General features: G+C 36.0%; 1 protein-coding gene and 1 pseudogene across 2 annotated transcripts; both read left to right on the top strand.

Moving 5' to 3' along the window:
- The first annotated feature begins 15,948 nt into the window (after positions 1-15,948).
- Positions 15,949-33,468, top strand: LOC119619655 (E3 ubiquitin-protein ligase TRIM38-like; annotated as a pseudogene).
- A 210,507-nt stretch (positions 33,469-243,975) lies between these two features.
- TLL1 (tolloid like 1) lies at positions 243,976-466,215 on the top strand. 2 transcript variants are annotated; one of them, XM_008000212.3, is made up of 22 exons: positions 244,748-244,831; positions 289,436-289,541; positions 351,610-351,720; positions 355,052-355,132; positions 356,621-356,773; positions 357,300-357,417; positions 364,161-364,339; positions 368,502-368,607; positions 375,015-375,139; positions 386,254-386,369; positions 400,781-400,883; positions 403,469-403,585; positions 404,756-404,901; positions 416,359-416,554; positions 418,473-418,598; positions 421,305-421,465; positions 427,028-427,208; positions 436,671-436,796; positions 439,706-439,833; positions 452,780-452,993; positions 459,902-460,152; positions 461,374-466,215. In XM_008000212.3, the coding sequence occupies exons 2-22, from the start codon at positions 289,520-289,522 to the stop codon at positions 461,506-461,508; spliced, it is 2,895 nt and encodes a 964-aa protein (XP_007998403.1). In that variant the 5' UTR covers positions 244,748-244,831; positions 289,436-289,519; the 3' UTR covers positions 461,509-466,215. The 2 variants fall into 2 exon arrangements, with proteins under 2 accessions (XP_007998401.1, XP_007998403.1); XM_008000210.3 differs by lacking the exon at positions 289,436-289,541 and having other exon boundaries at positions 243,976-244,831.
- The last annotated feature ends 108,987 nt before the right edge of the window (positions 466,216-575,202 follow it).

The following is a 575,202-nucleotide window of genomic DNA, read 5'->3' on the forward strand; positions in this document are numbered from 1 at the left end:
CCCTCTTGAAAGCCTCACCTCCTGGCTGGAGGCCAACAAACAAAACACCAGCACACTAAATAAAACTACAACCAAGGACCCTCACAGAGTCCACTTCACTTCCCTGCTACCTCCAATGGAGCAGGTGCTGGTATCTGTGGCTGAAAGACCTGATTGTATCACAGGACCCTTGGCAGACATTCCCCAGTACCGGCCTGGAGCCCCGTAGCTCTTCTCTATGGCTAGATCCAGAAGAGTGATAACAATCACTGTAGCTCAGTTCTCAGGAGGCCCCATCCCTAGGGGAATGGGGAGGACACCACATCAAGGCAGCATCATGTGGAACAAAAGAATCCGAGCAGCAGTCCTTGAGCCCAGGATCTTCCCTCTGACATAGTCTACTCAAATGAGAAGGAACCAGAGAAACAATTCTGGTGATATGACAAAACAAGTTTCTTTAATGTCCCCCAAAAGATCACACTAGCTCACCACCGATGGATCAAACCAAGATGAAATCTCTGAACTGCTAGAAAAAGAATTCAGAAAGTCAATTATTAAGCTATTCAAGGAGGCACCAGAGAAAGGTGACTATCAACTTAAAGAAATAAAAAAAAAAAAAAGGATACAGAATATGCCTAGGAAAATCTCCAGAAAAATAGATAGCATAAATAAAAATAATCACAACTTCTGGAAATGAAGGACATATTTAGAGAAATGCGAAATACACTGGAAATTCTCAGCAAAAGAAACAAACACGTAGAAGAAAGAACTTCAGAGCTCAAAGACAAGGCTGTCTAAATAACCCAATCCAACAAAGACAAAGAAAAAAGAATTAAAACATGAACAAAGTGTCCAGGAAGTTTGGGAATACACGAAATGACCAAACCTAATAATAATTGGTTTTCCCAAGGAAGAAGAAAAATCTAAAAGTTTGGAAAACATATTTGGAGAAAACTTCCCTGGCCTCTCTGGAGATCTAGACATCCAAATACAAGAAGCTCAGAGAAAACCTGGGAAATTCATCACAAAAAGACATACGTAGGCACATAGTCATCAGGTTATCTAAAGTCCAGATGAAGGAAAGACTGTTAAGAGCTATGAGGGAAAGGCATCAGGTAACCTATAAAGGAAAACTTATCAGACTAACAGTAGATTTCTCAGCAGAAACTCTACAAGCTAGAAGGGATTGGGGTCCTATCTTTAGTCTCCTTAAACCAAACAATTATCAGCCAATAGTTTTGTATCAAGCCAAACTAACCTTGTAAATGAAAGAAAGATACAGTTTTTTCAGACAAACAACCACTGAGAGAATTCACCACTACCAAGCCAACACTGCAAGAACCGCAAAAGGTAGCTCTTGAAACAAATCCTCAGAATACACCAAAATAGAACCTCCTTAAAGCATAAATCTCACAGGACCTATAAAACAATAACACAATAATAAAAAAAACCCACAGGGTATTCAGGCAACAAATAGCATGATGAGTAGAATAGTACCTCACATCTAAATACTAACTTTGAATGTAAATGGCCTAAATGATCCACTTAAAAGATACAGAATTGCAGAATGAGTAAGAATTCACCAACCACATATCTACTGTCTTCAAGAGATTCACCTGACACATAAGGACTCATGTAAACTTAAGGTAAAGGGGTAGAAAAAAATATTCCATGCAAAGGGACACCAAAAGCAAGCAGGAATAGCTATTCTTTTTTAAAAAAATTATTATTTATTTATTTATTTTTTTTTATTTTTTATTTTTATTTTTTATTATTATACTTTAAGTTCTAGGGTACATGTGCATAACGTGCAGGTTTGTTTCATATGTATACTTGTGCCATGTTGGTGTGCTGCACCCATCAACTCATCAGCACCCATCAACTCGTCATTTACATCAGGTATAACTCCCAATGCAATCCCTCCCACCTCCCCCCTCCCCATGATAGGCCCCGGTGTGTGATGTTCCCCTTCCCGAGTCCAAGTGATCTCATTGTTCAGTTCCCACCTATGAGTGAGAACATGCGGTGTTTGGTTTTCTGTTCTTGCGATAGTTTGCTGAGAATGATGGTGTCCAGTTGCATCCATGTCCCTACAAAGGACACAAACTCATCCTTTTTTATGGCTGCATAGTATTCCATGGTGTATATGTGCCACATTTTCTTAATCCAATCTGTCACTGATGGACATTTGGGTTAATTCCAAGTCTTTGCTATTGTGAGTAGTGCCGCAATAAACATACGTGTGCATGTGTCTTTATAGCAGCATGATTTATAATCCTTTGGGTATATACCCAGTAATGGGATGGCTGGGTCATATGGCACTTCTAGTTCTAGATCCTTGAGGAATCGCCATACTGTTTTCCATAATGGTTGAACTAGTTTACAATCCCACCAACAGTGTAAAAGTGTTCCTATTTCTCCACATCCTCGCCAGCACCTGTTGTTTCCTGCCTTTGTAATGATTGCCATTCTAACTGGTGTGAGATGGTATCTCATTGTGGAATAGCTATTCTTGTATCAGACAAAACAGACTTTAGAGCATCAAAGTTAAAAGTTATAAAAGACAAAGAGGGACATTACATAATGATAAAAGGACTAGCTTAACAGGAAAACATCCCAGTTCTAAATATATATGCACCTAACACTGGAGCTTTCAAATGTATAAAACAATTGCTACCAGACCTAAGAAATGAGATAGATATCAACAGAATAATAATGAGGGACTTAAGTATTGCACTAGCAGCACTAGGGAGGTCATCAAGACAGAAAGTTAACAAAGAAAAAAATGAGCTTTAAACTATACCCTTGAACAAATGGACTTCACAGATATTTACAGAACATCCTACCCAACAACTGCAGAATATACGTTCTATTCATCAGCACATGGAACATTCTCCAAGAAGGCATGTAATAGGCCATGAAACAAGTCTCTGTAAGTTTACAAAAATCGAAATTATAACAAGTACTCTCTCAAACTACAGTAGAATAAAATTGGGAATCAACTCCAAAAGGAATCCTCTAAACCATGCAAATACATGAAAATTAAACAATCTGCTTCTTTTTTTTTTTTTTTTTTGAGATGGAGTCTTGCTCTCTCTCCCAGGCTAGAGTGCAGTGGCATGATCTCGGCTCACTGGAACTTCTGCCTCCTGGGTTCAAGAGATTCTCCTGTCTCAGTACTCCGAATAGCTGAGGTTACAGGTGTGCACCACCACTCCTGGCTAATTTTGTATTTCCTTTAGTAAAGACAGGGTTTCACCATGTTGGCCAGGCTTGTCTTAAACTCCTGACCTCAGGTGATCTGCCCGCCCAGCCTCCCAAAGTGCTGGGATTACAGGCATGAGTCACTGTGCCTGGTGTAAATAACCTGCTTCTGAATGATCATTGTGTCAACAAAGAAATCAAGATAGAAACTAAAGAATTCTTTGAACTGAATGATAATAGTGATACAACCTATCAAAACCACGGGGATACAGCAAAAGCAGTGCTAAGAGGAAAGTTCATATCATCAAATGCCTACATCAAACAATCTGAAAGAACACAGATAGACAATCTAAGGTCACACCTCAAGGAACTAGAGAAAGAAGAATAAACCAAACCCAAACCCAGCAGAAGAAAAGAAATAACCAAGATCAGAGCAGAACTAAATGAAATGGAAACAACAGCAAAAAAATACAGAATATAAATGAAACAAAAAGCTGGTTCTTTGAAAAGATAAACAAAATTGATAGAATATTAGTGAGATTAACCAGGAAAAGAAGAGGGAAGATCCAAATAAATCGAAATGAAATGGGAGAATTCTACCAGAGGTACAAGGAGGAGCTGGTACCATTCCTTCTGAAACTATTCCAATCAATAGAAAAAGAGGGAATCCTCCCTAACTCATTTTATGAGGCCAACATCATTCTGATACCAAAGCCTGGCAGAGACACAACATAAAAGCGAATTTTAGACCAATATCCCTGATGAACATCGATGCAAAAATCCTCAATAAAATACTGGAAAACCGAATCCAGCGACACATCAAAAAGCTTATCCACCATGATCAAGTGGGCTTCATCCCTGGGATGCAATGCTAGTTCAACGTACGCAAATCAATAAACATAATCCAGCATATAAATAGAACCAAAGGCAAAAACCACATGATTATCTCAAGAGATGCAGAAAAGGCCTTTGACAAAATTCAACAGCCCTTCATGCTAAAAATGCTCAATAAATTCGGTATTGATGGAACGTATCTCAAAATAATAAGAGCTATTTATGAAAAACCCACAGCCAATATCATACTGGATGGGCAAAAACTGGAAGCATTCCCTTTGAAAACTGGCACAAGACAGGGATGCCCTCACTCACCACTCCTATTCAACATAGTGTTGGAAGTTCTGGCTAGGGCAATCAGGTAAGAGAAAGAAATCAAGGGTATTCAGTTAGGAAAAGAAGAAGTCAAATTGTCGCTGTTTGCAGATGACATGACTGTATATTTAGAAAACCCCATCATCTCAGCCCCAAATCTCCTTAAGCTGATAAGCAACTTCAGCAAAGTCTCAGGATACAAAATTAATGTGCAAAAATCACAAGCATTCTTATACACCAGTAACAGACAAACAGAGAGCCAAATCATGAATGAACTTCCATTCACAATTGCTTCAAAGAGAATAAAATACCTAGGAATCCAACTTATAAGGGATGTAAGGGACCTCTTCAAGGAGAACTACAAACCACTTCTCAGTGAAATAAGAGGACACAAACAAATGGAAGAACATACCATGCTCATGGATAGGACGAATCAATATCGTGAAAATGGCCATACTGCCCAAGGTAATTTATAGATTCAATGCCATCCCCATCAAGCTACCAATGAGTTTCTTCACAGAATTGGAAAAAAACTGCTTTAAAATTCATATGTAACAAAAAAGAGCCTGCATTGCCAAGACAATCTTAAGTCAAAAGAACAAAGCTGGAGGCATCACGCTATCTGACTTCAAACTATACTACAGGGCTACAGTAACCAAAACAACATGGTACTGGTACCAAAACAGAGATATAGACCAATGGAACAGAACAGAGCCCTCAGAAATAATACCACACATCTCTGATCTTTGACAAACCTGACGAAAACAAGAAATGGGGAAAGGATTCCCTATTTAATAAATGGTGCTGGGAAAATTGGCTAGCCATAAGTAGAAAACTGAAACTGGATCCTTTCCTTACTCATATGAAAATTAATTCAAGATGGATTAGAGACTTAAATGTTAGACCTAATACCATCAAAATCCTAGAAGAAAACCTAGGTAATGCCATTCAGGACATAGGCATGGGCAAGGACTTCATGTCTAAAACACCAAAAGCAACGGTAACAAAAGCCAAAATTGACAAATGGGATCTCATTAAACTAAAGAGCTTCTGCACAGCAAAAGAAACTACCATCAGAGTGAACAGGCAACCTACAGAATGGGAGAAAATTTTTGCAATCTACTCATCTGACAAAGGGCTAATATCCAGAACCTACAAAGAACTCAAACAAATTTACAAGAAAAAAAACAAACAACCCCATCAAAAAGTGGGCAAAGGATATGAACAGACATTTCTCAAAAGAAGACATTCATACAGCCAACAGACACATGAAAAAAATGCTCATCATCACTGGCCATCAGAGAAATGCAAATCAAAACCACAATGAGATACCATCTCACACCAGTTAGAATGGCAATCATTACAAAGGCAGGAAACAACAGGTGCTGGCGAGGATGTGGAGAAATAGGAACACTTTTACATTGTTGGTGGGATTGTAAACTAGTTCAACCATTATGGAAAACAGTATGGCGATTCTTCAAGGATCTAGAACTAGAAGTACCATATGACCCAGCCATCCCATTACTGGGTATATACCCAAAGGATTATAAATCATGCTGCTATAAAGACACATGCAAACGTATATTCATTGCGGCACTACTCACAATAGCAAAGACTTGGAATTAACCCAAATGTCCATCAGTGACAGATTGGATTAAGAAAATGTGGCACATATACACCATGGAATACTATGCAGCCATAAAAAAGGATGAGTTTGTGTCCTTTGTAGGGACATGGATGCAACTGGACACCATCATTCTCAGCAAACTATCGCAAGAACAGAAAACCAAACACCGCATATTCTCACTCATAGGTGGGAACTGAACAATGAGATCACTTGGACTCGGGAAGGGGAACATCACACACCGGGGCCTATCATGGGGAGGGGGGAGGTGGGAGGGATTGCATTGGGAGTTATACCTGATGTAAATGACGAGTTGATGGGTGCTGATGAGTTGATGGGTGCAGCACACCAACATGGCACAAGTATACATATGTAACAAACCTGCACGTTATGCACATGTACCCTAGAATTTAAAGTATAAAAAAAAAAAAAAAGAAATGAAATGGGAGATATTACAACTGACACCACAGAAATGCAGAAAATCAAGGCTACTATGAACACCTTTACATGCACAAACTAGAAAACCTAGAGGTGATGAATAAATTCCTGGAAATATACTACCCTCCTAGATTAAACCAGGAAGAAATAGACACTCTCAACAGACCATTAGCAAGCAGTGAGATTGAAACGGTAGTAAAAAAAACTGCCAACAAAAAAAGTACAGGACCAGACAGATTCACAGCTGAATTCCATCAGACATTCAAAGAAGAATTCACACCAATCCTACTGACACTGTTCCACAAGATATAGAGAGAATCCTCCCAAAGTCTTTCTATGAACCCTGTATCATCCTAATACCAAAACCAAGAAAGGGTATAGTCAAAAAAGAAAACTACAGACCAATATCCCTTATGAACATAGATGCAAAAGTCCTCCAGAAAATACTAGATAACCCAATCCAACAGAATATCAAAAAGATAATGTACCATTATCAAATGGGTTTTATACCAGGGATGCAGGGATAGTTTAACTTATGCAAGTCAAAAAATGTGACACACCACATAAACAGAATTAAAAACAAAAATCACATGATCACCTTAATAGACACAGAAAAAGCATTTGACAAAATCCCGCATCACTTTATGATTAAAACCCTCAGCAAAATCGACATAGAAGTGACATACCTTAAGATGATAAAAGCCATCTATGACAAACTCACAGCCAACACAATACTGAACAGGGAAAAACTGAGAGCATTCCCGCGGAGGACTGGAACAAGACAAGGATGCTCACTTTCATCACTTTTATTCATCATAGTACCGGAAGTACTAGCCAGAGCAATCGGACAGGGGAAAGAAAGAGCATCCAAATCAGTAAATAGGAAGCCAAATAGTTGCTGTTCACCAATGATGTGACTGTATACCTAGAAATCCCTAAAGACTCATTCAAAAAGCTCCTAGAATTGATAAATGAATTCAGTGAAGTTTCAGGATACAAACTCAGTGTTCACAAATCAGTAGCACTGCTATACACCAACAGCAACCAAGCTGAGAATTAAATCAAAACATAACCCCTTTTATAATAGCTGCAACAGAGAAAAACATATTTAGGAATATATATAACCAAAGAGATAAAAGTCCTCCACAAAACACTGTTGAAAGAAATCATAGATTACACAAACAAATGGAAGCACATCCTATGGATGGGTAGAATCAGTATTGCAAAAATGACCATGCTGCCAAAAGCAATCTATAAATTCAATGCAGCTCCCATCAAAATACCATCATTCTTCACAGAGCTAGAAAAAACAATCCTAAAATTCATATGGAATGAGAAAATTGTCTGCATAGCGAAAGCAAGACTAAGTAAAAAAAAAAAAAAAAAAAAATCTGGAGGCATCACATTACCCAACTTCAAACTATATATACTATAAGGCTGTAGTCACCAAAACAGCATGATACTGGTACAGAAATAGGCACGTAGCCCAATGAAACAGAATAGAGATCCCAGAATAAAGCCAAATACTTACAGCCAACTGATTTTTGACAAGCAAACAAAAACACAAAGTAGGGAAAGGACACCCTATTCCACAAATGGTGCTGGGATAATTGGCAAGCCACATGTAGAAGAATGAAACTGGATCTTCATCTCTTACCTCATACAAAAATCAACTCAAGATGGATCAAAGACTTAAATCTAAGACCTGAAACCATAAAAATTCTAGAAGATAACATTGGAGAAACCCTTCTAGACATTGGCTTAGACAAAGACTTCATGACCAAAAACCCAAAAGCAAATGCAACAAAAACCAAGATAAAGATATGGACCTTATTTAAACTAAAAACCTTCTGCATAGCAAAAGAAATAATGAGCAGAGTAAACAGACAACTCACAGAGTGGGAGAAAATCTTTGCAAACTATGCATCCAATAAAGGACTAATATCCAGAATCTACAAGAAACTCCAACAAATAGCAAGAAGAAAACAAACAACGCCATTAAAAAGTGGGTCAAGGACATAAACAAACAATCCACAAAAGGAGATATACAAATGGCCAACAAATATATGAAAAACTGCTCAACATCACTGATTATCATGGAAATGCAAATCAAAACCACAGTACGATACCATCTTATCCCTGCAAGAATGGCCATAATCAAAAAATCCAAAACAATAAATGTTGGCGTGAATATGGTGAAAAGGGAACACTTTTACACTGCTGGTAGGGAGTAAACTATTATAACCACTACGGAAAACAGTGTTGAGATTCCTTAAAGATCTAAAAGTATATCTACAATTTGATACAGCAATCCCACTACTGGGTATCTACCTAGAGAAAGTCATTATACAAAAAAGATACTAGCACACACATGTTTATAGCAGCACAATTTGCAATTGCAAAAATATGGAACAAATACAGAATGAGTGGATAAAGGAAATGGTTTTTATATATATATATATATATATATGTACACACCCCCCCCCCCCCCCCATGGAATACTACTCAGCTATAAAAGGAACAAATTAATGGCATTTGCAGCAACCTCGATGGAACTGAAGACTATTATTCTAAGTGAAGTAACTCAGGAATGGAAAACCAAACATTGTATATTCTCACGCATAAGAGGGAGCTAAGGTATGGGAATGTAAAGGCATAAGAATGATACAGTGGACTTGGGGGATTCTGGGGGAAAAGGTGGGAGGGAGGTGAGGGATAAAAGACTACACATTAGGTAGAGTGTATACTGCTTGGGTGAAGAGTGCACCACAATCTCAGAAATCACCACAAAATAACTTACTCAGGTAAGCAAACACCACCTTTCTCCCAAAACCGATTGAAATAATTTTTTTTTAAAAAGAACAGTGACCTTGAAAAACATTAGTCCATTTGTAAACTGCTGATTTCTTTGGCGACATTGTCCCCATGAACTTTTCATAAAGCATCAATAATTTCACGATTTTCCGCCCAAGCTTTATCATAAATTTGGTGTTTGTTCCTGCTTCAATTTTAGCAGAATTCATACTGTTTTGATGGGGACTCTTTTCAAAGTGGTGTCTTTTCCTTACTAGTGCCTCAAATAGATCTTGTTCAGAGATCTTGTAACAAGTTAGCATGAACATATCTTGGTGCAAAAATTTTTAAATCCATGCATAGTTTTTATATTTATGTTCCCTGAACTTTATATTTTCTAAAGTTTATATAATAAGTATTTATTATGTTTTTGTTTTTCTTTGAGACGGAGTCCTGCTCTGTCGCCCAGGCTGGAGTGCAGTGGCACAATCTCAGCTCACGCAACCTCTGCTTCCTGGGTTCAAGTGGTTCTCCTGCCTCAGCCTCCTGAGTAGCTGGGATTACAGGCACCCACCAACACGCCCAACTAATTTTTGTAATTTTAGTAGAGATGAAGTTTCACCATGTTGGCCAACCTGGCCTCAAACTCCTGACTGTAGGTGATCTGCCTGCCTCGGTCTGCCAAAGTGCTGGGATTACAGGCATGAGCCACTGCGCCTGGCCTGTTAGTTTTAATAAAAGAAAAAAATATTTTTAATAGATCAAAATAATAGGAAAGCTCTTATAAAGGAGGTGGCGTGAAGATCAGTCTTCAGGGACTAAAGAGAATGAAAATGGAAAATGCAGAGAATTCCAGGTACACCTGATTTCTCAGAGGAGCCCTGCGTTAATCAGGGTGTTAGTAGAGGAAAAGTGGCCTTGAGTTTCTTAATCAAGTTTATGCCTAAGCATTTAAGTTAGCAAATGTTTTCAAAGAGAAGAATAACCTGGTCTGATGTTAATCTGACATAAGTCAGAGAAAGATGACTTTAATTTTGCCTATGTAGAGTTTACATGGGAATTAGAAGTAGAGAGACAATTACTTTTGAGAAAAATTAAGTTATTGTGAAAATATAGTGGGTGCAACCTCTGTGATTGAGGGAAAAAAATCAGTCTTGGGGAAAAAAATCAGCATTTAAGGAGAAGTTAAAAAAATGATTTGGAGAAGGAAACACAAAAGCATCTCTTGTAAGTACAAGGAATATATTGCATTCCAGAAAATAAAAGAAAACTTAACATGTTGCTGAGAGGTCAAGGCAGATGAATAGTGAGAAAAACTATATTGGATTTGGTGTTTAGGATTTATCCATGATTTTATTAAATTGGCAGCAGAAGCCGGTTGTAAACTGTTAATACTGTGTAGATGTGAATCAAGGTTAAGAGAGGACTACCTTTGAAGACATTTGATCATCCAGAAGTGTCATTTTTAAGATAAAGGGACAAGAGCATTAGGTATAAGGAAATAAATCAGTATCAAGGAACATACTGAAGTTGTAAGGAAGAGAAAGGAAAAAGCTGGAAAAAAAAAAAAAATTCCAAAGGGGTGTTAGTAGTGAATGGGATTAAAAATGAGTGGAGTGGATTAGTTTTGGCAAAGAAAAAAGTCTTTTCCCCCTCAGCATAGAAAAGTATCCAGTAAAATTTTATAGACATAGTAAGGGATAGCAAAGTTGAGGGATTTTATTACATATGATCCAAATTTGCTTGGTCAGATGGGAAATGAGGACATCTGCTTAGAATAAAGATATTGAGTGGGACTGGGCATGTAAGGAAAGTGAAAAGGATTTATAACAACCATTGTGGAAAAATGATGTAGAGTATTATACAAATATGGATGAAATAGTTTCCAAGTAGCAGTGTTACCCATCTGATCTTGAAGAACATGGTTTTGCAGTTCAGGATTGGCAGCTTCTCCAGCAGCATTTGGGATTCTGGGAGCATGATCAAGAAATAAAATGAATAGGTGGCATGTATGTGGTAATCTATAGTTTATAATATACAGTTACATATTGGGATAAACTGGAATTGGAATTAACTAGAATTAGAAATGAACTGAGTGGCAATTATGCTGTACCTTTAGTGGGTACCATCTTAAAATTATTGCCTCAAATGCACAGAGAGGTCAATGACACCATGCCAAGGGTGTGGGATGAGGAGCTTCAGGGTCATAATGAAGGTCAAGGGCACATTCTGCAGCAAGAGTGTGAAGCGTGTATGAAGTTAGGATTTTGTGGTCAAAGAGAAGAATTGCATTTTGTTTTACCACATATGCTATGGAAAAAAAAATCCCCAAAACTTTTATTGGGTTATCTCAATTCTTAAAAAAAAAGTAAGACTTATTTTTACCGTTTATTTCTGCAAATATTTTATCATATATTAAATTATCATATTTAGTTAGGTTTATTGTTAGTCTTTGAAATGTTAAATATTTTACATTAATCACCTGATATTTCTGGCTTCTCTTTGATCAGATAATTATATCTATAGTTACATCTTTGTCCATGTCCATAGTTATCCTGGCAACTATATCTATTTATCTATTTTTGATTGGTCTTGCACTAAATCTGTACCATTCATTTACCATAATTGATTTGATTACATATAGAATTCATATTGGAAGTACAGTATGCATTCTTTGTTTCGCTAAATAAAAATGCAAAATTCCTTAACATTTTAGACTGTATTAATCATGCTTGATATGTGTATGTTTATTTTATTTTGGACTTTATTAAATTAAAAAATAACTCTAATGGTTTGTCTTAATTGTTTTTTTATTTTATAGGTAGAAGTCATAGTAAAAATGATGGGTTTTCTCCCTTCATTTCCAATATTATTTTATTTCTTTTATAACCAATACTTTCGTCATTTATTGTAGATGCAGAATTTTCAAAACAAATGAATAATTTTGAGTTTATGCTTTTATTTAAAGGAAATGTCTTTAAAATGCTGATTCTGTATTTAGAATAGGTGTTCTTTATCTTATCAAATTAAAGAATTTTACAAAGGATGTATTGGGGTTTATTAGGTAACTCTTCCAGCCTAATTCAGTCATTTTGGGAATCCACTCCTTACCACGACCAGAAGGAAGGAACATGTTATAGACCCAGGCCTGCGTTTACAGATCAAGTTCCTAACTTTCAGTTTGCCCACGCTTGCTTCTGTTTTGTCCATATCATAAATAGCAATCCCTATCTTCTGGTTCCTTTTGGTACCCAGTCCCTTTAGCACATCTATGGTTGGCTGTTCTCCCTGCTCTGACCAGCTGCCTTTATTTGCTGACTCTGGCAAGTGCCTCTCTTTGGTTCCATGCATTCAAAACTAAACAGAGCTCAGCATCTTCTTTATAATGGCCCTAGGAACCCTCCTTTCAGTTTATGGCTCTCTAGGGCTTCTGGATGAGGCATAGTCAAGTCTCACAATCTGTTCCTAAATCTTTTCAGCATCTGCTATGATTATTACATTTTTTGTTACTTAACTAAAATGTTATTTGAAATGACCTCTTTATATTGGAAAATTTTTGCATTTCTTAGATGACCCAAGCTTAGTTGCAGTGGGTTATTTTATCAAGTATTAATTTTATATATTTTTTAAAAAAGATTTTCATACCTATATTCATATATTCATAAGTAAGATAGAGTGTTTTTGCATGACATAACCAGATTTGGTTGGAAAAAACACGTTTGACTTATGATATAATTTCATAACTTTTTTTCTCGTCTTTGAAATATGTATTACAAGGAAATCATCAATTTGAATGCTTGAAAGGTTTCTTTAAAGGGCTCGTCATGTTTAATTGACCTCCTCTCCCCAACTGTGTTTGACAGCAGTTCTTGGATGATTCTCACATGGTCACATAAATAGTTCTCTGGTTTTCTAGTTTACTTTTGTCATTTCGTATTAAAATTGATCAGAAGCATCACATTTATTTTGATTTTCAAATTTATTGAATTTATGTGTGGTACTGTTTAAATTTTAAATCAGAAAATTTTCTTATTACTCCAGCCAATTTTAGTTGTGTTGGTTGATTAAATAATAAAAGAATGTACATTTAAAAAATTTTTAGTAAAAATGTGTTAGCTGTACCCTATTATAACTATATTCAGTATTTTCAACTTTTTCTAAATATTTTTTAGAAATATTTTTCTAAATATTTTTTCAATTCAGTTACTTTATTAGGAAATATTTCTTTTTTTGCTAAAAAATAAATATACAACAATTTTATAATTCATTTAATAGCAACTGGTACTATAAAATTTCTCTACTTCCGTTATCCGTTCTTTAGACAATAGTCTGCAAATTAGCACTGTATTTTTTGCAAAAGTTATCACATTAGCTGTACTGTCAATTTTTCTTAAGGTTGACCAAAGATAACCTAGAATCACAGCCTTTTTATGATCACACAAAATGATATTAGGAAATATTTCAAAACATTTACAAGTGTTTTAATTTATAAATAAGTATAAATGAATATATTGTTATCAGAACATTAAAAGTAGAAATTAATATGTCCATATATGATATTTTGTGTGGCTTAGCAAATGATCATTTCACTAATATTGCCACTGAAAATTATATATATTTCTTGTTTGAAGTTGACATGTAATACACAGCAATTTTTTATTTTATTAATTATAGTTTCAATTGTTTTTTTTTCTGTTTATAAGGTTGTCAGTTATGGACAAAACTGTAATTACATTTCTGTATATTTCTCCTCTTATTGCTAAAAGATTTTAGTTAATAAATTTTCTGCACTATTTGCCACATATTATTTTCATGTATTTGCCTTAATATTTATCATACTTCTACAATTATACCCTGATTCTATCTTCCATAAGACTTTTGCTCCTATTATTATTGTTGTTGCCAGTTCTGCTTTCCTCTTATTCAAGACCAATTTAGCTTCACATCAACTCTTGTTTGTAGCTTTTGCCTTATCAGAATATTGTTGGATTTGGTTTTTTTAGCCTCCGTGAAATCATGGGACTTTCAGTGTTAGAATTTATAAATTTATTGTCATAACCATTATGTGTTGCCTAATGTGTGACATTTTGCAATAGGTGAGCTCCAAGTGTATGAAAGAAGAAGTGTAATTTATGAGGCAGAAGCTAGTCTGTGCAATCTTTCAAACATGACATGAATTGTCAATGGAAAAATAGGGTCTCACTGATGTCTAAGAAAAATTAAATGTAAATTGCAGTAAGGTGTATTTTTATAAGTATGTATGGTATACTTTTAATAAAGTATAAAATAGTAAAGTAGTATTAATTAAAAATACTACATATTTTCTTCTTTGATGGGAATTATCCAAAAATTGTGTAAAATGTTTCAGAATTCCTGGGTTGTAGGACAAAAACCTGTAGCTATACTACAAACAGTGAATATGTCAGTATGTAAAGGTTCGTGTTTTATGCATCACAACTATCACTAATAAAATAAAAAAATTTTTTCCATCACCTGTGCTGGAGGAAAAACTGAATAATCTTTCTCTTCTCTATGTAGAAAATGATAGTTAAAAAACATTGTTATACCAGAAGAATTCTATATCTACTGAAGAAATTGAATTCATAGTTAACCATCTCCAACAAAGAAAGCTTCAGACCTAGGTAGCTTCAACAGCAAATTTTACCAAACAATTTAAAAAGAAATAATATCAATCATATACACAACCACTTCTAGAAAACATAAGAGAACCAGTTCATTTTATGAGGCCAGTATTATCCTGGTTATAAAACCTTATAAAGACATTATAAGAAAAACACAACTACAGACCAGTATCTTTCATAATCACAGAGACAAAAATCTTCAGCAAAATATTAGCAAATCAAATTTAACAGTATAAAATAATGATAATACAGTATGGTCAATAGGTTTATGTTGAGATACAGGATTGTTTAAACATTTGAAAAATCCATCAATAAAATGTATATCAAAAAAAGAAAAAAGAAAAAATCATAAGATCGTTTTTTTAAATTCAGGAAAATATTTGACAAAAGTTAACAACTATTTATGAGAAATCTCCCAGCAAACTAGAAATAGAAACTTACTTCATCTGATAAAAGGCATTTACAAAACACCTACAACTAATAGCATACTTAAAGGTGAGAGACGGATTTCTTTCTTACTAAGATTGGGAACAAGGTAAAGACTCTCGCTATTCCTATTTAATATCATAGTAAGTCCTGGGCAGTGCAACAATACAAGAAAAAGAAATAGGTAGCATACAAATTGGAAAGGGAGAAGTAGCATTATCTCTATTTACATATGCTGTGTAATTATCTATGTAATTGTAAGAAACCTACAAAAAAAACCAAAAAAAAACAAAAAAAAAAACTCCTGTAAGTAATAAGTGAGTTTGGGAAGGCTGCAGGATGCATGGTCAATATACAAAAATAGATTATGTTTCACTATAATGGCAATGAATAATTAAGACTTGAAATAAAAAATACCATTTACAATAACACCAAAAATACTTAGGTATAAATTTATCAAAATATATACAGATTCTATATGCTCTGGGCTGGGGCAGAGTACATCTGTCAGTGTCTCAGTGAACACATATTACTTAATGGTATGTCCATCATGAAACAAAGATTTATCATGATAAACTGAAAATTGAAAGGAACTATGAATATGTAACAGGCTGGTTACAAAGATTTGAGAAAAAACACAGCAATAAATTTTTAAAAATTTGTAGTGATAAAGCATCTGCTGATCATGAAGCAATGGAGAAATTCATTGATGAGTTCGCTAAGATGATCGCTGATGAAAATCTGGCACCAGAACAAGTCTATAATGCTGATAAAACATTACTATTTTGGTGTTATCACTCCAGAAAGACAACACCTACAGCTGATGAGATAGTTCCTATAGGAATTAAGGATTCCAAGGACAGAATAACTCTGCTGGGATATGCTAATGCAACAGGCATGCCTAAGTGTAAACTTGTTGTGTTAGGCAATAGTTTGCGTCTTTGCTGTTTTCAAGAAGTGAATTTTTTACCAGTTCGTTATTATGCTAATAAAAAGGTATAGATCACCAGAGATATCTTTTCTGATTGGTTTCATAAACATTTGGTACCAGTGGTGCACGCTCACTGCAGGGAAGTTGGACTGGATGCCAACTGCAAGATTCTGTTAATCCTTGACAAACGTTCTGCTCATCTTCCAGCTGAAACATCATAAAAAATAATGTTTATGCCATGTACTTTCCACCAAATGTGACTTCATTAATTCAGCCATGTGACCAGAGTATTCTTAGAATAATAAAAGGTAAATATAAAACACTTTCTTGACCAGCATGGTAGCAACAGTGAACAGAAGCCCGGGTGTGTAAGATTTTCAAGAGAAGTTTAGCATGAAGGATGCCACACATGCTTTTGCCAATGCTTGGCACAGAGTGATTGTAACTGTATTCCGAAATGAGGAGGCACAAGGTAATGACTTTGAAGAGTTCCTTAAGTCAAGTGAGAAAAGTCTGACCTCCTTACTCGTGCAAAAAATATCCCTTCAAAGTCTGTCAGTAAATTGAAAGAAATGAGGTTCTAGTTATTCATTCATTGATGGATGGTCGAGTAGCCAAAATGGCTCTGAATCAAGGTAATCATATTAATGAAGACAAAGATGTTGCTAACACTGCAGAAAAAGTACCTACGTATGGCATGGTGAAAATGTGAGATGGGCTTATTGAAGGACTAGAGCAGCATGCATGTATAACAGAGATCATGTCAGTTTATAAAATCAAAGAGAGGCTTCTAGGACAAAAACTGTTGTTAATGAGGCAGAAGGCTCTGAAGGAAATGTTTTAAAAAGCCATCCAGCTGAATACCTCCTCATCCCTAGAGGACTCACTTCCTGGTTCTGGATTCTGATACTTCTTCTCACCTAAAAAAATAAAATACAGTGTACAGTAACCTTTTAATCAAAATACGGCATTGTAGGTGGAGACTGGAAGCCTGCCCTTGTTTGTTTTTGCATCATATATTTTATTATTCGTATTGATTAATAGCCGACAGGCATTCTGGTGATAATACTGTGCTGTTTAGTTAACCTGAGCACATGATTTTTTCTCTGAATTAATAGTATGTCAATTTTTTTTTTTTGCTGTTAAGTACTTGTGTGTGAATATGCACAAAAAATGCTTGCTTTTTTACATACATAAAAATAGCATACAAAAAACATACATATAAATAGCATATAAAAATTCAGATACAGGAATGATGATGATGCCAAACAACCACAGACTGTCCACATGGATGGCTGAGATAGAGACATGTTTGCTTTCTGATAGTTTGATGTACACAAACTATGTCTCATGCATAAAATTATTTTAAAGTATTGTATAAAATTATTTTCAGGCTATATGTATAAGATATGTGTGAAACAAATGAATTTAGTGTTTAGACTTGGGCCCCTTCACCAAGATTTCACATTATCTATATGTAAATATTTCAAAATCTGAACAAATTTCAAAATCTGAAACACTTCTGATCCTAAGCATTTTGGATAAGGAATACCCACCCTGTATAGAAAGTAAGAAATTATGTACTTTATTTGGCTTTTTCTCTTTTTATCTATTTATTTTATCCCTGACTCTTCTTCTTGTATATATAAATGTAATTTAATATTCTGCAGCTGTTCTTTTATGACTTTATTTTAGCAAAAACTTTGATAATCGCATTTATTAACAATGATATTTTCCTCTTGATGTCTGTTTTCTCATCTCTGCAAAGGCTCGATATCAATTCAACGATCATTATACATCTTTTCAATAGTACTATCCTCATGTTTTTTTTTCTTAAATTCAATTATTAAATCTCTTGAGTTCATATTCAAAATTTTTGTACAAGTTACTTGTTTAATACATTTTTCAAAGCTTTGGTGAAACCTAAGAATGTCTTTCTGTTGTGCAACCAGATGAATAATAAACTTGTTCATATTCAGTCAATAGGAATAATATATTATTCACGGACGTTTCTAGGAACAACGTAGTCAAATCTATTACAATAATGCCTAAAATATGAGTTCTGAGAAGAACTTGAAGGCCTGCTCTAAAAAGGGTGTATGTCACTTTTAGCAAATTGATATTGTGATACTTGGTGCTTTTGTTCAGGGAAATTTTTGGATATTTACCTATCGTTTGTTACGTCTTAGGTGATTGAGATATCCAGATAAGTGTAGTTTTACTGTAATATTTTCCAAACATATCCTCTTAGGCCTATACATGACGACTTTGTTGATTTCACTGCATAAAAAGAGGAATCTTTGTCATAGAAACTGAACCTTCTTTCTCACCTCTCTAAAGTTGAAGAGATAATGAATATAGCATTTAATGCTAATTCATTCCGACAGTCTTGGTGAAATCTTGAAGATGAATGTTTCTCTGGGAGCAAGGGTTCTGAGCCCCATGAAACATGCTGGGGCTTCTAGAAGTTCAAATGATATCTCAACATGGCTCAATTAACTGTTCACAAAAAATATTGTTCATCTTCTGGATAAAAATCATGAGTCCCACATTTAAAGTGGAAGAAATTTTATGTAAGGCTCAAAAAAAAGAAAAAAAAAAAAAAACCCAGAATAACTATGATGAGACAGTTTTACATGGAAAAAGAAAATAGTGAAACTCAAGGTCACTTAGAAAAGATTCTAGTGCCAAGGCAAAGAACGTCACAGACGGTTTCTCCTAAGGGAGTGCCTTCCTATGGAGGCACTTTTTTTTTCCTGGGCTATGTTTAGCATATAAAAAAGTTCTAGTTGAATAAAAAGCTGCAGCTGTTCCAGTAACTACTAGTTAATGAGGTCATTAAGGATCAGTGATGTGGTTTGTCTAAGACAAAAAGAAATGAAAAATATTAGTGAATAAGGAAAAATAGAGAATAGTTGCATACTGCATAACTTATCAGTTTAACTGATTTTACCTACTGTCATTAATATAAAAAATTTGAAGGCACAAAAGGTAGATAAAGGAAAAAAGGGTAACAAGATCCTGAGCCAGCTCAAGAGTTTGGAATGGTGGGAAACATGAATAAAGGTGAGAGCATAGCCTCCCAGGCTTGTCAAGGAACCCATGTATAGAAATCAAGGAAGATGAAAACATTTTAACTGTATGTATCAATGTATCACTAACCACTCATTTAGCATGATATTTTAACGGGTGTTGGAGTCAGACAAAGCAATATTTGAATCACAGCTCTACAACTTACAATTTCGTATGCTAGGGTATTGGGAAGATTAAAATGGAGTCTTTTTCTGTATCAGTCAAGTTTTTTAAATGAATATATTATGAAAATTCAGCCATGAGTGCCTGAAACATCAAGGAAACTCTTACATAACAAGCATATTGGACGTAGGGTCATTCCAGAGTTGATTAATTCAGCGACTTCACTGTGCCATCAAATCCTCTGCTTCTTTCCATCTTTCTCCTCTGCCATTCTCATTGTTTGACTTTTTTTTTTTTCCTTCAAAAACTGACTGTCACCAAGAGGTTCCTGCAGATCTGAGATGCATACGAAGGTGAAAAATGTGCTGAAAAGGAAATGTTTCTTACTAAGCTCATAATATCAGTGAGGAAAACCTTCCCCAGAATCCCCACAACAGATGTCCCCACTGGTCTCATTGTCCAGGACTGTGTCAAATGCCAATCCCTGGCAAGGGGAATGAGATTATCTCAATGAGCTGGAACTAGTCATGATACTGTCCCCATACCTGGAGCAGAGTCCAGCACCAGAAGGTACATGGTGGGCCAACACTCAAACACATTCTGTTTCTATGGAAGAAGCTGGCTTCTCAGACAGGCAACAAAGGGTTTCTATTGGTATGTGATACTCTAGTCAAGTGCTTGACATAATCAGCATGAGATAATTACTAGATATCATTACAACTTTAGAAAACATATGTTTAATAAATGGTGTATTATCTAAAAAATTCAAATTTGCTATGAATAATAAGATACACAGATAAATACAATTTAGTGATATGATCTGAATATTTTCATTCCCTCCCCCGCCCCCGAAATTCATGTGTTGAAATCCTAACCATAAGGTGATGCTATTAGAAGGTCAGGTCTTTAGAAGTGATTAGGTCATGGGTGATTAGGACAGAGCCCTCATGAATGGGAACAGGGACCTTACAAAGGAGGCATGCAGGAGTTCAATCACCCCGTGTGCCATGTGAGGCTATAGTGAGGACATGGCCTTCTATGGACTAGGAAGAGGTCCCTCACTAGAGGCCAAATCTGCTGGTGACTTGATCTTAGACTTCCCATCGTACAGAACTGTGGGAAATGAATTTCTGTTTTTCATAGACCACCTAATCTATGGCATTCTGTTACAGCAGCTCAAATGGACTAAAATACTCAGTGTTGATTGTAAGTAAAAATAGTCTCTGAGGCATGCTAGACATAGATTAAATGAAGTAGGTACTCTCTAATGTTCCTTTAGTAAACATCACAGGAATTAATAAAGAGAGCATATGTGTTGAAGATAGGTACAAAGAGGGGAAGAACCAAATAAAGTCATTGAATATTTATGATTTTCAGGTTATATCACTTTGTGCACCTGTTGGTGGCATCCATTCGGACCCTATATATACTTTCCCAAAACAAACAGATCAAAGTTATGGCTGCTCAGCTAGTCATTGGTGAGTTTGAGCTATGGCAAGTATACTTGCTCTTGTGTCTTCTGAATAGAAAAAGGCATTTACTCCCAGCACCTCGTTATCTGCTAAGCCAACTTGTTCAATCTCAATTATGGCCTTTATAATCACACTGGTTGCTGTGTAGAGGTTGTGGGGAGGCAAGAGGCCGGGAAGAGAGAAAGAAAAAGAGAGAAGACAGGATACGTAAACATTGGCCTGACAAAGGACTCATGTAGTGTGGCCATTCTACTCCACTTGCATGATGTCCTAAGTGCTTTAAGTTGATTCAATAAGCTGTGTGATTTGAGTGTCTTAATTTGTTCAGTGAATCTTTCTCGAATAGTTTGTCTAATAGTAATAAACTAAGAGGCTATAATATCATGTCAATTTTCTATTGAGACAATAAGTTTACATAGAGAATAAAAGAGAGATGGAAGGAACATTAGAGAGTACCTACTTCAATTCTAGTATTTTATACCATAGAAATATATAACCATGGAGAGATTTAAAAATTTGTGGCTAATCATGTCTGAAGCATATGTAGTATAACAGTAATTCTAACACTTTATTTTAAAACTGATATTGGTTCATTATGAGTACAGAATAAAAGGAGACAAGTTGGAGTTTTAAAAACATTTTGGTTACAATTCATATGATAATTCTGTTCCTTCTATAATACAGGGTATTACTTTCTGATGAAGGTATGCTATCTTCGTCAGATTTATCATTTTTTCTGACATCCTTATATAATGTTTTTACTCCATAAAATCAGAACTGTTTGGTCTGTCTTATATTCAAATTGTGGAAACTTCAGGGAAAGAAATCTGATTTGTAGTTAGAGATGTATTTTGGTCCAGACAGCTCAGTAATTTCATGCATTTCTCTAAACACATAGCAATGATAGATAAATTAAAAAAAAGTTAACCCAAAACTGAACAGATAAATCTTATTATTGACCAATGACAAGAGGGCTGACCCATTGGGCTTTGGATACACAAACCTGTAGGAGTAGCTTTGAACTCTGTTCCCACAGGGTGAAGTGAACAGGTATGAGGGCTTTATATGCTATTTGAATTCTGAAAATAGGAGGACTCTAAGTACATGAAAAAAGCCTTTGAAAACAATCATGGTTTCTGATAGCTTCTATGGCTACAGATTTTAGTAAGCTGTAGACTTAGAGGACCCACAGAGACCCTGTGATCATGAATAAACCAAGATGCCCACATGCTCTGTGTCCAGATCTCACAAATGGCTGTAGGATAGACGACCCAAAATGCTACTACAAGACCTGCTACTGGGGAGACAGCCCTTGGGTTGAGTGGAAGAAGCATAGACAAAACACGTATAAGATCAAAGTTATAGAAATTCTCTGATCCAAGCTAAGTCCATAAACAGAATTCTAAAATTCATGAAGAAACTTAATAATAAGCAAGATAGTAAACAAAATATGTAGTAAGCACATAAACTCATTGTAGATAAAATTAATTTTAAGAAACAAGTTAATAATATGTATATTTAGATGTTCTCTGCAATAGGCCAACTGGTCCAAAACTAGCCCCTCAGCTTAAATGACTGTAAAATAGGACAAAATATACAAAATTACTGCTTTCAGCCTTGTGATTAAAGGCGTAAGACAGTGATTCCCAGTGGTGGGCAGTATATGATGCAAGCTGTGTGGTGTCCCTGACTTTCTGTTTGGAGGTACTTTCTAATCTACTGTGCAAGCATGTGGAACTCAAAGCACAGAGGGTTTGCTGAGTTGAAGTGCAGAGATCAAAGTTTGGACTAGTGAAACAGCTGGGATGTATGAAGAAAGTTATCAGAGAGGAGAACACAGCAAAAAGAAGGAATTTGTGAAGTCTAACTTATACATTCTCAGGGCAAGACTCCACAGGAATAGGCTATATATATGTGTATATATATAGAGAGAGAGAGTGTGTGTGTGTGTGTGTGTGTGTGTGTGTACATATATATATATATATAGAGAGAGAGAGAGAGAGAGAGAACCTACCAGGGAGCTAAGAACACAGCAACTTCAATAGCTTGCAAAGGGCCAGAAGCTATTGCAAGCTTTAATTTCGACTAACTGGATGGAGGAATATCAGGAGACACTTGGGATTTCAGTAGAAGTTTCAGGCAGGCCATCACTTAGGAATAGGGCTAACATATCCCTAGAGTAAAGGCAACTCTAGACCATGCTAACAATGTTTGAAAACAAGCCTTGAAAGGATTGAGCAGAGCTACACATGAATGAACTGCTTACCAGAACAAAACAAAAGTTAAGGAAGACAACAAAATTCAGACATGCAACAAGGCAGTACTCATAGTGTCCAACATACAATAGAAATTACTAGATATGTGAAGAAGAAGAGGAGGAAGAAAAAGAAAAAAACAGTGGTCCATAGCCAGGAGAAAAAATAGTAAAAAAACAGAAATTCAGCATTATGGAAATGATGAAGTTAGCACACAAGGACTAGAGAATAGCTATGCAAAATGAATATAATAAGGAAACAAAAAGGTAATCTCAGCAGAGAAAATGAAACCATATAAAAGAACCAAATGGAAATCCTTGAATTGAGAAGTACAAAATACAAAATGAAAAATACTATTACTTCTACAGCTGTAAACCTCGGTGTCTCTTTGGTTATAAATAAACAATTACATAGTCCCTTCTAAGTGAGCATAGAAATGAAAAGTAAATATGAAAATTTACGGGTTATTCATAACACTAAGTCCTTGGAATCAAGAACAAGAAAACAGACAGAAGTTAAGCTAACTATTCTCTCAGCCCCTCTAACTCTGACCACAGGGCTTTGTGTCTCTGTTTTCATCTACATATGTGCTTCAAACTCTCTCTCTCCCTGTAGCATGATTTTCTCTGCAAACATGGTTGTCCCATATCATCCAAGTTTAAAGATTCAGTTGCAATATAAGCTAAGGAAATTATTTTCTCTCAGTTTCAATTCCAAATTCCTATGGAAAAGAATCTAAGTGATCAAACCAAGATCAGGTATTTATATCTGTCTTAATTTTCTACAGCTCTGGGGACCAGTTAGTGCTATCTCAACAAACATAACCACCAATGCCACTTTCAAAGATTTTTTTCTGAAAGAAAAAATACTCATTGAGTGAGTCTACCCTACAAGTCAGCATTACATGGACATCAATATACTTTAGTAGTTAGTTCTAAAAAGAAAAATATGCATTTCATGCCTTTTTAAAAATTAGATACAGTAAATACCATATTATCTGTATTGGCAAGCTTTAAACCTTTTATAAAGTACAGGAAATTACCATGTTCTTGTAAAAGTTAAAAAAATAAGTTACACAATAAAATGGATAATCAATCTTTGTGTTTTTTTTTTTTATTAAGAAGATAAAGATAATGCTTCCTTTCCTTGGGCATAATAACTATATAAACCACTTACTACATCTTCATGTCAAGTGACCCTGCCTTCTAGGGTCTGATTGTCAAATGTAGATAAAAGCAACAGAAAACTAAGGGTCATAAATTCTAGTCACACAAGGCTGGAGCTATGGACTTTTCTCAAGCTGGTACATTTGTCCACACTTTGTCTGCAGGGCAGACTGCAATCCCTTGCTGTATGGCTTTTGAACCTAATAAGAAGCTAGTAAATACCCTGGGTTACCAAAGAAAGCGTTATTCTAAAGCATGGGGGAATAAAGGAGACACGCTGCTGACTTCCTGATTCTCCTCTTTGTTCTTGTTTCATTGATCTGAAAAAAAAAAAAAAAAAAATAGAGGATGTCAGAAAAAGTTGAAACCTATTCATGGTTGTGAAACTCTCTAAGAGCAACCTTCAAAAAAGAAATAATAGGAATTAGGGTTTAGAGATAATATGTAGACATTTAAGTAACTAATGAGAAGGGTGGAGGATGGGTATGACGAGCAGTGCATAGCAGCAGGATTAATTTAAGTAAAGCCCTAGTAGTTTAGATGAGAAAAGAACATATTCTTAAGATCTTTGCTGGTTGGAAAGATGGACTGTGCAGAGTAAGAAGAGAATGGACATAATTCAATTGTTTTTATGGGTTCAGATGCCCAGAGAAGTGGAGACTTGGGGCTACAATTTTAAAGGACGGGTGAGATTCAATCATTTTGGCCTCACTATTTTGCCATGCTTACCATCTGAGATCACTTCCCCTTTTAAAATTTTTTTGTTTTGTTTAGCTTTGCTTTGTTTGCATGTTCAGCAATACTGGGCATTATGGCTTCATTTGGCACCAACAGTGACCCTCAACTGTAAACGGAATGTAACACTGCCCTTTTGTGAATCACTTTGGGCTCCCCTTATTTTGCAAATGGAGAGTCTTGACTTCTAATAAAACTTAGGAAATCCTTAGCAAGGGCTTTATTGTCTTATTAAAACTCCAGTAATTAGGGAAATCGGTCAGCCATCATCTCACTTTTGTGTGTGTGCTCTCCCACTATGCCAATTTGTCCATTCACCCATGGATTTGACATGTTCACAGGAATTTCTGCCTAGAGCAGTGAGAAAGTTGAAGCATGGATTCTTATTAGACTGATAAAATTAGACAGGACAAACCACTTAGAAAAATTCATTAGGAAATAACACTGAGTAAGAAAAGAAATGAGTAATTATTCTATAATCGTTCTGTTATTCTATAGCAGACTTTTAAGAAAACAACTGACTTGTTAAGTGTCAAAGCATTTATTTTTGAATAAATTATTCTCTCCACTCAGTGAAACTTACTCATATGTCAATGTAAAATATGGCCATCTTTATAGAACAAAGGATGATATCCAAGTTGCATTATAATCTGCCTGTTACTGTTACAGTGGTTATCATGATAATTTCTATTTCTGTACTTGTACCTAATATATGGTTTTCAAAGCATTATCAAATAACACAAATAGCTAACAACAAAGGAAAAGTTTTAAAATTATGATGCATGAAGTTAAATATTTTCAAAGAATGTTAATTGATCAAAAAATGCTTTTTATAAAATTATGATTAAAAATAAGTACACAACCCTAAATACAGCAAGATGCTAATTATATATGTGTGTATATATATATCTATTACTATCTTGTTTTAGTTTTTATATATATCTATTTCTCCACCTATAAATACATCTATATAGTCTAGAAAGTTATACAGTTGACCCTTGTATAACACAGGGGTCAGGAGCACTGGCCCCAGTACAGTAAAAAAAATCCACATGTAACTTTTGACTTCCCAGAAACTTAACTACTAATAGCCTCCTGTTGGCCAGAAACCTTACCAATGACTTAAACAGTCAATTAACATATATTTTGTATGTCGTATATACGGTGTACTTTGTTCTTTCCATAACATAAGCTTCAGAAAAGCTTAAGAAGTTTATAAGGAAAAGAAAATATATTTACTATTCATTAAGTGGAAGTGGATCATCATAAAGGTCTTCATCCTTATGATCTTCAAGTTGAGTAGACTGAGTAAGATGAGGAAGGAGAGGTGCTGCTCTTGCTGTCTCAGGTGTGGTAGAGGAGGAAGAGGTGGAGGATGTGGAAGGGGAGGCAGGTGAGAGGCAGGCACACTCAGTGTAACCTTTATTTAAACAACTCCACGTATAAGTGGACCCAAGCAGTTCTAACCTGTGGTTTTCAAGGTTCAACTGTATACCAAATGTTGAAGATAAACAGTAGAATTTTTATTTTTTATACTTTCTAAATTTTTTATTATCTATTAATATAACCAATGAATATTTATTTTGTTAAAAAATTGTTATTTATAACTTAACTATAATGACTTCTGTACATTTGCTAATACGATGGTTGAAAAGAATGAATCTTAAGAAAGTTGAGTTGAATCCCAATGGTAATCTATTGCTATGTGAGGATAGCTCAGAACTCTGCCTCCAATGTTTGGCAAAAATAGTCTCCCCTGACTTTTTACAATGACTTGCTCTCAGATTTAAACCAATACAGTATTATCAACTTTGGATTCGGCAAATGTAGAGCTCATTTTCCTAATGATTGATAACATGACGGCTGCTGGTTTTGAGTCTTAGGAAATAGAAATTTGAAAGCGGCCACTCAGGTTCCAATCAAATTCAGACTTATTACAAAATTCTTATTACCCTGGAAAAATTATGGATAATAACTTTGAGTAAGAAGACCTGGGCTGACGTGCTGGCTCACGCCTGTAATACCAGCACTTTGGGAGGCTGAGGGGGTGGATCCCTTGATATCAGGAGTTCAAGACCAGCCTGGCCAACATAGTGAAACCCCGTCTCTACTAAAAATACAAAAAAATTAGCCAAGCGTGGTGGTGCACGCCTGAAATCCCAGCTACTCAGGAGGCTGAGACAGGATAATCACTTGAACCCGGGAGGCAGAGCTTGCAGTGAGCCAAAATTGCACCTCTGCTCTCCAGCCTGGGTGACAGAGCGAGACTTTGTCTCAAAAAAAAAAAAAAAAAAAAAAAAAAAAAAAAGACCTGCATTGAACCTTAAAGCTGACTGTTCTCATGTGATCAAGGGGACCCAGATTCCAGCTACAGAAAAGCCCGTTGGGTCCGCAATAAGTCTTAAGATTGCAAAGGGATCCAGAGACTAAAACATGGGAATTGCTGCTCTAGATAAAGCACGTTTATAATAAGCCCACTGCAGCCAGTAGCAAGCTGTGTATCTGACCCTTACTATTTTTTTTTTTTTTTTTTTTTGAGACAGAGTCTCGGTCTGTCGCCCTGCTGGAGTGCAATGGCGCGATCTCGGCTCACTGCAACCTCTGCCTCCCTGGTTCAAGTGATTCTCTTGCCTCAGCCTCCCGAGTAGCTGGGACTACAGGCACCCACCACCACGCCCAGCTAATTTTTGTATTTTTAGTAGAGACAAGGTTTCACCATGTTGACCAGGCTGGTCTCCATCTCTTGACCTTGTGACACACCCGCCTCGGCCTCCCACAGTGCTGGGATTACAGGCATAAGCCACCGCGCCCGGTCGTTTTTTTTTTTTTTTTTTTTTTTTTTGAGTCTCACTCTGTTGCCCAGGCTGGAGTGCAGTGGCACGATCTCGGCTCACTGCATCCTCGCCTCCGGGGTTCAAGCGATTCTTCCGCCTCACTCTCCTGAGCAGCTGGGACTACAGGCATGTACCACCATGCCCAGATAATTTATGTATTTTTAATAGAGACCAGGTTTCACTATATTGGCCAGACTGGTCTCGAACTCCTGACCTTGTGATCCACCCGCCTCAGTCTCCCAAAGTGCTGGGATTACAGGCATGAGCCACTGTTCCTGGACACTTTTTTTCTGATATACCAGAAAGTTGCTTCTGTCAACCTACGATTTGGCATTGTAATCCTTATGTAAGATGATAGTAAGATTCATGACAATAAACAGCCCTGTGTAATTCATCATGTTATGGGTCTAAAGAAATAGTTGGAAGGACATTGTAATTTTTATTTATACAGAGTACAATTTTTTGAGCTCCCATTAGAGAAATTCCTCTGAAGTTTCAGAATCAGAAAATATTGGGTCTCCCCTTAGTAAGTGATTTGTTTTTATAGATACCACGAATCCTACAATTTTTCCTGTTTCTGTCTTGGCTTTGGTTTCTTGGAATCTTACCATCTTATTGTTTGCCCCTTCTAGTCATTGTTTTGCATATATTTTGGCATAAATTTCCACATGCTGACCTTCTGACTTTTTCTGATTTGACACTGTCACATTGTCACAAGTTCTAGATTTATTTTCCACACACACATATACACACAAATGTTTTGGAGGCGAGGTATACATGCATATGCAGATAAGTATATGCCTGAGGCTTTCATTGGATTTCCACAGTTGTTCCTGCTTTGCTGATGAAGACTCTGAGGACTGATTCATTTAGCCAAGGTCACCTGGCTTATAAAAATAGCTAGGGTTAGAACAGATTCTAGCTTTTCTCAAAGCAATCACACTACCACTTTCTGTAGCTACTTTCAAAGGAAGCATCAAAAGAAACCCCTTAACTCCTTATTATGAGTAAGGAGCCTTCTCCATCATGAAATGCACACTAGTGGCTCAACAGACTTAAAGTTCCCTAAGTTACCAAAACTTGAAGAATGGGAAATGCCAACATTTTGCGGGTTTTATTATGATTGCATCTATTCAGCATTAGAAAAATCCTAAATTTCGTATGCATTTTATAATTATGAAAATAATGACACAATAATTCTTTTAAAAGTCCCTTGACAACTTTAATTCTCCAGAAACATAGCTGTTAAAAGTAAGTTCCTTTCATGATATCAGTCCTGTTCTGTATCAACTTACGACTTGCTCTCTGGCAGATTGAAATATAGGGTCTAAGACATGCTTTAGCAGCAAAAAATGTAAAGGAGGCAATGCATAGCTTTCTTTTATTTAGAATGAATATTTGCTTAAGGTAGATAACTTTTCTTTTCCCATTACATTTTTCCTTAACATGTACTAGCATACTTACTGAAAAGATATGTTTCCTATACTATAACCTGCTAAGCATATAAATAATTTGTTGTCAACAATATTAAAACTCTTCTCTGTTGATAGCAACACATGGGAAGGAGAGAAGGGTGAAGCACTCTAAAATCAAATTAGCAAAGAGAAGGAAAGTGAGCTCACTGCAGAAGACCATGTGGTAGCCTTTCTACTACTGCAGTGGTAGATGGTCTCATATCTTTCCTACAATGGCAATACACGATGGTTTTTCCTGGAGTTCTTAGGCAACATCCATTGAACAGATAGTTTACTTTTCAAAAAATAAAGACTTATTTTTTGATGGAGTTTCATTTCAAACCTTCATGAGGAATTCGTAATTCTTTTTTCTTGTCTTTTCTTTTTTCTTTTTTCGAGACGGAGTCTCATTCTGTTGTGCCCAGACTGGAGTGCATTGGCACGATCTCGGCTCACTGCAACCCCACCTCCCAGGTTCATGCGATTCTTGTGCCTTAGCCTCCCGAGTAGTTAGGATTACAGGCGCATGCCACCACCCTCAGCTAATTTTTGTATTTTTAGTAGACATGGGGTATCATTATGTTGGCCAGGCTGGTCTTGAACTCCCGACATCAGGTGATCCACCCACCTCCGCCTCCCAAAGTGCTGGGATTATAGACGTGAGCCACCGTGCCCGACCAGGAATTCATGATTCTTATCACAGAATCCAAATGGCTGAGTTTGAATTCTGAATATCGTACGGGAGTGAGAATGGTTTACAAGCCAGAGGCCATATATTGAGTTTAGATACCCACTGATAAATTTGTGTTTGAGGAGTCAGCAAAATATATCAAACTCTGACACTATTGGGTTACTCTGCAGAAACGTTTCCATGAGGTTTAAAGACCAGTTTCTAGAAGGTCAGTTGGGGTTGTCCAGCACATAACATTTTCCGTATTTGCATTACTTTGGCTTTGTCACTTGAATATTCGCATGGGAGCCTGTGCTTTGTGGTTTAAGAGTTTTTTAGTTGCTTATTTCTCAACTTAAGCAATAATCCTCTTTTGCTGACAGCTCTTTAGTTACTGTAGAAATGATTGTGTTGTCATAAACACAGCTTTAGGACTTCAGGTGGGAGGGGGAGAATCAGAGGGTGTTCAACAAAAAGCTCATGTTTCCACCCAAACACACCCACCTAAGTACTTGCAGAAGGCTCAGGGAAAACAGAAGCAGAATTCTTTTCCCTGCTCCACTTTTCAAAGTTCCTTATGTGGAATCAGATGCTTTTAATACATTTCAAAAGAGTCTTCCATTTAACCTCCAAAAATAAACAAACCACAATTCTGCTCCCCATTTCTCCCTCAATTTAATCATTTGTTCCAATTTTCCTACCTTTGAAATCAGATGATTCAGCTCCTCTTTCTGCCTTAACAGTTTGGAATAATTCAAATTTCAGAAGCTCATGCTTGATTCTTCTACTTCCCTTATTTTTGTATTGTAATAGTCTTCATCTGTTTTCTATCACTTAATTTCTTTTCTGATTTGGATCTCTTTCCTTTAATTTTCCTTGAGGGTTATTCTCTCTTTTGTCTGTTTCCTCTTTTGTGTAATTCTCACTCTCCATTCGTGCTCCAAGCAAATGGACCTTTTCTGCCATGATTTCACACTCCTTTTGAAACTTTCTTCACCCATGTTCCACTTTCTGCTTTTAAGTCAGTAATAAGATATTATTTGAAGCATGGCTCAGATCTCATATTTTAAAAGAATTTCTCTACCTACACTGGCTTCTAGCAGACTCTACGTCAGCTATGTCCCTAACTGCTTCTCTGACAGAACTTCACATGGCTTCCTTTCTCTTCTGTCTGTCTTTTTATGGTTTCCCAATGCAGTACTGACAAAAGAGAAAGGGCTTTGGGTCCACACCTGTATAGGTTCTAGTCTCAACTCTGCCACAGCTGCATGATCATGAGTAGATTACTTTGCATCTGAATTTCCTTATGTGTAAAATGGTAGTAATTTTACACAAGATTTTAGAAATGATTAAAAGAGAGCATTAGAGCATAGACTGTGAGTCATACTGAGTGTTCAGTGTTATACAATTTTTTTTTAGTCTTCAGATAATTTTGGCATTGTTTTGCTGCTAAAGAGATTGCCAGAAGATCAGAGTGGTATGTAGCACATGAACAGTTTCCAAGAGAAAAGACTTACATTGCATGGTCTCTTCTTTGTCTTTGTTTCACCTATTGGGCACACATCTATTTGGTTTTTTTTTTGGTATTAAAATTTTGAAATATTCAAACATAAAGTATAACAATTAAAACAATATATGTCTATGATCATCCACACATAGCTTGAACAAATCTTAGCATTCTATCATAATCATATCAGATGTTCATGTTAAAGAAATAAACTATTTTAGATTTGGTTAAAACCTTCTGTGTGTCTTTCCTAACGTCATTTATCTCTCTCCCTTTCCAGAGATGGAACCATCCTGAATTTGCTCTTGATCATTCTTATTTATATATTTTTACTTTTACTATACATATGTATATCTACATAAAACATGACTCTATTCTGCATATTTTAAACTACATATGTGTAAAATACTGTATATGTTTTACAACTTGCCATTTTGTTTAACATTTTTTGTTGGATTTATCACATGTGCCATATCATGTTGTTTTGTTTTGTGCATTTCTGTTGTAGCACAGTATGCCATTGTATGAATGTGTTGCAGTCATAGTGCAACTGGAAGACTAAGTGAAACGGATGATTCTAATGTAACCCAAGGACAAAATCTGTTTCAACTCCAGTAATGAACTCAGCACAGCGGCTTGCTTCAGTGATACCTTGGGATACCAGGAACAGCTCCACCTGTTCTGTGAAGATGAGGGGCAGCTCATCTGCTGGCACAGTGAGCGGGCACCACAGCACAAAGGGCACACCACAGCTCTTGTTGAAGACGTATGCCGGGGCTACAAGGAAAAGCTCCAGAAAGTTGTGACAAAATTGAGGCAACTTGAAGAGGAGTGTGCAGAGCAGAAGGTGTTCACAGCAATGCACATAACTAAATGGAAAATAAGTTCAGAGTTTATTTGGGCCAAGTTTGAGGACTGCAACTCAAAAGCATAGATTTAAATTGTCCAGATTTTACACTGTCACTGCATGGATTTAGACAGCGATAATGGAAATTGCAATTTTATGTCTCCTCATGAGAAGACACAAATGCAGAGATAAAAAAATCGAGTTTGACTTTGAGAATCTCCAGAGTTTCCTACATGAGGAGGAGAAGTCTTATTTCTAGAGACAGGAGGGGGAAGAACAACAGACTCTGAGTAGACTGAGGGACCATGGGACCAGTCTGGGCTGAATTCAAGAGCTACATGCTGGAACTGGAGGAAAAATGTCAGAACTCAGTCCAAAAATTGCTGCAGAATGTGAATGACACTGTGAGCAGGAGTTGGGTTGTGAAGCTGGAAACATCAGAGGTCTTCTCCTTGGAGCTTCATACTATGTGCAACATTTTTTAGCTTTATTTCCTGTAATGTGAAGAAAATGTTAAGGAGCCATCAAGAGATGGGGTTTTACCGTGTTGCCCAGGCTGGTTTTGAACTCTTGCACTCAAGTGATCCACCTGCCTTAGCCTCCTACAGTACTGGGATTACAGTCAATGCGACTCTGGATCCAGATACAGCTCATGGTGAACTAATTCTGCCTGAGGATTAGAGACAAGTGACTTGTGGATATCCCCAGGACCATCACAGCACTCCTTCCAGGAGATTCAGTGCCTTCCCCTGTGTCCTGGGTTGTGAGGGCTTCACCTCTCAGGAAGATGTTCCTTCGAAATGGATGTTGGAAAAGGAACCGGGTGGGATTTAGGAGTTTGTATGGAAACATGCAGAGAGGCACTGGTATGAAGCAAGAACCTCAGTCTGGATTGTGGACCCTCAGACTATGCAAAAATAAATGCTATGGAGCCTTTACATCTCCCTTAACTTCCCTTCATCTGTGCGAACAGCCCTTGGTTGTGGGAGTGTTTCTGGACTCTGAGGCTGGAGTTGTATCCTTTTACAACATGAGTGCTGGCTACCACATCTTCACCTTCCCAAAGGCTTCCTTCTCTGATACTCACCGGCCCTGTTTCCAGGTTTGTCAATATTCTCCTTTGTTCCTGCCTCCCTCAGGTGGTTAAGGAAAAGAGCAAAGTCTCACTGGTTTAACCACCACAGAGAATATAATGTAAATCCCATAATGACCTATATATATGTATATATATAGCATGCAGAATAGCCTGTATCTGGCTTTTTAGAATATGACTAATAAATGGCTCTTATGAGTTTTTCATTAAAGAATTTAAAGATGAATCTACCAAAGTTCACAGCTTAAAGGAAATGTATAAATGTGATTCTCTACATCAACTTTTTGTTTTTTCTCCTGATTTGCAATAGATTAAGAGTAAATAATGTTATCATTTTATGTTGTTTCATAGGTTCAGCAACCTTTCATATATCTTTATTGGGCCAGTAGTAAGTTGAAAGTAAATGTTTGTTAAAATTAAATTTGACTCATACAATAACTCTAGGAGGTAGGAGATATTATCTCTGCTTTTTACGGTATTATATTCAAAGTAGGCAAAGTTAGTTATAAATGCACAAAAGCCTCAGTTTCGTCTTTTAGTTAGATTCTAAGAACGTAGATACAGCAGTTGAACAACTGGGAAAATGGTGAAAATTCCACACCATTTTCTTCAGTAGAAGAGTCTGTCCCATTTAGACATTAGAATTGGATTTAGAGAGACCCTGGGATATGATTGATTGTCATTATGTTGAAAGGAATACTTAGCTTTTTGCTCTAAGAGTTTTTTTTTTTTTTCCTGTAAGATTTGGACCAAACATAAGTTACTTTCTTAGGGAATTCATGGGGAATGCTTTGAAGATTTTCATCTCTTTAGTGTAAAACATTATTTAACAAGAATTTGGCTTTGATCAATACTCTTTAAATAAGGATAGGGTATTATTCCAGTTCATTTTTTTTTTCTTTTGTCAGTCCTGGTATTAAATTAGAAATTACACTGAAAATCTCATTTTCTTGGGGAGGGGATTCCCTGGAAAATGTCAAAGTGAGGTTTAACTGTGTATTGTTTAGTTATTCATTTTAAGAGTGGTTTATAAAAGATTTGTTAAAGTTTTTTCATTTTTTCTATTATAAGTGGTAATAAGAGAAAACCTTGGTAGTCACAATTATGGTAACAATTATAGTGACACACTTAGACTGGCTGACATTTACTGGCTAATTTAATTCAATTATTATCTTTTTAAATGTACCTATGTGTGATAGCTGCTAAGTATGGCTATGGAAAGGCTACAATTTTTGTTTGGGGTGATAAACAATTTATATAGCAACAAAAAAATTATAATTTTAGAAATCTTACTGATCCTTGGACCAGGGAAAGGAATTGTATTTTACATTAGTGCTACCCAAATTATGTTGTCACACAGTATTGTGCTTTATAAGTAAAATGCTCTTGTTAGTTATTTGTTGAAAGAAAGAGAAGGGAGGAAGGAAAGGAGGGAGGAAGGGCAGGAGGAAGGATGGAAGGAAAGAAGAAGGAAGGAAGGGAGGAAGGAAGGAATGAAGGAAGAAAGGAAGGAAGGAAGGAAAATATTATCCTCTCAAGTTTCAAATTGGGTGATAATAATACTCTAATATAATGATTGAAAATACACGCTGGCTGGCTGCGGTGGCTCATGTCTATAATCCCAGCACTTTGGGAGGCCTAGGCAGGTGGACCACTTGAGGTCAGGAGTGCATGACCAGCCTCGCCAACATGGTGAAACCCTGTCTCTATTAAACAATACAAGAATTAGCGGGGCATGGTGGCGCATGTCTGTAATCCCAGCTACTAGAGAGGCTGAGGCAGGAGAATCACTTTAACCTGGGAGTTGGAGGTTGCAGTAAGTCGAGATCACACCACTGCATTCTGGCCTGGGCAACAGCAAGACTCCATCTCAACAACAGCAATAAAAAAAAAAAAAAAGAGAAAAGAAAATACAAGCTTAATTCTTACTGTATGCCAGATATAGTGCTAAGTATTCTACATATACCGGACTACAATTCCTCATCCATGATTCTAAAATTCAAGAAAAGTTTGTTTTAAGCTCAATTAGCAGCAAGACCACACATGACCTGAACTCACTTGGTATCAAAAACTATCCCTAATGGACCTAATATGGTAATGTACTGTATTATCTCTGTGAAAGAGAAATAACTTCACATTCTGAGACACTTCTGTCTATGTGAATTTGTAACTGTGTACTAACTCATTTAGTCTTTGCCGAGACCTTTTGAGGTTGGCACTATTATTATCTCCATTTTACAGAGAAACAGTTGAAACACAGAGGTTGGGAAAGGAATATTTACCAATAATGACTGTTTTAAAGTCTGCAATCCTCTAGTTAGAAAATACCTTGAAAAAAATTTTTTAAGAAAGTTTTGATATATCACCAATCTTCAAGACATCTTTCAGATTCACCAGAGGGAAAAGTGGATTGCCATGACTACTTACACATCAAAACTTCTGGGATTTATTATAATATTTCTGCTACTATTTCTAGAAAGTTCCAAATGTATTATGCTAAAAACTTAGACATATGTTTTTTTGGGTGGTTCTCACTGCCAAAGTGTAATTATTCCCTCCCATATGGAGCTCCAAAACATAGTAACAGGGAGCATTTTACTGACATCTGGCTTTATTTTTGCTTGTTACGTCTTCCAGACTCCACCCTTGGTGACTTCACATATTATACATTACACATATCTTAGTATACTGTGAGAAGATTCAGAAAAATTGCTGTGACAACTAATTAGTATTTACTTAGTGGATAGTACAACATTAGCATTTACTTAATTCAAGAGTAGTCTTGTTTAATTTAAGGCTACACATCCTATAATTATTATGGGCTTTTAAATTTAGGTACTTACTGAAATTTAAGTTTAAATTGCAATGTAGTCATGTTTTCACATCAATTTTAAACATCTTTCTACGTGTAATGAATACCACATTTAACAGTTTTACCCAGTTTTTTTTTTTTCAGATTTTAAAGTTTGTGGTTAAATAAACATAATCCAGTAATTTATTTCCAATAAACTCTTAGGATTTGTTGCATGATTTGGTGGTCTATGTGCACTGATATATTTCACAGATGATGTCAGAGCACTTGTAACTATATTGAAGAGATACTATCAACGCAAACTTATGCTTGTAGTATGGTCCTTGTCAAAGTTGTTGCCTTTGGCATTTTTGCTAATCGTTAATGCAAAAGGATCCTGTTTTTGCCTTCAGAGGAGATCAGTGCAAAGTTAATGCAGACCATCCTACAGGCTGTGGGAGCAGAGGATGGTTTTAAACTACTGCAGGGGAAGAAGCCAGTTGCCTAGCTGAAGGGTAACACTGTTTACAATGCATGTGGTTGCTGTTGTGATAAGCCTCCGAGGAATGTGGGGAGGAAGGGATAATGCAGGCCAACTCTGATTGCTTTTGGAATGTGGCAATTTGTCCTTGGTTATCGTTGGTATTTAACATGTTTTGATAGAATCGCTTTAGATCTATCTGAAAACTGCCAGTGATCTGAGAAAACCCTATGGCCTACCACAGTTGGTTAGCCAACCCTTTCAGTGTAGACTCCTACTCACTTCCTCCCTGCCTGTCTACACTCATTCTATCAAAGTCACATTGTCACATGTTCATGTTCACATACCTTCAAGGAATGTGAATCTTTATCTTTCTCCTCTTTATCTCTCTCTCTGTCATGAGTGCATAATAGAGACAGACATACAGGCACACGGAAACACACACACACACACACACACACACACACACTCTCTTAGCTTTTCTTCCGAGGCATCCAAGATTCTTCTCTAGTTAGATGACACTTCTTGTATGTTGGTGAAGAACCATAGTTCTATAAAAATATTCTAATTAAATTATTTTTTCAAGGGCCTAACTTGATGGAGAACACAAGGCTATAAAGAAACCGTTCTCTCTGCCTACAAGTGAGAGTTGAAATCTTACAGTATGTGTTAAAACCTGTGATTAAACTACAGGTGAACGACAAGCTTCTTGTGTGGTAAGAGATTATTAATTTAGAAATATCCTGATTAATCAAGGATGGTCATGAGATTTTTTCAGTCAAGAAATCTAGTCAGAACGTAGGAAATATTCTTCATCTGTTTTTTTTAGCTTTGCTTCTGGGGAAAAATGAAGACTATTAATTGTGACCTTACAAAGGACAACTGAGTATTTTCCTAGATAAGTTATGTGAAGGCCATTGAGACCTTCCCACTGAAGAAGAGGCTTAAACAGATAGTACTGAGAACCATTGATTCTCTTTGAAGCCTCAAAGTAAAATCAATTTCAAGTTTTGTTTTGTTCACTAAAGTTAAGAGAACGATCAATTTTAGACTGAGCCAAGAATGAAAACATTAAAATACTAGCTATTGTGTAACTTAACTGGGATGGGAGAGTAGACACAGAATAGTTCCCAGATTTGTCTTAATCCAGTGGTTTCTGAACTGTGCGCCAAGGCACCCTGGGGTGCTGCAGCAAACTCATGGGAGGGCTGCAGGATGTTTTACATTTTCCAGCAAAAGACAGCAACTCTCAATACCTGTTGGTCACAATGAAGCTTGAGATAGTTTGCAGTTTCCTCATTGATCATGCTACGTTCTTTTTGCTGATATCATATCTTTATAAAGCTGAGTATTTTATGATTTCTAACTAGTTAATAAATATAATTATTAGACATTTCTTTTGGTCTAGGAGTGTTGTGAAAAAATTACTAAAACAATAAGGGTACCATAGATAGAAAAGTTGGGAACTTTTGCTTTTACTCTGTGTGTGTATGCAAACACATTTTGTTAGTGGTAATTAATATTTATGTATTTATTCTAATACATAATTTTATAGAGACATTATTGGTAATTTGGGATATTAGACTGTATTTTCTTTGAATCTATAAGTTATGTTTATAGGAAGTCGTTCTGATTAGATTACAAGAATTTAAATAAGTAATACCATTCACCTGGTGGCAGCTTAGCCAAAGTACATACTGTATCTAGTGCTTTGGTTGTAGAGTATTTCTCAGGATCATGGCTTAGAAGTGAGACCATATCTGCATTCCTCTGATTTTCTCATCCAGTTCTTGAGATTAAAAGAAGCTTACCTTTGCCCATTTGAATAGAATGTTCTGTTTTTAGTAAGCCCCACTGAGGAACTACTCTGCCTTGGGATCTCATATCTTTATTGCCTCCGTGAAGTAGATAAGAGTTAAGTTAATGGACTAAAACCCAAAGATGAAGAGAGAGCTTAGAGGATGAAATTTACGGAGATCACAAAATTGTGTTTTCTGAGAAATTTTGTAATTCTTTTCCAAAATTTCTGAGTCCTAGGGCTGGCCAGTGAGTTAACAATTTCACATGTTGTAATCTTTAATTAAAGTATCTTGTTTGCTCCCAGTTTTGCCAACTCTTCCAATTCCTTTGGTATGCCTAAAAGGGGAAATTTGTAACCTAATTTCTAGTTCTCTCAGTGTTATGGCATTTGGACAGTGGCCATGGTTTGCAGACCTGTCAAAATGATAATAACTTCCATCTCTGGATTAGGAGAATGTTTGGAGCTCAATGTACACCTACCAATTTCACATTGCTGTCAATGAGAATCACCCCTAAGTATTTGCTCAGCTCTTCTATCTGCATGGCCCATTACCGGCTTCTCAGCACCCCCTTTGCTTACTCAGTTATGGCTGTCACATGTGATCTGAGCACTGCTGAAAAGCTGCATCCTTTTCTCCATGATGCCTATTAAGTCTGTATCAGTGGGGAGCAGCTTCTGAAAACCTCAAAGTGGGATACTCCCCACAAGCCAGCAATCGCAAGCACCGGTGTAACCGTGTTCTTGCCTTGACATTGCTAATGTCTGTATCCAGATGTCATTCCTCAACTCTCCAGAATTCTCTACAAAGACATTTATTGCATTTAAAATATATATTTTTTTCTCCTTGAATTTCCTATACACAAGACTCATGCTACATTTGAGGCATCCCTTTCTGTAATATGATCTTAATTGACAACTAGGGCTAGATGTGACTTATGCAAATAACTTACAGACGTTACCCAATCCTTCCAAAGTGAATCTTTTTTAAATGACATTTTGTACAGCTCAAACACATAAAGTAGACAAATGCAAAGGAGCCTGAGCCTAAAACTTCCCTCACTGACAATCCCCCTCATTTTCTTTTCCAAAAATCTCTCTCCTTCACCTAACAAAGCTAGGCCTTAGGGAACACCTTCAAAAGGAATTGATTAACATGATATTGGTCAATTCAGAAAGATAACTCATCTTTTGATTTTCAGGAAAATGTTCCATTTATTAAATGCATACACCATCCCATTCTTAGCAGCTCAAATGATAATTCAGAGTTTGGCATAGAGAAGAGGTTGACAAACCATAACAGTGGGCCAAACCCAGTCTCCGACTTGATTTTGTCAATAAAGTTTTATCAGAACATGCACATTTATTTATGTAACATTTATGGATGCTTTCATGCTACAAAGGCAGAGTTTAGAAGAGACTAGATACCCCACAGAGCCTAAAACATTTATTTTCTGGCAATTCAAACAAAATGTTTGCCATAAAAATATTCCCTGGGAGCCATGTGTTCAGCATTCTACAAGCAAACAGTTTATGATAACCTACAACTTATGAATCACAAATCAGTAATTTAAGATATACAGATAACTTGTATAGTTTAAATCCAGTTTTTCACTATTTACTCTTTTAGAATACATTGACATTTAAAGTTGATATTAAACTTTATTTTAATTTTATTCCTTTTTTGATCTGATAAAATATCCACATTTTCAGTTTACACTTCAAAAAAGGTGAAATTTTTCTACTGACATTCTCAATTTAATAAGGGTTTTCAGAGTTTGAATGCATTGATATGATGTGAAAGCTACTCTGTACCAAGGAAGGAAATTCTCTCTTCCCCAACTCAGGCTTTGAATAACTTCAGATCAATGTATGAGCAATGTCCTTGCTTTTATCTAATATGAAGAAAGCCAGTGGGCTGATGGCCTCTGAAAAGCTTTCCGAGTTGGCCCAACATGAAATGAGCTCTCCTTAAGGTAAAATAAATGGTACCCCACAAAGCTATTATACAACACATGCTATCAACAGTGTCTTCCCATTTTTAATAATACATCATAGCAGAGAAAGAAGATAGTAGAAGAATCAGCTTTCTCTAGTGAGAAAGATCTGAAAGTGATTTTACTCCTTCTATTTCCCATTTAAAGGAGTTCTCCCCTTGGGCCCTATTCTTTAAGAAATACAAGTAATAATAATCTAAGAAAAGGTGAAATCATTTTTTGGCCTTCTTCAGAGAATAGTGCTTATTTAGTTGACATAGCAAAATATTTTAAATTGACTAAGGTCTTGAACAAATGTTTGATTTTTTTGGTGTGTGGGGGGGTGTCAATGATAATTTCCGTTCCCTGATCTTCAGCATGTAAAAACTGTCAAGTCATAAAATATTATAAAAATCCAGACTTATCTTTTTTTTAACATTGTGTGGCCCAAAAGAAACTATATGGGACAATAAGAAATTAGAAGTCAAGAAAATAAAAGAATGTTGCCAAAATAGAAATAAATATGTTATTTGGTGGATAGGTATTACTAGAGAAAATTTGAGCATTATGTTATTGTTAGTCAGTTATGCTTGTTGAATCAACAACTCTGCATAGTACTCTTTTAGCTATGTTAGGGCAATATTCAGAGGGGTGTGTGTGTGTGTGTGTGTGCACATACATGTATATGTGAATTAAGAGACATGTAATGTATGTTCACATGTTTGACACACTCAGTGACTATAGCCACAGCCATGATTTTAGGCTATTTGGAGATTTACCTTTATACCACTCAAGAAAATATATCTAGAAAGTAAGAGTGACTTTATTATAACAGTAGCCTGGATGTATTCTAGCGTATCATCCCTGTGGTAAGAGAACTTTTCTCAGTCGCACCTGGTGGAAATCTAATGCTAAGAGAAACTTTATTGCCTCCATATAATATTAAGTTGGTGCAAAAGTAATTGTGGTTTTCCCATCAAAATGGAAAAACTGCAATTACTTTTGCATCAACCTAATAGAAAAGCATAGACATAAAACTGAGTACCTTCTATTTCCCTTCCTCTGTCAACTCTTCTTTCCTCCATGTTGGTTTTATTCTGAAGTACGCTTTTTCCACTTCGTGGCAAAAAATGGCTCTGGTAGCACCAGTCTTTGGTACCAATTATCTAAAAGGAAAAGAAGTCCCTCCCACTCCCCCAATCACAGCATTTTAGTTTAATACTAAAAATGACTCTAATTGATCACGTGTAGCCAATTTCTCACCCTTGGACTGATGAATGTGCCTAGGGGTCTGAAGTAGCCCATTACATGCCCACCCCTGTAGGTGCGGAGGACAAGTCCTTTTATTGACAGCAGACTCGAAAAAACAGGAGGAGTTTACAAGATGAAAAGGATTTTGTACTAGAAGAGCAGGGAGGGATGGTGGCATGCAGAAAGCACAGATTATTTCTTCAATTTTTATACTCTAACTACTATTAGAAATAAAATGTTCATGGCACCTCTCGTAAGTGACCATGGCACATCAGTTTATCTTGACATGACAGCAGGGCATAGTTATTTTAGTGAGCTTTAAAACAAGGGCAAGACAGTCCCTGTCCATAAAGGTCATTGGTCAATTCTAAGAACAAATCTCTAGGTAGTTGACATGCTTTTCAGTGACTTAAAAATGTCAGCGAGGGAAAGAGAATTTAGATAGTAAATGGAATCCAAAAATCCCTGAGATTTAGACTGCAATATTTAAATTGCAGGATGTCTCCTAGGTAGCTTTAGTAAATACTGATTTTTTTTTATGAAGACTGAAGAAATCACTAACTTGATCTCATTTGTTTTTTATTTTCTCTATACTATCTAAACTACAAGAATGACTGGGGTATAATTTCTTAATGTTCTTCATATTTTTGGAAGAGATTTTCCTAGAGATGTAATATGTTGGACACTTTTATGTAAGTGTCATCTTATTGAACTCCTTGTACAAGCATGTGGACCAGTTTAGCCTACAATGACTCAAAAAATTTTCAAGATCTTACATATAATTTATACTTATATTGAAATGAGTATAATTTATATTATATAATTTATATCCTCATAAAATTCAGAAATCCAAAAAACTATAAAGATCCGTGCTTCGCAGGGAAAGAAGAAAGTGATTAAATTATTTCCAATTTGGTTAAATCAGGAGCCTCCAATTCATTTTAATCATGTATCTATGTAAGTAAAAATATTACACATCTAAATGAGTAAAAACATTATGGCTATGTATCTCAATATAAGCATTTTAAAATTTATGATTTATAGAAATACATTTTAAATATAAGTAAAGCTTGATTTCTTTCTTATGTTTTCAGATTAAAAATAAATATAAATATAAACAGATATTCTTTTTCACCCTTGTAGATGATCACACATACTCTGTTTTAGACATCACTGATTGGAACAACTATGACACAAGAAGAGAAATAGATGCTATATACTTTCATGTGAATTTTGGCAACATGGTAAATTTACTTTGCTTTGGCAGGAAAATTATAGATTTTGATGGGCTGACTTGGTTTCTGGGCTCAGTGTGGTTACTTCATGGAAATAGCCTTCAAAAACTTGTCAATACAGGATATGACACTATGTGTATATCTACATGAGTTTGTTCTTTTTTTCTTGGTTTTCCTGATTTTAATCCTGAAATTGGGGACTTTTTTAGGAAAATTTTGAGTACCTCACCCTCAGAAATATTTCTGAATACTCCAAATATTAGAAAGCAGGTTCTAAGGCTCGGTCCTAAGAAGTCTGAAGAAACTGACTTCATTCTCTGTCATGTCGGCAGTCCTCTTCTCTTAGGCAGTTCCCGTTTGAAACTCACTACTGTTGAATCCTTCAATCAGTTGGCTGCCTATTAGAGTATTTTGGAAACACAACTTACCTTCCAGGTTATGTTACACTTAAAATATAAAACCTAGAATGCCTGAGTAACTTCAAGATTTAGAAACAATGATGATGAGAATTGATATATTTCATCACAATCATCTTCTATTTTTCCTTAAGTTTTCACTAGAATTAAGTCATTTGGAACACGTGAGAAGTTTTCAAACTTTGGGCTAGGGATAAGAGAGGGCATTTGTACAGACACAGAAAGGACAAAATTTCCCCTCCGAGACTTGGTTTTAGCACATATTGTGTCTTTTAAATCTTTTCACTGCCCAGGTCTGACCTATATGTCACAAATGATTTGAGAGATTAATGCTGAATAAATATCTATTCAAGCTATAACTTGGCCTGTCTTTCAGATATACCTCGTTTTATAAGTTCCTAAATGTTAAAAAAAATCTTCCTTATTCAGAGTTAAGTATGAACATACATTGTCCTTCTGAAGAAATCATTTTCGTGAACTTAAACCTATTGAAAATAAAATACTTTGTGTCTGACTTACTCATAATAGATTTGCCTAGAATTCTTTTCTCTGCTTTAACTAAGGTCTCGATAACCCAAATTCTCATAAGATTATAAAATTAGAGAATTAAATAAGTTAGGAATGACCTTGAAGAGTAATTTTATCTGCTCTAGGCAAGAATATACTCAAACCACTTCAGAAAAGGTGAAGATATAGTCTGTTTTTAAATTCCACCACCTCATAATTTCAGCAAATTGGGAGGCCAAGGCAGGAGGATTATCTGAGACCAGAAGTTTGAGATGAGCCTGGGCAGCATAGGGAGACCTCATCTCTACAAAAAAAAAAAAAAGTTTTTATCACCTTGTAGCGGGTTAAATGGTGGCCCTCAAAAGGATATGTCCATGTCCTAATCCCTGAAATGTGTTACTGTTGCCTTACTCAAAAAAAGAACCTTTTCAGATAAACTTATTAAGGACCTCTAGATGAGGTCGTTATCCCAGGTTATCTGGGTGGGCCTAAATCCCATGACAAGTGTCCTCATAAGAGACAGAATAGAAAACGGTATAGACACAGAGAAGAAGGCAATATGAAATAAAAACAACACAACTTCAGTTTTGTCTCCCAGCATCCGTTTAACATTCACTCAGTGTACTGGGTAGAATTGGATACTCCAAAAAGACGTGTTTAATTCCTAACACCTACTCCCTGTAAATGTGACATTATGCTTATGTGGAAATAGGATAGGATTTTACAGATGTCATCCAGTTAAGATGAGGTCATACTGCATTGGGGTGGGCCTTAATCCAATGACTAATGTTTCTTTTCTTTGAGACTGAGTCTTGCTCTGTCATCCAAGCTGGAGTGCAGTGGCTCAATTTTGGCTTACTGCAACCTCCGCCTCCTGGGTTCAAGTGATCCTTAAACCTCAGCCTCCCAAATAGCTGGGATTACAGGCGTGCACCACTGTGCCTGGCCCAGTGACTAATGTTCTTATAAGAAGGAGGAAATTGGACAGAGAGAGGAGGATGACATGTGAAGATGAGACACACCCAGGAGACTGCCACATGAAGAGGGAGGCAGAGATTGAGTGATGCATCCTCAAGCCAGAGAACACCAACGATGGCTGGCAATCAGCAGGAACTAGCAAGATCCATGGAACGTATTCTTCCCCAGAGCCTCTGGAGAGGGCACCGCCCTGTCGACATTGTGATTTTGGACTCCTGGCCTTCTGAACTGCGAGATGATGAAGTTCCGTTGTCTTAACCCACCCAGTTTGTGGTGATTTGTTATGGCAGGCACAGGACACTAACGCAACCTCTCAATTACTTATTTAGGAAAACTTGTTATTTCACAGTTTTGCCCACGAGTAGCTCAGGGTTATTGTCAGTTTTAAAGTTATCCCAACATGAGAAAGAACAGATAAGCAAAGTGACTTTATGGAAGAATCTTGGTAAACTGAGATAATATTCTGTTAACAAACGAGTCAACTTCTTTTACTTCCTGCCTCTCCTTTATGTTCTAAGATAGAATGAAGAAAGGGACGTTAGAAAAGAGAAACTTCGTTCTAGCTTCCTTCCTTATTTTTCAACAGTTTTTGTTTGTTTCTTTGCTAAATTTGCCTTCTGTTTTCTAAAAGTTAAGTTAGTTCTTCCTTTATTCTTGTGCTCAAAATTAATCATGGCCTTGCACTTCACATTTCTCTAAAATATTAGTTACCACAAAATGCTATTCATGTCCCAAGGATTTCAAACTATGGTGTAAATAAGAATCACTTGAGTATTATTATAAAATGTGAATTGTCTGAGCCCAACATCCAGGAATAGTTATTCATTGAGTCTAATGTGAGGCTCAGAAATTGGTTTCTTTTTCTTTTTTTTTACTGTGTTTTTTTGTTTTTTAAATCAACTCCCTCTATGATTGTAAAGCTGGGGGATGGGTCACACTTTGGGAAACACACTTTAGTCCATCCTGGCTCAACTGACGGCAGGAGTGCTAATGAAAAATCAAAGCGTCCACGTTTTATGTCTCGATTTGTAATTCATTTTTTCCTCAATTTCATTTCTATGGGAATGAACCTTTCTTCTGTGACTCTGAAAAGCAATGTTTATTTCTAAAGTTTTCAAGGTTCCTTAGCCTTTTGTTCTGTTTGCTTGACAGTTTTATTTGTGTGCTCTTTTAAAGAGTTTAGGGGGAGTGGGTGGAGAGTGCCTCTCCCTGTCCCTAGATCTCCTAATGATCTGCACAACTCCCAATTCCTCCATTGCCTCTCCTCTCTCTTGCATTTCCCACAGCTCATTCTTCCAAGCAACCCATGACCATAGTATGTGAAACTCACAAGTAATAACTAAATAAATACTAGGCACTTTTACTATTGTTAGCTCAATTTATGGTAATCAGAAAGGTCAGCTATTATATCTAGCATTTTATTTACTTTTTAATTCTCAGTGCTCTAGGAATTGTACAGATACCTTCTGGCAATAGGCAGATTCAGAGATTCATAACTACTTGCAGTTTCTTGACCCTTATTGGGAATCCTAAACCCCATTTTTGACTTGCAATTTTTAAATGAAGATGAATTTTTTATTTAGATGCGCTAGGATGTATTGTTTCAGCTGGCTAACATCTGGATGCTTTCTCAGCACATGCTGAAGACGGCATTTCTAGCATTGAGTCGTTTGTTCCAGGAACACGAAGAGCTCGTTATTTACCATTGTTATTTTCTTTGACTCTTGAGAAAAATCAGTGCTACAAAAGTATAAACTTAAAGGGAAAAATGAATTAAAGCTGATAGAGTTCAAAATGTTGATATTCTGATTGTTATCTCCTGGATTCACCCTAAAATAATACTTTCTTTTTTGGAAAAGCATAAAAGAAAGATGAAGTTAGATTAATTTTATTTTTATTTACATAGACTGTATATATTCTAAATTTTCCATTTTTTCAAAAACCTCTTGGAGTCATAGAATGCATCACTTGACCTTGAAGAGACCTTGGAGGTTATGGAGTTCTGCCTCCCACACAGCTCAGAAACATCCTCTGCTCAATCTTTGGCAGGTGGTCCTTCAGGCTGTTTGCTTAATGGCCGCTATTTGCAGAATGCTCTCCCTGGACAAAAACCAGTCCTTCCTTGAGTTAGTTTGAAACCAGGTTATTAAACACCATTAATAAGATGAAAAAAATGGATGCAATTAATCATTCATCCATTTGTTCATTCACTTTTCCACCTGGTTCCAAAGGAGATTTAATGTACTTTATGCTGGAAGTGGTAAAGGACGGCGGACTTTGGAGTCAGACAGACCTGGGCTTGATTCTTGACTCACAAACTTGTTTCATGACATTAAGTTAGTTAGTTATATTTCTAAGCCAAATTTTCCTCTTCTGTTAATGGAGTTTTTAATAACAGTACCTACTTCATTGAGTGATTGTGAGGATTGAATGTCTGTTGGGAAATAATTCATGTTAATCACTATTAGGATTTAATAGTTTTTAATAACTTACTGTAGCAGAAAGAAAAAGTGCCAGACTTAACAATATGCAGGGTCTGTGCGTGGTGGCTCACGCCTGTAATCCTAGCATTTTGGGAGGACAAGATGAGGGATCACTTGAGGCCAAGAGTTTGAAACCCCTCTGGACAACATAGCAGGACTCAGACTCTACAAAAATAAAAAAATTAACCAGGTGTGTTGGCCTACACCATCATCCTAGCTACTCTGGAGGCTGAGGCAAGAGGATTGCTTTAACCCTGGAGTTTGAGGTTATAGTGTGCCATGGCTACTTCGCTGCACTCCAATGTGGCGGAAAGAGCAAGACCCTGTCTCTAAAACAACAACAACAAGACATGCACACAAAATATACAGAGATGGTAGCAAGATTCATTTGCTAATTTGGGTGCCATATTAAATTTTACTTTGTTCATGCAAAGGAAATCTATGACGCTAGTCCACCTTTGGTGAGGAAGCAGATTTCAGAGAATGAGAATGCCCAAGAGGTGTGGCCTACAGGATAGGCAGGCATTACTGAAGGAAAGCCTGGAGCAGCAGCTTCCTGTAAGATGAAGAAACAACACAAAAGAGGCCAAGTAATTCCTTCCTCCCTACATTCTTTCACCTTTTGGATTTTATTAAAATACTCATTGATTACTCATATTTATGCTGCAGTGAGGGAAAGAAAATGATAATCCCAGAGTACTAGAGAACATGTGAATATTAAAATTTATCATCATTATTTATTATTATTATTTTGAAACGGAGTCTCCTCGGTCACCCAGGCTGGAGCGCAATGGCGCCATCTTGGCTCACTGCAACCTCCGCCTCCTGGGTTTAAGACATTCTCCCACATCATCCCCCTGAGTAGCTGGGATTACAGGAACCCATAATGTCCAGCTAATTTTTGTATTTTTGTAGAAATGAGGTTTCACCATGTTGGCCAGGCTGGTCTTGAACTCCTGACCTCAGGTGATTTGCCCGCCTTGGCTACCAAAGTGCTGGGATTACAGGTGTGGGCCACCATGCCTGGCCTAATTTATTATTATATATTATATATGATACAGAATAATAAAATGAAACATAATTTATCTATTCATCCAGCAAATATTTATTGAGCTCCCATCTGTTGTAGTTTCTGGAGATGCTCTGGAAAAGAAAAATAAAGGAAAGAAAATCTATTTTTCATAAAGTTTACATTCTAGCGAGAGAGTAACAAGAAATAAATACGTCATACGTAAGTAGTACATGCAGTGGCAGGGGATAGTGATGAAGGGTGAGACAGGACAGAGTTCTTTTTACTTAAGTGAGCAGAAACCTGACAGTTGTAGGAGTGACCTAGAGAAGATGAAGGGACGTGCATTCCAGGCAGGGTGATAAGGAAGTCCACAAGCCCCAGGGTAGGATTCCACCAGAATGACTGGAGTTGGGCAAGAGGCTAGGAGTATGGAGGAAAGGAGTTCAAAGAGGCAGCCTGAGGCAGCTGAGAAAGATAAGGGAAAATAAGGCTAGGAACAGAAATTGAAGCAGGAAATGATGCACTGTATATGATGAAGAGACATTTTAAAAAGTGAGATGGACTAAAGTCTGTGAGACTTCTCTTAGGGAACTCCCGTGACATAGTATCCAGATGTCAGATGATGAGGGTCAGGCCTGGGTGCCATCAGTGAGAATGAAGACAAAGTAATAATGGATCAGAAACTATTCAGAAAAAGAATGAAGGGCTTGGAAAATTGGACCTACAGGATGAAGGAGAGGACTAGTCCAAAGACTGTCTGAAAGTCTCAAGTCTTAGTGATTGGGAGAATTCTGTCATAGTACTACTAACCAAGAGAAGAAAGCTAGGAAGACAACCAGAATATTGAGCATCAGAGTGGATGTGATTGGCATAAGCTGGTGGCAGCATATTCCTGGGGAAATTTCCAATTAAAAGTTAGGCCTGTTATGTGGAGAAAAGGGAATGCTTATACATTGCTGGTAGAAATGCAAATTAGTTTAACTTCTATGGAAAACAGTAGGAGATTTCTTTAAGAACTAAAAGTAGATCTACTATTCAATTCGGCAACTCCACTACTGAATATCTACCCAAAGGGAAAGAAGTCATTATATAAAAAAGACACCTATATGCATCTGTTTATTGCAGTACAACTGTAAAGATAGGGAACCAATCTAAGTGCCCATCGACAAACAAGTGGATAAAGAAAATGTGCTATATATACTACACAGCATTCTACTCAGTCATAAAAAAGAACGAAATAATGTCCTTTACAGTAACTTGGATGGAACTGGAGGCCACTATTCTAAGTGAAGTAACTCAGGAATGGAAAACCAAATATCGTATGTTCTCACTTATAAGTGGGAGCTAAGCTATGAGTATGTGGAGGCAGACAGAATGATATAATGGACTTTGTAGATTCAGACAGGGGGCAGTGGGAGGGAGGGATGAAAAACTACATATTGGGTCCAATGTACACCACTCCGACTTCACCAATAAACAATTCATCCTCGTAATCAAAAAATGCTTGTACCTCAAAAGCTATTGAAATAAAAAATATATTTAAAAAAGTCAGGGCACCTATTTAAAGATCCTGGCAATGAAAGGAGAGAAGGCACATGGTACCCAGACAAGGCAGTAGAATCACACTTCTCAGGTTGGGGTGGATGCAGTAGAGGGTCATGTAAAGGACTTAGAGGTGCTATTAGAGGTGGATACATGTATGGCTGGGCACAGTGGCTCACGCCTCTCATCCCTACATTTTGGAAGGCTGAAGTGGTTGGACCACTTGAGGTCAAGAATTCGAGACTATCCTGGCCAACATGGTGAAACTGTGTCTCTACTAGAAACACAAAAAATTAGCTGGGCATGGTGGTGCAGGCCTGTAGTCCCAGCTACTCCAGAGACTGAGGTGTGAGAAACCCTTGAACTTGGGAGTCAGAGGGTTGCAGTGAGCTGAGATGGCACCATTACACTCCAGTCTGGGCTGGGTGACAGAGCAAGACTCTAACTAAAAAAACAAAAACAAAACAAAACAAAATAAAACAAAATATAAATGCAAATTCTTTTGGAATTTGGCAAAGAATAAAATCTAGAATTCTGTAATGTGAATGGGTGGTGTAGTAATTTTAAATAAGGTCAATTTTGCTAAGAGGACCTGGGCTTTTTTAGATGAGTTCATTATTTTGAACAGTTGACAAATATTAATCCAAAACCACAAATTCCTTTGTGTTGAATTTCAGGAGTTCAGGGAAGTAGAAACAGTATTTGTTGATAATTAGTTGTATTTCCATAAATATGAGTCAGAGAACAAATAATCTTATAACACCAAACTAAAAGGTAGAGGTGGTGAAAGGACTGGAGTAATATAGAGAAGATAAAGGAGATGACAGGCTACACAAGGCTCTGTGAGTTTCTGAGATCCAACTTCATTTACTTCTTTGCTCAACAAATACTTGTTTATCATGTTATGATGTAATGGTCACTGTGCAGGGTTTTAAAGATTCTGAGAAAAAGTAGAGAAATATGGCCCTGCTCTCATGAAGCTTCAGTCTAAAGAGGAGAGCAGATGTTAAACAAATAATTACACAATTAAGACTGAATATGTTAGCACGTGGAGAAGTACAGCATGAAAAAGGCAATCCCTATGTTCAGTTTCATAACCTTTCTACATAAGAAAGGTTATGGTGAGAGTGAGTTCCTCATGTACGTTATCTGAGTTTGCAATTTTTTTTAAAGGAAGTTACCAACCCCATCAGTGTTTTACACTTAAGGTAACTATATACGTCATCATTCAAACCAGTTCACTGGTGCTAATCATTATGCCAGATAATGGCACAAAACAGGACCAATGCTCACTCTCTTTAAAGGGGCAATGAGGAGAGGACTCAAAGCAAATAAAATAATGAGAGAGACAATGACAATTTGTTCAGCAAGTAACCAGTAGTTTTCATATGATGAAGTAAATAAATCAAGGAGTAAAGGAAATAACTATTTAGAGAAGTCCAATAGAATGTAATTAAGACTAGTAGCATGAACCTAAACAGAGGAAAAATTGAGCTAAGTAAAGTACCAGCAACAATTTTCTAACAGCTAAGACAGATTATAAAAATCCTCTCAAGGGAAGGCACTTCAGCTAATGTGAACTGAAATATTAAAAATTAAAATGGAGAACATCCATGATATACATACCAGAAGAACTATGCCTTCACCATTAAAAGATAATTGAACAAAGACATCTTTTCTATCTCTAATTCTTAATATTCTTGAAAAATTTCAAAGTTTTCATTTTTTTTTGTTCTTAAGGCAAAGAGCCCTTCTTTGTGATTGTGGTCTCTCATCTCAGTTGAGGTACTTAAAATCCCAAGACCAAACATTGCACAGCTCAGATCATATCCTGGTTTTAATCTGTTCACTTAGTTTCTGTCTTAAAACAACAACAACAACAACAACAGCAATGTCCATGGCTGAAAAGTCCAAGAGTTCTTTCCTAAAAGATTCATTTACAAAAGACACAATTTAAATGAATGTCTTCACTGGGCGCCACAAAGGGCCAATCCGAGATACCCTATCCCCAAGTGTCTACTTTAAAAAGTCAAGGGAAACTGGCTCTATCTGGGATAGGAAAGAGGGCAAGGCAGAATTCCAGCTTCTATAAATATTATATGATTCTTTTAATTTGGAAAGAATAAAAATTCATTTGGCCTAAAATATTTGGATACATGTCTCAATTACTCTGTTAGTGTAAGCCCGCAGAAAGAATTGGCAGACAAAGTGCATGCTGGTGACTCAGTGTGAGGTGCTCTCTCCACCTTGGGGGGACGAAGGGGGAGCAGAGAACACTGAAGCCAGAAGCACTGACTTAAAATGGAGCATCTGATCCTTAAAGATCCCCTGGTATTTGTTGTCAGAGATGTCAGCTGGATTTCAGTTCAGATAATTACATTTTGCTTGTCTAATGCCCCTAGCAATTTCCAATGGGATCTTCATTTCCCATCAGAAATCGCTCTGCATGTGATGCTGTGCTTAATTAAACAACTGCCGTGTGCTAGCTCACAGGTGCTGTTTGTTTCAGTGGTCACTGAAGTGATCTCTCCCCAGGCCCGTGCCAGCCATACTGCCCAGAATTGAATTCTCTCCAGAGAAGTTTCTCGTCCAAGATCCCCAGTAAAGAAAGTAAGTCAATCTTTAAGAAAGCAGAGTTTAGAAGCGAGTGACTACAGCATGGGTTTTAAGAGGCTGTGCTTTAAGAGGCTGAATTTCGACATGGCTCTTCAATATGTACTCCAGTGGACCAATTTAATCTGGGCTGTCTAAGTTGTCTCCTTTTTATAGGGATCTTGGGATCGATGTGTCCTGATAGAAAAAGAGAGATGATGGTAAGGTCTATGGCAATTAACTTTCATTTCAAGGATTTGAGAGAACTTGGATAATTAAACTGTCAGGGAATCCTTACACATGTTTTATTTGTTTTACATTTTCTCAAAACAGACTCACCTAAATCATTTAATTAGATGGGAATTAAGGTGGAGAATCCAGATATAAACTACCCAAGGAAAGCACTGTACTGAACCAAAGACTGATAGCATACCTCAGGACTCTTCTATTGTTCTTGTAAATGCGTTTTAACTGTAAAGTTTCCATGGGCATGTTATAATCCAACCATAGAAGCAATTATAATTAAAAAAATAAAAATTACTCTCATGTTCTTTAACACAAGTAGCATGAATTCTTTATAGGGGATATACAGTGAGGAACCCCGGTGATGTGATGGACACAACATATTGTTCAACTCTATGTTAAAATGCCAACTTTTTATAAATTAAAATTACAGAGAAGACACTAATTCTGATTGTCAAAAAGATAGAACATTACAATTTTGTAATTTCACCTGTTTTTAGAAATACAATAAATATGGTAAAGAGGCAAAAATCTGGTAAATTATGGAGTTTATTTCTGTACTGATTCATAAAGATATATTATCCTTTCATGATTTTAATAATAGTATTATAGTGTATATGGAAGACAAGCCTGTAATCATTGGTAATTTGTGTTGTCTTGTTGTAATATGAATATTGACAATTATAGTAAGTTCATATTTTATTGAATATTTAAAATATTAAATGATTTTTTTTATTGAATACACCAGTACATCAGTTGTTTTTACACAGGAGAAATCCTTCTTTCTTCTTATTTGCCAGGGACTACTGAGGGAAAAAGGAAAGAAAATAGAGCTTCTTTCGTCTTTATTCTGGGGTTTTCTGCAATTTTTTTTTAAGAGAAAGGTAATGCATGTATTCAACTACATGTCTAGCTAAAAATACACTCTAATATAAAGTTTTAGAAGAGAAAACAGAAACATACATTATTTAGCTGTTTTATGAACTGAAAGAAAAAAATCAGAAAATAGTAGCAGCAACATGTTCTCTTATCAGCTACCCAAATCCCCACCACCTAGAGATCTCTATTTTTATGCTTTCCAGACAACTCTAGAAGAAAAGTTAAAGTCTGTATTTCCAACATATTGCTGATATGGTGAAGCTCTTTAGTGAAAAACCAAAATCCTACTGTCTGAGAAAAGCATATCAGCAATGTCATAGGTCAGTCTCTCGGAATAAGTTATCACTTTGACACTTGTGATTTACCCACCATGCGAGTTATCTGAAACAATTTTTCACCAAAAGGTGATGTCTTTTCTGGAATATCTTTCACATTTCTAAATGCTTATCATCCAGTTTTGCTTATTCTTTCATACATTTATCTCCTTTTAGCCCTAGAGAACCATTAAGATGGCTTATATGGATACAGAAAATAACCCAAGATTAAATGAAAACCAAATTACATGAATAAAGAAAATGGGCTCACAGAATGAGAATAGGAACAAAATCATTAAGTCAGGAATATGATTCTAGGTAAATGCTTAAGGTTTCTTCCCTGCTGAAAGGGGCTCATGAATTTCATTTACACTTTTAGTAAGCAATATAAGGATAAAAGGAATCATTTGCTCAGGAGAAGCCCAATTATTCTTGGTACTGAAACTGATAGTGGCCTCTCCCATGAGCCCTCATAAAGGGGAAACTGTGATTTAATGAGTAATATCCTTGTGGCCTCCTTACATTTTATGGAGACAGTGTGGTCCAGTTTATGAGCTACCTAGTAAGATCTAGATTTGAACAGGCTCTGTACTTTCATCACTGACTCTGTGACCTCAGGAAATTAATTTACCTGTGAAGTCCCAGTTTGCGTATTTGTAAAGTGTGTCCACCTCATATGAGGCGAGGATTAAATAAGACAATGCACATGAAATGCCCAGCAAAACCACTGGCACCTGGTGAGTGCTCGATAAGTGTTAGCTTTTACTAATCTGTGGTTACTTGGGGAGTGCAAAGGCACTTCAGTGTTAGCTCCAATCACTATGCATACAGAGGTAATTTGATGTGAAAACGAATAATGAAAAGCAGTGCAAAGTCTTGAATGTATATATTTGAGCTTACCCACGTGTGTGTACACATACACAATGTTAATTTTTGTCTATTCCTTGGCTCTCTATTATATATATATAGTAACTTTAACCTAAGCATCTAGTGTATGTTGAAGAAAGTTTAGCATTTATGTTTCACCAACTCCCAGCTTGGTTATGAGAACAAAGTTTTGCAAAATAGGTGCCTTTGTCAAGTGCTGAGAATGGACTTGAGTTCCTAGAGTCAGCAAAGATGTGGATTAGGAGATAATTCAGACCAGCTAAGTAGACAATAAATGAATCCTATTATTGTTTTTTTTCCCCTTTCTACAAATCATTTCCTCATTTTAAGTAAAGAAGGAAATAGAAGGCTGAGAACTTTGGCTGGACATGGCTTTTTCAAAGCATTTCTCACAAGTGAGAAAAGGAACCGGGGTTGCCAGCTTCTGTAGGAAGAACTAAGCCTCCACCACACAGAGATGAAAGAGGCACATTTTCCTAACTATTTTTCTGTGATTGGAGTTTCAAAGAGGGATGAATTTGAAAGGTCAGCAGTTGATGCTTGTTTTTTAGTGTAGTTCTGACTGGGACATGGTATGATCAGAGAATGGAACTCTGGCAAGTGAATTCTAAGTCTTCCACAGAAAGAACTTCAATAATAGCAAAAAATGTGGGCAGACGAGATGGTAGATCCATTAAATTTAATGAACGATCAATTTGGCATGCCAAAATCTGCCAATCTATTTTTGGTTTTAAGTCCCGAAACAGTATAACATGAGAAATTTTGTTAATATTCTTTGTTTTCTTAGAGCATGAAGTAGCATAAAGATTATTCTGTATATTTCTCGTCTCTTTATCTTGCCTATGCCAGAAGTTTTACTGGACATGTTATTTACTTCAGGCATTTCCTTTAGGCCTTCGTTGCACAGTTTTAATAGTTTTTTTGCTTTAAGAGGTTCCTATCCTGATTTCCTTCCTTTTGTATAAAGAAGAGAACATGATACAGTGAAAAACCACTGTCTTGTGTTAGGGGATCTTAGATTCTTATTCTAGCTGTGCCTCTAGCTGCTGGTATGATATTATTCTCTTCGAATAACTTGTCTTTGATTGTTTCATATTTCTGCTTCTAGACAAACTTAGTGGTTATGCTTCTTAAAGTCTTTTTTTTCAAATCAGCAGAAACATTTTTTGAGGTAAAAATTTTCCTCAGAAACCCAATATGTGAATTAGATGAAAGCCTAATCCCCTTGTTGAAATGAGATGTCTTACTGTTCTGAGAGCTTCTCCAGCCATAATAACCTAGGGCAATAATCCTTAGGGCAATTTCTCAAGGCATAGTCCATGGAATACCGGTGGCCCCTGATGATCTGTGGGTGGTTCATAGGTATTTTAGTCATTTTAGACTGAAATGTTTTCTCACATTTCTTAAATTTGAAGTATAACAATAATAATGATTTTTTGCAGAAATGTCTTTATGTTCTGAATAATTATGTTTTCAAGGATTGTGTATGTGCTACAAGCTCTTATTCATCAATTTCTCTAAATAACTTATGTTCACATATTTGTGTATTATTGCTTTTGCTTATCGGTAATCCTATTTTTGTTGTTGCTGTGATCATAGTGCTGTTTATATCCCAAATTTGCAAAGTGGCTCAAGGACTCAAAACACAGTTCACCAAAACATTAAAATAATAGTAAAATATTAGTAAAAATGCTGAATACAAAGTAGTTTTTTAGGCATTAAGAATAAAGAAGATTTCAATTTGATTATGCAATATGAATCTTTTGCTGCAGGGACAAGTGGAAATGTAAGTATGATGATTTTATGAGAATAAGCAGAAAGCAAAAGCTTGAGTCAGAGACAGGTTGATGAACGTTTACAAACCAAGTTTTATTAGAGCCGTGGGCTATTTGAACCTTGTCCTTAGTGTGTTGTGTGTTACAGAACTTTTTCAAATAGTGAAAGGAAACCATAGAAGGTTTTATGTCGTCCTCATAATTATGCAGTAAAATCTGACAAATCAGTTGTTTTCATAATGAGAAAAAAAGTAACAAAAAAAGAGTATTGTCACCAAAATGAAGACTAAAGATAGATTCAAATTTTCAGTTCTTATATTAAAACCACATACAAGTTACATTCTAGCCAAAAAGTTTATGAAATCATTCTCAGAATTAGTGATAATATCATACTTGGAAAGAAGGCATAATATACATTTTAAATATTATTTTATCTCATAAGGTCAAGGCATGCTCTGAAAGAGAAAGTACTACTATATGTGCATGAAAAGTAGGTATTTAAATTGAATACAATCATTAAAATGCAAATTAAGAATCCTTGTTTGCTCTATATGCGGCATGTGTATGAGGGAGAAATGTTTGATTATCTTTTTTTTTTGTTTATCATTAAAACTTCTTGGTACTCAAAAACAATTCTTTTTCTTCAATTGGCTAACAGCTATTTTATGAGCTGCTTTCCAAATAGCAGCATTTTTCAATCAGTGACTCTCTTGATTCTTCATTTTCTTCCTGACACAGCAGCCAGAGTAATCCTCTTTTTAAAATTTATTTTATTTATTTATTTTTTTGATACAGAGTCTCTCGCTCTGCCGCCCAGGCTGGAGTGCAATGGCGAGATCTCGGCTCACTGCAAGCTCCGCCTCCCGGGTTCCTGCCATTCTCCTGCCTCAGCCTCCCCAGTAGCTGGAACTACAGGCGCCCACCACCACGCCCGGCTAATTTTTTGTATTTTTAGTGGAGACGGGGTTTCACCGTGTTAGCCAGGATGGTCTCTACCTCCTGACCTCGTGATCTGCCCGCCTCGGCCTTCCAAAGTGCTGGGATTACAGGAGTGAGTCACTGCGCCCAGCCTCGGAGTAATCCTCTTAAAAGGGGATTCAGATTGTGGCATGCCTGTGCTCAAAACCCATCAGTGGCTCTCATGTCACTCAGAGTAAAAGCCAAAGTCCTTTTTGTGACCCACAAGGCCCTACAGAATCTTCTTCCCACCCTGCTCTGTTTCCTCTCTCGCCACAGCTCCTCCTACTCTCCCTTTCTCCACTCTGCTCCAGCCGCATGGATTCGTGTGTCATACCTTTTTTTTTTTTTTTTTTTTTTTTGAGATGGAATCTCTCTCTGTCACCCAGGCTGGAGTGCAGTGGTGCGATCTTGGCTCACTGAAAGCTCTGCCTCCCGGGTTCAAGAGATTCTTCTGCCTCAGCCTCCCACGTAGCTGGGACTACAGGCGGGCACCACCACACCTGGCTAATTTTTGTGTTTTTGTTTTTGTTTTTGTTTTTTTTTAAAGTAGAGACGGGGTTTCACCATATTGGCCAGGCTTATCTGGTCTCAAACTCGTGACCTCGTGATCCACCTGCCTCAGTCTCCCAAAGTGCTGGGATTGTAGACGTGAGCCATTGCGCCCTGCATGTGTCATCCTTAACATGCTTCCTCCTCATTCAGCGCCTCTGGCCTTGGTCTCTGTGACAGTGATCTTCCCCAAATCCGTGTGGTTTCTTTTCCACTTCTTTGCTGGTTTTTAACCAATGTCCTTCAGGCTTCGAGTCAAGTAAAGTTTTTCTTGGCTGCACTATCTAAAATTGCAAAATCCACCGGCAAAACAGCTCTTCCCTGCTTTGTTTTTATATTTTTTCTTCCCCCCTCAGCCTTAGCATTTATCTCTATCTAATAGACAACTCATTTTAATTGATCTTGTTGAGTGTCTGTCTCTCACACTAGAATGTAATACGGGAACACAGAGTTTATGTATCGCAGGTCTAACACATTGAAGATGTTCAATATGTATTTATTAAACAGATGAATTAACAAATGCTTTCAAAATTCAAAAAGAAAACTTTGTAAGCTGCTTTCTACTTTGATATGCTAGATTCTGTGGGTTCTGGTCTCAAAGCCTTGTCTCTATTGTCTCGATTCTGCCAGTCAGTATGTAACATGGGCTCTACTTATGAATACATATCATATCACTTTACACACAGAGAAACCTTTACTTCTCCAGACAAGGAAATAAAAGGTGTTCTAGATATGCCTCAAAGGACTATCATTTCATATACATTTTAGCTTAATTATTTGATCTTTTCATTTAATATACATTTAATGTACATTTTAGCTTAATTATTTGATCTTTTCAAATTCTGTCTCTGTGAAAATGGTATAATTGATATGAAATCTAAAAAATTAAGCTAAGTTTCTATACTTAGTAGTGTTCTATGTTAAGCAGAAGTTGAATATGGCTTATTAAACTAAGAGAAAGGAGCAGAGAGGTGGAATAAAAAGTGTAGTTTCCATATGTGGTTAACCTATTTCTCATTTACATTTCAACAGCTGCATGTGTCGTTACGATTCTCCACATAAGGTCCAAGCCAAAAATAATGTTATTCCCAGATAGCCAAGTTTTTCTGTACATGAGAAGTAATAAAAAAAAACATCGCAATGATACCACCTAGATCTTTGAGCATAACATATTTTTTAAAAAAAGAGAACCTAAAATTACTATATTACAGTTAGCCAAATTCTACCTTAATAACAGATGTAGGTATATTAGTTTTCAGACTAAAGTGGTAAATTAAGAGTTGCAGGTGTTTTATTCTTTTAAAGTGTATCTTAGTTCTTAATCTAGCTACTCAGTTTCTGTTGTCTTTAATAACATACTTATTGAGTGAAACTCAATGCAGTTGTTTCATTATTTTCCTATTCTTTATTTTAGGCCAAGTGTATTTGATAGCAGTAGTTTGAGTCGTTATATATTAAGAGCATAATGAACGTTAGTGAGATATTTTTCTGCTGAATTTCAAGGTAGACCTTTGCACACTCAGGGTAGCACCAAAAAAACTACTCTGGCTACTCCATAGATGCCTTGTGGGGTGGGATTACCTGGGTAATTTGTGATGATCCAGACCTTGACCTCTAGCCTTCTAAGCTCAGTGGCCTGGTTTTGTAACTCTCTAAAAGTGTTTTTTTCCTCTCAGAAAAAGGTTTAAACTGCAAGCTGAAAACCCTGATGTGTAAATAGGAATGGCCAATTTATTAACCTGCAGCAGCACATAAAAACACCAAATGCACAATGCATTGTTTACCTCTGATCAGTATTTATCTCTTTACAGGGAAGCTACATAAAAAGGAGTTGGCTAGGTGGGTAATGGTGGAGTGAGGCTCATGATTCGAGTGTTTCAAGATGTCAACTAAGGGCGCCTCAACCAAATGCACCTCATGCCCATTGACTCAACAGGTCAAGACCTTAAGGAAATGCAGATTCCTTTGCATAATGCTTCAGTAAGTACTCACTACTTTTGTCTTTCAAAATCTCTCTCTTTTTTCTTTTTTTTCTTTATGGCTGCTATTTTCTTTCTTTAGATATTTTATTACATTTAAATATGATTTTTATACTATTTTCACTTTAAATCATGATGGTTTAAACTTAACACTTATTGTCCATAGGGCACTATTATTTCTCTCATTTTCAAGTTCTTGTAGGCAGAGGGTGTATATCTATAGTAAATACCATATTTTTGCTATATCCAATTTTTAAAAATATAAGCTGGAAACATTGCTTCTCTATTAATTAACTGATGGGTCTGGTTTATTATCAGACTAGTATCCTGAAGGGTTTTAGAGATGTTGCCTTCTAGATTGTTCGTCAAAAATAGGTGATTTTGGGGTGTGGGGGTCCTAGATGATCATTCATTTTCTATTTTCCTAGAGATGACCCTGCTGCTCTTTTCTAGCTTATTTTTATCTGGAAGTGGGCTGAGAGAAGAGGTAGCTGTATACAGTCACGCCCTGCCTAATGACATTTTGCTCAACAACAGAGCACATATACAACAGTGGTCCCATCTATTATAAGGGAGCTGAAAAATTCCTATTACTTAGTGACAGCAAAGCCATTGTCGTATCTTAGTGCAACTTATTACTCATGTGTTTGTGGTGACACTGGTGTAAACGAACCTACTATGTTGCCAGTCACATAAAAGGGTAGCCTAAACAATTATGTATAGTATGTAATACTTGATAATAAATGCATTTATTACTGGTTTATGTATTTAATATACTACACTTTCATTGTTCTTTTTACTCCTCCTACTTACAAAAAAATATTAACTGTAAAACAGCCTCAGACAGGTCCTTCAGGAAGTATTCCAGAAAAAGGCATAGTTATCATAGGAGATGATAGCACCATGCATCTTATTGGCCCTAAAGACCTTCCAGTGGGACAAGATGTGGAGGTGGAAGACAGTGATATTGATGATCCTCACCCCGTATAGACCTAGGCTAATGTGTGTGTTTGTGTCTTCCTTTTTAACAAAGCACATTTAAAAAGTAAAAAACAAAACAAAACAAAACAAAATTAAAAATAGGAAAAACGTTTATAGAATAAGAATGTGAAAAAAGAAATTATTTTTGTACAGCCATACAATGTGTTTGTGTTTTAATCTAAATGGTATTATAAAAGAGTCAAAAAGTTTTAAGAAATTAAAAAGCTTATAAAGTAAAAAGGTTATGGTAAGCTATGGTTAATTTATTAATGAGGAAAGATAAATTTTTTCAAATAAATTTAGTGTAGCTTCAGTGTGCAGAGTTTACAAACTCTGCAGTAGCATACAGTAATGTCCTAGGCCTTCACACTCACTCACCACTCACTCACAGACTCACCCAGAGCAACTTCCAGTCCTACAAGCTCTGTTCATGGTTAGTGCCCTATATAGGCGTAGCATTTTTTATCTTTATACTATATATACATTTTTTGAGACGGAGTCTCGTTCTTGTCGCCCAGGCTGGAGTACAGTGGCACGATCTCAGCTCACTACAACCTCCGCCTTCTGGGTTCAAGTGATTCTCCTGTCTCAGACTCCCAAGTAGCTGGGATTACAGGTGCCTGCCACCACACCTGGCTAATTTGTTTGTATTTTTAGTAGAGGAGGGGTTTCACTATATTTTCACTGTACCTTTTCTATGTTTAGATGTATTTAGGTGCACAAACACCACTGTGTTACAGTTTCCCACAGTATTCAAAGCAGTACCATGCTGTACAGGTTTGCAGCCTGGGAGCAATCGGCTCTACCGTACAGCCTAAGTGTGTAGTCGGCTCTACCATCTAGGTTTGTGCCTGTGCACTCTATGATGAAATCACCTAGCAACACATTTACAGAAAAGCATCACTGTCATTAAGTGACATGTGACTGTATTCTTATGGTGAACATTACTAAAGTAGCTCCAGAAAAATGGCTCCATGCACTCACTTTATAGCTCTCCTTTGACTTACTGAATGCTAACCGGACCCAGCACCCATGCCAATTACTTTATATATAGGCCCTCTGCCAACTGCCTGGACTTCTTCTTGTCTCAGCCTGTGGAGGGGATATGGTCCTTTGATCTTTACATAAAAATGGCTTGAAGTTCCCATGTGTCCCCACAAAATATGTGGCACTTTCTCCTGGTCACTTTTTCTTCTAAATTCCTTTTACCATTCAAGTTTCTATTTTTCTTGAGCCTTTCCACTACCAACTGGGGACTCCTTTCTTCTCCAGGTCAATGGAATCCAGCCACTTTTTTTATTTCCTCAAATGCCACTCATATACTTTAGTGACAGGTTTATTAAGAATGATTTGTAGGTCATTGGACAGGGTTGGGGGAGCTACATTGAAGAACAGTTATCATCTCCTTAGATGTTTAAGTCGTAGAGCCTAGCCCAACATCAAGAAGAAAAAAATCTTATTTAAAAAAATCTTACAGTAAATACTAAACATTTGATTCCTAGGATTCCACCAGTCATTCCTTCTTCCAGGCACTGCTCTCAGACTGCTCTTTTTTTCTTAGGTCCTAGGCCCCTGCCCTTGTGCTCTGTCTGGGCTGGCTTCTCCCCAACTCTCTCCCTCTGCACCCCTCTGTCCTCTCTATTCCTGCCCGTAATACCTTCCCTCTTGGGCCGCTGTTGGAAACCCAAATTTTTGTTAGGATGTAAAATTTAATTAATTTCTCAATTGTCAACTACCCTATCCATGTGCCGAGGGTTTTCTTTTTACAACCAAAGTCAGCAGTCAAGTTGATTTGTTTATAAAAGATAATTCTCTTTCAGAATAATTCTCCTATCAGCTTTTATTTTTTGTACCCTTCATGTGCCCCAAATCATGACTACAGGCATGCTAAACCCAAAACTGGAGATGTTCAACCATGGTGCTTGTTAATCCATCCCGATGTGCCTTGATTCCTAGGCTTGTGGATATCTGGGACTCCTAATTGAATGAGTACATTTGCCCAGCCTTCTTAATAAACACATGCAAAAACATTCACACTTTTTTTTTTCTCTTTGCTTTACAGAACAGTCTGTAGCATATTGTTCTTGAAAGACTTACTCGATATACTCTTACTTATTTCTATAAGATCCATATAGGGTTTTTGATATGTTTGTAAAGATGGTTAAAAACCAGAAAACAGCCCTAAACAGCTGTTTGTTCCTATACTTTAAAGCCTCTGGTTATTTTTTGACCTAATTTTCCGCCAAGAAATAAAATAATTTGAATGATAAAAAAGTCTTAAGTACACAATGATCACCGTCTTTAAATAGTGGGGCCAAAGATCTAGAAACACTATTTATGTTTCTGAGCTAAGGGGAAAATAAAGAAAAAAAGAAATATTTTTCTCCTGGTTTTTTATGGCATGCAAAACTGAAAAAAGAAAATGTTGTTCTCTAAAGCTGGATAGTACTTGCTAGCAAAGCATGCATTTCATTACTGGTGGGAGTTTCATAGTGTTCAGCAGAAGGTTGCTGGTTGTCCAGTGGAGTATACATAGGCTCTATTCTCAAATTGCTGGGAAGCTTAATTGTGAACCTCAGGGAGGTAAGGGGTTAGGATACCATGATGTGATTGAAGAAATAGACACCATCAGAGCTTGAACATATTATACAACGAAATAATATGATTCCTAGGAAAAGATCTAGGGAAAAATTTTTTATTTTGGGCCAGTATAATCGCACATTCAAAGGAAACCTCCCTGCATTCATTCAGATGTTGGTCTCTGGGAGCCACTTAGATAAAAAGGGGGTTGGAACAGAAAAAGTAATTTCAACATTGGCAACCAAAAACTGTTAATTTTTGTTGTTGGGTTTTGGCTATAATTTTGCGGGGTCGGGGGGGCCGTTGAGGGCCCTCTGTAATGAGTCAGATTATAAAACTTTTAGAGAAAATGTTTGCAAAGTACTTAGAAAAATTGAGTTATTATTTTCCAAGAGATTTTCTTGCAAATTTCGGTCATGCACATTTGGTTCATTGATATACCCTGGGTTAGATTACAAACTGTTTTTATTAAAAACTAATTTTCAGGCTTTTATCAGTCCAGCATCTGGAACATTGTGCATTTGAACTTGCATTTTTCCATAGGTAGATAACCCAATTATAATAATGATATTATGGAAAATTTACGACCTTCTCCTTTGCTACTCATAATTTATTTTACCTGCTCAGAGTAAATTGTTGAGAATCAGAGAATCACAATCATTGTTGAGAGTGGCCAGAAAGTATTTTCCAATCCCATTGCTATGTGGGTATGGGATGCTTCAGAATGTAAATTATCATCCATTTTAAAATCATCTAGCCAACACGCCAAATTCTACAAAGGTATTATTAGAATGAAAAAATTATAAATACTTAGAAAAATAAGAAGAGGGCTTTTCTGGCATCTATTTCTTTGTTGTTCACTTAAGTCATTTTTCTTATTGTCAACTGAAGTCCCCTTTCTTTATTTCTGTCTAAAAGTGAGTTATTAGTAAGATAAGAAAGTAAAAACTGGGACATAAACCATATTCAGGTATAAAATATTCCAATAAGAAAGTAAAAGTTTACTACTCCCTAGAAGTAAAAGATGGCCAGGGTTGTTGAATTATGGAATGTTAAGTGACCCCAGGTGACTTTGCAACAGTCAAGAAGGGTGAATGCGTGACTCTGGCTCATCTTCACAAGAAACATTTTGTTCAATATTTGTTCATATCAAATACGCTTCATTCTGCAAAATTAAGTTCATTTGGAGGGATTAGTCAGTTAGTCGTGATGCTTAGAAGAAAAGTAAACTGTCAAAAGCAGCTGTGGTCTCAGTTTTATTATCATTTGAATAGTTTTCTAAACACATAAAAGCCCTAAGGTCTTAAAACTAAAGTTAAATCCTAATGCCTGTTATTACTGAAGAGATGACTTCCATTGCATACCTTGGGTATCTGTGAGTCCTTTACATTTCATAAAATTAGGAGCTCATAATGATGAACTGGAAATATCCTATTTAGTCTTTACAACTGTAGGAAAGTGAATTCATAAACTTAGCGCTGTGGAGATCTGTGCTTGTGGGAGGGAAAAGATCATTTACTCAGCTGGCATGCATCAAACGCTACACCACATTGGTAAATAATTATTTTAACTCTAAACATCTCTGTTGTCTGTGATTAATTCATTCTATACATGTATATCTATTCTCCCCCTCTATCTCTCTATCATCATCTGTATCTATATGTGTCAACACATATATGTGTAGCTTATGCGTGTATCCACACATAAAGATGTATACATATATGCCTATATATACATGTGGGTATGTGTTCCTTTCCTTCTTTAACATTTAACATATTTCACAAGCTTAAAAGAGACTATTGCGTATCATTAAGAAAATTATGTGACCCATTCACTGAAATTATTTTTAATAGTGTGAGGCACATAAGTTGTCCAATTTGTTATGAGCACGATTGATTGATTCATACCCTAAATGGATACTGTGCAGAATATTATAGGCTTCACTGTCTCCCCTTGGGCTATGATTTATAACTTTCTGACAAATTTATTTAAATCTGTGAAAAAATGATTGAATGATTTCAGCCTGTATTTAAGTATTATTGGAGGTAATAAATCATACTTTGAAAGACTTATGGTACTAGAGAATTGCTCTTCACAAGTTGACAGAATTCACTTTTAAGTGGCTTCATCCAGCACTGTGGTGGTCCTTGTAGATAAAGGAACTAATCTGTACTCACTCACGGAGTTTCATAGTGTATAATTGGACCATTGGCCTTCATATCTCAACACACAGTTACCAGAAACTTTTTTTTCTTTATTTAGCGTGGCTCTTGGAATGTCACCTGCTTTTCCTTACCTTCCATTTAGGAAGAAAATGGGGTGTCTTTCTGACATCTCTATTTGAGTGCCTTAGAATTATGGGAAGCAGGCCATGAAGTTAAAAAAATGTGCTTCATAGTTGTGTAAATGAAGTGTGCATTTCTATGAATAGAAAGTGGGAAAACCTTTGGAGAGAAACAGAATGAAAGCACACTTAGAAAGCGAAGAGATTTTCCAGTATCAATGAGGGATTTAAATAATGACCAATACTAAGAGATTTCATGGTGTTTGGAGGGTAAGAGAAATACAGGAATTAATGGGCAGAACACAGCCGTCAGAATGTGCACTGCAGTAATGCCTTGTGTCAATATCTATATTGTTTTATATCATAATTGAATAACGATAACATAATGCTAGAAATTGGAAATGAGTTGAAAGAAAAGCTCAAAGCATAAGTAATTCTGGCAAGCGGAATTACTTCAAAATAATTTCTGCTTTTTTCTTTTTACACTTTCAGTGTGTCCAGTACTCAGTCGATGCATTCCTTTCAGTTTTAATCCGAAAGTAACTGCTCTGAACAAGTCGGGATAGAATGGCCGTTGTGGAGAATAAACACAGCCAGTAACTGCCCCAGTCCTCTCCCCATGATTCCAAGGAAAGACTGATTTATGGCTTCATCTCTGCTGTTGGACAGAGGCCTCAGCCCATTGGAAATCTCCAGAGCCGTGGGAGAGGGGCGAGGCTGTGGTCCACCACAGTTGTGGAGTTTCAAGGCCTCGTTCTCTTTCGGCCAAGTCCAAATGGTAACAGTGTGTTACGGCCTGACTTACTGACTCTAGCTGGGCTAGGAAACTATAGATTCTAAACGGCATCTCTGTGATTTAAGACTGTATACATAATCAGGCTTTCTTTTTTAAAATTTGCCAGTTACATGTGAATGTTTCATGGAAAATAAGTCAATTGTAGCGTTCCCCATTTTTAAAAAAAGCAAAGGATTTTTTTCTTTTACAATATGAGTAGAAAATGGAGCATAATGGGAAGCCAAATTGATCAATTGCTGTTTCTAAGTAGAGTGATTTTAAGATTTGATTTGGGCAGAACTGTTTCAATTTACTCTGCTGTCCAGCTGTATTTTTAATAATGCCCCCCTTTCAATCTCAAAAGTGTTCAAGCTTAGGCAACAAATTCTAAGATCATCCTATTTTTGCATATATAGATACCTTTTGATTTTCAGGTAGGCATAATATTTTTAAATGGTAGCATACAGAAAATAGGTTAGGATTTTAAAAGATGTAGACATTTGTTTTTTGAAACTCTTCCCACCAAATGAAAATCATCCCCAGCACCCTAGAAAACTCACCCAGACACTTCTACAGTTTTAGGAACTAATTTATGAAATAAAGACTCTACCAAGGAAATTCTTGTGTTCTCATATTTTATTCTTAAATTATTTCAATGAGAATGCTTAATATTTTTTTTTCCTACAAGAGCAGGACAAGGGAATTTCCCTTTTCTATACCTTTTTTATCCATATATGAATTGAGGAGCATCTTGAAAACATGATTTTCAATGTGCAGTAAGAGGTCGTTTAAACCTACTGAAACACAGAAGTGGTTAAAGTAGAAGAGGAAGGATGATCAGAAGAGGTGAGATTAAAAGCACTCTGACTACAGAGCTGACCTGCAGGTGGGATCAGCAGCCTTTTTGTCTCAGATCTACGCTTTTTTCCATTTGATCTTCATGCAAAGTTGGGATCATGGTTTCCAGATTTCACTGTTAGTTTTTAGTTTAAAAGCAATTGTAAGCCAGTTTTACCTACAAATAAAAGGAGAAGGTCGAGCATGGTTCATGCCTGTAATCCCAGTGCTTTGGGAGGCCAAGGCATAAGGATTGCTTTAGGCCAGGAGATCAAGACCAACCTGGGAACCATAGTGAAGCCCTGTCTCTTCAACAATAAAAACAAAAACAAAAACAAAACAACAACCACAAAATCACCTTGGGTGTTGTGGCATGCTCCTGCAGTCCTAGCTACTTGGGAGGCTGAGGTGAGAGAATTGCTTGAGCCCAGTAGTTTGAGGTTACAGTGAACTATAATCATGCTACTGCACTCCATCCTGGGCAACAGAGAGAGAGAGACCCTATCTTTAAAAATAATGATAATTTTAAAAAGCAGATTTTCAGTTACAGCAGAAGTATAGATGTATAAAACCCACTGTAATCTAACTTACTTGATTAAACTATACTACAGTTACTGTACTCAACATCTTAATTTTAAGAACTAACACCAGATTAAACTACATCAGCATTTTGGGATAGGTCTATAGTGGGCATCTATAGTTTTGTCTATTCACCTTGCCGTCCTTCCATCTGTGGGACCAGCCCTGCCACCTGGAGGCTAGAGGAAGACCTGCTCCAAGTGCCAGCAAGATGTCCTCCTTTCTGTCCTAATTGGTTGGTTGAAGTACAGACATCTGACCCAAACTGAGCCAACCTGAGACCTCCCTTGGAATTCCTCATACTGTAATTGAAAAAGAATTCGTATCTATCAGGTGGAGAGGTCTATGAGATGTGAAATGTGTGAGCTGCCACTGTCATGTAACAGCAATTGTCCATAGGTCTCAAGAATGAAACTAGAACACAGAAAGAAATAGAATCAAACTGGAGGGAGGATAAAACAGGACTTTCTCACTGGTTCCAGGTATTCTGAAGAACAGTTGTCCCTCTGTCCATGCCACTTTCTCATTATTATTATGATTATTATGATTATTATTATTTTTGAGATGGAGTTTCACCCTGTCGTCCAGGCTGGAGTGTCATGACGTGATCTTGGCTCACTGTAACCTCTGCCTCTGGGGCATGGTGGCTCACACCTGTAATCCCAGCACTTTGGAAGGTCGAGGTGGGCAGATCACTTGAGGTCAGGAACTCGAGACCAGCCTGGCCAGCATGGTGAAACACCTTCTCATTCTTTAGCTCTTTCTCGAACTCGTTGATCCAGTAAAGTCCCTCCCTTGGCCTAAATTAGTTTGACTTTGAGTCCTGATGAATAAAGTACCAGTATGTTCTCAGCTGCAGTTGTACTCTCTTTAAAAAATACCTACTATTAGACAGAATAGTGGCAGAGGCAACTTTTTAATGTTAGTATCTGGTAGCTACAGAACAGCCAAGTGTAAGTTCTAGAGAAGAGAAAAAGATGATAGTAAGAGAGAAAGAATGAAAATTCAGGAACAGTCATTGACTGTCAGCACGAAGACAAAAGATTGCTATTTTGAGATTTGGTTCTAAGAGGAAGCCTCTTAAAAACAAATGGAGGTAAATTGATTTGTTATAAAAAATAGCAGGGAATGTAATTAGAGAAGGAATTTCAGAGACTTTGTTTTGAGTGCACCAAAGCACCCATCAAACATTTTTAATATTATAGTAATTAAAAGAAAAGGCTGCATTTTAAGTGTGTGATAAAATTGGGGCCCAGTTAGGTTTAAAATACAGTCACGCTTCCCTTAATGATGGGGATACTTTCTGAGAACTGCGTTGCATTGGACAGTTTCATCGTGAAAACATCACAGAGTGTACTTACACAAACCCATCCAGGTTTTACACACCTGTGCTAATTGGTATAGCCTAGTGCTCCTAAGCTGCAAACTTGTTCAGCGTGCTACTGTATTGAATACTGTGGGCAATTGTAACACAGTCATAAGAAGCTGTGTATCTAAACATATCTACACATAGAAAAGGAACAGTAAAAATACAGTATTATAAACTTTTGGGACCACTCATATATGTGGTCTGGCATTGACTGAAGAGTTGTTATGCAGCATGACTGTGCAAAATGTTTTGGCCAGGATAGGTTAGATCTGGCTCCGTAATATACAATTACAATGTCTCAGAGACTCAAGAAAATAAACATTTAGTTCTTTCTGTGGGTCCAGGACAGATGCATATCAACATGTGCTGGAGAAGGGAAGGCTAGAGAGTCTTGTGCTGTCAATTAAATGCTTTTGCTAAGACGTGACATCACTTCCATGGACATATAGTTGCTGAAACAAGTGACATGGCCATGCCAGGCTTTGAAAGCAATGGGAAGTATAAACTTTCCATGTCCCTGAAGGAGATAGCCATTAGTGGCACGAATGTCTTCCACAATTGAATTATGAACAGAAAACCTGGAACACTAGGTCATAACACCAAATTTTCCACTTCTTAGCTCTCAATCCACTGGGCTCCCCACTGGGAAAGTTTTGCTTTGATTTGAAAGTGGCTTAACACCTCAAGTCTATGTGGATTCTCTAAGCCCCGTTCCTCCACCCGTAGGAAGGATGTAATCATGCTTCTCAGATATTACTGTTTTAAGGATTAAAAGCAATTTGAAAACACTATTCAAATATAAAATAGGTAATAGTGTTAATATTTGGGTTTTTAAATTCCCCAACCTCCAATTTCTCATGAAACACTATTTTTTTGATTGATTATTCATATGGTGCTACTTTAACATGTAAAAACATCCTGTTTGTTATATTAAGTAACAAATGACCTTAAATAATGTTTAAAGCCATAAAATTTCTTCATTACTTATGATGTCTTACATCAAATATGTTTTTGCTTCCCACTCAAGCAGCTTTGAAATTGTGACCTTCTTCAAAACTTGGGTTATTAAAGAGGCTCACTTCCATTAATTAAAAAGCATTAACTACATAATTAGAGTTTTTGTGTGCTGGATTACCTTTTCTAAATGCACACATTTCTTTTGTAATCCCAATTTCACAATAAGAAGAAAGTTAGTTCATTTTCTTAGAAAGATATTTTGCTGGTTTCTTTAAGATACTCAAGTGTACATTCCTCAGTGCCACAAATGTCAAAATACAAAATTAAAATATTGTTTACCTAACATATATATAAATCTTAGATTGTTCCTTCAGAGTTTATTTTAATTATGATAGAGATATAAATGAGGCAAACTATTATGTCTTCTTTGAATTCTCAGTAGGAAACTTTTGCTCAGTTTCAGGCAGTTGTATTTCGCTGTGAATCATTAAGAAAATTTCCACTGATCTGTGACACAATATTTTAATCCCCTGGGGCTTTATAACTTGATTTATAATGTTGGAGGTTGAAAGACTAATTTCAATAAGGCATTAAAATTACACATAAATGTTCTTTTAATTAAAAAAATAAGCAGACTAATTTATAGCAAGCACTTTGTCATACAAAAGAAATTGGGTAAGGGAAGTGGGCTCCTTGTAGATGATTTGATAAATCCAGAGAATTAGATTATGTGGGTAATGGCCTCAGAAAAGATGTCTTCTATATCCCCAGAGTATTTCTCCTTTTCTATCATTTTCACTTAAAAAAAAAAAATCCCTCCTGATGCTTGACTAAAGTGTATTTTTTCATTGCCTCTTTTCTTCTAACTTTTAACTCAGATTACCCATCTTAACCATTTTGTTTTTTCCTTTTTTTTTGAAATGAAGTCTTGCTTTGTCACCCAGGCTGGAGCGCAGTAGAGCAAAATTTCTTTGAGTGAAATTTTGATTGCTTACTGCAATCTCCAACTCCCAGGTTCAAGTGATTCTCCTGCCTCAGTCTCCCGAGTAGCTGGGATTACAGGTGCCAGCTACCTCGCCCGGCTAATATTTTGTGTTTTTAGTAGAGACAAAATTTCACCATGTTGGCCAAGCTGGTCTGGAACTCCTGACCTCAGGTGAACTCCTGACCTCGGGTGATCCGCCGGCCTCAGCCTCCCAAAATGTTGGGATTACAGGCGTGAGCCACTGCACCTGGCCTCCTTAAGCATTTCTGATCTTTTTCTTGTGACTCCTCCTTCTTGACTACTGCTGTGGTTAATTGATTTTCCTCTCTCCAAATGTTTTCAATGGTAAATATCCTAAGGCATTTTTAAATTCAAATAATTTCATTTTTAACCATTTAAAATTATATCTATAATGTGATCACTGTCACATTATAGATTTTTCTAGTCCTCCATCATCTTTTGGTGGAATTTATATCTAATTTCGATATAATTTATGGCAGGTCACAATTATTCATGTGGAAGTACCTGGAAATCACAGTGGTAAAGTACAGTCTTCTTAATTTTGATATGAAATTCTTTGGTGCTGACCTGTAGAATTTTCTGCAATGACATAAATATTCTATATCTGCTCTGTCCAATATGGTAGCCATTGGCCATACATGGCTATTGAACACTTGAAATTTAGCTAGTGCAACTGAAACACTGAATTTTTAACTTACTTTTATTTTAATTCCTTTGAATACAAGTAGCGGTATGCTGCTAGTGGCCCCCATGTTGGACATCACCACTAGATGATTAGGAAGGATTCATGTGCTTTCCTGCCTAAGTATAACTTGACCCCTATCAAGTAGCGTTGATTTTGTTACCTAATGTTGTGCTACATTGATGGAGGCCACATTCTGTTTTCATCCATCTTTCCATGAGGAAACCTCCAGAAGGACCTGAAAAAGAAAGTGAAAAGGTTTATGAATAGGTCAATTAGTGAGTTACCAAATTTCAAAAGTGCCATCTCCTCCGTGAAGCCACCAGCGACCCTTCCAGAATTGCCTCCCCTGGGCCTCCTGCAGGGATCTCTTTCCTTTTCTCAATCCCACGGCAGTTTATGCCACTCTCATAGTTCTTATCAAATTCTACCCTGTATTATTGTTATTTGTGTACCTGGCTTATCCTTTTCTAGACACTTGGAGGGTAGAATTCAGAACAGAAGCCTGGCTGATTTGGGCATTCCTCAGAACACGTAGTGTAGTAGCTTAAACAATAAATACTGGCTGGATGCATGAAACGTCTGTCTTCCTGTGGAGGTGAACATTCTAAAGGTAACCATCAGTTGGAGGTCTCCCAAAGTCTCCACTGTGTGGCCAGAGCTCAGATAAAATGCACGGCCTCAGCCTGGAAAGGTTACCTTTGATTTCTATCCACAAGTGGCTTTGGTGAACTCTGACTTCATACTCATTTGACACGGCTTTCCTCTGTGACCAGCTTGAATATTTCCTTTACTTTGTTCTACTTCCTCCTTTTGCCATTTTGCCTCTGAAACTCACAGTATTGTGATGAGTTTTTGGCTTCTAAAGCAAATCACCTTTGTTGCAAGGGCCGTTGTCTTTTAATTCATATTTTTACAAAGTGTTACAGTAAGCTAGCAGTGACCACTAGGACTTATTAGAGGAAACATATTATATTCTCTTTATTGTTCAATCTTCAGTGACTTTCTTTCCAGACTGAATCTTCAGTGGTGTAGTTAGAAAAACAATGACATGGCGAACTGAAATGTTGCAGGCCAGAGTAGACAGGTGAATACACGTTGTTGCACTGCTTCTCTTTGTTAATGGCCACAGCACACTGGGGTTACAAATGCAGTAAATATTTCCATGCTGGTCTCTGCATTGTCTCTGTTGAACATCTGTGTGCTGAGAATTATCCATGCTGTCCCTTTGACTTGTTTCATGTGAACTGCTCTGGATATAATTTTTTTTTTTTAGTCACTAAATATAAGTGCAGGGTGTGAATCACAGCTGGGCGATGATAGGTAATTGGACAGGGAACTTACCAGGGGCATGAGAGCATCAGAGATCTCAAGTTCTCAAAGGAAAGACTTTTTTCAATAAAAGCAACGTAATATTGGGAGGGGATTTTTTTTTTTATTGTCCTGGAGAAAGCAAGTAGATTTTTCAAAGAAATTTTGTTTCAAAAACAGGCCAAAGGTTTTAACAAAGTGCCTAAGATGATGAAGCCAAATAGTAAATCTTAATATTTTCTCAACACCTAAATTAATGGATCTTTTAAAAACTTATACTATGGGAATTGGATATATATATATATAAACCATTTAAAACTGTATCTATAATGTGATCAGTGTCACATTATAGATTTTTCTAGTCCTCCGTCGTCTTCTGAGTGGCATTTATATCTAATTTCCATATAATTTATGGCTGTTCACAATTATTCATGTGGAAGTACCCGGAAATCACAGTGGCAAAGTACAATATTCTTAATTTTGATATTAATTCCTTTGGTGCTGGCCTGTAGAACTTTCTGCAATGACATAAATGTTATATATATATAGCTCACTATGGGATACTTTGCTATACTTTGCTGTAATGGAGACCATAGCACTTAGTAGCTACAGGTCTTTCATGTATAATAACTCAATACAATTTTTGAAACTGAAATTGGGAAACTAATGTTTTACAACACCACAGCGCTGTCTTTTAGAGCTAATACTTTTATGTTTATAGGTGTAATATACAATCTCCTTTGTGAAAAGATAATACTTTGGTCCAATTATAGAAAGAAGTTTCTTTTCCCATGCATATTATCAAAGTGTTTGCATTTGAAAAACAGAACACAGGTAAAATGTATAATTGCCCCACAAAAAACACTCTCCAAACATGGAACGAAGTGAAAAGAAATTAGAGATTGAGGCCGGGCGCGGTGGCTCCCACCTGTAATCCCAGCACTTTGGGAGGCCGAGGCGGGCATATCACGAGGTCAGGAGTTCGAGACCACCCTGGCCAACATGGTGAAACCTCGTCTCAACTAAAAATACAAAAAATAGCTGGGCATGGTGGCATGTGCCTGTAATCCCAGCTATTCAGGAGGCTGAGGCAGAAAAATTGCTTGAACCTGGGAGGCAGAGGTAGCAGTGAGCCGAGATCACACCATTGCACTCCAGCCTGGGCGACAGAGTGAAACGTCATCTCAAAAAAAAAAAAAAAAAAAGAAAGAAAGAAAGAGAGAAATTAGAGATTGCTAATGGAATTTTAATACACAGTAGACAGAAAGTACTATCTTAGATTTATTCAACAACTTGTCCATTCTTGGCCCTGGTCCTGGTATAGCAGTGTTGAACCAAACAAAATAAACACTGAATTGGTAAATGGAAGATACCAAAGTGCTTCACATATATTTCAGTTCTCCTAGTAAGCATTTGTGTAACTTTTAAATAAGATTGTTGATACGAATTATTTAGAAAGTAAATATTTCTAGCACTATTAGCAATCAATTTATCATACATACTGTAATGTCAGACAGAATTCAAATTACCCCAGAGAATACCATATCACTCAGCTTTATGATGTTTTCAAATGAAAAAAATAATAAATTACCTTACAAACAGAGAATTTCAAATGGAAATGTGTTTCTCCAAAATTTTCTGAGACTTGCCTAGACTAGCTAATTCCTTCTCAGTCCTTACACCTCCTTCCCTATTGGGTTTAAAAGCATTTGGTTTAAAAGCAAATAGTTTGGTAAATAATTGACCTAAGGATTTCATTTGGCTCCAAGCTTAAAATGAATCAACAGTGACACAGATGTTGAAAAAAAAATGGAATCTTACATAGCATTAACAGAAGTATCATCTCCAGATGTTCTGACAATACTCTGGAAATACCAGAATAACCTTGACAAAATAATGAGTTTCCACAGGAGGGGTGACCAAAAGGGTGAGGGATTTGTAAGACTCACACAAGTAATGATTGATAGACCTGGGAATACAGAGCTCAGGAAAATATAAATCTAGGTGATTACAGTTCCTTTCTTCGTCTCTCTCTATCTTATGAATGAGAGCATAGACTTACTTTATGTGGTCTCAACAGGCAAAATAAGACCAGTGGTTGGAAGACAGAGGTAAGCAGATTCCAACTTTATATACGGTTGACCTTTGAATAAAGGTTTAACTGTGAGGGTCCACTTATATGCAGATTTTCTTCTGCCTCTGCCACTCCTGAGACAGCAAGAGCAACCCCTCTTCTTCCTCATCCTACTCAATGTGAAGATGAAGAGGATGAAGATCTTTCCAACGATTCATTTTCACTTGATGAACATATTCATTAATACATGTTCTCTTCTCTATGATTTTTTTAAAATTTAACTTTTAAGTTCAGCAGTACAAATTTAACTTTTAAGTGCACGTTTGTTATACAGGTGAACTTGAGTCATGGGGATTTCCTGTACAGATCATTTCATCACCTGGTACCCATTAGTATTTTTCCTAATCCTCTCCTTCCTCCCACCCTCTGATAGGCCCTAGTGTCTGTTGTTCTTCTCTTTGTGTCCATGTGTTCTCATCGTTTATCTCCCACTAACAAGTGAGAATCTGTAGTATTTGAGTTTCTGCTCCTGCATTCGTCTGCTAAAGATAATGGCCTTCATTTTCTTTTCTCTAGCTTCCTTTATTGTAAGAATACAGTATATAATATATATACCACCTACAAAATATGTGTTAATTGACTGTTTATGTCATCCACAAGGCTTCCAGTTAACAGAAGGCAATTAAATAGTTTTTAGGGAGTCAAAAGTTATACTTGTATTTCTAACATTGCAGGGAGTTGGTTCCCTTAACTCCTGCACTGTTCAAGGGTCAATTGTAGCTGAGGTTATCTATACATCAAAGGTGATAAATGGATAAAAGATGATACAAATTTTTTTGTTTGTTCATTTTTGTTTGTTTGTTTTATAGTTTAGCTGTCCGTGAGAGTGTCTCGGTGAAAATTGTCCGTGATTTCATAGAAGATGTTCATAAATTGGGAGACAGGTCATATTTTATAGCCCCCAATCTCCTAATTCTAATAATCTATTAGATTTTTACATAGTTTTATATTTATAATTAACTTCAGAAAATATTTTTTGTTCATTTTATTAAGCTGAAAGACAGAAAAAAAATCTAGGCAGATATCATTAAACTAGAGGCAGAGAATATTTGGCAAAACATTCTAAAACAATTGGAATCATTTCTAAGTATGAATAGGAAAAAGAAGGTAAAAGCCAACCATATTTCTGTCTTTAAGTGGTCATAATTCAAATCATACCATTAAAAATTTACTTTATACAAGTATATTTGTATCTCAGAGCCATTTTAGTTATTTGTACCAGATCCTTGAAGAGCTCTAGGTTTGGGGTGTGGACTAAGAAATTACAGATGACAGAGCCAGATGTGAGCAAAGCAGGGGTCTTGGTTAAATGTGGTCAGAAGTATGCAGAAGTCAGGCAGGCAAGCAGAGGCTAAGCAAAACTATCAGAGACTGGTACAAGGAGATCGCCTCGATGTCCCCAAGCCACAAAGCCTCTATGTCCCCTTTGCCTCAGTGAAGAACATTTCTGTGGGACCCACACGTGGAAGCAGGGAGCTCAAGAGCAGGGCAGCAGCAGCCCTGGGGCTCCAGTCCCACCACTGCTCCAGCTGTGCTGGCTGCCAGGTACTTGGCACATTGTTTAATACCAAGAATTCATAGGCCTGTATTATTATTAAAATATTTCACAATACCAAAGTCCTGCTGAGGATAGTTTTCCACAAGCAGCTGAGGATCATGTCCTCCTCTGGTTTTCTATGACTGATTTTTCCCTCAAATTCCCCACATTGCAATTGACGCCAGGCTTTGAACATGAACCCTGCAGATAACTATAGTGCCAGGATGTCAAAGGAGACAACCTCTGCTCTTAAATAGGGTGCTATGCTGCACTTTTACTTGAACCTCGGGTAACTTTTCACCCAGTGTTTTCTCAGTATGTAGAATCAGACAGAAAACAAAAATCTTGGGATTAAGGAAAAGGAAACTTAAGACTTCACTGGCCTCTCATTAACTGATTTCATTCAGTGCTCCAATTTAGAACTCATCAGTACTTGCATAGTTTGCTTGCCGCTGACGATGTTCAGAGCCTCTTCCTCAATCTTCTTTCAATCACCCTTTATGCTACCCTAAGTTGCTAAAACTCATCTGAACTTCCTCCCTATTGGGGATCAGCTTAGGCTTCTTAGTAAAGTAGTCAAACAGCATTTTTCTGCCACCCACCTACACTTCAGTCACTGCAGACTTTACTCATGTTACACAAATACAGCACACAGGCTAACACCTGTGTGTTTGTTTATTTTGTTCTTGCTGGTTTCTATTCTTGGAATACCTTTTCCTTCTGGCGTTCTTTCCCCTATCATTCTCCCCCACCTTTCTGCTGGATGACATATACCTTCTCCTTCCCAACAGAACACAAATTTACATTTTCTAGGAAACTGTCACTAACTTTGAAAACATTAATTACTAACTCCTTCAGGCTCCTGTGTCTGTATCTCTGTTGGTGAGCTTGGTCATATTGTAGTTTAATTTTGTTCTGTATGAATTTTTCTTCCTTCCATACTGTGAACTCTCTAAGGGTAGGGCCAATTATGTAAATTTTTGTAGTTGCAAGATCTGGGACTTAGTAAACATACAACAATGCAATACAATTCTGGCACATAATACTAAGTAATTTTTGAATATTACTGAATTTTATCTGTTGGATATTATCTCCTCCCAGGTCCCTTTTGGCTCTAAAATTCTGTGATTCTCAGTGGTACTATGGGGATTATAAATATTATTATACAGTTCAGATGGAAGTGGCTTCTCTGAACTCTTCTAAGTGGCGAGTTAAATTGTCTTGTGGCTAGCTAAATAGGAAAGCCAAGTCCAGAAACTACATGATTCTGGGTCAGCTTAACATTTATCGGCTTTTCAAAGTCTATGTGGCTTTTGGTTGTTTAAAGGAACTACTGGTTTGTCCATCTAGGATTCAGTTATGGTTTTTGTGGGGCATCTTTATAGAAACAGCCATGGGAGCATATAAGGAGAGAGAGTAGGCATGTGTTTTGTGAGATTTTCCTGCTTGCAGCTTCCCTGCCACATACTAGTGATGATAAAAACTCAGTATAAGCAGGGAAAGCCTAGGAGATTATTTGTCCCCTCTAGCAAAATGAGTTTCCCCTGAGTGGATATAGTGTCACAATTACACTAATTGAGCTTGGCTAATGTTTATAAACATCTGCTTGATGTTTTATTATTTCATATATTTATTATTTTAAAAAGCGTTCTTAACACTAGAATAACTCTGGAGAGCAGCCTGGAAATGAATGTCACCATTTAAGTAAATATCAGCGAAAGATGATCTCGTGTCAGTTTTGAACGGCCAAGGAAAATAAGATCCAGTCTGATAGTCAAGGTATATACGTTGATTCTCAAACACACAGGCATTTACTCTTTCCTCCATCCATGTTCCCTCAAAACAATGGCAAACTCATATCTGACATCGAGTGTTTCCCCTTGGGTTTTGCCTAAGCTCCAGCTTATTATTTCTGGCACCTCTCTCATCAGTGCCTAGCGGTTTTAGCAGCAGGATTTGGCCAATAATGGCTCTGGCCAATGGGTGTAACTGGAATTTAGGCACATATGGAAGGGTTCATCTGTTTATCATAGCAGCACCCAGTGGTGGGTCTCTGAGCATTTCCTTTCAAAACTGTTTTCCTGAGAGGTTTGAAGTTTGATCTTCCATTTCCTATTGGCTTAAAATTCATCAACAGAGACATTTGGCTTTTTAATTAAAATCTCGACTGGTCCAGACTTTCGGAAATACTGTGTAGTGAATATAGTTTTTTTCATTGGTTTCAGGGAAAAAAAGAAATAAGATTTACTTAGACTTTGTATTTCTTCTTAGTCTTGTGTGATTCAAGTTATGAATTTCACATTTAGTCATTGTGTCGCTTGGAGGGGATAAGCAGTGATCCAAAGGCTCTTGTAAGTTTTCTTAAAAGTTTTTTATATCAAAGCCACTCTGCGCTTTGCTGAATAAGCATTTTCTAACATACTCCTGTTTATAATCTTGACTACACAACCGTAAATTGACCACAGATCCACTCCTCATTGCCTAAGGACCAGGACTTTTAGGAGGCCAACTGTTCTCATTGACCTGAAAAAGATTCATATCAATATTTCCCATTAGATACTATAGGAATTTGGCAGAGACACCCCACTGCATGATAGTGTAAGAGTCCTGATGTGTTCATCTCCACCAAAATTCACCACTGTGGCTTTAGTTCCACAAAAAGAACGTAAGATCCTTTAAAAAAAAATAAAAGCAGCCTCACCACTCCCATTCAACATAGTGTTGGAAGTTCTGGCGAGGGCAATCAGGCAAGAGAAAGAAATAAAGGGTATTCAGTTAGGAAAAGAAGAAGTCAAATTGTCCCTGTTTGCAGATGACATGATTGTATATTTAGAAAACCCCATCGTCTCAGCCCCAAATCTCCTTAAGCTGATAAGCAACTTCAGCAAAGTCTCAGGATACAAAATTAATGTGCAAAAATCACAAGCATTCTTATACACCAGTAACAGACAAACAGAGAGCCAAATCATAAATGAACTCCCATTCACAATAGCTTCAAAGAGAATAAAATACCTAAGAATCCAACTTATAAGGGTTGTAAAGGACCTCTTCAAGGAGAACTACAAACCACTGCTCAGTGAAATAAAAGAGGACACAAACAAATGGAAGAACATACCATGCTCATGGATAGGAAGAATCAATATTGTGAAAATGGTCATACTGCCCAAGGTAATTTATAGATTCAATGCCATCCCCATTAAGCTACCAATGACTTTCTTCACAGAATTGGAAAAAACTGCTTTAAAGTTCATATGGAACCAAAAAAACCCCACATTGCCAAGACAATCCTAAGCAAAAAGAACAAAGCTGGAGGCATCATGCTACCGGTTGACTTCAAACTATACTACAGGGCTACAGTAACCAAAACAGCATGGTATTGGTACCAAAACAGAGATATAGACCAATGGAACAGAACAGAGCCCTAAGAAATAATACCACACATCTACAGCCATCTGATCTTTGACAAACCTGACAAAAACAAGAAGTGGGGAAAGGATTCCCTATTTAATAAATAGTGCTGGGAAAATTGGCTAGCCATAAGTAGAAAGCTGAAACTGGATCCTTTCCTTACTCCTTATACGAAAATTAATTCAAGATGGATTAGAGACTTAAATGTTAGACCTAAAACCATAAAAACCTTAGAAGAAAACCTAGGTAATACCATTCAGGACATAGTCTTGGGCAAGGACTTCATGTCTAAAACACCAAAAGCAATGGTAACAAAAGCCAGAATTGACAAATGGGATCTAATTAAACTAAAGAGCTTCTGCACAGCAAAAGAAACTACCATCAGAGTGAACAGGCAATCTATAGAATGGGAGAAAATTTTTGCAATCTAGTCATCTGACAAAGAACTAATATCCAGAACCTATATAGAACTCAATCAAATTTACAAGAAAAAAACAAACAACCCCATCCAAAAGTGGGCAAAGGATATGAACAGACATTTCTCAAAAGGGGACATCCATACAGTCAACAGACACATGAAAAAAGGCTCATCATCACTTGTCATCAGAGAAATGCAAATCAAAACCACAATGAGATACCATCTCACACCAGTTAGAATGGCAATCATTAAAAAAATCAGGAAACAACAGGTGCTGGAGAGGATATGGAGAAATAGGAACAATTTTACACTGTTGGTGGGACTGTAAACTAGTTCAACCACTGTGGAAAACAGTGTGGCCATTCCTCAAGGATCTAGAACTAGAAATACCATTTGACCCAGCCATCCCATTACTGGGGATATACCCAAAGGATTATAAGTCATGCTGCTATAAAGACACATGCAGACATATGTTTATTGTGGCACTATTCACAATAGCATAGACTTGGAATCAACCCAAATGTCCATCAGTGACAGACTGGATTAAGAAAATGTGGCACATATACACCATGGAATACTATGCAGCCATTAAAAAGGATGAACTCGTGTTCTTTGTAGGGACATGGATGCAGCTGGAAACCATCATTCTCAGCAAACTATCACAAAAACAGAAAACCAAATACTGCATATTCTCACTCATAGGTGGGAACTGAACAATGAGATCACTTGGACACAGAAACGGGAACTTCACACACCGGGGCCTATTGTGGGGAGTGGGTGGGGGGGATAGCATTAGGAGATATACCTAATGTAAATGACGAGTTAATGGGTGCAGCACACCAACATGGCACATGTATACATATGTAACAAACCTGTACATTGTGCACATGTACCCTAGAACTTAAAGTATAATTGAAAAAAAAAAAAAAAAAAAAAAAAGCAGCCTATATTCTAAATACCTAGGCCTGCCAAGGAGTTCCTGGGCCTCCTGGAAGACTCTAAAAATCCTCCTTTTTTAAATCACTGAGATCTTATATTTCCTTATGACCTTTTATAAGAATAGCCTACTTGTGTATCTCACATCATGAAATAAAAAAGTTCCCAAAATAATTAAATTTAAAAAAATGAGAGCTACCATGTATTGAACACTCACATTCTCACTGCACTTTGAAAAAGTTAAATTTTAAGTTTATTTAATTTAAATGGACAAATAATATTGTGTGTTTTCATCACATACAACATGAGTATACATACACTGTGGAGTTGTTAAATCTAGCTAATTAGCAAATGAATTACCTCACATAGTTATCATGTTTGTGGTGAGAGTACATAACATCCACTCTAAATTTTTCAAAAATGTACTATATTATCATTAACTATAGTCTCCTTGCTGCAAGGTATAAATTTTGCCTTGTTGTAAATAAATGTCCCTTGAAATTTATTCCTCCCATCTAACAGTAGTTATGTATCCTTTGACCAACGTCTCCCCATCCTCTCTAAGCCTTAATCATTTCAGCCCTTGTTAACTACCATTCAACTCTCTCCTTCCATTTGATCAGCTTTTGTAGATTCCACATATGTGTGAGATCAGGCAGTATTAACCTGTGTGAAAAACAGTATGGAGTTTCCTCAAAAAACTAAAAATAGAACCACCAAATGTTTCAGCAACCTCACTACTGGGTATATCTGCAAGGAAATTGAAATCAATTTGTTAAAAGAGATATCTGCATGCCCTTGTTTATTGCAGCAGTATTCGCAATAACCGAGATAAGGACTCAACCTTAAATGTGGTATATACACGCAGTGAAATATTATTCAGACATAAAAATGAATGAAATCCTGCTATTTGTGACAGCATAGATGAACCTAGAGAACATTATGTTATGTGAAATGAGGCAAGGACATTTTCTTTTTATTACTTCATTTCATCCCCACATCAGCCCTACATGATGGGGATATTATCCACTTATCTAGCAGATAAGTAATGTGAAAGAATCAGAAACTTCATAAATGATCCGAGGTCACAGAGGCAGGATGCTGAGTGACTAAAATCGGAGTGTTTGACCCCAGGTCCTATTTTGCATCTGCAGCATGCAGCTTCCACACATTTCACACATCAAGGACCAATTTTGAGATCCAAATCACTATGTGATTTTTGGCCTGTAACTAAGAAGGACTTTTGAGATTTGAGGGACATTCATATAACTAAACTATTTTCATTTCTATTTATTAACAACTTTTTTTCAGTAGAGCCTATCTCTTGCTAGCAACAGATAATATTTATCCTTGCATATATAACTAATTTCAATAGGCCATTCATTGTATCAAAAGATGCATTTCCAAAAAATGCTTTTTATAATGAATAATCCTTTTTACCTAGCAAATACATTTATGTTGTTGGATCAATTGTCTAATAACAGTACTAATAACTCAATCCAGAAAAAAGTTTTTTAAAACTTGGACCATTATGATCACAGAAAATTTTAAAACTCTCTAATTTCAATTTTTGTACCTACTCTATTACAGAGAAATTTAATTAGATGAACAAAAGTAGGCTTTCAAGCTTAAAATGTTGTATCTGAATAAAATCCTATGATGGATTGTCAAAAGGAAGTATGAACTCAGAAAGAAAGTGGGATAATGTAAATTTTGAGTCTATGAAAGAAGAGATTGTTTTGCATTTTTAAAGTAGATAATGGTTGGTGGGTATCAAATATTTTTGGTATTAGTTTCAATTGAATACATTTAAAAGAATGACAGAATAGTACTACGTAAAATGTTCATGTTTATAATACACTGTTCCTTACATCCTCTACAGCCAGTGGGATGGATGGCAAATTTACAACAAACTCCCCAGGGGGTTAATGCCCTAATTTGTAGCATTTCCTGATTTCCATAATGTGAATACTTTCACCCCAGCTGATTTCAAGCTACCAATAGTTTAACAAATGAATGACAAAATCTCTGAAAATTTAACAACTGGCTCTCACAATCTCTACAAGCCAGTACCAGTGCATTACTTATTATATCATGTAATATTGAATGTCAAAATAAAATTATGTGAAGGCTACATTATTTGCAAGTTCCTTCGTTTGAAAGCCCTTGCCAAAATTTTATGAGAACTTCTTTGAAATATAGACGAATCTTCAGTCCTATGTGCACCCTAAACCTCTACTTGAAGCATTCACAGTGATCTTGTCTTTTCTTTCTATCATGATTTCTCAAATTAGCTATTCCTAAGAATTCCATATGAAATTTTGGGAAAACATGCGGATGTTAGGGCCCCACCTCACACCTATTAAATAAGAATCCCAGCCGGGCCCGGTGGCTCACGCCTGTAATTCCAGCACTTTGGAAGGCCAAGGCAGACGGATCACCTGAGGTAGGGAGTTTGAGACGGGCTTGATCAACATGACGAAACCCTGTCTCTACTAAAAATACAAAATTAGCCAGGTGTGGTGGCGTGTTCCTGTAATCCCATCTACTCCGGAGGCTGAGGCAGGAGAATCACTTGAACCTGGGAGGCGGAGATTGCCGTGAGCCGAGATCGCGCCATTGTACTCCAGCCTGGGCAACAAGAGCGAAACTCTGTCTCAAAAAAAAAAAAAAAAAAAAAAAAAAAAAAAAATCCCTAGCAATAGGACCCATCCATGTTTATTTTAACAAGCATCATAGACTATCCTGAGACAGACAGGCAGCCTAGCACTTCTGCTGTCCTGGAAGATACTGCTCTATAAGGCTGAACTGAGAATAGGAATTGAGATAGAAGCCTTTTCTCACTCTTTCAATGTGAAACAACTAGAAAACCTCCAATGGGATGGTTTTGTGCTTTTTTTTTACTAGAGAGCTGGAAAAAAGTTGTGAGACTGTTTTTTCTGTACTAGATGAATAATTAGTTCCTGAGTTAAGTTTTGAAGCAACACTTGGTTGTGGACAAAGGAACAAGACAGGCCTTTTTCTGGGATGACTGTGGGGAAAGAATGGTAGTGCCTGAGATCTTGACCTGAAGCCAAGGAATGTGTCTGTGAAGCATTCCAGCCCCTAAAAATTCTGTTTCTCCACCTTATCCTAGAGCCTGTGCTACGGACTAAATGTGTCTCCCAAAATTCGTGTGTCAGAAACTTAAGCCCCAATGCAACAGTGTTGAGAGATGTCTAGGTCATGAGGATGGCGCTTTCATGAATGAATTAATGCTGTTTATTATTAAAAGGGCTTACAGGAATGACTTCTCTCTTTTCTGCTCTTACGCCATGTGAGGGCACAGCATTCATCCTCTCTTGCCCTTCTTCCTTCCACCCCTTGAGGACGCAGGAAGAAGAACCGCACCAGGTGGAAGCACTTTGATCTTGGACTTCCCAGCCTCCAGAACTATGAGAAAATGGATTTCTGTTCTTTTTAAATTACCCAGTCTCAGGTATTACAGCAAAAACACGCTAAGAATGCCACTATTTCTGCCTCTTATCAACTTTTTTGACGTTCCCCAACAATCCAAAATCAGCGAAACTAGGTTGTAAGCATCTAATGAATTGTGTATTTGAAAGTGCTTTATAAAAGTTTAGAGTTCTAGTTTACATATTAAGAGAACAAAGCCCTGTTTTAATCCCAAACTGATATAAAAGAACAGCAGCCAATGTCCTCCCATAGAAGTGTATCTCTGAGTTCCAGGCTCAGCATTCTTTGGGACCCACAGTGTGGTCATTCGTTGTTTGGCAAGAGCAGAGCTGTTCTGTGGGAAAGTTAGCTCTGAAGATGACTAACCATGAGGTCCTTGGGATTCTTTTTCCATGGCTGCACAGAGCTCCACCACTGTAACTAGATGTCAAGGTTCAGTCCTGGGCTGTCCTGGGCTTTTCTAGGTCTTAGGACCTCACCTATGGTGTCCACCCATCATATAGGACCTTTGCTGTGTGTTCTCACTATTGTCTATGTCTGTGGATGATAACGACTCCCTCAAACTTACTATTATTAGAAGAGAAATGTATCAAATTTTGAAGAAGTGCACTGCTTTCTCCCACTCCCACTCTTTTCAGTTATCCCTGGTCCCTAGAGTAGGCTTTCCAGTAGGCAGTCCCAATAATGAATCCAAATACAGGACCAAAGACGGTCTAAATCTTTCCTGAGAGTGTGAGAATTGTTCCTCCACTACTGCTCAGAGTAGCAGATTGCCTCAGGGGACCAGGAGCTGCCAGTTGGATGGGGCTTTCCACTTGAATTTCCTTTGTTACTCCCAAGAGGCCTTTGGAATATAAAGTGTGCACTCAAAATCATTATAGGAGGTTATATTCTTGTTCAGGGCATATTAAAGTGTTTGTGTGAGCAATTACTATTAGACATTTCCTGCTGAGACATTCTCAGGTGCTGGAGAAGTTGACTTATTTGCTATGAGAAAACACATTATTCACTTTAATAAGTCCATTGTCTTTTGTCAAGCTAAATTTCTCATGAAGTGTTAAAAACATACAGAAAATCACAGATAATATAACTAACATCCACTATGCTACAGATACAATAAAATGTTGCAGATACAATAAAGCATTTCAGATTTAATTGAAAGGCCTGGATAGCTCTTCTTGGTCCTGTTTACTTCTCACTCTCTCAGAAGGAGCCATTCCTCTAAAGTTGGTCTGTTTCTTTGTTAAGCATTAATTTGTATTTTTACTATATGCATGTATTTCCATAAATAATATGAAATGATGCATGTTTTGAAATTTCATATATGAGGGATCTGCACTTTTAAAATATGTGTCAGTCTGCACTTTTTCCATGATGCTTTTTTTGTTTGTTTGTTTGTTTTTGAGACAGAGTCTCACCCTGTCACCCAGGCTGGAGTGCGGTGTTGTGATCTTGGCTGACTGCAACCTCCACCTCCTGGGTTCAAGTGATTCTCCTGCCTCAGCCTCCTGAGTAGCTGGGATTACAGGTGCATGCCACCACATCCAGCTAATTTTTGTATTTTTTTTTTTTTTTTTTTTTTTTAGTAGAGACAGAGTTTCATCATGTTGGCCAGGATGGTATTGTTCTCTTGACCTCGTGATCTGCCCGCCTTGGCCGGCCTCCCAAAGTGCTGGGATTACATGAGTGAGCCACCGCACCCGGCTCCATGATGCTTTTAAAAACATTTATATGTACAGTATATGCTTTCATGTAATTCAGTTTTATTTATTTTTCTTTTCACTGTAAGTATGTATATACCTCAATTTCTTTATTTTAGCTTTTTTCCTAGCTTTTTTACTGTCATAAGAAATTGTAAAATGAGCCTTTTTGGTACATACCTTCTTGTATATGCAGGGTGGAAATTCCTCCTATTTTTTTTTTTTAACCTAAAAATGAAATTGCTTAGTCAAAGCTCATCATTGTCAGGTCAGCTTTACTTGCATGATCTTACAGTGTGTTGTCTTCCAAAAGCTTAAAAGTCAACCTTGCATAGTTAGAGTTTTAATCTATCTAAAATTAATTTTCTGTTTTGTGTGAGGTAAGAATCATTATTGACATGCAAAATCGTTTGTCCTAACAAAACTGATTGACTAGCTCTTCCTTTTCCCACTGATTTTACTCCATTTCTGTTGTATACTAAATTTCCAAATTTCTGAGTTCCCTATCTTTTCCACTGTTCATTTGCTTCTGTGCCAATACTATGTGGTGTTAATTACTCTGATTATATAACAAGATTGAATATATTATAGGTAACTTATTCTTCTTTAGCACTCTCTTAATTATTCTTGGCTCTTTATTCTTCCATGTGAATTTTATCATCATCTTTTGAAATTTTACAGATTTCCTACTAAGATTTTTATTGGAATTTTGGTGAACTATAGATCAATTTAAGGAGACTTAATACCTTCAAATAGTGGAATTTCCTATGTGTGTAGGGCTTCTATTATGTATTTCAATGTTATTTTATTATATCTTGCACAGTAGTTTGTGGATTTATTCTTATGTACCTCAAAGTTATTGTTTCTTTCTCCATCACCGGAATTTATTTCACTACTCAGAATTCAACGAATCCTTTCAATCTGATCCTTGTGTCATTCTTCAGTTTAGAGAAATTTTATTTTATTATTTCTTATTTTTTTTGTCTTGGTTCTCTCTTTGGAAATTTCTTTTAGACAGATGTTGAAATTCCTTTTTTTTTTTTTTTTTTTTCTTTTTTCTGAGACAGTCTCGCTCTGTGGTCTGGGCTGGAGTGCAGTGGCACGATCAATCTCTGCTCACTGCACCCTCCGCCTCCCGGGTTCAAGCAGTTCTCTTGCCTCAGCTTCCCAGATAGCTGGGACTATAGGCACGAGCCACCATGCCTGGCTAATTTTGTATTTTGGTTAGAGACAGGGGTTTCACCATGTTGGGTAGGCTGATCTTGAACTCCTGACCTCGAGTGATACCGCCTGCCTCAACCTCACAAAACGCTGAGATTGCAAGTGTGAGCCACCGCGCCCAGAGCAGATGTTGAACTTCTTATGCTAACACTTCATGTCTCAGTTTTTCAAGCTTTTTGTAATTTTTGTTCTATGTTTTAGAAGACTTTCTTGACTTCATTTTCCAAATTATGAATCTAATCCTCAGCTATGTCCTTTCTAGAATTTGGTCCATCTTTGGATGTTTTTTATTCCAGTAATTATACATTTCATTTCAGAGAACTCCTTCTCCTACTCTGATTGCAAACTTTTCTCCTTTTATGGATTAAATCTTCTCTTCTCTTCCTGAGGGTACTATTCAGAATATTTTAAAAGTTCTCTTATGTTCTTTATATAATTTATTTTTCTCATAATCAGATATTGTTTATTAATCTTGGTTTTTGTTCCTTCCTGATTAATTTTTCTCAAATACCTGTTGTCCCTTTGTATGAAAAGCTGGCCTGATTGGGATAGGTAGTGACTATGGATTTTTCCCATTGTCGGAATATAGGACTGGACTAAACACTACCTCATCCAATTTCCAAAATACAAAGGTCCATGCAGTACAACATTTCATGCACTTTCTTCCTGGGTCCAGTTGTGTTTTTCCCCATCTTTCTATGATTGTTATTGAGATCTAAGTGGCACACCGGCTAAAAACACAGACTTACACAGCTCCCTGGGCATATATCACAGCTACACTGTGCATATATGGTATGTGGCTATGTGACCTTGGGCAAGTCACCTGACATCTCTGTTTCTCATTAAAACAGGGAAAGTAGCAGAGTCCACACTATAGGGTTATCATGAAGATTAAATAAATCAGTGCTTGGAAACTGCTTGAAACAGGGCCCAACACATAATAGGTGCTTTATAAGTATTAGTACTGCTTGTAAACTATGTTATTATCTTCATAATAGCATAAATTAGAACTCAGCATTCTTTTTTTTTTTTTTTAGACAGAGTCTCACTCTTTTGCCAGGCTGGAGTGCAATGGCACAATCTCAGCTCACTACAACCTCTGCCTCCTGGGTTTAAGTGATTCCCCTGCCTCAGCCTCCCAAGTAGCTGGGACTACAGGCACCCACCACCGCACCCAGCTAATTTTTGTAATTTTGGTAGAGACAGGGTTTCACCATGTTGGCCAGGCTGGCCTCAATCTCTTGACCTCATAATCCGCCAGCCTTGGCCTCCCAAAGTGTGGGGATTACAGGCGTGAGCCACTGCGCCAGGCCAGAACTCAGCATTCTTAAAAGAAGACTTCCCTAGGAGGATTACCTCCTCTTTCTAGAGAGCAATTTTAAGGTTATTGACCTATTTGAAAATAGTGCCATTCAGCTCAGTGGGAGAGTGGAAAGTAGCAATGGAGGCAAAACTGTTAGGAACATCTTTAATTCTTTACTTTGAAGTATCACTGAAACCTGTGGTAGTTTTCTTCTGTGTGGTATTGTGGTCCCCAGTTTCTCCATTCTTATTCTTTCTCAATCTATCAATTTGCTGTTAATATTTTAGTAATTTTTCAAATTTTCTGCTATTTTGATTTTAACCTTCCTCATTTCTTAGTGAAATTGTAGATTTATCCTTTATTAAAAAATCTTTATATCATCTCGAGAATTATGCTGCAGAAAGTGAGATCCAAAATTATGTTTGCTCCATAACCTTGATCCAAATGGCACCTTTTGGCTTTTGCAAAAAGAAAATTGTTAGTGAACTTGGCGATAGCAGGTTTAATGGGTTGGTGGAAAGAATGTAAATTTTAGCGGGTCGAAGAGTAAGTAGTAGATGTTGAAGCCACTGTAGCAAGTACAGACAATGGCCTGGACAATAGGAACATTTCCAAATTCTACTATTATTTGAGATATTTGGCATGATATATGAATATCTATATAATAGATGTAGTGGGAGTATCATATAATATTTCAGAGGAACTGATCTTGTGGAATGCAGCATGTGTTTCATAACTGTGAAAATGCAGACCTCATACACAGAGAGCATAGGACTCAAGAAGCCGGAGGCTCTAGTTCCAACAGCTGTTCAAACAGATTTGTTAACTTGCCTTGAGTAAATTACTTAACCTTGCCGATAGATTATTATTTCCTGTCCCATCCCTTGCTCACTGGAGTTACTCTGTGAGGACTTATAAGCAAAGCACTCACATGTTTTATAGATAAATGTGTATATATACACACACACACACATATGCATACAAACAGACATATAAAATCTTTCAAGGCTATATACACTGCTAGATGTCCAACTGCTCATTTCCCCTCTAAAGACATATTCTCTACTCCAGTGTTTCTGCAAGATCCATGGCCCACCTACTTTACAATAACTTGGGGTTCACTGTTAAAAAGATTTCTGAGGTGCAGCCCAAACTTACTGAGTCACAATTTCTAGGGATGGGCCTAATAATTGGCATTTTTCAAGTTTAGGAGTGAATATTATCCACAGCAAGGTTGAAGGACCACCACTTTAGTGTGGGATGCCCTCTATATGACTGCCAACAAAAAAGCAGACTCATGTTCCTGTCAGGTTACACGTATTTCTATGTCAAAGGACAACTACTGTTTAAAATAGGAAACTGATATTTTAAAGAGCATAATTAGGATGCTCTTCAATGACAGCAACCAAAATTTGAGGAGGAAAATTAGCTTGGTCTATAGCATACATTTGTGGATGATCACCTCAAAATCTGGGAGATTGTTTTACATTTCTTTCACCTCCATTTTGGAATTTGTTGCTATCTCCTCAAACAGACTTCTCAAGGCAAAACTACAGTTTGGGGCATTATTAAGCCCTCTTTTTTTCCCTGGTCTCCCTTTGCAGAGGGGACTAAGAAGTAACTCAAGAAGGTCTCCAGATCCTTCCATATATCATTGTAGACAAATGATAGAAAAGAGGAAAACCACTCTGGCCAAGCAAAACTTGTGTAAGAGGCCCAGCCTTGGAAACCTTTTCAGGAACTGCCAACAATTCGAATGGGGCTTTTTAGTTAAAGAAGCCTGGAGACTGTAACTATGTAGACAGAGGAAATCTTGTTAACTGTCACCAGGATAATCATTCGGCCCAGCGTTCTTTATCTGAGAGCTGCTTTGCCACTCTTCTCTTCTGCGTGCCACAGTGCCTGAGTCCCCTCCCAGCTGAGTGCCCTCCCAGGGACGACTAGAAGCACCAGCAGATGCTCCAAGGTCCTCCTTTCCCTCTTCCCTGCCCCTACTCCCTAAGTGATGTGTGAAACACTCTAACTACCTGACTCATGGTATGATGGTTTTTCAGTCTTAACATTGAAGGAAAAGCAATAAATTGAATATCTATATGTCTTGGTGAAAACTTTCTCTGTCATTGATGTCCCAATTTTAGTTCTAAAACGATTTTACTCTATAAATATAACTGAAAAGTCTCATTTTTACTAAATGAGAAGTTTCTTTGAAATAATTATACTTAATTTTTTGTTTTTTTCTTTTTGAAATTCTCATTGAATTTGCATTCCTCTAAGTGTTATACTTAAATTTTCTTTCACTAGAAGAATTAATACAGTCTTGATAGAAGATAACTTTGTACCTCTTACCTCTTTAGCCTCTTGTCAAAATCCTTCAGGAAAATGCTAATGAGATAATGAATATGTTAAAAATCCCTGTCTGAATCAAAGTCAAACAGTTCCCTCATATCATTATAATAGGAAATAATCACCAAGCATGTTAAGCTGTGGAACACTGCAGGTCTTATTCCTTTAAGGTATCTACTAGAGAGAGATAAGGAAAATACCTAAACACACTGAAAATGTTTCTGAGAGTGACTGTTATTATAGACAAATGTCAAATGAATTTCTCAGTCATCTGGAGCTTCTATACTAGGTCTTAATCTGAGAACACATCATTTAGCTGAAGAGCTAAATGTCCATTAAGTATGATCTTTGATTTTGTTTCCAACAGTTAGGACGAGTATTAGCTAACAGGGACTCGATTTCAGCATTTTCCCAGGAGTTATTCAGAAGAAGTAATGAAGAAAGCAGGTACTTTTATTCAAAGCAAAGCATAGAGTTGAAGAGTCAGTTATTTTAGTGCTAACCTGTAATAACTAGCAAAATTTAACGTCTGAATGAATCACATCTTTGTTTTTACTTTTCGGTAAAGGCAATGAGACCTTAATGAGTCTGTGTGTATAAATGAGGTATTTAGTCAGTCCCTCCACCTCTCCTAAGCTTTTACTCTCCTCTTCAACTTTTCAGTAAAGGTTTTGGGTTTTTCCACTGTTCATGTGTAATGTCTATCAGATAATGGGCAACTGAGGGGGAAAAAGGCACAAATTCAATAAAATTATCAGGATGCTTGCCAAGTCAGTGGGGAAACACCCAGTGTTTACCTGGCTATTTCTTTGACAAATTGCATTACAGTGTATGTATTTCACAACAACACTGCTAACATTTTAACTCCTTCATGAGTTTATGAACTGTGAGCACCTTCAAGATGCAAACCAAATTACATTTTCCACTATTTCCATACAGACTTGCTTTATGCCTGGTACAGAGAAATTATTTCATTAGCACCTTCTTAATTAAATGAGGTTTTGCCACCCCTTGTTTTGTAACTCACTCAAGTACACAATTTGCAAGTTTAAATGCTACAGATGAGAGTGGATGTAACCTTTGTGAAACAGTAATTTAAAAATGAGTTTTCTTCATGAATCAATTGTTCTTGGTCTGAGTTCCCAGTGACTCAGAGAGTGCCATCTTTCAATGCTTTAATACACTAAGGAGAGAAAGTCAGTAGATGATTGGTAATTCTAACAATCTTTGGACCCCAGACCAGGAATTTGAGGCTATACGGCTTGAGATAATGCACAGATAAAATATATGTTTTGCTGAAAACAAAATATTTTTATAATGGGGAATTTTGCATTAAAAATATCTAGAGTTCCAACTTCTCTGGATTTCAGGAGGTTGAGCAACCCTTGGCAATAATTCTTTGGAGCTGATGAGGGGTTGCTTTCTTATAATCTCAGTTCTCATGTGTCATATGTTTCCCTTAACTTGTATTGTTTTACTTTGGACCGTTAGATATTTTAATTTGTAACCTCTTCCCTCCCATTCCCCCCTTATAGAGGCTTAAGAATTAAAATTAACCAGGATATGTTGAATAGTTTTTGGCAATTTTGAAACTCTGCAGAAAATTTGCTGGGAATTAAATTTCTAGTTTTGTGTTCTATGCATTTCTGGAAATTGCTAGAACTCCATCAGGAGTTCCACGCGTCTCTCAAAGTCCTACTAGGACATCCATTTCTAACAGTTAACTGGACTGTCACTCAAGAGCATATAGTAAATGGTCCTCATGATAATAGAAGAGGCAGTGAATAATTCAACATTGTGTGATAAGCCCTGGGAGCCCACCTTCTAACATCCCTAGCTTAGAAGATCCTGGTCCTTGGTCTCAACTGATATCATGAAGGATATTGGTAAGGCATGATGAGACCGCTGGATGACATGACTTTCTGCCATCCTAACCCACACCAGGTCTTTGTCTGCTTCTGTGTCCCATATTGAGGCAATTCTTAAAAAATGACCAAATTATCTTTATGCTAATTTTAATTGTGGGGTTAACATTTTAGCATTGTTTGTGACTCATTCTAAAGATCCTTGGAATAGAGTAATTCATAATTGGGCTGAGTCAAGTATTGGATCAAACATGGTGGGAAACTGGTAGTTAGAACATTAATGACTTCACTAGTTAGTGAGGCTCACAGACCACACACACCCACATCTCCATGTGGCATTGTCTGTATTTTATGGTAGTGTATATATGTAACACTATAATTGTAGTCTCAAAATAGGAAAATGTCATGGATCTACTCTAATTATAACTATGCAATTTAAATAGGCCCTCCGTTTACTCCAAGTGCAGATTTAAAATATTTTTTTCAGATTTGGAAATGATTTTCAGTAATAAATCATAGGACATGTTGGCAGAAACATTTCTCTAGGCTCTGTCTTTAATTTTGGATGTTGCTAGTTTATTTCTTTTGCTCCATCACAGGCCTGCTTCTCTAAGTTGTATGAGGTTAGTAATATCTTTATGCAGAATCACAATAGCCCTATGTCATTCATCCCAGTAATGTGCATGAGCTGAAAAGTTGGCTTGTCTTACAAATGCTAAGAAAAATGCTTCATGCCAAACTTCTTAACAGTGGCCCCTTCTTAGAGAATAAATCATTCTATGTTTTCTTTAAGATTCATTGCCAACGTTTAAATATTTATAACTTCAGATGAAGCAGGAATCCTGGTTTTGAAGTCCTGGAGCATGAGCTAAATTCTTAAGCTCTATAATTAATAATAAACTACATGTTTGTACAGATACAACAGGTGTGTAGAAGATCTATGTTACCTATTTGACGAGGAGAAGTGAAAATTGAATTTTCAACATGCAGGCTGATTTTTCTGTTAGCAGAATAGAAAAGGGGGCTATTTTTTTTTTTATCAGTTAAACAATTTAATCTCACCATGCGGTGATGTCTGTCACAATGATTTGAGGGGAAAAAGTCAAGAGGCAGGCCAAGAAAAGCAGAGCAGACCAAATACAAGCATCAGAACAGTCATGCTGCAATGGCCTGGTAAATGACAAAGTCTGAGAAGTGACGAAGAGTGTGGAGCAAGACCAAAGGTCCAAAGTCCCTGCAAGAGGTTTCTAACCATGGCATCTATGGGAAATGGGTGAGCTAGGGCAAGCAACACAATTGAAGAACATGGATGCAGCACCAAAAGTTGAGAAAGGGCTCAGAACAATTAGTTTTCCTAACCTCAACTTCATTTCGTCATTCTCCCTGGTTATTGTCAACTCCAGTAGAAGTTGACAATAGGAGTACAGGTGATGCTAACTAAAAACAACTGGAGGAGAGTGTGGACAGGGTCAGGAAAAAGTCACTGTTCTTTATAACAATTCAAAAAAAAAAGAAAGGGAAGCACGAACTTAGTACCATTCTTGAATTCCTCCCTTAAGTCAAGTTTATTTCCAGTCTAGGAGGCAATACGTCTCTGTGCTTTATGGCCAATAGCCAAGAATCTCTCTTTTACTGTAAAGAAACTTTCATAAGGATGCAGAATGGGAATCAGAGAGCAAATGGAGAATGAAAATGTTGTGGGGCTAGCAACCACTCCTGGCCTAGCATTAAACCAGTCCCAAAGTCCCACCCTGCTCCCCAAGTTGAGCCTCCCTGATCCCCTCCATGTGAGCCTGGCAGCCTTTAGAGAAGAAGGAGTTCCTTCTCTTTGACAACTCTGGTTATAATCCAGTCATCTCTTCTACTCTCCTCATTCCCTTGAAATGTTAGCTTTCTTTGCTCGTGCTCTCAAATACAGTTTAAGTTTGGAATCTTCATTCTTAAAGGATCAGCATTGGTTCTTCACAAGAATAGTAGTTAGAATGATTTTGATCTCTTCCATCAACTCTATCCAGACCTGTCAGCTCAGATTGCCCTGAGAGACTAATAGAAATGAGATGTGCTGATTTTTAACCCTGATGTCTGGTCGAAAGCCAGAGTGAATTCTAAAGATTTAAAGTAAATGTCTCTATTATTTAGAAGGAAATCATGGCCTGTTTAGAAACTCCTGACATAGTCTGGTAGGTATTGTATTAACTACCACTCTCTCTTCAGTAAAAAGCTCTCAATTAGTTAACTCCTTCTGGGTCATAATGAACTAATAATGTAGATTGGTATTGTCTAATTGACATATAATGTGAGCTACAAATGTGAACTGCACATATAATGTTAAATTTTCTACTAGCCACATTGAAAACAAAGGAAAAAACAGAAAAACAACCCCCTACAGGTGAAATTAATTTTAATAATACAATATATTTATCCCAATATATCCAAAGCATAATCATTTCAACATGTAATCAATATAAACCTTATTCATGAAATATCTTACATGTTTTTGTACTAAATATTTGAAATTCATACACTTACAGCATATTTCTATTTGGACCAGCTACATTCCAAGTGTTTAATGATCACTTTCACCAGTGGCTACCAGCCTTAAATAGAGGGCCTGGTTAGGTGGTTTTTCTTTCTCAGATTTACTGAGATTCCTTTGAGCCACTGTATGAGTCGGGTTCTCTAAAGGAACAGAACTAATAGGACAGACGAATATATAAAGGGGAATCTATTAGGAGAATTGACTCACAGGATCACAAGGTGAAGTCCCACAATAGGCATCTGCAAGCTGAGGAGCCAGAAAGCCAGTCTGAGTCTCAGAACCTCAAAAGTAGGGAAGCCAGTAGCGCAGCTTTCAGTCTGTGGCCAAAGGCCCCAGAACCCCTAGCAAGTCACTGGTGTAGGTGCAAGAGTCCAAAAACTGAAGAACTTGGAGTCTGATGTTCCAGGGCAGGAAGCATCCAGCATGGGAGAAAGATGGAGACCAGAAGGCTTAGCCAGTGTAGCCCTTCCACGTTCCTCTGCCTGCTTTTATCCTAGCTGCCCTGGCAGCTGATTAGATGGTGCCCACCCAGATTGAGGGTGGGTCTGCCTCTCCCACTTCACTGACTCAAATGTTAATCTCCTTTGGCAACACCCTCACAGACACACTCAGGAACAATACTTTACATCCTTCAATCCAATCAAGTTGACACTCTGTATTAACCATCACAGCCACACAGCTCTCTAAAACAAATTTATTTTCTAAGCCCTATGTAATTTATTTTTATGACTTAACAATATATATTGCAGATAAGTTCAGACTCTTTTTCATTGATTGCGATTCAAATTTCTTCCTTTATCCAAGTGGATGGCTATCTTTGTTCTTCTACTCTATTCCATCTCCTCACTCCCACTCTCTCCCAGAGAAGAATTTTTCATCAATTTAAAGGGCCACGCATTTTTCCCAAGGTGCTAAGATTTGCTCCAGAGAGATCATTAGGGCTTTCTGCAACTTAACCTACAACTTGACCCCAGCCCACACCATCCTCATTAGAAGGCAGCCTACAGAGCATCAGCATAAAAAGCTGAATTTTTTTAAAGGAGAATGCCCTTCCATAGGACAGACACGACAGTACAAGAATCTAAGGATTATGGGTCATACTTTCTGAAACTCAGCAGATCTGTCTGGAATCAATGCAGTAGACTTGAAAAATCAATTTTTCTAGTTATGCAAATGAGTTTAACTGGCTTTATTTTAAATAGAGAAGATTGACAATGTTGGATCAGTCCTCTTTTTATTCCAATCAAATGCAGAGTAATATAAACACAGTATGAGCAGAAGAAAGTTGGGTAGAAAATTTATCGAATATATACTATATAAGAGTTCTCCTCTGAGTGCAATTCCTTCTGCAGGAGGTTGCCCTATTAGTGTTTTTTTCTTCTGGGTCTGGTGTAGTGCCCGGCACCTACTAGGTCTCAATAAATATTTGTTGGATTAATAAACAAAATACCCAACTTAAAAAATTTCCATTGTGTGTACTATATGATTAATATTGAAAGGTACTCAATTAGTACAGGGTGAAGAATGCATGGTCCAGCTAAATTGTTGTTAGCTGAATAGTTGTTAAATTACTGTGATTTTTAAAAGAAGTTGGAAAACAATTCCCCACCACCAGCAGCCCTGCCCCCACTGCTCAATCCCTCCCTCATTATCCCACCTCCCAAGATCTCCTCACTGAAGAACAAGGGCCTGGCGCCTTCACTGGCCATCAGTTCTAATTGGGCACATTCTGGCTGGCAATGTCTGGATGAAAATATTTTGAATATAATTCTCAAGTGTGTGTTGAACCAAACCCTTTGGAAAAGGATGACATAAAGTGCCTTAAGTTATACTTATTGTCCATGAAAAAACACTCCTGATAGAAACTTTAAAAAGTTTTTTGTTGCTGATATGTTTTCATAAGACTCTGGAATACACTGTGAAGCTAATTGTACGTAGGGATCCTTTTGTGAAAATAAATTTCATTTTGATTTAATATAAACCCATGAAAACATCTCATTTATCTCTCTTACAATTGATTTTGTTGTATTGTTCAAAGGTTTTCTGTACAAATTTGGCATTGCAGAAGTATGTTTAAAATAGTATGGGAAAAACAAATTATCAGAGTTTATCGGGGTGGGGAATATTTACAAATCCTCAGCTAAACTTGTGGTGTTTGGTCACATGAAGACAAAAACATGAAAGAATACCTGGAAAAATACTTGAGACAAAGAGAGAAGAAATAAAACTATTAGTCATGGACACTTCTGATGCATTTTGTACAGGTGTAACTCTCTGTACTACATTGTGTTATTATTTACCTTGCAGATAAATCCTCCCTTCCATTTTGAGTTTTGAAAGGGGAAAAATAGACACATTATGAAAAGATTAATAAACCAACAAAGATGAAATACATTCAAAGAACTCTCATAACCTGACTATGTGTTCTTAAGCTCTCTCTGAAGTTTTGATATAATCAAGTGAATACATAATTTAAAAAATCTTAGGTAATACAATTGTAAGAACATATCTTATTGCAGATAATTTGTTTTGTAAAATTATGCTTCAATACATGACAGGAAATTGAATTTTATTAGACAACTAAAACCACAAATAAACAAGGTGAGACTGTTTTTACTAAATTGGGAGATAGAGATCTTCTGAAGATTTTATTAGCAACTATCAGCTGATCCCAACAAATAATTATGACTAAGCACAGGAAGTCAGTAGTCTGTTTTAACATAGTCAAAAAGCTGTCAATACAAATTAGTGTCAGGGTTCAAACAAACATATACATTCCAAACTGCTTTGCCTTGGGATAAATCCTATCTTCATACCACTAGTCTCATGAATTTCAATCCTCCATAGTAAGTTTATAGTAAGACAAAAGATAAACAAAGACACAGGGCATCCAGTAAAGTCATGGAGCCCTGTGAAGTCTTTACCCTGAGGATTAAAGAAGCAGGTGGTAGGATAATCAGATCTTATTTGTGGACCTGGTTTTCTCAGATGCAGTTTGTGCTTTATCAAATGTTTTCTCCAACTTTTTATACTTTTTCAAATTTCTTTTTTTTCCTCTCTCTTCAAAATCTTTATTAGATTCTCCCTTAAAAATACTGTTTCTTTTAATAATTCAGAGTATTGATGATCCAACAGATTCTTAAAGATGCAACATAAAAATAGTTGGATGTGCCAAATAAACTCCTGTATTAAGGTACTATAATTTTATTTTTCACCATATAAAGAGAGCATCATCTGAGAAAGATATTTGGGAAGTACTTATCAAACAAACTTCCACATAAAAAATGAGGATAGTTGCTAGTCAATTCATTCCTTATTTCAAAACCATTGTGTAATGGATTATAAAACAATTTTTATAGCCTATCTTTAAGAATCACAGTGGACTAATTTACACTCCACCAACAGTGTAAAAGCATTCCTATTACTGCACAGCCTCACCAGCATCTGTTGTTTCCTGACTTGTTAATAATTGCCATTCTAACTGGTGTGAAATGGTATCTCGTGGTTTTGATTTGCGTTTTTCTAATGACCAGTGATAATGAACTTTTTTTCATATGTTTATTGACCACATGAATGTCTTCTTCTGAAAAGTGTCTGTTTATATCCTTTGCCCACTTTTTGATGCAGTTGGTTTTTTTTCTTGTAAATTTTTTAAAGTTCATTGTAGATTCTGGATATTAGCCCTTGTCAGATGGATAGATTGCAAAAATTTTCTCTCATTCTATAGGTTGCCTATTTACCCTGATGCTAGTTTATTTTGCTGTGCAGAAGCTCTTTAGTTTATTTGGATCCCATTTGTCAATGTTGGATTTCCTCAAGGATCTAGAACCAGAAATGCCATTTGACTCAGCAATCTCATTACTGGGTATATACTCAAAAGATTATAAATCATTCTACTATAAAGACACATGCACACGTATGTTTATTGCAGCACTATTCACAATAGCAAAGACTTGGAACCAACCCAAATGCCCATCAATGATAGACTACTAGATAAAGAAAATGTGGCACTTATACACCATGGAATACTATGCAGCCATATAAAAGAATGAGATCATGTCTTTTGCAGGGACATGGGTGAAGCTGGAAGCTCAGCAAACTAACACAGGAACAGAAAACCAAACACCACATGTTCTCACTCATAAGTGGGAGTTGAACAATGAGAACACATGGAAATAGGGAGGGGAACATCACACACTGGGGCTTGTCGGTAGGTGGGAAGCAAGGGGAGAGAGAACATTGGGACAAATACCTAATGCATGAAGGGCTTAAAACCTAGATGACGGGTTGATAGATGCAGCAAACCAACCTGGTGCATGTATACCTATGTAACAAACCTGCACATTCCTCACATGTATCCTGGTACTTATAATAAAATAACAATAAATAAATTAATTTAAAGAATCACAGTGGAATGAGGGGGCCTTAATTCTTGGAGCTGGGAAAGACATTAGAAATAATCTAGTCTGTGTTGTTCATTTTCTAAATGAGGGAACTGAGGCCCGCAAAGGTCCAATCACTTTTACAAGATTATACATCTAGGTAATGGCAAAGCTAAAACTCCTCCCTAGGATTCCTGCCCTCTATTCCAGCACTGTGTGCATTATACCATTCTACATCTTCTCTAGTAGTAAAAAGATAGGTATCATTGCAGAACATTCCACTTTTGAATGATACACATTCAAAACCCACTATCCAGTATGCATATACAGCCTTAAATGAGAGTCTAGCCTAAAACACAGCAACTGGCAATGTGTTGTTTTCTCAGTTACTTCACTGTCTCTCTATGGAGTCTCCATCTGTCCAGAAAAACATACGTATTTTGATGAAAACCTTAAAATTCTAAGGAAAAATCACTTGACGGCTAATGTTAGATACATTTAAAAAGAAAAAGCAAACAAACTTTTGTCAATAAGAAAGGGAAAGGATTATAGAGTAAGCTCTCCAAAGAATAGACTATTCGGTTCCAACCCCTCTCTGAGGTCTGTTAGATACATTTAAAAAAAGCAAATAAATTTTTGTCAAAGTGTAAGGGAAAGAATTATAGAGTAAGCTCTCCAAAGAATAGATTATTCGGTTCCAGTGTCTCTCTGAGGTGTGTTGAGGTTCCTCTGCACTCACGGGAGCATTAGAAAGTTGGTTCTTTTTCTTCTAGTGCATCACGTGCATAGAGTAGTATCAAAAATTGGTTTGGACACAGGAGTCCATCTTAAAGTGGATCATGTGTGACCTCGTACGTTGTTCCCACAGTTAGGTAAACTCCTTCCTCTTCTCTTCCAACTCCTGTGCCAAAGCCCTCTGAAAATCCCATATGTTATTGTTTTGCAAAACTCAAATCCTGTACATTTGTCCTTGAATATGACAGTAATGTATAGTTTATTTTCCAGATGGAGAAAGTCTTTGTCATAAAAATCAATAACTTTAAAATATATATACTAGTTAACAGTAACTTGGAAGTGATTCAAAGGAAAAATAAAGCTATTTGCACCATTAGTAAGTCCAAGGGACTCATAAAACTTTCAGTGGTGTTTGAATCAAAATATGGGCTGCTCTCTCTTCAATTAATGGAAGTTGTAGAGGAATGTAAGATGGTCTTACTTTATGTAAGTTCTTAAATTTTTTTATATTTTTATTATGTATTGCCTTTAGTTTAAATTTCTACATAAAACTAAATGACTGAGGCATATTTTTTAATCTACATATTCAAACAATATTTCTCACTAAATATAAAGAGCAAAGTATATTAATTTCAGATACCCCAAACTTGACAATATGTTAAGGTTATGTATATTATTAGTTTTTCTATATAACTCTCATGCTAAACTGATACTTAATTAAAAATGTTATTATATTTTAGGTCACAATTGGGCTCCCTAAAATCTAAAAAGAAAAACATTTGTAAAACCTAATAGAAAGATTTCTGAGAATTTTAATGAAAGTTAAAGTGGACTAAAGCCATTAAGCTCTACAGGAAAGTAGATTTCACTGTCTGGATTAAATTAAGAGTTGCCTTAAAAATACATATTTTGATATATAAAATATTTTTTCAGAACGTTAAATACAGGTCTATAATAACATTGCTTTAAAAGTGAAACCAATTAATTTTGTTTCATTATTCAAACTGGGAAAAATACTAGAAGCGTAAAAAAAAAAGTAATGAAATAAAATACATAGGTGGTGGCTGATTTATGTCGTTTTTAGTCTTTTAGCTATTTTACACGACTTTTAGTTTAATAATTTAGCATAGTATTACAAGCAAAAATTAAACTTTCTCTCTGCGTATCCAATTTCTTTCTGACCACGCCATTTCCATGTGTTCTCTCAGATATGAGTTAACAAGGCAAAGGAGCAGAGAAGCTATGACTCTCCTTGCTGCAGAAGGAAAATGCTCCTAGCGAACATCTGCTTTGGGTAAAATAATTTAATTGCAAAGATCATGGTGGTATGTTGAGATTTATTTCGAGGGAAGAGCAAAGAAGCAAAAGAGGGCAGTGGGAACCCTTGACACCCTCCTTCCTTATGGAATTTTATCATCAGCGGTGAAAGGGCCAAGAAAAATCTGTCTTCTTTTGCTTTCCTTTGTATCAATTTCCTCTCCTGAAATAAGGAAGTCTAAACAAAATGGTCTGGACTTTGAAATATTTTATAAATGTATGAAATATTTTATGTATATCTTTTTCTGTACACGCATGTGCAAAACATACACACACACACACACACACACACACACACACACACACACACACAGAGTCTAGCCCTTGCCATATTTAGATGTGTTCTCTGAGCAGTAAAATCCACCTTAGCTTACAAAGGCTGCTAATTTTCCTGAGATTTCCAAGCCTATTTAAATCTATAGAACGAGTGAATGTCATTAAATGAATCTGTAGGCTCAGGATCAGTGGTTCACCTATATACCTCCAAGACCAATAATAAAAAGCATTCTAACCAAGGCTTATGTTGGGGCAATGCTCATTTAGGAAGTAACATGGACTAGACTGTGATTTATGGAGAAAGGGTGGCATAGATACATGTAGAGAGAGAGAGATAAGTTGACTGACTGCAGCAAAAATCTGCTGTTGTACCATCTGTTCAGATACTTGGCATCATTAAAACATTTATGGAATAATGTCTATTGTGTAAGTCACTAGCATAATTTTTTAGAGATTGTGGTTGAGATAGTAAATATTCAGAATTTAGGGCATTCATCAGACCTACTAAGATGGACAGGCAGGGAGCACACAGTGGTGTTACAGATGTCAGTAGGTTCGTGGGGTGCCCAGGTTAGTTCTTCTCTTTCTCTTCAACTATTCCAGCTGCCTCTCAGATACATACGTGAACTAAGAACAACTCTTTCCACTTAGAGAAGTGGAAGGAAGCAAGGAGAGTCTTATGATACCATTTTGAATGAAATAAAAAACGTGGACTCCATGAGAAGTCAAGCAGATTCAAAACATGCAAATGAATAGATTGAAGTAGATGCTAAGTGATGTCTCCCAACACATCCTTCAATGCTGACCAGTGAGTTGTGAGACTCATCCGTGGAGGCTCGAAATGGATCTTGACATGCAGGTCCTTTCCTTCATTCCTACATGTGGGTGGTCTGAATGTTCTTGGACCACTTCTATGTTCTTGTATCATTGGAGGTCACTCAATAAATCTGAAGTGCACTGTTAATAGTTGCTAACATTTGGTATGCATAAACTAAAATTAGCATGATACTTAAGTTTGCTAAAGACTTTAATTCCATAATCCTAGTAGATTTCCAGTGATTGAACAATATTATACAGCTCCTCTTGTACAGGAGCTAATAAATGGTAAAAGTCAAGACTAGAAGCATTTCTCACACTAGCACAGTGTTCTTAATAGTCCATTCAGCTAAATAATGGGTTGGATCACAAAAACATAATTTTACATAGCTTCATAGTCCAGAATAGGAGGTCAAATCTAAGAAGAGGAAACTTGCATAGGAGTAGAAATTGTACACTTTTAGACTTCATTTTGAAATACCAGATGCAAAGTACAGAATTAGAGAGTCTTTGATATATATCTATATAATGTATATATAGATATATATATATTATATATATTTTCATGATAAACAAAATCACACTTTAGTAGGAACACTGATGAACTTCACTTTGTGCAGGGAAGGATGAATGGTCTGGGAAATATAAAGTTGAAAGAACTGAATATGGAGAAAGGATTTAGAGTAAGTAGTTGTCAGACGGAAAAGGGATTCATTATTCTGTAGGGTTCCGTGGCTTCATTTGTGAAAATACAGAGAAGAGATGTGTTAGACAATTCCATAAAAGGGGATGCTTTCTTCTGCATCTCAGTTTCCTACTCTGAAAGATTTTAATTTTATTACTCTTTGGGCCAGAAACAATGAGGGAACATCTACTTAGCATCTAAAATCGTGAGAACATGTAGGGAATGATGTGCTGTTCCCAGTTCTCCTGTTTGAATGAGGGACTAGTTTTATTAATTACTGGAAGTACTGCTGACTGACAGCTCTCAGGTATCACAAGGCTGTGGATTGGTACATCGAGAATCAGACATGTGTAAGGCTAGGACACACAAATAAGCTGCAAGTAGTCCAGATCTTAGAAACCCCATGATACCTATCACTGATGCCCCAGTGCCTCTCTCTCCGCTTATTCCTATTACAATATCAAGAACGCTCATTTTATAGTGAAGGAAATGGGGCAGTGGGCACAGGTCCATGGAATCTTGTGTCCCATACCACACCCCCAGAAGCTGCAGGGTGACCAACCTAATCATTTAGGATGCTGCATACTCTCTAAATTGATAGTTTTATGATGTTGTGTCCCCAGTGGATAGAATGAATCGGCGTGAGAACCATCATTCTTTTGTCCTCTTGGAGAAACTTTGCTTGCCTTCCCCAAATCTCTGGGGTTCTGTGCATTTACATGTCTTGGTTCCCAAAAAGGAAGTGTTTCCAGCAAGTGGCCAAGTATGCATCCCACTGAACCTAAAGCTACACTGCTACCTACACACTTCAGAATCCTCAGGCCAAGGTGCCAGCAGGCAAGATGAAGAGTTGCCATCATGGCAGACATAACTTACCATGATCATCAGAAGGAGGCACAGCTGATGACACACAATCGGGGCAGGCAGGAATGTGCTTGGCAAGCAGGTGATCCATTTGGGCATTCCTTGCCCAATTTTGATGGCAAATGGATGTGTGCTGCCACCTGAGAGGAGCATGATGACAAGACGTTCACATAACTCAGGGATGAAAGTCTAGGTCATGCCACCAGGTAAATTGCCCAGAACAGCAGAAGTGAGAACTGAGGGTGAGCAGTGTCTGGAATGGACAGAAGAAGACAATGAGTATTGGTGGTGGCCTTGAGATCAGTAATGTGGGCTATAGTTTGTCCTGTCCCTTTCCTTTTATCAGCTTTCCTCAGGAGAAGAATTCCATCAGAAACATGGATGAAAAGAATTCCATCAAATCATGCTTTGAGAACTTCAATCCCTCCTCAGGCTCCAACGCCACCTGCTATTCCAAGTCACTAACATCTTTCGCCTAAAACAGTGTCTTGTCTCATAGGCCCGCCATTATCCACCACATCACAGCTAGAGGGAACTGCCAGCAACAGAAGTCAGATCATGTCATTTTTCTGCTAAAAACACCCCCAACGGTTTTCCATTGCCCATAAAATCAACTTGAACTTCGTGGCCCCAGGCTGCTACACAGACCTCGTCTCCTACCGCTCTCGTCTCCTACTGCTCTCCCTCCTGCTCACGTGGGCCAGCCATATTGGCTTCACTCTCTCTTGAGCATGCCAAACTCCTTTCGTATCAGGAGCTTGCTCTACCCTTCTGTGCCTCGGATGCACTTTCTCCTGATCATCACATGGCTGATAGTGTCACCTCCTTTATGTCTCTGCCCAGATGTCACTTCCTCAGAGGGGTCTTTCTAGACACTATATCTAAAATACCCTATGTCATCCATTACAACCTAACTGATTAGTTGGCTTTATTTTTTTCATTGTACATGTAACAATTTCTAATGAGATTGTTATTTTATTATTAATATGTGATTTAGGTATTAACTATTATTTAAGTATTACTATGAGAATTCCCCACTGAGTGTAGGCTACATACATGATAATAAGTCTTTATCTCTCTTATTTATCTTTATATCTCTAGCACCAAGAATAACACCTGGCATGCGCTAATTCCTCAGTCATTATTTATTGAATAAATGAATGATGTATATATAATATTTATTAAAGATTGACCAATGGGTGCCTTTAGTGAATTTGTTGCCATCATTTGCAGTGTTTTTGGCTGCTTTCCCTTTTAAAGAATAAGCCCAAACTAGAGACCCCTCTTAAGAATATTATGAATGAAAAATCTGTATATTTATCATATTTTTTAAAACTATGCTTATTACATGACTAGGGTATATAGTATATTAGCCTGAAAAAACTTCTGCTCTCCAGCCATCTCTTAAAAGAAAGATGAGGTACTATCTTTAAAAGAACTGAAGTTACATGGACCAAATCACAGCATGGCTTATCTGCTTCCTCTCTCCCTCAAGGGGAAGATCCTCTCTGAGACTCAGAAGTATCTGGTTAAATTTTATCTGAAGATAGCCTACTTGGGACAACATGCATTCACCTACTGTGAGAGACAGAATCTTCCTGAAAGATGTCCATATCCTTCCTGGAACCTGTGAATATGTTAACTTATATGGCAACAGGCATTCTGCAGATGTGATTATCAACCTTAAGTTATCCTGGGTTATTCAGGCAGGCCCAATGTAATCACAACAGTCCTGGTAGGAGGTCAGAAGAGCTGGTGATGTGACAATAGACACAGGTCAGAGTTATGTGGCCATGAGCCAAGGGGTATCGGCTTCCTCTGGAAGCTAGAAAAGGCAAGGAACAGACTCTCTCCTGAAGCTTCCAGAAAAAACTGGCTGTGCAAATACTCCGTAGGACTCATTTTGGCCTTCTTATCTGCAGAGCTGGTAAGAGAATGAATTTGTGTTGTTAAAGCCACTAGGTTTGTGATGATTTATTACAATAGCAATAGAAAATGAATATACCTACATTACCTTGACCACCATTTCGGGTGAAGACACTAGTTAAATATTTGCCTGACGCTCACTCTCTACATTTAGGCATAAGGAAAGCTCTTCAGACTGTGGTTTTGAGGCAAAGTGATCCTTTGCCTCAAAAGAGAGTACAGATCCTCTTCAGCATGTAAGTTTAGTTTAAGCTTAAGCATACTTTATATCTTAAAAATTTTAATGTATCTACTCAAATCTAGTCTAAATCTAGTGTAGTGACTCTGAGCCAAAGGCATAATTCTAATGAAAGCACAGAAAAAAATCTCAAGGATTATATGTGTAGTTTGAGAAAGGCATGGTTTTGTTTCAAATGAAATGAAATCAGATCATGAGATTTAAGATTGAGAAATGCTGGCTTAGAGGCACTGAGACTTGTCTACATTTCCTGGGAAATTCCTCTTATACTTTGTTTTTCCTCCTCACTATCATTATGGCAATTTCCTATTGTATTACATTTATTTAATTCCTTAACTACACCATTGATTCTTCTATGATTAGGATTATGCCTTAATCATTTATATAATTCACACTTAGCACAGGGATAATGATTTAGTTTATGCTCAATATGTGTTTAATAAATTTGAATTATTATTCTGGGATTTTAGGACCTTTTGCTGAATACCTATAATTTTAAGATTCTTTGCCAAATATTGTATAATTTTTACCATGCAGATGCCAGTGAAAGCATTTGGTACATCTGATCAATAAATAATTGTTTGGCTCTATTAAAAACTACACACTAGTATCCTGTGTCCAATTTTTATCTCCCAATTATTTGATAAATCTTCATTGATTGTTTTATTTAAAAATTATTGTTTCTAGAATGTTAATGACAGAGCCTTTAGAAATAGTTAAATTACATTGTAATAAGATTAATTTTTTATTTTGTTGGTTGGCCTCTCAGGGCTTTTTTCCATTTTGGCCTTCAGAAATCAACAAATGAAATTATGAAACTATTTCTTCCCTTATTCTTTCACATCTTTGCTCCCTATTTTTTTCTTTTGCCTCATCCAAGTGAGGACTCTCCCACCTAGATTTTAACTGATTTGATTTGTAGCTGGCTCTTTTCCATAATGTACTTATGTCTTATTTTATCTGTAAACTATTATGTTAATCTGGACCCTAGAATCTTTTAAGCAACATAATCACTTACAAGGTTATTAATATCTCCTTTGGAAAACACTGTATTGATCTGAGAGTTTCAATCTAATTGGTCCTGGAATCATAAATTTCACTGAGTTACTAACTTTAGCTATCACCACTCTTACTCTCAATGTCCCTGTTCAGACAGAACAGGGGACAGAAAGGGTTCTTAATCTCTTCCTTATATATATCAAAAATAAAAATCAGAAGCTTCACTGGGAAAGGTTACTACCCCATTGGATTTTTAATTCAAGTGATCATAATTTAATAAAACTAAATTTTGTGCATTCTTTATAGACTAAGTTTTGTCTGAAAGTAGGTAACTTTGAGGTAGAGCAAGTAACGCTTAAAAAAGGGACTTCCTTTATTACCAGCTGAGGAGTATTTTTGAATATTGATCACAGCTAATAATTCCTGAGAATGCATTTACTTTTTAGAATATTAACTATTTTGATCATACAGATTTTTTTTTTTTTTTGCATTGAGAAATGGAAATCTCTATTCTTCCTATAGTGAAAGTGCATGGCACATAACAGTCCAGTAATTTTATCACTTTTACTCATAAAATAATTGCAGAGTGGGAAAAGACACCCCACCAAAGGAAAAAAAAAAAAGTAAGGAGAAAACCTATGTTAAGTAATGAAATATCTAACTGTAGAAATGTTTTTAAAAGTAGCATTATTCCTTTAAATTTAATGCTGACCACAATGCTTTGTAATTTTCCTTACGAAAACTGGATTTTCCCAGCATGACACCCAGAGCTGGCATCAATATCAGACGCTTAAAAATACTCATGCCAAGGAGTTAACAGGAAATATCTTGGCAAATTCAGAGTCAAAAGGAAAGCACGAAATTGTCAGAACGCATATCGTGTTTCTCAGAATTATCTGTATCATGTTGGAAGTTTTTATACGGAAGTGTGTGTTGACACAAATGATTAAGGCCAGGATTCCTACAATTGACAGGAAAATGACCTATAAATAATGACCTCTGATGGACTTGTCATGCAGTCATTAAGTGAAATATTCTAGTACCAGTTTCCTCTCTTTGGTATCCCAGTTTCCGGCTTCTGTGAAGTACTTTTCCTTTGCGAAGATCACTCATTTTACCTGAGAGACCATCAGATTTTCTCTGGGGTTTTTGAAATGATAATTTCATTTACTCTCTTAGCAGATAACAGTCCCAATTGAGTTTCACAGTCTCTTTGGAACACATTTTTACTTACACAAAATTTTTTGAAGAACCTCTTATTTCTATTGCTACCTAAAATGCAAAGTAAACTGCTTGAAATATTGGAAGTTTAGGATTTTTTCAAATTTATGATAAAAGTTAATTTTTAAAGTCATTAAGCAACTGGTTTGCCTATTATTTTATATAATGTATTATCGATTTTTATTAAATTAATACATTTCAATATAGTTCCTTGGGAAATGGTATTCAGAAACTTGCAAATGAGATAATATTGTAATTCAATTGTCTCACCATATATGCATATCATAAATGAAATGTAAATTTCTAAAAAACTAATTTTATTAAGCAAACTGAGGACAGTGAAAGAAATCATAGTTCACTTCTAATTTTCGTAGGATCCATTCAGGTTTTCTTCTCTTTTGTCATTTCTCCTTCTAACCCCAAAACACCCTATGAACTGGTGGTCTATTTTCTTTCCTTCTTCTTTCCCTTCCTTTCTTCAAGTCTGTGGGTAAGAGATTGCAGAGGAAAAGTAATAGGTGATAGCCCTGTCTTCTAAACCCACAAGCAAGATGCATGGATTTAAGCACTTAAAGGAAAAGAAAAATAAAGAATTTGAAACCATGTCACAATATCACCATATTATATTACATCAACATAAAGTATCGTAGAAGCATACATATAATTGAGCCCGAGAAACACTCACAGGGTCAAAAACTGACGGCTGCACCACCAAAGCGATAATCAGTACCCTATAAATCCACATTTCCTGACTTATGTTGCTCATTCTAAATGCTAATCTTGGGATAACATTTTTTAGGAGCACTTTTTTAAAAATTTAAATTTAAATTAAATTTATTTATTTTTTGAGGCAAAATTTTGCTCTTGTCCCCCAGGCTGGAGTGCAGTGGAGTGATCTCAGCTAACTACAACCTCTCTATCCTGGATTCAAGCAATTCTCCTGCCTCAGCCTCCTGAGTAGCTGGGATTACAGACATGTGCCACCATGCCCAGCTAATTTTTTTGTATTTTTACTAGAAACGGGGTTTCACCATGTTGGTCAGGCTGTTCTCAAACTCCTGACCTCAGGTGATCCTCTGGCCTAGACCTCCCAAAGTGCTGGGATTATAGCCTGGCCTTAGGAGCACTTTTAAAACGATTGCTTTTAAAACTCCCACATAAATAATCTCACATTAAAAGATATGTAAAGAAGAAATAATATATTTATCCTGTAACAAGGTATAGCGGTTCAAAATGAGAAGGACCTTAGAATTATTTCATTTAAACCTCTCATTTTAGAGCCAATGAAAGTGAACTTGAGAGAACTTGGGGCCAATGCAACTTGCCTGCACCCACAGAATCAAAAAAAAAACGGGTCCCTAATCAACGAGAATCTGACAGAACATGTTGTATATTCTGAATTGCAATCATGAGCTTTGGATTAATATCTCCCTGGAATTCGCAATTTCTGCCCTCCCCCTCTGCCTCCTCATACATTCTCTTTGGATGGCATGTGTATCAATCAACATTGCCGTGTGGTTTACGCTAGAGGCTGGAGACTACGAGAAGAGGAATAAGACGCAACACCTACCTTTATAAAAGACTCACAATCGGCCGGGCACAGTGGCTCATGTCTGTAATCCCAGCACTTTGGGAGGCCGAGGTGGGCGGATCACAAGATCAGGAGATGGAGATCATCCTGGCTAACACGGTGAAACCCGTCTCTACTAAAAATACAACAAATCAGCCGGGCATGGTGGCGGGCGCCCGTAGTCCCAGCTACTGGGGAGGCTGAGAGGCAGGAGAATGGCCTGAACCCGGGAGGCGGAGCTTGCAGTGAGCCAAGATGACGCCACTGTACTCCAGCCTGGGCGGCAGAGCGAGACTCTGTCTCAAAAAAATAAAAATAAAAATAAATATAAAAATAAAATAAAGACTCACAATCATGAATTAGAGATAAGACATGCACACATAAAAGGAAAGGAGAAATTCAATACTTGACAGTGAAGTCTGGTGCCATCCAGCAGAGTCCTAATTGGAGTCTCTTGAGCTATTATCTTTGTCCCTTGAACCACTTTGATCAAGGCTTCTTGAATAACCTTTCTAGAGCACCTCTTTGACTCTACTCTTTTCCTACTTGAAATCGTCAATCGGTGGCCGTATTAGAAAAAAAATCTAGTCAGCACTTAACACAATACAATGCGAACCCTCCTTCCACCCTTCCTCCAAATCTTTTCCTAGGGTTAGGTCTCATTAAAATGAGTCTCATTAAAAACCTAAAATGGAAGTGATCTCCAGCCAAACGGCACAGCCCACTGTTGCCTGACACACGATTTTTTTAAAAAAGTTGCCTCTGTTTTCCTGTTTATGACATGCTGTGTGGTATGCCTTCTCTTCATTCTTGTCTATCAAAATTCTGCCATCACTCATAGCCCAGCTTGAGGGCAGCCTTTGTCATACAGCCTTTCTTGCCCAATCAGGAGTAATCTTCTCATGCCTAGAACAGCTTTGGAAATAAGGCTATATTGGTTTATGGGCACTTAAGACATTTGCCCCTTAACTATACTTCTATTTTTTTCTAGTATAGTGTGTGTTCATTGAGAACTAGGAATATCAACCTCAGATAAACCATAAAATTTAGAAAAATAGTGGTATAGCTTTCTAACAGAAAATCTCAGGAACTAATTCTTAAAATGCTAATTAAGAAGGAATGTAACATTTACTTGGCCTAACTTCTCACTCAATAAAGAAAAAAACAAAAAGAGCTCAACATTTTATGAGAGAGTAGGTTTCATTGTTAAACAATTATAATTGAAGAAAATCTTTGATGCATTAGAATAAGCCAAGATTTCTTAGGACAATAAAAGCACAAACCATATAAAAATTTTTTTTAGTTGGACTTAATTAAAAGTGAAAAGTTTGACTGCACAAAAGGCACTCCTAAGATAATGAAAAGTGAAGTCATAGAAAAAATAATTCACAATACATATATTTGATAAAGGCATTGAATCTAGAATATAGAAAGAAATCTCATAATTCAACAATAAAAAGGCAAAAAAAAAAGGAAAAGATTTGAACAAACACCTCACAAAAAGACATACAAATAGCTAATAAGATTAGAAACAGATGCGGAACTTCATTAGTCATCAGGGAAATGCAAATTAAAACCACCATAAGATACTACTACATATTCACTAGACTAACTAAACTTGTAAAAACTTGACAGCATCATCTGTATTGAATACATATAGCAAATAGGACTCTTATACTCTATTAGTGGGGTGTAAAATAGCCCATTTGGAAAACAGGTTAGGCAATTTCTTATAGTTAAATATGTACCTTTAAAAATGGACCCAGTAGCTCACTTTTAGGTATTTACCCAAGAAAATATGAAAACATATACTCACAAAAAGACTTGTACATGAATGCTTATAGCAAACTTACTCGACCTGGAAACAGCTGAAATGCTCTTAGGTAAACGATAAATTGTGAAATATCACATAACAACGTGCTACTCAACAATAAAAAAACAATTACTACTATACATGCATTAGGATGAATGAATCCACAAATTGTACTGAGTGAAAGAAGCCAGACTGAAAGAAATCCATATTGCACGATTCCATTCCATAGCGGCAGAAATGTTTCCCATGTTGAGGGTGGAAAGGGGATTATCTGCAAAAAGACTTCAAGAAGCTTTTGGTGTGATGGGAGTGTGTTGTATCCTGATCATTCAACTCTTCTGACTGCACAGTGTAAAAGAGAAAAGATTGTATTTACCTTTACAAAGGGTGAATGTCCCCCTTCCCTGGAAGGCTACTTATTTTTACAGTAATAGATTAATTACTATTAAGTAATAGATTAATTAATTAATTATTAAGTAATAGATTAATAATATCCTATTATTTCAAACTAATTGAAATATATTGATTTAGGGAACTATTACAATCATTTCAAAGTGAATCATACTGAAAATTCATTCATGGTAGCTTTTCTTTAATTGCAACACAGCACAAAATGAAAGAGAAACATTTCAAAATTCGTTTCCCAAAATTCTTGGGGCTAGATGTGCTTTGGTACTCAGAATTGTTTGGATTTTAGAATAGTAATGTGGTGCATGTATTAAACCTCATCTGTAGCAACCCTTAATTAATATATTAATATTTTGTTGTGAAACATATGAAAATTCATACAAGGTAAGTTAAATTAAGACTATTTATAGCCTCATGTCAGTTCAGTGCATGTTTTTTAGTCAAATAAGTTCTAATATCAGTTAGCCAAATCTTTAGTTTGGATTTGGGAATTGCGACTAAGGAACTTTGGACCTGTAGTCCAATTTATCATTGATTATTAAAATGGCTCAATGGAGAACATGCTTGCCATGTTCCAAGGTTATATACATGGTTGTGATGAACTGGGACTGTTGTCAAGTATAGGAATCTTGGCTCATACTAAATTCATGGCATTATTCTTTGAGTGGGGAAATTTAATCCCAGACAAAGACAGTTTTTGGTTTCAGTGGACTTACAGTGAGGATAAAGTAACATTTGTTTGACTTGAATGAAACATCTTTTTACTTTTCAGTTTAAAATGTATACCCATAACACAAAACTGTAAAAAATGATGGATCTCTTTATAAAAAATACAGTTTTCCCATTAAAAATCAGAAAGTTTAACATGGAACTGAAGACTAAATTTTAGTCTCAAATGTTACATTTTTCACTTGAATCATTGCTTAGTTCTCATTCAACCAGGCCTGATATCTTCTGTGTCCTGGCCAGTGCTTATAGGCACAGGTGCATATATGGACCTCTGCCTCCATGTCCTAAGGAAACTCTGATAGACATGGTATAAAATGGAGGTAATGTGATACAGTACAAAGAGCATGAAGATGGGGGTTAGTCTCAGATTCTAAGTTCTCTCTTAAAAACCTATGACTGCAAATAATTTAGCTGTTCTGAACCTAAGTTTTATCAACTATAATTGAGACCTGTAAATAAAACTTTTTAGAATTGTTTTTAAGATTTCATAAGATACTGTCAAGCATTCAATACAGAGTAGGCACTTGATAAGTGATAATTATAATGCATTTATTTTAGTATTAATAAACTTTAACAGAGAAATCTATGGTTAAAAAGAGAAGTATATAATTGTGTTAGATACTGGCTTAAACTTCATCTTGTAAAAATGTTAATCACTTCTACCTATAAAACTATTACAAATTTTCACCACTGGAATTTGGCAAGAGATGTTTGATAGTGTTTGATGAAACCACACATGACCTACTGACTTGCAAAACCCATGGTCAGGAATCATAATCCAACTAGTGTAAAGAAAGCTCAAAATTATAGAAGAAAAAAATTACAGGAGAAAAAAATTCATTCAATAGGAAAGATGTAAATTGTAACCAGTGACACTCAAAAATTGAAGCTCTGATTCAATTTTGACATAGCGAATGAAATTGGACTCATTTTATGAAAGCTTGACTATATTATCTGATGAGGCAAATGAGGGAAGAAGGTGTTTTATTGCAAAAACATTAACTGTAAACAATCAACCAGAATCCATTAAGCTGTTTATTCTTGAAATCATTCTTTCAGACTGATTACTTAAGTATCAAATGCAATAAAGCAATCAACTTGTTCTTCTTTTATTTATTTGTTTTTTTACTACTTAGTTCTTATGGGAAATTCTATCCAGGTCATCATAACACAATTGAAAACAACTGATAATGAAAAGAATGCTAATTGGTTTCCTCTCTCTCTTATCACTGATCCGTACACAGTAAGTAATGCTTCCACATTCTTCCTCTTGTTTGTACCTAACCTTTCTATATATCTAGACGTTAACATTTTTTGGAAGAAATAATGAACTAACAAAGCAATGCACGGCATTGATAAGCTATGTTAAATAGTAGACAGTGCAATGGAATAGAAATAGTGTGCTTAAAGTCATTAGATCAAATATTAATTGGGCAAGCACTAACACGAGTGCCAAGGTTAAAAAAAAAAATGATACCCAGGCTTTGACTTTGGGAAGCCAGAGTCTAGTAGGGGAGATATATAAATACACAAATACAGCACAGAACAATACATGTGATAACAGACTGTAGCCAAAGTAATAAACATTTGGACAAATAATAAACAGGCTGGCCCACAGAGACAGGGCCATTACACTACTCAAAGCCTTGTGTTCTGCTCTACGACTTCTGTGACTGAATCAAATCATTTTAAGTTGAGTGAGCCAAAAGCTATCTACCATTCCAGTCCTTCAGTCCCACCTCTTTCAAAGAGGCTGCTGGTAGGACTGAATTCCTGAATTCTCGGGCTTTTAATTCCTGTTTAATCCAGTCAATATCCAAAGCCTCAGTGACCTCCTTTTAAAAAAATAGTATTAATATAATCTATGTGCCACATTTTCTTTATCCAGTCTATCATTGATGGGCATTTGGGTTGGTTTCAAGTCTTTGCTATTGTAAATAGTGCTGCAATAAAGATAAGTGACCATGACCATAATCATGTCCATAACCATGATCATGACTATAACCATAACCGTGACCATAACCAATACCATAACCATGACCATGACCATAACCTTAACCATGACCATAACCATAACCATAACCAATCTTTACTGCCCTCCTCTTCAGCTTTGATTCCACGGTCCATTTTTTCAATTACTCTTTTCTTGCCTCTGAACTCCAATTTCCTCTGCCTTCTCATTGCCTTTATTAACAAAACTAAACCCTAAAGGCATCCATTTTCTGTATTTTAGAATGACACTTAAGGAAATAATAGTAGGACAAAGTAACACTATAAATTTATCATTATCATCTAGGTCATTAGCAGTGCCTGCACAGCCCAGTATATTTCTCACCTACTAGCCTCAATTATTCACACTTTTCTCAACTTTTTCTCGCTCTCAATTTACACCATGCCAGACCCATCATTTTTCAGACCCAAATGAATTCACTTTCTAAAAGAGAGAAATAGAAGGTATCATAGGGATACACTCTTAATTCCCTTAATTGGATAGCATTTGCACTCATCCTATTATTCTCTTGTTCAAAGAGGAGAAATATTGTCCCCTCTCCTGTTTAAGATCAGTCCTTTCACAACTGCCCTAAATTCAATTCCCTCCCACCCTCCCAGGAAGCATGCAAAGTCAATTGTCTCTTTTCTCTCCTGTGTAATTAATCCCCTTCTTTCTTAAATGACTCCTTTCTGTGAACATTTAAAGATTTCTTTTCATTTTAAAAACAAAACAGAATAAAAATACAACTTTCCTTGACCCAATTTTACCCCATCATCTTCTGTCTCTCGACTCTGATAGTCAAATTTCTTGAGTATCCAAAGTACATCTGTCCTCTTTCTAACTCTGCATTCTCTCTTTATCAGACTCTAATCTGCCTTGTGTACTTAAGTACTACGTACTTACATGCTCCACTGACAAATCTCTTACTACCATCAACAATGATCTCCCTGCCACTCAATCCAAAAAGCAGTTTTCTATTTCTTGGCCTGGTTTTCTCTGAGTAGTGCTGATCCCTTTGGGTTAGAAGTTAATATAAAATAGTTAAAACTGGACTCTGGAGTCAGATGGCCTAGGATGACTTGCTGGATCTGACAATTACTAGCTGGGATCTCAAGCAATTAATTAAATTATGCTACTCAAAGCCTTGTGTTCTGCTCTACGACTTCTGTGACTAAATCAAATCATCTTAAGTTGGGTAAGTTTGTTCCTCTGTTTTCTTCCATGTAAAAGAGGAATACCTGTAATAATAGTACCTTTTCCTAGGACTGGCATAAGAATACAATAAATATTTGTGAAGTTCTTTGAACATAGCCCGATACCCACTACATTCTCAATAATGCCACTTTAATTTTATTGACACACTCCCTTCTTCTTCAATAACTCTGTTCTTAGTTTCCCAAACTTCACACTCTATTCGTTTTGGTAGAATGACTATCTATCACCGCACTGGAGACCATACAAAAGGAAAATGATATACTCAGGGGTTTAACAATGTCAACTGAAATAGAAGGCCTCTCTGTGATCCTAAAAGAATCTCTTGCTTTTGTAGGTATGAATTTATTTTTGTTTGTATGTACCAGGGTAGATATAGTTAAAAATTCAACTCAACTTTTAAGAATCTGGGTTAGTATAGAATTACCATGTAAGAGGTATTCACAGACTTCCCAAGTTTCCCAAGTGAAAAATTAGGGCATTGATTATGAAGGGATAGAAATATTTAGATACACATGAATAAAAGTGAAAATTGTGTATCTACTTTAAGCATTCTTTCAATGGGCTGCTTATTCTCTTTAAGGCCTATTCCTAGCACCCTTATTGTGTCTAGACCTATAGCTAGAGAAATCTGAGTCCATTTCAAGAGAGACAAGTGAATAATCCGAGCTAGGAAGAAACAGGTTATACTCCAAAGGTAGCAGTATTATTCTAATACTATTAGGATAGTATTGTAGTACTATTAGAATAGTATTATTAGAATAGTATTTAGAATTACTAGAATAGTACTATTAGACTGGTATTATTCTAAATTATATTGGCATAAACCTAGGGGAGCTACATGGGAATAAATTAGTAGGGTGTTAAACCAAGGAGCATAAAATACAACATTGGATCAGGCCAAATTAATCAACACAGGTGCACTTATTTCAGATTTAATATGGTAGGCTAAACAGATAAGAGTGTTCTCTTTGTGACTTATTTCTTTCTATGCTTCCTATTAACATCCTAGACAATATTACCAATACTTGGTTTTATATACTATTTATTTTCCAATAATCTCAAATATATATATCCACTGCTGTTTTTTCTCTGAGTCTTAGACCTTTAGATTTCAAAGAATCTTCTCAAAGTCTCCATTTGGATATTTGAGAGAGATAAATTTTAAAATCCATATATCCAAAAATAAACTCATCATTCCTCTCCTAAAGATGGACACCCTAGAGTGTTCCTGTCCTACAAATGGCTAGAGTATCCACCCATTCACGTAAGTGAGAAAACTGGGATTGACTCTTGTCACTTCCATCATCTTCACTGCCAATAACCAATCACCAAGTCTTGCCGTTTTACCCGCTAACAGCTTTCTAAGTCATTCACTGTTCTTATTTTCACATTTCCTCATTCCTCAAAGATTTCAGCACTTGAAACACTACCACTCTTTTCAACATGCGATATCTGTGTAGATTATCTGTCAATATCTTGGACTCTAAATTCCTTGGCAGTCTCTCTCCCAGTGATCTTTCTTGTACCCAATCCCAGATGCTAACATTCAGGGTCATGCTGTCATCTTTGTCAATAGAAGCCCTGAAGTTCCTCCAAATTTTCAATTTCAAGCATCGCATTCTCCAACTAACACCTCCTCCATTGCCTGCCAATGCTTACTAGAATGGAGCTCTAACAATTATTTCACCAATCTGGCACCCCAGCACATCAATCTTAATAACTCTTTTCTCTCCTTGTGTCTTCTCCTATCTCCTTACCTAGCTTAAATTCATGGCCAGTCCTTCTAATTATTCATTGAACCTGCTCTGAATCCCTTTGCTTTTCTCTCACTTTTGTGGTACTTTTGGCAAAGCAACAACCTTTTTAAATTATTTGCCTAGCCTCTGCTTGCATCAACACAGATTATCTCTCCTTTTCCCAGAGATTGGCTAAAAGAGTTCACCAAACCTATTTTCCTTTCCTTTTTGGCATAAGGCTAAACGATGTTTCCTGGCTTCTGTTCACCTAAGGTGCAGTCATGACATTGAATTTTAGCCAAGAAAATGTGAGTAGAAATGATGCATACTACCTCTAGGACTGGCATAAATAAAATTTATTGAAATCTTTCATTTTCTCCCTTCCTCAATTTTCCAACTGGGTATCAATTCCCAGGACAAACTTGAAAAACATATGTTGAGCTTCTATTAGCCAAGATCATTGAAAGACTCAGTTGTATAACCTAGGAGTTCGTCCTCACTATGTCCCATTACCTATTAGGCTTTATGCTACTAGAATAGAAATTTCTGTTGTATTAAGCTACTAAGATTTCAGGATTTATCTGTCACAGCATCACCTTAACAAAACCACTGTAGAGCTATGTCTGTAGGCATGGCTGTCTGCACACTCAGCTGTCAGTTGGTCTAACCTTTAAATTCATAATCACTGATCTTAATTGTTTCCCAGCATTAACACTGGAGTCCTCTAATCAGTCTTCTACTCTCCTAGACAATAGTTCATACTTTTTACTCTTTCCTTGAAACTCACACCTGATTTGTCTACAAATCCCATCATTAATATGTTCAAAATATACACAGAATGTAACCACTTCTTTACCCCCATCTATTTTGATTGAAATAGACTCCTAGCTGGTCCGTCCCTCAGTCAATTCCAACACAGCAGCCAGGGTGATGCTATCAGAATGCAAGACAAATCATCTGAGATCTCGAAACCCTCCATGACTTCCTATCAGTTAGATTCTAGCCGGGAAAATAGAAGCCACAGTGGATATCTCAAACTAAGGGGTGTTTTCCATAGATGTCGGGTGCCTGAAAGAGAAAAAGCATAACACAGAGATTTAAAAACTCAGGCAACAACTGACACTGCTCATTGTTGAAACAAAAGGGAAGGGGTGCGGTTACCAGAATCTAGGAGCTTAGAAGAGGGCTCTGCATAGCTAGTTCTATACTTCCAGGAAAAGAGTGGCTGCCCCGGAGCTGCTGATTTCTCTGAGAGTGTGCCACAGTGCTGTGCTGGAAATGCCACAACTCATGGGAGGCTGGATCTAGCAGTGCCGTCAAAGACAGGAAAAACAGGAAGGAAGTTCCTTCTGCTCTTCTCTCTATGCATCCTGCAGATGGAATCTAAAAGGAAGCCTGCTGGCAAGGGTAACTGGAAAATGTAATTTTCAGAGTCCTCCCAGCATTGCAGAGTCACCTTCGCTGGTTTCTCAGCACTCCTAACCACTCCTCTCCATGTATTTTAACTTCCATGCAACAACAGTTAACAACTTCATGCTTCCACCTAGCAGGATCTAACTCTGTTTTGTATAAATGAAGTCATTCGTACTTTGTTCCATATAGAAGAGACTCGATGTCCTAATATTTACTATGCCCCATCTGGGAGTGATGATAAATCCTCTTATTCGGTTGCAATCACACCAACAATCCTTACATGAAGTAATAGGGATGAAATAAAGGATGAAAAAATCCGTGATTCCTACGGTTTCACAGACTCACTGGTGAGTCCATTGTCAGCTGCTGGGCTGACTGTGCCGGTCTTTGGATCTCTCCTGTGTCTGGGGCCTTGGCTGTAACAGCTTGTCTCTATTCCACATGGTTTTTCCTTCTCCAGATGGTGAGCACAGGCTTTTCTCCATGGAAGTTGCAGGGTTCCAAGAGAGAGAGAAGGAGGATACAAAGTCTTTGAGAAGCAAGCTTAGAACTCACACAATGTCACTTATATTCTGCTGGCTAAAGCAAATCAGAAAGGCATCCAAATTCAAGACATTGAAAAATAGCTTACACCTCTTGAAGGGAGGCACTGCAAAGATTGTTATTTTGCAACATGCTACATGTATACATAAGCAAGAAAGAAGATATACATAGGTTTCCTTTTTCCACTACATTTTCCCCTTCAATTGATCACTGTGACATGGATTTTTGACTCCGTAGATACCCACTTTTTGAGCAGTAGTCCAAAATGCTTTTTGAGTCCCTAGGATAAGCATCAATTTGTTCTAGTGTACAGTCACCTAGCAAAGGCAGGCAGGCATATCTCAGGAAAGTCTAGAAAACTTTTACGGTATTCAGTTACGGCAGTGTTGCAGAGTACTTTCTCAAAGGGAACTAGTCTTCCTTTTGATCAAAGAACTCCAATTCTGCGAATGCCTTTAGGTTCGGGAAGTAGGTCAGAAATTGTGAATACTCAAGTCAGATTTCTGCCCATCAAACAGAGTTCTCCTATTATGCTGATTAAGTAACACTTTAGAAATTTGCTTATATATTTTCCTCCTAAGTCATTTCATTCCTAAGGAATTAAGTAAGCATAGACAAAGGTCTCTGCAGGTCAATTCTGATTTCTAATTCTTCCTAGCTATCTTCACAGAAATTGCATAACTCTTATTTCTTGAAGTGAGTATTGATTTCACTACTCTGCGATCCCATGATATGCATTGAAATTAGGGATCTTTTTTCAAAAATAACATCTTCCCTTGCCATCTTTACCCTTCAGAGGATGGCTGCCATTGAACTTTACAAAGATAATGGCACATACCCTAGAAAAACGGATGTCTTCCAGGCCCTCTAAACAAAGAGAGGGGTGGTGGGTGTGCAAATTTCACAAGTAAAGTCCATTCTAACGTTCCTACATCCCTAAGCCATTTTTGACACCAGGCCGAGAAAATTCTCATCCAGCCTTCCTGAAAGAAGGCCACCATTGAATCCAATAAATGAAACAATTGCTAGAACAACTTTAGTCTGCTCAACCTATCATATTAAATCTGGAAGAAGTATAACTATGTTAAGAAATTTTACGTGATACAATGTCACATTCCATCCTCCTTGGTCTAACATATTATTATACATATGCTATAATCACATATATCCCCTAGGTTCATGTCAATATAATTTAGAAAAATACAGCAATTCTTTTGGAGTATAACTTATTTCTTCTTACATTGGATTTTTCACTTGGCCCTGTTGGAATATACTTAGGTTGCTTTAGCTGTACAGGCCTAGACACAGCAGAGGTGGTGAGTCTTGAGGAGAATAAGCATCTCATTGAGAGGAATGCTCAGAGTAGATTCAAGGTTTTCAACTTTATATTCCATCAGATATCCCTACTTCTTTCCAATCAGAGTCTTAATTTTTACTTAGGACGCTTGCAAAGTCTGTGAATGCCCCTTTCATTGTAATTCCATAACTCACCTAAATAGTTAAATGTTGAATTTGGTTTTCAGACATATTTGCCCTGCTATATACAAACTAAAATAAATACATTTGTACAAAAAAAAGGTTCTTCTAGGATCACAAGAGAAGCTTTGAGATTATTAAATTCTTGAGTCATTTTCCTTTTGTATAGTCTCCAGCACTGTCAGAAATAGCCATTCTACCCGAAAGTCATCACAGTCATTATTACCACCATATCCATCACCTGCAGCAGTCATTTTATCCCCCTAAGATACTCATTTACGTAAGCATTTTATTCCAAGCAATTCCAGGTGATAATTTAATTAAATATTACACGCCATGTCAGTATCCTCATTTTCTACTGACAAAGAACTTCGCGTTAAGTTCAAGGTCAAGGACATATCTTAAACATTTCCATAATCCCATCTTTGAGGGTTTTCTGGCATCAATCCCAGTACCTGACACTGTAACCATCAGGAAAATAGAAACACCTTAAGGATTTGGAACAGAGGGCACTTAAGCAGAGAATTGGTAACATAGGTGTTTGATAGCAAAAGGACAAAAATGGGATAGTTCAGTAACCCAGATATTAAAAACTAAAGAAGCTGGCATCTCTACATATATAGGACCAAGGACAGAACCCAGAAGGCTGACAAAGAAGCACCACGGAGATGGTACTCGGACCTCTGAGAATGGGTCCCAAATGGCTACAGCTGTTACCTGGCATCTCACCAGACAACTGGTCCTGGAAGCTCTGAAGGAAGGTTGAAGTTTTTAGCTGCTACTGATCAATATAGAAAAAACAGAGATGTGTGAGTCCCTTCTCTTCTTTCCTTGCCTTCTATTGGCAAAACTTAATGGGAAACCATTTGACTAACAGGAAAACGTAGTTTACAGAGTCATCATAGAGAAGAGTCCTGAAGGGTGCTTTAGAACCAAGAGCTAATAGGTCAGTAGCTGGCACAGACTTCCCATTTTGCCTAGAATAAAAGCTAAAATCCTACAGTGATCTATAGTTGCTCCATAACCCAGTCCCTTGTCACTCTCAATTTCATCTCACTCCTCCTGCTCCTGCCACAGAGATGCCTTGATCTGTCTTGAACACACTAGGCATGTTCTCATTTCACACCCTTCACACTCACTGTTCATTCGGCCTGAAACTCTCTTCCCTGAGATCTTCATGGCTCACTCCCTCATTTCCTTCCATTCAAACATTACTTTGTCAGTGAGGCCTTCTTTCGATTTTCCTCCTACAATTTCACCTCATAGTGGTATATTATTTCCCTTTTCCCTGCTTTCTTTTTTCCATATATACTTATCAGCCTATAATATACTCTATATATGCATATATTTATATTCATACTTATGTTATTTTATTTTTATTTTTTATATATATATATATATAGAGATATATATATAGATATATTTTTTTTTAAAGACAGTCTTGCTCTGTTGCCCAGGCAGGGGTGCAATGGTGTGATCTTGGCTCACTGCAACCTCTGCCTCCTGGTTCCAAGCCATTCTCCTGTTTCAGCCTCCCGAGCAGCTCGGACTACAGACACCTGCCACCATGGCCAGCTAATTTTTGTATTTTTAGTAGAGATGGGGTTTCACCATATTGATCAGGCTCATCTCAAACTCCTGATCTCAGGTGATCCGCCCGCCTTAGCCTCCCAAAGTGCTGGGATTACAGGCGTGAGTCATCACGCTTGTCCTAATTTTTGTAATTTTAGTAGAGACAGGGTTTCGCCTTGTTGGCCAGGCTGGTCTCAAACTCCTGGCCTCAGGTAATCTGCCCACCTCAGCCTACCAAAGTTCTGGGATTACAGGCATGAGCCACTGCACTGGGCCAGTATACTATATATTTTATATATTTATCTTATTGTATGTCTTCTCCAGTAGAATGTGAGTTCCACAAGATAGAGACTTTTATTTGTTTTGCTCATGGCTTAATTCCAGTGTCAGAACAGTTTCTGGCAAATATTTGACATTCAACACATATTTTTTAAATTAGTGAATATACTAACACAACCCTTATCCTAGACAACTCTCACCTGGACACATCCAGGAATCTACTAACTGCTCTCCCTTCATTCATTCTTGTCTCTGCCTATCCATTTTCAACACTGCTGCTATAGTGATTTAAATAAAATAATTACACATTAGACTACATTCTATCCCTGCCTCTTCACCTCAGTCATGGTTCTATAGCTAATATTGACTTATTTAAGTAAACTCTATTCATTCAGGGTTTCCTTAATCATTTAATAATGAAGATTTCTACACATGGCAGTTTTTCAACAGTTTTTCACTTGACTTGTGTTTTCAGTGATCTTTTAAAGAAATCTTTGCAAAGTCTCTTATTACCTAATTTGACTTTTGATACTATAAAAAGTGGATCATTTAAAATCTGATCTTTTGTATGTAGACACAAGATGAAAATATGTCTACCTTACTTAACACAAAAGTTATGCTTTTAAAATGTTGACTGTGAATCGACATACATGTTAAAGTCTAGGTTTTTATTTCAAAGTTTATAATAAATTGAGTATTCATTTTTTTGGAAAAGTTTTTGGGAATAAGACATAATAAAATCTCACTTAAGCATTCATGAAAACAAAAGTTGCCTAAATCGTAAAATATAGATGTATATTTTATATTTTGCATAGTAGATTAAAAGTCTAAAGGGGATCATCGTTTAACAAAATTTCCATCAACTCTTGTCTTACCTCTAAAATAGAATAATATGTCTCCTTTTTTGTCTGTCCAAAACCTATTTCTTTGCTCTCTGTAAAAGCTGTGTACTTGTAGAAATGAACAGGTTGATCTAGTCTGATGGAACAATAAGATGTAACAAGAATCTGGGCAACAATTGAGCCTGCCTACCTGGTTGTTTTTCTTTATTCTGAATTACTGTATCGCTTGAGTTTTGCTTATGCCAAGCTAGTGGTTGGACGTGTGTGCCTTCTCTTAGTGAATTGTAACAGCCTGGAGATCAAGATTTTACTTACTTTGTGCCCCACAGAAGGCTTTGCACAGGGTAGGTACTGAAATTGTTTCTTACAATTAGTTTAAAAATTGGACACAATAAAAAGTATATGAAGCAACTCTATTAACACATCAATGGAAATTTTAAAGCTCAATGCAAGTCTTCAGATTCAATGCAAAGAATGAACACCCAGAACACCCAGATTTATCAATTATGTAAAATTTGGTGTTCTGTACAATGAATTGAGCTGATAGCCATAGACATTTGAGTGTGTGTGTATGTGTGTAATGGTTCAAGCTAAATTGAAGGGAAGGGTTTTGATAATTCTCAAAACAATGCTGGATTTTTTTTTTTACAACATAGAAATTACTGTTCTGCTTCAAATAATACATTTGAATATAAATGCATGCATCTTCATTTCTTACCTTCAGCTTCTCCCTTGCAGGTCTGGGGTCCTAAAACATTGCACGATTGTGTTTTCCTCCAGCTCAGGCTTCTCTACCTTTCTTCATTTGGAGCATCTGTTATGCAACGTACTGAAAAGCAAATTGCCTGTTTTGGAAAGGGTGATTTCCTTTTGAGTCCATCTTAATCTCCAAGGAAAATGTAGACACACACAAAAATATGCACAAACAGCTGGAGTACAGGTTGACGTTAGTGAAACCAAATCATTTTTTTAATATATTCAGAAATTTGAGTGAAGTTACTTTTTACAAAACTTCCCTGCCGTTCTCACAGCACAGCATGCAACCCTATGAGGCTGAATATGCTGTATTTTCACACACATTTTTCTTAACATGGGTCAGTATTGATAGTGTAATCTTTACAAAATATGCCTCTGATGAAGAAAATAAATCCTCCCTTTCTAATAGCAGGGTTGTAAAAAATACAGCATAAAGCAACTTGTTTGAAATACCATCCTACTGAAACAAGTAAGAATATACTTACTCTTTAATCTCAGAAAGACTTTCACTGGTTTACCTTTAATGTAATTACTTTTAGCCCTTATGATTTAACTTTGGCTTCATGTGATCCATCTGGTTGGATAAGAGCCAATACTTATATGTTTCTTTCAGGTTTACTGAGTGCTTACATAAATATTATCTGGCAAAGTAGGTATTTCTCTTATCCCCATTTCACAAACATTTAGTGATTGCTTTTGCAGATGTTACCCAAAGATGTTACGGTAAACTCTAAAAATTCAAAAAGCTTAGTCTATCTGATTGCTCTTTTTTATGAAGTGTCAGACATTTGTTTATGGTAAGTGTATTCCACTGCATTGTTGTAAACCAATTAAGGAGTGACAAAATGATAATAAATCTAGTTAATATCTAAACATGTGACAATACTCTTTCATCATTGAAGAGATGTTGTTAAGAATTATATTTGGCTACCAGTAGTTATGGCCTAAACAAGAGACATGTAGCTTTGTCTCATGTTAAAGAAATCTGAAAGCAGACAGCTCAGGTTGCGGAAACCATGCTATATATATTGTGCATATACTATTTATTAGGGAACTACATGTTCCTTTCTGCTTTGCCATTCCCAGCACACGTGGTTTCCATTTTCAGGGCACAGGGTGGTTATCAGGGCTCCAGCCATTGTGACGTCATTTTCTATTAGGATGCAGAAGAAAAAGAAAGAAAAGCCAAAAAGTTTTTTTCAGAAGTCCCACCCAATAATTGTTCTATCTACATCTCACTGGACATCCTAACTCCAGGGGACAAGGCAACAGTAGACTCCTGGATGGCTCATCATTGCAGGGCTAAGACTGGGGATTTGTTATTGAAGAAGAAAGGATGAATGGTGTGGGGAACCACAACTTGCTGTTTTTGTCACTCTTCCATAAAGGGTTTCCCTACTTTTAAGAACAGAATCTATTGAACCCTCCAAACTATTACCCCACATACTTTTTTAAAAAGTCCCACTAATGGTTTAAAGAGTATCCTTGGTTGAATAAAAATATAATCAGATAAAACAAAATTAAGATAAAGTGAAGGTGACAGTTGAAAGTTGACAAGTATCCATCCCAGATCAGAGACTATATAATAGCAGTAAAAAATGAACTAGAATTTGGTAAAAATCTATGTTATTCCTCTATAGGAATCACTTCCTGTAAGTATCTTGAGACTGTTAAGGAAGCATGCTTAAATTATGACTATTGCTCTACGGGGTTCTGAGAGCTAGAAGGAATGAAAACATCCAGAGTCTTACAATTCCCATCATGAACATGACTTAAAATCTAAAATTCATTAGACTATTGACACCGAACATTAGAATAATAGTGAATTATTGAAAATAAAATTAACTACTAATCTCAAAATTTACATTATTAACTAAAAAATGTGCTAGAGCACATTAGTAATTCAGTGCTAGTAAATTAAACAACAGCAAGATAGGATTTAAAATACAATTTTACTAAGAACTAATTGATTGTGAAAAATCGTATAAACATTCCCTTATACTACTTGGAGAAAATAAGTGGCAAAAACATTTAGAAAAGCTAAATAATGCACTTTAGGCACATGTGTGTGGTATGTAAATATATAGAAAAAGTAATAAAGCTGCCACATTCTTTAACCTGGTGATTCTACTTCAGGGAATCTCTTTTGGAAAAAAGATGGATCCTAAATCCTGAAAAAAAGGTTTGTTGCACCATCTTTATGGCAGCAGGATTTAGAAGTAAAAAACTGAAAATAGCTGACTGTTCAACACAGGATAATAACTTAGGGAACTGGTGATATGTTGTTCACTTACTGAAAACAGTATTGTCAGTCAAGTAACTGAACAGGTAAGAAAAGGTAACAAGAGAACTCTAAGGTATCACAGAGGTACCAGCTGCAGGGAGCATCTATGGCTCCTGGGCTGGGAGAGAAAAAGGAAGACATTGAAGTTGAAACTGAGCACCTCTGTGGATGATCCCTGTGGACCCGTAGCCCAGACCTCTGAAAAGTCAGGACCCTGGCTGAGGCTGATGTTTCTGAGGTGGTGTGTGCTGAAGCTGGTTCTGTTAAGCGTAGGTACAACTGCGAACTGCATCCACCCACTGCTCTGGCAGGGCGCTGCCATTTATAGGGTGAAAGAAGCATCTCTGGAATGATGTTCAGGACACAAGAAGGAGATAGAAAGCACAAAGGAAGGAGTTCAGTCCCTCCCTTATCCTGTAGAGCTCCACTCTCCCTGAAGCATCCTCTCTAGGCAGAGCCTAACAGGGACCCAGCTATCATAGCAGAAACTCCTGGCCCCTCCCTGCACTCCTAACAGTAGGTCTTTTCAGGCTGTGCTTGGTCCATCTGGGTGCCTACTTTTTCCTTCGTCAGTTCCGAGGGCTTCTGGAAAATCAAGAGTGGGTTAGGGGTGACAGGGAGCCCCCTGCTGCTGCCGGACTGAATAGGAGCCTTCGCCTTGCTCAGTGGGCAAGGGCCACCTTGGCTAAGGTGCCACAGAACAGGTACTCAGGACTGGGTAGGGATGGGGAAGAATGTTTCTAGCCCTCCATGGGGCCGATGGGGCTTTGCCCACATGTACCACTGCCTGCTGCAGGCTGGACAAGACACTGCCCACCATGGGGGCCTCCTGCTCTTTGTCACCATCAACAATGGGCTGTCTCTCTTTTGACTGTCTCTCTTTTGACTGTGCTGGATCCAGTCATCTGCAGAGTCCCGGAGCCACCACAGCAAAACTGAGTATAGAAGGCTGGTTTGGAGGTGAGAGACAATAACTTAACTGGCACAGCCTTACTTATTGCCTGTCTCTAGCTAGAAAATAGACTCTTTAGGGACACTAGCTCCAGTTCTTAGGACAGTGCCTGGCCCATGGCAGGTGCTCCATAGGTATTGTTGAATCAATGAAAAGAAACTCTCTGTTATTGAAGGAAGGGGTAGATTGTGAAAAAAAAATAGGGCATCTTTATTTATGCCTTTAGAGTTTTCCTAATTCAGAAATTCTTCTAAAAAGTGAAAGGTGCAAACCAAGGGAACACCTCCCCTCTCAGTCTTTCCTATTCTACTTTTTCTTAACTGTATGTAACTTTAACAAGTTACTTAACTGTACGGACCCTGGTTTTATAATCCTGAAGATAGAAATAGCATGTACTTTATTTTTTCTCTTTTGAGATGGTGTCTCACTCTGTCACCCAGGCTGGAGTGCAGTGGCGCAATCTCGGCTCACTGCAACCTCCGCTGCTGAGGTTCAAACGATCCTCCTGTCTCAGCCTCCCGAGTAGCTGGAACTACAGGCACCTGCCACCACGCCAGGCTAATTTTTGTATTTTTAGTAGAGACGGGGTTTCTCCGTGTTGGCCAGGCTAGTCTCGAACTACTGACCTCAGGTGATCCACCCACCCCAGCCACCTAAAGTGCTGGGATTTCAGGCATGAGCCACTGCGTTTGACTGGAAAAAGCATTTACTTTAGAGTGTGATTCTGAAGATTAGTGTGATTATATGTACAGAACACCTTATATTCAGGGAGCGCACACATTTGTTCAATGAATTGTACTGTTGAGATCACAAATCACATTTCCTCACCCTTCAACCACTGTGCATCCAACATCATTTCCAAGTAGGTATGATTTCTGAATAATAATAGAAACCAACACTTCTTGGGTACTTCTATTTCGCGCCAAGCACCACTGTAAGTGTTTTACCTGTATTAATTAATTCTCCTGAGAATTTATGAGGTAAATGCTTTTATGTTTCCAATTTTACTGAAGAGGAAATTAAGGGAGAGAAAGTTAAAACAAAAACAAAAACAAAACACAACAAAAAAACCTTAGATTACATAGCTAGAAAGTGTCAGAGCTAGAGTTTGAACCCAAGCAATCTGGCTCCAGAGTCTTAGCCACTGGTGCAGTGATCCTTTAATAGGACTACTAATAACTATTCTTATTGCTAAGTATTCCATAAGTCTCCCGGGTATTTACAGGAGTGTCTTGTGTAATTATTAATAGGCACTTTGCCCAATTCAGCCAAAATTCCTAAGGAGAATCATTGACTTAGAAAAACCACATCTGATTGAATTGAGCACGCCAAGAATGAGGAGAGATGGTGTCTCCTTTCACGAGGGTATCTGGACAGAGCTTAAAGTGTCAATCTCATTATATACTGTTATTCTCCTATTATGGAAAAACCCTGTAATTGGATACTAGAAAATTCTCTGTAAAAGCTTGTCCCTCAGGCAAGGCTTAATACTGGTCTCAGAAGCCCAGTTAAATATGTTTCAAAAATCAGTTATCCTTAAAAATACTGAAGGAAAATACTTCACATTAATGCAGTTGTCTTTGGATGGAAACATAACAGGTAATATTTTTTCTTTTTCTTTTTTACAACTCTTTTATTCAAAATTTTTCTTAAGAGGAAGAATTGTTATAAAAACAATGTATTTCTTAAGTATAAGAAAACATTTCTACAGAAAGTAGAAACTTTAGATAAGTAAAAATAAAATGAATTATACATAATTAATTACATCATAGCATGTTAAAAATCTGCCATATTTTCTGAATTTTTCTAATGTAAAGATACTCAAAAATTGTGTGAGTGTGTATAAAAGATGGAATCATATTCTTCATGTTTCTTTCTATTCTGCTGTGCTTTTCCCTTATAAGAATACTGTGAATATACTTCTCTATGAATAAATGCACATGTATTCACATTTTGCAATATATTTACTGTTATTAACATATTATAATTTTTAACCATTCCCTTCTTATTGGATATTTAGGTGGGTTCTATTTTATAGCTATCATAGCCCTAAATTTATACGTTTGTTTCTGACTTCTCTTGTTAGTCTCTCAGGATAAATTCCAAGAGTGGAATTTCTGGGTCACATTTAAGACTCTAAGTTTTTAAATGTGTATTGACTAATTGTCCTCCTGTAAAGTTGCTGCAGATTATTCTTCTACCAGCAGTGTCTTAGAGTGACTGTTTCCTTAGAGACATGCGATGTTCTTTATTGTCTTTGTCAGTAAGTCAAGCTAAACAAATATTTAAGATTTATTGTTTATTTCTTTGATAACTGCTTCATGTGCTGTTGTCATGTGGGCGTCTTCTGTGAATTGCCTGTTTTTGTCTTTTGCCAATTTTATTTATTGAATTGCTTTTTTTAAAGTTGATTTGTTCACGCCTGTAATCCCAGTACTTTGGGAGGCCAAGGCGGATGGATCACGAGGTCAAGAGATGGAGACCATCCTGGCCAATGTGGTGAAATCCCGTCTCTACTAAAAATACAAAAATTAGCTGGGTGTGGCGATGCGCGCCTGTGGTCCCAGCTATTCAGGAGGCTGAGGCAGGAGAATCGCTTGAACCGAGGAGTCGAATGTTGCAGTGAGCCAACATCGCGCCACTGCACTCTAGCGTGGTGACAGAGTGAGACTCCGTCTCAAGAAAACAAAACCCTGATTTGTAAGAGTTCTTTATCTTCAAATATGTTTAATATGTTTCAAAAGCTTTCATACCAGCTGTTGAATTAGTTATATTGAAATTCCTATTCATGTCTATTCCACGCATTACATTTTAAAGGAGAAATCAAAGGCATGTCCAGTCCTGGAGTGGACTCAATGTCTAAGCAGAGACAAGGGTAACTTGGCACCAACGTTACAGGAAAAGACAGTGCTGGGCTCATGAGAGACTCTCGGGAAGAAATGCCAAGAATTCAATCTGGGCGAGAACTATTCTCTTGGGCACAATGAAAAGTTTTCTCCTAACCATAGTTTCTTCATGAAACAAAACTAAAGATTAATATCAAACTTCACAGTGTATCCTTCCCAGTTCCTCTCTGCCTGGTTAGGCTTCTTCATCCCTTAGATCTCAGCTCAAGCACCATTTCCTCAAGGAAGTTTTCCCTGACCTTGCCTACTAGGTCAAACCTCCTTTTAATGTTCCTGAGACAGTGTAGTTTTTTGCAGTACTTCTCACCGTTGTGATTTTATATTTATTTACCTGATTGTTTGATTCATACCTCTCTTATTATTTGAATGGATTCTCCCTGAGGGCAGAAACCGTTTTTGCAACTCTTCATCTCTCAGCCTGCCACAAAGGAAATGAATGACAAAGATTCGTTAAATTGTATGTGAAAATGCACTTTAATTATAATTAATATCCAAAAGGAGTGAGTTCAGCCATTCTACATGAATACTTTTGACATTATCATGAAGTGCTAATTTAAAGAGCTAATTAAAGAGCCCCTTCAGATACTGTTACACAGAAAAATCTAAACTCAGGAGATCACAATTTAGCAGCAAAATAAACACTCTATTGCCCCAAGTGAACAGAACACATTTTTCCACCTAAAATTCTTGGCAAACAAGGTCAGTTTAAATAGACCTTTCCATTAAATCCCTCATCATTTAACTTTTTAAAATGCCATTGGTTTGATTCATAGGGATATAAAGATTAAAAGAGAAAAATCCTGTGTATCTGTGCAGTCCAATATAATAGCCACTAGCACCCGTGACTACGGGGCAGTTGAAAGGTTGTTAGTCCAAACTGAGATATGCTGTCCTTATAAGCTATACACCAGATTTCAAAGACTTATTATGAAAAAAATGAAAATGTTTCATTGTTTTAAAATATATATGTTTAAATAATACTATTTTGGATTTATTTTTTATTTTTTTGTTTTTGAGACGGCGTCTCGCTCTGTTGCCCAGGCTGGAGTGCAGTGGTGCGATCTCTGCTCACTGCAAGCTCCGCCTGCCGGGTTCACGCCACTCTCCTGGCCCAGCCTCCCAAGTAGCTGGGACTACAGGCACCCACCACCACTCCTAGTTACTCTTTTTGTGTTTTTAGTAGAGACGGGGTTTCACTGTGTTAGCCAGGATGGTCTCAATATCCTGACTTCCTGATCCGCCTGCCTCGGCCTCCCAAAGTGCTGGGATTACAGGCTTGAGCTACCGTGCCGGGCCTTGTTTTGGATTTATTGAATTAAATAAACTGTATCATTAAGATTAATTCCACCTGCTTCTTTTGACCTTTTTATTGTTTCTAGTAGAAAATTTACAGTTAATATTTGACTCACATTATGTTTCCATTGGATAGTGCAGCTCTTTGGTATAACTCAGATACAAAAACCTCTACCTTGGTACAATTTGTTTTACACCACACTCACCAATTGAAAACTGGGGAAGCTGCCAAAGAGATATTTGAGTAACAACAATCTGTTACAAGAATCTGAGTATGAAAACTTACTCAATGGAAGTCCTCAAGTCTCCACAGCATTCATTGTATCTTATTTCTACCCATAATTTAACACATTCATTTATTAACTTTCTAAGGTCAAAGAAAGAAAGGAGCAAAGTTGAGAAAGCTGACCAATGGCTTGCACACTTATATCTGAGAATTCAGACTCTTAATCCTTCACTCTTATTTAGCTGGCGACCTTGATAACAAGGTAATACAAACACTATGGAAAGATAGAATAACAAATCTAAGCTGGCTGTTGGAGGCTGCACAGTGTGTATAGTTCAGGAACAAGAGGGTTTCCCATTGTAGTCCAGAATAGTCATTGATGTTAGAAAGAGTTGATTGATCATAGGACATACTCCATTTGAAAAAACAGGATAGTGGCATCATATCATAGGAAGAGTTCTATCCAAAGTGGTGAAAATAAAATATTGAAATTCAGTCATTTTGTTTACTAAGAGTAACTTATTCCCCCATGGTAAAGGGGAAAATAGGGATAGATGGAGAGAAGTAACAGCAGATGAGAAAGAAGACATTTTGTTCTGGTTAGTCAAGGCTTTATTATTAAAGAAACTCCCTTTAAAAATTAGGCCTCTTTAATTGTACAACATATGCATTTTTTAGGACAAGCATATGTTAGATTAACACAGTGCTGTAAAATAATGCCTTCATATTGATAGCAGCTATTGCAACACACTTATTAGTAGGAAAATATTCTGCCCTGCCCCGTGAGTCAAATACCATCTTCCGTGCGCTTTTGTGACAAGATCTTAATGGAGCCTTTGGATTATTATACACTTTGGCCTAAGCGAGTGAATGACCGCTAGGTCTGTTCACTGACTTCAAATCACATGTTATCAGTGAAACCTTCACTGCTGGGTTTCCTTTCATTGTATCTCCAGGCTGACCGTTTCCTGTCAATGTCCTTAGAACGGAGAATATACTGAAAACTAGGGTCAGCCACTCAGCCGCTAACGCTCCACTCTGGCTTTGGAAGATAAAGTCATTTTTATTTTGTTTTGTTTCAAAATATTATTTTTTCTTTTTTGAAAAAAACCAACATTAGATTTTTCTGTGATTTGTTTCTTGTTAAAAATCGGCAAGGTACATTTTAAACAATATATAGCGTTGTCTAAAGATTTACCAATAAAAAATAAATTAATTTCTTATTGTGCACCTTATACCTTATTCAAGAATTTGCATGCTCTGTCCAGCATACAGTCTTTGAGGAGCAACTAAAATTTGAATATGAATCTCGTAATATGATAACTCATGAAAAGCTAATTTATGTGTGATGATTAGTTAGTGGAAACTGACAAATTTTTTAAGTCCAAAGTGTATTTATTAGAACTATAATGCAGTATCTTTCAGACTTTGTGTTCATAAGCTTGTTTTTTTTTTTCTTATTTGTCTTTTATTTTTGAAAACATAACTGAGTTATTATTTTGAGCATGTTGGGGAAAAGAAGCATATCAATAAATAAAAGAAGGTAAACAAATCCCCAGACATAAATATCAAGAAAGGAAGACATTAACTGTCCCAGGTGGGGAGAGAACAGTTAGCACAGCTGCTTGGAAGTGTGATGATCGCCCTCGCCCTTCAGGCTGATCACAATATTAGAATTATTACAATGGCCAAGGTGTGAAGGATGAGGATAACCAGCTCTCAGTAATTAGCAGTATACAATCTATTTTGATTGGAATGACAGAAGGAAGTAGAAGCTGCTTAGATGTGAGGGAAAATGGGATGAAGTAGGCAGTAGCAGAAATAAGTAACTGCTTATTTCTGAAAAGCCTTGTATTGTGGTATTATCATTGCTACCACTTAAGTGAGCTCCAGACCGTGTTTCCTGCTCCATGAGGATAGAGCTGTTCTCATGAGCAACAAAACGAAGTGATAGCAGCAAAAAATTTAAAAAAAATCTAGAGGCAAAGGATCCAGTCATCTTATACAGTCACATGGTAAAGAATATCCTTAATCAACAGCTCCAAATTAATTGGCAATAGGCAAAATCACAGTACTGGATTTGAACACAGGTAGATTAACATAATTTTGACAGGTGCAAGAAAGGGCTCTCCACAGAGAAAGAGTGCCTGGGATGGGGTCTCTGAACAAGCCTAACCCGAGGAAACTGTACTATAATATAAAAAGAAAAGAGAACAACTCACACTCAGTGGAGGTCTGAAGAAAACATTCCTACTTTCCGTTTGAATTCAGAATAAGCCCCTGAGCAGGACTAAGATAGGAGACAAAATGGATCAGTTGAGTAGTTGTCCTCAAATTAGTTTTAATATGATTATTTTGTCTTTTTTGTTTATTTAATGTTTGGTTGGCTGATGTTTTAAACCGAGCAAGTCATTCTATTTCCTCACTGACTGAATGCCAGTCCAACTACTTTTGGCTTCTAGATGGAAATTTCTGATTCTCTTGCAATTATCCACACTAGTGTGATTTTTCTTTCTCTTTGGAAGTTCCAGGGTCCCTGACTCTCTGTTATATGCACTCCAGGGACAGATGGCAGAGGAAGACACCACCTGTCTGACAAAAGACATTACCTGGCTGGTGCTCTGAGTGTCATGCTGAGTAGAGTAGCCATCACTGAGAATGGCTCAGTTGTTATATAATTGTACATTCAGGCACCTAATTTTATTTAGTTTTGCCTTTAATCACTTATATTTTTTGATTTGCCTTATATTTTAAAATTTGATGTATATGTCTCTGCAAACTGTCAACTCCTGGAAGACAGAAACAGTGTCATGCTTCTTTCAGAGCCTTCAAATAATAAGAATCACAAGACAAATAAATATTTGATAAATTACATTCAACACTGGACTGTAAACTTTATGAGGGCAGGTGCTGTGACCATTTTGTTCAACATGACATTTCTAATGCCTACCATTATTCCAGGTCCATTGCTAAGTGCTTCATGAGTAGTTGTTTAATAGATGAATAAATAACATTTTCAAATTGTAAGTTTTATTTTCAGCTGAGGTTGAGGTTGTGGTGAGGAGAAAGAGGAGTGGAGGGTGGACATTTCCTGTTCCTGGATCACATGAGGGCCATCTTTTCAGAGTTGGTTTTCTCTACCTTATTGGCCTACAGTCAAAAATAAGGGTAGATCCAGGAAGCTTGCATGACATCTAGCTATGTTCTTAAATCCTCAGAGCTGGGATGTATGCCAACACTCACTGTCCTATTCCCAATTACCAATTATTTCATCAAAGGATGGACTTGAGCTAAACATCTCCCTTTGTTTTGGTTAGGAAGATCAGCTTATATTTTCTGGTCAAGTAATATTGTCCTTTATGAAATTTAAAATGTGCAATTTTGATCATTTTATACTTTCAGCATGAAGAAAAAAATATCCTTTCTCTGTAACATTCTTTGCAAGAATAGTTACCACTCATGAATACATAAAGACTTAGATTCATACACAAGGCACATAGGTTTCACCCACAGTTTGTTAGTTCTACTATTTCCACATATATTTTATTTTGTCCTATTTCCACACATATTAGATTAGAGATCAAAATTAGGTGTCATGCCTTAGACATTTTTATATCTCCTGCCTGACACAACATGTGTTCATTACTATTCGTTAAATGTGTGAAAGAATGAATGAATGGCCATTTTATTTTCTCTTACTATTGCCATAATTTCCTTACCCCTTCAGAGGAGTTGCTATTTTCCTCTGATTCATGTTCATGTCTTGTATTTTAAGACTTCATGGTGAGAAATTCTAATTGTCTATATCATAAGGCTGATCTGGCTGCTCAGAATCTTCTTAACCTTGGTTTGTTACAGAAAGTTCCTAGATTCATGATCGCCTCATTAAAATCAGAGCGAAATATAGAGAGAGGACATTTTACATAGACCCCTTGTTTGGATTTATTTATTTTTTCAACTTTTCCTCTCTCTATCAACAGTACTTGGAAACAAGTACTGTAGCTAGAAAGTTGAAAAAAAAAAAAAAAGCAAGCTGTTGAATAGTTATTTCAAATTACAATTTGACTTTTCCTGGAGATGAAAGTGAAAAGGAAAAAAACCTTAGTCTGACTATGATCGCTTAATATACTTAAGAAATATATTTAGGAATTCATTTAGAAAATACAAATAAAAATAATGAATATTGATGTCTTAAAAAAATAAAGGGCCTTAACCTCTGAGTTTACAACTTAGATCTCTTATCACAATTATTTTTTGTTACCAGAAAGATCACGTTTTAAATAACTGTGCCCTTTAAAACATTTATATTGTTTTTCTTCACAGTAGTTAAGATAAGGTAGCACAGGAGTTTCTCCCTAGTTTTTAGAAATAATTAGAACCAATGAATTGATTTGGGAAGTTCTCAACAAGGTACTATTATTCTGATTCTAGTACTTTTCCCTCTAAGACTCCTAGACCCTCCTATGAAATTCTTGAATTTTTTTTTTTTTCAGAAACCTTATACTTTTCATCCTAATCTACAAATCTAACTTTTGGAGGTAGTTTTTGAATACATTCCTTTCTGTTTTCCAGTTATAACAATAGGAGATGAAATAATTCGTCTTGGAATAAAAACAGTGAGAACTTTCACAGAATTGCCACATAGTGAAACTTGACCTTGGTGCCATTCTTAGACTTGTCCCTCCCATCTGGCCCCTGTCCTCTAGGTCTATCTCAAGCCAAAAGGCCTCATTCTCTGAGCTGGCTCCTAAGTGGCATGGAAAAGATGCCGACTGGTAACTTAAATTGTATCATCCTTAGTAATATTTTGTATCATTAATTTATAAACCATATCCTTGATAATTCAGAATAAGTGACTATTCATCATGGAATTTAGGGCGGCAATATTGTAAACATCCTGCAATGACCACCTGCCCCAGACCCTCAGAACAAATACTTTAGGAAGTATTGGGCAGGTGACACGATTGTCTTAAGCTTCAGTGATGAGAAATACAAGTTCTGGGAATCTAATGTACAGCATGGTGACTACACTTACTATCTTGTGTATTTGAAATTTCTAAGGGAGTAGATCTTAGGCATTCTAACACATGCAAAAGGTAACTGTGAAGTGATGAATGTGATAAAATTTATTGTGGTAATCATTTCTCTCTATATATATGTATATGGAGATCAAATCATTACATTGCACACATTCATTTATTTATTCATTTTTGAGACAGAGTGTCACTCTGTCTCCCAGACTGGAGTGCAGTGGCATGATCTTGGCTCACTGCAACTTCTGCCTCCCGGATTCAAGAAATTCTCTTGCCTCAACCTCCAGAGTATCTGGAATTATAGACGTGAACCACTACACTCGGCTAATTTTTGTATTTTTTGTGGAGATGAGATTTCACCATGTTGGCCAGGCTGGTCTAGAACCCCTGACCTCAAGTGATTCACCTGCCTTGGTGATTCACCAGCCTCCCAAAGTGCTGAGATTACAGGCATGAGCCACCACACCTGGCCCCGTGCACTTGAAATACACATTTTTATTTGTCAATTATACTTCAATAAAACTGGGAAAAATTTTTTTTCACAAGAGTCACAATGTACAGGGACAACAACAGCAAAACACCAAAAATCCTGCAAATTGCTTGCAAATACTTCTCAGGATCTTCACTGAGTAGTTTTGTGTATATATAGGAACAGGGTGGATGGGTCATAAGGAAAGCAAGAATGAGGAAAGGATTTGGTGGTATTTGTATCCATCTACAGAAAGAAGTCAGCTATCAGACTCCAGAAACGCAAACAATTTTCTGATGCAGGAGAGCCGTGGTATGACAATTGGTCCTGAGCTCCGCACAAGCGATCACTAAGATTCGCTGATTCCGCAGCTGTAGAATCACCTCCCAGACTAAGTTATCTAAGAATTAAACCTCAAATCTTCTACGCTAAAATCACCTTTAAAAACATAAGCCCTTTAAAAAAATCATATTATTTTATGGGATAAGTTTTCTAAAATATTTTGTATAAATATTTTATAATTTGTGTGTATACGCACATTTGTAGATTTTTAATTTGTAGATACTCTTCATTTACATTTTTTTTCACAAAAAAGCCTTCTTCTAATATTTATAAATAAATAAATATAGTAAAGAAAAATGGCTATCAGTATGAACAATAAATACAATTTGTATGCAACTTAACTTTAAAGTATCCAATCTTCGGAATTCTGGATTGTAATCTGGAGAAATAATGACATCTGATTTGCCTTCCCTGTCATTCCATAAAATATACATGAAACCCAAAAAAGAGAAATAGTGACTCAACATTATTTTTATTTCTTCAGTTTAAAATTCTTCTTTAGGCTCCATTTAATCAGCTCTTACCACTTTTGTCTTTCAACTTTTTTCTTTCTTTCTGTTTTGAAGTAGGGTCTTGCCCTGTTTCCCAAGGTAGAGTGCAGTGGTATGATCACTGCTCACTAGGCTCAAACCCGTAGCCTTGAGCAATCCCCTCACCTCAGCCTCCCAAGTAGTTAGGACTACAGGTGTGCCCCATCACACCTGGCTAATTTTTAAATTTTTTAACCTAGAAATGGGATCTCTCTATGTTGCCCAGGCTGGTCTCAAACTCCTAGTCTCAAGCAATGTTCCCGCATAGGCCTCCGAAAGTACTGGGATTACAGGCATGAGCTACCTACCATGCCCAGCTTTCTCCTTTTCATTTTTTTTCACAATATTTTGTAAGTTCAAAAAATACATGTGAAATAGATTTGATTTACAAGGCATATTGACAAAATGAACGAGCACATATCCAGTACTCTGCACTCTGTTCCTATTCATTTTCCCTGCCCCACCTTCTAAGCATAGCCACTATTCTGAATGTTTGACATCCTCCCTACCAATTTTATTTGTGTTACATATGTGTACAGCCCTAAATACCATATTGTGTATTCTTCCATTGTTTAAAAATGTTATTACACAGTCCTCTGGAATTTACTTCTTTCATTCAACATCATATCTTTGAGAGTCATCGTTGTTGTATGTAACGGACTTACAATGATTTGTTGTACGCATACTCTGTAATTTATTTATCCATTCTGCTACTGATAGATATTTGAAATCACCCAGGTTTTCGATATTTGAACTGTGAATATTCTTTTATTTCTGATGCCTATATACAAAACTTTCTCTAAAGTAAGTCCCTGGAAGAATTGTGGAGTTATAGTTTATCAACACTTTTTTTTTTTTTTTTTTTTTTGAAATGGCGTCTGGCTCTGTCACCCAGGCTGGAGTGCAGTGGCGTGGTCTCGGCTCACTGCAGCCTCAGCCTCCAGAGTAGCTGGGACTACAGGCCTGTGCCACCATACCCAGATAATTTTTGTATTTTTACTAGAGACTAGGTTTCACCATGTTGGCCAGGCTGGTCTTGAACTGCTGAGCTCAAGTGACCCACCTCCCAAATAGCTGGATTACTGGCGTGAGCCACCGCGCCTGGCCTGAACACTTTCAATTTTAGTGGGAAATCTTCTCTTTTTTCCCCTAAATTTGTTGCTTTTACATCTTCACCAGTACTTGGTATTACTAAACTTCTTGATTTTTGTGAGTCTAGGGAAATAAAATAAAATATAATTCTGCTATTCATTTGCATTTTCCTGATTATTAATGATGTTAGATACCTTTTCACTATTCTTGTTTCCTCTTTGCAAAAATGCCTGTCACTATTTTCTTCCTATTTTTTTCTATGGCATTATCTGCATTTTACTGATTTATAGAAAATCAGTACATTTATATATTACTCTTATATTCTGTATACTCTTTATTAGTAGTGTGTTGTAAATACATTCTTATGGATTGTGGCTTGTTTTTTTCACTTTACTTATGGTGTCTTTCAGTGAATATAAATTTTTAACATAGTAGTGTAGATTATGAGTCTTTACTTTTGTAGTAAGGTTTTTTGTGTCCTTGAGAAATTCTTTACTACTCTGAGAAGACTGGATTTTCCCACGGCCAGGGTTTCCTTCTTTTTTTCTCTCTCTAAAAGTTTTAAGTTTGATTTTCACAAATTCTTAATCTATCTGGAAATGATTTTCACATGTGTTGTGAGATTAGGATCCAATTTTATTTTTTCCACATGGACACTCAACTGTCCCTGTTTATTGAACAGCCTCCCTTTCCACAGTTATTAAATAGCATCCTTATCCCATATAATACATGTCCAAATAATCATGGATCTGATTCTGGGTCATCTATTGTTTCACTGACCAATTTATCTATCCCTGCGCCACCCCACAGCTTCCAACTTACTAGAGCTTTAAGTAAAACAGAATAGTTACAAGGCAGCTCCTCCCACCTTATTCTTCCTTCAGGACTGGGTTTTTTTTTTTTTCTTGGCTATTTGCTTTTCACATAAACTATAGAATCACTTGTTATATTCTACAGAAAGCTCTGGGGACTTTGATGAGAATTATATTAAATGGATAGAGAAATTTGAGTGAGAATTAAAACTGTGATACCATGTTCCTACACAATGAAATGTATCTCCTGCACTTGTTTAGATCAACTTTAAAACCTCTCAAAAAGGTTTTATAATTTTCTCCATGAAAGATTTCCACAACGTTTGCTAGAAGAAGTCTTAGGAAACAATATATTTTGTTTTTAGTGTAAATGGTAACATTTTAAAAATCTGTTTTTAAAAAATTAGATACCTGATATTAATATAGAGGAAATAAAGAGTATTTTATTGTTAATTATATCACTAGCCACTTCACTAAATTCTTATAATAGTTTGTAAATTTGTATGCAAGTTTGTGTGTGTGTGTGTGTAAACAAATTATATCATTTGAGACTAATGACAATTTTGCTTTTTTCTTCTCAGTTTATGTGACTTTTATGTCTTCTTCTTGCTTTACTATGCTGGCTACGACTTCCAGTACCCTGTTTAATGGAGTAGTTGTATTATGTGTCAATGTGCTCATGATTTAAAAATGAATTTTTCTAATATTTTATTATTAACAATGATGTTTTCTTTAGAATTTTGATGAAAACCTTATCAGGTTAAAAGAGTTTCCTTTTATTACTTGTTTGCTAAAAAATTTTATCATTGACAGTGCTGAATTGTATGAAATTCTTGTTTTGCGTGTACTTAATCTTTTAATGTGGTGAATGACAGTTACAGTCGTTTGAATATTAAACTACTCTTGCATTCCTGGGATAAACTCTTGGTCATTCATTAATTATGCTTTTTATTCACTGATGTTTTCATTTGGGGCCTATTGCATTTATTCAGGACTGAGACAAGACTATAATTATCTTCTTTTGTATAATCCTTGTCTGATTCTAATATCGAGGTTTTCTTAACTTCAAATAAAGAGTTGGGGAGTATTTTCTCCTTTTGAACTGTCTTTAAAAAGGTATACAAGACCAAAACAATTGGTACTTTGAAAATTTTGTCCAATTTGTCTATGAAACTAGTTTAGCCGAATGTTTATTATATGCGTATTTTAACTACTGATTCTCTTACTAGTTTATATTTAGTGTATTTCTTCTCTTTTGGATCAGTTTTGTAAGTGCTGATTTTTCTAAGAATTTGCTGATTTTATATATCTCGTGAATAACATAAAGATCTTCTTGTTATTTAAAAAATTTCTTTTTATTATAGTTATATTTTTGTGTTGTGCTTAGCATCTATGATGATTTGATAGCTGGTTGTGCCTTCTCTTCCTTTTTTTTTTTTTTTTTTTTTTTTTGGAGACAGTGTCTCACTCTGTTGCCCAGCCTGGAGTGCAGTGGCGCGATCTTGGCTCACTGCAACCTCCACCTTCCTGGGTTCACGCCTTTCTCCTGCCTCGGCCTCCCGAGTAGCTGGGACTACAGGCATCTGCCACCACGTCCAGCTATTTTTTTTCTATTTTTAGTAGACACGAAGTTTCACCGTGTTAACCAGGATGGTCTGGATCTCCTGACCTCATGATCCGCCTGCCTCGGCCTCCCAAAGTTTCTTTTTTACTCTCTTCAGAGTTTGTGTTTTGACTTGGTTGATCCTAAAATCCTAACTTCTACATTCTTTGGTTTTATTCTGTTGTTCTTCTGTTATTATGTTAGATAATTAGTTCATTAATTTTATTTTCTTCTGAATATGACCTTTTCAGTTATATACAGATATACTCCAAAGTACTGCTTTCACAGCAATTCACAGTATTTAGTTTGTAATATTTGTATAATTATTCAGTTCTAAGCATTTTTAAAATTCTCATTATTGTCTTTTTAATCTATAAATTATTTAAAACTGTGTTTTAAGATTACAAAATGTATTGTTGTTGTTTTTGTTATTGCATTTTAATTGCACAGTACTTGGAGAACATGGTCTCAGAAAATGATTTTTATACTACCTGAGACCTGATGTTGGCCTAACATTTGGTTAATTCTTATAAATGCTTCATGTATACTTTAGACATTCTATATTCTCTGTTTGCTGCACATGGAAACCAAATTACTAATCCCCTTGTTCAAATCTTTCTTATCTTTATTAATTTTTTGTTGTTTGACATGTCAGTAATTGAGTAAAATATGTTTAAATTTCTCCCACGGATGATGGATTGTCAATTCTTCCCTTTTGTGTTCAAAATACTTTTGCTTCTTATATTTTAAGACTAATTTTTTCCACAGAGATCTGAGTTTAGATGTGTTAAGTTTTTTTATGAATTCAAGCTATTATCATTATTTAATGATGTTTTTTCTAATCTTTAACAATGATTTTGTCTTAAAATAAACTTTGCCTGGTATTAACATAGCTACCCCAACTTTCTTTTGATAGTATTACCTTGGGGTATTTTGACATAGCCGGTCTTCAAGATGGCCCCCAGTGATCCTCAGCTTCCGGTGATCATATCCTTACATAGTCCTCTTCCGCAATGAATAGGGCTGACGGCCTAATCAATAGAACATTGCATAAATGGCAGTATGGGGGTTTGGGCGCAGACAATAAGACAACTTGGCTTTTTGACTTTGAGGGAAGCCAGATGCCATGTCCTGAGGATACCAAGGCTGTAGACAAATTCTTCAGTCAAGCCTTGAGATCATGGGCATCTCTTGCAAGACCTGGAGTCAGAATCATTCAGTTAAACCTCTTCCTAATTCCCGATTCACAGAAAATGAAATTTTCAATTCACATTATGTGAATTCACAAACATAATGCGTGTTCATTTTAAGACAAAGTTTTGAACTAACCCGTTATGCAGCAATAAATAGATAGAGATAGACCTTATCTTAAGGTAAGCATGTAATCCAATAATCTATTTATTAATTGGGGACTTTATTGGTTTATTGAAATTATTGATACATTTTGATTTATCTGTACCATCTTATTTTTAAAACTGGTCTGTTTTTGATGCTCCTTTTCTCTTTTTTTGCCATTTTATTTAATTGGTTTGTGTGTTTATTTCATTTTTTCCTTCTATGATATTAACATTTATACTATATTACTTTTCATTCAGTGGTTATTATATCATAATCTGGACTTTTTAATGTCTAAAGATATCTGTATCCTAAATATTAGAATACAGAACTCTTCTGACTTACATCCTATTTTGCGCAGTATTTTAGAGTTGACTTTTAAAATAAAACTATAGACAATTTTTTATGCAGACACATATTTATTTTGATTAAAATGTACATTTACCCTTTATATTTTTCACTATGCTTTGTATCTCAGTTTATACCTCTGTGATTATTTTCCATCTTGTTGAAATACATCTTTTAGAAGTTCCTGAAGTAAAGAATTGGTGGTGGTAAACTCCATTTTTGTTTATCTGAAAATGACTCCATTTCATTCTGATTTTTGAAAAATAATTTTTCCAGGTTAAAAAAAAGTTCAATTATAGTTATATCAGCCCAGCACTTGCTGTTGATAATTCTTCAATTGGTCTTATTTTTAGCCTTTATCAGGTGATAGATTTTTGTGGGTTTTTTTTTTTTTTTTTTTTTTTTGTGCTTTTAATAGTTTCTCTTTGATTTTGGTGTTCTCCAATTTTACCAAAACATATCCAAGTGTGGATTTTATTTAAAAAAAATTATACCACCTAAGATTCATCATGCTTCCTGGATCTGTGAATTCAAGTTTTTTAAAATTTTTAAAAAACTTTTCATCTACTATCTTATCACCTATTTTCTTCCTTCCATTATCTCTATTTTCTTCTTTTAGCTTTCAACTACACATATCCTAGAGTTACTCATTATCTTCTATATGTTTTAACTTCTGTTCTGTATTTTCTATTTATTTCTTTTTGTGCCTCTGCATTACATTCTGGACAATTTCATCAGATACATATTCAGTTCACTAATTATTTCTTCAACGATATCTAAAAATCTATTTGGCTCATTTATGGAGATTTTTTATTTCAAAAGTTGTCTATTTTATTTCAAGAAATTCCATCTTGTTTATTTTAAAGTCTTTCTGATCATTACCAATGGTTGTATATTGCTTATTCACATTTGTGTTTCCATATTTTATTTTCTTAAGCATTTAGGACACAGCTTGTAGTAGGCAGAATAATGTCCTCCACAAAGGAATCTCTGTCCTAATTCCCAGAACTTGTGCATGTGTTGGCATATATGGCAAAGGGGAATTAGGCTTGTAGATGGAATTATGATTTTAATCAGCAGATAAGATTATCCTGGATTTTCCATGTGGGTCCCAATATGATCACAAGAATAATTAAAAGTGGGAAAGGGAGACAGAAGAAGTGGGTTGAGAAGGAGGTATGACAAAAAAACAAAAAGGCATGGTCAGGGAGATTGCTAGATTTGAAGACCAATAAAGGGGGTCAGATCCAAGGAACATGTGTCCTCAAGAAGCTGGAAAAGGCAAGGAAACAGACCCATTCCTTAAGTTCTAGAAAGGAACATGGCCCCGATTTTAAGATATGTGACTCCAATAACTCTAAGATAATAAAATTATGTTGTTTCAAACCACTAAGTTTGTGGTAATTAGCTACAGCAGCAATAAAAATGAATACATAGATGTATTTCATATGTTAATATCTGAAGACTTTAAGGGTCTTTTGGCTATTGCTCTTATGACTTACTTATGCTTGGTAATACTATCTTTAAAATTTTTTAATTGACACATAGTAATTATAGATGTGGTATATACAGGGCATAATCATATTGAAATACATATATAGTGATCAGATCAGGGTAATTAGCATATCTGTCATCTCAAACATCATGTCCTTGTGTTCAGAATATTCAACAACCTCCTTCATGCTTTTAAAAACTGTATATTACTGCTAACTCTGGTCATCCTACAGTGCTATAGAACACCAGAATGCATTCCTTCTATCTAGCTATCATTTTGTATACTTTAACAAATCTCACCCTATCTCCCTACCTCATTCCCTTCCCAGCCTCTGGCATCCTCCATTTTACTTTGTATTTCTATGATGTCATCTTTTTTTTCTTCTTCCACAGATGAGTGAGAACATTTTGAACTTATATTTTTCTTGATCTTAACTTGTAGGACTTTTGTAAGGCCTTATTGGGAATGCTTTCCTCTTAGGGCACGGGAGCAATAAAACCCTGGAAATTAATCTAATTCTCTGAATAATTCACTTTTATATGCAGATACAGCTATGTTTTCTTAATTTAAGGGAAAAATAATACACAATTACATAATTTGGGGGAAAAATACTTTTTATTCTTCAATTCCTGCTCCTGATTTCCACATTGTAATGTTCAGAGGTAAAAACAACAATAAAAACCTTTATTTTTAAATTGAAATATACATGCAAATGAGATTTCTGGATTGCATTCTTCGTGTTTCATATGCCAAAAGGAAAGCTTGAATGAGTTAGAAAGTCAGAAAATTTTGACTGTATGTATAACCGATTGAGGGAGCCCGTATTTGCTTATAAATCTTTATAGTCAGGGCTTAATTCTATAGGATTTGGTTATCTGTTTATTCAACTTTAGGCAGTTCTTTTCATTTGTATCTCCATGAGATTTACAGAATGGAACACAAAAACATGAAACTGAATATGATTCTATAAGTTTTGCCATCATAAACTTGGATGAAATACTTGGAAGGTAAGATTTGAAAGCCAGTGATGGAAATCTGATTTTATATTACTTGTGTCTTTCACCAATCCAAGTCCAACATACATCTTTTTCTTCACAAATAATATAGAATCCTCTTTCTCTCTCCTTCCTTCCTTCCTTCCTTCCTTCCTTCCTTTCTTTCTTTCTTTCTTTCTTTCTTTCTTTCTTTCTTTCTTTCTTTCTTTCTTTCTTTCTTTCTTTCTTTCTTTTTCTTTCTTTCGTTCTCTTTCTTTCTTTCTTTCTTCCCTCCCTCCCTCCCTCCCTCCCTCCTTCCCTTCCTTCTTTCTTTCTTTCTTTCTTTCTTTCTTTCTTTCTTTCTTTCTTTCTTTCTTTCTTTCTTTCTTTCTTTCTTTCTTTCTTTCTTTCTTTCTCTCTCTCTCTCTCTCTCTCTCTCTCTCTCTCTCTTTCTTTCTCTCTCTCTCTCTCTCTCTCTCTCTCTCTCTCTCTCTCTCTTTCTTTCTTTCTTTCTTTCTTTCTTTCACGGAGTCTCACTCCATTTCTCAGGCTGGAGTGCTCTCTGCAACCTTCACCTCCCAGGTTCAAGCGATTCTCCTGCCTCAGCCTCCCAAGTAGCTGGGACTACAGACGTGCGCCACCAGGCCCGGCTAATTTTTGTATTTTTAGTAGAGACGGGGTTTTGCTGTGTGGCCAGGCTGGTCTTGAACTCTTGGCCTCAAGTGATCTGCCCACCTCAGCCTCCCAAAGTGCTGGGATTATAGGCATGAGCCACCGTGGAATTATTTGTATATGATATCAACAGATTGTATGTCTGTTATATGTAGCTCTATTAATTGCCCTGTGGGAAATACACTAAAGTTGTCTGCACCATCCTTGTTACCTAGGCTGTGATCTGTGGTGATCGCAAATCGTGGACACCTCTGGGATATCATTTGCAAGAGTTTGAGCTAGAATTTATTTTATTTGTTTTAAAGTACATGAATTTACACTTTTGGAATTAAATCATGCTGTCCATCTTCCTTCATTTTAAGATTACATACACAATTTAACTTGCCTCCTATTTTATTCATCACAGTACATGCGAACATGACAGACCTTTCAGTAACTGAGTAAAAGTCAGAGACAAAATGTATGTATAGATTTGTGTTGTGTGTACCTGTTAGTTTCAGTGTCAGTATCAGATGGAATTATGTTTTAGATATTCAGTATTGATTTTGATTCATTGATTGATAGTTTTGAGCATATTCTCACATCTCTGCCTGCCTTGCATCAGCTAGAATGCTTTCTCCTGGAAGCATCCCGAAGTCCACTTAAATTGGTTAAACAATAAGAAAATGCACTAACTTTCATATAACAGGACTTCAAAAGGCCAGGCTCATTTCCAGTTTGATTCAGAGCTCCCCAAGGTCATTAAAGACCCAAGTTCTTTCCACTGCTTCTGTCTGACACCCTCACTTTTAGCTTCTCCTAAAGTGCCGGGAAACTGTCTGTATCTGTACCAGGTATCACTTACGCACATGAAAATGTCAGAAGGAAGGAGAATGACTTTTAATGTGACTCTTTTCTAACAGAGAAAGAATGTCTCTCAGGAATCAGATATTCTTCTTGTCTCATTGGCAGAATGGAGCAAACTGCCCACTCCTGAATCAATCATTGGCAATGAGGTTGAGGTCATTTTTAGAACAGTCAGTCCTGCTCTTTAGAGCAGGGGGTGTGGTCGGTCTCCACAGAAGCATGCAGATGACTGTGGGAAGATTGTATCAGGAAAAGAAAGGGAGGAATTGATAATGGGTAGGCAAACAAGTGTCGGCTATATCATTAAAATATTTGATTTATTTCTTTAGACTCCAGATTGTTATAGGGAACACATCTAATCTAAAAATTAAAACTTCTAATGTATATTCTTAATACATATTTTGAGACGGACAGTACCTGAAGTGCTAACTTTCTTGCTATGTGATTGGAAAGGAGTTTTAGGACTTAAAGAAAGCATTATTGGTCACTCAAAGAATTTCACAATAAATCAAATCATGGGAGGGAAACACCAAAAATATATTAGCACTCCTGAGCATTGCTTTCATTTTCCAGGCAAGTGTTCAACCGAAACTAAAAACCTTATTTTGTAAATAGAGTATTAATTCTTCAGGAGGAGAGATAAGGCAGCCATTATTAAAGGTGTGGTCACAGTTGTTTCAGGTCATTAACATTCCTCAAAGCTTGCATTAGAAAATAGTTTAGAAAATGTGTCCTAAACTTCTGCATGACAATATATTAACAACAACAACAGCAAAGCAGAAAAGTCAAGGGAAAGTAAATATACATATCCAGAAAATGGAATAATGTATGTGTATATATACCAACACATTACCTACATACCTCCAGACAGTGGAATAAAGTACAGCCTTTAAAATCACATTTTAAAGAATACCAAATGACGTAGAGGAAAATGTACAATGCAGTATTAATTAAAAAGCAGGATCAGAAGAAAACACATATTATGATCTCATCAGTAAACTAATTAGAAAGATGCAAAAAATTTTAATTTTTTTCTCTGTGCATGGTATGGCTTCTAAAATTTTAACAGTTGCGATAGATTGGATTGTTACCATGTGTTCTCTGCCCTCCATGTCACATAATTGTACTTTTCCACCCTATCTCTCAAGTAGGCGACTTGCTTTGCTCAATTGTGAGTGAATTAATTTCTGCCATGTCTGAGTAAAAGCTCAAGAACCACCCTGAGGCTCTGTTCTTGCTTCCCTTCTAACTGCTATGAGCTCAGTGTGTCCAGAAAGGGGCCATTCATGACTATGGACCCCTGAATTAACAACACACATGGAGATCACATGCAATGTAGACAAGAAATAAAGCATGGTTGTTAGAAGCCATTGACTATTTCCTACTTCAGCATAATCTAGCAAAAGTTGCATAATAAGGAAATTTATAAACTTTTGTGTTCAATTCAGAAAAATAACAAATAATATAAATATCACACCATGCAAATCAATTTTATTTAAAAATCACATCACAAACCCTTTCAGGAGGAGGAGCATGAATATGTGGTGCCCGCTGGAGCTCAGATAGAGTAAAAGGAAGAGGACTTGTTCTAAGTCCCTTTGCACACTTTTACTGTGTAGTGCCAGAGGTTTCTTTTGGGGATTAGCGTCCTTGATTCATCGGGTTCCGCTCTTCCTTGTGAATGCTTCCACTGCCCACAATCAATTTTAGATAATCCAGCAAAATACTTAGATAGTTTCTATATTTACTTCCTCACTTGGCATCCCTCCTTCTCCTCTTCTACCCACTGTAGTGTCTAACTGTCAAAGCTTGTCGATAATGTTCTGTCAGGTCAAATGGACATATTTAGTCCTCATCTCTTTGGCTTCTTTTAGCCCTTGAGTCAGGTGTGCACCCCTGTTTTTAGTGAAACTTCTCCTCACTGAATCCATGTGGCACCATGATATTTTGTCTCTTCCTATGTTGCTGGGACCACTCCTCTTTGTCTGTTCACCTGGCATTTCCTTATTTTTGCTTCCCTTACACTCATGTGTGCTTTAAGCTTTTTTCTTTCTCCTTCTTTTATTTTAATGTTCTGACAATAGCTTCTTTGCCACACTTATCCATTCATTTCAGAGATGTATAGAGGAATAAACCATATATTTGTGAGTTGCTTTGATCTATCTTACTGGGAAACAGTGGCATAGCTATTGGTACATAAATCCCTCAGAAAGCTGTATTGCATCTCTAAGATTAGTGTAACATTACACCACTGGAATTAAACCAGTCTTCATTCACTAGTGAACAATCTTCTCATGGGTGAAATTATTCTAAAAATGATCCCATGACAGTTTTAATATCAAATCTGATTTTCTGGGTTCTTTTCACCTATGATATACGATTCTTATAAACAAACTACTCAACAATAAGAAACATTACTGATCTTGGCAAGATAGAATAAGTTATGTAACTGCTTGGGATTCCAAATATGAATTCATGGGTTGTTATGTCCACGTAGAAAAAGAGCCAAAATCAAAGCTAATGGTTTTCTAGGGGCCACAACAACAACACACATGCTGAGAGATATTTCTTTTGAGTGAAGCAGTGAAAGCTCCTATAAAATGGCCTTTTCCCAGTCACTATTGGAACCTAATTAATGGTTTTTTCCATTTTAAGCACTTTTGAAGAAATAAAATGATTACTTATAGTCAGAAAAATTCATATTCTCCTTAAAATTATTTATTGTGATTATCCATCTTCACATACAGCTCTGTCCTTGAGAGATGAAATGTATCATGCTTTTAAAGACCTCTAGAGAAAAAGATTTCAGAGCTTACTTTTGGTGACTTATTCCAGTGACTAAATCCCTTCAGGAAATTATTTTTCATCTAACCTCAATATTTCACAATATGCTTAAATGTTTCCTTTTACTGTGTCCTCACTGAAAATGTCTATAAAATAACTGGAAACTGGAAACCCATTTTTAAAAATTACTCCTTGCCCACTTTCTTTAATCCAACTCAAGTCTTGGAAAAAAAAAAAAAGTCCTAAATCATTTCTGAGATACTCTGAATGCTCTCCAAATAAGGTGCCCATTTTAGTTTTAATTTAAAAAATTTTGCATTATATAAATTTGTTTTTCTTTTTACAGTTTTATAGTTCAGAGTATTTGATGTTATTTTAAATAGAATATATGCTACTATAAGATATAAGCATTTAATTAGACTTTAAAAATGCTTTTTAAACAACTGAACCTCCCATCAAGTTTACACCAATAACTGTCAAAACAAAAAGATGGCCTAAGACTCTTTTTGTGTCGTTAATTCTTTTTAACTTCCTGACTTTTGTAGCTGTTGTTACTCTTAGGCAGGATTATCACAGTGTAACATAAATAAGAGATTAACTTTACAGTCACTCTCCATTCACCATAAAACTCCTTGACCTACTCAAGTCCAGTAGGGTCAGCGTTTTCTTTGGCCAGCTTGGGTGGTTGGCTTTGGGACTGTGGGGCTCATGCCATGGAATACTGTCAGCACAAGGGATATCCTTTGGAAAATAACAAAAACTCACTCTCACTTTTTTTTTTTTTTTTTTTTTTTGCGCCTACAAATCCAGGGAAACTCTCATTCCTCAATTCATTAATGACAAAGAGTCTAAAGAAGTTTGTAAGGACAAAGAAAAGCTCTGCTAATTAACCATTGTAATGTAATCATAATCAAGATTGACTAAGTACTTTTTGTGCCAGGTAGCACATAGATTGCACAAAAGACAGTTTCTGCTGACAAGTTTTCTGCCAGCCCTGGGTCTCAAGTCCCAACAGTTTGATGATTTGTGCCAAAGACTTCTAATTAATTAGGAAAATTCAGCAAGCGTTTATGAAAATACCACCCCCCCACCCAAGTCATTTAGACATAAGGTAGTGTTTTCCTGTTATGTTTCCAGTAAACAAAAGGATATTGGTTGATTGTTGGAGGGGAGTTGATTGTAACCTTTTGGCTCTAAATAAATAATGAGCCTGTGTCTTAATTTCGTTTAATGGCTTGGAATTCCTAAGCTATGGAGTTCGTGAGGGAAGCAGAGGAAGTACACACATTTAAAACACACACACACACACACACAGGGAAAGAGACCTGTTGAACCCCAAGTGGCTTCCTTTTCCCAGCATTAATTTGCAGGTGGACTAAATCCACAGCCGCTCCTCATGACAAACAGATGAACTGAATAATTTCCGGTTGTCTCTCATGCTGTCTTTGAGCCTGGGAGCAGGTTGTACATGCTCTCAACTGAATTGATGAGGGGAGCTGTATTGAGGGGCTTTGGACTAAACCAGAGTAGAATGACTGAGAAGTTGATAGAGACGGATGTTTTCAGTTACAGTTTTAACTAGACATAATGGCTTCCCCACAGGAAAGCTCATGGATCCATAAACCTAGTCCAGTGCTCCCTTACAGGAAAGGAGCTGTTGATTAGTGCTGTCCATGCCACCTGCTCAGCTATCAAGTGCACATTTGTTCTCTTGGGAACAGTAGGGTGGAGTAGTTACTAGAAACAGGGCTGGGAGCCAGCAGTATTCCACTTCCAAATTCTGGCTGACTCCTCTAGTGACCTCTGTCTAGTCCCCTCAATAAAGCTAACCACTGCTTATTTCAAACTGAAGCCAGATTGGTAGTGTCTTGGGAAATATCCACACTTCACTGGGATTTCTTTTCACAGAATTCATTCAAAATTATCCTTGTAATCAACAAATATTTATTGAACATCTTCTATTAACATGCATTGATAAATGAGTCAAAGGGGTACGCTATACCTGGATTAACATGATGTGCTTCTATAAACCAATTTTTTTTTTTAAAAAGATTGTTATGTACACTGGTTTGTAAAGCACGGGATTTTTTGAGGAAGAATTTATGTAAATTCATCGATCTATCTAAGATTTCTATAAATTGAATTAGCCCTGTAGTAGTTGATTATTAGGTGTGGTCTATAGTACACAAAATTAATTTTGAAGATAAACAGCAATGACAAAACAGAGCACACTTTTTTCCCCTACAAAGAATCAGGATGCTAACATATAAATTCCTTTTTATTGTTGCTATTAGAACAGAGGGAAAAAAAGGTCCCTGACCTTGGAACCCTATGTTTGTGCAATTAGAATCATGCGGGTGAACAGTAACAAAATACTCTCCCCACCTTCTGAAGGGGGTGACAGCTCCTGGGCACAGTGGTACTCCACAAACAGCCCAAGTGGTACAACATCCCTAGCAGCAGAATCCACTGGCAGCTTCCCAATTTGAATGTTTTTGTACTATCCTTGACTTCTACAGTTGGCAGAGAGAGGGAAAAAATTGTTTCAGAAAGTAGAGATGTTGAAGGGATGGATGTCCCGGAAATGGAAGGTGGGGAAAGAGAAATGTTTCTCTCATACCTTGTGATGCACTGGAAACAATAACGTGGTCACTTTAGAGATCCCAAATGTTTTAGAAGTGCAGAAGGTGAACAAAAACCTCCTGATATTTTAAAACGCAAATCACCCAGCTTAGTCTCCTTTTAAGAACCTTCGCGTTACCGCAGGGTACGAGGTAGAGAAACAAGCACAATTACAGACCCAGCGAAACCTACTCAGACTCTCATAAAAACTCCACTAGTGAAAACAGTTACTCTAAAAAGCCAAGTTAATCCTATGCCTGAGTCCTCTGAGTCCTGCTAAGACAGCTCTGGCCTGTGACATTCACCCATAGTGCATTCCTCTCGGCCCACCTGCTGCCATAGGATCCTAGTTTTTCAAGCCCTCAATGAAGTAAAGAGCTAGAGTTGAAGATGGAAGACAACATACAGCCAGAAGCACAAAACATGAGCATATACTGTTGGCCAGAGTTTTTCAGCAGCTGGTTTTTCTATGACTCAGTTCCCCATTCTAAGAATGAGTCTACCAGAAATATTTTCTTATCACAAATATCTTACTGACAGCCTCAGGCAAAGGAAATGAGAAATAAGCCAGAAAGAAATGGGTCTGAATTGATCCCAAAGAGAAACTAGTCTTTTCCAGTCACATATCAGGGATTTGCATGGTAGATGTAGGTCATCTGAGAGGGCTCTAAGCTCTGCTCTGTGAACACAGTGCTTTTTTTTTCCTGGTTTTGCACATGTAACATCATTGTCCTCAGAAGTCATCAAGTCCCCATTAGCTTGATGGGGTTGCCATAACAAAATAAAAGCACTCAAACTGGGTGTCTTTAATGACAGAAATTTAGTTTCTCAAAGTTCAGGAAGCTAAAAGTCCAAGATGAAGGTATCAGTACGACGGGGTTCTTGTAAGCTCTTTCTTCTCGGCTTGCAGATGGCTGCCTTCGTGTCTCTGTGAGCTCTGAAAGAGAGATATCTGGTGTCTCTTATGTTTCTTAGAAGGACGTCAATCCTATTGGATCAGAGTCCCATTCTTATGATTTAATTTACTCTTTTTTGTTTTCTTTTTCTATTTTTTAAAAATTATACTTTAAGTTCTAGGTTAATGATCTAGTTAAAGGTCTTATCTCCAACCTGGGCATGATAATGCACACCTCTAATCCCAGGGGCTGAGGCAGAAAGATTGCTTGAGCCTAGGAATTTGAGACCATCCTGGGCAATAAGCAAGACCCATCTCAAAAACAAAATGAAATAAAAATTTTAAAAGGCCTCATTTTCAAATAGTTCCATTGAAGTTTAGAGTTTCAAAGTATGGGTTTTGGGGGGGACACAATTCAACCCAAAGCAAATGATAAGTATTGATCAGTAATTATTAATGACGCATATGCACAAGGCACTCATATTGTCCAATTAAATTGCTAATATTAGCTAATAATTGTGTAGATTAGCTGAATTAATAAAATAAGCCAATTGAAACTTAGTAGAAAAAAATCTCACTTTATGCCATAAACAAATAAAACAGGAGACACTTTACAGTCTTTTTTTAGAACCAGATAGATTAGTCTGAAATCCCAGTTCTGCCATTCATTAGTTATAAGGGCTTGGGCAAATAGCTTAACCATTTTGAACCCCAGATCTCCTTTATAGGTTAGTTAAGTATTGAAATAAAGTACTTTGTATTAAGTATACAGTGCCTGACATACAATATACACTCAATAAATGGAAATTAGTATTATGAATTATCATTTCTATTATACTAATGTAAATATCAAAATTGAACTAACTTCATTAGCAAGTGGACATCTGTCAGAATTCTATGGTACATTAAGTGTTTTGTATTCTTCATACTTTCAAGTAGACATTTTCATGGTCTGCATTGGGGTTATAATTCAATGTCAATGTTTTTCTCTCTGGTGATAACCAAAGCTCTCAAAGAGCTTAGTAACTTGCCTCGGGCACAGAGACAGGCAAAGGGCACATTCCCCACATAGTCCCAGGTGCCTTCTTGAGAAAAATGTACCAGTCAGTGGTTACCACAGAGCAAGTGATTTTGATGGGTCTTTGATTATGATACCTTAGATCATCTTGATTACACACCAGGGGCATGAGTATCATTCTTAGGTCGAAAATACTACCTCAAACTACAGAGCAGTATTTGCTTGTAAATGTGAGTGAAGATGGAAGTTTGGTTTTCAGATATAAACCTTCCATTTCTTGGCCACACTGGCTTCAGTGTATTTTGGGCCTTCTGAGCAAAGCAGTAGAAGATTTTGTTGTGATTATTTTTTAAAATACTACTCCTTACAGAGCTTTTGACATTTATAAGCAATTCAGTTCTTTCCTAAACCTGATTTTATAGATTTTTCTAGGTTTGGCATTGCCCTTGCTTCTTGGCACAGCAGTATGCTACTATTTTTAAAGATGAGCATGACAGTGTAGATACTGAAATGGAAACGTAGAGCCAAAACAAAGTTTGGATTCAACTGGAAGAACCAAGAGGTTGACATTCAAATGTCAATGGATTCCCCTAACTCATCTTTCATGTGCTTGTTTATTTATTTATTTGCATTTTAAGATTTACTTTAAAGTCTGGGTTGCTATCACATTAAGCAGTATCAGTTGAATTTCTATCACAGTGAATATTAACTAGTGCTTTTATTTTAATTCAGTTGCCTCCTAAAGATTTTATTCTTGAAAGTATCTTTTATTTTATGCTGTTTGAGTACTTATCTCCAGTCATCCTCCCTCTTCATAAAACACTTAAAAACAAGAGAGATTGTAAAACCTTTTATTAGATAAGAGGGTGGTAGCTGTTATTACATAAAATTAAAAAAAATTTTAATTTCTAATTTGCTGTTACAGTCTTGATATACATATTTGATTTTTCTGAAGTTAAACTTCATCTCAGCTTAATCCCTCCAAGTGGTATAATTATTTTAATACATTACTGGATAATACTCACATAGCCATATTTTTCCTTTCCTAAACCTGAAAAGGTTAACAGTTGGATCTGAAGGTTTACGTATTTCACACTCAATGAATTTAGTTTCTAAAAAGAGAGAATTAAGTATCAGATCCTTTGGAAATGTATGCAGTACAATTTTGGCTGGTCATTTTTTGAGAGACCAAGAAAAATGCTGTCAGCCATAATGCTAAATTTGGAAGTGCAATGTCGTGCCAGCAAGTATTTTAGCAAGGCTGATGCTATACTTGGGAATTTGTCAAGTACATCAATAATATTTCATAGCACATTTGGCTGTGTGCAAAGTAGATACAGAAATTACTCTTCACTCTCACGATGAGAAACACCACACATTTATAAATGTATTAGGGTGACTTCCTCCATTCTGTTCTTCTGTTTATTTTTAGGGTGCTTATTAAGGAAGTACCTAAGCTTCTTTTAAAATGTCATATCTTCACTAATGTCGTGTGATTTTATTCACCCACAGAAACTTAAGTTGTATTCAGATAACTAATGGAAAAAGAAATAATTTAATCTGGACACTTGGACAGCTAATCTTGTTGGGTAACCCAGCTATAGTCTGGTGCAATGAAGATATTTTCCAGTTGGGTATCTGTGAAACCCACTCAACTCCCTCTCTCCTGTCACCAGCTATTACTCTTCCAGAGCCTTCAGTGAGGACAATGGCAAATGTGCAAGGCTAATTGATTATGTCTGTGGTGAAAATATATCCACTGGGGAAAACTTTCTACTGCTTGTGAAGACTCAAAATTCTGGAACTCAGAAGGACATTGGAAAAACAATTCTGACTTCTTGGAGAATTTCTTGCAGCAAAAGGCACTGAGTCTCAGAAGAGTCAAGACTTGACTTGTCAGACACCACCCTCATCTAGGAACCCCAACAAGTCAAGTCTTAGGCTGACTGAGGCGTGAACTAACTGTCATGCGTTACCATTGCATCCGGGTACCTCTTGCCCCAAACGGGTTATTTTTATTCCTACATTGATAAAGTGCTATGATAATTTGTGGGTATTTGTTGATGCTTAGCCTTTTGTGTTCTGACACTAATGACTGAAAAGAGAAGAGTGGTAATCCCAGCTGCCTTCCACAGATGCAGAGATTTCAGTTTTGGAGAAGAGATTACCTTTTAAGGGGAGGCCATTCAGTTCCCTTAATAATCAGGAGTCTTAGATCAGAAGTCTCAGACACCACCCTCATCTAGGAACCCCAATAATGCCATCAGGACACTCCCTAACATGCTCAATTTGGAATCCAGGAAAGCATGGTGGGGGGGCCCTGGCTGCCCAGTCCAAGAGTAGCAAGGAGGAAGTGACAGCATTCAGCCGTTGGCCAGGCAGCTAGGCCCTTCCAAGTCACTTTCACTACTAATATTGGTGACTAACATTTTTTTTGGTGCACTTGACACATTTTAAGCCCTAACACAACCCCACGATCATTGTCATTCTTATTTCACAGAGAACTGAATAACATGTCCAAAGTCATACAGCATGTAGAGACAGGCATCAGAAATTGAAATGTGGGAAGCCCAATTTCTGAGCCTAAGCTTTTAACTGTTTCTTTACCCCTTGCCTCCTCCCTATAGAATTTAGTGGCATCAAAGGTCATGTTCTAAGTAACAGCGAAGAGTATCTCTTACGTTTTGGCATCTCTCATAATAGGGAAAGATGTCTTCCGTATGTTTATCTCAAAATTATGAGAACATTTTTAACTAAACATACTACTCCTTTTATAACTTTATAAAATTTAGGCAAATCCTCAACTTACAGCACATTATAATCACTGGTCCATGTAGGAATCCATGTTTTACTTAACAAGTTTAAGATTCTATAAATCTTATATTTAAGATTTAAGAGTGACTGTATGGGGGCCTATCACTCAATTTAAGAACTAGGATGTTACCACTAATTTATAACTACATGGGCCCAGCTAATTTTTACATTTTTTTTGTAGAGATGAGGTCTCACTGTGTTGCCGAGGCTGGTCTTGAAATCCCAGGCTCAAGCAATCCTCCTGACTTGGCCTCCCAAAGTGTGGGAGTACAGGCCTGAGCCACCGGGCCTGGCCAAGAGTAATCCCTACCTCGAATGTTGTTTCCTTTGTTTTTAGAAAGTGTTTTTATCATATATATGATAAAATATTTTAAATCTTACATCTTTTTGAGGTTTAAATAGTATATTGTGTGTAATCTTACAGTAATGGATGTATGGATATAGCTGTAGTTCATTCATTTTTACTTCTGAAAAAATTTAATTCTAAACATACTAAAATGTATTTATTCACTCTAATGATGGATATCTGGGTTATTTCCAGGTTTTAATGTTTTACTAAAATGGTGATATAAAGATCCTTGCAGTCTTCTGGTGCACATATGTCTCCTTAGCTATAAACCCAGAAGAGGCACTGCTAGGTTGAGAATATGCAAATATTAACGTTTACAAGATAATGCCACATGTCTTTTCAAAGTGATTGTACCAATTTATACTCACACTAATAATGTATAATTAATACTAATGATTAAATGGTAGCTAATTAAGCTTGATTTAAATTTCTCTAATTTATAATATTGGTTCTATGCATTTACTTTTAGAATAATACTCATATCTTTCCCATTCTTCTACTTTTTTTTTTTGTCTTTTTTCTTATTCATTTGTAGGGATTTAGTATATAGTCTACAGCATTTATCCTTTGATGGTTATTTGTATTGCAAAATCATTATAGCTATTGTTGTATTACCTTTTCGAACATTTCCTTTGTTGAACAGATGTTCTTAGTTTTCATGTAGTTTAATTTGTTCATCATTAAAGATGTACTTGAAGTACATTGCAGGTTCAATTTCACACCACCACAATAAAGCAAATGTCACAATAAAGTGAGTTACATAAATGTTTTCATTTCCTAGTATATTTAAAAGTTATGTTTACACTATTTTGTAGTCCATTAAGTGTGGATAGCATTATTTCTAAAAACCATGTGCTTTTGTTAATTAAAAAAACATTTTATTGCTAAAAAAATGCTAATGATCATCTGAGATTTGGGGGAGTCATAATCTTTTTGCTGATGGAGTGTCTTGTCTTGATAGCTGTTGACTGATAAGGGTGGTATTTGCTGAAGGTTGGGGTGGCTGTGGCAATTGCTTAAATTAAGACAACAGTGAAATTTGCTGCATCAATTGACCCTTTCATGAAAAATTTCTCTGTAGCATGTGATGATATTTAATAACATTTTACTCACAGTAGAACTTCTTTCAAAATTTGAGTCAATTCTTTCAAGCTCTGTGGCTGCTTTTTCAATTAAGTGTAGGTAAAAATCTTGAGGTGTTATTTCAACAGTGTTCACAGCATCTTCACCAGAGGCAGATTCCATTTCAAGAGATCACTTTCTTTTCTCATTTATAGGAAGCCAGTCCTCGTCCACTCAAGTTTTATCATGAGATTGCAGCAATTCAGTCACATCTTCAGGCTTCAATTTCACTTCACACTTGGAGCCTGTCTTTAATTATGATCTTTAATTATGAGCTTTAATTCTAGTTCTCTTGCTATTTCTACTATATCTGCAGTTACTTCCTCCATGAAAAATCTTGAACCCCTTAAAGTAATCCGTTTGAGTTGAAACCAATGTCTTTCAAGCTCCTGTTAATGTTGATATTTTGATCTGCTCCCATGAATCCCAATGTTCTTAGTGGCATCTAGAATGGTAAATTCTTTTCAAAAGGTTTACGATTTACTTTGGTCAGGTCCAAACCCATCAGAAGAATCACTATCTGTGGCAGTCATAGCCACACAAAATGTATTTCTTAACTAATAAGACTTGAAAGTTGAAATTATTCTTTGATCCACGGGCTGCAGAATATTGTGTTAGTCCACAGGCTGCAGAATAAATATTGTGTTAGGAAGCATGGAAACAAAATAAATCACCTTGTACATTTCTTTCAGAGTTCTCCAGTGCCCAGATACATTGTCAATGAGCAGTAATATTTTGAGAAAAAATATTTTTTTCTCAGCAGTAAATCCCAACAGTGGGCTTTAAATAGCTCAAAAACCATGGTGTAAACAGATATGCTGTTAGTGAGATTTGTTTGTTCTATTTATAGAACACAGGCAGAGTAGATTTATCATAATTCCTAAGGGCCTTAGAATTTTTAGAATGGTAAATGAACATGGGCTTCAACTTAAAATCATCAGCTATGTTAGTTCCTAACAAGAGAATCAGTCTGTCTTTTGAAGATTTGAAGTCAGGCATTGACTTCTCCTCTATAGCTATGAAAATCCTGGACGGCATCTTCTTCCAACAGAAGTCTGCTTCACTGACACTGAAAATCTGTTATTTAGTGTAGTCATCACTGTCAATTGTCTTAGCTAGATTTTTTAGATAACTTACTGCAGCTTCTACATCAGCACTTACTGTTTTCACTTTGTACTTTCATGTTTTAGAGATACTTTTTTCTCTTAATCTTCATGAACCACCTATCTCGGCTAGCTTCAGATTATTCTTCTGCAGCTTCCTCATCTATCTCAGCTTTTGTAGAATTGAATAAGTTGGGGCTTTTCTCTGTATTTGGAATTTTAAATTTTTTTTAAATTTTTAGTGTATTGGGTTTTGGCTTAAGGAAATGTTGTGGCAGGTTTGATCTTCTATCCAGGCCACTAAAACTTTCTTCAACTCAGCAATAGGGCTACTTTGCTTTCTTATCATTCATGTGTTCACTGGAGTTGCACTTTTAATTTCCTTCAAGAATTTTTCCTTTGCATTCACAAACTATTTGGCACAAGAGTTAGCTTTTGGCCTGTTTCAATTTTGGCATGTCTTCCTTACTAAATTTTATCATTTCTAGCTTTTTATTTCAAATGAGAGATGTGCAACACTTCTTTTCACTTGAACATTTACAGACCATTGTAGGATTCTTAGTTGGCCTAATTTTAATATTGCTGTGTCTCAAGGAATAGGGAGGCCTGAGGAGAGGGAGAGAGATGGAGGAATGGCCAGTCGATGGAGCAGTTAGGACACACAACATTTATTGTTAAGTTCACTGTCTATATGGGCGTGGTTCATGATGTCCTAAAGCTGTTACAACAGTAACATCAAAGATTACTGATCACAGATCATCATAACAGATGTAATAATAATGAAAAAATTTCAAATATTGTGAGAATTACCAAAGTGTGACACAGAGACAGGGAGTGAGCACATGCTGTTAGACAAATGGTGCAATTAGACTTGTTTGACTCAGGGTTGCCATAAACCTTCAATATGTAAAAGCCATAATATCTGCAAAACACAATAAAGTGAAATTCAATAAAATGAGGTATGCCTGTATTTTTATTCAGAAATTTTACAGGAATTTTTATAGCTTATTTAAGGTTGGATTTCAGGTCTGATGTGTATTCTTTAAAAAATTTTTAAGGTTTTTGCTTTTGATATATATTTAACTCTTTGATATATATTTAACTCTTTAATCCATCTGGAGTTAATTTTATGTAAGTTATGTGGTAAGGATATAATTTCATTTGTTCCCCCTTACTACTAACTACTTTTCCTAGTTTGTATTTACTATATTGATCTACCATGATACCTCTGACAATATTAATATTCCTTTTGTATGTGGGCCTGTTTGGGGATCTCTAGTCTCTTGCACTGATAAGTTTATCTGTCTCTACATCTATTGTACAGTAATTTAATAACCATCTTTTTACTATAAGGCTTACTGTATTGTAGGAAGTCCCTATTTCTTTTTTTAAATAAACATAGATTGGTAATAATTAGCTATTTGCTTTTCCATATGATTTTAGAAACAACACAGCAAATTTCATGAAAATTACTTTGGTAGAGCGAATTTATGAGTCAACAGGGAAGAATTGACATCTGTTATATTTCACTTTCCTGTGCATGAATATGCATTATCTCTGCACTTATATAGGTCTTAGGTAACTTCTCTTAGTAAAATTTATCATTTTCTTCAAGATTGTGCATCTTTTTTTTCAGATATATTCTTTGATACTTTGTTATTTTTGTTAATAATGTATGTGGCATTATTTTAAATTGTATTATGTGTGTTTTTCTTGTTGTATAAAAATACACTTGATCTTTATTTTTTTTTATTTTTTTTTTTTTTTGAGACGGAGTCTCGCTCTGTCGCCCAGGATGGAGTGCAGTGGCCAGATCTCGGCTCACTGCAAGCTCCACCTCCCGGGTTCATGCCATTCTCCTGCCTCAGCCTCCTGAGTAGCTGGGACTACAGGCGCCCGCCACCTCGCCCGGCTAGTTTTTTGTATTTTTTAGTAGAGATGGGGTTTCACCGTGTTAGCCAGGATGGTCTCAATCTCCTGACCTCGTGATCCACCCGTCTCGGCCTCCCAAAGTGCTGGGATTACAGGCTTGAGCCACCGCGCCCGGCTTACACTTGATCTTTATATGCTGACTTTATTTTCAGAAATTTTGCTGACATATATTATTATGTGTAAGGACTTCTGAAGTTTCTTTTGAATTTTCTTTTTAAGTAGTATATTATCTTCAAGAAATTACATTTATATTTAAATTTCTTTATCTTTTCATATGCTAAATAGGCTCTATAACAAAATATATATTGGAAGTGATGATAACTGGCCTACTTGTATTCTAACATTTCACCTAAAAACATGCCCATTGTGATGTGACAGCTGTTTTTTTTTTTCCTCCAAGAGCACAATTCCAGAGAGCAGTAGGCTCATAGAGATTTTTAGTGCACAATCAGCAAAACCACATGTGATAGCCTATATATTCTTCATGAGGTCAAAGAATTACCCTTCTATTTTTATTTATTTAAATATATATATATGTGTGTGTGTGTGTGTGTGTGTGTAAGTGGGTGTTAAATTATTTGCATTCATTTAATAAAAAATTCTTTTATTATTTAATCTCTTAATCTGGTGAAGAACATTTACTGATTTTCTAAAATTAAGCTATCCTTGCATTTTGGGGATAAACTAAGTTAGTCCTGGTTTATTATCCTTCTTCCCCCAGCTCTCCATCTCTCCCCACACACATACTGCTGATTTCAGATTGCTAATATTTTGTTAGGCGTTTTATTTTCTTTTTAACCAATTTGTATAAGTAAAATGGGCTTGCAAATTTCCTTTTCAGTTCTCACCTCATAGAATAATTGAGAAATAGTCTAGCTTGCTCTCTGGAAAAGCTTATAGAAGATTGGAAGAGCATGTTTTTGGAAAGTTAGTAAAACAATTTTACAAAACGGTCTTATCTTGGTGTTTCCTTTATAGGAAGATTTTAATTACTGCCTCAAATGCATTAATAATTACAGCATTATTTAGATTTTCTATGTATTCTTGGGTTAGGTTTTGATGTCATATTTTTCCATTAATTTAACTTCTTCATGTAAACTTTCAAGTATATTTACCCAGAATTATTGATTATAATACTGTCTTTTTATTCTCTTATATCAGTGTGTTCCTCTTTTAATCAAAATATTATTCATTTATACTTTATCTTCCTTGACTGGCCTCATACAGATTTATTTTTTAAATATGTATGTTTTTGTTAAGTCTTTTCTAATTTATGATTGTTGTCTATTTCATTCATTTCTGTTTATATACTTTTGCTTTTATCAAATTCCTTCATATTTATTATTTTTCTCCCCTTCTTGAACTGGGCAGATTATTATTAGTCTTTCTTTTTTGTTTTATTACTACCAGCACTTAAGACTATAATTTTCTTTTGTATCTCAATTTGCATTACATCTCTTGTTTTTATATATAATCTTTTCTTATTCATTCAGTTATAAGTATGTGTAAACATTCATTATGACATTTTCTGTAACACATAGGTTATTTAGAAATGTGTTTTCTAATTTTCAAACATTCAGGAATTTGAGGTTTTTATCTTTTTTATGACTTCCTAACACAATTGCTTTGTGGTAAGAGTATGGAATCTTTTGACATCTATTTTTCTTATATTTATAGAGACTATCCTTGTGTTTGCCTACTTGGTCAATTTCAGGCAATTTCCATGAGTGCTTAAAAAGAATACGTATTTTTACTTAAGTGTATGCAGAATTTTAAATATACCTACTAGATAATTTATTTTATTTGTGTTACTTCTTAAATCTTCCCTATCTTTGTTGATTTGCTTGTATGCTTAACTCATCAATAATTGAGAGTTGTATTGATTTTCTCACTATGCTGGTAGTTCTATTGATTTTTCCCAGTAGTCTTACCAACTTTTGTTTTACATATGTTAAGTCTCTTGTATTAAGTGCAAAAGTGTTTAGAATTGTATTTTTCTGGTGAATGGCATTTCTAGTATAATTAGTAAACATATCCAGAGTTTTTTTGTCCTAAGATCTATTTTGTTCATAACTAAAATGGATATGCCCAGATTTTGTTTTTTCTTAATATTTGCTTAATATATATCTTTTTCAGTTTTTTCATTAAACCATTTTTATACTTATGTCTATTTCTTATAAACAACATATAGTTAGGTTTCTAAAAATGAAATCTGAAAAATACTGCATTTTATCTGGTAAGCTTACATGTATGCTAATTATTGATATATATGTACTTGTTTCTACCTTCTTTTTTCAGATTTACATTTATTCAGATTATTACAATTTTCTTCCCACCTATTCTTTTATTGTAAGGAATGACTGATTTTTTTGGTTCCCTTTTCTCCCATTTTTTAGTTGCACTAGTTAAAAATTTATAACTCTATTTTTATTCTTTGTTTGTGGTTAATCTTAATTTCATAAAGAGTCTTTAACTTGTCAAAGTCCAAAGTAAAATTTTTAAAAATAGACTTCCCTACATAAACAATAAAATTTTACAAAATTTTAGCTCCAATATTAAGTGCTTAATTATTTAGCCGCACAAATTAAACACTATTCTTTGATACAGAAAGTGTTATTTATATTTTGCTACCTTAAATGGCTTATTTAGAAGTTTCTTTAGAGCAGCTCTCTTGAGAATTTTCTCCCAGTTCTTATTTAACTGTAATTGTCTTTATTTTGCCTCTGAGGGCTCTGTTGAGAACAAGATTATAAAAGGACAAACATGATAGTTAGCAAATGAATAGTTAAGGTGCTTATGTAATAATGCAGGTAAGGGAAGATGGTGAATTTCTTATTTTTTTTTTTTAAATTTATTTATTATTATTATACTTTAAGTTGTAGGGTACATGTGCATAACGTGCAGGTTTGTTACATATGTATACTTGTGCCATGTTGGTGTGCTGCACCCATCAACTAGTCATTTACATCAGGTATAACTCCCAATGCAATCCCTCCCCCCTCCCCCCTCCCCATGATAGGCCCCGGTGTGTGATGTTCCCCTTCCCGAGTCCAAGTGATCTCATTGTTCAGTTCCCACCTATGAGTGAGAACATGCGGTGTTTGGTTTTCTGTTCTTGTGATAGTTTGCTAAGAATGATGGTTTCCAGCTGCATCCATGTCCCTACAAAGGACACAAACTCATCCTTTTTTATGGCTGCATAGTATTCCATGCTGTATATGTGCCACATTTTCTTAATCCAATCTGTCACTGATGGACATTTGGGTTGATTCCAAGTCTTTGCTATTGTGAATAGTGCTGCAATAAACATACGTGTGCATGTGTCTTTATAGCAGCATGATTTATAATCCTTTGGGTATATACCCAGTAATGGGATGGCTGGGTCATATGGTACATCTAGTTCTAGATCCTTGAGGAATCGCCATACTGTTTTTCATAATGGTTGAACTAGTTTACAATCCCACCAACAGTGTAAAAGTGTTCCTATTTCTCCACATCCTTTCCAGCACCTGTTGTTTCCTGACTTTTTTAATGATTGCCATTCTAACTGGTGTGAGATGGTATCTCATTGTGGTTTTGATTTGCATTTCTCTGATGGCCAGTGATGATGAGCATTTTTTCATGTGTCTGTTGGCTGTATGAATGTCTTCTTTTGAGAAATGTCTGTTCATATCCTTTGCCCACTTTTTGATGGGGTTGTTTGTTTTTTTCTTGTAAATTTGTTGGAGTTCTTTGTAGGTTCTGGATATTAGCCCTTTGTCAGATGAGTAGATTGCAAAAATTTTCTCCCATTCTGTAGGTTGCCTGTTCACTCTGATGGTAGTTTCTTTTGCTGTGCAGAAGCTCTTTAGTTTAATGAGATCCCATTTGTCAATTTTGGCTTTTGCTGCTGTTGCTTTTGGTGTTTTAGACATGAAGTCTTTGCCCATGCCTATGTCCTGAATGGTACTACCTAGGTTTTCCTCTAGGGTTTTTATGGTATTAGGTCTAACATTTAAGTCTCTAATCCATCTTGAATTAATTTTCGTATAAGGAGTAAGGAAAGGATCCAGTTTCAGCTTTCTACTTATGGCTAGCCAATTTTCCCAGCACCATTTATTAAATAGGGAATCCTTTCCCCATTTCTTGTTTCTCTCAGGTTTGTCAAAGATCAGATGGCTGTAGATGTGTGGTATTATTTCTGAGGACTCTGTTCTGTTCCATTGGTCTATATCTCTGTTTTGGTACCAGTACCATGCTGTTTTGGTTACTGTAGCCTTGTAGTATAGTTTGAAGTCAGGGAGCGTGATGCCTCCAGCTTTGTTCTTTTGACTTAGGATTGTCTTGGAGATGCAGGCTCTTTTTTGGTTCCATATGAACTTTAAAGCAGTTTTTTCCAATTCTGTGAGGAAGCTCATTGGTAGCCTGATGGGGATGGCATTGAATCTATAAATTACCTTGGGCAGTATGGCCATTTTCACGATATTGATTCTTCCTATCCATGAGCATGGTATGTTCTTCCATTTGTTTGTGTCCTCTTTGATTTCACTGAGCAGTGGTTTGTAGTTCTCCTTGAAGAGGTCCTTTACATCCCTTGTAAGTTGGATTCCTAGGTATTTTATTCTCTTTGAAGCAATTGTGAATGGAAGTTCATTCCTGATTTGGCTCTCTGTTTGTCTGTTACTGGTGTATAAGAATGCTTGTGATTTTTGCACATTAATTTTGTATCCTGAGACTTTGCTGAAGTTGCTTATCAGCTTAAGGAGATTTTGGGCTGAGACAATGGGGTTTTCTAAATATACAATCATGTCATCTGCAAACAGGGACAATTTGACTTCTTCTTTTCCTAACTGAATCCCCTTGATTTCTTTCTCTTGCCTGATTGCCCTAGCCAGAACTTCCAACACTATGTTGAATAGGAGTGGTGAGAGAGGGCATCCCTGTCTTGTGCCAGTTTTCAAAGGGAATTCTTCCAGTTTTTGCCCATTCAGTATGATATTGGCTGTGGGTTTGTCATAAATAGCTCTTATTATTTTGAAGTACGTTCCATCAGTACCGAATTTATTGAGCGTTTTTAGCATGAAGGGCTGTTGAATTTTGTCAAAAGCCTTTTCTGCATCTATTGAGATAATGATGTGGTTCTTGTCTTTGGTTCTGTTTATATGCTGGATTATGTTTATTGATTTGCGAATGTTGAACCAGCCTTGCATCCCAGGGATGAAGCCCACTTGATCATGGTGGATAAGCTTTTTGATGTGTTGCTGAATCCGGTTTGCCAGTATTTTATTGAGGATTTTTGCATCGATGTTCATCAGGGATATTGGTTTAAAATTCTCTTTTTTTGTTGTGTCTCTGCGAGGCTTTGGTATCAGGATGATGTTGCCCTCATAAAATGAGTTAGGGAGGATTCCCTCTTTTTCTATTGATTGGAATAGTTTCAGAAGGAATGGTACCAACTCCTCCTTGTACCTCTGGTAGAATTCAGCTGTGAATCCATCTGGTCCTGGACTTTTTTTGGTTGGTAGGCTATTAATTATTGCCTCAATTTCAGAGCCTACTATTGGTCTATTCAGGGATTCAACTTCTTCCTGGTTTAGTCTTGGAAGAGTGTAAGTGTCCAGGAAATTATCCATTTCTTCTAGATTTTCCAGTTTATTTGCGTAGAGGTGTTTATAGTATTCTCTGATGGTAGTTTGTATTTCTGTGGGGTCGGTGGTGATATCCCCTTTATCATTTTTAATTGCATCGATTTGATTCTTCTCTCTTTTCTTCTTTATTAGTCTTGCTAGTGGTCTGTCAATTTTGTTGATCTTTTCAAAAAACCAACTCCTGGATTCATTGATTTTTTGGAGGGTTTTTTGTGTCTCTATCTCCTTCAGTTCTGCTCTGATCTTAGTTATTTCTTGCCTTCTGCTAGCTTTCGAATGTGTTTGCTCTTGCTTCTCTAGTTCTTTTAATTGCGATGTTAGAGTGTCAATTTTAGATCTTTCCTGCTTTCTCTTGTGGGCATTTAGTGCTATAAATTTCCCTCTACACACTGCTTTAAATGTGTCCCAGAGATTCTGGTATGTTGTATCTTTGTTCTCATTGGTTTCAAAGAACATCTTTATTTCTGCCTTCATTTCGTTATGTACCCAGTAGTCATTCAGGAGCAGGTTGTTCAGTTTCCATGTAGTTGAGTGGTTTTGATTGAGTTTCTTAGTCCTGAGTTCTAGTTTGATTGTACTGTGGTCTGAGAGACAGTTTGTTATAATTTCTGTTCTTGTACATTTGCTGAGGAGTGCTTTACTTCCAATTACGTGGTCAATTTTGGAGTAAGTACGATGTGGTGCTGAGAAGAATGTATATTCTGTTGATTTGGGGTGGAGAGTTCTATAGATGTCTATTAGGTCTGCTTGCTGCAGAGATGAGTTCAATTCCTGGATATCGTTGTTAACTTTCTGTCTCGTTGATCTGTCTAATGTTGACAGTGGAGTGTTGAAGTCTCCCATTATTATTGTATGGGAGTATAAGTCTCTTTGTAAGTCTCTAAGGACTTGCTTTATGAATCTGGGTGCTCCTGTATTGGGTGCATATATATTTAGGATAGTTAGCTCTTCCTGTTGAATTGATCCCTTTACCATTATGTAATGGCCTTCTTTGTCTCTTTTGATCTTTGATGGTTTAAAGTCTGTTTTATCAGAGACTAGTATTGCAACTCCCGCTTTTTTTTGTTCTCCATTTGCTTGGTAAATCTTCCTCCATCCCTTTATTTTGAGCCTATGTATGTCTCTGCGTGTGAGATGGGTCTCCTGAGTACAGCAGACTGATGGGTCTTGACTCTTTATCCAGTTTGCCAGTCTGTGTCTTTTAATTGGAGCATTTAGTCCATTTACATTTAAGGTTAAGATTGTTATGTGTGAACTTGATCCTGCCATTATGATATTAACTGGTTATTTTGCTCATTAGTTGATGCAGTTTCTTCCTAGCCTTGATGGTCTTTACATTTTGGCATGTTTTTGCAATGGCTGGTACCGGTTGTTCCTTTCCATGTTTAGTGCTTCCTTCAGGGTCTCTTGTAAGGCAGGCCTAGTGGTGACAAAATCTCTAAGCATTTGCTTATCTGTAAAGGATTTTATTTCTCCTTCACTTATGAAACTTAGTTTGGCTGGATATAAAATTCTGGGTTTAAAATTCTTTTCTTTAAGAATGTTGAATATTGGCCCCCACTCTCTTCTGGCTTGAAGAGTTTCTGCCGAGAGATCTGCTGTTAGTCTGATGGGCTTCCCTTTGTGGGTAACCCGACCTTTCTCTCTGGCTGCCCTTAAGATTTTTTCCTTCATTTCAACTTTGGTGAATCTGGCAATTATGTGTCTTGGAGTTGCTCTTCTCGAGGAGTATCTTTGTGGCGTTCTCTGTATTTCCTGGATTTGAATGTTGGCCTGCCCTACTAGGTTGGGGAAGTTCTCCTGGATGATATCCTGAAGAGTGTTTTCCAACTTGGTTCCATTTTCCCCCTCACTTTCAGGCACCCCAATCAGACGTAGATTTGGTCTTTTTACATAATCCCATACTTCTTGCAGGCTTTGTTCATTTCTTTTTCTTCTTTTTTCTTTTGGTTTCTCTTCTCACTTCATTTCATTCATTTGATCCTCAATCGCTGACGTTCTTTCTTCCAGTTGATCGAGTCGGTTACTGAAGCTTGTGCATTTGTCACATATTTCTTGTGTCATGGTTTTCATCTCTTTCATTTCGTTTATGACCTTCTCTGCATTAATTACTTTAGCCATCAATTCTTCCACTTTTTTTTCAAGATTTTTAGTTTCTTTGCGCTGGGTACGTAATTCCTCCTTTAGCTCTGAGAAATTTGATGGACTGAAGACTTCTTCTCTCATCTCGTCAAAGTCATTCTCCGTCCAGCTTTGATCCGTTGCTGGCGATGAGCTGCGCTCCTTTGCCGGGGTAAATGCGCTCTTATTTTTTGAATTTCCAGCTTTTCTGCCCTGCTTTTTCCCCATCTTTGTTGTTTTATCTGCCTCTGGTCTTTGATGATGGTGATGTACTGATGGGGTTTTGGTGTAGGTGTCCTTCCTGTTTGATAGTTTTCCTTCTAACAGTCAGGACCCTCAGCTGTAGGTCTGTTGGAGATTGCTTGAGGTCCACTCCAGACCCTGTTTGCCTGGGTATCAGCAGCAGAGGCTGCAGAAGACAGAATATTTCTGAACAGCGAGTGTACCTGTCTGATTCTTGCTTTGGAAGCTTCCTCTCAGGGGTGTACTCCACCCTGTGAGGTGTGGGGTGTCAGACTGCCCCTAGTGGGGGATGTCTCCCAGTTAGGCTCTTCAGGGGTCAGGGACCCACTTGAGCAGGGAGTCTGTCCCTTCTCAGATCTCAACCTCCATGTTGGGAGATCCACTGCTCTCTTCAAAGCTGTCAGACAGAGTCGTTTGCGTCTGCAGAGCTTTCTCCTGCATTTGTTGTTGTTTACTGTGCCCTGTCCCCAGAGGTGGAGTCTACAGAGACAGGCAGGTTTCCTTGAGCTGCTGTGAGCTCCACCCAGTTCGAGCTTCCCAGCAGCTTTGTTTACCTACTTAAGCCTCAGCAATGGCGGGCGCCCCTCCCCCAGCCTCGCTGGTGCCTTGCCGGTAGATCACAGACTGCTGTGCTAGCAATGAGGGAGGCTCCGTGGGTATGGGACCCTCCCGGCCAGGTGTGGGATATGATCTCCTCGTGTGCCTGTTTGCTTAAAGCACAGTATTGGGGTGGGAGTTACCCGATTTTCCAGGTGTTGTGTGTCTCAGTTCCCCTGGCTAGGAAAAGGGATTCCCTTCCCCCTTGCGCTTCCCAGGTGAGGCAATGCCTCGCCCTGCTTCAGCTCTCGCTGGTCGGGCTGCAGCAGCTGACCAGCACCGATCGTCTGGCACTCCCCAGTGAGATGAACCCAGTACCTCAGTTGAAAATGCAGAAATCACTGGTCTTCTGTGTCGCTCGCGCTGGGAGTTGGAGACTGGAGCTGTTCCTATTCGGCCATCTTGCTCCGCCCCGGTGAATTTCATAGGTTGGTAGCACTGGAGCTGGTGAGGAATACTAGTTGTATTTTCAAGATTTAGCCAACAATATTTCCTGATTGAATGTCGAGAATGAGAGAAAGAGGAGTCAAGTTTGAGAAGGAGTCCAGGGCTTGAAAAACTGGAAAGATGGATCTGCTATTAACTAAGATGAGGAATCATAAATGAGACACATTTGGGAGCGAATAGGATTTTAGTACGGGATATGTTCATGTCATACTTATTAGATGTCAAGTGGGCATTTCAAATATGTGAGTCCAGAATTCAGGAAAGAACTCTGTATTTGTGAGCCATTTACACATTGATGATAGTAAAGCAATGAAACTGTATGAAATCTCCATGTGGAATGAGTACATAGAGAGGAAAAGGGTCAAGGGCTGACCCTTGGAATACTCCAATGCTAAGACATGGAGGAGTAAGCAAAAGAAAAGGTGCATCCAGTGAGGTAGGAGGGAAAACAGCAGTGTGGTATTCTTGAGTTCAAGTGAAGAGGGGTTCAAAAGATAAAGAGTTAATTATCTGTATATCATGCATGTGGAGGACAGAAAAGTAACCACTGATTTGACAACATGAAGATAACTATTGGTGACCTTGACCCAAGCAGCTTTGGTTGAAAGATGGCAGTGAGAGACTGATCGAATTAAGTGGTGAAGAGTAACTGGAAACAAGAGCTTTCAAGAAAATTGTATTTAAATGTGAGACAAAATTGGAGACAACTCTTTTAAGAAATTGTCCTGCTAAAGGGGAGAAAAATGGATCAGCACCTGGCAGATAAGGATGGTAGAGATTTAAATTCTGTTGCGAGCTAACCAGTACTGTAATCACCAGCCATAAGTGATTATTGAGCACCTGGAACATGAAATAGTCGAAATTAAGATGTGCTGTAAGTAGAAAATAGACATCAGACTTTAAAGATTTTTACCAAAAACCCATAAAATATCTCAGTACTTTTTAAATGTTGATTACATGTTAATATGATAATAGATCTTTTAGATTAAAATGTATTATTAAAATGAATTTCACCTACTTGTAAATGTTTTTAAAATGTGTATATCAGAAAGTTTAAAATGACATGTGGCTCACCTTATATTTCTACCAGACAGTGCTTGTTTGGGCAATCATATCATCTAAGCAACCTCTCTAAGCCCAAGGGTGTGAGGTGGGAGGGGCAAAAGTAAGAAACTCATACATACTAAGAATTTAGACATTTAGTGATAATAAAGCAATCCTATCTAAAAATCTTCTTTTCTGGGACCCCATAATATTAATTTATAATTGAAAACCTTCAGAATAGTGACGATATTTGAAGTAAAGCTAATAACACAGAAATATCAAAAATGGAAAAGACTACCTTTCAGACCTGGGAATACTTGTTTTGAAACTATGAACAGAATTTCCCAGAGACTGTAATGAGTTAATTTTCTCAATTAGTAGAAATTAGTAGAATTTGGCAGTGTTAGTTGCTATACAATTTTATAAATATTGGGTCCTTTTGAATATATTATTGCATAAATACACAATAGCTAGTAAGCTTCTATTTTTTCTGTCATTGGTATTTTGAAATTAATTTTATATCATGGTACTTCAAGCATGAAAGTGATGCAAGTTTTACTAAAAACTGCTTAATCTAGTTATTATTTGGCTATCTGTATTCTTACGGAATGCTTGCTAAAGTTATGGCTTCATCTCATCCACAGTAATTCTATAATTACAGTATTAAGGATGGAGGAAACCAGCTGTGTTTTGGTTTCATTGAACATCTTGAACTATTATTCAAGCATTTTGGGTAAAATAAAATCTAAAATGCATTTTGGCAAGGACGTTGCCCATTTATTTTTAGACCCAAGTACATTTCAGAAGAAATTTAATTCATAAGTTTCTGATTTACTTACAATTAACTGATCAAAGTTTTTGCTGAGAAGTGTACGATATTAAAGAAGCTAAATCATCATTAATAAGGGATCTTTACCCACTTCTTTTTCCCCCATTCTCCTATAGAAAGTCATTTTTGCAAAACAAACATAATTTTAAGTCATTTGACATAATACTCAAAATCTCCAGTGTTGTATTTAACATGAAGAGATTCCACAGTATTGTAAAATCATTTGGAGAGCTGAGTTAACATTATTGATTTTTTAAAAATTAAGAAGCCTAGTATTAAAACCTCTGATTTTGTGTAACACTCCTTTTCATTGACAACATTAAACAGCAATTAACTATTTGCTGACTACATTATCTAATGCTTTCAATTTACCTAAGATAGACAATAGCAATCACAAAGCCTAGCATAGCATAGTTGTTTAATAACTAATTTTCAAAATAGTTAATGAACAAATGATGAGCGAATGACTGAAGGTATTAAATTTAACTGGAAAATATCATAGATTTTTGCTACTATATTTATTTTAAATTTCATTTAATAGGACACTATGTAGACAAAACAATATGCTAATCCCTCGATAATTTCTTATTTAAAATTGCATGTCTAACACAAAATATATTTATATAAAATAAAAAAATGTATATAGGCTTAGTTATTAACTTGAGTGAGATACTAATTAATGTTTTACATACATAGAAATATACATCTGTATGCACTTATATAATCAGCATAATCTATATACTGACATTATATATTATATGTAATATATATATTACACATATATGCTACACTATACATAATATGCATGTATTATATACACATGGTATGCAATATATACATATTAGCATTGTATATACTATATATTATACACATTGCAGGATATGTTATATAACTATATGTGTACATATATTCTTACACTATTTCATTTAATCTTAAAGATTCAGAAGGAAGAGTGTTACCTTGAGTTTGTAAATAATGAAACATATCAACAAAATCTGAAGTCTATTTTCAAGTAGTTTCAAGATGAGATATTATTGTAATGTACTCCTTTTGTCGCTCTCTTTAACTATATTCAAAAATATACATTCTTTTGACCTGATCTAGATTTTACAACAGGATTATACATTAGGAGAATTTACTCAACACAAGAGTTAGGGTAATGGGGCTTTGTGTAAGACTCCAGAAATCTTGCCAGGCCAAATTCTAGAAACCACTCATCTAGAATATTTTCCCTAGCACTCAACTTTATTGGATATTCTTCCTTCCATCTCTCTTTAGTCTTTCTTCAATTGCAAGAAGTTATAATTATGTAACTGTTGTAACAGGTTATTCTGTTCTTCAATTTATTTGTACTTGGAATTAATGTGATGGAAAGAAATTGTAAGGTTATACATAAACAGTTTTCAGAACAGGTGCATTTCATCTTGCTTGTTTGTGTCAACGAATAGGAAATAAGCAATTTTGGGTATTCGTTACATATTTTTACTAAAGACTTGCTATCACGGTTGTCGATAAACTCCCGGAATAGTGGACAGTTGCAGAAATTTGTGCTGTCTGATCTGTTCTGTAAGTTGGAAGACATGGAGGTTAGATATTCGCAGAAAAAATTTCCTCCTTTTCCTTCATAATTTGTGAATTATGCACTTAAGGGTGTATTGAAAGGCTCAATTTATCTTTATCAAGTTTTCACTACAATTCATCAAAAGCTCAGCTCTTTTCTTAATTCATTACAACACATTGTTCTTTGTTGAAAATGTGCCCAGAGACATGTGCATTGTATGCCTTTTCTTAAATTAGAGAACAAAGAGTGAATTCTGTGAAGTGAACAGATGCCATAATTCTATATTTATCACCAGACTGTGAAATCATCTCTTTTTGAGAATGGCTAGAACCTCAGTTCTGATTTTAAATGATATTTTACTGGCAGGTTTGCACATGCCATCTGAATTTTATGTACACATGTGAAGCGTGGCCTATGGCTCTGCTGTCAAAAATAAATGATTCAGGAACATGATCAGTTTCTGATACTGTCATCAACCAAATTGGTTTTCTGTGTGCATAGGAGAATAAGTAATGCTGTTGCAATTGACATCTCTCCTTAAGACAGAGATCCTGTTAACTTACTGCAGGCTAAATGTTCAAGACAAATATTCTCCGTTACTTCCATTGGATCCCGATTTAGATTAACTTCCAGAGTAGGTAAAATGTGTCTTGGTTTTGTGCCGTAAACTGTACACAATTCCTCTGTCAACCTTTGCAAGTACATAAGCAATGTCTTGTTTTTTTAAGGTTTCCTCAATAGCCTTAAGAGGGAGCCACACCTTTCTTTCAGCCACCTGAGCCTATCCATGTAACAACCTCACCCACATAGGAAATTAATCCAGCTCACACTGGCCACACACACTAATTGTGCAGTTTTTCTTTTTTTAATAAACATTTCCCTGTGCTGTTTTGGTTTGCAGCTGGGGACTGCCCAACCACACACAGAGCTAAGCTGAAACTAACCTTTCCACTCAACTCAGCAAAAAGGACAACTTTGCCTGGGCAGATGGTGATGTGCACTGCTGTGTGCAATGCATTTCCATGTCATTGGGCATTCTGAACTTCTCAGAAGCAATTTCAAATATACTTTAAAAGAAAATGTGATGTGAAGGGCTGTGAGCTAAGTGTGTGCTTTAGGCAGACACACCTCTTTTTTTCCCTGATTTAAGAACTGATGAAGTTAGGTAAATGAAATCAAGTTAATAATATTTTGCACTTCGTGTGCGGCGAGTGGGAGGATACATTTTTGCCCAAGTAGAGGAAGAGTTTTAGTGAGTTTCCACCTATGTCAATGACAATAATTTGTGAAATAAGAAAATGTGTCAAAACCGCCTCCTAAAAAAATTAGTTCACCATCATATTATATAAATATCAGTCAGAAAATAAGTTTTTAAAAAATCACTAGACAAAGTCAAGATTTCCTGTTTCTAATTCTGTCTCTGCCGTTTTTCAGCCACTTAATTTTTCTGGACTCTAGTTCTGTTGCATAACATAAAGTGCTCAATTTTATTAGCACTTCTGAAAGTAAACTTGGATCCTAGCTCTTCAAGATCTACGGCAGAGAGTTTCCTGATCAACTAAGTTCAGGAAACATCAATGCTATATTCTCTTTATATCACATTTATTAATTCATGAAGAAATTTACATTTGAAAGACTTGGAGAAGTTTAGCAGTAAAGAAACCAAGTAACTTTGTTTAATTCAGTGTTTCTCAATTTTTTTTTTTTTTTTTTTTTTTTTTAACCATGAAACAATGACACTAGGAGATATTCTTTGGGGATCATTGTTTAAGTAACTCCTAAAGTCCTGTTGTTCTAAATTTTATGGATATTTATACTTCACTGATAAATGTGTTGATAACATTTATCGAAAATCTAAAGTTTTAAATCATTATAACATTCTTTTTTATATTTTATCATTTTAATTTTGCTATTTCATATATTTAATATCTCATATCTCAGAAATGAATGCAAATGGCACTGAGATAATTAACAAACTCTGGTCTTTAGATTCCATGATCTCATTCTTTATTGCCATAAAACTTATTTTCAGTTTTATTTCAGTTTTTAAAATTAATTTATAATTTTAAACTCTAGACCTTACAACCACTACATATATAGTTAATTTTACTATTTTATCCTTAACTGTCAAAAGAACTTAAAGTCCAGTCAAAGTTAGAACTCAAAGTTCTAATGTGTCAAATTTTATCCTTAAGTGTCAAAAGAACTTGAAGTCCAGTCAAAGTTAGAACTCAATGTTCTAACCTGTCAAAGTTAGAACTCAAATTTCAAATTCATTATTCTCTGGCTCAGCTTACTGGGCTCTATACCATCCAAATCTAAACACCTTAAATGAAAGTAATAGATGACTTCTATTTAGCATTCCAGACAATTCACTATAATGCTTGTGTTCTGGAGAAAAGTTTACAGTAGAGATAATAAAGTTTTGGGGAAGGGTCCAATAAATTGATGAAATACTATTTGATGCAATTGTGGTGGCTTGAGAACGGTACTCTCTATACTTACATGATAAGAAAAAGAAAAATATTTGGACACTAAGATCACACCAGATGCCTTATAACCTTGTTACTTGAAATGAATCCGGCAATAGTTTGGCAGCTGCCACACTGTGGGTGCCATATGTCCGATGGTCTAATAGAGCTGAGATGCTGCCTGCTGAATCAGTTTCATTATTGTAGTCCTTACTCTGCTAGAAAGCCTCCCCTACATTTTTTTACCTCTCATGCTATTTCAGCCTCTTTGTCCTACTCTGCACCTCATCCCCAGAATTAACACGTAATTATTCCAGAATGAATAATGAGGAGACAGGGAATACCTATAGTATTCTTTATGAATGTTTCAGAAAATACCTATCATCCATTTCAGAGGCAAGAATTGCCTCATCTATTAGTATTTTTAAAAGTAATGCTAATTCTAAGCTGCCCTCAACATCTCAATAATATGAAGAGCTAACATTTGTTGAGTACTTACTATGTCCTGAGTAAAATGCTAATCGTGATCATGATTAAATCTGGGTCAAGGGTTCTCAAGTCCATTATACTGTTCTCTATATTTTTCTATATATTCGAACATTTATATAATAGAAATTAAAAATGACATGAGGTCAAATGTTCTCAGGAGAGCATTCGGAGATCTTTATTTTAGAATAAGAAATTCAGGGACTAAATTAAGCATTTATACAAAGAATTTGGAAAAAGAACAGAAACAGAAGGATTTTAAAAATGAAATCATAAGTCAAAATGGAAACAATTTTGAAAATTAAAAAATTATACGTAAATCTATTAAAAAAGCAATATACTTACATCAATAGTCAAATAATAAGTAAAACATAACTTTAAAACACTATGATTAGAAGGAACATATAATTAGAAGGTTTTGGAAAATTTTGAAAATTATACACACTAGACAATTACATTTGAGAATTCTGTATAAAATATGAATTTCCAAACTTAACAAAAACAAGTTGGAAACCTGAAAAAATCAAAGTTCATCAAAACTATTTAAGAGTGACAAAAAGATCCTCCAAACCGAAAACTGAGAAGGGGCCAGTTTATCTTATATTTTGAAAGTATCGTAAAATTGCATTAAATAAAAATGTATGGAACAGGAAACAGAAATAAATCAATTAGAACTGAATAAGAAATAGAATAGACATTCACGTTTAAGTAAATATTTATTTATTTATTTATTTATTTTTTACAATAATAGCATTCATTTGGGTTAAGAAAAGATTCGTTGTTTGAAGAATTCTTTAGGTATTCAGTTAGATTGGTAACTCAGTGTTTTCTGAAGTGTGTTATTGAACACCAATTCTAGATCGTATTAGGAGGTATTAGGTGAGATAAAAGACTTCCAGGTTCAAACAAGACTGAACGACAGGCTAGATAATGCCAGTTTTATTAACTTTAGATATATGAAAAAAGAGAGCTATAGGTTATAGGACATGCTACCCCAAAATATGGCATTTTAGAAAACTGCAGAAGCAGGAAATTTTCTCTGACCTCTCCTCTCCCGTCTCCACAGGTCATCAAATCCTAGGAGGGATTTTCTGATTCTATCCTGAAACAGGTCATGAAACCCTCATTCTAGATGTGCCCAATATGTGTCTAGAGGAAATGAGCTCAAGATACAAAGACACCAAGAATCTGAACAAATAAGCCTGTGTAGTTTTCTCTCCGTTTATTACTATTGTGTCATACCTTTTTGTCCACCAATCATATTTCTCTACAACTGTCCATTCATTATCAAAGCTAGCATAAAAAATACCCAGGTTTATACATTTCTCTGTGGCTTCGTTTCCTTATGAAGGCTCCTGTGTCACACAAAACTTATGTTAAATACATTTTGTATGCTTTTCTTGTGTTAATCTATCTTTTGTTGTAGAGGCCTCAGCCATGAACCTAGGATAAGATGGAAAGATATTTCTTTTCCCTTACAAGAGAATACATATGCAAAACAATTTATAAAAGAAAGTAAAACAGCCAAAAAATCTGTTTAAAAAAGTTAATCCTCTCTGGTCAAAGATGCAAATAAAACAAGAAGCTTTCTTTCAACTCTGCAATTGGCAAATATTAAAAAGTTGTAAAATACCATATTGCTAATGATTTAGATAAATGTCATATACTGCTGATAGGTGCAAATTTTTTCTGGCATGTAAATTGAAGATAGGTACTAAAAGTCTTAAAAAACATTATATTGTTTAATTCAGAAATTCCAGTTCTAGGAATTTATACTTAAGGGCACAATATATTTAAAAATGTTTCTCACAGCTTTATCTGCTGAAATATTAGAAACAGTCTCAATGTTTTACAATATGGGATTGTGGCAGCCTTTTATGCTGATATAGTTTATTTTCTTGGAAATCATTTTTTGAGGATATGTTGTTACATGTAAAGTCTGAGAAAATATGTCTCTTGATAAACCTTTAGAGGAAGTTTATTTTCAAATACCTCACCTATTCTAGGAAAAAGGGGGTGGGGCTCCTCAGAAATAAATGTGTATATGTGCAAGGATGCAACTGTATGTAGCCATTTTAAAATATCATCATGGAAGAACAGTTTCTTGGGTGTGGTCCTGAGAGCCTCAGTGATTCTATGAGGACACACAGAGGTCATCTAGGAGGAGGGCAACAGAACTGTGGACCTTCCATTCGCTTCCTTGTTTCAAAGAGGCATTCTGATGTTTCTGATTTTTATGTTTAATATTTACTTTTTGACATATGTTTAGATGGTTAAAACAACATTGAGAAAAAACAATAAAAAATGTTCATTAAATGTCAGGACAAATTTTGAAAGACTTTAAAGTGGAGGAAATACAGATGATTGATTGTCCTATCTAGGCACACCTGCCTGCTTGTATCTGCTTTTCATGGTCCTGGAGCTATTTAACAACTCTGGAAGTTGTAGAAAACTGGTAATGCACATTATTTTGGTCCCTGGAAATACAAATTAGGTGGATCTTCACAGAATGCAATTGATTAGGACATTTTGCATCTATTTGAAAGTGCATTTTAACACTCCCATATCACCTCGTTAGTTCCTCATTAATGATTGAGTAAAATAAATTCACTGATGTACTTATTTTATGTACATGCAAGTATCATAATTTTGTCTTTTAAAAAACATATGTTTGTATAATTTTCTAGTAAATTTTATTTTGAATATAGATTTGCTTGGCTAAAACACATTTGAAAAAACAGTGGACAATATTTCATGACTTGTAATTTGTTTACAAAACAAGTTAAATGAAACAGTAGATCATAAAAGAGAATGTGCAGTATTAACTCATTTTTGGCTTACATTTTTTACAAATTTGTCTCTCATCTCCGTCTCCTGGATGCTGCTTTGAGCTTTTCCAACAGTTAAACTTCTGTGTTTTTGTAGAAAATTCCTTGATTGACTTCATACTGAGTGTGCATAGAAGCTTTCCCCTTAAATTTTTGAAAACTCAACTAACACTAAGCTTAGAGTTTAATAAAATGTTATTGAAGGCCTTGAGGAAAACGGAGTGGAATTAAAATGCAAAGAAAAGGAGACAATTCTAAATGTTAAGTATTCTATATCGTTCTTGTCCATCAAGAGTGATGCTCTAGAGATGCCCATCATTCCTCATTGGCCTTTTCTATTCTTAGCGGCGTGCTGATGCAAAGTTGAAGAAGCTGCCCTACTTCCAGTAATCTAAAATGAGAAAATGCTGCTATGTTAGGCTGTTCTTGCATTGCTGTAAAGAACTTCACCTGAGATTGGGTGAAGTACCTGGTTTGGCTGTGTCCCCACCCAAATCTCAACTTGAATTGTGTCACCCAGAATTCCCACTTGTTGTGGGAGGGATCCAGGAGGAGGTAATTGAATCATGGGGGCCGGTCTTTCCCATGCTATTCTTATGATAGTGAATAAGTCTCACGAGATCTGATAGGTTTATCAGGGGTTTCCACTTTTGCTTCTTCCTCATTTTCTCCTGCGGCCACCATGTAAGAAGTGCCTTTTTCCTCTTGCCGGGATTCTAAGGCCTCCCCAGCCATGTGGAACTGTAAGTCCAATTATACCTCTTTTTCTTCTGAGTCTCCAGCATGTCTTTATCAGTAGCATGAAAACAGACTAATACACTGGGTAATTTATACAGAAAAGAGGTTTAATTGGCTCACAGTTCTGCAGACTGCATAAGTAGGAAGCACAGTGCTGGCTTCTGCAGATGCCTTAGGGAGCTTACAATCATGGCAGAAGGCAAAGTGGGAGCAGGCATGTCACATGGCAGGAGTGAGAGCAAGTGAGAAAGTGACACACACTTTTAAACAACCAGATCTCATGAGAACTCACTATCATGAGGACCGCACCAAGCTGTGAGGGATCTGCTGCCATGATCCAATCACCTCCCACCAGGCTCCACCTCTGATAACTGGGATTACATTTTAATGTGAGATTTGGTAGAGACACAGATCAAAACCATATCAGTTGCCTTCATAATAATCTCAGCAACAATCCAATTTTGTCCCTAAAGAACAAGTCACTTCACAGTTCACTTAGAAACATCAACATTTAGATTCCTTAATCCCTGTATATTAGAAAGAGGCCAACCATACATCTTCCTGTCTAATCTGCCCAAGAACCAGGGGAGATAGAGCCTAAAACACCAAGTCCATCTTTTACCCTAAGAAGAAACAATGTATGGACTCCCAAAATGGAATCCTTTATAATGTCTAATCTCCACATACCACATTTAGCAACAAGGTGGAAATTTTTGACAGTATAAAAAATAGCAGCTTCTCAATGTTACATATATTTTCCCTGTTTTCTTCAAGACAATAATAATAGTAATAATAACGAATAATAAGAAGGGAACAGCAAGTACTATAATGATAATAATGATTGTAATGGCAACAAATAATTTAATAAAATAAAAGTGAAAAGATATCTAAATTAAAGGATTTGAGTGATGCTATAAAGGTTTCCATTTTAACAAAACATAATATTTAGCGAAAATTAATTAGTTTTTATTATTTTTTACGGTAATTTTATTACCCATAAAAGTACAAGACTTGGCCCCAAACCATCTGATGGGCATCTCAACTGAACAAATTCACAAATAAAATAAAATCCACATTCATTTATTAGTATTTGGTTTTCTAGACAAATTATTTTCCGAACAGTTTTTGTCTTAGGCCTTGAAGAGAAAATGCGGTGAGACTACCAGGATGATGGTTGTTTCTCAGCTCATCAGATTAGATACGACATAGATAATCTGTGTCCAGCTAAATTTTGCTGACATATTGGAGATTTCATTAAAATCTTTGATGTGTTGAGATCTTATCATATTTTGAAGCCATAAAATCACACATACATACACACACACACACACACACTCTTTTTTTAAGTGCTTTCCAGTGTCTGTCTAATCTATTGTTATTATGATCATTATTTATTGTGGCACAGTGGCTTAATCCTTTCAGGTCTGCTTAAGTTCTCTAACTGGCAGTAGACAGTCATTGATTTTCTTGGTCGAGTCCGTAACTCATCTTTCTCAATTCAAATACACAATAATTTAATTTTTTTATTCACTGTGTGAGTTTCATGTATAATTTGCTTCATGTATGGGTTGGAAATATTTAGGACATCCTACTGAGAAGATACAGCCTTTGGGAAACCATTGACAGTAATGAATGGTTGCCTTTGTTACTTAGAAGTATTGTCCTCTGGAAAAACTGAAGGGTCTGGAGCAATGCTGAGAAATATATTTTAGTTCTAAGCATCACTTTAAATTAATAGAGAGTTAATAAAATTAAATCAGTAGCAGGCTTATCAAGTAAAGAATTTAGCCAGAGGTTTTTTGTTTTTCTTTTTTAATCTTAAGAAAAAAAGTAATTTGAGTTTTTAAAGAATTATATGAGCGGTTTAAGTTTTGGTCCTTGTCCGGGGAAGGCAAACATAGTGTCAGATTTTGTTATTCTTATTTTTAAAATTGAACGATAGCAAATGAGAATTTGGTGCAATAATATAAGATGATTCAGTACATATTAAGTATGTATTAAGACATCCTTATATATTCGATTTCTATTTGTCTTCTTGCCTGGTGAGCGAGAGAATGTGTCTGTGTGTGTCTAATACACACACACACACACACACACAAGGTTACTGTGATATATGAAATCCAATTCATCATCAGAAAAGTAATAAATCTGAAGAGAATTTAATTGATTCACCCACAAACCATCCTCCGAGTTTACTATGACACAACCAGTTCTAAGCTTAGTGCTTTTCATCATACTTGTATTTTATTCAGGCAACCTGTTTTTTATTTAATCTCCACTTCAGGAGCAGAAAAACTTCTCTGACCTTAGACTACTATCCTTTCACTCCAGAAAGATGTCTAAATATTTAGAGTTTAGAAAGTGTTTAACTAAAATGTTGGGTAGTGATTGCAGTTTTATCAAAACCTTTTACAATTTAGAAACTTCTTTGTTGTACAAACAATAAGAATTGTTTGAAGTTTGGCAGAGATAAGAAAAAAGATTACACATTAGGAACACAAAATAATTGAAAGATTTAAGGCATTAAAAATTCTTTGTAATCAAAAACTGCATTTCTTATCTCGATGAACTCCCTGTTCTCTTGTTTTATCACATATTGCTATTAGATTGCCTTCTTTTAATTTTAATACACACAAATGTAAAATAGGGAGTGTAGATTATGTTGATAACTTAATTCAATTGTAAAGTACTTTCTCTGCCTTTATTTTGTACCTTTTTCTTTGTAATTATTTACTTGATGAAGCATTTGTAAAGCATCCTTTTTGAAAAATATCACCAAACTGGGGAAAGAGTACACTTTTGGAAAGTAGTAGGCCTAAGTACTAGTTTTTTGGGGCTGCTATAAAGTGAATCCCTTAGTAGGAAGTGCATTTGATTTATTGTTTCCTACAATGATTTCTTGCATCTAAAAAACAGCCTGTACATAAACAGTGCGTTCTTTATAGCTGATCCTACCACAGAAATAAAAATATATGTATTATTCTATCACAGACTTATGAGAGTATGTGCTAACAAACGAATGTGCACTGTATTTATTAGACATGCACATAAGGCTAGCATTGAGGGATTCAGTCTTACTCTCTAACAGTCTGGATTTAACTTTTTTTTTTTTTTTTTTTAAAGACAGAGTCTCACTCTGCTGCCCAGGCTGGAGGGCAGTGGCACGATCTCCGTTCACTGCAATATCTGCCTCCCGGGTTCAAGCAATTCTCCTGCCTCAGCCTCCCAAGTAGCTGGGATTACAGGGGCCCACCACCACGCCCAGCTAATTTTTTTGTATTTTTAGTAGAGACGGGGTTTCACCATGTTGGCCAGGCTGGTCTCGAACTCCTGACCTCAGGTGATTTACTTGCCTTGGCCTCCCAAAGTACTGGGATTACAGGTGTTAGCCACTATGCCCAGTCCTGGATTTAAAATTGATGTACACGTGTGTTATGTGTATTATAGTCACCGTACGCGTGTATCATAGTCCTTATTTGCTCACTGTTGATAGCAGAACATTGTCCCGAAGAGCAATCTTATTTTTAGCTTATTTAAATCACAGACCTTTTCTATTTTGGTAAACTCTTAGTTCTCCTGACATATTAAACTTGACATTTCACAGATTAAAGTATTAAAGAATGCTAAGGAAATAACTTAGCATTCTTATAGGAAACAACTTTTGTAATTCAAAGATGTTTGGAGTTTTTCACATTCTGAGAACAGAATTACTTGTGTGTAGAATGGTCAAATATTTAATATTATTTAACTGAGTATTTCCAAAAGTTACCATCATTTGAAGTGTATCCAGTATGAAAGTTGACTGGAAGATTTTATTTTTTCTTATACATCGTCAAATCATATGTTTAAGAATAATTATAATAGTAATAAATAATAATGACTGTTTATAGACTTAAGTCAACTTTCTATAGCAGTAAAAGAGTGGGAAAAGATTCAGAAGCTAACATTTTATAGATGAGGGAACTGAAGTCCAGAGAGAGTGGACAGTTTGCCCATGGCCACGAAAGATGTGTGAAGGAGTTAGGATTTGAACTTAGATTCGTTAGATTTTTTAGATTTTTAGGTTGACACTAAAGTCTATGCCCCTGTAAGACTTGCAATAATGACTGAGACAAGTCAGCACTGCAAGTTGCTGTTTTAATATTCAGATGCAATGTTGTTGACCAAGTCAAGAACTGCATTTAAGAGGCATCTTACCACTTTACAACCTTGATGCACTTCATTTAATTGAAGCATTTAGAGTTCCCTTCTATGTGCTCAGGATCAAGAACACCTTGTTGAACAACGCTAGGGCCCCCATTCCCTTTGTATCCTATGTCATTTAGATCCCCAGAAGCACATTTCTCGACAGTGCCATAGACCTTATGAGAGACACACAAGAATTAGAGCAATGCTTGTTTGAAAATGCTTGTAACTTTCGTTTGTACACAGTTTTCCTATAAGAGAACAAACAAACAAAAAACAGTGGAGAACAATATGAAAAAAGTGAAAGAATTTAATAATGAGTTAAATATGTGATAAAGTCATGGCTTTTTAGCAAATTATGGAGCATTCTATTTTTCTTTCCATTTCTCCTTTCCTCTGCTTTTTTTTTTTTTTTTTTTTTTTGTGAAGATTCACGTGTCACCATGCTGGCCTTCCTAACAGTTTAGCATTGCAGTCATGTGTCAGCCTTTCGAGTCGTTGTATGGGACTCCATTAACATTCTCTCTCTTTATCTGGCCTTATGAGGGGAGATGATGTTAGGGAGAGGAGGTGATATCTGACCGAAAAGACAGGAAGACGTCACCCTTTTCAGGAGTATCTGAATGTCAAAAGACATGATCTAGGGATCCAAGAACCAACTTGATTTTTGAAGAACTGGTAGGTCATGTATCTGTGTTGGAAGTGCCTTTCTTGGGTCACTCTTATCAACGTAAGTGATAGCTCACCAAAAGATGTGCTGGCCACTTTGCCAAGAATTAGTTATGTATGTAGCTCATGATTTTGATCTCTTAGTTCTCAAGAGGCCAGAGTTAGTGAGCATCTAGCCATGATAAGCTTCATCTGTTACAACTCAGTGAGCCACAAATGTTCAGTGTGAGCCATGACTGGTAAAATTGCTGGAAAGCACAGGCTCACTCTACTGATGTATAAGGACCAATTTTAAATAGTGCTAATGGTCAGGAGAAAGAAGAGTATGAATTTTAGCTCCAGAGAGGCTTCATGAGAAGTACCTTGAGCCTGATCTTGAAGGCTGAGTTGGATCTTGGAGGCAAGAAACAAAAATGCTGTTTGGGACTTACGAAGAAACAAGTTGGCAAACTTTTCTTAAAGGAAAAAAAATAGTAAATATTTTAGGCTTACAGGCAAAACCGTCTCTGTTACAACTACTCAATTGTACTGTTGTATTTCAAAAGTGGCCCAAATAATATATAAACGAATGTGTGTGGCTCTATTCCAATAAAACTTCATTTACAAAAACCAATGGCAAGTTGATTGGCTGTAGTTTGTTGAATCTGCTGTGTGTGTGTGTTTTTTTTTTTTAGTTTCTTTTTTTTTTTTTAATTTATTTTTTATTGTTATTATACTTTAAGTTTTAGGGTACATGTGCATAACCTGCAGGTTTGTTACATATGTATACTTGTGCCATGTTGGTGTGCTGCACCCATCAACTCGTCAGCACCCATTAACTCATCATTTACATCAGGTATAACTCCCAATGCAATCCCTCCCCCCTCCCCCCTCCCCATGATAGGCCCCGGTGTGTGATGTTCCCCTTCCCGAGTCCAAGTGATCTCATTGTTCAGTTCCCACCTATGAGTGAGAACATGCGGTGTTTGGTTTTCTGTTCTTGTGATAGTTTGCTAAGAACGATGGTTTCCAGCTGCATCCATGTCCCTACAAAGGACACAAACTCATCCTTTTTTATGGCTGCATAGTATTCCATGGTGTATATGTGCCACATTTCCTTAATTCAGTCTGTCACTGATGGACATTTGGGTTGATTCCAAGTCTTTGCTATTGTGAATAGTGCTGCAATAAACATACGTGTGCATGTGTCTTTATAGCAGCATGATTTATAATCCTTTGGGTATATACCCAGTAATGGGATGGCTGGGTCATATGGTACATCTAGTTCTAGATCCTTGAGGAACCGCCATACTGTTTTTCATAATGGTTGAACTAGTTTACAATCCCACCAACAGTGTAAAAGTGTTCCTATTTCTCCACATCCTTTCCAGCACCTGTTGTTTCCTGACTTTTTAATGATCGCCATTCTAACTGGTGTGAGATGGTATCTCATTGTGGTTTTGATTTGCATTTCTCTGATGGCCAGTGATGATGAGCATTTTTTCATGTGTCTGTTGGCTGTACGAATGTCTTCTTTTGAGAAATGTCTGTTCATATCCTATGCCCACTTTTTGATGGGGTTGTTTGTTTTTTTCTCATAAATTTGTTTGAGTTCTTTGTAGGTTCTGGATATTATCCCTTTGTCAGATGAGTAGATTGCAAAAATTTTCTCCCATTCTGTAGGTTGCCTGTTCACTCTGATGGTAGTTTCTTTTGCTGTGCAGAAGCTCTTTAGTTTAATTAGATCCCATTTGTCAATTTTGGCTTTTGCTGCTGTTGCTTTTGATGTTTTAGACATGAAGTCTTTGCCCATGCCTATGTCCTGAATGGTACTACCTAGGTTTTCCTCTAGGATTTTTATGGTATTAGGTCTAACATTTAAGTCTCTAATCCACCTTCAATTAATTTTCGTATAAGGAGTAAGGAAAGGATCCAGTTTCAGCTTTCTACTTATGGCTAGCCAATTTTCCCAGTACCATTTATTAAATAGGGAATCCTTTCCCCATTTCTTGTTTCTCTCAGGTTTGTCAAAGATCAGATGGCTGTAGATGTGTGGTATTATTTCTGAGGACTCTGTTCTGTTCCATTGGTCTATATCTCTGTTTTGGTACCAGTACCATGCTGTTTTGGTTACTGTAGCCATGTAGTATAGTTTGAAGTCAGGTAGCGTGATGCCTCCAGCTTTGTTCTTTTGACTTAGGATTGTCTTGGAGATGTGGGCTCTTTTTTGGTTCCATATGAACTTTATTCTAATATCTTTAACTTGATAAATTACTGATGTCACTGAGAATGGATATAAACAGATTAATCTAATTGTACCATCAGCTTCCTTATTGTGAACTGCACTAAACACTGCCATCTGTCCTTATCTTTTTCTGTTTTCTTCCAATATTTATATTTCAGTTACTAATTAAACATACTTTAATTATAATAACTAGATAATAATACATTTCCCTCTTCTAAAAAAGATTTCCTTTTTGAACAATAATTCTTGACTATTTATCGCATTCTTTACCATTTGCTTATTGGTTTTTGGGCTATTTACATATTAGAATTTTTGATTACATGTTATATGGGTTGCCAGATCTTTTTCTTCTTGTTTTCATTGTGATTTCTGTTTTATTATTGAAATTCCAAAAGGTTAAGTAACCATTTTGAGGTCACAGACTAATAAGCCATCAGTGTATTTTTTTATACCTATAATATGTGTGTGTGTGTGTGTATATATATATTTATACCTAACATATACAACATACATATATATAATATATACCTAATATATATAATATATACATTATATATATTATATATAAATATACAAATTATATATTATATATATATAAATTATATATTTGATACATCCCATCAATACCTAATTTATTGAGAGTTTTTAGCATGAAGGGCTGTTGAATTTTGTCAAAGTTCTTTTCTGCATCTATTGAGATAATCATGTGGTTTTTGTCTTTGGTTCTGTTTATATGCTGGATTATGTTTATTGATTTGCGCATGTTGAACCAGCCTTGCATCCCAGGGATGAAGCCCAGTTTATCATGGTGGATAAGCTTTTTGATGTGCTGCTGGATTCGGTTTGCCAGTATTTTAATGAGGATTTTTGCATCAATGTTCATCAGGGATATTGGTCTAAAATTCTCTTTTTTTGTTGTGTCTCTTCCAGGCTTTGATATCAAGATGATGCTGGCCTCATAAAATGAGTTAGGGAGGATTTCCTCTTTTTCTATTGATTGGAATAGTTTCAGAGGGAATGGCATCAGCTCCTCCTTGTTCCTCTGGTAGAATTTGACTGTGAATCTGTCTGGTCCTGGACTTTTTTTGGTTGGTAGGCAATTGATTATTGCCTCATCTTCAGAGCCTGTTATTGATCTATTCAGGGATTCAACTTCTTCCTGGTTTAGCCTTGGGAGGGTGAATGTGTCTAGGAATTTATCCATTTCTTCTAGATTTTCTAGTTTATTTTCGTAGAGGTGTTTATGGTATTCTCTGATGGTAGTTTTTATTTCTGTGGGATCGGTGATGATGTCCCCTTTATCATTTTTTATTGCATCTATTTGATTCTTCTCTCTTTTCTTCTTTATTAGTCTTGTTAGTGGTCTATCACTTTTGTTGATCTTTTCAAAAAACCAGCTCCTGGATGCATTGATTTGTTTGAACAGTTTTGTGTGTCTCTATCTCCTTCAGTTCTGCTCTGATCTTAGTTATTTCTTGCCTTCTGTTAGCTTTTGAATGTGTTTGCTCTTGCTTCTCGAGTTCTTTTAATTGTGATGTTAAGGTGTCATTTTTAGATCTTTCCTGCTTTCTCTTGTGGGCATTTAGTGCTATAAATTTCCCTCTACACACTGCTTTAAATGTGTCCCAGAGATTCTGGTATGTTGTATCTTTGTTCTCATTGGTTTCAAAGAACATCTTTATTTCTGCCTTCATTTTGTTATGTACCCAGTAGTCATTCAGGAGCAGGTTGTTCAGTTTCCATGTAGTTGAGTGGTTTTGAGTGAGTTTCTTAATCCTGAGTTCTAGTTTGATTGTACTGTGGTCTGAGAGACAGTTTGTTATAATTTCTGTTCTTTTACGTTTGCCGAGGAGTGCTTTACTTCGAACTATGTGGTCAATTTTGGAATAAGTGCAATGTGGTGCTGAGAAGAATGTATATTCTGTTGATTTGGGGTGGAGAGTTCTGTAGATGTCGATTAGGTCCACTTGGTGCAGAGCTGAGTTCAATTCCTGGATATCCTTGTTAACTTTCTGTCTCGTTGATCTGTCTAATGTTGACAGTGGGGTGTTAAAGTCTCCCATTATTATTGTGTGGGAGTCTAAGTCTCTTTGTAGGTCTCTAAGGACTTGTTTTATGAATCTGGGTGCTCCTGTATTGGGTGCATATATATTTAGGATAGTTAGCTCTTCTTGTTGAATTGATTGCTTTACCAGTATATCATGGCCTTCTTTGTCTCTTTTGATCTTTGCTGGTTTGAGGTCTGTTTTATCAGAGACTAGGATTGCAATCCCTGCCATTTTTGTTTTACATTTGCTTGGGAGATCTTCCTCCATCCCTTTATTTTGAGCCTATGTGTGTCTCTGCACGTGAGATGGGTCTCCTGAATATAGCAGACTGATGGGTCTTGACTCTATCCAATTTGCCAGGCTGTGTCTTTGAATTGGAGCATTTAGCTCATTTACATTTAAGGTTAATATTGTTATGTGTGAATTTGGTCCTGTCATTATGATGTTAGCTGGTTATTTTGCTCATTAGTTGATGCACTTTCTTCCTAGCATTGATGGTCTTTACAATTTGGCATATTTTTGCAGTGGCTTGTACCGGTTGTTCCTTTCCATGCTTAGTGCTTCCTTCAGGAGCTCTTGGAGGGCAGGCCTGGTGGTGACAAAATCTCTCAGCATTTGCTTGTCTGCAAAGGATTTTATTTCTCCTTCACTTATGATGCTTAGTTTGGCTAGATATGAAATTCTGGGTTTAAAATTCTTTTCTTTAAGAATGTTGAATACTGGCCCCCACTCTCTTCTGGCTTGTAGAGTTTCTGCTGAGAGATCTGCTGTTAGTCTGATGGGCTTCCCTTTGTGTGTGACCCGACCTTTCTCTCTGGTTGCCCTTAACATTTTTTCCTTCATTTCAACTTTGGTGAATCTGACAATTATGTGTCTTAGAGTTGCTATTCTTGAGGAGTATCTTTGTGGTGTTCTCTGTATTTCCTGAATTTGAATGTTGGCCTGCCTTGCTAGGTTGGGGAAGTTCTCCTGAATAATATCCTGCAGAGTGTTTTCCAACTTGGTTCCATTCTCCCTGTCATTTTCAGGTACACCAGTCAGATGTAGATTTGGTCTTTTCACATAGTCCCATATTTCTTGAAAGTTTTGTTCGTTTCTTTTACTCTTTTTTTCCTCTAAACTTCTCTTCTCACTTCATTTTATTCATTCGATCTTCAATCACTGATACCCTTTCTTCCAGTTGATCGAATTGGCTACTGAAGCTTGTGCATGCGTCACGTAGTTCTCGTGCCATGGTTTTCAGCTCCATCAGGTCATTTAAGGACTTCTCTACACTGGTTATTCTAGTTAGCCATTTGTCTAACCTTTTTTCAAGGTTTTTAGCTTCTTTGTGGTGTGTTTGAACTTCCTCCTTTAACTCAGGGAAGTTTGATTGTCTGAGGCCTTCTCTCAACTCGTCAAAGTCATTCTCCATCCAACTTTGTTCCATTGCTGATGAGGAGCTGCGTTCCTTTGAAGGTGGGGAGGCACTCTGATTTTTAGAATTTTCAGCTTTTCTGCTCTGTTTTTTACCCATCTTTGTGGTTTTATCTACCTTTGGTCTTTTATCATGGTGACGTACAGATGGCATTTTGGTGTGGATGTCCTTTCTGTTTGTTAGTTTTCCTTCTAACAGTCAGTACCCTCAGCTGCAGGTCTGTTGGAGTTTGCTGGAGGTCCACTCCAGACCCTGCTTGCCTGGGTATCAGCAGCGGAGGCTGCAGAACAGCAAATGTTGCTGAACAGCAAATGTTGCTGCCTGATTGTTCCTCTGGAAGCTTCATCTCAGAGGGGCAGCGGGCTGTGTGAGGTGTCAGTCTGCCCCTACTAGGGGATGCCTCCCAGTCAGGCTACTCAGGGGTCAGGGACCCACTTGAGGTGGCAGTCTGTCCATTCTCAGATCTCAAACTTGGTGCTAGGAGAACCACTGGTCTCTTCAAAGCTGTCAGACAGGAACATTTAAGTCTGCAGAGGTTTCTGCTGCCTTTTCTTTGGCTATGCCCTGCCCCTAGAGGTGGAGTGTACAGAGGCATGCAGGCCTCCTTGAGCTGCGGTGGGCTCCACCCAGTTCGAGCTTCCTGGCCGCTTTGTTTACCTACTCAAGCCTCAGCAGTGGCGCGCACCCCTCCCCCAGCTTCGCTGCTGCCTTGCAATTGGATCTCAGACTGCTGTGCTAGCAGTGAGCGAGGCTCCGTAGGCATGGGAACCTCTGAGCCAGGCGCGGGATATACTTTCCTGGTGTGCGGTTTGCTCAGTTGGAAATGTAGAAATCACCCATCTTCTGCGTCACTCACGCTGGGGGCTGTAGACTGGAGCTGTTCCTATTCTGCCATCTTGGAACTGCCTGGAAATTTAACCACTTAATCTGATCATGGCCTCTGCTTTATTCTTTCTCTGTGTTACAACTGATTTTGTATATGTTACTGATTTTTAACCTAATTGGATTGTGGCAGATAATATAATATGAAACATTCTAATCCTTTGGTATTTGTTGGGATCTGTTGATGGGTTAGTTCATGGTCACTATTTCTGGGCTTAAAATGAATATGTTTTTCTAAGTACAAGATTTACATACACACACACACACCCTTTAGATAAACCATGTTTATTACACTATTGCTGTCTGAGATATCTTCACAAATTATTTTTTCTTGCTTGGTCTACCATTTTTTGAGCGATGCTTCAGGTATCACATTACTGTCTTCAACAATGGTTGAACTTACTTACACTCCCACCAACAATGTGAAAGTGTTCCTTTTTCTTCACAACCTCTCCAGCATCTGTTGTTTCAATTTTTTAATAATCGCCATTCAGATAGGCATGAGATGGCATTTCACTGTGGTTTTGACTACAAATATGGTGCAGTGTATACTGCTCAGGTGATGGGTACACCAAAATCTCACAAATCACTAAAGAACTTACTCACATAACCAAATACCACCTGTACCCCAATACCTTACAGATAAACAAAATAAAAAAATACCACCGGGCACAGGGGTTTCTGCCTGTAATCCCAGCACTTTGGGAGGCCAAGGCAGATGGATTATCTGAGGTCAGGAGTTCAAGACCAGCCTGACCAACAAGGTGAAATCCAGTCTGTACTAAAAATACAAAAACTAGCCAGGCATTGTGGTGTGTGCCTGTAATCCCAGCTACTAGGGAGACTGAGACAGGAGAATTGCTTGAACCCAGGAGGCAGAGGTTGCAGTGAGCTGAGATTGTACCATTGCACTCCAGACTGGGCGATGGAGCAAGACTCCATCTCAAAAAAAATTTAATAAAATAAAATAAAAAGATATTGGAAAAGGACATGAGCTGATCACTGATCATTAGGGAAATGCTTCTACCAAGGCTAGACAAACAAGTTTTCTTGCTATATATCTCTCTTCTTAGTATTATTTTGGGTTTCCCTTATTCCAAAAACACACAGCTCTTTGTGTTCTCCAGTTTAATTCAGTGTTTCTGTTAGCCTTTTTCATTGGGAAGCCTATAGAAGTCGTTTTCCCAGCCTTTTAACACAAAACAATGTCAAAAGTCTCCAGGAATTGGTGAACGGTCTCAAGTTAGAGGCCACCTTCTGAGCTCGCTTACCTCTCTGGATTCCTGCTCTTACCTTATTTTTGTCCTCTTACATTTCCTTCCATTTTGTCAATTTAGCAGTAAATGAAGAATATTTTAAAAATATTCTATCACAAGCATCACTTAAGTAAGCAAGAAAGTAAGTAGAAAAAAAATAAATGGAAAATACTACAGGTAAACTTCCATTCCAAAGAATGACTGAACTAGGGAGAAGAGAGAAACAATGAAATACAAAAGGAAAATTTGCTTGTCACCTGATATTCCACCTGTGGAATATCAAGTGATATGGTTTGGCTCTGTGTCCCCACCCAAATCTCATCTTGTAGTCCCCATAATTCCCACATGTTGTGGAAGGGGCCCAATGAGAAGTAATGGAATCATGGGGTAGGTCTTTCTATGCTGTTCTTATGATAGCAAATAAGTCTCGCAAGAGCTACTGGTATTATAAGGGAGAGTTTCCCTGCACAAGCTCTCTCTGTTTGCCTGCCAAGACTTGACTTGCTCCTCCTTGCCTTCTGCCATGATTCTGAGGCCTCCTCAGCCACATGGAAGTGTGTGTCCAGTTAAACCTCTTTCTTTTGTAAATTGCCCAGTCTTGGCTGTGTTTTTATCAGCAGTATGAAAATGGAGTAATATATCAAGTATCAGTGTTCTGTAATCTGTCCCATTCCATAGTGGAGAAATACTCCTAATGAGACTGCCATTGATCTGTTTATCCTACAATCTTTATTCCACCACAGAACTCACATAGATTTCCTCTCAGTGTTCTTGTGTCTTGCACTTGAACATATCTCTGGGAGCTGTGGCAAAGCCACAGTGTACCCACAGCTACTCTCTGCTGTCAACCCTGTAATGTTGGACTTAGAAAAACAGAGAAAGGGTGCAGTGGGTGGAGGTGGAGGTACTGAGAGAAGAAAACAAGTCTTCTTTCAACTTTTATGCTATATTTATTATTTAACCTCAATGTTCCTCCCTCCCTCCTCGCCTTCTCTCCCACTTACCCCATGTTCTCTGAGACCTCTAGCTCCAGGGATTATTCTCTTGACTACACCCCAATTTAAGTCTATTTTAGCATCTCTAAACTGACCAGAGGGACACATGCTGCTTTAAAATATTAACACAGTCCTTGTTTCTGTTTTCTTTGATGTCTCATAATTTTTGAGGTCGTAGTTATCTACACTGAAATTGGAAAGAAATGTAGAAGATTTAGTCCAGTGGACGTTGCCTCCCCACCTCCTTCCTATTTTCTATTTTATTTTTGTGGGATGTGTAATGTTTAATAAATAAATAAACCATCTACATTGTTTTGTTTTGTTTTTATATTGTTAATCATTTCTTTAAAATTCTAACTAGCAATTTTACATGGTTTTGGTGGCAAGGTTTTCAGGGACTCCAATTCTCCTTATTATTTGAATCAGAAGTCCCTGCTAAATTTTTCTCAAAGAGTGTTGCCTGTCCCCACAGAGAGTATTGACTCTCCCAAATGTGGTTTTGGAGTCCTTGACTTATATTTATAAGGAACTTAGCAGCTGGCAAATATAGAAAACACTGACATGGATAATTTAACCGGGTAGTTCTGGTAGTTTTTCCAATTACGTAGAAAGCCATCAGAACTCAGAAAGGCCCTGAGTGGATCCAGTCCTGTGGAAGTGTTACTACATTTCTGAGGTTCCTGTCAGGAACAGGAACACCCTGAAGCCAGTTGGGAGCTCCAAGGATGCAGACCTGTCTAACAGCAAGCACTGAGGACTAAGAAGCTGAGATTTGACCCCAGCTGGGCCTTTTTGGCACTCTGTGTTCATGATCTCACGCAGAAAAGATCAGTTTACCTTTATTTCTTCCTTTGTAACAGACAGCTGTTACAAGAAACAAATAAAATAATAGATGAAAAACACTTTGGAAAGGGAAAAAGTTCCACAGACATGTAAAATGACACAAGAGCTGTTATAAATACAAATGAAGTCACTTGAGACCATTTAAGCCAGTGCAGGGGCCTATGGAGTCCAAGCAGTGCTGAGGTGACTTTGGAAACTCAGCCAGGGCAACAGCTCCTCAGAAGCAGGAGCCTGGGGTGCCTCAAATCTTGCTTGCATTTTTGTTGTCCTTCCCTGTGAGCTGGGAGTTGTTAGGCTGGTTAACAGTTAATTTCTAAACACCTTAAGAACAATATAACAGTTTATTAAACTACTGTTTATTAACCAGTAGTGTAACACTGTTTAATAAAATACTGTTTATTCTCCTGCATTCTAATGTCCTCTGTTCTCCAGTCCTTTGAAATGATCATCTGAAATGATTCTCTAACAAGCACTAAGCAACAACAGCATTTCCAGGGCACTTCTCAGACTACTCTCTAATGTTATAATTGCTACTCAAATATTCTAGATTTTTGTTAAAAAGGAGTTTCAGCAAAAACTGTGGTTTGCACTGCAAATACATTCAACCTGCCAATTGCCTTGTTTTTCATCTAGTTACTGTGTACACAGATACAGAGAGAGGCAGAAAGAGCATGGTGCTGAGGAAGGGGATGCCTTCCCAATAGAGAGGAAATTGCCAATAATTCACAAAAGTGGAGCCTTAGAAGTTGAAAAGGTCACTCTCCAGGCTGTGACAATAGGAGGCATTTGTTTTATACAGGAGTTATGCTCAGTGTTATCTGTTATATGCTATGTGTATAAATCATTTTGACCCATGTTACTTCTTGAACAAAATTATCTGCTTTACAGTTGCTTCCTATTCTGATGTCATCAATATTTATAGCTTTTTCTTAAGTTAAAATTGCAGTGTGATTTTAATACACTATTTGTGAAACTACAATTATTACTCTCAACATTTTCATGTAATGTGTGAATTTTAAGGCAAATTTGGAAGTTTGGTGAAGTCTTATGAACCAGATTTTAGGAGTAGGAGAATTAACCTCTTCTGTGGATAAAATAGAAATAGAAGCTTTCCAAAGCTACTGCAGTTTTTGTTAAGGTATTAAAATATTAATTCAATTAGGAGTCAATTTTAAACTCAGAAGCAGCACAGTGCAGATTTAACACTTAAAAGGCCTTAAAAACTCTTCTACCTAGTAAGTAATTTACCGTGAACAACAGCGTTCCTACCAGATGATGGTATACATAAAGAGGAATTTATTAACTTAGAATACTTTCTGCTTTTTCTTCAAAGAACCATATTAAAAAAGGTATCTAATACGCAAATTTGATTATAATTACCAATAGTAGAATTGAAAAAGAAGAAAACTGTAGTTATCCTGCAGTAGTCATTTTCTCTGGATGCATGTAAATTGCTTTTAATACATCTTGTATAAAACATACGTCACAAAAAAATCTTGACAAATGCTTGCCAGAATGGTGTACAACAAAGACAAACAGCAAATATATTTTCCTTTCTAGAAGTAGCAAGGCATTGCCTAAATTGTTCTTTTTGGAAATAGTTTTATTGCACGTTATCTTCAAGTGTTGTGAGAGTAAACACCTCAAAAGTAATGTTTTGTTACACATGTCATTTGTCTATTTTTTCCTCTTCTCTATCTTTTCATTGAATGTCAATTAGGCTATGCCCTAGACTGTAAGTGTGAAAAATCTCCCTCGAGGATAGGATTCTGGCCAAGTGCCATCTTCTTGAGCATGCTCTGACATATTCTAAAATGTCTTCTGATCTACCAGGCTTTGAGTTCATTTCACGAGAATTATTGCTCACTTTTATGTTTGTTTCTTAATTTATCTTTTACGGGCCCTTCAGGACATGCTGCTCATTAGACCATGACTGAAAATAACGTGATTTCTGGTATAATTATGTACATTTTTTCACATGCTACTTTTAATGTCCTTTAAAGAGCATAAAGAAGTGCTCCAAGACTCTTTTTGTTTTTTTTTTTCTTTCTCATCTCTTTATATCTTATGTCTTCTTCCAAGCATAATATAAACAGGCTGAAAATTGAGCCAAGTATTAACGACATCCAATAATAATAAGGTAATTCTATCATTGTTAGAGTTTTTTGTTTTGATCGTGTTCTCAAATGCTCCATCTTTTATAACTAGTTTCTATTGCAAAATTTAACATATGTGTTTGTGTATATGTGTGTAGATATATTTAATGGAGACATGAATAGAAATGTTAATACCACTCAAATGCCCATTGATGTAATCCGCATAAGATACCCTTATAAGTCTGAGAAAAACAAAATGGGAAGAAAAAAATCCGTTACAGTGTCTCATCAGGATTATCATTTATCTGTTGAACATAAGGAATTATTTAGGTCATAGCATCTATCTTGTCCTTCCTCATGTCCTTCTCTAAAAGATTTATTCAGTTTACTTTGTGCTTAGCAGAACTTAAAAACACAATTTGAATTGTATCTGCTTGGCAATCAATACCAAAAGGAAGAAATTTGGATTCCTAATTGCAAACTACCAGCCAAACCCAAACTTAATAGACAGGGTTGTTTCTGTGAGTTTTGTTTGCTCCAAGTTGGTTTGTGGGGACAGGTCAAGTAGAAATGAAATATTCATTGTTGATAAAAATAAAACATTTATCTAAAAATGGAGACAAATAGAAGACTCAAAGAAATGTTATATTTCAAGTGACTAAACTATCAGACCAAGTTACACTGCACCATGCTGTGATCGGCAAGAAGATAAGGTCTTCACCATCTGTTCTCTGGAGGTCTTGAGTTTAAATCTCAATGGGAGACTACTGCAGGATGCCAGGGGAAAGGAAAAGGTAATTTGGAAACGTTGAACCTTTTATGACAAAGCAATGAGGATTCTTACATATATTTACTTATAAGAACAGATAGCATTCCATCCCAACACTAATATTAAACAGGCTAGCATTTAATTAAATATGGAGATCCATTTCAACTTACATTGTATGTCTCAATTTTCACTTACAATGTCTGGGATATACCATGTACACACAAAATGTGTATCAATAGCTATACTTACACTGCTTAGTTTGTCAAACCATTAATGCTGTTGGATTCTAACAACATGTTCAAATTGGAATTGGCTGATCAAGTATTGTAAAATTCATCAAATGTGATCCTATATTTTTCCTCATGTCTGATGATGGGATAAGAGTTCACAATCAGGTTGAAGTCACTTTAGTATTAAAACAAAGCAAACACACTTTTAGATGTGATGTGAAATCACCTCAGAAATGTTGGCATCTGGTGCTATCTAGACTATCATACAGCAGAGTGACGCGGTTGCAGTGGTTGTTACAAGTACTCAAGAGAGTGCATACATCCGGTTCTTTGCATCATGTCTATTTTAGTTTTCTATTATTTCCTCTGGTTTCCTGGGAGAGACAGCATTTATGTCTCAAAAAAATCTTCAATACTGAAAGCATTTATTGAAAGTATAAATAACATTTTCTTTCTCAAAACAATAAATGCCCTCAAAATGCAAAAGCCTATTCCTCTTTTCCTCTTCTTTCACAAATCACGTCCTTCTAGCTCCATGCTACAGGTCGTCATTTCATATCAAATAAAATGATTGTGTCCAGACAACCATGTTGGATATTTTAGAGAAAGTGTTCATTGTCTATACAACCCAGCACATCATGCAGTCCCTTACACAAAGATCCTAAAGGAAAGGTCTAATCTTTCCTTTGTCCTGAACACTGCAACCAAAACAACCTTAGTTTGTTAGTTCCTTGGTCAAAGCCTTATTTCTGCACTGCCTACTATATTTAGTTCATTCCTCCATATCTTCGGGGGATTGGTTTCAGGCCCCCTCCTCGGATACCTAGGCTTTCACATAAGATGTATTTGCGTAGAACCTACACACGTTCTCTTGTATACTTTAAATCATCTCTAGATTACTTATAATACCTAATACAATGTAAATACTATACAAGTAGTTGTTATACTGTATTGGGTTTTTTTCCATTCTTTTTAGGGTCATGTGGTTATTTTTGTTTATTTATTTTTGCAAATATTTTCAATTGGTGGTGGTTTGAATTTGTGAATATAGAACCCAGTGGATACGGAGGCTGACTGTACAGACATTCAAGGCCGTCACAGTCCAGCTTCACTCGATCTCTCCCAGGCTATTTCTAACTTTTCACAGATGACTCTCTTGCCAGTCACCCATCATTACTGTAACAAGTCATGGCTTATCCTTCCTTTGTGATTTTGCTCAAATCTGTTCTTCCTGGAATGTCCTTAGGACCTTTCTAACAGTTCTGTTGATTGACATTCTAATAATTTTTCAAGGCCTAGGCCAAATACCACTTCATCCATGAAGACTTACCAAATGCCGAATGAGAAATGATTTCTCCTTTTTAAATATCTTTAGCTATCTTTTATTTCCTTGTAACTTTCATTTTAGGTCCAGTGGGTACATTAACAGGTTTACCGTGTGGGTAAATTAGGTGTCTTGCAGGCCTGGTGTACAGATTATTTTGTCTCCCAGGTAATGAGTGTAAGTAGTTTTTCAATCCTCACCTTCCTCCCATCCTCCATCCTCAAGTAGGGCCCGGTGTCTCTTTTTTCTTTCTTTGAGTCCGTGTGCACTCAATGTTTAGCTCCCACTTGTGAATAAGAACATTCAGTATTTGATTTTCTGTTCCTGACTTAATACACTCAGGATAAGCAAATTTCCATGTTGCTGCAAAGGACATGATTTTGATCTTTTTTTTTATGGCTGTGTAGTATTCCATTGTGTTGTAACTATCTTTTAGCACTTATCTTGCACAATAATATTACAGTAAACTATACATAACTAATTTCATTAAAACAAGTTGGCCAGGCGCTGTGACCCATGCCTGTAATCCCAGCACTTTGGGAGGCCGAGGCGGTTGGATCGCGAGGTCGCGAGTTCAAGACATGTCCGGCCAAGATGGTGAAACCCCATTTCTACTAAAAATACAAAAATTAGCCGGGCATGGTCATGGCCGCAGGTACCTGTAAACCCAGCTACTCAGGAGACTGAGGCAGGAAATTACTTGAACCAGGGAGGCGGAGGTTGCAGTGAGCCGAGATCGTGCCACTGCACTCCAGTCTGGGTGACAGAGTGAGACTCCGTCTCAAAAAGAAAAAAAAAAAAAAAAGTTATACCATTCATCTTAACCAATTGTTTTCTATTACCTTGCATACTCCTTCATGAAAAAGAACTCAATGATTATTAAATGGAGTTTTCTAAAGATGAAATAGTTGTTGCTTGTGAAGTTCTAAGTGCTAAAAGTATAGAGGGCAATCCTGGTTTCTTGTCTTAGCTGTTATTCATTCATTCTTTCAGCAAATATTTATCAAGTGCTTGCATGCCACTTTGTGAAGCAGTAGGGATATAAGAATCAACAAAATAGATGTAGTCACTCCTTTCGTGGAGCAACCCTCTTTGGATTTACAGATTTTAGAGAATTTCAGTTTCTTTATCTATAAAATAAAAGTTTATATAATTTCAAAGACTCCTTACAATTTGAAAATTATGAAGACTCATAAACAGGACACACTTTGTAAGATTAAATATTTATATTAGAGACTTGAGCTAAGTTACGCATTATATAGACTGTTATGTTATATGTATGTTTTTTCACATATACTATGTCATAAAACATGATAATTATAAAACTTGGAGTTTGGGGGTGGAAAACTCACTTGCTATTTAGGTATGGTAGTCAAAGACATTATCAGACATTTCCTCTATCTTTTTGAGGTTTTGGATAAAAATACTACCCTTCCTTTTAGGAATCAATAATTTAGATGACGTTCAAAGATGGGGAAATTTGCATATTATCATTTTGTTGTTGTTGTTGGATGTCTGTAATCTTTCTGGTTATCACGTCAACTTCACCATCATGTTAAAGTCCTTTTCTGATATGTGTCTTGCGAATAGCACTGGGAATGTTTCCGGTAGAAAACAGGGTAATGTTCTTGCTATAGTGGGGTCTGATTTAGCTCTTAAATGACTTTTTTCAAGTAGAAGTTACATGTCACCAAGACTTCAACTGAGAAGACTTTGTAAATTTTCTTCAGGCTTTCTTTTTTTATCATTATACTTTAAGTTCTAGGGTACATGTGCACAACCTGCAAGTTTGTTACGTATGTATACATGCCCCATGTTGGTGTGCTGTACCCATTAACTCATTATTTCTTTTACAGATGACAGTGCCTACCACCTTGGATGTGGTTAGAAATACGCTGCAGCAATGAGATTATCTTTAGCCAGTTAATCTTGCTGTATAATATAATGACAGTTAATCCTTTTAAATCTTTTAAAACACTTTACAATGGGAAGACACAATGCCTTTCCAGCTGTGTACTAATGCTGATTTCCCCATTGTTCAAAAACCTTTAGATGACTTCAATGTATTAAAAATGAATAAAATTATTATTTTGCTAACTCTGTATTCTTAGAACTAGGCAAGACGAAGAATGGAGATCCAGAAATGTGATATCCTGATTATTTTATCCTGTATTGGGGGAATGTCTTTGGGGAGAGCTAACTTTGCTTTTGATTGGATAATATGGACATAGCATATTCTCGGTGGAAGCGAGGTAAAGTAGCTAAAGAAAAAAAGTGAAAAGGGTAAAATGGAAGAATTACTTAAAATCAAAATAAGATCAAGATAATAATTACATTGTTATCATTTAAATATAATACTTACACTATTATGAGAAATGACCAGACTGAGTGAAGGGTGAATATATGTTTATACAGATGTGAATGTGCTGTCCAGGCCCACTATCCCATCGCAATTCAGTAAAACCATACTCTCAAAGGACAGTGATTTGTTATATTTGTGAACAGGTGGCAGCTTCATCTATTCAGAGACCAATTATGTAAAGCAGCATGAGAATAACCAGGGTGCCAATGCTGGCAGAGAGAGAGAGGGAGGGAGAGGGAAGAGAACAAATCTGTCACATGTTACAAAAGCAATAGTGATTTAACTCTTGAACAAGGAAGATTCTTGAAAATAGATCCAGTGAAATAATTCCCTGCATAAGCGTCTATCATGTGAAATCCCTCTGAGTACCTGGTAGTGATTCTACTAGTGCAGGTAGTAGGAATGAAGCTTACCTCCATTATATTTCAATGATATTTTGCTTTAAAATATGTTACTGGAACTCATTTCAAAGAATGCTGACCCTTAATATATTAGACTAGATGTTAAAATTAGGAAAATACGGACAAATCAGAGTCCTGACTGCCTTGTACCTTCCTTATTTAGGGTTAAAACGTAGTTCATCATATAAAGCTACTATTTATATGCAAGTGTATCTGCTTAATAAATATTCACCTTTTGTTTATTTATTTATATATTTATTTATTTGAGACAGGGTCTGTGTCACCCAGGCTGGAGTGCAGTGGCTCGATCATAGCTCACTGCAGCTTCAAACTACTGGGCTGAAGTGATCCTCCTGTCTCAGCCTCCTGAGTAGCTGGGACTACAGGTGCACATGCCACTACACTCAGCTAATTTTTAATATTTTTTTGTGGAGACAGAAGTCTCACTATTGTCCAGACTGGTCTCAAACTTCCAGCATCAAGTGATTCTCCTGCCTTGGCCTCTGGAAGTGCTGGGATCACAGATGTGAGCCATCACACCCAGCCAAATTTGCTTACTGAATTAACTACTTATCTCCTGGAAAAGTTGGCAGAAGAGACTTAGAGAAACAAGGAACAAGTTTAGCTTAATGTGTAGATGGTACAATGATCAAAAAAGATGCTGAGAGATTGAGGAATTCCTAGGAAATAGGGGCAGTGTGAACAAATGAGACTTTGAGTGAAGCTGCCTTTAGTTAGAGGCCGAAGTCAACTGTTTCCCAGAGTCAACAATGACCAGATCTGCAGACAATTAAAAAAAATCTTTCTATATTTTTTTCTTGGTAAAGGCTGTTTATATTAAAGTTTGTAAGTTTTGGTGGGATATTATTTATTTCATTGTCTAATAATTTTCCCACAAGTCCAAAGATGAGACGATGAAAAGCTACAAGCTACTATTATTCGTTAAGCCTGGAAATGACTTAGAGAACGGTAAACAAGTTAGAATCATGAAGGTATTTAGATAATTGAGCTTTGACCTAACATTTTTTTTTCTAGTTGCAAAGCTTTCCTTCAGGAAGCAAAAATATGAGCAATAATCAAAACACTATTTGTTGTGAATGTTGGGTAAATAATGACGTTTCTCCATTTTGAAGAAAGTATTTATTTCAATGTTTGTTTGGGATTCAAATTCTCTACTAAATATATTGATTTCATAGAGTCAGCATCACCGGATTTTGGCCAACATGACACGACCACATAGGCTATTTAAAATGTATTAGGAATCCTTCTGAGTGAGTTCACCTTGACTTTCCTGTGATGTTGTGTGTAATAATGAGCTTCTAGGTTTGGGAAAAAATTGAGTTTCTAATGGAAAATTTTTTGTGAAATGAGGGATATAATTGCAAACTTCTCCAATGACAGTTTCTTCTGGCATTTGGTAATGAGGTACAGCTGAGTCTGGGAATAAACATCCAGGTGCACCTATCTAAACACATCATTAGCCTGCCTGAGAAGTCTTCAGGGTGATCTGCATTAACTGAGTGTCTTTGTGTTGTAGCTAATATTGACTAGATCCTTAAGGTCTTATGTGTCTTTAAGCTTAGGTTAATAGACCACTGGTTAAAGCTCCTTTACTATCCAGATGTTTACACATTGTTTAGATTATAGCCTACATTCAAGTTTAATTTGCCTGTCTCTGAATGAATCAAAATTTCTATCTGTATTTGGCTTACATTTAGATGTAGTTTTTGTAGCTTCTGTTGTCTCAGCTTTGTGTTTGCTTTTCCACGATGCTTACCAGAAGTCTCCCCATGTGGCTGTTTCAACATAATTTGGGATAAATCCCTAAGATCTATTAGAGATATAGCAGAGGAAATGTACAGAATTGAGAATGTGAGAATAGAATGTTTTTCAGATTTTAGAAGTTAGATTAGTCAGGTAGGAATTATTAAAACAGTCTTTTTAATCTGCCTACAAAATTAGTTGGAGGGTAAAACAAGCTAGGAACCTTTGGAGTTTGTAATATCTGTTAATTTAGTATTATTTATACATTTAATTAAAGTGCTGCTTGCCTTTTTAGGCAGATTTAAATACAATTAGGCTGTTCTCATCCCTCTGACAGCACCTAATTATTCCCTTATTTTTCATTACCTATCATTAAGTCCTTCACTCTGGTTGTTTTTACCCATCATTGACAGTTTAGACAATATACCTTCTTTTTTTCAAGTCTCGTTTATCTTTTCATTATGTTCCATTTCAAATAATTAATCTTTAGTTACATATGCCAATCTCCAGTCTGCTGGTTTGCTAACATGTAGACCACTCATTCATTTGAATTCTGTGCATACTAGAAAACTATTCTAATGCAAACAAACAAACAAAAAACTAGCAGCAAATACTTGTTAGAAATATGTTTTGTTTATTTACTTACTTATTTTGAGACAGTGTTTCGCTCTTTCCCAGGCTGGAGTGCAATGACACGGTCTTGGCTCACTGCAACCTCTGCCTCCTGGGTTCAAGCGATTCTCCTGCTTGAGCAGCTGGAATTACAGTCGCCTGCCATCACGCCCGCCTATTTTTTGTATTTTGGGTAGAGACGGGTTTCGCCATATTGGCCAGGCTGGTCTTGAACTCCTGACATCAGGTTACCCACCCGCCTCGGCCTCCCAAAGTGCTGGGATTACAGGTGTGAGCCACGGCGCCCAGCCAGAATTATGTTTTGTTTACAATACCAGAGCAGGAAACTCAGGCTACTGTGGAATATTTTTTCAAGTAGAGCAGTTGTGAGCTTTAAAGTATTCTTCAAAGTATTTTAAGTTTCTATAAGTTCTAAATTTTCTTTTGTGGGGAATGGACATAATGTGTCAGGGAATACGGAGGAAAGACGACTTTCCGGGTACAGCTTTTCTCTCCTGAATGTGTTTGCCTGATTCACCAAACTGTCTTAATGCCTCATGAAATACAATCAAGACCTCCGTACAGCTCAGGTCAGGTTTTCCAGTTGGAGTCTGTGACAGGCATAAACATTTAGATTTAACATACTCTCTTTTGTAAATACAAAGAATGACAACGAGTATGTTAATAAGAGAAAACTTTGCTAGGGATTTAAACATATTCAGGATTGCATGGATAATATTTTATATGCTAACCCTTTTATCTAGTCAAGTAAGTTTTGTGTATGTACAAGTAACATTTTCCTATCATTCCTTACGTGAAAAGTATCTCTTTTCTTATACTATGGATACTCTTTCCTATAAAAATTAATTGCATGGAGAATCCAAGACAGTCTTTTTCAACTTATTATACACCAATGGAATATAAAAAGACATATATTGCAGCATTTTTATTAGGAATAAAGGACAATTTCCACATAGTAAAACAACAGTTTTTCTCAAATTGAGGAATCCCAGTTATGAAAGAACCAAGGATCTAGTGAGGCATGAACTAAACATATCAATATCTGAAAATTCAGTAACTAGATCTATTTAAAAACTTACATAGTTACAAAAATTACATTCTAGATGATATCCAGGATTTTTAAGCATACTATGACTTCATACAGATCTGAACTATGGCTCACTTTCATATTCAGTCTCATCTTCAAGTTGCCCTCTAAACACAAAATTTAACTGAATTTCATTATCCATTCATTTCTCATCATTATTTATAGCTGCAGATATGGGACAGCACAAATTTCCAATGTCTGCATTTCCACAATTTATGCTTATCCATCTCTCCAACTTTTCATTTTTCTTTATTTTTCCTTTTTTGTTGTTGTTGTTGTTGTTGTTGTTGTTTTTGAGACAGAGTCTTGCTCTGTTGCCAGGCTGGAGTACAATGGTGTGATCTCAGCTCACTGTAACCTCCGCCTCCTGGGTTCAAGGGATTCTCCTGCCTCAGTCTCCCAAATAGCTGGGACTACACTTGCGCACCACCATGCCCGGCTAATTTTTGTATATTTAGTAAAGATGGGGTTTCACTGTGTTGGCCAGGATGATCTCCATCTCTTGACCTCGTGATCTGCCTGCCTCTGCCTTACAAAGTGCTGGGATTACAGGAATGAGCCACCACGCCCAGCCCATTTTTCTTTCTTAACAGCAGCAACAACAATTATAATAACAATGCCCCTCCATTGTGAGAAACAGATACATATTGTGGTACGTTTATATGTCTGTGGGGTACACTCACAGAGTGTCCTAAGATGTTTCTATTCATAAGCTTTTTTTGTGTATATATATTTCTTGCCCTTTTTTCACTGGACATCTAAAACTCTCATGAAAGTCAAAGACTCATTTAATAAATTATTTTATTTACTGCACACTAGAGCTCCATCTCATAATGAAACACACTTTCAGCTCATTTAAATGAGACAATGCCTTTACTCAGTCTGGAGAGGATATACTACCATGGAAAGCAGCCAACTGATTCTGCCAGAGAATTCTATCTCCACAGTCATTGGAAATTTCTCACATAGAGATACCAGTATCCCTGGTAAGGACAATGATGACCTGGCTTAAAAAAATGCTAGCCGTGATTGGTCAGATTTGGAATATATCAAGCTGTTTACAAATTGTTCTACTAATATATCTTCCATGAGTATAATTGGGAAGGAAGTTACGCAGGCTAATAGAAGTTTCCAGGATTTCCCTGTTCTCCTTTGTTTGGCCTTTGCCTCCATATTTATTATTTTTTTAGTTGCTCTGACTCCTGCCTAAGACTTTTTTTAAATGAAATTTAAAATTCTCATTGTAAAACCCTTGGATTGTTAGATTTGCTTCTAATTCCCCTTTTTAATTTACTTCTCTGTGTCAAAATAAAACAAAATTATACATCATTATATTTCTGAAGTCTTTTATATTTTATTTTCTCACCCTACGATTTACCTCCATTCTTCTTTCTGGAGTTTAAGATGATTACACTCTTTTATTTTCCACATTCTCTCCCTTTTCTAGGCCAAAAGAATGATGCTTTTTCTTAAGTTGTTCATGAAATAATCACCCATTCTTTACTATCATTATATTCATAACAATAATTTCTATTTTTGCACCACTTAATATATACAAAGCTAAATGTTTTGTGTTACCTCCATCAACCTCCAAAGCAACCCTTTTATGTGGACACCGTTTTAAGATGGGAACTCTGAGGCACAGAGCATAAACCATCCACCTCACATTTTCGGTTGCTCTCCAATTCACCTACTCACTGATTTGATTTTTGCCAAAGCTCTCTTTTAAACAGTGATTCTCAACCTCTGCAGCTGTCTGGAGGTTCTTTTCCTTTGCTGGCTATCCTCTGTCTTTTTCCTACACTGACTCTTCCTGACATGATTCTGTAGTTATGCTTAGTTCCTTCCAAATCCCCTTTCCACTTAACTGATGAGGTGTGTGGGGTTTTTTTGTTTTTGTTTTTGTTTTTGTTTTTCATCTCATACATCCTCAGCATTATCTGGGAATCCGTACTAAATCTGGAAGTACACAAGGCCCCATTTACAGGTGTGTTATTAGATCACGAGATAACTGGAAGCTGGGAAATTAGTCATAATGAGTGTTTCTGTCAGTAGAGGGCAGGAAAGCCTGTTCCCTCAGTCATGATCACGTTGATTACGACCGCCTGGAATTCTTGCTGGAACACAAGGCAAAAACAACAAATTGTTATTTGATTCATCCTTTTGGCCAATTAGAGTTGTATTCCATTGAAAATGTTTGTTATACATGAGTCTTCCCTCTTGTTTGGTAAATGGTGGGAATAGGGTGAAGAGAGGGGAAGTAAGTTCATTTTGTTGTCTTTCCCTTCCTCCAAACCTGGTGTGAAATTCCACTTGGCATAGTCTCTAAAGTTTGGCCCGAGCAGCACACACAATGATACATAGTGTATACAGGAAGCAAAATTCAACAGAGCACCTTTGGCTACCACCCATGCTTATACACAAGAGGAAATGGGCCATTATCCCACTCTCTACTTGCTGAACTTTGGCTACCATTGCTGTGAGGACAATATTTATCCTCATCTCACTTCATTCAAACTACTGTATTGTTTTCAAGACACAGTGTGAGGCAACAGGAACAAGGCCCAAGCAAAACAAAAACCTTACCTACCACAGCCAGACAGCAAGTAAGACTAAGAGAAAATAACTTTACTAAATCAGGTATACTTAAAGCTTGCTGGCATTTGGAGACAGGGTAGTTTATAATACAGGAGTGGATAAACTACCAAGATTTACTCCCTCGAGGCATTTAAAGTTTCTCACATCCTAGCATTTATAAAGGGAAAGGATGTTAGGAGTTGTCTAATTATTAGACAGTTCATCAATTTTACAGATGTTCAGAATACAGAAGTACAGAAATTTAGATTCAAAAGGATGAAATCCATTCCTCGGTGCTATGTAGCTAACAAGAAACAGAAGCAAGACCGGGACCAGGGTCTCTGGATGCTGAAACTAACATGTTCCCACATCTTCCATGTTTCCATATTGCTCTCCAGAGTAAGTGACAGGCAGTCTGAGTAGCTATGGGATGTAGTCACCTTTTGCTTATCCACATTTAACGTATCCCATTTGTAAATTTTCTACCACAAAATTCTAATCCTGTGCTAATCTCCATGATGGGGCACACATCATACCACCTCCAACTCCAGCTAACATTATTTCATTGTAGCAAAATATGATAATTAATATACTCTTTCAGCAGAAATACAGAAGGATTATTTCTGTCTGGAGGAAATTGAGGGAGCTCTCTTGGAGTCTTTACCTCAGGATTCAAGAAGAAAGGAAGTTCAAAAGAATAAGAAACAAGGGAAACATGAACTGAGTCAATATTTTGTGTGCTTAAGGTCTAGGATGGTGGCCAGCCCATTGTAGGTGTTAATTGGAAAGAGCCAGGGTTGTAAAAAACTACCTTACTGGAGGAAGGGAAGAAAGGGGGAGAAATACAGATAGAGGTAGGATTACTCAAGGGGGTGGGGGCACAGAGATCATATGAGAGAGAGAGAGAGAGAGAGAAAGAGAGAGAGAGAGAGGTGAAGGAGGAGAAGAGACGCAAGGGAGAAGAGAGGGAGGCCGAAATCACTGAAGAACGAAGACAAGAGAAGCAACAAAAAATCCAGAATGTTGTGGCAGACGGAAAAAGCAGCTATTTCAATCATTGGTGATAGAATCACCCTTAGTGAGAAAACCATATGGTTTATTAGTAAATTTGTGTATTATCAAACATTTTCTTGGGTTACTTCGGTGTGAAATTATTGACCATGTGAGACTAGTTTCTAGAAGGAGCTGGCATAACAGTATATTCAAAAGTAGGTATAATTACACTGCCTCGAAAAAGAGAGAAAAAATCACAAGAAGTATTAGCCAAGAAAAAAAATCTTAGAGGAATCTAAAGTTTAATTTACATGATAGAGTCAATGGAGAACTGAGCAATGACAAAAAAAAATAGTATTACATTTCAGTTCTGCTTATATGTCTAACAATATTATAAAATACAGCAATAACAATGACATCAAATTAGTATTATTTAAATTCCCATATAACCAAAGACACTCAATCATGGTGAGCTCACATCTAGGATTAGAATGCAGAAAAACTTCATTCACATACTGAATGCTTGTACTTTGAATCATAACTATAGTGTCTCATGTGACCTGTGGGCAGCAAATGCTTGTTTCTGTGGGGTTGTACAATACTACATGATAGGTAGAACTTTTAAAATCCATCATAATAAATTCTAACAGAAGCCGTTTGAATTTAAAACACTGTGACTGCACAAATAACCTTCTCTGTAACTCTTGGTTTATTTAACCATAAAGTGAGATTATAATGCTTACACGTTGCTTTTCTGAGAACTAAATCAAATAAATTATGGGAAGCATCTTGTGGAATTCCTGGTCCACACAGGGTATGTTCAAGTATAAGCTCTCTTTTCTCTTGCCTGTCTAATCTAAAAACTGATATTCATTTCTTTTTCTATATGGAGAAAAACATAATTCAAAAGACTCATGAAATTGTTACCTAGTAAATGTAGGTTGGAGAAGTATTCTTCAATCTTTAAGAAAATTCAATTGTATCTAGTATTAAAATATCAATGCCAAACATCCAGTTAACTTGGTGCTGCATAAATCCTTAGGTTATTTTTCTGAACGATCCCATAGTCATTGAACACTAAGGTGATTTTCTTTGCGACTAAGATATTTTGCCCTTGAATTCATGCACCTAATCAGTGTAAGCAACTGCCAGGAGGGACAAATACAAGTAAATGTAAAGCGGGTAAAGTACCTGGTAACCTGATGTCATAGCTTACCTCCCTCTCCAAATGAAACAGATTCTAAATACACGGGCTTATATTGGCCTGTTGCTCATTCTTTGTAAAATCGTGAGCAAGAAGCACTAAAAACAGATTCAGATCCTATTTATGTAGTTTCTCTGTTAAATGAATATTTCACAAAATGTTGGCTCCTCCCCATCTCTACTCCCCACCAAAAAAATAAAAAATAAAAAGAATAAGAAAGCCTCCTCTGCTAATATTTACCTGAGATTTTTTTTTTTCTGACTATTAATTCAGCTTAGGTGAATGGAATGGATCATCAGCAGGTTAATGTCACACAAGGGCACCCTAGATCTCTGAATACACTTCCATCACTGTCAAGGAAGAATAAATGCCCTCATAGAAAGTGACATTTTTGCTGTCTTGACTGTTTTTATTCTAAACTCAATTGTCTGAAGGACAGAAAAAGGGTGTCTGACCTCTCACTACAGGAGAACATGTAATGTTAAATATTTTATTGACAATTTTGTAGATTACATTTCTGGTTAGTTACCATTCTAAGAGAAACTAAACTCATAATATCATGTGTGACCACTGGATCAAGACTCCTATAAAATTCAAACCTCTCTTTCTATTTCTGTAAAGGTTTATAGTGAAAAATCAATAATGGTAACAATATCCATATTGAAAATGCTATAAAAACTAATCTAATAGGTTTTCTCCTCTGTATTTTTTCAAGTGTGAGTGATAGTGAGTGAAATTGTGTGTGTGTGTGTGTGTTCAAATGCCTTGATTTAGGCTTACTAAACCTCCTCTAAACAAATAAAGTTGGAAAATAAGAGCCACAAGAAATTTGGAAGAAAGAATGAAAGTTATTATTGATGGGATAGAGGAATTCACAATATACCTTTTGGATCATGGTTTAACTTCCTGATATCATTCTCAGAACTACTTAAACAAAGAAATACAGTCTTCCACATCTCACGTACCATGTGCCTCACCACAAACCAAGACTAAACACCTTCTCTGTTAGAACCATTCAACTCAGAACCAATTAGTTCACTTTTCCCCCAGAAGCAATACCCCTCTATTATGGGAAAGCTCCACTCTCATTAGCATGATGTCTGTGCCACTCACAGCATGCATGCTGGCCTCCAGCACCTTCTGCACCTCCGAGTTCCCTTTCCTAGTGCTGCGGTATCCAGGATTACCCAATAAGTAAACTGTGCTATGCCAGGAGTGACAGCAAAGCACGGGTACCATTTTTAAAATTTGATATTTGCTATTTCAAAAAAAATCAAAATGTTTTATTTTTGGAAACATAAAATATTTGATGAATATGTTTAAAATTAGTTTGGGGTGAATATTCACATTTAGTATTTTCAGGCCTTCATCGAGCCCGGTTCCTGCTCCTGAATGCCAGAGAAGCACTTGACTCCCTCACTTCAATCTTAAGTCCTATTCAGAACGCTGCGTTCTTTTGTTGACACCCCATTGTATCCTCTTCCTAGCATGCAAGCCCTTCTGTCTCCCATTATTGCCTTTTAGAAAATTTACACTGGATTCCAGCTAATTAAAATAGAAAGATTTATTTGTATTATATTTTAATTAATTTTACACACACATTGCTGGAAAAATACTTTCCTTCCTAAATAGACATTTTTGGAACATTTCTCAATCAAATTTAAAAAATTTCCTAATAATGTAAATTCTGTGCATCCTTTTTCTTTAATGTGAAAAGCAGCAAGCCTGTTTTCTGACTTGTGTCTGGCCCAGTGAATAAAACCATGTTTGACTCTGTACTCTAATTAATGGAGTTCATTTTCCGGCCAGGTCTCTATTGGCAGCCCAGGATGGATCAGAGCCAAATTTCTGAGGTTGATTGTTCATTGAGTATCCTACACACACACACACACACACACGCTCACATACTCACACACACTCATATACACAGACACACACACACACACGACATCAGAAAATCAGTTTTAAGGTGGTCGTATTGTAACAGCTTCATTGCAAATGGTAATTTCTTCCTTCCTGCTCTTCGAAAGCTCTACTTTAAGTTATATTTAGGAAAAAAACCCTGCTCCCATGCTCTCATGCACAATCGGAGGAGACACTGAAAACTCGCAGTGTATCTCCTCTCACTTACCCAGATACTTGTTCTGAGTAATTTTGGACTAAACTAAAACCTTTAGATGGCAAAGAACAGGTGGTGAGGAGTGCAGGCTTAACAATGGACAACATTTGCTCATGATTCAACTGTTTTTAGCTATATGATGAGGGCTATTACTCAACCACTATGAATATTAGCTCTCCTATCTACAAAATGGGAAAACTTTGGTGCCTACCGCATAATGCTGTTACATAGATTAAATGAGATTTAGCAGTATCTAAGTACTCAATAAATAGTAGTTGATATTTTATTATTACTATTATCATTCCTGGTTTTTGGTGTTATCTTTATGATGAAGACAAGGACTATAATTAAGTGTGTATCGTTTTAACCTGGCTAAAAGCAATCATCAGTCCCATCTAACGTGAAGATATTTTAGCTCCCAGGATCTCTGAAATATTTATAGCAGCTAAGGAAATTCTACCCAGGCCTTCCAGGAGACAGGAGCACAGCTCCATGCCTCTCTGACAGACACCATAGCCTAGGTTGCTTTTTGTTGTTGTTGTTAATTTGGAAAAAAGGCTATGTCCTATTTAATAATAAAAATATTTAATATTTTTCTCTCAGCAAAAACATTTTAGAAATATTACAAGACAAAAAATTTTTTATCTCAGCAAAAATGTTTTAGGAATATTACAGCTAAGTCAGGACTTTAGTAAATGCATTATTTTGAATCAGAATCAAAGATAATACATATTCTTGGGAGGAAAACACCTCAGGCAACCTTATGGAACAGTGTTTCTGAGGCAACATGGACAAATGTATAAGCGAACTTGTATCCCTGAAAGCTTCCAAAGACACTGATTTCAGGAGACACATCTTCAGATACAACGTTACAGAAGAATGGCTTGCCAGAGTTCAATCTAGTCTTGTGCACCAAAGTTTGGTGGCTGAGGCAGGAGAATTGTTTGAACTCTGGAGGCGGAGGTTGCAGTGAGCCAGGATCGTGCCATTGGACTCCAGACTGGGCGATAGTGGGAGACTCCGTTTCAGAAAAAAAAAAAAAAAAGGTTTGGAATTAACACAACATACCAACAGGCAAAAATTTCAAAATATATAGAGAGACTTCTAAGATACATCATTGTAATTATTGGTCCTTCCCAGAGGCTACTCAAAACATAATCATGTGAAATTGAATGCTCCTAAAATTTCTTTATTTTCAAAGTAAAGATTTGAAATGAGTCTTTTCTTATTTATTCTCACTGTTTTCCAAAATCCTTCTGTCTCTGGAGTATCAAATTTAAGGTTTTAAAATACCAAAAATATCATAGCATTTAATTACAAAATGATAAAAATAACTTGTTCTATTTCAAGCACAAACAATAGGACAAAAAAGAGAACGACCTAACTAACATTTATCCTAAATTTCAGTGTGTAAACTCAAGAATTTACTTATTTTGAAGTCCTAAGCAACAAAATTTTTTAGTACTTAACTTCTTTCTTCCCTGCTTTCTTACTCATTAGCCAGAGTTCTAAAACTTAAGTACAATCAAGAGGCATATTTTAAATTGTATTCAAATTTGGAGACATTAGGAACTCCAAATTCTATCTTCCATAATAAGTTTAATTCACTGTCTCTTTCGGAAATTCCAGATATTGTAGCTAGAAACTAAATAACACATTGATATATAAACTATTAACTCAGGAATGGTAATTTATAAAAAGCAATAAATAATAAAATGAAAAGTAAGTACTAGGTTTTATATATTTTAAAAATTGGTCAATACTTTCAACCTAAAAGGAAAGGTTTGTACTTTAAAGAACCTGTTACTAATCAATAAAACATTCATACTCTGCATGAATTACTGCCATCATTAATATTTTCATTCTAATAAAAGAGATATTTAAACAAGTTTTATTTTTCTTAAGCAATAAGACATAGAGGTACTTGTCAAATCGTACTGTGAAATAATTAACTCATATCACTAATCTAGGTCAGACTGGAAATCTTTGATAAAACAGTAACAACTCAAGATCATGGATTTGAAGAAGCGACATTTATCATTTGATAAAACTTGACATTTTGGCATAGATAATAAGATTAAAAATACTTTTAAATTAGTTGCTTTTCTTTCCAATAGCATCAAGAAATTGTCCTCCATGACGTTGTCTCCATCTGCATCTGGACTTTAGGCCTCCAATCACATTTGGGAAAAAATCCATTTCCTTGATGCAATACTGTTCAGGCCTCAACAATATTAAAGTACAATTTTTTGGAAGGAAAAATGTTTTGTGAGTGGAGGTGAGGAAGAGTGGACATAACTGACATTTAAGATTTTCAAGTGTCGGCCAGGCGCGGTGGCTCACGCCTGTAATCCCAGCACTTTGAGAGACCAAGGCAAGATCACCTGAGGTCGGGAATTCGAGACCAGCCTGATCAACATGGTGAAACCCCATCTCTACTAAAAATACAAAATTAGCCAGGCGTGGTAGTGAATGTCTGTAATCCCAGCTACTCAGGAGGCTGAGGCAGGAGAATAGCTTGAACCCGGGAGGCAGAGGTTGTAGTGAGCCGAGATCGCACCATTGCACTCCAGCCTGGGTGACAGGGCAACACTGCACCTCAAAAAAAAAAAAAAGGATTTTTAAGTGTCAATCTCCATGTTTCTTCTAATTTGCCTTCTCTCATGCCTGACCTAGGTCTTCTATCAGTGGCTGTGTTCACAGCATGAAGTCAGTATTTTCAAAACTAAGTATTTTCATCTGGGGCCAATACGCACTCAGATTTTATCTTCTGGCTTCAATCATTTGCGGGTTTTGACTACTTGAGGAAAGAATAAGAAAGTGAATTTAATACGCTTTGCAAAACATTTTTATAAAGGATGTACATCCATTTTGATCCTGTTTTGTGATCAGATCTTCTTGAGCCAAAATGTAATCATTGATCTTAAAACAATAATACCCTCTTGAAAACTCTAGAAGACTGTAGACAAGCTAGTGGAAACTGCCTGAAGAATTATCTGGCTCACTCCTCCACGTGTACCACACATGAGTGTTGATAAGTCTTCTCTTTGTGACTTACAAACGTACACACTCACGTGAGCAATCACAAGAGTGCGCACACTTGCAAAACCATAGGGATGCCTAGCCATGGGAATCTGTTTGTATGTCCTGTAGATCACACACCACAGTACACACGCACACATGCACACACACACGCATGCACAATCTGCTTCCCTATATGGACATTTGAAAAGTTAGGCTTGCTATTATTCCTTAAAAGGCCTGTAAATTAAGTAGGTTAAATAACAAAATAAAACAGGAAAGAAGTGTACTTGACATTCTTCTTTCAACAGTTCAGCCAAATTCAGTGTGAGGTGCTGGAGTCTTGGTTGTGTTATGATGTAGATTAATCATCATCACTGAGAATTTATCAAGTACCTACTGAGGACATGGCATTATTTCAAATTACTTTTCTTCAGGCTGTGGTTCCTTAAAAGAACCTTTAAAAGTATCATAAACAAACAAAAATAAACAAAATAATATTCACTCAAAAAATCCTACTTAGTCTAAAAAAGTTCATCTCATGGCAGTAGCAAATAGAATGGTGGTTACCAGAGCCTGGGAAGGGGGCAATGAGGAGAGATTGGTTAATGGTACAAAAATACAGTTAGATAGAAGAAATAATTTCTGGTGTTTGATAGCACAGTAAGGTACCTATAGATATCAACAATGGATTGTATATTTCAAAATAGCTGGAACAGAAGAAGTAGAATGTTCTCAACACAAGGAAATGATACGTGTTTGAGGTGATGGATATTCTAATTACCCTGATTTCATAATTATACATTGTATACATTGTATGCATTTTTCAAATCACATCTACCCCATAAATATAAATATATATGATCATCATGATGCATCAATAGGAAATGTTTTGCCGGAGGAATTTCAACTTAAAATTGTAATACCTTGCCTTTTAAAGAAAATCTCAACTTTTTAAAAATCAATTTATAAATCTTCTGTTCTCATAGGTACAAATAATGTAACAGTTTTGAAAAAATGTTCCTATAATACCACTCTATGAATAAATAAATGTATATAAAGAAAAAATATTTATAATAAATTTGTCATTATCTTTAGGTCAGAAGATTCTGGCTTCAAATTTGCCAACTTTGGAGCAATTATTAGTCTCAGTTTTTCCAACAGATAATTGGCTGATGTTGAAGGCCAGAAAATAGTGTGTTCTCATCGTAGTCTAAAACATTTTATAGATTGTGAAGATGGATTATGATTTGCTATTCGATATTTACATTAATTAGATCTAGAATTTTTTTCTTAGTGAAAATTTAGCCATATATGAGGAAGCAGAGTATGGTTATTGGAAGAGTCCTTGTCTTTCCAGAATGGACAAGCCGGAACTTAATGGCAGAGAGAAAAACAACTACTTTGTTGAATATTCTAATTTAGTAGGTTTTTGTTTGTTTGCTTGCTTGTGGGTTTTTTTAGAGACAAGGTCTTGTTCTGTCACCCCAGTTGGAGTGCAGTGGTACCAACCCGGCTCTCTGCAGCCTTGGAGTCCTGGGCTCAAGTGATTCTCCTGCTCCAGCTAACTGAATAACTAGGACTACAAGCACATGCTACCACAGTTGGCTTAATTTTTATTTTTATTTTTTTGTAGAGATACTGCTCACTATGTGGCCCAGGCTGGTCTTGAACTCCCAGGCTCAAGTGATCCTCCTGTCTCTGCTTCCCAAAGTGCTGAGATTACAGGTATATGCTATTTTACATAGAAGAGAATAGATTGTTTCCATGTTCATTAAATTAAATTAAAACAAGATCACTTCTCTTATGTTGGGCTAACTTACAACACATTCTCAAACATAATTTTTCTCAATATATAAATGTACAAATAAATACTATATTGATAGATATTTAATATAGTGTGCACATACAATTAATGTAATACATGTTGATATACATATTAATATAATCAAGGTTTATATGATAGGAAAATTCCTACTTTGAAATATCAGAAGCTCTCTAACCTTTCCTTACTAGACTTCAAGAAAAAGATAACTGTTCATTTTGTTTGTAGCAGAGTTGTTTGATGTTTATGGACATATGGAATATTACAACTATGATTGCCTAATTTTCCAGAAAACTTAAGCCCAAAGTGTCCACCTTATCAACTCCCAAGTTCATAGTATCTACCTCTCCTTACCTAAGCAGTGAGTTGGAAAGCAGTGGAAGGGAAAAATGATGCCAGACTTTCTCCCTGTGGCCTGGATGAAAGCCTAGGGCCCACTATTAAGAAGCTTCAGAGCCCAGACCAAAAAGGTGTAGAACCTGGGAGCAGGTACACCCACATGCATTTAGGAACTTAAGGTGGAGGCCAATTGTCTTAGTCCATTCTCTCACTGCTATACAGAGCTACCTGAGACTGAATAATTTATAAAGAAAGGAGGTTTAATTGGCTTACAGTCCCGCAGGCTGTACAGGAAGCATGGCTGAGGAGGCCTCCGGAAACCTCCAATCATGGTGGAAGGCGAAGAGGAAGCAGGCATGTTTTACATGCCTGGAACAGGAGGAAGAGAGCGAGCGGGGAGGTTCCACACACTTTTAAACAACTAGATTTTGTGAGAACTCACTCACTATCCTGAGAACAGCAAGGGGGAAATCTTCCCCCATGATTTAATCATCTCCCACCAGGCCTTACCTCCAACATTGGGGATTACGATTCAAAATGAGATTTCGATGAGGACACAGAGCCAAACCATATCACCATGTCGGTGACATCCAAGTGTGTCAGGACTCCCTGGCTACCAAGGAGACCGTAAAGAGCTTAAAGGGAAGACCAAGTGTGCACAGATTTTAAAAATAAGTTAAAATAATAATTGAAATCTTAAAGAAGGCATCAGTATAATTTAACTATCTAGTTTCTATTCAGTAATCTCTTGGATATCGCTGTACTTTTCTTTTTCTTTTCTTTTTTTTTTTTTGTGCTTTACCTAATCTGGATACTTTGCCAGATTAGAATTTTCTCTTTATTAATAGTATTCATTTTCATAATTCAGCTTAGAGTTTTAATAACTTAATGAGGGTTGAAGAATACTGAGTCATGCAGGCTCAATATTGGGCAACAATCTGAGAAAATAATACACTTAAAAGAGACCAGGTCATTTGCCTGATGCCGCAATTTCTGGGCCAAGCAATGAAGGCAGTGTCACAGGCCATTCAAGTATATAGCTTTGTTTGTTTCTCCTCTCTGCAGTTAGGGAAGCTGAATCCCAGTATTATGTCTTTGAAATGTGAGGTCCTACAAGTGTATCTCCTCATATTAGCCTTAAGTTTAATTAATTGAATGGTCTCTCCAGTGTATGACTTGATTATATTGTAATTCCTTGACAGAGTTGATATTTTATTTATAATTCAGTATTAACTGTAAGGAGTTTAATTTTTTTCAAGTTTCTAATTGAATTCTGAAAAATCATGCCATCCTCTAATTGAGTCTTTTATGTTACGTTGATATGGCACCAGTCAAATGAAATATTTTATCATGAATTTTCTTAAGCAATATGAAAAATTACATATAGATTCCTTTTTTCTCATTTAAGGATATATTATACCAAAACTATTACTGCACATTAACATTTTAACTGTATTCATTTTTTCTGTCATTTGCATCTTCCTCTGTATCTTCCAGTTCAGAAGTGAAATCGTTTTTTCCTCTTAAATCATTTCTTGTGCTGTGAGCTACTATGGTGGTTTGGTTGGCAAGAGCCATTCCAGGGAGGTGAATGTGGTTAAAAGCTATTTTTTCTTTCTGTCTCTTTTCCATATACACACTGTCACATATAGCCATACACCGCACACACACACACACACACACACACACACACACACGCACAGAAAGCTGCTATTAATCTGTAATGATCCGGAGGAATTCCAGGTATAAGAATGTTTGGAATGCCCCTAAGATAATGAATTTTTCATTCATGATCTTTCGTGCCAGGACTGCTGTGACTGCTAAGACATGCCACACAGTTTCATGGGAAGAAACAATGCCCCTTTGCCAGAGCCCAGTTAGCAAATTAGTATTATAATCATTATCAGTCATCTTACAACATCCGGCAGCAATCGAGATATCATATTTTTTCTCTTAAACTGCAAGTTAAACTGTGTAATTACATATGGTTCTGTGAATTATCTTTTGCTATCAACTTCGATCATCTCCAAACCTCCAGTTAAATAATTCAAGATTATAAGCTCAAGTAACATAATATATGAAAATTAATGTATTACTAATTTGAAAGTAGTCCTGACAGAGAGACTGATGTATATGAGCTATTTTTACCATGCTTTTTGCCAACTGTACTGTCTGAAGATGCTGGCCAATGTTTGAAAGCTCTTTTAACTCAGAACTCCCTCAGATGTTCTTTTATGATAAGGAATAAAGGAGAAAGCAGAAAAGCTTTGTATCTATGGTAATGAAGGAAGGTCAGAAACCATAGCATATAGATTTTTGGAAAAGAGTCAGAACTTTTTAGAGAGAAAAGATAAAGATTATTAGCATAACTGACCTTGCAATCCACTGTAATCATTCCTAGGCTAAACTGAAGCTTTTGTGAAACAAATAACATGTTGACCCCCAAAATAACCTCATTATGACTATGAACAATAGTAAAGTACTTAGGCAGAAGTGACAAGAGGTTTTGTTTTAAATTATAGCAGCAACAGCAGACTCACACAAACTCTAAGCAGAACCTCCTCCATATTTTACCTTTTTTGAACCTAGGAGGATTGTATATGCTGTACTTTTCTTGTTTGCATTATCACTGTAATGATCATGTATTATCATCTTTTGAGAATGACAGTGATCCTATTATTATTATGCAGGAAGAGAAAGAAACCGAGACTGTCTACGGAAAGTGAGACTATATAGTCATGCTAGGAATACACTCATGATGAAAAGATGTTATTACAGCATATGTACCCTCTGGGATTTGAATAGTAGGTTCTAATTTGTGATACAATCTAACAGTAAATAAGTTCAACTGGCAAATTTGGTGAACATAGAGATTTGTTGCCAGGAAAAAAAAAAGTGATCTATTTTCACCCACGTTTCAGCCACAATGTTTTAAAAGTTGTATTCAACGGACAGTGATAATATGGTCTAACAAGTATCAGAAATGGAGTCTCCTGTATGAATTGCAAGTAAGATGAAACATGTTGGTATAAATGTAGGTCTATCAGTAGAATTATCCTAGGATGCAGTTTTTGTTTTTAAAGTCCTGCAGAACATTGTGGGAATTCCAATAATATATATGTATGGATCCCCACACTCAAATTCCAGTATGTTTCTGTTTTGTAGAAGGATATTTAACAATCAGTCTAGAGAATTCAGTAGTCATAATTAATACTGTTGAGAAATCATTTAGGAAAAAAGAAATATCTGTCAAAAATAGTGTTAAAATACACATAAACACCAAAGATTAGGCCCAATTTAGTTATTCCTCCAATTGCCACCTTAATTTTTAAGGCTGCTTTTATGTGAAACTGTGATATTTCACTAAAATATTCCAAAGGTAGTTTATTCTATCCAAGGGAAAACTAGTAAATACAAACATCTACTTTGAGTTTTAATTGAATAAATTATTTAAAACACCTAAACCTGTTGTATCTAGTGGTACAATCTGACTCTGTCTAGACATTCCAAGTCTAAAATTGATCGATAGGTTTCAGGGATCAATGAAAAGAATACTGAAATAACAACCAGGAGGCCTAGTTGGAAGGAACTAGTCTTGTGAAACTGTGGGTGAATGGTTAAGGCTCTTTGAGAGTTAGTTTTCTAACCTATAAGAAGGAAAGAACTGGATTAGATTGTCCCTCAGGTCCTTTCCAGCTCTGGCATTGTATACTTTCTGTCCCAGTGATTCAAACTGCCAAAGCTGTTTCACTGTTCTCTGACCATTAGTCTCCGACCATTAGTCTCTAGAAGATGATCCTCTTACCTTGTAAGCATTTTTGAGTCAGAAAATGGCTCTCATGGAAATGCATCAAAAGTTAACTGTATTTAAATGAATACTAGAAAAAAAAGTTTTTGGTTTGGATTTCCAACCTAGAATGATCGCACCTTTCTAATCGTTTCCCTCCAAATACCTTCATGTTGGCAATCAGCTGCTCTGAGTGGCATTATCTAAGTACTGTGTTTCAGCATGTCTCATTTTTAAATTTCACTTTTATATGAGAAAATAATCAAATTTGGTTCATATGGATTCACTTTCTGGAGAAATTTGGAGGAAATTTCTATTTTTTTTTCTTTGCAAAAGCATCTCTGCCAGCTACAAGTGAGAGTCCATATGTTGTGTGGTATATAAAGAGAAACTGCTCCTGATTTTTTTTCACACCTGAACTACTCTATTGCAGATGTTCCAAAGAATGTCTACCTCAGAAGGAGCTGCAAAATACATTATAAAATTATCTTGGCATAATTTACTGAAGAAAAAATGGATAGTATTTACTAACATTTTCTCACACCGTTACACAGAAGAAGGCAGCTAGTAACTTTGCTGGTTACTAGAGTACCATTTAAAGAAACTGGGTGAACCAAAGGCTTATTGTCCCTTACTTAAAATGACTTCCACACTGAATAGTTACACCTGGCTATGTGCTTTCTGAGACCTTGATTTTTCGGTGTTACATTTTTAATTACAGTAATCATTTACAATTTATAATATACAATCATTTACAATTATAAGTACCTGCAATCTTAGTTTTGCAAGTTGAGTTTCTTGTAAGCCTTGTACCTCCACAGTAATTCCAACATGCTTGTATTATCCACCATCCTGTAGAGAATGAGAGCCATGGTCAGGTGTGGCAGCCCATGCCTGTCATCCTAGCACTTTGGGAGGGTGAGGCAGGCAGATCACAAAGTCGGAAGTTCAAGACCAGCCTGGCCAACATAGTGAAACCTCATCTCTACTAAAAGTACAAAAAAAAAAAAAAAAAAAAAAAAATTAGCCAGGCATGGCAGTGTGCGCCTATAATCCCAGCTAATCGGGAAGCTGAGGTGGAGAGTTGCTTGAACCTGGGAAGCAGAGGTTTCAGTGAGTAAGCTGAGATCGCACCATTGCACTCCAGCCTGGGCAACAGTGCAAGACTCTGTCTCGAAAAAAAAAAAAGAGAGAGAATGAGAGCCATGTACACAATGAACACAAGTCTCACGACAGAGGCTGTCCATAGCAGGACTGCTTGCAGGTGCAAGTTCATATGCACAAAACATTCAGATTCTACCATTTTAGGATTTTATTCATCTCTAAGTCTCTGAATCAGAAAATTGCCCCAAGAATAGATACTCTCTTAGTGTGAACATAAATTTATATGTGACTCTCTTTCTTAAATAAGTACTCCCTAGATTGAATTACAATAACTTTATCCAATAAAAAGTCTGCATAATTAGTTCAAACTGTGAACACAGTGATGCAGTGGCATCTGCAATCTAAATCACTCCATAGAATGCTATGTTAACTGTTCTCCCAACAATAAATAATGAATGTCATTTCTAAATATGCCAAATAGAATTAGGTTCTATGTATGCTGTATTGTATATTTTCAAAGCATCTTATTTTAATATCCAGAGAATGCCATGTAAAACCTTGAAAGTACTTATCCATGCCTAAAGAAAGACAATAAATATCCACTTTTTCCAAGCTGAAATTTAACCATTCAGTCATGTTTGTGATAAATAAATATAGAATAATCCAGGAGCTGTCTTAGAGACTTAGGGAGGCCCTTCTGGTGTTTAACTAGAATTTAACATGAAAGTTACATCCTATGACATGATGAAAACACAGTTCTGTGCATAAGACTATTACAAAGCAATGCTGACACCTACAGAGAATGTATGCAAATATCCAAGTTTAATTGGTATATGCTTTACTGACTGGTGTTAATACTTTAAATTACAACTACCTCTATATATAAAGACAAGACAAATTAAGTTTGATGTGGTACATTTAAAATGACATTTAATTTGTAATGAAAATGCTCATTTTGTTATCCTTTCAATAAACTTCACATTGTAACATTATTGTTTGACTGTCAATATTTTAATAGTCAAAGGTGGGGCCTACCTGAACAGCTCCATTGCTGTGGACCCATCTGCTGATGCATACTGATGACATACGTAAAAGAGATAATGAGAAGCAAATATGTTTTTTCCTTTCTCTCCTACATTTGTGTAGTATTTCTAGCAAAGGAGAGCTATCGTTTTGTCACTGGGAGAGCTAAGATAGAATGTTCCAGAATAAGTAACTGGAGGCCGAGGAGAAGCAGAAACTACCCTTGTCCAATGTTTTCTCTACTGCCTCTTAATTCAATATTGTAGTAGAACTAGTCTCCAGAAATTTAAGGCAGAGCATGAACTTGGTCCAAAGAATACTTTTTTGTGTGTAAGTAAAACTCACTACCCCTTTAATAAGTATTAACTAAAGGAAGGCAAAAATCATATCTTTTATTATTTATTGAGTGCCTCATAATCACATGAAGAAATTAGGCGATGACAATGATGAAAAATCAGAGTCCACAGATTGTAATTTAAAGCTGAATATGCTACCAGCAATTCTGTTAGAAAATATCCCACTTATTTGCAATAAAAATGCCTAAGAATAACTTGAATTAAGAAAGTTCATTGACTCTATGCAAAAAAGTATGAAATTTTGCTGAGAGACAATAAAACTCACTTAAATGGATAAAAGAAACATGTTCCTGAGTAAAAATATGAGAATAGGGATGTTGATTATCTCCCAATTAACTGTAGTTTTATATAATTAAAAAAAAAATCCATGGATGCTTCAATAGCTTCAACATGTTAGAAGTTCAGGGACAAAACAGCTAAATGCATTTTTAACAAGAAGATTAAAAAGTGAATAGTGCTAGCAAATAACTATATACCGAATAAAATGTATTTTCTATAATATATACGATATACCAGTGGTCCCCAACCTTTTTGGCACCAGAGATTGGTTTATTTTGCCACAGATGGCGTGGAGATGCTGGCTTCTGGATGAAACTGCTCCACCTAAGATCATCAGGCATTAGTTAGAGTCTCATAAGGAATGTGCAACCCAGATTCCTCACATGCACAGTTCACAGTAGGGTTCTTATCCCTATAAGAATCTAATACCCCTGCTGATTTGACAGGAGGAGCTCAGGCAGTAATGCTCACTTGCTCTCCCCTCACCTCCTGCTGTGCAGCCAGGTTCCTTACAGGTCACAGACAGTTACTGGTTCACAACCAGGGAATTGGGGACCCCATATATATATATATATATATATTTTTTTTTTTTGAGGCGGAGTCTTGCTCTGTCACCCAGGCTGCAGTGCAATGGTGTGATCTTAGCCCTCTGACACTTCCATCGCCTGGGTTCAAGCAGTTCTCCTGCCTAAGCCTCCTGAGTAGCTGGGATTACAGGTACCTGCCACCACGCCTGACTAATATTTGTATTTTTAGTAGAGACGGGGTTTCACCATGTTGGCCAGGCTGATCTAGAACTCCTGACCTCAGGTGATCTGCCTGCCTTGGCCTCCCAAAGTGTTGGGATTACAGGCGTGAGTCACCACACCTGGCCCTATATACCGTATTAAACATATATAATATGAAACCAAAATAATTAGAACAATGTAGATACAGAATTATATGGGCAGGTAATTCCAAAGAACAGGATCTATAGTTGAAAAGTAGACTGTAATGTCACAAACTGTAGTGAAAGGAAGAATATTTAATAAAAATGTGTTAGGAAAATTGATTTCCCAGTTTGTTAAATTAGGAAAAACATAGAGAATGCAGAAAGCAAAGTGCACGTAATATTTGAACTTTAGCAATGAACAGATAATGAAGTAAAATGAAATCACAAAGTAAAGAGCAATTAAATTGAGATCACAAATGAAAATTTCTACATGTCACAAATATATCACACAAATTAAAAAGAAAATAACAAACATGGGGAAAATACTTGCAGTGATTATGTAAAAAGTACAGATCCTTAAGGAAAATCCAAAAAATTCAATTGAAAACTAGTCAAGGATTATAACAAAAGGTCATTTCCAGGAGAACTAATACAAATGTTCAATCAGTAAAATAAAACATTGAGCGTGGTGGCGGGCACCAGTAATCCCAGCTACTTGGGAGGCTGAAGCAGGAGAATCGCTTGAAACCGGAAGGCAGAGGTTCCGTTGAGCCGAGATCGCACCGCTGCACTCCTGGGCGAAAGAGTGAAACTCCGTCTCAAAAAAATAAAATAAAATAAAATTTTAAAATAAAAGAAAACATTGTTCAACATTACTGTTTTTCCCAATATACAGTTGTATTCCAGAAAATCTGTATCATTAGATTCGGCAAACATTCACTATATTGTCACAAGCCCATCGTTATTTGTTCTCATGGGCTGTAACTTCTCATTTTCTGTAATCTCAAATCCTCCTCTTTTAAATCACATAAAATATCTTGTCCTATATGGTGCCTTTTTCCAATCCCCACGATAATTTGTTTTTTACAAAACTTTCTTGTTTCCTATTATTACCTTTTTAATTAGATTTACCTCATACCAGCCTATATTTTGCTCATATGCTAAATGTTTTACTTTGTTTCCTAATTGTAAGCCATTTTTAGCGAAATTGGAGACGTTTACATATCCCTGTCTTTAAAAGATCTGTCATGCCCAAAACAAAACACAACATAATGAAACAACAACAAAGCAAGACCAAAAGCAAGGGTGCTGACAGTTGGATTAATGTAAATAAAGACATTCACACATACAAATTCAGTTTTTTATGCTACTGCAGGAAAAAATCTGTTCCATTCACATGCCCATGGGGCTTCTGCAAAAGCTGGTTGTATTTTGACTACAAAGAATATGTAAATATATTCCAAACAGAAAAAAAAAAAATGTGCAAGATTATCTTATTTGATTACAACACAAAAATATAATAAAGTAAGAGTTAATAATGAATTGGTAAAGAAACCTTAAAATTTTAAACGCAGTACTTGGAAGTTAAAAAAATAAACTCTCTGGAAGATTAAAAAATAAGTATTCTAAATAACTTTGGGTAAATAAAATAAAATTACGATAAAACTACATAGTAGCAAAGATTATTGCAATGAGAAAACTAAGTTTTAAACCTCATGAAGTACTGCCTGAACTTTTTCCTAAAAAATACTTCATGGGGACCGGGCGCGGTGGCTCACGCCTGTAATCCCAGCACTTTGGGAGGCCGGGGCGGGCGGATCAAGAGGTCAGGAGTCTGAGACCAGCCTGACCAACATAGTGAAACCCCGTATCTACTAAAAAAATACAAAAAGAAAATTAGCTGGGCGTGGTGGCAGGCGCCTATACTCCCAGCAACGCCGGAGGCTGAGGCAGGACAACGGCTTGAACCCAGGAGGCGGAGCTTGTACTCCGCCTCAAAAAAAAAAAAAAAAAAAAAAAAAAAAAAACTTTATGTGGAAGATACAGTGGCTTAGCACACTCAATATCTATCAACTTCCAATTAGGGGGATTTTTCTTAATGACAGAAACTAGAAAGCTAAAATCTACTTTTCCATGACTTTCTTGCACCTAAATTTTTAGGTGTGAAATTGATTTGGCTAACAGATGTGTTCTTATGAGTTCCAGAACAATACTGCCCAATTGAAATACAGTGTGAGCCACCTATGCAATTTTAAATCTTCTAGTGATCACATTACAAAAGGTAAAAAGAAAACAGACACAATTAATTTTAAGAATGCATTCTATTTTACCCAATATATTTAATATTGAATACGTTTCAAAATATTTTCATTTCATTATGTCAAGATTTAAAAATTGGGATATTTTACTTTCTTTCTTTCTTTTTCCCCATTATGTCTTTGAAATCTTGTGTGTATTTTAAACTTAGAGCATGTCTCCATTTGAATTAGTCATATTTCCAGTGCTCAGTAGCCACGTGTGGTTAGTGGCTGCTGTGTTGGGCAGCAGAGGTCTAGAAGATGAAAGTCAAGGAGGCGTTTTCCTGGTGCTGAGGCAGTTTCTCAGGGTAGAAACTATTTCTGCAGCAGTACTCTAGAGATCCATCAGAGGAAGATGTGAAGGTAATAACGGCTTCCTGATTTTCTGCATCAAAGCTAAAGGGGTGTGTTCTTGAAGTCAGCCTTTCCAGTGATAGTTTAATTCTTCCTTCTCTGAATCTATCCAATGGGTACCTCCCTTTGCAGGCCAGATTTGTGATCTTATTCTGGGGTCATTCTTGAATCAGAATCAAGTCTATTTCTCCAGGCCTTCCAACATCTTCTTAAGCATACAATTCCATCACATTTCCTTCTGCTTAAAAGAGAAGTTTTTGCTTCCTGAAATTGAACTCCAAATGTGTACTACACCATCACAAATCTGCTCATTCCTGAAGAAATGGAAATAAATGAACTGAAGACTTAAGATGTTAAAAATTTCAATAAAATGAACATAAAATTAAAAAGAATTAACGAAGAAATAGATGAATTAACTAGAAAAAGAACATTTTTGACTAGTTTAATAAAGTAAAATAGGAAATTTATAAAACTGGGAACGAAAAAGGCATGAGATGTACAAAAACAGAGAAATGATAAAACGCTGTACACGTAAGTATTTACAAATTTGAAAACATTGATAAAACGAATGAAATGGGTTCCATACTTTTCTAAGAAAAATAAAATTTTCAAATTTGATTCAAGACATGGGGAAAACCTGAACATCCATGAAAGAACCAAGCATCTCAGATGACAAAGCATCATCTTTCTAAAAAAAAACTTCCACTGGTGGAAAAATCACTCTTCTTAATCCCTGTACAAAATGAAAAAATCTGAAAAAATTAAAAAATAGCTGAGATAAGAGTGTTTAAACTGTTTAGATTCCATATTGCTAGCCTTGACACTTAGTACACTTAGCACTCAGAAATATTTATCAAAGGTAGCAAATAAAACCAGAATTTTAAGTGACAAAAAGTATGATCCAAACAATGAAAAAAAAAAGGCTGAACATTTTATTTTTCTCATAGCAGTTTAATACTTATGAGCAAACACTGTTTGACAGGCCAATAGAAGCAAAATATTTTCTCCAACTTACTAGCATTGTCAAATTGAGTGCAGCTTTCAATTTAGCTAATCAACAAAGTAGATGATGAAATTACTTAAGAAGGGAGATTGGATATCTGCATGTGATTTATGTAGTATAATGTTTACTAACTATTCTTTAATTATGAAGGAAGTGATACAGAGAGTCTATTCTACCTCGTGCTGTGTTCATGAAAGAATGAATTAAAACGGACACAGAAAACATCAAAATTAAAACATACTATTCCTTTTACTCTTCATTTTACGGTGATGAAGCCATTTTAGACTTCCATAGCACTCAAATAATCAGCTACTAGGTGACTATTTCTATGTTATAAAAGTGTACTTTCTTTTAGGTCAGAAACCATGTCCTTATTATTTTATTCCTTGGAGTACATAACAAAGTGCTGGTTGACTTGAGTTGGAAATAAAATAAACCTGAATTTACTTCACAGTATTGGTTTACTTTATGGGTCAGGTTCTTCATAGAGCAGTAAAATAACTACAGGAACAAATTATGCCATATAATCTTTGAATAGCAGTAAACCTGCTATCAATTTCTTTCTGCATAATAGAGAGCTTGCAAGTGACCAATTCTGTTTCAGGCCTAAGATGACTTAATAAACATGAGACATAGAGAATACAATGCCATTGCTCAGTTGTCCCTCATCAATTATATAAAAGAAAATATCTTTGTCCATCTCCTTTTATATGTGGAGACATAGCTTAGTAATGCTGCTCCCTATGGCAGGCTGCAATGAGTCTCAAAGTTTCGAATATTCACGTATATTATAAAGAACTTGTGATGCATGAAAACTCAGTCGTCTAGCTCAGATCGTGACTCATAAACTTAAAGGAAAAAATGAAGTCTAAAACCAAAGAAAATGAAAATAGCTAAGATTTGTATTGGCTACCTGCCACTCTTGCAGATCTACAAGGTATTAACAGGATTTCAATCATTTTAGAAATGAGGGAGTTGAACAAGATCATTTTAATTGCTATGATTCCGATGATCCATGCTAAAAAGGTATTAAAAGAGTCAAATAACGAATGTTTTTAAATTTAACATAACTTTTGATTCTACGTCCCCTCATTACATACATTGTGTTTAGTTGAATTATATTGGGTGATTCACTGAAATTACTTTTCAAAATTACTAATTACAAAATTGGAAACTAGCTCAGTACAACTAAATGTTATAAAGAAAACAAATGCAAATCTCTACTGTTTCTTACAATATTCTTATTTAGTTTAAAACGAATTTTAAAAAATTTTAGGATGCTAGATCGAAAAGAATATCTCTAGAACTATTTAGACTAGATTCCTTACAAAAAAAAAAAAAAACTAAAAAGAAAGGAAAGAAGGGAGGGAGGGAAGGAAGGAGAAAGGGAGGAAAGAAGAAAGACAATCAAAGCAGGCAAGTCATAATATGGCCAAATTTAATCAATAAATTTTGTATTCTATTGATTGACTAAATGATAAAATATTTTGTCATTAAATTAGTAGAGTTTATCTAATAGAATCTTTAGGAATTAATGAAATCCCCACGCTCAAATCTCCCATACTGAAATCTAAGAAAAATTACCTTTCCAGTAATAACTATATACCTACATACATATACGTATCTATTTTTACTTAGTTATGTAATTATGTCAGGACATTATAAATATATTGTGGCATATGTGTATGTGAGTATAAAATATTACTGTTGTGTATAAATATCTATAGGCATGCTTCCCAAAAAGTGATCACAGGAAAAGTTTGAGATTAGATTAAATTAATTTAATATATATAACACATATTAAATATAAAATGCATATCTTATACATATTAAATATATAATGTATATCTTATGTATATTAAATATATATATATCTTACAAATTTCCAGTACAAGGTTTATTTGATTAAGAAATCTTACCTTTTTTCTGGAAAAATCTTTGTACTCATGGTTTTGGAACACTGTTAAATGTGATAGCACTAAAGAATAGGTATGAAGTGTTCCAGTTTTTCTAAATGAAGATAACATTTATAATTTCCATAGCAACTGTGGTTCGGAAACATTGAAAAACTATTTTTAAGTGTTTAAGTGTAAAATCCATTTTCAATGAGTATTATTTATACCAAATGTCCTGGTGCACAATGCATTAATATGTTCACTGTTATTAACAACAAAAGAAATGAAAATGCAGAAAGTTGAAAGTTTAGGTAAATTTGGGGAAAAATATATGATTAGTATCCAAGGTATATTTTCCACATTTACCTTACAGATTAAGTGAGGCTAAAATAAGGCAGAAAAGGATGAACAGAATTTAGAGAACATCAAAGAAGGCAGAAAGATATTTACTGCTGCTGCTTTCATTCTCCTTCATTCTCCTTAGTCTCTATTTAGGTCCAAGTCATGTAGCACCTGCTATATGAATCCTTCCCTCATTTCCTAAAGTGAAAATGATCCTTCCTTCCTTCCTTCCTTCCTTCCTTCCTTCCTTCCTTCCTTCCTTCCTTCCTTCCTTCCTTCCTTCCTTCCTTCCTTCCTTCCTTCCTTTCTCTCTCTCTCTCTCTCTCTCCTTTCTTTTTGAGGCAGAGTTTCACTCTTGTCGCCCAGGCTGCAGTGACATGGCACAATCTTGGCTCACCACAACCTCCTCTTCCCGGGTTCAAGTGATTCTCCTGCCTCAGCCTCCCAAGTAACTGGGATTACAGGCGTGAGCCACCACGCCAGGCCGACAATGATGTTTTTCATAGAACATATAGAGTTCTTCATTTGTTCCTCGTGTCAGGTATTTACCACATTCTGTGAAGTTATATCTGTCGTCTGCCCATTAGATTGTATGTTCAGTTTGGGTGGTGGTCTTGTGTCATTCATCTTTCTGTGCCTATATTTTATTGTTAATAAATACACATTGTCTTTAAGCAACTAGGCATCTTTATAAAAGTTATAGCTATTGCAAGGAAACTTTTCAGAATGAGCAGTGTGCCAGGTACTATGCTATACATGCTTTGGGAGTTAAAGTCAGGACTTGTCTCATTTAACCTTATGTACTTATTTTATGTCGAAATCCACTTGTTTTATATCTTATTTTCAGTGAATAATACTATGCTTTTAGGATTAATCAAAAATGTAGTATAATTGAGTCATTCTAAAATTTGAGCATATAATTTGTAAAAATGTTTGCTGAAAAACATATGTGTGATAACAGTTTACTTTCACTTATTTGTAATATATAGTTGAGACACTTTTTTTTTACCCTTGAGACTCATCTCGTATTTTCATTGGACTTTTCACCCTTTCTTATTTTTACTAACTTTAGAGTAGTAATTGAAAGTACTGAAATAATAGTTGAAGGTACTGAAATAGTAATTGAAGGACTGAAATAAAATTTCTAGAGAGTTTGAATAAAAAATTTAAAGGTATTTAAGAAAATAGTTTCACCCTCTCAAACCTGAAAAAAACGCTGTGATCTGAAAAATGCAGAAGTATTGTATGAGCCTAGCTGAGGGGTTTTTCTTTCTCTGCAGCTCCTATAGAAACTCAGACTGGGCAAGGAAATTTATGTTGGCTGACAACTTCTGGTTCTCACTAGAGGTCGCAGGATGTCAAAAAACTGACCAGCCAACAAGGACACAGCTGCCAACCTTAGTCTACATAAAGCATCCTTTTTGTACATCTGGGTAATGCCTCGACAGCGTGCCAATTAGAACACCATATTCTAAAATACATTAGGGCCAATTAGTGTCCTGACTCCTGAACGGTTTCTTTGAAATTCAGAGTTTCAGTGCCATGCAGCCTTTGAAGGCCTAGTAGAAAAACAGGATCAGAAGGATTGTTATAACATTCTCCAGAGCAAATGCTTCAATCTAGTTAAGGTTATCTGATGACCTAATTATTATCATGTTCTCTCCCTTTTTAGGGAGTGTTAGAGACATTTAATTAGCATCACTATCAATGGTATAAGTTCAACACTTACAAAATCAATAAATACTTCTTTGAGCGTTCTAATCATTTTGTTTGAAGAAGAGATAATATTGTCCTGTCCTTCACACACTTAGGTTCCATATGCAAATATTAGTATTCCTTTGGTAATCTTAATTTTCAAGATTCATTTTAGACAGTACTTTCAATATTCAAACTTTAATGTGGAGCTCATACTTTTAGTTTTTTGCTCATCATATTAATTAGAACATTAATAAAATATTGCTTAAAACTCATAAAAAATCTCCTCACAATTGTGATATAGAAGTATAAATTATAAATATGGAAGTTGAAATGATAAATTATAAAAGTACAAAGTAATTTTCAACAGAGAAATCACTTTGAAAACTTACCCTGAGTGACATAGTTAAATAATTAATCTTATGAAAATGTATATTATAAAAATTGAGGAAAAAACAGATTTTAACCTCTGATAGAAACTCAAAAGCCATAGGGAATCTTATAGTTCCAAAATATAACCATTACTTTAGCCTATAGTGCTTGATATTTGAAAGAAGAAGTAACTAATTTTGCAATAAAATAAATTCTATTTCACTAAATTAAAGCGTATCATCCCATTGTTCACTTTGATGTGTATTATTTTGGGCAACTATTTATTAGCAATGAGTCAGATACTCATTAGATAGGAGCAATTTTAATTTAATTTAATTTAATTTAATTTAATTTAATTTAATTTAATTGGGGTGTTGGAAGGATCGAAGTTAGAGACTGATCTACTGTGTCATGCTTTTTATATAGTTAAGATCATTAACAGATATGTTTGCCAATTTTATGAAGTGCTTCTTATTTCATGATAATTTTATTTATTTTGCTGGGCATGTCCTGTGAAAGGAATTACTTATTTACTATATTAGAATAAAAATGGTTAATAAAAGATCGCACTACATATTGAATTAATTGCTCTAATAATTGCTTTCCTGTTTTACTAGTAATTAGGAGCAAACAGCTTCAGGTTTTCTGCATGTGGTCTCATGGTTTTAAAAGAGTAAGCCATAAACTTTGCACTGATTTTATAGTCAAACACATGACAATTTCCATTTCTCATAGCAATTATTACTATAGAGCAAGAAAACAAAGGAGAACCAACTAATTTTTACAGGTTTTCTAGAAATGTTTCAATCTAATTCTTTGAAATTATTAAAGTGTTTTATTTTTAAATGAGAGCTGTAGTAAAAAATTATTCTAGCAAAGCATTTAATTACTTTTAATGTTGATGTTGGAGACCAAATGAATGAGCAGACTTTTAAAATTTCTTCTAAAGAGCAGTGTGCAAAAGAAAAAAAGATAGTAACGCTCTGCTTTTATGTTACAAGCAGAATACTTAATAGTGAGGTGTGAGATATGAGGCTCAGACTCACAGATGAACTGTGACCTCAACTCACAAGTGGTGGTGTTTTTAGAGGAGTGGTAATAATTTACAAAGCACCGGTATAACCTTCTGTCGAATACACGCGAACTAAAGTAGAAAGCTGAGGAAATTATTCAGATATGTCAGCACTTTCTTGCTAGGACAAATTAAAACACCACACCCGTTTTCATCTGAAATAGCTAGATAATTGAGGATCAAAACCTTGTCTGAGTAATTAGCTCTTGATAACCCAGTCTCCTGTGTACCCTGGCAAAAGCACTGTGGATGTGTTAGTGATCTACTGACTTGTGAGACAGTAGGAATCCACTGTTAAGATGGTTGACATCCCTGCCCCAACTGTGCTCCTCTCTGTTTGCAAGATCTCTTTCTTTCTCTCTCTCCCTCTTTTTTTTTTTTTTTTTGGTTGTCAGACCCAGAGTAAATATGAATGAACTCTTTCCCCAAGAGGTGAGGGAGAAGAAAATTATGAAGGAAATTGTTCCCTCTGAGTTGTAGCCACTTCAGTGTCTCAGGCTTTTAGAGTTGGTGTCATGAGCCTAGAGAAAACCATCTTCACCTATTTTAGGGACCATTAGTTAATGCCGTTAAAGTGCTTTGAAGATGAAAAGCAATAAATATATAAATAAACACACTTCAGATGTTTCATATTGATTGGAGTGGTTTTATAGTGCAAAACTATTGCTTTAGTGGTTGGAAAAGCCACCCAAAGTGAGTTATAATGCTGGAAGATGAAGGCCAAGGTCATTAATTATTGCCACCTGAAAGCCCGGTGCAACTTACAAAATAAATTTTGCTGGGTCCCGGAACTAAGCGCAGAGTATAATGGGGAGTTCAGAAATACAGAAAAACTAGTGTTCAAGTGCAGCTGCATATTATGAATAGAGTTAAATAAGTTATAAAATAACTTGGTGATTTTACAATGCATCATAAAAAATGAAATCACACAAGTTTTAAATTTATGCCAATTACCCAACAACACATTCAAGAGGTCAGTAAACAATATCAGCCTTTTCAGTTTAACTTATTTCAGCACACTGTGTTTTACTGATTATTAAGATGTTTGTTCTCATAGATCCAGAACAAAATCTATTTTATCAACTTATTTTCACAAGGTTTATTTTGTGAAGGTAAATTAATAAAGTTAGCATAGGGTATTACTATTATTTGGACATTTAGTTATTTATGGGTGGGAATGGAAAGGAGAGATGGAATCCTCAGGTGAGTGAGTCCTATTAGAAATTTAAACCTTCTACTTTCTTTACTGCTTTCTTCATCATCTTTTATTACCTGCCAAGGAAAAATCTTGCTTTTCTCAACTGTTTCATAAATACTTATTACAAATTTCCTTTCAGACTGGATTTCTGGTGCTCTAGAATTCCTTATCAGTGGGCAGAAGAAGAGGTGAGGACTTCATAGCTACGGGGTCCTGTCATGTGCCAGGCTGCACACGAAAATGATTTAAATACTTGATGTGTTTGCATTGCAAAATAACCATATGAGATAAGCATTTTATTTTAAAGGTGAGGAAAATTGAGCTAAGAAAGGATAAGTGTCCAAGGATATCTAACAAGGAGAGCAACAAGGACTTAAACACGTTTTCCCATCCCAAACCCTGCTTTTATACTGAATGTATAGATTTTTAAAATTAATTTTCTCTGGTATTCTAGTGTTCAATGTTTCCAGTGATGGAATCTTTTAGAATACTACTTAGATTATGAAATCTAGATAATTTTATTTTTGTCCATACAAAATTGTTTTGCATCTTGCACATACAAAGTATTTTGTGGGATTTATTTATGGAAAAGATGTGGCTCGTATCCTCTATGAGATGGACATCTTTGCATACTCTGCAAGGCAGAGTAGAGGGACTTCCTTGGAGACTATCATCTGTGGAGTCAGGAAGGACAATGTAGCCAGGCTGGAAGGAAGAATGGGCTTTAGCTGGGGATGGAGGTCATTGGCCACTGTCAGGCATAGAGTTCTCCATTGCCCAGCACCTGTTTAGCAGGATTAGTAGAACCACAGGCTCCCAAAGAGTGGCCAGCCAAAGGAGCCAGTGGAGGGTCGGGGTTATAAGGCGACCATACTATGTCCATGAATCACTCACTCATTTCAACTCCCATTCCCCATCTTCAAAATAGCTTAAGACCCTAAAACCTTTGGCAAGTAATTGCCCTGGATAATGTGCCTTAAGGAGTTGAGTGCATTCCTTTCTTCCAAGAAGCTGATAATACTCCGTTATTATAGTTTTAAAACTAAATTATTCTCATTGCGTTGAAAGTATATAATACGATCCATCAAAGGTTTCAGAGTCTATTTTTTAATCACCTATGAAGAAAATAAAATAAAATACAAACTTCATTTTATAGGGAAATTGCTTAGGAAATCTTGGGAGACATATTTTATGTTCATGATATAAAAATATGAAAACAGTCCTATATTAGCTAAATAAAGGGGACAGAAAATGGCCAGATGAGAGGCATTCTAATGTCAGTCACTACATCATTGGGGAATTTATAAAGAACACCATTAATGTTTATTTCAGATTGAGGGATTTTGTATTATTGATGGATTTTTTTCAAAGAAAATTGTCCTAGTTTTATTTAATCTGTAGCCAGATTTGTGTGTGTGTGTGTGTGTGTGTGTATGCTGAATTTCTTGCCTGCCAGTGAAAAAACTATGTATAGGTTTTGCCCGATCACTAGAAAAATACCAATTAATAATAATAACCAAATTTTTTTTAATGTTCCTAGCTTACATCTGCTAGGGAGTACATTACATCCCTAATTTTTTCTAATTCTCAGTTTAACCCTATTAGGTATTTCATTTCTGTTTCAAAAACAGGGAGAGTGTAGCTAGGGAAGTAACTTACTCAAGGCAAGATAGCTACTAAATGGGAAATTTCCATATTAAGTCTGTGTTTGCTGTGGCTGAATTCTGTGCTCTTAACCGATTTGTTCGTAGCTTCTCTCCAGCATCACTTTGAGTAAATTATTCTGCGCTAGGTCAAGTGAAGAAAGAGAAGCCTCTTTTCAAATAATGTAGTTAGAGGGACTGGAAATAATTTGATGTTTTAGAATTCACTTAAAATGATAATAATAACAAACAGTTACCAAAAGTTCTTACGTACTAGGAACTAGTATACATATAGTTTCTATATACGAAGACTATAAAACGTATCACATATATTAATTCACTTATTCCTTGTAACAACTCTATGAAATATCACTATCCCTAAAATTATCTCTTTTTTATGAATGAGAAAACTGAGGACACTTGAGGTTACAAAAGCAGGTCCAAAGTCACCAAGCTAGGAAGTAGAGAGCTGGAAATTGCACTGAGGGACTATTTTCAAGCTTCATACTCTTGTGACTCCTTAACTAGGTGTTCAGGGGACAACAGTGAGGATTCAGTAAAGGAGCAGAAGTTACATAATTGGAAGCCTACTAGTGGACTCAAGCCTTTGAGTGCCATTAGGTTGGAAATGGGAAGACCTCCTTCCTATTCCATTCCATTGCCCCCATTTCACTTTGGCCAAGCCGTTGCCCAAAGGAAGAATGCAATTATTTCTGGATGTCATTAAGCAATTATATACGTTTTTTGAATACACAAGTCAGTGGATATTCTGAAAAGTGATACAGCAAGTAATGCCTAAAACAGCAAACAAATCCAAAGTGCCAACAATAAATACATGCAGCTTCCCCGTCTAGACTCAGACCTTTTGTATTGAAGGACTGGAAGTGAAAATGAGTGATAAACAGGTACAAGAAGGAAGCAACTGTGGGACAGGTGTGATGGAAGAGGCAAATGGCAGGAACCCACAGGCAGTGTGGTGTAGCAGAGGACAGGAGCCGAACTAGGTCAGTGTTTATCAAACATTAGTCAACCTTCACCTGCTACCTTCATTACCAGCTTAATTTCACGAAGCCAGTGCCTTGTTTTTAAGCTTAAGCATGATTGTAAGAACTATATATGCAATGACAAATTTAGTAACTATTTTTTTCTGATATACATACACATCCATACGTAGTTTATTACTACAGTACCTAAAATGACTTCATATACTCTCAGCAGTTTAAGTACCACATTTTGGGACACTGAACTCTAGAATTAGGAGATGCCATGTAGAACTGAAGGAAAGCTCATGAAAGCTCATGAAATAAAGCCATATGTATCCAGTAGAGAGTCACATCAGAATGGGGTGAAAATAAGAGTTGAATGATCTGGAGTGGCTAAAAGCCATAAAAACAAAGGGCAACTCTGTCCCCCACAGCGAGGGCCAGCGAGGGCATGATAGAAAGACTAGTACAGTAAACTACTGAAGAATAACCAGAGATTCAGTTTAGGGGCCCCAACTCAGATTAGAATCTGGAATCCATTGCAGAAGGAAAGCTCCCTTTATCCCCCAGGGGAGGTGTATGCCTTTTTCTTAACGAAACCTTCTTCCACACCTTTGTGAATGAAGCAAATATGGCCCTCTGCTTACTTTTTTCATTTTTTCTCAGATACTTTATTTGTTCCTTCGGAAATAGCAATACGGGCAGATTTTGATTACTATAGGGTCATCCTAATTCTGAAGAGTTGGGAGCATTCATCAGTGGTGATACATATATTATACATACATATATATATATATGCAATATAAACATTATATAGTGCAAGATTTAAAAAAAGAAAATGTGGAAGTCAAAGTCCATCAAGACTCTAAGATCATCTCTTCACTTAAAAGTATTTGACTGAGTTGCATATAGGTTCAGAATAACAGTAGCATTAACACAAAGAAGGACTTTTTAAAAGTTTAAAGTAGTATGAAATTGCCGATATTTGCTGTTTTTGAGAAGGCAATCGATATACATGCTATTTGCTTCACAAGTTAATGGTTTTTAGGTCAGAGGAGGGAGTGAGACCAGAGGGAAGAGGAAAACTCACATTTTGTTTCATATATGTCTGATTTTTTTTTCACAAGGGACAAAAGGGAAATATATTCATTCATGTATTATTTGGTTTTATAACACAAAATGATCACATCTAGCTTTGCACAAATCTAGCTTAGAAAGTATACATATCTAATTGATATTTTCTACAAGGGAAATTTACTTTAATTGGTATTTCCAATGTGATACACCAATTGGCATAGAGCTTGCGTTTTGCAGCACTCTTGGGCGGCTTCATTCCCTGTTATTGCTGAGAGTGATGGGGTCCTGCTGCAGGTGGCAATGTTGATCAACAGCGCTTGCCAGCTAGATGCCAGGGCAACATTAGCATGTGTCTTACTAAGGAAATCAGTTTCTCCTTTTTGTCTTCCTGAGGAGACTGAATTCACCTACTATGTGTCTGCAGCTATACTATGACAGAGCAATCAATCAACTCCTTGCTCACATACATATTCTTGCAAATTTATGTTTCTTTCATGGACAAGGAAAATCTATTTTTAGTTTGTAATCATAACAACTGCAGAGACAAAATTAGTTTAAAAAATGAATTTTCTTATTACAAACCTAGAGTTAGATGTAATATTTAAAAATAAATCAGGGATTAAGCCTAGGTATTGTGATGTAGGTATTCTCTGCAAGTATATTAGCTGTAAAGAAACATTCCTGTATTTTGACTTGAGGTTCTACTATGATAATCATTCTAACTCTCTGGACTACAAATTTATAAAATTATAAAACCAAGTAATGAAACACATGTAAAAAGTAATAGGTGTTATTATACATAATGAGGCTATTATCCCTATACAGTACTTTTTTTCCCCAGAACAAATGTATAAAGCATATTTATTCCTGCAAAGTAAGCAATGTTTAGGCAAACTGTAGGTAAAACCTCTTGCAAATTTACACATGATCAAGTAGTCTAAGGAGATGTTTGCAGGCATTTAGAGTAACAAGGGACATTTTTAAGGTTTTGGGGTAGGGAATGGGGACACTGTCAGCAGCTCAAGAGTAGGAATCCTCCAGATGACATTTGCATTCTCTGGGCTTTCAGATGGGCTAAGCAGGATTCATTCTTGTTGAGCTCTGCACTAGGGCAACACTATTATTAATTATGCAAACTTTTTTTTTGGATGGATAAGAGAATTTGAGAATGACTCAGCAAGAGATTTCAAAATCAAATGCCTCTACCTGCTGATAGAACATGTTCTTTTAAAAATCTGGGCATTAGGAGTTTAAGATCTATGGAAGGGAAGCTCCATTGTTGCAGTGACCTCTGAGAAAGACCCAGTTTTGTAAAGAACATTTGGTCAGTTCAGTTCCACGTAGCCTTGCTATACTTTAAGTTGAAAATAGTTGGTACTTTTTCAAGATTGGCTTCTTAGTTTTCTCTAACAAACATGAATAAAACCTAGTAAAATCTCCAAACCAAAGATGACTTTATCATCAAAGGGGTGTGTGTGTGTGTGTGTGTGTGTGTGTTTACCTTCATACATTCCTCTAGATAATAACTTGGATCCGGGGAATACTAGTCAAATAAGATGTAAGGCTTTTTTTTTTTTTTTTTTTTTTTTTTACAAGTCCTTGCTAAAGTGACAGTTAAAGATTTAGTTGGAAAAGCAAAGCTCCCAATCACTAGTCCCTTCGAAGCTTGTTGGGGGAGAAGTCATCTCACCTATTTTGGAAACTACTTGCAGATGTGGGGAAACCTCGGAATTGCTCACAACAGGGGTTTTGCAGAGATTTCCTCTGATTTTTTCCCTCCCCAATTTCCCACAACCTGTGTTTGTCTTGAGTCTGCTCGGCTGACATGTGGTTTACCTCGCTGACCCTCCTGCCAGATTTTACACCCTCTCCTCTGAAGAAGTAAAACATTACTGAAGCCGAAGGATACAGAGCAACTCTGCTCACGGGCGCCAGAACTGTCACAGAAAATTTGCTTCCCGAGTATTCCATCCAACTTCCCTTCCTGCGCCCACGTGAGCCATAGCGCCAGCCCATCGGCAAGGTCTCAGCGTTTCCTGCTGCTGCAATCTGTAACTTGATTTTGGATTTTTTTTTTTTAATTGCAGTTCTGAGGATCTTAGTTCTTAGCAAAACTTTGTTGGTTAGGAGACTTTTACAGTAGTCTGTTTATTTTCTTACCAAAATCGTGAAGACTCGCACACTTTTCCTCCATTCCTGCCCTGCTCTAAGGTTAAACAGCAGCAAAGGAAAGAAATACACACTCGCTGTTTATTTGGGGGGAGGGGAAATATGGATTTGCAGCTAAGTTATCACGATCCTTCGCTCCACCCCCGGTCTGGCACTTTCAACTGACACGTACATCATCTATTAATTGTTGTTTACCGACTCAGATACATAATATATTCATTTTTATCTTTGGTAAAATATAAATGGAATTGTCAGCGCGCTCCTGTCTGTTTGTTTGTCTAAGGCTATCAAAAGAAGTCAAGAGAGGAGCCTGTGGCCCGGATCCTGACCCTGATTGTATGAATAAGTAAGCAGGATGCAAGTGATTGGGTTAGATGGTGCGAATATTTTTTTTTTCAAGTTAGGAAGAGGGTAAAAAGACAGGCTGGCGGGGGGAAGGCAAACAGTGCATCCCCAAATCCTCACACTTTTGCTCTCTTGCAGTCAGTTGCTTTGCTGGCTTCTGCAGGCTTTTAAGGTCTCGCGGCGTAGAAATGCCTGGCCCCCACCCCCTTCCTCGGTCTCCCCTTTCAATTCAGATGTGCTGATGTGCAGACCGGATTCATCTTCTCGGAGCGGCGGCGGCGGCTTTGGGCTCAGGCGGCGGCGGCTCGCGCTCGGCCGCGGAGTCCTGGCAGCAGCGGGGACGCGGCGCGGGAGCCCGAGCACTGGTGGCAGCTGAACCCGCGGGGCGCCGCTGGCCGAGCCGCGGCCGCGGGAAGTTCGGCAGCCAGAAGAACGATCTGGCAGGCTACAAGCGCCAGCGCCGCCAGAGCCGAGTTTGCCTGCGCCCTCCCAGCCTCCGAATGCCGAGTTCCTTACCTGCCCTCCGCCCACCCGCGGGCCCCTAGCCAACTTCTCCCTGCGACTGGGGGTAACAGGCAGTGCTTGCCCTCTCTACCGTCCCGGCGGCATCCACATGTCTCCGGACACCTGAGCACCCCGGTCCCGCCGAGGAGCCTCCCGGTAGGGAGAACAGCACCGGTGCCCCTAGCCCCGCACATCCCCGCGAACCGCGGCTGCCTAACCTCCGGGTCCCGTCCCCTCCTTTTCCTCCGGGGGAGGAGGATGGGGTTGGAAAAGCTTTCCCTGAGGATGCTCGTGTGGCTGGTGGCCTCGGGGATTGTTTTCTACGGGGAGCTATGGGTCTGCGCTGGCCTCGATTATGATTACACTTTTGATGGGAACGAAGAGGATAAAACAGAGACTATAGATTACAAGGACCCGTGTAAAGCCGGTAAGTGGCTCTCCAGGTTGGGATGGTGGCGCGCCGGGGGCCGCTGCGCTGGGTTTCCGATGGGTGGCGGTGGGAGCTCACCTGTTTCCTTCCCTCCCGCGTCAGCCCCTCCGCCGCCCCTCCTTCTCTCCCCCTCCTTTCTCTTCCCTTCCCCACCCGCAAGTGGCAGCCGCTGCGGCCCCAGTTGACGAGAGTTCTATGCTAGTGGGATCCGCTGCCAAGCTCCCATCTCCCAGTTTGGGAATAACGTCCTGGAGTTTCTGATCCCTGTCTGCTCCCCCACCGAAATGAAACAAGTCGTAAATATAGCTGGCTGCTGTAGGTTTTAAATTCCAACACTCAGCGGGCTTTATGCATCTGGAAGGGACACCGCCTTCTTCCCCCCGCCCCCGACCAGGGCGCGGTTTCCCAGCGCTCGTTCGAGACCGAGTGGGCAGGGTTCCCCCAAAAGATACGGGAGGATGGCATTGCTACCTCCAGACACCTTGGCTCCCTCTTTTACCAGAAATTTCAAGTGTGGATTCCAGGCTAGAAGGGGATTGTGACAATCTCGGAAGAACTCACTTCTAGACGGGATTCTGATGCATTTGCCCATTTAAAATAAACTGAAAAAAAAAAAAAATGTTTTTAAGTTGCTACCCCATTCAAACTTGTGTCTTCCTTCCTGCTGACACCCCAGGGAAATGCAGTCGGACCAGCACTGCCTGAAGCTCAGCTTCTCGCGTCGCAGGGTTCCTGAATGTCCCAGGTCCTTCCCCTCCCTTCTACGCCTCTGGCGCCGCTGCCAGCCTCTCTCGCGCGCGGGGCGGCGCTTCCCTCTCGCCGCCTAAGGTCGGAGACGCACGTGCCCGGGGCCGCTACCACGTGAGCGCAGCCCCCGGGGGCGCCCAGCACTGGCGGAGGCTCCTGTCCGGGCTCCGTGAACTCCTGGTTCCTTGCTGTATTGGGCTGTGGCTGAGGTGATCCGCGCTCAGTGTGGACGCACGAATAACTTCGTAAAGGTTGCACGGTGGTTGGGGCTAACCTAGTGCAGCGGTTTGTAAGCGGAAGGCACGTTGGGTTCCATCCCAAGAGGTGTGGGCTTTAGCGAAGCGTAGAGGGAGGGAGTGGACAAAGTCAAATATACCTAGGGTTCTCCATATTCCGTGCGGGGTTGCTCTGTGACTGGGTTTTCTTCCCTTCCATAACTAGATAAGCATTATTCATCCTCTCTTGGGCCTGGAGGAAGGAGAGGTGTACACAATGAAGAACAATGCTGGAAATTCCCTAGTTAATTTTTACCTTTGATGACACATTGTTCTGACAAAAAGGGTATGTGTGTTCTGTTCACATTATCACGTCTTTCTCGGTGCACCCTTAAGTGCAGATACTTATTTAAAACTCAGAGTAGCTTAGCAGGAGCCTGTCAGGCTGGAACTCAGAATTCTGATTTAATTCGGTTTTGCTGATCAGTTCCCTGCTGTCACTTTTAATAACTGTATCTATTTTCCCACTGAAAGTTTCTTGGGCCACCCGGGATGGTTTGGACAAGGAGATGCTGATTGCTGTGGTGGGTGACCAGTGGCTGGGCATTCAGAATCTGCTCTCTGCAACTCCTTAAATGTACTTTTTGCTAAGAAATTTCTTTTGAATAATGTTGTAACTTGCTGAAAATTGTGCATTTTCTTGTTTATGGTAGGGTAGAAATGAAGTACATTATTTCAACAGATTGTGTAGGAAAACATCTACTTTGATACCTTGTTGTGTGAAAGATTCAAGCAGATAAGTGTTTGCACCATGTGTATTGAAACACACCTCGGACATTAATGTTTAGTTTCTTTAGCAAATAAACATCTAGGTAAAAAAAAAAAAAAAAAAAAAAAAAAGAAGAAACACTTTAAAAGCATTTACTTTTTGTTTCCCCTTTGATGCTGGTTTATTTTTGAATAAAGCTGCTGAAAGTAAAGCAACAACAAAACCAACGTTGAATGGATGATTACCCTAATCTTATTTCTTCTCTGTTTTTGAGAAGAGGCATACCAGTACACACCTGTGTGTGTGTTCACACGCATGCATGTGTGTGTGTAATGAGAGAGAAATAAGAATGGCTTAAGTGGAGGGCTGAGAAGTATGCACAGAATATGAGTCCCTTTTAAAATTACCACCCTGCTTTTGAATTTAGGCTTCAATTTACCGTCTTGGCTAAAGACGGGCAAAATTTTAGTGCCTCCTTTCTAGCACTGGGAAAGTCAAATCAAAGTTCCAATAACAGGAAAAAAAATGAAATAATACATTGAAATCCCAAGCAAGAGTCAAAAAAAGAAAAAAAAAAAGAAAAGAAAAAAGGTCACTGAGATAAGGAAGATGGGGACAGGTCTGTGAAAGAAAGCCATGCAAAAGCAAAAGAGAAGGTACTTTCCAGACACTTGGGGCACCTTTGATCTGCCCTTTCCAAATAACAGATTGGAGAGCATGGCCCATGAAATAAAGGGGCCTTTCTGAGCTTCTCTAACAGGGTCTTCATATTCCTTAAAATACACGGTGGCTTGGGATCACAATGACAATCATGGCTTTGTGGTTTTAAAGCACTTTTGAGTGCTGGTGTTCGCAACAGCTCAATATGGTAGAGTTTGTTACTATTCCCATTTTACACATAGGAAAACAGAGACCCAGTGAGGTTACATGTCTTTTTTAGGATTACTCAGAACTCGATTCCGAGTTTCCTGGTTGCAAAGTCTGGCTGTATTTGACAATTACACTACATTCTTTGTGGGCCTTTTGGAGGCGTTCATTGAGAAGATAATAGGAATTAGTCCAGGTTTACCAGGAATCCAGACTAACAGAGATGCAATTACTTGCATATCAGATATAGGTGAAGTGAGGAACATAGCTTCAGATTTTCGAAACTCAAATCCTTGAGGACAGAAATCAGAACTGGTTTTTAATGTTTATCACAGGAATGGATTACTACTGTTAGGAATTTAATATGTTCTCAATACCTTCTTGATATCTATAGACTGGTTGATACTACCATTTACAAACTTCTTTTCTAAACAAGATCAAATGTGTGTTACCCAATGAGATTTGCTTCTCAATTACAACTTTAAAAATTGTGCTATCCTCAACACATTTGTGAAATAGAATGCAATTTGTTTACCTATCAGAACTCTGATTTCAAGTTCATGAAACGATAGGGTAGAAAGGAATCCTTGTGTTAATTTGATAGAATGTTTACTCAGAAAGATATTATAGGTATAAGTGATAGTAGGTAAATATACCCGCACAACTGCGGATATATTTATGTAGCCAAATCCATTAGGATAAAATATAGGTATTTTATTTCTCTATATGAGTAGATATACACAAAGATACAGATAATTCAAAAGAATGTCTGGCTGTCTTTCATCAGTGCAGTACACAATCACCTGAATATGTAATCACATTGCTCTTACTCTCTAGGTCAGGAAGGTCCCAAGGGACATTGGGAAGCTGATGCTGCAGGCGCTCATTCCAGAGCAGAGACTGAGGTGTCCTGTTTCATTGTCGTACTATAGAAATAAGTGTTAATCTGAGTATTAATATCTGTGAAGAGCCTGGGCAAATTTAGTTTGTAAGTTAATCTTCTGCCAAGTATGTGTACAGATTACATGCAAAAGCAGATACCTGATGAAGTAACTGTGTATTAGCACATACCCTTCCTTCTCTTTTCTCCTTCTCTTCTTCCCTCCCTTCCATTCCTTGCTTTTTTCCTCCCTTCCCTTCTTCCCCTTCTTCTTTCTTTCTTTCCATCTTTTTTTAATCTATATTTAAGAGAATATTAGGAAAGCTCAGGCAACTGCAAATAGAATATCTAATAGGAGAAATTGAAGAAATTAGTGTTTTGAATCTTGGGTAGAGGCATATAGAATTGGTGGAGTAAGATGTGTATGCAGAATGATATCCTTACTCTCTGTAGACATTTGTGAACACCTTGACAAAAGATTTTCTACCTAGAAGCACCTGAGTAAATAACTCCTAATTTTGGAAAAAAACAAAAAACCCCAAGCATGATTAAAGGTCAGTGCCTTGCAAGGTGAAATTTGCCTGTAGAGGAGCACCTGCAAGCCTGTCTATATAGAAATAGGCTTTTGGTGTTTTAGAAAACTCTTTTTGCTTTTCTTTATAGTCGGTGCTCTGGTGTACTAGTATGCTAGGCCTTGTGATAATTTTCCTTATTTTATAATTTCTAGGTAACATTGCCTCATTCTTTTGGCCCTCAGTGTTGTACTTTCTAGCTGAACTGGCCATTTTTGAATTTGATGTCCTATTCCATATCTTTATTCCATCATAGTTTTAGATGTCCAAACATTTATTTCTTAGTCGATGCCTCTCTAGACTGCTGCACTCTCATTTACAAATGTGTTTCATAGAGCTGCCTCACCTAATCAGTTTCTTCTGTTTTAGTTTTCATTCCTCAGATCTTGATTTTTTTTTTCCTCTTCTTGCTTTGGGTGCCAACTCAGAAGTGGCCAAAATACGCTGTTTGCAAAAGGGATGGATAAGGCATTATATTCTGTACATTTGAATTCTGCTCCTCTTTTGTCAACAGTAATTCCTTAGTCCTTGTCTTGAGGGCCTACATCCACATTTGGTCCACAATGGCAGTTACTGTTATTAGGTATGAAAAAGATTTTTTTTTTTTTCTTAAATATATTCCCTCAGACTGAGTGAGGTCAAAAGCTCTTCTTTTCCATCCTTTTTGTTTGTTTACATAGTCTCCTGAGATCCTCCCACGTTTTGCTTCTGGATAGTTTCATTCACAAATTCAAAACCTAAGTGGAACCCCTTCTCTTAGCTAGTTGGTGTAATAATGCATAGAATTCTTATTTCAAGTAGGTGCCCAGTCAACCCTACTTGACTCAATGTAGGCCTCCTTAGATCAAGGTGAAACAGTCCATATGGAAAAGTTAACATAAAATTCCACAGCTTTCCCTCTTACCCTGATCATGGCTTCCTTTTTCTTCTCCTCCTCTTCCTCCTCCTCCTCCTCCTCCTCCTCCTCCTTCTCCTTCTCCTTCTCCTTCTTCTTCTTCTTCTTCCTCTTCCTCTTCCTCTTCCTCTTCCTCCTCTTCTTTCTGAGACAGGATCTCACTCTGTCACCAGGTTGGAGTGCAGTGGCACGATCTTGGCTCACAGCCTCGACCTACTAGGCTCAAGCAATCCTCCTACCTCAGCCTCCGTAGCAGCTGGGACTACAGGTGCATGCCACCATGCCCAGCTAATTTTATTGTTTGTATTTTATTTTATTTTTTTGCAGAGACAGGGTTTCACCATGTTGCCTAGCCGGGTCTTGAACTCCTGAACCAAGTGATTCACCCGCCTCAACCTCCCAATGTGCTGGCATTACAGGCGTGAGCACCCGACTGACAGTTTCCTTTTCTATGAAAGCCTAGTATAAGCCATGTATGGTTCCTCCTTCAGAAACCATATTGTCTTCCTCTATTGTGTATGCAGGAATCCTATTTTTGAACATCTTAGCATTTTTCTCTCATGTGAAATTGAGACTTACTTGCCAATAGTTAAAGCCATATTCTTTGCAAACCTTCTTATGGTTATTAGTCACCTTAATCATCCTTCACACCTTTCAATCATTGAGGTCTTGACATGATCGCTTATAGAAATGCGATTCTTCTGGAACTCAGGTAGGTAGTATCAAGTGCAGATAATTTGCCATCATTCATTTTAGAATATTATTTATTCTAATAGTGCTTTCGACCCATCTGCTTAAAGTATGTAAAACTAGGACCCTCCTTAAGCTTTTCTAAGAATGCTTAGAGAAGACAGAGGCAAATAATCCATTTAAAATGAGGCATTGCACATCCTGCTGAGACCATCTGGTGTCTAGGGAAGTGGTGGGGATGGGGGAGCCATGTTGCTCCCCTGAACTGTGAGAACTCCCCCCTGCAGCATCTTGAGCTCAGACTTAGGCCAGGACTCAGGGGCCTGGCAAGGTTCCTGAGGATGTAGGATTTCCTCATCCTCAGGATGAGGGGAGTTTGGAAACCTCTTACAGTTCTTTCATATTCCAGGATCTGGAATTAATTGTGGACTTATCCTTCCTAAATTGAGGAGTGCAGAGTCCTCTCCCCAACTCTGGATATGGCAGAATGATTTAGCAATATGGCTTTAGTGGTTTTTGTCTTTAGTTATCTATTGAATACTAACACTTGGGGGAGGAAAACTTAAAAATATATATAACCTCAAAGCTATGGAATGAATGACATAGATTGTGTTCTTTTCCAGAAAGCAGGAGGAGGGAATCCCTTGCTTATTTATTTCATTCTTGCCATTGTGAGCCCTAAAAATGGAATACTGACTATTGGACTTGAAGATATTGTGGACTGGCTAATGGACTGCTAGTTTTGTCAGCTCTTTATAGAATGTGTGCTAATCTTGTCAAGCTATTCTAAAGAGCTCAACTACATATTTTGTATTAAGAAGTCTACTAAATTAGGTGTTAACTGAAATCCAGAAAGTGAAGCAAGGTGGTGTTTATCTTACTCAACTCCTCTCCTGCAACTTACATTTAGAGTTTAAGCTTAAAAAATTGCTATCCACTATATCTTTTAAAAGAACTTCCTTGAATGATAATTCTAAAAAGTTGAAACCATACATTACATGGGTCAGAAGTGCTCTAAATATATTATTTTTTCCCAACTCAAATCTAGTTTTATGTATTGGTATGCTACTCGAAACATTCAACTCAGTGTTTAAAAAAGACTTCAACAGTTTTTAACACACTGTACCATTTTACAAGTCAGGGGAGTTGCTACAGAGGTGGAGATAAAAGGCATATATTTACGCTCAGTGTTTTAAATATTCTGCGTTGTTGAGCTTTCCAATGATGACATTTAATTTGTGTGATGGGTGAGGCAGAGTTGGAGGGGTGGAGGGTGGACTAGTTCCCTCATTCCTTACATTTCTCATCTGTGTTAAACTGTCAGCACATGGATTGCGTACCACACAGTCACCTCTGGTAGCTCCTGGACCGCTTGCTGCTGTAAGTGTCTTCTGAGCAATCTTCGTTGGCTCTAAGTGTATTTGAAGAGTTTATTGGAATAATCTCAGTTTATTGTAAAGTGTTGGAAACCACCTTGTCATTAGCTTAGTTGACTGACCATTCAGAAAAGATGGAACTTTGTTCTTCTGCCCTTTTCTTTTCAGAGCACAAATACCTAACAGTTGGGGCTTATGGTATTTTGTTTTTCATATTCAGATTAAAGATAATTAAGCATATGCCTCATTGCATGGAAGTTAAAACCTTTCAAATATCCCAGGGAGGAACACCATGAATAATTCGGAAACACCAAATGGAGAATATTAAAGAAGGGAAGGAGTCCTCACCTATCTCAAGTACCCCGCATATCTAGGAAGTATCTTCATGGCTCACGTCATCATAAGATAGTTTACATTTTTGCATTAAAAAATCTAGTCTCCTGTCTTCACCGTATTCCCATCAATTAACATTATCGCTCCTTCTGGATACATGAGGAAAACGGACAAGTGGTGAGGGCTTGAACTCGAGTTTCTATATTTCTGATGACTTTCCTTTTTCAAATTTCTCACACTTGGCTCTGCAGCCAGCACAAATGTAGTCAGACTGTCAATTTACATGGTGGTGAACATCCATCCATTGTGATTTCTTTGTTGAGAATGCATCTTGCTTTTAGTGTTCTTGCATTTTTATAAGCCACGTACTGTATTGTCAGAGTAAGACCAGAACTTTATAATCACATGGAGTGTGGTGCATGGCCTCCTCCCTCTCGAGAGCGTTCTCCTAGCGTGAGAAGTTATGAATGAAACACCTACTTATGGATGAAACAAACAAAAATGCAAATGACTAATTTTAACAGGATTAGAGATATGTCTGAGGGTGAATAGTGTAGGGGAGACAATGCTGTGTGTAGCCACAAGTATATGCATTGTGAAAGCAGGCCTTCCATGTCCATTAAGACAGGGGCTGGGTTGGATGTGGGTAGAATTCAGTCATGAGTGCCCTGTTGCTGGCACAGGCTCTGACATTTTGTGTGGTAATGTGTTGTTTCACACTTTAAATTTGCTGAGTATTCATTGAATTCATGATTATGAGCCCATACAGAGTGCAAGAACATCCTTTCAAATGCAGTTGAAAAAAATTCAGGAAAGTGGTTTACAGTGTACACTATGTATGTAAATGATGTGTGAATGCTTTTGAGAAAACAAATATGCTGTGTGAAGTTACTTAAATAACTTCACCTTATTCAATCCTAACTTGTCTAAAAGCCTAAGGTCAAATGCTTGAAAACTTTTAGAGATAATAGGATCAAATAAACTTCTTGGAACTCTGGCCTGGTTTCCTAAGAGGAGGAAGTCTGGCAAATTCAAATTGTGTACCATATGTAATATTTACTATACGGGTATTATAATTTTTTTGAAGAAAACATATTATTATTTAGCAAATTATCATATTTTCTAAGATGAAGAATTCCTGCTTGTACTTGTTTCCTAACAAGTGGTAGAACAAAATCTGGTAAAACAGGCTTCTCATTTTTTTCTTGCCTCCTTCTTTTCTACCTAAGACCTAGGGGAAAATTTTCTTTTATATATGTATATTCTTTAGTCCCAAGAGAAGAAATAGTATATCACTAAACCTGAATGCAGTGTAGCTGGCAGGCAGTCACCAGGGTCAGAATAATTGGATTTTGGTAGCTGGAACGGGTAAAAGAAATCATGACCTAAATCAGGGCCTCTGTGTTGCTTTATGTTTCTTTTTTCTTTTTTTTTTTTTTTTTGTTTGAGATGGGTTTTGCCCTTGTTGCCCAGGTTGGAGTGCAGTGGTGTGATCTCGGCTCACTGCAACCTCTGCCTCCCGGGTTCAAGGGATTCTCCTGCCTCAGCCTCCCGAGAAGCTGGGATTACAGGCAGGCACCACCAAGCCCGGCTAGTTTTATATTTTCAGTAGAGACGGGGTTTCTCCATATTGGTCAGGCTGGTCTTGAACTCCCGACCTCAGGTGATCCGCCTGCCCCAGCCTTCCAAGTTGCTGTATGTTTCTATTTAGAAAGGTATTTGTGAGCAGTTTGCTGGGTGAACTGGTGACCAAGAGTTAACACACCAAGAGTTAAGAAGATACATGTTCAAGGATGAAAATAGTACAGTAAGAACAGATGAACTAGTGACCAAGAGTTAACGCACAGAAAGAAGATATTGATTATAGGATATACTTCCAGTTTGTTCCACGATGAAAATAGTTATAGTAAGAACAGATCTCTGGTGTATACAATGGAACTCAGAAATAGCATGGGGGTTCATACACAAAACTGTATGTTTCGAAAACGAGTGTCCTATATTAAATCTTATTCTTGTATTGAATGGCACTTTTAGCTGAGTGTTTTAAGGTAACTTGGTTTATATCTCCCAGTGATAGAATCAGATTTTGAATTCAAAACTCTGGACTCAATGGGCTGCCGAGATCTGCCTTTCATTTTCTTTCTTTTTTTATATGGGTACTTTTTTGCAGGTTGGATTTGGTTTAAAAATTAGTTTTTTCAGGTTTCAAGGGGGCAGAATAATAATCTATTAAAATGTGGGCTTTGGAGTGACAGGGCCATGAGTTCCAATACTAAACCCCCCACATAATAACCATGTGTGGCTTTCAGCAAGTTGTTTAACCCCATTACATTTCTGTTTTCTGACCTATAAAATAAAGGTGATATTATAATTCTCATGATGTTGTTATAAGAATTAAGTAATTGTAAAGTACATATCAATTTTTCTGGAACATAACAAACACTGTATTATTTTATTCACAGTAGTATAAATATGTAAGATGTGTAGGATTTTTAATCACAACTACTCATTTGTGGAGAGATGATCCTTATGAAACCATTTGTGGGATAAAGGTCTTTGTTTCTTCCCATGTGTTAAAACACTTTCATATCTCAAGTCCTCTGAACTTTTCAACTGAGAAGATAAATCCCCCAAGTAGACCTTGTTTGAAAAGATACCAGAGGCAACCAATAGAAAGATTTTTCAGATGTTATTCTCTTGGCTATTTGCTCATATGCCTAATACACTCAAAATATATTGACAATTTTCAATTCACGTTGACTGAAGTGTGAATAGAACCTTGGCTATATATATAGTCTTTCGGTAATTTCTGGTTCAGATTGTGTTTGCCATCTGGATCAATTTGAAGAGCTTAGATATTCACAATCTATGTTTACACAGAGCTAAGTTTGAGCACATGGCTCTAAACTACAAATATTCATTAATTCATTAAACAGTTTTTCAACATTCTTATGAAGGAAACACAGATTTATCCTTGGGGTTTACAGAAGTGTGCCTCACCTAGTATAGTCTTCACATTGCCATTTGCAGGTGGATGATTACTCACGTATAAATAGTTGTTTATGTATTAATAACACAATTGCGTGCTAAAGTTATTTTAATTTAGCATTAGAAAATAGATACTGTTATAAATTATGATAATCTGAATATGTATTCTTACACATTTTTGCTGGATTTTTCTTTACTCAAGATAAATGAAGATTAATATAATATCAATGTAAAGCTTTGTGGAGAGCACTGCAACTTTTAAGTAAGTACTTTGTAGGCTTTGTTATTTGGCAGAGGATTAGTATGAGTGTAACAAATAATTACTTATGCAGATATTTGGAAGTAGTCTGTGTAAGCAGCTTGGTTTTAAAATCACACAACTTGATTTTAAAATTTCAATTTGTGGCCGGGTGCGATGGCTCATGCCTGTAATCCCAACACTTTGGGAGGCCGAGGCAGGTGGATCACCTGAGGCCAAGAGTTCGAGACCAGCCTGGCCAACATGATGAAACCCCGTCTCTGCTAAAAGTATAAAATTTAGCCAGGTGCAGTGGCGAGTGTCTGTAATCCCAGCTACTCTGGAGGCTGATGCAGGAGAATTGCTTTAACCTGGGAGGTGGAGGTTGCAGTGAACCGAGATTGTACCACTGCACTCCAGTCATGGTGACAGAGTGAGACTCTGTCTCAAAAAAATAATAATAAAATAAAATAAAATAAAATAAAATAAAATAAATGTCAACTTGTTTCTCATGTTCTCCCACATTATTTGGCAGAGCACAATTCTGTTCTTCACACTATATCCTTATTCTTAAATACATTTGAAGTTACCAGGTTCACTTTTTCTACATTTATAGGTCAGTAGAAGCCAAAATAAACAGTAAAATGAATGAAGTGAATGTTTACTCTTTTTATTTCTCCTGTTCTACTGTGATTTTGAAAAGTAAATGTAAGTTTTGCTTTTTAAAAAATAATCTTATCTGGGTAGTGGTATGAAAACTGGAAACAAACTAGAGTGGTAGTCAAGAAATGTAAATTCCAGTACTGGCTCTGTAGCTGTATTTGTGTTGCCCTCAGGACATCCCTTGGTTTTCCTGGGCCTCAGCCTCTGAGGTTTGGAAGTCTCTAAGGCTGTTCAAGGCCTAAAGCAGTCTGAATCCTGGTGTCTCTGACATTGGAAGTAAGAGCTCCTCTCAAGTGGTACCAAGAAGTTGTAGTGCCGGGGGCTTAACGCTATACACCGAGAGGAAGGGGAAATTGTTCACATCTCTCCAGGGGTCACTCTTGATAAACCCTCAGGTTTCTGATGGTTTTGTTCGTATCATGGCAGCCACCGTAGGCCCTGAAGTAGGCCATGCAATTTCATGACTTGTCTGCCAGAATTAACCCTGAAAGCAATCTATGCCTAAATTTCCCTCCCTCTTCCTACCTCATTACTTCCAAAAAAAAAAAAAAAAAAAAAAAAAAAACAACAAAAAAAAACTACTAAAAGAGTATCAAGGTGTGTGAGAATAGCAGGTATCTTACATATGTATCAGAGCATGTTAGTGTCACATTACCATCAGAATTGAAGGTTGTTCAGTCGGATTGTTTTCACAGGAAAAAATGGATTGGTATATTGGGATGAGGGAAGCCTATTCTGTCGAGTTTGAGGTCAGTGTTCATAATGGAGAGAACAAGAACTACAGGCAACGAAACCGCAGGAAAATTGTTTTGACTGAAAGCGTTTTACCACGTACATGACATGTTAACAGATATATCCTTATATTAATTAATTACTTGAATATATCCTTGAAAATATACTTCTACTTGGCATAATTGGATATTGTTATTTATTTTCGTAAAATTCAGCTCCACAAACCTCTGTTTTTCTTAAAGTGTCTAGTAAGGAACTATTCTTGGTAACTCATTTTACGTATTTTTTTTGATGAGTTTAAATTGTCAAACAAATCATCACCAAAGCAAGTTTCACTTTTGTGGCTTTTATAATAGTAAGAAGGAAGCCCAATAGAAATCCATAACATGAATCTAGGTAGTGTAATTGGATTAGAAGAGCGCTGGATATTCTGTAGGAGACCTAGGTGCAAGTGTTGGCTGTTTTGTTTAATTATATTATCTTGGTCTACCTACATAATGCTTCAGAGCTTACGTTCACACATTTGTAATGTGGGGATAGTGATCCCTAGTCTATGAAACATGGAATGATTACATGTGTAAGGTCTCGGTAAACTATGATGCACTGCACAGACTGAAATTAATAAAAGCACTATTTTGCACATGGTATGTTTCAGGAATATGCTTGGGGGGTACACAAATAAGATGTGTTCTCTTCCTAAAAGGATTTCAAAATCTACTAGAAAAAAGTAACAAATACTTTAACTATCAAGATAAAAATGCAGTAAACAAAGTACGATCTCCCTTGGTATTCATGGGGGATTAGTTCCAGCACCCCTGCAGATAGCAAAAATCTGAGAATGCTCTAGTCCCATATATAAAATGGCATAGTATTTGAATATAAACCACTCAATCCTCTCATATACTTGAAATCGCCCCTAGATTCCATGTAACACTTAATACAATATAAATGCTATGGGACTAATAATGCTGTATTGTAAAAATTCATATTTTTTAACCATTGCATTTATTTATTTATTTTTGAATATTTTCCATCTGTAGTTGGTTGAATCTGTGGATATGGAGGGCTGATTGTTCTATGGTAGCACAGAGGAGGGAATGCATTAATTATGCGTCTCAGGGAAGGTGACATTTGAGCTGGATCTTGAAGTCCTGTAATTTTCTTCCTGGAGAAAAGATGGGGCAAAACTTTAGAGTCAAATAACTAAGATAAAAGCTGAAGCTCTGAAAGTTCTTCAGTTTTATGAAAATATAGGAAGTGGCAAATGGTCTAATGTGGACAGAGCAAAGGATGTGTAAGGGTTAATGCTTTGGCAAAAAATGATTCTGAAAGATAGTGTAAAGGATCTTTAAAGCCCGGGTTGTGACCTTGACCCTGTTGGCGGTGAGAAGTGAACTTACTGAAAATTTAAAGCAGATCATTGGCTTGATTATAGTCATATGTTGTAAAGAGATGTTAGGAGGTAAAGAGTGAGCTGGTGTAGTTGGTGGAAGAAGTAATGAGAAAGTGGGAGGAGGGAGGCTTGTTAGATTATAGTAGAAGTAGAGGCAAGTACCGGATGAGTGCTTGCATTTGCACCATGTCAGTAGCCACAGAAAAGAGGGACTGGAGCTAAGAGACAAGTGACCAGCTGGATGGCCTTGGGATGAAGGTCAAGAAAGTAAAAGAAAAGGAAGAGTCAAAGATGACTTTTTGGTTTCATACTTTAGTGACTGGATAGACAGTGATACAGATGAACAAAGTATAAAACAGTAAAAAAAAACAAGTTTGTGTTTTGTAAAGCAATTGAATTTGGTTTTGAGAACCCTTTGACTTGCATATAACCCTTTATTTGGTTTTACAGGTCCCCTCATGTTGTTGTTGTTCAGGCGTATATTGGTTAAATTTGGACTTTGTGATGCCATATTAACTTTGAAATCAACTTGTCAAGTCTCAACATTTACATTTTGATTGCCATGGCATTGAATGTATGGGTTATTTTAAAGAGAATTGTTTTTATAATATTGAACCTTCTAATCCATTAACATGGTATATATCTGTATTTGTTTAGGCCTCCTTAAATACTGTTTAATATTTAATACTTTTATCTGTAATTTGTACATGCTTTTGATATAGATTTATCATATATTTTTATTTTTTAGCTTTAAAAATTATTGTTAAGACCATTTGTTGCTATTGTGTAGAAATGTGTTTGATTTTTTATATTTTTACCTTTTATCCAACTTTACCAGTCTTGTTAATTTATATGTATATTCTTCATATAGGTAATGAGATTATCTGCAAATAAACATGTGGTTTTATTTCTTCCGTTACGGTCCTTATGTTTTTAATTTAATTTAATTATTTTTTTGCTTTGCTGACAGCGTCCAAGTGTTGCACAGAAGTGCTGACTGAGGGCTAGTTTTCTCTGTTCTTAATTTTAAAGGGAATGCTTTCAATTATTTACCAGTTATTCTATTTGGTATTTTTTTAAACATACACACTTTTTATCAAATTAGGAATTCTGTGTTTACTAAAAATGATATAATTATCCTTATTTCACCATTTAAATTGTAAATTAGAATAATTAATTTACTAATATTAACCTACCTTGCATTCCTGGGATAAAGACAATTTGGGCATAATCTATTCTTTTTTTTTTTACATCTCTGGATTCAAACTCTCCTCATTCTGCTATTCCTGTTGGGTTTTATTTGTTCCTTTAATACATTTGAAAAGATTTTTTTTCCTCCATCACAGCACAAGATCACTTTAAACTAAATTCTCTGCTTGAGTGTATTAGGCTTCTGTCATAATATCAATTCAGAATGCAGACCTATTACCTATTTTAGGTGTGGTTCTTGCTTATGTGGTCTCAGAAGATATTTGTTTTTCTCCCCTCTACTTAGTTTCAAGCTTCCAGAAAATTCTTGTGTGCAAGTACCTGGGGTGGTATGAGTTTAATTTTCATTCTTCCTTATACTTAGAAGCCCCAGATATGGGAATCTCAGATTTTGGGGGGATTATTGTATTACACTTTCCAGCTTGGGTGGACCTTGCACTATGTCTTCTATCCTTAAAGCCCCATGAAATATCAAAATTCAATGGTCATGCCAACAAATTTTGGCAAATGTCCTCAGCTGAAAGCTGGCTTTAGTCTTCTGCTTATCTCTCTGGATTCTCTCATTCTCCCAGCAATGAATATATTTCACTCTTTTGTCATCTATTGATACATTCAGTGCTTTAAAAAAATACTTCATCTAGCATGTTGAGTTATGCAGAAAGCTCAGTACCAGTACCTAGTCTGTCATTGTGACAGAAACAGCAGTCATTAACAAGGACTTTTAAATGTTAAACATCATCGGGACATTTTGTTACAGAACTTAGATTTTATGATTAAATGGCTTTATTCGAAACTCATTTATCATTATATATCAAATATAACCATAAGGTCCTCTATGAAAATATATCATATATCTAATTTGCTAAACATGGAGATTTTATAATAATCAAACCACCATTTGTTTAAGCTAACTTTTGAGGATACTCATTCAGTCCTGTGTATGTGTGATAAATCCAGAAGTTTCTTGAATTATTTGTAAACATTTCATTGTAAAGGTAAAAATTTTTGTACCTTTCAATTGAAAAGATTCAATTCAAATTTCATGGGGGAAGAACATCCAAATGTAACTCAAACTACCAATTGTGATTTGCAGAGGAAAGACGGTGTTTGCATAAAGTGGTGTCACAAGTTACCTGTACTGACGTGCTGCCTTCAGGCAGATTTGGTTATTCTTTAACTTTGTAGAACAGCTAGGTAGGATTATGTTTTTCTTTGTCAGTGAGGTGGATTGGGAAATATGTTTCTGCAACTTTTGATGCTTATTTGATACTCATTGCATTCAGTTTTATTGATATTAATAGAGAAGCAGCTCACCATCACTAGTCATTTCAGTTTTTTGTAAACAATTAATAAGGTTTCCATTTTTTCTTTATTTAAAATAAGTTGAATTGATTTAACTTGTTATATGGTTATTGAAACTTTTAATAATACAACTTTGACCTCAATTAATGTTTACACTATATTTGTCTGTTCTCATGCTGCCAATAAAGACATACCCGAGACTGGATAGTTTATAGAGTAAAGAAGTTTAATTGACTCACAGTTCATTCAGTATGGCTGGGGAGGCCTCAGGACACTAACAATCATGGTGGAAGGGGAAGCAAACACATCCTTCTTCACATGGCAGCAGCAAGGAGAAGTCCAGAGCAAAAGGGAGAAAGCCCCTTATAAAACCATTAGATCTCATGAGAACTCACTATCATGAGAACAGCACGGAGGCAACTGCCCCTATGATTCAACTAACTCTCACCAGATCCCTTCCATGACACATGGGGATTATGAGAACTACAATTCAAGATGAGTTTTGGGTGTGGACACAGCCAAACCATGTCATTCTGCCCCTGGCCCCTCCCAAACCTCTTGTCTTCACATTTCAAAACACAATAATGCTATCTTAATAGTCCCCCAAAGTCTTAACTCATTCCAGAATTAACTCAAAAGTCCACATTCCAAAGTCTTAGCTGAGATAAGTCCCTTCTGCCTATCAGTCTGTAAAATCAAAAGCAAGGTACTTACTTCCTAAATATGGTGAGGGCTCAGGCATTGGGTGAATACACCCCTTCCAACTGGGAGAAATTAGCCAAAACAGATGGGCTACATGCCCCATGCAAGCCTGAAATCAAGTGGGTCAGTCAAATCTTAAAGCTCTGAAATGATCTCCTTTGACCACCTGCCTCACATCCAAGTCACACTGATACAAGAGGTGGGCTCCCATGGCCTTGGGCAGCTCTGCCCCTGTGACTTTGCTGAGTACAACTTCTCTCCTGGCTGCCTTAATGGGTTGGTGTTGAGTGTCTGCACTTTTTCTAGGCATAAGGTGCAAGCTGTCAGTGGATTTACCATTCTAGGGTCTGGGGACTCTCTTCTCACAGTTCCACTAGGCAGTGCCCCAATGGGTACTCTGTATGGGAGGCTCTGACCTCACACTTTCCTTCCACACTGCCCTAGCAGAGGTTCTCCATGAGGGCTCTGCCCCTGTAGTGCACCTCTGCCTGGACATCCAGGCATTTCCATACATCTTCTGAAATCTAGGCAGAGGTTTTTGACTTCAGCTCTTGACTTCTATGCACCCCCAGGCCCACCACCACACATAAGCTACCAAGGCTTGGAGGTTGCACCCTCTGAAGCAATGGCCCGAGCTGCATATTTTTCCCTTTTAACAATGGTTCAGATGTTAAGTACCAAGTGTTGAGATGCACAAAGCAGCAAGGCCCAGGGCCTGGCCTGTGAAACCATTTTTTCCTCCCAAGCCTTCTGGCTTATGATGGGAGGGGCTGCCATGAAGACCTCTGACATGCCCTGGAGACATTTTCCCCATTGTCTTGGAGACTGACATTTGGCTTCTTGTTACTTATGCAAATTTCTGCAGCTGGCTTGAATTTCTCCTCAGAAAGTGGGTTTTTTTTTTTCTTTTTCTTTTCATCAGGCTATCATCATTTCTTTTCTTTTTCTTTTTTCTTTTTCTTTTTCATCAGGCTATAAATTCCCCAAACTTTTATGCTCTGCTTTTGTTTAAACATAAGTTCCAATTCCAAGCTGTATCTTTGTGAATGAATAAAACTGAATACTTTTAAGAGCACTCAAGTCACTTCTTGAATGTTTTGCTGCTTAGAAATTTCTTCCATCAGATACCCTAAATCATTTCCCTCAGGTTCAAAGTTCCACAGATCTCTAGGCTGGTGGACCAGCCTTCTTGTTATAGCATAGCAAAAATCACCCTTGCCCCAGCCCAATAAGTTTCTCATCTCCATCTGAGACCAACTCAGCCTGGACTTCATTGTCCATATGACTATCAGTATTTTGGTCAAAACCATTCAACAAGTCTCTAGGAAGTTCCAAACTTTCCCACATTTTCCTATCTTCTTCTGAGCCTTCCAGCCTCTGCCGGTTATCCAGTTCCAAAGTTGTTTCCACATTTCCAGGTATCTTTACAGCAGTACCCCACTCTACCAGTACCAATTTACTGTATTAGTCCATTCTCATTCAGCTAATAAAGACATACCTGAGACTGGGTAATTTATAAAGGAAAGAGGTTTAATTGACTCACAGTTCAGCATGGCTGAGGAAGCCTCAGGAAGCTTACAATCATGGTGGAATGGGAAGCAAACACATCCTTCTTCAAATGGCAGCAGCACGGAGAAGTGCAGAGTGAAGCAGGGGGGAAAGCCCCTCATAAAACTGTCAGAGCTCATGAGAACTCATTATTATGAGAACAGCATGGATGTTACTGCTCCCATAATTCAATTGCTTCCCACTGGTCCCTGCAATGACACATGGGGATTATGAGAACAATTCAAGATGAGATTTGAATGGGGACACAGCCAAACCATATCAACACCCACTCAAAATTTCCTCTAATAACTTTCAGTTACAGGGCCTCAAAGGTAATCTTATGGTTTAATTTATGGCAATGTATCTTTTAATGGACTGCTAGAGATTATAACCCCAAATTCCTCATGTAAGAGGCACCATAATGCTATTCTGAAGTCATAAGCAAATTCCAATTATCATGCTTGACTTGTATGTATGAATAGAGGTTGATTACAATGATCACTCACTGCCCTACAAGGTGCCATTCACTAATTAATTGTGGCTTCCTAAAAATATGCCTTTAATGATTTTTTTTTTGAGTTAAGCATTGATCCCTTTATGCCCCTTTTCTTTTAAAATTCAAATACTCTTTTCTGAATAGCTATTAAGTCCTTAACCTGAAAATCAGTAATGTGAAAGATCAGGCCCATTTCATAAATGCGCTAAGAACATATTCATTAGGAAGGTGGGAAAGCAACCCTGATAATTACTCTAGCCTATTTCACATGTTTGTTTTGGGGCAGCTTATAGTCTGAGCACCTCAGTGACTCTCTTACCCTTTAAACTCTTGCATTCCTTATATTGGATGCCTTTGCATTATGTTCATTCTTTGTTAGCCTTTATCTGGTTACAGAGATTTCCTTTTCTGTAAAGAAATTATTCTGACCTTATATTAGATTTCATTTTCAAGATGGTAGCTATATCCCTCAATGTCATTCTTTGACATAAATCCAAATTGTGCTTGCACTGAGTCATTAATGACTGCATGTAAGTCAGCACTGAGCATTTGAGTGAAACTATCATTTTATAGCCAAATTAGCTCCCAAAGAGTGATGATAATTGTAAAACTCTATCGTTAATAAGGGCTTGTAATTGAGTGTTTGCTACTTAAAGATATTTGATCCAAATTGAGTTATATTTCTTGATATAGGACTACATAAAATCTTAATAAATTCAAGCAATGTGAACTTCTGTTTCTGTACAGAATGCAGTAACAGGGACTACATTTATCTTTGTGACTGAAACAACTAAGAAACTGGACAAAATATATGAAACAATAGTTCTTAAGATATTGGGCATCAGGCAGCAAAGAACAGTGATTGCTGGGAGATGGAAAAGAAATAAAGTGAGCCCTGTGATTGCCTCAGTTTACTGTCTATACAGTAGGGTTGAGGAATCCAGGCAGAAACCAGAGTCTCCTTCTGTTGAAGTGGTGGAGCTGGAAATGCAAAGAGTCCAATGCAGCTAGAATTTCCAGGGTGAAGCATCAGAGTAGAGAAAGCTGCATAGAGAAAGAACTCTGGAGACATGTAAAGAATCCCTACCTTGTATTCAGAATTTCCAACCCAAAGATTAACCTCACTGCTGATTAGTACCTGAATGGGAGAACACTCTCTATGGCTGAGGAAATAACTACCAAAACAAAAAAAAAAAAAAAAAAAAAGAGAGAGAGAGAGAGAAATTCCTTGGGGCTTACCCAGAGCAGGTAATGGTACCTATTCTCATGCAATACACTTGTACAACTTCATAATTTATTGAGCATCACATAGAATATTGAGAAGAGTTTGCAACAGTTATGGAGGAAATCTTAGCCCTAATCTAAACACTTGGGTCCTGCCTTAAAAAGCTAGAAGAAAAACAAAACAAAACAAAACAAAACAAAACAAAAAACCCAGAAGGGATCCAAGCAACTTTAATGCTTCCCAGGATAAAACTCAAGAAGATTTATTGAAATATAAATATTTCCTGCAACCAACAAATTGAAATTCAGTCATTGTTGTCCTGCACCCAATTAGTATTGTAGTATTCTTTTAAGAGTCAAAAAATCCTGCAAAGAGTGGAAATGTTTATCATTAGACAAATGGTTGCTAGAATATCTTATATTATAACATGGAAGTAATCAGAGTTGCTGGAGAGGAGACAGTTTGGAGCAGGGGAGGACAAAGTATAGAAAAATGTCTGAAGAGATAATGGCCAAAAATTCCTAAATTTAGTGAAAACAGTAGATCTGTGTGATCTAATGATCTCAACAAATCCCCAAGTACAAGGAACATGAAGAAAACTGCACCATGTCACATTACAATCAAGTTGAATTAAATTCAGTGATAAAGAGAAAATATTAGAAGAAGCCAGAGGGAAGAACACACTACAGAGGAACATACAGAAGAGTTATTCATGGAGAATAAGAATGACAGCAGATTTCTTACTGTAAGCAATGCAAACTGGTACATAGTAGAGTAACATCTTTAAAATAATGAAAGAAAAGCACTCTCAACTTAGAATTCACAACCCAGCAGAAATATCTTTCATGAATGAAAGTGAAATAAATACTTTTCTAGATATACAAAAGCTGAAAGACTTCGTTGCCATCCAACTTAACCTATGAGAAATGTTAAAAGAAGTCCCTTAAGTTGTGGCAAATAACAGATTAATGTAGATGTTAAATAGGTTAGAATCAAATTTATTGTTGAATAGAAGTTGTGAGAGCAGACATTCTTATTATTTCCTGATCTTTAGGGAAAAAGCATTCAGTCTTTCATCACTAAGGGTAGTATTAGCTGGAGATTTTTCATGGGTGACCTTTATCAGGTTGAGGAAGTTCCTTTCTGTTACTACCTTTCTAAAGTTTTTAATCAGGAATGCTAGATTTTGTCAAATCATGTGTGTGTGTGTGTGCACATGTGTGACATTAACAGCTTAAATGTAAAATGTGATGTATACATACACATGCTTACTGTAAAAATTGACAATATAATTTTAAAATTATACAATAAACAGATTGTATGATCATTATTAAGCATAACTTACCACATTTACATGTTTTATATGTAATCTATTAATGAGATAAATACACTGATTGCTTTTCACATGTTAATTTGTTAAGGCCTGCTTGCATTCCTGGGAAAAACCACACCTGATCTTGTCAGTGCAATAAGTCAAGTTCTAATTAATGCAGTAAGTCAAGAATAAGAAGTCAAAGGAATACAGATTGGAAAGGATAAAGTAAAACTCTGTCATCAGTGTGGTTGTCTATGTGGAAATCCAATGGAATTCCCAATAGAGCAGTTCTTATAAACTGCTATGTGAGTTTAGTAAGATTGCAGGATATATGATCACACACAAAAATTGGTTTCACTTCTATATAATAAGAGTGATTAATCAGAAATTGAAATTGCCAAAATTGCCGTTGATAATTGCATTAAAATATGTGATTTTAAGGATAAATATTTCAAAGTATGTGCAAGGTCAGTACACTGAAAACTACAAAATATTGCTGAGAGATTTTAAAGAAAACCTAAGTAAATCAGAAGATACACTTTGTTCATCAATTGGAAGACTCAATATTGTTAAGATGTTAGAGGCAATGTTCTCTAACTTGATCTATAGATTCAACACAATCCCCCAAAAAACTCAGTAGGACTTTTTGTAAAAAATGACACTGTAATTCTAAAATTCATATAGAAATGCAAGAAACCTAGGATAGGCAAAATAATCTTATAAAAGAATAAGAAGATTAGAGGACTTATAACTCTTACCTTCAAGACTTATTTTACAGCTACAGTACTCGAGACTGGGCATGTTTTGGCATCAAGAGAGACAGATACACAAATAGAATGAAATAGAGAATGCAGAAATAGGTGTGCACTTCCATTTCTGTTGCTTTCTGATAAAGTTGTAAAGACAATTCAGCAGAGAAAGTATAGTCTTTTTTTTTGTTTTGTTATTATTATACTTTAAGTTCTGCAATATGTGTGCAGAACCTGCAGATTTGTTACATAGGTATGCACGTGCCATGGTGGTTTGCTGCACCCATCAACCCATCATCTACATTAGGTATTTCTCTGAATGCTATCCCTCCTCTAACCCCCTACTCCAAACAGGCCCCGGTGTGTGATGTTCCCCTTCCTGTGTCCATCTGTTGTCATTGTTCAATTCCAACTTATGAGTGAGAACATGTAGTGGTTGGTTTTCTGTTCCTGTGTTAGTTTGCTGAGAATGATGGTTTCCAGCTTCATCCATGTACCTGCAAAGCACATGAACTCATCAAAGTTTATTGAGAGTTTTTAGCATGAAGGAGTGTTGAATTTTATTGAAGACATTTTCTGCATCTATTAAGATAATCATGTGGTTTTTGTCACTGGTTCTGTTTATGTGATGGATTATGTTCATTGATTTGTGTATGTTGAACCAATCTTGCTTCCCAGGGATGAAGCCGACTTGATCATGGTGGATGAGCTTTTGGTGATTCTGATGTGCTGCTGAATTTGGTTTGCCAGTATTTTATTAAGGATTTTGCGTCGATATTCATCAGGGATATTGGCCTGAATTTTTCCATTTTTATTGTGTCTCTGCCAGGTTTTGGTGTCAGGATGATGCTGACCTCATAAAATGAGTTATGGAGGATTCCCTCTTTTTCTATTGTTTGGGATAGTTCCAGAAGGAATGGTACCAGCTCCTCTTTGTATCTCTGGTAGAATTTGGCTGTGAATCTGTCTGGTCCTGGGGTTTTTTGGTTGGCAGGCTATTAATTACTGCCTGAATTTCAGAACTTGTTACTGGTCTATTCAGAGATTCAACTTCTTCCTGGTTTAGTCTTGGGAGGGTGTATGTGTCCAGGAATTTATCCATTTCTTATAGATTTTCTAGTTTATTTGCATAGAGGTGTTTACAGTATTCTCTGATGGTAGTTTGTATGTCTGTGGGATCAGTGGTAATATCCCTTTTGTCATTTTTTTATTGTGTCTATTTGATTCTTCTGTCTTTTGTCTGGATAGTGGTCTATCTATTTTGTTAATCTTTTCAAACAACGAGCTCCTGGATTCATTGATTTTTTGAAGGGTTTTTGTGTCTCCATCTCCTTCAGTTCTGCTCTGATCTTAGTTACTTTTTTGTCTTCTGCTAGCTTTTGATTTTTTTTTGCTCTTGCTTCTCTAGTTCTTTTAATTGTGATGTTATGGTGTCGATTTTAGATCTTTCCTGCTTTCTCCTATGTGCATTTAGTGCTATAAATTTCCCTCTACACACGGCTTTAGCTGTGTCCCCGAGATTCTGGTATGTTGTGTCTTTGTTCTCATTGGTTTCAAAGAACTTATTTATTTCTGCCCTAATTTTGTAATTTACCCAGTAGTCATTCAGGAGCAGCTTGTTCTGTTTCCATGTAGTTGTGCGGTTTTGAGTGAGTTTCTTAATCCTGGGCTCTAATTTGATTGCACTGTTGTCTGAGAGACTGTTTGTTATGATTTCCATTCTTTTGCATTTGCTGAGGAGTGCTTTACTTCCAATTCTGTGGTCAATTTTAGAATAAGTGTGATGTAGTGCTTGGAAGAATGCATAGTCTGTTGATCTGGGGTGGAGAGTTCTGTAGATGTCTATCAGGTCTACTTGGTCCAGAGCTGAGTTAAAGTCCTGAATATCCTTGATAATTTTCTGTCTTGTTGATCTGTCTAATATTGACAGTGGGTGTTAAAGTCTCCCACTGTTATTGTGTAGGAGTCTAAGTCTCTTTGTAGGTCTCTAAAAACTTGCTTTATGAATCTGGGTGCTTCTGTATTGGGTGCATATATATTTAGGATAGTTAGCTCTTTTTGTTGCATTGATCCCTTTACCATTATGTAATACCCTTCTTTGTCTCTTTTGATCTTTGTTGGTTTAAAATCTGTTTTATCAGGGACTAGGATTGTAACCCCTGTTTCCCCTGTATTTTTTTTCTTTCTTTTTTTTTTTGGTTTCTGTTTGCTTGGTAAATATTCCTCTATCTCTTTCTTTTGAGCCTATGTGTGTCTTCGCTCGTGAGATGGGTCTCCAGCACACTGATGTGTCTTGACTCTTTATCCGATTTGCCAGTCTGTGTCTTTTAATTGGGGCATTTAGCCTGTTTACATTTAAAGTTAATATTGTTATGTGTGAATTTGATCCTGTCATTATGGTGCTAGCTGGTTATTTTGCCTGTTAGTTGATGCAGTTTCTTCATAGCGTCAATGGTCTTCACAATTTGGTATGTTTTTGTGGAGGCTGGTACCAGTTTTTCCTTTCCATATTTAGTGCTTCCTTTAGGAGCTTTTGTAAGGCAGGCCCGGTGGTGACAAAATCTCTCAGCATTTGCTTCTCTGTAAAGGATTTTATTTCTCCTTCACCTATGAAGCTTAGTTTAGCTGAATATGAAATTCTGGGTAGAAAATTCTTTCCTTTAAGAATGTTAAATATTGGTCCCTACTCTCTTCTGGCTTGTAGGGTTTCCGCAGAGAGATCCTCTGTTATTCTGATGGACTTCCCTTTGCGGATAAAGTGATCTTTCTGTCTTGCTGCCCTTAACATTTTTTCCTTCATTTCAACCTTGGTGAATCTGACAATTATGTGTCTTGGGTTTGCTATTCTCAAGGAGTATCTTTGTGGTGTTCTCTGTATTTCCTGAATTTTAATGTTGGCCTGCCTTGTTAGGTTGGGGAAGTTCTCCTGGATCGTATCCTGAAGAGTGTTTTCCAACTTGGTTCCATTCTCCCCATCACTTTCAGGTACACCAATCAAATGTAGGTTTGGTCTTTTCACATAGTCCCATATTTCTTGGAGGCTTTCTTCATACTTTTTTCATTATTTTTTCTCTAATCTTGTCTTCACACTTTATTTCATTAAGTTGATCTTCAACCTCTGACATTTGTTCTTCTGCTTGGTTGATTCAGCTATTGATACTTATGTTTTCTTCATGAAGTTCGCATGCTGTGTTTTTTAGCTCCTTCAGGTCATTTGTGTTCTTCTCTGAATTGGTTAGTCTCATTAACAATTCCTCTAATCTTTTCTTAAGGTTCTTAGCTTCCTTGCATTGGGTCAGAACATGCTCCTTTAGCTCAGAGGAGTTTTTTATTACCCACCTTCTGAAGCCTACTTCTGTCAATTCATCAAATTCATTCTCTGCCCAGTTTTGTTCCCTTGCGGGTGAGGAGTTGTGATCCTTTGGAGGAGGAGAAGAGGTGTTCTTGTTTGGGAATTTTCAATCCTTTTGTGCTGGTTTTTCCTCATCTTCATGAATTTATCTACTTTTGGTCTTTGATACTGATGACCTTCAGATGAAGATTTTGTGTGGATGTCGTTTTGGTTGATGTAGATGCTAATCCTTTCTGTTTGTTAGTTTTCCTTCTAACAGTCATGCCCCTCTGCTGAAAGTCTGCTGGATTTTGCTGAAGGTCCACTCCAGACCCTGTTTGCCTGAGTATCACTAGTGGAGGCTGCAGAACAGCAAAGATTGCTTCCTGTTCCTTCGTCTGTAAGCTTCGTCCCAGAGGGGCACCCACCAGATGCCAGCGGGAGCTCTCCTGTATGGTGTCTGTTAATCCCCGCTGGGAGGTGACGCCCAGGTAGCAGGCACTGTGGTCAGGGACCCACCTGAAGAGGCAATCTGTTCCTTAACAGAGCTGGAGTGCTGTGTTGAGAGATCCATGGCTCTCTTCAGAGCCAGAAGGCAGGAACATTTAAGTCTGCTGAAGCTGTGCCCACAGCCACCCTTTCTCCCAGGTGCTCTGTCCCAGGGAGATGGGAGTTTTATGTATAAGCCCCTGACTGGGTCTGTTGCCTTTCTTTCAGAGATTCCCTGTCCAGAGAGGAGGGATCTAGAGAGGCCGTCTGGCTATAGTGGCTTTGTCGAGCAGCAGTGGGCTCTGCCCAGTTCGAACTTCCAGGCGTGTTTATTTAAACTATGAGGGGAAAACCAACTACTCAAGCCTCAGTAATGGTGGACGCCCCTCCCACTACCAAGCTGGAGCATCCCAGTTGACTTTAGACTGCTGTGCTGGCAGCAAGAATTTCAAGACGGTGGATTTTAGCTTGCTGTGCTCCATGTGGGTGCGATCCACTGAGCTAGACAACTTGGCTCCCTGGCTTCAGCCCCCTTTCCAGGGGAGTGAGTGGTTCCGTCTCACTGGCGTTCCAGGTGCCACTGGGGTATGAAAAAATAAATAAATAAATAACTCCTGTTGCTAGCTCAGTGTCTGCCCAAATGGCTGCCCAGTTTTGTGTTTAAAACCTAGGGCCCTGGTGCCATAGGCATCCGAGGGAATCTCCTAGTCTGCAGGTAGGCAAAGGCTGTGGGAAAAGCAGTATTTGGGCCGGAATGCACCGTTCCTCACCTCATGGTCCTTCATGGCTTCCCTTGGCTAGAGGAGGGAGTTCCCTGACCCCTTTTCCTTCCGGGGTGAGGTGACGCCCTACCCTGCTTTGGCTTGCCCTTTGTGGGCTGCACACACTGTCTAACCAGTCCCAGTGAGATGAGCTGGATACCTCAGTTGGAACTGCAGAAATCACCCATCTTCTGTGTTGATCTTGCTAGGAGCTGCAGACTGGAGCTGTTCCTATTTGGCCATCTTCCTAGACACACACCAAGTATAGTCTTTTCAACAAATGGGACTGGAACAATTAGATATCTCTGGGTAAAACCCACCCCCAATTGTTGATACATATACAGCACCATATAAAACATTAATTGAAAATGAATCAAAGACTTAGATGTAAAACCTAAAGTTCTAAAACTTGTTTAAGAATATATTGGAGAAAATTTTTGTGACTTTCAGTTGGGCAAAGATTTAAGATACCAACAACACTGTGCGTGAGATAATTGATAAACTATACTTCATCAAAATTAATAAGTTCTGCTCATCAAAAGATAATTTTAAGAAAGTGACAATAGGCCGGGCATAGTAGCTCACACCTGTAATCCCAGCACTTTGGGAGGCTGAGGTGGGCGGATCACCCGAGGTCAGGAGTTCAAGGCCAGCCTGGCCAACATAGGGAAACCCCATCTCTACTAAAATACAAAAATTAGCAGCGTATGGTGGTGCATGCCTGTGGTCTCAGCTATTCAGGAGGCTGAGGCAGGAGAATGACTTGAACCCAGGAGGTGGAGGTTGCAGTGAGCCCACATCGCACCACTGCACTCCAGCCTGCGCAACAGAGCAAGACTCCGTCTCAAAAACAAAACAAAGAAAGTGACAATACTGTATTGGATACTAACATTTTTTCTAAGAGGATATATCTTTTTTTTTTTTTTTTTTTTTCGAGATGGAGTCTCACTCTGTCGCCCAGGCTGGAGTGCAGTGGCGCAATCTTGGCTGACTGCAAGCTCTGCCTCCCGGGTTCAAGCGATTCTTCCGCCTCAGCCACCTGAGTAGCTGGGACCACAGGTGTGCGCCACCACGCCCAACTAATTTTTGTATTTTTAGTAGAGACGGAGTTTCACCATATTAACCAGGTGGGTCTCAAACTTCTGACCTTGTGATCTGCCTCCCTCGGCCTCCCAAAGTGCTGGGATTACCGTCGTGAGCCACCGCGCCTGGCAGAGGGTACATCTTAAGTTCTTATCACACACATACATACACACACACACACACACACACAATAATAATAGTAATAATAATAAATAATAGGGCAGAAAGACACTTTTGGTGATGACAAGAGGTTTATGGCATGTATTGTAAAATCTATGTCATAGGTTTCATGGGTGGATGCTTACCTCCAAATTCATCAAGCAGTATATATAAAATATGTAGTTTTTTAATATAAAAGCAAATAAAATACATTTACCACCATTATATTTCAGGAAAAAATCTCATTTAGTCTTTTTATGTTACACGTTTAACAAACACTAGTTTCTTGTTGTTAATATGTTAGAATTTTGCATGTATCTTCCGTTATTTTGTGATTTTTCTTTTTATATGGCATCTTTTTCAAAAAAGTCTGTATTAATGTTACAGTCAAGTTTTCCTTCATTTTCTGTGCTCTGAAGTCTAGAACAGTTAAAATCCATGAAACGTTTCCTAGAAAATGGAAGAACTTGCCTATGAGTACAGTTTTACTCAGCCAGTTGATTACTCAGCCAACTAATTGCTCTGAAGTCTAATAAGATTATTACTTCATTATTCCTGGAAAAATGCCATGTTTTCTCATTCGTCCATTCCTACCTGTATCCAGGTCTTTTGGTTTCTAATTTGGTTTCTGTCCCTGTTTGTTTGACTAATTCAGTCTTGGTATTACACTAGCTCTCTTGGCATTTGTTCTTAGTTCTGTGAAGGTGAAGTTGATAACCTGTGTCAATATGATGGGCAGGATATTTTGCCAAAGTGTGTATCCCTTATTAGCAGTCAGGGAAGAAGGAGGAATTAGAGGAGACAGAATGAAGATTTCTGTCTCATTTGAACCCTTAGATAATTCTATGATAAATTATAATTTGTAGAATATTTTCTGATATGTAGATTTATCTATCACCAAATCAGTTACTTCTTAATTAATAAAGCACCATGTTTTGTTTTCCTGTGTAATAGTAAATATTTTCTAATTTCACAAATCGTTTCAATAAATGAAAATATAAGCCATGGATTTAGAGAAAATCTTTTCAATTCACATCTCTGATGAAGACTTGCATATGCAACCTATAAAGCATTCTCAAAATCTAATAAGAAAACTAACAACTTAATAAAAAATAAGCAATGTATTTAAATGCTTTTCCAAATACACTTTATCAAAAAGAGAAATTGGATGGAAAATAAGCACATGGAAATAAGGTTAACATCAGCTATGAGGAAAATGCAAATTAAAGCCACAATGAGATACTTCTTTAACCTATTAGAATGGCTCCAATAGACCATTAGGCAAATGAAGGGCAATTTACAAAATACTGGACCAGTACCCCTCAAAATGCTTGATAATAAATACCAAGTGTTGGTGAAGTAACTGCAGTGCTCATACAATACTGTGGAAGTGTAAAACAATAGAATTTTGGAAAACTGTTTGGCAATTCCTAAACAATTTAAACTTACACCTGCTATGTGATCCAGCTATCCCATTCACATACATTTACCAAAGAGAAACGAAAGCATATGTCCCTACAAACCTTTATTCACAATAATTTTATACATAATTGTCCCAAATTGGAAACAACCAAAATGCCCATCCTTAGGTGAATAAGTCAACAAAATGTACACTTTAGAATGTGGATTATTTTATGTTGATTTTATTCAATAAAGTTGTTGAGATTGAAATTCAACTTATGTTGGATTTTAATTGAACAAAAATTTAAATATTTCCCTCATCAGATTAAACTCATATTACACTTTCCTTTAGCCCTATATTATAATGTCTTGATTCACAAAGATTTTGTGTACTAAATTCTTCCTGGTTATTGTGACGTTCTGTTGACCCCTGTTTAGATCTTATCTCTTGGGCCTTATTTACCTCGTCATCTTCTCCTCCTGTTGTCTTCCTGTTTACTGCCATGCCCTGCTTGCACCTCTTCCCTGGAATTACACACACTCCTACTTTTATAGAGGTGAAATTTGGTTAAATTTAGCATCACATACAACTTTGAAGTGAGCATAGAACAATTAAGAGTGATAATGTTGGAACTGGTTAGGATTAGGGGTTGAAGTGAAGAGAAAGTGTCTGAGTGTGTTAAAACAAACATTAAGATTCCGAATCTATTTTTGAAAAGCATCATTGGTTGCTTTTCTGACTCACTTCCCAGTCCCTCACCAGTGAGACACCCCCACAAATGTCTGATGAGGCAGATACCGTCATTATGTTCTAGGAATGACTCTGCTTGCCTTTTGAGAGTCATAATGGCATAGTTCATTTCTAGAATAGGAGCAGTTTTGTACATATTATAATTCAGGAGTCAGCAAACTAAGGCCCGATGCCTGTTTTGGCAAATAAAATTTTCATTCCAAAAGTTTTATTGGAACATAGCCGTGTTCATTCTTTTTTGTATTGTCTATGGCTACTTTAATGCTACAACAGCATATTTGACTAGTTGCAGCCACTATAGATAGTGTGAGCCTCTAGAAAGCCTAAAATATTTATTTTTTGGCCCTTTAAGAAAATGCGTGTTAACCTCTATAGTTAATCAAAATTAATAATAGCAAACACATAGTATGTACTATGTGCCAGGGTGTTGTCGTATATTAAGTAAAAATATTAGTTCTAATACTCATAATAACCTTATAAGGTAGATATTGTTCCAATACCAACTTAACACGTGAGGAAACTGAGACACAAAGAGGTTAATCTTCCCTGTCACAAAGTTAAGAAATACGAGGGCTAGGATTTGAACAAAAGTGGCTTGACTCCAAGCCTGGGCTTTTAATAGCTTCTTGTACTGCTGCTCCATTTGGAGAAACAGAGGAAATACAAACTATTTTAATAAGTGGTGAAATTATACAACCAACCAGTTTAGGTGAAAATCTCGGAATTACTTAGATTATAAGAAAGGAGATGAGATATATTTAATTAGCTTTAGATTAATTATTGCAGTTTTTCAGGCTCATCCATGAAAGAGTCGTGAGTAGACAATTTTTTAAAAATTTGGTTTTATTCACTCTTAGTAGATTGTCTGTTTGAATTAGGCCTGCATCTTAGTATAGTGATTTTATAGGATAGTAGACTACAGATCCTTTTGTCAGTTTATTTCTCCAATTTGTTTGTTTGTTTGTTTGGTTCAGTGTCATATCCAAGGAACTGTTCCACCAAGGAATCAGAATCATTTCCAAAATTTTAGTTTCATAATTCTGAGTTTTCTTTAAACCTGTTTTATATTTTCTGCATCATTGTAATAGAGAAATCAGTCAACATTTATTTCAGTAATTGTTTGCAATGAAAACACGTGAAACAAAACAGGCTCAAGAGATTCTGACAGCTTGCATATTTTTCTTGAAAATTCAGTTTGTGTTTTTGACACAAATGTATCAACGGTCTCGAAAAAGTTTAAAAATTAAAAACATACAGTTTTATGTCTGTCCTCATGAAGAGTACACTTGTGACCCCAGTTTAGCATGAATTAAACTATGTTCATAGTTTAAGAGTATGTCATAGTAATGTTTTTGTTAAAAGACTGTCTTTGGACTCAAGTCTTTTTTTTTTTTTTTTTTTTTTTTAGGGCTGTAGTAGACATTTCTTTTAACACGGGAAGCATGATTTTGCTCATCATGATACATTGAATCTAAATAGCCTGTTCATTGAATCCAAGTACCCACAACAGCTATAAAAATGTGTGTATTTTATTTCACTAGGTATGTGTGGAATATGTGAGGAATTAAAAGGGTAACTTGTAGAAGGTATCTTGACCTGCAAAGAGAGTATGTCTGGTCAGGAGTAACACAATAAGTATACAGATTAGTTTAATAAAATATAGAATAAGATTAACTTAATGCAAGACTTTTTTTTTTTTTTTTTTTTTGAGATGGAGTTTTGATCTTGTTACCCAGGCTGGAGCGCAATGGCGCGATCTCGGCTCACTGGGTTCAAGCAATTCTCCTGCCTCAGCCTCCTGAGTAGCTGGAATTACAGGCATGCACCACCACACCCGGCTAATTTTGTGTTTTTAGTAGAGACAGGTTTTCACTGAACATGTGGGCCAGCTGGTCTCGAACTCCCGACCTCAAGTGATCCACCCGCCTTGGCCTCCCAAAGTGCTGGGATTACAGGCGTGAGCCACCACTCCCGGCCATATAAGACAATTTTATAAACTTCTGGTAAGTTAAGCAGCTTTCCAATATTGAAATACATGTTCAGGACAATTATATCAGTTGATACAAAGTATAACAAATGTTTCCAACAAACAGTGCTATAGGCCTGTAAAGGAAGAGATACTCTTTACCAGTTCACCATGGAAGTGCTTCACAATAGTTATGAGCTGGGTTTTGAGTAGATAGGAAGGACAAAATTACAACGAATGCTAAATGTTTCTCTGGCACTTGATGTTTTTCAAAGCAATTTTAAATATGTAATTTGATTTTACAGCAACTTGATAGAATAAGTAGTAATTGTTATTCTCATTTTAAAAATAATTTGACATTTAGAAGAGTTAAATGACTTTCTTACACAGCTGGTAAGTGGTGGAGGTGCTACTTATACCCAGGTCTTCCAACTCCAAATCATCTAAGTTTTGCATTGTAGCACCCTTTAAATAGAAGGATGGGTCAGGCACGGTGGTTCGTGCCTGTAATCCCAGCACTTTGGGAGGTCAAGGCAGGAGGATCACTTGAGCCCAGGGTTCAAAATCAGCCTGGGAAACATGGCAGAAACCCCATCTGTACTAAAAATTATCCAGGTGTGGTGACATGTGCCTGTAGTCCCAGCTACTCAGGAGACTGAGATGAGAGGATCACCTGAGCCTGGGAGGGAAAGGCTGTAGTGAGCCATGGTCGTGCTGTACTCTAACAGCCGGGGTGACAGAGTGAGACCCTGTCTCAAAAAAAAAAAAAAAAAAAAAAGAAAAGAAAAGGAAAAGTGGAAAGCACTAAACCAATATCAGTCTGCATGGAATTCAGGTAAAGGAGGCTGGAGATACAGAAGCAGAGAGGGACTCGATATTTAGCTTTTTAAATGGCTGAGAAAATACCTGTGATAGGAAGGGGTAGGTCAAGCACAGAGGCAGGAGAGAGTGTGAGCAGACCCTTGCAGTAATCCAGGCCAGGCGCGGTTGTGGCATGGGCCAAAGTGTTAGTTATGGAGTTGGAGGGAAGTGTGTGGATTCTGGATGTATTTTGAAGGTAGAGCCAACTGGATATGTTGATGAACTGATTGTAGGGTTTTAAGAGGAGGAATCAAGAATGGCTCATGCCTGTAATCCCAGCACTTTGGGAGGCCGAGGCAGGCAGATCACTTGAGGTCAGAAGTTTGAGACCAACCTGGCCATCATGGTGAAACCCCATCTCTAATAAAAATACAAAAATTAGCCGGGCGTGGTGGCACACGCCTATAATCCCAGCTACTTGGGAGGCAAGGCAGAATAATCACTTGAACCCAGAAGGCAGAGGTTTCAGTGAGCAGAGATTGTGCCACTGCATTCCAGTCTGGGTGATAGAGTAAGACTCCGTCTCAGGAAAAAAAAAAAAAAAAAAAAAAGAAAGAAAAAAGAGAAGAACGGCTGCCAAGTTTAAAACTTGAGCAACTAGAAGCATAAAATTATGGTTGAATGAGATGGGAAACAACTGAGAAAGGAGGAGGTAAGGGTTGAGTTAGACATGTAGAGTTGAGATGCCAGTCAAACATTCAAACAGTAAGTTGAAGTAGGCAGGTGGACACAGGTTTAAAGTTCAGAGGAGAGTCATGAATTTAGAAGCTGTCAGAATGCAGGTGATATTCGTAGTGGTAAGATTAGGTGGCATCACTAGGAGAATGACTGTAGATAAAGAAAAGAGTTCCAAGGACTTAGGTCTGGAACATTTCAGCGTTTTGAGTTCTTGGAAATGAGGAGGAACCAATAAGGAGCCTGATCCTAATGCAGTTGCTTTAGAAGGAGCTGAAGTGAGGCCATGGAATGTGGGAAAAGCTATAAGGGTTTGATGAAACGTAACTTCAAAGCAACCTAGTGAGTTTTGTCTGTAGACCATGCTGTGGGCCTCGTGGTACGATAGACATCGAATTGTCCAACAAAAGTCCGTAATAAAAGACTATAGTGATCAAACATTTTTATTTATGGGATTAAGCCATTATTTAGTTCTCATAATAAGAGAGTGAGAAGTATGTAACAGGGATCATTATCCTCATTTTTAACATAAAGAAACTGAGACTAGAGGTGAGAGTGTTACATGTAGTTTTGCAAGAATAGTAGCACAGTTTTGTTTTCCCCAAATACCTACTTACAAAGATCTTTATAAATTTCTAGGGTGATATATTTTATAAGCAGGAAACAGAGGCCAGAACAAACTAGAGAAAAGGAGCTGCCATTAAGGAAAATAAGAGAACACTTGGAACCCAAACAGAAGTATGACCTACAAGGACAGGAGGAATCATGGTGTGGTGAAAAGCACGAGCTGAGAATCAGGAAACTTGGATACCAGTCCTGGCTGTTTCACTTGCGGAAAGCCTGGAAACTAGTTTCTTAAGGCTTAGTTTGTTTCTGAGAACATGACTTTCTTACAGGATGGATTTATAAGCTCATTAAAAAGGTCTGGGAGGACGCCTAGATCCAGGAGTAACTTCTTGGGAGCAGATGGGCTTAGACGGGGCAACAAATGGAGGATTTTTTACTTTCCTCTTCATTATTATTTGAATTATTAATAATATTAATAAATTGTATGTGCTACTTTTTTTAGTTTAATCAAAAATTGAAAATGGGAAAACCTGTAAGACAAAATTCAGTTAAGCAATTTCTAGACACCAGCAGAAAAATGTGGCTGATATCCATCGATTTCTAAGTCTTAGTTTCTTCTGCTATAAAATTAGGGAATTTTCAAGAGTCCCTAAAACCAATTCCATCTCTGGCATCTTGTAATCCTATGTAGAGCCACACATTTCAAGATGTGGGGCCCTTTTGTAACTAGTATACAGAAGACAATCTTTGCATTGATGTTTTCAGGAAAATCAGTTAACTGAAATGCTCTGATAATACTATAAGGCTAAAATTGGAATTTGGACCAGTACTAAGTAATTTAATAAAACAATGCATTATGTCAAATAACTATGGCCATCACCTGAATCAGTTAATATTATTATAGCCCATTATCCAATTTTATATATGAGAACACTGGGGCTTATCAAGATTAAGTAACATGCCCATGATTATATAGCTGCTAAGTGATGAAACCCAAGCCTGAGTGCTATGCCTAAAATCTTTTTTTTGTTGATAGACACATAATATTGGTACATATTTGTGGGGTACATGTGATATTATGTTACATGAATAGAATGTGTAATGATCAACTTGGGGCATTTAGGGTATCCATCACTTGGAGCATTGATCATTTCTACATGTGCAGAGCATTTCAAGTCCTCACTTCTAGCTATTTTGAGATATATAATGTGTTATTATTATCTATAGTCACCCTACTCTACTATCAAACACTGGAACTTACTCCCTCTATCTGTGTTTTGTTACACATTAGCCAGTCTCTATTCATCCCTCCCACACCCATGTTCTTCCCAGTCTCTGATTATTATTATTTTACTTTCTACCTCCATAAGATCAACTTTTTTAAGCTCCTGCATGTGAGTGAGTACATGCAATATTTGTCTTTCTGTACTGGACTTATTACACTTAACATAATGATCTCCAGTTCCATCCATGTTGCTGCAAATGATGTGATTTCATTATTTTTTATGGCTGAATAGTATTACATTTTGTGTATACACCACATTTTCCTTATCCATTCATGCATTAAGGAACACTTAGGTTGATTCATATCTTTGATGTGGAGAGTAATCTAAGCCTGAAATCATAATCACTAAATACTTCTGCTGTCTCAGTCTTTTTGGTGGTAAACACCTTCCTTGATATAGGAAAGCAATGATTTATTTTGGTTTACAAAGAGAGAAACCAGAATCTGCTTGATTTTGTCAAGTGCTCTCATTTCTGAACCCCCTCTTTTTAATTTTCAAGTTGACTTTTTAAGTTAACTAAGTAAACTGCTCAATGTTCTTCCAGTGCCTCATAATCATATAACCCTACCTTCATGTATTTCATTCATAAAATGCATTTTTGCCCCAGCTTGAATGTTCCTGAAACCCAAATGTCTTGTAATTAATGGATCTGTTTAATGTGACAGTATTTCTTCATGCTGCAGGAAAAATTAAGTAAATGGTGTTCTTTTTTTTTTTGGACGGAGTCTCGCTCTGTCACCCTGGCTGGAGTGCAGTGGCCGGATCTCAGCTCACTACAAGCTCCGCTTCCTGGGTTCCCGCCATTCTCCTGCCTCAGCCTCCCGAGCAGCTGGGACTATAGGCACCCGCCACCTCGCCCGGCTAGTTTTTTGTATTTTTCAGTAGAGATGGGGGTTTCGCCGTGTTAGCCGGGATGGTCTCGATCTCCTGACCTCGTGATCCGCCCACCTCGACCTCCCAAAGTAATGGTGTTCTTAAGCATGGTATTGCCCCTGGATCCAGAAAATAAAACAATAGACTTTCTGTTGGAAGCACTGTTGCCTTGTTTAGCAATCAAGGGGCCCGTACACCTAGTTTCCTGACTGTGTTCCTGGTCTTAACACACTGTCTTATTCAGATGTCAGAATTCCTCTTCTGTCTTCATTGTCAGCCACGGAGCCCTCTCAGATCTGATCCACTCCTTTGTTGCTTCCTACTTTTCATTCTAAAACTTGATTTGGTTTGCTTACTGTTCTGGTTTCCTACTCAGTGTCTGTGACCCATGTCAACAGCTGTCAAACCTGCCAAAGCATTAGAAGCACCTGGAGACATTTCTTAAAATTAAAGACTCTAAAGTACAAATCAGAAGTGCAAAACCAGTTGCTTGGATTGGGATCTGGAAATCTATATTGAAAAGAGAGCTTTCAGGCACAGCCTGATTAGAATCCCTGCCCATGTGAGAGCTTCACTGGAAGCAGGTTGCCAAGTAGATTTCCTCCTCATTCCGCAGTTGTTCAATAGCATGTGAGAAGTTAGGGACTCAGGTATCATTCTGTCAGGGTATCTAGATTAGGGACTTTTTTATTGAGAGATAATTATAACAAGACTGCATTCTATTCCCTTTTAAAAAAAGTATCTGTTTATACTTACTGTTGTGTAAGCACGTCATAGAAAATTACATTTGAAATCACATTTCCCATAGAGGTGCTTATCTTACCATAGAATGAAAAAAAAAAAAAAAGCTTTTGGATTGAGTTCTTTTCTTTTTCTCATTTTTCTTCTTTAATCAAATATAAAATACCTTAATTATGCATTGGAGTTCACGAGCAAATATTTGAAAAAATCATCACCATGCCACATGAACTATGAAGTAATTACATGTTTATTCCAAGCAGTTTTTGAAATAAGAGATTTCGGCCAATTTCCCAATGGATACTTTTCTTATTTAAGTAACAAGTCCAGATCATTGACTTAAAAAAATACCAACGAAACTCCCTTAGTACATGATAGTTTGTTATGATTAAAGTCTTCTGTGAAAATGAAATTATTTATGCTAATTAACTCAGTGACTCTTTAATATGTGTCTCTGAAATTCTAAGAATCTTAATAGATTCTAGAAAGAAACATAGTTTATATCCTCATGTTGCAGAATGTTGTCTGTTTTTATTGTGAGAGAAAGCCCTTTCAGAGCTGAGTGTTTGGTATCTCATACTGTTTCTCAGAGATAGCATATAGATGTTACTTTTTGAAATATGGCTTGATTAGAAAGAACTGCTTAAAGCAAATCAATGATATGTAGCTTACTCACCTGAGAAATTCAGGGCAAAGCTGATGCTTTTTAAGTATGAAGGTCTAGTTGAAAATATGCAAGTACTGTGTTATGAAACAGAATCCTATATCACTGAGCCTTCCCATTCTGCATCTTGCCCTTAATTTGCGGTCATACAATTTAACAGTTGTCTCATAATAGCCATTTAAACTGAGATACTATGTAAAAGACTTATATTTTAGTTTATAATTATTTACAGCATCCACTGGGGAAGTTTGGGTACTATTTATAGCATCCACTGGGGAAGTTTGGCAACGTAGGCTGGGCACGGTGGTTTACATCTGTAATCCCAGCACTTTGGGAGGCTAACACAGGTGTACTGCTTGAGACCAGGGGTTTGCGACCAGCCTTGGCAACAGGATGAAACCCTATCTCTACAAAAAGTACAAACAATGACCCGAGTGTGGTGGTGTGTGCCTGTGGTCCTAGCTACCCAGGAGGCTGAGGTTAGAGGATCTCTTGAACTGGAAAGGTCGAGGTTGTAGTGAGCCATGATGGCCCCTGCACTCCAGCCTGGATGCCTGGGTGACAGAGTGAGACCCTGTCTCCAAAAAAAAAAAAAAAAAAAAAAAAGAGAGAGAGAGAAAGCAATGTAGTAAATCTCTGGAATCCTCTCATTCTTTGCCTTCTTTGGTTGCTTCTAGCACCTTCAAGAAATGATGTTTAAACTCTTTTAGGAATGTTTACCTATTTTTTTTTTTTTTTTTTTTTTTGAGACGGAGTCTCGCTCTGTCGCCCAGGCTAGAGTGCTGTGGCCAGATCTCAGCTCACTGCAAGCTCCGCCTCCCGGGTTTACGCCATTCTCCTCCCTCAGCCTCCCGAGTAGCTGGGACTACAGACGCCCGCCACCTCGCCCGGCTAGTTTTTTTTTGTATTTTTTAGTAAAGACGGGGTTTCACCGTGTTAGCCAGGATGGTCTCGATCTGCTGACCTCGTGATCCGCCCGTCTCGGCCTCCCAAAGTGCTGGGATTACAGGCTTGAGCCACCGCGCCCGGCCTATGTTTACCTATTTTTTACGATCATTACCTTCATTAGGTAGTATTTCCTGTTTGGCTTTTTTTCTATTCCCATGTGAAAAATATTCATAGGGTTTGTTTATCCATCGCTACCCCAGAAAACAATAGCCTCTACTAAAAATGTTATATTTATATAGATATAAATAAATCTTGAACTTACTCATGTTATTTTTTTCCCCTAGAATTTGTTTTCTAAATAAACATTAATAATTTTTTGATTCTATGAACTGCAATTTGTCTGTCAGGAAAGTTATGCAGAGGCATGATGTTTAAGCCAGTGCAGTGTTACCTGAAAGACTGAGTGATTCTTCAGATGAACAGAGGTTGCACCCAGATAACAAGCATGGATAATGACAATGTCTTTGTGAAGAACTGTGACATTTAACTTGTCAGGCTGCCACAATTTCATAGTTGCTCACAGTAGCTCTTTCTTCAGAGATGAAGACCTTTATTATGTCTAGCATAGCAAACAGTATGAAATTCATTTTTGTGATGAGTTCCTCTTGCACCCTAAGTCCTTTGGGGGTGATGTGGAGTGGGAAGGTGGATACTGTGAATGCAGAGGACCCTTGTCACAACTGAGGACCCTGAACTTAGGGAACTCTTTTATAACAGGCTGCAAGCAAACCTGTCCAAGATTTTTCCCAGAAAGAGCTGTTATACTGATCAGCAAACAAATCTGTCCTCTGCTGTATCTGGCTAGGTTGTTCCCTATAGAAAAATGTTTAAAAATATAATCTAGAACAAAGGACATCAGATCAGTACTTCTACTGACAAGATGTGCAGAAACCCAAGGGATCCATGGAGAATGTCTGCCAACAGTCCTGAGCAATGAATATGCTCATGGTTCAAACTCTTCCCACCAGCATTGTCTCTCCAGTCTACTAATTCTGATTTACTTGAGTTACCCATGGAGTGTGTCTTTTTATATTACCTTTATCGTAGGCATTATTGATGATCAATAGACTGGCTAAAACATAAATAACAAGAAGTACAGAGGAGAGATCATCATTCCTTGGGCCCCGTTGCATACATATGTACTATATTATAAGTAATATTGACCTTTGTGAAGTTCTAGAAAGTTCAATAAATACTAATAGCTCAAACTGGAATTCTTTTTAAGGAAGATAATCTGGGGGAAAAAAAGAGAAAGTTTTGTGTCAGAGAAACAAGAATGAGCTGTTTAAAAATATCTGTGTAAATACTGAGAACAGGATTAAGTCTTCCTGTAGTCTGAGTCAAATCTGTGGTTAGGACTGAATGTTTATGATGATCGAGTGATCTGATGAATTACAGGTTTATAGCTTTCTTTTCCAGGTACTTAATTGTCTGCAGGAAGTTGGCTTTTTTGAAGTGAATTTTGTGTTCACTGTTCATATGATTGAAGTTATTAATGCCGAAGATTATTTAGTCACCCCTCCCTCAGTGTTACCAACCATAAAACTGAGGCCCAGGACGGCTGGGAGACTTGCCTAGAGTTACACGTGAGGGAGGAGCAGGGCTAGCCGCTCACATTTCCCTGGAGGGGCTTTGTTTATTCAAAGGCTACAGCTTATGTTAAGGTCAGAGAGACAGAGGGAGCGTGCATGCTCCCAAGACTGATTGATCTCAGCAGGAATTGTAATTCCTCTATGTATAGAAAACTCCACTCTTGACTGTAAATACCTACCCCTAGTAGTATTGTATTTGGTAACTGGCCATAATGTATGAAGGCGTATTCCAGTTTGTGACTACAGCTTGGCCCTAGTATAGAAAAATATTAATTACTATTCAAAATCACTTAAAAAAAGATGACTATCCAAGACACAAACCTGGGATTGCCTTAAGCATAATAAACAAATAATTAAACCAATTATAACTTACCAGTGAAACTTGCAAGCTTTGAGAAGTTGGCCTTGTTTCATGTTTGGTGAAAGGCAGAGTAGTTTAATTACTTTCGTCTGTGGTCAGAGGCATTTCCATAGAGAGCTGGAAGGGATCTTTGAGAGCATCTGATCAGATGATTTTCCCCATTTTGAAGAACTGGAGCTCTTGGAATCCCTGAGTCAGGGTAGAAGGACCCCCTGAGGGTGAAGATCTTCACTTTTACTTACTTCTCATAAAGCCATTTTGCTTATACCTGTTTTATATCTTGGTCTCTGTTACTTAGAAAACAAATTTTAAAACACACTAATACAATATTTCATATTTTGATAGGCGTTGGGTGCATGCATTTATTAAAATGAATTGAGTGCACACTTAAGATTTATAAATTTTATATAAAAAGATGAAAAAATTACTGAACTCAATTATGGCACACTGAACTATTTAGGGGAAGGTGTACATCAGTGACTGAATTATTTTGAAGTGAACCAGAAATAATGTGCAGTGATGGATAGATATAGGGTGGGTACACAATGAAGCAAGTATAGTAACATAGTAATGGTAGAAGGTAGGTGAAAGATATATGTCGGGGTGCTTATTGTATGATTCTTTCAACTTTGCTTCATGATTGAAAACTTTCTTAAAATATTATATGGGAAAAAAACTCACCAATATTGTTTAACCCTCTCATTTTTATAAATAAGGAACGTGATGCTCAAGGAGAATTTGATTAAATCATTGGCAGAGTAAGACCTAGTACCAAAAAATCCTCAGAGAACTGATTCTGCTGCCTTTCTGTACATTCAAATTTGAGCATTTGCCCAAGAATTTTTGCATGAATGCCAGAAAAATCATGTATTTTTGATGAAATAATAGTATTATTAATGATGAAAAAAGGCATTTTGCAGGATTATTGGAACTCTTACTTTCATGATGCTATCTTCTCATGCCCACCCCCCACCTTTTTTTGTTAATTTTTATTCTGGTAACATTGAGGTAATTTTTGTGCTTCTTGTAGTTTAATACATTAGAGTTTATTGTGAATTTATATATTATATAGCATTTATGGCTTAAATTTCATTTTCAATTCGCAAGCACATAAATGCATGATATTTTATGATGAATATCTTCCTTTGAAAGTACAGAAATGAAGGTAACATCTTCGAAAAGGTCCATGAACGTTCTGTAGATTCTTTTGATGTCTTTCTGAAATTAAAAAACAAAAAATGGTCTTGCTTCTAGCGTTTGACTAGCATGTTATGATAAAGGACAACCTAAAAGTGATTTCTCCGTTACTCTTGTACTGTTCTAGAACATTTACAGGGTAAGAATCTCTGGAGTCAAGCCTGCCTTAGGTTTGAATTCTGATTATGATATTTCCAGATGTGAGAACATGGGGAAGTTACTAAACTTCTTTGAGCCTTTTTTCCTTGGGTACAAAATGGGAATAATGCTAGTATCCTATGGCTCTTAGTATTTAATAGGTATTAGGTGTAACTTTTATTAGAAGTAAACTTAGACTTTGCTAGTGAATGACATATCTTTGTCATATTATATTTGTACTTATAACATCTATTTATATTTTTATATTTTATTATCTTATTTTTATTGTTGATATTCACCTCTACATGGGATTGTGCTTCTGTATATTTACAGGATTTACATCTTGCCTGTGCAGTGTTCACTCTTACAGTTGTTTACCCCAAAGCATGAGTCATCTACGAAGCACACTTTAGTTAAGATTGGGCGTATTTATTTCCTAATTCTGTTGTCCTTTAAATGACTCTTTTGGCCTTCTTAGATTTTGGCATTGATGACTGCTTTTTCAACTTCCTCTCTAGAATCCAAAATGTAAGAATTATATAATTGAAGCCTTGCATAACTCAAAATGTGAGAAATGTATAAGGCCAAATTAGTGAGTAATTACATTTTTTATCATTACTGTAACTTTAAAATTTTGCAGTGCAAAGATCCTACTTTTTCTTATTAAGTTGATAAAAAAATATTGGTGTTATTTGAAGATGTAATTTTAGACAAATGGAAATTTTAGTTGGAAGATTATTGGATACATATCTTACCCACCACAGCATACATATACACATGCATAAGATGATAGTATAATAAGTAATATACATATAAGATAATAGTATACCATTTGAAGGAAAAAACGTCAAGGTTATGTTTATTATAGTTCAGTAGTTGTGTAATGCCTTTTTTGGTCCATCAGTTTAAATCCTTTTTTAAAAATAATGTGGTACTTCTCAGATTTAAGTGTGACAGAATGAGCTTAAGGTACAGCATCATAGAATTTGGAGGCACACAGTCATAGAACACTTATAGGCTAAGAATCTCTGGAATCAAGGAAGATGGTTTGAGATCATTTGGAATTTCAGATTTGTGGCTTTTAACACTTGCTGCGCATTGAAATTATTTGGGGAAGTCTTAAAAATACTAATATTTGCCAGGCGCGGTGGCTCACGCCTGTAATCCCAGCACTTTGGGAGGCCGAGGCGGGCGGATCACGAGGTCAGGAGATGGAGACCATCTTGGTTAACACAGTTGAACCTTGTCTCTACTAAAAATACAAAAAATTAGCTGGGCGTGGTGGCGGGCGCCTATAGTCCCAGCTACTTGGGAGGCTGAGGCAGGAGAATGGTGTGAACCCGGGAGGCGGAGCTTGCAGTGAGCTGAGATTTCGCCACAGCACTCCAGCCTGGGCAACAGAGCGAGACTCCGTTTCAAAAATAAATAAATAAATAAATAAATAAATAAACAAACAAACTAATATTTAGATTGTATCCCAGATGCATGAAATAAGAATCTCTGTGAGGGGTCCTGAATATTCCTAGTTTTTGAAAGGCTCATCTGGTGATCCTACCATCATATCAATTATAAAAACCGTTTTCTGGGTTTTTTTTTCTTTGCCACTGTTTCAAGAGGAAACAGATCCCTGCTCTAAATCTTGGTAAAGTCATAGAGCTATTTATCTTTAGAATTGAAATAGTATCTTGGTCTCTTCTTAAACAGTGGTTTCTCCTCTCTCCCACAATGCTTTCATTTTCATTTCTTCCAGTTTGTGTTTTTTATTTTGAGTTTGTAAGGGTCCCCAAAACCATTGGGGTGTAGCTAAGCCTGATTTTGGTGGATGCCCCCAGAGGAATCACCCATTTGCATTTCCTGAAACACTGGAGAGTAAATGAAGATCCTGGTGTAGCTCCAGTGTACCTCAACTGGACTAGTCAAACTGCTGTGTAAATGGAGTTCTTTTGTGGTCGGGAGAAAACCCTGTGGTATTTCTAGTTGGTTACTCTAAATCTTATGCACTATGTATTAATTAAATTATATTGTACTTTGTTCAGTAATAATGGAATATATGTGTATTAGACTAGTTTTAGCTTCAGGCGTATATTAGGTTTTTTTGAAAAGATGGAAGAATAGACCAGGCACAGTGACTCACACCTGTAATCCCAGCAGTTTGAAAGACCAAAGCAGGAGGATCACTGGAGCCCAGGAGTTTGAAACTAGACTGGGCAACATAGGGAGACCCCACCTCTACAAAAATAATAAAAATTAGCCAAGTATGTTGGTATGCACCTGTAGTCCCAACTACTTGGGAGGCTGAAGCAGGAGGATCACTTCAGCCTGGGAGGTCAAAGCTGCAGTGAGTGGTGATCACACCGCTGCATTCCCGCCTGGGTGACAGAATGAAACCTTGCCTCAAAAAGAAAAAAAAAAAAAAGGAAGAATAAACAAAAATCAATATATTTTGTAATTGCAACTTAATTACTTAATTAAAATAATTTTATCTATTTTATGATATTATTACAATTTTGTTCTTATTTACAGATAATATAATTCAAATAGTATATATATATATAATTAACTGACTTTCTGTGTATTCCATAATTATTTTGAATATGGAGTTGTAATATTATCACGCCATCAAGGCTAACCTCCAAATGAATGGCAATATGGAGAAATGTGTTTGTAACTCACTTATGATAGATTCTTTGGATAAATACAGCTTATTCTAGGCTTTCATCACCATTTCTTGCTGTGGCGGGATAATGTTGTAGTCTGAAATGGCGTGTGGCCAGACGTGGATGCAGTATTAGTGCCTCTTGCAGGCCTTGTTTAAAACACTCACTCTGGGATACTACTGTGCTTCTTTACTTCCAGACTGACCACTGCTCTAAGCAGTGTTGGGGCAATGCCTGGGCTGCCCGAGCCCTTGAAGTTCAAGAAGAAGCACCTGGACTTCTCATGAGGGCAGGTCAGAGTCAATGTAAGTGACTTCCTAATTTGGGGGGCTAAATCCCTTCAGTGATTGAGGTCTGTATCAAGTCAGCCATATAAATAGCTATTTCCAATGTGTTTTATGTCAGCATCATACCCCAAAATGCTGCCATTGACCTAAAATAAAATTTTAGAAGTGTTTCTCAAATAATAAATGCCATGTGTCTCCTGTGAAAAGCATCATTTCCCTAGAGTTATCCATTGATATTTTTAATTCCATGAAAATACTACTTTGAGGACATTGGAGTTGCTTTGAACGTTGGCATCAATTAAGAGAAAACTTAGAAAGTCTAATTTAAAAATATCTTGGACTTTATAACTAAGTAGAGAGCTGTAGTTGTCAGGCAGAAATGCATATGTGGGCAAAGTGAAACATTTATAACTTTGAAAATAGTTTTAATTTTGCTAGAGTTAGAGAATTGTTGTTGAGCATTGTTGCTTAATACAGCTTAGTATCATTTCAATGATGTTCCTTCAGGAACTCCCAATCATGTAATGATTCTCAAAAGTAACACTTCAGTAAATTGTATCAGAAAATACTTACCATGTTCATAAATGGACAATAGAAATGGTAGAAATAATGTTTATTTGGGAGAAATTATAGGGGAATAGAATTAGGTTTCTCCTATAAGGCAACATAATGAAGTAATAATTTGATGCTTGTATTAAGATGGAATTTTCATTAAAAACAGAGATAGATGAGAAAGTGATGAAAGAATAGAAAATATTACAATCCCATCAAGTTTCATTCTCATCAATTCCTGAGGATCTCAACCTCTTTTCAAATATTCTTTTTGTTTATAAGTTATATGGTAACCGTGTTTGGAGATCATGTGAAGATCATTTATCTAGTACAGTTCAGCTTTAGAACATTTTGCATAAAATTATGATAATTTGAACAGGAGGGAAAACAAAGGTCTACAATAAGTAAAAGTACAAATTAGCTTATTTTTTTTTTTCCTTTTTCATGGCTTAGATCTAACTTAGATAAATTTGAGCAATGAATATTATACAAACAAATGTTTTACAAACAGTACTTTCCTTAATTGAATCTATCTTGTAAACACATTAAAATCATGTGTATTGGGAAGAGCATGGAACATACAGTTCTAAAAGTTAAGACTCCCCTGTTTACCACAGTGTTATTTAAGTTCTCTCAGCATCAGACCTGATAACCTGTCCTGCCTACCCTCCTGGGTTCTTATGGGGCCCAAAGGAGATGACATATGGCATATGCGAAAGTGCCTTGCTAAGTATAACAAGCTATATAAAATTCGTCATTCTTTTGGATGCAACATTTAGAACAAAACTTTTACAAAAATCAGGATATTTTATCCAACAGCCTTAGAGATAGTTGTCTTTTTTATATGTGCATTTTGGTTAAAGCAGAAACAAAGTAGTTCATATAGAATGAGCTAAAATGCATGACACAGCAACATCCAAATGCAAAGTAGCTTCAGTTACCATGGCATAGCCTGGATTCAAACTGTTTTTATTAGTCACACGTCCCCCTTTCTTTAACTTCTCCTCCTTTCTTCTCTTTCTTTCTCAACATTGTTTCTTCCACCTTTTCCTGCTTTCCAAAGTTGGAAAGATTTTTCTATTTGTCTCCTGACCTTAAGCTTTATACCTTGGGGACCCTTCTTTCAAAGTGTTATACCACTTAGTTATTCTGGCAGGTTTTGTATAAGGTATTTTTGACACCTTTCCCTTGATGTCTTATAGTTAGACAAGGTGACGTTCTAAGCTGCTGGACCGGAAACAGGAAAAGCAGTGTTTGGTCCCCAAGGAGTGATGAAACTACAGGTAGTGCTGACAGGTGTGTATAGTCACACTTCAGCTGAGACTGTTCTGTGGTTTGAAACTCTTTAGCTGTATCTGCCATACCATTTACAGTTTTTTTTCTTAAAGTTTAAAAATTGCGTCACTGCATGTTTAGAATAAAGTAACTCAGAGCAGCAACATAGAAAAGTAATGCATCCAAAGAAAGGTAAACAGAGCATGAGAAGAAATACAGAGAAAGCTGAATTATAGAATGAAAATAGCAAAGGTGAATTTTTAGCTTGGGAGATGAGGGGAAGACTTGGATGAGAGGGAAAGAAAAGAAAATTGATTTTACCAGGATTGCTCTAGCTCTTCAGGGCTTATTTCAGAAAAGCTGACTAGGGCTCTGGAACCCAGGGAATCAGGGCTCCCCAGGTGACCTCTGCCAAGAACACTGGGAAGGGAGAAAAAGCCAGAGTGAATGGGTAACAGAAGGTAAGAACTCATTTATTCTGGCATTTGTAGTTTAAACAGCATAAACTTAGGAGGAGTATCTGTTTTGAAACTGGTGAAACTTATTAGTATCAAATACTTGCTATGATTCTTTGTTATTGGTTGTTTGTTTTTGAAACCTCTAGTTGAAAGAATGGTTTAGAAAGCTCAATATTTCCATAGCCATGGTTTGCAATCCTGTTATTACCCTAAGGCAGGAAATTGGGGTTGCTTCTTCTCTATTCTTCTTCTTCCTTCATTTCTTTAATGTAATCATCCCTTTTCTTCCCTGCCTTTCTTCCCATGTCTCTTTGTTCTTCCTTTGCTTACTTGTTTTCTGTTCCCCTACTCCAGAATTTTAGAATGATTTATTCAGACTTACAAGTCTTTACATGACACTGTAAAATCTCAGAAATATTTTTCTTCAGGCATATGAATCGTAAGTAATATCAACTCAAAGAAGGAAGATTAATGTGTCACTTTGAATTCTCAGATTTTTCCTACTGTGAAAAGAGACTAGTATTTGAGAAAAACATAAAAGTTAAAAACAGAATATTCAGAAATTTGGGCTATTTGTGAGCATTAGCTTATGATTCTCAGAATTTATACGTATGTAAACACTGGAAATTTTGGACTATGATATTTAGATAGAGCCTAATCTTACGGAAGGTTAGTATCTGGTAAGCACAGGATTTGGGAAGATCAGTCTGTGATTCCTTGAGATTTCTTCGTTTACCTGGTTGCTGCATTTGAGTGGTTATCGAGCTCCTGTAGTGTACTTCTTTTTCTCAAGTAGGGATATCATTAGCTGGCTTGTACTTGTCTTGGAAACATTACAAAAAAAGTACCTCTTCTGAGCCAAAGAATTATAAACCACTTTTCAGTTTGGCTTGGCATTGAGCTGAGTTTAGACCCCCACATGCCACCCAGGAACTTCTGCACATAAACAATATAATCATATGAAGTAATCTCTAGGGAAAAATGTGATTTTTTTTTTCCTCTCAAAATGATGGTGCTTTATAAATTATCAAGTCTTCAAACCACAGCAAAATTTTTTCAGTCTTAGTTAATAATCAGACACTGCTGACTTTTGTAAGAGATTATCAATATTTTATCTGTCAGATATTCAAAGTTTTAAATAAAGTAATATTGTAGTAATATGATATTAGTAGAAAAGTACATTGGAAATATAGGTATACCTGTTTTGTTGTTGTTGTTTTGTTGTTTTGTTGTTGTTGTTGTTGTTTGAGATGGAGTCTCACTCTGTCGTCCAGGCTGGAGTGCAGCGGTGCGATCTTGGCTCACTGCAAGCTCCGCCTCCTGGATTCACGCCATTCTCCTGCCTCAGCCTCCCCAGTAGCTGGGACTACAGGTGCCCGCCACCACGCCTGGCTAATTTTTGTATTTTTAGTAGAGACGGGGTTTCACCGTGTTAGCCAGGATGGTCTCGATCTCCTGACCTCATGATCTGCCTGCCTCGGCCTCCCAAAGTGCTGAGATTACAGGCGTAAGCCACTGCACCCAACCTGTATACCTGGTTTATTGCACTTTGCTTTATGATGCTTCACAGATACTACATTTTTTTTTTTAACAAAATTTAATGTTTGTAGCAACCCTGTACCAATGCCATTTTTCTAACAGTATGAGCTCATTTCATGTCTCTGTGTCACATTTTGGTAATTGTCACAATATTTCAAACTTTGTCATCATTATTATATCTGTTATGGTGATCTGGGATCGATGATCTTTGATGCTACTCTTGGAATTTTTTGGGCACCATGAACCATGCCCATATAAGGCAGATAACTTTATCATTGTTGTGTGTGTCTTCTGACTGTTCCACTTACCAACCATTTTTCAGTCTCTCTCCATTTCCTTGGTTCTATTTCATGAGACACAACAGTATTGAAATTAGGCCAGTTAATAACCCTATGGTGGCCTCTATACGTTTAAGTGAAAATGAGAGTCTCACATCTCTCACTTTAAATCAAAAGCTAGAAATGATAAAGCTTACTGAGGATAGTGTGTCCAAAGCTGAGACAGGCCAAGAGCAAGGCTTCTTGGACCACAGAGTTAGCCAAGTTTTGCATGCAAAGGAAAAGTGCTTGAAGGACATTAAAAGTGCTCCTTCTGGTGAACACATGAATGATAAGAAAGCAAAACAGCTTTATTTCTGATATGGTGAAAATTTAAGTGGTCTGGATAGAAGATCAGTCAACCACAACATTCCCTTAAGCCAAAGCCTAATCCAGAACAAGTACCTAACTCTGATTCAAGGCTACAAAGGCTGAGTGAGGTGAGGAAGCTGCAGAGGAAATGTTGGAGGCTAGCAGAGGTTAGCTCAGAAAGATTAAGGAAAGAAGCCTCCATAACCTAAAAGTGCAAAGTGAAGCAGAAAGCGCTTCTGTAGACGCTGCAGCAAGTTATTCAGAAAATCTAGCTAAGATCATTGATGAAGGTGGCTACACTAAGCAACGGGTTTTCAGTGTAGATGGAGCATCCTTCTATTGGAAGAAGATGCCATCTAGGACTTTCATAGTTAGAGAGGAGAAGTCAATGCATGACTTCAAAGCTTCAAAGGACAGGCTGACTCTTGTTAGGAACTAATGCAGCTGATGACTTTAAATTAAAGCCAATGCTTATTTACCATTTTGAAAATTCGAAGGCCCTTAGGAATGATACTAAATCTACTCTGCCTGTGTTCTGTATATGGAATAACAAACCTTGTATTACAGAACACCTCTTTACAGCATGTTTTACTGAATATTTAAGTCCACTGTGGAGACCTACTGCTCTAAGAAAAACATTCTTCTCAAAATATGACTGCTCATTGGCAACATACCTGGTCACTCAAGAGCTCCGAAAGAAAAGTCCGTGGAGATAAATGTTGTTTTCACGTCTGTTGACACAACATCTATTCTACATCTCACAGAGGAGCAATTTTGACTTTCAAGTGTTATTGGTTAAGAAATATGTATTGTATGGCTATAGTTGCCATAGATAGTGATTCTTCTGATGGATTTGAGTCTGAACAAAGTAAATCATAGACCTTCTGAAAAGAATTCACCATTCCAGATGCCATTATGAATAGTGAGATTCGTGGGAGGAGATCAAAATATCAACCATAACAGGATTTGGAAGAAACTGATTCCCACTCATATGAATTACTTTGAGGGGTTCAGGATTTTTAGTGGAGGAAGTAATTGCAGATGTGGTGGTAATAGTTACAGAACTAGAATTAGAAGTAAAACCCGAATATGTGACTGATTTGCTGCAATCACGTGATAAAACTTGAGTGAATTAAGAGTTGTTTCTTATGGATGAGCAAAGAAAGGGGTTTCTTGAGATAGAACATAGCCCAGGTGAAGATGCTTTGATCATTGTAGACATGACAACAATAAATGTAGAATATTACACAAACTGACTTGATAAAGCAGTGGCAGGGTTTGAGAAGATTGACTTCAAGTTTCAAAGAAGTTCTATTGTGGGTAAAATGCTACCAAACAGAATAGCATGATACAGAGAAATTCCTTGTGAAAGAGTCAATTGATGCGACAAATTCCATGTCTTATTTTATGAAATTGCCACAACTACCCCAACCTTCAGCAGCCACCACATTGATTAGTCAGCAGCTATAAACACTGAGGCAGGACCCACTACCAGCACAGAGATTACTCTTTACCAAAGGTTCAAATGACTGTTAGCCATTTTTAGCAATAAAGCAATTTTAGATGAGGGCATATACATTTTTTTAGAGATAATGTTATTGCCACTTAATAGACTAGAGCACAGTATAAATATCACTTTTATATGCACTGGGAAACAAAAAATTAGTGTGACTCACTTTATTGTGACATTCACTTTATTGTGGTGATCTGGAATCAAACCTGCAACATCTCCAAGGTATGCCTGTGTAAGAATTGTTTCTATGGTTTTTGATGAGATTTGGGGCTAGAAAAACAATTCAATTTAAACAAAAGATTGAAATTTTGGAAAGTATGGATTGAAATGGAAGTTACTATACCAAATAATGTTTCTGCCCATCTGTCTATTTTTTGGCACATTCGTTCAGTTTTAAGACAATATAGAGGAGGTAGAAATTAGGATGGGGATGAATTCTGGTTAAAAACTTCACACTTGAAGTCGTGATACTTCTCTTAAATACATTTTAAACACATGAGTGACTGTTAAAACTTCCATGAGAACTGAAATTTGGATGTAGTATGATTTTCAGTTTGTTCTCATCTCTGGTTAAAGTTCTTATTTTGTGGGGACAGGAATTCTACAGAGGAGGATGATGTGGGTAGGAAATGAGATCCTACTCTGTCTCAGGAAGCAGAAGGCAGGGGGCAAGTCCTCTGTCTTAAGTACCTTTTGGGTCTAATTTGCAAAGTCTTGTGATGAAATCACTTGAGTTCCATATATCTCTACTGCTGTCTTGGACATCAAAGCTGGCATTAGTGCCAGGTATCGTATTTATTGATATTTAAGCCAGAGTGGACAGTTGCCACCTAGTGGTGCCATACCAAAGACAGGAGCTGGAAGCCAGACTCCAAGAATTCCCAGCCAGCTAGCTTTACTGGTAACTCTGTCATTTCATTAACTTTGCAGTAATGGAACCTCCTGGTTTGTGCAATTCAACAACGGTGGTTTTGGACTGTATCTACTTGTAATGATGAAGTTTATTTGCACTAGGTGGATAAAATATGGTAGGTTAATGTTACTCATTTTTTCAAAAAACAATCTAAGCTTCCTTTTCAAAAATAAAAAGTACTAGCTCTGGTCATTGACTATTTATATTTGTTCCTATAGTCCTGAAATGTGAATTTGATGTTATGCTGCACATTTAGAAACTAGAGTAGAACTCCACAAACTATGAAGCAACTTTAAGGGTTAAAGAGAGGAAATCCCAAATTCCTAAAATGCACATGTATGCATAAAAATTTCAATTAAAAAGCTTTATGTACCATAAAAGAAGAGATAGCTTTTGGAAGATATACACTAAAAGCAAGTGAAGGACATTCAATGACTCTCTTAGTAATTTTATTTCCTTAGGCGGTGTTGTGTAGTAATACTGAATTGGTGGTTCTTATGTTTAATACTGAGCAAGGAACTTTAAGCAAGTTTAAAGTCAAGCTAAAGTAAAAATTATTAAGATTATCTTTAGAACTTGTTAAATGTGTTTAAATTTTTTATGAACTGAAAGTTTTAGTTAGTTTTCTTCCCTTCAGCTGTTGCATTAGCAGCCATAGGCCAAGTGACAACATCGTTGTTTTTAATAAAACAGATTAATAAAAATGTAAGAGGATTAAGCATTTCAGGTTCTGGCTTCTATGCTTAATATGAGAGTATTGGTTTGAAGCCAGTGTACCATACATGCTAATTGATTGCTACTTTACTTGAAGTAATGTAGAAGATTATCTCCTGTAAGATTGTTCATCTGGGGCAGTTATTCCCAACCAGGAGCAATTTTGCCTCCAGGGGACCTAAAGCAATGTCTGGAGACATTTTTGGTTGTCACATTTGGGGGTGGAGTGTGTTGATACTGGCATCTAGGGAGTAGAGGCTGGAGATGTGGCTAAAAATTCCACAATGCAAAGGAAAGCCCTCCACGACAAAGAATTATCTTGTCCAAAATAACAGTAGAGCTGAGGTTGAGACCCCTTTGTTCTAGGCATATTTCCAGTGTGGTTTCTTCTTTATCTCTGTTTTCTTTCCTTTCTTTCCTTTTCCTTTCCTCTTGGTTAAATAGGTATGTGTCACTTGGTATGGAGATGAGTAAGTGTCTCTCTGGTTTATGCTAAATGTAATATTTTCAGAGTGATTTCTCAGGGTGTGGTTTTGTACAGAGTGGAAAGGGAGTCGAAAGCCATACGTTGGACCTATATAACTTTGGGCATGTCACTCATGCTTTCATTTCTTTGTTTCTAAAAATCAGAATTAAATGAGATCCAAGGTTTCTTTTAGAGCAACAAATTCAAACAAACTTGGCAAAATCATTGACTCAACCGGACTTGAGCCCTATTTTGTCAAACAATGTGCTCTAAGACTCATATGATACAGAAGACATAGTTCCTGATTTCTAAATGCCTGAATCTAGTTGGGGAGATGGCAGGCATGTAAAAAGAGGTAACCATATACTGTTATAATAGTTGTAATGAAAGTTCTACAGTAGAACAGGGTAGGATAGTCACTATCTATAGGAGACTTGGGTAAGTCCTCTGAAAGACGATGGAATTTGAATTGGCTATTGGAGGAGAGTAGGGATTTGCCAGGAGAAAAGGAGGAAGAGCATTTCAGGCAAAAGGAACAGCAAAAGTAAAAGCTTAGAATTACAAAAAGCCCTGGGATGTTCTGGAATGTTGAAAGCTTCTGTATGTCTGGAACATGAAGATCAATGAATAAAAATATTCTTTTTGTATTGCTTGAACATATCAAAAATTTCCCAAAGAGTCTAAAGCCAGGAACAATATTCCCATCTAGCCATTGCTCTTAGACTTTAGCTGTTCACTCCTCTAGAGTGTTCGCATCACAAGCACAAACAGCCTCAGTTACAGTCCTGAGATTCCTTCGGGCTTCCTTCTCCTACTTTGCTTGTCTTGTACCTCATTGCTTATACTGGGACTTGTGATTCAGACAAGTTCAAGTACAACGAATCCAATTTTTAAAAAAAGTGTCTGATTTTTTTTTCCTCATCAAATTCTCTTGAAGTACTTTTGAATTTTAATAGCCCCCTTGGGACAGTGGATTTGGGTAATTAAACATGCTGATTTAATTCACAAACTCAGGAGAAGCAAGTGTCGGACCATCCCATTGAGCCCTTCTACGCTAAGTGGAGAGGTTGATGGAAGAAATAGTGCCAAGACTTCTGGCACAATCTGATGACAGGCAGCACTAATTTTTGGCTTCAGGCAATCAAATGCTGCTCAGCATTGTTTAACAAGAGGTTCTTAGTGTGAACTAAGCCACCAACATGATTTTCTTTGGTAACTATGAAAGTCAACTTAGAGAATGTCACAAAAGGAAATGGTGTATTCTGAGGGAAATTCATCTTTCTATTGTTTAAAGAAGTAGAGGGAGGCCAAGGTGGGCGGATCATGAGGTCAAGAGATCCAGACCATCCTGGCCACCATGGTGAAACCTCGTCTCTACTAAAAATACAAAGAAAATTAGCCGGGCGTGGTAGCACATGCTTGTAATCCCAGCTACTCAGGAGGCTGAGTCAGGAGAATCTCTTGAACCCGGGAGGCGGAGGTTGCAGTGAGCCGAGATCACGCCACTGCACTCCAGCCTGGTGACAGAACAAGATTCCATCTCAAAAAAAAAGAAAGAAAGAAAGAAAAGAAAGTAGATAAATTTTGCCTGAGTTTTCCCTCAGCAAATCTGACTTTTCTCAGGAGAAGAGATTTACATAGAATAACTCTATTGCTTTCTTTTAGAAACATCCAGATACAAAAAGAAGTTTTGTAGTAGATATCACTGTGATTTAAAGAAAGTTCAGGAAATCTGACTTCTATTTCCAGCCAAGCAGTTGATTTTTTGGGATACATTATTCGTTGATGTCTGAGATTCTTTTTGGAAATCAATCTAATAATACCTGCTGTTTGTTGCTCAGGACTTCTGAAGTCATATCTGCAGGCTATGCGGGAAGAAAAAGGTTCTATAACACAAAGTATTTTTCCACTCTTGATATCAGCTCATTCCTTGTTTATATGATTAAATTTGAAGTAGCCTGACATTTGGCAAACTCTTTTTTTTTTCCCACCAGAAGCTAAAATTCATGATTAACTCACTGCTCGCTATGAATTTGTCACAACTTCACTTAACCTAATAAATATCCCTGAAAGAGCAGACTTGGCTGGAGTTGAATCAGTACAGCTTTACTGATTTGGCCACTAAGTTAAGCCCATACTTTTTAATCTGGATTGAGCTAAGGGGGAATGTTCAGAAATCAGGGTCTGGGTGCATTCTCCCAGAAATCACTGGAGCTCAGCTGGCTTTATTAGCCTGGTGAGAGGAGGGGGAGGTATAAATAAATGCATAGCAGACACCACTTTTTCCGCTGGTATGTGTATAGACTTTTGGTGGTAGTCGTAGAGGGGTTATAATGAACAATTCATGGATGATCAATCTTAAGTATGATATAGGAGAATTTAAAGTATTCTGAGTTCTTAAAGACTTTTAATAATATGTGATAACTTACATTCTTTTATTCTGTTAGATTTTGCTCTCTAAATGAATAAACATTTACTGCATGCTTTAGAGCAGGGATAGCTAACATTTTACTGAAACACAGTAAAATTTTCTGTGCTTTTGTGTCACAAAGGCAGAGTGAAGTACCTCCAACAGAGAATTTATGGTCCACAAAGACAGAAATAAAATATATACTATCTGGCTCTTTACAGAGAAAGTTTACTGACTCCTGCATTAAATAAACACCTTTTAAAACAAAAATGAATTTCTACAATTGAGATCAATTCTCTCAGGGTCATTATTCACCTAGACAAATGAAATTCTTCTTTTGAAAAAGTGATAACAAATACGTTTTTCGCATCGTATTTGCTTTATAATACTTGAGAAATTCTTTTAAAATGCAATAGTTTAAATAATGTCAAAAGAAACACTTCTTATGATTTGTAAGCACTCCAGGAAAAAAAGTGCATATATGTAGTATAGTGACTACAAAGTGATCTTGAATAGTATGTTATTGGTTGTGTTAGGGAAATGAGTAAATAACAATAACAATAGCAAATGCTTCTAAAGTGCTCCTTGGGTATCAAGCACTAAGAACTTTTACGTTTCTTTTTCAGCAACCATTTAAAGTAGGATAAATTGTTATCTCTCTTTCATAGATTATGCATTTTGTTGTTGTAAATAAAGTTGAAGAATATAACTGGTAAGAAAAACAACTAATAAAATGTCATTTGTAATGTATTTCATGGGTTTATGGACACAAAAATGATTATATTTATTGAGATCATAAAGTCAAGGCATTGACTATATTCCATAATTAAAGCATTAAAATGATAGAGAATAGTTTTAATTGCGTAAGAAAGTTATCTTGAATAGTAATTTGATAATTTTCAGTTCTGAACTTCATTTAATGTTCTCAAGCTTCTTCTATGCCTCATTTAACTTTATACAGTTAGGTTTCTTTTGGGTTTACTTTTCTCATTCTTTAAAGTTAAAAACATTCAGATGTGATTAGAAATTGCAATGATTAACTTCAGATACTGCACAGGGTAGTTCTCCTTTGAGCAGCTCATTTCAAGATACCACACTTGCACAAAGAGGAAGTGGCCTGAGGCAAAGACAAGTTCTTAGCAGACGGCTTGATCATTGATAAGCAGATGTATGGCGTTTAGTAGTAAAGTAGAAGCTATGCTAAGTTGATTAGCAAGGAGGTCGGGCAAGTGACTTGGAGTTTGGCTGTGAGTAGAAGCCCTAGTGGGGACTTTGCTGGAAAGCCAGGTGATGGTTGGACATTTGGGAGTAGGTGATGAGCAGATGTTTGCAGTTCCGTATTTCACACCACTTCTTCGCCTACTCTGGGATTTGTCCTGAGAAAGCACAAGGAATACAATAAAAAGAGGTGAGAAGCAAAGGTAAAAAACACCACCAGAGACATTCAAAATCAGAAGATCTCCTAGTTAGGCAGTCCACACTCATGAGATTCACCCTACTCTGCTTTTTTGAACCCATAGCACTGCTGTTTCAGCGATTTGACATGTATTATATGCTTTTAACTGTGAAAACACTGTTTGACTTGTTCCACATAGCACCATCTCTTCCAAGTGGTTTCGTTATACTGAGCGTTTCTCAGTTGATTAAAAAATGTTGTGTGAATAGGAAGTATTTCTAATAGAAAATATTCCTCATTCCTGATTAATACCATTTTCGCCAAGCTCTACCACTGCAACTGTTTACATCAAGGCCAAAGGCAGGCTAGTGAATAAGGATGACTTATAAATCTTTCAGATCGGTAATGCCCATCAGCGTCTGCAATAACTGTGCATAACTGAGGATGGAGCTCAGCATGGAGCTAGAAGTGAAGACAGAATGGGAAGTTAGTACTGCTTTTAACTGGGCGTTATGACATGTAAGCTTCAGATTTCCTTCTTATTTTTAGAGTTTATTTGTAATCTGTTGTTATTGAGGAGATTTGGAATTACTTGTCAGAAAAGTATTTTAAAACAACCCTTAAAGTCAGTTGCATTCCTTGTTTTCATGACTCTGCAAAAAAAGACCTTCTATTTTGTATGCATTGATTTGACCATTTAAACTTCCTCCGAGACAATAAACTTGCTGAACTGTGGAATAAATTGTGATATTCAATAGTTCAATATACAGAAAAGAACTGTTAAAGCTGCAGTGTAAATTCCAGTTGGACATAATACCACTCTCAACAACTATACATAAGACACTTACATTACCTGGGTACATTTACAGCTTCCGATTAGAAAGTTAAAACATCTTTAAGTATATGAACTTTCTCAAAATATAAGACATCATATTTTGTATGAGACATCACAACTTTATACTGTGCTATATGTGCAAAACCAATGCTCTAGCCTATCACATGTATTTTTCAAGCTTACTTTGTTTGCTGCTGGTGGTGGTGACTGCAGTAACGGGTGCTTAAAGCATCAAGTTATCTCTGCCTCATTCTGCAGAATTGTTCAGTAGGTTCACTTCCCTGTCAGATCAATTTCCCCCGTACACTCCCTGAGATGTTATCTGGGTGCATAGAGCGCAGTGTTGTCCTGTGACATCATGGTCTTGTGGGGAGAGGAAGCCTCGGATCTGAGTGTTGTTCCCCAGGTTCTCTCTGGCCTCCGTGGGGCGCGATGATTCCGGTGTTGTGCCAATACTGTTCACTATGGAAATCAGGGATGATGGGTGTGTGTCCCAACTGAGGCAGACTGCACAGACTCATCATCATGGCGCATCTCGAGGTCTGCAGTCCGTTCCATCCTGGCAGCCTGTCAGTCAGCTATTAATTTCAGAACCACTTTGACTCTGTTGCAGTGACCATCCTTGGAAATTTTATCTAGCCATATCAGCTACCTTCTGCCTCCTGCACAGGGCTTGGAGAAGAATTCCTAATGTCATCTTTGCCTCATGGGAGTTGAGGAAGTCCTGGAGTGCTAACTTGGATCCCTTCTGACCTAGAACAGTAGCCCTGTCTTTTTATTCTGACATGACCACACCACCTCAGAGCAGGTCCGCCCCACAGACACTTCCCTCTCAGATTTTCAAGCGCTCTCCACTTCAGCTGTTCTTCCAGCATGTCCAAACAGCTCCCCTCCGCTGCAACCTTCACTATTTCATCACTTGATGTGGGAGCTGGGACACATTTGAATGAGTCCTCTGATGCTCCTCTTATCCCTCAAATTGTTATGAGCTCCTTTTAGTTCTCCTTTCTGTTTTACTGGAAATTCCTGTGTGTCTCATCCACCTTGCATTGGTGATGTTCATCCTCCCTTTCTTTTTTTTTGGGGGGGATGGAGTTTTGTTCTTATTGCCCAGGATGGAGTGTAATGGCACGACCTTGGCTCACTGCAACATCTGCCTCCTGGGTTCAAGCACTTATCCTGCCTCAGCCTCCCAAGTAGCTGGGATTACAGGTGCTCACCACCACACCCAGCTAATTGTTTTCTTTTTTTTTTCTTTCTTTTTCTTCTTCTTTTTTTTTTTTTAGTAGAGACGAGGTTTCACCATGTTGGCCGGGTTGGTCTTGAACTCCTGACCTCAGGTGATCCACCTGCCTCATCCTCCCAAAGCGCTGGGATTACAGGCATGAGCCACCATGCCTGGTCTCATTCTCCCTTCCTAAGTTCTCAGTGCCTGCTGGGATACACTTTTTATGACAGAAGAAATTAAAAAAAAAATACAATGATGTTTTTAAATATCAATCTCCAGCCTTTCATATGTGACTTAAACTGACTTCATTTATCCTGACAACTAGAAGTTGGAAGACGAGGCCTCTGTGCTAAGTGGGGATAAAATACCTTGTAAAGATGACAGAAAGTGGTGTTTACAAATCAGACACACAGACCTGACATCCCCCTTTAAAGAAATGTCCCAGTGTGCTGATGGCAGTGAGGAAGAGGTTCACTTAAAGAGAAAGGGGCAGAGGTAGAGAACAGATTTTCTTCATATTCTTTACCCTGTTCTTTCTTTAACACCTGAGTTGATTTGATTCCAACAGACTCCTTGGATCACTTCTAACCCATCTCCTGGTGGTCTTTGGGGTTCCTTAGTGGCTCCAGGGAACTGATACATTTTAACATGTTTGTCACAACGGCCATAGGATTCCATAATAAAAAGATAGCTGTAATGTTTCTTATTGATTAAATATACCTGCAAGCCAATCATAGAAATTGGAATAAAAATATTAAGATTAACTAACCTGAACCAAAGATCTGTGTTTTCTCTGTTACAGAATACTGCGGTGGAGAGTCAGTATTTTGGGGTTTGCTATTTTGTTACAGTGAGTACTGGAATTATAAAAGGAATTTCTGTAATCAGAATAGCAGGCAATATTTCTTGAGTGCCTTAACTCTTTCTAGGCACTTTATATAAAATATTTTAAAAATGATGATAATATGCAGAGTTACTCTCATTTTTCACATAAGGAGATGGAAAATCAGAAAGGCTAAGTCACAAAACTAAAAGGAAGTGGAGTTGGGATTAAAATGTAGACCTGTTTAAGATCAACATCCATGTCTTTTCAAGTTAATAAGCCTCAGCAAATAAATCATGCTAGAAATACCTCTGTGACAGAAAACCTTGTGAGAAATAAATAATGCTTACTGCTTAGTTACCTTAGGAACACACTTGAGAAGTTATGCTGAAAGAGTCAGTACTACCTGCGTGGCATCTGTGTCTTTTGCTCTAGCAGTATATAAATTTAATGTAGTACTAATTTAATGCACATGATCTATGTTTAACCTTTTTAGACCTTAGTATTATAAAATAAAACTCAGATGGAGGAAAACAGACAAAAAATAAAAAAACCTACTGCTTAGCGAATTACAAGCTAAATAACCATGTAACTACCACCCAAGTCAACAAATAGAGCATTTCCACTGGCCGCAAAAGCCATCTATGTGCCCTTCATGATCATAGACCTTTTCCATTTTTCATATGTAACTGCAATCTTGATTTTTATAATACCATTTTTCTCCATGGTTGTATCAGCTAACAGTGCATTCCTACACACTATAGTTTAGTCTGGCCCCTTTTAGAAATCTGATGTCTTTTAAGTCTTTTAATCTACAGGTTCTCCTTCAATCTCTTTCTTTTCCTTATAATCTATCTGAGGGAGAATTTGTACTTGTACCCTTTAACTAGTATAATTTACCTTAATCTAGATGTTGCTGACTTAGATACTTACGATGCGTTCAACCTGTTCCTCTTTTACATTTCCAGCAATTGGCAGTTGGATACAGAGATGTAATCAGATTTGAGTTAATCTCTTGAGTGGTGGTGTGTTCTTTTATCAGAACACATATAATGTCTGGTGTTAACTTTTTTTTTTTTTTAAATGTCAGCAGCTGTTGATTCTTAATGGTTAGAAAGATTGTTGATTCCTTGAGAGTTGCAAAATGATGATACTCTATCATTGTTTTTCATTTGTATAATTTAAAATGTTTGATGTGTTCTAGCCCACTATAATTAAAATAATTAGAAATTCATTTTGCTTCATATATATATATAGAGAGAGAGATGGAGTCACACTGTGCTGCCCAGGCTGGAATGCAGTGACATGATCTCAGCTCACTGCACCTCCTGAGTTCATGTGATTCTCCTGCCTCAGCCTCCTAAGTAGCTGGGATTACAGGCATGCGCCACCACATCTGGCTAATTTTTGTATTTTTAGCAGAGACGGAGTTTCGCCATATTGGCCAGGCAGGTCTCGAACTCCTGACCTCAAGTGATCTGCCTGCCTCGCCCTCCTAAAGTGCTAGCATTACAGCTGTGCACAGCCTATTTATATTGTTTTTGATTGTATTTGTTTGTATAATTTGATTGTATTTGTTTGTATAGTTACAATATAATGCCCAGAGCAACTACAGTATGCATATGTAACTTATCAGACTCTACTGGTATCCACGTTTTACAACATTGAATGAAATGTAGAAACCTGCTGGTCATGGTGGCTCATGCCTGTAATCCCAGCACTTTGAAAGTCCAAGGTGGCTGGATCACCTGAGGTCAGCAGTTCAAGACCAGCCTGACCAATGTGGTGAAACCTTGTCTCTGCTAAAAATAATAATAATAATAATAATAAATTGGCTGGGCGTGGTGGCAGGCACCTGTAATCCCAGCTACTCGGGAGTCTGAAGCAGGAGATAGCTTGAAGTTGCTGTAAGCCGAGATGTCCCCACTGCACCCCAGCCTGAGTGACAGAGAGAGACTCCATCTCAAACAAAAACCAAAAAAGACCCAGAAATGTAGAAACCTTGTTTCCACTTAGATCTCTTTATTGTGCCTACTTTTAAATATCATTATCTTGAGTATCAGAGATGGTGTTATAATTTTTGTTTCAATTATCCAATTTGATTTATAAAACTCAGGAAAAGAATAGACTATTATGTACACCCAAATTTCTGCTACTTCTGTTCCTCTTTCTTCCTTTTTCATGCTCCAAGATCCCTTCATTTATCATTTATTACTGTTTCTTAGTCTATACTGGGAGAACTAGGACATGTCTATTTATTTTGAACAATAAAAATACCTGATGTGTTTGTTCAAATACTTCCAATTCCAATTTTGGATTACTGGGTTTTTAGTTATTCTCTTTACTTCACTTTGGCTCTCAAGGACACAGGGGACGTTAGAATTAGAATATTCCATAATGATTCTATCCCACATTTCACATACACATTCTCAGAATAACTATACTAGTATTATTACTGCCAATTCTGATTACTGAAAACAGCAAAACAAAATGTCTTCGTATATGCTACATCTATTACCTACTACTTTTTAATTGTCAGAGCTTGTAGCTGTCACATACAATATTTTCTCTCTCTAATCCTCATTTATTTTTGTTCTGCAAGTGTTTTTTTTTTTTTATTTAATGCTCTGCACAGTTTCTTCTGTTGATCTTCCTATAGTCATTTTGATGTTTTTTTATGCAATTTATTTTAATCTTTTGAAATTTATTCTCCAGTAGATTCCTTAAGAAGGACTAATAGAAACCACATTTGCTGGTTTACTTAATGTTATGAACAGTTTTTATCCTTTATACTGAAGGATGTTTTACTAGGTATAAAATCTTTGACTCACATTTTTATTTTTCTGGTCATCTTAATTATGCTTTCTGATTTGTTTCCCCCCCAAAAAAAGCATTGCTCTCAAAGAAAATGATTTCTTTTTTCTTTTATATGTCATATGCTCCTTTTATCTAGCTACCGATGGGATTATTTTTTCTTTCTTTAAAGAATTTTCATTTAAATTTAAAGAAAATTTAAATTTTATTTTAAAAAATTTCAGAATTCCCTAGATTATGTATTAATGTTGGCATTATGGGTTGATACTTTCACGTACACCATGTGCTCTTTGGATACACAATTTGATATATATTTTAGAAAAATACTTTTTGAATTATAATTGTAGTATTTGTTTGGTTCGCTTCAGGGCCTAGATAGAATAATAGAGTGGATGCATTTTTCTTTAATTATTTTGAAAGTACCATCCCCCTGCTTTTCAGCATCTTATGTAAAACTTCAGAAGCCATTCTGAGTCATGTTTTATTGTACGTTTCTCTTTTATTTCTGATTCTTTTTGGTGAGGCTTCAGTATCTTGATTTTATTCCCTGTGTTCTGAAATTTCTCAAACAGGTGGCTTAGTGCGGGTCTTTATTCTTTCAATGGACTAGGCACTAGGTAAACCATTTTTATCTAGAGAGTCTGGTGCTTCAGCTTGAGAGATTTTCTTCCATTATTTCTTTGAAATTTTCTCTTCCTTTCCTTCATTTTCTCATTTTACAACTCATAGTTGAATGCTTGATCTTCTGGATGAATTTTCTAATTATTTTTATCTTTATTTTTCTACTTTCCATCTGGACACATTTTTTAAAAGTATAATCACCCTTTTTAAGTATACAGTTTGATATGTTGACAAATTACAGTCATTTAACTGCCCCACAGTCATTGCAAAAATTCCCTGTGCTCATTTGCAGTCAGTCCCTTTCCCTACTTTTGGCTCCTGCCAACCACTGCTTTCTGTTCCTAGAATTTCCCCTTAAAATCGTTGTTGTTGTTGTTGTTGTTTGTATTCCTTTCTGTAGGTTTCCTCAACCTGTAGATAATGTTTTAAAACGACCCCTCTAATAAGTATTTTACTTTAAGTTACATTTAAACCTTTTTAAACATCTATTCTTTTTTTTTTTTTTTGAGACGGAGTCTCGCTCTGTCGCCCAGGCTGGAGTGCAGTGGCCAGATCTCAGCTCACTGCAAGCTCCGCCTCCTGGGTTTACGCCATTCTCCTGCCTCAGCCTCCCTAGTAGCTGGAACTACAGGCGCCCACCACCTCGCCCGGCTAGTTTTTTGTATTTTTTAGTAGAGACGGGGTTTCACCGTGTTAGCCAGGATGGTCTCGATCTCCTGACCTCGTGATCCGCCCGTCTCGGCCTCCCAAAGTAAACATCTATTCTTGCTTCATGATTGCAATGTCATTGTATCTCTTTGTAAATATTAATTATGATTTCCTGAAAGTTTTTTTCTGTATTTCCTCAGAATTCTTTTTCTCTCTTTGTTTTGCCTGTTTTTTTTTTTTTTCTTTTTTTTAAGTTGGATATGTTTCTCAGCTATCTGATGGTTCTTAACAACACAATCACATTAAGTTTGCAGAGCAGAAAATCTGATCAGAAGCTCTATGTGCATGGGTGGATCTTGCAAACTCTGAAGCTTCGTTGTAGAGTGATTGAATAACTAGCTGGTCATTGATTCGTGACTCCAAAATTATCTGTAAATGTTCTTCTTGGTGTGGTTTTCTACTTTCAGAGAAATAGCCACCAATGTCCATCTTGATTATATAAGCTGCCAACCTTATTGATATGAGGCAGGAAAAGGGGGCTTTGAATCTTATTGATGACTATGCCGAATACCACTTAACCCTCTTGTTGTGACTCTTATACCTCATGCAGGTTCATTTATACTTAGTGTTCCTATATCTTGCATCTGACTAGTGCATTTCCTCTGACATCTATAAAACTTCTTTGTTCTATGTAGCTTAATAGATCTGAATAGGGTAAAATCTGGGCACACAGACATTTTTTTCAACAGATTTTCAAATGACCCACGGTTTTTGAGAGCCAGCCTCATCCCAGCCTTCCATTACCCTTGGAGCCTCAAGCTATTGAAGCTTTCTAGAGTTCTACAGGGCAAATTGGTTTGTTTCTTCTTCATTATTACTGTAAGTTTAATTCTTCGCCTCTACTAGGCCACTATATTGTCTATCTACTTTTTCTCTGAGTCACAGGTATTTTTTTAGTTTCATTCAAGATAGTGTCTAGATTTTGGTTTCTTGTTTTATTCATTGCTTAAGGCAGATTTTTGAGAGTAGAAGGGTATGGAAATGTCTTCAATCAGTCTTGAAATGGGAAGTCTACAGCAGCTATTTACTTAAATATTCCTATGGAATTCTTATACATAAACTGCAGTCTTTTGCAGCATTCAACACAACATATTTTCTTGCTAGATTCTTTTGCCTTTGATTTCATTACTCTCTTTTAAATTTTGCATTCTCTTTTGTCTATTTTTATGGTGCCGCTTTTTACCTATTCTACCTCTTATACATGGATACAATTCAGATTTTTATTATTGCCCCTCTTCTGTCTTTTCATCAGTGATCACTTTTACTATCACATCTAGCATTGACCAAACTAAAATTCCACATATCTACCTTCTTTCTGGACATTTTCATTTATGTTAGTTTTCTGTTTTCATGACAGCACATTTTTTCTATGAAATTAGGCTTGACATTTTGGAATTACCTTTAACTATACCTTATATATTTAATTGACAATTAAATCAATCTGGTTCTTTCTTCAAAATTGTATGTGATTGCATTCAATGTTTCCATTCCATCACTGCTGCTTGAATCCAATTTGAGCTATTTTTTCTTTATTCTAATAAGAGCTACACAGTACACATTCATATACTAAAGAAATCTACTGAGTGTAAATTTCATAAAACTGATGTAAGGAAGTTGGAATTTCTAAGAACTTAAAAATACATACATGTATTAATATTAAATTCAATACTCACACACTCATATATATATATACATTCATTAGGCATAAAATTCATCAAAGAGGTTGGTAATTTTATGGTGGCTGAATTCGTTACATGAAAAGGAGAAATTTATTTCTTAATTGTTCAAAAAAATAAAGTTTCTTATTAATATGCACATATGCAAAGTAGAAATGGTTCCAAGCAAACTACCATGAGATTTTTTTCTCCTAGATATTCCTTCCTATGTTATTGTTAGGAAAGATATGATGAGAATATGTGACTTTTTCCTTATACCGTCAATTTTATTAGAGAGCAGAATGCACATGGCCAACCTTTGTTATTTAATTTCTGGACAGAATATGATATTGGGCAGAGCCAGACTTGTTTTCATTTTGTAAGCCTTCACCATTTTGGGGGTTATTTCTTCCTAGGCTGTTCTACATTCTACCATTTAGCTGAAAATGCTATACATTTGCTCAACCCTGTCTCTTAGATGGCTTATTTTATTATTTGTACAGAATAACTCAGAATTTAACATAATTGTGTTATATCAGAGATTTTATGATCATTTTACATCATTTAGATCTGAGACAGATAGGTTTTCTCTATCTTCAGGTCTTTGTCATTGTGTCAAGCCTATATAAAACTTAAAATGGATGCCTTCTTGGTGTGTAAGTTTGAAAGGCATGATTTGTTTATGACTCTTGCACTATTGCCTTTACTTCTGAACACAAAGAATGATGCAGAGATGATTTCTACTCCTTATTTATCAGTTTATAAAAGAGAGACTTTGAGAAGGGGTAATTTTTCTGATACCCTACAGAACAAATTGAATTTGCTGTAATGATGAGGCAAGAATCCCATTTTAGGGAAGAGTCTAGAGTTAAGTGGAAGAGAAGAAATCATTTGAAAACGTAGATAACATGTACCATGAATGGATGAACCAAAAGTGCAAGCCATTATAGCATAGCATAGAATTTATGCAGAAGGTTAGAGAGAGAGGACAAGCTTGTTGAATGGATGATAAAACTAACATAGTTTGATAATTCATTGTTGTTGAGATTTAGTAATTGATCTAATTTGGCATTACTCCTTAACAAATTGTTTGGATATTTAATGCCCAGTGTCAACATAAAATGTACATGATTTGAAGTATATTCATTTGAAAAAAACTTAAAATTAATCTAAATGTAGGAAATAATTATCTAAACAAAACACTCCTACATACAAGGACTAAATCCTATAACCAATAGCTGCTTATTAGTGTTTATTTTTCTAGATTATAAAACATAATTGCTACATTCATAGGCCACTAGGCTTCAGGTAGTACGATAATCAACAGTTGTAGGGTTCCTTCAATCTGACTTTAGGTCCTGGCTACTACACTTACTAGCTATATGGTCTGGACCCAGTTACTTTCTTTCTATTAGTAATAGCAAAGGATTCAATGTGTAAGGTGTTCTAGTCATTCTTGTGTTTTAATTTTTGGATATTAACTCTTTTATTCTTCACAGAAACTCTAGATATTATTAACCCATTTTACAGATGGAAATGGGCACTCAGACAAAGATTAAGTTGCTTTCCCAAAAGAACTCAAATCATAGTTTCTTCATCAGGAACATTTTGCTGATATATTTTTATTTATTTATTTATTTATATATATATATTTTTGCCATTTCTCTCCACAAGCATTATGCTCCCAACAACATTGGCATTTGCAGTTGCTGGAAGAAATGACCCATTTCATATCTGTATGGCTTTGTCATACACTTGCCTCCAAGGTACTTCTCACCACCTTCCTTATTTTTTTTTCCTAGCTAACCCTCCATCCTTGCCAAGACTCAGTTTGAACAACAGCATCACTTACAGCAGGAAGCCTTCCTTCTCTGTCCATCTTAGGCTGAGCTAAAAACAATAATGGGGGCTCCCACGTCATTCTTCATGTTTTACCTTTTCATTTTGCATTTCAATTACTGTTATCTCCATGATTGGGTTGAGGCAAAAGTAACCTCCTATCTGTCTTTGTATCACCAGAACGTAACCTAAGTGAATACCTTCCAGTACAAAGTAGTAGGGAAGTAATAGAGAGCAGAATGTGTGCGTGTTTGTATATGTGTGTATATATTTTACATCATTATGTATATACTATATGTATATATATATAAATTATAAACTGTAGAATTTGAACAAATTTTTTTTTTAGCCTCTGCTTCTTCCATTATAAAAATGGGTTCAGTAGTATCCCACCCTCATGGGATAACTGTAAGAATAAAGATAATATATGTTAAGTGCATACATGCCATTAGAATGCTTACTTAATAAGTGAGAGCTGTTTTTATGATCATCATTAGTGTCTTAGATTATATGGAGACTTTTCATATAATCATATGTGGAGGTTTTTTCAGGAAACCAAAATGTGTAGTTTATCACTGGTCCTGGATCATGGGCACCATTTATTTTCACGTTAGATATTTTCACTGAAAATATTTCAGTTAATTATTGAAAAGAGCAGAAAATCATTCTTCAGTTACCAAAGGTGAATAGGATATTCAAGTTCCCTTTATTCGCCTTTAAATTTGCAACATTTATCTTGGGACCTTAAATCAAAATTAATTGCATTGCAAGATTAACTCCATTATTCATTTCCTTTACTCAGCATATAAGTAAAGATTGCTAGCTCATTCAAATGGAATCATTGCTTAAATGGATTTTTCTTCTTTGCAGGCTAATTATTTAGTGATTTTAAAACCTATATTCAAAACAGAAAATTTTAAGCTTTCATGCAAAAAAAGCAAAATGCTTAATTTCTTAAGAGTCATCTCCACTATAAGATAGAAAAACTCTCTTCATTATTCGTATATACTCTAATGTTAATTTTATTTATGCTCTTATAAACCCTCTTAGAGAGCTTTGTGAGTTCCAAATTTTAAAAGATCACAAATTTTTCCTCCTTGGTAATATTTTATATTTTTGATTTCTTTCTTATACTCTTCCACATGATTTTTTTAAAAGCATAGATTAAATGCATGTAAAAGAGAATGCTTCCTTGAAATAAAACTGCTTATCTCCTTAAAAATTGAACCTTTAAAATACTCATGCCAGGGAGTATTAAGTAACTCATGAGTCTGAGTTCTAGCTGTGGTTATTTGGAAATTGTTTCCTATCGTCTTCCAAAGCCACATGTACTCTTTGGAAAATGTGAAGCAAAATACTTATTACTGACCTCATCACTTAAAAGCCATGAAAAAAATAATGCATGTACCATATAAATAAAGCTGCTAAATTAGATTGGAGTTATTTTTTATTTCTGACTTCTTGCTCTCTATTTTATTGAGAATTGACCATTTGTAGTTAGATTTTCATTTCTGAAGTAGGGTGCTTCAGCAACAAATACCTAAAAATGCATGAGTGACTTTGGAATCAGACGATGGGAGGAGACTGGAAGAACTTTGAGGAACATTATAGAAAAAGCCTAGATTACCTTGAACAGGACAATAGTAGAAATTTAGAATGCTTCTGATGAGGACTTAAAAGGGAATGAGAAACATGTGATTGCAAACTGGAGAAAGAGGGATTATTGCTATATGATGAAGACAGATTGGCAAAATTATGTCTTGTAGTTATGTTGCAAGCAGAACTTTTAAGTGATGAACTTGGATATTGAGATTTCCAAGCAAAATATTGAGGGTATTACCTAGTATATTTGTCTGTTTGGGCTGCCATAACAAGATATCACAGACTGACTGGAATAAGAACAAATTTATTCTTCACAGTTCTGGAGGCTGGGAAGTCCATGATCAAGTAAGCAAAGTAGGTTCATTCTGAGGTTGCTGTCTTGGCATGTGGGTGGCCATCATCTTGCCATGTACACATATGACCTTTTCTTTGTGTGAGCTGGTGGGGATGGGGGTGCTCCTGGATGTGTCTTCTTTTGAGGGTACTAATCCTATCAAATCAGGAACCCATCCTTAAGACTTTACTTAATCTTAATTACTTTCTTACTCCAGATACAGCCACATTGGAGGTTAGGGCTTCAACATATCACTTTCCTTGGCTGGGGGCATGGATGAAGAGGCACAAATATTTAGTCTGTAACACCTAGCTTCTTCTTGCAACTTACAGAAATGTGTGAGAGGAAAGAGAGAAACTGAGGGGAAAAACTGTCAAACAAAAAGGAGCAAAGACTTCATGATTTTAGAAATTTTCACTTTGCCCAGCAAAAGACTAAAATTAAGAGATTCATTGTCAGCAAAGAATGCGCTAGAGAAAAGGCTAATGATGTGATTGTATGATTCTTCTGTGAAATCTCAGAGAGATTAAAAGATCAGAGTATTTAGTTACATAAAAGACTCTTTACAGAGATTAAGGATGTGACTTACAGAATCCCCTCATTCAAACCAGGGGGCTTCTAGAAATCTAAAGGGTGTTGTCACTTATCCATCTCTGCAGAATACAAACAAGAAAGATTATCTAGGAAAAATCTGCAGAAAGGCATCTTGTCTAAGGGAGTGAACCCCTGTTAATGCCAAACTCACAAGATTGTTGAGAATTTTATGCCAGTAAAACACTGCTAGCATGGACAGAAAGGGAAAGAGGCTATAAAATGAAATAAGGCTGTTTGATCCCTCAAATTCTACTGGTAAATAAAACTACTGATGAAACTCTTAGCTGCCAATATGTGCTACCTTTCAGGAAAAAAAGATGACTCAGAGGGCAGAGTACCTTGCCCAAATCGTAGAATTTTGAGTCTAAAGGATGGAGCTGGGAGCCACAGAGGAGTTTTCCCAGGCCTAGAAACCTAATGTATTTTGCTGACCTATACATGGATACTGCTTTGTACCTGTCAGCTTGTTCTACTGTCCATGTTCCCCCTGTTGGAACTGGTGTATTTATAACTGACACCCAATGTCTGTCTCACAATTGTATGTTAGGAGCAGATAACTTGTCTGTTTAATTTCACAGGTCCACAGATGGACAGAAATTGTTCCCAGGAGTTATATCCAATGGATTATTCAACTAAACTAGATTTAGTTGAGAGATTTTGGACTTTTGAGCAAATGAGATTTAAATGAGATTCTTATGGTTTGAGTTGTTGCTGTAATGGAATAAGACTTGTCTTAGTCCATTTTTTTTTCCTTATAACAGAATACCTGAAACTAAGGAATTTATAGAGAAAAAGAATTTGTTTCTTACAGTTATGGAGGCTGAGAAGCCCAAGGTTGAAGAGCCACAACTGATGAAGGCTTTCTTGCTGATGGAGACTCTACAGAGTCATAGGCGGTGCAGGGTCTCACATGGTGAGGGGCTGATTATGCCAGCCCAGGCTTCTCTTACTCTTCTTATATATTCTTCAGTCCCACTTTTGTGATAGTCCATTACTGCATTAATCCATGAATGGATTAATCTATTCATAAGGGCTCTACCTCTTAAAGTCCCCACCTCTCAATACCACCACATTGGTGATTAAATCTCAATAAGAGTTTTGGAGGGGACAAACATCCAAAGCATAGCAATACTCTTGGAAACACTGAAAGAAGTATGAAGGTATTTTGCATTTGGGAGGGTTTGAATCTTTGGGGGCTAGAGGGAAGACCGTGGTAGATGCAATTCTAAAGATATTTCTTCAGGCTTCCTCTCTTCTAGTTATTCAATCAAGTGATAATACAGGTATAGCTGTGAAGGGACTTTTCAGATATAATTAAGATGTAATCAACTGATATTAAAATAGGAAGATTATCCTGGATTATCTGAATGGACCCACTGTAGTTAAATGATCTGTTAAAAGTAGAAAAGCAAGGCAAAGAGTTAGAAAAATTCATCAAAAAGGGAAGTAAGAGAGACTGGGAATGTGAGAAAGACCCAACCCACTGTTACTGGAGGGCAAGGTGAGGAGAAATGCAGGTAATATAAAGATTTGAGAAATGTTCCCAACTAACAGTCAGTGAAGAAACAGGCACCTCAGCTCTGTTGATGCAAGGAACTGAATTTTTGCAATTCTCTTGAATGAGATTAGAAGCTGATTTTTCCCAGAACCTTCACAAAAAATGTAGCCCTACTAACACCTTGCTTTCAGCCTCATGAAGCTCTAAACAGAGACACTAGCTGAGTCACACTGTCTCCAGACTTCTGACCCACAGAAACTATGAAATAATAAATGAATATTGTTTTAAGCCACTCTGCTAATTTGCTACAGCAGTACTAGAAAACTCATACAACTGTATTAGTCCATTTTCATGCTGCTGATAAAGGCATACCTGAGACTGAGCAATTTACAAAAGAAAGAGATTTATTCCCCAGCCAGTTCCACATGGCTGGGGAAGCCTCACAATCATGGCAGAAGGTGAAAGGTACATCTCACATAGTGGCAGACAAGAGAATAGTGAGAATCAAGCAAAAGGGGTTTCTTCTTGTGAAACCAATATAGTCTCATGGTACCTATTCACTACCACAAGAACAGCATTGGGGAAACCACTGCCATTCCATTATCTCCCACCGGGTCCCTCCCACAACATGTGGGAATTACAGCAGACACAATTCAAGGTGAGATTTGGGTGGGGACACAGCCAAATTATATCAACAACAAAACATAAATGACAAGTAGAAAAATAATAATAAAATGGCAGGCATAAGTCCAAACATATTAATAACTACATTAAATGTAAATGATGTAACCACACCATTAAAAGGCAGAGATGATCAGATTGGATATAAAAGAAAGGCCCAATTGTATGCTTTCTACTGGAAACTTAACTATCATTTTACTATTAACTTAAAAATAGAAGGATGGAAAAAATATACCAACAAACTCAAATTAAAACAAAAGCTAGAGTGTCAATATTAATATCAAATAAATAAGACTACAGAACCAGGATAATTACCAGGGAGAAGAAGGAATATTATGTAAAAAGGGTCAACTTAGCAAGTTAGAACTATTTATGTAGGTTTGTTTGGTTGTTTGTTTATTGTTTTATTTATTTATTTTTACCACAAATTATCACAAGATATGAAGCAAGAACTGAAAAGAGAGAGAAATACACAATTACATTTGGAGACTTTAGCATTCCCTTTGTCACTTCTTGGTAGAACAAATAGACAAGAAATGAACAAATGTATTTGGAAAACTTGAGCATCATCATCATTCAACATGACCCAATTGATATTTATAGAACATTTTACCCAACAACAGCAGAACAGACATTCCTTCAAGTATGCATGGAACGTTCACCAAGACAGATGACATTGTTTGTTAAAAAAACTAAATTAAAAATTGAAATTATTCAACTTTTACAATAATAAAATTAAAGTAGAAGTTGACAACAGAAGGATATGTTCAAAATCTCACACATTTGGAAATATTAAATAATGTATATAACATATCAATAAACACTCAAATGGTCAAAGAATATCAAAGGAAATGAGGAAATATTTTGAACTGAAAGAAAATATATATGCAACATCAATATATTTGAGATGTTGCTAAAATAGTTCTTAGTGGAGAAATTATAGCATTAAATGCTTATATTTAAAAAGTTCTCAGATCAATAATTTTAGCTTCTACCTACAGAATCTGGAAAAAGAACAGGAAACCTAAAGCAAGCACAAGGAAGAAAATCATAAAGATGAGAGCAAAAGTCATTTAAGCTTGAAAGAGACTGACATTAGAGAATAATCAATGAAACCAAAAGCTGATTCTTTGGGAACAAAATCAGTAACATTGATAAAGTTCTAGCCAGATTGACCAAGTGAAAAATAATGCACAAATTACAAATACCAGGAATAAAAAGAGGGGATGTAATTACTGATATTAGCATCACAAAAAATGGAAAACTATGAAAATTCTATGCACATACATTTGACAGACTAGATGGAACAGACAAATTATTTGAAAGATATAAACTACAAAACCCTACCCATAAAGAAATGATAACCTGAATAGCCTACACCTATTAAATAAATTGAATTACTGTTTAAAATCTTTCAAACAGAGAAAATGTCTGATGCAGGAGGGGTGGGATTAGTGTAAGGAATCGGAGTGAGAAAAATAATGGCCAGATGAGGTCTGGGCAGTCTGTGGTAGAGTGCTGAAACATAGGGGAATCTTAGAGGCAGACTGCTGGCAGGAATGGAATGGAACACCTAACAAAAAGTCTGTCTTGGTCATAATTGGCCCATGCACAGCTAATGCCAGTTATTATCCTCATATAGACAATTAATGCCATGGGCAGTGAATGTGGTCAGTGGCTACATTCAAGAAGGTCTAGGTGATCTTTGAAGAAGAGAAGGAGTCTCAAGAGGACACCATATCATGTTAAAAAGAAAGAACCATATCAGGTGTGTTACCCTAGTGACACAGTACTTATGTGGAGGAGAAGAATTTTGACTAAGCTGTGTATGATTTCAGGTCTTGGTGCTACTGGTAGTGGAGACAGTTCCTGTGGGCCTGAGTAGATACTGGAGTGAAGTTTTCCAGGCAATGAATATAAACATCTTGCTATATTCCAGAACTCTATTGTAATCATTGGTCCATTATTACCAAGTTAATCTAATTTTAGTTGTTGATACATTTTCTTTTTTTTTATAGCAATGTTGTTGATCTTAAAAGAGCACGATGCTAGAGCACTGCTAATCTACTTTGTACCATACTTTATGTGGCATTGTACTTATTTTTACCCTTTTGTTATAAATCTGAAAAACTGTTCTGTTATTTTTATTTATTTATTTATTTTTTTGAGACGGAGTCTCGCTCTGTCGCCCAGGCTGGAGTGCAGTGGCCGGATCTCAGCTCACTGCAAGCTCCGCCTCCTGGGTTTACGCCATTCTCCTGCCTCTGCCTCTCAAGTAGCTGGGACTACAGGCGCCCGCCACCACGTCCGGCTAGTTTTTTGTATTTTTTTTTTTTAGCAGAGACGGGGTTTCACTGTGTTAGCCAGGATGGTCTCGATCTCCTGACCTCGTGATCCGCCCGTCTCGGCCTCCCAAAGTGCTGGGAGTACAGGCTTGAGCCACCAGGCCCGGCCTGTTCTGTTATGTTTTATGTTGAGGTAGCTCTTAAGGGATAGAAATAAAAAGTTGACTTTTCAAAATTATAAATAGTACTTGTGGTACAAATATTTCCCGTGTGATTAAAAATGGATAATTTCCTGCTCATCAAATTATTCTTACAAACTCCACAATTTTGGCCAAGTCAAGGAAAATGTGAAATGATGCTCTTCTAAATCTGAAAAATACTAAAGGATTATACTAAATTTCTACAGTACTTTATAGTTCCTTGTCCATGTTGTTGACCTATTAAAATTACAAAATATTATGGATTCAATATAACTTTTATACAGTTTTGTACAGCTTCCAGAAAGCATTTGGAATATTACATTATATTGTATTGTGGTTTTGAAGAAAACTTGCTTGGGAGTTAATTCTAAATTGTGCATTAACTTGAATGTATTAAACAATGGTTTGAATAGTTATGGGATAAAGTAGACAGGGAAGGAAATCATGGGTTTTCACTATTGATTTTCAGTTTATGAACTAGGACCCCACACTTAATAATTTCCCTTGCATCTCACAGATTTATTTTTAAGACTGATGAGAATGGATGGATTCAAAGTTTTGAAAATATAAATGAAGAAATGAAGTTATAGTCCCAGAATAGTGTACACCTTCTAAGGACACCAATAGGGATTGTTTTCATGATTCTAATGTATTAGCAGTCAGTAGAAGGCATGATAAAATTGGCCTCATTCATTCATTATATTTCATATTATTGTTGGCTGGGGGAGAGGTAATCAATGTTTTCAGAAGTCAAAAAAATAAAAAAAAAGAAAAAATGTCATTTTTCCTTCAAATTATAATGGACAAAGCATCCCCCACTAAAGAGCAAGAGTGAGTTTAAAAGAAACAGAAAACTTGAGGTGTTATATAGATTTCATTGCTGACATTATTTGCTTCAATTTCCAACATCACTTATGTACATTTACTTGTAATCCTGGTGGATTCAAACTTTTTTTTGGCAGATGTTTTCAAACACAAAACAAGTCTAAAGATATAAAATCAAAATGAAGGTTAAAATAAGCTGTTAAAAGCAGTTGTCTTGTTGAAGGCATAGTACAAAAAGTAGTAGGTTTGCCATTATGAATATCAGAGTGCCATGGTGAAAGGATGAGTGACTTCTACATGTTGAAACTAAACTATGGCTTTAGGTCATTGTGTGGGAGGCGGGTCCAAGTGAGTGTGTATAGTATTTGTCCTTTGGTATTTATTGTTGTTGTTCGGGTTGTTGCCCAACCTGCAGTTTTCAGGAACCGTGAGGTACAGCCAGATGGACAGCCTGTGCTTTCACATGCTGCAGCTCCCCCATGCTTCCCTCTCCATCTGGAGTCTGGTGGACTTTGCCAACACTGCAGCACCAGGAGCTAATTTCTACCTGCCTCTCCTCAGCTATGTTCTCTTGACGGAGCATCTATTTATATATCACCTCATGCTGCAGCACCCAGCTGGTTTTGTTGTTGTTGCTTTCCATTTGCAGAGATGTTAACTGCAGTGGTATTTCTTTTTCATTTAGGAAAAAAAAAAGAAAGAAAGAAACACCTTCGAGATAGGTCATCCATTTGCTCTGTCATATATATATATATTTTGTACAAATGAAGAGAGTGAATTTCACTCAGTCTAGTCAAGGACAAAATGCCATTTACACACCTCTTTATTTAACACTAGAGTATAATTTTCTTTAAATCTCCTTTTGCAGCTTTTAAAGGGAGAAGGTGTTTCTGAAACGGAATTATGTGAATGTTAGCATTTTATAATTGAAATTATAATTACTTTGGAAACATAAGGTTCTAAGCCCAAGAAGGGATCCGGTGACAAATTCTCTTGTAATAAAAAGTGATAATATTTTGGTATATTTTTACTTTTCAAAAGTGATCTTTGTTTTCAAACATTGGTATTCACCTAATTTATTTCTTTCTTTTCAATTTTAGTCTGATAGCTGAATTCCTAATTTGGATATTATCTTACTGTTTTTACTTTTAAATTCAAGATTTACTTTTATTATGTATTTTTTGATATCTTTATTTAACTCCTCAAGTAGTGGCTGGCTTCATTCAAATACTCGCTAATTGGCTGGATATCAGAATATTGCCAAGGGCTACACAATGTTACCCAATAATAAGAAGGGAAACAAAAGGATATGGGGAGAGGAGTATTTTAAGAATGTTTTTGGGTGAGATTGACTATAACTATTTGTCTGAAATACCCAGAACACCTACACCCTTGAGAGGTGTGGAAGGGATAAATACACTTAGAAGGAGTAATTCGGTTCTCCAAAAGGAAGATTTTTTATGATTCGAGAAAATATTGATGGACTTATAAAAAGATAACTGGCAAAAATTATGACCAAAAGCTTAATAATAGTACTAGGGGAAAACACAGTAAAGCACAGCATTAGGAGTGTGAGAGCAAAAGAAAGAAAAGAACTGGATTCTGGGTTATTCTTCATGGCTTTGTGTCCTCTGCTTTTGGATGCCTATGTAACTTTGCCAGATATGCAAAAAATGATTAACTGATATTGCATAAAATGATTAACTTAAGGACACGTAGTCATCAGATTTTCCAAGGTCCATGAGAAATAAAACATTCTTAAAGGAAGCTAGAGAAAAGGGGCAGGCCATTTACAAAAGGAAACCCATAAAGCTAACAGCAGACTTCTAAGCAGAAAGGCTACAAGCTAGAAGAGACTGGGGACCTATATTCTGCATCTTTATTGAAAGAAATTTCAACCAAGAATTTCATATACTGCCAAACTAAGTTTCATAAGTGAAGGAAAAATAAAATCTTTTCCAGAAAAGCAATGCTATGGGAAGTTGATACCGTTAGGCCAGCCTTTCAGGAGGTCTTTAAGGGAGTTCTAAATATGGGAATGAAAGAACACTACCTGATCACTGGGGGAACACACTCTCAATATTTCAACGTAAGTTCTCTCTATTTTGCATAAGTGTCAGCCAGCTGAGAAATAAAGAGAAAGAGTACAAAGAGAGGAATTTTTCAGCTAAGTCGCCAGAGGTGACATCACATATTGGTAGGACCATGATGCCCTTCTGAGCCTCAAACGAGCAAGTTTTTTATTAAGGGTTTCAAAAGGGGAGGGGTTATAAAACAGGGAGTAGATACAAAGATCATACGTTTCAAAGGACAGAAAGCTGAACAAAGATCACATACTTCTGAGGGAACAGGACAAATGGCAAAAGCAGAACTACTGATAAGGGTCCAACAAAGATCACAAGGCAAAGGGAAAAAGCAGAACTACTGATAAGGGTCTATGTTCAATGGTGCACGTACTGTCTTGATAAACGTGTTAAACAACAGAAAACATGGTTGAGAGCAGAGAACCGATCTGACCACAAATTTACTGGGGTGGAGTTTTTTCCCCACCCTAATAAGCCTGAGGGTACTGCAGGAGACCAGGGCATATCTCAGTCCTTATCTCAGCTGCATAAGACAGACATTCCCAGAGTGGCTGTTTATAGACCTCCCCGCAGGAATGCATTCCTTTCCTAGGGTATTAATATTAATATTCCTTGCTAGGAAAAGAATTTAGTGATATCTCTCCTACTTGCATGTCCATTTATAGGCTCTCTGCAAAAAGAAAAATATGGCTCTTTTTGCCCAACCCTGCAGGCAGTCAGACCTTATGGTTGTCTTCCCTTGTTCCCTAAAAATCGCTGTTATTCTGTTCTTTTTCAAGGTGCACTGATTTCATATTGTTCAAATACACATGTTTTACAATCAATTTGTACAGTTAACACAATTATCACAGTGGCCCTGAGGTCACGTACATCCTCAGCTTACAAACATAACAGGATTAAGAGATTAAAGTGAAGACAGACATAAGAAATTATAAAAGTATTATTTGGGAACTGATAAATGTCCATGAAATCTACACAATTTATGTTCCTCTGCCACGGCTCAAGCGAGTCCCTCCATTCAGGGTCCCTGCCTTCCCACCACACGTGATACCACAAAAACACACTAAAGTACATAGCCCACAGACCCTATAGAGCAGCTACACAATTGCATCTACAAAACAACCAGCTAACAACAGACAGGATTAAAACCTCAAATACCAGTATTAACCTTAAATGTAAACAATCTAACCCCCCCCCCACCCACTTAAAAGCACAGAGTGGCAAGTTAGATAAAAATATGAGACCCAACCAATTGCTGTCTTCAAGAGACCCATCTCAGATGTAATGATACCCACAGGCTCAAAGTAAAGAGAAGGAGAAAGATCTATCAAGCAAATGGAAATTAAAAAGAGCAGGGGTTGTTGTTCTTACATTAGATAAAACAGACTTTAAACCAACAATAGTCAGTAAGGACAAAGAAGGGCATTACATAGTGATAAAGGATTCAATTCACAAGAAGACTTTACTATCCAAAATATATAGGCATCCAATTTTGGAGTACCCAGATTCGTAAAACAAGCACTTACAGATCTATGAAAAAACTTAGCCACACATAATAGTGGGGGAATTTCAGCACTCTACTAACAGCTTTAGACAGATCATTGAGGCAGAATACCAACAAAGAAATTCTGGATTTTAACTCAACACTTGACCAGTTGCACCTAATAGACATCTATAGAATATTCCTCCCAAAAACTAAAGAATATACATTCTTCTCATCTCCACATGGAACATACTCAAAGATCAACCACATGCTTGGCCATAGAACAAGTCTCAATAAATTTTAAAAAATGGAAATAATATCTAGCATACTCTTGGACCACAGTGCAATAAAAATAGAAACTAATAACAGGAATATCTTTCAAAACCACACTATTGCATGGAAACTAAACAACTTGCTCCTGAGTGACTTGGATGAAACACACAATTAAGGCAGAAATTAAAAAGTTATTTGAAATTAATGAAAACAGAGACACAATGTATCTAAATCTTTAGGATGCAGCAAAAGCTATGTTAATAGGAAAGCTTATAGTGCTAAGCACCTACCTCAAGAAATTAGAAATATCTCAAATTGATGATCTAATATCACACCAGAGGAACCAGAGAAACAAGAACAAACTAACCCAAAAAGTAGCAGAAGAAAAGAAATAACTAAATTTGAGCAGAGCTGAATGAAATTAAGACCCCAAAATTCATCCAAAAGATCAACAAAATCAAAGTTAGTTGTTTCAAAGAATAAACAAGATTATTAGATCATTAGTTAGATTAACAAATAGAAAGTAGATCCAAAATAGCCCAATTAGAAATGACAAAGATGATATTACAACAGATGCCAAGGAAATACAAAAAATTCCTCAGAGACTATTATGAAACCTCTATGTTCACAAACTAGAAAATGTAGTAGAAACACACAACCTCCCAAGATTAAACCAGAAAGAAACTGAAACCCTGAACAGACCAATAATGAATTGTGAAATTGAATCAATAGTAAAAAAAAAAAAAATACTGTAAACAAGCAAACAAAAACCCTGGAATAGATGTATTTACAGCCAAATTCTACCAGAGTTACAAATAACTGGTATCAGTTCTACTGAAACTTCCAAAATGTCAAGGAGGAGGGACTCCTCCCTAACTCATTCTAGGAAGCCAGCATTATCCTGATACCAAAATCTGGCAGAGACACACTGAACAAAGAAGACTTCAGGCCAATATTCCTGATGAACATAGATGCAAAAATTATCAACAAAATACTAGCAAACCAAATCCAGCAACATATCAAAAAGTTAATTCGCCACAATCATGTAGGTTTTATTCCTGGGAAGCAAGGTTGTTTCAACATTTTCAAATCAATGAATGTGATTCACCACATAAACACAATTTAAAAATATATATGATGATCTCAATAGATGCAGAAAAATCTTTCGATATAATCCAGCCTCACTTCAGGATAAAAGCCCTCAACAAACTAGGCATCAAAGAAACATATCTCAGAATAATAAGAGCCAACTCTGACAAGCCCACAGCCAACATCATACTGAACAGGCCAATACTGGAAGCCATTCCCTTGAGAACTGGAACAAGACAAGCATGCCTACTCTCACCATTCCTACTTGAACATGGTACTGGAGGTTCTAGCTAGAGCAATCAGGCAAGAGAAAGAAATAACAGACATCTAAGTAGGAAATAAAGTCAAACTATGTCTCTTCACTGACAATATGACTCAATACCTAGAAGACCCTAAAGATCCCACCAAATGGCTCCCAGAACTGATAAACAACTTCAGTAAAGTTTCAGGATACAAACTCACCTTACAAAAATCAGTAGCATTTTTACACACTAACAGTGTTCAAGCTGAGAACCAAATCAAGAACATGATCCTGTTTACATTCGCCACAGAAAGAATAAAATATTTAGAAATACATCTAACAAAGGAGGTTAAAGATCTCTACAAGGAGAACTACAAAACACAGTTGAAATAAATCGGAAATGATACAAATGACACAGTTGAAAGAAATCAGAAATGAATGGAAAAACCTTCCGTGCTCATGACTGAAAGAAATAATCGAAAATGGCCATACTGCCTAAAGTAATTTACAGATTCAGCATGATTCCTGTCAAATAATCAATGTCATTTTTCATTGAATTAGAAAAAACTATTCTAAAATACATAGGGAACCCCAAAAGAGCCTAAATAGTTAAAGTAGTCCTATCCAAAAGAACAGAGCCAGAGGCATCACATTACCTGACTTTGAACTATACTGCAAGGCTACAGTAACCAAAATAGCACGACGCTGGTACAAAAACAGACACAAAGACCAATGGAATAGAGCAGAGAACCCAGGAACAAAGCTGCATACCTATAACCATCTGATCTTCAACAAACTTGGCAAAAATAAGCAGAGGGAAAGGACACCTTATTAAATAAATGGTGTGTAGATAACTGGCTAGCCATATGCAGAAGAATGAAACTCGACCTCTACCTGCCACCATATACAGAAATTAACTCAAGCTGGATTAAATAATTAAGTGTAAGATCTCAAAATATAAAAATCCTGGAAGAAAAGCTAGGAAATGTTCTTCTCGCCATTGGCAAAAATTTATGGCTAAGTTCTAAAAAAAATTGCAATAAAAACAAAAATTAACAAGTGGGATCTAATCAAATTGAAGAGCTTCTGAACAAGAGAGACTGTCAACAGAGTAAACAAGCAGCTTATGGAATGGGAGAAAATATTTTCAAACTGTTCATCTAAAAAATGGCCTAATGTCCAGAATGCATAAAGAGCTTAAATCCATAAACAAAAAATAAATAACTCCATTAAAGTGTTGGCAAAGGACATTAACAGACACTTCTCAAAAGAAGACATACAAGTAGTGAACAAACATGAAAAAATTCTCAGCATCACTAGTCATTATCTTCATCAGTTTTTCAAAATCGGGGGAAAATAACTGAATGATTTAATAGGCTGTTATGTAAAATTATTTGCACCATACTAACTTTGGTGCTAGTTACACATAGTAAGTTAGTTACGAGGACAATTGTGCATAAAATGTTATGACAGCAACATTGTAATGTACAAGCTATAAGGTATCCAAACTTAATACCTCTATGTATGTATGTCTGTGACTGCATGTGTTTGGGCAAGATGCACCTAAGAGCTTTGACTTTAAATTCATCACGCAGATCTGGGTTCCTCCAGCCTTGATGCTTGAGAGGTAACTCTGGACAGTCATTAAATCTCTCTTATATTTAGTCTCATATGTTGCAATTCTTACCTCTGAAGGTTGTCCTATGGATATCCAAGATACTTTCCAAAAGTACAGTCAAGGCCAGGTGTGACGACTCATACCTGTAATCCCAGCATGTTTGGTGGCTGAGGTGGGAGACTAGCTTGAAGCCAGAAGCCGGGAGTTCAAGACTAGCCTGGGAAACAATAAGAGAACTTGTCTCTACAGAAAAAAAAAAAAAAGAAAGAAAGAAAAGAAAACCTCTTCCCCGCCAAAACAGAAATCACCAATAACAATTAGATGGGCATGATCATGCATGACTGTAGTCCTAGCTATTCAGGAGGCTGTGGTGGGAGGATTGCTTAAGCCCAGAAGTTAGAGGTTAGAGTGAGCCATGATCACACCACTGCACTCCAGACTGAGTGACAAAGCAAGACCCTGTTTCAAAAATAAATAAATAAATAAATAAATGCAATAAAATTAAGTAGATTCCTCTATCTTAATTACCTATTTATAATTTTAAGCATTTATATATTTTTATTTTTAATATATGAAATTATGTTGATTGATGTTATCTGGTTATGTTCAAATCATTTAGATTTCTAAAACTGCATTTTTAGTCTGTCCTTAACTTTGTTTCTATGTTAAATTAGAATAATTAAATTCTAAATATAGGTATATCATGTTGGGATAGTATTTAGACTCTGGAAAGATATAATATGTTTCTTTGTAGATAAGTTTAGATAAATGTTGATGAAGTTATATTTACTTTAAAAACTCTACATACAAAAATCTTTTTACAAAAGATTATATATCAACTCCCCTTTAAAGTCAGATTTAGAGCTATTTCAAAGCACAACTTTGAATTTTACAATACATGTAGGACTCCAATATCCAACACAAATCTGTGTCCCAAAACCCTGTGTTAAATTGGGCACTTTATTTCTTGGGTTTTCTATCAGTCTTATTGATTCTTTCTTAGCATAGTATTTTTAATAAGCTTACTTATCAACTGTATTAACCCACATCATATTGAGTCTGAGAACTAGAAAAGGACTGAGAAAAGGTTTTGGAGGTAAATAGCAATGGCTGGAGAGAAGTGACCCTACATGATCAGAGAAGGAGATGGGGACCTTCACGTCAACATAGATACGTATTGCTGCAGTTTCCAATAATGTTCACATTGCCTACAATGAGTCACTGAGAAAGAGTGTTAACCACTATTTAAGAAGACAGGCACATGTATCTTCTATTCATACTTTACTATATTGCCATCTAAGAATTTGATGTGGAATGCTCACTTACCTGAAATACTAGAGCACATCATAGTATTAAGAGTGGTAGCATGAAGGATATCGAGTTGAACTTAGAAAATACAAGGATTAGGCCGGGTGCGGTGGCTCACGTTTGTAATCCCAGCACTTTTGGAGGTTGAGGTGGGTGGATCACGAGGTCAGGAGTTCAAGACCAGTCTGACCAAGATGGCGAAACCCCATCTATATTAAAAATACCAAACTTAGCTGGGTGTGGTGGCAGGTGCCTGTAATCCCAGCTACTTGGGAGGCTGAGGCGGAGAATTACTTGAACCTGGGAGGTGGAGGTTGCAGTGAGCTGAGATCATGCCACTGCCCTCCAGCCTGGGCAACAGAGAGAGACTACATCTCAAAGAAAAAAAAAGAAAAAAGAAAAGAAGAAGAAGGATTAGAGGACAGGGAGCACTAGCAAACCACCTGAATAAAGACAAAAGGGTAGAACAAAGCCATGATCACTGGATGATTGGAAAGCTGACGAGACTGGAGCAAAGGATCAAACCAGACTTTGAGGGGTGGGGACCTCTCAACTTTATGGCTTATAGAAATCTCCCAGCATTCCAGTTAAAATGCAGATTTATGGGTTCTGTCTTCAGGGAGTATGTTCCAATGGCAACAGGTTAAGTTCAAGAATCAACATTTTTTTCCAACTTTCCATTAACTCTAATGTTCACACTCAGAAATCTTACCAGGGAAGATGGAGATATTTGTTGGCGATTTTGCAAAAGAGTGATGTTAAAAGCGTTCCAGAAAGGTTAATCTGGTTGAGTGGCATGCCAGAGGCCAGTATGAAAGCTACTAATTAGTTCAGCTCAGAGGTGGTGAGAGCGTGACGGGACATGCTGACAGGAACGTTAGAAGGGCAGAAAAGTTACTAGTGGTGTGTAGAGGGCAGAGTCAATGGAATTTGATGATTCACACAGAATATTGGCTAGAGAAGAGGAGTAGAGCAATGCAAAGCTGATGTACTAAGATATAACTAGAAAGAAAAACAATTTTAAGGCAATAGATAGACTTTATATTGAGTTTATCCTTTATCTGGTCATGATTAGCCTATTTAAGTTTTATTTGGGTGTTTACATAACATAATGATAAAATGCCTAGAATTTTATTATTAATAATACTATTATTATTTAATATTAATGATAAAATGCCTAGAATTCTAAGTTAGAATTCCACTTTCTAATTTAGACAAGTTTCATCACTGCACTTCAGTTATCTTTACAAGGGGAGAACCATCATTACAGAGTTGTTACGGAAAATAAGTGCACATGCAGTGCTGTTTTTCATCCCTTCTCTAAGATGTAAACATCAGAGAAAAGTTTCTATGAGCGTTTTACCTGTCTTTGGTCTCCAAATTTTGTTCCCTGAACAAGAGTTTTATGTTTACATGTCTTTTTCTTTTACAACGTAACATTTCTAAACAAGAAGTAAATATCTAAATTTCGGAGGTTGTTTTGACTGTTTTTGAAGAAATATTACAGTAGTAGCCATCATATGATATACCTAAAGGACTGCCATTCTTGTAATAGTAAACAAACTACTTGTCGTCAAAGGATTTCAGAATACACTCTTTCTGTTCCTATTGCCAATTCTGAATTCTTATATCTGATTCCTAATGCATCAATTCTCTGCATAGGAATACAGACTGAGCAAGTGATTGGTGAAAACGCTTTTTCCCCCACTATTCTATAGAGTAAGGTTATCTGTTGAAGGTTCAAACCTTACTCTTTTTGGGCTAAGGACTATTTTTGCCAAAATAGTTAAGTACATGAATATTTAACTGAATGTGGAAGTATTAACTTTATCCCAGAGAACAATCTAAGTCAATTTTACCACATTCAATGGCCTAAAAGGGGGAGATGATGAGTTTTGCTATGTCAATTTCTTTTAAAGAAAACTATTTCAATCATAATGTTTTCTACCAAAATGTTATTTTTTTCTATCTGTGAGATAGGATTGCTGTAGTAGTTCATCTTTTAAATTAAAAGTCAGAGTTTCTCCCACCCTGTGATTGTAGCAATAGTTATGATGACCTACATAGAGAACTGTGTTACCTTGAGTCAAATAAATATTGATTGTGGCTTAGAAAGCTACTTTTATTGCTGCCTGAGTGGTGAAAAGAAAGAATATAAATGTGTATGTGTTAAGCCTTGTAGAACCTCAAAGTGTTTTGAGCTGGGAAAAATTAAATTTCATATTCAGATGCTTTGCGTTTAGCAAAACTCAAAACATATTTTGAAAACTGCTTTCTCCCTTAAGTTTATACCTCTGAGCATTTTAAGTAATATTATTTTTGTTTCTGAGTTATTTTCAACATGTTATGAGAGATTTTCGATAACCATGGGATGTTTTTCTTTGAACCTGGAAATTTTATCTTGCCAATATTAAATTGTATTCTATTCTAGAAACCCTGAGATCAGTATACAATTTTTAATTTGTTTCTTGATGGTTGACCAGATATCTTCAGTCATTCATTTTATGTATTTAATTTTATTGAAATGCTTAAGTAGTCTATCTTATCATTATAAATGTAGTTTTACCTTTATGTATTTCAGTAGACATTCATTTAGAAAGAATTTACAACTCTAAGCCATTAAGCATCAGGATTGCTGTATCTTTTATTTGATGGGGGTGGAATGCATAACATTATAAGTATTTATACGTACACACATTTTTGAAAAATGCTGCATATATGTTGTTTATATTCGAATGGGTTCCAGTGTCAACAGTTCTAGCTTTAAAGCAAGTTCTGAGAAAAAATATATGAAAAAATCTTCTCTTTCGTCAAACCAATAAAAATTATGATAGCACAGAATGTCATAAATTGGTTGTGGGGTTTTTTGGTTATTATTTTAGAGATAACCTAATGCATATTATTCAGGGCCTGCTTTTCTCTCCCTTGAGGAATCTATAGCATTCTTGATGTCATGAAAATAGAGCACAAGGTTGGAATTATTAATCACTGTACTTGAATGGACTTTTTCTTATTAAAGTGTGAACTGGTTAATTTTTATTAACTTATTAAAAGTTCAACTGGTCATTTGAAGAATCTTGTATGCATTCTCACTTGGACATATTCTCTTTTTTTATTATTATACTTTAAGTTCTAGGGTACATGTGCACAATGTGCAGGTTTGTTACATATGTATACTTGTGCCATGTTGGTGTGCTGCACCCATCAACTCATCAGCACCCATCAACTCGCACTTGGACATATTCTTATCATATCAAGTATATTAGAAGTTGTTACTCCCAGGTAGGGTCTTAATCTGTGTAATGTTGTATGTATAATTTTACAGAAATTTGTAGTTCCTACACCGGTTTTCATCCTACATAACTCTAAGGAAATTCACTAGCCTGAAATACACATGCTTACAAAGGATGCTAAATAAGTCTCATTACTTTGTAAGAAGTAAACATTGAGCTTTAATGAGTGTTCCAAGGCTGTAGAAGACCTCTTTTTTGAATTAAATTTGTTAAGAATGTTTTAGTCTTTGCTTTTGTCTATTGTTTGTAACTAATCAGACGATATTTATGTTTATTATTTACTTTCGTGATTAGAGATGCTCTATTGTATTTAAACATATTTTAAAATATTGTAAACATTGCTGTTTTCTTGTGGAACTTTTTTTTTTTATTTCTAACAAAATCAAGAAGGAATATAAACATAAACATTCACAGTGGTTTTAGAAATGAACCAGTGGGAATCCACCACAACAGTGTTTAACTGAAATATGACTGCATATAATATTCCAAAGCAGGTGACTTATTTGAGACATCTAAACTCTATTTGAGAATGTCAATTCCAATACTCAATATTTATTTTCTCCTGGAAAGTGGAAGTGGAGGAGGAGGTTGGGTTAAAACCTTTTTTCTTCACAGAAGGCGTAAGAATGCTAGCATTTAAAATAGACATTATTCTTTTGACCATGTATGACTGGACTCGAAGAGTCTTTCCCTTTACGTTTTTAACCTATTCAGATTTCCCATTTTACAGTATGCTTCCTAACATTGTTAAGAAGCGTACTCTAAAATAAATCAATCAATCACATTATTTAAGTGATTATAATTATTCTTCACTGGTAATCTATCATGTACAACAGGAACTGGAATTCATGGGGGTTTCCCGCCCAAGATTATTCAGTGTGTGTTGTCAGTATTAGATTTCCCTTGGCCAGTCCAGGCAGCTTAGCTAGTGATATCACCCCATTTCATGTCCCTAAGGACTCTAAGCCCCTGCTTCCCATGCTCCTTCGGGACATAGGTGCTGTATCTACCATCAAAATTGATCAAGAATATCATGAGGGTGCCCAAGGCCTTCATCTGATGCCAGACATATTACTCCATTCTCGTTGTGTGACAGCGCCCCAAGTCCTCTGATGATCAGGTTAAAGGATTCTGCCAGGATGGTGACTCCTTATCTTACCTGCTGCTCATTTCGCACAAAGATCCCAAAGTGCCCAGAATTAGCTTAAAATTCAGTGGCATTCTTGCCATGGCTTCTGGTAGAAAAGTGCTTTTCTGTGAATCAGGATCTGTGAATGCTGAGAGTCCGGAAACGTGGGGGATGAGAAGCCCAATTATCTCAGTGGGTCACTGCGAGTGCTGGCTTTTCCCTTTGGCTTTTCATTGTGATGCAAGTCTACACTCAGCCTTTTAAAATTTTTTAAAAATTTTAGATGTTTTCTTCTTGTCCACTTTAAGGGTGTTGCCTCTTCCTCTCAAGCTCTGCCAGAGGCGAAATAGTTGATGTGTCCTGTCTCTTTTTGGAGGGGCTTGCCACTAGATGGAATTCAGCTGGCCTTTGTAATGTTAGCTCTCCGGGTTCCAGAAAAATTACAGTTTTGTTAGTGATCTGTTTTTTGTTTTTCATTTACATGGTTAGATTGAGAACAACATTCTATTCCAGCTTTGTGTAGTCTACATATAAGTACAACCATCAGGATAATTGTTTTTAAGTTGATATCTTGCCTGGGGTGGGGAATGTGGATTGCAATCCAAGAGGCTTTCCCTCTAGGACAGATTGCCTGAGCTAAGGAAGCAATCTGGAAGTTGTGCCAGCTACATGTGTGAATCATACTTATATATTTTATGACCTGGAAAATAACCATCAGGTAGATCATAGACCTAGTGGACAGACTATGAGTCAATCCAGGGACAGGACTCAGTTTATTAGTTCCAGGAGAACCCATGAAAGCTCTTTGATTTTCCATGTATCAGTGTCAATGACCCTGTTTCCAACAGTCCTTAAAATGCCTGTATATGGTTATCCAAAGATATGACTGTTGGCACCTTTGTGGAAGGACTTTAGGATCATTATCATGTATTCTTTTCATGATGCTACAGGGTTGTTCCTCCTAGAAATCTGTTTTTTTTACTTCAGCATATGGGTTCCAGGTTTGAAAACTGGCTCATATCATGAATCTCAGTAAGATATTTTTGGATGGTAGGTGGTGGGGTGGGGAGTAAATACACTCTATCTTCTGATCATCCAGCATCCATTCTTTTAATTGTGCACCCTGAATAATACCCTTGGTTGACTGTCCATCTATTTTGCTCCTTGGACACCATGTTCTGTTAACTATCTCAGAACTCTCTAAGGGTCAGTGTTCCTACATGTGACTACAACCTTGACAGGCATTATAATTGCCTCTACCTGGCTTATAAGAATTGGATATTACCCTCTGTAGCTTTTCAGGATTCCATCATGTCCATTGTTGTCAGTGAGCCCATTCCATAACACCACCTTCTACCATCAGTCTTGGCCTTCAGAGGAGCATCAAGTCTGAACTTCTTAGTGACGCTGTTTTTCCTTTCACCAGCGTGTTTCTTATAGCCTTGGTAAATGGTCTATCTTTAGGGCCTTTGTATGAAGTATAGTCATCTAATGGGCATTCTGGCTGAGAACAGTATATTTGTTCAAGCATGCTTACTTCTCTGAGCCTTTTAATCTCCCTGGCATTTCTCTATTACTTAATGCCGGTCCGTGCTTTATTATTTCTTCCAGGAGACATCTGTTTTAGTCAGGGTTCTCTAGAGGGACAGAACTAATAAGATATATGTATATATGAAAGGGAGTTTATTAGAGAGAATTGGCTCACACTATCAAAAGCTGAAGTCCCACGATAGGCCATCTGCAAGCTGGGGATGAAAGAAGCCAGTAGTGGCTCAGTCCAAGTCCAAAAGCCTCAAAGAAGGGAAGCAGATGGTGCAGCCTTCACCATCTTAAAGCATGTTTGCATTGTCTTTCAGTCTTCTTTTAAGGGCATCAAATCCTGTATCCCAGGATAGTGCTATCAAATAAATAAACTCTTATGCAACACCTTTGGAATTGAGTCCTTGAGTATTCTCTGGGCTACGAGTAGGCAAGGTTTTGTAGATCCTTTTGGCTATAGTCCCTTGCTTCCCGTTTCAGGCGCAATTCATTCTGCTTAGGTTATGTTGTGATTTAACCCTATTATTGGTTTAGTGGCTGGAAAGGGTAAGTAAGATCTTGAGGGGTGCACATTGTCTTTCAGAAGAGAAAATATTGCACTATCTTTAACAAGGGAGTAAGCATTAGTTCTTCTATTTTTTTTTTTTTCTTTTTTGAGATGGAGTCTTGCTGTGTTGCCCAAGCTGGAGTGCCGTGGTATGATATTGGATCACTGCAACCTCCACCTCCTGGATACAAGTAATTCTCCTGTCTCAGCCTCCCAAGCAACTGGAAATACAGGTGCAAGCTGCCATGCCCAGCTAATTTTTGTATTTTAAATAGAGATGGGGTTTCACCATATTGGTCAGGCTGGTTTCAAACTCCTGATCTCAGGTGATCTACCTGCCTCGGCCTCCCAAAGTGCTGGGATTACAGGCATGAGCCACTGTGCCCAACCAGCGTCAGTTCTTAATAGGATAAGAGAAGTGTGGAGTTTCAAGATTATATTTTTTCATCCCATGTGTCTGGGTTTCCAAGTAGAACTGTACCCTGGCATAGCTGACCTGCTGAGATCAAGAGGCCGACCCTATCTGGGCACTCTGTAACTCTTAGGATTAAGTCCTGGACCTCATCTTTACTTTTCTCTGCTATCAAGCTGTAGGAGATGACAGTATTTTTATATACTACCGAGAAGGTTATCTGGCTTTCACTCATAGCTTTTAACGTTTCATTAATTGTGGCCATTCTTTTTTTAACATTTAACAAGCATCAATGGAGTTTAGCATTAGCTACTCAATTTACTATCCTTAGAGTTACTATTTTCCCTGTATTGCACAAACACCAGATATATAACACCAGCATTTATTTTTATAATTTACCATCAGTACAAGAGAAAGATTTAATAATTATACTCACATCATATGCCAGAGACTGTTTTTTGCTCAAGCTCCCACCTAGGATGGGATTCCCATTGCCAGCTCCAAATCTTCATTGCGAAAATACCATTGCAGTGCCTGCTTAGGTGGACCAGTATTGGCACCAACTGTCACAGGTTGCGTTGCTTAGGAGGCAGACCCTGTGATAGAGATTATTATGTTGGGTGTTCTTAGGGACAGTTCTTAGGATCACCACTTGTGAAAAGGAAGGGAAGGATGCAGGTGTGGGAAGAGGAATTTATTGGGATGCAATGTAGTTTCAGTGCAGGTCTTAGACAAATCTGAAACCCTGATGCTAGTATGACCCATCAGAGATGTCTCATGTTGGTTGGAAGGAGCTATGCCCTTATATACCCTTCTGGAGCAGTCATTAGATGCTGGCTACCCACAGGAAGTGGGTTTGGCTATGGATGAGGCAGCTTTTCAGCCAGGAGAGCTGACAGCTGAAGTCTTTCAGTCAACAGCCTTCCCAGAATCTGGGAATAAATTATTCAATCTTGAGGTTGGAACCGGGCAGACCATCAAAGCATCCTCTAAAAAACACCATGGAAATAACTAGTAGTAGTACCCCTCTCCACCCTACCCCCACCCAAACCCTCTTCATATTTATAGGGGCAGTAGAGGCAGGGAACATCTGAGATACTGTATAGGAAAAGAAATCTGCCCTTAAATACAATACTATGCCTAGATACATTTACAAGCAATTTCTGCCAGTTGTTTAAGGAAAAAATAATTCGAATTTATACAAATTGTTTGAATGACTAAAAAGGAAATAATGTCTTCCAGCTCATTTTATAAGGTGAGTATAACTTTGATACTATAACTGGACAATGAAAATAAAAGAAAAAATATTATGGGTTAGATCTTTTATAAAGCTAAATGCTAAAATCCAAAATGGGAACTAAAGGGTTTCTTTTACTTGATAAAGTAACTGCCAGAATCTTTTAGCTAAAACCATAGTCAATGAGAAACTATTAGAAGCCTCTTCAAAAGTTATAAGACAGCTGGGCATGGTGGCTCATGCCTGTAATTCCAGCACTTTGGGAGGCTGAGGCGGGTAGATCACCTGAGGTCAGTAGTTCGAGACCAGCCTGGCCAATATGCTGAAACCACGTCTCTACTGAAAATACAAAACTTAGCCGGGTGTGGTGGTGTGTGCCTGTAACCCCAGCTACTCAGGAGGCTAAGACAGGAGAATTGCTGGAACCAGGAGGCAGAGGTTGTAGTAAGCCAAGATCATACTACTGTACTCCAGCCTGGGCAACAGAGTGAGACTCCATCTCAAAAAAAAAAAAAAAAAAAAAAAAAAAGGTTAGAAGGCAAGGCAAGTATTACTGCCATCACTAGTTATATTCACTATTATGGTTTGGATTCTAGCATTTAGCTAAAACACACATACACAGAGCAACTGAAAAGAATGAATACAACATTACTTTCAGATGGTAAAAGTGACTTCACAGGAAATGCAAGAGATCCATTGGAGCCAATGGAAATATTCAGGATGTATGATGAATACAGGATCAAAGTATAACAATTCTTTTATTATATATAAGGAACACTTAGAAAATATAATTTAACATGTTAATATTTGTTAAAGAAATGCAGTCTGCAAGTTTACCTAGAAATGAATTTAACAAGGCATACATTAGGAAGAAAAAGTTATACCTTTATGGGAAGATGTAAATAAAACCAAAATAAGTTGAACTATAATCTTTAAAATGACAATTATTCTTATATTAATTTACATAGATAGTGCAATTCTAATCAAGGTCTCATTGGTGTTTTCTTGTAGCTTGACTGTCTGCTTCTAAAATTTATATAGAAAATCATATTGCTAAGAAAAACTGAGAAAAGTTTGATAACATAGGTATGGGACTAATTCTATTAGATATAAAGAGTCATATAAAGAGATTGTTACCAGTATAGTAGGGTATTAAAGCTATACACCAATGAAACAGAATAAAAGGCTTAGATATATGACAGAGACAGTATTTAAAATATTTGAAAAAGGGATAGAGGTTCTTTACATGGAACTGGGACAGTTAGTTATCCATGTAGATCACACATGTCCAACCTGTGGCCTGTGGGCTGGTGCAGCCCAGGACAGCTTTGAATGCAACTCAACACAAAATCGTATACTTTTTTAAAACATTATGGATTTTTTTTTTTTTTGCATTTTTCTTTTTAGCTCATCACCTATAGTTAGTGTATTTTATGTATGGCCCAAGGCAATTCTTCCAGTGTGGCCCTGGGAAGCCAAAAGATTGGATATCCCTGAATGAAAAGATATTTAATCTTTAACTATAACAAAAGAAAAAAATAGATTAATGCGGACTAAACACATAAATGTTAAAAGTTAGATTTTAGGAGTTTTAAGAAATATAGGTGATATGGTTGGCTCTGTGTCCCCAACCCAAATCTCATCTTGAATTGTAATCTCCAGAATCCCCATGTGTTGAGGGCAGGACCTGGTGGGATGTGATTGGATCATGGGGGGCAGTTTCCCCCATGCTGAAAGTTTACTGAGTGAGTTCTTATGAGAGTGAGTTAGTTCTCATGAGATCTGATGGTTTTATAAATGTTTGACAGTTCCTCCTACACACACTCTCTCTCGCCTGCCTCCATGTAAGATGTGCTTGCTTTCCCTCCCACCATGATTGTAAGTTTCCTGAGGCCTCTCCAACCATGTGGATCAGTGAGTCAATTAAACCTCTTTCCTTTGTCAATTACCCAGTCATGGACATTTATTTATAGCAGTGTGAAAATTGACTAATAGAATAGTAAACTACTTTTATGGTCTCAGGAAAAGATGTGTTGCTTAAATGGGACTTAGAAGCCCAAAATATAAAGGAGAAATGGTTATAAAATGTATTGCATTAAATTAAACACATTTATTTAAGTTGAATGCACTAAATAAACCACATCCTGTGTAACCCAACACCCATACTGGGAAAAACTTCTTCAATGAAAGAAAATTAATATCTAGCAAAGCTTATAATCAATAAGCATAAGACAAATCTTACAAAGAAAATACATCCCAAAGGATAGGAATAGGTCATTCACCAAAAAGGAAGGATCCCCAAAGCATAAATACAAATGTCAGTCTCACTAGTTATGAGGCAATGTGTTGCTTAAAATATATTTCTCGGCCGGGCGCGGTGGCGCAAGCCTGTAATCCCAGCACTTTGGGAGGCCGAGACGGGCGGATCACGAGGTCAGGAGATCGAGACCATCCTGGCTAACTAACACGGTGAAACCCCGTCTCTACTAAAAAATACAAAAAACTAGCCGGGCGAGGTGGCGGCGCCTGTAGTCCCAGCTACTCGGGAGGCTGAGGCAGGAGAATGGCGTGAACCCGGGGGGCGGAGCTTGCAGTGAGCCAAGATCACGCCACTGCACTCCAGCCTGGGCGACAGAGCGAGACTCCGTCTCCAAAAAAAAAAAATAAATAAAATAAAATAAAATAAAATAAAATAAAATAAAATATATTTCTCTATATACATGTTTGCAGAATAGATGAGTCGATTTCCTCGCATCCTCTAATTGTGTTTTTAGTGTTACTATGAACTAATGGGTTTAATCATATTTGATAATGTGTTTCAGTCCAATCACTTATTCTCTTTATTGATACTCGTTATCCCAATTTTGGACAGCAGGAGTTTACACAGTTGTTCCTAAATCTTTTAACATAACACTTTCATCTGTGGAAGCCTTATTGCTTTCTGGCATTACAATAGCCAAGGCTTATTTTACTCAGATTCTGCCTCAATGCTGAAATCATTTTTTTCCAGAAAGCTCTGATCTTTTTAGTTGGGGAGTTTTCTGGGTGCCAGTGGTTTTTATTACCATTGTGTTGGTTTTGTTCATTGTTTCCAGACTTTTTTTATTAGTGAGAAAGAGGAAATATATGTACATATAATTTTTAGTTATGAAATTAATTATAATTTTATATAGATAATTCCAGTTCATTTTTGGGGTCCAAAGCTTTTAATTAACCTCCCTGATTTCAGAATCAACCTTCTTCAAACATAGTAAAAATACGGGTTCTTAAAGATAACAGTTTTTGCTTTTTACACTTTATCTTGTAACACATACGCAATCTCAAAATAATATCACCATCACTGCCTACCACCAATAATATGATTATTGAAAAGTTTACTTTTTAAACTTCTTTTGCTTTTAGGATACATTTCAGTGAGGATATATATTTAAGTTTCTGTTTTTTGTTTTTGTTTGTTTGCTTCCAAAGAACTTTGAATGGTTTCTGTCTTTGTGGCTATGTCACCAAATATGTGCATATGTTCATTTGCTTCTTTGCATTAGGTTGTACATTGGATTCTACAAAACTCTCTTCCAATTTTAGCTGTTCTCAGGTTGGCCCACTATGCTTTCCAATAAGTATCTTGTCAGCGATTTTTACATTTTTCTGTCCCCAGACCCATCAGAAACCTACTTGCCATCCTTTTTTTCCTTACTGATGTGCCGATACTGTGTGGTTCTTGTAGCTGTTTTCACAGAGGAATAGTTGTAAAATAGTTTGTTCCCATCCACTTGTATTTGAAAGTTTGAGGTGATACTTTGTAACCTAGATCTATGCTATATATTGTCGAAGGGTCTTTGGTTTTTTTAAAATTCTTGCTGTTTTGTGTTTCTATAGCAAAATCAGATAATATTCCATTATTATGTGGCTATTGCTACTGCCATTATTACTCTGTATTCAAATTCTAGGCAATTTCTTAAAAAGGTGTATACGTGCATATCCTATGACCCACTGATTTAACTACTACGTATTTTTCCTAGACAAGTCTTCTGCAATACAGGGTGTTTACTAGAGCATTGTTTGTATTAGGGAAAAGTTTGATGCTATGTAAATTTATATGAATAGAAAAAGATACAAATAAATGTTATTTTCGTATAAAAGACTAACTTAGAAGTTCAGGAAAACTATAGTCAAATATGTATAACAAACATTATATTTTCAATATTGTGCAAAATCATATAGATGAAAAAGAAAACATAGAGTTTAATGATATTTAAATAAAACTTAAAATTGTTAAGCAAAAAGAAGTACTATACTTTTCCACAGATACATATGAGTTTGGAAGAAGAGAAACATGTACCGGAGTGACAAATACTGTATTTGCGATACTGGTTACTCTGAGAGAACATGGGGTCATTGTAATTAGAAGGAAAACATAGATAGTGTAAGAACTATTCTAATAATAAAGATACAACATAAAAAATTTGCCAGGCATGTTGGTGTGCACCTGTACTCCTAGTTACTCAGGAGGCTGAGACAGGAGAATTCCTTGAGCCCAGGAATTTCAGGCTTTCAGTGAACTATGATTGCACTGTTGCCCTTAAGCCTGGGTGACAAAGCGAAACCCTGTTTCTACATAAATGAACAAATAAATAAATAAAGATTTGAGGCAAATTTTGCAAGCTGTTCAGATTTTTGCAAAACTGCATGGTGAATATGCTTTTCTATACAGTTGAAATATATCATGATTTCTAAATAGACAGGGAGAACCAGTCTGGTTGACTGACTGTATTAACATGGATGATGAATGTGACAATCAGAAAGGTTTGGTTAGATGTGAAAACCAGGATAAAAAGACAGTTTCAGAGGCAAATGTCGAAAGTGCCTATCCGAACTCTATCCATGTTATCATTAAACATTGGAAGCATGTAAGTAATCTTCCTTGTTCTGGCTCCATGTTTAACAAGCACCCTTGTGAGCATGGTTTTTCTTCACATGTTTTTATTGATATTGAGAATATGTTGAGCAGACACTCTGAGTGTCCAATCTGCTTTACAGTTCTTATCATGAGCTGGCACTTTATTTTCACGATAGCAATGTCATATGTGCTGCCTCAGGGATGTCTGTCTGTCCAAGTGTAATGGATTCTGGAACATGGACAAGACCGAGTTTCTGACTCTGCAAGGCTCAACCCAGACCTTAAATTCAAGCAAATTCATCAAAAGTTTGCATCTCCCTGGAAACATCCTTCTATTCTCTACAGCATATTCTTCTTGAATTTAAGTTAGTGGTCTCTTGTGAAGTAGAAAATTAATGGCTGTTGCAGACACAGCCTAAGAAAATAAAGTAATTCAAATGCGCAGCCAATTGTAGTGATAGTCTGTCATTCAGAAATAACTCAGGATTGTGTGTAGTTAGCACCAAGTGTACAGAACTGGTAAAACTAGACACCTTGTGAGCAGTTGCTACGGGAAGATGATTAATTTTGGCAGAGAAGTCTATTTTTAATATTCAAAGTAGCCTTCAAATACCTGAGCCTACTGGAATTTTAAAAATGGTAAATAGAAGGCAAAATAGTCAATTTAAAATGGAGTTTAAGTCGTTAAGAGAGCCTACGTGATGTTCTAACTTATTCATCTCTAAGGGCCATTGCTTTATTTCTGAATTCTTGTTGCCTAGCACAATATCAGACACAAAATATAAGTTCAATACATTATAAAGATAATTAAATGGTCTCAATGTTTGAGTAAAATAAAATGCTTTAAACAGTTTTTTTTTTTTTTTTAAATTCTATTCTTTTTGGAGGGCTTCATTTTAGACATTGGTTTGTTTTGTAAGCCTCCATGGCTTCATTTAAGTGACCTAATATAAATGAGCTCTTTACAAAATTTTAGGCCCAATTGGTAAACTATTGCATTTCTAAAATTTTGCACATGAGAGAGTAACCAATATAATTATCTGAAACTCAGTTAATAACAGCAGCAGCAGATAACTGCCTTCATCCTCTACAGAGATTTTTCCCCCATGATTCTTCTCGTTTTACTGAAAAGGAGGTTTTCTTTCAGTTAACCAGATAGTTCAATAGATTTTGACATTCACTCCCCAAGAGACAGTGATTATTGAAATGTTTTGGATGTTATATTGTTACAAGCAAAATAAAATGCATGGAAACCTGTGGATTTTTTGTTTGTTTTCCAAAGATTACGAAAGGATATCTTCAACAATTTTTTGCTGTGAATAATTTAAGTGGAAAAATACAGTTCTATCTTGAGTCCAAGATTTACAGAGTTGATAAGCTTTGAGTAAAAGTATGCATTTTAAATTAGTTCATCAGTAATGCTGCAGGGAGATTGGAGGTTTGGATGGGCCAAATTTCCAATTTGTATCTACTAGCTGAAACTTACCATGTCAGTTCTAAATATGTAAAATTTAAAAGGACATACTAAGGACTGTGATTTGCAGTTATTTATGAAGATTTTATTTACTTAGTATTCATATGTATCTGGATTCCAACATCTTTTCCTTTATTATCTCAACTAAGCTTTGAAACAACACTGGCAGATTACTCAACGTTGAAATTACACCTAGAACATGGGTATAGCCCTAGGTAGTTTTATTGCTACCAGTATGCAGATTAGGATGAACTCCATTTTCCTTTAGCAAATGTTTTCTTTGCACATCACTTTCATTTTTCAATGAAGTGTATCATCTCTGTCTGCCATTGCAGGCACCATTCCTGTTTCTGCAAACCCGAAAAGAAAAGAATCATCTATATCTTCATTCCCTATATGAGACTTTGCTGTGTTTAAGATGGATCATCAGCATGATTTCAAAGGGAAACTCTTAGATAGACCATGTTTCTGACTTGGAATAATTTTACTTTAAGAAATGACCTGTCATCAGAGTTAACAGACTCTGCTATATTAAGCAAAGTCTAGAGACCAAATACTATGATAGGCAATAAGAGAATGGGAAGTTTTTTCAAATGTAAATTATATCAGCAAGTTAATAGAATTAATTGATATCAGCATTTTCTGTGCCTCAAATAGAATAATGTCAGTGAGGGTGCCTTATTAATATTAAGCATCATGCATTTAATAGCAATATGTGTTACTGACACTATGAAACTTCTAAAGTAAAGCTGTAAAACATTACAAATAATATGGAGAGGAATGCTTCATCGATCTCCAATTTTGTGCTTGTTTTAGAGTAAAATTATCTTTAAATATTCTTCCTATTGTTTAACATCTCTAAGACTATGCAAAGAAGAAATAGAAATCAATATATTTAAGTCAAGTTTCAGAGGGTCGGTGAGTTTTTAAATTTTGGAGATATTTCGCCGAGGCCATGTTGTTTCATGGCTGTGCAGTATGAGGTATTAACCAAAGAGAAAGGACTCCGGACTTTGATTTGTGCTGAAAGGGAAATCTTTTACAAAGATAATAATAACCAGAAAGGTTGTAGTACAGTTTTTCTCAACCTATCATAAAAATAGACTAAATAAAAATGGGGAAAAGTGAGAAAAAAGATTCTCGTGTTTGTGTGAAGAAATGACCATCCAGTGGGTAAACCATAGAACCATATATATAAAAAAGAGCAAATTTGTGTGAACAGTCTTACTTCCAGAAAGAGATCAAGATTCACTCCAAGACCTAGTGTCAATATTTAGAAAATAAGGAAACTTAATTCAAAAAGACGTATCAAGGTTGACTCCCACCCTGGCCACAAATGTAAACAATTACAGGCATAAGGGAAGAAAAAACAAATGTTTGCCCTGTCCTTACAAAATGTATGACGTGGGAAATATAAATAAACCAAGTCTTGCTAGTGGTTGATTGTATACTTAATATTTGAGCAGTGCAAGAATGGAAGTTTTAAAAAACTTGTGAAATACAATAATTTATTTTCTTAAAACTCAGGAGAGAAAATATTAGGCCATACACACAAAAAAGTTCCAATATTTATTTTTACATTTCTGGATCAAAGCACTTTTCTGTCAACGTTTTCTCTTTTGAGACAAAGAGTTCAGAATGAATATTTGTGGTATGGATGATATTTTAAAAATGTCCTGAGAAATCCTATCCACAGACATCGTGGGCTGTAAATGCAGATTGATATGATATTTCAATGGATCTTTTGTTAGGGGAACAATTTTGTTTTCTGACCTAAATAGAAAGATATGTTTATTTGGAAATTTAGCATTTAATCATATCCACAATGTAAAATTATATTAAAACAGAAAAGGATTGAAAAAGGCAACATGCTGCTTGTGTCTAAGTTCAGAATGGATTGATCAATTTTGATTCATTTTGAAACTAATAAATATAATGAAAAATGTCTTTATTATCAAATATTTTCATTTTCTGGCAGAACAGTCTTTGTACTAACAGAATGTGTCTGTATCTGTATATGTATATAGATTTGTTTCTCTTACACTTCAGATTCACATCTGATTGTGTATTGAGATTATATTCTATTTCCTGATTTAAAAAGTAATTGAAGATTTAAAAAGTAATTTTTTTTTTTTGGTTTTTTCATTGGAATTCATTAAGACGCTTATATTAATTTTTTTATTATTATACTTTAAGTTCTAGGGTACATGTGCACAACGTGCAGTTTTGTTACATATGTATACATGTGCCACGTTGGTGTGCTGCACCCATTAACTCGTCATTTACATTAGGTATATTTCCAAATACTATCCCTCCCCCCTCCTCCCTCCCCACAATAGGACCCGGTGTGTGATGTTCCCCTTCCTGTGTCCAAGTGATCTCATTGTTCAATTCCCACTTATGAGTGAGAACATGCGGTATTTAGTTTTCTGTTCTTGTGATAGTTTGCTGAGAATGATGGTTTCCAGCTGCATCCATGTCCCTACAAAGGACACCAACCCAACGTTTTTTATGGCTGCATAGTATACCATGGTGTATATGTGCCACATTTTCTTATTTATTTATTTTTTATTATACTTTAAGTTCTAGGGTACATGTGCATAACGTGCAGGTTTGTTACATATGTATACTTGTGCCATGTTGGTGTGCTGCACCCATCAACTCGTTAGCACCCATCAACTCGTCATTTACATCAGGTATAACTCCCAATGCAATCCCTCCCCCCTCCCCCCTCCCCATGATAGGCCCCGGTGTGTGATGTTCCCCTTCCCGAGTCCAAGTGATCTCATTGTTCAGTTCCCACCTATGAGTGAGAACATGTGGTGTTTGGTTTTCTGTTCTTGCGATAGTTTGCTGAGAATGATGGTTTCCAGCTACATCCATGTCCCTACAAAGGGTGCCACATTTTCTTAATCCATCTGTCACTGATAGACATTTGGGTTGATTCCAAGTCTTTACTATTGTGAATAGTGCCACAATAAACATACGTGTGCATATGTCTTTATAGCAGCATGACTTATAATCCTTTGGGTATATCCCCAGTAATGGGATGGCTGGGTCAAATGGTATTTCTAGTTCTAGATCCTTGAGGAAACGCCAGACTGTTTTCCACAATGGTTGAACTAGTTTACGGTCCCACCAACAGTGTAAAAGTGTTCCTATTTCTCCACATCCTCGCCAGCACCTGTTGTTTCCTGATTTTTTAATGATCGCCATTCTAACTGGTGTGAGATGGTATCTCACTGTGATTCTGATTTGCATTTCTCTGATGGCGAGTGATGATGAGCGTTTTTTCATGTGTCTGTTGAAGAAGACTGTGTTTAACTGGAGGAGCAGTTCTATGCTCTTTGAAGGAACTTCTAAATTTGAAGTATGTTTGGACAGTTTCTTTCTTTATTTGTTTCTTCCGAGAGTCAATTATTAAAAGTCTAGTTTTCTTATATTGTACTCCTACCATCCTTCAAAATTTCTACACTGGGTAAAGACATATTGTTTTCATATGGCCAGGTAAGAATCAGGTTACCTAGATGCACCTTACAATCCAGTGTTCAAGGAAAGGATGAGTAAACAATTTTAATTAACTCATTAGTACTTTACTGCAAGCACACTTTTTAATTGTAGATTAGATGATTTGGTTGATTTTATGTGATAGTGTATGGTAAAAGTGGAAAAGTAGATTTTGAAAAAAAATATGATAATATTTTAAATAAAACATTGCATGGGATGCCTTTGTATGAACAAACACTAAAATAATTGGACTGCAAATACTTTTTTTTCTATTAGAAATTTAGGAAAGACATATACTACCTTAAAACATGTCTTTTTTCTGAAGAATATTTCTGATTCTATATAAAATATTTTTGTATTTATTTTTCTTTTGTATCAAGAGCTTTTAAAATTTTTGATAATTGTTTCTCAAATTTGGAATTTATAATAACTTTGTGTGTCATGTTGGGGGAAATTTATTCTATGCACATGAAATGCCACCAGAAAATTATTTTCTCTTTTAACTGGTATAAGATTAGCTAAAATGTACGTCTTAGAACTTTTGCCAGGTCTTACTTTTCCTTGGGAATTTGCTCAGTGGCTGTCAATCATGTAAAAATAGTTGACTTTTGAGACTTCACTGTTGCCTTTGTCTGAGAAAATTTTCATTATGCCTTCATTGTGAGCAAGAACAGTCAGAGCAGCCTTCTCAGACCTTCACATGACATCATCTTTCCTCCCTAAATCCAATATCAATAAAAGCAGAAAGCTTAAACTGTATATGGAAAAAGTGTAATGAACAAATGCTCTTGGCTATTGTTGAATCTTTGAGCTATCACTTCCAATCCCATAAATCTTCTAGCTCAATCATGTATTTCCTGGGCATGTAAGTGTGGTGTCTGGAGTAAAGGGGACACAATTCCCGTAATTACATTTAATAATATGTGCTACTAAAATAAAAAAAAGAAAGGCAGCTGTCTTTTAATTGCTTTAAAAATGTTTATAACACTAATCCACTAGAGATTGAGGAGCTTGGAAATATTTATTCTTGGAATAGTTAAATATCTAATATTTGGATTCTTAAGGTAAATTTGTCAAATAAGTAGCACATGCAGCCCCATAAACTCTTATATGGACTCTTGTTATACACAACTTATAATCCAATTCATGGTATATTCTCATTCACAATTTTGTGCCTCAAAATGTGTATATTGAAGACCTATTTATTTCTGGTCCTATGGCATTAAGGATTTTAAGGTGAGAAATACATACTTCCTGTTGTCAGTATTTTCAAAATTAGATTGAGGAAGCCGATTGAAAACAATTATGAAATCTTGTGTGTTGCCTTATTATTGGCAGAAGCATAGTCAGGACATGAAAGTAGAGACAATTAGGGCAAATGGGAAGAGCAGGTTTCTGGGAAGATTTTTCTGGGAAGGCCTAAGGAGACTCAATTTTCTTGCCAGTGTGCTCTCGACTGGTAACCAGCTATCAGATATCATAGTGTTAATTCAAATAAATGTATTCATTTTCTTGAGGGTATTTAGTTTACAAGTATTTTCTCCTGAGTGGATAGAAAGACTTCACCCTTGGCAAAAGTAGTGTTTCTTTACTTTGTGTTACCCCTTTTGACAATCTACTGTGGACTTTTCCCAGAAAAATAGATGGTGTTTGTGTTTATAAATTCGTACATACTTTTGCATATAGTTTTTAGAAATCACAAACTTAAAGCCTCCTTAAAGCTGACGACCTCAGCTTCAAACTGAAGAGTTAGAGCTCGCTGAGGAACTGGGGACATGGGTGGAAGTGGCATTTTTTAAAGTTAAGGCCTAGGGAATCACAATCTTGAGTTGCTTATTCTTGTCATACGTTATTTTATAAAATGTACTTATTCTGCATACTATAATAAAAGCAGTCTTTCTGTTTTAGTCTCTGATTTTTTTTTTTTTTTTTTTTTTTAAAGTTTGTTGTGCGTTGGCGGCAAATAACCTTTAGGAGAAAAACAAACCCTGCGGTTTTTCATGTAGCTTAAAAATTGTTCTCTCTGACATTTAATTTTGGCCTATTGGTTAGCTCCAAGCCCCTATTTGACCATAAGAATCCAAGCTGAATTCCAAACAGATAGTAAATATTCTAAGTAAATATTCTAATTGCACTTGAGCATTTTCCTAGTATTGTCCCAATAACCATTTTCCCATTTTTTTGTTCTGATCTCACTAACCTCAAATCATGTATTAAATGGGCCAAATGAACAATAATTCATACTTTTAAGACTATTTCTCTCCAACTTTGTTTTCTGAGGTAAAATAAATAGAAAATACCACATAAAAATGAAAACAAATTCCACAGTGGACTCGAGAATTTCATATGTATTTTTGCACCTAAGTATCAAATATATATTAGATTATAATGTATTCTAATACATATGAGTATAAATTGTCATGGTCCAACTTACTGTACCAATGCATAAGTAAACTATTTTAGTATACAGAAATAGGACATAGATTTAAATAGAAGACGAATTAAGGAAATCTTCAAGTGTGTGCAATATAAAGAAAAAAATGCATTTTAGACTATATGACAGGTTGAGTGTTCTAATGTGCCTTTTTTTCTGTTGAGAATATCAAGATTTAAAGATGTATATGGGCTACAGTGCGTCAAGTCTGGCCCTAAATGAATTGGCTTAGTCACTCACTATTGCTTTCTTTCAAAGAAATATTTGGTGTTCTCCTAAAGCAATTTATGGTGTGTTAATCACTGCCAAACTATTCTGAAGTTATTAGTTTAGAAAAAATACCTGTAAATAAATGAGCTTATGTCCTCCAGAACTGTTTTTTTCTCCTTTTAAGTATCATCTAGCCTGGTACGCTTTCTTCTCGCCAGAAGTAATGTTTTGGCTTCTGTGATGTGATTTATCCTTGGACTGTTGATCTGTGTTTGATATCATCCACTAAGACATGAATCCTACTGCATATAAAAAGCCATTACAAGAAAATAAAATCTAAAACACATTTGAATTTTATTTTATGTGTACTACTTTTATTTGAAATGTAGTATTGACAAAGTACATTTTGCTTAGTTGAGTGCCTCAGTTTTCAGGTCAACCATCTGACTCAAAGAAGAGTGGGAATTTATTCTTGCAGAAAAAATTAATACTAATTAAGATGATGACAATGATCATCATTTGTAGTGATTGGGAGCTTGTTAAAAATGTAGAATCTGAGGCTCCTCTCCAGACCTACCAAATCAGAGTCTGCATTTTGGCCAGATTCGCTATGATTCTTACACAAATGAAAGTTAGTGAAGCACTGCTTCAGTGTCTGGTGGTCACCACACTACCAGCACTAAGAAAGGAAGAGAGAGGCTGAGAGTCCCTGCCAGTGGATGCCCACAGCTATTTGCATTGTAAACGCACCTGATGGAAGTTCCAAATAACTAGTCAACTTGGATTTACCTTACAAATCTTAAAAAGTGTAAAATGTATTTTTATGAAAACCAACAAGCGTTATATTATAATTGGTAAAATATTTAACTTGGGTAAGTTTCTTGGGGGGTCTGGCTTTAGGGATGCTGGAGCATTAGTGTTTATTGCTGCATCTGTATGAAGCTGATTAGAATCCTGATTGAATTTCATGCATCAAAACCACCCTCTTAGCCAGTGTTATAAACTATTCTGTACACTCTTTGTGGCTTTGCTGCTATGATAGTAAACGAAAGTTAGCATTTCTTTGCTTCTTTAGACTGCCTTTCCATTGGAAATAGGGCCAGTGAGGGGTTTAAGGGATAAATCTAATTATAATAAAGATTTTTCCATATGTTAAAGTGATAACCTACATTTTACTAAATTCTATTTTCTTCCTTTCTAGATTCACACGTAAATCTAACCCCTTCCTTCTTATCTCATGTCAGTTTTGCACTGGATGAATAATTTTATATAATATACCTTTGATCAAAGCCTAAAACATTGCACAGCTTTTAGGACTGAAGTTTAAGCTTCATAAATAAGCTAATTTAAACTTCATAAATAACTTATTCTCTGTAGTGGTAAACTTCATAAATATTAAGATTTAAATCCAATAAAAGACAGTAATTTGAAAAGCATGGATTTTGTTACTTTCTACAATTTTAACGTATTTTCTTTCTTTTCCTTTTGGTTTCACAGAAGAAAATCTGAAGAAAGTTTTAAAAATAAAGAAAAGTGGTAAAACTATAAAAAAGAAATATCCCTGTATTTCCAAGCATTTTTCAATGTTCTACTTTCTCATGATTAATATACTATTTCTCAAGTTTTTTGTGCCTCCTAAAGTTACTGTGCTTTGACTCTGGCAGTACTAAGGGATTAGTTGGTCTAGCTTGTATTCAAATAAACAGGGAGACTATTTTATTGTTACACTAATGTATAAGACCAACTTTAAAAGAGAAATTCACATACTAGTTATCAATGAACTCTCCCATGGTTTCACAATGGTTTATAGAGCTTTGCTTTTTAAGTAGCATGAAACACTAGGTATAAAACATAGAGTCAGACTAGGGGCAGTTGCTCACTCTTGTAATCCCAGCATTTTGGGAGGGTGAGGCAGGAGTATTGCTTGAGACCAGGAGTTCTTTGTCAACCTGGGCAGCATGGAAAAACCCTTTCTGTACAAAAAAAAAAAAAAAACAAAAAAACCGGCATTACAAAAATTAGCCCAGCGTGGTGGAGTGTGTTTGTGGTTGCAGCTACTTGGGAAGCTGAGGTAGGAGGACTACTAGAGTCTGGGAGGTTGAGGTTGAGGCTACAGTGAGCCACGACCATGCCACTGCACTCCAGCCTGGGTAACAGAGAGACCCTAACTTAAAAAAAAAAAAAAAAAAAAAGAATCAGAGTGTTTTCAGGTTTTAGGGTAATGACTTGGTGGCTCTTGAAAATATGGACCATGTTATATTTGTCATTAAGGATAAAAAATCTGGCATCTAGTTGTTGCCTAAATAAATGTTGACTTGAGCATTACTTTTGGTAGTTACGTATCCATTTTACAGAGACTCAGAGGCAATGCCATCTTTAGATAAAGTGTATTATAAGTTGTATGAAATGTGGTGAATGAATTGGTACGATAGCACTATATATATTCTTTTGTCTTGATTGCACCTTGCATTATAAAATTATCTTAGTTTATAAAATATCACATGGTTTAATTGTTACTGCCTTTCCTTTTTCCTCTCATGCTGCTGGTCATAAGAATCCACAGAAGATGGAGACCTTCTTATCCGATTTTCACATATTTGCGAATTAGTTCATGATTGCCTACTTTTTCTTTAGAATTCCCATAAATCAGTAAGCTTCTTATTCAGGAAACTATTTCCCCCGCTCTACAAACAACCATGTAAAAAAAATGGAGTTATGCCTTTTATAGGTGCCTAATATTTGTCCTGTAACAGGTCCCATGCATTCAATTATGATTACTTTCTGAAAGATCTGTCTCTATCCAGACCATGTTTCCATATTTTTAACAATGTTTTTCTAATTAGCTTTGTTTGTATTGATTTCATGGAAATATTTTACATTTTAATTCAACTTTTCTTTTTGTAGCTGTATTTTGGGGCGATATTGCCTTAGATGATGAAGACTTAAGTATCTTTCAAATAGATAGGACAATTGACCTTACGCAGAATCCCTTTGGAAACCTTGGACATACCACAGGTATGGTTGATTGTTTCAGAAAATTTGTCTTTATGTTGGACAAAATATACTCTTGAAATTCTATAAATATTTTTGGATCATTTTTAATCTCCAGTGGATCAACTTTGACTTCCTATAAACAAATATACAGATTTAGAAACGCAGGTTTTATTCATAGTTTTCATTTTATTAATTTTTTTTTTTTTAACCAAACACATTGTAGTATTTGCTACACACTATGTCTGGTTTAAGTGCTTTGCAGATATTAACTCTCTGAATCTTCGTAACAACCCCCTCAGGGTAGTTACTAATATTACTATGATTTTAGAAATTAGCAGATTGAGATTTAGAAGGCTATACAGCTTTCTAATTGTCACATCATCAGGAAGTGACCATGTCAGAACCAGAATTCATTTCTGAAAAAAGCTTGATTTCATCCTCTTGCATATTATATTAAGCTGCCTCTCATTTGGATACTGAGTTGTAAAACATAAAATTTCTCTAATATTTTTAGAGAAATTATATAGGAAATATATTTGAAATTATATAGGAATAATATTTGGAATAATATTTGGAAAATTTATATATCTATATCATTTTTGTGAAAACCCCAGAAGGCAATTTTAATTTTAGTTGATTTAAACATGTTTGAATTATGCCTGTAAGAAACTTGATATATGTAAAGGATTATTTCAGTTCTCATTTAACAATTTTTAAAATTAAAATTTCAAAATTCTTTATGGTATCTTGGTAAAATTTTAATCTGTGTATTATTTTGGAAAAAATTGCAAGGTTAGAAAGTTAAAATTTCTTTCTGTAATTATATGAATAGCTAAAATATTTATTTCATGTCATGCTTTTGATTTCATTGCATTCTACCTTTTTAGTATTTTTATTTTCTTCTATCCTGTGGAAATACAATATGTATTCCTTTCTGGTATTGAATACACATATATATTATAGACTTAAGACTTTTTACTGTGACTTTTTACTTTGCCCAATTTACTTTTTTTCCAACTTTTTACTATGACTAGTTTTAAATATATCGAAATATTTCTACCTCTTAGATTGTAGAATAGTGGTATTCTTCCTAGATTCAGCAGTTTTTAATAGTTTATTATTTTCACAGAATGGGAGTGTATGTGTATGTGTATGTGTGTGGGCATACATGCATAAGTGTATTTAAAACAAATTTGAAGTCAACTGCAGAAAACACACTTTAATATTATTAGGTAGCCTAGCGTGCACTTTGTAATAATAAAGATATTATTCTATATAATCAAAATACCATTATCAGATATAAACCTTTATTTAAAATAGGAAGTATATAAGAGAAAGCCTAAGGAATTCACCTAAAATAATAACACATACTATTTAAAAAGAGTGTGCTTTGGTGTTTGTTATGCATACGGACAATCTTTTCTGAAACATATGTCAGTATGGGTGCTAATATTGCTGTGCAGTGTCATCACAGGTAGTGCGTCCATGTGGATTATGTTTATTGGCCAAATCTCCAGTTGCTGTATCACCTGTAACACTGTCACAGAGGCAATGCGGTCCGGACAGTAGAGCAATGATGCAACAATAAAATGCTAGATTTATTATAAGTTGCATTTCCAACTTTTATTAAAATTTTCATTAGCTGTAAGCTTTAGATCCCCTTCTTTGACCTCCCTCCTCCCATTATTTTGAAGACATTAATTCTCTATGATTTTAAATTTTTAAAATGTTATTTAATTTTTATTTATTGTTGAACTCTCACACCATAATAATTGGAAGAAAAATAGTGCTAGTTTAGACATAGAATAAAACAGATCATACTGATAATAATAAAAATGTGTATTCTAAATTTTTCTGTGGAAGGTACATGTTTGAAAGTTCAATAGTAACTTGCACTATTCAGCTGAATTTCAAACAATGTAATATAAATATAGTTGTTACATAATGGTCATTTCAAACATCATTGATGCCATCATACTTTTAAAATGTTTCTCCTAATTGCTTAGGAATGAGTGTGTTTAAGTATTACCTCATCTTTCTAAAATGTGCAATGAAAAAATTTCAAAAATGTTTCTCAGATGCACAGCAAAAATGTGGCCATGTAATGCAAGTAATTAAGTAGATTATTAGTCAGTGAACAAGCACTCTTAACTTATCTGCCTTATAAGGACTTGTTTGATTTTTCCTTTAAGAGGTTTATATAGCGATAGATTTTATCATTATATTTTAGCTTCAGTCTAGGTAATGAGGTTCAGTACTAATTTTAAATGAAAAATAGATATTGGAAGGAAATAGTTCAAGTGATTTACAAATAGTTTGTTGTCTTCATGGAATTATGGCTTTCTTTGTCTTAGCCCAAAGATACTCTATGAACCATAGACAGTCCTTGTTACTGCAAATTCATAGGCACTTGTTAAGATGTCATTAGTGGGTATATTGGTTGTTTGCTCAATGAAAACTTTTTCTTATTTGTCTAATAAAAGTTCAAGAAGAATAGAGAAAATAGGTGACAAAACTGAGAGTAGCATTTTATGAAAGCCCTGGAACGAGAATCTGGAGACTTGAATTTTTGCCAAATGCTCTGCTTTCTAACTTATGACAGGAATCTACCTTTTCCAGGTTTTGTTGGTAAAACTGCAAGAACACACATTTTCTTATTCCTACCATTTCCTACTCCTTTTGCAGTACAGACTTTTTTACACTCTGTTTTTTATAAATTTTTCAGATTACACAGTGTAACAATATATTTTGCAGCTGAACATTCGTTTGGATTCCTGTGGCTTTTTCCAAATTATGTTTTTGATTTCTATAAATTCAACTAAAATTTCAAAATGTAGTTGAATATATTGTTAAAATGTGATATACTTTAAAAAGTTTTTGAAATTCCTGGAAGCTTTGGAAGAAAACGTGCATTACACATTTGCTCTTCTAATGTTTTTATTTCCATTTGCTGATTTGGCCTCCAAAAATATTCAGTTTGCATTGGGGAAATAGCTGGCATGCAATCAACAGGGCAGAACAACTTGCTGTCATTCTATATAGCACTATGTGATGTCAAGGTCACAGTAAAGAAAAATGTTTCAAATTATCAATAGATGACTCAAATGTCATGATGTCCAAATAAAGTCATTTACATTGCTCTCTGAGTCTCCCCATCCCCTTATTTTAGTTACCAACATTGGTTACTGTAGAGTTTTTACCCTCTTCAAAGATTCATGGATATTCATAATTTCAACACTTTAAGACCACATAAAAAAACACCAAAGAGAAATCATTGTTGCCTATGACTGTTTTTTATTTGCAAGAACTTTAACATAGTTTGAGTGTAACTTGTTTCCTTTTATTCTTTAAGGTGGACTTGGAGACCATGCTATGTCAAAGAAGCGAGGGGCCCTCTACCAACTTATAGACAGGATAAGAAGAATTGGCTTTGGTATATCAATGTTTAAAGTTGCAGACGCTTGACTTGATGTACAGTAAATATTATACTCATAGCAGTTCAGTTTATTAAAATCAGTGTGCCATTATGATGTAAAGTATGTAAAGGATATATTCTAAAAATTTTTATTTTGCTAGCTCATATCTGCTCAAAGCCTTTTAGAACTCATTTGGAATAATTTGAAATGTTCCTTTATTTTAAGCTTTGCTTTATTGAAACATGTATCAGGTGTTTATTTTACTATTGATACTTATTTCTAGGCAATTGGGCATCACACCAAGGCATTTTTATAGAGCCTGGAGTTATATCAATTTTAATCCAGTGAAAAAATATCATGGTTATTTGTTTTGAAATAAAATCTACTTTAAGTAAAATGAAAAACTAATTGCTGGACTTAAAAAATTAAAATGTTTTGACCATTCAAAAAATACAAAATAGTTACAAATATATATAAACATTTAGAAAAACTGCCTCTGGTTTCATAATTAGTTAATATTTACAGTATAGAATGTATTAAAAACTATTTGTAGATTTTAGAGTTTTAAAATCCCATATGCATAGCTCATATTCTAACGTTCCTTAAATTGATGGATTATTAATTAAATCTTGAAGTACGTATTTCCAAGGAATAATTTTCCCAAGAAAAGATGCTTTGCTCCAGGCTATTGAAAAGATAGACATGTTAGAGACAGAGTCCCTATTTGTTGTGTCAAAGTATATACCAGTGGCAGGATATTCATATTGACAGTGACAGATAAAAAAGAACAATCATGTAAATTTAGGAAAAACAAAAACAGCAACAAAAATATTATGAAAGGCCATTACGAAAAGGAAAAGACTATAGACTTGAAAGCTGCTCCAGAATAGAATGCATTTTGTTCATGTTCTGTACTGACCTCTAAATCGTGCTGCATGCCTTAATATGAATCTTGAGCAAACTGGAATGGAGAGAGCTTGTTGTATGGGAGGCTGAGATCATGTCTGTCTTAATGTTACTTCATTTACTATCTGTATAATATAATATTCTTAATTTTAGACTGTACTATAGAATATCAGTTCAGATTTGAAGGATTAGGAAACTAGCAGGAGGAACAAGAATCTTAAATATCATGTTTATTAAACAATATCTGTTTTAACTGTTGGTGAATTGGCAGTGAGCTAGCAAGACAAGAAACAGAAAACAAATGTTCTGTGTCCTCTAAGCCTGATTGACTTCTATCCGCTTTAGGCTGTTGTATGGATATTCATCAAAATTCACTCACAGAACATTAAGAAATAGTATTTTGACACGAAAGACTTCAATATTTTAATGCTTTTGTTCAAGTATGTAATACAGCTGAAGTTTTTCTTTAATGCATTTTGACTTCTGGCATTTATACAAAAAATATGTAAATAAGACATTTTAACTTTTTTCCTTTAAGAGGTAAATGATTCCCTGACCAAGAACTTCTGTTTCACAGAATGTTTTAAATGTCACTGCAGGCTTGGAGCAAAACAACACAGTTAAGGGTAAAGTACCTCTACAATTCTCAGGGCAAAATGAGAAAAATCGAGTTCCCAGAGCCGCTACATCAAGAACGGAAAGAATATGGCCTGGAGGCGTTATTCCTTATGTTATAGGAGGCAACTTCACTGGTAAGATACTCCCAGAATGTCTGTTTTCATAAAGAAATAAAAACTATCACACAGATTAAGTGTCTGTTTTTATAGAATATTAACATAGGATACATAGTATAAAGTCCAGGTTGGAAAACTACTTCATTAACTTAGGTTATTAGTGTAGAGTGTCTTTGAAATTGAAAAAATATATTTGGTCTTTGTTCTAAGAGTTTAAAGCACTGTTCTGGTTTTTAAACAGAGTTTCAGATGTGCCTATCAAATTTGGAAGCTGATCTCTTTCAACTGACAGGAAGAATGTATGCCTCATTTATAGAGCCTTGTAGTCACATATTTGTAGAGATAGTGAGCTTTAGCCCTCTGATTATAAAGTGAGTGTCCATTCTTAACAATGACTCATTTGTGGTGCCATAAACTAGTATTATTTGGTTGATGATAGTGGTGGCATTCTACACTGCTCAGCCAGACTTAAGGTAGAGGATCCAGCAAGAAGCATTCTTCCTGGGGCAGCCACCTTTTCATTAACATCACACATTTTTTCTAGGCAGCCAGAGAGCTATGTTCAAGCAGGCCATGAGGCACTGGGAAAAGCACACATGTGTGACTTTCATAGAAAGAAGTGATGAAGAAAGTTACATTGTATTCACCTATAGGCCTTGTGGGTAAGTATAACTAGGGACTGACTTAAGGAAAAATAAATTAAAAGGAACAAAATTAAATATCCATAGGTAAGATTTATTTCTTAAGATTCAGTAATGCTGAATTTTGGTAATTTATCTTGCTACTCATTTTAGAGTTCAAAGTTTTCTCTGTGTTGTGTTTTTGGTGCTAAGAAGGATCATACTTGTATAGGAGTTGATCACTGGCTAGCAAAACATTATAATCATTCTAACTTCATTTGGAATTGACATTGTTGACACAGTTTCATAAAACATCATATTTCATGATGATTTTTCTATGATAATGCTTCACTTAAATCTCATAAAAATTCATTTAAATTATTAAAGAGCTTGGTAGTTGGTGTGCACAAAGTACTTCAGCTCAACTAGAATAAGATACTTGTCAAGTCAAGCACATTAACTCTCCCATTGGGCTTCAGTATTGGGTCTTTCATCTCATAATAAAAGACAACAATGTGGCAATAAAAGTGTAGTGTTTAACAACATCTAGTGTAATTGTTCATTGAGAGCCTGCAAGGTAGTGTAATTGATATTGATGGCAACATACATCAGTTCCATTTCTAAATTTAATCTGATAAGAAACACATCTTACCATTTAATAATGCTTTTATCACTTTCATTCAGCTCTCCTACAAACTTAGACAACTGGTAGCTCTTGCAATTTTTTAAAAATAAGAGCTAAAATAATCTTGCCCATATTTGTAGGAAGGACTATTATATATGAAACTACCTGTGTCTTTTAGAACATTAAATATTATTTCCCACCTTATTACACTATAGTCAGCTCTTATTCGATTAACATTATTGGTACATTTTCCATGTCAGGCCTTTGGTAGATGGGAAAATAATAAAATATAATAAGCAAAAGGTGAAGGTAGGAACTTTTTGCCACTTATCTCCAGCACATTTCCTCTTCTTAAATTGTATACAAGTATAGTTTATGTATGACTGCAGGCATGTTTGTATATATAGACACATGCATGTTTCTAAATATATGATCTCTTTGATTCATCTTCAGTGGGACATATGCTTTAACCCTCACCCTTATATTGGTAAAAGGTTTGAACTGAGCTATAAATATTTCATTTACATTTGTGCTTAGTATAACAATATGAGAGAACTCTGGTTGTAGCTGATTAGCAGGCTGCTCATCAGACTTTCTCAGCTACTTATCCTTATAGAGACAGGTAAGAGAGGAGGTTCTCTAACTGCCTTCTTATTTCTTCTTTTCCTTATTTTTTTCTTCAACGAAGTATTTTTCAATGAATAGTTATTGTCATCAGCGGTATTTATTTATTTTGCAAGATGATTGATTATTATTTGCAAAATGTGAGATTATTTTATGACAGATTGATTTCATTCTTTGTGAGAGATTTATGTAACTATGTGTATTACCTCAGTCTATTAGGTAGCCTTTTATAGCTAAATATATTCTATTTACATGACTTCCCTTATTAGATAATTTTTGTAGAACAATCTTACTTTTAAATCTAGTTATCTTTAATGATTGCCAAAAAAATTTAAAAAGTACATAAAAATTAACTGTAATTTTTATGATTAATCTTTAAATTAATGTGTTAAAAGATTAAACACAAATTAAAAATTTATGTTTAATTTTTAAATTTTATGATTAAATGGTATTTAACTTTGGTCTATTTGGTTATTCAGGTTATAAAGGTAGACACTTTCAGACCAGGCGCGGTGGCTCACGCCTGTAATCCCAGCACATTGGGAGGTGAGGCGGTGGATCACGAGGTCAGGAGATCGAGACCATCCTGGCTAACACGGTGAAACCCCGTCTCCAGTAAAAACACAAAAAAAATTAGTGGCGGGAACCTGTAGTCCCAGCTAAGGGGGGCTGAGGCAGGAGAATGGCAAGAACCCGGGAGGCGGAGCTTTCAGTGAGCCTAGATCGCACCACTGCACTGCAGCCTGGGTAACAGAGCAAGACTCTGTCTTAAAAAAAACACACTTATTCCTATACTTGTTGAGTTCTTATTTTGTCCCACTTCCATACTACGTTTTGGGAATGTAATGTTGAGCACAAGGTGTTTTCTGTCCTCAAGGAGGTTATATAGTTAGGCAGAGGGGTGTGCTAGCCAGGATTCTTGTTTGCAAACAACACAGACTGGCTAACTTAAGCAGAAAAAATAATTTATTAGAAAGTCCTTTTCTCCATCTGAGACCACCTCAGTCTGGACTTTGTTGTCCATATCACTATCAGCATTTTGATCAAAACCATTCAACAAGTCTGTAGGAAGTTCCAAACATTTCCACATCTTTCTGTCTTCTTCTGATCCCTCCAAACTGTTCCAACCATTGCCCCTTACCCAGTTCCAAAGCTGCTTCCACATTTTCAGGTATTTTTATAGCAGTGTTTCACTCCCAGTACCATTTTTTTTTTTTTTTAATTAGTCTGTTTTCACACTGCTATAAAGAACTACCTGAGACTGGGTAATGTATAAAGAAAAAAGGTTTAATTTATTCACAGTTCTGCATGGCTGAGTAGGCCTCAGGAAATTACAATCATGGCAGAAGGCAAAGGAGAAAGTAAGTACCTTCTTCACAAGGCAGCAGGAGAGAGAGAGAGAGTGCGGGGGAAATTGTCACTTTTAGACCGTCAGATCTTGTGAGAACTCCCTTATTATCACGAGAATAGCAAAGGGGAGACCATCCCCATGATCCAATCACTTTCCACCAGGTCCTTCCCTCGACACGTGGGGATTACAATTTGAGATGAGATTTGGGTTGGGACACAGAGTCAAACCATATCAGCCCCAAAGTGCAGCTAATTTTTTTTTTTTTTTTTTTTTTTTTTAGAGATGAGGTTTCACCATGTTGCCCAGGCTGGTCTCAAACTCCTGGGCTCAAGGGAGCCACCTGCCTCAGCCTCCCAAAGTTCTGGGATTACAAGCATGAGCCACCATGCTCAACCCTGGAAAACTTATTAAATCAAAACAAAAAGGAAACAGTTATTTTAATGGAAAGGTATATGGTGATTAACCTAAATAATTGAAACTATTTCAAATATGGCACATGAAAAGGCAGAACCAGTTCCACCTTCATGGATAATCTAATAGATTAGCTTCTAAAGGGGTTTTGTTCCAAAAGGGTTTGGTCTACCAAATAATGTTCTGAAGGGGTTTTGGTCTACCAAACCAAGGCAAAAGTAGGAAGTAGCAGATTTTGATTTACCTGATTACCATCTATGACTTATGGAGAGGTGAGGCTCTTCTGTTGATAGGGAAAGTTTTGCTCGGGGCTACAGGTAGACGTTAAAATATCCAAACTTTAAAAGTGGCACACAAATGAGAAACAAAATCCAACAACTGTATACGAGAAAATGGCATCAAACCTGGATGACATTAGAAACTAAGATAATATGTAGACATTTTAAAATCACATTAAAAATACGTATTACCCTTGTCTTTCCATGACTAATATTTGTCTAAGCATATATGTAGTTATTTTCTTAATCTGAGAGTCTAGAATTCATCTGTCCCCAAGACCTTCAATTAGTTAGGGATCAAAACACCACATTTTTGTTTTTTCACAGGACCATTGTAAAATAATACCTCTGAATAAGGCAGTGTGAAGTCTATTTTTCCTTTCCATTATGAAACCCCATCTTATAGGAAATTGCTATGAGTGCAATTATGCTAAAAAGGATGTTTTAGATGAAATAAATTGACCACATTGCTTTACTGTCTCCCACATTTTGACTTGCAAAGAACTTTATTCCCTGAATAAAGCCAGCAAGAATGACTCAATAGGGGTAATTTAGTTGCTGTATAATCATCAGATGCTTCAGTTTCATTACTATTGACTTAAGGTAGCAAATATTTTAGTTTAAATATCTCCAAAATTTGAAAATTTTGTGTTTTTTCTTCATCTAATATATCTTTAGGCATGTGATAATATTCAAATATATAATAAGTATCCATATATGAAGTAAAGCATATTATTTGGAAAAAAAAAAAAAACTTCCTGGGGCAAAAACAAATTTCATTGATTCCTCTTTTCACCCACCAGTTACCTCTTTCTTCTTTCTACTACTGATTTATTAAACTCAGTTAACTGCTATAATAAATTTATAAATGATGAGTACAAATCAATTCATCTAACTGGCATAGTGTGGATGAAAATTCTTAGGCGTTTAAAGCCTACAGAAACAATTTGAAGATGAAAAAAAAAGGGCAAGGGGAGAGGGAGATAGGGATTTATATTTGTGGAAAATCAAAAGGGCTGTCAAACGTACTTACCCCAGAAACTGAAATAGTGAAATTCCTCTTAATCATTCGGTCAATTAGTTTTGGGCAATTTTCTCTTCCAATTTAATAAATCAGAAAAGGTGTTTGGCAATGTCTGGTGCATCATGATCCCAACTATTTGAAGCCAACTATTTAGTGCCGTCTTTGCTGTGCTATTGATGCTATTTTAATGTAAACTCTAATTATTAACATTTTAGATGTATTTATAATTGTAGCTACTATAATATGCCATTTAAAATTTGTTTTAAAGTGGGCATCCTGTGTACTCAGTCTTTCCCACCCTGTGTCCCAAGAATATTTGGGACTGTCACACACTCACACACTTACACTTGCACACACACACAATGACTAGATGGAATTTCTATAATTTGGATAGAAAAACACCAATGAGGCTGGCCACAATGGCTCACATCTGTAATCCCAGCACTTTGAGAGACCAAGGCAGGTGGATCACCTGAGGTCAGGAGTTCAAGACCGGCCTGGGCAATACAGTGAAACCCCATCTCTACTACAAATACAAAAATTAGTCTGGCGTGGTGGCAGGTGCATGTAATCCCAGCTACTCCAGAGGCTGAGTCAGGAGAATCACATCATTGAATATGTATAAATAGCAATCAATTGATGAAAATTTGCAGAAAGACATTCCTGGATGTTTCACATTCTATTTGACAGTCAAGGAGATTCTTTCAGATGATGAAATAAAAAATTAATCTCAATTATTAGAATGCTCATTTGACACAAATCACATAAATATCATTCATTATACTACTCCCAGTTGTTGATTTTTCTTTACTACTTGTCTTAGTCTGATCAGGCTGTTATAACAAAATGTCATAGACTGGGTGGCTTTTGAACAACAAACATTTATTTCTCACAGTTCTGGAGACGGGGCACTGCAGAATTGGTGTCTGGTGCATAGACGGATGTGAGATGTGTTTTTGCTGTGTTCTCACATGGTGGATAGGGTCAGGGGAGCTCTTTGGGGCCTTTTCCATAAAGGCAGTGATCTCTTTATGAAGGCAGAGTCCTCATTATCCCTAAATCACCTTCCAAGGACTCTGCCTTCAAATACTATCACCATGAAGATCAAGTTTCAACATATGAATTTTGGGAGGACATAAATATTCAGTTCTTAACACCAGTTAACCGTTAACCATAGTTAATTCATCTTTTGAAAATAATTTTCTGGCCGGGCGTGGTGGCTCAAGCCTGTAATCCCAGCACTTTGGGAGGCCGAGACGTGTGGATCACGAGGTCAGGAGATCAAGACCATCCTGGCTAACACGGTGAAACCCCGTCTCTACTAAAAAAATACGAAAACTAGCCGGGCCAGGTGGCAGGCACCTGTAGTCCCAGCTACTCGGGAGGCTGAGGCAGGAGAATGGCGTGAACCTGGGAGGCGGAGCTTGCAGTGAGCTGAGATCCGGCCACTGTACTCCAACCTGGGCGACAGAGCCAGATTCCGTCTCAAAAAAAACGAAAAAAGAAACAAAATAATTTTCTTTTCTTTCTTTTCTTTTGTTTTTTAAGAGACGGGGTCTTACTCTGTTGCTCAGGTTGGAGTGCAGTGGTATGATCCTAGCTCACTGCAGACTCAAACTCCTGGGCTCAAGTCATCCCTCCACCTCAGCCTCTGAAGTAGCTAGGATTACAGGTTTGCACCTCCATGCCCAGCTAATTTTTGAATTTTTTGTAGAGATAGGGGTCTTACTATGTTTCCTAAGCTGGTCTCAAACCTTCGACCTCAAACAGTTCTCCCAGGGTGGCCTTCTGAAGTGCCAGGATTACAGACATGAGCCACTGCAACCAGCCACAAATAATTTTCTTTAATTAATGTCTTCTTTGAAACGTTTCTTTTATTAAAAAAATTATTTCATGAGTAGAAAAAGTAATTTCTTTTTTTGATTAACCAACATATTTCATAAATAAGTTTCTGTTTTTCTCAAAGAGGAAAAATAAACTTTCCTTACTTTTACACTTAATGCTGAAATAATATTGAATTATCGTCAGATAACCACACTGACAAAGTAGTAACCTAAGTAATTAATATGAATTCTGAGGATAAAATTATATTAGACATAAATGTGTATTGATGTCTTCAGCTGAACTATATGTCTTCAGAAATACAACATCATCATGATGATATAATTGTCATCATCATGATAATTATTTTATTTTCTGATGTATTTCTGAATGCTTCTAAAAATGATGTAAGCATATTTTCTAATATATAGATAATTACAAAAGCACTTGAACTGATTATTTCGAAACTTTTGTTGAACTTAAAATTGAAAGGATACCAGAAACTAGTCATATGTAGTAATAAGAGGTTGTTGTACTCCTGAATGTGTTGGACTTTATAGCTCATCACCATTCTTTACAAAAAATTCACCGTATTGTCAGTTGTCCGGCACCACCTTTCCACCACTATTTCCACTTTCTCCTTTATTCCAGATGCTGCTCCTATGTAGGTCGGCGGGGAAATGGACCTCAGGCAATCTCTATCGGCAAGAACTGTGATAAATTTGGAATTGTTGTTCATGAATTGGGTCACGTGATAGGCTTTTGGCATGAACATACACGACCAGATCGAGATAACCATGTAACTATCATAAGAGAAAACATCCAGCCAGGTGAGAGGCATAGGATGTGTTGGGTTTAAGACTGACTGGGTATCTTTGAATCGTATTTATGCAGTGTATTATTTCACTTTCCCAAAAATGTAAACTTATATTTTTGATATGAGAGAGTAACATTTTGCTTGATTTAAAATTACCCATGATGATTTTATATTTTAATTTTTTTCCTGGAGACTGTGTGATTTCATGCATTTTTAGACTTGCTTTCTTTTTTAAGATTTAGCTGTTTTATTTCTAAACTTTAGTGCTTTCCAAGAATGGGTGTGAGCTATTGAACCATAAATTAATATTATTAAATATTTCTTTTTTACTTAAACGTTTTTTGTACTAAGTTCTATAATTTATGTTATAAGGATTTTAAAAGGGCCCAGGGTTTGCCATAAAACGTGCTGCTACCATAGGAATCTGTGTTATACCAGGTACAATTTCTGGAGAAAATCCAGTGAAATGAGTCATTTCCAGCTAATATAAATAGTTTTTTCTGAGATTTTCCTCTTAAACTTGACTACCTTCAAGACAAATTCTTAGGAAAGTTTTCAGTAACTGAAATATAATTTCTACTTAAAATCAATTTTTCTCTGATAATTGATATTTGATAATGACCTCAATGTAAGACTTTTTATTTGTTTAACTTTTATGTACATAAACATCAGTATATTTCAGTTGCCAAAAAATATTCTGTTGTTTGGAATTTTCTCGTAAGGTATTTTAAGTATGTATTTTAAGCATAAGCAAAGTAAAAATGTGTTTTTATTTTCTTATTCATGATCAGTTTTGTTACAGACCTTGAATTCCTTTTGTAATTAGCAGTACTGACCTCTTTATTTGCTCATTATATATTTGATGCCAATTATTTATTGAGCCAATTTTAGGCATTGAAGATACTGTCATGAAAACTACAAAATTTAGTGTGGGATATGTGCATATGTATAAATGATTGCAAATGAGTGAGAAAAATGACAGTAGTTAGTAATATATGTTGAGAATACTGTAGAGTCCAAGCAAGGCGTGACGAGAAGTGCCTTAGTGAGTCAAGGCAGTTGTAAAGGAATGGAAATTCAGAAGTGAAGTATTTCAGGCGGACAGAAGAGTGATTAAATTTCAAGCAAAAAGAACTTCATGAGCAAAGCTACAATTACAGAAAATTAAATTATTTTTATGTGACCATTATGGTTGATGCCGTTACAAGTGGGAGATTAGTTGGTATCTTATCCTTTACTTAGAGAAGATTCTCTATGATGTAAACCTGGGGAGGAAATTCAGGCTTTATTCTCTAGCTAGTGGGGAATAATTAAAGGATTATAAGCAGGAAAAGTTCAGATTAAAATAAAGAGAACTCATTTTCGCAGTCAGACTTACAGCAATCATTAACTGGGTGTGGTGGGATGTGCATGAAGTCCAGAAAACCTATTAGAAACCTAAATAAGTAGATATGAGAGGTGACTAGTTTCTTAGTTAGGGTAGTACATGTCAAAAGGAAGAAGAGGAAATAGTCTTTCAAAAATATTTTAAGAGGAATATCACCATGTGAGGGGAAATCTTCAAAAGTTTTCTTTTTAAGCCAGAAGATGAATGTTAGTACCATCACAGGAAACATTTGAGATATTGAAATATTGATAAAACAGCATGTTTTTGAGGAAGAGAAGGACAAATAATGATTCAATTTAGCATATCCTTGAATTTAAAAAGTCTTTATATGATCCTTATTTTGTAGAGAAAGGAAAGGTGAGTCTGGACTTCAGGATGTATCTAAAGATAAAAATTTGACATAGATTTGACTAATTAGGGAAACACTGGAGGGAGAAGAAAAAAAGGTTGAGGATATAAAATGGGTAAAAACAATATTTAAGCAATATTTAGTAGAGAATGTCCTAAAAGACTAAGAATGTGTTGCCTAAAAGGTAAGAGAAAAATCAGTGGATTGTGGTGTCCTGGAAGCCAAGGAAATAAATAATTTGAAGAATGGCAAAGTGATCTGTAGAGTTAAATATCAAAAATTAGTTTAAAAAAGTATACTCCTCTATATAGAAGACTCTAATGCATGAACTGACTACCAGGATTCATCCTATATATCACTAGGAGGGAAATAAAGAAGAAATAAATCTGAAAGTTATTTCAACTACCACATAAATGAGAACTTTGCTGTTAAAAAGAGTTATTAGTGTTTTCTAGCAAACAGAAAAAAATAATTTATTGGGTGAGATTTCCTGAATGATGGGAACCACTGTAACAGAGCAATTCCAGTATGAAAGTGTTCATGTTGAAGATTAATCTTCAACAAATTTGTGATTTGCTGTCACTCAGAAACTTAAGATCAAGTCTTAGTCAAGGGTGATGTCTAATAAGCACACACTTTGGCTTCGCATTTGTATACAAAATCAGGGATTATGATAGGAACCAAATTGGTATAAGGATCTAATCCATGTTGGAATATGATTTCAAGAAGGAGGCTTGCCATTTTTAAAATTGTCAAATGTGGTTTCCCTTAGTGCTATGTATTCTGTTTCTCTTTCCTTCTTTCATGTAATAAGTCTATTTTTCTGTTATTTGGGCTATGTATGGCTATGTTGTTTTTAACTAAAAAAAAATATTGTGTCATATACACATTATGTTCTCAAGTTAGATGCATTGAAATATATTACTGAAGTTGCGTAATGTTCTACTTTCAGAAATTTTTATGAAACATTTTGCCTTAGTTAGAGAATCTGGTCCCATATTATACTCTAAATTGAAATCTTACAGGTTAGTAAGTATAAAATTAGATCCACAGCCTTTTGAAAATCTGATTGTGGATTTGTTATATTAGACTTCAGATTCCTTATGAGACAAGAGTTTTAACATTTGCCTCTATCATGGGTAGAAGAGAATGATGAATATTTCCCAAGAATGGTTATAACATAAATAGACCTATCAGAGATTTGTGGAGCACATATTTCATTACAAGATCTGGTTAGTTAATTTTAAATTATATATTGTTTAAATTCATTCAAAGACAGACTAAGACACTTTGGTCTGGGACTTGGGTTCAACTCCAGGTTGATTCTTCATTCTTAATTCTCAAGCAAATATCCCGGATTTCCTTTATCACATGTAGGAGAGACATAACTCAATTTCTTTATTGCCTTTAGAAAACTCTTTGTTAATGTGATCTTTTTACGTTTAATTGAAATATGGCAATTGGAATTAAAAACCTAAGTAGATGAATGGCATAATAGTTCCATTTTTAGCTCCAAAAGTGAATTTAGAATTCCTATAGCTCATCTTTCTTTGTCTTTTGATGTTTCAAAGCTTTTTGTTACGTAAGTGATATGATTTGCACAATCTTTGGGTACTTAAATTGTGAAATCACTAAAACTTAAACTCTGTTTTAAGAAATGTTTCTTTCTGGAACCACTGAATTTAGGTCTGTGTTCTTTTCAAATTTTGAGAAATAATACTACAATACAGATACAAACAGGCAATTGAAAAATCTATTAAAAATCATGTCCAGAAGTTAAACTAACAGATGTGGAGATTGAAAAAAACATTCAAGTTCTGAAGCATGTTTTTCTTAATCTCAAAGGAGAACTGCTTTTTCATCAAGAATAAACTTGTTTCATTTTTAAATGAAAGTAGAGAATTGGCTGCTATTGTTTTATCTTGTGTGATGAAATCATGGAACTAAAGCCTGCAGAACTTTGTTTAACTAATATTGCTTTTATATCTTTTCCCATTGTTTCATAGAAGGTATCTAAACCAAATAGGAAGATAATTTTTGTGGGACCTGGCAGATCTAGTCATAAAAATGGGAAACTCATTAGATAAAAACATAACTTTTTGTAATTATTTGTCCATTACCAAAAACACAGTAAGATTTTAAAGAAATAAATATTATGAGGTGGTAAAAGAGCATATGTATGAAACAAAGTCAAAGTATGCTTTTTGGTAGTCCACCTTTTTGCGGAAATTAACACTTTGTTCCAATTCAATATCGCTTTTCAATATGATGGTAGAGTGAAGACAGATGCTTTTTGCCTGTGCCTGTGCGTTTGTATGTAAATTCGATCAGCAAGATCAGTCATTTCACAAAGAACAGATGCAGGTGTGGGAAAGGCCTTCTGGTCTATTTTCTGTCAGTTAAAAGGCTTCTGAGATTTTGTTTATCCCTGGTTCTTAGGTCAAGAGTACAATTTTCTGAAGATGGAGCCTGGAGAAGTAAACTCACTTGGAGAAAGATATGATTTTGACAGTATCATGCACTATGCCAGGAACACCTTCTCAAGGTTGGAGTCTCAGGTTATACCTTTTGACTTTTAATTCCTTTCCTCCATGTGGCTCCTCACAAAGCTATGCCTTACATTGGAACTAGAATTGCTTTCAAATATTGCTACCTCACTGCAGAAAGTAGAAAATAATTCATGAACATTTATAGCCAAGAGCAATATTTAAAAGGCATTTTAAAAATATATTTTTACATTCTCTACCAAAAATGTGAATTTAAAGTGATAAGATGGTATAAATTATGTAAACAATTTTATACTTCTAAACCATTAAAAAGTTGAATTAAAAGCATTACCAACCCAATCAGCATGTTAAATTGGCAAAGCATTTTTTAATGAAAATTGGATATTCACAAGCTAAATAGGTTATTTAGCAGCTCAGTTGGAATGTTACAGTCTAGGCGACTTGTGCTTTATACTGTGTATTTTCTACTGTTCAAGTACAACTTACACTCAAAAACTGATGTTACTAAATGAATTGTCAAATAACAGATTAGAAAGATATTTTGCCTCATGTAATTTAGAATTATAGTTCATCACTCATTAACCTTAAAATTATGTCATTAATGACTTAAAGCTACTTTTAAAGAATGCAATAAATTTGGGTTTTGATCTACTTGATTCTAAAGATGATGTCATCAAGCAAATAGTTCCCAGGTAAGGAATTTGGAACTGTTAAACCATTGAATTCACCCCTTTTTCCATTTATGCCCATTTTATGCTCTTATGTCATTTCAACTCTTTTTTTTTTGTGCCCACTTATGTCCATTTCACAGTCCATTAACATCTATTTCTCAAGGCAAGGTCAGGAAAAGGGAAAAATATTCAAATTTATTAAACTGCTTTCATAAAACTTTTTTGGGTAAAAAGTAGAGAAGGGTGTGTAAATGAAACCTTAATACTTGGACATATTTATTAACTATTCATTTTTTCCAAACCAAAGTTTATTATTTAAAAAATTTGTGTTAACTGTGTTTTTAAAATTACTCTTTTCTAAAGTACATTGTTTATAGACATATGTATTCATTTGTTAAAATATAATTAACTATTCAAATGCTTATTTTTTCTGGAATATGAATATAAGTTTTGATAGAAATACCTACCCAGTAATTTGACCTGAAATTAATCATAAAGAGTTACAGAATTTTATTTTCTGGTAAATGCTTGGAATGGAGTTTTCTATAAAACATGTAATAAATGGGTATTTGGGTTCCAGTTCAGTCCAAGTGCCTCTCTTCTGCTGCTGAATTATGTTATTTAGAACTAACCTGAGTTTTGGTTCCTTGGAACAGAGAAGGTACTGGAGAGTAGAGAAAAGCGATTTATTCTTTTTGTTCTTCACAGTTGATAAATCTTTAGCAAAGTTCTAAATGTATGTTTTCCCTTATTCTATACTCTTTTTCTATGTCACATTGCATATTTTCCCATAAATTAATCTGCTCTTGTTGTCTATAGTCCGCCTAACCCACACTTGCTTATGTGTTGAATACCAATCAGCCTTTGTTTATTAACTTATCCTATTGTTTCAAAACCATTTTATGCATTTTTCATAAATAAACTCAACACTTCTACGGTACAGGAGATCATATCCACCTGTTAGAAGGATAGCCTCATTGTTTCATTCACATTATTTTATTTTTCGAGTCTTTAAAGAAGCTGTTTATTAACTTATATTTAAATGATTTTCAGGAAAAGAAAAATTTGACACAGGTATCATTCTGCTACTCCTTCAAAGTTTTTGAATTTTTTTTTATTATGGAAAAACACAAAACATCAAATTTACTAAATTAACCATTTTAGACATAAAAGTCAGTAGTGTTATTTAAGTATATTGACATTATTGTGAAACAGGTGTCCAGAACTTTTTCATCTTGCAAAACAGAAACTCTATACCTATTAAGCAACTTCCCTTTTCCACCTCTTCTCAACCCCTGGCAATCACCATTCTACTTCCTGTTTATAAATTTGACTGCTTTTGATATTGTATATTACTGGAGGCATATAGTATTAGTCCTTTTGTGATTGGCTTATTTCACTCAGTATTAGTTCCTCAAGGTTGATCCATGTTGTAGCATGTGAAAGTATTTTCTCACTTTAAGGCCAAATAATATTTCATTGTAAGTATATACCACATTTTGTTTATCTTGTCATCCATCAGTGGACATTTGTGTAGCTTCTGCCTCTTATGAATAATGCTGATATAAACATAGGTGTGCAAATATCTCTCCAGCATGCTATTTTTTGTATTTGAATAGTAGCCATTCTGAGTGTGATGTCATATCTCATTGTGGTTTTAATTTACATTTCTCTGATGATCAGTGTACATCTTTTTATATGCTTGGTGGCATTTGCATATCATCTTTGGAGAAATCTTTATTTAAGTCCTATGCCCATGTCTAAATCCGGTTATTTGATTATTTTCTTGTGGAGTAGTAGAAGTTCTTTATACATTCAGATTAAATCACTTATTTTATTTATATATTTTTATTTATATATATATATATGTAATTTGGAAATTTTTTTTCCATTTCATACATTGCCTTTTCATTCAGTTGACTGCATCCTTTAATATATACAATGTTGTATGTTTGATGTCATCCTATTTGTCTATTTTGGGTTTATTGATTGTGCTTTTTGTGTCATATCCAAGAAATCCTGGTCACATGCAACACCATGAAGTTTTCCCCTTGTGTTTTATTCTAGGAGTTGTATAGTTTGGGTCTTGTGTTTATTTATTTAATGCACTGAGTTAATTTTTTAAAAGTGTTTTTTAAAAAGAGCCCAATTTTATTATTCTATATGTAGATAATCCAGTTTTCTCAGTATCATTTGTTGAAAAAACTGTCACTTCCTAATTGAGGAATCTTGGCACCTTTGTCAAAGATAATATGATCATGTACATGGTGATTTATTTCTGTTCTCTTTATTTTATTTCACTGGTCTATAGGTCTGTCTTTATACCAGTACTGCACTGTTTTGATTACTGTATCTTTATAATATGTTTTGAAATCAGTTCTGCAAAGTTGGATTGTGAATATTCAAATATTTTTTCTTTTTCAAAATTGTTTTAACTATTTGGTGTATCTTGAAATCACATAGGATTTTTAGGATAAATTTTTCTATTTCAGCAAAAAAAAAAAAAAATGTTGGGATTCTGATAGAAATTGCATTGAATTTGTAGATCACTTTGGATGTATTAATTCTTAACAGTGTTAAGTGTTTCAATTCAGGAACCAAGGGATCTTTGTCTCTTCTTTAATTTCAGCAGTGTGTTTAGTTTTCAGTGTAAAATCTTTCACTTCTTTGGTTAAGTTTATTTCTAAGTACTTTTTTAATGTTATTGTAAATGGAATCAGTTACCTTTTGGATTGTTTGCCATAAATGTATAAAAATTCAGCTATTTTTGCATTTTGATTTTATATCCCATGACTTTGCTTAATTCATTGACTGGTTCTAACAGGGTTTGTGTGTGTGTGTGTGTGTGTGGAATAGTTAGAATTTTCTATGTATAAGATCAAGTCATTTCCAAACAGTGAGAATTTTACTTCTGTCTGTCCAATTTGGATGGCTTTTATTTTATTTTATTTTGTCTCATTGCCCTGGCTGGGGCTTTCAGTACTGTGTTGAATATAAGTGACAAGGGTGGGCATCCTTGCCTTGTTCCTTATCTTAAAAGAAAATATTTCAGTTTTTCACCATTGATTATGACATTAGGTGTGGAATTTTCATATATAGTTTTTATTATGTTGAGGTAGCTTCCTCCTATTCCTAGATTTTTGTGTGTTTATCATGAAAGCATGCTGAATCTGTCGAATACTTCTTCTATATCAGCTAACATGATCGTATGGTTTTTGTTCTTTATTCTGTTAATGTAGGTGTTTGAAGTTTCTTAGTTTAAAAAATTCTGAACCCACAGAGTCTATAGAAGTTCCAATTGTTTTTATGATGTTGCCCATCAATATATTTAGGAAATCACTTATGGGAAGAATAGGAATGGATATATAGGGTCTTTATATGAGTGACTATTTTGTAATATACATGCTTCTGAACTGTGGACTGCCCATTTTTCATTTAAAAAGTTGTAAAATTTTACAAATTTTTGTTAAAAGCATAGCTGGTTTGCTCTTTCAATGTAGTAAGAACAAATCAGGAACAGTAAGTGAACCATGATATGATCTGTCTCTGCCTATTGATAGTGGCTCACTGAGGAAATTCAGTAAGATCTTGTATTACTTGTCGGGATATGGAGAAAAATAATTATTAACTTCCTGACCACAAAAAAGAAGTAAAGAATGAGTGACTAACTCCCTTGAAATGGAAGAGAGATTACCTTAGTAGACAGAATGAAACAAAATTCATAATTCTGTTGTCTGAAATTGAATATATTCTCTCCAAGATACCATTGACCTTTTTAAATTGAATCTGTTTTTTGAAAGTTAGGAAAAAATCGAACCCCAGAGACCACAAATTTGTTTTTAAAAATAGAAAAAGAAAATAGTGAATACTTTGTTAGTGCTGAAATACTACAGAAATCTAATACTCCATTAATTTGAGTTTATGTAATTAATGTATCTGTTGACTCATGCCTCAAGTTACAAGGCTTTTCTCAATGCTACCTTGTAATTTGTTTCTTTTTCAATTACACTGGCCTGCCCAGAGTGGTTTCTTTTGAAATATGCACAAACTCTCACTTTTGATGTTCAATTCCCGTAAATCACTAGCTCTACTTCTCTACTCTCTTTTCAGACAGTATACATATGGAGTTCTGTAGATGTTTAGATCTTGTAGTAAAGAGTTCCAGTCTCCCTATTTGAATTACTTGTGTCTAAAAGTCAGTGCCCTTTCCCTTACCTAGGAGCTAGGGCAGTTCGTAATAAAATTGCTTGTAGATCATATTACTCATCTGCTTACTATTTTCCTGTAAATTAACAGTTGTCCTGAGAGTAAAAGTTAAATTATCTGGCTGGTACTCAGATATTTTAGGGGTCCTCTCATTTCTGAGCTGTTGTGTTTCTTGTTCTTTCTGTCTGGAAATACTCTACTGCCAGTTACCCATATTTCTCTGATCTTCACTTTCTTCACATGTGACTAAAATGTCAACTTTCAAGTGAGTTTCATTTTGATCACTCTATTTAAAAGCAGTCTATCACTGCACAATCAATATCCATTTTCTCACCTTTATTTTTCTCCATAGTACCTATTACTACCTAGATTATTAATCATTTGTTTAATGTCTCTTTCCTCGCATTTGAATATTAGAATCATAAAGGAAGGAATTTCTGTTTGTTTTATTTACTGCTATAAATCCGTACCTAGAACAGTACCTAGAAACTGTTTCCTAATGGAAGCTAAGTAGAGCTGAAAATGCTGTTCTTTTAATGTGAATGTTAGTTTAAATTCATTATATTCATTTATAAATTTTGGAAAGAAATGCTCCATCATTATCTCAATTTAAAAGATATTATACAAGTTTATTTCTTAATTTAAGATATTTTTATATAAAGATTTATTGTTGTTGTTGTTTGTTTTTGGTAAATCCACAAACACACAACTCATACTCCTCAAACCCTTGGAACAGCCTCCCGATTCATTTAACTTTTAAGCTCCCACTTCTTTAGAGCTCTAAATGTTTGACATACATTAAAGAAAAAATTAGAAAGTATTTTTAGGGCATTATATTCAGGACTTTAGGTCATGCATATTAGGAAAGATTCGTGAATCTTTTACCACAATCTTGATCCCAAACAACTCACTATCTGTAGTTTAACATTATCAGGGCATTGATTAGGCTTCCTTATTTACTAGTTTTACGATGGAAAAATTGAAAAAATTGCTTTAAACTGCCCTAAGTTTTGACATTCTTTGTTGTTGTTGTTGTTTTAAACACATGCTGTAATACTTGGACTTCTAAGAATACTTAGGTTAAATTAGTAGTTTAATTCAGAAAAATTAACCTATGTATATTTTGTTTTACTCTTACAATCTTAGTAACTTCAACATAGTTTACTGTAGTTTGCTATTAGGGAAATAGACCTCTATGAGGAATCATTGTTTTACAACCTGGTAATCTAAGGAATTCTTAGATCTGCTTGGGAAACCAAAACAAATGTCATGGTGTAATGTACCTTGTGGGAGATTATAAGGTATTCCATATTTTTAAGAACATATGTGTTTCAAGGAAAAAAATGAATGACATCGTTGAGTTTATACTAGGCATACACATTTAATGTGCATATTTTTTTTTCTACTTTGATGAAAGTGTTTTGAAAGCCTGATACACTGCTTAAAGCACACAAGGTGTAGTTCCCCTTTGATTGACTTGAGTTTGAAATAAATAACCTTATAAATGTAAGGAATTCATGAGTTTTTATTTAGTGACTTAGGTGTGGTTTGCTTCTGCTTTTTTTCAGGGGGATGTTTCTGGATACCATTCTCCCCTCCCGTGATGATAATGGCATACGTCCTGCAATTGGTCAGCGAACCCGTCTAAGCAAAGGAGATATCGCACAGGCAAGAAAGCTGTATAGATGTCCAGGTATTGCACTACACAAACACAAGAGCATGACTGTACTTGATTGTGCTCTTCCAGATGAATAAGCCATGATTTACTCAAGCATTTATTTGTCTCCCTCCCTGTTGGCAAATGATGTGTATAGTTCAAAGTCAATAATCATAAAATGAGGCAGGAGGGAACTATGGAACATCCAATTGCTGTAAATAAAAACAAGTTGTTGAAATCCAAGTTCAAGCACAGGGATAGCATGTTTTCTTTCTTTTAATTTAATGAGTGAAAGAGCAAAATAGAATGGTTGCTTGATAGTCATTGATTAAATAGTTGCATGATTTCATAGTCCTTTCTAACATAAAAAGAATATCCTTTATTTGAACTTCAGAATTGGATCCTGGATGATCTTTTCTCGCAAGTACCATCATTAATGGCATATAAATTACAATTTTATCAGTTGGAATTTTTAATTTTGTTGTAAAAAAAAATGTTCTAACCAGTTGCAAGTGAACTACTGTATGTTTTGCCCCTAAATAAAGTTTCATGAAAGGTCTTAATGTTCTAAGGGAACACTATGCCTTAATCGTCCAAGAAAAAAAGATTCTGTTTTCCACATTAGAAATCTAGATTCTATGCATCTCCAGTATACTCACAATATTTGAAATATCTTACAGCAAAGAAACATGCTTAACTTTGCATAACACAGTCTTTTCCAAATTATTTGTCCAAAGAAACCTCCTTTTACCCAATACTTACTTGTAGAATTCACTTTTGGAAGTATTGTTCTAGATACTTAAGGTTGCAGATATAATAAAACAATAACTATAAAAGTTTTAATTGGCTGCAAATCTGATAATATTTGCAGAAAATCAGAGAACTGATGAATATCTTAATCACTGGAGTTTATAATTGCTTATGTTTATTTATATATTGTTATTGGGAAATTCTTATATTAATTAAATTTTTATGATTCCTGGTGTCAGTCCAGGGTACTTTTAGGCTATAGACGAGGGCTAGCTAATTCATTCATAAAAATTTAATATGTACTCATAGACATATGGTATAGAACCCTTCTGTTGGACAGATAAAACTCAAGTGCGAGCAAGAAAAAGTGAGTTGGTTGAATAATCCCAGGAAATATCTGGGAACTTCCCAGGAAGTTCATAATTCAGTATGTGATGGTACTTAAGTCGTTGATTCAACCCAGTGGATTCTGTTGACAATCCTGCTGAGAGAAGGGATTTCCTATTCCTTAATATTAGATTTGCTAAGGAAAATTGTAAGAAATTATGATTTTTTTTTTTTCAATTTTACTGTAATTGTTAGCTTTCTTGTAATTTAGGACTATTAAGTTTTTAAAAGGGCAGTTGATACTTTTGGAGTTTAAAGCTGTATATAAAACCTTTTACATCATAATGATTCAATAATGAAAGTGGGTTTTCAACATTTTTTTGTGTATAAATATATCTGTCTGCCTCTCTAATTTTTTCATGTACCAAAAGACATTTCTACTTAATATTCATTAATTTATTTACTTCGTGTTGTTTACTTAAGTTGCATTCATATTTACATAAATGCCTTGAAAACATTTTATGTATGTTAGATACACATGTATATGTGGTATATTTTTAAAATTCAAATTTCTATAGGAGAAAATGAATTTATAAGAGAATGATACCACTACGACAAAAAGATATGGATGATCCTTGACTAATGTCTAGTAACATTGGGCATATACTTTTCAACTTTTAAAAAGTGAAAATTATTTGATTAATAGTAACTAAGTAAATGGCCACTTTATGTATAAAAGTATCTTGATTATATCTCTAAATGTATGTCTACATACATTACATTTGAGAAGCACACTAGAGATTTGTTTGCACACGGAATTGTAGGAAAGTCAGGAAGAATAAAAAACTAAGCTTATGATACTGTAATTTAATTTTTAGCCTACAATTCTTGGATATTTCAGTTATAAACAGGAAGATAATTAGAAGTATAGTTTCTACTTTAGATTTCAATTGTGTAAAATACATTAATGGGCCATTTTCTTACTTGAAATATAGAAATAATAATATGTACACTATTTTGTTTAATACAATAAAACCACATTGAAGAAAGCACTATGATCTGTGAAAAAGATATTTTGTATTTCTGAAACCGTATGAAAAGCAAATTACTGTATTACAGCTAATAAAGTACCTGGAGTAAGGAAGAGCTAAAAGATATGTAAATATACATATATATCTCTCTCTACACACACATATATCTACACATATATATGTGCATATCTACACATATATTTATCTACACACATATATCTACACACATGTATGCATATATATACACATATATGTCTACACACATACACATACACACACACACACACACACATATATATATATATCTCTTTTAGTGTTAAATTTTAGTTCCCCAAATCTTTGGGAATGACTTTTTCTTCTATCTTGGCCTTTTTTTTCACTTTTATCTTTGACTCAGTGGTTATATGCAGTGGTTATATGTGCAGGTTTGTTACATGGGAATGTTGTGTGATGCTGAGGTTTGGGCTGTGAATGATCCTGTCATCCCGGTTCTAAACGTAGAGCCCAACAGGTAGTTTTCAACCCTTGCCGCCTCCCAGTCCCTCCCCTCTAGTAGTCCGTACTGTCTATTCTTCCAATTGTTATGTCAAAGTATACTCTATGTTCAGCTCCCGCTTATAAGTGAGAATATGTGGTATTTGGTGTTCTGTTCCCAAGTTAATTCACTTCACATTATGACCTCCAGCTCCATTCATGTGGCTACGAGGAACAAGATTTCATTCCTTTTATAGCTGTGTAGTATTTCATGGTGTATATGTATCACACTTTCTTTATTCAATCCACCATCGATGGCCATCCAGGTTGAATCCATGGCTTTGCTATTGTGAGCAGTGCTGCAATGAACATACCAGCGCACGTGCCTTTTTGGTGGTACGATTTGTTTTCCTTCGGATATATGCTTAGTAATGAGATGGCAGGGTTGAATTGTAGTTGTGTTTTAAGTTCTTTGAGAAATCTTCAAACTGCTTTCCCCAGTGGCTGAACTACTTTTTATTCCCAACAACAGTGTGTAAGCATTCTCTTTCTCTACAGCCTTGCCAGTGTCTGTTGTTTTTCATTTTTTTAATAATAGCCATTTTGACTGGTATAAGCTGGACTTTTTAATGTTCACCAAATAGCCCCCTCCTTTCCTCTTGTTCTTTCTCTTTTCCTCTGTTTCTTTCTCTGCCCCTCTCAGCCACTCTGTGCATGTGGATATATCTATCTCCCTTTTTGTTTCTTTCTCTTTCTGAAATAGTTAGCTTTGAGCCCTGCATATAGTTATATGTTTAAGGTTCTTCTCTTTTCCTTAAATGAAGTGCACTCATGACTTATCAGGATAAGGACAATGATACTGGCATAAATATACTTACCGCAAGCCAAATGACATTAAGCTACACTGATGCAGTAGGTTTACCAGTAACTGCAAGTTATGGAATAGAGTTAAAGATTCATAACTGTACATATAAGTCTAAATAGGGTGACTTATCTGTGAATGACCCAGAAGACAGTAAGAGTTTATAAACTGAGTTCTGATTGTGTTTGGTTTTCATACAGAGAGGCGGGGGTTATAAATCTGCATATTCCTTTGGAGTTTGTTTTATTCTTACTCTTTGGTTAGAAATTCCTGGTGGAAAAGCAGACAAAAACAAGCAATGGGGAAAGGACTTCCTGTTCAACAAATGGTACTGGGATACCTGGCTAGCCATGTGCAGAAGAATGAAACTGGACTCTATCTTTCACCATATACAACCATATACAAAAGTTAACTCAAGATGAATTAAAGATTTAAATGTGAGACCTTGAACTATAAGAAGACTTAAATAAAGCATAGGAATCACCATTCTGGACATCAGCCTTGGGAAATAATTTATGACTAAGTCCTCAAAAGTGATTCAACAAAAATAAAAATTGACAAGTGGGACTTAGTTAAACTAAAGGGCTTCTACACAGCAAAAGAAACTATCAACAAAGCAAACAGACAACCTACACAATGAGAGAGAATATCCACAAACTACGCATCTGACAGAAGTCTAATATCCAGAATCTATAAAGAACTTAAACCAATCAACAAGCAAAACAAATAACCCCATTTAAAATATGGGCAAAAGATATGAGCACATACTTCTCAAAAGAAGACGTACAATCAGCCAACAAACATATGAAAAAATGCTCATCATCACTGAACATCAGAGAAATGCAAATCCAAACTACAGTGAGATGCCATCTCACACCAGTCAGAATAACTGTTATTAAAAAGATGAAAAACAACAGATGCTGCTGAGGCTGTGGAGTAAAGGGAATATTTATACACTGTTGATGGGAATTTAAATTACTTCAGCCACGGTGGAAAGCAATTTGGAGATTTCTCAAAGAACTTAAAACAGAACTGCTACTCAACCCGGCAACCCTATTACTGTGTATATATCCAAAAGAAAATAAATTGTTCTGCCAAAAGGGCACATGCATTCTCATGTTTATCGCTGCACTATTTACAATAGCAAACTCATGGAATCAATCTAGGTGTCCATCAATGATGGGTTGGATTTTTTAAAATATGGTACCTATAGACCTGGAATACTAGGCAGTCATAAAAAAAGAATGAAATCATGTCGTTTTTAGCCACATGGATGGAACTGGAGGCCATAATCCTAAATCAACTAACACAGGCACAGAAAAGCAAATACTACATGTCCTCATTTATAAGTGGGAGCTAAATATTGAGCACACATGAGCATAAACATGGAAACAAGAGACACTGTGGACTACTAGATGGGAAAGGGTGGGAGGCAGCAAGGGTTGAAAAATTATCAACTAGGTTCTATGCTCACTACCTGAGTGCAATATGCCTATGTAACTATTTTATACATATACTATTTGTATCTAAAATAAAAGTTGAAATTAAAAAATGAAAGAAATGCTGGCAAATGAAGCCAGTAAAATATATTTGGTTACTTTTAATGCCAGCTTTTTTTTTCTCATCAGTTTTTGCTCACAGCTTTATTAAATCTGCATTTTATGGCACTGTTTTGTAGAGGTTAATCTTGAAAAAAATACTGACCTGGTAAAGAGTATAGTTAGCTATACAAGACTGTGGGTTTTATGGTCTGTGATAAGTGGAGCCTTGAGTCCAAGAGGGCAAGTTTCTCACAGAAAGACTATAAATACTGCTGAACTTTACTAAATGATATATAAATTTTTGAACATATCAGAAGAGTGATGGCATTAAAATGTATCTATTTTAATTTTCCTTAAGATAATACTATCATTTTATGAAATTTATAGCTGATAAATATCTTGTAATCTATTCTTATATTTATTTATATATGCCAAAAATATAAATTAGGTTGGTATATGAAACCACAATTAGTTATTGTACAGTCAATGCATACTCATCATGAAAAAGCTAAATACAGAAATAAGGTCAGATTTTGAAGGGGATAGTATGAGGATATGTTTCTTTCAGTTTGCAATTGCTTTCATTGCTATTTCTTGCTCTTGGCTTTAGAGAAGGAGAGTAAAGTCTCTTTATGCATTGTTGTGTTAAGAAAGAATATGATCCCTTAGAGCTCTGGCACTCTACTACTATAAGACACCCTCATTCATTGCCAGATCACGTAGCCACAAGCGGCGTGGGAAAGGAAGGTAGAGCTGCTTGACATTGGGATTGAACAGGTTTCTGGACACTGCTTCCAAAAGACAAATCCTTTGTCTTTATGATGGTTTCCAAGCCTTTCAAGCATTAAGGCATTTTAAAGGACACCTAGTAGCTAATGCTACTTGCCTGTCTTGTAATCCTTTGTATTCCATATACTGTGAAGACAACAGAAGTCCACATGGGGAGGAGAATGGCTATTATTACAACACTTCATCTTCCCATTAACCCAATAATTAGCAGTTTATTTGGAAGGAGGTGATTTCTAAGGTACATGAATGGTAACGTATTTTCTCTTGTCTTAAATGATTGATTTGTTCTCATATTTTCTCTCTTTTGGGGTCTCCTTTTTCTATGATTCTCATTTTCTAAATGCATTGTCCTCCACTTTACCCTACTCGTAGGATTACTTGCTCTTCTTATTACTAAGATGCTTAATTTAGCTACTCTTTTGTCTTTGTCTGCTTTTTGTCTTAATTTAGTTTTTCTATAATCCCATGATCTTTTGCTTATAACTACTTAGTATTTAGACCAACTATTGGCCCTACTATTCTCTCAGTAAGTCTTCCTTAACTATGTCAAGTAACATAGTGAAATTTTTAAAAGTATAACATAAATTGATAATCTAAAAATAAAGGGATTTTGAGGATTAGAATCTCTATCATTATGTAAAAGTGTTGCCTATTCCCACAGGAACATATGTACCACCTATGTTCCCAAATAAACAAGTGTTTCTACTTTTAATAACAAACAATACTTATATGGAATGTACATATCTATGGATGCACATTTATGTGGAGGCTGTAGGGTGGAAGGCCAGTTTCAACATGCATGGAGTTTGAATGCATTGTTTTAAACACTTGCTTCATTTAATTTAGCATTAAAATGAATTAAAGCTTCTTTTCAATTACTTAAATCATAGTTACTTATATTTTGAGAGAATTCTCCTAGATTCCAAATAGAATATATTTTGTATAGCTGCTTTTGTATATATTATTCATGGCTAAAATATATTGCCAAGATGCAAAAAAATGCATTTAGCTATTCCTTTTAATTTATTGATGGATCTGTTTATTCATCTACCCAGCAGACATTCCCTCAATTAGTGAATGGTAGCCAGGGTCATCCAACAGCCCAAGCCAGAACTGTGGGGAACATTGTTGCCTCCTTCCTCCCTCTGCTTCTCTCCTGATACTTAATGAGTTCCTGGGTTATTACTATTATTTTTGCCTTTTATTTTTTTTGAGACCGAGTCTCACTCTGTCACCAGGCTGGAGTGTAGTGGTGTGCTCTCGGCTCCCTGAAAGTTCCATCTCCCGGGTTCAAGAAATTCTTATGCCTCAGGCTCCCGAGTAGCTGGGACTACAGGTGTGTGCCACCATACCCAGCTAAATTTTGTATTTTTAGTAGAGACGAGGTTTCACCATGTTGGCCAGTATGGTCTTGATCTCTTGACCTCATGATCCACCCGCCTCGGCCTCCCAAAGTACTGGGATTACAGGCGTGAGCCACCGCACCTGGTCTATTTTTGCCCTCTTAGTATCTCACATTCCTGTAGTGAATCCCTTGTCTAGGTGGCATCCTCTCTTTTCTGGACGACTCGTTGGCCTCTTGCCTTTATTTTTATATCCTATCTGTTCTCCAGCTATGCTGCTTGTTGTCTGTGCTGCATACTGGATGAGAAAAGCTTCCTGGAGTTGCTTCGTTTTAAAGGATGGTTTGGGCTTGGCTATGCGGTTATAACAGAAATGTATTTTAAAATGTTCTAGTAATTTATCTCTTTTAATATTTGCTTATTTAAACAATTTTAAATCAAAATTGTATTTATGATATTTAAAATGGAAAGGAACAACTATGGATTTATGAATTGTTTAAATTAACCAACTACTAAGTTGATTCAACATATTTTTATTTCTTTCTTTGCCCTAAAGATTCCTTTTTTTTTTTTTTTTCCCGAGATGGAGTATTGCTCTGTCACCCAGGTTGGAGTGCAGTGATTCAATATTGACTTACTGCAACCTCCGCCTCCTGGGTTCAAGTGATTCCTGCCTCAGCCTCCCAAGAAGCTGGGATTAAAAGTGCCTGCCACCACCACGTCTGGCTAATTTTTGTATTTTTAGTAGAGACGGGGTTTCATCATGTTGGCCAGGCTGGTCTCGAACTCCTGACCTCAGGTGATCAGCCCGCCTTGGCCTCCCAAAGTTCTGAGACTACAGGCATGAGCCACTGTGCCCAGCCAAGTTTATCTGTTTCTTTGGAGACTTACCTAATACAAATTATTGTGTGTCTACTTACGTTATCATTACCCTTAGTAAAATTATAAATGTGTTCCTGCCGAATATGGAGAAGGGGAAGTTTTCAACCTTTGAGATATGATGGGAGCTATAGACATTAGACAGCAAAAATATTTGCAGATCAATATGGAGACAGCTATGAAAGTAACCATGTAGGCCGGGCGCAGTGGCTCACGCCTGTAATCCCAGCACTTTGGGAGGCGGGCGGATCACGAGGTCAGGAGATTGAGAGCATCCTGGCTAACACGGTGAAACTCTGTCTCTACTAAAAATACAAAAAAGTTTGCCAGGCGTCGTGGCGGGCATCTGTAGTCCCAGCTACTTGGGAGGCTGAGGCAGGAGAACGGTGTGAACCCGGGAGGCGGAGCTTGCAGTGAGCCGAGATTGTGCCACTGCACTCCAGCCTGGGCGACAGAGCGAGACTCTGTCTCAAAACAAAAACAACAACAACAAAAAACAAAACAAAAAGGTAGCACGTAATTAAAAGAATGAGAATTTATTACAATAATTCCTTAACAACACACAATCTAAGTGGTGTTTCCACAATTCAAACACAATTTTGTATGCTAGAAGGAACATACATATGGATTACCTAATTTAAAAGTGAGATGATTCACATGATAAAAGGTTTTATAAGTTCAACTTCTCAGTTGTTTTGTTTTACATTTCTTGTGATTAGAGCATTCGTATGCCTCTTTACATTAATCGTCCTTTATGCTTTTACTTTCCCTAATATTATTGCAGAAGTAGTTGTGTTGCACACATATTATTACTCTCACAAGAAACACCATTATGAAGTTTATATTATTGTGATAGCCATTTTACAGAAGAGAAAACTGGGGTAAAGCTTTTGAGCTTTGCATGTGATAATGTAATTAACAAGTGAAGTGACAATGACAACATTTAAACATGTCATCTTGACCAGAAGCAGTGCCTCACACCTTTAACCCCAGCACTTTGGGAGGTCAAGGCAGGCGGACCACCTAAGGTCAGGAGTTCGAGACCAGCCTGTCCAACATGGTGAAACTCCATCTCTTCTAAAAATACAAAAATTAGCTGGGAGTGTTGGTGCATGCCTGTAATCCCAGCTATTCTTGAGGCTGAGGCAAGAGAATCACTTGAACCTGGGCGGTGGAGGTTGCAGTGAGCTGAGATTGAGCCACTGCACCCCAGCGTGGGTGACAAATTGAGACTCTTTCCCCAAAATAAAATAAAAAAATCTTATGTCATCTCATCCACTCACCTTGCTGTCAATGAACAGTCTAAGCATTTGGACTTAGTAGTGTCCACTGTTTTTTTTTTTGGGCTAATTTTCCTTTAGTTTTTTAAATAATAAAGTTTGACTTTTATATCTGAGAATAAATCAACAAATTCTGAAACATGTAGTAGGGGTCAGCTAGCCCGGGACAATCACGTTTATTGAAGAAAATTCACAAGTAATTACCACAACTTGAATGAACATGTTTCTACTTCTTGCATTATAATCAAACACTGTATTATCGACTTATTAATTTTTAGTGTATGTTGTATTTTTTTTAGCATGTATTTATCTCTTAATCAGAACAGTATTGTATGCATACATTTATGGACTAAGTATATGTAATTTATTTAATTGCACTTGAAGAAATTCAATACTGGCATTCTCTGTGGCTTAGTGGGGTTTTAAATTATTACAGAATTTATTTTTAAACTGCTGTTAATTATAGGTTTTTTTTTTTTTTATAGAAACACACTCAACTCCCAAATAATTGTTTAGCATTTAACTGATCCTACTTAGAAGCACATTGTTTGCATTAATGAAATCTTAATACATTTTCATTTTTCTAAGACTTTTTTTAACCTTACATTTATCAAGCGCCTTGGATGATTTATAGAACAGTGCAGATTTATGTATTCTTGACCTTGAGCTTTTTAATTTTGTCCTGAAGTTGCTTTTGTCTTTCTGTTCATCAGACTAAACATTACTCCTACTTTAAATTTATTGTGTTGTACAAACATAATACCTATTTTTCTGAATATTTATATCATATCTATTTTTAGAGCTCTATGCTTTGTTTTCATATTCACTATCTTTCTTTGTTTAACACAAGCTATACAGATCCATTTATAATTTATTAAGAAGTTGATGAGATGAGAGTTCACTTGCTGGTAGCTAAGGCCTTGTAATATGATAATAGCTCCGTTTTGATTGCAGTGTCCTTCAGAGGGAAGGAACCGTTCTTTCAAATTGTTAAGTGAAGGTTATAAAGAGGACTGGCTGCAGTGGAGGAATTATTCTTAAGTTAAGGATACTTCAAGCAGCCTAGGTTCATGGCACATAGCATGTCTTGCAAGAGCAACAGGGAAGCCCATTCATTGTAGGATGGTGCTGACAATTGGCCTTGGATGAGCACAGATCCTCATGCTGTGCAGCTAATAATTTGCTATTTCAAATGACTGAAAATTGGTTCCAGGGAATTAGACAAGCTTAGCAAGAGGAAAATACACAAATTGCTTTTTTTTTTTTTTTTTTTTTTAAATTTAACCTCAACTGAGAAAAGTAAATAAATGTTTGCATCTTTTTGGAAAATTTGAATCTTCCATGATATTTATATATATTTTTTCTTATTTTGAAAAAAAAGTTTATTGTGTTTGACATTTTGATATTATCTTTGCTGACTACTCATTAGTTATTACTTAATATTTTAAAAATTTGATATGGTATTCACTTACACTTAGCCTCAATTTAAATCAAATATATTAGTGAAATGTTTCATGTGGTCCCAGAGCCATGTCATCCAGGTATCACTGGCCTTAATCTGAACATGAGCGTGCTTTAGAGTGGCTACTGGCTCCTTGGAAATGAATAAGAAAGGTTTCCATGAAGAAGAATTTTATGAATGTCACATTATTTATCTTATAATCTTATTCGGTGATTCGTCATAGGGATGCCATTAAATATACTGGAATTCCAGTAAGGTACATAAAAAGAAATTTACTTAGAAAGGAAACATCTTCTATAAAATACAAACATTTAGTCTTGTCTAATACTAAAAAAATCCTTCAAGGCTTTATTTATGATATTCATGTCTTTTATGCAAATTAACCAATGATCTTATATTTTTTTCCTTTCAGCATGTGGAGAAACCCTACAAGAATCCAATGGCAACCTTTCCTCTCCAGGATTTCCCAATGGCTACCCTTCTTACACACACTGCATCTGGAGAGTTTCTGTGACCCCAGGGGAGAAGGTAGTTTATACTGTCAAGCCCACTATTTTACTCTCATATAAGTACAAAGGTTCATCATCCTTCAAACATAAATTTGCTTTTTCCTTTAATCTTGTTTGATTTTTCAAATAGACTAAAAAGTTCAGAAAATTCATAATGGGAATTTCTTAAACTCCAGGAATTTTTTTGAAATATATAATTTAAAAAATTTTAATGCAATAGGAGGGTTGAAATAATACATTATATATTCTCAGACACAAATGAAATTGTGGTAAAAATCAGTATCAGAAAGACGCTTAGAAAAATCCCCATATATTTTAAAATTTAAAAACATATATCTAGATGTCCAGTTCAACCAGGAAAAGTTATAATGAAAATTGTAAACTATTTTCAACTGTAATATCAGAAAAATATTGAATACCAACCCTGTAAAATGCAAATAGAGTAGTACTTAGTTGAAAGAAAATTCACAGACTTAAATACTTATGTTAGGAAATATGAAATTCAGACCCCAAACTAATAAGCCTAGATGACCATATGAAGAGGTTAGAAAAAGAGCAATAAAATAAAAGATATTTTACAAGTAAATAGTAAAAGATAAAGTTAATGACATGAAAACAACATATGATAGGCAGTATGAACAAAGTTGATAGTTTGAATTGATTAAAAAAAAAACAAAAGGAAATGGGTCAGGCGAGGTGGCTCACGCCTATAATCCCAGCACTTTGGGAGGCTAAGGTGGGCGGGTCACTCGAGGTCAGGAGTTCGAGACCAGCCCTGCCAACATGGCAAAACGCCATCTCTACTAAAAATACAAAAATTAGCCTGGAGTGGTGGCACACAGCTGTAATCCCAGCTATTCAAGGGGCTGAGGCAGGAGAATCACTTGAACCCCTACAGGGAGGGTGCAGTGAGCTGAAATCCCACCACTGCTCTCCAGCCTGGGTAACAGAGCAAGACTGTGTCAAAAACAAAAGCAAGGCCGGGCGTGGTGGCTCATGCCTGTAATTCCAACACTTTGGGAGGCCGAGGCGGGTGGATCACCTGAGGTCAGGAGTTTGAGACCACCCTGGCCAACATGGTGAAGCCCCGTCTCTACAAAAAATACAAAAATTAGCTGGGCGTGTTAGCATGCGCCTGTAATCCCAGCTTCTCAGAGGCCGAGGCAGGAGAATCGCTTGAACCCAGTAGGCGGAGGTTGCGGTGAGCCTAGATCCTGCTATTGCACTCCAGCCTGGACGATAAAAGTGAAACTCCGTCTCAAAAAAAAAAGAAAAAGACAAGAACAAACCCCAGGGAAATAGAAGAAAACATGTTTGATAAAGAAAGATGAAGAATAATAGAGAAAGCACAATTATCTAACATTTGGGGGAAAAAATTAAAAGATTATTAGAACCATACAGTCTTTAGACAACAAAATGAGAATAAAAGAATCTTTTGAACATGATATCAATAACTTAAAAACAATGAATAAAGTGAGCAAATTTCTATAAAATATTACAACTAAGTTCTTATTCAAGAAGAAATTAAAAAGTATTTACAATAGCAAAGACATGGAATCAAGCTAGCTGCCCATTGATGGTGGATTGGATGAAGAAAATATTACACCATGGAATATTATGCAACCACAAAGGAGAATGAACTCATGTCCTTGTAGCAACATAGATGGAGCTAAAGTCCATAATCCTAAATGAATCAATGCAGGGATGGAAATTTAAATACCACAAGGTCTCATTTATAAGTGGGAGCTAAACATTGAGCACCTATAGACTCAAACATGGGAATAAAAGACACTGAAGACTACTAGGTAGGGGAGCCTGGAAAGGGGGAATGGGTTGAAAAACGACCTGTGGGTAGTTTGTACTTTGTCTTTGTTTCTTATTTGCCTGGAAGAACTTAAGTGCTCTCATTAGCTGTGGTGGTCATGCAATTGCAACTTTTTTTAAAAGTTTGATGTTCTTGATGATAACTGAATGGTATGAGGAGATAATCATGCGTATGGAGTTGTCCAGATTTTTGTAGTATTCACAGTGGAAACTCTGAATGAAACACTTATGTAACATAAATAATTTTTAGATGCAAAAAGTTACAACTGACTTGGAATACATGAATGCATGCATAGTTCTTGATATAGTTATTTTTAATTTAAAAAGTATAAGTCTGTTGTAATATGGTTATACGTGTTGATCATTTTTTATTTAAGTTCTTTTAATAAGAGTCAGAAAATATATTATGAAGGTCATTCTTACAAAATCACTGAAGAGTGAACTTCAAAAGATACAAATTTTGAGAACAAGTTTAAAGTATACATGATTTTAAAAAGAAAACCTCATAGAATATGAGATGTTTGGGAACAAGTTTAATCGAATTAAATTGTTTCATAACAGCAAGTTAATATCTGGGAAAAGCATTTCTCCTGTCCAATTCCAAAACTCTCACCATTAGCATTCAGAGTTAATTTATTTTTCTTGTATGTGCGATTATCTATAAAACTATATTTCCAAAAATGTTGTAAATAGGAAGAAAAAATCTATCATCTTATCTATTATTTTTCTTAATATTATTTATTATGATTATCTATAAAACTATATTTCCAAAAACATTGTAAATAGGAAGAAAATATCTATCATCTTATCTATTATTTTTCTTAATATTATTTATGATGATTAGCGAATAAATTAGAGTGTTATAAGAATCTAGTGAGCAATTTTAACTCATTTTAGTCCTTGTGTATTTATTATTTTCTTATTTTCTTTCTCCTCATATTTGGTTTCATTCTGCTGGGAATTTAACTTGTTAATTTCAAGCATCTTTTATTTTCCAAAGCAAACACTGAAGGCTGTAATTTTCCCCTCAGAACTACTTTACCTGAATTCCACCAGCTTAAAATAGAGAATTTGTTATGTTTCAATTCTACTTTTTTCTGGTACTATTATTTTTCTTAACCCACATATTTTTTTCAGTAATGTGCTCTTCTTCCTTGCAAACATTGTTTTTTCAATCATCGTTTTCTTATTTATCTCTCCTTGAATCACCTTTAGGTAAAGCACTATCTTTGTGTCAGTTTTTGCAATAGCTTCAGGCTGATAGGACCTTCAGAGTGACTAGTACTCATAAGACTAATCTTTGCTTTAAAAATATGTTTTGTGCAATGGTTGGGTGCATTCATCTTAATTATGATGCTCATATATTCTGTATATTATTGTTTTGTCTGTTTGATTTATCAGATATTTACAAATATTTGTCACTATGGTAGATTTGTTCATTGCTCTTTATAGCCTTGTTAATTTTTGTTTTATATATGTTTATGCTATGTCATTTTACACTCATGTTTACAATATTTTATCCTCCGATGTATTAAACTATTATCACTGTATAATGAATTTCTTTATTTCTAGAGATGGTTCAGGTTAACACTCTATTTTGTCTATTATTAATAAAGCTGTACTTTATCATATTATAAAGTTCTATAATTATCTTTTGATTAATATATTAGTCAGGTATATCTTTGTCCTGCTCTAGACATCTAGACATTCAATCATTTCCAACTTTTGCTTCAGGTATCCAATTCAGTTTATTTTTATTTAATCAGTGGATGGCAGGTTTTGTCTTTAATTACAGTGCTTATTGTAGTTCTATTTATTGTGACTATTGGTGTGTTTTAGGCAGTATACAGTCCAGTTTATTTTTTGTTTAATACATGATGGCAGGTTTTGTCTTTAGTCAGAATGTCCACTGCAGTTCTATTTATTGTGACTATTGGTGTGTTTTTATTTCTTATTTGCATTTTAATACATCCCTTTTTTTTTTGTTCTCCCCCTTTGCCTTCTTATGCATTGAATTACGTTTTGTTTTTTTCTCATTTCATATTTTTCTCTCTACTGGTTTGAAAGTTTTAAACGTCTACTCTATCATTTAGTACTCTCTACCAGCTTGCTTTCTTAATCAAGTTATATTTCATTTGTATCTTTAGCCTCTTCCCAATTCAAGAAAGGATCTTATCCCAATTTTAAAAATGATCTTAAAACATATAAGATTATTCCCTTTTTATAAGATATTGTTTTGCATGTTTGTTGATACCTTTTTTTAATCACACAAATGAGATTCTGTTGCCTTTTGCACTTTACATTAGTTTTACATGTGCAAATACTATCATGGATTTTTATTATTTATCGTGGTAAAATAAACTACAATATTATTGTGGTAAAAACTACATAGCATACAATTTACCATCTTACCCGTTTTTAGGTGTACAGTTCAGTATGTTAAGTATATTCACATTGTTGTGAAACAGATCTCCAGAGCTTTTTCATCTTGCAAAACTGCAACTCTATACTCATTAAACCAAACAAATCCCTTTTCCCTCCATCCCTTTGCGCCTGGCAATCATCATTCTACTTTCTGTTTCTGCGAATTTGAGAAACCGCATATGATTGGAATCATAGATCTGTCCCTTTGTGACTGGATTATCTCACTTAGCATAATGCCCTCAAGGTTCCTTCATGTGACATGATTTATTTTTTAAGCCTGAATAATATTCTGCTGTTTGAATACACCACATTTTCTTTATCCTTTCATTCATTGGTAGACATTTAGGTTGCTTCTACCTCTTGGCTATTGTGAATAGTGCTGATATGAATGATATGAACTGGGGATTGCAAATATCTCTCAGAGACCCTGTTTTCAATTATTTTGATTATCTATCCAGAAGTGAGGTTGCTGGATCATACGGTAGTTCTATGTTTAATTTTTTTGAATAACCTTTATACTCTTTTCCATAGTCATTGCATTATTTCAAAGTCTTTGCTAAGAGTGCAAAAGGGTTCCAATTTCTTTCCATCCTCACCAACACTTGTTATTTTTTGTTGTTTTGATAGTAGCCATCCTACTGGGTGTCAGGTAATATCTCATTATGATTTTGACTTGAATTTTTCTGATGACTAGTGAACATCTTCTAGTGATAACTTGGGCATCTTTTTTGTATGCTTAATAGCCATTTGTATATCGCCTTTTTAGAAATGTTTATTCAAGTCTTTTGCCTATGTTTAAATCAGATTATTTGATTTTATCTTTCAGCTGTAGAAGTTTTTATATATTCTGGTTATTAAGCACTTGTTAGAGATATGATTTGCACATATTTCATCCTCTTTCACAGGTTGTATTTTCACTCTGTTGATTGTGTCCTCTGATGAATACAAGTTATAAATTTGATGTCATACTACTTGTCTACTTTTAGTTTTATTGCCTGTGCTTTTGGCGTCATAGCTAAGAAATCATGACCATATGTAATTACATGAAGTTTTTACCCTGTTGTCTTCTATGCGTTCTATAGTTTTCCAGTCTTATATTTAGGTCTTTAATCAATATTTTTTTTTTTTTTTTTTTTTTTTTTTTGAGACGGAGTCTTGCTCTGTCGCCCGGGTTGGAGTGCAGTGGCCGGATCTCAGCTCACTGCAAGCTCCGCCTCCCGGGTTTACGCCATTCTCCTGCCTCAGCCTCCCGAGTAGCGGGGACTACAGGCGCCCGCCACCTCGCCCGGCTAGTTTTTTTGTGTGTGTGTGTGTTTTTAGTAGAGACGGGGTTTCACTGTGTTAGCCAGGATGGTCTCGATCTCCTGACCTCGTGATCCGCCCGTCTCGGCCTCCCAAAGTGCTGGGATTACAGGCTTGAGCCACCGCGCCCGGCCCTTTAATCAATATTGTGTTAATCTTTTAATGGTGTAAGATAGGGTCAAACTCCGTTCTTGTACATGTGGATATCCAGTTTCTTCAACACCATTTGTTAAAGATGTACTAAATGTTTTTATTCAGCATTCCTGCTCATGTTTCTGACTTCCATTATGGCTTATTTTTGTACTACCTATAGCTTACATTATAGATTTTTTTAAATTAACATTTTTGTTTTTTCTGTTTGAAAATGTGGATTTTTTTACTTGAATTTATGAAAGTATAGTTTCACTGGATATAGTTGGCTGCACATTTTCCTTGTTGTAAATAAAGCTTGCAAAAATAACTTCATTTCAAACATTTTCGATCTACAATTTTGCACATTAAAGTTATCAAGAGATTTAACGAGCACTAAAAATTTAATAAGTTAATACCCATATAAAATGAATGAACAAAGAATTACTCATAAAATGAGGCTGCTTAAGATGATTTCTTAAGGCAGTTTCCCCAAATTCTTGGATACCTCTCATGTAGTAAAATGTATCTTAAACGTATTATAAATCAATGTGAAGTCTATTCATTTATTTTTTAAAGAAGTAAAATTCTGAAAGGCATATCTCATACAATTCAAAAAAACAGAACTATATACAGCTCATTGTATGAATATAAACACATGGTTGTTACAGAAATAAGTTAAATCAAGCTGTATCATTTATAAATTTTATAAATTATGGCAATTGCAAGATCTGTTTTTTTGTTTTGTTTTGTTTTGTTTGTTTGTTTGTTTTTGAGATGGAGCCTTGCTCTGTCACCAAGGCTGGAGTGTAATGGCATGATCTCAGCTCACTGCAACTTTCACTTCTCAGTTCAAGCAATTCTTGTGCCTCAGCCTCCTGAGTATCTGGAATTACAGGAATGCACCACCTCATATGGCTAAGTTTTGTATTTTTAGTAAGGACAGGGTTTCACCATATTGTCCAGGCTGGTCTTGAACTTCTGAGCTCAAGCGATCCACCTGCCTCGGCCTCCCAAAGTTCTGGGCTTACATGCATGAGCCACCATGCCTGGCCTTACGTTCTTTTGATTCCAGTAATATGAGAGTATTTCAATGTTATAAGATATGTTAATTTGAAAAGCAATAGGTCAAAATTTAACAAAAATCTGTCTCAAAATTTCCACAAATACTAAATGAATTAGAATTCAATGTATGTTTGATGATAAAGAATTTAATAATTAGGAGTAGAAGGAATTTTTAAAAAATACAATAAATAGAAAAAAATCTAGTGTTTCTTGAGTGCCTACACTATACTAGGTGCTGTGCCAAGCTTCTCTAATCTTCTCAGCACCCTACTGGGGTTAGTACTCGAATTATCTTCATATTACAAAGAAATTGAAGTTGTGAAAGGCTTGAGTAACCTATCTAACATCACACAAGTGGCATCTGACATTTGGCAGAGCTAGTTTATTAATTTTTTCTTTAGTTATAGAGAATGTTTTCTCTAAAATCAAAATCATCAACCAAAAATTGCTTAATTTAATACTACAGGTATTCAAATAAAAACAAATACATTAAAATATAACATATTTTAGAAAACTAGAAACTTTGCTGTGGGACTAAAATAAATGGAATAACACATCATGAACTGAAGTGAAAAAGTGTAGCATTATAAATTATCGGTTCTTGTCAAATTAACGTATAATAATTCCAAATTAAATTCCAATAGATTTTTGTTTTGTACCAGACCAAATTTTTCTAGAGTTTACGTTAAAAATAAAATAGTTGGCAAATTCACAAACAATGGTAATATGGGGAAGTGGATTGCACTATCAGAAAAACATTATGAAACCTCAGTAATTCAAATTCTGTGGCAATGTCAAAAAAGTATAAAAGTATTCTGTATAAATGGACAAACTGAAAAGACCAGAATTATGCCTGAGGGCATAGAAGACTTCTGTCATATACTTATAAGGATCATTTTTCAAATAAATTGGGAAAATGGATTTTCTCAGTAAATAATACTTAAATCATTTTAAAGGATATGTGAAGAATTAAACAACTTTTACTTCATATTGCATATTTTTCTAAAGAAAACAGTGCTTTATTTTCTTTCTGAAAAAGGTATGTTGAATACATGAGTTAAAAATAAGAAAATTTAAAATAATTTGTTCTGATTATTCACATAAAATTGTTTTTATAAAAATACAAAAAGCACAAATAAAAATGAAAACAGAGACTCTTATAACACATAAGGTTGAGGGACCGTTGGGTCATTCATATGTAAAGAGCTGTTATAAACTGATAAGTAAAGATCACTCCACAGCAGAAAATGACTGAGAAAGTAGAAAATTCAGTGAAGTATCAGTGCAAGTAGATATTCAATTAGTGTATCAAGTTCTTTAATCTTATTCTTTATCAGAGAAATGCTATTTGAACTAACAATAATTTGGCATGTTTCACCTGTCACACTGGTAAAGATGGTATTGAATGTTAACATCAAGTGATCATAAAGATATGCAACTTCTCAAAGTAGAAATTACAATAACCTTTCAGAAGGACATTGAGCAATTTGTATTACATTTTACAAAATGTACCTGCACTTTTGCCCAGATATTTATCCTAGAACAATTATCTGAGTGTCTGCAAAGGTAGCTGATTATTATAATAGTGAAAATTGGAAACAAAATAAATCTTGAAAACTTTAAGGAAACTCTGATTTGAGAAAATGTTTACAATATATTATGAAATATTTAAGGCAAATCAAAAGTTAGTGGCATGAGAAGTTCTGTATTTTAAATTATGTACATTAGAGACAAATTTATGGACGAATATATAACAAAATGATGCTTATCTCTATCTGCTGAGTTTGCAAATAGTTTTTATGTCTTCTTTGTTCCTTTAAAAAATTATCTGCAATAAGCGTATGTTATTTTGGGCAAGAGAAAAATATTCTCTTTAATAAATATGGTCATTGTTCGACAAAAATGTGAACGTACTTAATGTGCAGAACTGTACACATAAATATGGTTAAAATGGTAACTTTTACATGGTGCACACATATTATACCACAATTTAAAAATAAGGGTTTCAGTTCACATGCATATCTTTCTCAGATTGAGCCTTCCAAGGTACAGAGGGATTTCTGTTCAATCTAAGGCTATTCTTCATGTCGCGTAGTTCATGCTGGCAACAATCCAGAATGTGCAGCTAAGAGGGTAGCTGTGTTGAGCTGATAGAAGGGCACAGTATTGATTCTTGCATCCCTTAAAATTGACTAACCTTTGAACAAGGTCAGTCAATACTATGTCTTGAATAGACTTAATATTTTCTATTTTCCTGTATAACCCATTTAGAAGCTATTGATTATTTTTTGCAGATATTTCTTTGTAATCACTCATCTATGATTTACACATATGGAGTCAATTCACAATCGTATATTTATATTGTCAAAGACATTGCTTCAATTTAGCAATTACTGCATAAATACATTCTTATTCTATTAAAATAGATGTATCTTTTGATGTGTGAAATAAATTCTTGCTATTATAAACTTATAACCTAGTAATATAATGGTTCAACTTTGAAAAATAACTGAAAAAAGAAAATACAATTTATCACGGACTTTAGGAAAGCTCAGATCTTGTTGGAAGATCCATGCATGACTGAAGAGATGGTAGCATTCCATAAAGATTTTGAGCGACATGAAGAATTTCAAGGAACAAGGAAGGGGAAAGTAGAATCCACGTAGAATTATGTTCACTTTAAGTAAAGGAATGGGAATAGAGCTGAGATTGGAATACTTTGTCAGAGCACAATAGCAAGAAGTTAGGGATGAGTGGGATGAAGCTTATGTGCTTGAGACAATGAAAGATGAGGCAGCAAAGTTGGGTTATTACTAGAGTCATTGATTCCAAAACCCTGATGGGAAGCAAACTCTATTGAGATTACTGTGGCCATAAAGTGTAGGATGAAATGGAGAAGAGTAAAATTAAAAGCCAAAGTACATCTTGTGAAACTATTACATTATATTCAGAAAAGAAGTACAGCCAGCATTGATGGCAAAAGAGGAAAAAGACGGGATATTATAGAACATCATCTATGGAATTTGACAATTAACTAGATGTAGGGGTGCAGTGGGAATTTAGGAAAAACAAGTCGTAGTCCATTAATGCCACTATAACAAAGCACCTCAGACTGAGTAATTTACGGACAATAGAGATTTATTTCCCACTCACAGAGGTAGAGGCTGAGAAGCCCAAGGTCAAGGTGCCTGTAGATTCAGGTATCTGGTTAGTTCTCACTTTCTATTTCTTGCATTTTCACTTGGCTGAAGGGTTGGAAGGGACAAAGGGATAAAAGGATGAACTTGTTTCCTCAAGCCCTTTTATAAGGGCACTCATCTCATTTCTAAGGGCAGAGCCCTCCCGGCTTAATCAGCTTCCAGTGGCCTCTTCTTAACACCATCACTTTGGGATTTAATTTCTAACATATGAATTTTGGAGGGACATACACATTCAAACCATAGGGAGAAGTATAAATAATGTTCTGATGAATAGTGAGTGATGATTCATCAAAATTTCAAAGTCAGATGTTATCACATAGGTTTAAGCAGAAAAAATATTTTAATAGAATAATTTGACTCCTGGTTTCCACCTGTCATCAAACTGATGTTTGTATGTTTCAGAGCATAGAAAGAATAAGGAAATGGAGTAATACTTTATTTTATGTATTTTTTCAGGGTTTATATTGTGAGGAATGTCTGAATATATACCATGAAATAGTAATATGTAAGAATCTTAATAGTGCTTTGGGATTACCTGAGTATTTTTCTCCACATCATTCAACTAAAGTCTTGCGAGTCAATTCTGGTGAGATAAGCCTGATAGGGTGACCTCCTGTTTACAGCAGTAAGATTCGTCCAACCTCAGAATGTTTAAGTAAACCAGCAAACTGAGAAGTTAGAACTTGAACCCAGGTCTTCTGACTCCCAATCAAGAATAGCTTCCAGATGTAGAAAAAGTTGTATTTTTTTTCCTACAACATGATACAATTTCAGAGCTGAACAAAACCTTAATGATCAGTTATTTCAGAGACTGGCAAACTTTTCTGGAAATAACATACAGTAAATATACTTGTTTTGCAGGCTACACAGTATTTGTCACAAATACTGATTGCTAACACTGTAGCATTGAAACAGACATAAACAATGTGTGGTAAAGGAATGGTTCCGATAGAACTTTTACAGAAACAGGCTTCAGGCAGAATTTGATCCATGGGTTATAGTTTACTGATCCCTGATTTACTCTCTCTGAGCCTTATTTCTGAAGAAAGAAAAATATTGTCACTCTAGAAAGTTTATTAGACTTGGCCAGGTTTCTTCTGGCTGTAGCATAGCAATCTATTTAATCTTGCTGCTTTTTTGATCTAATTGGCAAGGTTTGCCTATTAGATCAAATTCTCTAATTTTATAATTTTAAGGACATTCTCTATCCTCAGCCTTATAAGGTATGGTGCAAATATTATGCTAATTGGCCTTTTTGTGGTGCTCATGGAATTTGTTTAGGTAGTCAATAGTATCTTAATTGTGCTGAAAAAAGTTCATTGATTATATATATCTTTCTCTGGAGACTCGCAGACGTACAGTCCCTTGAAATGTTGATCTGCCTTTCTTCAGGATTCTTCACTCCGCAGCATCGGAAAACAAAGTCTTTAATAAGCACAATTGGCAGCAATGGCATCTATTCAACGTTGCAACTTAGACTCCTAACAGATCACAGGAAATCTTAAAATTGTTCCCTCGATCTCATACTCCAAGGGAGCTATAATTAATTTTGAGTTGTTACTTATACTTAAGTCAAAAATAAAATATTTATAAAGTTGTGTTTTGTATTTTTCATTTGATCATTCTTTGGGGAAAGACGCAATATGTTTACATAAAACAACATAATGCAAAACAACCAGATATTTTCCAAGTGTGTTTGATTTGTTATTCAAGTACGAATCCTGCTAGCAACCTTAGTTGAAGGCCAGAATTTTACGTCTATAGTCAGAGCCCTATGATTTGATTTTAGAAAACCTATCTTTATTACATTTTCTGCTTTTAGAGGGCTCTGTGTTTTATGTTAATGTCAGGCCAGTTATGTTCCTCCACGGTGCGTGGTGTTTAAACCAGAAGATTAAAAACAAGTTAGAAAAATTTTCTGCTTAGAGTTATCCCCATCCAACTGTGTGTGTGAGTGTGTGTGTGTTTGTGTGTTTGTGTGTGTGTTTCAAGAGATCAAATATTAACTATTTCTTTGCAATCCAAACACACTTTTTAATTTTGAATGAAACTGATAATACACATGCTTCTAATTTAGCTTTTCTTTTCCTCATGAAGAAGGCAGTAGAAGCTATCTGCATGTCATTATAAAACTACTCTTTCAATCTAAGAAGGAAGCCAGAATGTGAGCCTTGGGGGAGTCTCTGTTTGTGTCTATATTCAAGTTTTGCTGTCTCTGCTATAATAGATGAGTTCTTATATAATCATATAGAGTTGAAATCTTGGTGGTTGCTATAGGGAAAATATAAAATGAAAAGTAGTATCAGGCAGTGATAGTATTCTCCGTTTGGAGCAGACTTAAAGTAAACACAAAGTTAAAGGCAAAAACCAGATATTATTTCCTACTTATATCCTGAATATAGTCTAATGTTACATTGGTATTTAGAGATGTAGGAGAAAATATTTTGGGAAGTTTATAAAAATAAATGAGATACTAAAGCATTTTGATAATCAAGTGTTGAGGATTATTGGGAAAAAATGATCAATGCTTTGGATATTTTGAAAATTTTTGTAAACATTTAAAAAACGGAATCTTACAATGAGGTGAAGACAAAGAAAAACAGAAAAAAAGATAAATTGCAAAGAAGGAAGATAAAAAAAAATGAACAATTCTGCTAAAACCAACTTATGGCCAAGCGCAGTGGCTCACACCTGTAATCCCAGTGCTTTGGGAGGCCGAGGCTGATGGGTCACCTGAGGTCAGGAGTTCAAGACCAGCCTGGCTAACATGGCAAAACTCCATCTCTACTAAAAATACAAAAATTAGCTGGATGTGGTTGCAGATGCCTGTAATCCCAGCTACTCAGGAGGCTGAGGGACGAGAATCACCTGAATCCGGGAGGCAGAGGTTGTGGTAAGTTGATATTGCTCCACTGCACTCCAGTCTGGGCGACAAGAGCGAAACTCCGTCTCCGATGAAAAAAAAACCCACAAACTTATTCCACAACTTAATGTACTACATTTTTAAAAATTACATCCCTATTTTCTTATCCTTGGCAGATTTCTTTCTTTGTTACTAGGAAAGTACATGTTAGTTTATATGGATATTTGAAACCAACTTTAGTGTACAGTTTCATCACTGATCACTGTGGTACCTAGATATGAGATGCCATGAGAAATATTTGTAGTTATCCTGTGTCATTTGGGAAAGAAGTAAGTTCATTCAGCATTGATTTGCAGTAATTCGTGCTTACCTTTATGTTAAATATTGTGTTCAAGAAAGGGGAGAAGCATATACTTTCCAGCACAGAATTGGTAATACTTTTCTGGAATATGGATTCGGTATTGATTATGTTTTTATTTTCCTTTTTTCTTTCCTTCCTCCTTCTCTCCCTTTCTTTCTTATTTTTTCTTCCTTTCTTTGTTATTCCTTGAGACTTCTTTCACATTCAGCCTTTTCAAAAAAGAGAAGGCTCAAAAAAGAGATTTTTGAATATTGCTACAAACTATAGTTTTGTAGTAGGAGCATTTCGAATACTCATAATTTGTTGCTTTTGACCAAAGTCCATCACAATTTCTAGAGTAGAGAACGGGCATACTATGAACCGTAAGCATCTCAGATGTTTTAAGTAGAATAGAGTTAGAATGAGTTTTTGAATGTGAAAAAAAAAATCCAAATGAATTTCATTGCATCAGATAAGCACATTTCTCGTGTAAGTTTGGCTTTACTTTCGGTGTAATCAAGTAAGAAAAAAAGAGTTGTTTGAAAAGTAAAGTCCTTTTATAAAGCAGTAAGAAAGTCGTCTTTCCTAGAATTGTCTCTTGAGTTATCTTTACACAACAGCATCATTTTGAAACAAAGCACAAAATAAGGGTTATGTATAAGATGCTCTAAATTGAAAGGTCTTTGTATATACATCTTTGGATCTAGAGAAACATAGTGACATCTGCCTTTGATTATCATTAGATGGATAAATTCTAATTCTAGGACTGTATTTAAAACATTTCAACATACACAATGATATTATATGTTCTGGGAATGTGGCACACGGTGGTTATTTTTAACGTAATTATAGATGTCTGACTGGTCGTCTTTGAAATAAATTATTTTTAAAAAGGCTTTCGTGGAAAAATTAGAATTCTTCATGGTTCCAGTCATGTTTATCTTGGGAAAATTCAAAATAAACTATTTAAATAAAAATTTGTTTGCTTTACAGTTGTCCAGATTAACTTTACAGAAACTTTTTGTTAATTGCTAAAGTATCTAGTTTGTTCAACTACTCATATTGTACTTCTCCTGTCATTGTAAAACAGTTAAAGAAAATGGGAAAACATGGTTTCAAGGTGTTGGTTCAGAAAAAAATATTAGGATAATTATAACATTGAAAAAGAATTAGCTGTACATGCATTTTTACTGTAGACCAGGGTTCCTTACCTCTAGGAATCAAACCACTATATGTAGATACAATCATTTTTACTCTGTGGGTTGTTTACCTCCATTTTGCAGATTGTTTTAAATTTTACAACGATGGATCTTTACAAGAGTAGTTTGTGCTGGTATGACTACATTGAAGTAAGAGATGGTTACTGGAGAAAATCACCTCTTCTTGGTAAGATATCTTTTCCATCTTATGTTGCTATGTATTCATTCTGTCCTGTCCAAAGAAAACCAACTGATTCTCTCAAGAGTCATCTTAGAGTTAAAAATGTGTGTGACTAACATTATTTTTATGTTAATTATACTTTTTTCAACCATACCAAAAATACTCGAAGACAAATGGATACATACATTCACTGATCAACTAATTTGAGCTAGCTTAAGTTATGAGGTGGCCGCTAGGATTTGAACATAATGATTGAGAATAGCTTTCTCATGTATTGTGACTATCATGAGTACTCATCACAATGTTTCTGTATTTTTGCTTTAAGAATCCGTTTCAACTTAAAAAAAAAACTAATTTTGGGTGTACATGTTGTGTGTTTGTGTGTTTTGTTTTTGTTTTGTTGCTAAGCCAGTGGTGTAAACTGTTAGGTACATGTTTGGTAGCTGATTCCTATGTCAAGCATATTAACTCTTATTATATTATAGATGTCACAATTTTGCTTCTCAGAGAGTTTTCTGTGGCTGAGAAGAGACATTTGCAGTTTGTGTCATAAACTATAGTCAGATTTGGTGCTCATGAAAGTCTGCTGCCAACATTTAACCACAGACCACACTATTAACTTGCATAGGCAGTTTACTGTTGGCCTCTGTTTTACTCAAAGGTGAGAGCCGTTTGGAGCATGCAGGCATCCACTCTATAACTCTATGTTGATCTTTTTCTGAGATTGTAACTTTTTCTTTACTCTTAGAAGTAGTTTTGCTCAGTCGCGTTGATGAACTGTGCAGCTCTTTTAACATCTAACACCTACTGAATGGGCACAATTGTATTAGAAGTGACAGCAGCCACAGTAAATCCAAGAGATCTGTAGAAATGTTTAAAATTAAAGGATTGAACGAATGTGGTAAGTCAGAGTGAGGAAAACATTGTCTTCTATATTTAGTTTCTTAGCCTAGATAAAGCAATTTTTTACATATGTATGCACAGGCCAAAGAAAATATTTCATTAAATTCATCTTAGAGAATCAAATCTAGAGCTAAAATTCTGAACAACACTTCTTTGTAGAGCACCATCAGCATTACATGGCTCAATGTATAATGGACCACCAGAGTGAGGCAGTGTAATCATGGTTTTTATGTGAAAAGCTTTCCCTACCGTTTCTTCTAAGACCTTGCTCCAAAAAGTGCAGCACTTAGATTGGTAGCATCGAAATCATCTGGAAAATTGTTAGAATTGTAGAAACTTGGCTCCCACTCTATATCCTCTGAATTAGGGTTTGCATTTGAATAGATTTCCTAGAAATTCAGATGCACATTATAGTTTAAAACATACCGCTCTGTGATACCTGCCTCTAATTTGCTTTGCAATTTAGGAAAATATGTCTTCACCTGTTAGCGCATGAACTTGCTTTATGCAAGTTGGCTACCATTTTTCATACACTAAAACTATGTATGCCATTTCCAGAGACACATAAGAATGGATAACATTGTAATATGTTTGCAGAATTGTTGCATGTGCTTTATCATATTTAAGCATTTTGTGATCATGTAAAAGCTTAGAGCATAGAGGCAGAAGTAAGCATAAATATTTGTGGAAAGATAGGGAAGAAAGGAAGGAATGACAGGTATTATATTCCTTTGCTGTAATTCATATTTCTGGATACAGAATTAGAAGACATTGGAAATCATGTTCAAGTCTTCTGATAGTATTTGTTATTCTGCCTATAACACCACAGGTTATAGCTTTGTAGATGACATGGAATGCGTGCAGTGATAAAAGATACCAAGAGCAGCCTCAGGGTTTTCCTAAGGAGTTGCTATTGAACCTGGGTGAATTAAGAACTCCCCTCTGAGCCAAGAGCACACTCTTTCTTTCTTTCTTTGTTGGAAATGGAATCTTGCTTTGTCACCAGGCTGGAGTGCAGTGTTGCCATCTTGACTCACTGCAACCTCTGCCTCCCAGGTTCCAGTGATTCTCCTGCCTCAGCCTCCCAAGTAGCTGGGACTACAGGCACGCACCACCATGACCAGCTAATTTTTGTATTTTTAATAGAGACGGGGTTTCACCATATTGTCTAGGATGGTCTTGAGCTCTTGACTTGGTGATCTACCTGCCTCAGCCTCCCAAAGTGCTGGGATTACAGGCATGAGCCACTGTGCCTGACTGAGAGCACATTCTTAACCAAGTCATTTCCCTGCTATTGGCCAGGTTGATAATTTGAAACCACTTTCTTAGGGTGACTTGCACCTTTTTTCTGTTACCTGTTAAATAATATTCCCCACCTTGATGCATCATTTGACCTTTTTCAAATACTGTTTTTGAGTAACCATCTTACTTCTACATATGGTAACAATACTGACATCAGTCAGTTACTCTGAGGCTGATAGTCAAATGCTTTATAAATGTATATGGAGAGACTGTTTTGTTTATCTACCATTAGTAAGTAAATATTAAGGCATAGTTGTGGCTGCAATCACTTGGAATGGAAATGTGAACCCAATCAGTGTATACATTTTATTTGTGGCTAGTACGAAAAGAACATAGACTATAGAGTCCTATTTAGGAGTTTCTCTTTATTCTTTTATTTCTTTTAGGTAGATTCTGTGGGGACAAAGTGCCTGAAGTTCTTACTTCTACAGACAGCAGAATGTGGATTGAATTTCGTAGCAGCAGTAATTGGGTAGGAAAAGGCTTTGCAGCTGTCTATGAAGGCAAGTCACATTGAATTTTAGAGAGTAGTTCATCTTATACCTCAACAGAAATTTTCATTTCTTAATTTCATTATAATGACATTATTACCATATTTTAAAATTATGAATTTTTCTGAATCTGTGTTATATTCATACAGATAATTCTAATAAAAATACTCAGTAAATTTAATTGCAAGAACAACCTGTTTTCTAGTATCAGTGATGTAATAATATCTAAATGTGTTCAGGATGTGTGGAGAAAAAAGCAAATGGCACAAGCATTCTTAAAGTTTAATTGTTTCTTGATAGTTTTAAAACATTATGAAGAAATTATCATTTTCCTTTGTACTGATTTTGTGTCTGTTTGGTCCCTGTATTCCTGAAATACTTTTTATTAGAGGAAATTGCACAGAAAGTAATTGTGGCGATTTCTGGGGCATGCTTTATCTAAATAAGAAAGTCAGCATTTGAGGAAGGACTTATAAAATGCTTTGTTTTATCCTTCTCTAAAACAATAAACTGGCATTGTGCTTTCTTGGCTTTAAAACCAAACTCCTTTCTTGCCAGCTTGTGGGTGGAGGAGACACTTCCTAGTACAGCAGTTTATGTAATTTTGAAGACAGAAGATTTCTGCTTCCCTTAAACTTTTAAGTAAATGGAAGCATTTTGTTTTAAGGATTAACTGCCTAGTAGTGAAGAGGATTATTTGGAGGGAGTCACAGACGCTGCAGGCATGACACTAACTCACTGCCAGAGACCCAGTGACTTCTGTTCAGGATGAGACTCCTGTTTTGATGAGCTCTTTTACTTGCAGTCGAAAGACCAAAGGAAGCAGCTCAGAGAATCACAGAACAAACTCACAGAGAATAAATTCACAAAGCCACTAAAGGTTTTTAAAGGTTAAAAAATACGTTTTGGTTAAGATAGGATTAAAATTTATTTATTCCTTGACAATTATCTAATATTTGTAGTTATTTGACTAGGTTTTTTTTTTTCTTTCTTTCTTTTTTTTTTTTTTTTTTTTAACCATATAAATATTTACTACATTACAATCAGTCAACTTTGATTTTTATAGCCTGGTCTTTATGTACTGAACTACAGGAGCTGAACTTCAAGGTTAACTTAGAAGAAAATGAAAACGAAATGGCATGTCTAGGCTTAGTTATTTGTTTGTTTTTTGGCTTTCTTCAGCGATCTGTGGAGGTGAGATACGTAAAAATGAAGGACAGATTCAGTCTCCTAATTATCCTGATGACTATCGCCCGATGAAAGAATGTGTGTGGAAAATAACAGTGTCTGAGAGCTACCACGTCGGGCTGACCTTTCAGTCCTTTGAGGTAAAGTCTTTTAGGCTATCTTCCTGGCACATATTCTCCATAAATGACAATGGCATTTAAGAGAATCCTCATTAAATCAGCAAAGAAATAGAGAGTCAGCCTTTTAATCAGCAAAGAAGCAAAGGATCGCTCATAAAATGCAACATCAAGAGCCTAAGAGTTTTTTTTTTTTCTTCTTTCCTCTTTCGCAGACATTTTCAAGAAGATTAAAGTGAGTTTACATTATCTGTGCTATTTGAATTAGAATGTTTGAAGTACTGACAATAGTTTCTTTTGACAAATGCACAGGCTGATTTCACAAGAGGGTCCATTAAGTAATAGAAGTTTTATTTCTCTTCTAAACGAAGAGGTTAAAAGGTAGACCGTCTTTCTTGTAGGAGGAACAAAACAAAAAATTTTTCACCCTTTTTTTTTTTTTTTTTTTTTTTTTTTACCATTACACAGATAGTTGTTTATATCAAAAATAGGGATTTTAAGTGTTCTTATGAGCTTTCAACCTCCTTAAAAATATTCGTCAGGAAGATCAGCAGCATCGTTGTGTTATTCGAGGAAGGGCCAGAAGAAACCAAAGTCCACTCAGAAATTTTGGATCAAAGTCCGGGTCCAGAACTAACACACTGGCCCGTGGGTCATTTTTGTGGGATGAAAGGGACTGAGTTAAAGATTTAAAGTCAGGAAATAGGGGAATTTCTCAGGAACTCCAGAGGATGTTTAAATCAAAGAGTTGGTCTAGAAATTGAGAGTTCAAACTGAAGTGGAGAGGAACAATGAGGTCCTAGTGGTAGGTCCCAGCCAGGGTTAGAAATTTAGATGCATGATTGGAGATGGAGAGTTTATTGATTGGAAGATTCATTCACTAAGTGATCAGAAGGCAGTAGTGAGCTCTACTACCCACTGGGTAGTAATGAGCACTGTGAACACTACCTACTGAGGGCAGTGATCATGGTCATGGTTGTGTGCACCTGCAGCAGGAGCACCAGGAGAATCCAGGCATTGCCAGTAAACCCAGAGAATCTCTCATCCTCATCTGCAAGCCTGTGCATTCTGTTTCTTCAGTACTTGTCTCTGTCCCCTTGCATGTACCACCCAGATGTATTTCCTTTTGTTACCAAAAAATATATACTTCCTACTTTAATCATCATGTATTTTATGCTCCTGACCACTTTATTTATTTATTTATTTTTGTACTTTTGGAAACTTTGATTCTGCCATTATTTGATTGACAGTTGAACTTTGTCATTTTAATGGACTAGTAGATTTGCAAATACTTTTCAAATAGACCAGTTTATGGTTGACAGTGAACTAAAATTGAGTAGAAAAATTTCACCCATGATTTAGACAAAAAAAAAAAGCCGATAAAAATTATCTAACCAATGCCTGTATTTGCTGTGTTTTGTGATATTTCAAGAATAAAGAGATTAACTATCTTTTAATACATAATTCAGGTTTTTTGTGGAATTCTATTATAGACATGATGCCAGAAAATGCATTCATTCCATCAACTTGAAAACTGATGCATGAAATTCCTACATTAGTTGATTCGTACTTTATTTTTTATGTATCAATGCAATAACAGTGATAGTCTTCAAAAATAAGATAGCATAAGGACAAATGAAAAAGATTTGCACCTCAGACACTTATAATTATGCCTGACACCAAATAGTCACTTAATAAATACTTGCTTACTGAGTGGATGAATCAGTGATGACTATACTTCATGACCTGGGAAAAATCATGTCATAGGATGGCTGAGAGTACATTTTATTTATTGTCTCTAGTTTCCTGTCCTATCTTCATATTACCTTATTTCTATATGTTTCTGCCTCCCTCATTTATATGTTAGACATATTTTGATATCTGGTAGATCTCTTGTCTTTAAATGACCAAAACTGAACCCTTGCTTATTTTGTCTCACTCATTAAGCCTACTCTTCTTCTATTTATTTCAGTACTATTTCAGTACTTTTTGTCACCACTTGTCCAAGGAACTTCCTTAATTGTACCTTTTCTCTTAAGCCCTGAAGCCAACCTATCAGCATATTTCAGTTGCTTTGTCTCCAAACTATACCCCATACGCGATGACTTTACACCACCACTGTTCTCACCGTCCCCCTCTTTGCTTGGAATTCACAGAGAGAACCTCGGGTCTCTACTCTTGCTCTGCATATCCCGTTTGTCACCTCACAACCAGAGTGATGCTTTTACAATGTACGTTAGATTATGACACTGCTCTACTTACAGGGGGTTTCCATCACCTCTAAAATAACATCTAGACTCGATTATCATGGGCTGCGTCACTTGTGATTTGGTCTTTGGCACCTCCTCACTTCCTCTGTGTCAGCTCGTCTCACCCTCTTTCTCTTTCTCAGAAACACCAACCTCACTCCCATATCACAGCGTTTACCACTGATGTTCCTCTGCCCCAGGTCTTTGCTTTTACTCTCCTGTTGCTTTATTTGGATCTCTGCTTAATTGCTGCCTTCTTAAAAAGTTCTTGGCTGATAACACTACTTAAAATATTGTCTTACCTACAATTATCTCTAAATCATCACTCTGTTTTATTTTTAGTTAATTGCACTTCCAACTACTGGAATATATGCTACGGATCTCTTTATGTACATGTTTATTATCTGTCTCTCTCACTAGATTATGTCCACCACCGGGTTGGGTTCTTACCTGTGTCTCTGATCATTTTATCTCCAGCAACATTGTTTGTGAGATAATGTTTGATAATAGACGAGATAAATGGATGGATAGATTATACATAAATCAATGTTTGAGTGTGTGACAGTTGGCGGATGGAAATGAATATATCCTTCCTTTATTAAAGGCTTGTAAGTTTCCATGCAGAGGGAAACAAGCCTGGATAGATAAGAAAGATTTAGATTATGGAGTACCTGGTATGCTGAAGTTAGACTGAATTTAGACTAGAGGTGCTGACTTTCAAGAAATTCACAAGTAACAGGATTTAAAGGTACCTAATAAGCATCTAAATCTTCTAGGTAAGGAAACTGAGTTTATGCCGTTAACCTAGTATCACATAGGCGAGTACTAAAAGAGCATTAAAACCCAGGTACATTTGATCCTGATTTTATTTGCAAATTTGCCTATTTACTAAAATTTTGGAAGCCTAAAATTAATATTTGCAGTGCCTTCTGGGTCATTCACAGATGTGTACACAGCAGCAAATTTTGAGTCACCTAATGTGCCCATTGACAGCTGTCATGTGCCTTACTGAGAAAATATGTGTGTCAGATTATCTTCGTTCAGACATGCATGGTGTATATATAGTGCTGTTGGGTAAAAGTTCAGTTTTAATAAATGGGCAACCTGTATTAATGCGTCTTTAAACAGAAACACACAAAAACAAAATGTTGTGACTAGAGTCTCACAGGAACTCTAACCCTGGGAGCAATGAATCAGTACTTGCTAGTTCAGTATTCTGAGCAACTGAATATAATGTAACTAGTATGAATATCAAGAATCAGCTTTATATATTTTCTTATTTGTTCTAATAGTCATTAGGTGGTTGTTTAATTTCGTCAGTTATCTGTTTATATCAATTCTTTTGTTTACCTGTGTTTCCAATACTCTGTGATTTTACCTGACAAAGTCCAGTTTTTATTCACTGATTCTAGTCTTTGCCTTATTTCAAAAACTGTTTATATTTTTATTTATTGTTCTTTTTTTTTTTTTTTTTTGAAATGGAGTCTCACTCTGTCACCCAGGTTGCAAGGCAGTGGTGTGATCTCGGCTCACTGCAACCTCCACCTCCCGAGTTCAAGAGATTCTCCTGCCTCAGCCTCCCGAGTAGCTGGGACTATAGACACGTGCCACCACGCCCGGCTAATTTTTTGTATTTTTAGTAGAGACAGGGTTCCACCATGTTAGCCAGGATGGTCTCTATCTCCTGACCTAGTGATCTGCCCTCCTTGGCCTCCCAAAGTGATGGGATTACAGGCGTGAGCCACCGCACCTGGCCTTGTTTATTATTCTTTGTGTTACTGTATTCCTCTTCAGATATAAGGACCATAAAGATAAACTTGTATATCATGCTGTTGAAATCTACTTTAAAGAACTTAGCTGTCCATCATTTATGCCTCTATGTGAATTTATGTCATGGCACCTTTGCCAGTGCCATTTGCATTTTCATGAAAGTGCTGAAACAAAGTCTATGTGCCTTTGTCAATGAGTTTCAGGAATCTTTGGGCAGGAAGGAACACTATTTGGGAGGTAATAGAATCTTGATGCTTCTGTATTTATACCCTTTGGGAAGTGCTGTGGTCTGGATATTTGTGTCCACCCAAAATTTATATGGTGAAACATTAATTCCAAAGGTGATGGTATTAGCAGTGGGGTCTTTGGGAAGTGATTAGTCATGAGAGTGGAGCCCTCATGAATGGAATCAGTGCTTCTATAAAAGAGACCTAGGGGCTGGGTGCTGTGGCTCACGCCTGTGATCCCAGCACTTTGGGAGGCCTAGGTGAGTGGATCACCTGAGGTCAGGAGTTCAAGACCAGCCTGACCAACCTGGTGAAACCCCATCTCTACCAAAAATACAAACTTAGCTGGGCATGGTGGCGGGCGCCTGTAATCTCAGCTACTCGAGAGGCTGAGACAGAAGAATCTCTTGAACCTGGGAGGCAGAATTTTCAGTGAGCCGGGATCGCACGTGCCATTGCACTCCAGCCTAGGCAACAAGAGCAAAACTCTGTCTCGAAAAACAAACAAACAAAAAGGCCTAGGGATCTTCTACCATGTGAGGGCAAAATGAAAAGGCACCACTTGTGAAGAGGGCCCTCACCAGACACTGAATCTGATAGTGCCTTAACCTTTAACTTGCAGCCTTGAAAACTATCAGACATAAATTTCATGGTTTGTAAGCCACACTATCTATGATATTTTCTCATAGCATCTGGAATGGACTAATACAGGAAGCTTTCTCTCCTCTGGTAGTCATTGGATACATTATTTCTTAAGACCAATATACTGAAGTGAGTTTGTATATGAATATAGATCCCCTCTGAAAGTAATTTGGAAAGCTTGTTTTCTATTTAGCAGCAGAGTCATTTGTAAAGAAGCTTCTGGTACTATTATTTTATTTGAGAACTTTTTCAGTAAGAAGAAATAAAAAGAGAAAAACTTTGGAAGGCTGGAAATGTTTACAGTAATAACTTCAAAGGAATGTCACCAAAGCAGACAAGAAGTGAAATAAACCTGGAGCTTACTTTTGTTTAAATTGAAATTACCACATACATTAGTTCAAATGGTATTAAGTTTGAGGTACTTGTCAACATGACTACACATTCTGATTTGGTGATACTTTCCTTACGAAAACCAGAGCTGATAAATACCCTTAACAATCACAGCAGTGAGCTGAAACATTCTAAACTATATACATAAGTTTTTATCTTGGTACTTGGTAGACTGCTTGTCTGAAAGTAATCCTTTAAATCCTTTAAATATTTTTTATTAATTTATGATAAGTAGGCTAGTCTTTGTGAATGAACTAAAAAGCCGAGATAAGGAGGTTTTAATTAGTTAAGGATTTTCTGCTTACCAGGTACTATTTCTGGGAGCTTAGCTGAGAATATATTTTGGTAATGACTGTAAAACAGAAGAGTAATGCAGCTCTTCATGAATTACGGCCTAGCTATCATTGTATCTGAAAGATTAGCACTTGTTAGTTTCAGTAAACTTGCCCAAGGTTCCACAGTTGGTAGCACTATGATCGAAACCAAGGCCTGGCTCTGTGCATTTATGTCACCGGGTCTAGTAGTAAAGAGAAGCATCAGTGTTCTACTAATATAATATTATGACATTCAATTCTTTCCTTTTGTAACTATCTTCTCTTGTACATTTTTGTTGTTTAATTATTATGTGTCAATCGGGGCATGTCTGTTTTATTCACCACTGTTCACATACTGTCAAGTGAATATTATTTGGTCATAGCAGGTTTACAATAAAATTATTAAATTTATGAGTAATCAAAAAATACTTGTATCATGGAGAAAAAATGAAGTGGCAGCAGTTAAATAAACCGTTCACATGAAAATAAACCTAAGCAAGACCTGTGACGCTGCTTTTAACATGTTTGAACTTTTTTTGAGCTGTAATTATTCATGTGTTGTGTCAACTTTAAATACTAAATTTTACTGTTAATAAACATTAAATAAGATAACATAATTTAAAATAATTATGTATTAAGCTTTTCACCTTTTTACTCATTATTCCTTTTGTTTATACTATTATTTGCTAGACTTTACTAGATTTTTCTCATGATAAAAATTATTTTTAATTTTTAATGATAAATGCTTATTTGCATTGTTTTTATTAATCAGTTTAACATTTTCCCCCAAAGCATAAAACAGCTTTAACATTGCTCCAAGTGTATATCATTTAAAATAATATTATCTCTACAAGTTGTATCATTTACATTGCCTTAATTATATCTGATTACATTAGCTATGTTGTAAAGCTACATTGTAACAGTCATGAGAGCTATATTTGATTATAGTAAAATATACATAACATAAAATTTCCCATCTTAACCAGTTGTTAAGTGTACAGTTCAGTAGTGTTAAGTAGATCAGAAAAGGTCAAGCAATTTCCAGAACTCTTCATCTTGCAAAGCTGAAACACTATCTCGATCACACAAAAACACTAATTTTTTCCTCCTTCCCCTGACGCCTTATGGCAACCTCCATTCTTTCTGTCTGTATGAATTAGAGAACTTTAGGTACCCCTTATTAAGGTGGAATATTATTCCATTGTATGTGTATACTACATTTTATTTATCCATTCATCTATCAATGAACCTGTGGATTGCTTCCACTTTTTGGCTATTGGGAAAATGCTGCTATGAACATATGTGCGCAAATATCTCTACAAGACTGTGCTTTCAATTCTTTGGGGTATTTGCCCAGAAGTGGTATTGCTAGATCATATGGTAATTCTATTTTTAATTTTTTAGGGAGCATGGGATACCTTTTACTAAAGATTATTATCTAGAAATTTCTAAGTGTTCAGATATTTTTATAAATAAGTAGATACTGCAATAGATATTTGTGCAATGGTATTTTGATTTGGAAATTTGGTTATCAAATGAAGGCAAGCATGTGAGTGGGTCCCAAGCCTGGGCCTGACCTCTACCTCCAGGGCTGACTTTCCTTCAGTGTCAGAGCTCACCCACTTGCACTGACCACTAAACTATGTACAGGCTGGCAGGTTTAGAATGAGAAGTTGACCACTTTTGGTTAACTTCCTTCCTTCCCTTCCTTCCTTCCTTCTTTCCTTCCTTCCTTCCTTCCTTCCTTCCTTCCTTCCTTCCTTCCTTTCCTTCCTTTCCTTCCTTTCCTTCCTTCCTTCTTTTCCTTCCTTCCTTCCTTCCTTCCTTCCTTCCTTCCTTCCTTCCTTCCTTCCTTCCTTCCTTCTTTTCCTTCCTTCTTTCTTTCCTTCCTTCCTTCCTTCCTTCCTTCCTTCCTTCCTTCCTTCCTTCCTTCCTTCCTCTCTTTTCTTTTCTTTGTTTCTTTCTCTTTCATTCTTTCTTTGTATAAATCATTGCTTTTGGTGTTCTTTTACTGATGAAGCTTAAAGTTACTGGCATAACATCAATAGACTTGATTCACATTTTAGTTTCAACCATATTTATTTCTATCCATTCCATATATTAATTGATGAAGTAATTTGATATACCTCAAGAAACTATTGCACAAATGACACAAATAAAGTAACTCAAACACTCATTTGTGCTCATTGTTATTACTCATGTGTTGATGTAGCTGATGAAGTATAATTATAATTAGTAAAAATGGAGCAAATTCACTGTGCAAGCCTTGCATTTAGGATTAAACTGGAAAAATCAGTAACTGAAGACCATTCAGGTAATTGATGAGATGTCTAGAATTGTTGTTGTAAAGATATAATGTATTTCCAAATATCATAAATTCGTGTAGATGAGGCACATATTATTTTCTAGGCAACTCAACATCTGTGGCATTCACTATGTGAAAATGTTGTTACCCCCAAATACCAGGTACATATTTAATGTGTAAATAATATGTAATGCATAAATATATACTAGTGAATTTAACCCTATAATTAGCTATTTTTACCTGTGAAATATTTACTCTTTGTGTATCATATAAAATAGTTAAAATTCCAATTTTTACTAAGTAACCAGTGAATTCACTGTAAATTAAAATGTAAAGTGAATGATTGCATATCTATTAAAGGAATAGAGTGAGTTTTATAGACCAGGCAATATAAATTATCCTATTTCTTTTTTTAATCATTGAATAAATCTGAAATTTTGAGTTTCATTTCCAATGGGAGCTATGCTGTCTTCCCTGTTAGTACCATAATTTTTAATAATAATATTCTTTAAATAGTAATTGAAACCCTTTGTAATTAACCTTTTTAATTTTTACACTGTAGCCTGGTTTCTAATATGAAGCAATGTAATATTATAATTATTTTTATTTTATTTTATTTTGAGTTGGAGTCTAGGTCTGTTGCTCAGGCTGGAGTGCAGTTGCGCGATCTCAGCCACTGCAGCCTCCACCTCCTGGGTTCAAGCAATCCTCTGCCTCAGCCTCCTAAGTAGCTGGGATTACAGGTGCCCGCCACCATGCCAGGCTAATTGTTTTGTATTTTTAGTAGAGACGGGGTTTCACCATCTTGGTCAGGCTGGTCTTGAACTTCTGACCATGTGCTCCACCTGCCAAGACCTCCCAAAGTCCTGGAATTACAGGGGTGACCCACTGCGCCTGGCTGTAATATTATTTTTATTAATGGACCTTCTAGTACAAGATGTTGCTTCCTTCATTGTGTATTCTCAATTCTTGTGGTTTTCTATCTCATTCTTTCTCACCCCTCTTCCAATATGATTTGTAAATCAGGTGCAGTTCATTCTGTGCTGCTTTAAGCAGGGGAGGATAGTTTGGTTTGCCAAGACCTTTGCTTATTTTGTTTACAGCTTTTGTCGTTTATTCTGTTATCAAACTCTACAACTTGAAATCGGATATATTATTTTCTATGTTGTCCCCTTGACCAAGAACAGCCTTTGGCCGTCTGGAAATGTTCTCATATTTACAGAGAACCCTGGTTTTGAAGGGATTCTGTTAAAGACTGAGATAAGAGGTTTTATATATATCATATATGTGTAATATATGTGTGTATATATTATATATGTATAATATATGTGTGTATATATTATATATGTATAATATATGTGTGTATATATTATATATGTATATGTGTGTATATATTATATATGTATAATATATGTGTGTATATATTATATATGTATAATATATGTGTGTATATATTATATATGTATAATATATGTGTGTATATATTATATATGTATAATATATGTGTGTGTATATATTATATATGTATAATATATGTGTGTGTATATATTATATGTATATGTGTGTGTATATATTATATATGTATATGTGTGTGTATATATTATATATGTATAATATGTGTGTGTATATATTATATATGTATAATATGTGTGTGTATATGTGTGTGTGCATAAAATATATATGTGTGTGTATATATAATATATACATATATTATATATATTCATATATATTTTATATATATATATATTTGGCCAAATTGGGCTTGTCACCCCGGTGACCAATTGAGTTACAGTTTTAAAAAGTGCTTTTAAAATTAGATATTCTTTATATAAATATTTTCCATTTATTCCCATAATTGCACACCCACCAAAGAATTTATTTTTAGGAAAAATATGGATTTATGAAAGGTACTCAATGAACACCTAACATAAAATTACAGCCTTCTCTCCCCAACCCAACTTCTCATACTTGTCTCCTCCTGATACTAACTAGGCCTGTTCTTAATTAATTTCTGAGATCAGATCATATCTGGTAAGGCCATAGACATCTTCTCACACTTCTTACCTTGCTACGCTTTCTATTTTTCCATTGAATTGATGACTTTCTAACATTTTATGATTTAATTATTTATTTTGTTTATTGTTCCTTTTCTGGCTACTCATCAGTAGAATGCAAGCACCAGGAGGACAAGGTTATTTGACATTTTTCTGAATGATGCATACCAAGCAGGGAGAGTGCCTAGTGGAGACTAGGCACTGAGTATTTTGTGACTAGGAAGCAGCAAATGTAGTACCTGGTTCTAACTAAATCTGTGCTTCAAAGTGGTTTCGTTTGTTTGTCTTTATACTATCTAATTTGAAGACTATTATTGTTAGTGTATTGATAAGGCAGAAAACAGATTTTTCCACCAACTATACCAGCAGTTTCATGGTTTCATGTGTTCAAGTTGCAGTTCCGTGGACATTCCCCGATATTTCATGACATTCTGTGTATTCCTTAACACTAGTAACAGAGTTCCATAAACTAGTGAATTGTATGTTGAGTGATAATTGACAACGTTTGATACTTTTCATAGTGTTTTAATTGTAGATGTCTTTGCTTTCTAGTTTTAAATATCTAATAAGCAGGTGAATCTATGAAGACTTAACTCTAGTGGTCAACTTCTGTAAAAGGTGAAAAGCAAGAATTTTACATAAAAATTGTCTTACAATTTTTAAAACAATTTATAAATTTTGATTTTTTTGTTGGTTTGTTTTTAGAAGCTCAGGGCTGAAACATGGGTCCATGAACATGTAGTTCCCCCATAAAGTGTCATAGGCCAGTAGTCTGACCTAATATTTGCATTCAGTTTTTAAAGAAAGAGATTGAGTTTCCCCTGATTATCTGGGCTGAGAGGAGTGTGTTGAGGTAAAAAGCCTCATCCAAACAAGGCCATATTTCCTTGGGAAAGAGAAAACCACTGTTGATTCTACTATGTAGTAGTCTTTCTCTACACAACCAGGTTAATTATGGAGAGAGAATTCAATAGACTAAGGAAGAACAGTAATCCCATATTATCAGATTTGCCTTTCAAAAAGAGATTTATAACCAAAAATAGTGCTACATTTGTGCAGAGAATTTGAATCCAAATTTTCTAGGAATAAAATAATGATTTTATTGAAAGACTGTGGAGCAATTTTTATAATTATGATTCAGAAGAAATTATATATTAATTGTAGCAGCATATATGGCCCTGATTTTTAGTGATAATTTTTAATTTTGGATTTTTTCAGCCTCTATTAAATGAAGAATTCCTACTTGTAGTTTAATTTTCTTTTAAAAGGCAATTAATTTCTGTTGATCCTGACTCATGTGAATGTACTGTTTCATAGTTATTTTTTATCCTTCCCTGTCTACTAGAATAACATTCTTTGTTCGTGGCTATTACAGTGTACACTCACGAGAAACATTCAAGTATACTCATTTGATACAAATAACTTTTTGTATTAACAAATCAAAAGTATGGCACTGAGAAGACATCTAACCTCCTACAGAAAATATTTTATCTATAAACGTATATGTTCACATATTATTTTCTGTTGCAGATTGAAAGGCATGACAACTGTGCTTATGACTACCTGGAAGTTAGAGATGGAACCAGTGAAAATAGCCCTTTGATAGGGCGTTTCTGTGGTTACGACAAACCTGAAGATATAAGATCTACCTCCAATACTTTGTGGATGAAGTTTGTTTCTGATGGAACTGTGAACAAAGCAGGGTTTGCTGCTAACTTTTTTAAAGGTAATTTGAAATAATTTTCAAATGTGAGATTTTCTTTATCAAGTATAATTGTAACATTTAGCTTTGAGTTAGGGGAGAACTAGAGAAAGTTGTATTGAAAGTTGAATATGAATAAGGGTATTTTGGAGAGTTTTGATAGAAAAGGTTATTAACAAAATACTAGAGTTTAGAACTTTGTAGCACAGGATAGGGATTCCATTAGGATATTCTACCATTTGTTTTTTATGAAATAGTCAAAACAGCAAGTTCCAAAAAAGAATATACAGACAGAAAGAAAATATTTGTAATGCAAATAACCAACCAAGAATTCATGAACAGAAGAAGGTTACTGACATGAAGTTTATCTATTTGTTTCCAGGTGCCAGCATTACTCCCTTTGAGACTAGTCTTCCCCCACATTGGAAATAATTTATGGCCCCCTTAGTAGAATATTCTGATATCTAAAATGTCTTTTTGACAAACAATTATCTCTGATCAGCTTTGATTTTGAATTGCATAACTACATTTCAGTTTATTCTTATGTTCCATATTTTGTATGTATTGTGAGGTGAAAAGAAAGCAAGTATTTTGGTGAAAATGTTAACATCACATATGGATTTAGGAAATTCATTGACACTTATGTTGTGTGTCATTATAGAATAAAATTTTTCTATGGGAAGAGAAAACAAAATTTTCCTCCATATTGATTTTTATAGGATAAATGATATAGGATAGGATAAAGGATTCAATTGTGTATTGCAAAACTTAGAGTGACAGATATGCAAATATTGCCATAATTTAAAGAAGAACAGTATAGTGGATTTTTCCCTGGGAGCTATTTTATTCATTATAGGAATTCCAAGGTAGAAAAACTTGGCACTTTTACTACAGGTATTAAAAGAATTCATTAAAGTCTCCATTTATGTGTTTGAAATTTTCTGTATGTGATATATTTCATAGAAGAAACATGCTATTAAGCTTCTTTCATGTGATATTCGTATATTTATTTATCAAAATGCTTAGTGTATTGCTGATGCATAATTTCTTCAGAGAATGTTTACTATTAGTCTCACATTAGATTATTCCTGAAGAGTGAGATTATAGAGTATCCTGTCATATACATTTTTAAAAATAGTATATATTATATATAATTTATGTATATTTTTGTGTTTCAATATACAATTATACAGTATATATATATTTATCAAAATATGGGGTTATCATATTTTCTGGAGCAAAATGTCTACATAAGAAACACAATGTTTACATTTAAAGAGATCCAGTCAATTTCTGAATTTTATACTTTTTAATTTATGTTCACCACAATCTATTTCTTAATAATTGACATTTCTTTAAAATAATTTTTGCGGATATTTCTATCAAGTTATAATGTAAAATCAGCATTGCTGAAGCTATGCTTTTTAGTAAGTTTTTAAATTTCATTCTGAAAAAAGCCTAGGCTTCATTATCCTCGTTTGACTTCAAATTCAGAAAAACACACACTGAGTCTGAGATAAAGTGATCTTCAGTTGACCCAGCTATAGGTTTCCAGGCCTTCTCTGGGTTCTTTGACAACGCTTAGGTAGCAGCAACATGAAATTTATACATTATCCATCAGAGGCTGATATGTTGTTCCTGCTCCTTTGTTGATGGAAGCAATGGAAGCAAAGAATTGTTTCCATTTTATTTGGAACCATTAACACGGTAGTTTTTTAGAAAGATTTCCACCCTCATACATATATATAAGAACAGCATGGAAAAGACTCCCCCAACCATGATTCAGTTACCTCTCACCAGGTCCCTCCTATGACATGTGACAATTATGGGAGCTATCATTCAAGATGAGATTTGGGTGGGGACACAGCCAAACCATTTCACATACATACATACATATATATATATATGTATAGTTGTTCTGTAACTATGGCCATTTTCATAGAGGAAGACGAGTGTGCCAAGCCTGACCGTGGAGGCTGTGAGCAACGATGTCTGAACACCCTGGGCAGTTACCAGTGTGCCTGTGAGCCTGGCTATGAGCTGGGCCCAGACAGGAGGAGCTGTGAAGGTATGACTGCACTCCTTCCTGGACCCCCACCCCCCACAATTCTTTCTTTCTTATGTTGTCATTCTCTATCTGTTTTCCACTTTCCTTCCCTTTATCCTATAGTGACCTCTTTCCTCAATTAGTAAGACTCAATTCATAGTCACAGCTGATGTGAAACCTCCCCTGGATTCTTGTTATAGAATCGATCCTTTCCTCCTTTGACTACCAGATCACCTTGTTTACATATGTAAAACACACTGTATTAGTCCATTCTCATGCTGCTAATACAGACACATTAGTATATTTATTATGCTAATGAAAACATACCCAAGACTGGGTGATTTATAATGGAAAGAGATTTAATGTACTCACAGTTCCACATGGATGGGGAGGCTTCATAGTCATGGGAGAAGACGAAAGAAGAGCAAAAGCACGTCGTATGTGGCAGCAGGCCAGAGAGCATGTGCAGGGGACTCCTTTTTATAAAACCATCAGATTTTGTAAGACTTTCTCACTATTGTGAGAACAGCATGGAAAAGACTCCCTCCACCATGATTCAGTTACCTCCCACCAGATCCCTCCCATGACATGTGGGAATTATGGGAGCTATCATTCAAGATGAGATTTGGGTGGGGAAACAGTCAAACCATTTCACATATATACACATATATAAATAAATTTATCTATATCTGTTTCTATCTAGATTCATCTATACATAAATCTACATCTAGACCTAGTTTTATATCCATCCTTCCTTTCATCCATCCATCCATCCATTCACCAGGCCACTGTGTTTGTATATATTAATATATCTGTAACTATCTCTGTCTAGATCTAGATTTTTATCTATCCATCCTACCATCATTCATTCGTTCATCTGTCATACTAGGCCACCATGTATATGTATGTTAATATATCTAGATATATTTCCTTCTCTATCTAGATCTAGAATTTCATTCACCCATCTATCTATCTATTCATCCTCCCATTTCTTCATCCATCCATCCATCCATCATTTGTTTTTATCTTTTCTTAATATAGTCTATAGGTATGTCTCCCTTATTAAAATGAGAAGTCCTGAGTCAGAATCATCTGTACATCTCTAACATCTAGCACAGTCAGGCATAAAGCAGGACATAAATATGTGTTTTATCAATAAATGATTGATTTTTTTAAAAGACATATTTGTCATGGTTATCTGCATTTCCTATTTACATTCTAAGATGAGGTTCCTTATACAATGTTTTGTTATCATTACCTATGATCTCTTCCTTCAGATTTTAAAGCTAACTCTTTTTTAGTTTCCCTACCTCCATCCTATTACAGGCCCCATACTGCTATTACAGGCAGGATGAATTGGAAGATCTTTCTTCCTCCAGTCTATTCCTCCTTTATTCCTCTTTAAAAATTTCGGCAAAGTACATCTTCATACAATGTGTAGCAGTTTAACATTATTTATATTTATGTATTTATTGGCTTACTGTTGGTGTCTCCCTCCAAAATGTTAGTCCTCTGAAAATGAGCACCTGTTTTCTACTGTACCTGTAATAAAGGATATAATAAGTGGCAAAGGGGAAAGCATTATTTACTTAATGCATACCCCTCTGCTGACCTATTCAGCAAAAATCAGAGACTTCCTGTTTCTTTTTAAAAGTTTGAACTTTCCTATTTGACTTCCAGAATTCTCTATCCCACCTATTAAACACTAATTTTCCCCCTTTACCAGAATAAAAAAGACCTAGTAATGAAGCAGTGTATTTTTAAAAGAGGACATTGTATATGAGACAATCAAAAAATAACAAGACTACTGTTTTTGTGGAGCAACTAGAAATACTTACTTTATTGCAATTTACCAAGAAAATGGTAAATGTACAGGTAGTGTTTGTATGTACTCAAATATAGCATATATGTATATGTGTATACACACACACACACACACACACATACAGGCACAAAGACAAAAAAGGGACCAGTTATTTTAGGTAACTCTTGACTCCTTAGGAATTAATTATCAACAGTGTACAGTGTATGTTCTTTTCACTCAGCTTGCTTTTAGATACCATGATTTTGCTAATTTCACTGTCAATAAGGAAGAGAAGAAATTTAAATAGAACCTTTTAAAAGTAAATCATCATAGATCTATTTCAAAAGAAAATCAGTATTTAAATGGGACTTTTTGGAATAACAAGTATGTTCTATTTACCTTAATTTATCTTGTCTGGTAACTCAGGTAATATTGAATTACTTGTCTTGGAAAAAAAGTTTGAGGAAATGAACAATTGATTCGGTTTTATTACATCAGCCTATATCATGCTTTACATGTATATTTTCCTTAAATCTCCTAACACCCTTCTCAATTCTGACAAAAAATATTATTTTTTCCTTAATTCTACAGTGGCCAAGGCACTACAAGATATTCTTAGACCAACTCTAAAGATAAGAAAACTGAGATCCAGGTTTTTTTCATCTTTTTAAATTACTCCCCCTACTTTAAAGCTACTAAAATTCTCGGCTCTTAAGCTACAAAACAACACTTTAAAAATGAGATTTTATGAGTACAGTACTTGTATAAAGACCAAGGAAGAGAGACTGCCATTTCTGGGTATTAAAATCCAGAAGATGGTTGAAATTTAGTGCTGAGGTGTTTTGGTATTAATTAATGGACAGGTGCTAAGAAGTGGGTGACTTTATGGGGAGAATATAACTTTTTCTTTTCTTTTCTTCTAGCTGCTTGTGGTGGACTTCTTACCAAACTTAATGGCACCATAACCACCCCCGGCTGGCCCAAGGAGTATCCTCCTAATAAGAACTGTGTGTGGCAAGTGGTTGCACCAACCCAGTACAGAATTTCTGTGAAGTTTGAGTTTTTTGAATTGGAAGGCAATGAAGTAAGTGAACAATAGCTGTAATTTTAAAAAATCATGTTTTGGAACTCCCTGAAGGCAAATTGTCAAATTAAAAAAAAAAAAAAGAAACAGAAGAAGAAAAAGAAAGATGTAGTAAAATAGTATAGACATTGTATTCTTTCTTTGTCCTACTGCTCATTTCTGCAACTACTTATGAATCTTGTTGGCATTGGATGATAATTTAGACTCTTTCTGGAAGATTGAAGATTACCTAGAGGGAGTTTTTATTTAGTGTATTTAATATTTACCATTTTCTTGATTTATTAAATAACTATGGAGTGTTTAGGATTACCTTCATGTCACATAGACACTTCTAGAAAAAATAAACCAAAACCCTCTGGCTGAGTCATAACAAAAATATCATTTGGAAGAACATGGCATATTTTACTTATGAAAATGGGTATATTGTTATTATATACATAGCTTTTCATTATGAATGTGCTCATAGTTCACAAAGAAAGAAAGATTAATTTTTTAACCTCAGTAAAAGATGTATTTATCGAAAGCTATCCTTTTTTTTATACAGAATGTAGCTTACTCTACTAAAGGTACAGTTTCTGTCAGGTGATTACATTTAAACAAGTGAAATCATTTATTTGAAAATTCCTTTGTGCTAGTGCACACACACACATCAAATTCAAATGGAATGTCAAGCCTGAAATGGAAACTTTTAGAAAAATGTCCTTTGTATGACTGGTCAATACTGGTTTAATTCCAGAGGAAAGGTTATAAACATTTGTTTTGTTTAATCTTCTGTACGTTCTCTTCTTTTTCTAACTTCCTTTGCATCCTTTTTCCCAACAACGTTTTTGATGTTTATTAAATGAACATGATTTTTATTCATCCATAAAATAAAATTAACCCACAAAAATTATTTTGTCTTTGATATATGTCAGTTGGGCACTTTTGTCTCTGATGTATATCAGAGAACAGAAATGTAATGTATCTGTGCCACTGAAGCAATAATTGTTGGTAGTATTTGTGGGTTTTATACCATAGTTTTGCTTTTGTGTGTCTATCTTTGCTTCTTCCTTTTTTACTGCCTACTTTTCCTTCTTTCCTTTTTTTTTTTTTTTTTTTTTTTTGAGACAGAGTCCCACTCTGTTGCTCAGGCTGGAGAGCAGTGGTGCTATCTTGGCTCACTGCAACCTCCGCCTCCCAGGCTCAAACAATTCTTCCTGCCTCAGCCTCCTGAATAGCTGGAATTACAGGCATGCACCACCACACCTAGCTAATTTTTGTATTTAGTAGAGATTGGGTTTCACCATGTTGGCAAGGCCAATCTTGAACTCCTGACCTTAAGTCATCTGCCTGCCTCAGCCTTCCAAAGTGCTGGGATTACAGGCATGAGCCATAGCGCCTGGCCTCTTTCCTTTTAATTATTTTTCTTTCCTCTTAATTCTACTTGTAGTAACCAAGGAAGTTTTAGCTTTTTACTAGTGGCTTTTGGGTAAAAAAGAGGTAGCTGACTTCTATGTTCCCTTAAAGAGAATTAAAGTTTGAAATGTGATGAACTTTTGCTGTGCAGAAGCTCTTTAGTTTCATTAGATCTCATTTGTCAATTTTGGCTTTTGTTGCCATTGCTTTTGGTGTTTTAGTCATGAAGTCCTTGCTCATGCCTATGTCCTGCATGGTATTGCCTAGGTTTTCTTCTAGGGTTTTTATGGTTTTAGGTCTAACGTTTAAGTCTTTAGTCCATCTAGAATTAATTTTTGTATAAGGTGTAAGGGAGGGATCCAGCTTCAGCTTTCTACATATGGCTAGTCAGTTTTCTCAGCACCATTTGTTAAATAGATAATTCTTCCCCCATTTCTTGTTTTTGTCAGATTTGTCAAAGATCAGATGGTTGAAAATGTGTGGTATTATTTCTGAGGGCTCTGTTCTGTTCCATTGGTCTTTATCTCTGTTTTGGTACCAGTACCATGCTGTTTTGGTTACTGTAGCCTTGTAGTATAGTTTGAAGTCAGGTAGCATGATGCCTCCAGCTTTGTTCTTTTTGCTTAGGATTGTCTTGGCAATGCGGGCTCTTTTTTTGGTTCCATATGAACTTTAAAGTCGTTTTTTCCAATTCTGTAAAGAAAGTCATTGGTAGCTTGATGGAGATGGCATTGAATCCACAAATTACCTTCGGCAGTATGGCCTTTTTCATTATATTGATTCTTCTTATCCATGAGCATGGCATGTTATTCCATTTGTTTGTGTCCTCTTTTGTTTTGTTGAGCAGTGGCTTATAGTTCTTCTTGAAAAGGACCTTCACATCCCTTGTATGTTGGATTCCTAGGTATTTTATTCTCTTTTTAGCAATTGTGAATGAGAGTTCACTCATGATTTGGCTCTCTGTTTGTCTGTTATTGGTGTATAAGAAGCTTGTGATTTTCACACATTGATTTTGTATCCTGAGACTTTGCTGAAGTTGCTTATCAGCTTAAGGAGATTTGGGGCTAAGCTAATGGGGTTTTCTAAATATACAATCATGTCATCCACAACAGGGACAATTTGACTTCCTCTTTTCCTCATTGAATACCCTTTATTTCATTCTCCTGCCTGATTGCCCTGGCCAGAACTTCCAACACTATGTTGAATAGAAGTGGTGAGAGAGGGTATCCCTGTCTTGTGCCAGTTTTCAAAGGGAATACTTCCAGTTGTTGCCCATTCAGTATGATATTGGCTGTGGGTTTCTCATAAATAGCTCTTATTATTTTGAGATATGTCCCATCAATACCTAGTATATTCAGAGTTTTTAGCATGAAGGGCTGTTGAATTTTGTCGAAGGCCTTTTCTGCATCTACTGAGATAATCATGTGGTTTTTGTCTTTGATTCTGTTTATATGATGGATTACGTTTATTGATTTGCTACCATCAGAGTGAACAGGCAACCTACAGAATGGGAGAAAATTTTTACAATCTACCCATCTGACAAAGGGCTAATATCCAGAATCTACAAAGAACTTAAAAAAATTTACAAGAAAAAATCAAAGAACCCCATCAAAAAGTGGGTGAAGTATATGAACAGACACTTCTTGAAAGAAGACATTTATGCAGCCACAGACACATGAAAAAGTGCTCATCATCACTGGCCATCAGAGAAATGCAAATCAAAACCACAATGAGACACCATCTCACTTCAGTTAGAATGATGATCATTAAAAAGTCAGGAAACAATAGGTGCTGGGGAGGATGTGGGGAAATAGGAATGCTTTTACACTGTTGATGGGGCTGTAAACTAGTTCAACCATTATGGAAGACAGTGTGGTGATTCCTGAAGGGTCAAGAACTAGAAATACCATTTGACCCAGCTATCCCATTACTGGGTATATAGCCAAAGGATTATAAATCTTGCTGCTATAAAGACACATGCACACGTATGTTTCTTGTGGCAATATTCACAATAGCAAAGACTTGGAACCAACTCAAATGTCCATCAATGACAGGCTGGATTAAGAAAATGTGGCACATATACACCATGGAATACTATGCAGTCATAAAAAAGGATGAGTTCAGGTCCTTTGTAGGGCATAGATGCAGCTGGAAACCATCATTCTCAGCAAGCTATTGCAAGAACAGAAAACCAAACACTGCATGTTCTCACTCATAGGTGGGAACTGAACAATGAGAACACTTGGAAACAGGGTGGAGAACATCACACACAGGGGCTTGTTGTGGAGTGGGGGTAAAGGGGCGGGATAGCATTAGGAGATATACCTAATGTAAATGGTGAGTTAATGGGTATAGCATGCCAACATGGCACATGTATACATACATAACAAAACTGTATGTTTTGCACATGTACCCTAAAACTTAAAGTATAATTTTAAAAAGTAAAAAAAAAAAAAAAAAAAAAGGGAAAGGGATGAACTTACATATTTCAATTACATATTTCCATTCTACATATTGTAGTATCTTGGAACTCAGTGGGCCGTTTGAGCTTCTTTTCAATATTATATGTAAGTTTTATAATGAGAAAGACTGTAATTTATCATTTTAACATACTTTATCCACATGAAATATCATTTTCTTTTAATAAGTAAAGAAAATAATTTTTATACTATTTTTAGAGAGGTTTTTTTTTTTTGAGCTACACCTTTTGAAAATAGGAATGTCCTTACCAATTCTGCGATTTGATATGAACTTAGTGTTGAATCACATCTACTCCCATCATTTTCCCTTAAGCTATTACTGTGTTGGGTGTGACATTTTGATTTATTAATTGATAGATATTTGTAGTAAGTCTAGAGGTCTGCATTCAGGAGAAAGCAGGGGAGATGGTTTTATGTAACTAAGGTTTTGTGTTCTTTAAGCATTATTCTCATAGTTAGGGTCACCATTCATAGAATGGCTCTTTACAAACTCTGTTCACATATTCTTGTGTTCTTTAATTTATAATGGTGCTACTGTGTAGAAAGCTGTTACAGAATTCTCTGTATGTTCATAGTTTGACAACTTAGCTATTTAAAATAAAAGGCCTGAGCAAAAACTTGACTTACAGAATAATGGGTTACGCTTAAAACATCATTATTTTATTCATTATATTGATATTGCAAAGGAAAGTCAATGACAACATCTTTAGCCTTGGAAACAGTCCTTTATACTATGTTGGAACTCTCCAAATAAAAATTGCAATTGTAACAAAGTCAGTAGAAAACTTATTTCATTTTCCCTAGCAGCATTTTGCTTATTTATCACCTAATTAATATCACAAGAACCAGTAATTTGAGTTGACATATTTCAAAGCACAGATCATGCCCCAGGGTTCAATCATATGCATTGTTAAACCTTGCTAATTACACATTTATGTAATAAGGTCGTTCATGCAAGATTTGTTCTTGAACGTGTGCCTTGTTGGAACTTTGGAAAAGTGTATTATGGAAACATCTGTTAGTGGCCGTAAAATTGCTTAAAAATACCTGGTATTCATTTAGCTTCTTCCATTTTGGTGTTGTTGGTATATTATATATAAATCTGAATGAGGCTATCTTATTTTAATATAAATTCTTACCTTCTTTGCACAGAATAGCGTTCCTATGTGTTTGCAGACCTGCAGCAGTCCTACAGAGCAACTTCACAGCACTCAGTAACAAAAAGAAATTAAGATATATCAGTCCTGTTAGTAAGTTTAAAAGGCAAAGAATCTTTTTTATTATACATCAAGTATCCCTCTTTCATTTTAAAGTTACTAATGGTGCTGTTCTCATTAGAATGTGGTGTTTCTGGGAGACAGCACTGGACTAAGTCAAAATCCTTGTTGTTAATCACCGCAGTGCCATGTATGTATGACAAGCATCATTTTGGACGAGCTGTATAAAAATCTCTGAACTTCATTTTTCTCATCTCTACAATGGAAAGAGCTATTTCTATTGCTAGTAGTTGTGTGCTAGGATTACAGGAGTGAGCCACTGTGTCTGACCTGATTTTTTTCCTTACCTATTAGTTCTAGTTTGACTACCATAAGAGTAAAATGGGAAAAACAAGATACATTTTTCTAAGCTAAATGTCAATCATCTTGTACTCACACATCTGGCAACTGATAACCACATGTTTTTCTAGGTTTGCAAATATGATTATGTGGAGATCTGGAGTGGTCTTTCCTCTGAGTCTAAATTGCATGGCAAATTCTGTGGCGCTGAAGTGCCTGAAGTGATCACGTCCCAGTTCAACAATATGAGGATCGAATTCAAATCTGACAATACTGTGTCCAAGAAGGGTTTCAAAGCACATTTTTTCTCAGGTAAAAGTATTCACATGTTGTGTGTGTATATTACAGATTTTCAATGTGAATTGGATTAAGTTGTATGTGATCTATTTTTCATAGTTTTCTGCAAATGCAACTTGAAGAAGAAGGCCTTATCATTTAACATAGGTTTAGTAATATTTTACTAAAAATTAGGATATTAATAAGAGGGGCCCTGATGAAATGTTGCCTGAAAACAATTAGATCTTACGTAAAATCTAGTCAGATATTATAAAGGCTGGTACAAACAACACTTTTAATTATAGTAATATTTTTATACAGTGAATTTGTTCTCTACAGGTGGATGGAAATAATGATACAAGACCTCCAAAAAGGGGCAGATTTTTCAAAATAATTTTTCTTTGTGTTTGGAAAATGTAGTCTCATTTTAGCAACACTTTTGTATCTTTTTATTTAGCAATGTATTTCTTCCTATTTTCATATATTTTCATTATTATTAGGCTAATATTAAAATTGTGCTTAGCCTCATCGATATAGAAACCTAGAAACACAGAAATTATAATTTTACTAAATATAATATATTGTTAGCTGTATTTAATGGTTTGCACTTTTGTATTCGGAATTTAACATTTAGTTTAAGCAACTCAAAGTAAAATTTCCTTCTTAAAGATCTGAAATTTTATAAAACTCCCCAGATTTTATGGAAATATATATGAAAAAAAACAAGAAAATTTTTTTCTCAATCTCAGCATCATACTTTATAAAAACATTATTTTGAAACTTCCCAAGTAGATAAAATTGTAACAAACCTTAGTATAGCAATCTATTCTGTCTTTGCAACTAGCAAGCAATTTAGAGCAACTGAATTCCAATTATGTTTTAATATTAGTAATTTGGATTGAGTTAATTCAAAGGCCATTTATTCTGGTCCTCATGTGTCTAAAATTAATGAGATTTACAATGTCCAGGGTTTGTTTGGGGTTTTCAGTGTAATTGAAGTTAATGGTTCACAAGCTCCATTGAGTTCCAAGTCATACAGAAAACTGCCTCCAGAATACAATGGACCTCAACTCCCGTTTTCTCATTTCCTTCTTTATTCCCAGTTTAAATGACCTTTTACAAATGCCTCTCAGGTATTCATTTATGTTTCATATTATTCAAAGTACAGTTTTAATATTTTAATGAAAATAAGACTTTTTAAGACTTCACTATTTTATAAATAATATGTGTTTTATGAAGTTTAAGTGACCCAGCATTTAGGTAGAGACAGGTTACTTATCTTAGCGCTATCTAAATATTTATTTTTAAAATTGAAATTATGAAGTAAATAACTTTTGTCATAATAATTGAAGTTACTAGTGAGTACTGTGTTCACTATTTGGGTGATGGGTTCAATAGAAACCCCAAGCCTTAACATTGCACAATATTCTCATGCAACAAACCTGCACACGTACCACAGGAATCTAAAATAATTTTTAAAAATAATGTATTCAGGATCCTCTTTATGTTACTTTAGTCATATGTTTAATTTTAAATTGTTTTAAGAAAAGAAATATGCTACAAATACTGACTACAAAGTATGATTAAATTTAGTTACTCAGAAAATTTAAAATTTGCTTTCTGATATTTTTGGTAAGAAAAAAATTCCCAAATTATAAAAACAGATTATTCATGTCCTTAGAAACAGTACTGTTGAAATATAAGAGATGCTTCCTTAATTACTTGAAATACAGCTCTGAAGGCTTGTGCAGAAGATACTGTTCTCTACCACATGAGCATATATGGTCTTTATTCTTTATCTCTGTGGAACTGTGCTTTGTAAAATTAACTGAGCACCTTGGTAGTACTTGAGCCAATAACAGGTAACTTGCTGTAAATCATGTTCACTGATGCATACTTAAAACATGGATGATTTCATACAATCATCCATGTTTTAAGTTTTTATCAGTGCACTTAAAATATGTATATATATATATATATATAAATCAATTAACGTGACAATAGTTTTCAAAGAGTCTAGCCTAGATTGTTTGATGGAGTATAGTTAACTAAACTGAACAATGAAGTTCATGAAGAAATTAAATCCCAAAGTTTCATTTTATATTGTTATATTCACATATTTATATGACAGATGAGGCAGCTGAGGAGTTAAGTAAGCTGCTCGGTGTTAAAGAGCATTTAAACCTAGTATCTCTTGGTCTGAAGACCATTCTCTTAACCATAAGAACTGATCATGACCTTGGCAAATGGCATTAGCTCTTTTCCTTATGACCTGGAAAACAACAGCAGATATAATTTTCACTTCTTTATTAGATTATTGTTTTGTAAAGTCCAAGACAATTATTATTAAGTATAAATTTTCAGGGTTCACTTTGTGAATCATTAAAAAGTCTTGGCTGTTTGTCAGATTGATGTTTAAAATACTATGGTTCTGGATGAGTGATTAGATCTCTTTCACATTTAATTTCCTGGGAGTTTCTGTTAGTGGGAAAGATGTTTGCCCAGGAAAAGGGAAGGTTAAAAACATGTTTGTAATAAATTGCTATTGTATTACCAAGAGATGGCAGAAAATAAGAGTTTGGGTGAATAAGTGTCCTCATTATGTTGATCTTATGAAGTCATAATTTACAGAAGATTATCCATTTTAATTGATGTCTGTTCACATTGCAAATATTAGAGTTCTAATAATGCTTTCAGTGTGATAATATATAATCATATGTCAAAAGCCAAGTAATTCACTGTAACTACATTATTAGAAAGCAAGTATGCCAACTATAAAGATACTATAGTTCACAAACAAAATCTAAGTTTTTTTTAAATGTTAAAACTCACTATGGGGGGCTTTGACAAAGTGTGTTACTGGATTTATTGTCACAAATTCTACAGAATGAAATTTCAAGAGTCATTAAAATTACTACTCCATTTGCCCCAGAAATCCCATTCATGGGACTCTTTCATCAAGAAATATCTCAAAATCTGGAAAATGAATTTCAAAATGATGTGATAGGGACAGAAATTTGGAGCTACCTAATATTGTGACAACAGGAAAATCATAAATAAGTTATGGCAAATGCACTTTGTGGACTCTTCTGTGCTACAAAGATGGTTCAGCCATTCCATGGTGTAAAATGTTGTAGGTGGTAACATGTTAATGGAAATCTGGGCATAAAACAGTGCATACACTGTCTAGATAGCTAAGAATGCAGGTTGGAACAAACCTGAAATTTGCCATATGAAAATACCAAGAATGCTTGGTTAGGGTGGAAAGACGATGCATTATGGTTTTCTCCGTTTTCTTCTCAGAGTTTTCTTTTAATTAAAATATAAAAATAAATTTAAAAGAAAAAAAAACTCCTATCATGTTTCCACCTATTACTGTTAGCCAAATATTTCTGGTTTGCAAACATTGCCTGATAGACACCTATTTCTTCATTAGTTAATAAATATTACTACAAGTTAATATTAATACAAGCATATCGAATTGAGTTAAATTCCCAAATATTTTATTACAGGCAATCTAATAAAGATGTTAATATATTATATACATCAATCAAGAGATATTTTATAAACACATAGTCTAAAGTGGTTATGTTTATAGCCAGTGTTCTAAAAATTTCAGAAGTAGTTGTGGCTTTATGAAACCTTCACATAGAATATAACATGTTCAGCTATTTGTTCCACATTCTTTTTCCAAGAACTTCTAAGAATTTTTTTTTTTTTTTTTTTTTTTTTTTTGGAGACGGAGTCTCGCTCTGTCACCCAGGCTGGAGTGCAGTGGCCGGATCTCAGCTCACTGCAAGCTCCGCCTCCCGGGTTTTCGCCATTCTCCTGCCTCAGCCTCCCGAGTAGCTGGGACTACAGGCGCCCGCCACCTCGCCCGGCTATTTTTTTTTGTTGTTGTTGTTGTATTTTTTAGTAGAGACGGGGTTTCACTGTGTTAGCCAGGATGGTCTCGATCTCCTGACCTCGTGATCTGCCCGTCTCGGCCTCCGAAAGTGCTGGGATTACAGGCTTGAGCCACCGCGCCCGGCCCTTCTAAGAATTTTCAAGGAACTCAGTAATAGTAAAAAATAATATTTGGTAATAAGTGATTCTATAGTATTTGGAAATGAAAGCTATTAAAAATAAAACTCTAGCTTTCTTTCAGTTAAGTGATACATCAGGAAAAAGACAAATATATTTAAGTTTTAACATACAATGAAATAATATATTTATAGTATTATTTTCAACATATCATTGTCTAATAAAATAATTGCATAAGAGATTTTAACTTTCCTTGCACATAGCCTCAGATTTTTAAAACAAACACTTTTTAGATTTAAGAAATAACATTGAAGGGATGTCTCTAAGAACTTTTTAGCAGAATAATTCACATCACTTCCATGCTCATAAAATTAAGAAACTCTTATCTATCAATTCTGACTAAATATAATAAATGAGTCATGAAAATGCCATAGCTTAAAAATTAAGAAGTCGTTGGATTTTATAGCAAAATAATTTATAAGCTGCTCTGTAAAAATCAGTGTAATATGCTACACTTATTCCAGGGTATATTTAAAGAGCAATACAATGAAGTAATATTAAAGCAAATAAAGAAATTAGGAAGCCAACATAAGACCATTTGAATGTTATATAGAATTATGTGTGGCTTTATTTATTTTCAGGTAATTCAGAATATAGTGGCATAGACATTTTCTAGAAGATATATGGTCCAACGATAGCTTGGTGTTATTTTCTTGGAATGAATGAGATTTGTTACTAGATTAACCATAATGATTTAGTTGATATGCTAGTAAAACCAAACTTAATTTTATATGACATATTTGAGCACAAGTCTGCAAGTCTGCATAGGTATACAAGATGCAATTTACTTAATTTTAAGTCAGGAAGCAAAGCTAAGAGTATTCCGCTCAGAAGAGTTTCTTTTCTTTAAATGAGTTAAGCATAACAGAAATATTAGTAGGACTTTATACCTGAAAAAATTAGCACATTTGGGAACTTGACATCTTTTAAAATTTTAATTATAGCATTTATTATTTGGAAATAATATAACAATGACTTCAGGCAATGAGAGTTGAGCATAGGCATTTTGCCTTTTATAGGCAACCCTCTATTAATGAAAAGATTCAGTTATGACTCTGCAATTCCGAGAACAGAAAATGTGAAGAATAGTAGCAGTCTCCCTTGGGGAAAAATCTATTAGGAATGTGATCTAACTATTGCTGATAAGCCTAGGGACTTGCTCAAGGACAGAAATGGACTAAAACTGGTTTTCCGACTCCCAGTTCATCTGTCTGTAACAAATGGAGGAGTCACTTAAAATAATGTGTGCATTGCAATCTTTCTAGCTCTAAATTCAAGTAATTTCAATTGACACGCTCCTCATCTTATCTTCCTGTGAGTGTGTCTCGATATTTGTAAGCGTCCTTCTTGTCCACTGTTTCTCTCATGGAATGGTTGTTGATATTTGCAGATGAAATTCGACATGATGCTACTCTAACAAAATTTTAAGGTGATTAATTACACACAGTAACACAACTTTCTTGTATGATTTTGAATCCTGCTTCCAAGTTTTCATCATTAATGATATTTAAATATCTGCATGTTTATGGAAACAGAAAATTATCTCTGTTGTAGCTCTCCTAGTGTTTATTGGTGCTTTTTTGTAGGTGATTATTTACTGGATAGTTTTATGTCGGGCCTGTGTGTGCTGTGCATGTGTCCATTTATTTCAGATCCTGAACATTTAATTTGAGAATACCTGCTCTTGTATGTTTCTGTTCTGTTGCTTGGACAATTGACTTCTTTTTCCTACAGATAAGGAAGCTTTCTGCAAAGAGAAAATTTTTATTTTTGAATATTGCAAGAACTTGATACAGGTTGCAACTTCAGTTCCATCCAGTATGTATCATTCATAGATTGATGACCTCTGATAGTCTCAGAGGTTCGCTGCAGGCCTCTGATGGAAGAATACCCCCTTCCTTTTTCCTAATGATGGGCCTTGTCTTTATCTTACATGAAGGAATGGAAAGCAGACATGTCCATTCCAGAGAAGGGGGCTAATTTCCATCTGCAGAAAATAAATGCTTTTATTTCTTCTCAATAAAACATTTATTTCTAGCACTAAGAAAAACACTTTTTTCTTTATTTTGTGTCTAGTATATGAAAAATGCCAGAAAATTTCAAATAAATTATTAATAGAAATTTCAGTTATTGAATGTGTTATGCAGACATTATGAGAAATGTTTAAATGTCTCTCCTCCTCCCTTTTCTCTTTCCTTGGATTTGTATTCTTCAAAACAGAGTTTTTGTCCTAAGAGGAGAAATGGAAAGTGAAAACAGAAGTTAATTATGTTTGCTAATAGCTTTTTTCCAAGTTTGATGGCCTTTCATAAATAAGAAATCTATGATATATTTGCAGAACTTATCTTGTATGAAGTTGCCATTTCTCATCAACATAAGAAATCCAAAATTGCATTCACTTTAATTAGAATACTCTATTAACACCTGTTCAAACAAGTGATTTTAAAACAACCACACTATATTTACTACTCCGCAGATGAATTAAAACATTTTTCAAAATATAGTGCAAAATACCAAAATATTTTTAGTCTGCATGATGTAAAACATCTGGATAATTTTAAGTATTCCAATGATTTCCTGAAATTTTCTCTTTTCATATGACTATTTGACACATGGAGGTACAATTTTATATGCTACTTTTCAGGACATAATAACTTTCTTCTGTTGCCTTTAGATGCTATTTTGATTAGTTCAGTTTTGAATTTAGCTAAAATTTAGACTAACTTATAAGTATATTCTAGCTGCCTAACTGATAACTTTTCATTTCATGCAACCTTAAATTAAATTATGCTATATCAGACGTGCGAATGAAGGCAGGAAACTCTGATAAATTGGGAAAGTAAAAAATAACAGATACTTAGAGAATAATGACTATATAAATAATAATAACTCTTCTTCCTCCCTGTCTTATATTTGTTCTCTTTCATCTTCTTCCTCTTCTTTCTTTTCTTCTTCCTCTTGTTCCTCCTCTTCCTCTGCTTTGTCTTCTTCCAAAAATTATTCTGAAATTATTATTATTATTATTTTTAGCACAGCAAGAGTATTAATGGTTGGCTACAAAATCATGGAAATATAATTGGTTTCATTTTGTATTTTATGTCTCTTTAGTTACTATTACTATAGGTCAGTTTATTTTTTAATAGATCTTGAAATTAATTATACTCCAAAATATGAGCAATATGACCTTTCCACTAGAATGAAGTTTGGAGTTTAGGGATATTTTATGTTTTGGAATTCTTTTTATTATAAAATGACTGGGTTTAAACACAGCAATAATGCATGTGTTATTGAATAACATTTGTGTTCACCTTTGAATTTTAACATTTTTGTATCTTTCATGCATGGCAATCCAAATAGGTACCAATAAAAGGGTGATTCAGGCCATCTCTGCTTCTTCACTGTATGTCTCTGAGCAGTTCATCTGTTTATCAGTCAATTGCAAATGTGAACTAATATTCTCTAAGTTACTTTGCATACAGTTGTTAGGTTTCCAGGCTACTCCCTGGTTGACCCAGGGTACAACTAAAGTTCACTCTATCAGGTCTTATATTAAGTATATAAAACCATCATTATATAAACATTTTCAAAGGAAATATGTGTCTATTTCAGAATAATTCTGTTACCAGCATTTTCTTAATTGGTTCTTCCATTTAGCAGAGATAAATTCTACATTCACTCATAAGGAAGCGTTTTTCTGAAGCTTCGTAAGGGAAAGAGCCTCTGGAAAGTAAGAGTGAAAAACAAATTTAAGCAATTCATTGCTTAACCGTCTGCATTAGAAAATGCAGGCAGCTGATACCATGGTGGTAGGAAGTATGGTTTACTGTCCACCCGTTCTGTATAAGTCATTTGTAATTCATAAACTATAATTCTCACTGTCGATACAGCTAATGGAATAAGAGTTCAAAATTATGTTAAATTTCTCTAAAATTGATTATACAAATCTAATTTTCTATTAACTGCTACTTTTTTCTACATTTCGGTGTTTGATGCTCTTTCACAGAATAATTATCTTTGTTCTGCTTTTATTTTGTTTTGCTTTTGGCTTATTCTCCATAGTAAGTGTTGAAAGAATAATGGAAGTGTCAAGGATAGGTGGAGAACACATAACTCACAAATATACTAATGATGATATATCCTTTAAAAACTGAGATTGCCTGTGTGTATTTAAAATATTCAGATAGTGCCAATGCATTCATATCGCCTGTAAGTGTGTGTGTTATGTAATCAATCTTCAAATGTGACAAAATAGATGCACCTTTAAAAATTATCATCAGATTCTTTGATAAAAATACCTTCCCTAAACATTTTTCCATGGAATGAATATAGATTTGGTAAAAAAGCAAAAATAGTATAATTTCTATGCCACCAAGAGCTTGCCAGTGCTCACTAGCAAAATCAGCTGAGAGTGTCCAATTTGAATTCAGCCTAACTCCTCATATGATGTAACTCGTCCTTTTCATTCTCTATGTGTGGGAGTGATGAAAGTCTGAGTGACGTGCCATCATGAATGTGTGTCAGGAACAATCTGCCAGTTTTGACGTTAATGGACAGGCCAGCTATGGAATGACAGCTGAGTGACATGAGTGATGGTTGATGCCTCACCGAATTGACTGCCTATTAATCTAGTTTGGCTTTTTTCCCTGTAGTGAATTTGTTGGCTATTTTTGGGGGCTCATATTTCCTAGTCTAATCTTTACCTTACTTCTAGCACACTAAAAGCCCTTTTAGGGGATGACTTATTAATAAACGTGTCTGCCACAGTATATTTGTTTAAAATACATAAATTTCATTTCTTCTGTAGAATAGTTTAATTATGCCTTTTTTCTGCTTGGAATGCTATGAAATGTCCAAATTCATTAATGCTAAGCATAACTGCAAAGTTAATGGGGGAAAAAAATCAACTACAGTAATTATACTGAGTGATTTTTTTAAGTGATTACATACAAATCTTGGAACCTTGTTTAGCCTCTGTCTGAATACCATGGTTAATATATTGAAGGATATCCCTCTACTTAAATGCTATTTCTTGCCCCTATTCAAACTATGCACAATTTTAAATTTATTTTTTAAAATTAGCAGTAAATGTTTAGGGTTAATTTGAAAGAAAGATCTACTGATTCCCTCTTTCTCCTACCTAAAACTTCTACTCCAGCATAGGAATAAAAGAGGGTTACAAGTTATTATCATAGTACTAATGGTCTTGGAAACTTGATTCATGGTACAAGACTACAAGCCAAACAAGGAAAGGGTACAACTAAGAGATCATACATTTTTGTTTGTTTTATGTTGGGAACAGGAGAAACCATGACTTAGTTTACCCTTTGGCAGTGTTAACCACAACTAAATGACTCCCTTTGATATCCTTTGTTTTTAAAGTGACTTACTAAACCATGGGATTGATCTCTTTGCTAGACAAAGACGAATGCTCTAAGGATAATGGTGGATGTCAGCACGAATGTGTCAACACGATGGGGAGCTACGTGTGTCAGTGCCGTAATGGATTTGTGCTGCATGAAAATAAACATGATTGCAAGGAAGGTATGGAAAGGAATACACTTTTCTTGACAACATGTAGAATTGCATGTGGTTTGGATAAAGCACTGCTTCCAAGTAGAGTTAATCATTTCAATGAGTGATCTCACGGTGGGCTACCCAAATGTCAAAAAACAAAATTCTGTGTAATGTTCAAAGATCCAAGGCAAATGACTGGATCTGTACTTTGCATATAGGTGGCATTAGAGTAGCTTTGTATAACAGACATAGTAGCTGCTAGGATACCATCTGGCAGCCAGAAAAGCACCACGTTCTCCCCAGGTCTTTGTGGAACAGACCTTATAACAGCATGCATAGTTAAACTTAACTTCTGCTAAATGTTTTGCATTTGATGTAATACTCCTCCCAAAAATATCTTGTATATCTTGTGCATGTGCTACATAAGTGATGTCCCTTTAAATACCAGGAGTGTCAAACTCAAATGCCTACCAAAAGGAAGACATTTGAAAATGGTAGATACTGTGTCATTTAAAGTTTGAAGTCATGGTGTTGGTCCAGAAAAGCTTAATAGTAGCACAATCATACCCTACCAGATTTTGTCCCCAAGGCCTTACAAAATTCCACAACTTTTTAAAAGTAGTAATCTTAATCCCCTTAGCCACTATGAACTAGACGAGAACAATAAATAGTTATTCAGCTCTTATTTCTTCCTTTGACAGTCTGTTCCCGAATTTTCTACTTAAGTTGGATTTATGCATGTTTTGAGAGGAGAATTACTAAGGCAAATTTTATAACTTTAGTCACCATATGTACATTGGAAGGTACCTGACTCTAACCACAGTTAGATAAGAATGTTTTGTGTAAACATTGGAATAATAGAGAATATCCTGAGCTGACCCTTGTTCCATTCAGCTCCTTTGAAATATGGTTACAAGTCGAGGATTTTCTTTTTTTCATTGAGCTAATGACATTGTGCAGAATCATATACAAGCAGGAATTTTTCTTTCTCTGCTTTCATGTATAAGCATAATATCTGTAACTTGGTAAGATACGATATGCTATTAAATCAATAGATTAGGAAATAGGCCCAGGTTTTTGTGGGTTTTGGGGGTTTTCGTTTTTGTTTTTATTTTGAAACACGGTCTCCCTCTGTTGCTGAGGCTGGAGTGCAGTGGGGTGATCTCAACTGATGGCAGCCTCGACCTCCCAGGCTTAAGCAATTCTCCCACCTCAGTCTCCCAAGTAGCTGGGACTACAGGTGCACACCACCATGCCTGGCTAATTTTTTGTATTTTTTGTAGAGACGGATTTTCGCCATGTTGCTCAGGCTGGTCTCGAACTCCTGAGCTCAAGCAGTCCACCGACCACGGCCTCCCAAAGTGCTGGGATTGCAGGCATGAGCCAGCGCACTTGGCCCAGGTTTTTGTTTTTTGTTTTGCAGACATTGAAGGTAATTCAGAGAAAAAAAAACAAGACAGCTTTTATAGATTATAGATTATACATGTAGTCTGTGGATCACAGGTAGCAAATATGTCTCTGTTCATTACATAAATGATATAGGAAACTTCATTATAGATAAAACAACATGCAGACGCACCTTAATAAATATGTCCTATTGCCAGGAAAGGGGTTGGATCATCTTTTACCTTCACTATATTACATGCTCCATGTACACTTTAGCAACGAGCCTCTCAACCTAGTCTCAGTGTCATCGCCACATCCTGCAGAGATCACATTTCACATTGCGAGGCCAAGACAGGGATGATGAAATTTAGAAAACCCTTGTCATGACTGGATCCAAACTTTCAAGGCTATGTCTTGCTACCATAATCATAGATTATCAGACAGGAACTGAATTTTACCTTCCACTTTATTATAATCTTCTATTGCAAATACAAATCTCCCTATGGAAACCTAGCACAATTAAGGTGAAGGTCTAGTATGAATGATTGCAGCAGCGGGGCCAGCAGCAACTACAGTAAGTGCACTAACTAATGTTGGGCATGTTACCCTTGCCCTGTGGCCCCGAAGGGTATAACCGGTGTATTTTCCATTGAATAAAGTATTTCACCAAATGTATTTCTCAGGAAATTTTAGAAAGTTATATGTACACAATACATAACAAATAATCCCAGTCTAAACAAGGATGTATGTTATAGAATTTCCTAAATTATATAGAAAGAACACAGCTTGAGGATAATAAGTGTTTTTGAAATTTAACATTAACCATGTGGAAAGATCTTGTCTAAAATGAGCTTATTTTAATTGTGAAAAACAAAAACAATAACAAAAACAAAAACCCTTAAATAGTTATACTGATTGAATGAGGTATCCTTTGAAGTTCAGAAGCATCTCCAGGGCTAATAGCTGTTCATTTAGTTTTCCTCTTAGTGCTTCCACTTGCTTTGATAAAATTAAGGCTAATTTATTTTAGAAGCTAAAATTATGATACAGGTATTCAAGTGTATATTTAACTAAGGGAGAGAGAAAATGTAAATACGTGATTCAAAAGGTACCTTCATGATGTTAATTAGCTGTAAATGATGTTTCTTTTAATAGGAAAAAAATTGCAAATGGCATAGTCCAATGATGTTTGTTTGTGACATTGGATTAAATACATCCAGTGTTGATATTCTCGACTGTCAATATATGTTGCACTGTTAAAGTCTGAGCCACAGACCCATCAGTTTAAAATAAAAGTTCATTTTATTTTAGGCATTTATCTGATTTATGGTAAATACTTAATTTCATGTGAGGCAGACAACAAACATTGGCTGATTATGCTCAGCAACAGATTTCCCAGAGCAGATGAATATGATAAGCGACACGGAAGTGATAATTAGCTGGTATTCAGGAAATCTTTTAGCATGGCAGTGGGCAAATAGGCTGCTTGCTTTCTGCCTCAAACCTGGGCTGGATTGCCACACTGTCTGATATTATGGTTATTGGTGCAGCTGAGTGTGAACAGAAGATCCACAGTCCAAGTGGCCTCATCACCAGTCCCAACTGGCCAGACAAGTACCCAAGCAGGAAAGAATGCACTTGGGAGATCAGCGCCACTCCCGGCCACCGAATCAAATTAGTAAGTGAGCACATCCTTTTACTTTCCATTAAGCTGACTGCCCCTGTCTTTCATTACAAGCACTAGGAAATAAAATGGAGGTTTATCTAATTGAATTGAATCATAGGCAGCTGGAAAAGATTTTTTGTCTCATGCTTTCCTCCTTACACTAAAATCCTTGACATCCTAGATCAAGGTGACTGCCACGTTGTTCTCCTCTAGTGTTTCTTATTCTGGATGTTTTATAAGGCATTACCAAAGTTGCTGCAAAACAGTAGTCTTTATTTCCTAATGTATTACTGGTAATTATGTTTTCAAATTTGGAAAATAAATGAAGAAACAAAAAAATCAGAAATTTGCCAGAAAGCACAGAATAATAATTCACTTAAACTCAGCATAACATATTCTACTGGTTATACCAATTCCATATACATGTGTCTTTTTCATAATAGAATCAATTTTGTCTTGTGGTATACAGAATGTTATTTTTGCATGAAATATTGCCCTCTGTACAAAGATAGTGATTTCCTTGGATTTTGCCCACATTTTATTGGGCATGAGTAATTCAAATATGAGTATAATGTCTCATCCCTCTTGCATTCTTTGCATTTTGCATTCTGGCCTGGTCATAAATAATAACCTGATAATAAATGTTAAATTTCATTATAGGCCACAGAGTGTTTGAAGAGTATAATCTAAAGAAATAAAAATATAGAAATGTAGAAATGTTAACAATTTCCTGCAATATGCTGTTTTTAGAAGCAAAAGGCAGTGCCAACTAACAAGGCTCAGGAAAGAGCCCAGCAGGCACTATAATGACAAAAATTGTCTGAGGAGTGAGTCTACCAGTCCAAGGTAGCTCACTAGATGAGTCCAATCATAAGCTTAATTTTTAAATTTCTTGTTTTGACTCTTCCCTCAGTGAATATTATTGGCCAATAAAAAGGCCTTATTTATATACAATATTATAATAAAATCAGAGACAGTTGCCAAGAAATTCATATTCTTAGTATGGAGGTCCTTCCAATCTCCAAAGTTGTAAGTGATTTCCCAGACAGAGATATCAGTTCATTTCAGCCACACTGTTGAAGGATACTAAATGCTGAGAGACAGCACTAGAGGAACTCGACTGCTCTCCAGTCCTGTCCAAGGTCCTGATTGAGAGGATGATTCCCTCAACCTTATGGTAACTTCCTGAGCCTTATGGGCTGAAATATAGAGGCTGCATTCTTTTAAGGAGTTCATTTTCTTAAGAGAGTTGGAAAAATTGATTTTCATGAAGATATTTCTTTGTCTCAATCCAAATTTTTGTTGGATATCATATTCCTTCTTTCTGAAGAACTTATTTTTATATTTTGTATAAAGTATGTACATTAACACTTTTGAAAGCTGTTTTCATTGCATATAGAATTCTAGGATGACAGTTTTCTTTCTCCATCTTGAATGATTCCATTTTTTTCTGGCTTACATAGTTTTCCATACTTCTTTGGTAAATCTTATCATTATATCATAACTCGTGATTATTTTTTCTATGGCTGCCTTCAAAATTTTCTTTTTATCAGCAATTTGAATATAATGTATGCAGGTGTATGTGTTTATGTGTGTGTATGTTTCTGTTTAATAATTTTTTGGTATTTTTCCTTCTCAGAATTATCTGAATTTCTTGCATCTGTATTGTGGGGTCTGTCATTAATTTTTGAAAATTCTCAGTTGTTATTCCTTTGTATAATTCTTCTGTGCCATTGTCTCTCTTCTGGGATTCAAATTACTTATGGGCTAGATTGTTTGCTGTTATTCCTCAACTCTTGGATGTTTGGTTCATTTTTTGCCCTTTTTTCTGAGTTTAAGTTTCAGTAATTTCTATTGACCTATCTTCAAATTCAGTAATTATTTCTTCGGCTGTCTTGAATCTACTGATAAATTTGTCAAAAGCATTCTTTATCTCTATTACCATGTTCTTTATTTCTAGCATTTGAGTTTCACTTATTATAGTTTCCAGTTGTGTTAGTCTGTTTGGGATGCCATAACAGATTATCACAGACTTACGGTTTAAACGACAGAAATTTATTTTCTCATAGTTCTGGAGGCTAGAAGTCCAAGATTAAGTTGTACTTAATAAGGGTTAGTGTCTGGTGAGGCCTCTCTTTATAGCTTGTATATGGCCTCCACCTCACTGTATACTCACATGGCCTTTTCTCTGTGTATTCACAGAGACAGAGCTCCAGTGTCTCTTACCTCCCTAAACATATCACATTGGGGGTTAGGACTTCAACATTAATTTTAGAAAAAACACAATTCAATCCATAACATCGTTTATCGGCTGAAATCTCCCATCTGTTCTTGCATATTCTCTGCATCTTCACTAGGATCTTTAACTTATCAATGTTAAATTCGTAGTTCCTTTAAATTCCATTTGATATAAACATAAGGGCCATGTGCTCAGGTCTGTTCTGTTGATTGTTTTGTCTCTTAGCAGTGTTTGATTTTTCTTGCCTTTTGTGTCTCTTTTTTTTTTTTTATTAAAATAAGACATTATGTGTGCAATAGTAAAGACTTTATGTTTGGAAACGGATGCATCTCTTGTGTTAGCTTATTAGTGTATTTGTGTGTATGAAGAAGGGTGTTAGGTGGATCTAATTAAGCCAAGATTGGATTTTCTTGTTCTATTATTATCTTCATTGCACCACTGGCTTCAAATTCCTTTTTCTTCGGGTGGAGGCTGGGATTTAAGAGGTGTTTTCTCAATGCTTCTGTTTCATTTGTACCTTCTCTGTTCATCCCCAGTGCAAATATCGATCGTTCCTCTCCACCCTTTTTTGTCTTTATCAGTGATAAATGGCAGTTGCTTGTTACTTGGTGCTTGCTAGTCTGGTGGTGAAGGCAAAGGGTTCTTTATTATTTCAGTACAGACTCCACCTTAGGCAGGCCCTGCATGTTCGGGTCTTGGTGTTGAGCTTTCTCAGTGATACTTTTTCTTCTCTTCATGGCAGTGAAACTCTGTCTATATATCTTATGAGTCTTCCTTGGGAGAGAGTTTCTTTTCAGTCTCCTAGTGGTAGAAGATCTCTAATGTTACTGGTAGTTGATCGTGAATCCAGGACTTCCCCTAGGGGTAGTGGTTTTGGTTTTGGTTTGATTTTGTTTTGTCTGTTTTGTTTTGACATTTTCTCTGCCTGCAGTGGTTCTGTACCTTTGTCGTCGGGGGGCAGGGTTTTCTGCTTCTCCTTCAGAGGCTTAAGGCTGTGTTTTCTGAAGAAGGAATACAATGAGGCTTCAGACTTTTCTCATGGCAGTTACCACTTCCCTTTCTCAAGCCTGAAACACGAAGGAAGGCACTCACCCACCTCCTGCTTTTTCCACAAATGTTCTTGTGAGCAGGAGATGGAGGTCCATGGAAAAGGATCTGCAAGTGTGTACAAGCTCCCCTCGTGTCTGTAGTTTCCTCTTCCCTTCATCCACACATGACCTTCACCAAGCCATCACCAATTTTATCAGAATGCTTTTCAGCTGGCTGTATGATACCAACATCTCTTCCTCTTGTAGTCTGCCACTGTCACATCTTTCCTTGGAAGGGCCTGACATTCAGTAGACTTCAGACTACTGTGATTTCCATACTTTGGTGTGTTCAACCAATGTCGTGATTTTGTTTTTTTATTTTACACTTTACATCATGGCTTTTTCTTGTTGTCAGGGTAGAAGCAAAACTAGTTCCAGCTTTCTATATCCAAGGGGAAGTAGAACTCCTAATATACCCCAGTTTTAAACATAGCAATACTCAATCCATTCTCAATTATATATCTTTCAGCTTGAAACATCCCATCTAACTCTAGCGCAATCTGTTCCTTCACAAATTGCAGGATTTATTTTTCTTGCCAATATTCAACTTGAGAATTAGGACATAAAGCATGTCTGTTCAACCATGGTCATACCTGCTGGTATCCTAAGAAGGTAATATTCAGAAGCAAAATGAGAGCTTTAACGCAAGTATTAAACTTTATTTTAGGAATTGGAATTTGTGTTTTTTGTGGAAGTAGTTACAGTGTAAGCCAGGTTTTCTCAAATGTTAGTATGTGTCAGAATTACCTGGAAGGCTTGTGAAAACACACATTGCTGCCACACCAGAACTTCTGATTCATAGCATAATATTGATTGCCACCATCCTATCCTACGGATCATGTTCATATAAAACCCGACTCTCAATAGCATCCTAAGAGCCAGGATTAGTAGAAAGTGTGTCACAACAGATTACCCACTCCAAGTAACATTTTGGTTCTATATTTTTTAACTCTTGCCATTTTCACATTATAATTGCTTTTGTTTCCCCGATTGCCTTTCTGCATGTAATGTAACTGTTATCTAGTGTTATCTACTTTAAAACTGAAATCACTATTATTGCAGATATCAGCCAATAGTCATTTAGTGAATAATACTTTATAAGAACAGTTCAAACCATTCAATCACTGACCCATGTACTTTGACATTTATAATACAGGAAATTTCATCAAGATGTTACAGTGTGTAAAATGAAAGCATTTTGCCTGATTTCTTTAGGATCTTTAAATTTTTTTGTTTTTGTTTTGTTTTTTGGAGATGGAGTCTTGCTCTGTCACCCAGGCTGGAGTGCAATGGTACAATCTCGGCTCACTGCAACCTCCACCTCCGGGGTTCAAGCAATTCTCCTGCCTCAGCCTTCCGAATAGTTGGAATTATAGGTGCCTGTCACCACACCTGGCTAATTTTTGTATTTTTGTAGAGACGGGGTTTTGCTATGTTGGCCAGGCTGGTCTCGAACTCCTGACCTCAGGAAATCTGGCCCCCTTAACCTCCCAAAGTGCTGAGATTACAGGAGTGAGCCACCATGCCCGGATAGATCTTTAATTTTTATGGAAGAATTTCAACCAAAACTGAAATTTAGAAAATGAGTTCAATGAAACTTGAACAATTATGAAATATTTTAATCCTCTTAGGTCAAGAGCTCCTGGTAGATACTTGGTTACCAACTGGCTTCATTATGGGCAAGGGCAGGGATGAAAGGCAAAGAAAACATTTGGGTCCTTATGTTTACAGTGGAGCTTTCTTCACAATTCATGAATTGATATTCCTTTTTCTATAGGCAAGGTGGGAAAACAAGAAAGAAAGAATTTTTTTTTCTTTTTTCCAATTTATGTTTTCTAATTGACAGATAAAATTGCATGTATTTACCATGTACAATGTGATATGTTGAAGTACATGTACATTGTTTAATAACTAAATTTAGCTAATTAATATATGTATTATTCATGTTTTGATCTTATTTGTGGGGAAAAACACTTAACATTCACTATCTTAGCATTTTTTAAGAGTATAATGTATTATTAACTGTAAGTCACCATGTTGTATGATAATTCTATTGAATTTATTCCTTCCATCTAACTGAAACTTTGTATTTTTTACTTAAATCTACTCAACCCTTTCCCATCTCAACCACCCTAGCCTTTGGTCAATAGCATTCAACTCTCTGCTTCTTTAAGTTTGATCATTTTAGATTCCACACATAAGTGTGACCGTGTAGTATTTATCTTTCTGTGCCTGGCTTATTTAACTTAACATAATGTCCTGCGGGTTCATCCATGTTGCTACGAATGACAAGGTTTCCTTCATTTAGTGGCTGAATAGTACTCCACTGTGTATATATACCACATTTTGTAATCCATTCATCCACTGATGGACACTTAGGTTCATTCCATATCTTGGCTATTGTGAGTAGTGCTGCAGTGAACATGGGAGCAACAGACATTCCTTCAACATCCTGATTTCATTTATTTTTGATATAAATTCAGTAGTCGTGAAATTGCTGGGCCATAGGGTAATTCTATTTTTAACTTTTTTCAAATGGCTGTACTAATTTACATACCCAACAACAGTATGCAAGGATTCCCTTTTCTCCACATCCTCACCAACGCTTGTTATCTTTTGTGTTTATAATAGTCACTCTAGCAGGTGTGGGGTGATATCTCATTTTGGTTTTGATTTGTATATTCTGGATGGTTAGTGATGTTGAGCATTTTTTTCAAATACCTGTTGGTCTTTTGTGTCTTTTCTTTTGAGGAATGTCTATGCAAGCCCTTTGCCCATAAATAGGTTTATTTGTTTCCTTGCTATTGAGTTGTTTGAATTCCTTTTATATTTTGGATATTAGCATGGTATCAGATGTATGGTTCATAAATATTTTATCCCATTCTGTAGGTTGTCTTTCCACTCTGTTGGTTGCTCCCTTTCCTGTACAGAAGCTTTTTAGTTTGATGTAATTTCATTGTGTATTTTTGCTTTCCTTGTCTGTGTTTTTGGGGTGAAATCCAAAAAGTCATTGCCCAGACCAATGTCATGGAACTTTTCCCTATGTTTTCCTCTAGTAGTTTTCATAGTTTTGAATCTTATATTTACATCTTTAATTCATTTAGAATTGATTTTTCAATATAGTGTGACATATGGGTCTAATGTCATTCTTCTGCATGTGGATATCCAGTTTTCCCAACATGATAAGAGGGGACTATCCTTTCCCTATTGTGTGTTCTTGGCATCTTTGTCAAAAATCAGTTGGCTGTAAATGTGTGGATTTATTTCTGGGCTCACTATTCTGTTTTGTCAGTTTATGTGCCTGTTTTTATGCCAGTATTATACTGTTTTGGTTGCAAGAGCTTTGTAGTATATTTTGAGGTCAGGTAGTAGGATGATTCTAACTTTGGCTTTTTTGTTTTTCAGTTTTTGTTTTGTGTTTAAGACTGTTTTGGCTATGCAGTCTTTTTGTGGTTCCATATACATTTTAGTGTTTCTTTCTGTTCCTTTGAAAAAAATGTTATTTGTGTTTTCTTTCATCCATGTTTTATAGTTTTCAGTGTAGAGATTTCTACTTACTGGGTTAAGTTTATTTCAAGGTATTATAATTTTTGGAGCTGTTGTAAATGGTATTGTTTTCTTGATTTCTTTTTCAGATAGTTTATTGATAGTAAATAAGAATGTGACTGATTTTTGCCTATTGATTTTATATCTGGCAACTTTACTGAATTTATTTATTACTTTCTAATAGGTTTCTGGTGGAGTCTTCAGAGTTTTCTCTACATGAGATTATGTCATCTGCAAACAGGGATAATTTAACTTTTGTTTTTTTTCAATTTGGATGCATTTTATTTCTATGGCCTAATTGCTCTGTCTAGGACCTCCGGTACTATACTGAATAGAAGTGGTGAGAGTGGGCATCGTTGTCTTATTTCGGATCTTAGAGGAAAAGCTTTTAGCTTTTCTCAGTTGATTATGATGTTAGCTGTGGGTTTGTCATACATAGTCTTTATTGTGTTGTTGCACATTCTTTATATGCCTAATTTGTTGAGAGTTTTTTTTTTTTTTAACATGAAAGGACGTTGAATTTGCCAAATGTTTTTTTCTATTAATATGATCAGATCATTTTTGTCCTTCATTTTGTTAATGTCTTGCCTCATGTTTATAGATCTGCATATGTTGAACGATACTTGCATCCTTGGGATGAATCGCACTTTATCATAGTGAATGATCTTTTCAATGTGTTGTTGAATTCGGTTTGCTAGTATTTTGTTGAAGGCTTTTCATCCATGTTCATTAGTGATACTGCTCTTCAGGCTTTTTGTTGCTGTTGTTGGGTAATTGTCTGGTTTTGGTATCAGGATAACACAAGATTTCTACATGTTCCTTATTCAGTTTAGAAGCAAGGAAAAGAAAATTGTCACTGAAGACAATTTTATGAGATAATTTTTTAAATCATAGTTTATGAATTTTGAAAGCCTACTGTACTTTTAACTCAAATTGTCCTGTAACTTGATATATGGTTTTGTCGAGTGACATGTAGGTAGTGGCTGATAGGTATAAACAAGCCTTCTTTCACTGTGTCTGAGATCACAATTATTTTGGTTAATTTGGGTTATAAGACTATAATCTCAAAAAGACACTTAGATGATCTAGCAGTTATAGATAATAGGAATTACAATAAAATTCCTATGTGCCTTTTGTGAGATAGGAGCATTAGTGTGCATGGTGTTCATTCACCATATGTATATTCAGTTCACAGTATGATTATCTAAATCTAGTATATATTATTGTACATTAACATGAGAACTGAACTATCAGAGTCAGTTTACTGTAGATTTATATCGAGACTTAGGCATTATAATGCAGTTATTACCTTGTATACACTGATCTAGTTATCTACTGCTGCATAGCAAAATAGCCCAAAACCTCATGGCTTTAAGTACTGTTATATCTCATAGTTTGAGGGAGTGGCATCAGTATTTAAGTAGTACTTTGCTGGTAATTTTTCTGTTGCATGTGACATTGATTGATTCACCTGGGAGCATATCTGAAGGGTCGAGGTGGTTGCAATTGTATGTCTGTCATCTTGATGTGGAGGGCTAAAAGCCTGACTCAGCCGGGACAACCATAGCACTCACACGTGACCATTGCAACATGGCGGTCTCAAAGGAACCAGACTCTTTTCTGTCAGTCCTGGATCCCCAAAGTATCCCAAGAGGCCGTGGAAGCCTCAGAAGCCCTTGAACATTACTTTGGAACATTCTGTTGGTAAAGCAAATCACTAAGGCTGCCAGGATTCGAGGGGAGGAGAATTGAACTAGAAACACATAGCCTTGCCTTCCCAATTTAGACTACTGACCTCCACAGCTGTAGAAGAATAAATTTGTGTTGTTTTAAGGCATTGAGTTTGGCAATCTGCTACAGCAGAGACACACAAAAGACACATTTGCTTTGTTTTTATTATGCATGTGTGTGTTTATTTAATCATGAGGTACTGACTGCATGATTATAGCTTTAAAGTACAAAGAAATTGCAGTCACAAGTATCTTTTATCCCTGTTTTTATCCTGTCTTGGTTCTGAAAGACTCAACTGATCATTAAATTTGGGAGTACCTTTTTATATTTTGAATTAATGTTCATTCAAAACAAAATACTAACAAACGAAGTTCTAGGCATCCGAGCATATTGCAACAAGCTAATGTGCTTATATCATTTTTACTTGATTTATCATATCCTTGAGTTTTGCTAAATAACATACAGTTACAAATTATAGCTTTATATATGGGATATTTAAAAAACACAAACATCTACAACTGTTAAATAATTATCCGTCATAAATCCATAAAAATATATTTGATCACAGTTATAGAGCACTCATGGAGAAGAAAGGTTCTTTTGAATCAGGAGACTGAGGTTTGTACTCTATGATGCCATGTTTTTCCAGTGGCCTCTAATCCTTCACATATTTTGTGGGAAACCAAATCCCAGTTTTTACCAAAAACAGGAAAAGGTGAAAGATGGCTGGGACTGGGACCTCTAAAGCTTATCTTACAATTGCTCAAATTGCAACAGTCTCTTTAATTCTTTTAGTTTAAATGTTCACCCTTGCTAAATTTTATTTCTGCATTAAGTGCTATCATTTTATTATCTCGTCCTTTGTGAATATATGCAGTTACTCTGTAAGGCCTCATTCTTTAGCCATCGCCTGTATTTTCAATAAAAGAACCTCTACAGATGTTCATATGAGTGAACAGCGTCTGCAAGCCTGGCCAGGGGCCAGCCAGGTAATTAGTCTTGCTTGGGTGTTCCAGAAATAAAGTTATGATTTCCACAGCCTATATCGAGGGTTCAATTTTATTTCTTTTGAATTGGACTCCTTAATCTCTTAGCTTGCTTGTCTTGTGGGAAATGCATTAGGATTTCTGACTAGGGCCCATGGTTAGTCACTTTTTTTTTTTTGGCCTTTCTAAAACCTAGATTAGTAACCCTAAAATTATAGAAATATAATCGTGGAATGAGTATGCTTTAAAGTTTTTAAATACCCAAATACTTATAAAGTTTAAACACTTAAGAAAAATATTTAAGTCTACCAAAGGAAGGTGGTGTTAGAGTGGAAATCTGAGTTCCTTACAGCTTTATACATTCAGCCTTGCCAGCTATCCTGTCTCCATTGTGAACTTACAGGGCTTTTCGGGAACCTAAGTAGTGTCTTCTGGGGACATTTCTGCAGCATTGGTTCCTGGTGGCTGGAAATGTGCACATTCTTTATTATTTAGATATTGAGATTCATGGTTCGGCTTCTGTTGTAGAATAAAGTGATACATGACATATCACGCCTTATCATTATGAACTCTGAAAAATATTTTAGAAGTTTTTCCTCTCCAAAGAGTCCCTATAATACATTTCTGTGGGCTGGAAATATTTTCTGTTGATGTAAAGTCACTGTGTGTGGAAGGTTCTCTGTGTGGGTATCTCTGCTATACAAGGAGCAGGCTTCCGAGATCTCAGCCTGTGAATTAGTCACACCTTTGCTTGTGTGTGGTGGAGATTTCAGTTCAGACTGATTTCTGGAAAAGGACCACCCAGCCTTGGCATTTGACCTAACAAGTTGCTACCTATTCCAAAAAGAAAATTCATTAATACGTTAATGAATGAGAGGTGTTTGCATCACTAGAGTATATGTCACTATGGAACCTTTGACTAATATGACTCTTAGAGACTCAGTCTGATTCCATTAGTAATTTGATAAAGAGCTGTAGCCAGTTGGCACCAGACCAGCTGTCACTATGGCCCCCAGCCCACCAGCTCAATGCCACTTTGTGTGGTGTTGCTCTGTTCTGTTAAACAGATGTTATGATTTAGGCTAGACATCCTGCATTTCATTAGGAAGAAAAATATCACCTATTTATCTCACTCATTCAGTCTTCAATGGACCAATCAATGGACTGAACATGTGTGGTCTGTAAATTCTGATCCCAGCTTTAGCCACTACTTATAGCAAATACTTTAGAATGCCACGACCTCCAACTTTCTTAAAATACTCTCTTCTACACAGCAGGTTTCCCTGGTTATTTGATCTGTGTATTTACAGATAAATGACTTTAAATCACAATCGAAAGAGATATTTGCTCAACATGCAGTGGTTTTTAGATATTCTTTTCCTGAACCAATGTTTTTCCTCTTGAAATTACATTACATTTATAATTCAGAAGCTTAGTTTCATATTTAATAAAGAACTCTAGGTGCGGTTAAGCCAATTTTCTCATAGTGGTTTCCTATCAATTACAAACCGATGTTAGGAATGTATATATGTACGCAATGGTAATAGGAGCAGACTGCTATTTCATGAGAGGCAGAAAATGAGATTTAGTAGGCCCTGTCTGTAGAATTTTCATACTTGAGGTTGGCCATAAACGTCAGCTAGGTTTTTGGGTAAATACATTGACAGATTTACGCAGACATCCACATACTTATTCAAAATCTTCTGCATCCCACGCAATGTGTGTACTCTACTGGGTTACAGAGAGTGACAAGTGACACATTCCTTCAGTTATCGCCTGCTTTGCGTGTTGTGCTTCAGGATAGATGGACTCTACTGACGTCTCCTTGTTCACTATATTTCCCTACTCTGTCTTCTCCTTCCAGTGAGATTCTTTGTGGTATGTTCAGTCTTTTTGTACTAGCCAGTGTCTTTCTTCAAATGAAGTAAGCATTCCTTTTCATCCATCATGATTATAATAAACAATTACTCTAATGCTTGTTGGTTATTATATGTTTTATTTCTACTTTTTAAGTAGAGTGCAGTGGAAAGAGACAAAAGAGAGATCAGCTTTTTTCCCCCTTTTCTTTCTTTTGTTAAGTAACTCCATTTCTTTCTTCTACTCCCTAGTTAACGTGAATTGTTTCTTTCATTTCTTTCCTCACTCCTCTGAAGTCAGAAGTGATAGTGGGTGATGTAGTGTGGTATGGAATAGATAGTGGGTTCACACTGAGACAGAGAAATTTTTAGTCTTTTTTTTTTGGATATGTCTTCAAATAGACTGAATATTATGATCACTTCAGCAAAACTGTATCAAATAAAATAAGTTTATTAAAAGTTTATGTGCCAATATTTTGTTGTGGGGATTATAGCATTTTAAGAAAGTTTGAAATGTATTTCATACTTTTTCATGTTTATTTTCTTTATATTATTTTAGTTTTATTCTATAGACTTAAGTAGGAATCACAGCTTTATTTCTTCAATGTATGATCGTTTTTCTGGGGAAAGAAAAGAGCCTTTGGAAATGGAAAATATCCTGTAATTTATGTAACTATTAATAGTTTAGACAATGTTATTTTCAGTCCATCTCAATTAAACTTTGCTTTGTGATCTACAGTGTGCTATACATTTAATTATTTTTTTATTTTAAATTTGCTAAGTCACACAGATGAAAATTATGACACAGGTAAATTAGAATAGTTTTTAGATGTCATAAATAAGAGCCAAGCATTCAAACTCTCCAAGATGTCCAATATTAAAATAAGTATACCATCTACATGAAAAGTAAATTAAAAATATTCTAGCATTTAGTATTATCAATGTTTGCTAATGACAGCGTTTGTAGGAGCTAAATAAAGAAATATATAATGAAAGTTATTCTCCTTTCATTTATACTATGAAGATTTGTTGCATTTAAGTTTTATAAAAGTATGATAATACTTTGTTGAGTTTAGTTTAAGTGCCCAAGGGTAGGATAATGGCCAATGGGTTCTATGATTATCAAACCCAGAAGGAACCAATCTTTTAATATGATTGCTTGAAATTTTCTGATGAATCCTTTGGATTAAATTCAGAATAAAATACCATTTTTTAATAATCTGTTTAAATTCTGAGATTGAATTGCAATAGTAGCCAAATAGCCAAATAGTAGAATTTTAATAGCCAAATAGTGGAATTTCTTATGAAGTTATTACATTGTTTTTCTCATTGTGTCTTTTCAGATATTACATATTTTATTGATTTCACATCTTTTTCAATAATACTCTAAATGTATTAAATTATGAGTATGCCCTGAACATATTTTATTAATATGTATTTCTGTCCCCAAAATTATCCCATTTTGAGTGATTTGGTTTTTTAAAAACATTTTATTTCTTCTTTTTAAAAAAGGCATTTAGTGAATTTGAGATTGAGCAGCATCAAGAATGTGCTTATGACCACTTAGAAGTATTTGATGGAGAAACAGAAAAGTCACCAATTCTTGGACGACTATGTGGCAACAAGATACCAGATCCCCTTGTGGCTACTGGAAATAAAATGTTTGTTCGGTTTGTTTCTGATGCATCTGTTCAAAGAAAAGGCTTTCAAGCCACACATTCTACAGGTCAGCAAATTCGAGTCGTGTTTCTCTTTTTTGGACTAAGATCCAGGTTTCTCTTCTGGTGAATTTGGTTCAATAATAGGATTGTAAATAAATCTCCAAGCATAGCAGATGAAATTTCATTGAAGCACTTTGTGAAATATTTGCAGAACCACACAGCATCCTACCTAAAGATCTTCGCAGTTCTTGAGCATTTAGGAAGACCCAATAGCTTTTGCCTGATTTGTGGTCAGTGCAGTTTAAGTAGAACTGTACCGAAATATTCATATAATGTATTTCATATTAACATTAGCAGTTTGATTTTTATGTTATATTTAACAGATAGAAATCTATGGCTTGATATTAAAAATGTATGTTTTATCTAATAACCTATCTGATCAGCTAGATTTTACATTAATATATTTTTATAAATAAGTTTAAGACTGATCTGTTTGACAGAGCCTCTATTTTTCCTTTGTTTATTTGGTATGCAACATGATCTTTTGCCTAATCCTACGCTCTAATTTACTCTTACACATTTCAACTAACTGTTCTGGGAATCTTAAATAAATAGAATTTAATTTAGAAAAAATATGAAAAATTTTAGACAAAAATGTAGAGTAACGTTATTTATAGTTTGGAGACAGTTTCGTTATATGTTCCATAAAATATCTAGAGAATGTCCACTTTTCATTCAGTTAAGACAATATATGAGTTAAATGTAGATATTAGCTGGTCATTTAGCTTGTACTGACACCTAGTGGCATTGCTGATGCATAAATGATTGATACATGGGAGAAATTTGTCTTGGAAAACACAGTATAAAAATGTACAAATTCATCTATGAAATAATTTTAGTGAAATTTTGTCATGAATTTCTGCTGATTGTTTTTATTCTTTCACTTTGTTTTGTAATTCATAATTTTAGCTATTCCATTATCTAACATTATTTTCCACTCATTTTATTATGAACATTCGATTTATACTGAAGTCCGTGATAAAGATATTGTCAGAATAGTAATCTGATTAATAATAGTAATCATTTGTCTTCTATCAATAATACAAATTAATTACTTCTTATGATTAATATAAATATTACACACGAGGAAAATCTTACATAGACCAGAGAAATGTCATGCTAATGAGAGATTTTCCACACATTGGGCATTTACTCTTTCAATATTTTTCTTATAATTTGTCACCTAATGAAGGGGTGGAAAAATAAAATCCTATTACTTAATCAATGTTTCACTGATAGCACAAAGTTCATCATATTCTGGAAAATATCGTCATCATAGGTTCCAAAAATGTAGTGTGAAAATGTGCTGTCAAAACTGTTTAAATAATTGATGATATAGTATTTTAAGATTGTCTTTTTTTTTCTTATTTATTTTTATAAAAACTTACTTTTATGCTGTCTCTTTTTACCCCTTGTAAGCAGGATAACTGAGGTTCTATTATGTCCCAGTGTGTCAGTACATCTGGGTTCCTGCTACAAGTGAACCCTTAGCTAGCAGGAAACTTTTGAAAAGATCATTTCTTTGGATCTCAGTTTTCTCATCTGTAAAATAATAATCCCAAGGTTACTTACAGCAGTAAACTCCATACCTCCCTAATTTGCATGACTTCTTCCCATGCATGCCATTTGCAGTGTTTGTATTATGATGAACATTCCCTAAGAGGATCTAATTTTATCTTAATAGAGGTCATGTATTATGATCCAATGGTAGAGAATGCACTGGGCATTTTAGTCTTACACACATGCTTTAGATAGATTGCATCCTCAAAAGAACTGTATGACATAGATACTATTATCCTCATTTTGCAAATGAAGCCAGTGAAAATCTGGACAATTAATTTGCAGTTTCTAAAATAGTGTCAAAGCTTGGGTTTTATTCTAATTCTGATTGTCTCCAAAGATAATGTACTTCCTACTATAGTAATATTTTCTCATGTAAAACTTTTGGATTAGGAAGAAAATGAATATAAAAGTATCATTCTTATAAGGTGAAGATTGAATGCTTCTTTATAGAAATATTAAGCAAATCTCTTCAAAGTATGTAAGTGACTAGGCTCATTTTATTTCCCTGTTTCATTCACAACAATTCAGATACCATGTGAGGAACCCCAATCACAATTTGTTAGGCAAAACAGGCCATGGATATTCTTTAAACCTGCCCTGTCATTTCAGAAATGAGAAATTTAAGGCTAAAAAATATAATGGTAACTGAAATAGCACAAGAAGTTAGTAATAGTTGAAATTAGAGTCCCAACTCCCTGACTCCTGTTCCTTTATTATTCTGAGAATTTTTGATATCACTTGTTTGTTTTTTCAGCTAGGTTGGAATTTTTCTGGTAGACCTCTTTTTTTCTATTACTTTCTAGTAATCATACATGTTGAAATACTCTTATTTAAGTCTGCTTTTGTTTCTCCTCAAAGTCTCTTTAACAGGTTCATTTATTCTACTCTTTCACCAAATATTTATTTTGCATCTGCTTTGGACAATGTAAATGTGTGGGAATTTTTAAGACAATAGAAGGAATTCCTGTCTACTGACAGCTTACAGTCTGATAAGTTAAACTTATGATTTTCAGTTTATCTTTCAATTTCTGCTGACAAGACAGCCAAGTCCAGTACCATATCTGTCAGCCTTTGCTACATGTATAAAGCATTTATTCATTATTTACTGTCTTCTAGAATATGGTTAGCTATTTTTGATGGATCCTTTCAGTATATAGTTTCATTTGCTTAGATAAATTTATATTTTTGTATACAATTTTAATTTTATGAACAAGAGAAATTTCTAACACTATGAATTTTAAAACTAGGTGACTAGAAATGTAATATGTAATTATGGCTGCTTTTCTTTAGAAGTTAAAAAAACAAGTCCACGGAAAATGGACTTAATTGAAAAGAGTTCTTTTTTCTTTTCCTCTGACAGTTTGCTCAAATTCGAATTCCAAATTTATTGTAATAGGTAACAAATGATATTCCTCCAGCCTTAAATAACTTAATTAAAGGGAGCAAATCTTTAGTAAAAATAAAAAATAAAAAAATTCCTGTGTTGGCTACAAAACAGAAAAACGGGAGAAACATGGAGAGAAAATAATTTTTAAAATCAAAGTATTGTCTCTTGGGACTTCTTTTCTGTAATATAAAACATCATATTTTGTGTCAATGACATTTAAAAATAAAGTAATATATTATTAAACTCTTTGGAAAGGAAATTATTTTGATCTAAATCAATTAAACTGGATTGCTCACTAAAAGCATTTATAGGTCAAATTACAAGATTTCTCCTGGAGTTTAATACTTTACCAGGAAATAAACAAACTTGTCTTTCCAAATTAAAATGAAGTTCACCATAGGCTTCTCTTCCCTCCTTGTTACCTTTCTTATTCAGCTTCATTTTCCATTTCTCAGAATTCTGTAAGAACTGCTTTGGCAGTTGTTCTTTAGATGATATGAAAATGCTATTGCCAACATGGTAAATAACTGGTTTTATGTTTTTCTGACTTGGTAAATGAATAGGTAGTTTTGATGAAAATGTGTTCACCATATTTAAAAGTCATCTTTTAAAGTGATCTATTACAATAAAGGACCTATTGACCATTGCTTGAATGGCCAGGAGGATTCTGGAAAACACCCAGAAGCAATTGCCCTCAGGCTGCCTATTGTATTCTGGAATTTTCTCAGGACATATTATAGGTTGGTGCAACAGTAATTACAGTTTAATAAAATCACACCTCTTTTGCATATAGCATTCAAATGTTCATTTCATTCTTTACAAATTCATCCTGTGGACTAAATTATGTCATGGGGGGTGTGTGTGTGTGAGTGAATGATGGTTAGAACATTAATTCCTGTGGACTGAATTCTGTCATAGGGTGTGTGTGTGTTTGTGTGTGTGTGTCACGGTTAGAAATTAAGTCCAGGTTTATTCGTTTGAGCAGTGATCCACAGAAATGAGGGTGTGCACTGCAACAGAGAAAAGAAAACGGACGCAAAAACGGGGGGCGCGGAACTTCTTGTTGTCCTTAAATGCAGTTTAAGGCATTTGTTTTTAAATGTAGGTCGTTTTTCTAGAAGTTTTTAATAAAGTCCCATAAAGACACCTTCCTGTGATTTTCAGATTCATAAAGCCTCTATGAAGTCGTTTTTCCTCTTCTGTTTAATTTCTTTAATTCTTCCTTGATTTTTGTTTCAAGTTGTGGCTGGCAGAGTGTTGCTTCTTCTGGATCCTGGTCCTTGTAATGCTGCCTTATATCCATGAGGCAGGCACACAAAAGGCTGCCTGCACCAGCTCTCCAGGTCCTCCCCTGCTGCTCTTCCTGGGCTGTGGAATAAAAGTAATGCAAGTGCTGAAGCTAGTTTAAAAAGCTGAAAACAAAATATATCAGTCAATACTCAAACTTGGAGAAGAGGTAGAATTTTTAAAAATCTGTAAATGAGATTATACTGATTTACATATTTGTATGTTGAATTCAGAAATATTTTTCACAAAATATTTTACTGGCCTTCAAAAGTAGAATTTTTCCTTCCTAATAGAAGATTAATAGTGCTTTATATTGTTTTTCATTTTTCTGGGTTTTTCATTTCATACCTGAGTGGATCCTAGAGTACAGATGATGGCATTTACATGTGCTCATAGGAAAATAATAACAATAATAATGGTAGCTTAAGTTTATATAGGTTTTACTATGCCAGGCACCTTTCAAGCATTTTTCATATATGAACCTATGCACTCTTCATCTGGACCCTATGATGTGAATACTATGTATGATTCCCTTTTTAGAAATGAAACTGTGGAAAAAAGTCTCCCAGCTGGTAAAGAACAGAGCCAGATTTGCAGCCAGGCAATCTGACTGGGAGTTTCATCCCACGAAGGGGCAAATAATTCTTGGAGTTACTGAGATAAGAAAAGCTCCATACTGGGAACGGGAGGATGCTTGGCTTCCAGTTTGTGGGACTTGGGACATAAAATCCCAAGGGTAATTTGTATTCCAGCTTTCAGGAATATTTCCTCACATAAATACATTTGTAATAGTGGCACCTCTGTCAGTAGGTTGTGTGAGATACTCATCTACCATTTAGAAGACGGAGGGACATTTGCATTCACCGTGTAACACAGCCTAATGGGGAAGTCATTCTTGTAACTGGAACCCTAGCTGGAAGTTCCTTCACGTGTTAGTCACATAAAGGTCTCTGAATTTGCTGTTGTTTACGACAACGCCCATAGATTTGCTTGGGCACACATGAATTCAGACAAGGGGTTCAACACCCATAATTCAGAAACATTTTGTTTTTTAAAAATCACCAAACCACAATATGGGTAAACTATATACAAATCTGAAAAGTCCAATTTAGAATTTCAGCTGCCTAACCATCTTCACGAAGGAATATCTGGTCACAGACTACCACGACAGTGTTACAGTTGTACTTGGCTGTCCAGTGGTTTTGCTTCTCCAGATTTTACCACATTGGATTTCTTCTGGGATGTTCCTTATTTTAGCAGTGAAACTCCTGCTTCCCAGAAACTCTTTCAATCCTTGACAAACAGGGACAGCAAGAAACTCTACTTTCTCCTGACACTTTTCATAGCCCATTCTTTTATCTCCCTCCTAACCACCATACTTGCTTGGATAGGTTGGTGGGGCATTGTAGGCTCTCCGCCTTTATTTAATCTCCAATAATGAAAAAGTTTTAGGGCTCTGGCCAGGTGCGGTGGCTCTTGTGTGTAATCCCAGCACTTTGGGAGGCTAAGGCAGGTGGATCACTTGAGGTCAGGAGTTCAAGACCAGTCTGGCCAATACAGTGAAACCCTACCTCTACTAAAACTACAAAACATTAGCCACATGTGGTAGTGAGCACCTGTAGTGCCAGTTACTTGGGAGGGTGAGGCAGGAGAATTGCTTGAATCTGGGAGGCAGAAGTTGCAGTGAGCCAAGATCACACCACTGTACTCCAGCCTGGATGATAGAGCGAGAGCTCTTCTCAAAAAAAGGAAAAGTTTTGGGGCTCTGACTACAAATTGTTCCTGAGAAGAGTGTTTGAAACCTTTTATTTTCTAAATTATACTAACTAAAATGTTTTACGCACACTTGCTTATTTCGTTGGTGTATTTACCTTGAGTGACAAAGGTCACTCGATAATATCTGGTAGAGCCCAAGCTTATTAATTTATCTTTTTTTAAAGGAGCTGTGAGGAGCATTTACTATTTTTTCTTGTAATAAACACAGACTATCGTTGGATAGATTTGAGAATTGCAAAGATAATTATAATTAATGATATATGTAGGTTTTTCCCCATCAAGTGAGATAAATATCTCTATTGAAGTAAAATACTACTATTGTATATATTCTATATAGAAAGTTCTATATACCACAAACACACGCTGAGGAGTTTTATATCTATTGTTGAATTTTAAGTTACTTCTCACTTCTTTGCATTTGGGCTTCTTAAATTGTTACGATTAAACTTGAGTTAATACTCTGGAGTCTTCTCTATGAAAATAGTTATTTGAGACTAGAGACAGTATTAGGTATTGCAATTTTTAAAATTATTGAGTTACTAAGTGGTAGATTCTAAGTGATTTTCATGTTTTCAATTCTGAAACCTCACTAAAATTGGTACCATTATTTTCATCTGTATTTTATCCTTGAGAAAAACATGGCTCAAAGACATCCCTTACCCAGAGTCACAGGGCCCGCAGGCATTGGGACTGAGATTCCAACCCAGGCCGTCCATGTCTGGGGCCTGGGTGGGCACTCATGACACTATCTGACTCTTCAGTTATGGAAAACATAACTGATACTGGAAGTAGAAACAGAAGTTAGACAATGGCTAGGCTACACTGAAACTGCACTGAAATTTAAATTGGACCCGTTAAAGCCCATTGACTTTACTCGTTTTATTTTTCTTTCCTGGGCAGAGTGTGGCGGCCGATTGAAAGCAGAATCAAAACCCAGAGATCTGTACTCACATGCTCAGTTTGGGGATAACAACTACCCGGGGCAGGTTGACTGTGAATGGCTGTTAGTATCAGAACGGGGCTCTCGACTTGAATTATCCTTCCAGACGTTTGAAGTGGAAGAAGAAGCAGACTGTGGCTATGACTATGTGGAGCTCTTTGATGGTCTCGATTCAACAGCTGTGGGGCTTGGTCGATTCTGTGGATCCGGGGTAAATATACCACCAATAGGATACCCTAGACACCATTAAGATGCCTATTGATTCATGATTGATATATGTACCATTCACAAGTTGGTAATGCTTTTACTGCTTTTACAAAAAAAAATAAATAAATAAGGTTACATCATATTATAAATGGCTTGACAAATTATAACATGTCTCTTCCCTTATCAATTCTCCACTTTTAATGAATTTGCCTGAATATCAGGTGAAACTGATGAAATCAGTAAGTATAATTTCTTATCACTTCTCCATGTTCTAATTTCTTATTATGCAATAAATATTTAAATACTTAATCTAACAGCAGCGTATTTAAACACACACCATAGACAATTCTGTCACGTTTCTAAATTAAAGCTTAAAGGAAAAAAAGAATATGCACACCATTCTAATTCACATTCTCTTCTTAACAAATATGTTTGGCGGCAGTGGCAAGGTCAGCCACTGGTGTGTGTACACAGGCAATGCTACAGAGATACTGTTCCATTGCAGAGTGTCACTTGTGCAGGTGCAGAGTGCCAGGTACAGGTCAGAAGAGGTCACCATCAGAAATAAGGAAAAGAAAAACCTAAGGTTTTCTCTGTGTTTTTCCCCCAGGACTCACTGCATGAATATTTATATATTTATAGTCTTCTGAATACATATTTTGTGCTGAAGATATTGGTCCCAGTTTTTCAAATGTCTACCAGTAGCTATTGCTTCAGTAATACTGTTGAACTCCTGCCCAAATGACAACTGAAATGTAACGAAAAAGGTTCTTGATGCTTAGATTATTAAAACAAGAAATACTGGACGATTTGGATTCTGGAAGTGACTCTGCTTCAGAGCAGCTTCTGAAACACATTTAGTATCTCTACACTCTCTAAACCTCACTTTACTGATTTGCAAATCAAGAGAACTTGGCTTAAAAGCTTAGGGAAAAAACACTCAAGTCCTAGAGAGAAAAGTGCCCAGAACTTAGAAAATCTAATGTATGTTCAGAGCTCAGCTACATCACCGACTAGCCACGTGAGCTCTAGCATGTCACTTTCTTCTCTGAATCCCATTTTCTCCTCTATAAAGTGAAGAAGTAGATTACACCTACTCTCCAAGGTTGTTGGGAGGAATAAATTATATTCCAAAGAAAAGTATTCCCAAACATGCGTTACACTGAAGAAAAAGTGATTCGTTTTATTGCTTGTTTACTTGCTTGTTGTTTTTGTTTTCCTTCAGCCCCCAGAAGAGATTTATTCAATTGGAGATGCAGTTTTAATTCATTTCCACACTGATGACACAATCAACAAGAAGGGATTTCATATAAGATACAAAAGCATAAGATATCCAGATACCACACATACCAAAAAATAACACCAAAACCTCTGTCAGAACACAAAGGAATGTGCATAATGGAGAGAAGACATATTTTTTTTTAAAAAAACTGAAGATATTAACACAAATGTTTTATATAAAGAGTTTGAACAAACAAACAAAAAAAATCCCTGTAAGACCAGAATTATCTTTGTACTAAAAGAGAAGTTTCCAGCGAAACCTTCATCAGCATTACAAGGATATTTGAACTCCATGCTTGATGGTATTAATAAAGCTGGTGAAAGGGCATCACATACTTCAAGGAAGACTCTACAAGCTTTTGTTCACAGCTTGAAATAGATGCCTCACAATTCAGACAGTTTAATTCACGAGTTGTGACCCTGCAGAGTTCTTTTTGACAATTTGTCAAGATTTGGGGACATAAAATGATCTTGCAGGTCATAAACTGGGAAACACTATTCTGGTTGTCTTAGGATAATTGCTGACTTTGTATCTTGGATACAGTGTAAACTAGATCCATGTAAGGTGATGTGAAATGGGAGTCTTTTGAGGGTGATTTGTACTTTCCATGTGTATGTGTGTGTCTGGTGTTTGGAAACTGGGATATTTCAGCTTCATTATTTCCACTTGCAGGCCAGCTTAACCTCTGAAACACAAATGATCTTGAGACCACTTTAGTGTACTTACATTTTGATGAGTTTGAAATGTCAGTGGCGTCTATTATTGCAGTTAAATTCTAGACATCAGTTCTTTGTCTCGGAAAATGTCCAGTGAAATGGTAAACTTAGTTCTTTTTTTTGGAAGTGCTGCCTTTCACACCAAATCCAAGAAGCCTGTGATGTCTTATGAACCTTATGAGAAAACGCCGAAGAGGTGTGAGCAGGATTCTTCTGAATGACTGTCTGGATGGTTCATTACTCAAGTTACTGCTGCTGCTATTGTCTTTCCTTTGTTGTCGATCTGTTATTGTTGTAGCTATTATTGTTGATGTTGTCATGGTTAATCTATTTTTTAAAAATGAAATGAAGCAGAAGTAGGTCTTGTGAGAACTGAAAGATCTCTTTCATTTTTCTCTTCCTGGGATTCATTTTTTCAAAATGCAATGCTGGAAAAAAATGTTTGTTTCTGAAAGACTTCTTATGGTGCTATTCCATAAACTTTTTTTTAAACAAGTTTTTGACCTTTGAGCCAACCCACCTGTAGACTACGAATGTCTCCCTATGGCTGGTGGCATTTGAAGACTAAAGACTTGTCAAATATATCAAGAGTATATCATTGCAAGGGCAACCTTGTCCTGTGGAACAACTACTTATAATGCCTTAGAATTCTTGCACATGATCAAACAGATCCTCCTAAAACACACCTTTTGAAATGTTGAACATAAGAGTGTATGTTAACAGCTCTCTGAAGAAAATGCATTTCCATGACTGAAGCATTGGATATAAATACGGTGTCCTGCTTTTTTTTGTAGAAAATGTAATTTGAGGATGAATTTTCTGCTTTAAAGGCATGTGTGTTTTTAAAATTAATGAATGTAGATGTGTGATTGTCTGAGTGAGTGGCACTACAAGAGGTAAAAAAATAATGGATGGTTGAAAAGTTAAAATGTATGTGCCAAGTTCTACTAGAATTCCATTTGAAATAGCACCTTCCTTAGGTTTCATGGACAAATAATGGGAACTTCTAATTATGATCAATCCCATTAAAGAAAGGCTCTTTCCTCTAGAGAAACTCTATTTTGATGTCAATATAGATTACTGTATGAGGTAGCTTTGTTTCTGTTACCTGTCCATGAGCATACAACATTGAATACAATTGGGTATATTCTTTCAGTTTTACAAAATTAAACTATACACACAGATGTAGCTTATCTGTTTTTTTCTTAAATTGTTGCCCTGAAAATATTTCTTGCATATGAATTGTAAAATGTAAATACATTTTTAAAACCAACGCTTTGATCTTATTGAATGTTACTTTGAAAATGTATAACTATTGCCTGCAATGTAGATGAGCCTGTTAGTAGAGCTGATTCATTCCAGTAACTTCTTCCATATTTTCTCACTAATCTCCACTTAGCCAAAATATGCCAGGAATGGGAAAGAGGAGAAAAAATCATTAACATTAACACCTATACTGTTCTATACTACTCCTACCCCTGTGCTAGGAATGTGCACTAGCTCTTTTTAAATTCCATGCTGCACTTTGAGGACTGCCATCATATTCTCGTTTTGCAGTTCAGAAAGTGAGGCTCAAAGAATTTATTTAACCTTCCCAGAGTCACAGTGTAAAGTTAGATGTTGAAACCCAGTTTATCTTATATAAGAGTCTCTGCTTGTTCTACAAAGGTAGTAGAATCAATCTTGACCTACATAAATAGTAGATTTTTTATGGTGAAACTTTCCCATATAAAGTAAATTTTAGGGGTGAATTAGAGTAAAACTCTCAAGATAGGCATTTTGTTCTTTTTGAGAACAGCATGAAACTTAGAATATCAATGATAGCTATTTTTAAGAATCAGAATTAGTACTAGAAATTTAAAATAAACTACAGTTTGGAGTTAGTATGAACCTTTTGTGAAAATAAATATATTAAATTATTTTGCCTGATGCGATAGGGGAAATGTATTGGTCTATATTAAGAAATATTCTGGATATTCTGATTGATATCTTATTAGGCCACGGTGAGCTATGCTGTGCACAACTGAGAAATTAGGTATTTAGAAGGCACACAGAGATGTTGTCATAACTAGGTCTTCAACATGAAAATTAATTTTTATTGTATCATGTCAAATATCAGTTTACCGCATATTATTTTTATATTAATTCAACATTTGCCTTAAATGTGTTGTTAAATGAAAATACAAACAGCTTCATTGTTGTGTTGTTAATAATTGTTAGTTACTGCTCCATTTTATTAAATTAATTTTTTAAATTATTTTCCACCCTACATCAGTATATTGGTTGTGCTTTATATTTGCCAAAATCCTAACTCCCATATTGTCCTCTCTGACTATACATAGAAAAAAACACTGTTCTCACTTGATTTTATTAAATTATTTTTAAAAGTCAATTTTGAATATAACTGTAGTTTATTCAGGAGATGGTGACTTAACATAAATGGACAAAATAACTTTTTAAAAGAAATGGATGAGAAGCAATTGTGTTTCCAAAACCCTCAAGTATCCCATTCCTATATGGCTGGATTTTTGCTATCTATGATTCATTTTAATATGTCACAGTATGAGATTCAAATTCTGCTTAACTTTGTTTTAAAATATCTTAGCCTCTTCTAGTTGGTTTGTAATACTGCTGTATTTTTGGTGATAAGCTTCAAATATCAAATTTTGTTCTGCCATGTAGAAAAATCTCTAAAAGCATCAAATAACTAATTTTATTTTTGTAAGGTTAAAATTTATTTTTTAAAAGAAACATTAAATTATATATTTATGTAGATTTAGAAGGAGTATAACCCTGTGTGAAATTATAAATTACTTAAAACAGTTATCAAATATTTGGAAACTATTATTTACTAATAAGAATAAGACTTGCCTTATGGAAAATTTTTGATGCCACTTGTTAAATCAGGTATGGAAGGAAGAAAGCAGAAAATATAACTGCCTCCTAAAGATATATAATTTGAGTTGCAGTAATGCTTTCTATTTTACAACAACAAATGTGTAATAAGAACTTATCAAAAAGAGAAAAAAGGTGGCCGGTGAATGAATTGAAAGTTTTTATCCTTCAATGCATGGTAATTGGTTTCCAATGAATATTTAGCTGTTGGTGTTTTATGTTATTGTTATAAAACTGAGAAACTTTGTCATTAGATTAGGAACCAAGTAGTGGGAATGCTGGCTCTGATATTTTGTGAAATAGCATTATTCGTCTCCAAACTTTCTTCTGACATCTACATTTTCACTGTCTAGTTTCCAACCTGCCTAACTTTCCCTCTCTCCAGTATATTGAACCTGAAACCAAGCTGGCCACGTAACTCTAGTTCCAGTTATGACACCCTAATGCAAGTACCCAGGCAGGATGAAAACAAAGGAATTATAAGGCTGTGAACACACTTCACTATATATAACCTCCTTCTCATCCAATATTCTAAGCAGCAAATGAATACCATGAATATCAACTTCTAACTTCAAAAAACTTGTAGGTGGAAATGTGTCTGCATAAAAAGCAGTTGAAAAGAGATTTATTAAACTCTACGCAGATTGAGGCACTTAGAAGGTCCAGCATCAGGACTTATCTTTATTTATTGCCAGGTTGGAGGTATATGAGTAAATACTGACATTGCTTCTGTTGTTATATTTCTATATGAATATAAGCTAATGGCTTCACCAGTCCCTCTGATCTTATTTTGTCTGTCTGTGTTGTCCTTATATCTGGAAAGTTACTTATATAACATTTTATTTTTGCTCAACTATCAAATTTTGAGAGCATACTTGCATCTGAAAACAAATAGCAATGACAGTTACTAAACTGATTTACACTATTTTAAACATGTGCTCAATGCTTCAGTCTATTTTGCAAATTACATATTTAAAAATAGATTCAATGGTGCTTCTTCTATTGAATAATATTATAGGATGATTATTTTAGCCATAATATTTAATTATACAACAAATCTAAGAAAGAAAAAGTTGCATTATCATTTGAAAGCTCTGTTAGTTTTTTTTGAAGAGCAACTGTAAAAATTTAGCTAAATACAATAAATTTCCATCAAAATATAAAAGTGCATCTATATTCCCTTGTAATATTTTTATGTTATAATTAGTGCCACAAAAAAAGTGATAGCTAACATTAAAAACAGTGGTGATGTCACAGTGGTAATAGGGGTGTAAGAGGAATTACTTTAAGGAATGACATTAAGAATATTTAAACAGAAAGACTGCCCAGAAAGTACAAAGTGAAAGGATTATAGATAGTAAGCCTTCAATATGTAAGCCTCCCCTAAAAATTATTTAGTGGATATTCCTGAAGGAACTACAATTGAGACTAAAAGTAAATTACTGGAAAATTTTCCTGGGGAATCATAAATTTTTCAATGTTTCTTTATGAAACATTTCTTTATGAAAAATTTTTCATAAAGTTTTCAATTGTTATACTTACTATATGTGTATTAGTTGTGTTTGAATTCCCTGAGACTAAAAGGTCACTCATAATAAGTTTTGCCATTTTTAAACCAAAACACATAGCACAACAATGTATTTTACTCATTCATTTATTCCATTTATTCACTGAAGAAATATTTGCTTAATGCCCGCTAATATACTTCATACCATGCTAAGTACTATGAATTCGAGATAAAAAAGAAAAAAGCAGCAATCTTTGCTCTCGTGAAGTTTACATATTAAAGAGATAAGCACTAATGTAAAGTAACCTCTCAAAGTTGAAATTTCAAAAACAAAACATACATGTGTATTCTACTGCCTTTTGGGGGCATTTTGTCAAATTGTGTGGTTTGTATTTTGAGACTAGCATCAACATAAACATCCTTGGTTCTGCATTTGAGCATTTTAAAAAATTCAGTTGTCCTATAAAAATAAGTTTTTCTCTGCATGTATTACTTTTATTTTTTAATTTATAAATTACTGAATCTCAGGCTGGACAATTGGGGCTTTTTGTAAACAATATGTTTTATAAAAAGAGATACCTAATACTAGCACCAGCAGCACTTGACAAATTGTAGTTCTAAATATGAAATACTTTTAACCCACTATCTCCAGTCAATGAGACCTAACTGGTGGGGAAAAAGGAGGTTTTTCACCAATAGTGTGATTGCAGTACAGTAAAATACCTCACTGTCTCACTATTTGCTTCCCTTCCAAGTCAACGAGTGATTTTTTTAAAGATGAGTAAAGTCCCTAGAATACCCAGCTCTCTGAAAAGCACGCATACACATGCATGCACGCACATGCACACACATACACACACACACGTGTATATATACAAAAGAATTTGGAAGCACATAACTGCAACCTAGGCAACATATTATGCACACAGATAACGGCTTATAGAATATGATGCCACAATTCAGAAAAATCTATGGAAAGATCAGGTAAGAGTAATCCCAAATAATAAGTAACAGAATTAGACTTTTAAGAATTTTAAATGCTGAAATGATCAAATGTAGAGTGAAAAGAAAAGTATATTAAAATGATTAAGGAAATGAAATGGAAATATGTGGAAAAGCTATAGACACTTTCAAAATACCGAGTAGATTTTTAAATAAATTAAACTTGCAGAAATGAAAAAATACAGTAATTGAAATAAAAAATGTAGTTGATATGGTTGATGATATCATTTATGAAGTGGAAGCACGTAAGAATCACAGGACGCAACAGAGAAACAAACAGATGAAAAAGTAAATTTTAAGAGACATGAGAAGTAGATGTGAATGTTCAATATGTATTTTTAGGAGTTATAGAGGAAGACAATATAGAGAATGGAGGAGAATAAAATATTCAGTATAAATATCTGAAATGCCCTGAAACTTTTGGGAGACATGTATCCTCACATTCGGGAAACAAAAAAAAATTTCTCAAAAAATACACAAAAATAAGACTGCACTTAGAAAACACATACAAATAAAGCTGCCCTTAAAGCTAAATACATAATAATAAAGATTAGACACATAGTACTGAAATTGATTAATACAAAGTTAAAAAGTCTTAAAACTAATCAAAGAAAAAGGCAGATCATCAAGAAGAAGGTAGTTTTAGAAATATAGCAGACTTTCCAATACAGACTATAGTGAAGTCAAGTCTTCAAGATATCAAGAGTAAATAATTGTCAACCTAAATTTTTATACCCTGTTAAATACTACTTACAAATACGAACTATATGATATGCAAGAAGGATTAGTTATTCAAGGATTGGTGATTATGTGTCAATTTAAGTTATTTACTACTATAAAATAATGTTAATTATCTTGTTATAGTTAAAGTTATTATAATATTAGTGAATAATTTTAAAAGAAAGTGGAAGTACATATAAAACAGTAATATAATATCATGTACAACTAGAGAGGATTAATTGAAGTTGAAAAGTTCTAAGGCCTTTGTAGTGTTTAAGAAGAGGATTACTTTAATATTTTGTTAAAAGTTCAGGGTAAAATGGTAGGCTAACCAAAAGAATAAAAGTAGGATATATGACTTCTAAATGAGTAGAGAGAGAAAGATAGCATAAAAATAATAAATCTTGAGGATTTTATAAAAGGAAGATTAAGAGACATAGAAAAAGTGAGAAACATGGACAGCACAAAATAAGATGGTAAAAAGACAGTAATAAGTAATATTTAAAATGTAAAACACATCTTCCAGGCATTTTTCTAAGTGTCTGAGATATTAATTCATACAATTCTCACAGACATGTGAGTTAGAATTTATTGTCCCCATTTTATAAGTGAGGAAATAAAAAATACACTAGTAATGGCAATAAATGTAAGTACACTAAAATTTCCAATTTAAGAAAAGGTATATTCAGATTGGATTAAAGTGTCACCTCTCAGCTTTTAGAAAAGATGCTTGTGAAACAGTATGAGAAAAGCTGAAAGTGAAAAAATGTATTGGGCATATTTTAAACTTATGATAGCTGATGTTGTTTTAGACATAAGAGACTATTTGGAATAAAATTAGCAACTCCAATGATAAAAGAAACAATGCATCTATAACATTTAAAAAATTTTGATGAATGTAAATCTAGAGCCTCAAAATATATACAATTATCAAAATCATAAAAATGTAATTCATGATGATAATCTGAGGATATTAAGATCTTAGTAAGAGAGATAGTATGATATAAGGTATTTGCAAGATATATATCTGACAAAGGATTAGAAACCAGATTATTTTTAAAACCCTCAAATTCAATAGGATACAAACAACCCCGTTGATCAGGAATTGGCAATCTACATCTTGTGAGTCAAATTCAGCTCACTGCCTATTTGCATCCACTACATCCCGTGAATCAAATTCAGCCCACTGCCTGTTTACGTCCACTCCACGACCTAAGAATGATACATAAAATGACTGTTAGCCTTTTGGCAAGAAAAGTTAAGACTTGAAGACGTTGTCTGTTGACCTAGGAATCCTAAAATGCCACTTGATCCTTTAAAGAAAAGATAGGCAACCAATGTAATTGATAAATGTGCAAAGGATACACACAAGAAATTCACAGATGAAGGCAGAATGGTTAAAAAAAAATGGATGAAACATGTTTGACATTGCTATTATTTGGAAAATTCAAATTTAAATAATAGTATACTAACTTACATCTATTGCATTAGTAACTAAAGTCTTAAACACTATCAAGTGTTTGCAAGGATGTATAGCACAGAAACTTTTACACACTGCTGACAAGAATGTAACCAGTAATGCATCCAAAATGCAAACATTCTGCATAAGTATTTGAGTCTAACACTTTCAGATGCTCTTTTTCATTAATCATAAATTTAATTCCTTGGTATAGAAAAACTCTCGTTTTGAACTGGTTTTAGGAAGTCACCTGAACTCCAGTAGCTGGGCTACAGGGAAGCTGTGCAGTCTTCCAGAGCCTGCTGAGAGAAACAGAGAGGCACACCAGAACTAGGAGGAGAAGCCCCTTCCTCCAGCAACATCCTGCATTGTTCTGTATTGACGCAGCTTCATATCAGGAGAGCAAAGGACAATTGTTCAAAGGGACCAGCTCCATTTTCTACAGCAGGCAATGAAAAACATATTTAGATTGAGGAGCAATAAATAGACAATTGGTATATATAATATGACATAATATTAGAATATAAATGTACATTATGTATTTATGACCTTTACACAATTTTAATAAATCCACAATCATAAGAATTAAATATTTGGCTATATTAAAAACAAACATTTGTATGTACCATAAATTATAAAAAAATTGCCAGCTAGGAATGCCAATCTTCTCCTTCTCTTCTTTCTCTTTTTTCCCCTTTAGCTTCTTTACAACATGATTTATGATTTTTTAAAAATGTTTTCAAGAGATTTTAAAATAAAATATTATAATTCATGTGTATGTAGATTTTTAATTCAGATTCAGCATTTATAGAGTGCACAATAACCTTGTGAGATAAGTATTATTATTCCAATATTACAGACGGGAATCTTGAATATAAAACACATAACTTCCAAGATCACACGGTGTCTGTGATGAAGACACTCCCTTTAAAGAGGGGTAGATATATAAATTGTATTTAAATGTAAACAGTAATCATAAATTCAGATTTTCATTTTACTCTTTTTAGTGTGATTTTAAATGCTAATATGTTCAAAGTTGTCTACCTTAAAAGCAAGGAAAGCCATTCACTTTCCCATTAAGTGCATGATTTTATGCAGTTTGATTAAATTTTGTTGATTTCTATTTAGAGTTATAATAGAGCAGCTTGCCTAAAACTAATATATTCCATTAGGAATATACAGAAAAGTGGGTTAAAACTTTTAAAAGGAAAATAATTCTATGTTTAAGGCATCCTTAAACTTCCAACAGAGCTAGGACTTGAGGGATCAAATGCTCAGATAGAAAGGAACCTGTTAAAAATGAAGCAACATTTTATGTTGCACTTTTACTATCCAAGTATTAGATCATTCTTGATGCAGAGTGAGGGGCTGTGAATCTGAGCAGAGGTTGACTGTTAATCTTTGCCAAAATGTACTTGACACAAAACGCTGAATCCATAATTCAATTAAATATCTAATTACAGAACACTGTAGGAAAATTGGAAATATTTTTAAACAATTATTTTTTGAAAAATTACAAGAAATTCATATCCTAAAGGCACTATCGTGTATTAGAAGAAAAAGGACAACAAATGATGTAGTTACTAAGATACAAAAAAAAGATTTTAAAAACCTGATAATTTTCAGTCAATCAATACAGTTAACAACTCAAATGAGAATCCAGAAATAAAAATGTATTTGAGTTATTCTTAGTTTTAGCCTTCTACAGAGGATTATACTGACTTCAAGGAACATTATTAAACTGATAAATTTATAAATCATTTTTAGTCGTGTTTTTTCTGTTTTATTAATTTTAATGAGATCAGGATTGTACTTCAATATGAGAAAAATATTCCAAATGCCAGCTATTATAGAAGATTTCTGTTAGCATGTGATCTATGAATTATAAAGATAATATGCATTTTATGCTACAGTTTCCTCTAAGTAATTCTGTGGAGAAAGGCAAGGTAAATCAATTTTGCACTATATTGTGTGTTAAATATATAGCTTTTGTTATGAGATAATATGCTTTAGAAAGCACTACAGAAAAGGTTTTGCAAATTATCTTGAGTGCACTTCTCAGGATACCCCCAAATTACTTGTCATGCTGATTTCATTTATTCTTATGTTGATATTTTTTCTGTGCAATGATTTGAGATCCTCAAAAGCAAGTAGATACTATTTTTTTTTTTCTGTACTTACACAGAACTGCACACTAAAAAGACCTCCTTTATAGATTGGTTAAATTGAATTGAATTGAAATGGGATTGAATTAAATTAAGTTGAACTAATCTAATATGCTAAAATTTATATAATTCAAAAAATGAGTACTTGTCACCTTAAGATCTGGAATATTTTCTGAGTAACACTGATATGAAGTTAATAAACCATATGACTAATACAGAAAGAGATTGTCATTTGTAACAATGAAGATGAAATATGTTATCATTATCCTTCTTTCTTTATAAGTATGTTTAGTTTGGTTACATTACAAAACTGTGAAATTACTTTTTTAGAATAAAAAAGAGACTTCTCTCTTCTCTCTTTCTCCAATTTGTCTCATGTGTATTTTAAAACAAATTTGGGTTAAGATGCTAAGGTCATTTTATAGCAACTCAAATACATTTTCAGCAATAAGGAAAACTTATATTTCAGTTTTTAAGCAAGTATTTTTCTTAACTACCTTAAGCTACCTGTATGAAAAGATAAGTCACTTATCAACTAACAGCTAAGCTTACAAATTCAGAGATACGAAGTTTGAGATGAAAACAAGTTCCATTTTTATTCTACCTTAATCTTCAGCAAACCTGAACCTACTTTATCATAGATTGAGAGCTATTAAATACCTCTATTCATCTGAAATGAATAATATTGGAGGAAGTCTTGCTTTTGTGGAGTCAAATGAAAAGACTAAGAATTAAAATTTTTTCTGTACTTACACAGAACTGCACACTAAAAGGACCTCCTTTATAGATTGGTTAAATTGAATTGAATTGAAATGGGATTGAATTAAATTAAGGACTAGCTTATCAACCTATAATTTAATCTGTAATGTAAGAGTTGTTTAATACAGAAGAATGATGCTAAATGTGTACATATTTTACTTCCACTTAATAATTTATTTTTTCAAAATGGTATTTTGTTCCTTTAAAATTTCTGAAATGAATGATAAGGATCTCAGTATAACAGGTAAGCTTGCAAATTCAGAGATACGAAGTTTGAGATGAAAACAAGTTCCATTTTTATTCTACCTTAATCTTCAGCAAACCTGAACCTACTTTATCATAGATTGAGAGCTATTAAATACCTCTATTCATCTGAAATGAATAATATTGAAGGAAGTCTTGCTTTTGTGGAGTCAAATGAAAAGACTAAGAATTAAAATTTTGTCTAGAGGTGGAGAACTGTGCCAGAAAAAGAGATTATTAGTGATAAAAAGGAAGCAATTAATACACATTTTTAGTGCTACTAAGTGTTATTAATATAGCCAAATTAACTGCATGCTAGAGTATTACATAAGGTGACCATGCATAAGTCTTTTATAAAAATATAAATAGATATTGTATATATTTTTTGAGAAATGTCTATGCAGGCCCTTTTCTCATTTCCTAATCAAACTATATTTTTTTTCTATAGAGTTGCCTTAGTTTCTTATGTATTTTGGATATTAACTCTTTATCAGATATATGGCTTACAAACATTTTCTATCAATCCATAGGTTGTTTCTTCAATCTTTCAATTGTTTTCTTTGCTGTGCAGAAGCTTTTTATTTTGGTGTAATCCCATTTGCCTATTTTAGTTTTTATCTATTTGGTTAAATGTATTCCTAAGTATATTAATTTTTGTAGCAATTGTAAATGGAGTAGTTCTCTTCATTTCTTTTTCAGAAACTTTGTTGTTACTGTGTAGAAATGCTACTATTTTTTGTGTTGATGTTTCATCCTGTAACACTACCATAGTTGTTTATTAGTTCTAACAAGTTTTTACTGACATCTTTAGAGTTTTCTCTATATAAGATTATATCATTAGCAAACAGAAACAATTTTGCATCTTCCTTTTCTATATGGATGCTTTTTATTTGTTTTTATTGACTATTTGCTCTGGCACAAATTTCAAATACTGTGTTGAATAGAAGTAGTGGGGGTGGGCCTCCTTGTCTTGCTCCAGATCTTATTGGAAAGAGTTTTAATTTTTCATTATTGAGTATAATGTTAGTTGTGGCTTTATCATAACTGACCCTTATTGCATCAAGGTACATTTTTTTTCCTAATTTCTTGAGATATCACTAATTATTAGGGAAATGCAAATTATAATTACGATGAGATAGCCCCTTATATCTGTTAGAATGGTGAGTATCAAAAAGACAAGAGATAAGAAGTGTTGGTAAGGATGTGGAGGAAAAAATACCCTTATACACTGTTGGTGGGAATGTAAATTAGTACAGTCATCATGAAAAACTATGTGGAGGTACCTCAACAACTAAAAATAAAATTACCATATGATTCAGTCATCCCACTTTTGGGTATTTACCCAAAATATTTGAAATCACTATGTCAAAGAGATATCTGCACTCTCATGTTTATTGCAGGACTATTCAGAATAGACAAGTTATGAAATCTACCTAAATATTCATCAACAGATGAATGGATAAAGAAAATGTGGTATATATACACAATGGAATACGAGTCAGCCCTATAAAAGAAATTTTGTCATTTGTGACAACATGAGTAAAATCAGAGAATATTATACCAAGTGATACAAACCAGGCAAAGAAAGACAAACACCACATAGTCTCACTTATATGTAGAATCTAAAGAAATCAAACTAAAAAAAAAATAGTAGAATGATGGTTACCAGAAGCTGGAGTGGGATGGGATGGGCAGAATATAAAGATTATGATCAAAGAGTACAAAATCTCAGTTATTCAGAAGAAATAGAAATAGTTTTTTTTTGAGATATATGACACATCATGGTGTATATAGTAGGTAATAATGTAATGTACATTTCAAAATCAAAATCACAAAATATACTCACCATGAAAAAAGAAAAATTGAGGTAATGGATATGTTAATTAGCTTGATTTAATTGTACGTGCATCATATTCATAAATCATAACCTCAATTCGTGCTCCATAAATATATATGGCTATAATTTGTCAGTTTACAATTAAAAAATACAAATTTTTAAAAGCCACCTGATCAGGTCATGCCCAGGTAAAGTAAATGCCTTATCACACCATGCCTAAATAAGGCCAATGCCTAGCTGTAGTCAGTCAGGTGATTTCTCTACTTTGCTTTTGTTTCTGGACTATCAGATCTTGCTGCTCACACTACTGAACAGAGCTCTTGAAGCTCTTCTGACTCGTGGTGCTGCCCAATTCATGAATTATCCCTTGCTTGAATAAACTGTATTAAAATTAAAAATAAAGGGATATTGGAAAAAACCCAATAGATAAAGCACCTGCTTTTTATAAGTATGAAAAGCATGAGTCTGAGTTCAGCATAATAATTAGAAGCTATGTATGATATCTTAAGCAAAAATAGAATTAATTCATGTATTTGTGAAAAGAGTAGAGGGGCTACCAGTATTGTCTCTGTGAGATCACAAAAGTAACCTACTAGAGAATTGCTACAGAATGTGCTACTGCCACAGTCTGAAAGGCAGAAACTCAGAAGACTGTCTGTTGAGTTTTTAGGTTTAAGAACACATGGCTGTTGCAAATATAAAGAGATTTTCATGGCTATTAGTGCCTCCTGATACCCTCAGAACTGGAGAGTAGATCCAGGAACACTGCTGGAGAAAATCGTCACAGACCCATGACCAAGCTGCTGAGCTGAAAGCAGTAGCAGAGAGATGGCTTCTACCTCATTTTGTCTTCCAAAATTCACACATTTGCTTCTATCAGAATTTAATTATGTTCAATCAAAACCTCAGCTTGCAAGGAATTCTAGGAAATGTAGTTTTAAATTTTGTAGCCCAGAAAGTATGCTAAGTTATGAAAAGAGATAAGAATAGGTTCTAAACAGATATCCACCTAAAATACCAAATACATTTGCAGTTGGCATCTATATTAGTTATCTATTACTGTGTAATAAATTACCCTGAAATGAAGCAACAACAAGTATGTTTTTTTTTTTTTTTTACCTCACAGATGCTGCAGATTAGAAATAAGGTGATACAACCTGGGTGCCTCTGCCTTAAGGTCTCTCGGAAGTCCCCAATCAAGGTGTCTATTGGGCCAGTGATCTAATCTGACAGCTTGACTGGGGAAAAGTCATCTCTAGCCTTATTCATGTAGTTGTCAGCAGGATTCAGTTATTCACTGGCTGTTGTACAGGGACCTTCCTCAGTTCCTAGATATGAGTATCTTTCCAAAGGGCAGTTCACAACATGTAGCTTTCATAGAAGTGACTGAACAAGAGACAGAAAGAGAACAATCAAGATATACATCAACAATCAAGATATACATCACAGCCTTTTTATAACCAATTTCAGAAGTGGCATTCCATCACTTTTGCCATATTCTATTTGCTAGAAGTTACTCACTAGGTCCAGCCCACACTCAAAAGAAAGGGATTATACAGGTAAGCATCAATCATGGTTGCCTACCACACTATCTTTGTGACTTTCACTACTGTAATATCACCTTAAATTTTCTAAAGAACTTTCAACACAAAAAGAGCTGTTGAATTTCAAATTGTTAGATTTAATTTTAGTAATTGGCATTTTTTTCTTTTTATTTTAATTGGGGTATTGATGTATTTCAAGTGGAAGTTACCAAATGAAGATGTCCTTTGTGGCACAATCCCAGGAAACAATGAAAACAAAATAAAAGTTTGAAAGCATTGCTTATGGCTAGTCTACTAAATATAGATGTTTACCATTTATTGGACCTGGAAAATGACATAGTGGTAGGATTTAAATTTCCCTTCCTACTTGCTTCTCAGGGTTCATGAGAGAGAAATTTTAGTAGTAAACACATGCTGTTGTCATCTAGCACAAGTCTAAAGCCAAGATCCTCATGTTTTCTAGTTTTTTTCCCACTACCTTTTCTTAAATATTCCTTAACATGTTTCTGAGCCAAATAGAAACAAGAGAAACACTGCATTTGTTATCATACAATTTGTAGCTAAGTGCTAATTCTTGCTATGAGACCATTTCACACCAGCTGTCTTTAATATCACAAAAGCCAAAAAAAAAAAAAAAAAAAAAACCCAACAAATCAAAAATAATCCTCTGAAAAATAAGCATTTTAATTAATACAGTGAGAAAGAAAATCCCTCGAAAAATGTTAGGTCAATTCCAAACAGCTGAGGGCAGTAGTGGGTGGAGGAAGTAAGAAAGGACATCCCTTTTCAGGCACTTGTTTGGTTTTCGTTTTTGGGTTTTTTGTTGTTTTGTGTTTTTTGTAGCTGGTTTTCATTTGTTTGTTTTGCTAGCTGGTTTGTGTAATTTCTAGCATTTCTGAAAACTTCTAATGAGATTTTAAAGAGAATATTTTGAAATGAAATACATAAGAAAATATATGTTTAAAGCAACTATCACGTTTCACTTTTCAAATAATTTAAAAATGTTTAGAATATTCTAAAAAATCATCCTTGAAAAATATTATTTTTTTCACACTAACTACATTTCTTTATGGCACAATATTATGAAACACCCTTTAATTAAATGTGGCTAAAATACTTTAATTTTATATAATCTACAACATTTACCTTTGTTTTTAATCTTAGGTGCTAGCTAAAATCCAGCTTAGCTTATTAGTATCATTTTTAAGGCTATTATTTCATTTCATAGTCTCTTTTCTTGTGTTATGCCAATTTAATTAATAGAAAAGACTTAGAAATACTCATTTAAAAATGATTTCACCGAAGGAGCAATGAGTTTTGCAACAGTTTTCATCCTGGTGCCAAAGGGGAACTTGGAAAGAAAAATGGGGATAGGCAGGTGCAATGTAGAATGCTTGCTATACTCACCTTCCTTTCCCTGGCCCTGGCCAAGGTTAATTTGTTCTTTCTTTGTCTATAATAAAATTAACTCCTTTCCATGCTCCATTTTATATCTCTTCTCTCATATTCTATTTTCATTTTATCACCAATTGCTCTTGTGTTTATTTTTCCCTATTTTGTGTATCTTTGTAAGCAGATTATTTTTTGTGGTTGAATTAAGAGTAAGAAAGAAAATATTAGAAGACAGAAAAAGAGTTAACCTCAGATTTTTTTTTTCTTAGTATAAGTAATTTCAAATTTTCAGGATGGAGATAGAATGCTAGGCTATTATGGCTGGAAATTATAATGTGCATCATGTTAAGTTAAACAAATATTGCATTAAAATCAGTATATATAGGCTGGGCAGTGGTGGTTCATGCCTGTTATCCCAGCACTTAGGGAGGCTGAGGCAGGCGGATGACCTGAGATTAGGAGTACGAGACCAGCCCGGCCAATATGGTGAAACCACGTCTCCACTAAAAACACAAAAATTAGCCAGGCATGGTAGCAGATGCCTGTAATCTCAGCTACTCGGGAGGCTGAGGCAAGAGAATCACTTGAACCCTGGGGACGGAGGTTGCAGTGAGCCGAGATCATGTAACTGCACTCCAGCCTGGGTGACAGAGTGAAACTCCATCTCAAAAAAAAAAAAAAAAAAAAAATCAGTATATATAAATTATAATAAAATTTTATATATCTATATCTGTATTTATTTCTATATGTATATCTGTAAAATATCTGTTGGTGCATGTGGTTATATGTGCATACATTCATATAAAATATCTGGAATTTGGAAGAAGAGGAGTGGAGGGAAGAGTTGAGACAGCAGAATCATTGTATATTAGTTTTGCGGAGCAGAGAGAGAAAAAAGTGGTTGAGAGTAAGAGAATTCCCTGAAATATAAAGTTTTGGAATATTCATGAGTAAAGGAGATTTATTTTAATGTTTGAGTATTTTTTAATTATAATTTCTCCATCTGCTACCTTTTAAGAGTTTCTCTTGTTTACGCTTTTAAATTTGAATTTGTGATTTTCGCAGGCAATATTTTGCTAAAATAAAACTTAAGGTGAGAGTAGAAAAGTTTATGTATACTCATATGCACTATTTTGAAACAAATGGTAATTGAAGAAGAATACTAATTTATAATCGATTTAGGGAATATATAAAATGCTCATTTTAGTACAAAAGTACCAAAAAGAAGGTAAATTCTAAACAAAATATATTTTTTTAGAATAATGTAGAGTTTGAGACAAGGGCTTGGATACAAGTATTGTATTAAGAACGTGTTTCCAGGAGGAGCCTGGGAAAGAGAGTAGGGGAAACTGAACAGGGAAGGGGAAGAGAACAAGTAATAGATATGACTTCATGGAAGTTGTGGAATATAAATTACATTTCATAGTGGTTCTCACCCTGTGTCAAAGGAGCTGTGTGTCCATACTGGCCCATTGATTAGCCATTAGGTAAAGGCCATCCTAGGGTGGTGGTAATGGAAAGATCAACTCCAAGCACTTCTGGTTCTTGATTTTCTGACTTTACTTGTTTACAAGTGAATCTATAGCCAAGGGCCACTTCTTGGAAGATAGTAGCTGGTATGGACCATGGAAGAAAAGGTCCATAGAAACAAGAGAAAAGACTGCAGAATGGGTAAAAGTGATTCAAGGGGATTTAGGCAGAGAATCAGCAGTGTCCATAAGATTTTTATGTAACTAATTAAATCCCAAATGAATCTCTTAAATAGGTATTGATGTAACAGATGGTAACTAACAAAAATGAATATTTCTGGCTGGCCCCAGTGGCTCATGCCTGTAATCCAAGCACTTTGGGAGGCTGAGGCAGGTGGATCACCTGAGGTCAGGAGTTCAAGACAAGCCTGGCCAACATCATGAAACCCTGTCTCTACAAAAAATACAAAAATTAGCTGGGCATGGTGGTGCGTGCCTGTAATCTCAGCCACCAGGGAGCCTAGGCAGGAGAATCACTTGAACCCGAGAGGCAGAGGCTGCCGTGAACAGAGATTGTACCACTGCACTCCAGTCTGGGTGACAGAGCGAGACTCCATCTCAAAAAAAAAAAAAAAAAAAAAAAAGAGTGTTTCTAAGGTTTTTACTTTGCATTGTATTGCATTGTACTAGGAGATGTAATGTATAGACAGAAGAAAATTACATGCTAAGAGAAAAGATATCGTCCCATAAGAAATATTAAAGGGTTGTTAATACAAATAATTTAATGAAGTAATAGAATATGACTGATTGGCATAGTTTTTGGAATAAAATTGTGCCATTTGTTTTGTTTTATTATGTTTTACTTTGCTTTACTGTCAAATTCACTAAATGTTAACATTTTACCACATTCGATTTCTCTTTCTTTGTGTGTGTTGGCGTGTGTAATTTCAGAGTAAGTTACAGACATCATGACACTTCATTCCTAAGTATTTCAGAATTTATACCCTTAAAACAAAGACATTCTCCTATAATGATTATAGCACAATTCCATTATTCAGAAAATGTAATATTTATACAATTCCATTATTTTACATAGTCAGTGTTCAAATTCCCCCAATTATATCTATTATTATAGCTGGTTACCATGAGAGAAATATCTACACCTACCTCGATATCTATCTGTACACTATGTAGCCAACCATGTATTAATCTATATATAATTTACGAATAATAAGTTATTCCTGTAAAGCAGTTGGTCTATTATGTCTCATTTTCTTCCTTAATAAATTCTCATATTAATGATCACTCATGCATTTAATCATCCAAATGAATTTAATTTTTTTAATTACTCATGATAATTTATTTTTTACTTAATATTTTATATTTAAAAAGTTCAGTGCTATCTCTAACTATTAATGAATTGGAGCCAACTTTGCTTCTTGACTATTTTCTTTCTAAAATTAATTTCTAAGTAAATAAGAATTTTAACAATATAATTTTTTAGGTACACATTAGTTTACTCAAAAGTGTGCCAAATCTCTCAATCATATAATTTATACTAATATTTATTAAGCTCATCCCATGTGCCTGGTACTAATTTAAGATCTTTAGTTGCATTAACTCTTTCAATTCTCAGAACAGTCCACAAGATAAATACTATTACATTATCAATTTTTACAAATAGAAAAATTGTAGCATATTTAAAATAAAAAGTTCTGACCACCTCATTCATTCTGAGCCTTCCACAATCTTTCACAGAATATAATTGAGCAATTTTGTCCAGGATAATCACTTACCTTGGTGCTATTTTCTTTTTTTCTTGAGACTTACTTGCGTTGATGGTCTACATCTGCATTGATCTTCTGGTTATTAACCAATTAAAGTTTATTTAAGAGACATGTTCAAATAAGCTAGAGAATAGTGTTAAGGAACTCAGAATTTATGTTAAAATATATTTGGGAACAATAAACTAAATGAAACTCAATTGTGAATAATCAGATAATTCTGTATTCATTACAGGTTCACTAAATTGAGGTCACTCGGTATAATGGAATATGTCAAGAATATTATCCTTAACAGGGTTACTGTTAATTATCAAATGTGTTTGATTCCTCAATATTATCCTTAACTATTAAACAGCATTTATATTAAAGTTATTTTATAACATACTTTGAAATGTCTCATTTTGCTTCTTTCAGTTTGGGATTATCTGTGTCTACAATCTTCACTTCCTATTAACAAAGATTTTTAAGAGTTGACTTAAAAAGATATGAAGTACATATCTTTAAGTAATTGATATTAGTTTCTAAAAGTATGGATTAGTGTATTAGTGTAATAATGCCTTTGAGAGTGCCTCAGGTCTCAGTCCGAGGTGTATTTTTATTTGAAACTGTTTCCCTCTCCTCCTATCCTGACCTGAAACTGTTAATGTCTACATATATACCAATTTAGTCTGCTTTATGAAGTTTGAGATCTGAATATCAAACTACCATCTATTTCAAAAACCTTTCAAACTCAAGACATATAAACTGAAGTTAAGATCTTACCCCCTAAATGTAATTGTCTTTCAATGTACTCGGTCTCCATGAATGATATAATTTCTCCTCCAGTTGTTAAGCCCTAACCTAGGTGTTATATTAGATATCCTTTTTCCTTTTTATATTCCATATCTCCAATTCCATACCAAGTCCTGTCAATATTATCTCCTAAATCACTAAAATCTGTGCACTTCGCCCCATCTTTATTGCTACTTACCTAGTACAAGTAACAGTCATGTTTTTTGCCCTTTTGCAATAGTTCACTATGTACCAGTCACCCCAAATCTTTATTTATATTAACTTATTTAACCCTTACCCTAGGAGGCCAGTGCAGTGATTATTCTGATTTCATCCCAGGAGGTAACCTGCTAAATATCCTGTAAGTAGAAGAGCCACAATCTAAACCCATTGGACTCCTGGGTATTACACACCATATTGTAAACGCTGATTTTGAAAAACAAATATTTTACTGGCTTTGAATTGTATGAAAAACAGATTGTGAATATTTAAATCACATTTCTCTGAAGTCTTCAATTTAACCTTACAAAACGGAAAGTAATTATTGTTCAAATTGGAATTCCTTAAATTACAACTCTGAGCAAGATAGGGAATATAACATCAAAATTTTAGTTCACTAAAATTCTTTCTACAGGGAATTATAAGGAATCTGATCTAGCTCTTATTTTTTTTTCTATGTATAATCTGACATTTGACTTAATACAGGGAAAGAGTTCGGAGAGAGTTGAGGAATAAAGAGCTACCCTGTCGTTAGACTGTGCCTATCATATATCAGCTCTATCCAGTAAGCCTCAGGCAAGTGCAGCATCACAGCCTATTTATAGCTGCATCCTCTGTCAAGTGCCTGAAGTACAGCTCTTCTCCCACTGTTGATTATAGAAGTATCCATGTGATTTACATTCCAGATGAACAGGAGGTATACATGACATGTTGTTTTGACAGCTGAGGAGACTGACCTGCATTACCTTCCAAAGTCCGTCTCAAATTAACACAGATGGACTCCATAGCTGTCTACAGAGCTGTTTAATTAGCTCTTGCATTTTAAAATGACTTTATTTTCCTAGGCGATGTTCTATATTAGGAGGCAATGGAAGGGTTTAAAATCAAAATCTCCGTGGTTGAGTGGAGACTATATCCAGAGTTACAAAGCCTTGAAAACCACAAGTTTACTGGAGGAAACGTTTTATTTTCTCTCCAAGAAAAGAGATGTTTTGAAAAAAATTGACAATGTATATTGTCTTTCTTGGTGTCATGTTTTCAGCCATTATTGGATGAAGTTAAGTCAGCTGACCCTGATGCCTGCCATCTTTGAGAGCTCCCAATTGGAAGGCGATCTTTTAACAACTATTTCAAATATTGTCTCTTCCTTTCCCCTCAGTTCCAAGGTCTGCTGAAGCAAGCAGCAGCTCTCAGGAACTTTCTTTACTGTCAGTTCTGACAGTTCTTAGTAGCTGCCTTTCATTGAGTTAGTCTTTCTGATCTCTCTTATTTTCAGGCAGGTTCTAGTTTACGAATAAAGCCTCTAGTTTATTGTCTCTATACAACTTACAGGACGTGGTAAAAACGTGGCAAGCTCCCCAGTGACATTCATGCAAGCCCTCTGTAAAACTAAAAGGACATTCTGAATCTTGGAATTTTGTTATTCTTGTTGACAACCTCAGGCATAACATAGACCCCAGATACACTGACTTTCAGTTCAGAATGAAGTTTCATGCTTAATGAAGCTACTACATAAATTTATGAAGTCGCAATTTTTATTGCTTAGGGTCCCAACTTGAGATAAAGGTATTAATCCATAATCTATGGCATTTATGGGAGAGACTGTTACAGGAAACTTGAATATTTCCTCATCTCATTACCTCTTCTGCACCAGGCAGTTTTGATGACTTGACATAAGAATGTTTAATAATGTTTCCAACTTTGGAAAGAGGCAAGCTTGAGGTTAACACTTATTTGACTGCTCTTCTGTTTGTTGGTGGAAAGATGACTTTTGTAGAGATAGGTGAAGGGGGTATATGTAAAACCAGGGCTGCCTTTTTAAGTAAAAGTAAAGGTGCCATTTTATAAAGAAATGCTGGCTTCAGATATGCAGGAGAGAGGAGCTCCAGAAATAACAGTGATTTCCATCCCAGACACAGAATATACCATTCACTATGGAAAATGAACCTTGGGAGACAGCTGCTCCATTGCAGAACATGGGAACAGAGCCCCATCCCACCAATAATCAAAGAGACCCAGCTCAGCTCTCTCTTTTTCCTCCAAAAGAATATAGCCTAAGCTAAGCCCTCAAACTGTTATAGCCAGAGAATACTAACAGCTCTCAGATAATTTGGAAAAGGAGTCTCATAAAACGGAAAATTCTGCCACACTCTATAAAAACAATTAGAGATTCTGAACAGAGCTTTCAAAGTTAAGCATGAGCAACATTGCAAGAAATGATCTGGCAAAATGCCATACAGTCAAAATAGCAACCTGCAGAACAAATGAAATTTCAAAGAGGAGAAGAGGCCCAGTTGAACATTAAATTGTTATAGTAGAGGAAAAGATTGAGATGATCACAATACCGAGGAAAATATAAAAAAGATTAAAGTAAAAAGGAGTCATAATAGGGAAAGACAGGTGGAGAAATATGGCATAAAAGAATGAGTGTCTCAGAAATACATAACCTACATAAAAGGGGGAAGTATTAAATGATACAGCACAGAAAAATGCCCCTGAAATGAAGAAATCACTAAATCTGTAAATTGAAAGGGCACACACTAAATCTTATCTCAGTAAAGCTATGGAATTGTATAAGAATGAAAATATAATCATTCATGCATTCATTCTCATTAAAGCAAGAAGCATGAAAAAGGAAAAATCTATTTGGGCTCAGAAATCTTCACAATAATCATCAATGCCAAAAGAGAATGGAAATGTGTCTGCAGGTATCATCTAGATAATATCCAAGAGAGCAGGAACCAGATCTGACTTATTCACTGTTATTCACACAGCACCTGTAGCAATCCACAGCATATAGATCACGCTCAGTAAATACTTATTAAATGAATGATATACATTCATGAGGAACAGGGAATGGTTATCGTATTTTATAGGCAGTCAGCTTCTCACTCAAATATAAAGGCACATTCTGAAACATGAAACAACTCAGAAAATGTACCTCCCAGTAAATATTCTTGGAAAAAGTCCAGTCAAGCAATAGTTGAATCAAAACAAGAAGCTTGAGAATGAAGAAAGGGTGATACTGCAATACTTTTACAAAATAATACATTCATTGTCTCCACAGAAAAGCTAGAAGAGCCTAAGAGAGGAATGAAATTAATACTCACCAGGGCTAGAAAATGGAATGAGTTGGAATACAGGACCAAGAGTGAACGTTTTATAGAATGAGAAATAAGAACAGTGCTGAAGAAACTAGAAAAAAGAGAAAGGGAATTTTCATAAAATATTATGGGAGATCTGAAAGTAAATATCAGCATTAGTCAATATTTGTTGTTTTGGAATGTCTTCTTTAAATGCAGCGTCTTCCTGAAACTTAGTCATATTGTGCCCCAACTGTATATTTGAGTGTGTATGTGTGGGTGGGTGTGTGTATAGTTAGAATGTGAGATTCATAATGGCAGGGGTTTTTATCTTTTCACTACTATATTTCCAGCACCTACAGCAATACACTATCACCTACCTTGTGGCAAAGTAGTTGTTTATAATATTGGTTGAACAGATATTTATTGAATAAATAATATTTTATTTTAGTTACAGCATTATTATACAGTAAACGTTTTTTTATAAGAGATAATTATTTCAAAACTAGTGATAAGATTTATTACTAAATATTTCAAGAAGCCAGCTTTTATTTTGATTGTTACTATCAACTATGATCCTCATATTTAAGAAATTACTCCTTATTTACAACTTTATTTTCCTACAATTTTTATCTGTCACTTCTTAGAATTATAAGATAAATATTTTGTATGCAAAACTACTTATATCAGAAATAATTTTTCAGAAGTGTATTGATTTTTGAACTTATATCAGTTTAGATGTGTAGGAAAGACATCACGGATAATGCAGTCCAATCATTTCATTTAAGAGAAATGATGCAGTAATCTATGTTTCTAAGTGAGCTGCCCAAGGTCCCACAACTCTCCAACGAAAGTTCTTTGCATTCTATTTTAACTCCTTGCTTTAATGTTCTTCTTAAATGTTAAGGTATTATAGCATACAACATTTCAATCATTTCAAAATATTTCAAATGGAAACATTTTATTTGAGTGTTTACTTTCAACATGAAAGTCTAAAGGGACTTTAATTCTCTAAACACCAGCTTCTCACTTTCCCCTCTGATGCTTGGGTATGTGTAGTTATATACCTACTCATTTGAACTCTTCTGAACAATCTGCCAAATTTCAGAACCTATCCTCAAGACTTTGTTTATACAACCAATAAATTTCCTGGACTCTGCCTTAAATCAACGTTCTTTAAAAAAAAAAAACAAAATCACTCGCTTAAAATCCATAGTGGATATGAAAGGAAAAAGAAGAAGACACGTGCTCTGTGTACAAAATTGTGCCTATTATTAATATTGTGGTAAGAACACTTTTCTAACAGTGGGTAGCTTTCCAAAATGTAAGCTTCTTGGCCCATTCTGCATGCAAAGAGAAACAGCAGAGCAAAATGCTGATAAACAAAAATATGGGTTAGTAAGTGTAAGACAAATGTATTATTTTAATCTTGGGGGAGTGTAAGGAAATTTTGTTCTAACTTTTCTCTTATTGAATCTGAAGTTAAGATCTCATATGTGAACAAGAAGAGTCTAATCCAGTGTATTGAGCACTATTATTACATTAATAATAGTGTTACTTTAAATTACTTATAAATTAAATTTGAATAGATTTCAACATCTTTTTTAAAATAAGAGAGTGAGTTCTTTAAACTTTAAGAAGAAAACACAACATCATATTTATCTATTTTTGTTCTATATTAGGGGAAAATGACTTAATTCTTGTGGATTTTCATGCAGTATGAAAGTGATGCAGACTGTGGGTAAATGTGTGTGGTCTATTCTTTTTTCCAGATCCCCCTTTAATATCAATGATGGTTTGAAACTTAGAACTCACCTTTTCTACTCATACTGAACATGCCACTCAGTTACTCTTTGCAGTTTTTCTGTCTGTAAAAAATTGCTAATGTATAATTCCACTGAGAGGGGGTGATTAGGAATCATGCTTCATCAGTAAAATAAAATGTTTCTTGACCAAAGCAAAATCATAATGACTACAGTAAGTATTAATTTTATGAGTGAAACACTTCATTATCATTAAATTCCATCTCATTAGGTAAGATGTTGAAAGTAAATACAGAACTGTTTTAATTGAACAAAAATATACTAAGTAGCTAAAACAATAAAAAGTGTATTACAATATTAATAGTGTTAATCCTAGCTCCTGAATTACTTTATAAATAGAACCTTAATTATCTTTTGTAACTCTTTTTTATTATTATTATACTTTAAGTTCTAGGGTACATGTGCACAACGTGCAGGTTTGTTACCTATGTATACATGTGCCATGTTGGTGTGCTGCACCCATCAACTCATCATTTACATTAGGTATATCTCCTAATGCTATCCTTTCCCCTTCCCTGCACCCCACAACAGGCCCCAGTGTGTGATGTTCCCCTTCCTGTGTCCAAGTGTTCTCATTGTTCAATTCCCACCTATAAGTGAGAACATACCATGTTTGGTTTTCTGTCCTTGCGATAGTTTGCTCAGAATAATGGTTTCCAGCTTCATCCATGTCCCTAAAAAAGAAATGAACTCATCCTTTTTCATGGCTGCATAGTTCCTTTTTTTTTTTTTTGAGACGAAATCTTGCTCTGTCTCCCAGGCTGGAGTGCCGTGGCACAATCTCGGCTCACTGCCACTTCCACCTCCCAGGATCAAGCATTTCTCCTGCCTCAGCCAGCCGAGTAGCTGGGATTATAGGCATGTACCACCAGGTCTCGCTAATTTTTGTATTTTTAGTAGAGATGAGGTGTCACCACGTTGGCCAGGCTGGTCTCGAACACCTGACCTCAGGTGATCTGCCGGTCTCGGCCTCCCAAAACTCTAGGATTACAGGTGTGAGCCACTGCACCCGGCCCATTTTTTAACTCCTAATGAAAATAACACTGCAATTCTTGCCTAGAACTTGATGCCTGGGCACAAGTGCTGTAGAGTCAGACAATCTGCAATGAAATCCAGCTCTACTACTTTTTTTTTTTTTTTTTTTTTTTTTTTTTTTTTTTTTTTTTTTTGAGACGGAGTCTTGCTCTGTCACCCAGGCTGGAGTGCAGTGGCCAGATCTCAGCTCACTGCAAGCTCCTCCTCTCGGGTTCACGCCATTCTCCTGCCTTAGCCTCCCGAGTAGCTGGGACTACAGGCACCCGCCACTTCGCCCGGCTAGTTTTTTTTTGTATTTTTTAGTAGAGACGGGGTTTCACCGTGTTAGCCAGGATAGTCTCGATCTCCTGACCTCGTGATCCTCTCGTCTCGGCCTCCCAAAGTGCTGGGATTACAGGCTTGAGCCACCGCGCCCGGCCAGCTCTACTACTTAAATTTCAGTTTTGTTATTTAGAAACAGGACTGACGATTCTAGCATTTTATGTGCTGTTTATTGTAACCGATTATATGCAACAAAAAAGGAAGAAACAACAAGTGTGGGGTTGCTGTTCCTGCCTGGTATATGGATAATAAATGAGGTAAGATTAGAGAGAAAGGAACAATCTTTTCTGCCTTGGGTGTTCATGGGGTTTTGAGCAAGTTTTAAATTATAAAAAGGAATTGAATAGGTTCCTAAGTAGAAGAGAGGCATTCCAAAAGAATGGAACACTATGATCCAAAGTATTGAGGTTAGATACTAGGCTATTATTCAGGAGAAGACAGTGAAGAAAGACATGAAGGAAAAGAGGGAAATTGCATGGGTTGGAAAGCTTTTGTGAGGCAGCGGCTGGCGGGCTGGGCCAGACTTGCTATTTCTTTCTAACTCTGCTTGAGAATATTAAATTGTCCCAGAGCTACACATTATTTTTTAAAGTACATATTAAAGTTGATTTTCTTCAGAGTTTGAAGTTTTAAACAATTATTAAGCAGAGTATATCATGTATTTATAGCTACTCTATTAATGGATGAGACAATTGAATACTTTCAATTAAAATACTTGTAATGTTGCTATTCCCCTCAGTTGGTTGGCTTATAAATCTAGGTTTGAAAAGTTATTACAAATACAATTCAGGCTTATATTTGCATGCGTTTTTAAAATGAGTTTGGTATATATTTCTTCTCCAGAGGTTAGAAACCTGGTTTTAATTCAGAGCAGGGCCTACTCTCCAACATAAGATTATACACACTGGCAGATTTCAGTAGTAAACAATTTATAGATGTTTCAACATTTCAAGTACTAAGTAAATTAATTTAATCTATTTTTTGTTCTAGATATGAAGATATGTTTGGTGGTCAAATAACCAGGAAAATGATCATTTATCAACGGAAGGGCTTGCTACAAACTAACGACTATGAAAGATGATACAGTGTTTTGCAACATGCCCTCTTTATTTCATTTTTGGCACAGCAAATTGATTTAGGAATCACTAGGTTTTCTCTGTTAGTAACAGTTTGTAGGACTCAAGGAAGAAACATGATCAGTAGCCACACCTCTGGAATTGTTCCCAGATAAAATAAGCTCTACAGGAAAGACTTCATGGAACAATATAGGAGTCACCCAAGTTGGTTCTATAGCAATTATTAGATTCTTCCTATTCTCTACTCCTGAAGAAGGGAAAACTCACAGAGTCTGCTTTGGACACAATTCTATTTGTCACAGTCTGATTTAAGTACTCTGTGCTCCTGGCACATATTTATTTCTTGCTTCAGAGAAGATAAGCTTTAAACTCTTCGTAATATGCTTGGTTACCTACAGTTCTTTCAAAAAAGTGCTTTGGAGGAGTTAGTCAACATTTTCTTTTTTAAATTTAATTTAATTTTCAGAACAATGGTACATGTGCATGATGTGCAGATTTGTTACATAGGTAAATGTGTGCCATGGTGGTTTGCTGCACCTATTAACCAATCACTTAAGTATTAAGTGCAGCATGCACTAGCTATTTTTCCTGATTCTCTCCCTCTCCCCACCATCCCACTATAGACCCCAGCATGTGTTGTTCCCCTCTCTGTGTCCATGTGTTTTCATTGTTCAGTTCCCACTTATAAGTGAGAACCCACTTATAAGTGCTGAGGATATTGGCTTCTAGCTCCATCCATGTCCCTGCAAAGGACATGATCTCATTCCTTTCTATGACTGCAGAGTATTCATTGTGTATATGTACCATGTTTTCTTTATCCAGTCTATCATTGATGGGCTTTTGGGTTGATTCCATGTCTTTGCTATCGTGAACAGTGCTGCAACAAAGATACGTGTGCATGTATCTTTATAATACTATTTCTATTCCCCTGGGTACATACCCAGTAATGGGATTGCTCGGTCAAATAGTATTTCTGGTTCTAGGCCTTTGAGGAATTGCCACACTGTCTTTGACAATGTTTGAACTAATTTACATTCCCACCAACAGTGTAAAAGCATTCTTATCTCTCTGTAGCCTCACCAGCATCTGTTGTTTCTTGATTTTTGCCATTCTGACTGGCATGAGATGGTATCTCATTGTGGTTTTGATTTACGTTTTTCTGATGATCAGTGATGTTGAGCTTTTTTCATGTCTGTTGGTCACATGAATGTCTTCTTTTGTAAAGTGTCTGTGTCCTTTGCCCAGTTTTAATGGTGTTGTTTATCTTATAAATTTAAATTCCTTGTAGATTCTGCCTATTAGACCTTTGTCAAATGGATAGATTGCAAAAATTTTCTCCCATTCTATAGGTTGTTTGATCACTCTGATGATAATTTCTTTTGCTGTGCAGAAGCTCTAGTTTAATTAGTTCCCATTTGCCAATGTTTTCCTTTGTTGCAATTGCTTTTGTCATTTTGTCATGACATCTTTGGCCATGCCTATGTCTTCAGTGGTATTGCCTAGATTTTCTTCTTGGGTTTTACATTTAAGTCTTTAATCCATCTTGAGTTAATTTTTGTATAAGGTGTAAGGAAGGGATCTAGTTTCAATTTTCTTCATATAGCAATCCAATTTTCCCAGCACCCCATTTATTAAATAGGAAATCCTTTCCTCATTGCTTGTTTTTGTCAGGTTTGTCAAAGATCAGATGGTTGTATAGATGTGCAATCTTACTTCTGAGTTCTCTACTCTGTTTCATTGTTCTATGTGTCTGTTTTTGCATCAGGATCATGCTGTTTTGGTTACTATAGCCTTGTAGTATAGTTCGAAGTTGGGTAATGTGATGTCTCCATCTTTGTTCTTTTTGCTTAGGATTGTCTTGGCTATGTGGGCTGATTTTTGGTTCTACATAAATTTTAAAATAGTTTTTTTCTAATTCTGTGAAGAATGTCAATGGTAGTTTAATGGGAATAACACTGAATCTATAAATTGCTTTGGGCAGTATGGCCATTTTCATGGTATTGGTTCTCATATCTATGAGCATGGAGTGTTTTTCCATTTGTTTGTGTCCTCTCTGATTTCCTTGAGCAGTGATTTGTAGTTCTCTTTGAAGGGTTCCTTCTCTTCCCTTCTTAGCTGTATTCCCAGGTATTTTGTTCTCTTTGTAGCAATTGTGAATGGGAGTTCAGTCACGATTTTGCTCTCTGCTGTCTGTTGTCAGTGTATAGGAATTCTTATGACTTTTGCACACTGACTTTGTATCCTGAGACTTTGCTGAAGTTGCTTATCAGTTTAAGAAGCTTTTGGGCTGAGACAGTAGGGTTTTCTAGAAATAGGATCTAGATAAATGGCTCTTACTATTTTAAGGTATTAATACCTAGTTTATTGATAGTTTTTAACATGAAGGAATGTTGAATTTTATCAAAGACCTTTTCTGCATCTATTGAGATGATCACGTGGTTTTTGTCTTTAGTTCTGTTTATGTGACTAATTATGTTTATTGATTTGCATATGTTTAACTAGCCTTGAATCCCGGGGATGAAGCCAATTTGGTCGTGGCAGGTAAGCTTTTTTATGTCCTGCCTGATTTGATTTGCCAGTATTTTATTGAGAATTTTTGCAGAGATACTGGCCTGAAGTTTTCCTTTTTTGTTATATCTCTGCCAGGTTTCAGTATCAGGTTAATGCTCACGTCATACAATATGTTAAGGAGGATTCTCTCCTTTTCAATTGTAAAGAATAGTTTCAGAAGAAATGGTAACAGCTTTTCTTTATACCTGTGGTAGAAATCAGCTGTAAATCTGTCTAGTCCTGGGCTTTTATTTTTTTTTGGTTGGTAGGTTACTGCCTGAATTTCAGAACTCATTATTGGTCTATTCAGGGACTGATTCAATTTTTTCCTGATTCAGTCGTGTTTAAGTGTCCAGGAATTTACTCATTTCTTCTTGATTTTCTAGTTTATTAGCATAGAGTTGTTTATAGCATTCTCTGACGGTTGTTTGTATTTCTGTGAGGTCAGTGGTGATATCCCCTTTATCATTTTTTATTGTGTCTATTTGATTCTTCTCTATTTTCTTCTTTATTAGTCTAGCTAGTGGTCTCTCTCTTTTATTATTTTTTTCCAAAAAACTGCTCCTGGATTCTTTTATGTTTTGAAAGGTTGTTTGAGTTCCTATTTTGTTCAGTTCTTCTCTGATCTTGGTTGTTTCTTGCCTTCTGCTAGCTTTGCGGTGTGTTTGCTCTTGGTTCTCTCATTCTTTTAGTGGTGATGTTAGGATGTCAATTTAAGATCTTTCTAGCTTTTGGATGTGGGCACTTAGTGCTATAAGTTTCCCCCTTAATACTACTTTAGCTGCATCCCAGATATTCTGGTGTGTTGTCTCTTTGTTGTCATTAGTTTCAAAGAAATTATTGATTTATGCCTTAATTTCATTATTTACCCAGGAGTCATTTAGAAGCAGGTTGTTCAATTTCCATGCAGTTTTGTGGTTTTGAGTGAATTTCTTAATCTTGAGTTCTGATTTGATTGTTCTGTGGTCTAAGAGACTGTTTGTCATGATTTCAGCTCCTCTGCATTTGCTGAGGAATGTTTTACTTCCGATTTTGTGATCAATTTTAGAGTAAGTGTAATGTGGTGCCAAGAAGAAAGTACATGCTGTTGTCTTTGGATGGTGAATTCTGTAGTTATCTATCAGGTCCACTTGATACAGAGCTGAGTTCACTTCCTTAATATCTTTGTTAATTTTTTGTGTCGATGATCTGTCTAATATTGACAGTGGAATTTTAAAGTCTCCCACTATTGTTCTAAGAGCTTGTTTTATGAAATTGGGTGCTCCTCTATTGGGTGCGTATATATTTAAGATAGTTAGCTCTTCTTGCTGAATTGAACCCTTTACCATTACGTAATGTCCTTCTTTGCCTTTTTAAAAAATCTTTATTGGTTTCAAGTTTGTTTTGCCAGAAACTAGGATTGCAACTCCTGCTTTTCATTTGCTTAGTAAATCTTCCGTCATCCCTTATTTTGAACCTATGTGTGTCTTTGCACATGAGATAAGTCTCTTGAATAAAGCACACCGATGGGTCTTGTCTTTTTATTCAGCTTGCCATTCTGTGTTTTTGCACTGGGGCACTTAGCCAATTTACATTTAAGGTTAATATTGTTATGCGTGACTTTGGTCCCATAATCATGATGCTGGCTGATTATTTTTCAGACTCGTTAATGCGGTTGCTTCATAGTGTCATTGATCTGTGTACTTCAGTGTGACTTTTTACCACTTTTTATATTTAGTGCTTTTTAAGCACTTTTTATATTTAGTGCTTCCTTCAGGAGCTTTTGCAAGACAGGACTGCTGGTGATGAATTTCCTTAGCATTTTCTTGTCTGAAAAGGATTTAACTTATCCTTCACTTATGAAGATTAGTTTGGCCAGATATGAAACTCTCAGTTGGAAATTCTTTTCTTTAAGAATGTTGAATATTGACCTCCAATCTCTTCTGGTTTGTAGGATTTCCTCTGAGAAGTCCACTGTTAGTCTAATATGCTTCCCTTTTAGGTGACCTGGCTTTTCTCTCTGGCTGCCCTTAACATTTTTTCCTTCATTTCTACCTTGGAGAATCTGATGATTATGTGCCTTGGGGTTCATCTCTTCATGGGGTATCTTCCTGGGGTTCTTTTGATTTCCTTGAGTGTTAGTCAGTCTTGCTAGGTTGGGGAATTTATTTCGGATGGTATGGTGAAGTATGTTTTCCAACTCATTTCCATTCTCCCTGTCTCTTCCAGGTACCCCAATCAGTCGTTGGTTTGGTCTTTTTACATAATTCTATAGTTTTTGGAAGTTTTGTTCATTCATTTTCTTTCTTTTTTCTATAACCTTGTCTGCCCATCTTATTTCAGCAAGATAGTCTTCAATCTCTGAGATTCTTTCCTCCTCTTGGTCTAGTCAGCTATTGATACTTGTGGTTGCGTTGTGAAGTTCTCATATTGTGTTTTTCAGCTCCATCAGATCATTTATATTCCTCTCTAAACTGGTTATTCTGGTTAACAGCTCCTGTATTGTTTTATCATGGTTCTTAGCCTTTTTGCATTGGATTAGAACATACTCCTTTAGCTCAGCAAAGTTCATTATTTTCTGAAGCCTACTTCTAACAATTTATCCATCTCAGCCTCTGCCCAGTTCTGTGCCCTGGCTGGAGAGGTGTTGCAATCATTTGGAGGAGAAAAGGCACTCTGACTTTTTGAATTTTCAGCATTTTTGCATTGGTTCTTTCTCAACTTTGTGGGTTTTTCAACCTTCGATCTTTGAGGCTGGTAACCTTTGGATAGGGTTTTTGTGGGTTTTGTTGATGTTGTTGTTGTTGTTGTTTATTACTGTTTGTTTTTCTTTTAATAGTCAGGTCCTTCTTCTGTAAGTCTGCTGCAGTTTACTGGGAGACCACTCCAGACCCAATTCACCTGGGTCCCTCCTGCACCTGAAGGTATCACCAGGGGAGACTGCAGAACAACAAAGATGGCTGCCTGCTCCTCCTTCTCTGGGAGCTCCATCCCAGAGGGCCATGGAGCTGATGCTCGCCATAACGCTACTGTATGTAGTGCCTGGCAACCCGTTAGGAGGTTTCACTCAGGCAGCGTGAGATCAGGCCCACTTAAAGAAACAGCCTGGCTGCTCCTTGGTGGAGCTGGAGTGCTGCGCTGGGGAGAATCACACTTGTCCAGACTTCCTGGCCTCTTCAGAGACAGCTGGCAGGAAAGACTAGGTCCTCTGAATGTGAGACCATGGCTGCTCCTCTCCCCAGTGGCTCCTTCCCAGGGATATAAGAGCTCTGTCTATAAACTCTTGGCTGGATTTGCTGCAATTCCTGCGGCAAGGCATCACCCAGAGAGGAGGGATGGATCCAGGTAGTGCCTAAAAAAGCAGTGTGCCCATTATCTGCTACTGTGCTGTGCTGTGGGGAATTCCTGTTGGACTAAACGGCCCAGTCTCCCTGACAACAGCAGGGGAAAATGACTGACTGGAGTTGCAATGATGGTGGCTGCCTGTGCCCCAGGAACTCAGTTGTCTTAGGCAGTGTCCAGTCTGTTGCTGCTCGCAGCAACTCAAGGGGGTTGCACAGCTCCGTGCTTGAGATCCAAGGCCCTGCTGGCATGGGCTCACAAGGGGATCCTTGATCCACAGGATGCACAGATCTGTGGAAAAAGCATGGTTTCCTGGGTGGGGTAGCACAGTCACTCCCCACCTCCCTTGACTGCTTGGCTGGGTGTGGGAGTTCCCCTTATCCCATGCAGTTCCTGGGTCATTGCTCCACTCTGCTTTGCTTTGCTTTGCATTGGTGACGCCAAATGCCTGGTAAGTTCCAATCAGAGAACCTGGATACCTTAGCTGAAGGTGGAGGATTCACTAGTTGTTTTCATTCTTCTCCGTGGCAGCCACAGACCAGAGCTGCCTTTTTTTTTTTTTTTTTTTTTTTTTTTTTTTCCTGGAGTCTCACTCTGTAGCCCAGGCTGGAGTGCAGTGGCACAATCCCGGCTCCCTGCAACCTCCAGCTCCCGGCTTGAAGCGGTTCTCCTGCCTCAGCCTCCCGAGTAGCTGGGACTACAGGCATGTACCACCATGACCAGCTAGTTTTTTGTATTTTTAGTAGAGACGGGGTTTCACCGTGTTAGCCAGGAAGGTCTCGATCTCCTGACCTCGTGATATGCCTGCCTCGGCCTCCCAAGGTGCTGGAATTACAGGCATGAGCCAGCCACTGCACCCAGCCCAGAGCTGCTTCTAATTGGCCATCTTGGCTCCTCCTCCTATTCGATATTTTCAAGATCCTTGGTGGATGCATGGATCAGTCCATCTTTCCAGGTACTACTTCCAGCAATTACATAATTAGGATCCTTGGAAGTAATATAATGTGGGACACCTTATGACACATATTTTTTTCTGGTGCTTCTAGATTCAATATGCAGACTAAGTTACTTGTAGGTGTGCATTTTTCTAAAACAAGGACATAAGCGTTGGATAATGATGTTATATTGTTCATTGAATATTTTAAACAAGTTTGATAGAGGATAATACAGGTGATGAAAGCCAGAAACACCTGGCAGATGGAGAGGAAAACATCTTGCTAAGTATTCTTGCCATTTTGGTTAACAAGGTCTTGTTACCCCATGAACAGGAATAAGAGCCAGAAGGAAGACAAGCAATTGCAAGCTCTGAGTTGAGTACATGGAATGAATGGGGAAGACTGTGGCAATTCAGAAAACCGATGAACAGCCAATTCTGCTGAGCATTCCCATGCATGTGTCTTTATAGTAGAATGATTTATGTTCCTCTGGGTATATACCCAGTAATAGGGTTGCTGGGTTGAATGGTAGTTCTACTTTTAGCTTTGTGAGGACTCATCAGACTATAGATTAACCCCTTCAGCCGCTCTGAGGGGAGTGAAGTCTAGAATCTCAATGCAGGGAGATTTTGCAATAATGCAGACAAAGGATGCTGAGAGTCTACACCAGAGTTCTTTTTAGCAGGAATACAAAAATAGGGACTGATTCAAAAACTGTTTATGGAATTAAATAAGCAGTACACAGTAATTTGATTAAACATTAAATGTAAGAATAGGATACGAAGCAAAGAGAATGCCTAGGTTTGTAGCTTCGGTGACTGGATGAAGGTGAATGGGATTAAGTGTGTTGGAGCACAGAGGAAACATGGGGTTCAGGAAGAAGATATAATCATGTATCTTTCAGTGAAAAAAATTGACTGAAGCACTATTCAGGATAGTAAAGACATGGAATTAGCCTAAATGCCCATCAATGACAGATTGGATAAAGAAAATGTGGTACGTATACACCGTGGAATACTATGCAGCCATAAAAAGAACTAGATCATGTTTTTTTGTAGGAACATGGATGGAGCTGGAGGCTATTATCCTTAGCAAACTAACGCAGGAACGGTAAACCAAATGTCACATGTTCTCACTTATAAGTGAGAGCTGAATGATAAGAACTTATTAACACAAAGGAGTAAACAACAGACAAAGACACTTGAGTAAGGAAGCTGGGAGGAGGGAGAGGAGCAGAAAAGATAATTATTGGGTACTGGGCTTAATACGTGGGCGATGAAATAATATGTACAACAAACCCCCATGACATGTTTTTACATATGTAACAAACCTTCACATGTACCCTCAACTTATTAATTTTTTAAAAAGGGGCTAATCTGAAACAAAAATCTGACCATTAAACTCTTTTAGTAATTGATCTCCATTTTCTGCAGAGTAAATATCAAGCTACTAGACATGATCCTTCATGAGGACCTTTTCCTATAGCTTTAGTTTTTCTAAGATTATTAGAAGTCTTTTCCATGAAAACTTCTCTTTCTATATCTATGTGGTAGTATGTTAATAAGATCATTTCTTATTTCTCCAGATTAGACTTCAGGTGCAACCTGCCCCACCTCTAAAAAGTGACTACTGAAGTAAAAAGTAATGCATTACCGAATAGAACATATATTTTAAGGCAAACATCTAGTAACACTTGTGGCTTTCGCATGAAATTCACTTCTCTCATCATCCTTTCTTTTCATTTGTTTAAAGTCTCACCATTTACCATCACAGATATATCTATGTTTATGTTTGCCTCTTCCCAAAGCACAGCTGAGTTATGCATATATTTGAAAACTTAATAGATGGAAAATATATTGCTCAGTTATATGGATATTGTCATACTGAAAAACTGTAAAAATCTGTAGCTCTGGCTACAAGAAAAATTATGATTAAAAAACTGTTCCTATGTATCTTCTATCCAGTCATGTTGGAAATTCATTTAGATCCATCTTTAAAACCATAACCAAGATTTTCTCTTTCTGTAATATACACATATCATTCTTAAGCCTGAAGAAATATTAAAAGTATGCATACAGAGGAGAATTGTTTGAATATGAGCGCTTTTAGATATGGAGAGTCTGGGTTTTACACTGCTTTACTAATATCTCTGCAGTTATTCATTCATTCAACTTTCACAGTTTGAGCATCTACTGTCTGCTTCATGCTGAGATAAAATATAAAGGACTTACAATATCTTCGTTCAAGGAGCAGTGAGAAAGTCATAGATTTTTTCACAAGGATTCTCAAATCAGTGATACAAATACAAAATTTCTCTCTTTTTTTCTAATTAGTGAGTCCCATTATGCTATGCAAAATCTCTTTCAATTCATAAAGACAACTTGAGAAAAAATTTTAAAATTTTCAGAAAACTTTGTTTTAAATTACCCAGATTACACTGAAGACCTCTTCAGAGAGGACCAGGTGGGTCCTCCTTCAGGAATTTCATGCCCTCCATTTGGGGCACTCTCTAATGTGGAAAGTTGAAAAGCTTCCACAGGGTGATCTTCTGTGCTTTATCACATGGCCTCAGAAAAATCATAGAGATGCCCTCCACACAAGACAGAAATTCCCAAAGGGAAACTCGCACCATTATGTGTTTATAATATCATAAAATAATAGTTCCTGTGTTCAAAAGAGATTAGTTAAAATGACAAATTATGTAAGAGTAAATGGTTTACTACATTGCAATGATCCACAGAGCTTATTATAATTTCTATATTCTAAATCTTCAAGAGAGAGTTATATTAAGTAATGATTTTACATTTACTTATGACTTTTCTTCAGAATATACTTTAAGAAAAGTTCATCAATGCAATTTCTGAATTTCATATTAGGATAAATAAAAATTTGAAGATTAAATAGCATAGGATATAAGACACTTTAGCAGAGGATACTCTCTTTATACCCAATTTTATCATTTAAAAAAGCTTCAAATAAACATTTTCTCATCAGCTTTCCTGACTTAGAACCATACAACTCACTTCAAATTTCAAAGGCAAATCATAGGGAATTAATACCTACATTTTTCTGAACCAATTTTATATCCAGGTTTACCCAGTATATAATTCCATCAATTTGCTTAATTCTTTAAAAAGACTGCCTTTGAATAATGTAAAATTTGATATGGAGTTGAATTAAATAATTATAGCATTTAATGGGATTACTTTAGGCTTGAAATTTTATATTTTTTGTGGTTTCGAGTAAAATATTAAGCCATAAACTAGAAGTTTTTCTAAGAAAATATTTGCATTTAATGTCAAAGGCAATTGGATTATATCAACAAAAATTTATGTTACTATATGATTTGATCCTAAAATTAATGTTCTCTTCTTAGGGTTAAAAATGAATATTGAAAAAGAAATGACTTTTGAACAATAAAGCTTTCTTTGCAAGCCTGTTATAACAATCAACCATCTCTTTAGTCTATCTGTATGTACAAATAAATTATTCAAGTCATAACGTGAGAATTATTGACCCAACAAAGAAAAACTTTATAATAATGAGAAAATTATTGTAGTGAGAAGGGCAAACATATTGGAATCTGATCTTACTTGAATGCTATCTTTGTGACTGGACACTGTATGATTATAAATACAATAATTTCATTGAGTTTTGCAGGGTTGATTAAACTTTATTGGACGTTGTGAAATTGAAATATCAATTTCTAGTCTTATGGAGGCACGAAGAATGGTACAGAAATGTTAATTGTGGAAGTCTTCATCAAGAAAATGCCAGTTGGGTTAGACTGTGAAGGATGAATAGACTTAGGTGATTGCCTGTGGAGAGAAGAGTTCAGAGAAGATAAAACATGAGGAAAGAAGAGTATGCATCGATTAATGTGGGTTCAGGAAAATGCTCAGTATACCACTAAGAAATGTTCTCTCTCTCTCTCTCTCTTTCTCTCTCTCTCTCTCTCTCTCTCTCTCTGTGTGTGTGTGTGTGTGTGTGTGTGTGTGTGTGTGTGGAAAAGGCAGCCTAGCTTTGGAGAGTGCAGATTATACAGGTCCTGGAATGCTATGCTAAGGTATGCAGACATCATTTTGTAGACAATGGGGACATTTTACAGGTTGCAGCAAAGTATGCCATGAATGGTATCTATTTTAGCTGGTAGCGCTGTAGTCCATGTTAAGAATATACTAGAAATTATGCTAAGAGAAATAACCCAGACACAGAGAGACACATACTGTATGATATCACTTATTGTTGGAATCTGGAGAAGTTGAACTAATGGAATCAGAGTAGAATGGTGGTTGCCAGGGACTGAGAAGTGGGGAAAATTGGGAGATGCTGATGAAAGGGTACAAAATTTCAGTTATAAGATGAACACAATAACTTATAACACTTACAACTTATGAGTTATAAGTTCGGGGATCTGATGTACAGTGTGGGTGGTGCTGGCTGTGTTAATTAATTTTACTATAATAATCATTACACAATCTATATCAGGCCATTGCATTGTATTCCTTAAATATATATGATCTTTATTTGTGAATGAAATATTTTAAAATTAAGAAAGGGAATGTATTAAACCTGAAACAACTAAGAGTTCTATTACAGTACACCCAGTAAGACATGAAGGTTGCCTATGTTTGGTGGTGATTTTGAGCATGGAAATTAAGTATTTTAAATGAAAGTCATTCAGTGGTAGGAAAAATGATTAGTGGAACTATAAGTGAATTATTATAAAAAGTAGCTTGATCTTTCAGAACTTACATGCTTGCAAGGTGTAGGAAAATCGTCACTCTGCTTGAATGTCTCTGCATGGTTACCTGTGTCTTTTTGTATGCTCTCGTCTTCTCTCTGAGTCTCTCTTTGGATTAGCTTTCTCTGCTTGCCAAATTCCCAGGCATGAAAATTTTATTAGTATAAGCTTTATTATTAGTATAAGCTTTATCACTGTGTAACCCTGTTCCAGTTTTATTGGAATAGTGAGGTGGGTTGCTTTTTTCCCCCGCCACAGGGTTGTTCCTAATGGAGAATAAGCTAGGCAATTTCTCTAAGTTGGGAAATATTGTTTCAGTAAGTGAGTTACAGACTGAGAAAATGAATGGCTTCTCCAGTTTAGGGGAAATAGGTTAGAAAGTAATAGAATTAGAACAACTTGATGATAAACTAAATGTTAGATGAAGGACAGGAAGTTGTTAAAATTCTCAGTCTTGGGAAGATAGGAGGAGTTCCTTCTGAGACAATGAACTCCTTGAGGGAAGAGACAATCATGTTTCCAGACTAAGTAATGATTGACACATAAAAGCATTCAATAAATATTTATCCACAGGGAGAATAGATCAACTAACTTAGCCAATGTGGAAGGTCAAGTGTATTTCTGCAAATAGAATAGGAACTTTGGACCCACACCTGGCCATGGAGACAGGGGATGTCCTAGAAGAGAGGGAACAGAACAACTCCCATTCTTCCCAAGTCCCTATAAGTAGGAAGGCCACTATCACAGGTGCAGGTGTAGACCTTGGTGGCAGTAGCCAATATTCAAATGAGAACTTTGAAGGCGGAAGAGGAACTGGGTCCCATGTGAACAGCAACTGAAAGCGGGAGACAGTGAATCCTGAGAAATGGGCAAAAGCTGCTCAGAAGGCCATGGAGGAATAAAGGTTGTCTTAGCTCAAGCTGCTCTAACAAATTACCATAGACTGGGGGACTTATAAAATACACACAATTATTTCTCATAGTTCTGGAGCTGGAAGTCTGAGCCGAGGTTGCCAGCATGGTTGGGTTCTGATGAACCTCTACAGGGTTGCAGATAGGCGACTTCTCATTGTATTCTACCAGGATAGAAAGCGAACAAATTAGCTCTGTAGCTTCTTTTTATAAGAGTGCTAATCATATTCACGAGGGCTACATCCTCATGTCCTAATTACTTCCCACAGGCCCCACCGCCCAATACCATCACACTGTGAATGGGGATTCAATACAGTACTTTTGGAGGGACACAGAAACATTCAGTTCATTGCCTAGGTGGAAGTTCCTGTCCAAGGCAAGATCTGGAGGCATCTCCAGCCCAATGCACACATCTTGTGTGGAGGCAGAACAGGATCCAAGAGATAGAAGGTGTGCCTGGGAAGGGCGATGCCAAAGGGCTCTTCACCTGGAGATTCCTACAGATCCTGACACAAACCTGTCATCTCAGCTCTTTGTAGGGGAGAAAGAAAGACTAATTGAATCACCCAGTAGCTTGCTTCTCTAGTGTTCCCCCCAGAATATCTGTGGTACTCACCTCAACCACACAGTTTTATCTGGCAAAGGAAGTGATTAGAGCTTGTCTTGAGGCTGAAATGATCTCAGTCTGTTCTCCACTATTTAAATGGGTAAGAAACTCAACTTGATGATGTGGAGCTGGGTTTTTAATGCCAGTGTCCTCTGGGCTGCTTTTGGTATAGGCAGGAAATCAAGCAATTAAATGAAAAGATTTTCAAGAGGAGATTTTACATACATGTACAGTCATCCATTGGTATCCCTGGTGGATTGGTTTCAGGATCCCCGTGGATACCAAAATCTGAGAATGCTCATGTCCCTTTATATAAAATGGTGTAGCATTTGCATAAAACCTATAAACGTCCTCCGTTACACTTTAAATCATCTTTAGATTACTTATAACACCCAATACAATGTAAATGTATGTAAATAGTTGTTATACTGTATTTTAAAAATTTGTATTATTATTGTTGTATTGCTATGTATTTATTTTTCCAAATTTGCTTTGCTTTTTTGTTTTGTTTTAACTTAAGGATACCCCAAGATTCCCAAATATTTTTGATCCAGGTTGAATCTGCTGTTGCAGGGCCCATGAAGACCAAAGATTGACTATGTATTTATACATACAGATGGTCCCCAACTCACAAGGATTTGAGTTACAATTTTTCAGACTTACAATGTTATGAAAGTTACAAGCATTTAGTAAGAACCCTACCCTAAGTACCCATGCAGCCATTCTGGTTTTCACTGTCAGTACAGTATTCAATAAATTGCATGAAATAACACTTGATTGTAAAACAGGCTTTTTGTTAGATGATTTTGCCCAGCTGTGGGCTATTGTAAGTGTTCTGAAAATATTTAAGGCAGGCTCGGCTAAGTTATGATATTGGTAGGTTAAGTGTGCTAAGTGCATTTTCAACTCTATTTTTAGTTTATGATGGGTTTATCTGGACATAACCTCACTGTAAGTTGAGGAGCATCTGTGTATTTCACAATCACATCCCAGGCAGGAAAGAAAACACAGAGTGTAAGCAAAAGTATAAAAACATTTTCAAAATGAGGGAGATAGTTGCTAGCATTTATGTTAAATAAAAGATCTTTATAAAAACTAAGTGTTTTAGTGGAAATGTAGAGAATTTTGCTCCCTCTGTACAAAAGCTATCAACCTCTCAATTATTACTTTTTTTTTTTTTTAACCTACTCTTAATACTTCTACCAGTGTGGATTTTTGTGAATTTTTGAAAATGCTAACTTGAGTGAATCATATAGCTCAGTTTGTAATTTTGATAAAGAAGGTAGATTTTCTGCAATTTATAGTTTTTTTCTCTCTGAATTGCTAGATTTGTTCTTTTTAGGAGTGCAAAATTTATTATGGACTTGCTATATCCTGACTCATTCAAACTTTGTTTTATACTCCACAACAGCACAGGAAAATTTCTCTACCCTACCCTGGTGTCACTCCCCCGTCCCCGCCCCGCCCCCGCCCCCGCCCCCGCCCCCTCGTCCCTCCTCCCGGCCCTCGCTCCCTCGTCCCCCCCGGCGGCCCCCCCGCCGTCCTCCCCCGTCCTCCCCCGCCCCCGCTCCCCGCGCCCACGCGAAGGCTACCTGAGGCGGGTGATCTTTCCTTTCTCCTTGGCTTTTTTTTCCCAGTCTATCTGTCGTGTTGGAAATGAAACAATCTACTGAGATAGATATGCTTTGACAAGGAGAACATATGCTGTGGTAGAAGGAACCAGGATTGGATTAGGAATCCAACTACTTGAATTCCAGCTCGGGTTCTGTTATAGAGGTCTAAAAGGGTGATAATTATCATAAAACTATCTTGTGCATAGAACATCACTCTTTTGGGTCTCGGTCATTCTATCTGTAAAAGAATACGGTACATCTAGTTCTAGATCCTTGAGGAATCGCCATACTGTTTTCCATAATGGTTGAACTAGTTTACAATCCCACCAACAGTGTAAAAGTGTTCCTATTTCTCCACATCCTCTCCAGCACCTGTTGTTTCCTGACTTTTTAATGACTGCCATTCTAACTGGTGTGAGATGGTATCTCATTGTGGTTTTGATTTGCATTTCTCTGATGGCCAGGGATGATGAGCATTTTTTCATGTGTCTGTTGGATGTATGAATGTCTTCCTTTGAGAAATGCCTGTTCATATCCTTTGCCCACTTTTTGATGGGGTTGTTTGTTTTTTTCTTGTAAATTTGTTTGAGTTCTCTGTAGGTTCTGGATATTAGCCCTTTGTCAGATGAGTAGATTGCAAAAATTTTCTACCATTCTGTAGGTTGCCTGTTCACTCTGATGGTAGTTTCTTTTGCTGTGCAGAAGCTCTTTAGTTTAATGAGATCCCATTTGTCAATTTTGGCTTTTGCTGCCGTTGCTTTTGGTGTTTTAGACATGAAGTCTTTGCCCATGCCTATATCCTGAATGGTACTACCTAGATTTTCTTCTAGGGTTTTATAGTATTAGGTCTAACATTTAAGTCTCTAATCCATCTTGAATTAATTTTCATATAAGGAGTAAGGAAAGGATTCAGTTTCAGCTTTCTACTTATGGCTAGCCAATTTTCCCAGCACCATTTATTAAATAGGGAATCCTTTCCCCATTTCTTGTTTCTCTCAAGTTTGTCAAAGATCAGATGGCTGTAGATGTGTGCACAATAGCAAAGACTTGGAATCAACCCATATGTCCATCAGTGGCAGACTGGATTAAGAAAATGTGGCACATATACACCATGGAATACTATGCAGCCATAAAAAAGGATGAGTTTGTGTCCTTTGTAGGGACATGGATGCAGCTGGAAACCATCATTCTTAGCAAACTATCACAAGAACAGAAAACCAAACACCGCATGTTCTCACTCATAGGTGGGAACTGAACAATGAGATCACTTGGACTCGGGAAGGGGAACATCACACACCGGGGCCTATCATGGGGAGGGGGGAGGGGGGAGGGATTGCATTGGGAGTTATACCTGATGTAAATGACGAGTTGATGGGTGCTGATGAGTTGATGGGTGCAGCACACCAACATGGCACAAGTATACATATGTAACAAACCTGCACGTTGTGCACATGTACCCTAGAATTTAAAGTATAAAAAAAAAAAGAATGCAATAGGACTAATAGCCTCTACATTATTTTCTGACTGTATTCCAACAGAATTCTAGGAATACTTCTCTTATTCTAAGTATTTTATGTGTGTTTTATTTTTTTGAGACAGGGTCTCACTCTGTTGCCCAGGCTAGAGCGCAGTGATGCTATCACAGCTTTCTGCAGCCTTGACCTCCTGGGCTTAAGTGAGCCTCCCACCTCAGCACCCTGAGTAGCTGGAACCACAGGCATCCACCAGCATGCCTGGCTAATTTTTTAAACTTTTGAATTTTGAAAATTTTTTGTAGAGGAAGGGCCTCACTTTATCGCCCAAGCCAGTCTCGAACTCCAGGGCTCAAGTGATTGGCCTGCTTCAGCCTCTCAAAATGCTGGGATTACAGGTGTGAGCGACCAGGCCTGACCACATCTCCGTTTACACATAGTTTATGTAGTAGTTCATCTCAATAGCATGATTTTAATAATCCTGGTAGTATTTTCCACTTCTCACACCCCTGAATCACTTGTTGAAATTCCATTATTAGCACATTTATTTTGGATTAAGAAGTTATTCATTTAAAATACAAATGGCCATTGATATTCTTGATGGAGCAATTGCAGGGCACTGATTAAGGACGAGATACTCCCAGGAGGGGACCCTAGGGAAAATTCTGAAAGCTCAGAGGGAAGGGTTCAGTTTTTCTCATGGTCTACTTTTCTTTTTCAATAGCGTGGCGTTGCCTATGTGCTCTGCTTGTCTGATGGCTCCTTAGATCTTCCCATTGCCCCCATCTGCCTTCAGAGTCATTGAAGGAAATAAGATGGGAGCTTGAATGTCTGTCTGATCACAACGCTTTTAAAAGCATTCCTTCAGTTCAACTATGAAAATGGTAGTCACGGCCGGGCGCGGTGGCTCAAGCCTGTAATCCCAGCACTTTGGGAGGCCCAGACGGGCGGATCACGAGGTCAGGAGATCGAGACCATCCTGGCTAACACGGTGAAACCCCGTCTCTACTAAAAAGTACAAAAAACTAGCCGGGCGAGGTGGCAGGCGCCTGTAGTCCCAGCTACTCCGGAGGCTGAGGCAGGAGAATGGCGTAAACCCGGGAGGCGGAGCTTGCAGTGAGCTGAGATCCGGCCACTGCACTCCAGCCTGGGCGACAGAGCCAGACTCCGTCTCAAAAAAAAAAAAAAAAAAAGAAAATGGTAGTCACAAAACTGTTAATATTAGATACTGCTCTAGCTTTGGCAGATGGATCGGCACATTATAACTTAGCATCACCTTGGAGAAGTGCTCATTTTAACAGAATCGATTCAGAAACATTTATGTGCATTTGGTTAATGTTAACTGACAACTCTAATTAATTTCTTTAAAAATGTGAATGTCTTTAGTCAGTACAGGCATGTTGCGATGTAGTTTATCTTATAACTAAGACTTTCCGTTGTATTTAATCTGCTCCTTTTCACTTAGGAATGTCACCTTGATGACTCCTGAAGTAAATAGAATCTGTGACCCTAGTGGAGTATAACACAAGTAGGTAACGCGATTTGGTGCTTATAGCTCACTACAGTGGTGTGATGACGTGGTAGGGTGGGAAATGACAGGGGCTGCATCTCAGAGACCTTCCTTGCCTCCTTCTGGACCATACATCTGTTCTCAGAAACTCCCAGGCCACTCGGTTTATACTTATGAGGCACTGGTATGTGCAAGGATAAAAAATCATCCTTCAAAACTAACTATGGGCTTGGAATGTTCCTGGAGAAGAGAACTTGAATTTGTGGGAAATATCTTATTTTAAATTACATTTTGATATGGTTGTCATTTCAGTAATGTTTTGATTCAATCGTTTATATTTAGGTTCTCCTCCTTATGTCAGGACAGTTTTGGCAACAGGCAATATGAGGGACAATGCATTAAATAAGGCAGAGATTATAAATTCCATGTCCTGGATTCATGCCTTGAAAAACATAGTTTAAAAATAGAAAACTCTTATGGAATCAAATTATTACCTTAATCCTAAATCCTGCTGAATTTCTGTTTTGTTTACAACTGTGTAACCTCAATTCTTTTGACATTCAACTTAACAATGTTGCTTTCAGTTATGGCTCTGTAGTCCAACTTCCAGCCTGGAACACAGCTTATGGCTAATGCGATTTAGAGTCTGCAGAAATGTGTTTTACGGCAGAAGTGATGATAACACAGTCACGGTTACAGTGGCGTGCAAAGTGCATTCACTGTCCTATTATATTTGTCATCATTTGTGGTCTCTGATAGGATGTCTGTTTCAGATTGTATGAGGGGAGTGGACATACCTGCATGATGCTTTGTTACACATTTCCTGGGGAAAGAATTGCTGTGTTGGCATCTGCCGTGGGAGCTGTGATAAGAAATTTTCCTTTCAGAACTTTCTCTAACAACCATGCTTGCTTTCAAAAGACCAGAAATGCTCGTTTGGAAGGGCAACCATTATTTCTTGCTTTACAGAAAGATTTTTCCGAAGGTTATAAAAAGGAAAAGCAAATAGAGAAAATGGGTAGTTTTGGACATCTTGTGCTTAGAGGTCAGCCTAACCCATCAAATATCAGCCCATGGACGTGCTTTGTACTGAACTCTCAGCAGGGAGCTTAAAACCAGGGCAACAAACAGGTAGGCCTTCCCTTGCAATCTGTGCAATCTGTTTGGTACTAACATTTATACGTCGATTTCCTGGACTCTGCGTCTGATTTATTGATTTGCATTCTCGTTGTTTACCTGTTCCTTTTGTTAATTATTCAAATTTTGGGCACATGTGTTTGTATTATTTGCGTATGCTTTTAAGTGATTAATGTGATTCTGTTGACAGCCCATTCCAGTCTGTTCAGAACTGTAACATACACCATGCCATTCTTGTTCACCAGGCTTTTAGGCCTTGTTTATTTGATTGGGTCTCTTGTTTGCTATTTATAGCTTGAAATGACAGTCCTCAATCATGGACAACCTCTCAAAAATTCTGAGCTTTGGTTAAAATAAAATTACAGATGTGAAGACGAGAAAAATAACCCAGAAACTAGGTTGAGGTAATGCAGCATTACTATCTTCACTTTGACACCTGAAATATGGCACTTCTGAGTGTGTGTCTTTTTAGCCTCATAACCTCAAAGTTTGGTTAATGTAAATAAAAGACGCCAACCTGTATTGTGTGGCATCTTATGCTTTTCTCAAGGACGTCCACTTATTTAAAATGTTATGATTGTAATTAACAGCAGAAAACCTGAGAGACATTTGCAATATACAGAAAGAAAAGTTGTTATGCATAGCACGTTATGATATTCTATGAATCAATGATAAAAATTAAAAAGCGCTTAATTTAAAAAGCAAAAATGCAGTAGAAAGATCACCAGAGAGAAATATAAACTGAAACCAAAATGAGATAACATTTTTCACACATTATATTAGTAAGAGTAAGATAGCAACTTCCAGTATTCACCCATAACCATTGCTCCCCTCCTTCATGGCACATAAGAAAATTATGTTTCCCTATTCATTTGCAATTACATGGGGCAGGTGATGGATGCCAAGCCTGGCAAGAGGAAGCAATCTTCATCACTGCTGTGCCTGGACATGTAAACATCATCGCTCTTCCAAACTTCTGCAGCAAATTTCAAAAATGTTGGTTCCAGATGGCTTAGTGACAAGGTTAGGAGGAGAGAAAACTTTGGTGATAAATACAAAAAATTTATATTTTGTTAAACCATTGGGATTTGGGGATTACATATTTATGTAATGTTCTATGCCAAGGTACCACTATCTTGACTGATGCAAACAGTAAAATCGATTGGTAATATCTTGTGTGGGTGGCTATGTGAAGAAATGGGCACCAATTGTGGGAGTGTACATTGCTTGATGTGATTTAGCTATGTCCCCACCCAAATATCGTCTTGAATTGCAGTTCCCACAATTCACACATGTCATGGGAGGGATGTGATGGGAGGTAAGTGAATCGTGGGGGTGGTTACCCCCATGCTTCTGTTCTCATGATAGTAAGTTCTCAAGAGACCTGATGGTTTTATAGGGGCTTTTTCTGTTTTTGTTTGGCACTTCTACTCCCTGCCGTCATGTGAAGAAGGATGTGTTTGCTTTCCCTTCTGCTATGATTGTAAGTTTCCTGAGGCCTCCCCAGCCATGCAGAACTGTTAGTCAATTAAACCTCTTTATTTTATAAATTACCCAGTTTCAGGCAGTCCTTTATAGCAGCATGAGAATGGGCTGATACAGTAGGCTGGTACCAAGTAGTAGGGGACTGCTGCAAAGATACCCAAAAATGTGTAAGTGACTTTGGAACTGGGTAACAGGCTTGAGATTCGAACAGTTTGGAGGGCTCAGAAGAAGACAGGATGATGTGGGAAAGTTTGGAACTTCCTAGAAACTTGCTGAATGGCTTTGACCAAAATGCTGATAGTGATATGGACAATGAAGTCCATCCTGACGTGGTCTCAGATGGAGATGAGGAGCTAATTGGGAACTGGAATAAAACTAATTCTTGCTATGTTTTAGCAAGGAGACTGGTAGCATTTTGCCCTTGCTCTAGAGATCTGTGGAACTTTGAACTTGAGAGGGATGATTTAGGGTATCTGGAGGAAGAAATTTCTAAGCAGCAAGTATTCAAGAGGTGATTGGGTTTTATTAAAAGGATTCAGTTTTATGTATTCACAAAATATGATTTGGAATTGGAACTTACAGTTAAAAGGGAAACAGAGCATAAACATTTGGAAAATTTGCGGACTGACGGTGTGATAGAAAAGAAAATCTCATTTTCTGGGGAGAAATTTAAGCCTGCTACAGAAATTTGCATAAGTAACAAGGAGCTGAATCTTAATCACCACGACAATGGTGGGAAATGTCTCCAGGGCATGTCAGAGACCTTCAGGGCAGACTCTCCTATGACATACCCAGAGGCCTTAGAGGGAAAAATGGTTTAGGGGACTGGCCGCAGGGCCCCTCTGTTGTGTGCAGCCTAGGGAGTTGGTATCCTGTGTCCCAGCCACTCTAGCCATGGCTAAAGTGGGCCCAAGTACAGCTTGGGTCATGGCTTCAGAGGGTGCAAGCCCCAAGTGTTGGGAGTTTCTATGTGGTGTTGAGCCTGCAGGTGCACAGAAATCAAGAATTGAGATTTGGGAACCTCCGTCTAGATTTCAGAGAATGGCTTCCCCAGCCATGTGGAACTGTGAGTCAATTAAACCTCTTTCCTTTATAAATTACCCAGTCTCAGGCAGTCTTTTGCAGCAGCATGAGAATGAACTAACACATTGGTACATTCTTTCGGAAACAATTTAACTACTTGTATAAAAATACAAAATAACAAACAATTAGTGTGCCAAATAACCAACAATTTTACTTCTGTTATTTTATCTAACCATGATACTCTTCCAAAGGTAAAAGAGAATATTGTTTGCAGAAATATTATAAATAAATGATTGAAAATAAGTTAACCATCTATGAATAGACAAAGTGAATTTTTCCAAAAAAATAAAAGGTACACAACAATCTAAATAATAAAGAATACTTATATTTACTACCAGGGTGAAACAACCTTGAAATTTTTGCATGAACAAACAAGGTTTAAATGATAGAAAGCTTTTTGTAGTGTTCTATGTTATAGCTAGCTATATGTAGAATAGAATACAATTTTTAAAACTGAACAGAAAAATCTGTGATAAATGAATAGATGTGAGAAACAGAAAAAAAAACTTGAGTAATACTCACTAAGCTGTCGAGCAGTTGTAGTTTGCTATAAATAGGAGCATAAGAGAAAGAAGAACAGTGAGATTTATATCATACATTTCTGAGTCAGATTTGTTAAGATAATCTACACTCTTTGTTAAGAGGCCCTAATGCTATGTGAAGCCTTTGATATAAAAGCCTCAATCACACTCAGGAGGGAGGAGCCCTCATGAACTAATCATGTCTTAAAGCTCCCACCTCTCAATGCCACCACATTGGCCATTAAGTTTCAACACCTGAAGTTTGAAGGGTAGACATTCAGACCACAGCATGAGATGTGCCAAATGGAGCTTGAACACTACTTGAACTGGCCCCAAGCAAAGAGAGTTCTCACTGTTAGAGAAAAGTTGTCACTGCCAGCATGTAGGATTCTAGCCTAGGAGACACATGATAACATGCCTTGTGAAACACCTGAATCCTGGAAAGCAGACCTTGTTTTTAAGAAATATCATGGTAGTGGCTTTATCTCCAATACATTGTACTAAATGATTGATATATGCATGAATTGTTAAAGAAACTAAAATTATTTGGTATGTAAAAGAAATGAGTAAGAGGTAATGATATTATGATCTTTGGGAGCACCGTTCTAAATTTTTTTTCTATTTTATACAAGATGGTGTTTACTGGTGGAAGGATTAGTCAGTTATCTAATGACTAATCTACTTCTACAGGCCTTTTAAAATACTTTGGGATTAAAAAAATTGATTACTGGAGTGTGTAGAAATAGCTTCCTTTAAGCCCTCTCAAGTTACTGCTAGGTTATTAGAAATTAATTATTCTATTAATTATTTTAAAAGAACAAAAGAAATATGCAGCTAATATTCCTATCTTATTGGAGTGTTGGCCAAATCGTATTTCAATAATGGGTTTTTTAGGAAAAAGTTCTCTAGCCAATTGCTTTATCACTAGTTAATTTGTTTCCTTTCTATAGATCAAATCAGAGCATTTATTTTGCTTACATGCATTGTGAATCTGTAGGGAACTTATGGGACATGCAATTTTCCCATATTGTTTAATCATGCAAAACTTCTTAAAATCTCTTATCCTCTCACAGTGTTTAGTGTTTCACAAAATAGTTTTAAAAATTGCATTAAAATATTTTTTTTAAAGTACCAGATGGTATAAAAAATGGAACCTTTAAAAATATTAAGTTTGTTTTTACATAATATGCTCTTTATCTTAAAGAAATGTCCCTCTTGCATAAAATGTATTAGTGTTAAAGAGATTACATAAATTTTTTTTAGCAAACTTGTTTAGGGAAAATAATTTATTGAATATTAACTGATTTGAGTATAGATTCTCACTGATAAATACAGCTATTAATTTTTACATTGGTTCTTCCTTTTTAAATACTCAGGATTGGGAAGAGCAAGCATAACATACTTTAAAGAAGGGATGCTGGAGGGGAACCTCATTTCTTCCCATGTCAAGAGATATATCCAGTGGTATAAGATACATAACATAGATACACAGACATGCCTAAAATGACCTTCTCTCTCTTCACTAGATGGATGAAACTATTTTATAGAAACTATTTAATAGAATTTTATAGATGGATATAAAGCTTAAAGGTTCCTGGAACAATGGTGCTAATCTAATTAGCTGAACCTACATGGGGATGTTTGTAGGGGGACAAGAGAGGATGGAGCAAAGGATATTCTTGGCATAAAACAAAGAATGCTGCAGTTGCCAAGCAGTTGTCATATCAGTTCAAATAGGTCAGTGTAGACAATGCATCTGTCATTACAGTCAGATGCAATAGTTGCCTCTAATTTTTAAGTTCTAAATGAAAATGGAAAACACTGTGGCCTTGTACCAGCTCTTGCAAGATAATTTGAGCAGGTACAATTCTGATCTCAATGGTTGGACAGCCCTTCAGGTAATTTAAACAGAAATTAGTATCTCAGTGAATTTTTCCTGGAAAATAGAAAACAAAGTTAGCAATGACGAACTGACCTTGATGTTCTACTCAAGAGCAATCTGCCTAAAGCTATTTACAACATGAATATGTGCTCCTCCTCTGTTGGTTTGGCTCACAAGTCTGTCATGGGAACGAGTTATTAAACTTGGATTTAATACACAGCCACACTGTGTCAGTGTGTGGGCTGCAAACAAAGCTGCTGACATAACCTCACTCCACCCTACCAGGGTTTTTCAGTGTGAGGCCAGCTCCCATGAGAAATCCGCCAAGTTCAAAGAAGATGAGGGGAAAATGAATAATGTCTTTTATGTTCATCACTGTTCAAATCAAATCTAATTTTTAAACGTTACATGCCAATTTACTAGCAAACACTTTCTTAAATGGAAATGGCACGGCCTTAGGAACACGGGTTTTCATCCGGGTATTTGAAAGGAATCTTTAGTAATGCATGTCAGAAACACAGAGTATTTTAAATGAAGTTTTCAACAGGGAAGTACCTTTCAACTAAGATAGAAGTATCTTAAAATAAACGCTCTCCATCTCTTTTGCATTTCTTCTAGGCCTTTCTCACATACAGACACTGCATATTTCCCACAGACTTTAACTTAAATTCTTGGAAGGTTAAGTTTATGAAATGACATAATTTTCTATGGTTGTCTAAAGAGTAATGGCATTTTGTTTTTCCACCACACATTCTGAAACCAGAATATTATATGTATGACAACAGTTCAGTGAAATCTTTGGGAAAATTTATATATAAATTGGTTCATGAGTGATGTGTAAATTGAATACTAACAATGGGGAAACTTTCCCTCATTTTCGTACATATGACATTTTGGCATATACGGCATTTTAGCAAAAAATGCTCATCTCTAGTTTCAGCCTTTGGAAAATAAATGTCTTGCTAAACAGTGAACCAAATGTGAGCATGTATTATTTATAAGATTTTTGAAATACTTTCTGATTCTTCCACCTTTCTTCGTAATATGTCGGTTTACATTAAAATCCAGAAAAGGAGACTGGGAAGGCTTGAGAAAAGGGGAAAATTAGCAGAGTGGAGTGTTTGGGGAGTGAAGTGCTTTAACAAAGGATTGGTTACTCTGCCCAGGGCTACAAAGAGGGAGAATCAAAATATGGGGACTAAAAGTTGACCATTGGAACTGGTAAAATAGAAATCAGTGGAACTTAGTAAAAGCAGATTCCGTGAATCAGACTGGAGGGGCCGGAGGCCTTAATGTAGTGGCTAAGAGGAGAGAGGAGGGTCTTGTGCACAAGCGAAGGAGTTGGCTATAGATGAGAGTAGGGTGGATGTATAATCTATTTTTTTAACATGTGGGAAGTGAGAATACATGCATATAAATGCATTTGTGCTGACTGGTTCATAGATGAGGTGGTGAGAAGATGAGAAAATCTCTTTGGAGTGATTTTATTTCCCCACTGAAATAAGAAGCAAAATCATGGAATTGAAGAGAGAGAGAAGAGTGGATGTTAAAAATTTAAATGGAGAGGGTAATAATGAAATGATCATCCTGAAGAATGAAAGGGTGAATTGACTAGGAAAATGTAGTAGGGATAGTTAGTACTAAAGTTAGAGATTCAGATAGTGAGGAATCAGAAAGATTGGGCTAATGGATTAGAGATGCTCATAGTATCAGGGAAATGCTCTAACTGCTAGAGTAGGTTAGCTAGGAAGATCGGGGAGGTCGCCACCAGAGAGTGGGAGCCATGCAGCAATCAAAAATGACAAAACTACAGAATGGCCATTGAATGAGTTCAGTAGTTACTTTTTGAACAGATATACAAGCCACTCAGAATGATAACATGACTATTTGTGGAAATCCTATAATTTAGTACTGCAGTAAATGAGGGAGGATAACAAGGAGGTCAGTAGTTGACCTCTTTAACACAGAAATGTCAGTGATATTATCTGGTAATTTGAACTTCAGGGGTTTATGCTTTTTCAAGGAAAGAAATGTTCTGGAATATGCAGTAAAGTTTAATGAGGTTACCTACTGCCTTTGGGAAGTATTAAATCACAGTGATTTTTTTCAAGGATGAGCTTGGAATCAAATTAACTTATGTCACTCAGTCAGTGTGGTGATCTTGGGTAAGTTACTTAAATTCTCAGGATATCACCTTCCTCATTGGTAAATTGAGAAGGACATTTTCTATCTCATAGGATTATTTTAGGGATTAAGTGAGTTAAGCCTAATACTAGTGATTGTTCAATAAGTTGGCTATTAACCGCTTTCAATAGTTAAAAGGAGTATCAGAGGAAAATGATGTGTCCAATCTTGATAGTCCTGCAGGTTAAGTTATGCCTTCAGAGAGTAGTCTGATTGCCGATAGAACAGTTCAATAAAGTGAATATTCAGAGTACCTTGAGGATGTTGAATATTTTGCTGACAGCCAACTCAGAGTCAACACCGTTCGGTGGAAATGTCGGATGTGTGAGGAAATTGCATCACCATTACATGGGCAGAAGAATCCCAGTGGTTATGGAAGAAATGAAAGTCTTCCATCAGTGTCTGTGGTAATCAGCTTTATAACTTGTGGTGAGGTTATTCTAATATTATTTTCAGAAGTATTTTCTAGTTATCATCTCCTTCTCAATTTGACCTCTCAAGTAGTTGGTAGATGTGGGATAATCATGATCTAGCATCTTGAACATTTAAAGTATTAGCTGGCCTGACACTTCTAACTGAATGAGATAATAGGATAAACAGGAACATCTTAGCTCTGCCAAAATACTGTGCGTTTACTTTGATACACCTGGAAAAATTTAAATAAGGAAAGCAAAACATTATTAACTTAGAACTATAAATAAACATGGATCTAATTTACCCAAACAAATCCAACTATGTAAAACATAAAACAAAAAGATAATTGAATAACCCTGCATTATGTAGCGATCTGGAGAATTTCATTTAAATATGTTTCCAAATTTAGATTTTACTTAACACTTGGAAGTCTGTAGCTTTTTGTAAATTTGTCTTATAATTTGTACACTGCTTATCTCTCCTGGAAATCAGATGCATTCATGCTTCTCCCAGTAAGATAAGTTATAATAAAAAATAAAATACACAGAATTTTGCAAGGAATCAATGAAGCCGTTGGGATACATAGTAAATCTTAGGGGAATGCACAAAGGTACTAATTACTGAAACAAGAGGAAATGATCACAGACAAGCAGAAGAGGTAAAAGATTTGCAAACGAATGCTTATAATAAATGCAGGTGCCAGCCAGGTGCAGTGGCTCACCCCTGTAATCCCAGCACTTTGGAAGGCCGAGGTGGGTGGATCATGAGGTCAGGAGTTCGAGACCAGCGTGGCCAATATGATGAAACCCCATCTCTACTAAAAATACAAAAATTAGCCGGGTGTGGTGGTACACACCTGTAGTACCAGCTACTCAGGCGGCTGAAGCAGAAGAATCGCTTGAAACTGGGAGGCAGAGGTTGCAGTGAGCCGTGATTATGCCACTGCACCCCAGCATGGGCAACAGAGAGAGACTCCACCTCAAAAAAAAAAAAAAAAAAAAAAAAAAGGCAGGTGCCAATAGAGCTCAAAACTTTCCAATCCCCTAAATCTCTGAGACTTTAGAGTTTTACTTTGGGGATTTTGTTAGTACATGTGTAGGAAAATTTAATAGTTGTCAAAATCGTGAACTTTTTTCTAGATCTTATGCTCTTAAGGATCCATACATACACAGTGCATTTAGTAGGAAGGAAGTGAGTGAAAACAAGAGCCAAAAAAAAGTACATGATGTGAAAATCAAAAAGTAATAAAGAAAACATATGAGAGCCATCACAGATGTTTGCACAAATTAGAAACACCACTGAGTTTTTAGAGCTTTTCTAGGTCAGCACAGATGAAATATCACATTAGGGATAGTTTTCCCCTTGAGGAAATTTCATCCTAAATTTATCAGCTGACCTAATAAGCTATACTTCACCACAAGCAACTATTAAATATTTATGGATGCATCTTTTTCAGGGAATAGTACAGTTTGTACAAAAACAGGATTAACGATTATCAGGTTGACATCCATATCTTACTAATAAAATAAAAAATTTAAAATCTTATTCTTAAATTGTTCTTGTTCTCTTCCTTTATCTTTTCATTTTAATGCCAATCTGCTTTGTCCTTCTTTATTTCTTTATCTTTTTTTGCTTTTTATATTTCATGCTTTACAATGACAGTTTCACTGTGACAGATAAATATGAAAATGAAAAAGTCAGTCATGTTTAAGCCATATAAAAACACTTTCTTTTAAAGACTAAGCTTGCTGAAACCTGGAAGATGATCCAATAAAAGAGTAAAAAAGAAATGTCTAAAAGGGACTTGACTTTTTTTGATATCAACAATTGCATTCAAAATCATAGGAAGGGAATACAGGAAAGCAAGGAGAATTTACATATTTAATGATGATCACTCTGATGTTAAGACAGGTTACATAATGTAGTAAATTCACAACCAGAAATTTAAAAAGTAAAAATGTTTAGCAGGAGATAGAATCTGAACTCCCCCACAGTTATGCAGAATTCAATATCTTAGTAAACTGCCTAAGTGCAAAGTCTGTCAAACATTCTTTAACCTCTGCATAAACACTCAGATGGAATAGAATTAAACAGACAAACCAAAAAGGATTGGGTGCATAAAAAAGAATTAACACTGTTAAAAGCAAATCTGAGAGAAACGGCTAAGAGTACAGTGACACTGGCAGCGTAATTTTTGATCTTTCTTAATCCTTATGTTAAAACACACAGAGAGACTAGAGGTGAAAACACAAATGCATATGAAGAATATTTACCGTAAAGCTAGGGACAAGACATTCCCAAACTACTAATGGGAGGGGAAATGCACCATCAACCACACGACCTATATTTTTATCATGTGTTCTGGAGAAAGCAAAGAGAATCTGGCAGGCCTGAGAAAAGGAGAATCCCCGAATTTCTAATGGATATTCGCTGAAATAAAAGAGGTGCAAATTTTAGAAGAGCTGATGAAACCAGGTGGGAATTTGCCCACTGTGCTAGTGGGTAAATGTAGGTGCTTTTTAGTAAGAATTAAAGTCGCTGGAGCAGTCTAGCTGCCCTGAACTTGGGAAACTGAACCACTAGACATTTATTTCAGAGTGAGGCCTCCTCACTGAGCAGAGTGTAACAGCAGCAGAACAAACGAAGAAGAAGGTTCAGATAAAAGTAGGAACAGATTACCAAGTGAGGGAATCTCAGAAGGCAAGACTTTACATTTTTTAGCACTACTTAAAAATAACAGAGGAGCAAGATTTGTGAAGTTAGAAAAGCTGTCTTAAACTTCACTCTAAAATTCAGAAAAAGAAATTTGCATAAAAATGAACAACAGGAAATATTTAAGAAAGAACACAATCCAATTAATGTTAGTATATTAAAAACATTAAAGAGAAGAATCACCTTCTTACACAAAGTACAAGCTTCAAAAACACAATCTCAAAACAATTCAGAAAAGCAGAGATATTTAAAATGATATAAATTATGAAAGAACACCATAAATCAGAATTGCAAAAACTCTGAAATGAAATGATAAAACCTGTGGAAGAATTAGAAAGAAAAGAAAAAATATTTTAAAAATTAAGACTTCAATAGAAGAAATACAATAGCAAAAGAAAAACTTTAAGTAGATAAAAAGGAGAACTTTAAAGAAAATGCTAAAAATGATTTCAGAAGAAGTGGCAAATATTGAAAATAGCTGAAGAAGATTCAAGATACAGAGAAAGTCAATCTTTAAGGAAGAAAACCAAAGTAAGGGAACAATAAGGACAATAAAATACTATAAATATAAAAATTATATAATAAACAAAATTTGTCCTAAAATAAAGGAAAAGATTTAACAAAACATATTAGAGGAGCAAATGGGAAGACTAATACCAGCACTTAACCTAGTAAAATTACTGGACTTTAAAGAAAAAATCAAAAGATTCTTTAGATGTCTGAGTAAAACGAATATGTAATTTATAAGGAAAATGCAATTTAGCATCAGACTGTTCAATAGTAATATTTTATGAAAAAAAATAGAGTAATATATTTAAGAGTCTCAAGGAAAAAAAATTAGAAGCAAATAATTTTATATCCAGCAAAACTGACCCCTATCTAAAAAAGAAAATATTATTAACATGCAGTAACTCTTAACATGCACTAACTCAAAATATTTTAATGGGATTTTTAAAATGAATCTACTAAAAATGAGCTTCACACAACCAAAATGACAATAGAGTCACCAAAAAATGACTGGTGGTTAGCATTGCTTGACTATGTAGTTATTTACAGAATTAAGAATGACTAAGGGAGAAAGGGACAGATTATGGGACATAATAACAATAGTTGTAACAATGGGGATACAGAATAAACACTAAAAAGGATGGCATTGGCAAAAATAATCATTTTTATTAATCGAAATGAATCATGTTAGCATGAGAATTGTTATTCTTACTGTTCTACATTTATTGCAGTTTAAAGCAAATTGGTCTACATAGAATGCTCTAGTTCTGTCATTTCCTTTGCCCTTAATAACAAGGACCCTTGGTGTGAAAAAAGAAGTTATCAATGTCATACGGAAAATGTTAAGTGGTAGAAAATGTTAACTATATCTACTGTTACTTCTACAGGTTATAGTGCTAACTTAAATTGGAAATTAGACTATGATTTCATAAGTTATTTTCTAATTCTGTCCATTCCAATGACCTAGAAATAATGTTTAAATGGCATCCTTGGTATGAAAAAATGTGAACTTTAAACTCCATTTATTGTTAAAAGAAACCAAGAATTCTTGGAGAAATAGCTGATTTGGGTTGGAGACCCAGGCAGGAAATGAACAAGATGAAACTGGAACAACTTACTATACCAAATAATAAGGTAGCTATCAAAGATTATTAAGATCATCTCAAAAAAGGAGACAACTTAGGAATCTTTATGAAGATGCATCCATTGCATCTTCCTAATTTTTTCCCTAATTATTCCTAATGACAAAAACCGCAGTTACTTTTGCACCAAACTAATACTTTAATCGTATTTTTTTTCTGCTGTATGAACAAGGAGTTCCATATTTTCATTCTCGTGCTAGCCTTGGAAACCACAACAACATGACATATCATTCCATTGCCCCCAAAAGTTTCATCACGTCTCTTTGTATGTGATCTCCTCCTCTGTCCAACATCTGGCAAACACTGATTTGTTTTCCACCCATACGATTTTGCCTTTTGCAGAAGGAATGAAATCACACAGCAGCTTTTTGAGCATAGCTTCTTTCACTTAGCATCATGCCTTTGAGATTCATATCCTACACATTGTTGCATTTAATAATAGTTCATTGCTTTCTACTGCTAAGCAGTCTTCCATCCATTCATCTATTGGTGAATGAAGATTTCTAGTTCTTGGTGATTATGAAAACAGTTACTACACATGTGATTTCTTTTTCATTTTTTGACCAAAGATCAAACAAAATGGTCTGAGGATCTTAATCACCTGTAGTGCTATATTATAGACATTATATCCTGAAAAACATAAATCTCTATGTACAAAGGAAATATTATGTCCAAATGTTGCCCAAAATATTACTGTCTTGAAAGTATGTAGATTCTATTTTTCTATTTAATTTTGGGGATAAAAGATGGTAGGGTAAAATGAAGAAAAAACTAAAGAACAAAATAAGAGTGAGATGAAGTACCTACTAAATATATACATATATATTAATTTTACCCAAATAAGCATAAAACATGACATTTGTATGAATATACTGATTTATTCAAGGAGCTGAAATAGTTACCACTTTCTAATTTTGTCTACTCTCTTCATTCTTCTACTGTGTATTTCTGTTTTGATTGAACTAATTATGGAATTATGTATTACTATTCTCAAAAAAATTGTTAGTGCCATGAGTACCAATTCTGCAGCACCATAATTAAGAACTACTATTTGTTGGGTATGTAGTATGTGCTGTGCAGCATACTTCATGTTTTTCATTTATAGCATAGATCTATAACAATACCTCATGGTAGGTTTTATTTTCCCCATTTTAAAAATGAAAAACTGAGGTATAATTAATTAAATTAATATAATTACTGCTGAGATCCAGTATTCAAATCCAGCCCTGTCTTTATCCATGGCTGGCATGTAGAAGTGTTGGACGCCAAACAAGAGTTATACAATATACTTAGATATGTAAGTCATTTAGCTTTTCCTTACAGTAATTTTTCGATACAAAAGCCAAAGAGATTTCCTTACTTTTTTTTTTTTTTTCCAAGTTTTCAACTCTCTTTCAGATCTAGAATAAAAAACAGACACACGAGCCTTTTTCTGTTTCACTGATATGATTTACAGTTTATCGTAAGTGACTGGACGCCAGGCTTACATAAAATTGTTTCCAAGTAAGGAACAAAGTGACAAAGGTGTTACAAGCCCTGGCTCTCCTGGACTATGCTCAAATCCCACCTCTGGGCTTGTTAGCTGCACCACCTTGCACATTTTATTTGAATCTTCAGTACTTCAGTGTGCCCTCAGGAAAATAAAAATAATGTTAGTAAAACTAGCTCCTAGGCTTGTTGAGAGAATTAAATTATGTGAACAAAGCTTGTGGAAAAATAATATCCCATAGCAAAAATTCAATAAATGCTTAGTTATTATTCACACATGAGAATATACTGTGACTGTTTTAGATTTTTCTTCCCTCAGATTTACTACATGAAAGTAAAATGCATAAAATCAATGCTAACTAAGGTTCGCAAATAATTATCTGAATGTACTGTAAACAAAAACTTTGAAAACTGCAAGTCTTACCTACTTAACGAACACCTGGGTTGAGTGAACTGAATGATATCTATCAGAGACATCGATGACTTGCACTGAACTTTGATCTTGTCATTAAATGTCACTCGTCACTGGCAATATTTCACACACCATTTGGATTGCTTGACAAGCTATCCTAATGGAAATCTACATCTTGCTCCTATAGCTGCTCTCGGTGTAAGAGTGCTGTTACCTAACATATTATCATTTTTTCAAAACCTTGTATTCCTGGAGTTTATAAAAATGGGTAGGTGTCTGATTTAAAATTGAAAATGAAATGTGGAACTGTTCTTACTTCCAGGCATAAAAATTACAATAGCCAATTTCCATTTTTATTTGAACATAAAATTTCATTTCTTAAGGCTTTAAGCTTTTTTAAAAAAGTTTATTGCGGAATTTATTACTTTAGAGATAGAATTGCCCATTTTCTTTGTATTTGTCATCCAATACTATTAAGTAGTTAATTTTGTCAGAAAAGATACCAGACATTGTTCAGCATAAATGAGACTCAGCCTGAGCTCTTCATTAATTTCTTATTTAATTCTGTCAACTCTCAGGTACTCAGATAGCACAAATTTCAAAACAGAAACTTTGAACCTGTGCATACAGGATTGAGCCATTATACTTCATTGTGTGTTTTGTGGTTAGTTTCACCGTAATGAGGTAGGCAAAGAGGTTTCAGTGGATTTTTACAGAGAAAACCTGAGCTTTGTACTTAACATACAATTCAGCCTGTCTTTTTCTTGCCTTAAACTCCATTTTTTAAAACATCTCTGAGTTTGCTTGTGAATTGTACATAAATGTAAATTCAATGCAGGCTTTTAAAGTTATGTGTCTCTTGAGTCCTAAACACATATTTCACCTTAATTTTTACATTTTGGGTATTTTAGTCTCAAGATTTTCTGCCCTTTGCCATTTGCAGATTTTTAAGAATTTATTTCCCTACATCCCCACTTTAAATTTACTTAACATACATTTGCAAAAGGGTGGTTGCAAATGCCAAATGCACTCTATACTTGGAGAGTGTGTGTGTGTGTGTGTGTGTGTGTGTGTGTGTGTGTGTGTATGTGAGATTTCCCTATCTTTGAAATTTTCTCAACATCTTCTTGCTCCTAAAATGTGGGCCAGGGGCCGGGTGCAGTGGCTCACGACTGTAATCCCGACACTCTGGGAGGCTGAGGTGGGAGAATTGCTTGAGGCCAGGAGTTTGAGACCAGCCAGAACCTGTAAAAGTCAAAAAAATAAAATAAAATAAAATAAAATAAAAAACAGAGAGAGAAAAGAAAAAGATAATGTGCTGTATAGGATGAACTGCCCAAGCTGTCTCTTGCCTAGTAGGCTGCTTTTATCTTGAGTTGATTGTTCCAGGTGCTTATATACTGTCCCTTACACCTTACATTATTCTATGAAAGAATAAATTAGACAGACCTCCGTCTTTGATGAAGATAATAAATACCTTCTTTCCAAGGCTTCATTGGTAGAGCAGCAGCATCTTGTTCTTCTACCATCAGGATCATAATTATGATTTTTACTCACTTCCCTTGGAAGTTTCCTATTTTTGTGCCCCTTTCCCTTAAAAACACATCATCATTGTGTTCGCTTGTATTTTAATAACAAGGAAAGGTCCCTGAAATAATGACTGTTAGCATCTGTTCACAATAATATTTGTGCCAGATAATTGTTTTTAAAAATGGAGCAAATGTATTAGATAACATTTATAGAGACACCCTATATATCAAGGACTATCGTTAGGTGTTTTGATTCAGAGCCCTCTGGGCCTCGCCAAACAGGAGGAATTCTTTAATAGATCTTTTGTGAGCAAGTGGTGATCACCTTCCAATTGTAATCTGATTCAGAATATAATAGTTACTCTGTTTAATTATCAGATTGTAACCATGGAAGACACATCTAAACTCAAGAAAGAGAAACGCCTGTGAGATCTGAGAATTACCTATGTTCATTATGAAGAGGTAAATAAAATACAGTGATTAAGAAAACATATACAACTTTCCCTACTACAGAGCAGTTTCATGTATGTGTTTGATTTCAGTAGATAGTTCTCATTTGTCATTTTGTTTCTAGCTGCCTCTGTTAGGGTGGAAACTTGACTGTGTAACTTTCCAAGGTAGTACAGCTCAACATGGGGATTTAAGACTGTTTTGGAGGCGGGAAAGGAGAGTTCTGGTTCTCAAGTTTCCTTCTGGCACACCTAATGATATCCAGTGCAGGCATATACCTCAATAAAACCAGAGCCAGAGAAAATAAATGTAGACATGTTGTTCTTGAATCATACTAATTTTCTGTAGATGTCTCTAGGAAAATTTCAAATGGGTGAAATGGAAATCACTGTGTATCCAGACCATGCTTCCTCGTGGCCTCATTTAAATGATAACCTGGCTGGTAGCTTATTTCTGATGCCTTTCCTAAATAGTGATAGCAGGTGAAATCTTTCAAATGCCTATTGAAGAGTTCTGGAGTATGCAGGAAAGCGCTGCTATGGAATAATGCCTAGAAGGCAGGGTAAATTTCCACTTAAGGTCTTTTCCATAGCAAGTATTACTCTTAAGGCAGTGGAATTATTTGATCCTTTGAGGGAACTGAGTTTGGAGCTAGTTGAAGTGAATAGATGAGTCCTCAGAGTTGGCATTTGTGGGCTGTTGTACTAGTTTTTTAAATTTTGCTTTAAGTTTGGGATACATGCGCAGAACGTGCAGGCTTGTTACATAAATATACATGTGCCATGGTGGTTTGCTGCACCTATCAACCTGTCATCTAGGTTTTAAGCCCTGCATGCATTAGGTATTTGTCCTAATGCTCTCCCTCCCTTTGCCCACAACCCCTGACAGGCCCAGGTGTGTGATGTTCCCCTCCCTGCGTCCATGTGTTCTGTATGTTTATTACAGCACTATTCACAATAGCAAAGACATGGAACCAACCCAAATGCCCATCAATGATAGACTAAAGAAAATGTGGCACATATACACCATGGAATACTATGCAGACATAAAAAAAGAATGAGTTCATGTCCTTTGTAGGGACATGGATAGATCTGGAAGCCATCATTCTCAGAACACTAACATAGGAACAGAAAACCAAATGCCGCATGTTCTCACTTGTAAGTGGGAGTCGCACAATGAGAACACCTGTTGTACTATTTTAACTTCAGTAGCTTCAGCAGCTGGCATCTCAGGGATGCCTACCACTCCCGGGATTTTAAATGAATGCTTATGTCACAACCTCTACCATGGTCTTAGCTTATCTTTCTGTTTTCCCAGTACTAGCTGTCTTCACTTGGTGGGGGCAAAAGTCTGAGCCCACGTAAACTGACTATGGACATCTAGGTTTTTGTTTTTTTTTTTTTTTTTTTGTCAGCAGTAACAGTTGTTTCAAACGGTTGTTTTTTTCACGAATATAAACACTTTGGTGGATGAATCAGAGGTTGTGTCGTGAATTGACGATGATTATTTTACTTGTCTGCAAGGGGGTCTCTGCCTATTCATTCCCTCAATGGGATGCATGCTCTTCGATAGAATGCATGTTTTTAAAGGAAAACATCATCCCTGTCTTATAACTCATGAACACTAGATGTCAGTATTGCTCTTTTTCTTCCAAACCAATGTGCTTAGTGAATGATGTCATAGCCTGCTTGGTCTTTCAGACAAAACATTGTACACAGAAAAATGTTCAGCTCAGAATGTTTTACTGAAATAGTCCGGACCATATACTCTCTGGCTATCTATGATATGGTTCATGTTGTTTTAAGGAAACATTATCATTTCTCTTCTGCAAAGAGCAGTATTTTTATGAAAAAATTAAAGGTAGAATCAAAATAATAGAAAAAAATGGTATTTGTCAAGGCCTTTTTAATAATAATATTTTTATAAAATGCAGCCACCACTAATCATGTTTGGATATAACAAAATTGCAAACAGCTTTGAGAACTTGGTGGATGAATAGCAGAAGATATAATAGAAGTAATAGCATTCAAGAAGGGAAACTATCAAATATTTTCAAAACTATATATAATTTGTTTACATTGTCTCATTTGAATTATGCATCTTTAAAAAGTGTGTTAGAAAGCAATATTTAAGCATTTTGTCTTTGCCAGAAAATAAAAATCAACAACAGAATATCCTGAGACAAAATCCTCCAAACACCTTTGTATCTAAAGTCACATGGTCATTGTCAGTTGGCAAACTCAGATTTTTATATTAGCATATAAAATCTTCTTTAGGGACTACATGTTACTCAGGGTTTTTACCGTCCACTTGCTTCTATCAGAAAGTGTCGCCGGGCGCGGTGGCTCAAGCCTGTAATCCCAGCACTTTGGGAGGCCGAGACGGGCGGATCACGAGGTCAGGAGATCGAGACCATCCTGGCTAACACGGTGAAACCCCGTCTCTACTAAAAATACAAAAAACTAGCCGGGCGAGGTGACGGGCGCCTGTAGTCCCAGCTACTCGGGAGGCTGAGGCAGGAGAATGGCGTAAACCCGGGAGGCGGAGCTTGCAGTGAGCTGAGATCCGGCCACTGCACTCCAGCCTGGGCGACAGAGCGAAACTCTGTCTCAAAAAAAAAAAAAAAAAAAAAAAAAAGAAAGTTTCATTTGGCACTCATTCATTCATGCCAGTCTTTATTTCATTCAGCAAATCGTATTGAATACCTATTCTATGCTGTATGCTATATGATGCTCTACGCATTGGGGCTACTGAATAAAAACTGTATTATCATCTTCGTGGAAATTACATTTAGAGGTAGGAGGCGGAGACTGACAAAAAAGGATAAAAGTAAGTACATTATATAATCTCACAAATGTTAAGTTCCATTAAGAAAAACAATGAAGAATTATGGGACATGACATAGTATACTTGGGATATCACATAGCATAATTAGTTTCACAAGAGTAGTCCTGGAAACCATACATGTGAAGGTGACATTTATTTATTATTATTATTGTTTGAGATGGAGTTTTGTACTTGTTGCCCAGGCTGGAGTGCAATGGCGCAATCTTGGCTCACTGCAACTTCTGCCTCCCGGGTTCAAGCAATTCTCCTGCCTCAGCCTTCTGAGTAGTTGGGATGACAGGCGCCCACCACCACGCCCTGCCAATTTTTGTATTTTTAGTAGAGATGGGGTTTCACCATGTTGGCCAGGCTGGTTCTGAACTCCTGGCCTCAAGCGATCGACCCGCCTTAGCCTCCCAAAGTGCTGGGATTACAAGCATGAGCCACCACACCCGGCCTGAGCCATCAATTGAGCCTAGACCTGCACTAAGTGAGGCAGTGGAGTCATGAATTACAAGGCGGGGATCAGCAAGTATAAGAACATTGAAGTAGAAGTAAACTTGCTGTATTTGAGGAGGCCCTGGTAGTATAAATGTTATAAACTGAAATGAGATTGCAAAAGGTCAATTTGAGAACACAGCAAGATTGAGGCCATGGAATCTACAACGATGATGATGATGGAGATGATAATGGCAGTTAACATTTATTAAGAATAATATATACCACGTGGTTTTATAAACACTTTACATACATTATTATTTAATTTTTACAACAACCCAAAGACAGGGACAGTATTTTTCCTACTTTGGAGGGAAGAAAAATGGGTAATAGAGAGTTTACATTCACAGGAACTAGTAGAAGCTGGTGCAAGTGGCATATATATTAAATCATTTTGGCTCTAGAGCCTGTTCTCTCAACTGTTAAGTGATTGTAAGCAATGAACCTTTTTTTCTAATTCTTTATGCATGTGTCATATATCTACTACTTTGCTGTAGTATAAAGGAGGTGATACCATAAGGTATTAAAAAAAGACACTAAAATAGCAGGTGAGTAATACTGAGATTCACATTTTAGCTCTCCCTCTAATTTGCTTTTTGGACTTAGAATATCTCTTTGCCTCTTCAGATGTCGGTTTCCTCAACTCTAAAATAAGTGTAAAGATGTGGACTAGAGTTCACAAGTTGGCAATCCTGAGGACAGTGATATTTCCCCTAGTGGAAAATTTTCCACTATTTTCCCTAGTGGAAAGATATGTGTTTCCACTAGACCTTTCATTAGACAATGTTGTTGTCATTGCTTTTGTTGGAATGAAGTTGTTTGAAACACTTGAAATTGAAATAACTCATATACGATTGTAGATTTATGGTTTGAATTTTAACATCTGAATATGAAACACTATTGAACTTGTATTCAGTGAGCCAGGTGGTCACCTAGACAATGAATGGACCTCCAGAAGGAGCACGAACTCTATTTCCACAGTTACACAGCAACAGCCACCTGTGTCACCTGTCGGCGGGAATGTATTTTTAATGGAATATCCAAGTCCAACTATTCTCTGAGATCTTTTCTAGCTCTAGATTTTCTAGCTCTAGATTATCTCCACTTAATTTTCTTCAGTGATATGAGATTGTGGTATAAAGGGGCTGAGTGAGGCCAGAGAGAGATGGTACAGAAAATACCAAGTGTCATTCCAAAGTTTTGCAACCTCGTTCTTTTGAAAGAGACATCGCTGTTCAACAGGCAGAGGGAAAAGAATGAGTTTGAGGTAGACCAGAAGTTTTGAGATAGAGAAGATGGCTGTTCTTTATGCCTCCTTCTTTTGGTTCTTTGAGGGTTTCTGACTTCATTTTGTTTAAAATGTGAATTTACAACTTATCAGCATGTAGGTGCAAATACAAACATAAAAATATAGTCCAAAGACAAACAAAATTATTTTAATTAGTTGCTGTTGTAAATTACCAGTTTCTCAAATTTTTCTTACATATCTTTTTATTGACTGAATCTGCATCCTATAAGTTAATTCCAAGATCTTCTGTAGACTCATAATAATCCAAATAAAATTCACTCAGAATGTATAGGATGAAAATGTATAGCTGTTTCTGTCCTCATATCCTGTTTCACTTTTATGTTGCTCCTCTTCAGGGCACTGTAGTTCACTCTGGTGAGTGTTCAGCCTCGTGTACACTATTGGAGGCTGGAGAGACTTGGTTATAAAATGAAAGACACAGAGAAGTGTGGGATTATTTTTTTCAACTTTTTTTTTTTTTTTTGAAGCGGAGTTTCTGTCTTGTTGCCCAGGCTGGAGCGCAATGGTGAGATCTTGGCTCACTGCAGCCTCCGCCTCCAGGGTTCAAGCGATTCTCCTACCTCAGCTTCCCAAGTATCTGGGAATACAGGCATGCACCACCATGCTTGGCTAATTTTTTGTATTTTTAGTAGATATGGGGTTTCTCCACGGTGGTCAGGCTGGTCTCGAACTTCCAACCTCAGATGATCTGCCTGCCCTGGCCTCCCAACACGCTGGGATTACAGGTATGAGCCACTGCACCTGGTTCATTATTATTATTATTATTATTATTTTAACCTTAATTTCCTTTTAGTGCTGTATTTTTTTATTCTCTATTTCCCAGGTAACAGGCAAGGTGAAAGATAAGAGAAAAAATTCATCTTCCCATATCATTTACAAAGGATAAGAAATAAAGCATGTTATGAAAAACAAATCTAGTATCAAGACATAATAAAAATAGAGCATAAATGTGTAAGCATCCCCCACTCCCAGATTTAAACTATACTGTTCTAGTTGATTTTCCTCAAATTCCCTTATTTAATTTATTATCTTCAAGATTGCCACAAAGCTCAATTACTAGAAGGGACAATGTAATACATAAAAAAATATATTTCTGTGAATATTATGGTAATGTCTTCTTTTTAATCATAACTGATTTTTGCTCTGTGTTAAGTTTATAATAATCTATGTGTTTCCTTACAACTGATCTTTGTTCTGTGTTAAGTTTATAATAATCTATGTGTGTTCCTCCAAGGATCTTTCCAGGATAAAATTCTTGGTAAAAGCTATGAATTTTACAACTAGGTCAAACAGAAAAGTATGTTGACAAGTTTCTTAGAGAAAGAGAAAGTTAAAAAATTTTGTGTTTTTCCAGAGATCTCAGTAGACATCTGTCTAAAAGCCAGAGCAATCTAGATGAAAGTAGCATACATAAGATTCAGATTCCTGTTCAGGAAATCTAGAAGAGCACATGGTGACTTTTGATTTTTTTTTTTTTTTTTGGAGGAAATATGTATATGAATAACATTTTTGTGATTGTCCTCAGGTGTCATATTTTCACACATCAGTACTGAAAGGATCCTATTAGGCTGGGAATTAACTCAAACTCTGAAACTATATTAAGTTCAAATCCTGGTTCTGGCCCTTGTTAGCTGTGTCATCTCGGGCAGGTTACTAAACCACTCTGGACTTCAGTTACCTCATGTAAAAGTGAAAATTGTATGGGTTAATTTTTGTAAATCACATCAAACAAGAATTGTCAAACAGTAGTTACTGTATTTTATTAAATTAACAAAACTTTATGCTTTAGTGTCTATATTTCAGATATGTTGCTTGGAAAGACTTTGAATGTTTCTTTTTATTATTTAAATTTTCTCTATAAATAAGTTCTTCAAAGGATTGTCAAATTTAAGAAAGCTTCCCCCATTTAAACTAGATTGTAATTTGTTTAATTTATTACTCTTATTGCAATGGCATGAGCATTCCAGGACAGGAGGCAAATATCAGTCACAGGATTTTACAAATCCTCTATACTCTTTCAATTCTACAGAGATAGGTGAAAAAACATTAATTGTAGAAAGCTATCTATTACGTTATTTAAAATGAAAGAAATATGTAGAAAATTGGCCCAAGTGTAAGTCTCGGTCATTGTAAATACCAGGACTAAATACACCTGATAGGATCATAAATTACTGAAAAACACTAGGCTTTAGGGAAAGGTTGTACATACTATACTGAAAGATTAATTCAATCTTACATTTGGTGAAGAGTGACCTCTTCAAAGGTAATACTTGTAGATCACTAAGATGAGAACTTTGAAAGCCCCACATCACTGTTCTTTCCCATATGACATATTATTATTTGTCCAATAAATTTTGAAATTCATACTTGATACGGTTTTCAGAGCAATGCAGATAATACCAACAGTTCTGTTTGACTTTGGAATACATCTTTTATATTTGCTCATAATCTGTTTAGTAGTAAACTGATGTGTTAAGTAATAATATTTTAATAAAATGAAGCAGTCACAGGGTTGAGATACCTGGAGGAGATGTCAATACTACCCAGCTCCTTTATTTGCTCACTAGTCTAGGTGGGTTTATCCAAATCTCGCTTTGTATTGAAAGAGCTAGTCTTGTCCAATAGTGAAATATCTGCCAATTATTTTATTTTTTAACCTTGTATCCTCTCTTTCGATTGTATAATTTTTATTGACCTATCTTTAAATTCACTAACCCTTCTTCCTCTTGTGTCTAATTTGCTCTTAATCCCATTGAATACAACTTTTACTTGAAATATTAGTATTTCTAGCTCTTGAATTTCCATTTTTAGATATATTGTTTTTCATGCTGATATTTACTATATGTTTATTCATTATGAACATATTTTATTTTATGTCCTTCAAGCATGGATATAATAGTTTCCTTAAAGTCCTTGTCTACTAATTTTAGCAACTGAGTTATCTTAGATTTGATCTCTATTAATTTATTTGTCCCTTGAGAATGAGTATCATTTTCTGATTTTGTATTGTAAATAGTAATTTTGAACTATATTCTGAACATTTCAATATTATCTCTTCTGACTATGGATTCTGTTATGTTCTTCTTAAGGGTGATTTTTTTTTTTTTTTTTTTACAGCAATTGGTTAACTTGGCTGAACTAAAAATCCATGCTTTGTCTTCCCTGCAGTCAGAACTGCTGAAATATCTGTTCATCTATTTTGAGCTTCACTGGACTGCTTGAAGTCTACTTTGTACATTTATAATTCAGGGGTCACTCCGAAATTTGGCTAGATTGTATTTGCACAGTTGGCCTTCCTCTCTGGATCTCTATCATTTGTCACATCTCTTCTCTATTTCCAGCTATTATGGTAGCATTGACTTCTGTCCTCTGACTCTTCAAGCCAGTAAGGCTAGAGCCTAATTCAGAATCAAAGAGCCTTAAAAGGAAGAAAGTGCTGGACCTTTCTTCTAGTGTTGACTCCCTTTCAGGTTCTGCATGACTTTTGTCCTTTAACAATTGCTTCAGAAAATTGTTTGGTGTTTTGTTCAGAATTCATAATTATTATATGTAAGAAAGTTCATTTTTTGTTATGCAATAATCTCTACTGCTGGAGTTGGAACTCTTTTTTTGTTTGTTTGTTTGTTTTTTTGAGATGGAGTCGTCTCACTCTGTCGCCTAGGCTGGAGTGCAGTGGTGTGATCTCGGCTCACTGTGAGCTCTGCCTCCTGGGTTCACACCATTCTCCTGGCTCAGCCTCCCAAGTAGCTGGGACTACAAGTGCCCACGACCACACCTGGCAAATTTTTTTGTAATTTTAGTAGAGACGGGGTTTCACCATGTTAGCCAAGATGGTCTCAATCTCCTGACCTCGTGATCTGCCTGCCTCGGCCTCCCAAAGTGCTGGGATTACAGGTGTGAGCCACCACGCCAGGCCAGAACTTTTACAGATGGCTTTTAGTGGAAAACCTGAGGACCTAAATTTATAATGCTTTTCTACATAAAATTTGTGTGTGCTTTTGCTTGTAAGGAGAAGCTACTAACTTGGTGTGATTTTGGTCTTTTTTGGGCTAAGAATATGTTCCTTCATATTGCTTCTTGCCCAAAAACTGGCCTTCCTTTCTCAGGGAAGATTTATTTCCCCTTTAGGTTTACAGCTCAAGTTCACTTCAAGGTCCAATTCATGTTTCCTTTCAGTCTCACTCCCTAAAAGCCTGAGCCCAAGAATGCAATAACAACACACATAAGAGACTATCTGTTTTGTTGTAGAGTGAGAGCCCTTTAGACTATTAAGCTGCCATACTGCTAAGTATGAAGTTTTTAATTCTACAAATCTTTATACTTCACTTACAAATAATACTTCACATTGAATCATTTGGTTTCTTGCACACCTTAAATTCTCTCGTGCCAGTTTTGTTCATACTTTTGAATTCTTATATTCTACTTTTATCTTTAAGAAATCATATCAGTGAATACACACTCATGTACATTTTATAGATGCCCATGATTCAATTAACTACCGGGAAAGGCTATGACTCAACTCTTTGGGTCACACTCTTGTGCCTGTGTAAAGCCATTTGTGCAGTAAGGAGCAGGTGTGAGACCCACCTTATAGTCTATTGGGATAGCATTCATCTTTTCCCCCTATATTAAAAGCTTGTTGTTAACTCTTAGGTCTTAATATGCCCTATACAACTTAGGTTAAAAAATGTTTATGTAATGTATGATAATTTCCCCTTCAATTTAAAAGCAGAAATTTTCAAAACTTGCCAATGAATGAGGTTGATACAAGGCAACAAGAATAAAAGCCATAAAATTCAGGCAGCTACTGAATCTTCAATAGTGTTAATCACAGTTACAGCTGCTTATTAATTGAGAATCAGATGTCAAGAATGCACAAAAGTCACTCAAAGGCAAGAAAATATTATGACAATTATTACTAATCATATCATCCTTTAGGTAACATTAGTGACGAGTTGTAGAAGGGGCAAGACTCAGAAAATAGATTCTATTAAAATGGTTACATAGACAAACAGATTCACCCATTAATTTATTGCCAATATTTAAAAATCCAGTGAAGAAAGTTTTAAAAATATTCTGCAAAAGTAGTTTACACTTTTCTGTTACTACTTCTCTTACTCTCTTTTCCTTTTCTGAGCCATACAGTCTTTGGAATGCATGTTCCAAGGATTTTATCTACATGTTTTGCTAACAAAGTACTCATTCTAAGGAAAAACAGAATATTTGACGGTTTTAGTTTTATACTTTTAGCTAATGGAAGGCAAACACACATGAAAAATTAGTCTATGAGAATTAGGTCAAGACTGGTTAGAATCATTTTGTAAAATTAAGGTGAGCCTAATGATTGATATGTAGTCAGGTACCTAAAATCATCACAGCAAATTAAAACAAATCAGGTTGAATAAACACATACAGTTTTCAACTTCTTTCAGAATAAACTGAACTGCATAATATGATATTAATAAAACTTTATGTAAACAAAATTAAAATCTGACAATGAAAATGCATTTTAGCATCATTTGAAGTAAGCTAACAAAGAAGTATGAACTACTGGCAAAAAGATTATTAAGAGTTGTACTATTGACATTATAACTAGAATTGTAGACTAGTGGGCTGTTACAAAAAACAGTTAGTAGCATTGTCTAAAAATGAAGCCCAGAAAAAAATTCTAGCATTATATCCAAAATGCTTGATGAATTCCTTTGGAGGCTGAGATTATGTAAAATCTCTATAGAGTTCAACTGGATGATAGTATAGACTTTGTGAATCTCTCTGTGTTTGTTTTTGTATGGTGTGTTCAGGCAGGTGAATATGAGGAAGATATATTACATTTTAAAATGCTTGTCACATAAATGTAACCGGATAATGGAGCAGTCTGAACTTTTATCTTTTCCAATCACATCCTTCCACTGTGCTCTGTCAAATCTCTCATTTAAAGCCCCTTAACAGCGTTCCAGGCAGACCTCAGAGCCTTCCTTTCATTTCCAGTTATCTTAAGTTCAATCCAGTTGAAAACTCCAATTTTGTCTCTTCTATCCTCAAGCAACGGCTTAACTCTTTACTAAAAGGACCTGTATGAAGAAGCGTCCGCTTTACAAAACACCATCTCCCTTTTTTTGATTGAATTCTAGCCACTGTGGAGACAGGCAGACATTAGGGTGGATGGGCGAAAGCCTTCTTGCATAATGGTGCATGTGATTATATTCCATGTTACTGCTGCTTCACTGGCCGGCACCGTTTCTGAGTAAGAATGTCTTCCGTGAGGCAGGCGTCTGGGTGATGGCTCTTTTATGCAGGGCCTTTGGGTCTGCCCCAGTGCCCAAGTTCCTGACTTGGGAAAGCCAATTCTGATTAAGTCTTTTCTACCCATTTACTTCAGCTCTTTATCAATGACACAAACTTTCACCTTTTGAAGTTTGATTACCTTACATGGGGAGTCAAGCTCTTGTGTGGGGCAAGAGCAAAAGGGAGCAAATCTGGTTTCTTTCTAAGCTGAGACATTCCTTCTGTGAAACAAACAAACCCTTGCAAACACAAATGGTGAACATGCAGACTTTTCTATAGCTGTCCTCTCGTTTCTCCTGTTCGTTATTTACACAGATTCCGAGAAGACTAACAAATGCATTGTACAAGTAGGCATTCGGCCTTTCCTGAGAGATGGTCATTTCCAGTTGAGTCACTCCTAACTTTTATGAGATTTGTTCTTAAGTTCTCTTCACGTGACTTCACAGGACTTGGCTGCAAGCTTCTTCTGCATGGATATTACTTTTAGTAGAAACTTCAAGGTTTTCATTTTTTCCTCCCCTTCCTTTTTTTCTTTTTTAAAAAAATACTATCAATTGTAGGATGCAGCATTATCTTATGTTGTCACTAATTAAGTGAGCATCAATACTGCCAACTGAACTGTGCCACAATGGGACAAGAATGTGTGCCATACATTGGTTAATATATTTCTAGAACTGTCTCATAACAGGATTATAGTCATCAATGCCCATGTTGTTCATTTATTATGTACTTTGTGTCATCAGGAGTTGTAGGGATGAGGTATATTTTTGATAGAATCCATAAACAACCCAATAGCCAGTGTCCTGTGCTCTTAGGTGGGCTTCGTGATTATATGTATCTAGGGAACTATAGATTCTCCCTTGAAAGTGTCTCTATGATTGACTTCTGTATGTACCTGTCCTGTACAAACGTTGGTTTCTAGGGTTAACAGTGTTCCCCTATTGTCTCCAGGATCTTCTTCCAGAACAGTAGTACACATTATGCATTTGTGATGTTGGCTCTTTTGTACTCATTGTATCATATGAACAGCAGTGGTAACTATATCTGAACTTCCGCCAGTCCTAAGTAACTCTACAATGGTATTGAACGTAAGAACACTTGATTTCAGACGATGTAAAACACGAAAGAATTGTGTATCAGATAGACTTGGGATGTGCTGCTGGGATCTGCTAGGATCATTATTACTGAACTACACTGGCCATCTGTCTTTAAGTCCTGCAGGCATTGTCTGGTCATAATTGCTGGAGACTTTCTTTAGAAATTTTCTTCCTGCTGGTTTGAGCCCCATGTGCTCATTTGGGGGTGACAAGAAACATTTCACTTTGCAGTATATTACACATACAAAAGGCAGTGAATTTTAAAGATTTTAGAGGAATTTGTAAGACACTATCAAATAATGACAATTCATTAACAACCTATATGCTAACAATGATAATAAAATGGCATTAGAAAAGAAAATCCACATAGGAAGTGTAGTCTCACGGATCATGAGGTCAGGAGATCGAGACCATCCTGGCTAACACGGTGAAACCCGTCTCTACTAAGAAATACAAAAAAACTAGCCGGGCGAGGTGGCGGGTGCCTGTAGTCCCAGCTACTCGGGAGGCTGAGGCAGGAGAATGGCATGAACCTGGGAGGCGGAGCTTGCAGTGAGCTGAGATCCGCCCACTGTACTCCAGCCTGGGCGGCAGAGCGAGACTCCGTCTCAAAAAAAAAAAAAAAAAAAAAATGTATTCAAATCATTGTGTGGTCATGATTTGTGGCAAAGGCAAAACACAGACCCCTAAAAAAAGGACAGCAACTTTCAAAAACCTTGTATGCTTATATAGTAACTTGTCTTAGAGAATGGAGACATTTGTAGTTTAAAGAGATTCGATCAACTTAAAACAGGGCACATAACTTTATTATGGTGTGGCAAGATGGTATTTTTGGGGTCTTCATTTACATTTGTTGCTTACTTTCTGTTGCCATTGCTTCTTCTTCCAGACAAGCATCGGAATCTTTCTGTAATCTTACATCAGTGCAAAATGTGGTTATCTGAAAACAAGGTGAAAAAAAGGTTCCTGCCTTTGGTTCATAAAAACCAAAGTCATAGAGAGGACAGTGGGTAGAGGTCTTAAAATTAACAAAATGTTTGAGGGCAGAGCACTTGAAACTGGTAGGTTATTTCTTCTCCATCTGCTGTCAGCTCCCATTGACTATTTGCTTCCTAGAACAGACTAGAAGAAAATTTCTCAGCCTGGAGAAAATGAGAAGAACTACTAAGGAAGGGGAAGCAATGCTTTCCCTCACTGCACTGTACCACTCTGTAACATAATTCATTATATTATCAAAAGAAAGAAACAAATGACTTGAGTGTACAACGTGCTAAAAAATATTTCCTAAAATTCAATGTAATAGAGGGATCAGGTGCAGGTGTGAGAGGCAGTTACACAATTTGCATGACCCAGCACAAAAATGAAAACATGGGACTCCTTGTTCATACAGCAGAAAAAAATAAGATTAAAGCACCGAACTATAAAGATTTTTCTTCTGCAAACTGTCTTTCAGTTTCTTGTGTTTTTGTATGTTATTTCATGTTTTAAGTAGGGAAAATTAAAATGTAAAGTTATTTCGATGACTTTTACTGAGCATCTTTATATTGTGAAGTTTCAGTTTTAAATGCAAATATAAGAATATTTAACTCATGTAAACAATCACCAAAATTACATAATTCATATTTCATAGCTCATACATGCATAAATGTTTTATTCCTGTTAGAAGAATAGAAACATGATGCAAGATTCAGTAGTTTCTTTAAAAACAATTTTTTAAATTTCTATTCTTTTTAGACAGGGTCTTGCTCTGTGGCCCAGGCTGGAGTGGAGTGCTACAATCATGGCTCATTGCAGCCTGGAGCTCCTGGGCTCAAGCAATACTCCGACCACAGCATCTCCAGTAGCTAGGACTACAGGTGTGGCACACCACACCCAGATAATTTTATTTTCATTTTTATTTTTTTGTAGAGACAGGTCTCGCTATGTTTCCTAGGCTGGTCTCCAACTTCTTGGATCAAGTGATCCACCCGCCTCAGCCTCCCACAGAGCTGGGATTACAGGCGTAAGCCCACTGCTCCCAGACTCTCAGTTTTTACTTCTTCATACACACATGTTCTATGAGCACTCTCCAACTCCAGTTTGCTTATAAGCAAGGAGGAATTGAAAGAAAAAGATGCTATGAGTTTCTCCATCTTTCCCTTTTTTCCATATCACCGTTTTTAGTGTTAATGATTGGCTAATATATATAATATGAGTAAGAATGGACATGATTAAGTTTCTTGCTCACACATAGTTCCCAGAAAGTCATTGTCTTCCTGTTGTTTTGGAGGCAAATTATAGTTCAAAGGAAAATGTGTCCTCTTGGAGCTGTCAGGTACCTCTCCACCTCACTTACTCAATAGTAGATGTAAATGCTTTTCCTTTATGGGCTTCAAGTGTCACCAAACAGCCACACATCCTGGTCCACTGAAATTCTGTGCTCACGAGGTATCACAAACATTATATGTGAATGGGGAGAAAGGAATGGTGGACATGTGTCTTGCACATATCTGTTTCGCTCACAAGCATGCTCTGTTGACCCATTAGTACCAGAAAACACAAACTTAGAGACAAAAGTGTTTAGAATTTTAAGATGGCAACAGCAGAGTACCAAACCAAGCATGAAGTCCTTCTGTACTTAGGGCCCTGTGCAACTGTATAGATCGCATCCCCGCATACCCAGTGCTATTAATCAGCTGGCCTTGTCTAAGTTCCCAGACAACAGTAGTATTAATCGGCAGACATATGAGTGAAGACATCACCCCAGGATACTAGCCAGAAGCTATTGACTACCCCTTAGCCTTCAAGTATTTTTGGATGAAATCCCAGACACCAACAGATTACCCATTTGAAAATGTTCGCATTTTAAAAGGGCACATTAAACTGAGTAGCCTTCAGTTAGTACAAATGAAGAGAAATCAGCAGGGTAAAGATGTTTGGATGTATCTAACACAATTTCAGGCTTTAGTGGATAGTATGTTTGGGTGCATGCACGTCTCATCACCTAGAAATACAACGCTGACTGATGCAGAAATGCTGTTAAGTGTGGTAGACTTTTATACTTGTGTTTCCCCTTCTTTTGGATTGAGGAAGTTAATTTGGAAAAGCAGTAAGGCAAATATACATTTTAAGGAAGGGATAGAGTGTGGACCCTAAACCCAGACTTTCCAGGGTTTGAATAGTAGCTTTATTCCTTATCATTTAGGTGACCTTGGGTTTATTACTTTATTTCTCAGTACCTGAATTGTTTTCTTTGGAAAAATGGAGACTATAATAGTACCCATCTCATAGATCTGTAAGTAATAAATAAGTTACACACGCAAAATACACTTAAAAGAGTATCTGCCGCATGAGAAGCACTCCTATGCATTAGCTGCTATCATTATTAGTTTAGTTACAAGTTAAGTTAACTAATAATGTAGTTATTTCATAGAGGAATAAAAGTACAATTGGATATGGAGTTGTGTCTGCGAAGATTGCTATTGGTTTAGCAAAGATATAACATATGCTTTACATATTTCAAAAAGTAAATAGTCCAATATATAAGAATTTCTATAGGCAATTTATAACTGATTCTCAAATTAGAGTATGTTATGATCAACAAATACAATAAAATCTATAATTTATAAAAACATGACATTAAATAAACTTTGTTATTTGAAGTCTGCATGCACTCATAAAATGTTCTCGGGACCTTCAAATCAAAACTAAATCAATATCCATTATTTGAACAAATAACCCATGTAAGAATAGCAAGCAGAGAAAATTACTGAAAACATACCCAGTGACATCTAGTACCCAGTCTCTACTAATCCACAGGGATGAATTTAAACCTGTTACTTTAAATTTTAGCTACTCGCCACTGAGCGACCTTCAGAGCTATGCTAGAGTGGTCGTTTCTCCTGATTGTCTCTGCTGATTGCCTAACTTCCAGTTTCTGTTGCTGCTGACGTGTCTATAAATGACCACAAACAACGAAAGGATTTTCGTCTTTTTAATAACTTCAATTGCTATGCATTTATTATTAGAAGTCATTTTCAAGTTAATTGGTGAGAATAGCCATGAAAACTGGTTGTAGTTTGCTCACAGGGTGACCTTCTTAGGCTTCCTTGTCACTAACTGTGGTAGCTAAGCTGATGGAGAGAGGTACCAGGGGCCCGTGCAGTGGCTTGCGCCTGTAAACCCAGCACTTTGGGAGACAGAGGTGGGCAGATCACTTGAGGTCAGGAGTTCCAGGTCAGCTTGGCCAACATGGTGAAACCCCATCTTTACCAAAAAAAAAAAAAAAAAAAAAAAAGAAGAAGAAGACAATTAGCCAGGCAGGGTGGCGCATGCCTGTACTCACATCTACTTAGTAGGTTGAGGCAGGAGAATTGCTTGAACCTGTCAGGCGATGGTTGTAGTGAGCCGGGATCATGCCACTGCATTCTAGTCTGGGTAACAGAGTGAGATTCTGTCTCCCCCAACCCCCGCCAAAAAAAATTAAAAACAGACGCACCAGGGAGTCGACTAGCTTTGTGCTCTGCCTAGGAGTGTGGTTGAAGAATGTGACAGGCATATTTTGGTAGAAGGAAGGAGGTTCAAGTTAGGATACCATCGAGACTGGTTAAACATGTTCAGTGAGAAAATGTTATTAAAATGAATAAAAACAGCATCTCGTGGCTGTGGAAATCATTACTTTGGGATGTGGGAAGTTATCATTATATTTGTGTGTGGTTGTGGCTTTTTTTTTTTTTGTGATCAGGTACAAAATGAAACTCTCAGAATTTTTGGAATATAGAGACAGGCGTGAAGAAAACCATCCTTGTGTTTAAAGGAAATAAAAGACGCCCCACAGAATATTATGATATGATTTTAGCTTAGATTTCTTTTCACACCATTTGGTTGCTTCTTTGTTTTCCGATTACTTCCTTTTCTGTGTTGCTTTCCTGATCTGGATCTGCGTAGTAGGCTATTTTGCCTCTGTCATTGAAATGGACAAGATAGGAAATTGTATTCCCAGTGAGAAACTAGCAGCTATCTCCCCCTCCACACAAACATGAACCTCCAAAATGTATTATTCTACACTGGCAATTATTTTGAACAATAACTAGCTTCAGTGAATTAAAATCGTTTTTCCCCCATTCCTACTGGCACTTAGCTGCAGGTTAGCAGCATCTGAAAAATACCTCATTTCAGGCAGTTGGACAGTCTATTTCTTATCTCATGGAGTGCACAGACAAGAGCCAAAGATCAGAAGATTTCTTTTCCTTTTCTTTTCGGTCTACTAGGTTGTTACTTTGTAATTCATCCTTTGTAGTTACCTTAAAAGCATAATAATGATAATTCGCAAAACTTTGGTAAAGATAAACCAAGGAAAGTTTATCCCCACATGTTCAAGCTTACTATTTCCCCTCAGGTTACATCGTTTGCAACAGCACAGCAGGTTGTAATATCCATGAAATAAGAATCTTACGAACGGAGGAAACCCATTTCTAAGGACAGTTGGAAACTGCTTGCCTGAGATGCTGCTGCTTAGAATCAAAGGTACCATGTGGTGACATATTTCTAAAGAACGAGATCCTTCTGTTTGTGGAACTTTACACTGTTTGACAATTTATTTTTATTTTTAAAAAAATCCAAAATGGAAGGCAGTTTGATCTCATAATTTACGGTAGTACTCTGAAAGGCAACCTTCTTGTCTCCCAGGGAATTCTGAGGGAAGTCAGTAGGGTTGGTAAAAATGATATGGGTCTGCGAAAGTGCTGCATTACCAAAAACTTCTAACTAAGGAACCAGATGGTGTTTACATGAGTCAACTCCCACCCAATCGACTTTCTCAGCTGTATTTAAAGTAGAAAGATGAAGACAGCAGAAATTACTAGAATATGGTTTGAAGAAGAGATTTAACTATGTCACAGCTTATGATGAAGCAATTTCAAGATAATGTTTCTGAGGATGAATCTTATGCTGTCTTTCCTGTAGGAAATGGTTGGAATAGACAAAATTATATATATATATTTCCAATCACTCCTATGTATATCTAATAGATATATCATAAACATATAATGATTGTATTAAAAATAAGATGTAGTTATAAAGAAATGCATCTTTTAACATATATCCACGGCAATGATATTGAAGAAACGTGATGTTGAAATATCTCATGTTTAAAAGTGAATGTGCTTTCAGAATCAGCTAAAACCAATGGGAATTTGTGTTGAGAGAGGGCACAGTATGATTCTGGAATTTTCTGAAACCTTAGAGAATGCAGGTATATGATAAAAAGCTTTTCAGAGGAAGTAGAACTTTAGTATTAAGTAAAGAAAAGATAAAATATAATAAGAATATTAGAATGGTGATATATACATATGAGAAGGTTTAAAAATTGTACTTGGGAAATGTTATCAGCACAATCATATTAGACAGAATGTCTGCCTCAGACTCTTAATGCCTAGAGGCTCTGATTTATTAAAACTTCCTGGAAATTAGATCTTGCCTTAGGTCATTGAAGTAGCTAACTTCTTTGTCAATCAGATAAAGCAAACCATATGAGGCAGAAAAATAACTGCCACTTAAAAAGAGCAGGAAAATAAACCATATAAATTTTAGTTAGATTTTATTGGCAAAGCATAAGAACATACCAAGCCTGAGATTGTGAGCATTTTAGAGTGACAATTGCCAATTTACAATATAGCAATTTTCCTTTTTTATTCTGTCATTTTGTAATAATTCGTGTATAAGGCAACAGGCTATGAAAATAGGGGATATGGGAGATTTGGAAATGCAAACCTTGCACAAGAAATTAAATTAGCTCTTGGTGTATAGAGGTTTTCTGGTGGTAGCGTATTTTTAAGAACCATAAAATTGTCAACTTTTCTTATGTATTAAAATTAGCTGTTTTAGTTTCCATTTCTAAGTTCCTGTTGAATCATATTTTGTTTCAAACTTTCTTCCTTAAATTACTATTTATGCCCTATACTTTGTTAAATGTTGTAGCTTTGCATTTTGTAAAATGCATGCTGTCTTAAAATTGACATATGTGTGTGTTTTAAAAAATGAGTAAAATACTTTTTGATCTAAAATAAAACACATTGTATATTAAAGGTGAAATATTTAAAATTAATCATTGATTTTATATATATACTTACATGTAGGTTCACAATTTGGAGTATTATCAATTACAAATATGTATATATGTATATATATGTATATATGATAAATAGCACACAGGCAGAAATATATCTTATTTTAGCAACATTCCATTAGAAGCATTGCTCATTTGATTTTTGCTTTTTTGCAAACTAAAATCTTGACTTGAATACAAATAACTTTTTCTTTCCAGCAAAAAATACCTGGGAGTTCTTTACTTGGGCTTTTATGAATAGAACAAATGGATTTGTAGAGATTGACTAATCCTAAATATGCATTGAGAAGCATGTGAATTTTGCTTTATGCTTAGTTTAATATAATTCGCATACAGCAAACTACAGGTGCTTTGTAATAGCATACTGACATTTATGTCCAGTGTGCCCTTTTTGCACCTATCTCATCCTTCAAACGGATTTCTAAGCAATGATTTTCTAAAAACAAAAGCTGGATATGGTTAAAATTAGTTTATTTTTTGGTCTGTAGTATACATTTATTTAGAAATATAGATCTTGATTTTAAGTATAATCAGTGGGTCCTACTCAGTATGTCCCAAGATTTTCTCACTTGTTTGCAGAAAACAATTCATCGCTCCACAGAAAAGTTCCCAACTTTATAATTTTAACGTTAAGGAGACTTTGTTTCCCTCCAGTAAATCTGAACATCATCAGCTGCCTCTTTGCCTATGTGTCTAGAAATGAATGTGTAGTGTCATAGCTCTGCTATCTCTTTCTATCTCAGAGGCCTCTGTTCTTTTCCCTGTTTTGTCTATTGCCTTGGAGTCATAGAAAGTATTAAATGCAGAAATAAGTTAGACATTAATTCTGTACAATAGTAGCTTCCCATTCAGCAGAGAAAACGAGACACACTTTTAACTAGTAATAACACAATGTGGAAATTAATACATGCCTTAGAATACTACATCATAAGGGGCTGTAGAAATTGACAGATGGATAATTTGCTTAAATTTGGAGAAAGAGGGTTTTCCCAGAGAGGTAGAATTTAAAGAGAGCTTTGAAAGATTTGAACATATGCCCTCATGAGGGGAATGAATGAGCTAAGGTACAGAAATAGAAAATGTTTACAGAAAACTAAGCTGAGGTACAGAGTAGGTTACATAATAGAAAAAAGTTAGTGAGAAATTTATGAAAGCTATGATGAGACTAGAAGGTGGAAGATCTCAATATAATGGACTGAAAGTTCATGTTTCCCCAAAATTCATATGCTGAAATCCTAATGTCCAGTGTGGTAGTATTACTAGGTGGGAACCTAGGGAGGTGATTAAGTAATGATGGTGAAGCCCTCATGAATGGATGGAGGTGGTTACCCCCATGCTGCTGTTCATGTGATAGTGAGTTCTCAAGAGATCTGATGGTTTTAGAAGTCGCTTTTACCCCTTCGCTCAACACTTCTCTCTCTCCTGCTGCCTTGTGAAGAAGAACATGTTTCTTCTTCCGCCGTGATTATAAGTGTGCTTAGGCCTCCAAGCCATGTGGAACTGTGAATCAATTAAACCTCTTTTCCTTATAAATTATCCAGTCTTGTGTATTTCTTCAAAGCAGCATGAGAAGAGAATAATGTAATGCCCTTATTTACAAAAATGTCCCAAATAACTCCCTCACCTCTTCTACCATGTCAGGTTACAGTGAGAAGAAGCAGCCTAGGAACAAGGTAGTGGGCCTTCACCAAACACTGAATATATTAGCACCTTGATTATGGACTTCCCAGGCTCCAGAACTGTGAGAAATAAATTTTTGTTGTTCATAAGCCACCCAGTCTATGGCATTTTGTTATAGCAGCCTAAATAGACTAAGACCATTGATAAGAATCTGATAATTGTATCTAATACAATAAAGAAAAACCAAAGGTTTTTGAAAGAGGAAATGATATTTTGCATACCCTAAGGAGATTAACATGGTAAACTTGTATAGTTTGAGTTGAAGTAAAACATGGGAAATGGAAACTAAATTAGAAGAGTATTTCAGGAAGACAGATTATACATAATTGGTGGCTAATCAAGATCATTGTGTAAGAGGATTTGAGTTGACATTAATAATATTCAATATGTTAAATAATTTTAAAATAAAGTACAGTAATATATGTGAGCTATTAAAAGCATGTTGTTAATAATTTCAAATTTTTTACCTGTTCAGAAGATATTAAGGATATTAAAGATTTGTTCATCACTTAAAAAATATATTAACAGGTAATTTGGTGAATCAATTATATCCTAGACACTGTGTAAGGCTTTGAGTATATATAGAATCATGACACTCATTTTCTGTTCTTAAGGAGCATATAAGATAATTGGGAGAGAGAAGCATACTGATGGTTATAGGACAGTATGGCAAGGGCTCTAATGCTCGTTTATGGAAGATGACCATCAAATAGGAACTTTTCTCAAACTAGGGCCTGTTGGTGGTGCTTAGATAGTAAGTCTCACATCATTTGTAAAAAATGGAAAGCTCTTCATTGCATGAAAAATGCAGTGTGGTCAGTCTGGGCAGAAATAAAATTCTATGCAAAGGCACAATGACAAGGAAACCCTATGTGTCCTATACAACTGAAGTATGATCTATGATTTAGAGAAAGGTGATATTAGACTTCACAGGTAAGTAACAACTTGAAGTGTGCTAAGATCTTCAGATTATGTCTTAAAATCTATCAGAAGCTCTTATGTATGAGAGTGACATCATCAGCTATATAATTTAGAAATTCACTAAATTTAGAGTATAATTGAAGCATGAAGATTAGAGGGAGAAAGATCGCTTCTGAGGTTGTTGGAGTAATCAGAGCAAAATTTGGTGTGATTCTGAAATAAAGCAAAAGCTGACAGGGTTTAGTAATAAGAGACATGTCTGAGAAGAATTAGTGGAATTTAAGAATTGATTGAAAGTCGTACACTGAAGAATAGGGAGAAATCAGTGACAATTCCTGTGTTTCTCATTTGGGAAATTTCTTATTTGAATGTTTTATGCACTGAGATAGAGAATATAGAAGGATAAAGTTTGCGAAGATATATGGGTAAAATCAGTTTGTACATAGTTTGAGTGACGAGGGAGCAATCCTGTGGGAATCTCCAATAGATAGTTGGATGTAAAGATCTGGCACTCCAAAGAAGTGTCTAAATCTTCGCTAATCAAAGCATGGTCTTTGGAAAAATAGCTTTGGCACCACCTGAAATATTATTAGAAATACAGAATCTCAGGACCTAACTCAAATCCACAGGATCAGAATCTTCAGTTAAATCTGATCCTTACGATTTAAATACACGTTTAATTTTGGGAAGCACTGACCTAAAATACATGCACACACCAGCAAACATGTACCCACTCGTAAATATATGTTGTTAACATTTAAGTCGTAGTTGGAGCTATGCAAATGTGTAAATTGAGCAAAGTGATAAAAATATGAAACTTCAGAGAACTCCAATATTTAAAGGAGGATGATAAAGGATGAATCCCCAAAATACAACTGAGGTGTATTTCAAGATGAAGACAAACCAGGAAAGGAGTATAAATGGAATTGTGGAATAAAAGAATTTCAAATTTAAGGAATCATATAAAAATAAAAGCAGTATTGAGCATGGAGGTAAATATCCCCATTTATACAAATTTTGCATTAATTCTTTAGAAGTTAAATGTTCAGTCTTCAAAGTAATATTACGTTCACTTTCTGTGTAAAAGACCAAGAGTATACATTTTCCTGTTATTTTTTATTTTTATTTTGTTCTGGAATTTTCCCATTTTTTCTTACTTTATTTACCGTATTCTAGATTCTTGCCCCCAAATATTTATCTTCCAACCTTTTCTACATCCTGTTCTCTTTTACTTGCTGTACACTTAAAAACGTAAAGATTACATTGTATTGGATATTAAAACAGTAGATATAAAGAAATCAATCTTTATTTTCTCTTTATTCTGGCATATATATTCAATATTAACAACAGAAAATTCTCCATAGAAATGTCTCTTTCATTTTTTGTAGACCAAGTGAAAATAATGCAATCTTTTCTAGTGGTTAGTAGTGTGTTTATGTGTGTGGTTAGGTATGTGTGTATGTAGAGGAGTCAACAGTATGGCTATGCCTCATTGCTCTGAGTTACACAGTAGAAACATAATCTAGAGCTACATTTAGCCCTCTCACCTATGCTACCCTCTTTCTGCTTTTTATTTTTCTTTAACTGGGGTCTTGTCTCCGTCTTGGTGAAAATTCTATAGTAAAACAGCTCTGTGGTAATTTACATTACTGGTTCCTTAAGATACAATAGAACAAATTGGAAAGTCCAGCTATAAAATCAAATCCATGTGATAATTTGCTATATGTAAAATATGTGTCTTCACACTATCATCAAATATGGATTATAACAATCACAAGAAAAATATTAGCTTAGATATGTATCTCATATCTAATACAAATGAGTTTTGATCAATTAATAAATATGTATGAACAATATTTTCATAATTTTATAAAACCTCAGTATGGGAAAGCATTTCTAAGTTTAAAGCCACACCCAGTAACCACAAAAGCATAGTGAATTTTACTTCATAAAAATACAATTTTCCATTTGGCAGAGAATACAATAAACATAGAACACAAGAAACACACTGGAACAATACACTTTCAGTCAGCTCATCACAGGCAGCAAGTTAATCCATCAATCTATTAATTTAGAATTTTTAAAAATTAAGAAATATATCAAGTACAAAAATGAAGAAAGTACATAATGAAAAAAGTCATATGATAACTCAATATGTAATAAGATGTTAAAGCTCTCATATTGGAAGAAAAATACAAATAAAAATTAAAATGTATCTCACACCAATTCCAAGTGCATAAAAAGCCTACATGAAAGGAAAGTGATCACCTGTAATCCTAATTACTCTAGAGATTGAGGCAGGAAAATACCTTGAACCTAGGAGGCAGAGGTTTCAGTGAGCTGAGATCGAGCCATTGCACTCTACCCTGGGTGACAGAGGAAGACTCCATCTCAAAAGAAAAAAAAAGGCAAAACTATACAGTCTTTAGACGATTGTTTAGGAAACATCTTTGTAACCTTGGGGAGAGAAGTGTTTTTAAAAACAATACATAAGACTTACTAAACCAAAGGGAAAAGAATTATAAGAGTGGTTACGTGACATTAGAAGTATATATTCATCTAGTACCTTAAAGAGAGTAACAACAGAAGCCACAACTAGATGTTTATATTAAAGAAGCTGAAGTGATACTACTTCTAAGGATGCTAAGGTCTAGTATTATATCATGAATATATATAGACTCATATTAATTTATAATAAGATTTATAATAACCAGGTTGTTAAAAATAGAATTTTATCAAATGTTGTTGAGAATCTAGAGCAATGCAAACCATCTTAAAATATTGATGGCATGAAAATTGCTACCATTCTTTGTCAAACCATTACATAGTAAAATTTAAGATCTACATCCAGTGACCCAACAGAGAAACTCTTATACACGTGGACCAGGAGATATGTATACGAGTGTTTAATGAAGTAATATTTCCTAATTAGAAACAGACCAATTGTCAATCATAGTAGAAGGAATAAATAATTTGTGACATCTTCATTCAATGGAATACAAGAAAATGGTGGAAGTGAACAAGTTACAGCTACACACTTAACAACATGTATGAATCTCGCAAACAGTGTTGAGTGAAAGAAGCCAGACAGGCAGGACTGATTATGTGATACCATTTCATTAGTATACAATTTCAAACCTAGGCAAAAGTAAATTATGAGTGCACACGTTACAGCTCCAGTAGTTTTGCAAGTGGGAGGGAGGGGCGCCCAGCAGCCTTTTCACTCCTTCATTCCTGTAACTTGGCAAATGAGTGGAAGTGGTGCCCTGTGGCTCGTTCGCTCCCATAGTTCAGTGAGCAGAAGGGAGTGGCACCCAGTGGCTTCTTCTTTCCCATTGTTCAGTGAGCAGGAGGGAGGGCTACAGTTATTTTATTCCCACTGCACACAGCTCAGTGAGCAAGAGGGTTACAGCTCCTTTATTCCTGTTGCCTGAAGCTTGCCAAGTTCCAAGTTCTTGTCCTACAAGCTAGAGGAATAAGGTACACAGACACTAAGAGTGTATAAGGCAGAGAAGAATTTTATTGACTGACAGAAGGAAAACTCTCAGCTTCAGGAGGGGACCCTGAAGGAAGTAGCCATCTGTGAGGCTGAGTCCAGGGTTTTTACGGGCTTAGAATGGGGGAATGCATGCTGATTTGTGCATAGGTGGTCTTGGAAAAAGCACTATTCAATTGGTTAAACGGCATCATTCCAAAAAAAAAAAGCAGTTGCGAGAGAGTGGGTAAGTCAGGGATGGAAGTTCTCACTCTGGTCATGGACTCTATCTGAAACTGGCATTTCAATTTTCAGGCTTCAGGCTGTCTTTAGCCTGAAGGTCAAGTTTCACTAGGGACCCAACCCTGTCTACCTAAGAATTTGTCTGTCTCCTGTTGCTATCACATATATATGGTGAAACTATAAAGCAAAACACAGAAGATGACAACAAAAGTCAGGACAGGCTTACTTCTGGAGCAATGATCCCCTTGAGGGTGGGGACTGTCTTTTCATCTTTATCATCAGCATCTAACAAAAGCCAGGCATACAATTGTCATTGAAGAATTTTTCACTGGGTGTTATGTTATTTAAATATAAATTATTGAAGTTTATTATTGAATAGCCTGTAGTCTAACATTGTCTCTCTTCCAGGCCACAGTTTCCAGGCAAGACAATGACAACAAAACTCCTTTTCATCACGACACCCCCATGCAGTGTTTGCTCAGTGTACCTACTATCATTTCTCAAGCTCCTTAGGCAACACTGTGTTTTAGGAAATAGACATAAGACCCACTGATCTTTCCCCAAGGTCTCACATCACGAAGAGGAGACAGGCAAAAAAAGAGATGATGGCAAAAGATTGTAGGGCATTAAAGCATTGTTAATGATTTTTTATATTATCATTCCATGCCATTTCTATTTATTAATTTGGTTGATGATATGATTTGTTGTGTCCCCACCCAAATCTCATGTTGAATTCCCATGTGTTATAGGAGGGACACTGTGGGAGGTAATTGAATTATGTGGGTAGAACTTTCTTGTGTTGTTCTTGTGATAGATAGTGAATAAGTCTCACAGGATCTAATGGTTCTATAAGGGGGAGTTTCCCTGCATAGTCTCTCTCCTTGCCTGCTGCCATTCATGTAAGACGTGACTTGCTCTTCCTTGCCTTCCACCATTACTGTGAGGTCTTCCCAGCTATGTGGAACTGTAAGTCCTTTAAACCTCTTTCTTTTGTAAATTGCCCAGTCTCAGGTATCTCTTTATCAGCAGTGGAAAAGGAATTAATACAGTAAATTGGTACCAGTAGAGTGGAGTGCTGCTTAAAAAATATCCAAAAATGTGGAGGCAACTTTGGAACTGGGTAACAAGCAGGGATTGGAAAAGTTTTGAGGGCTCAGAAGAAGACAGGAAAATGTGGGAAACTTCCTAGATACCTGTTGAATGACTTTGACCAAAATGCTGATAATGATATGAACAATGAAATCCAGGCTGAGGTGGTCTCAGATGAAGATGAGGAATTTGTTGGAACTGGAGCAAAGGTGACTTTTGTTATGTTTTAACAAAGAGACTGGAGGCATTTTGCCCCTGCCGTTGAGATTTGTGGAACATTGAACTTGAGACAGATGATTTAGGGTATCTGGCAGAAGACATTTCTAAGCAGAAAAGCATTCAAGAGGTGACTTGGGTGCTGTTAAAGGCATTCAGTTTTATAAGGGAAGCAGAGCATAAAAAATTGGAAAATTTGCAGCCTGACAATGCAATAAAAAAGAAAATCCCATTTTCTGGGAGAAATTCAAGCCAGCTGCAGAAATTTGCATAAGTAATGAAGAACCTAATGTTAACCACCAAGACAATGGAGAAAATGTCTCCAGAGCATTTCAGAGGCCTTTAAGGCAGCCCCTCCCATTATAGGGGAACTGATGAGAAAAAGATGGTTTTGTGGACTGGGTCCAGAGTCCCCATGCTGTATGCAGCCTAGGGACTTGATGTCCTGTGTTCCAGCTGCTCTAGCCATGGCTAAAAGGGGCCAAGGTACAGCTCAGGCCATGGCTTCAGATGGTGCAAGCCTCAAGCCTTGGTGACTTCCACAAAGTGTTGAGCCTGTGAGTGCACAAAAGTCAAGAATGGAGGTTTGGAAACCTATGCCTACATTTCAGAAGATGTTTGGAAATGCCTGGGGGTCAAGGCAGAAGTTTCCTGCAGAGGTGTGGTCCTCATGGAGAACCTCTAATAGGGCAGTGCAGAAGAGAAATGTGGGATCAGAGCCTCCACACAGAGTCCCTACTGGAACACTGCCTAGTGGAGCTGTGAGAAGAGGGCCACCATCCTCCAGACCTGAGGACATTAGATCCACCAACAGCTAGCACCATGCCCCTGGAAAAACCAGAGATACTCGGTGTCAGCCTATGAGAGCAGCCAGGAGGGAAGCTGCAACCTGCAAAGCCACAGGGGCAGGCTTCCTGAGACCATGGGAACCCACCTCTTGCTCAGCATGATCTGGACGTGAGACCTGGAGTCACAGTAGATCATTTTGGAACTTTAAGATTTCACTGCCCAGCTGGATTTCAGACTTGCAGGGGGCCTGTAGCCTCTTTGTTATGGCCAATTTCTCCCATTTGGAATGGCTGTATTTACCCAATGCCTGCACCCCTATTGTATCTAGGACATAACTAACTTGCTTTTGATTTTACAGGCTCTTAGGTGAAAGACACTTGCTTTGTCTCAGATGAGACTTTGGACTGTGGACTTTTGAGTTAATGCTGAAATTAGACTTTGGGGGGGGGTGTTGGGAAGGCATGATTGGTTTTGAAATGTGAGGATATGAGATTTGGGAGGGGTCAGGGGTCAAATGTTAGTGTTTGCCTGTGTCATCACCCAAATCTCATCTTGAATTCCCATGTGCTGTGCGAGGGACCCAGTGGGAGATAATTTAATCATGTAGGCAGGTCTTTCCCATGCTGTTCTCATGATAGTGAATAAGTCTCACAGGATCTGATGGTTTTATAAGGGCAAGTTTCTCTGCACCATCTCTCTCTTTTCCTGCTGCCATCCATGTAAGACATGACTTGCTCCTCCTTGCCTTCCACCATGATTGTGAGGCTTCTCCAGTCACGTGGAAATGTAAGTCCATTAAACCTGTTTCTTTTGTAAATTGCCCAGTCTCGGGTATGCCTTCATCAGCAGTGTGAAAATGAACTAACATAGCAGATAAAAAATTTACTTATATTAAAGTTATAGGATAGTAGGTATTCATTTATTATTGGAATGTAAACTGATACAATTTGAGGGAAGTTTTGAATGTCTCAGTTTTATAAAAAAATAAGATAATTGACAACATAAAAACTATTAAAGACATTTTTGGGTCAAATATACTTTTACCTGATAATCTTCCTTTTAACAATTTATTCTTTATATGCATTTTTATATTTGTAAAATACTTTCATTTACACATGGAAATGTAGGATGCAGAATGTTTATTAAGAGGAATAAAATCAATTCTTGTACATCAATACATAAAATAATAATGCTATTACAATAAGGGTCTTTGTGTTGGATACAAGCATATTTCAAAGATATTGTTAAAATGAATATGTAAAGAAGCACAAATATATTACATTATATTGTTATTGTATATTTTAAAATACAATACAGTTAATTTACAGCATATATGTGCATAGAATGTTGTTCATTGAATATAAACACACAGGAAGTCATTGTGGTCATTGTGTCTTCTATTGCAAAATATAATTGAATGGCTGAGGGATGTTGATAGTAGAGTGGCAAAGTTAACAAAGTTTCCAAATACTGTAAGATATTAAAAAAATGCATATGGAATTCTATATTATTGCCTGTTTTATTAAGACAGTTTTTAATTTGTATTGATTTTTTAAATGAGACTTTTGAAGGAGAGTCTATTATAGTCTATTATAACTGTTAAGAATGCTAAATTATTAAAAAAGCGTATTGAACCACTGTGGCTTGAAATAATGAAACAGACACAAACAATGTATTTAACATTTTCTAACATTATCATTTTTTTCAATTTTTTATATTGTCTTGAAAAAAATTGGACGATAATTTCAAAATAGATGTTGATTACTATTTCTATCTATTGTGTCTGTCTCTCCATAAAGAAATAAGTTTACTGTTCAGATAATTCAGTAACAACTAACCATCAACCAACTAAACAACATAAGTTCTGAACGTGTTTATGCAGTTTATGTTAACTAAATTCATTGAAAACCTATAAAACTTTATATCTGCTTTTTTTTTTCATTTAAACAGAGCTGGTTCTTGAAGTTTTAATAAGGAAGATACACTGTATTTCTAGCTTTAAGAGTGTTTTATAGATGCAATTGCTTCCTTAAAAAGCATTGAATCTGATCATAATGAAATCATATAGCAAATCCTAATGTAAAAACTTAATGTTGCAAACTGTTTTCATTCCTCAAAGCTATTAAAATGGTACATTTACAACTACCATTGTCTCTTTTACACGTTAATGAAGTGGCATAGATAATGAAATGCAATAAAATCATTACTTGCTTCCATTAACACTGGTTAGTGGGAGAAATGTGACTGGGTTTTGCTACTTGACAAGGTGGATAGGAATTAAATATCTCATGAACTGGATAAATAATATTTTTTGGTCTAAACAAAATTTCAAAGTTAAACTCAAGACTCCTCTTCTGATAGCACGTGATATAAGATCAGTACCTTATTTTTGGCAGAGTAGTTGATTGGAGATGGAGGGCATCCTATATCTTTTACAAACTCTATAGCCAAACGGGCGAGAGGTGGTAGAGGTTCCTTTAGCTTCCTGCCCAGGAATTTATTCACAACTGGGCTGCAGTAGATGATTTTAAAAAAATCTTAACCATTTTGTTGGGATATAATTCACATACTATAACAGTCACCGTTTTAAACTGTAGAATTTGGTAGAGTTTTTGTTGTTGTTGTTGTATATTCTTGGAGTTGTGCAACTCTCACCATTAATTAATTTGAAAATATTTTTATCACTCAAAAAGGAAACTACATACTCTTAATAGTCACTCTCCATCTATCTTAAAACTACAAACTTACTTCTTGTCTTTCTTTGTCTATTCTGTGTATTTCATTTAAATGGAATGATACAATGTCATCTTTTGTGTCTGGCTGCATTTATTTAACATAACGATTTCAAGGTTTATTCAAATATCAGTACTTTATTCCTTTGTTTATTGCCAGAAAGGATTCCATTGTATGAATACACCTATTTTGTTTATCCATTCATGAATTGATGGGCATTTGGTTGATTTTTTCCCTTTGGCTATTATGAATAATGCTGCTATTCATGTGTTTCTTGTTTTGTTCCATTTGAAGCTTACATTTTTATTTCTTGGTTATACACCTGAGAGTGAACTTTTGGGGCCATATGGTAATTGTACATTTAATAGTTTGAGGGAAAGCCAAACTACGTTTAAAGTGGTGGTATCATGTTGCATGTTCCCCAGCAGTGTTGGAAGTTTCAATTTCTGTATATCTTTGTCAATGCTTGTTATTATCTGATTTTAAAAAATTTCAGCAACACCAGTAAATGTGAAGAGATATTTCATTTTGGTTTTGATTTGCATGTCTTTAGTGACTAATGGTGCTGAACATTTTGCCTGTGGTTATTGGTCATTTGTGTAACCTCTTTGAAGAAAGGTCTATTCAAATCTTTTGCCAATATTTAAAAAAAAAATTCTGTCAGTCACTTTTTTTTTTAATTGAGGCAAGAACATTTAATATGCAATCTGCCCTGTTAACATTTTTTTGTTCCAATACCGAGTTTCATTCTGCTGCCCAGGTTGGAGTACAGTGGTGCTATCAGGGCTTACTGCAGCTTCGACCTCCCAAGGTTCAGGTGATCCTCCTGCCTCAGCCTTCTAAGAAGCTGGGACTGCAGGCAGTCATCACTATGCCTAGGTAATTTTTCTAGAGATAGGGGTTTGCCATGTTGCCCAGGTGGGTCTTGAACTTCTGGGTTCAAGCAATCCTCCTGTTTTGGCCTCCCAAAGTGCTGGGATTATAGGCATGAGCCACCATGCCTGGATGTTATTAACAAAATTTGAAGTGTACAATACAATTTCATTTATTACAGGTTCCATGTTGTAGTGCAGACCTCTAGAACTTACTCTTCATCTACAACTGAATTTTTATACCTGCCTTTTACAGTTTTTTTTTTTTTTTTTTTTTTTTTTTTTAACCGGGTAATTTGTCTTTTAATAGCTGAGTTGTAAGACTACTTTACATATTCTGATATAAGTCCCTTATCAGATATATAATTTGCAAATATTTTCTTCCATTCTGAATTTTCTTTTCATTTTCTTGACAGTGTCCTTTGAATTCCAAAATATTTTATTATTGGTGAAATACAACTTATACATTTTGTGAGTGTGTGCTTCTGGTGTCTTTTCTAGGAAACATTTATTACTATGCTATTTTTCTAAGAGTTCTACAGTTTTAGCTCTTACATTTAAGTCTATATTCCATTTTGTGCTAATTTTTTACACGGAGTGAAATACAGATCTAACTTCATTTATCTGCATGTGGATATTAAATTATTCCTGAACCATTTGTTGGAAACACTAATATTTCATCATTGAATGCTTTGGCAACTTTGTCAAATATCGATTGATTATAGGGATTTACATCTGGATTTTTACTGCAATCCCATTGATCGGTGTATCTATCCTTATGCCAATATGACACTATCTTGTATACTGAGGTACGTTTTCAAATAGGAAACTGTGAATATTCCAACTTTTTCAAGATGGTTGTGGCTAGTCAGAGTCCTTTGCATTGTCAAATGCATTTTAGGAAGGGTTTGTCGTTTTTGCAAAGAAGGAAGCTGGGGTTTTTGTTAATCATTATGTTAAATCCATAGATAAACCTGCAAATTTTAACAATATTGTCCTTTTAATAATGTATGGGCTGTCTTACCATTTACTTAGTCCTTCTTTAATTTCTGTCAACAATATATTGTAGTTTTTAGTGTACAGACTTGCACTTCTTTTGTTAATTTTATTCCTTAATGTTTTATTTTTTCAGACTATTTTAAATGGTTTTCCAAATTTTACTTTGGTATTATTCATTGCTAGTGTATAGAAATGCAGTCAATTGTTATGTAATCATGTTGTATCCTATAACCTCACCAAATTTGTTTTTCAATTCTTAGTAATTAGCTGATTAATTAGGTTTCTCTATGCTCAAGAATGTTATCTGTGAATAGAGGTTTACTTCTTTCTATCTTTATTTTCCTTCTTTACCTTGCCCAATTCCCTTGGCTAGAACTGCCAGTACAAGATTGAGTAATTTTACATATAGTGTGCTGTATAGTCACACATATAATACAAGACATTTATTGTATTGTTAAATATAACTATTAGATAAAAATTCCTGAAATCACTTTTCAAATATGATTTTGGACAAAAATGTTTTGCTGCCTTGATTTTTAACAGAATACAGTGTGATACAATGTTGAAGTTGGTATGTTCATGCATAGATAACTTATTTTGGATTTCCATGGAAACATTCTTTTTATTATGCCTATAAAATATATGGAAGTCTTTTGGGACATCAATTAACTCATAAGGAAAGTATTTGAAAAAAGAAGCTCGAAGTTCATAGTGAATCAGAAACAGACAACCTGTCTTTCTATAGAAACATGCTTTCAAAAAGCATGACTAAAGGAAATAGGCACCGCATAAGGAAGAAAAAAATTATGCATCTCAACCAGGGCCTTATGACTAATTACCTGAACAATAACTGTGAGAGCTGACAGCTGTGCATATTCTCTTTCTAAATTGTTACGTATTTATAAATTGAATATATATGTAAATTTATTTCTTATTGCTTATCTTCTTCTTCTGATTATGTATTTTTATTGGCTGCTAACTTCGCAATGTAGTCTTTATGCAATGAAATATTCAGGTAGAACCTCCATCCAATTTGAGGAGAAGGTATCATCTAGTCATGGATACTACCCTGTTACCCATAGATGCACACCGTTGTTATTGGGACTTTGTGTTTCCTACTGATTTTGGAAGTGAGAAAACAGTCATGTGTATGAAACATAATTGCTTATTATTAAGTGACAATGTAAGATTATTATCATTGCTATGTTCAAATTTGTGTAGTGAAGTAACCAAAAGAATGGACTGTGCCAATGCTTAATTGTTTCTCAGCTCTAAATCTATCTTCCTATCCTGTGCACTGTGGTGTAGGAGCCATTCTATTTCGTTGGTCTGCCACTCAGTGTCATTGCAGCCAATGGCTCTTCATCCTGGTAGTGAAACTGGATTCAATTTTCAGTGCTTTTTTTTTTTTTTCCGCTCTCAGAGGCAGTCTGTTTGTGCTTCATTAGTACCAACAGGCAGTGTCTAAAGACTCTTTAGACTTTAAAATTTTAGAAATCTCACACAATTTTGGAACATATCTTAACATTATTTACCAAGATTTAACCTAAAGAAGGTTAACATTATTTTGACAATCCTATGTACCTAAACATGGCAAATAATCCTATTTACCTCTTTTTTCTGGACATTCCAGGGGCCCTTTGAACTATCCGAAAAGCCAGGTGTCAGGAAAGTCTAAGTATATGCTATCAATCATAATTACAACTTTCATGTTAAGTTATTGTAAACCATGGAGATAACCAAACTTCTTTGTCAATCCTGTTCCTAACTCTAACTACCCTGGACATTTTGCTATTCACAGACAATTGTTGTCTTGTTTTAATCCTTTTTGAAGATGGTTTATAATGAGCTACAGAGCTCTGACAGGTACTCTCAAATACAATTTCTGATTGTATTTGAGACAATAAGGTTTCTGATAACTTTGGAGATTGTGACATTGGAATAAAGGAAAAGGTATAGAGCTCATAAAGAGCTGAAATGTTCACGAATATCGAGCAAAACCAGAGTTAACTAAATGGACTGAGCTCAGAAAGCTGAAGCAAATCTTTTCGACTTTTTGTTGGACTATTGTTGATCCTTGTTTTGTTTCTCAGAGTCCAGGAAACTTATTTTGAGCTATGTACAGCCTTTAATAATTGAGTAAGGTATACACCTATGATCAAAATTTGGAGCATGTTTGTTTCTCTCTGCCTGGTTCCTCTAGAATTTGGAAACTATCTGTGAGTATTATTATGGCAATATAATTGTCTGCATCAGTGCAATAGAATCCATTTTTATTTTGCACTGGACACAACTGGAAAACTGGTCATTTTACCAAGGTTTTGACGGGAAGTGTATGCTTCCATTTAAAGAGTCAGACTTGACTTGTAGAGCTGATAAAAGCCCCATGGGAGACTGGCCTCATACTCTAATCTACACAGTCCCTATACAGGACTTTCTAAAGCCAAGCTCAGCCATGGGTATGTATCCTCAAATACCTGTGAGTTGGGTGATCCTCCCCTCTTAATGGTCCCAAGATAAACTTGGAGCTCCTGGACCTGTTAGAAAGTGACATTCTTTACTGACCACTGGTCAGGGACCCTGTACAGGTCTTACCTGGGATTCCGCATGGAACAAATTTTCATCAAAGCCAATCCAAAAGACCTACATAGAAATAATTATTCTTGCTGCACTTTATGCAAATAATCAGGCCAACTATAAAACTAAAGTCTACTTTTTCAAACAACTCAGTCCTATGATGGTTTCTTTAAACAAAAATGAAGACTGGAGAGAGAGAAATCATGTTTCAAAACTTATACATTTGTCATTAAATTCTAAACTCATTTGTTGTTATTAAGTTTTCGCCTACATTTTGGACTAACCTTGCGTGTTCCTGTGAAACAACCAGCAGTATCTGGCTGCAGCTCAGAAAGAACAAAAGGGACGGGTAATGCAAAAATCTGGGTCAATATTCTAGTTCTGAGCAATTATCCTGCAAATCCTGCCAGGTGGTGGAATACATAGGGAATACACAGGGTGTCCATCACCCAGAGGTTTCCTTTGGGAAAAGTAAGATCAAGGGAGCTAACCAAAGCCAACACCATGCACCTGAATCCTAGCAAGCATGAGTATAGCCACCAGTAACCTGAATGTGTCACAAGGCATGCTTTTCTCTCCCTTGCTGGAGGGGAACTCAGTTCCACAGTTCCCCCTTAGCATTCAGCTTATGATGAGGAGTCCGTGCAACCTTCTGAGACACATTTTTGTCCCAGACTCAATTCCAAGCTTTGGGTCAAAGCCCCAGGAAGGAAAACTGGATCTGAGGTATCCAGAGGCAGACAACAAGAGAGGTTAAAAGGCACAGCGCAGGTGAGCATGGCTGATTCTTGCCAATTAAGCCAAGCCAAGCTTCCTTTCCATGGATAAAGGCCATGTTAATATCCATGGCATAAATGAGGTCTAGGGAACTCCAAGGCTACTGACGATAGGGGAAATGGAAGCCTAGGTGAGAGCAGATATTTTCTGTTCTCTAAGCCTCTCCCTGCTTCACAGGTGCAAGCCGCATTTACACTCATGGCAGCAACTGCCAAGGTCACCGGGACTTGGGGATCCAAGGATGGAAGAAGGGAAAGAGGACACTCTTCCTTCTCTCCCCCACTTACCCTGGTTATCTTCTAGGAAGAGAAGGGAACCAGGAACACCTGCTCCCCTCTTTCTAGATGGGTAGCCATTCATCTTCAGTCCTTATCCCTTTCAATTGCATCCTTAACCCTTGGGACTCCTTTAAAAGGTACCTTCTTTGTTCCTCCCTCCTCCTTGGTTCTCTCTTTACTGATTTAATTGTGTCTCCCTACTATGGGACCCTCCCCTCAGATGCATCCTCCAAACTGGAAAGAGTTAATTTCCCAAACCTTAAGCTAGTTGGTTTAGGATTGGGCTCAGTGAAGAAAACCAGAAGCCTCATATGCCAGCAAAAGGGTAACGTTTTTTTTAACCGGTTAGGCTTTTGTATTCCCTCTCCTTTTGCAAACTGGTAAAAGCCCTCGGGAATTTTGAGCTGTCCTTACCCCTCCCCTTGTTTTGTTTTGTTACACATTTTTTAATAACCCAGTTTGTCTTTTCTTGCCTTCGGTCCATCAGACTCCAAACATTGGCAACCAGAGCCTCTGATGATGGCTCCTTCTGCCGGGAAACTTTAGATAGGCCTCTGAGGGAGATCTGACTGCTATTTTCCCCAAACAGCACCCCCTGTCAGCAGGAAGCAGTTAAGATTGGTCTTTGTCCTTACCCTTAATCTAACAGCAGTTAGATGACTTCCTTAGAGGGGCAATGAGACAGCCAGATGGGAGGAGGTCCCTGGAGAAACTCCAACCTGCCTGCACACTGGGGTGGAGACTTGGGAAGCTCATGACGTTTGCAGCATGGTGGAGCCTGGCCCTCCTCCTCCTGTGTGGAACCTAGGATTTGAGCAGCCTGGCAGAAGTGCTGTGGCACGGACTCTGGTCTTGCGAGAGTCCCTGTTTCCCTCTTTTGTTCCCTTTCATCCAATAAAATCCTGTCTTGCTCTTCAAATTGTCTCCAAGCCTGAATTTTCATGGCTGTGGGACAAGGAACCCCACCTTTAGCTGAACTAGTCCTGCAACACCAGCACCAGGGGTAATAGCTCTTCCTGCACTTATTACTTGAAGTATTTATCCCTGCTGCAGTTTCCATTTTTAGTCTTCAGATGCCTGTCTCTTTAGCCAGTTCACAATATCAAATTCTCCTCCTTGTTATTTTCTGAGATTGTGGTTTATGCTTTTCTTGTTTTCTGATAAAATCATAATTTTTTCAAACATTGCCAAATTTCTAAATATTTAAAAAATAAGCTATATTGAAGGGTGGAGGAATCCTTTGTTTTTAGGTATAAAAATTCTTTGACATGAAATCACACTGTTATAAAATACTATATATAAAAAAGTATTTTTTTAATTGTTAATGATAAGGTTTGCTTCTTTTCCTTAGGCACATGTGTTTCTAGTATAAATACTTCTGAGTTGCTGGTATTCCTTTCTGAGTGAAAATGGTTGCTCATTGACTATTAATAAATGTTACTTTAAACATTCTAAATATTAGAACAACAGTTTTTAATGAAAATAAAATAATACATCAAAAAATCCACCAATAAAATAAATAAAGCGTTTTTTGTTTGTTTGTTTTGTTTGTTTGTTTGTTTGTTTTTTTAGGTTGCTCTCTGCATTGGGTATTGAATTTAAGATGGAACAAAGCATCTCATGCTAGATGTTTTTTAAAAATGATGTTTTTATTAAGAATTAATTTCTGGTTACATTAATTCATTCAACAAATATTTTAACTGGGTTCCACTTTTTTCCAGGCTTTATTAATGTTGTACCATATTTTTTCCAAATGATTATTTTTAGGCCTTAAAAATCACATGTATCTGTATGATTTTTTTGTGTGTGGAGTTTTCATTTTGTTTTGTTTTAGTGATAGAATTGAGCTTTTCTTTTATCTAATTTTCCAATATTTTCTTACCATTTAACTTTGATGGAAAAAATTACATAATTGGATGTCATTTTCATATATCAAGTAAGAAGCTATTGAAAGTAGCATATACCCATCTAGTAGGAGTTTACATTACAAAAGATTTAATTATCAGTATTAACAAAAATTTCAGTTCCTAGGTTGTTTCAGTGTCTCAGTGGGGTCTGGTTGCAGCATTGGCATTTAGATGGATTCTGTTTTTTTTTTTTTTTTTTTTTTTTTGAGACGGAGTCTTTCCTGTCTCCCAGGCTGGAGTGCAGTGGCATGATCTTGTCTCACTGCAACCTCTGCCTCCCCTGTTCAAGTGCTTCTCCTGCCTCAGTCTCCTGAGTAGCTGGGACTACAGGCTCACACCACCACGTTACAGTTAATTTTTTGTGTTTTTGGTAGAGACGGGGTTTCACGGTGTTAGGCAGGATACTCTGGATCTCCTGACCTCACGATCTGCTCGCCTCAGCCTCCCAAACTGTTGGGATTACAGGCGTGAACCACCGCGCCCGGCCCTAGATGGATTCTATTGGCTTTTTGTCTCACAGTCACAACTGGACTGCCAGATCAATCTGCATCATGTCTTCTCACAACCATGTAAAATACAAGAACATGAAAAAAGGTTTCTCTGTCTCTCCCTATTCCTTCCTCCCTTGTTCCCCATTCCTTTAATTTATCAAAGGGAAACATCTTTTCCTTAGTACTCCAGCAGACTTTCTGACTCTTATCAAGGCTGAAAACTGAGTCACATGTCTAGCTTTAGCCCTAGAGGAGATTGGGGAATAAAATACCTCTCTCACATTTAGCCTCTTTAGTGAGAGACAGGAAAGAAAAAAAGTGAAATGGAAAAATTTACTGGGTAAACTACCAGTGGGGTCTGCCATAATTGATTCTTGGAATAACAAATAATGGACTCAAGTTCCATGCAAACACATTCAGCCAATAAGACAGTAAGGCTGAAATAATGCCATACTGAGGAAGGGTTGTTAAAAGAATTTGCTCCAGGGGTCAAATATTCTACGTGTGTCACTGAAATATACTGCAGTGTTCTTATGAAAACGTGTAAAATATGTCAAAATGATTGGTACAGGCCCTGTCACACAGTAGTTGCACAATAAACATCAGTCTCTCACCTTGAATATATCACTTTTTGCAACATGTCTTTTAAATTTTGCCCCCAAAGGTGGCTTTATCATATCTAATTTGGTTACTTAAGAAACAAAACAAAAGCAACAAGCAAAAAGAACCTCTAAAATTCCTATATTCATAGACAATTTTACTTTTTTACTCAGTATGAAAACCTTTTAGCTATTATTTTAATTAATATGGATAAGATCTTTCTCCTTCTTCTCTCTCTTTCTGTTTCATGTTTTTCATTCTATAATTTTCCCCTATGCCTGAGAAACAATGTATATCTGCATGTACTTATATTTATTTAGATGTAAGCATAAGGTTAAAATTTATAATTTAAAATCCGGCAAAAAACAGTCATACAGTTTTCTACTTGTTTTAAATACTTCAAAACATTTAGTTTTTTTTAAAATATTACATATAAATTTACTCATAATCCTGTTTTACTTTAACATAAATTTTGTTTCTAGACATAATTTTGACTGCTGTCTGCATTTACATGAAAATATATAATATTTATTATATTCCTAAATAATTGTACATGTATTTTGAAACCAGGAAGAATATTTTAGGCCATCTACATGCAATTTATGAGTTATGAAACAGAGCACTCCCTCAGAGAGGTGAAGCATTTTGCTCATCAGCTAGTTGGAGGCGCTGTTGGCCTAAATCATAAATTATCACAATGCAAAAGAAAAACTTGGTTTTGCTTGCCTCTATTAAGAAAAACTTTCCAGAATTTCTTATTACATATACAAAAGTTCTTCATCAGTGCTCTATATTTCAAAGTACATATATATATAATTATTATATATGTATATATTAAATAATCATACCAGATGTTAGCCAATAAAAATAACAAAATCATTCTGGAAAATTCAAACAGCAAAACGATCAGCAAAACAGAAACAAAATATAATATATCATGTTGGATAAAATAATGTTTGTTACTGTACATTTAGTGTGGTGTTAAAGTTCTTGTTCTCCTAGCAAAAGTGCTTGGGTTCAAAATCCTACCAACAGTTATGACATGATCAATGCCTGTAACCTCTCTGGATTCAGTTTTTATTATGTGTAAATTGGAGGTATCAATAACATATACCTCATACAGTTATTATGGAATCACTTAGTTTATACATGCAAAGCATTTAGAATATGACTTAGGAAGTAAGGAAGTAGGAAGCATTAGCTATTATTCTACTAACACTATTCTGTTATTATTGACAGTGGTCATAATACCTGTCATTTTTGTGTTTATAACTGGCTGTCTACATTGTGCATTGTACACACTTCACACACATATTTAATACAAAATTTTTAAAATGGGATCTCTAGTTTAGGAATAAATAAACTCAGTTGCAAAGTTATTGAAATACATATCCAAAGTAAAAGAATTATACTCCTAACTACCAGCCATACTCTTCATTAGTGTCCTGTATTTGAAGGGCAACTCAAGGTGAATGGAAAAAGTAGGTGTTAATAGGGAGAGAGGCTGGAGAAAAAAATATTCAGAAAAATAGTGAGAAAAAGGAGGAAAATGAACAGAAGAATAAGTAATAATGAGATTGTGAGTTAAGATAGGGCATGATATTGTGTTAGAGAATGTCATTTCGGGGCCATTAAAAAACAACCTGCCCTATAGAGTCCTCATGTGCCATATTTTAAGGGCATAAAGAGTAGTAAAATGTATTAATCTTTAAAATTCTAAACATAGGAAGAAAAAGTATTGATAGTTATAGTCCCATTTCATCTGAAAAAGTCAGTTCAATGGAGAAGATTCTTCCTTAACTTCCCTGTAATGCTAAATAAAGGACAGTAGAAGAGATTTTAGTTGTATGTAAAGAGATATCTACCTATAACCATATCGATTTTTAAAAGACAGCTTAACTCCTTTTATTTGTTTATATTCAATTTTTGATTGTTAAAATCTGATCATTTAAATATTATTGACATAATTTAAATATTAAATATATCATATTACTTTGAAATCATTTTAATTGTTGAAATTAAGATGTTTATAGTATTTGCTGACTTTGAAGTATATCTTGCTTACCAGCGCAATGGATATTTTGATCATTAATCCAACAAATGTTGGAATTGATATCTATACTGTCTCCTTAACAATGGTTATATCAGCTTAGTAATTTGTAGTCTTTCAGACCAATTTATAAATATTAATATTAAAATCAGTAAGAATATTATTCTTTGGAAAGCTGACCAGTGCGGTCAAAGCTAACTATATTCAAAACACTTATTTTTAGTTTTAATAGAAATAAGAAATTACATACCCAGTTATTTTGTTTAATTCTTCTTCTCATGAATGATTTTCTCAAAGGTCATATTTTCTCTCATCTCTTATTTGAAGACTTAATTCTTAAGATAGATCAGCTTCTTAAATGATCATCTTTATTCAACATAAAAATCAAAACCCAGTGAGTTCTGACACTTTGTGGTTAACTTCCCGAACACTAGAAATGCAGTTCCTAATATAGAAAATAAATGATAGCCTTTTATATCAGTGTTTTTGCCAGACCATTGAGTCTTATTGTAAAACAGACAAACTATAAAATTCAGTGGCTTGCATAATTATACCTCAAGATACAATGAACAAAATTGAACATCTTTAAATGCTCTTGTTCAAATAAATAGTTCAGTATTGTGGAAGATGTAGGTAGTAATTGTGCTGAATGCAGTGAAATTTAAATTTAGTCATCCTAAAAGAATATATTTAAATATGCAATGTACAAGAATAAATTCCTTAATACCAAAAGATAATAGGCAAAAGTCTTAAGAAAAATTTAAAGAAAATACTGTTGATTATACTTCAGGTACAAATGTTCTTTATTCAACCTATATTTCTTGACTGCCTGATGTACTTAAATAAAGGTGTGTGGAAATTATATGGCCCTTTCCAGGGTTAACTGTTTTATATTAGATACTGTAAAATAATGATCTTTTACAGCATAAGCTGAAAAAGTGAAAACTACTCTTTCAGGAAATTTGCTCTTGATCCAAAACACATTGTTCTTGGTAAATTTTAAGAAAATTTTGCTACATGTAATCTACTTAACTTAGTGAATTATCATCAGCAGGTATGTCATTCAGTTTTTTGGAAAGAAGTAAAATGGGGATTCAGACCTTGTTATTAGCATGTCATATGGCCATGGCCATGGCTATGGATAAGCCACTTGGGAAGGGTGACCTACATGCTTTTCTAGATCCCTTTCTGATTTAACATCCTGAGTCTGCAGTTTGCATGCCCAATGTAAAATATTGAACATAACATTTCAATATATTTGATCCTATTATAATCTACTTAAGGGAATTAACTACCAGATAATTTATCAAGTGATAGAATTCTTTTTACAAAGGTAAGAATATTTGTTCGAATTCTATCACTGATTTTTGCTTAAAGTAAAACTATGTAGAGTTTTTTGTTGTTGTTGTTTTTTGTTTTTGTTTTTGTTTTGAGATGAGTCTCACTCTTTCACCTGTGCTGGAGTACAGCGGCACGATCTTGGCTTATTGCAACCTCTGCCTCCCAGGTTCAAGCGATTCTCCTGCCTCAACCTCCTAAGTAGCTGGGATTACAGGCTCCCGCCACTACACCCAGCTAATTTGTTGTATTTTTAGTAGAGATGGGGTCTCACCATGTTGGCCAGGCTGGTCTCAAACTCCTGCGTGATCTGCCTGCCTTGGCCTCCCAAATTTCTGGGATTACAGGCATTAGCCACAGTGCCCAGCCGAGTTTTTTTTGGCTGAAAATTATGTCATAGAATCTTTATTTGGGTGTCTAGATGCTATTTTTGCAGATAAAAATTTAATTAAAATTTATCTCTGGAACAGTAATTGAGTAACAAGATAATTTCTTAGTTTTTCACAGCTCGTCTTCATCACTAAAAATTTTCAAGCCATGTTGAATACAATACCCAACTTTTGAAATATGGGAAGAATTCTGATATCCATTCCTCATCTGAGAATGGATGAAAATACAGATGCTGCTAGACTTAGGATGGGGTTACATCCTCATAAACCCTGGAAGTACATGTTTTTCCAAATGTGTATCTCTTTCTTACCATCATAAATGCAAAAATTTTAAGTGAACCCTTGTAAGTCAGGGTCTATCTATATTGTTTTCTCTTGGAAGTTTAGAAGCATGTTTTAAGCATTACACAATAGATTGCGAACTGTATTAGTCCATTCTCATGCTGCTGTGAAGAAATATCAAAGACTGGGTATATTAGTCTGTTTTTATGCTACTCATAAAGAGATACCAAGACTGGGAAGAGGAAGAAGTTTAACTAAACTTACACTTCCACATGGCTGGGGAAGTGTCAGAATTATAGTAGGAAGTGAAAGGCACTTATTATAAGGTGGCAGCAACATAAAATGAGGAAGAAGCAGAAATTGAAACCTCTGATAAACCCATCAGATTTCATGAGACTTATTAACTACCATGAGACTATCACAGGGAAGGATGGCCCCTATGATTCAATCACCTCCCCAGAGGTCTCTCCCACAACACAGGGGAATTCTGGGAGATACAGTTCAAGTTGAGAATTGAATGGAGACACAGTCAAGCCATATCATTCTGCCCCTGCCTCCCTCAAATCTCATGTCTTCACATTTCAAAACAAATCATACTTTCCCAACAGTTCCCCAAAGTCTTAACTCATTTCAGCATCAACCCCAAAGTCCACAGTCCATTGTCTCGACTGTGAAGATGTAAGACCCGATTACCTATGATCCTGTAAAATCAAAGCAAGCTAGTTACTTCCTAGATACAATGCGGTTACAGGCATTGGGAAAGTACAGCTGTTCCAAATGGGAGAAATTGGCCAAAATAAGGTGGTTACAGGGCCCATGCAAGTCCAAAATCCAATGGGGCCGTCAAATTTTAAAACTTTAAAATAATCTCCTTTGACTCCAGGTCTCACATCCAGATAATGCTGATGCAAGAGGTGGGTTCCTATGGTCTTGGCAGCTCTGCTTCTGGCTTTGCAAGGTGCAGCCTCTCTCCTGACTGCTTTCATGGTCTGGCATTGAGTACCTGCAGCTTTTCCAGGTGCACAGTACAAACTGACAGTGGAGCTACTATTCTGGGGTTTGGAGGCTGGTGGCCCTCTTCTCACAACTCCATTAGGCAGTGCCCCAGTAGAGACTCTGTGTGGGGTTCTCTGACCACACATTTCCCTTCTGCACTGCCTAGCAGAGGTTCATGAGGGCCCCAACCCTGCAGCAAACTTTTGCCTGGGCATCCAGGCATTGCCATACATTTTCTGAAATCTAGGAGGAGGTTCCCAAACCTCAGTTCTTGACTTCTGTGCACCTGTAGGCTCAATATCATGTGGAAACTGTCAAGGCTTGTGGCCTCCACCCTCTGAAGCCACAGCCCAAGCTGTACATTGGCCCCTTTCAGCCATGGCTGGAGTGGCTGGGATATAGGACATCAAATCTCTAGACAGCACACAGCATGGGGACCCTGGACCCAGCCCACAAAACCACTTTTTCCTCCTAAGCCTCTGGGCCAGTGATGGGAGGGGCTGCCACAAGGGTCTCTGACATGGTCTGGAGACATTTCTCCATCTTGGGGATTAATATTAGGCTCCTTGCTACTCATGCACATTTCTGCAGCCACCTTGAATTTCTCCCAGAAAATGGGATTTTCTTTTCTACTGCATCATTAGGATGCAAATTTTCTGAACTTTTATGCTCTGTTTCCTTTTTAAAATGGAATGCTTTTAACAGTACCCATGTCACCTCTTGAATGCTTTCCTGCTTACAAATTTCTTCTGCCAGATACCCTAAATCATCTCTCTCAAGTTCAAAGTTCCACAGATCTTGACCAAATGCTGCCAATCTCTTTGCTAAAACATAGGAAGAGTCACCTTTGCTCCAGTTCCCAACAAGTTTCTCATCTCCATCTGAGGCCACCTCAGCCTGGACCTTATTGTTCATATCAGTATTGGCATTTTTGTCAAAGCCATTCAATAAGCCACTAGGAAGTTCCAAACTTTCCCACATTTTCCTGTCTTCTTCTGAGCCCTCTAAACTGTTCCAATCTCTGCCCGTTACTCAGTTCCAATGTCGCTTCCACATTTTCAGGTATCTTCAGCAACACCACACTCCTGGTACCGATTTATTCTATTAGTCCAGTTTCACACTGTTGATAAAGACATACCTGAGACTGAGAAGAGAAAGAGGTTTAATTGGACTTACAGTTCTTCATGACTGTGGAGGTCTCAGAATCATGAGAGAGGTGAGAGACATTTCTTACATTGTGGCAACAAGAGAAAATGAGGAAGAAGTAAAAGCAGAAACCCCTGATAAACCCATCTGATCTCATGAGACTTATTCACTATTATGAGAATAGCACTGGGAAGACTTGCCCCCATGATTTAATTACCTCCTCTTGGGTTCCTCCCACAACATGTGGGAACGCTGGGAGATAAAATTCAGGTTGAGATTTGAATGGGGGCACAGCCAAACCATATCACTGGGGAATTTGTAAAGAAAAGCATGGGAGAAACTGCCCCCATGATCCAATTACTTCCACCTGGCTCCTCCAATGAGACATGTGGATTCTGGGAACTACAACTCTAAATGAGATTTGGGTAGAGACACAGTCAAACTATATAATTACACCACTGGCCCCTACCTACCACATCTCATGTCCTCATGTTTGAAAACATAATCATGCCTTTTCAACAGTCCCCCAGAGTCTTAGCACATTCCAACATTAACCCAAAAGTTCAAGTCCAAAGTCTCATCTGAGAAAAGGCAATCCTTTCTGCCCACAAACCTGTAAAGCCAAAAGCAAGTTAGTTACTTCCTAGATACAAAGGGGGTATAGGAGTTGGGTATATTTACTATTCCAAATGGGAAAAATTGGCCAAATCAGGGGGGCTTCAGGCCCAATGCAAGTCCAAACTCCAATAGGGTAGTCATTAAACCTTAAAGTTCCAAAATAATCTCCTTGGCTCCATGTCTCACGTTCAGGTCTTACTGATGCAAGAGCTGGGCTCCCACAGCCTTGGGCAGCTCCGCCCCTGTGGTTTTGCAAGATACAGTCCCACTCTTGACTGCTTTCATGAGCTGGCATTGAACAGCTCCCGTTTTCCCAGGTGCACAGTGCAGTCAGATGGTTTATTTTCTTCACTTTAGAAATGGCTGTGATTTATGCAACTGACATAAAACTGCTTTCAAGTTAACATACAGAAAAGAGTATATAACATTTTGGAGTCTGAAGGACAGTGGCCCTCTTCTCACAGCTCCACTGGGAAGTGCCACAGTGAGGACTCTGTGTGGGGACTCTGACCCCACATTTCCCTTCTGCACTGCCCTAGCAGAAGTTCACCATGAGGACTCCAAACCTGCAGCAAACTTCTGCCTGGACATCTAGGCATTTCTGTAGATCCTCTGAGATCTAGGGGGAGGTTTCCAAACCTCAATTCTTGACTTCTGTGAACCAGCAGGCCTAACACCACATGTAAGGCACCAAGGCTTGGGGCTTGCACTTTCTGAAGCAATGGCCTGCATTGTACATTAGCTCCTTTTAGCCATGGCTGGGACCTAGTGTACCAAGTCCTGAGTCTGCACAAGGCAGCAAGGCCCTGGGCCCAGCCCACCTAACAATTTTTTCATCCTAGGCATCTGGGCCTGTGATTCAAGGGGCTGCCATGAAGACCTTTGACATATCCTGGAGACATTTTCCACATTGTCTTGGAGATTAACATTTGGATATTCATTACCTATGCAAATTTCTGCAGCTGGCTTGAATTTCTCCTCAGAAAATGGGTTTTTCTTTTCTACTGCATCATTGGGCTGTAAATTTTCTAGATTTCTATGCTTTGCTTCCCTTTTAAATGTAAGTTCCAATTTCAGACCATATCTTTGTGAATATATAAAAAACTGAATGCTTTTAAGAGTGCCCATGTCACATTTTGAATGCTTTACTGCTTAGAAATTTCTTCCACCAGATCCCCTAAATTATTTTTCTTAAGTTCAAAGTTTCACAGATCTCTAGAGCAGGGTCAAAATGCCACCAGTTTCTTTGCTAAAACATAGCAAGAGTCACCTTTGCTCCAGTTCCCAACAAGTTCCTCATCTCCATCTGAGAGCACCTCAGCCTGGACTTCATTGTCCCTATCACTATCAGCATTTTAGTCAAAGCCATCCAACAAGTGTCTAGGAAGTTCCAGACTTTCTCACCTCTTTTTGTCTTCTTTTGCACCCTCCAAAGTGTTCCAACCTTTGCCTGTTACCGAATTCCAAAGTTGTGTTTACATTTTCAGGTATCGTTACTGCAGGGCTCCACTACACCTGGTACCAATGTACTGTATTCGTCTGTTCTCATGTTGCTATGAAGAAATACCTGAGGCTGGGTAATTTATAAAGAAAAGAGGTTTAATTGACTCACAGTCCACATGTCTGGGGAGGCCTCAGGAAATTTACCATAATGAGAGGGCACCTCTTCACAGGGCGGCAGTAGAGAGAATGAGTGCAAGCAGGGAAAATGGCAGAGCTTATAAAAGCCATCTGATCTCATGAGGCTCACTCACTATCATGAGAACAGCATGGGAGAAACCACGTCCAGGATCCAATTACCTCCACCAGGTCCCTCCCTTTACACATGAGGATTATGGAAACTACATTTCAAAATGAGATTTGGGTGGGGACACAACCCAGCTATATCACCAGCATTACTATGAATTAGGCATTGTACCAGGTGTTTGTTATAGTTGCTCACATATTAATTCATTTAATACTAACAATACTTATCTAAGAAATGCACTATTTTTATTTCAATTTTAAAGATGAGGAAACTTAGACACATCAATATTTAAATTTTGCAAGGGTTAGGAACTAGAAAGTGGCAGAACTAAAATTATAATCCAGACAATTCACCCTAGAACCTACCCTTCTAACCATTAATTTCCCTCTCAGTTTGTAAGTTCTAAACATACATGACTCCAAATAGTTTTTCACAAACAATCACGTGGTACATGTGTTCCACAAAACCCATTACTGAAAAAAGTCCCAATTTTAAATCACTGTATATTTAACTTTACTTGGACATCTTTTTAAAACTGTATGTTGGAGTAAAACTACTATTAAAAATTGATCTTCTGTTAAAATATAGAAGGTTTCATGCTTTTCTTAATAGTTCCTTTTTTATTTTTAAATATTTGGTCTGCTGTTAAGTTTTAATTGTCAGTTTGTATTTGGCTCTATTCATTTTGTTAGTGAATACCAAAGCAGGTTAATAAGAATTCTACATCTTGTGAAAAACTTTCAAACTGGTCTTCAAATTTATTATAACTATTTTCCTGACAGTGCATCAGTCAGTTGATCTTAAAAAGAACTCTTTAAAATGAAATCAGGCTGTTTATGCACAATTCAGAGTCTTATCTTTTTACATTTTCCCTGAGGAAACTGAGATAGCTTAGATTTATGCATGTCTTACTTGTTTATATTCGTGAAGTATTTGATAGTATTTCTGAAGATCTACAATTGCTTTTGTAGTGCAGTCAGGTGGTTTATTTTCTTCACTTTAGAAATGGCTGTGATTTATGCAACTGATATAAAACTGCTTTCAAGTTAACATACAGAAAAGAGTATATAAAGCTAATAGCCAGAACAATCTGCCAGAAGCCATTGCTTTTTCAGGATAGTTGGAACCTGTCAAGTTGAGGAAGCAATGAATATGTAAGTTTTGCACAATTCAACTTTAGATGTCTCCTGAGACCAGGGCTAACATTGTTAACAGTGAACTTTGGTAGATAATAAAGTTTATAGATAAGGCTCATTAGAATTAGTATGCACTTAGAAGTACATTTAAATTATATATGCCTACCTTCAATCTACATGAACATTAGTTGCATTACTAATGAATTGCAAGAAAAACATTAAAAAATAAAAGAAGTCACATCACTCATATCTTCTATGCCAAAGTTTTAGGTACTTAATATGATCTTTCTTTTGAATGTTTGCAACAAAGTTCCTCTATTAAAAACATTTTATTTTCTTCATTTTTCTCTATACCTTCTCTTCGTGATAAGGTATGTGCATTTGAACAATGGTTGTTACCTAATTAGGAAGTTAATATATCATCCTATATGCCATTTAATCTAATTAAAAATAGCTAATTGTAGATCTTTGAATGTTTATGTTTTCTTAAAACATGATATGTATCCTAATGTTATGCTTTATTTTTTCACTCACTTATTTATTCCTTATATCTATGTATTCATAACAATTTCCTCAACTATTTTAAGCATTTTATTTTACATTATTTTTGAAATTGCTTTCTTATAACTTAATTTACTGAATGTTTTCTATTTCTCCTATACAGTAAGCAGGTCTCATTGCTTGGCAAAGAATCTCCAACAAAATCTCTTCACAGATTCTATTCCTTCATCACAGTCTAACCTCTATACGTTCTTGATCTAGTTGGATAGACATTTGCATAGTAAATTATACACTTAAGAATCTTTCTCTGTTAATTTTACATCTACTATAATTGTACTTAAAACATCTATTTTAATGGCCCGTTATATGTGTTTATAATGTTTTACATGTATGGGATCTTATATTTAATACCCACCTTTCTCTTTCACTGGAGCCTGAAATAGAAAGATGAGCTATTGAAGTATCTCTCAAGAACGAATTTCCATTTCTTTCTTCCCATTATTTCCACCCTTGCTCCTGGATGAGAAAGAAGCCTGTTTTGAGTCACATGCTTTAGAGAGCTTACCTATATACATTGCTTAATCCATACAGTAATTCTTGAAGTCTGAAATATTTCCCAGTTATACAAAGCAACATGTCCTTGTTTTCTTTGTGTTTCAGTAGGACTGTCTAACGATATTTTCGGATTGACTCTGTTTACCCAAAAATTGCTCCTACCTCTCAAGAACAATTTAAATTTGAAACAACTCATATGTCCTGCAAATAAATAATGTGTGTGTTTGTGTGCATATATATATATGTATATTTCCTCCATCTCTCTAACATTTTGTAAATATATTACTATATTTCTATTTAATATATTCTGTATATATGTACATCATTATCCTTATCTATTTGTAATCAAAAACTGAGAGGGACATTAATGTTAGATTTCTGAATAGTATATTTGTATGAAAATATAAAATACTATAAACATAAATATAAAATATTAAATGTAATTTTTGCTATTTTATGTTATTACAATTTCAAATATTTTGAAAAAATCTAAATAATAAATAAGCTTTATTAAAACATTCATTTAATTAGTATTTTGCCTTTATATTTTCACAGATAATTTGGACTTTAGAAGAAAACTTTCTTTTTAAACATCTGAAGATAATTTACATTTTTTATTTTTATGTTAAACATTTATTTATTATTATTATATTTCATTTTGTATCTAGTATTGCTGGAGTGCAGTTATGCGATTTCAGCTCACTGCGACCTCTTTCTCGTGGGTTCAAGTGATTCTCTGGCCTTATCCTCCCAAATTGCTGGGATTAACAGATGCCCACAACTACGCCTGGCTAATTTTTGTATTTTTAGTAGAGATGAGGTTTCACCATCATGGCCAGGCAGATCTCGAACTCCTGACCTTAAGTGATCCTCCCACCTATGCCTCCCAAAGTGCCAGAATTACAGGCGAGAGCCAACAATCCCAGCCACTATGTATTCTTAATAGGAAGCTTTCTGCACTACCATGGTCTACCATTTGCTTGCATCAGAAATCACAATATAATACCTGCCAGTGGCACCAAGTACCATTTAGTGAGAGCTATAAGTAAACCATCTTAAAATTTGAAGGATATATTTTAGAATAAGGGTACGTTATTTGTCTCAGTTCTTTTCTACCTGCTGAATCTCTTATGGGAAGTTAGTTTAATACCTATTATACCCATTTGATAAAATAATATTTTCTATTAATTTTGATTTTAGGCTGACTCTTACTTTGGTAATTACAAGATGGAGTAAGAAAATCTATATTTCTCTTCCTATTGTATATTTTATTTGAAGTTATTGTCAAATAATTTAATTATTATTATCCAGAACTGAGTTCTGTTTTTTTTTTTTTTTTATATATGCCAGTTTTTCATATAGTCTTCCATATTCTTCGTAATTTTGGTCTGCATTTTGTTAATCGTTTTCAGATTTGAATAAATTCTTAGCTCATTAGCTTCAAAAACCCCCACTTCCCCTCTCTGTATGAAATAGGGACAATAAAATGTAAAACTCTCCAGTCTTTTTCCTTAAAAAAATTCTAAAAATAAACTTCAGTTTTATTTAATAATCATTTATTCATTTACTATTTTTTCTTTATATTTACAGATTATTACAGATTGAAGAGGAGAAATGTAGATAGATTATTTTCCATTGTTTTATTCTTTGTTTTTCTCTTGTGCTGTCTTTCTATTTACTTAATAATAGATAGCATCTTGATGTAGAATCATAATTGCTAAGTTTCTTCAAGGTAAAATATTTTAACCTTATAAAATACATTCTACTTTGCTATTTTTGGTAAATATGTGCAGACTGAAAGAATGCCAAAGATAAACA

This window comes from Chlorocebus sabaeus, chromosome 7 (assembly GCF_047675955.1).
Source record: "Chlorocebus sabaeus isolate Y175 chromosome 7, mChlSab1.0.hap1, whole genome shotgun sequence".
Taxonomy (NCBI): Eukaryota; Metazoa; Chordata; class Mammalia; order Primates; family Cercopithecidae; genus Chlorocebus; species Chlorocebus sabaeus.

What these genes read in the sequence shown, in the direction of transcription:
- TLL1 (XM_008000210.3), top strand. Translation starts at nt 244,663, where the DNA reads ATGGGGTTGGAAAAGCTTTCCCTGAGGATGCTCGTGTGGCTGGTGGCC. An exon ending in GATAAGAAGAATTGGCTTTG is followed by an intron (nt 355,133 to 356,620) that starts GTATATCAATGT and finishes ATGTCACTGCAG; the next exon opens with GCTTGGAGCAAAACAACACA. An exon ending in CTTTGCAGCTGTCTATGAAG is followed by an intron (nt 403,586 to 404,755) that starts GCAAGTCACATT and finishes GGCTTTCTTCAG; the next exon opens with CGATCTGTGGAGGTGAGATA.